The 576,716-nt window shown below is 36.1% G+C and overlaps 6 protein-coding genes across 11 annotated transcripts; 4 read left to right on the top strand and 2 right to left on the bottom strand.

Moving 5' to 3' along the window:
* Nucleotides 1–78,551: 78,551 nt before the first annotated feature.
* KATNBL1 (katanin regulatory subunit B1 like 1) lies at nt 78,552–96,325 on the top strand. 4 transcript variants are annotated; one of them, XM_064512446.1, is made up of 10 exons: nt 78,552–78,704; nt 86,482–86,609; nt 88,216–88,256; nt 88,651–88,933; nt 90,371–90,489; nt 90,678–90,728; nt 90,825–90,914; nt 91,510–91,599; nt 92,005–92,098; nt 93,939–96,325. In XM_064512446.1, the coding sequence occupies exons 2-10, from the start codon at nt 86,496–86,498 to the stop codon at nt 93,969–93,971; spliced, it is 915 nt and encodes a 304-aa protein (XP_064368516.1). In that variant the 5' UTR covers nt 78,552–78,704; nt 86,482–86,495; the 3' UTR covers nt 93,972–96,325. The 4 variants fall into 4 exon arrangements, with proteins under 4 accessions (XP_064368516.1, XP_064368514.1, XP_064368515.1 ...); XM_064512445.1 differs by lacking the exon at nt 93,939–96,325 and adding an exon at nt 85,491–85,640 and having other exon boundaries at nt 78,565–78,704; nt 92,005–93,634; XM_064512444.1 differs by lacking the exon at nt 93,939–96,325 and having other exon boundaries at nt 92,005–93,634.
* A 13,883-nt stretch (nt 96,326–110,208) lies between these two features.
* EMC7 (ER membrane protein complex subunit 7) lies at nt 110,209–120,202 on the top strand. 2 transcript variants are annotated; one of them, XM_064512443.1, is made up of 6 exons: nt 110,209–110,506; nt 111,019–111,060; nt 113,881–114,000; nt 115,476–115,614; nt 117,685–117,765; nt 119,710–120,202. In XM_064512443.1, exons 1-6 carry the CDS (start codon nt 110,271–110,273, stop codon nt 119,860–119,862), a joined length of 771 nt encoding a protein of 256 aa, XP_064368513.1. In that variant the 5' UTR covers nt 110,209–110,270; the 3' UTR covers nt 119,863–120,202. The 2 variants fall into 2 exon arrangements, with proteins under 2 accessions (XP_064368513.1, XP_025951457.1); XM_026095672.2 differs by lacking the exon at nt 111,019–111,060 and having other exon boundaries at nt 110,210–110,506.
* A 947-nt stretch (nt 120,203–121,149) lies between these two features.
* On the top strand, nt 121,150–143,332 carry LOC112980653 (fibrinogen-like protein 1-like protein). The gene is made up of 4 exons (XM_026095671.2): nt 121,150–126,041; nt 136,869–136,990; nt 138,714–138,911; nt 142,583–143,332. The coding sequence occupies exons 3-4, from the start codon at nt 138,764–138,766 to the stop codon at nt 143,281–143,283; spliced, it is 849 nt and encodes a 282-aa protein (XP_025951456.1). The 5' UTR covers nt 121,150–126,041; nt 136,869–136,990; nt 138,714–138,763; the 3' UTR covers nt 143,284–143,332.
* A 2,315-nt stretch (nt 143,333–145,647) lies between these two features.
* On the bottom strand, nt 145,648–153,349 carry CHRM5 (cholinergic receptor muscarinic 5). Its single transcript, XM_064512442.1, has one exon. It carries the CDS (start codon nt 153,217–153,219, stop codon nt 151,627–151,629), a length of 1,593 nt encoding a protein of 530 aa, XP_064368512.1. The 5' UTR covers nt 153,220–153,349; the 3' UTR covers nt 145,648–151,626.
* Nucleotides 153,350–158,354: 5,005 nt separating this feature from the next.
* On the top strand, nt 158,355–267,601 carry AVEN (apoptosis and caspase activation inhibitor). Of its 2 annotated transcripts, none has more exons than XM_064512439.1 (6): nt 158,355–158,679; nt 181,317–181,497; nt 261,877–261,947; nt 262,656–262,751; nt 264,390–264,750; nt 267,116–267,601. In XM_064512439.1, exons 1-6 carry the CDS (start codon nt 158,425–158,427, stop codon nt 267,232–267,234), a joined length of 1,083 nt encoding a protein of 360 aa, XP_064368509.1. In that variant the 5' UTR covers nt 158,355–158,424; the 3' UTR covers nt 267,235–267,601. The 2 variants fall into 2 exon arrangements, with proteins under 2 accessions (XP_064368509.1, XP_025951556.1); XM_026095771.1 differs by lacking the exon at nt 158,355–158,679 and adding an exon at nt 161,841–161,894.
* Nucleotides 267,602–267,676: 75 nt separating this feature from the next.
* Nucleotides 267,677–539,938, bottom strand: RYR3 (ryanodine receptor 3). The gene is made up of 103 exons (XM_064512440.1): nt 539,855–539,938; nt 494,936–495,055; nt 486,831–486,938; nt 467,251–467,322; nt 466,097–466,175; nt 464,041–464,153; nt 463,468–463,567; nt 460,114–460,207; nt 455,535–455,609; nt 454,446–454,602; nt 448,315–448,488; nt 440,474–440,595; nt 436,390–436,558; nt 435,342–435,477; nt 431,862–431,957; nt 431,035–431,153; nt 428,312–428,445; nt 426,702–426,943; nt 421,313–421,505; nt 417,418–417,634; nt 417,098–417,202; nt 415,446–415,549; nt 414,915–414,998; nt 413,215–413,374; nt 412,568–412,715; nt 411,231–411,436; nt 410,170–410,344; nt 407,304–407,512; nt 405,813–405,994; nt 405,050–405,086; nt 404,459–404,619; nt 403,746–403,911; nt 400,522–400,608; nt 399,913–400,139; nt 398,046–398,847; nt 397,361–397,561; nt 396,659–396,761; nt 392,781–392,918; nt 378,003–378,276; nt 377,046–377,160; nt 374,701–374,833; nt 373,511–373,614; nt 368,268–368,403; nt 364,704–364,884; nt 364,138–364,243; nt 362,814–362,934; nt 359,372–359,541; nt 358,474–358,694; nt 356,834–356,924; nt 355,191–355,331; nt 354,161–354,342; nt 353,107–353,185; nt 351,699–351,788; nt 350,077–350,226; nt 348,634–348,696; nt 344,920–344,995; nt 344,624–344,747; nt 340,746–340,861; nt 340,373–340,440; nt 339,483–339,604; nt 334,514–334,563; nt 333,727–333,787; nt 332,434–332,672; nt 331,337–331,418; nt 326,685–326,815; nt 324,572–324,892; nt 322,146–322,386; nt 320,938–321,025; nt 320,735–320,827; nt 312,665–312,835; nt 312,237–312,296; nt 310,916–311,047; nt 309,984–310,096; nt 306,091–306,187; nt 304,526–304,635; nt 303,620–303,671; nt 302,858–302,914; nt 302,464–302,563; nt 302,180–302,259; nt 301,809–301,885; nt 300,116–300,189; nt 299,855–299,872; nt 299,314–299,394; nt 298,815–298,903; nt 298,513–298,641; nt 298,041–298,145; nt 296,777–296,858; nt 295,131–296,452; nt 291,903–291,961; nt 288,997–289,165; nt 288,291–288,377; nt 286,347–286,544; nt 285,323–285,453; nt 278,770–278,812; nt 278,035–278,162; nt 276,946–277,006; nt 275,759–275,905; nt 274,015–274,149; nt 271,905–272,061; nt 270,674–270,738; nt 270,455–270,555; nt 269,537–269,588; nt 267,677–268,729 (listed from the first exon to the last, which is right to left on the bottom strand). Exons 1-103 carry the CDS (start codon nt 539,903–539,905, stop codon nt 268,634–268,636), a joined length of 14,613 nt encoding a protein of 4,870 aa, XP_064368510.1. The 5' UTR covers nt 539,906–539,938; the 3' UTR covers nt 267,677–268,633.
* Nucleotides 539,939–576,716: the final 36,778 nt, after the last annotated feature.

Genomic DNA, 576,716 nt, shown 5'->3' with positions numbered 1-576,716 from the left:
CGATAAAAAAAAAAATCTCACCTGAAACCATTCAATTGCACTAAAATGACAAGCAGTGACCTGGACAGCACTTCAATTTGGAATTCCAGACAGCTTCCTATCATGAAATCTCATGACACCTTTTCAAGATGTAACATGTTATCATAAATAAATACCAGTAAATTATCACTTCAATTCCACATCTCTAATGTGTAGGGTTGCCTTTAATCAAAGCAACAGTTCTGGGAGTCTTTAAGAGAGTAACAAAGTAACTCTGAGGTGTCAAATGTGCAGTGTGTTATTGCATTTTAAGGACAACTGTATCTTTAGATGGTTCTCTAGAGAGGTGAGAGCCAACAGGAAGAACATTCAGCATCACGACAGTCTATTTGGATTTGAAGACTTAAAGGCTGTATGACAAGATATCCTCTCTTAACCACTGTTGGGATATATGTATTTACAGCTGGAATGATAATTACATACATGGTTCTTTTAAGCTGAAGCATGGTTCTTCCTTTTCACTTTAAAATATGGGTGATATACCAAATCTGTTATTACAAGTGGTGTTTTCGTTTTCCTGATACTATATAAGACTGCCAGCTTGCCAGCTCAGCAAAGATGTCAACAAGCACTTCTCCTGTGGACCGGGTGAAAAGAAAACAAGTGCGTTTCAGTTATAAAACTGCAGCATTTGGAAAAAAAAAAAGCCACTTTTTAAGTAAAATCTATAGAACAGGAGTGCAACAATGACCAGCAGAACTGGACTTAGTATAGTACTTGGCCTGAATTAGGTTGCTGTTATCCTGGACTTTTATTTTTATTAAAAAAAAAAAGAAAAAGGAGAAAAAAATTGTAGCAGTATGTGGTAATCTGTATAAACAAACACTTCTTCCATATGAGAATTAGTGCATAGTGCAAACTTGCTAAGGCATTATTAGAACAATATATACTGGAGGTATGGGATGTATAAGTCTGTCTTGGTAGTTGGTATACAAAGAAGAGAGAGCTCCACACCTTCTCCCTTGCCTTTTCTATCTTTTTATTTCCAAACACAGGCAGATTCTGCTGTACTTGATTTCTGATTATGGACTTGATTTGATTTTAATTGATTTATTCTGAGAAATCAAGAAAGAACACCAGGAAAAGAATTCAGCAAGGCACTGGTGTTGTCCAAAGGAGATGTATGAGCTCTTGAGCATCATTAATCCAAAGGGACACAGGTGGGACAAAACACCTCTCCCCTCCCAGGGATGGGACTGTGTTTGAGTTTTCATGTACTTTCAGAGGAAAGGGTACCTGTCTCGCAGGAGAGAGATACCGTGGCAGTAACCTGTCAGGGCTATGACCATATATTGCAGTAAAGGAGTGTATGCCTCTTTAAAAAAATAAAAAAATAAAAAAAATAAAAAAAAAAAGAAGTATCATCCACAGATGACTGTCACATTCATTTTTAATTACTGTTACAGGATTTTTGATATCAGTACCTACAAATTAGGAATAGCTGGGTGCAAGCATTCGATTTCTGAACACATGCTTGGATGCCAAATATCTGCTAGCTTATAGAGTACCTGAAAAAGCTCTTAAGGAAAAGTATTATATAACTTACTATAGACTGAATTAATACTACAGTGCTGTATGTATTGTAAAAATCAGCTGGTTTGAGTAGAAAAAGATCTCCTTTCAGCAGCTGTTTTTAAATCATTAGATTTTTATAAAAATACAAACAGAAGCAAAACAGCTTTCTATTAAATTTTATGGGATTTTTTTTTACCATAAATAAAAATCAAAAATCACACCTACACTAAAATAAAAACATCTAAATAAGATTTAGAATATCTGATCTCTCATAGAGGCCTGGCTCCAAGGTCTACCTTCACTTTCTGGCTTTTCCAACCACTATAGCATTACATATTTTCATACATTAAAACCAGATCCAATAATATAAACCAAAAATTAGTTTCATGTGCTTCCATATAAAGTATTATCCCTTCTCATGTTTAATAAATTTCCTGCTTGAAGAGATGTGAACTGATATAACGATCCAGCAAAGCACTTCCAGTACATGTTTAAATTCACACACATCAGTAGTTGTCTTCATCAGGGTCTAAATGAGGCTGCCATCCCTCTACCTCTGCTGGAGTCTTTCTACTTCAGTAAGGTGAATTAAATTATATTGAAAGGAGACAGAATAAGCTTACTGCTGCCATTTAATGTAGGCAGTATTGGGAACCAGTTGCAGAGCAGCTTGAACAGACCTCAGTGTACTTCCAGCACGCCAGAGGAAGGGTTTCCCTTCAGGTCCGGAATAGCCTGAGACAAAACATGAAAATGGAGGTTGGCCAGAAAGTCAGCAGTGTTCAACTAATCAAAAGAACTACACAAGTGGTTCAGGATGAGCTATCATGCTTCAACTCCCAGGTTCCCAGGCACTGCAAATACTGCTTTTTACAGCAATTAATCTCATCCATATCTTGGGCTTTCTTGATGAAACATCCTTCTGATCAATATTTTGACTGAAATTAACCATTAAGATCACATTCATAATTGTAGTATTTTATCCTTCATCTGAAAGCAACAAGTAATAGAATCAAATTGAATCATCTGCTGCTTATGTTTATTCTTGTTTCGTGCCTGATCACCTCTCTTATATTCTCATCTTCCCTTGCCTTCCTTCACTTAATATACCAGTTTACAAAATATGTTTTCTTTTTCAGTGTTCTTTTTGTCTTCCTTCTTTTCTTTTGTCTTTTTTCTTCCTTTTTTCCTTTTTTCTTCCTTCTTGCCTTCCTTTCTTTCTCATTCTTTCTTTCTTGTCCTTTCCTTCTATCATTCACTTACCATTTTCTTCAACTTTTCACTCTTTTATGCCATGATCTCTTTTTCTGATTTTTTCTAATAATTCTAGATTTTTCTCTCCTTCAAAAATAATGTGCAAGAGCATACATATATGTATAAATTAAAAAAAAAATCAGATTTCATTAACCAAGATAACTTCTGTAAGGTTCAGTCTTCTAAATTTTTTCCTTTTAGCAAATGACATTTGTCACTGTTCACAATTATTAAGCAAAGTGAAGAGGTAAAACTAAAAACATTAGAAAAATATTCATGGAGATGCACACAGAAGTTAGCATACTCACATATACACACATGCACACCAAATAAAATACAAATATACAGATATACAAATGCTATATAAATACTTGTGAACTCTTTTCTTTTCCTGGAGAATAAACAGAAGGAAATTCAGTGTTCAGCAGTGCTGAATCTCTACTCGCCTGAAGCATACATGCTTCTTTAAATTTGGGCCTTGAAGTTTTCTGTGTTTTTTGAGAATAAGCTTATAAAATTTTCTTTACGTTCAACACGTTACAAAGATGTTTGTCTTAAAGAGAAAACATCACACAGCTGTATTTTTAAGCAAACGAGGCATTTTGGTTTCTTTGTATGACTGAATATTTTGCAACTTGAGGAGAAAATAAACTAGCAGTTATGGTGCGACGGAGTCACTGTTATTTAGATGCTTAAATAGAATCCTGTGGTGGTGCTGGTCAGCTACAATCAGCTGAAACCTTTTGTTGAACAAGGTGCCCTCTGAAAAGGGAAGCACTGTAAAGAGGCACCACCTGTCAAGAAGAAATGCTACATGGAGACAGGAAGACTCAACTTCTTTTTCCAAGTAAAAGGGGTTATAATGGTATAACAGTACCGCTCCATTGAAAACTTTTATAAACCATATGGCTACTCAGAAGTAAATATAGCCATATTCAACTCAGTGCCATAAGAAACAGGAGGAAAAGGCTGACTTAGCTGCTCAGCTAAAACAAAAATTACATAAAATTTAATGTGAAGTTTGGATATTGCATGTAATTGCTTCATATTCCAAGACTCTCTAAAGTATATTATGCATGCTGCTATTCAGTATAACCCATCTGTCACCTTTCTCAGTTATTCTCTCCACAAAATGGATACTCAAAAATCACAAACAAAATCTCACTTAATAGCTAGATAATGTGAGAATACAAAGCCCTTCATCTTAGGGACATGGAAGAGCTAATAACTTAATTGCTCTCTCCAGTCTGCTGCTCAGATTGAAACTGAGGAGTATGTGCTACAGTTGCACCTCTCTCTCCTGTAGGACTTTGATAACCGCTCCAGTTATGCGGAGGCACATTCAGTCACTGTGTGCAGTACTTGCCAGAAGTGAAAGCTGTGACCTTCCAGGACACTGCAATCTTCCAAAGGAGTGGAAGAAAAAAATAGACCTTTGATTTCTAAATAACAGGAATGCAACTCCATAAAACCTATTGCTGTCAAGCATCATTTTGTTATAGGACCATTCCTTACACCAGATTGGGTAAATATGAAGTAACATTGCTAAAATGCTGTATTTAGAAATTGTCATCAAAACAAATCCACTGTAAAGGAAACATCACACAAAACCTTCTGAAACTTGTGTATAAATACTCAGAACTAGCTCAGTGATTTTATCCATCAACATGGATACTTTCGCTTACCTTTTTGCAATGTCCAGATTTAGTGAGGTCTGAAGACTGGTTCTCTTACATCAGTCCACACGAACCCAGAGGGAGACCTCAAGCCACCTCTCTGTTCCCTTTGTCTGTGGCCAAACACGTGCACGGCCAGTTCTTCAATATAAATTTTAACATCCTGAAAGCTGCTCTAATTTGTACCAGTTGCTGAGATTCTATAGGAGCTTTCTTTGTGGCCCTAGCTTACAGGGCTCAGGAAAGTATCAGTCATGACTCCATGCTGACACTGGCAAGGAGACAGAATATAGCTTATTCTGGCTGTGCTGAGAGGCATCCCACCCACAACTTTAGGTAAGTATCAGGTATCACTGTGGTGCAGTCTTCTTAATGGCAATATTTCTGGAATCTGGTATTTTACCTTCTCATTTATAAACCTATATAAGTTATTACAGTTTGCATTTACTGTGTATTGTATTAACAAGCAGATGAAATGAATAATTTTAGAAACAGAAGGACTGGATCCTGAGGCAGGAGATCTGTAGGGAGAAAGTTTAAAATGCATTCTTTGTATCTTGGTTTGAAGGTGCTCGGTACTGACATTTCAGCTTGCTATTTATTTTACAGTTATTTACTTATATTTATACTCCTTTTTTTCTTTTTCTTTTTTCTTTTTTTTTTTTTTTACAGAAGGAAAGTGCATATATAATTAAATGCATTTTCCTATGTCTCTAGATATGTAAACTTAAAATATAAATATAGGACTTCTTTTGCTGAAGTCATATTTTACACCTTTTTTCCCCTCCTGCCTACTAGGTAGTGATTTTCTTGCTTAGACATGGATTCTCTTTCAAATTCACCATTCAACCACTCATTTGGTGGAGCACAGCAAGCTTTTTCAATCATTCCTTTTTGCTGACAATGCATATGACGTTGCAGAACTCAGTCTTCTCTTCACAAGAGAATCATTTTGGTACAATTTTGGTGTGAATTTGAAGTGATACAGATATAATCTTACATGAGGATATTTTGATTCCAATACCACAAAACCTTTTCAGGTTTGTTTACATCACATGGAAAGAGTTCTTAGCTAATGTAAGCAAGCAATTCCTAACCTGTAATAAAAGTGTTAATGTAGCAGACTATATCCATGTAAGAGTTCAAATGATTCGTCTCTTGTTGAGACAAAGTCCTAGACAATGACGTGCTCTGTACAGACACAGCAGAAGCATCCAGATGATAGTTGTCCACATTGTCTCCATTGGTTCAGACAACACAGTTCTCGTTTATAATAGTGTCTCTGCATTTCTTACCATTTTTTAAAGGAAAAATTATTCCTTCAGCTAAAATTCTACCATGGCTATAGGTTGTTACATTGCTAACAATCTCTTTAAAAGCTTGTTGTAGAGGTCTGGTAAGCCCCAGCCTGTAACAAAAATTTTGTAGCAAATCATACCTCATAATTTCAATATGTATGACAAATTCTCTGTATTTTCAATCAGCTAAGGAATAATAATGACACCTGCCAAGGTAGTCAGATAAGGCAACGGTCCAAGGAGCCAGTCCTGCTTACATTGAATGAACAGATACTTGGAGAGGAGACTCACATGGTTGAATATTAAATTAAAACATTCTAAGGGAAAATTCAGTATAGAAAAACAAGATTTTTCCCACCTGAAAGGGAAAAGAACCCACTGGTCAGAAAAGGCTGAAAATAAAGTTTATCATATGAAAGACTGACAGTTTGTTTAGTAATCCAAAAGCAGAATTACAATTCAGTGATAGAATCCTACAACAGATTCCCCATGGATAGATTATTCTCATCTACACTGAGGCAGTTTTGATATGAAGATATTAACAGATTAAATCCGCAAATGTTTTGCACTATTTTTGTCAGGTTTTTGTGTTCTGAACACTTCATTTTCTGCCTTCTATTTCAACCTGAGAAACATGTAAGGGTAAGCAGTGCTAGTTCATAGTTTCAGAAATGCTCATGTTGGCTTTTCTGTGCCATAAAGGAGTATTTTAGATCATAAATGTTAAGGAACTACCAGAAATGGAATTTTAAGGTCAGGAAAAGGTGGGTAGCTGTTGATGATGTGATCACTAAGCAAGAAAGTGTATATCATTTCTAAGTGCTTTGGTGAGAGTACAGGCAAACAGGTTTAGATAATATGAAAAAAAATAGGTCAATTCATAATTCTTTGCTCATCAGCTAATTAACAAAAGCCTTTTCTAAAAGTTGCTTTTGCTCTTCACTTGACAATTCCATGCATTGCAAATAGAGGTAGCATACACCCACAGAAGTCTTCAGAAGCCTCCATTGCTTTTAAATCATAATACTTCATGAATACGTGTTATATTAAAAATCTGCTTAGCCTTCTATTAGTCATGCCTTTAGTCTTGATCTTTGGAGAACTCTGATCCTCCAATTCCTATTAAGTTTCGTGAAAATAATTCTGCTTTCAACAGGATTTGAGAGTAGATTGCACTTTCTGTGCTCATTTTATTTTCTATATAGAGACATTGTAGGTATTTATCAATTTATAGAACCCGTCTGTTTATGATAAGGGAAAGAAAGGCATGAAAAACAGGTAGAAGAAAGAAAATCAAAATAATTTACCTCATGACCAGAGAACAACACTGCTTTATCTACTGCAGGTGAGTGAAAACACTGAGAAGGATAATCTTGTGCTCTGCAGCCCCAAACTTTTCTTCAAATAGAAGATTGCTAGGTGAGATCCTGGATCACAGGTTTTTTTACAGGTATATGAGGAATTATCCAATTGCCCATCTTACTTAGAAGACTAATTGGCTGTCTATGTCTATGTTTATCTTGCATTCAACAGATCCCACTATAGCTGATCTGCACAGATTCAGACTTCTCCTTCCAGCCAAATTGTCTACCCAAGTTTATACTGATTTTTTTTTTTTTACAGTTATGATATCCATAAGTCCTAAAGATTAGGTAATAAAATAATTAGTACTCCACTTTATGCCTAAAAAAAACCCTTCATCCATGATGTGGAGGCATTTTTGGGCACTAAAAATCTTTTTCTATTCAATTAAACAGATCAAGTTTTAGAAGTAACTGCGATCACAACAAATATGTGATTTGTGCTAGCATATTTTCTAACACCCCATGGAGGTTTCTTGAAAATCAAATCTTTCAATGCCTCTTTATACTTTGGAACATTAATAGCATAAAAAATAAATACTAGAAATACAGTTTCCATAGAAACAAGCTAGTAATTAATGACATGCTTGTTACTATGGGAACAGGATGGCGCCAACAGAAATTGTGTATAATACTGTAATTCTAAACATATTTCCTGTCACTTCGTAGAGAGGACAATCTTGGGGTTTAAATCCCTTCGTTCTGTTTAGACAATGCTCTGCATCGTATGATTCCAATTCATTGCCACCTACCACAGACTACTCCAATAACACTTTACATTCAAGGAAACAGGGAAAACAAATCAGCAGACAGAAGCAACACTGGAGTGCGTTGCTCTGACACCAAAACCATTAAATGAAGTTTACGACCTCAGCTTTTGTTTAAGAGGAAAGAGTAACAGTCCAGGTTTCACAAAATTCTGCATTAAGAGAACTCCATGGAACTGCCAGATCTTGGCCCACAGAAATTACAAGAAGATTTTTTTTTTTTTTTTTAAACACTAAGTCTCCAAAACAGCTAAGAATAAGAAGAATCAGTGCCCACTGTTTAAGATATATATGCACTCCCATCTTCTCAGACGTGATTCCATGATGTCTACTAGACAGAGAGATTTGAGGATGTTCTGTATCTATAAAACATTCTCAGGATATGTAAACACGTAAACATACACGCATGGAGCATCTGTCATTTCTCACATGATTATTTTCTTAGACCTATAGAATCCTCCATCAATATCTGCTCCATCAACATCTGCTCACAAAAGTTTGCAAGATTTAGGGATTTTCTGCAACTTTGTAGAGTACATCTGCCGCAACTAGAGCAGACAGTTAGGTTCCACATTGTCTTGTCAACATGGGGCTTCAGGAACAAGAATCAAAGAGATCATAATATTTAAGGGAGGGAAAACAAAAATAATAATATAATGACAATAATAATAATGATCTTCTTCAAGTTTCCACAGTTTCATTAATTAGTAAGATTGGTACATGCTTGCCAGTGCTAGGTATCCATAGCACTTCATGAGAACTTCAATTTTTTTTTTTTTTTTTTAGATGAAAGCTATGGTACTGGGAGCACATTCCATTTTGATAACTATACTATTTTCTATAAGCTTGAACTGAAACAGAGACCATCCTGCTTACCCATTGCACCAGAGAATTAACCACGTGAAGGACATTGACAGCTATTAACCATATCCTTCAGGCAGTGCTACATCTAGACAAGCCTTCTCAACTATAGTGAAGATAAGAAAAACCACAAAAGATAAGGTTAACTACCTGCATGGGTTCTGCATGTTTTATAACCAAGTTAACTTTCAGGAATTATGATGCTGCCCAATCTGTCCTTTGAGAACCACCAGGCCAAGCAATCATTTAACCACAATCAGAGACACACAAACACACACACCTCACACACACGCAACTACTTTTCAACTGTGTGAACATCATCTAAAACTTCATTAAAAAAAGAAAAAAAAGAGAGAGAGACATTTGCATCCCTGTTTATCACATAACAAATCTTCAAAATAGATTTCTCTGATTGGACAAAAACAGTCTGCAGGATACCATTGCTCCTCAGGTGGCTTCTGATGGCAGCATTCCTTAATCCCTGAAAACTTACTCCCTGACATCAGGCTTCACTTTGTTCCTCCACTAAATGTCTTGTTTAGTTTCAGAATACTTAGGGGAAGCACAGTCAAAGAACAATGTCTTTTATAGTCTATTTCTGATTCACAAGTAATCTTTGAGCAATCATTTTTTTTACTTTAAATTTTCCTATCTGTAACCTGCAGTAATAACATTTCATTGTTGCAAAGAATCAAATAACATTAAATGCTACAGAATTGCCAAGCACAGTGAGAAGAAAATGGAAAGACTTCTAGAAATATGATAGCACATGGGCAGAAAACAAAACAAAGAAAAATGAGGGATAATAAAGACTTAACATAACAAAAAAAATGAGTAATGCACAGGACAACTGCTTTTCATCTAATTCTACAATGCCTCAACATTTAGGAGAAAGATAAGACAGATATTTAGTAAGCTTATATTGCATTATGAGGGATTCATACCTACCGGGGGGGGGGGGGGGGGGACTTTCTAAAATTTCATATCACTGAAACGTATGTAGAGTCCTCTAGCAGATAGGAATTCACACATGGAACTTCTGCTGATGAAACTGTTTTAATGTTGGCCACCACGTAAAGCAAGATGGATTTCATGTCTACCACAGAGGAGGTTCCCTTCGTCCCATCTTTTTTCAAGCTGAATCTATCCTGATTCTAATATTTTAGGAATACAAAAGTATTTTTACAAACTGTCATGATTGCTGAGAACTTCCCCTAACACCTGGAATGTCATTCAGGTTTTCTGTAAACATCAAATGTTTTCAATAGCATTAGAAAACAGATACCTTGCTTTGTTACTAGTGTGATCAGAAGTTGTAATGAAAAAACATTGCATTTCTATGTTTTCCCCACAGAAGGAAAAAGCATGCACTCCTGAAAATAATTCCATTTTTTTCACATTGCACCTTCTGCTTCTCAAAGCAAGAAAGAAAAAGCCAGGCCTCTCTGTTTGCATAAGTCAACTATCTGTCTTGGCAGCTACTCTTTCCTTGCAAGGGATGCCTGTAAGCAGAAATGATCACAGAATAAATAAACTGGGCCTCTTTCCCTTCATCTACCTCTTGCTCCTAAAATGTCTCTCTCTCTTTTTTTTTTTTTTTTTTTTTTAAACACAGTTGATTAGCGTTATTCGGACAAATGTGTTTGCACAGCTTTGGCAAGCAAATGTGTATTTTTTTCTGCTCTTGCTGGAAGGAACAGTCTATTTCAAAGAGTTCAACAGCCACAGAGACCCTTGAGATGTTCTACATCCTCTGGCTGTGGTATGCACTCTGCTAAGCTTTGAACGATACACTATTCAGCAGCCCCTTTGAGGATATTGCTATGTAAACCATCTTACAGACTCTTTTCCTACCTGTACTAAAGGCCTAGTGTCTCCAGGCAAAAAAACTAATGATTTCTGTAATTGGAAAAAATTACTGCTAGAAAGAATCAACAACGGGAAAGGGTTGAAATGAATAGGTAATCCAAACATGTGGCTGAAATGCCATCATTAATAATATAATTGGCATAAATGTTCTCAACAATGCTCCGCTGTTAGTCACATATATCGTTGTTTACATTGTTGTGATGCTTGGATTGACAAAGACATAATTGTTCCTTAAGTCTGGGAAGTTTGTGGCATGATGTAAGTCAACCTCCTGTCACACTTCCATTCAATTTGCCACTTTCTACAACAGAAGAGGGAGTCAGCAACAAAGATGCAGATCCCGTATGTGCTGAAGTCCTGGAACCACAAGGATTTTTTCTGAAAACTGTGACCATCAAGTGAAAGAGCTATGAAACAGAACACAATAGTCAAATTCTTTTCTCAGTCACTGACTGTAGCTCAGGAATTTTGACCCTCTTGTTCTCAGCTGCTAGATGAAGCCACAGTAGGAGTACGTAGTTATAATCTTACACAAAAAAACAAATGCATCTGTAATAGGTACATCGCCATCACCAGTGCAAGTCTTAAATTCACTGAACAAGACACAGCTTTTTTAATCAGTGGAATCATTCCATTCTCTGGGAAAAAAAAAAAAAAAAAATTGATGTCCCTGTCTGACCATGTGTGATGGCTCTGTGTAACTTCATCTTGTGATCTCTCTGATTTAATATTATATAAGCAGCCACTCAGAAACAGCAAAATATTCAGCTAAGTGTCTGCAGCAAAGATCTAATTGGATAAGATAAATTAGACCCCCTATTTCCATAATTAATTTACATAGCATTTCACTTTTGAATATGAAGAGTTGTCAAGCCAGTCATTCTCTGCTTCTTCATTTAAAGATAGCCCACATTTCATGACCACACTTCACTGTTTGCAACATATCAGGAATATTTGACCTATTTTTGGAAAGCTCCATAGGATGTTATCAGCTTTGCCTTAACAGACACAGGCTATTTTTAAAGGTAACAGTCCAGTTGTCTTTCTTGATAGTCAGTTCTCTGTTATTCTAAATTCTGATATTGCTTTTTGTTGCTTACATAAATATTATATCACTGTAACAGAAGCATACAGAAAAAGTGAGTCAGGAAAAGAAAACAAATAGAGGATGAAGGTAAATAGCACATGTCAAAAGATTCCTAAAAGAATTTTTTGGAACAGGGAAGACAGACTTTGGTTTTATAAAGTATTCTGGGGATCAAGGAATTGAGGAATCTATCTGCACCAGAAAGGATTGGTGGATAAAAGTCATTTGCTATTATTAGAAGACAAAGAGAAGCAAGAGAATACAGAACCCCTCTATTACCAATAGGCTCAAAGCAGACTGAAACACAGCTTTCCAAATAACTCAAGGAAACACATTGAGGGCAAACATTTCTTTTATATAACTTAGCAAAACAGTGCTAAAAAATGAAATGTGTATCACTGATGTTGGCAATAGGAGATGGCCAAAAAAGATCTTGTGTGAATAATATGCAAAGCAACTGTGAGTTTTAATTCAATTCATCACAGAAATTAGGAGAGAAAAGATTTTCTACTTTGCCAAATTGTGAACTTTTTCCCATCTGTTTTTCTTCTTTTTCTGTTTCTGCAAACAAGTCCTTTTAACTTTAATAAATATTGCATATCAAGAACTATCTAACAATTATTTTTGTCTACTACAAAACATTATACAAGCAACACAGAATTGACAGCGTAATACTGAAAATGCTATTGACTTAAAAAACAACAAAAAAAAACCCAAAAAACAGATCTACATTAAAAGGGCAAATCCCAAACTTCTCTCACTGATTTTTGCTAGAAGGTAACTTATCTACAATGGGACAGACCTGGAACAGCAAGACTTGGCGCAAGTAATCTATCCATCTACTGTTATCAAATATAATGATTGCATACATTCCTTGTCACACTGGCAAAGGCCAGCCAAATTACCATGCTGTTTATCTGTCCATTCAGATTATCATGTCCTGTTTTCCTAATCAAGAAATTTGCTCACAGAACATTAGATCATCACCAGTTCTAGAGATTTCCCTATGAGAGAAAACCATTTCTGATACTTTATTCATGGCATTCTTCTCTGAATTTATGACTTAAAGTTGTGATCCATGTTCCAAAAGAATATACCTCTGCGGCCAAAATACAAAAGATTTTGAGGAGTCACAGGAACTTTTTGTATATGCCCACATATTTTGCTCTATGTCAAAACATCTGTTGAAAACTGATAGCCATAATTCAGGCACCTAAGGAGCCTGTGTCAGAACAGTAGATTAGAAATCAATCTACCTCAATGTCACTGCTAATAAGAGAACATAGTCTTCAGCTAATAAACAGTAGAAAACTATCAATGAAGTTGCAACTAACTAAAGCACTGAATCAGATAAACAGCTATGGAACCCGGAAACTGGCCTAAAAACCAAACCATGCCTAGAAATTTCGGGGGAGAATCCTAGGTGGAACAGATCAAATCCCTGACACACAGCTCACTGACAGTTTAACAGTATCCTGAGACAGAGTCCAAGCCTGGACATAGAATAGATGAGCTTGTAGTGATGTGCCAGTAATGGCCTAAGTACAGTTCCCTTCATACAACTTCTTTATTTACTCTCAGAGACCACAATGCTTTACAACTGACTTGCAACAACAATGAAAAATGTACTCTACTCATACAAATCAAGTATGTCAGAAGAGAAGGCGTTGTAGTTTCTTTCCTGCTGCAGTGCAGAATGGCCAGGCCTGTAATACAGAATTTGAAGAATAGCCGACAGTGGACCTGAGCCAGGAGAAGACTAGGTTTCGGGGCACGTGGGCTGCCACTACCTCAAAATAAAAGTGACTTTTTTCTCCATTTTGAGGAATTTTCCAATTACATTGTGATCTAGAATCTAATTTTCATTTTAAAATATCACAGCTCTTCTGATTATAAATGTAATTCCAAAGACTATGTAAATCAAAGTATTTTCTCTTTGAGAAGCAGCTGAGTCAAGTACGAGAACAATGTTTAGCCATTTTTTATCTGCATGTTCTTTGCCATTTTTTCCTCTTTAATACGAATTAGATTTTATGGAAATTAATATCCCTGTGCCACACTATGGACAGAAATGCCATGATGTTTTTTCAGGAGTGCATCATTTTCTCCTTTTTCTTGAAGTCCATCAAACAATTCACTAAAAAAAATCTTAGCAAACAAAAAAGGATAGCATTCAGTTTTAACACAGAAATTTAAAAGTATATTTTTAAGGAGATACTTCAGTGTTTATCTTATACCAGTTCAAACTTAATAGCATGCCTATTAAGCATTTTATAACCATATTAACCATAAGCATATTAACCTATTCTTCTATGCTTAGGCCTTCCCTAATAAGAAAGAATTCTATAAAAGATGAACAAGGGAAATATTTAAGAGATTACTGAACTGTCAAAATGACATGTTCAGCAGTCCTCTCTATTACTCAACAATTGCTAAGTAGGTCTCTACCTCCTTTCCTATAGCATTAATTTCTCCAAAACATGTATTTTTAATTAGCTTTGAGCTTAGATAAAGGAGCTTTACAGGGTTTATGATTTTTTATAATGACCAGACGCAAAAGAGGAATGGGTCAAAGACCCCATTACTGCCCATGTTTGCTCTGAACAATCTTTTGTTGTTAAAATTCTTATTTTCAGTTGCAACAATTCTTTAATTATGAAAGCAAAAATCTCACTGATTTCAACAGAGCAAGGAACTAACTGAAATTATATAATATGGGACACAACACCCTCTGAAGAAGCATCAATTTTCATTAACCAAACAACAACTGATTTTTCACTGGATAAGTTTTTGTCTTCCCATGGACATTTCATAGGCCCAGATTCTTGAACTGAAGCTCTTACAATTTATCAGCTGCAGGTAGCAAATCCTGGTAAAAGTTAATGTCTCAGAAACTCTGATATGAAATGATGGCTTTTTAGACTGAAACTCAAGGAACAGTGACCAAAAAGAACTCCTGAAAATGTGGCAAGTGGCCAAAATGAGGCCATTTTTAGGACCTATAGATACAGTACATCAGGAAATTATAGACTAATTTCTGCAGTTTTGCATTGGTTGTAGGATAAGTCTTAGAAATGGTTTTAAAAGAGCAAATGGAAGAACGGTCAGTAAACCACAACTTGAGTTAAGGATAGCCAGCATGGCCTCAGGAAGGCAAGGGCATGCCTCACTTACTTGTTGGAATTGTTTAAGCTTGTGCCTGCCAATATAAACATGGGGAATGCTCTGGGTACTGTACATTTGGATTTTCAGAAAGCACTTGCCAGAATTCCTAACTGAGATTAGTGTCTAATGTGCAAAGTCATAGCCTAATTCAAAAAGAGCAAATGGGGCCTCACAGAAGTAAAAGGCTGCCCATTGGGCAGGAAACAAGTCAAGCCCCTTTAAGTTACAGGGAGATTTCTGGTGTTCAGAACTGGCCTTAATAATAAGCATAGAAAAGCTTTGCAAGATGGAACCGATACCTACTTAGACTTGGAGAGAATGAGTTACAAAGTTTCCAGAGGCACAAACAGACCATGTATTATTTAAGCATGAAGACTAATTAATAATAAAATTATAATTTTGCTAATTTTGTAAAAGTAAAATTCAAAATTAAGGAATACTAAAACAAAGGCCAGAGTTGTAAGCTCACTCACCAAAACCCCTACAAATCATATGATAAAAATAGACCTGAAACACAGCAACACAGTTTTAAGCCAGAACCTCTTAGGGGAAAAAAAAAAAAAAAAAAAAAAAAAAAAAAAAAAAAAGCTGGGATAACTGGAAAGTTGTAAATAAATAAATTGCAAAGAAAACAAAAGCTTGTTTTTAACAGAAATGAAAGCTGAAAAACTTTATTTAAGGTGAGCACAATATTTGGGACTGGGAAAAGCAAACTGATTCAGTGTTTCCAGAATGCTGCATTTTCAAATACTAGTAAAAAGAGCAAGGCAACGAAAGCATAAAATTAGAAATAGGCTAAAATTGTCTCTTACCTAATGTACCATTGAAGCACCCACTCAAAAAAAAGAAAACACAAATCCTCTTCCATTCTCTCACTCCCCAGGAGGCTGACTTTAACCAGTATGCTATAATGCATTATACCATAAGATGCATTTGCTCTTCTGTTGAAACTGTTCTCTCTGTAGAAAGATTTACATATTGACTTAGTTGGAGGAAGGAAAAAAAACCCCAATACTTTCCAACCTGTAAGGAAACCTATAGTGTAGTCCCTGATTTAATTATTATTTTACACAAAATAAATTCAATGAATGCAATGTTGACACCTTCTCCTCTGAGTAGGAGATTGGACTAGATGTCTTCCTTCCAACCCAAACGATTTCATGATTCCACAAAAATAACCTCAACAGAGAGAATATTCTGTGGTTTAGTGGCCATCAACCTTAGAATTCCCATGTATTTTAAGTGATTATCATAACCACTACTGGATTAAGACAGCTGTCCATATCATTACCAGGCAAACCTGGTGAATCACAGTGAAGTGATTCACCAAAAAAATTCGTCTCTCTGATTAGCATAAAAATCTACTCTTACTCTCCCAGAGAATATGAAACATAATACATAAAGTTTTAGTATCTTTACAAAGATTAATTAAGCTGAGCCTACAGTATTTGGTCAGTCAGCTGCAACACGCTGCCTGTGCCCTACTTGTCAAGGCCATGGGAACAAGTGCTTGAGCTCCTCCTTAGGTCCTGTGTGCATTTGAGTTCTCTAGCCTTGAGAAGGGGCCTTAACTTGTGCTGAACTGAGACTGTATTTCATGATCAGACATACTGCCAAATGGGACATGAATAGAGAACCAGAGAGAGCGGCTGTAGTACAAAGCCCCTATAGGAGCACATAGGTTATATAAGAGTGCAGTTTAAAGGCATAGTATAGAAGTCAGAGCTTGTTCTCAATTTCCAGTTAGAGAAATCACCTAAAGCTTTTTGCTTTATTCATCCGTAAATGAACATAGTCATGGTAATTGCCAGGAATACTTGTAATAATAAATGAAATAACTTTCATTCTGTAATATTTTTGGAGAGGATTAATGAAATGTTTTGAACATCATAGTACAAATTCCTCGTTTTTGTGGGTTAAAATACGCCTGTGCTGTCTTTAATGAAACCATATACTTCTGCCTAATTTCAATGGTTGCTTGAAAAAAAAAACAAAACAAAAAAACAAACACACTTTACAAGGCCTGATCCTGTATAAACAAGGAAAGCCAACAAAGGTGCAGACACAATCCTCACTGGATTATCCCACTGTGCAGTAAGACTTCTTTACAAGGTGGGAGCACCTCCACTCCAGCTGTCATTGCTAAAAAGAGAGAAAAGAGAAAGTACCCTGAGCCATCGCACATTTCACCAAATCTGCACCCTGACAATAAAATATTGCAAAATATCAGACACAGCAAGGAGCTCTGTGGTAGCTTGTTCAGTGTCCTGAGAGTGCAGTTCAGTCCTTCCTATCTACACAACTGAGTTAAAATTTAAATGGGAGTTTATATCAAAGTGATTCACTTGCACCTTGAAGATTTCCTTGAAACCCCATCACGGCCACACCTAGCCCCTCTATTGTAATGACCTTTAAAAGAAACAAGGCTGTTGCAACAAGAGCTTGTGGTTTGCTTATTGCATTTTGCTTAATTTGAGTACCACCTTTATAATATTCCCAACACAAAACTGGAAGATGTGGGGTAAACTGGCAACAGGTGATTAAGAACCAAAAAACAAACCTCAAGTGCTGCACATGTATACTACTATTATTACACAGAGTCTTTGCCTTTTCACACTTGCAATCCATTCTTTGGCAGACTGCATATAACAGCTCCCACGTGCCCTTTCACACTAAGAATTCTTAATGTGTTTTGACAGTGTCGCTCACAGCTTTATTCTGTGGGATGATTTTCTTTTCAGTCTCCTTTTTGCATTAATCACAATGCAGAGGGCAAAGGACGTATGCTGCTAATTATACTCAGATTGCTAGGGAGTTTTGTGTGCCCATGTGTGTGATGGAATAAAGGAGGGTGAATTAAAAAAAAAAATCTGCCTGCTAAAATCTTGTGATTTTGTTCTTAAATGTATTTGTCATTCAATAGGTTCCTTTGTGCCATCCAATTTTGAGGTAGGTGAAGGAGGAAAGCAAACACGCTTAAATTTATTGGAGTAAAACAACTCCAAGAGTGGGTCTGCTTAAAAAGCTTATACCAATACCAGTGATACTACTGCTACAGCCACATGCCTTGGACTTGAATGAGGAACATAGTCTTGGAATCAGTAATATCTCCAAACACTCAGTCCTATTTTTAGAGATGCTCCACCCAACTCCAGTTTAAGAATCACTGGATTACAAGACCTACTCCTTTGCTGTTCTTTCTTGGTGTTTTAAGGTACTAAACATAAGTTTCTTGAGAACATGGGGTGCAACACTTGCTCACAGATTTTGTTTGGTTGTTTGGTTGTTGCTAAAAGCATAGAATGAATTAATAATACTATTGCAGAGCATTTGATATGTATCTTGAAGTTTGACTACACAAAGACAAAAATTGAAACAATGTAATAGTGGAATCAGAAATTTTCTCCAAAGATCTCTCTGGAATAAGTTATTTCAGTTGGAAGCACAGATCAAAGGACTTACTTATAATATTATAACACAAGACAGCTAGAAGTCATCATATTTGTAATTGTTCAGACATACTTATTAAAGGCCAAATTGAGGGAGCCAGCAACCTGTAACAGAACTGCTTCGGTGTCCTACTATCCTGCGATGTCTCTTCACGTCAGCATATCTACCAGTCTGGCTATATCCCATCCCAGTTTTCCCTCTCCTGCAGAGGGTGTGCAGAGGTCTTACTGTGCAGAAGGCAAGGCGCATACTAAGTCCTGGATTACCTTCCAAATGTAGTCATCGTCTCTTTGCAAAAGAGAATCATTACAGTGCTGAGGCAGCTAAATAGCTCCGAACAGCCTTCTTTACCTATCCCTGACTTTTGTGGAAGTCAATAGAAGTGGGTTAGAAATAAAACCCAGGCTGAGCATTAATTCCCTTTTGACAGAACTGTCACATTCAGTCAAGGACATTTGACTCTGATAACAACAAAAAAAGTTTGTAAAATACCAATGCTGATAATTACAATTTTTAGCTATCAGATTATACTCCTCAGCTAGCAACCTGTTTTCTTCTGAAATTGCTAACTGGTTCCCTGAAAAGGAAAAAAGTGAAACAGGAAGATGCCATGGACAAAGCTATAATTAGAGAACGTTCTGGTGACAACAGAAAGTTCTTGAGCCTTGCTCTTCTGGTTAATTATGCCATTAGATCCCCTCAGCGTACAATGCTCATAGGCCTTTACTTCAGGGCCTATCATTTATTCTATATATTAACATCTAGAACTATAACCATGCCATAACCTAGTCATTGGGAAAAGCCACAATCCCTGCTATGGTAGGCATGCATGCCAACGTTGCCTTTGTGCACCTGAGACAGAACCACAGAAAACACAATGTTTTTAAAGCTGATCAGTAAGATAAATCAGAAAAGCAAAGCTGACTGGAGGTGCATTGAAGTAACTGATACTCTTTACTTCTCATACTGTTTATTTTAAAAAGTACCTGCAAAGGGTATTGATTAACCTGTATCACCTCCACAGTAGGCAAACCAGGCCTATTGGAGACATGTCTCTGCTGCAATGTTAAACGCATGGACTGCAGTTCAGTTGTTTGCTTTTAGTTCCAAGCTAGACCCGATATTCATCTTCCCCATGTGAAAAAATAGAAACAGACATGGAGTATTTGATTCTCATTTCCACTGCAGTGATACAGACCAGGAAGAACTCCACTGAGTAAGGGCAGATTAGGTCAAAGGGAGCTGCCTTGCAAATACTGTGGAGGAGAACCCTGAAATTTGCTTCAGACAACAGGATCTCCCTCCCTCTCTCTCTAATGTCTCAGCAATAAACCTCTTGTACCGCTATTTCCAAAATGGAAGATGGGTATTCCCAGTCAAAACTAACTGTGCCCACATGCAAACAAATATTTTTAAAGGTTAAAAAAACACAGGCTTCTTTGCACCATAGCTTCCCATGACTACATACCTATTATTTGGTACCTTGCTAAACAAAACTACCTTTAAAAAGAAAAAATGATTTGAATAAAACAGATCAAGTGGTTTTTAGGGGTGGAGGCAAAGTATAATATTTGAATGTCAAGCTCTTGCATTTGTCGGAATATTGCTATTGCCCAGGGGATTTTTTCCCTTACAGATTCAAGTCTTGCTAGAAAATTTCAGATCCAAGGTACTGAAAATACCATGTTGTGATTTGCTTTACTAATGTAATTTCTCAATAAAACAACAGTACAAAAACCTGCAGCATTAAAAAAATGTAGAAAAACTCTCAGCACCAATAGAAGTATTGGTCATATTTAGATTTAAATGAATGCCATTTTTCATGGTTGATACATACCTCTAAAAATAAATGCATGTACCAGTGCAGAAATGTTACCATGCCTGGAGCGTCGCTTACAAAGAGACAGTCTTCTATCCTTCAGAATTTATACTTGAACAATTTTCAAATTATCTTAGTTGCAGGTAAGATCTGAAAACGTTTCACAAGCTGAGTTGCCTGAGATGTGGCAAATCCAGATGATAACTCAAAGAAAAGACATGCAACAAGTACACACCAGAAACTATGGGAAAAGAGAAATGCTTTTAATTAAGAGTATATATTGCTGCAGCAAGTGGATCATTAAGCTAATTTATTTCACGTGTTCCTCATTTGTTAGCTGGAAGGTAGACTGAAAGCACAGGGGTTTAAAATTTTCTTTATTCAATATTTATTTTAGCAACATTTTAAACTACACTCAATGGATTTCCACTGGAAGGCCTCGCAGAAAAAATATTTGAAAAATGATTCAGGCCGTTGCGCAGTCCGAACCAACAACGCAAATGATCTCCCAGAGGCTGCCAGCAACCGCCACGTTGCTGCTCCCGGTGACCGTTGACAGCGGCGCCCGGGACGGGGCCCGTGAACGGCGCGGGGGCGCGGGGGGCACCGCGGCGGCGGGGGGTGCCGGGGCGGCCTCCCCCTGCTCAGCACCCGGCGCGGGGACCGGTCCCCGGGAAGGCGGTTTGTCCGCGCGCGCGGCGGCTTTCGCTGTGTGCGGGGGCCACCTGCCGGCGTCCGTTGGCACTGACGTCGCGCCCGTGCCGGCTCGCACCGGCCCTAGCGGGTTATTAGGGGTCTGCGGGAAGCGGGCGCGATTTGCGCGGCAGCGGTGCGGCCTCGAAGCTGTTCCGCGGGGTGCTGTGCACAGGGCAGAGGTGGAAGTGCACGATTTCTGCGAGCCAGCAGCTCATCATAGCTGTTTCATAGGTTTCAGGGGAGACAGGAGCTTCAACGAGGACTACCAGGCGTTACCAGTATGTTAAAATACAGGCATGCACAATTTGCTCTGCAACTAGTGGGTAAAACTGTGAGAATGCCACTGCAAAACTAAAAAGTATGTCCATGCACCAAAGTACTACCACTACTACTACTATCATTCCAGTACCTAATCGGTACCATCATCGCTGTGTAGCAAACCTATAGCAAACCACATAGAAAGAACTGTAGTGGCTTTATCAGTAATGCTCTAAAACAGAAAATGAGGCAGTGAAACATTATTCCCACACTGGCAGTGCATATATATATTAACATATATATTATAATATATTGCTGTATTGCTCAAGTGTAACTGCAAAATCAAGAAATTAAAGTAGCAGAAGTATATAAGCAGTCATCCAGCTTTTATGTCTTTGTTATCAGCAAAACTGCCTAACGCCATGCTGGGTCTACCATTTCATGTGAACTACATCAAATCCGGTCCAGGCTAGTAATGATTGAAACTGTTGCCTTTCAGTGCCTGTCAGACAGGAAAGCGACTACTGCAAGGAATCAGAGGCCTATTTTTCACTTTGTCATTGGTTCAGTAAACCATTTTGGGCAACTCCCAGTATTCTTGGCTTGGTCTTCTAACAACAGGATTATGAAAATAATACCATTTTTTGGAATCCTGGAAGAGAAAAATGAAGCGATATTCATCTGGCATTCTCCTAATTACTAAATAATGGGTATTCGTAGGCATCCAGATTAGTGTGGTGGTGGTGGTTGTTGCTTTGTAGACTTGATAAAGAGACCAGAGGCAAAACAGCTGTGGGAAATGAATTCCTGTCTATAACACTGTCCATTTCACTAAGGTGGAGACAAGGAGCAGGTAGCATCCTACACTAAATGCATGTGGAGTGTGAATAAGCAGACAGTATCAGCCCACAGTCTTTAATCCAGTGTTATGAACAAGTCTTTAAGTAATTTTTTAAAGGATGTATGACATTAACAAAAATAAACTAACAGGGCACTTTAGGAAGGCTATACCTGGACTGTGAAAATACTGGAACCTTTGAAAAAGAGACCCAAATTCTTTCATTCACATCAAATGTCTTGAATAAACAGTGTACTGAGATGAGGATTAGTATTAAATACCATAATTTTAAAGGTTTTCAACAGAAGGAAATGGAAAACATTGCTGAAATGAATCTGATAGATGAGGTAGCAGAGCCGCAATTTTAAAAGTCACATCATTCCGCAAGATCCAAGAAAAACTAGAGTCTTGTGTTTTTCTGTAGGGTCCTTATTTTATTTTCTGTTGCTTTGACTGGCAAGCCCAAATATTTTAGCATTAATTTTATTGCTGAGGAAAAGAATATGATTATTTTGTGAAGATTACATTGCAGATGCATCTCATACCTCTAATAGCATATTACTAACATTAGAAAAAAATGTTTATCCAGCTGTTCTTCTCACTAAAAACTCAGTAGATCAACATAACACTATAGCTATGCTCTTTTTAAAGTGTCTTTTGAAATTAATGTTCCCTGAAAGAAGCATTTCTGCAAAATATTTGATCTTTACTACATTTACATTTTCTGATAGAAAAAGATTCCACAGAAGAATTCACGACCAACTGTAGGGTGGACATCAGTCAATTTCTTTTGAGGAAAGACATCCTACTTCTACAATGCCTGTGTGATTATTTTATCATTTTTTCCCACTGATGGTAACTGTGACTTGAAATGTAATTGGACCCCATGAACGAAACACTGAGGAGAAACAGAAACTATGGAAATATGAATTTAAAGTCTATATGGATTTCTGAAAATATCATCTTCATGAATTTACTGTGTATATTCACACCCTTGTTATTTACATTCCAAGATTTACATTTCAATCTGCTGGAAGAACTGCATTCCACATTCAGTCAAAACCAATGAATGACTAATTTTAGGATATTAATCAGACTGAGTACACTAAAAAATGGGACAGACTTGCCTGGAGGTTGCCATCAACATTAGCAAATTTCCTTGATAAGTCTAAAAAGCAGGACATTTGCCAATGTAAACACTATTTTTCTAAGATCCTTCTGATGTGTGTAAATGATCATGTGATGATCACGTAATGATGTGTCCACTAAAACAGTTCCAGGGACAGTTATTGACAAGGGAAAGGGGCACAGTAAGAGGACCCTGCTCACTCACAGATAGCATTAACTGGAGAGCCTCAAATTACTCAGTCACCAGAGCATGCTTGCATCAATACCTTGATTGTTATGGCTGGAGAAAAAAAAAAGGTCTTTTTTTCCTTCCCATACAGTTATAGCATAGAAAGGAGCTTAATTAATTCTCCAGAGCTGATCCAATCCTTTCCCTCTGCTAGAACTACCATGAGAAATGTTCACTACGGTGGGAAACGTTCTGTTCTAAAATGCTAAGTAACATTGGAAGACTGTTTACATGGCTTCTAAGACCATGGATATTTCTAACTGGATTGAATTAAACTTCTTATAAGCCATGGAAACAGCCTTCCAATGGTGTTTAGTATTTTAGCTATGGCTGACCAGTACAGAATTTGATCTGCTAAACTAGAACAGTAAGTATATTGTAACTGGAAGAATTATCCAGAGAATAGAGGACAAGCATTTATGCTGAAAATAGGAGGAGTAGATGTTGTTTGGCTGGGAAACACAACTGAGAGAAGATAAGAGGAAAATGAAATACCTGAACTACAGGTCCCATGCGATGCGAACAAAATTACAAAATGTTTTTCTTGGCCTTCACTAAACAGAGAAGCTTTTTGCAAAGATGTTTTTTAGTTAAAATAAAGAGAAAATAAAACACCAGTTTTCCCTTGAGAAAAAATTTTAAACCAACTTTCATAACCAATACACTGAATCATCTGCTCCAGGCATGTGGACAATAATCTCCTCTTAACGAGTATTGTAAAACTCCGTAGCACAAGAGACAGCCTAGACCATGGCATTGAATAGCAGCTTCAATAACCTTAGAGACTTTTTGATCTAAAATTCTGATTGAGGCAGAAATTGTTTAATGATGACTGAAACTGTGTGGACTCCACACAAAGAAAACATACCGTTTGCATCCTATATATAGTAGTTAATATAAAAATAGACATGATTATTTCAGACTGTAAATTGTACAAATGCTTCAAATCTTAGGTGTTGGAGAGCAGAATGAAATACTTGTGCTCACACTGAGCTTATCCTTCCAGCAGGAGAGAAGAAACAGTTGCCGTTTACAAGAGGGTCTCCTTGCATTGCACCTGCAGCTCAGTTGCTACAGTCCTATCATCTCCATTTCCTTTGGAAGTAGCATATTTAAAAAATGTTGAGCCACACTTACAAAGAACTCTGAACGCTTCCTGTACTGTCTCCTTGCCTCAGTCTCAGCCAGGACTGGAATCTAATAACTCGGAACTAGCTATTTCCTGGCAGAATATTATATTTCTGCTTACAATCATTCTTTCTGGGAATTGAGGCAGTGCTGTGGAGTGTTGAATCCCTAGCCCTGTAGGCTGTGAAATCTAGATTTACTCTAATCCAATGTTTAAAAGCAATATTTACCTTGCTTTAATGGAATTTTAGACATTTCCTTTATTTCTTTGATGATACTTCAGAGATAGTTCTGAACCTGGACAGGAAGAAAGAAAAAAATGTTTCAGGGAAAATTACAGGAGTCTGTATAAACATGATTTTTTTCCCAGTATTCTGATATATGCCTTTATATATATATATGTATGTGTATATACATATATATATATACACACATATACATACAAATACATTATGAAGAAATATTTTACTGAAACTATTTAAATAAAACATGTTGGAGCCAGACAAAGTACTGATATACAGGGAGTGCATGCTGTTAGGTATATTCCATTTTCATTGTCAAATGAATCTCAGTGCTTTTCTCTTGATATAAAGGCAACTGTAAGTTTAATCTTTCAGGGCTGTAACATTCCAGATCTCTTTCATGAGAGACAACACACAATGCCTTCAAGTTGTGATGTTCTTATGATACGTCTATGTATACCTAGGAAGCAATAACATTTTTTCACCAGTCCTGAAATTATTTGGCCAATATCAACCTGGATACCACCTGGAGATTTATAAATACTGCTATAAGGATCAAAAGTTCATTGCCACTGCTTCTGTCTAATACAGACAAACATTAAAATGAAGGAGAAAACCACTTGTGCCAGAGCTTGGACCCCTTAATAATATGAGTTCTATATTTAGAACAGAACAAGGAGTTACAACAAACAATATTTTGAGGTTTTTATATCCACTCAGTTCATTCCATTCAGGATTTCAAACACAAATCCTAAGCTGCCACAGGTTTTGTTTTTGTGCCTACAGTTCTTCCACAAACAGGGCAGAAATTACTTTCAGACAAGAGTCATTATTATTTAAATAGCACATGAGTCCATCCAGTTACAAATACATTGGCTTAACAAGAAAATTAGATTAAGGCGGAGAAGACTTGGTAAAATTCAGCAGTTTAATGGATTGTGAAACTCAGAAAAGTTCTAGAGGTTCTACAAACCCAAAATACCATAAGGGTCTCTTATCTGTAGCCATTTCTCTACTGCAGATATACATATATGTTCAGTTGTTATAGAAGAAATTGAAGTCACACTTCCCACCAAAGGGAAATTCAGTTTCCAGAACCAGAGAGCCTTTGTTTCCCATCACAAAGGTCTGTGGTGACTTTCCAGTGACTTTCCTCTGTGACTTTCCAGTCACAAAGGCCTGAGGTGAATAGCGCAATAACAGCGAGTCAGCAGTGCTGAATTCTGGTTGGGGTAACAGTGGTGTATACAAACCCAGACTCTGTAGGTCATACTATACTACATGATATGACATGAGTATTACCAGTGGAAGACAATATCTTTGTAACAGAACAAGAGAAACTGCCAAAAGCTTTCATGAACATCATTTAGCAATTGCAAGTGGCAACAGCATTGGCAATTCATAGTCAAGGGTAGTCTGGAAAAGATTTTGACTCTCAAAAATTTCAGCAAAGAATTTCAGATGAAAACCTAGTTATGAAACTGGAAGTACCTATCTGCTGAGATGCCCTGAGCATATCACGAGAGGATCATTTAAAGAACCATAGTAATGATGAGTTTCTGGAGCTTGCTGTTGCCAGATGGGAAAGAAAATCAGCAAAATATCTTACTACCCTTAACATATTTAGAAGCAGTTGTCAAATATAGGGAAGATTAATGTAAAAAAATCTATTTTGCAGTTTGCCCTTCTCAAGAGTACAATCTAATTATGTGTTTTCATTTGCATTGACATACACTACTGACTTTAAAAGAATTATTTTCAACACATTGTGATACAACTGAGTAAGCAAAGAATGAGGCCCTTTTTGTAGTCTCCTTTGACGAAGGCAATCCAGTACAAAATCCAGTGATGCTGATGTGTTATTACATGCAGCAACTTATAGTCTTCTGCCACCAAAGGTTGCGGTGTTTTGATCATTCCTCTTGATTTACATTAAGAATGCTCTAAGACTGCCAGCTTTGCTAATTTTGGGTACTTCTGCAATGGCTGGTGGAAGGAAGAAATGAGAGAAGAATTAGGAATCAGTCCTAGACCACCAGAATGTACTAACAGATCAGGAAAGAATGGGGTTTGAGTGCATTTTGTTTTGTGGGCTTTATTTGGAAAAGGACCTCTAAAGTGAAAGTGGGAACCCTTAATTCATCAAAATTCCTTTCAGTTAGTTAGGAACTTAATTTCATATATGGACTTTCGCATTACCAATAAGAAAATACCAGAGAGCTCCAGAAGATACATGAATTAAGGAATGTCAAAACTAAAGCCATATTTCTCAGCTCTTGCTGGTTTGTGATAAACCTTAACACTATTAAAGCTCAGGGGATATTGTATTTCATTTCCCTTTTTTCCCTATCTTTTTTTTAAGATTTCATGGAAAGTTATAAGATACTCATTCTGTCATTTGGAGACAACAGCAGTTGGATGGGTGAACTGGTATGCCAAATAAGATTGACCCAGTCTATCATAAATCCTTAAAAAGAAACATTGGTTTATTTAATAAAGTCTCCTTCTTTCATTTGCTTGTGCTTCTTCATCTCCTTATGCCATTTGGTACCACAAGTGGAGTGTTGAAATACAGCAACAGACTTTTCTAATGGTGAGATGGGTAGAAAGATGTGGATAAAGAGATATGCCAGCTACCCATTTCCTAACTCTGAGGTTTCATTATTATATTATCTGACCCTGGGAGTTTCATCTAGTTTATTTAATCCATTCTAATGTTTATATTTCATACTGTTATTTTTCTCGGTATTCCATGAGTTTGGTATTTTTTTTAGTTGCAGAAGTTTTCAGTGTATTTTGAGTAATTTTCTATGAAGAAAAAAAAAGAATTTAAGAAACAATTTCTAAATTGTTTCACAATACGTCATTAACATTCCTTTTCCTTTAACTCTTTGAACACTAAGTGCTGTCTTTATTTTAAATTAACTCCATTTAAGTAGGTAACTAACACTAATTCTAGCCATACTGTAATCTTTTGTGGTAGTTACCCATAAGAGAGCTGAACAGTATGGTGAAGGAATAGGTGAACTAACCTTCTTTGAGCAAAACATTTATCCAAATATGAAAATTAGCCCCTGTCCTGAGTTATTTCCTAAAAGACACAAGTACTTATCACACTTCTGGCAATTACTAAGATTTCTTTAAGGAGATTTGAAGCATTTTTTTCATTCTTCAGACTTACAATTCATGAACACAACACAGGATGAGTATATATGTGTATATATATGTATTATCTTGATTTCATCTGATCTCAGAAAAACTTGTCCAGTTTTCTTCCTCCAGAAGAGGAGATGAAAACAGAACTTGAAATAATATATCAATGTATGACATTAGTAGTGATCACTTATGTCAGTGAAGGCACAGGAGCACCCCAAAATGGAATTTCAGTCATTTTCTATATGAATATATGCCAGGATGTATACTCTGAAAGTCAAGAAAGGAAGTCTGTGAGTACTGTATTTGACAGACTAGGAGAAACTTGAATCTTACTCGATCACAGATTGTCATAAAGCCAATTTTTAATATCTAAAATACAAGTCCATGGTTTTTTCTGTCTCCCCAGTTTTTATCTCCTAGTTCTGGTATAAATTTGCTGGAAGGCTGAGGAACAGCTAACAAATAGTTTTCTTCTGTGTATATATAAATTATTTAAGAAAAATTGGTTTACTCTCCATCTCCTTTCTTCACTCAAACCAGGGGCAGATAATCAGCCTTTATGTATAATCAGGATCACAGAAAAATTCCATCTGTGCTAGTTTGAAGGTCATCCTTTGAAAACTATGTGTAGTGTGTCTTGTATACTTCTATACACAATTATTACTTTCCTTGGATATGTAGGCATGTCCTAATAATCAACCGCAACTCCCGTTTTGTTTGGCAAGCCTCACAATAGTCAACAGATGTTCTCTTCCTCTTATCTCTTCAGCTAGCAAATGACTTCCAAATGATACACATCTCTCCTTGAATGTAGGGCCACTTCTTTTGCTCAGGAGTTCTTTTCTGAGCCTGAGCTTTTAGGTACTTAGTAAAATGGACCCCTTTACAGAGTTCCTGCACACTCTAATTTCATGCTCGAAAAATTCTACTATGGACCACCATGAGGAAATAAATGTGGAAAGCACTAATTTATATAAATACTGAACCATTTTACATGATGTCCATCCAGTCTGGGAAAAGCCCACTAAGCATAATTGGAATAAAGCTATTGGATGCCAAGAAGCAAAGCAAAGCAAAACAAAGCAAAGCAATCATGAGCTTCTAAGGATAATAGTTGTGAAGGTAGACTTCCTGTTCCTGAGTGAGTATTCTCTTTTTCAAATGAGAATATATATGTGACTTGTCTGGGCATCCTTCCTAAATAGCATATTCTCAACATTTTGTTGCTGTAGTAGTGATGTGCGAAATGAGCATACCATATAGTACAGATATTTGGAAGGCTTGCTCTGCCTGAATAAGGAGATACTATGACAGAAGTGCATTTTGTTGCTGGGTGTGCATATCAGCTTCAGAACACATTTCCTAGTAACACCACGGTTCTCCTGGATGGTCATTAAAGAAGGTGTAGGTTTGGAATTTATAGTGTCTCTTACTATAACTGAAGGAAGTAGCATGTATGTGAGGAAGGAACTTATCAAGAAAGTAGGATTCTGTACATCTTACTCTTCTGGTTGTAAGGACAGAGAAACTGTGACTGTTCAAACCAGAACACTCCATTCTCTTACAAGGCCAGTTATTCTTCCAAGCATTGGCAAAAATTTTAGTGTTAACAGGACTTCCTATAACCCTTCTCAGAATAAGGCTCTACCAATGTGTTATTAGAAATAACACAGGTAGTGTACCCACAGACTCTAATAACTGCAAGGTGAAGTATTAAGCAACATCAGGCACAGGCAAATAGCACAGAATGTAGCGTAGGAAGAGCGCACACATGTTGCTTGTCCATCCTGTGTGTTGGGGATTTGCTTTAGAGATCCATTCTGTGTGAACTCAGTGGTTATCCCAGGCCTCTCCCAGTAAAACATGCATCTTGTCACTCAGTTCTCAGTAGTTTTGTAGACCTTGAAGAGAAATCCTCCTTTAAAGGTTTTCCATTGCCTGACATTCTCCAAAATAGTTCCAATACTACCATTTCAAATGAGGTGGTGGGCTCCCACTACCTCACAGTGAATAATCTGGCAGAAGTGGTACTATGAGGAATGTTTTGGCTCAAGTGAAGAGATAATCACCCATGAACATGAACAGTACCATACAGGACAAAATACAAAACCAAACTCTAACTGGTACACTTTGTAAAAGAGTAGCACTCTATGACACTAAAACTTAGCATTTATAGTAGGCTTTATTTTTAAAACCCTTTAACAGCACTGGCAAATCTTGTGAGTGATTGACCTTGTTGTGAAACTGGAAAAAAAAAAAAATCTTAAAATTACTTATCTAGAGCTACAGAGAGAGTCACTGTGTCAAGCTTAAATTAGAAAAAAAGCAGAAATTCCAGGATCTCAACTGTATAATCAAACCACTGATTCTCCTTGCACACATACAACTAGAATGCACAGGAAAACGTACACCTTAAAAAGTGTATCTTATTATTAATGTATCCAATACATTGGGCATCCATATGTTTCAATTTTTCACAGCCTGATATTTGGAGTTGGTAAAAATTCAGACCACTGTCCATGCAAATGAAACCCTGTATCTGAAAGAACAAGTAGAAGAACGTATGTCACCTCTCAGAGAATCATCTGCTGCTTGATCACTCTTGGCCTGCAGGAACGTAGTCATTTCTGAAAACTATGGTAAAATTCTGACACATAGGTGTGTTCAAGGAGACTGCTATTGGAGGGAAAGTCTGCTATGAGAGTGAGCTTGTTACATGAGCTAGTGTGTAATCAGCAAGTGGAGAGATGAGAAGATATTAAACAAATTATATATATTTCATCCGCTTGATAACTGACCATCAGTTCAGTACAGGCTTCCTCTAGGCTCAGGCAAAGTAGGAGGCTTTGTAAGGCTGCAAACTCTGGGGCCTTAGAAATAACCTTGGCCCAGCTGCCTGCTTTGTTCACACCTGAGGTCCAGAAAACCACACTGGCTGCTGTGGTGTGGAGGCATATGGTCCCTTCAGACAGCAGCTGTCAGAAGCTCCATCCCTCCAGTGGCAGCAGGAGCAGCAATCCCTGCTCTCCAAGGTCCTTCCCTATACCGTCCTTCCTGGTTGTCTGTCCCCATCTCTCCCTATGGTAGGATCCTACCCTAAGACAGAAAAATTCAACTTTGTCTACATCTCTGAGAAGCGCTGGGCCAGCCACGGTTTAGTATCACATTTGGTGATGACCAGTAAGTGGTTAGTTAAAAAGTCATTATACTTACAACAGGTCTATGTTTTTAATCCTAAAGATGGACTGGCACCAATGCAAGGAAAACCACCTGGTGCCAAGGCTCAGTAGCTAGTAAGCTGATCTGCTTCACTGCCTGCCTCCACCCTTCACTAAGTTTGCTGCAAACTTAGATTCTGGCATTACTGCTATTCAGGGATCTCTGACACATCTTTGAGTCCTAAGTCAAAACTAAAACAGACAATTTATGAGCATGGACCACCTACACAGAGTTAAACCATTTGAAATTCTGTACTTATCTTATGATGCAGTGTTAAAATCCTTACTGTTAGTGCATCTTGGCATCTTCCAGATTAAAAATTCTCAATTTTACTTTGCATATAAAGTCTGTAATGAGGGGAGAAGTTTTTCACTACAAGAAACTTTCCTTCCATTTGATATACTCTAGGAATCATCACTGAGTAAGGTTTTCTTCCATCATTACTTTTTTCTTATAGTAGAGCTGCTGGATTTAAAATAAAAATATGTCTCTGATGACAAAAATCCAACAAGAAGTATAAAGCAATAGAATCTTTAAAAGGATTTTGTTATATTTATTTTACATATAGTATTAGTAAAGCAGTATGAAAATTAGATATGGCACAAATCTACAAGCAGAGCATAAGCTAAATGGAGCCTGAAATCCCAAGTCTTCATGTAGAGGTTGCATGTTAGATTCTAGTGTCATCTGCTGTGTCACCAAATCATTGGAAGTACTTACTAAGACAGATGACTTGCAGGCCACCATTAAAGGTGTCTTGAAACTTTGAAAAATTAAAGCAGTTTAAAGAATTCAGGGATTACATGCAACATAACTACAGTGATAGAAAGAAATTGATGTTAATTCCCAAAGTATGTTCACAGCTTCCTTTCTCTATGGCTGCAAGCCATTTTTATCACAAATATACGGCACCAAAACACTTATGTGGTTTCTTTAAAAGTATCAGTGAGCTGCAAATTTTAATACAGTTTTGAGTTATTGCCTTTAATATAATAATGGATTTCAACAAAATGAAATTATTATCCTTTGAAGTATATGTTATACATTTAATTGAACCTTAGCCAGAAGAAAAATATAATAAACATGCACAATAGTTTTTAAATACAAGTTTAAAGCTGATGTGCGGTTTCCTCATATGCAACTATTTGTTTTGGACATAAAGTGCAACATTTTTCTGAGTCGTGACAGCACATTTAAATTAACCTTGTGCTTGATGATATATTGGCATGTGTTTCATTATACTTTACTTCAAAAGAAAGTATATTACTGAGAAAGCCAAAGTTTTCTACGCATGTATGTTATTTTTTAGCAAATCAAATGAAAATGCCAGGGCCCCTAAAGTTTTTTGATTCCATGATATTCAAAGATTGTTTTCTAATAATAAGGCACATTTCAAAAACTGCACAGTCAGACATGTTCATAATCCTCAGTTGAATTTCACCAACTTTAATAGAGCTACTGAAAAGGAAAAAAATGGCCTATTTTTGCTAATAAAATGCTGGCAGAGAAAACACAGGGTCACATGAAAAAAAAAGATCACTGATTCAAGCTGTACCCTACAGTCTGAGGTTTCTTTTGGTGTCTGTTGCTTTCCTGGACTATGGGACCAGCTCACTGAGTACGAAATAATGAAAGACCTGTGGGATGATTCTGACTACATCTCAAGTTCTCCATCTACTCAGAAAAGGCATTTCTGTCATGTAGGAGATTCTTGAAGATATTTAGGGGCTGAATTTGACATGTATAACAATTATAAATAGTCCTGACAGGAAGTCTTGATAACTGTGATTACAAATTTAAATACACCACTTGATAGTGTGCCAGATACATGCCCCATTTAGTTTTTTCTTATACAGAGGTTATCTCAGTTGCAAGATTTCATTGCCCAGGTAACTCTCTTATTTCTTCCAATTTCTGCCTCTCATAGGTTGTCTAAAATGCAGAGCAATAGCATTCTGCCATGTACCTCAGGATATCATTTCCCTCATCTGGCCAAATCAGGTACCTGTCCATATTGAAATGAAGCTCTTCTCTATTGCACATCTAGATTTAATTCTGAAGGAAATATCGGGCGATGAGATTTGTACCTGGGTCTTACCAAGGAATTCACTGGAATGGATGGAATTAGAATGTTGCTGAGGCACATGTCCATCACCAGGCCCCAGCTTAGTGTGTAGCAGTTAAGTCTGGGATCTCTTTAACAGTGCCACTGTAGCTGCTCTAACTTATAGAGACATCTAAAAGATGCCTCTCATGGTGCCATTCACAGTTCTATTTCTTATCTAAACCAAACATTCAGCTATCTCTCTACTAGGTCCTCTTAGCCATTGAATCAAGCTCACCATGAGTAAAACAGATTAGAATCACTTTCCATCATATCCTCTCTGCAGACAATTGCTATTCTGTATCCGATTAAGATTCCTAAACTGGTCTTTGTCTTTGCTGACCTAACCAGAACTTTTGCAGTGTTTAATATCTACTAATAGACCTATCATAAATGAATTTGTCTAATATTTTTTTTGGATCCAGAATACTTTTGCCTCCAAAGGATTAATAAGTTTTGTAATTTAATTATGCATTCTCTGAAAAAAATATTTTTGATTGTTCATAAATTTATTGACTGACAATTTCATTTTGTGCTCCATAGTTCTTACATTGTCAGATATATAGTAAATAATAATTCTGCAGTTATAATGTAATACAACCAAACAGCAGCATTCTTGGACTGTCCTAGTTTTTTTTTATCTGAAATCTATTATGTTTTTGTCACAGACATTTGGAGCTCACTTAATCCTTTCCTTTTCAGTCTGTTCTTGAGACTTCTATTGCCCTCATAGAGGCTTTGAAGTCTCACAAAAGGCAGCAGTATTCCCTTTGTTTCTGACGCCATGTGTGATTTTGCTTATAGTATTCTCCCATCTAACGTCATCATCACTGGTTTTGCTGGAGGAGTAACTAAGCAAAATTAGAAGACATTGAAGTAAACAGTCCAACATACACTTTAACTAACCTCTCTATCGCAGGTAAAACAACAGTGGTGAATTACAGCTATACAGCCCAGCAATGCTAAGGCGGCCAAAGGAAGTCAATGACAGACTCAGATTTATGCAGAACTTCTTAGTGTCTACACCTGTGCTCAGTCCATAACCTAGGAGTACTTCCATGATTGAATTTCAGTATCTCCAGCAACTGCATTTGAAAACTCCTGCTGCTACTCTCTAGAACAATCATTTGGCAAGATTCAGGACCAGAGTGCTCAATGTATCAGTCCTAGTCAGTCCAAAATGGAACTGGCTTCCCGGGCACGCACAATAAGACCATGATAATAAACTTACTGAAAGAGACAGTCTTTTAAGCATCTTCAGCCCTTACATAAACATACACACATATACAGCTTTTCTGATGATTTTTTACTCTCTTCACATCTGTATTTTACAGTTCTAGAACATATTTGGATTTCTGGCAAGCATCTCACTAAATCTGTATGTCATAAACAAACCTGAAGAAAATACAAAGCTTAATTTTATTAATAGGGCTAGCCAACAGAAATGATCTAAATATCCTATCTTCAGTATTTAGATTGGTGCCTATGCTCATGGAATAAAAACTGTGAGACATTTTCCAGATGGACCAAAATGCTCTACTCCTTGCTAAGGGTCTCACCACACCACACAAACACTTCAGGTTGAATGGGTGCCAGGATGTGTGTGTGTGCGTGCATGTGTGTGTATGTTGTGCCCACATATGTGCACATATGTCTTTCTTTCTCTTTCACTTGCTCTGTTCCTATTTTCATAGGGTCTGCCCTCTGGCTTTGCTTTTTCTCAGCAGTTTTTTCAAAGCCAAAATATGTGGACACTAAGTTAAATCACTCATTTTGTTTATGTGGCAACAAATTCAGACTTCTTGCTGAAAAAATGTTCTTGGCTTTGTCAAAGCAGGCTTTGAGATGCTTCCATCTGTTTTAAATACACCACAAATTGTAGTATGGAAACCATTGCCCTCAACTGGTAGCCAACTTGCTGAATAAACCTATATTTAAAAAAAAGTGATTCAACTGCAGACTGTTTTCATATTTTTATATCATTTAATTTCATAGGAATTCAGTCCTTGTATGGGAAAACTTTGAATATTTGTTATGAATTTGTCTCAGGTCAGAATCTTAGAGGGTCAAGGAATTAAGTTAACAAAAAATGGTTCTTTCAAATTCATGAATTGCTATTATTAAGTGTGGGGGAAAGCAGCAGGCGCTTTATCTTCTTATACAGTACTTGTCATAATGGGGCCTAAGCATTGCTGTAAAGGAAATCTTTCAGTCTCTGAGCAATTTTACTTCTTTAGGTTTTACTACTGCTTCAAAGGATATTTTTTGATAGACTGTGAGTCAACAACATACAGAGCCTCAGAAAAAGAGACATATTCTCAGTTCTGTCTTTCGTGTGTTGTGGTAATCTGGGCACATGATTACTCTTTTTACTCTTCTTCTTCTCTCACTTCTTTTCTACTCCCACTGATAATTTTGGAAAGGGAGAAGGATTTCTTTAACAACATGTATGAACAGGACCAACAATAAGGACGCTTAGACAGTGAGATCTGTCTGGGAACAGAACAGACAGAATATGAAAGAACAGAACAGACTCATGAAAGGTCACTATGAAGTAGAAGAGAGTTCTCAATCCCATCCACAAGCCCCCAACATTTGGCCAAAATGCTTATTAGTATCACAGTTCTTGCTGATCCTTTCTGCTATCAATATTATTACAAATTTAAGTGATGGTATATCTCATTGTCAGGCTGATGGTGCTGGTACCCCTGGGTTGGAATTTGGCTTTCTTTAGCTTCCTCATAAATTATGCCTTTTATCTGATCCTAGTGAATATTTATTGCAATTTATTCTGGGGACAATGCATCATAATATAAAAAAAGGCATTAGGAATTAAACCATGCTTGCACTCTCACTTGTCTAAGTTTGAATAGCAGGGGTTAGAGAGAACTGGGATGTTCTCCCACACAATGATGACTAGATTCATTTATATACTTATTTTGCATCCCAAACACCGAATACTTAATCTTTACACAGTTTTAAGCATACCTCAACCACTTTTGCCTCCATCTATTATGAATGGTACAAAATTACCTCATTTATCAACACAGTAAAATCTCTGCTGGCATAAAATAGACCTTCAAATGACTTTAACTATGTTACAATTCACTTCATCACATGTGACTACTCTTCAGCAAGTATCACTACTCAGATATCCAGTTATATATATGACAGAAGGCATCTTTCCATTAAATTCCTAACTTTTTATTAGCTTGATGAAATCCTTGGAAACTGTAGCTTTTCTGAGTCATTACTGCAGTTTGGCATAGTCAGATGCTTCTGGTCGTCTGACTGGGGAGCAGTCTGAGGCTGTGGTGCTTAGAGTTATGTCCTTATAAGGCACCGGGTTCACTTCAAATTATTACTTTTTTTAAAGCTTTAATATTGCAGTGAACTGTTTATGCTTAGCAAACCAGAAGCTCTCATTCCTGTTAGTATGACAAGATTTTTATGTAATAAATAAAGGCAACTCGAATCCTGACTTTTTCTATATAGTTCCATATACTAAGAAATCAGTAAATTGTCTCCATCCTTCCCTCTCTTAGCAGATAGCTGGAATACTAATGGCCTTATAAGTTGAGCACAATGTGCAAAGAAACCCCAGCTTCTGGAGTTTCAGGAGATTGTCAGCTTTTATTCACTTATTCAGTGCTCCTCTACAGACCCGTTCGACATCACATATTCTTCACTCAGATCTGCCAAATATAAAAATAACAGTTTTTGTGTTCTGAAGTTTTGGACTATATTTTAAGTGAGAGAGGGAAACGCTTGAAAGAAAAAGCCCAGATTAAAAGAGGGGCCCTCCTCCCTTAGCCCTGGCCGGGACAGAATCTGCTCTCACACCACATTGCACTTGGCACCTGCACAGCTGCGCATTTTCTGCCCTCCTTATACAACCAACACTGCATCTACCACAGTCCCCTAGCAACTCTTCAAGCCATTTGTTCTCAACTCCCAAATTTGATAAACATGTTTATTTTACTCCTGTATGGTGCTGCTCCCCTCATGTTGTTGTGTTAATCTCTGTACCAGTGACAAAAAGTATCAAGGGCAGAGGCTTAAGGGACTGAAATCACTTTTTGCTGTGTGTACAGTACATGCACAGTGGAGCTCTCATCTCTGATTGGGGTCTGGAACTGTTGCAATACAAACAAATAAACAAAAGCAGTACACTGGAATGTGCTGGCATCATCCGGAGTGATAGCTCAGCATAGTGATCAAGTCCCTAAAGAGACTTTCTGGGCCTTCCCACGCTATCTGATATCTAGACACAAAGGAAAGCAGAACTTTACAAATACCTAGTATAGATCCTATCCTTTGTTCCCACCTGCCTACAACATTAGATTGAAATCTCGATCAATTCAGCAAGAGAAATGCATATGCATGTGTGAATCAGTTGTCATATCATCAGTATCAATATAAATAGTAATGAGGGGGGTCATTCTTATTGTTAATTCAATCAGACAAAATCAAACAAAAAAACAATATGCAAAATCTTCTGATCATTTCCAGTAAGTAAATTGAGCAGAACTAACCAGATAAAAAAATATATATTCTCAGATTTTAAATCATGAAAAGTGCAATAAGTCCTTAGTGAAGTGTTTCTAGATAAAGCAGGGAAGCTAAGCATTCTCGCTACCCTTTTACTTCACTAATGTGCTATTCCTGTGAATTCAGAGTTTCCTTTGTGCACTGCTATCAGTACTTTATTGTTCCCTTTTCCTACAGCAACCCCTACTGTTAAAAATAAAACTGGAATTTTCAATTACAAGTCCACAAGGTTATTTTTAAGTAAATACTAACAGCTCAAACCTTCCAAGTGACCCTAATCCTGTTATACAATGCATTTTATTTCCCCAACAACTTTTTTAGGGAGCAATCTCCTATCTAAACTGGTCTCTGGACACAAGAGTCATGAATTACAGATTTATATGACAACTCTCTGAACCTACTAGGTGAACCTGATTGAAGTGTCTGAACTGACATTCCACCCTGTGCTAGGTCAGTGATAAATTCAGATCTGGACCAAGATTTTTAAACCCCGTGCTCAACCTCCCCTCTGACTTAGGATAAAAATACTGAAATAAAAAACAGATTCTCAGAGTGACTCTAATTTAAGAAAAAAGAAAGCCATCTTATAAAACTGGATTTGGCTTGACATTCAGATTCTGATTTCAGGGGAGTATGGTCTCAGGTTTTGGATTCAGTTCTATCCTTAATCCTAGCTAAGCTAGGAGGCAGAAGCTGAAATTTATAATTTAGAGCTCATGCTCTGAAAAAAGTGATATAGCACAGAAACAAAAAAATCAAAGCACTGCTTCAGGCTTGGTAGGCTAAAAACTTAAGTGAATATTTAAAATAGAAATAAAAATTAATGCATTTCATGGTTTATTAAGAGATTGTTTTGGTAGAGGGTTGGTTCACAGCTTCTGTTTCCAGATTTATAGAAACTGGTAGCAGAGCTACTGCTATTTCTTGGTTTTGAAAAAATGTATTCTATGTTTTTCTGTGACTAAGGTCACCGGGTGTCATCATGTTCATGCTATGAGCAAAGTTCAGCCCAAAGTGACTCCTTGACAGACTGTTTTTCTGAAGTCATGTTCTATGGTCTGTCTTTTATATGTACAAGGATTTAAAACATTTTTATAGGTGGCAACACTCCATGACTGTATTAGCTCTGTCTAGAAATAATACAATAAATCAACAGATGACCAGACAGAAGTTCCTGAATTCTGTAGATTTCACCAGTATTGGGTGCACCAGCCTCAAATCCCTTGGAGTTTACCAACCATGAATTGCTCCCACAATGTATACATCTTCATTTTGCTAATGTTAACTGAGAGAAATACATTGCTGTCCATTTAAATAATAAAACTGTTGGGAGTAGAAATAGGTCTTATTCCTGGAGGAAAATTTATGTTTTCCCTGGCTTGGCTCTCTTTGGTTTACTAAAAGTAATTTTTAAAAGCTGCCCTTTAATATTTTTCTTCAGCCATCTCTTTCGTTAGATATTTTATCTAGTGCTTCTGGTGGAAAACTCGGTACATATGCATTATCATTCTGACCTAATGAAATAATAAAGGAGAAAAGAAGAAGAAATTACCGTGTACGATCAAGAAAGAAAAGATAAACCTTAGCCTGAAATTTTAAAAACAAATAGAGAATAGTTGAAGGAAAGATAAACCAAGATAAACAGTTTGCTTTCTTTTTCTTAACTCTATGTTTAAGTTTCAAAATTGTCAAAAAATACATTTTCACTTTTTCAAAATGCAGAATTCAAATTTGAACTTTGAATTAGTTATACTTTATTTTCAAAAGTTAAGCTGTTTAAATGAAACACATCGTATGACCTGAACTAACTGCAAAAGAGTAGAATTTTTTATTTTCAAATGCTCTCATAGCTGACTTTTATTCACATTTGAAGATAAGAAAATCTTTTAAAATCTTAAAAATTCTTAGGAAAAGAGAAACATTTTCTACTGCCCTCTTCAGGTTTCTCTGATCTAGTCCCTTGGATATGCACCTCTGTTTCTTTATGCATTGCTATGTCATGTCATTCCATACAGGCATGTAGGCAGAAGATGAGAATTTCCTATGGACAGACATAGTGAGCTAGCTTGAATAATAATATGAGTGAATAGATGGTAGAACAGCATCACCACTGGCTATTTGGGCCAGTCAGTAGTTCTCCATACTTGCTGCTGACTTGCCCAGAAGTCTGCATTGCCACAGATTCGTTGGTCTTTCTATCCAAGCAATCTCTGTTTACCCATTTGGTCATCAGACAGAAGTTTACCTATTTGCTGACTTGCAATGTAAATTCATTCTCAGTAATCCTAGCTAATAAGAAAGCAGCCATTACTGGAAATACAGCTTTTGTCATCTTAATGTAGTAAAATTCCATGTGTCTCAATATAAGACATTCTTACAAAATTAAACCAAAAATCTAGATGCTTTCCACCAGTATCTACTCCCTCGGTAAATTTGCACGTGGGTGAAAGCCCCAACTTTGTAAAAGACCCACCCCTGCAAGTGCTGTGTGCAACATTTAAACTTCACTTGATAGCAGAAGTCTTTTCCTCATTGCCTAGATTGAAAAAATTTGCAGGGTCACTACAGAGAAGAGAGGCAAGAAGTATTTGCCTCAGGAGCTCAGCACAGGACTGTACAGAGGCTACTTTTCACTAAAAGCTGAAGTAATTTCCTTGTTCAAATTACCATCCCATACCAGATTCCAAAAAAAATACAGAAGAGACATAGTGGCTGAACTACTGGCCATACCCTAACCATTTACATTGCTTGCCATTCTATGGTAGAGCCCCAACAAAGACATCTTTATGAAAGAAACTGCCACAGGCCTGGTTACTAAGCCGTGCAGTTCCATATGTCCTTCAAAGCCCCATCAAACCCTCCTTTCTAATCTGAGCAACTAAATCACAATGGGTACCTAGTAAGAAGATCCTTCATCTCTACAAGGTAGTTTAAACATGCATAAGTTTAATCTACAGTGAATACAGTCTTAAGACTTTATCAATAAAAAATATTCAATGTAATTCACCATTGTTTTACTGCACTGTGATAATACATAATCATGTCATGGTACAGGCTGACACAGCAATCTGCTACTAACTTACAGCCTATGGAGTTACTTCTTTAGCTTAAGTGGTAAAGGTTCTGGAGCCAGAACGCTGATCAAGAAAAAGCCTGCTGAAGTCTATGAAAATTTTTCCCTCAACTTCCATATGCTTTAGTTCAAGCCATTTCAGCCAAATGTCTCTGGTGGAGTTCCACTGATGAATGCAGTATTTGTATATGGATACGACTTGCCATGTAAACACATGATGGCATATGATTTCTATGGAATCTCTGGCTGGCAGCAAAGAATCTGGTAAACATTCTCCCCGTCAGATTGCATTTTCAGCAACTGGGAGTTTTGTTTTTCTGAGAACTGTGTGAACAGAAGCTAAATTTCATAACTCTCTAACCTCTGCCGTCTGGCTTCTGTTAACATTTCCATTACCACTGCTTCTCAGATGCATTCATAACAATGCTGGATTCTCAAAAAGTGAGGAGGCAAACAGACTGCTTTTCCATGGGTGCTTTTTACTAAAATACTAATGTTGCTGTGGACATAACTTTTTGTGAAGAGACTCAAGTGAGCAGAATCACCTGGGGACCTTTACATGGCAAGTCTGGCCAATAATAAACATGCAACATACGTGCAAGCTGACTGAAAGCCAAATGCCTATCTGTCTTTGGCAAAAAATGGTCCAGAGAGGGGGATGCAACTCTTATCAAAAAGGGGTGTTACGAAAACTGGTTGTGGATTTGTCTATTTGATTTGCACAAAAGCATGCAGATAAATCTTGGCACGTGCTAGTTACTATTGTACCTTGGTAGATGTAAGTAAACTGGCTATTGTGATCAAGAGTCTTAATTTTCATCTTATAAAATTTCCAAAAAATGATTCTAATTTTAAAAAAATCTTCATTATTTTCAGTTAGCTGACTATCCAGCTAAGATATTACAGCTAGTGTTTTCTGTACAAAACTTTCTCTTGCATTTTGGCCAAGAGCAGCTGGTAAAGCTGATCTGCACTCAGTGAAGACAACACAAAGGACTGGGGCGGCACTAAGCTTTATCTTAAGAGTAATTGGAGCTGATATATCTTTTCTGTATTGCAAGCAGCCATAGAGGGGCATTTCTAACAGTAAGAATTCCACTAGTTTTGTGAATGCACAAGCTTTTTACAGGTCAATTGACTTGGAGAAAAATTATCCCATTCACAAATCAGGTTGCAAGAAGCAACCTGGAAAAGGTCAAAAAACATCTATTTAGTACACAGCTGGATAAAACAGACAAAACAGGGGAAGCTGCCTACAGGGAATGAGTCTGTCCCTGGTTGATGGATGCAGAGAAAAGCTTCCAAGAAATATGACAATTGCTTTCAGTTTAAATACTAACTATGAAAGAGCCGCTACAGGTACAAGTTATGCTATTTCAGCATACCCATTCTTCTTCACTGATGCTGACAAGCTCTTGAGTTGAGGCAAAATTCTCCTTTAATGGAGAAGGGCAAATGTCATTTCCAATATTTTGCCTTCCCAGCATGCACAGAATTAATCTCAATTAAGAACCATTAAGTATGATCTCTGAAGGAATTAAGCACTATATTTCAATTAAGTGGTCAGGAATATGCATTTATATGCTGTATAAAAGATAGGTATTATGTAACACTGCTGCATGTAATACATAATCTGTGGGTGCTCTCAAAACTGTCTGCTTTGCCTTACCCTCCTTCTATAAACATCATTAAATATTCTAGTGAAGCAGTGATTTCAGCAGAAGAGGAGAGCATCCACAGTTCATAACTCATTTTGAGATTTACAAGAGAGACAGTAAACAAATTTGTATTTACAAAGATAAAAATACACATGTTCATGCACACAAACATGCATGTGTTTACATAACAGAAAATGCAATGATAAATTATCTGGATTCCTTCTATAGTGATTGAATGATTTGAATAAGAGACTAACATAATGTTTTAAAAATAAAAAAGCAGTAAGAATGCTGTACAATGGTAGATCATTTGTTAGTGGTGAGAACTCCAATACGTTAGACCATTATCAGAAATTCACAAATGGCCGGTCCCTGTCCTTAAGTGACCTCAGCACAAAATGACAATTAAGTAAGGAAAGGTTAGGGAAAGGACATAAAGTATTTTTTCATACAGTCGATGAGAAATAAATATTTTCACATTTTTGAAATATTTCCTATAAAGTTGAGTATTTAATATTAGCCAAAAATTCAGAAAATAATGCTTATGCTTTCACTGCTGAAAACACTTGATAGAAATTTTACATTCCCCTATAATACTACTTTCAGACTCTAGGAAGTGAAATTTCTCATGTCTAAAAGAGGCATAAAAATGCCAGCTTCACAAAATAAACTCTGCTAAAGTAATCAGATCACAGACTGAAAAATCTAGTTTTGAAGTCAAAAATGTTCAGAAGGTCTTAAGCCTGATGAAATCCACAAGCAGGGCACTGCCAATGCTATTATTAGCATTGTCTACATTTGTATCTTGCTAGCTTAGTGGTCCAAATTTCTTAGCTTTCTGTTTCTTCCAGGCATACTATAAAATTCTCTTCCAATCCAGAATACTCTTGAAGTCCAATTTTAAAATATTATGGGTTTTAGTGTCATTACTTAAGAAATATAAAGAAGTAATAAATTCCCCACCATTTCTTCTATAATAAGCATAGTTGCTCACACATATCCTTTAAAGTATTCTCTTTCAAAAGAGTGACCTTGAGGGCATGTTGTAAGTCTCACCTATTCATGGAAACATTCTCTTAGCAGAAAAAAAGGGTTCTGTAGTTTCATCCCATATTGCAACCTTCCAGCCTAAGATCATTTAGGACAAAACAGAATGAACAGAAAGCCATGTTTCCTAAGGCAGCAATTGCTTGTAGTTGATAAATAAAGGTGACATTTCCACTCTATTATATTGACATGGCTGGTTACAAATTTGCAAAGTATAAAAAAATCATTACACAATTACTTTTGTGTGTAGAGGCAAGCAAAAAATGCCAAAAATGAGGTCTCCTCAACTGGCATTACCAGTAGGCTTGTTGGCAGCCTCAGCAGAGAGAACAAGGAATACTGAAATCTGTTCAGAGGTGCTTCTTCCAGGTCACAGTACAGATATGCTGGCCAGGCAAAGTGGGAAATGGGCCTTGCACTTGCCTGTGACCACCCTATCAGATTTTGAAGATGAGTAAAAAGACTAGAATAGTTTCCTCAAAAGTGTCTATTCATGCAGATTTGTTGATGCAATTTTTCTCTGATGATCAAAACATGGACGTAATCCCAAAGGTGGAAATGAGGTCCTGTGCCATTTAGGATTGCCCTGCAGTGCGAAGCTGGATGTTCCTGCTCTATCAGGCAAGGGTAACAGCAAAAAATAAATAGGTATGTCTTGTGCATGGGTTACAGGGAAGAATACACTGCTGCAAAGCTAAGGCCTATTACACCACCTAATTCTGTACCATGCTTTCAGCATGGCTGCTATCATTGCTAGTCCCAGCAGAACTGCACTGTAGACAACAAAGGCTCTGAATTATGCCAAAGTCTTGAGGATATCACAGAAGCTACAGTCTCACAGTTCATTTTTAATAGTTGTTTACACGGAAATCAAACAGCCATGGAATTTCTTGAAAAGAGTAGAGGATAGTTCCTAACTCCTCTCCAACAGTCTCTCTCTCAAAAACAGTTTCTGTGGCCATATGTCAACTATCACTAAGTGAGATTCAGAACTGTAATAAAGTTTTCTGTTTCACTCTGGACGCAGTTTTCTTATTCATGTATCCCAGCTCATAACTACTAAAAAATATACCATTTCTTTTATTGCTGTAGCTTGGAATTTATTAACTGTATACACGACTAATTTATAAAGAATCCTTCTCATTTTTATTCCTCTCTCAGGAATAGCCAGGGAAGATCTACACTCAGCTGTCTGAACTTGAATCATTTTCAGCTAAAAATATTTGTGCTCTAAAATGTTCTAGATTCTCCTAGAAAGACTTGTATACAGTTAGTCTGCCCATTTTCACATGTGGGGAAACTGGGCAAGATTCATAATGGAAAATTTCAGCCCAAATCTGCATTTGGGTGAACCTGTACCATACATATGGGCACACAGTCCAACTAGTGCACTTGGTAGGTCCTTGGACTTCAGGAAAATGCTGAACTATTTTTTTGGTTCTGCTGAATCTGTTTATTATTTCAGATATCCCTTCTTAGTCTGGCTTTACTTTTTCCAAAACCCTATATTGCTGAATTGTTTTTATTTTAGACTGTAAGTTTAGCATATCCAATAGCAAGCAAAGCTTAAATGCATCAAGAATTTTAGCTCAGTTATAAGGTACATTGTTTCAAGTACACTTACTTTGACACCGGATCCAATCTAGGAAAAAATAAATTAAATCTGGTCAGTCACATAAAAGATACTCAGTAAATGTAGCCATTCTTTAACTTTTTCTTTCATCATTTTATGTGTTTTGGAATTTTTGCACATTCAGTCCATAAAGGGATGTGTCTGGTGTAAGAGCTAATCCTAGTCGAATAGAATTCACATTCTGCACTATCAAAGCTCTCAGTAACAGTTACTATATTCAGGAACTTGCTGTGTATATTCATCCAGTCTTTTTAGGGTCTCTGGGATGAAAGGCAATGCAAAAATGCAGAACATTATCAATATTCATTTAATACCAAGCCAGAGAGGCTAGCAGGGCTTATACAGGATTTGATTTCAACAATGGTGCTGTTTTGTCCTATTTTGTTTTGAACCAAAGCATGAGTGTGAAACTTAAAAAATTATGTTTAACTTGCTAATCTGCATAAAAGTGAGTAAATATATTAAATAAAATTTCCTATTTTATTTTTCTCTAGTCCTTTAAAGAAAAGAAGTACTGGAAAATCCCAAATGTAAATTAAGACTTTTTGGGTGCTTATAGAATAAAGTAGACATATGCAACTAGAAGAAGTTCTAACAGTATAAATTACAGTCATATTATACAGCAATATAGTTATAATGATCTAATAATGGCCTATGAGACAAAAATAGATATTCAACCTTTTTAACCTAAAATTTATTTAGAATAACCTATGGATTTATAACTAATTTGAATAATAAACCTGAAGGCTCTATTACAGACAGCTTGTCACTGATGCCAATGGGCATTTTACTGGCACTGAAGTACCACAAGACATAGGCTTCTATAATGACAAAACAGAGATTATTTTGGACCACAGCTCGTAAAGAGCTGGGTAACAGCAAGATCCTCACATGAAAGCTATACTGGCTATTTTTTAGGGCAGAAGGATATCACTGAATGAATAGCTACAAGTACTTGTAATTATTATCTCGTCCCATCTTCCAATTATGTTTTTTAAATGGCTCATTTTGAAAAATTCTGAAGTTTGAGTGTGTGATACATAGTGACACCTACAGATTATTAATCAGTGAATACAACGATTGTGAATGAAAACCGGGCTCTATTCTATGGCCTTGATGATAGGTGATTTTAATGAAAATGAGTGGTCAGAGTAACATTTTTAGATATAGAGTTCCCAAATCAAAATGAAAGATTTTTACAGGATTCTATTATAGAGAGATGCATTTTAAGTAGACACCACACAGGAGAATAACTGAAATAATACCTGCCAGGGACCAGACAAAATGTTTGACTTGAAATGTCATATAGCTAAATGAAGTCATTTCACTCTGATAGATAAACATTTCAGAGAACAGAGAGGCAGAAGCCAGACAAATATTTTTTTCTGGAAAAACCAACAGAAGATGTCAAAGCTGTTACGAGTTACTCTGTGTTTACTTTCAATAGGAGGAACTGAAAGACTTACAGCTACAAAGAAAAAAGGATGGATCTGCTTCATGAATTAAAAGGTTCTTTTAAAACATTTTTTATTTTTTCTAAGGAAAAGGTTGTCATAACATGATGTTTTTAATTATGTTGTAAGAGATATTTTTTGTGTTTCCCTTGTCTACAGCTGTCCCTTGCTCAATCATTTTAAAAAACAGATAAGCCTTCCTGAAAAATATTCTGCTCAGAAGCAGTTTTATACATCATATAGTCTCCATATTTTTCTTCCTTGACAGCTTCAGTTCTTTGAATTTTGGAACAAAAACAGGATGATTGCTGTTAAAGAACAGTGAATTGAAACTCTAGAAATAGCTGCTTAGCATGGCTTATATAAAACTTGCTTAGCATGAGTAGCTAAATTTGCTGAAACCTTAGGCCGCACTTGGGAAAAGTAATAAACCTTTACCTAGTTTAGTAAAAAATAGTGCCTCAGAGCTCGTTCAGGCTAGGAAAATAAGGAAGCCACACGCAGTCTGCATTCCTGTGTTACCCACGCTGAAAGGGAAGACGACAAAACAATTGAAAAATAAGACCTTGGGAGACAACCGCCAGACCCAACAAAAACAGAGGTACAACCTTCATCAGAGACTGCAAAAAAACAAGAATAAGGAGAAAAACAGCTTACCTAAGAACGATGATGAGACCCAGTGAGGAGCAGGAGAACCCAGACCAAAAAATTGCTATTGGTCTAACTACCGTGTGAGGGGTGGGAAATGTAAGTTGAAAAAACTATAATTGCCTAGGATTTGTTTACGTTAGGGTCCCTCTTTGGAGGCACCCAGCTCGAGCTGTAATTACGGCACGTGCGTGATTGAAATTTAATTTGTTTTGATTTGGCTCTGAACTTTACTTGCGGGAACCTAGGGTCGAGCCCTGTTATGGTGGCCGACAAGCCTAATTTCCATAACAATTGCTTCATACAACAAGTTTTTGTTCCTGCCACTTATTTTCCCATTTGCACAATTATTCCTTGGGTTTACCAACATGCTCAGATTTAAGATACCTCTGAAAAAGATTTAATAATGCAATAACATGAAAAAAATTTATAACACTATCAACTGCAACTGTACCACTCTCCAAAACAGGCAGTGCAGGTTACACTGGAATAGAGGAAGAGCTGTGTTCTATTCTTTGTGTATGGAAATTTCTTTATCAATACAACATGTAGTCACAGAAGAGAGAACCTAAAACTCTGGACCTTCTGACAGCTTCCAATAGGAACTTGAAGAATCTGAATCAAAGAGAAGATTCAGGATCCAGGACAGAATTTTCAGGTAGTATTTTCTATCCCATACTCTGTAAAAAACTCCAGTGTGAATTTCTCTGTGTGCCTCCTTCAAGAATCATTCAGAAAATATTTTAGGGGCAAAACAGCTAAAAGCACTCCTGAAGCCATGCTATTCTTCAGTTGCTGCAAGACATACAGTGAAGAGGTAAATGTAGAGCCATTAGTGCTTCAGCAGCAGGTAATGGGAACTGAAGTGGCATTCATATTTGCACCATCTTAGCTGCAGTCTTTAGGAATGCTTCCTGATTTCTGACTATAGTTAGGAATATAGAAATACCAGGAACATACATATTTATATTGTTAGCAGTCTTATTTCTGAATATGTGTTTACAGGAGAGCTAGAGCAGTGAAAAAATAGGAAGTGTATCTAGTTTTCAAATAATACTTTGTAACTGGCAGAATCCTTCAGTGTCTATTACTCATGTTAACAAAATCCAACGTGACTTCAACAGGAATCAAGACTGCACCATGCAAGGCCTGGAAAGAAAAAACAAATAAAAAGAGACAGCCCTTATCATTAACAGTTTATAGCTGAATCATGCTGATTATACAGTGTATAATAATCAGCCAGTCACAGAGAGATTGATATCTGCAGGGACAGAGCATTTTCCTTGTCGTTGTATGCTGGAAGATTTTGCACCTCTCACATTTTGCTTTTCCAAGGGATGGTAAATTTTCTATGTGAGACATAAAGCCTCTTTCACTCAGAAGTCAGTTTCCTTCCTGGTAGTTGTTTAATATTGTCATATATGTAAATTATGTATATTGCTTATAGAAGAACTTCACAATAACAGTCCTCAAGTGATGGGAGCTATGTCTGGATGTTTTGGTTAGCATAAAATGCTTTGCCGCTTTTTAAATTTTATTTCAGGAATTCTTTTGAACCATCCTTTATATGGTAATGTTCTTGTAAGTCTGGAGTTATTTTTTGTTTTATGTTACTGAGATACATTTGCTTTGGATTCAATATGCATAATTTCAGATCCAATTTAGAAGAATAAGATTATTGACAGAAACATTCTAGATTCTGATGATCATTGAAACAGCAGGTAGTGATGGACAACTCACAAAGAGAGAGAGTATAGTTAAAAATAAGCTAATTTGCAAGAAATGAGTATAAGAAAAATTTGGTAGCTTTTAGGAGATATTAGAGTAGAATCATATAGAAACATGGACTATCCATGTACACAATTTGCTACAGTGCTGTCTGTTGATTTCAGCTGCTTAATTAAGCCTTAAAAGGTATGTAAATCCCAGGGCTGTGGAAGTCAATATGGTATTCCAAGACAAGCCTGTTTCTTCTTCACTTTGCGACATGGTACACCAGGCTTCAGTTCTCCATCACATTGCCCATTTTCAGACAGAACTCTGTGTAGCAGGTAAATGGGAGTAGGATAGCATAGAAGATGAACGGAGCCTTTGCTCATTCCTTTCCTTAGTGCACAGACCACCAGAGTTATGCCAAAAATCATATTCTGTAAAAGATACAGGGCCAATACAGTTCTAAAGGAAGCCAAAAACATAGTCACATTTTAATTGCTGTATGCTCTTGGAGCAAAAGTATTTGTGAAGTTGAAAATAACGTAGTAACAGTTGACCAAACCTCTGCCTTCCCACAGCGAAAAGAATAATAACGCATGAGTTGCTTTAAGATTCATATTATTTAATCACATAGCATTTCAGATTTCTGGAATAGATATTCTAGATGTACATTTGCAAATCAATTTATGTCAGTCTTATATGCTTTTCAGAAACTGTCTTCTAGTACCAACAATTTGGCAAACATTTTATCCAGAGATTTAATCAAGGAAAGAATAGTGTCTAACTATCAAAAAGGTTGACTTCTGTGTAGTAATTCCCAGGAAGCTGCCTGCAGATCTCTAGACTGTCAGGCTCATTACTATGCAGGGTAGCATAAAAATGATTTTTTAATCTTTTGATCCTAATTGATAGAGACAACAATAGAATTTTACAAGACAGACATTAATATTTTCTGCCATACCCTCATAATATAAATTATGTCTCAAATTCAACTATGGAACCACATCCTATAGGAGTCTTATTCACTCCTGGTGGATATTTAGAGTCACAAAGGCTTATTACTGAGAAAAAAAAATTTTTGCCACTGAAATAGGAGATCAGTAGCAGAAGAGAATCAGAACACTGAACGTAAGTTTGCAATTAGGGTCCTGATTCTGCAATACTCCGAGTATTTCTTGAATGGTTTGATGCTGAGTACCTTTAACTCATGAAGTGATGTCAGTGTTTTAGTTTATTCAATATCACATTGCTGTGGTAAGAGGAATGAACAGAAGGCTGTTTAATGGGAGATGTGTTTCAATTGTTATTCAAAGGCCACTAATCAAGGGTCAGATAGCTGGAAATTTTTGTGGCTTGCTAGGACTGCATGCATCCTGTGCCAACCAAGGCATTAGAGCTCTTTACCTGAGGCAGATGGAAGGCCATTTCATGAATTAAATGACTGGACAGGTGCCCATCAGCTACACTGTCTCTCTAGGGAGGTAAACACATATAAAGTGAAAGCCATAGACTCACTTTCACACTCAAAGCTCCCACACAGCATTAAAACGTGTTGTTGTCCACGCCACAGGGCCACTTTACTTAATACTGATTTTGAGGATAATGTGCAGCTATGACGGCTGGGCTTGAAAACTGTCCAGATTATTTTAAGCGACTCTTCGGTTATTTAATTCTGAAGTTTTTATTACTCTATGCTGTTAGCAGATAGAATGTTAATGGTGAAATACTGTTATTTTCTTAAGAATGCTATGGTTCATTATAATCTATTATTAACAAAAGAAGGTTATATTTGTCTTCTGGCTCAGAAGGATGATGTCCACAAATGTTTCTCATGGGGAAACCCCCAAGACCAGCCACTCTTGATAGGATAAAAATACAATATTTTTGGAACAATACTTTTGTATTAAACCAGAGCATAGAAGGGCTCACTTGACCCTGTGGATATCTGGCTAAGCTAGAATTACAAAATCTTATCCACGCCTTGCGCAGGAAGTACAGATTGTCATTACTCTGTTTCATACTAACTATGTGAGACTTTATGTCCATACAAACTGAGTAGAAAAGAGGACTTTCTCTGACAGCTCATTGAGGAAATCCTATTTTGTACTTTATTCATGTTTCATATGAAGAATTTTCACAGGGAATCATAAAATTCTACTCATACCCTCTCAAAAAGGAATAGCAAAGTACAAATGTTAGCAAGGCACCGATCTCAGGAAAAAAAATATTTTCTTAATCATGCACTGAATGATTTGATGACCATTAGCTTCAGTACACAGACAACACTAATAATGAGGGCATGCCACAAATCCAAAAGGCAAGCAGATTATATTTAGCTATGCAATGCCACTCCAACCTTTTCTGTGTTCAACATAGATCGCATATTGTGATAGACTTCCTGCTATTTAAAGACTCTAAACAATCCTGATCTGTATCAAACAGTATAGAAACAGAATTCTACAAACTCTTTATTTGGAACCAAATATCCTTGCTCTGTACATTACTTTATTTTGTGCAAGTCAGTTATTTTTTACAGTTTCTTAAAGTAACAGCAATAAAAGGCATTAGAATCCAATATGTACAATGACACAGACATTATGTTATAGAAAACAACTTGTTTATGTGATCTATGAATGCTGATTTGATCTTATCTTCACATTTTTACTGCAAATATTTGGAGAATGGAAACATCTGAGGATATAAAAACTCTAGTTAAGAAGAGCAAAGTATGTACTTTCATCTGTTTGGATTTGTAATAAACCCCATAACGTTACTATATCACAAGATTCTGTTTTGTAGTTTGTTGCAACACGAGAGGTCAAACAATAATATTTAACAATAGCACTTTTCATGCAACAAAAAATACTCTAGACCCTTCCATTTGTAAATTTACTTCTACTACCAGACATTAGTAACTCCAGTCATTGACTAACACTCCAGTTTCTATTGCAAGGTCAGGTACCCCATGATGTTACTTCAGTGTAGGGGCTCAGAAGCATAACATCCTACAGGGTTGAATGAAGTTATAAGCTGGCATAAATAGTTTCTTAAAGCCAGTATCCCTTCATGTTATTCATTCTATTTTTGACATTTTTTACTTTCCTGATAGTCTCTCATGTCATCTGCTATTCACTGATAGAAATCATTATCATCATGGCTGTATTAAAAAGAGAAAAGTTCAAAATGTGAAAGGCTGATCAATTCTTATCAGTATATTTAAAAGGAGCAAGAGAAAAAGGGATACCATGAAGCTCCAACCATTGCTGGATTCTCATATAAAGGAAATTGCATACTTTCTAGGTTGCTGTATTAAATACTTGTCATCTATTCCTTCATCCGTAACTCTGAAGGGCAGGCACATGAATTCCATATTCCCTGCCCTTCTTTTTAAGCAGGCCTCTATACACACAGTCAGACCTCTATTCAAAAGTCAAGCAAGATCCACTACTTCCAGTAAGTAAACAAAAATTAAAACTTCCCAGACTCACACTGAAAATTCCATAGAGGATTCCAGCAGAAATAGGTAGGAAAAAGTATTTTAGAAAATAAGTCTGGCTTCTAATACAAGACTTTACAAGGAAACAGCCACATACTATCAGAACAGAACACAGAACAATAAATCAAAGAATAAAATATAGCTTAATTCACTACAGTCTCAAAGCATTTGGTATCTGAGACAATCGCAACATTAAGCATTTGGTATCTGAGCTCATCTCAGCATTAAGCTTTCATTTATAATTTTCTTGATAAATCTTTCCCTGAATAACTGCTGTAAAAAACAAAAAACAACAACAAAAAAAAACACAGCAATTATGTGAGCTTATCAAGTTCCATAGCCTGTGGGCAAGCATAAGCCCATTGGAATGTCCTTCTTCCAAGCCACACTACGCTTTCTATTAAAACCCCAAATCAATCAGCCATCACAAACAATATCATTTGGTTTCTTCTTCTGCATACAATAAAATGTGGCTTTGATTTTGCCTAAGCACAGATCTTTTAGTCTTGCTTCTCTTTTAAAAATATGTGAATTTGAAGAGACAAAGTGATTGCATTATTTCAGATTTATGCTACTATTATCAAGTAAAGTTTGGTGCAAAAGTCATATCAGAAGCAAACAAGAGCACAATTTTTAATTGCATTTGTTCACATTTTATCATAAATTTTTTAACATACAGATTCAGATTTAGCACTTATCTGACCTAATGTAAAACAAACACTGGGAAGACAAAGCCTAGAACTGTCTTTCATTTCCTTCTGAAATCTGTAAGTAGAGAGGACACTCAAAGTGCAGCTATTCCCCCTCTCACACAGAATAAATTGCCAGCTACAACATGTTTGCAGAATAAGTTATTAGCAAAAGAATCTGCCAGCAGCCTGCTTTATTCAGCATTTGGGATCTAACTGGTCCCCCCACTGCTAACCAGGGTCTCTGCACCACACAACAGCCAGCTCCAATTACCCATTGAAGGCACAGTTCTCTTCACCTCTCTTATCTAAACACAACCATAATAAGAGTAAATGAACACAGTACAGAATTTCAAACAAATATATTGTGTTACAGGATGACCCTAAAATGTGTGAGGAAGAGAAGTCATTCCAAGCCCCCGTCAGTGCATTATTGTATGTGGTGAAGTATCAGGAAAAAACTCAACAAACACGAACATACAAAACTGCATGAATGCAATACAAATGAAAAGAATCTTTAAAATACATGATTTGAAAAATAATGCAACATAAATTGATGTCCATTTGACTATCCTAGAGGGATAGGAGATACAGACAGAGCAACTGATACTCCAAACAGCCCTTTACATATCAAACGAGTACTAAGCTCAAGCCAGCGCGTTTTCAGATCCCCGGCAACTAAGTCCAAGCGGCAGCTCAGTAAAATCCCTAAGACAAGAAAAGCAATGGAAGGCTTCTAGATAATTTTTTTAAGTTTCATGTGCATTCAACGTCATTTTGGATACACACTGAATAACCTGGTTCACAGAACTAGTTTATATCCTAGTTCACAAGCCAGCATTGCCAGAAGAGCTTGATTCTGTCTTCACCCATCCATGAAGATATGTCTCTAGCCATGTACAGTGCTTTTCCTGTGTAACTGCCCAAATCAGGAATTCTGACATGAAAAGACCTTAGTTACTCTAAAAGAGTTCAGTTATGGAGAGTTACTCCACTGCTGAAGAGTTGTTTCACTCACCTTCCAAAACTGATCTCAAGAATGAACAAGCACTTATCAAAAAAGCCAAACCCATGGTGTTTGAAATATTACAAATACCTTAAAAAGAAGTCATTCTGTGAGTACAAAAAGGCTGGCTCTACACATTTGTCACTTGTGGTTGTTACAAATGTCAACTGAAGCTTTTTTTGGAACCAGAGTATTAATAAGAGCTCTTTTTTATGTGGGTCACCTGATGTCCCATAACACATAAGCACACATTTCCTCAGTCAGGGTACTTAGGTCCCCATGTATTTTTACAGAGTTGTAGGAACTTTACTGGTTTTGGAGGATGTTTACCTATTTTTAAATACCTCTGTTTTTTTAATCTCTTTTCATCAAATTTGACCAATGGGTTCCAAAGCTGCAAAAAGCTAATATTTAAGAAATGTTATAACCGCTAGCTAGCCCAGGAAGCTTGCACTTTCCTAACCCAGACTGTATAATTTGCCTATAATTTGGCTATTGCTCTTAATTTTTCACTCTTAATCTTTTGATTCAGAAAGGTATTTGCCAAATCTGAAACAAACCTTCCTTGCACATGCCATTGTGAATACCAGTGACTCCAGTATTGGTTAATGTTTAATGAAACCACCGTGGAATTTCATGTCAAACTATGCAGAATACACAAAATAAGATAAAAATGGTCACATCCAAGTGTGTTAACGTTATTTACTGTATGTGACCGAATGCAAACATTGATGAATGCACACTAAGCCTTTTTGAACAGAGGCATATAAAACAGATAAACTGGGCTCCAGCATTCTTCAATGACAGTCTACAAATTTGCTTTTCTAACCAGTGCATTGACTTGCAGCAATGGAAATTGCCTTCGTCTATTTTACATCCTTGAAATGTAAAGGAGTGTTTCCATAAAGCAATGCTGTAAGCCCTCAGCTTCCTTGTAGTCAATTACATGCAAGAGCTATTTGCAAAAGGAAAGTACTAAATTGCCTTGTTATGTCATGAAAATCTATTTCAAACTGTGACCCAGCCAAACCCTGAATACTTAGAACATTAACTGTACAGTACAGTCATGCCGACTGATTGGACTAAAGTTTGTTTAGAAGGTGTAGAGAAAGCCATGGCAATGCACCGCTTTATAAAAAGTTGAGCTAAATCTGATTGTTTGTTTGGATTTGATTCATATCCTTGCATCCACTATGAGAAACCATTGTAAGCTACTAATTACCACAGGCTCACTCCAGGTTCAACCCACTATCACTTAAGAGCAATCCAAGCATGCAACAGTGGAGAAACTCTGCTTTCTCTTGAGAATCTTCTATACTCAATGTTATACCATCTTTGCAAGGTTAAAAATGTAACCATAAATAGATTTAAATAAAACATAAAATGTAAACCATAAAAAATATAAAATATTAGTAAATATATAGTGAACTACAAGAGTTCACTATACATCATATAAATATTAGTAATATAATATTATATTATATAATATTAGTAATATAATATTATATTATATATAATACTGTATTATATATAATGTTGGTATTATAATATTATATTAGTAACATAATATATTGATATATTATACAAATATAATATTATATATTAGTAATATTAATATATAATGTAAAATAATAATAAAATATAACCATGAAGACAATTTCAAGCCATCCTGCAACACAATTTCTTAAGATATGCAGACAATTTGGTACAACGCAAATATAGCAATATATAAAATGCCACATGGTGTCAGACAGGTAACACACGTAGTGCAGTGTCTTCTCTCTAACAATGGCTGGCAAGGGACAAAACCCTTAGCAAAAGTCTTTAAATATTTTAATAAATGAATAGAAAATATTTAATATGCTCAAAAAGACACTTCTTTCTAGTTCCAGGCACTAAATAGCTGTATGGCCATCAGTATTTTTGTTTCTTGTATTTTCTTCTATTTTCTGTTACATTATATATTCTTGGTAGTTTTGTAGATGTCATAGTAATCTCTTGGTGGCCATGATATTCTTTGGCAGTAAGTTGCAGATGCTACCAGTGCCTAATTTTTCATTTTTGAATTAGTTAACTTTTACTTTAAGTGAACTTGGTTGTTTTGTATTAAAATAATTTGCAATTAGGAGAGCTCGATGGATTTACTCTATATTTCTCATTTCAAATTTTACCCCCCCTCTTCTTCATGTAGCCTGAAAAAACTCCAATCTTTGAAATTTCTCTCTATGCAAAAGACTTTGCATCATCAGTCTTTTGCTGCCTTTTGACCCTTTCTTTTTCGGCCTAAGTTAAATCCATGTTCTGAAAATGTAGGGCCGCTTTTCACTACCTGCTTCCTCACTGAGCTCTCTTCCTTCATATTGCTAGAATTCTGTGCACAGACAGGCAGTAGAAGCAAAGAAATACATGTACAGCTGAGTAGTTCTCTTACCTATCTGTGTGTAAAATATCTGATGGGAGAGAGTGGGTGGAAATGAGACTCAGTTAGGCAACATGAATAGCAACGCAGAACATACTCTAATGGAAAAATGGTTTTCTTATATGCAGACAGACCTACTTTATCGAGCTACCAACCCACAAGTGGGAATCAACTGATAATAGGAAAAACGGCTTTTTTTTAAGAGCCTGAAATTGTCAAACACAGCATGCTAAATTTCTAAATAACTCAAAGTGATTTCTGCAAGTACTGTTTGTGGGTTGCTTGTAATTCCCACACATGCTAATTTAACAGAAATACTTTAAAATAGATGTGCTCTTTAAATCTCTAGAATTGGCTCTTTGAAAGCAGCCAGACTGAGGAAGTGCTTAGCGCACCTGTAAAATTATTTTATAACTTCTTCACAGTCTGTTCAAGATCATTATAAATAATCCTCTCAATATTATTTACTGAGTGTCACTGGCTCCTGTGAGTTCTTCATAGTAATAGAAATTGCCCATCTCTTGAGCATCTGGTTGGCAAAGAAGAATACTAGAATGTTTGGAATGTTTTTGAAATAACATCTTTGTTCCTTTAGCAGAAAATGACATTCATTCTAATAAATTTTCCAGACATTAGGAACCATTTACCTGCAGAAAAAAATGATAGCCTGGGAGAAGACTGGAGTTTGTGTTACCAAATGTCAGCAAATTTGCTGCATGTCTGTTAAAAAAAACATTATAACAAAGAGTGCCTTAGCAAAAATGCACAAAAATTTGGAGAAATAGCTTTTCTGTGTCAGAGTGCAGGCTATCTGAACACCATACTCATCAAATGTTATCTGGATATAACTGGTTTCTTTTGACTTGCATGATTGAAATAAATTGTGTCAAATTCAGTACCTATTATCAAAAGAAAATACCTCATCTACTAATAACAGCAAAGCTTGGTGTATATTCAGGACTCCAGGCTTTATTTCTAATCTGTATTACTGCCTTCCAATGTTTTACTAATAAAATAGTTTAATTTTGTTTTGTAAAAGTATAGCTATCTAGGAAATGACTTTAAAAATTCACTGCCTGACTGGCACTTGAAGAACTGTTGTTTCTAAGTGCTTTAAATTTCCAGCTGAAAGGCATAGTATAGCATACAAATATTCAGTTGCAAAGAATTTAACATAGCTTTGCATATAGTTTTTCAGATTGCTTGTATGCTAACTATGTCACAAAATATGCACATGCATATTAATTAAAAATACATACAAAATAAAAAATAAAGGCCTGTAACAGTAAACTACTCAGGCGACACACATTAGGAGAGCTGGACTTAGAACTAATTGGCAAATTTTTGGTTTATAACAGAAGCTGCAAAATAAATTCTCAGATCAGGAGTCATCCAGTGAAACCCCCCAAGTATGTCAACCATAATTAAGGCATCCACGGACTTAAGCTGTGTATTGATTCTCAAGGAAACAGGATATTGTTCTAGAGACCTGACACTAGAGATCTGTGAATTAAAATCATCATCTTAAATTGCGCCTATAAGCAAAATGCTGTGAATATTAAGAAGGGGCTATTAAGTTGCTTCTACACACTTACATTTTGCACTACCTTCCAACTCATCTTTAGATGCACCTACTTTGCTAAGAGCCTTAATGTAAATTGCTAATTGCAGAGAACTGCAAGTGCCATAAGCCAAAAATAATCTAATAAAAAAAGAAATGGAGCTTATTAGACATTTTTGTTTCATTTTATCAAAGCCAAAACTTGTCTGCTAAGGATGAAAAAAATTAAGAAACAACCTCACCTTCTCTACTTCCAAGGAGCAGGTCTAACAAGTGAAACCAAAAGTTATGTATAATACTGAATGTATAATACAGAACATTTTATCTGGACAAAAAATGTTCCATCATACAGACTAAAACAGGTCACTGAAATTCTTACCTAGAGAGAGCTACAATTTTAAACACATTCATATCTACAGAAACAGCCTGGAATGAGAAGAGACCCAGGAAGAAATCCTTAATCTTCCTCATTCAGGATCCTGGATGAAAAGGTTGGCTCTGAACCAGGCCTTAATTAGGTCTTTATTCTGTACCCCCATGTCCCAAAACACAGTCCTCACTCCCAAATTTCTGTCCCACATACTTCCAAGGCAAAAAGCTCAAGTTTTGATCTGATAATTGACATTCTTTAGGCAAGTCACTATTGTAAAAATATTTGAGAGGGTTTTTTCCATTTCAGCAAAGAACAAAAATGAGCATTGAACCTAAACGTTGCCACAAAATATAGTTATCATCTTCTATCTAGAAATAATCTGCATGCTGTACTTGGTAATGATCTCAGAATCACACATGCAGAATCTTCCTGATCATTACATTTTATCGTAGTCTCTCACACACGTCACTGTATGCGCAAACCAAGTTTATATTGTCCAAATGAACCTCTTTTGGGTTACATTTCAAAAACAATATTTAAAAATAGAAATCTAAATTAAATTCAGAAGATATCAACTATTGACCAGACACTAGAAACCAGAGCATTGTCCTAGAAATAATAAAAGCTGCCTTTTCTATTTACGTCTCCACTCTTGAGAGCGGTACCAGACGCATTTTTTACATTTTGCAACATACCTATCCAATAAAAAAGGATTAACATTTGGCTTTGATACACTGTTGGTCCAAATGTTAAGCACAAGAGTGCCTGCCTCATCCAATACCTGGGCTAGGGGTGTGTAATTATATGATTCAGATGTAGAGAGCAGAGTGCTATAAAAGGACGGCAGTTTGGTTTATAGAGAAATTCTCTACACATATGAATGTTTTCCAAAATAGCTCAGCTTTGCAAAAATCTGGTAATACTTTATGGGAAGTTTCTATTTTGACAAAAAGCCTGCTATAAATGAAAATCAACAGCACATTCAAAAAGGGTTAGGGAATACCTGTCTTGAGTACCAACAAGCTCACACAAAGTCCTGTGTTACTCCATAACAGATTAGTGATAGTGATATTTGCATCTTAAAGTAAATACAGAATTAATGCTAAATCCTGTACATCCAATAGGATAACATTTATAAGCACTGGTATTTCTTTTATTCTGTTGAATGAAGAGATATCACGGACAACAACCTATGTCCTGTTCCAGATATCTGTAACGGTCAATTCTCTCTTTAGAATTTTACGTTATTGAAAAACTTCCAGTATCAAAAGATTGTTACAAATCAAAGGCTGGCTAGCACTGAAAAGCCTTCCATTAAGCACTTGAGCCTCACCTTGTACCACATCATTTTCTGTTACTACGTGACGCAGAGCTAGCAGGTTTATAGGGTCGGCATTGTCTGTTTCTGGCTTGATCTGGCAGGCCTCATTTCACCCTTGCATATTTCTAAATCAATATTTTATATTAGATTTCCTTGCATTCTTGGTCTGGACGTTTTACAAGATGGCTCATGAATGTGTATCTTGTCACAGGAAGCTTGAAGGTTATGAAATCTGTAACTGTAGAAACTCAGGTCACCCTGGCTTAAAAACATAGAGCCCAAAACTAATGGAGATAGCAATAAATGACTTCTGAGATTGCAACGATTCTCTCTTGTATTGTGTAGCATTTGGGATATCCTAAATCCATGACTTGAAACTGTCAGCACTGAACTGAAATTATAGCAATTTATGAATTCATAGCCCAGAAAATCATTAATGTTTTAGGCAAAGTATAAACCTATTTGGTTTGTTTAAAGTTCCAAGACCCTTCATTTCACCTAAAGTTAAAATCTATTTAGTCTTAATCCACCACAGCTATAGCTAACTGAGATAAACAGATCATTATCAGACTTTTAAGCAAACCAAGTCACAAAGTCTTGGTTAGAAGAATTAGAAGAAAAAGAAGTTGCCTCAAGAAGCAATTAGGGAGAAAAAAAATGTATTGGGTTTAGCTTTTTATGATTAAGACTGGTTTGTTCCTACATAAGTGGGACATGGGTACATGCAAATGAAACTGCAGACAAAACAGTAAATTATTCGCCTTTTCTCTCAGTCACAAGTACTATATTCAGGATAAAAGCAAAAAGCTGGTGAAGGTGTTCAGAGACAAGGTTTTAATAAGTTAGTTCAAGAACTCTATAAAATTACTTTAGTGGAAAACTGTGTCTTTCTGTCAATTTCTAAAGTAATAGAGTTTTAAAGAGCAAAATATTCCATTCTTGGTGTATTCAGAATAATTCCTATTCAAATCTTTTCCTGATACTTTCCACTGTTGCAGATTCATACACAGAAAAGGGCAACAGTCCTCATAAGATCAGCTATCATGAGGCAGATCAGAATTTGGCAAGTATCCCAGCAGGAAAAAACACAACAGTTAGGACATTTCACATATCTGTTTCATCAACCTTAGCACTTCCCTGTGTTAAATAACATCTGTTTACTACTAGATGCCCTGGAACACTAATTGTGATGTTGGTCCGGATTCCTCAGTGGAGGAAGATCATCTGACGTAAGAAGAAAGAGATAGTTGACAAGAGAAAAGTCCAAGCTACAAAGCCCTTTGTTGGACTAAGATCTACAAGACAAGCATTGGTGATGTTAATAGGTATGTTCCCTCCAAGAAAGCAGCAGAAACTCAAGAGTCAAACAGCAGAAAATATTTTTACGGGAGGTAAAGCTTGATAACTCTGTTAACAAGTGTTCTGCAAAATAAACTGAATTTCTATTTAATTAATTCATCAGGAGTTAAAATGAATAGCAAAGATGTGGGGGTTCAGCAGTCAGTGGCTGTTTCTTGGAAGGGACTTACATTAATGCTTACTGCTTTCATGTACTCTCCCACCTGCCCTAATTGGACACAGTAAGTCATTTGTGCCTGTTTTTCAAAGTCCTAGTGCAGGTGACAGCCCGCATCAGTTATTCCAGTACTTTCTAGTTCTGCAAATCAGTTAAATACATACAATCTCTACTTGGCTCCAGACAGAAGCAGGGAAGTTATATAAGTAGGACTGCAATTCAAGTCATTTATCAACTGTAAATCTAATTTGTCTAAAACTGAACCGCACAGAAAGCCAGGCATTGCTCAGGTGTCTGACTTTTTCAAGGGTAAAAATTGCTACCTTGAACTCCTACATGAACTATTTCCCCTCACGTTAATGGAGGCAAATAGTTATGGAAAAGTTCATTATACAGACACACATGGGCTCAAGGATCTAATTTCAGGAAAAGCTAATTTTTCTAAGTGAGTAGTCTGACTCCCCTCCTCTTACTCCTCACACACAAATCTAAAGGCAAATAGAGTCCATTGAGAGACTGAACTTTAGCTGACTCTCTTTTTTCTGTCATCATCCTCCGACAGCTTTGATGTTACTAGAGATTATATGGAGGTATGATTAGAAAGGAATGCTGGAATTGTGCCCACTTCTCCTCCCAGGATTTTTAAGAGAGATTTGAGTAGAACTTTCAGACTTTGGCTAAAGATGAAAGACTAAAAATATGAAGTGTGGAAACGTGAAAGGCTCACCATGTTCTTCGTATCATGGAGAGCCCTCACAACTTTCTTCAGTGCAATACCTCACATGAGTCAGAATCTCCTCAAAGGAAAAAGAATGGCTTAAAGATACACATTTAGTATCACGTGTCTAGATCTACTTTTTAAAGAAATCTAATAGTAGATGGTTTTCCCCACTTCCTCATTTGGGGTTTTAAAAAAAAAAAAAAAAGAAAAAGAAAAGGAGACAGAGATGTAAGAATGTATTATTCTAAAGAGAAAATACCTAGCAAAGACATTTTTGAAAACACTCTGATAGAAAAACAGACCTTTCCTGGTAAATATTAGTAGACTGTATATATTCAGAAAGGAAAGGGCCTGTTTATGTTTCTCTCAGTCTCCACTGGTTCACATGGTGAAGGAATGCTGTTGGGGGATGGCTTTTGACAGTCTCCAGTTCAAGACGCCATGTGTTCTACTGAACTCAGTAAACAGGTACTTAGAGATACAGATTAACGTCCCATTCCTGCTCCATCAGAAACTACCCATATCATCACTATAAAAGAAACAAACAAAAATTACTTCCACATACTTTTCAGAAGCTATTCAAATCTCTTCTCTCCCCTATGTCCTGTCTTTCACACCACTGTGAGCAGGGAAACTGGAAATGGGATTATGTTCATCACACATTCTTTGAAATAAGCATAGTGAAAGCAAAATCCCTTTATAGAAGCAGATAGCCAAAAGAAGTAAAGCCTTCAGTCAAACACAATTACATTTAAACAGATGATAACTATACTGTGAAAACTTAAGCATCCTGCAAAACTGCAGCAGGCCTTGAAAGCAGAAAGGGAAGCAGCAAGGTAGCCTAGGAAAAAGCACATGGAGCAAGGTGCCAAGAAAAAATTATGGGAGAAGTGTTTCTATAGCTGAGGGTTCATTGAAAAGATTACGGAGTTTGGGGCAACCCTTACCCATTAGGTCTTCCTTATATCTGTTACTGTCTGAGTGCAGGAAACAAAACCCATTACAAACTTTCAACCTTCTTTTAGCAGGTATTCACTCCACAACTACTTTCTCCTGCTAACTGAAATAGCATCACACCGTTTTTCAGCCATTACTGGGATGCCATTCACATCAAAAGGAGGCAGCAATCAAAAGCTGCAATGCCATCTTTCCAGGTGAAGAGGTTTGACACTGTTCCTTTAAGCTGAATCCTGCTATTATGTACCCAATATTCATGTGAGGAACACATTTAATCTAGCCTTTGCTTGCATGGAGGTTATACTGTCAACCCTATTTGTAAACAGCATATAAAATCTTGTGCAGTATAAAGATTACTTAAAAATAGTAATTTGCACATTAGAATCTTAGGTTTGTTTTTGCTGCCATATATCCTCTCCCAAGCTAGTCAATAAGGAAAGAACTTGAAATACAGTATCTTACAGTGTGACAGCATGTATCATTCCTGAGGAGGAAATAGCCCACTCTGGATCCCAGCTCCTTCTGATCGTGCAGGAGCTGGAACAGAATCCTGTAGCATGTCTTCACAAAATGCTGTTGTTCCCTTAACTCATACTTTCACCTCATTTCTCTTATTCTGCAGAGTCAATAGAGGAAAATATCTAAAGATCCTTTCTTTAGGATCCTAAAGATCCTTTAGGACTTTGTGACCAAACCTTATAACCAGCAACGAAATTGCTGAACTAACCATTAGCTGGCAACCTATTAAGTACAGCATTTGGCAAAATTTTTGCATATAATGAAAGTGCTAAAAGTGAACTATCCTCTTTCTATGAGAAAATTATGCTTTTCTCCAATTACTACACCGTAAAATTAATTCTAGCTAAGAGCTGTTGAGCAAGCAGTGTGTTAATCCTCTGTTTTGACTATCTGCCAATGCAAAACTTCTCTCACTTTAACATTTATTAATACTGTGGGGCCTGTGTTGGGAACAGAATCAAAAAATAGTAGCTAAATGTGACAACCTATTTTTTCTTCTACTCCATTTTTTCCAAATCAGCAACAATGGCAAGACCACAATAGCAAATACCTCTACTTCACGCTTTATGCATTCTATGGCTAAGTACAGAGCTGAATGTCATATGGTGTAGCACCATCATGCAGCAGAGGATTGAGAGTCAGCTTTCTGAATTTTATACACAGCCCAGATGGTTACTTTCTGCATGACTTAGGTCAAGATCACGGATATTCAACAGGTTACTTTTCATAGCTTCGAAGCACCATGGAAACTACAGAAACAAGACTAATTAAAGAACAAACATGCTCTTCTTTTACCAAACTAGTGGTCTTCTAACTGTGGCTCAGAGGTAACACTTGGTACAAAAGAACCCCCGCCATGTTTCATAGCCACAAGTAAAGAAAAAGGTAAAGCTGAGGCCACTGAGAGGCTTTGAGCAGGAGGCTGGACTAGATGATCTCCCGAAGTCTTTTCCAACCTACATGATTCTATGAAAAATGTTATGTTGTCCACAGAGTGTTTAGTATTACTGCCTATAGTCCAAAAGTAACCATAAAAAAATAAAAAAAATCCAATAAAATTACTCAGATGTTCACATTTAGTAAGATTTTTGCTTAATAAAAAAACATTTTTTCTGCCAGTGCTAGACTGTTTCCCTTCCTTTTAAAAATAAGTAACATCTTCTAAATTTATAACTTTTCCAAATGGTGAGATTTAGTCTATATTTGTTGAGAAAAAAATATCATATTTCTAATACATACGCAGTGCTTCTCAAATTCACAGATGTTTTCTCTGAGTTGTACACAATTCACAGAAGTTGTAAAGACAAATACTTGAAAAGATCTCTCTAAGATCTCTGTAGAAAACATACTATGTTACTTCATGTCATTATTACAGAGGGAAATATCAAGACAAAAACATTTGGAAGAAAGAACCAAAGCAGCTTCCTCATACATCTTAACAGTGTCACTTGAATAAGAAGTTGGGCACTTTCAACTGTAAGTTGAATAATCCAGAATTTATTCAAGAAGCAGACAGAAAGCTACAGAAAATAGGGCATCTGTATACTCTATCTTCTGTTGTTAAAGGAACTTAGGAGAAGGAAACATATATCCTAAGATTAAGAACCCACCATGAGAAACTGCTCCTGAAATGATTGATCACTAATCTTTTGGCTGGGAAATAACCGGAACACATTAGTGTAATAGGTTGTGACAAAATCAGCTGCAGAGAAAACTAGGCTTACACTAAGAAATATAAGCATTAAACTATTTTCCATTTTCCAGGCACTATCGTCAGTTCCTTACACTTTACGCAAGAACTCTCTAGACCATATATTACCTCTCCCAAGGCTTGATTCTGCACATATGAAGGCAATGGGTATCTTGATATTGACTTCAAGTGGAGAATGACTTAAGTTCTGAGCTTTATTTACCTACAATACAAAAACTACCTGAGGTTTATCACAAATCTAAGACTTGGCCAGCTAAGATTGTGTTATTATTCTCATTATAACTCTTGGCCTCACTCACTGAGTAGCTGTAACTTGTCACAAGTCCAAAATTGGTTCTCAATAGCACCTATGGCAATCCAGCCTATCTCCATGAAGCCAGGGAACAGGAATAGATCTGTACCTGTGAAATTTCCAAGAGAGGGCTCTAAAAAGAAATATCTGCAAAGATCACGCAGAGACTGTCCACTTCAGCACACTTCATCTGAGCAGACTGAATCACCATAGCATCTCTGGCTCTTGATAGGAAGCACTGACTTTCTAGCAGGACTCTCTCTTGAACAAAGCTCCTCCAAGGATCTTCAGAATGAGGTTTGCTGAGAAAGACTATGTAAATTGGAATCATGATATATTTCCTGGGGATTCTTCAGAAGGCAATAAGAAAACTGTGCCTTCATGCTCCATCTGTCTTTGGTCTATTATGCCTTCTGCCTCTTCTGCTGGTGTGGTATCTCTACCACAGAAAACCTTACGATCTATCCACTGAATCCAGTCAAGCTTTGTTTACACAAACAGAGACTGCATAATCATGCCCTGAATCTCTAGAGGAACTTCCCTAATATTTGTACTCTGAATTTTCATTGAAAAGCCAGTAAAGATTGTGTTTCTTCAAAGTAGCAATATTTTGTATGACCAATCCTGAGTATCAAATTGCCGTAAGTACATTTCGTGACAGTCTTGTCTGTTTCTTTATTCTCCTTCAAGCTAAATGAGAGAAAATGCTTAGGATCAGGTTCAGTAATCATCCACTTCTCAGCCGGGTGCCCCAAACTAATCTCAAAACGATTTTCTGCACAGCTTCTTCAGGAAAGGTAGAAAGTGCCCAAGCAGAAAGTTCTAGCCTACTTATGAGTAGTTAGGAGTTTGGATGTGGATGCGAATACCTTCTGGAAAAGGTGACAAATACATTCAGAATATGCTCCAGTTACCACTCTCTATTCACAAAAGAAAGAGTAAGCCCTTCTTGCCCTTTGGGGAGAGGGAGAAAGAAAGGACATAAATGACTACTTCCAGGAGGGAATTCCTTGCTGTAGATGCTGTGTATCCCTGCAGACAAAAGCAGATAGCCTGAGAAATGGGATTTGAGATTGCTCCTTGCCTCAGTTAAGCTAGCAGGCTAGATTACTCCTTAGCATGTGACCTTTATACATCTAAATACTTTCACATCCATACACACTGTCGAGTGAGTCTAATACTAAGAACTAGGTTCTGGAGTCTAATCCAGAGGCTAAAGTGCCTAAAAAGCTAAACATTACGGTGCTTAACTTTACTGAATCTGGTCCTCCATTTCATTATTTTCATTACCAAATAAAAAAATATAATCAAAGACAAGTTATAGAGATATAGCTGGCACAGAAATAAAGCTTAAGTAATTATTACTTAAGTCAACATTTGCAGACACAGATACACTTTCCTTCCCTTTCCTTCTTATGGTCAGTCTTGGTTTCTTTGAACAAAAGATACAGGCAAATTATTTTGAAATAAAAATTCCCAACCTTTTTTGGATAATATTTTGTTTAACAATTAGTTTATACTATAGGTGTAAAATCTGGATTAAATACATACAAAATAAGAAAGAAGTCGAGCAACTGAGAAGATCTGTCAGGAAAAATTCTGTGGCTGCTCCACCCTGTCCTACATAAATGTTAAAATGAACAGTAGCAGGAAGGCGTGTGTGCTCTTAGAACAATTTCTTCTTGTTTACAATTGCAGTAGGCTAAAATGACTCATCGCTCCATATAAAATGAGAACTGTGTGCTCACAAAAGATGTTTTGGTACCATCTGAAAAGTTTCAGTGAATTAGAATGACAAAATGATACATGTAATTTCTTTGAATATAAATTTGAAAATCATAGTGCCTACAAAAATGTGAAAAGATATATAATTTCTTAGTATTCTCCATTTCATGATGATAAGCTTGGGGACAACATCTGTTTTACCTCATAACTCTTCAAATGGCAGGTGTTATAAAACTAAATTAAGAACATTGCAATACTTGTCCCTCAGGAATTTCTAAAACAGAACATTTTCCAGAGTTATAAAAATTATATGTAGCATTTTGGAAAATGTTAGGAACTCTTTTCACCATGAGTTTCTCCTTATACACATAATAAATACAGAGAGTTTTTATGAAAGGCTTCTATATTACAACTTAAACTGCAAAGATATCATTTTCCTAAGTTCCCTGTACTAACCTTGTCCTTGAAATTTTTAGTGGTAACTTCAATGTCAGTAGAATTAGACAAGCCGCTTCATGCTTGAAAATAACTCCAAAAATAAATTGTAAAGTGTAATTCTGTTCAAATTATGCTTTGGCAGCTATTATAATGTCTATATAAACAATGCATCTTTTCTTAATTTAATGTTTTTCTTTTCTCTTCCCTTTAAAAACTACCGTATATTTCAGTAAACTATCAAAGTTGGACGTACTAATATAAACACAAATGTATATAAACACAAATGCATAATATAAACACAAATATATTTTCCTGGTGAATAGAATATGTATTACCTGCACTTTATGTACATTTGTACTGTATTATAAAAGATGTACATACACCATGAAGGATTTAATCTATTCTTCAGCCTTAACACCAGAATAAAACTTATTTCACTTGCAAATCGCAGGTAAAGCAGTCTTATACAAAAAATGAACCATTCTCCTTGTCTGAAAATGCAATGAAGTGGATAAAGAAGCTAAAATCTTTGCTTCATAAATGAAAATCAAATGGAAAGAAATGTTCCTTCCAGTACATATTCTCCATAAAACAATTAGAAAGGAAGGAAAAAGTCTATCCCACTCAACTGCTTAGAAGGAAATGTTCCAGGAAAGAATACTCGTGTTTTGTGGGAGAGGACAATACGAGCATAGAAGAGGGCTTTTGACCTTCTTTAAAGGTCACAAAAAGGGAGAAAAACAAGAAGTATTTTTAAAGAATAATTCCTTTTGCATCAAATTTGAGTATAAAACCAGACTACAAGATACTTGAAGAAAAATGTTCATGGCATCTTTATCAGTGTTTTTGCATTGACGCAAGTTTTGTGTGCCCCAGAAGATCTAATTTTTTCCAGTGGTATCAGTTTGGCCTAATAAACTGTATTATCTCTATTTACAAATTTTGCTACAGCATCTACAGTTAAATTACAGTTTTTTAATTTCTTTGAATCTTCTCATCTCATATTTTAGGAATATGAGAAATGTATGTTGGACAATTTATCTTTCTGAACGCTCTTCATTATTTAGTAGGCTTTTTCATGAGAGAGTTCTGCTGTCATTGACTTCAGTGGGAGAAGATCTGAACTCACACATCTCTTCCCCAAATTGTATGGTCCTAGTCTTTTTAATGTCTCTTCTAAAGGCACTTAGAAGTGCCTTTTCTCCCACATCCTATCTCTTATCAGGTTTGTTCCCCTTTTAGTACCGGTAATTATGTACTTTATGAGATGGGATGGGAAAGTGGATTTAGGTGTTTGTGGTTATTCTAACTACAAAAAAGGAAAGACAAAAACAGAATAGATGAAGACTCTTTTATTTTCATTAGCTTGGGCTCAGTTACTCAAGCACAAAAAATATCCTCCCATGAAATCTTATTGAGAAAATTGTTCCAGGCATTCTGCTGTTTCCAGCTAGCCTTAGTGTGCCTTATAAGGAGAACTCGTATTTTCTTAGGCAGAACATCTCTGCAACACATGTTGGAAAAGGTGAAGAGTGATAAATCTGTGTCAGGTCCAGATGTGGAAGGCTCTGGTGCCTAAAAGCCATCCCAGCTTATTTTTATAAATGCTCCCATGGTTTGTTTTGGCCAGTTTAAATTAATGCATGTACATTAGAGGCAAATTACTCACTGCAGGTTTGGTAAATATGTGATGTACAAACCGTACATAAAAGGCACAGAGCGGAAGGAGAGAATCTGTGGCTCAAACATTTGTTCGAGAATTTTGCTCACGGGGCACAAAACCAGTAATAAGCACAGTCTCCTCTTTGAGCTTACAGGATTCAAGCTACGTATATCTCTGTACAGCCATGTATATACATCTTCCACAAAAGCCTCTGAAAAGCTGAACATAAAATACAGATGCAGGTTTCATCTTTCTGTTTATCCTTACCCTCAAAAGAAATGTATGATTCTCACTGCACAAGATATTCAGGACAGTTTAGTTTTCCCTTAACACACATGCTGGATGTTGAATGTAGGATTTTTTTCAGTTAGAATCAGCAAATTCAATATAGTATTTTCATCTTCATACAAAATTTACACACAGGCGCACGCACGCATGTGCGCACATGCGCACACACTTCCTTTATTTCTTCAGGCCAGTTTGTCTCTATTACTCACATTCCAAGCATTTGTTTTCCTTTACTTTCACATGATTTGATGCCCCTTTCCCTGATCTCTCTCCAATATCTTTTCAGATTTGTTCCATTTCTACTCCATATTCCTTTCTCCTCTGCATCTTTTAGATGAAAACACTACCCAGCCCCTTAAACATTAACATTTGCTTCCAACATTGTCAAGAATTCATTTTCTTTCAATACCATGTCATTAAAATTTGTCACCTTTTATAAAACTCCTGCCATATTTTTATTTCCTTTTTCCATTGATAGTTCTATAAAATTCTTTGTCCCCATTTCTTTAATTAGCATATCTATTAACAAAACCACTGATTAATTTCAGCCTGAGTTTTCCCCCAGTCCACTGATCATGCTCTTTCAAAATAAAATAAAATAAAACAAAAAAGACTGTATAAAAGTTTGACTACTTCCTTACAAATGTACCTTATTGGAAAAATTGTACAGACCATAAACTAGTGTCCTCACACTAATGCTCAGGATTTCCTAAGGCAGATTAATACAATATGTTTATGAAGTGTTTAGAAAAATATTCAGGCAATCCAGCACAGTGTCATAAAGCACTGTCATTCTTAGATGCCTGAATTAAAGTAGTATATACCTTATACAGTATTACAAAAAAAAATACTGGCTGGAGGAACACAAACAACTTGGAAGTAGTTGGTTGAAATTAAAAAAATAGGCTTTGGTCTTTGTTATTTGGGATTACATAAAGGTCAGCCATATGTTCTTATTAAAAGAAGTTCTAATAGTAGAAAACAGCCTGCACAAATTTTACAATGTTCATAGTTATACTGTGACATTGAGCCCTGCTATAAACTGGAGCTCTGTGGCATGAAATTTTCCATCAGTATCCTAGGAAAGAAAATGCAGCAGCAAACATCATTAATCAAGTAAGACCTACACGTCATAAGCAATAGGCAAGAGTCCAGGAAGGCCACAAGGTTAAAATGCTTTGTTTGAGTAATTATAGGATTTGAAGGATTAGGCTGAACCAAAAAATTTAAGGACACAGAAGGATTAAAGGGAGAAATAAGTAAATTAAATTAAAGGGAATGGAGGTATAGAAAGCACAAAAATTGTATTTTACTTAGAGTTTTTGAAACAATTGAAGAATAGTTAAATAGAATATTTACAATTCAAGGCAATACTATTTTGGTATATTTGTTTGTTATCTATTAACTGAATCTGAAGAGAAAAAAATGTTAAAAAAAAAATCAGTATGCTTCTGTGATAGGAAACCTAACAAAACAAGTACATACTTCAGCTGAAATGATCTGGATCCCAGAATGCAAAGTCATTGTGTATTCTGTAGCTGGTATAAATGCAAAATCCCAGTATACAAAACATAAGTGACATCACACCCACCATAGCCTGTTATTAAAATCTGAAGATTCTTGCTGTATACAAACAAAATGAATCCCAGTCTTTACCTTATGCTATCCTGAGTTACTACATTTTTTAAAGCTTGCAAACCTCATTTCTTTTAAAAGCTTGCTGCCCTTGTAAACTAACAATAGTGAGAATTAACTCCTACACTTGCTCCAGAGATAATCTAGAGGCTCTACTTCTGGAATATCATGCATGGAAAAATTATTCAGGGAATATGATCCCTGGATGACCCACATCTCACGAAGTAGCAAATTGCCAAAAGAAAAACAACCAAAAGATAACCAAAAATATACAATGTTAAACTTAAATGAATGTAGGTTTTGTTCAGCAACAGTCAGTCACAAGTGCAAGAGAATATCAATTTCAACAAAGCTATGCAGAGACAGTAAATTTTGAAAAACAGATACCAGCTTTTATTTGGAGTTACTTTAGCATATCTTAATGAAACCACTATCGTCTTCTTTTTATGATAATCTTTAAAAGCAGAAGGGCTCTGGAGATCTCAGTAAGGAAGTTTGGGAGAAGTTCAAGAAACTAAGGAAAGGCATAAAGCAGAAAGGGGAAGGATGCAGAGGAAATAAACAGTTACTGAAAAAGAGAATAAAATGAAGCATGAGAGGAGGAAAGCAGGAAGTATGCAGACACACAAAGAACCTGGACAAAGGATTCAAAACACAATACTAAGACAAGAGAGAACAAGTGAACAAAATATTTATTTTTTAAAGGTATGTTCCTTGCTATTCCAGCTTCACTAAAGACATACGCTAGTATGTTTGACCACCTTAGCTAAAACAACATTACTGTGCTTGATTGACAAGGTGCTTCTCAGCATGATGAAAGAGCAGTGAAGTTTTATCAGACTTAGGTTTCTGATTTTGTTGAATCGCTTACATTTCCGTACAACTTTTGGGTATCGGCTATAGACACACAATACAGTAGCCCAATTCCGGCACTCTTCATGCTAACGCTGTGCTGTTACAGGAGGGAGAACAGGCACAGAAGCCCTGTGTGGTAGCACCACCTCCTGGTCAATAGCAGAAAGCAGCAGACAGAACTAAAAAGTCATCCCAGAGCATGGTAAATTAGCTTCTATCACTGGAAGAGTAACTAATGCAACAGGATAGTTTCCATGACCAAGCTGTATGAACATACCTGAAGATGACACTAGGCATTACAGTATGGAATCTGTTTCTCCACAACTCTTAAAAACTCTCACCTAGGAGGGCAATTAATGACAAAATGAGGTTTGATACAGAATCTTCCCTACGGTAAATTTAATTCATAAACAGTAGCTTGCTATTCCTGGGCAGCTGAGTGAACAGCACAACATAAAAAAAAAGCAATAACTTTTCAAAGAATTGTTGACATTGATACACAATTGGGTTTAAAATGTTTTCAAGCCAAAACTAATTTTCCTTGATTTTTTACTGGACATAGTACATAACAGCATAATATTTACGGGAACATGAATAGATATTAATTATGAGTCTGAAACTATGAGAGAGAATTCTTATTCAGAAGTCTGGCTTCAAAGAAAAACTAAGGCTGTTAGCAACCCAGAAAAACAGATCCTAAATTTTTCATACATTTTCTTAAATCTCATTATTAAGGCATCAAGCATTTCTGTTTAGTTTTTCTCAAAATGATCACCCTAAGAACATAAAGTTTTGCCTCATGAAAATTAAATGTAGCACTAAAATAGTCTGTATTGGATTATGACTTTTTCCATATTAAAATAAAATATTATTGTTACATATAATTATTGTCAAGATAACACACAGTAGGCTTTTTTTATTTCTTTTTAAGCAGCTACTTAACTCAGTTTTTTTTTCAGATAGCAAATTCCTTCAGAGAATAAAAGAAATTTAGACACTAGCCCAATTAATAGATTCTGTAGTTAAATATAACTTAACTTCTAAAATAGGAAATTGAATATAGCCTTCAGAAGGTACTATATTACAAAGAATTAAAACTTGGCATATTCATCTGTAACTTATTATTCATTAGGCAAGCCTGAGCTAACCTCACTCAGATTGCTGTAAGTCAAAAACTTTACACATTTCAGCAGACTCTCTCTTCTACCTGAATTATGTCCTAAGTATTGTCATCATATGCCTATCAGAAATACTAATAAGAAGAAATTATTTGCATTTTGAAGAATGGTAGCATACTAGGGGATGTTGACATCTGCTTCTCCACAACGCAGAAAACTCAAATTGCTTTTCTCATAAGCTCCTGTGATTTTCACCCAGGCATTATCAGTTGTTTGTTTAGAACAAAAAATAACTACTTGATTTCCATAAGCTTAATATTTCCTGTGTAAGGGCTTCTCCTGGCAGTTCACACAGACATAGTACAGACTTTTTCTATGCCTCCTACAGCATGCTTGAGGCCTGACCCTTAGGTTTCTAGTGGGATTTTTAGTAGTCATGTTCATTCAGTCCTGGCTCTTTTTGCTGTGCAATCATTCTCACAGCAGGTTTTTTTTGTGATTTGGATACCTATTCACCAGGAGCCAGGCTGACTAGTGATCTGTCTCATATGGGTCACTGACCAGACACCAGATGGTGGTAACATTCTGTTCCTGCTAATCTGGCCCAGAGTTGGCAATTCAGAGGTGAAAAGCTTTATCCTATTACCAATCGCCTGAGCCATCCTGTCTCCAACCTGCAGGCAAAAGATTAAGCAGTTAAGTCTTGTAGCTACTGCCATCCCCTCAAATATCTCATCTACTACACATCATAGAGATCTACTGGGTAGATCTAAGAGGAGATCCATAAATGTCAGAACATTTTATTGAATTTAAATTCTACCTAAGGAGGAATAAGAAAGAAGTCGGGCTGGTAAAACAGCAGTATCAGTTGGAAAGGTACTGCACTATGCAAATAGTTAGCAAGAAAAGTTTGCAAAAGATAAAATATCAGGAAATATTGAAAATACAAGTAGGCTGTTCGTGAAAAATGCATCTTGGAAAGAGAAGGAGACATTATAACAAGGAAATGCAAACACAAATAAAAGGCAAAAAATATTAAGATGCAGCTTACCTTTTCAGGTTTCAGGAAACATCAAAATATCAATGTAACATTACACACTCCTAACACCTAAGTCAGTTCTGAACAGTAGAAGAACTTGTTTTTTCAGTGAACTTATCCAGCCTATCCCTACAGTTTTCTTTGCCTCATCACAGGTGCTCTACTTTGCTGCATATTCAAACTTTTATTGTTTATAAATTAGACTTCTGTGTTGCAGCCAAAATCATCACCAAAATTGTTATTTTACTCCATAAATTGCAAGAGGAATTACTGTTAGATTTGTGAAGGTGACACTAAGTATATATAATTTGGAATTTCAAGCTAATTGCAAAGAAAACAATCCAAAGAATTGTCTATATCCAGACTCAGCTCACTGAAATTCCTTATTTTAAAAATGCAAATGTGTTTGATACCAATTTTTTTTAAGCATGGTATATAAATTTGGGCCTTATGAAAGATATGAGAGAAAGGAACAAGTAGGTTATTTGTTTTTGCACATAGATATGTTTATATTTCCATATAATAGATCTGCATATATTTGGATCTATATTTTTTCACTCCTATGGAAAAACATGATTCAGATTATACATCATGATCTTATAGAGTCCCATTACTTCGTAATTACATTAATCTAGATAGACTGTTTTCCCCTTCTGGAAGATTTGACCATTCAAACCTGTCATACAGTTAACGAGGAACTCATTTATGAGAGAAGCATGAAAGTAACTATACTACATCTGCCCTTCCACAAGGGGAAAGGGAAAGCATAGCCCTTGGTGGTATCTAAGATATCTTAGTGCTCATTTCCTCACTCTATGTTTTATACAGCTTCATGTATAATACCTATCTTGTGCCATACACAAATGGTTGGTCAGTTTTACTTAAAATAACCTGCATAATTCATTTACAACTATGATGTCTTGAAAATTTCCCATCTTTTGCCCATAAAGCCTTCATATCACATCATACTATTTATCTAATGATTTTTTTAGCTTAGTAACACTTACAGTAATACTAGTAAAAAACATTATTCCGAGGCAGATTAAACAAACTGGGGTCTCCCATGGGGAAAATTTTTCCTTGAAAATATGTAATTGGACCTTGTCTATATTAGAACTACACTTAAAATAGTTTCGGGTTTGATTTTTTTGCAAATAGTCATTTAAAAAGCAAGAAAATTTCTTTCTTCAGCCTCAACAATAAGATCAATTTTGCTCAAGGGGTTTAAAACAAGCTATGCTAGAAAAGTATCATTTTCTTAATGTGAACTGCAACCACAGTAAAAGTACCTTACTTTTACAAGTATTTTACCACCAGTGTGGTATACTGGCACTCTGCTATTAGCAGCATGCAGAAACAGCAACATCAGATCTTTCCTCTATCACTCCAACTTACAAAAGTTAAGAAAATGTGAAAAGGAACATGTGACCGGTTTCAAAAAAGAAAATGAATTTTCATTACCTTGCAATTAGCAGAAGAAATTCTGATTTTTTCTTTAATTCAGAGAACAAGAAAAGACAGCAGTAGAAAGTAAGAAGTAAGAATAAAGTAGAAAGTAAGTAAAGGAAAATAGGCTTGAGAACCTATTCAAAAACAGTATAAGGATTGTCACTTGGGAGGACTGTTTTTTCAGGCACAGATAGAGATGCATGACAGGTGAAAAAATGCAAATCAGAAATGGAAAAAAAAGAGTACTACATAAATCAGAATTCTTAACAGAAATGACCGCAACTGAGCTGAGCCCTGAAACAGTTTACCTATTATTATGATTAGCTAGACGGTCCATGGTCATTGCTAAGTAGCCAAGAAGCTGCTTGTTTTCAGATGCTTCTGAAAACAGAACTGGACCCTAGACAGAAATTATATTACTATTACAGAATTTTACCCCTATACAGACCTACAGAGCACCTTCTTTTCAGAAGGGGTACTTAATAACCAGGCCCCGTAGCAAAAATATTATTGTTAGGCAACCTTGTCTGAACAAACCAGTTGCTCTACCATTTAAAAGGTAAACACAAGACCACGTGACATTCTTCAGGAGTTTAAAAAAAATGATTGTTGCAGGTAACTGATTATTCTATATAGAAAATGAATTGCTAAAATCTTAAGTGTCTTTTTTAGTTTTTGCTGAAATACATACCCCCTGTAATGACAATTTTCATTTCATCATGTTATTTTTCAGGACTTTATCGTTCTTCTGAAAAAAATTATACTTTATATTGTACATTTTTAACATTTGGCATTTCATATCATTTTATGCATGTTTATGCTAACAAGTTCATAGCTGATTATATCTTTTCATTGAAGTGCAATCCAGGAAAAAACAAGAAAACAAATTTGTAGACACAAGTACCCAATGTATTTGGTGTTTCTCCACAACAGCAATTTCATTAAGCTGAAGTTAGTGTACAGTTATTTAATTTCAGTACAAATTCTCAGTACAAATTCCGTCATGTTGCTTGTTGCACAGAGAAAACTGCATAAATTATCTGCACTAAAACTGAAGTAGATCCTAGAGACTTAAAATGTTAAGTGTGGCATACCCCCATAACCCTCCAGTCGCCAAAATCTGGCCAACTTAGTACTTTGACATCTGCTTTGTAAGCATAGTATTGCATTTATGAAGGAATATTGTTACCAATGAAAGCACAGGTTTAGCACCTCTTCAGGTTGCCATGGAAAGGCTATCCTACAATGGAAGACTAAGGTATTTCGGTACAAATTACTCTCTGTAAATACATTACAGGAAATACATGTGGCAAGGAACAAGAGTTTTTTAAACCATAGAGTAATACTGGTGCTATAAGAATAAACAGGACATGAATAAATTTAGACTTGAAATCAGAATGGATTCCTAAGCACGAGGGCATTTGGGACTGAAAGGAGAATGATGATGGTGAAAGAATCTAATAGCTTCTAAGATGAAGATTAATATGCTTATGAAACTTATCACATGAAAGAGTGCCTGCATGAAACACCAGATGATACATTTGCAACTCATTTTTGAATGCTGTGAAGTGTCTTCTTCATGCAGCGCTCTTGTCATAAGCCGGTATCTTACAAATCACCTTGTTCTAAAGCATGTTGATATGAAAAGCTGAAAAGCACATCAGAAAAAATGGTAATGCTAGCCTGTGAAAAAGTCCAAATAGTCTTCTGAGTCATTCAGACACTGAAGAAGAAACTTAGAAAAGCGTTAATGACCAAGTCACAACTCAAACTGTCATACCCAGATACCTTAATGAAGAAAGGATATAATTCATCGAAGCACACCCTCTCCCCCGACAAAATGAGCTACATTAGGTACAAAAATTTTGGCCAGCCCAAAACTTATATGCCCATATCAGGGACATATGAAGTCCCAATTTTACAGAGATGCCTATGCAGTTTCATGATAAAATCACACACTTCAACCCAGAGTTTATGTTGGAAAGGAGGAGAAGTGAGGGGGAATGTGGAATAAACCTCACCTTCCCCTCCAGTTTATCAGTAACATCAACCACTTCTCCCACCACCTTTATCCTACAGGTATGTTCTGAGACATTGTATCAGACCAAAGAGAGACTCTCATTAATACACAACCCTCAAGAATATTAAAGCTATTCATGCTCAGCCATAATCTGGAATTAGCATGGATTTTTCTGCCAGTGTGGCAGAAATCTGCGCACTGAAGGCGCATAACCGTGCTCTGCCATGACCAGCCTGCAGACACTGCAGGCAGCAAGGGCTGCAGGGTTCCTCGTACAACGTCAATATTTAAGGATAACGAAATTCAAAGATAACGAACGTTGTTTAGGCAGAGCAGCACCGAGCCAGGCGGCAGCCCCAGCTCAGCAGCGCCGTGGGCCGCGCCGGCTGCCGAGGTGTGAGCAAGGCCTGCCGAGCCAGTTTACTTCCTTAGAGGCATCCTGCCCCCGCCTCGGTGGCTGCTCGGCAGGTGCTGCTGCACCGGGGGAGCGCGGGGCCGAGGCGGGGCGGCCCTGAGGAGGCTGCGGGCGGCGGGCTCGCCCCTCGCGCCGCTGAGGCAGCGCGGGAACCCGCCGGGCAGCACCGCGGCAGCGCGGAGGGGAGCGGGCAGGCCGCGGCCCGCCGGCGGCAGGGCTGAGCACGGGCTGCCGGGTCGGAGGGGCCTCGCCCGGGCGGGGGCGGCGGCCTCGCCGGCTGTTCGGGGGCCGAAGGGCTGCGAGGCGGGAGCAGCCCCGCCCCGGGAGAGGGCGGGGGGAGCAGCGCGCGGCGCGGCCGCCAGAGGGGGCCGCCTCCCTCGTGGCGCGAGCAGGCGGGCGGGGCCGGGCGGGGCGGGGCTCGCCGCGGCCCAGCATGCAGCGCGGCGCCGTTTGAATGGCGCAGGCTGCGAGCGCTGGGCCCCGGCGCTAGGGTCTGCGCGGCTGCCGCCCGGCGTGGCCCGGTCCGGTATCATGAGCAGCGGGTGAGTCAGCGGGCCGCGGCGGAGAGGCCGCGCTCCGGGCGGGCTCCGGGGGCGCGTCTCTAACGGCCGGGCGGAGGGAGGTCGGTCTTCGGCGAGGCCTCCCTCCGCGGGCAGCCGCCGGCGCTGCGGGCGCGCGGCCGCCCTGCCCTGCCCTGCTCTGCTCTGCCCGGCCGGGGCCGGGTGCGGCCGGCGGGGCGCCCCGCCCGGTGCGGGGGCCGGAGCCGGCGGGGGCGCGGCCCCGCGCTGGGGCGGGCTGGGCGCGAGTGCCCCGCGCCCGGGGCAGCGAGGCCGCCCGCTCGTGGCTGCCCGCGGCGTTGGGCCCGCAGCGGCCGCGGCCAGCGCTCCCCGCCGGCGGGGCCCCTTCGTGGCGGCCGCGCGGGGCGTCGCGGCTGTGCGAGCGCGTACGGCCTCCTCCCCGGCTTCAGGGCCCAGATGTTCTCAGATGCTTGAGTCTCTAGCGAGCGAGTCTTGGCAGTTTTGGCTTTTTCTAAAACGATGACATCAGCCTGAGCTCGGAGCAAGCATGTGCAGTGGCAGGTAATACAGGGGGGTTGGGAAGGGTTTTAGCGCTCCGGAACGGGAGGATAATAAACTGGGTGTGAGGCCTGCTGACTGATTTTATTCCCGGGGTGTGACAGATGATTTATTCTGGGGGGGAGGGAGATTTTCAGATGCTTGAAGATCTTGTATTAATTGCTTTGTTAAAAGGACTCTTCTGTTGTCTTTAAGTTTGTTGTTTAGGTTTTTTAAGGGTTGTTTAGGCTTGGGGTCTTTTGGACTACTATGCTGGGATAGTTTGATATGTTGTTGAATGTAGATCCAGGATAAATTCCCACTAGGGAAATCTAGGGGAAGATATATTTTCTGTTATTGTGAAGTGCTGCATTTTGGAGCAAGCTTAAATCAGTTTGCTTAAAATCACTTTCCTGTATCCCTTCTTGAGCATGAATCTTCCTTTTCCTATTCCCTCATTTTTCATTCCTCCCATTCTCTAGCGGTAAATAGGAAAGAAATAAAAGGACAGCTACTCTCGTTCAGTAGAAATAAAGAATAACAAAGCGCAGGCTAGTGACTCTTTGGCCTTTCTGGTTGGAAAGAACGAATTGTTCTAGTCAAAAGCTGTTACTTTAATTTTTTATTAATCAGTGCACATTGTTTTGATGTGTGTAATATTGTTTTGTTGAACTCAACTTAGCATTGGTTGGAATTCCTAAATTTTAACTGAAAACATTATAATAGTATCTTAGAAATAATACAGTAATAAGGTATTCTCAGAGATACACACACACTCTTGCAAAAACAGTTGTTTTCAAACTTTTCTTTCAGTATCTTTTTCCTAGAATCATTTAAATAAGCACTAGCTTTTTAATTTAACAATTTTGAATGTTTGCACAAGGCTGAGGAACTTGAGTAAGAATTAAGAAGGCTTTTTAAATACCGTCAACGGGCCACATACTCAACACTAATAAGATGTGCGTTTAAGAGTAACACAAAATCAGGTGACCTCAAGCTGTATGAAGTGTGGCCACAGACTATGTGCTGCTTTGAGCTTGGAGGGGGCTTCCAATATGCTTTTGGAGAGATTGAATGTAAAATTGTTGTTGCAGGTTTTTGAAGCTGTATTTGAAGCTCTTTAGGTTGAGTAATGAATGGAAAAATCTTACTGCAGTTAGTTTTATGAGTAATTACTTAAAGCTTGTTAAACTATTTGTATAGCAGCTTCACTATATTAGAACTTTATTTCCTATGTAACAGCTCTTAAGATAATGTTAATAATGTTTGAAACAGTTTCCAACCTTATTCTTCCTGTGGTGTTAATATGCAAAAATCAACGGATAAAAGCACCTTTTAATTAGTTAAGCATTTTTCATCAGAGTGCTCCTTAAAATTGTATTACTTTATGACAGCTTGACATGATCTGAAAATGGTACTTTTAGATGCAGAAAACTAGGTACTTGGGCTTTTTTGACTTATGTTTTCTAGAGAATATTTTTGGCAAGACTCTACATAGAATTAGGTTTTCAGACTCTTAGGCTAGCTGCACTGGCAGAACTTGATTCATAATTTGATTCGTACCTCAATTCATCCCAAGTAAACTTAACTGAACTCTGCCTTTTGGTCATTGTCAGAGGCTCATTGTGGCAGCTCTTGCCAGTGGACCACACACTTAATTTAAACTAATTATTTACTCAAATAGCACTTGTCTTTATTGTGAACTTAATCAAATTTTTATAATTCTTGTTCACTCTCACCACTTTAAACTTGAACTAATCACCTGACAGGTATAAAGATGAAAATGTGAGTGCTGCTGAGGCACTTTTTGCAATGTTGCAGGTAAAACTCTGCATTAACATATTCCTTAAAATCTTGAACTTCACACCTTCCCCTTGCCCCTCTCCCTTTTTTAAAAGTCAGTATGCAGCACCTGATGGAACAGTCAGGGCATAAATTACTTTTTAAAAAAAACAAACAAAAAAAACACTGCAATGCTGCTTCGTGTTTGAAGGATGAGGAAGCCATCTGAAACTAAGAGGCAGATGGATTCTGTAATGTGTCAGTTAAAATGAAAGGAATTCATGGTAAATTTACTGAATCGCTACTTCATTGTAATGTAGTGCTAATTTATTTTTCTAGACAAATCACCCTTTTGGTAGTGAAGCTAGAATAACCATTCTTAGAGATTTCTCATAAGCTTTTTCAGTCTTGAGAATCATTAGTGAAATTAGTTGTTCCGTACCAGTTCTTTGATGTGTACCTATTTCAAATGCATTCAAAGCATAAACTGTGTACTCCTTGGGGGGAGTAACAATCAATTAACTTTTTCATCCAAGTCTAATAAAAATTAATGTTGTCTTCACTGAGGTCTTGCACTTTTTTTTTATGCGGGGGGGGAGCAGTCACAAGAACTGTGATGACTAGTACATACTGAAAGCTACATAAAAATAGCTGTTAAGAATTAGCAAAAGAAAGGGGCAGGAGGAATGTCTGATTTAAAGGCTATTGCTGATGACTTAAATCTAACTATTTTACACTTACTTGGGTGTCATGTGAAACATTCACGTCTGTCTTCTGTAAGATGTTAGTGCTATGTTAATGCATGTGTAGATTACATAACATCCAAAGAAATGTTTGTCCATCTCTGTGGGCCATGCCCAAAATATAGGAGGATAGGAGGGAGTGGCTGAGTTTGTTGGTACTTGTCTTTGACAGTTATGCACTTGAAAGCCATTTAGGGCTGGCTTTCTTTGCCTGATTCTGGAATGACTTAAAAGGTGTATTGCATCTGGGAGAGACGGAATTGAAATGCAGCAGTAGAACCATCAGGAAAACGTTGTCCAGGTACTGTCTAGTCCCTCAGGACAGATAATCTGACTCCTCAGGAGATGAGGTTGCTGTTACTCCAGTCTTTCTGTTTCTTCAAAATTGTGAATAAAAGGTGGAGGAAGGAGGGCTGGCATCTCTTATAAAGAAATAACCGATGCGAAGACAAAATCAGTGGAATGCCAGCCTATCATCTTAATGTACTTGTGCGTCTCCCTTCAGATTTGCAGTCTGCTTTCTGTTGCAATTGTAAAACCAAGTTTAAGCTTGTACTATGAATGGCTAAGGCAGAGCTGAAGAGATCTACCTTGTATCCCTAGAGGTTTTCTAAAACATAGGAATTACTGTTGGCCACAATGGGATGATGTGAGACTGTTCTGAACAGATACAGCTAGCTGTACTCATCACAAGGGAATATCCCAAAATTCAAGAGGTTAAGGTGTAAGTTGTTTGACCTGCTATAACATCTAATACAAGTTTAAAAATTCTCCATGTATATCCCAAAATATCAGAGGGTAGTAGTATCTAATCAGCTATTTCCAGGGAATATCTAATAGCAGGCATGAACTGAAAGTAGTAAAGAGCCCTGTAAAGTTCTCTTACTTCTCTAGCGGATGTTTTTTTCCTTTAATTGCTGGTCAATTAGCATTTTGTCATATATTACTAAACCTTCGGAAGCAGGCTTCCTGAGATGTGGACTGAGTTTATTATGGCAGTATTGCATTTGGACTTAATGGATTCTTCTGCTCTGTTTCCGGGCTACCTGGCTTGTGTTTCTGTATTTAATCACTTTCTGTGTGTGCATGCGTGCGCGTGCACGTGTAAAATTTTTTTTAATGAATTTGCAGTCTGCCCTGGAACCTGGGTTAACTTTTAGATGCGCAGCATCATGTGGCAAGCAGAGCTTAATTATGTTTTGTGTGAACAGCCACCTTCTTTTCTGAGTTTTGAACCTGCCCCCTTTCTGCTGGTTTTACTTGCTGCCTCTTATATTGGGCAAGAAAGCGAACAGTCTCCGTGTAACTTCTCCAAGCCATTCATTTTGTAGGCATTTATCTTATTTCCTCTTTTTGCTGTAAGTAGCCTTATTTACAGACTGAAAAGTCCTGGTTTCTTCAGTTGCCCCTTACATGGGAGGTATTCCATACCTTTGGGTTTTTCCTCTCCCTCCTTACCTTTCTTGGAGATAGGGTTTCTGTTGCTTATACACTGTCATAAGTGTTCTGTGTATTTTTTCTGATTATTTGGATCACTTAGATTGCACAGTGTTCCATATGGATCAATAAGGTCATCTGTCATTCACCCAGATCCTGTTTTGAGTGGTAATTACAGCCCAGAGTCTGTGATTCTACATGTGAAGTTAGAATTTCCTCACACACACACACACACAGGCACACATGCATGGATGGCTCTACATTCCTCTGTAATTGTTGCTTCTGCTTCTTGTTCATCAGTTTCATAGGGTCCTGCAATTCTTTGGTCAGCCATCATCTTTATTGTCTTTTATAATTTCATATTGTCAATGATTTTTGTCATTTGTGAAGTAATTCATGAATATATCGAGCAGCATGAATTCCAACACACATTTTCTGCTGTATTGCTGTGATGGCCTCCTCCAGCTGTGAAAACTACTTAGACCATTTTTTCTTGTTTCTTAGTTATTTCTTCGTGCAAAAACTTTCACTTTTATTCCTTGGTTGCTTAGTTTGCTCAGGAGACTTAAGTAAGGGACTTCTGGAAGATTTTGGGAATTTTGGGTAGACTATATCATTTAGCTCTCCTTTTTCCATATTATGCTGCTACTTACTTGCTAAGAATTCATTAACTTTGCAAGGCAGAATTTGCTTTCACAACAGCCACGTTGATGATTTTGCAATATATTATTTATTTGCATCCTCTAATTCTATTCTTCATTACAATGTTTATTAATTTGTACAACAAAGATGTCAGATTGGATCTTCCCTGGGGCCATCTTTAAATATCGACACTTCATTTTCCACACTTGATTTCCTTAGGTGCTCTGGCAGCTCTAAGGGAGAGGTTATGCGCCCTTGGTGAACAACACAGCTATTTCATTACTGAAACTTTTGGATGAATACTATCTGATTCTGGTGGCCTACTACTGACCATTTTACCTGCATGTGCCACTGCTGCTTCTGCAGTGGCTTTGAGATGCATTTTCAGGCATGCCCGTAAAGCAGGTTCTACTATGGAAACCTTTCTAAACTCCAGAACAGTGAACACAGATGTAAAGAATTTACTTCACTCATCTGTTATGGTGCTGTCTTCATCAGGTATCCTGTTAGAGCTGATCATCTGTTGACCTTTTGGGTTTCTCTTCCTACCTTAAAGAAAGAATTGTTAGTTTTGATGTCTTTTTGCACTTGTATCTCATCTGGGGGTCTAGGAGAAGGTATTACCAAGTTCTTGTATCTAATTTGTCAAAGTGTATTTTCCTCGGTATTTTCCTTTTGGAGAGAGATTCAGCTTTTTGAAGGGAAATTCTTTTCTTCCAGGATAATCCCTCTTCTGGTGTTCAGCCATTTTGAGTGCTTATCTTGGACTTTTTCAAGTAGAATATTAAGCACTGATACAAGACTAATTAAACTTACTTGGTAAGACATTTCTTTCTAGCCTTGTGATATCTTTCACTTCTACTCTATAAATAAAAAAGCATTCCAGTTTATTAGCACTGCCTTCTACACTGAGGATCAAGTTCTCACACACTGCTTAGCATGAAAGAAGATTGATATTGAGAGTAATTTGAGATAGATATGAACCCAAACATTTATTAAACAAGTAAGTAAACAGAAGTCACTGTTCTGCATGAAGTGTTGCAAGTTGTAAGGTTGTTGCGGGAGTAGTGGCAAAAATGATTATTCAGGAGCAGAGGTTATGGAATTTTTAGCATCTGGCAGACTGTGTCTATTGCATTTAGCTCTACTGAGCACAGTGATAACTGCTGTCCTTTGTCGTCCCTATTCTTCTGCTGGAGTTACTGCCTTCCTATTACCAGCATTCTCAAATGGGATGCAAAGATAGAAAGATTTTTTTTCTACATCTTCACTTACTGCATTCTTGAGGAACCTGAGCCTAAGGCTGGATTTGTTTGGGGTTTTGGGTTGTGCTTCCTCCTCCAAAAAATGGTCAGTTTGTGTTGTACTTCAAGGTCAAATTTTAATATGTGGCTCCTCTGGAATTCAAGTGGTGATGTCAGTCAGTTCGAGAAGCAGAGAAGTGGTTTGTTTGGTTTTTTGTTTTGGAGTTTTTTTGGGGGCGGTGGTGGTTTCATTTACACTTAAGAACAAAAGTACTTTTTTACTATCTATTTATAAACCTGGTGGCTGGAAGCCTTGAAAGTGTGGAGAGCTCACAGAGTGGCAACTATTGTGTCACTGTCCTGTAACCTTCAGGAAAGAAACAGGCCACCCAACAGGTGCCAGCAAAGTCTACCTTCTTTTGTAGAGTCAAGCTAATGAACTAGTCTTAAGCCAATCTTGTAACCAGAAAAGTATGGACAACCAACTGTTGATGTCTTGCCTTAAGTAATGCTGCCACTTTAAATGCTTGCTGCAGTCCTTAGCCTGAGGACTTCATGTTCCCTTTTTAAAGAAGGTAAGGATTTCTGTCAGTCTTCCTTCTCCGAGAGTGTTAAAATAAGATTCCTTGGTACTGATCCTGTTCTAAAAAAAGCTGAAGCTCTTGTAGAATATATTCTCTAGCTTCCACAGTATCCTCCAGCAGGGAGTTTAATATGCATTAAGTGAAGAAGTACCCCTTCTACTTTGTTCTGAACCTGCCACCTGTTTGTTTTATTTGATGATGTTCAGGTACTGTGTTGAAAGAGCTGCTTCCTATCTGGCTTTTTCAATGCTGATCTAATTAACATTTTAAATACTGAAATTCCTAATATGGGGCAAATCTATTTGCTACATAAAGGAAAAGGGATAGAACTCCCAGTATTGAGTGGGACTTAGGACACTCACATTGGGACCAGAATTTTGCCATTTAGGGAAATTTTTTTTCTTTTCTCATTTGGAAACAGTTGTGGGAATTCTTTCTTCTAGGTGGCAGTTGAAACTGGTAGTGTGGAATTTGGAGGAATCAGTCTTTTCATAAATTATTTGTCATGCTCTTCACTTGAGTTTTTGGATGTGTGGTACATGTCTGTACTTGACTGTACAGGTGCACCAAGCTGGTCTGAAAGATCTCTGCCTCTTGGGGTTATTTTATTGAGGAATACAAAGTGTGAATCTTCAAATGCGTATCAGTGTTACTACTGATAAGGCCTCCAGTTAACCCAAGGTATGACCATGTAGCAAATGTTATTTATATGACAGAACATCTTATGAATAGTTCCACTGTTCTGACTGTTTTTTTTCCCCAACTGCATTTGAATAAACTTGACTGGATGTTTTAGAAAATATAACTAAATACTATCTTTCCTTGAACATAGGGATTTGAGAGATTATGGCATCTGAAGCCCACAATGTTAGAAAACAGAAAGTGTTGCATATTGAGGGTCATTCCATTGATCTCCCCAGAAAAAGAATCTCTTCTTTCACTAAAAAGATCATGAAGGAGGTAAGGTTTTTAATTTCCTCTGATTAAGCTGAAGCAAACACTTTAACAGAATTTCATAGCTCTGAGCTGTCCAAAACAAGAAATATAGCATTCAATGCAAAGAAGAGTATGTTTTATGTTTAGATGTGCATTAGAATTTTAGCTTATGCAAAGCTTACATGATGGAAGAATATGCATTATATCAGTGTAATTACTGTATGTGTCTTATATACATCCCATCTTCCACATGAGCAGTAGGTACTGACATGGTTTTCCTTATGCCTGCTTTTCTGCCATCTAGCCAAGAACTGGTTCAGAGCAGGACTTCTATCATCAAAAAGGTTTCTCCTGCCAAGAGCTTTGTGGCACAGCAAGTGAGAGATGGGGTAGGAATAGTACACGTATTGGAATGGACCTGTCATCCTGTTGCCACGCAGCTTGATCTAGCATGTTGTCTAATAACCCAGGTACTTTCAGTGGGATCTTGCCAGCCAAAACCACTTGCTCTTAACTTATCTGTGTTGCTGGCTGAAGGACCCCACTAATGTGGGCAGATGGAGTACGGAGGAAGTACTAGGGAGGTAAACTTAATGTAAGATCACTTCAAATAGTGGTGAAGATACCACTGTCCTCTGTCTGTGGGTTTACTGAAACCACATTAAAAACCACATGCTTTTCTATGAGTCAGAGTTACAGAGAGACTGGCATCATTTTGTTGTCAAGAACAGCTTAAATGTTATCAGCAGTATAAATTTTCAAATTGAAATGCTTGCAGTATATGAGCATAGCACCTATTTATATGAAAACATGCAGGTTTTTTTACATCAGCATCTCAATGCTTTAAAATATTTGCTTCCTGGTTCAAAAAAAAAATCAGAATTTCAGTTTCTCATCTTCATTACATGAAGCTGTAAAACATTGAAGATTATTGTAAAGCACAATTACTTTTTAGAAATTCATCTTCAAATTGTTGCTTAATTTTCAAAGGTTTTGCTAATCTGTGCAGCACAGCCTTGAATGATGTATGTGATTCCTCTTGATTATTGCTGTTCTTTGCAATGTAATTGGTATCAGGATAGTAACGTGTTTCATATGAATGAAGTCAGGATAATTAAGCTGGTATTGTATATACATCAAGGCATTTTTTTTATATTGCATTGGAGGGGGGGAATTTTTTTTCCTGTTATCTTTCCTAGTAGTGGCCTCTGTAGTATTAGCTGTTAATTGTGTATATATAAGACAATTCAATTTTGCCATCAAATTCTAGTAGGCTTTTTATATTAGTCACAGTTTTCAGTTCCTCTAATAAATCAAGAATCTGTTTCTGATGTCACAGTCCTACCTCTTGCCAGAGATACCACAAGCCTGTAGATGATGGTGCTCCAAGGACAGCTGTGGCAGAGCTAGTTCCATCTGTCTGTACCTGTGAAACACCTGTATGTTATAAGAAGTTCAACATGGCTGTGCTTCAGTTGCAGAATTGGAGGGATGGGTGGGAGGGGATCTGTGGTAAGCATAGTCCATGACAAAGAAGGATTTTTTTTTTTTCATTTTTAACATAAACTGTGGAATTGTTTGAGGCTTTTCATTAATGCAGCTCTTTTCTTCCCTTTTTGCTCTCTCCCAGGGTAAGAAATCTCCAAAACAGTTGGCTTTATATGCAAACAGGTGGGAGAGCTTTGCTGTTTAGAGTCTGGGATGGGTGGGGGGGGAGAAGTAGTTAAATCTACTTACAGCATAAAAACACACACAAATAGATGTAGAATTGTCACTGTCTTCCATTTCGATCTTTATTTTACTAATAATTATTTGTCCTTGTGTCCACTTTTATAATAATGAGTCTCTGTATTAATGAAAGCAAGAGAATGGTATTGATTGTCGCTCTCATTTCTGATAACCCAAATGTCATGAAGGTATTCCATGGGGCGGGGGGGGGGCCACTTGTTGTTAAATAACCTGCAAGTTTAATACTGAACTCATGATCATATATTTTAACTTAAAATATGCACTTTGTTATTATGTTTAGAGTTGCCTTTACTAAAATGCTGTTTTATTATTGCAGAATTACAGTTGGAAAAACAGTGACCAGTCCCCCCTCTCTTTTGAAAGTAGTATATTGTAAAAGAAAAGTTCACTGTCATACTCCGAAGCCTTGTTATAGAAAGAAACAGCTCCCTAAAGTCAGGGGCTGTGACATGGCAAATAAAGAAAATGAACTGGCTTGCGCAGGGAATCTGCCAGCAAAGCTACATAATGACAGTCGTTCACACTTGCTAAATTCTAGTGATTCTGGCTCATCCCAAACGGAAGGCGCCTCATCCAAATATAGTGGATTTTTTTCGGAGGTAAGCAGAGTTTTAAAAAAACCTCCTCTTTAACATAAAACTATTTTTGCTAGACTGGGTTGTGCAATTAGTTGTGGAAGCCTTTGAAGAGGTTTAGTTTTCTTAACATACAGGTTGACTCAGGACTGGTGATCTACAGTTCTTATTTGTCAGTTTACTGTAGCTCATCTGCTTACAGTAGTCCTGCTGCTGTTCCTGTTGTTGTGTCAGGACAGAAATTCAGATCCAGCAGCCTAGTCTGGTTTAAAATTAAACCAGCACAAAAAAGAAAGATTGTTCTAACCTGATCAGATTTCATGATTTGGTATGCTGCACAGCTACATACATGCTTGTGAAAGTGTTGGCGTATGGGTGGGAATAAGCCGGTGGGTAGGACAGGATCTCTTTTGATAGCAATATTGGCTAGTAGTGTATACAAAACTAATTTAAATGATTTTATATGACTGTACTTCTTGGTAAGATTATTTGATGAAGCTCAGTGAATGCTTGCTGTGCTTCTGCAACTGGCTAAAAGAGCAGATATTTAAATGAGTCTCATGATGATCAGGACTGTTTAAAGCCCCTTAATGCTAAGGTTTTCCTTTCTCTCAGCATAGATGCTTGTTGCCTAACTGGTGAGGCCTGACAGTGTTTAAGGCAAGGTATGGCAAGGAGCATGAGCTCTGAGACTATCACCATGCTGTCTCTTCATGATATGATACCTTATGGTGCTATGAGAGCTGCCATGAAAAGATAACCCCAAGAGTCCAATGGGGTGGAGGTACAAATTTGTGGTGCCACTGCACTCCTTTGAATTTGATGGCTTCCAGGCAGGAGTAAAGGAATAGCTGCAATGAAGAAGTTGCAAAAAGAAGGATAAAGAAATGAGCCCCAGGCAAGATTCCACCCCCCCCCGCCCCCGGCCCCTGAGAAACTAGGGGCCAGTAGTACAGATCACTCTCTTAACTGGGTTTGAGAGATGTAAGTAGTAATGTTCGCTTTAGTCCAAGATATATTTTAACAAAATATCTAAACTTCAGTCGGAGGATAAGGTTTTCCAGAAATCAAGCTTTTCTGTCAAAGTTCAGAATGATATATGCAATGCCTTGTGTCTGAATTGTTAAAGCTCTCAAAATTACTAAGCATCCAAGAAGATGCCTGTCAGAGTTGGTGAGAATTATAAGCTGGCATTTGTGAATGCTCTGTTTAATTCTTAGAGTTTGTTTAGACTGCCTCTATTTAGGGTATCTACAGTCACCTTTTGGGTAAAGTACTCAGTCTATTTTTGCCCCCTTCTAAGGGAAATAGATAAATTATTAGATAAATTCTAAGCAACTCAGCATCTGTGCAGGAAAATATACTTTTATATACTAAGTTATATTGCAGCAGCTTACTGTGCCATTGCTGGCTGTTTAACTTGCAGTAAACTTTTTTTGTATTCTCAAAAACACTATGCAGGTTTCTCAGGACCATGAAACTATGGCTCAAGTTCTTTTCAGTAGGAATCTGAGGCTGAATGTAGCTTTAACCTTTTGGAGAAGGAGAAGTATAAGCGAACTGGTAGCCTACTTAGTGAGGTAAACTGAGCATCTTTTATTTTCTTCTAAAAGTGGTGTAGCAATCCCAGATATGCTACAATATTGTAGGGGTTCCTTGACTTTTGTAACTTAGCTATAATTACCTGTTCTTTAAATGATAATGGAAGCGTATTGATCAACCTGTGCTGTGCTAGTAATACTTCTTATTTTATCCTTAATATTCCTAGGATACAGGATCTAGGAGTAGTAGTAGACTGCCTTCCTGTGCTTACAAACAGGTAATAACAAAACTAAGTGTGTGGGGGGGGGGGGAGGGAGAATCTAATATACCCATACTGAAGTTCAGGCACTTCTGAAACTCTTCCTTTTTTAAGTTTACAGGAAGAAAAACCATATATTTCGGTTGGCTGCTGTGTAGATCTTTTGCCTTTAGTGAAGTCACTGCTTAAAAGCAAATATGAAGAGTAAGTATCACTTTCAGATGTTTTCAAAATAATTTTTCTTCCTAGCTGTGTACTGCCCTTCAATTTAAAGGTGTTTAGTCTCCACCTTGATCTTCTTTTCCTGACTCTGCCTTTCTTGGGGAACACCTTCCTGAAGGAGCTTTCCTGCAAATCTTCATTTCTCCTTTCACAAATGTTCGGTGGTGCAAAATCTAAATTTCTTCTGCAAAGTTAGAAAGCAGGGAACTAGCTTTGCCCTTATGCAGATATATTCATACTAAGTAAAATAGGAAAAATATGACCAAGGTCTTAGCATGTCTTGCAACATAAAATCAAGACAAATTTCTCAGGCAAAATATCTTTTTTTTTTTCTTTCTTAAACAAAAGTATACATTTACGACTTTGAAATTAGAAACATATGCAAGAACCTAAACTTGAGAATTCTTTTAGATTTTTCTAAATCTTCCAGGTTAGAAAACTTATTGCTTTCTAAGCTGCTTTCCAGTTTGTTTTAACAATTTAGCTGACCTGTACATATTAATTTAAAAAAAAAGCAGATGGCAATGTTTTATCAAAGGGAGTAGAAATATGTAATATGTAAAATATATTGTTACAGGTATGTGATAGTTGGTTTAAACTGGCTCCAGGCTGTCATTAAAAGATGGTGGTCAGAACTATCAACACATACAGAAAAGGCAGAGGATGGGTGAGTATATATTAGCATGTATTAAAATGTTTCTGTAGGTTATTCCATCTCAAAATCTGTATGAATGTGGATCAGTACTAATACATCTCATCTGCAAAAAAATCGATACTCATAATTTGAAAGTAAAAGTTTAATAGGACTTAAGATTTCCAGTTATCAAGAAGCAGGTGGTGTTTGTGTGTTTTTGGGAAGTTCTGGTTTTTAATCTGGAGTTCCAGTAAATGCAGAAGAGAGGGTCATATTGGGGACATGTTATGGGTAATACAAATATTGTAGAAGTCAGGTCTAAACTTCTCTCCGATTTTGTGGCAAGGCTGTATGCAGTACTAAACATCTTTTTTGCCAGAAAGTCTACTAAAATGCAGTACACTTGTTACAAAGTTTGTTATATTCATTCTCTTTCAGAAATATTTCTGTTTTAAAACAACAATTAAGTGGTTTATGGGAACAGGAGAATCATCTTACTCTGGTTCCAGGATATACTGGTAATATAGCTAAGGTAATCCAGTTCCAGTTGTGCTCAGTAATCAACATAGCTGTATCATTTCTAGTATTCCTCTAATCTGATGTTATTTATTCCAAGCTATTGAAAGATAGATGCAACTTCTAGAATGTTTTTGCTAATGCTCAAGTGTATTATGTAACTTCTTATAGAAATCTGGAGTTGATTCCCCATGCTAACAGTAATGTTTTTGTTTTTTTGCAGAGAGAGAATCTCCTGAATAAAATAGCTTATAGTAGTAAGGCTTAAAATGATATAAAAAAGGGCCCAGATGAGTAGGTAGACTGAAAGGACATATCTTTCTCTGGAATCTCCTGTACCTGCCTATGTAAATGTAATGCATCATGGAGAATCTTGCCCCAGCAGTGCTGTTAGCCTTTTGGTGTCTGATCACTGGGACAAATGACAGCATAGTAAATTCTAAAGCTTTTGCTAGCCTAATGCTTAGGAAATAACGAGTTTGTGGAGAGCAGAAGGGTGGCTCTCTTTGAAGACAACACCCTGCTTGACTTTCTCTGTTTACATGCCATGGTATCAGTAATATGGCTGTGTTCTTTCATAAATGTGTGATTTGCTGCTTATGGTACTCATCTCTAGAAAAAATGGCTTTCTGAGGTTGGGCTGCAAGGGTTACACTGAGTGAAAAACCTCTTACCTGGAGGGATCTCTTGAAGGTAGGCGGTGAGAAAAGAGATGAAAACGACAAAAGCAGATGGTTGGTTATATTCAGGATTAAAATGAACAAGGCAGAAGGAAATGCTATTAGGGTGGAAGACTAACACTTTTTTATCTACCTAAGAGCTTCTCATAGCAGCTTGGTTTTTGGAGCATCAGTAATAGAGATTACCTCAGTTCTTAGTGTTAAAAAGTGCACAATAATACTGATGTGTATCAAGGGGGCTTTATCATAGATTTATCATAGAGGTCCATTTCTGTGTGTTAGATTTGATCCTAAATCTTAATGTTCCTAAGATAACATGGGAGATAGGAGTGGAACATAAAGCAGCGCTGCTATAATCTGCAGAAAGCCCGAAGCAAAGAACCTGGAGATACCACTTGCTTTTATTGTCTCCAGAGGAGCTTTGTGGGATCTATAATTCTGCAGCTATAGAATTTGTCACTATGCTGTATCAAGTAAAAATATTATTTCTCTTGTCTATTTGGGACTGTTGTGCATCTGTGACTTGAATTTTGACTTTCTTACGAGGATACTTACAAACTCCTTGCAGAGTTTCAGGCAACAAGGATGCAGAAGAACTGAGTTCTAATTCACAAATGGTAGAACAGTGGGAGCTTGCAATGTGGACTGCCCAGGTCTTCTGGTAGATCAACATAGTTACAGCCAGTGTCAGTTCTTTCTAGGATTCAAGTTCCCTTTCTAGTCATTTTCCTGCTTACTCTTAAGAAATGCCAGGACAGACAGTGACCAAAGCTACCTAACCAAATCAGGAGCAGAAGGCTTGAGGAGCAGAACTCGAATGTTTGCTGGGGAAGGGGAGATATCACTGTTAATAAACATGTTTCAAAAAATCACATTGCATGATAATACTTTTTCTTCTGCCATTGGAATGTATGCAGGAAGCAGAAGAACAAATTAAACTGATGGTTGAAAAAATTAAACCCAGTGTGCTTGCAGGTTTTTGAGCGTAAAAAAAGCTATTGAAAACATTAAATTAAAAACTAAATTAATCCTGAACTAGTGGATAGCCTATACTGAAATTTGACCTAAACATTATTCTTGTATTAAGATTCAAATTGATTACCCTGCCTCAAGCATACAATGCATGTTGCAGCTATAAGTATTGTGACAAACACTTTCTCCTTTTTTTTCTTTTAGGATGTAAATGCTTATTTATTACAACTACACTGATGTGACTGAGAAATGTGTGCTTATGTGGTGAAATAATTCCCTAAAATATCCCTGAAATACATACTATTTCTGAAAGCCTTCTGAGAAATGTTGGCAGAAGAGAACTGAACTGTCAAGCTGTTTAATGAAACCACTAACAAAATCCTAACAGTCTACTTCACATTGAAGTGGAAAGATGTCTAGTAGGAGCAGCTTTTACTTCAGTGAGGTGAAAGTGCACTATGAAAACTGTATGCCTTTGCTGCGTTTGGGATTCGTTCAGTTACTAGGTAAAGTCATTTAAATGCTACTGTGTTTCACTGCAACATTGTGTAAAAGAAGATTAATTGTGCTGTCGGGAAGACAAGATGGCAGAAGCGGTTATAAGGAACCAGCAAGACCAATCAGCATTAAAAGCTTTTAAATGTTTCTTTCACAAGAGAACTCAAAGATGCACAACTATTTTTCAATTATGTTTAAAAAAAAAAGTTGGAAATATTCAATTACTATTGTTTTAATCAAACTATTAAAGACAGCTTTTGTTTGCACTATTGAGAAACTATACAGCAAAGATGCCTTAATTACTAGTGTTTCAAAAAGCCAATGTATTAAGATGTAAGTAGCTATACTGTTCACAGATTAAGTGATGAAAAACTGCTACAGAATCAGGGTTTCACTTTGTATAGAGTTGTTTATGAAACATTGCACATTTACAAAGAATCGTGTATGAGAACTAGTATAAAAAACCTGAACTTAAGCTTCGATAAACAGTTATTGCAAATGTCAGCAGAATGGTGAATTTGTCTAACAAATGTTTTTATATTGTATGTGGATTTCTAACACAGTAATCTTCAGTTCTGTATCATTTAAACTACATGCAAATAAGTAAATATATTAAATGTATCTACTGTTCTTTCTTTTTAAGTTCATAAAAACAATTTATAGACAATCCCTTCCATATTACTTTCTATCATAGCTATTTATATCTGTTTGTGAAATGTTTACAGCCACATGAGGCCATGTTTTTCAATCTCACCCTTATATACTACCTCCTTTAAGAAATTAACAAACAGCTTTTGCAAAATTAGTTGTTTTATCCTGATTAATGATAGCAAATTCACACTACCTTACATCTAAATGGAACACAACAAAAGCATTTAAAATACAGCTATAAATTCTTTTATTGTTGTATGCTATTTTAATTTAAAAGCTGTAGCTTAACTGTGAGGGAGAGTTTGGAGTTTATAGGTTTGCTATTGCCTTTTCTATTTTGTGATTAGAAAGAATGCTTTTCCAATTAAAATCTATGAAGTGCCAGCTGCTCACTCAAAACATAAATATGCATGCACAGCATATATCACCAAATAACCTACTTCCTTAAAAAGGTACTTATAAGGGTTACTTTCATGCCTAGCATCGAGCATATGCACTTTTTTGTGGTGCTAGACAGGAGAAAAGTCTCTTGGTAGCCTCAAGCAGTTTTTGCTTGAAACAGATGAAACTAATGAATTTTAAAATCATGTAGTGGTCAGCAGCTTTAGGCCTCCTGTTGTTTCAGTTTGAATTTATTTTACATATTATTAATGACTTCTGAAGGCTAACTAGTAATCTGTCATCAGAACTTGGTGCTTTTGGTTACGTGAATAAACCACCAAAGATTTTGCACTTCCCAGAGCAATCAGCTAAAGGAAAAAGCACTTGGGAGATCCCAAATCTGACAATTTTGTGAGACAATCTTTTGAGATATGAGAATAGCCCAATTCTCTTATCTCTGGAAGTGTGTTATGTACCAGTAAAGGTATTTCACCCTGTAAAGAGTTTGAGATGGAACTTTTTGCTTTACAATGTCATTGTTGTCAAGTGAAGATTTAAAGGAACTATGGTATAAAGATGTTCTTATCTTACTTTACTATTCTCTGGTGCATTTAAATATAAAAAATGTAAAGGCTGGCTTCACAATTTGGCTAGCAATTGTTAGAGCTCTTAGATTACCCTCAAGGTATATACTGTAAAGCTGATGGAAACTCACAGATCTTAATTTTTCTTGGTTTTTATAGACAAAATGAAGAAATTCATGGCCATATATTTGGATAATACAAGAAGTAATCATTGTAATTGACTGATTAAAATGAAATTTTCTAGTATTCCAGAACCCAGCTTGACTATAGAAAAAACTCATAGGCTTACAATGAATTCTGCATGTGGCCATGAGTTTATCTCCAAATTAGAACTGAGGATGGCACTTTTGTACTAGCAGCAAGGTAAGGTTGACTCGAGGATTTCTATTGATAAATATCTAATAAAATTATGCATAATTTTTATTGCAGAAAGTTGTATTTCAACAGCATCAATAAGAATACATTGTGAAAAACTTTTGTTAGTGTCTGTGCCTTATTTTAAATTACTTTTTTACTGTTTTAAGGCAGCTACTAGACTAAGAACAAGATTCTGACACTCATGAGCAGAATTCTGAACACTATCAAGTAATTTTTTTTATCATGATTTTAAAGAACTCTTAAACTATTCAGGTTGAAATTCAGGCTCAGCTCATGCTATTTCTCATAAATGGCTAGGAATCAATTTTGCTGAAATAGAATGTATTATGTATGATGTCTGCTCAAAGGTGATATGAGTAAGAAAAGCTATATAAGTCTGAATTACATGTATTTGTCCCATTGAATTGAAATCATTTTTAAGTTCATGAACAATTTGTATGTAAATGCTAATCTTTGTTACTGTCTGCAGTGATCATTTCTCAAAAATGCTTTTCCTAGGATGTACCAAAATATTGGGGTAGAGTTGTTCTATTTGTGTTGCCAGCAGAGCAGGAGATAGTGATGCACTTCAAAGTTCTTGAAGGGTTCTTGGGAAGATGGTGTCCTTTACTACTTGATTAAGTCAGGCCTTCTTCAAACCCTTCTTTCATATGCAAATTACTAATGAGAAAATGAATTTTAAATGCATGTTCTTGTGATGCAGAAGCATGTATGTACTTGAGGATGGACACCTATGCAGAGCTGTTCTTCATGCTACATGATAGGAAATTCATGTTTGAAGAACAATATCAAGTCTTAGAATGTCTTTCACTTCAGTGTTCCCTGAGAGCACTTGAGGCTATTTTGCTAGAAAAGTTCTTACCTGAAGCGCAAACTAGGATTTGCGCATCCCCTAAACTGAAGTTAAAGAAGCCCCCTGGCAAGCTGCCTCTTTCTGCAGCGCTGAAAGAATCAATAAACTGTTGCTGTAAGAATTATTGATTAGGTATTGCTGATACCTTGTTGAAAAGTGGAGACTAAAAGACTACCCCGTTAATTAGCTGGGTACAAAGAAGCTAGCATGCCCTAATGATTACATATAACTATTTAGAAGGAGTTTAGGGCCTCTTTCTTAGTAAAGAATACTTATTAGCTGTACAGTGGAGCAGTATATCACAGGTAGGTACTACAGTTCCAGGCTACTTAATAGCTTGTACAAATTGTTACTGACATAAACTAGCATCAGCCCTCCAGGAGCTTATCTTCAGGAGTAAGTCACAATTAAATTGATCTCTCCCTTCATGTAGGTTCCTCTACTGTTTGTTAGAGACTGCAGTATTACCAACTGGGGAGCAGGAGTGATGGGAGAACAGGAAAGGACAAGAAGAATATTTGCCGTAGAACTTAGTGACATCGGCCCTGTTGCTTTATCTCAGTATCCTAAAGTAAACCTGTATTTTCTTTTTCTGGCAGTCTGAAGTGGGCAAGTTGCAGTTACTGGTCTTTAAAAGTATTATGTTCAAGAGTGATAAGAGTTTTGAAGATTGATGCTAACAGTGTTGTGTTGGGGGCGGGGGTTGAAGGGGTAGGCATTTTGTATGTAGTAAACACACATACTCCCGAGTTTCATTTCAAAGTTCACAGTTGCTTTCCCTAATTAATCTCAGATCTTCCAATATAATAGAAAACTGGATGTCTGTCTTATTGTGAAGATTAACAGCTATATTTTGTGCCCAGTTTTCTGGTACAAAGGGAAATAGTGACTGTGTACAAAAACTGAAGTTGAGCAGTTGATAGTTAGCTGCAAATTACACTACCAGTGTGAAGTTACTCTAACTGTACAATGCAAATTCTTTAGTTTATGAAAGCAATTGGCTCTTGTTTGAGGAACTCTGAACTGAAGCTACATTTGGGGGGGGGGGGTTGAAGGAGGTTTTTAATATCCTTATGTGCGAGACAGCACAGAGTTTAATTTGTCTTCAGTCTACCTTCCTGCACAGTAATAATTCTAGACTATAGCTAATGATTTACTAAGGGAATAGATTGGGCATGCTTGTGTTGCTAGTGTGTATGTTTATACCTCTTAAACAATTTACTTAACATTCATTTGAATGTTAGTTTTGTAGTTAGTTCTTCAAATAGAATGAGACTAAAGGCAAGTGTTTGTTTTTTCTTCCATGTATTCATTCTTCAGCACTTAATGATGGTTTTTATTCCTCTTGTAGTCTACATATAGTATGGATTTTTATTGCTATAAAAGCAGGGAAAGAGTAAAACTGTAGACAAAACACAGGACTGCTTGACACAGGACAATTGATTTGGAGGCAATTGGAAAAAATTTCCTTTAATATTTTAACACAATTTTGTTTATCTACTAATTGAAGTGGGCATTCGTGGCCACAAGCCTGTTTGTAACAAGTTTGAACTTGGATGAAAGAATAAACTCTAAACACAGCTGCAGTATTTAAAAAAAAATAAAATAAAAAGTACTGTGCTAGTCTGTGATACCAGTTTGCTGGGGGGGGGGGGGGGGGCAGGAGTAGAGCAGTGTTGCTGTACTAAATACAGTAGAAGTAATTACACTGACTTGAAACATTGCAGATGTAGAATACTTTTGTGCCCATACTAGTGGTGGTTTTGTAGTATATCTCTTTATGCAGAATATAACAATATGATCTGCAACTACAAAATGAGATCCACTGCTTTCAAGTTAAATGTGGTACATGTAGTTTCTGATTCACACAGGTCACTGCTTCAATTCAGTTGCTTGGAGCACTGTAGAGCAGATGAACAACTGACTATTGCTCTTCTTTTTAAACAGCTGTACTTTGCTGCCTTGAAATACAAGGATGCCATGTTCACATTGTCTAACAATTTTGTTTTCTTAGCCCTTAATACTAAAGCCACTTAAATTATTTGGGGAAAGTGATAGCCCCAAAAACACACATAGTGATAAAAATGCTTTTGCAAATATGCTTGTGACTTGCTTTAAAATAATACTACATTTCTGTGATTAATAATGTGTTCTGTGAATTTGGGAAGCAAGCTGTTCTCTACTTGCATAGGTTTGAAAGAAATAAAACTAGTGGATTTTACTAAGTGAGCAGTATATGTATTGTGAAACAACTAAAATCTAAATATCAAGATGATATTAAATTCCAAGACTTCTGTTGTAGGTGTAAGTGTTGGAATAAGTATATGCCCTAGCGCCATATTTGAAACTGTTTGCAAGTCACTTTATCTCCTGTAATTTAAGTTGATTCTTTTCCAGTTGTACTTAATCTACTTAGCTTCATTTTCAAAAAGTCTGAATTATATTTGGCTCTTACTGTTGCCACTTTCACTCGTTTCAGATCTTTCATGGATTGAAAGTACAATAGTACAATAAATATTCCAAATTTGGAAAAATAGCCAATCTTTTTGTGTTTTGTGATAACTGGCTTTCTTATTTTAAACAGGCATGACCTTCCTGTTTTCAAAATATTTTCTGTAAGAATGAAACCACTTTTAGAGAAGATTGTTTCGAAAGAGGACAATCACTTCAAAAAGCCTGTGACTGTTCAAATAAGGTGCAAAAATTCCATCCATCCATCCAAGAAGCGTGGTTGGTGATAGTTGAAGAATCAGGTCTGATGCAGGAAGTCCTTCCAGTCCTGTGTGCCTGATTCCACAACAGTGAGGCAGTTCAAGCAGAAAGGAAGATTAGAGACTTAATGCTGACAGAGCAGTCTGGTTTCCTCCCAGTCACAGGTTTTTCTACCCCTCTGACAAGCTGGAGCACATCTGCTTGGCTAAGTTCCAGACTCCACCTCCACCTTGTCATTTACCCAAGTGAGAATAAAATGCCTTCAGATCTGGTGCTCCTGGTTTCCCAAGTGATGTCTTATGTCTCAAGACTTCCAGCTCCTCAGTACAAACAAATCATCAGCCTAGTGCCATCAAAGTGAGGATGTGGAGGCCTATACTTCAGATGAGTAACACATGGCAGCTATGGATGCTACCACTATGTTTACCTCACATTAATGCAGATCTGCATTCTGCTTCCTGGTGTTAATGTACTAAATGGCTAATTTAGTTATCAAGTGATTATCTTTTTAACCTAAACATTGTACAGCAAGCATTAATTTAAAAAATGCCCACAATTGTGGACTTCTGCAACTGGCAGGCTGGTAACTAGTTAGGGAAAAGTGCTGCTTGGAAGTGTGTGGTGTTTTTTGTTCTGTTTTTTTTTCCTTTCCCCTTCTTGCTCCCCTCTAGCATAGATAACTAAATTCACTGGTGTCTACTCAAATTCTCACTTTTGCAGGCTTATGTCTTTTAGGCTTGTTTTCTGATCCTACAGAAAATGATCAGAGCTGGGCATAGTGAGGACATGTTTAGTAGTCTTGCTTATGCTATGCTTTGCAAGCATGTGTATGGACTCATTACTGTGCTGAAGTATATCTTTTACACTTCCTTCTGCAGTGCATTTATGCTTCTTTTGGTGGCAGGTTTCCCTTAACATCTGCAAAGAGTTTCTTTCTGTATCATAACTCATATTGCTTCCCAGCTGAATAGAAAAGCCTGTTAAAGTAACCTAGTGGTCTAGTGCTATTGGTTTTCTGTAAAGAGATCTTGTTTTTGGAACTCGGACATTCATATATCTAGAATGCTTGTCTCCAGCATCAAGTAGTTCTGTGGTCAGGTGACAATAAACACTGCCACTTTTTCCCCCCCCTCCCCACAGAAAAAGAGGACATGAGACAGTGCACATTCTGAGGCATTCTTAAGTTACAGATATTTAGGATTAGTGCACTGTATGTTAGCAGTCTACTTTCTGGATTGTCTGAATATTTGGTCGATGATCTCAGCCACCTCATTTTGAAGCCCTGTAAATAGGGAAACGCCCTTGGAGCTGTCTTTCAGAAATGGCAGCTTGCTAGCATCAGCCTGTACCCTGGAGATTAACAGGGAGTACTTCTGCATTTCTGTGTATGGGCTTTGCATGGTGTACATATTCCTTATCCTTTGGACAGCCTTTCTGATACATACTTTCTTATTTAAGTCTTCTGTAAACTCTGGAAATGAGAAGGGAACCTCTGGTGTTTTACTCAGCCTAGTTTGGATGAAACAGTTCTGATATCAAGGATTCTTCTGCTTATGTGAAAGAAACTGCAGAATCTTCTCTGTTCTTCCATAAGCTTACTAAATCTTAACCACAATCTTAATAGGCTCCCATATTTAGAAATCTGTTCATCCACAGTTCATTATATCCTTATTAACATTTTTTCTGGTAAAATGGATCAGTCTGTGGTTCCTTTGTAGTACTTGATTACCATTACCTTAGGCTATTTTCATATGTTACAGGTCAGGTTCTCTTAGTGCTGCCCAAGCTGTTTCTTGGTGTTCACCATAAGCGTCAGATTTATCAGGAATTTACTTGAAGTTGCCTTTTGGTCAGAAACCACATTCAGAACTTGAACTGATTTTAATGGTCTGAAAGACTATCTTACCATGTGTTTAGGAGCATTATTTCCTATTGCACTTTTCTATGAAAGTATCACTTGTGGTGGTGGTTTTACAGCAGTATAGGCAAAACTTAATTTTATCATCTCAACAATGAGAGACTTGAGTGGGAGAGAGAACAAATAACTTGGGTCAGATGGTTCCAGCAAGTTCTGGTTTTTGCTTCTGCCTATAGTGGGGAGGTAGAAGGAATGCAAGTTATAATTACTGCTTTGGGAATATTTGACCCTGGCCCCAACCTCAGCTGCTGGCACACATGTATTTTTTTTTTTCTTCATAGCATCAATAACAATCAATCATTCCAGAGTTCTGACATACGTAAAACAGCTGTAGCACTACTACTGCATTTGCTGCTTCATTTAAGTTTCAAGCATGCTGCCATCTCTACTAGGAGAGTAGGAGGCCCTTTTGATGACCCCTCAATAGGATTCCTTCCCAAGAGAACTTCCCTTTAGATGATGTTCCAAATTCATATCTAAAGATGTGTCCACCATTCAGTTACAGAAGTAACCGTTTTTCTTCCCTAAATATGCCTCTCAGGCTGAGATGCTAGTGCATGCTTGGATGACAGGAGAATCTTACCCTTTGCCCAGGCCTGTCATGAAGAATGTCCAGCCATGTAAGTGGCTGTGTGAAAACCTGCAATGGGACTTGCTCGTGGTCCACCTGAGCTGGAGCTTTTTCATCAGGCACCATGCTATTGCATGGAGGAAGGGATGCCATGTATAATAATATCATCTTGAAGTTTTCCATTTCCTGAAATAATGTTGAGACCCACATTCAGGTCCTGATTATGTGGAAAGGACGTAACCTTTCTTTTTTCTTTGACTATTGGTTATCTACCAGTAACTAGTTCTTTAAGACAGATAGTCTATTCATACACTTGACTCCAAATTGTCTCTTTCCTTTCCTCTCCAAGACTTTCAGGAGCTGGGATTTTGGATAGCATGCTCTGCTTTCAACTGCTGCCCAGTTAGGGCTTTTGAGGGCAAGCACAAAGGTGCTCTACAAATACTAGTGGGAAAACAAGCAACTCAAGTACTTGTGATACAAGGACCCCTGCTGTGAACAGTTACATATTCAAACTACAAGTTGCTAGAACCTGTCTTTTCCATCATTCTCCATTTTGGGTCTAGTAGCATATTTTACATGTTTATAAAGACTTGATATACAGAAATAAGAATTGATAAATACAGTTTATTTACTATTTAGTTGATACCCTTAAATTTGAATTGGCTAGAGAGAGACTGTTTCTGTTACCAAATTGTGCAAAGACATGTTTTCAGTTAATGTATTTACCTCATGAATTATAAACATATCTCTTGCTATTATTTACCCTGACTTACTGGTTTGTAATCCAAGCATTGTCCAAAGAGTTTCAGGGATGATGAGCAGGTTGGTGGGTGGTTCGGTTTGATTCTTTTTTTTCCTAAAAGGTATTATGTGGCCCTTCAGTCTGCTGATGTACATTTCTGTTAGGAGCTTATGCACGTTATTTCTCCGCTCCCCTGTAACTCTTGCATGAGTACAAAGTAGCCCTGACAAATGATTAGAATTTAATTCTCCCTTCCAGTGCTGCTTATTTTGACATGTCAATATCTAACACCACTTCTTTACCCTTGCAAAAAGTGATCTTTATCATTTGGAGTGAATACCACTTTGGATGCTTTCCTTAATATTTGAGGTCTGCAGGAGAAAGTGAAAGCTCATAAATTAAATCCTTCAAAATAAATTAAATCTTGCAACAATTTTTCAGTGGTTCATTGCTGTTAGATTTGCCTAAAACAAAATTTGTAAAAACAAAATATAAGTAAATTTATGACTCCCCCATCCATGGCAAAGTTACTGCTTTCAGTGGGCTTTGGATTTCACCAGACATTAGTTTCCTGTAAGAGCCTGCTTTCACATATATTTACAAATAATGAGAGCAAGTAGCTAGAAGGGGATGAGAAGAGGCACTTGAAAGTGACTTAAGCAGCTATTTTCCCCAACATTTAACAAACTTATATAAAAAAACCAACCCTGCATAGTTCAAAGAATTAAGAGGGGAAAAAACTTAGGCACCCATAAACATGAAATTTATAGCAAGTACAAGCCTTTGTACTGCAACTGGAAGGATTTTGTATGATAAACCTTGTATTATGATTCTAGAAAATATTTAACTTGCAGTGCCCATCTGAAAAAATGGCAAATTCTGTTTAAAGCTGAACTATTCAAATAAAATCTTATAAAAGAATCACTGAAGTCCCAGAAAGACTCTTATTTACATTTACAGTTGGCATAGATTTGAATTAAACAGGAAATACTACTGATTGCAAAACTGTTAATCATATTGTTTTAATGAAGCTGTTGTTTAACACATTGAATAGCAATGTAATAACACATAGAAAATCAGCTTGTTTGCCATTGATTAATGATAAATAATGCCTGCAATTCACTGAAGTGGTTCATTCAGTTCTTTGATGTATGAACTTGGGCTCCTCAAGGGAAGTGTTCACTTGCACAGTCTGATTCAGCATATAAGTCCCTACAAATAGCAGTGCATCTTAAACTTGAAAAGGAGCCTTATTTAGCCTACAGTATTGTAACGCACCTCCCAGTTATTTCCTTCAGATAAACAAGGCAAAAATTTAAGGATAGAACAAAAGTTGCTTATCCCAATAATTAGTTATTAATAGTTACAAAAGAATCATAGGCCAAGATGCTGAAATGTGACAATATAAACAAGTAAGCTATCAGCAGTTATTCTTACCCTAAGTGCTGGATTTTAAAGAAGGAAGAGCTGGTAAATTTCAGCAGGTGTCAGCTGTGCCACCGTGGGTGAGCTTGTACATACCAACGAGCTGTCCTGGGCGAGGAAGGGACTTACGGAGGTACTTGAAAGCCAAGGAGAACCATAGTTCTCAGCTTCTTGAGAACAGCCAGAATGTAACAAAAATGCTTATAATATGCCTCTACAGCTACTGCTGAGGATGACAAGCAGCAGGAGTAGCTAATGCTTCAGAATCATAGATTTGCCTTGAAGAAAAAAACAAAGCACTGCAGAATCATTTCTGAGATCAGGAAATGGCCAAGTGAATAGAGTCACTGTAGTTTTGCATAATTTTTGCTGAAAAATGAGCTAAAGTCCAAGCTTTGTTTCTTTTGCTCTGTCAAATAATATAAATGTGCTGGTTGTACTTCTTTCATAGAGTTAGTCTGAATCCAGATTTGCTAATAGTAGATACTGTAATAGTTATCGTGACAACATATTTAATACAGCAAAGAGAATGTTTCTTCTCTGGAAAATACTGATCCAATTACAATTATATAATTTTAACTCTCACTACAAATTGTATAAAAATAAATGAAGGAAGGGTGGGCTTAGAAATGGTGCAAATCATAATCTTTAGCCTTTGGTCAATCAGACCCTTGAAAATAACAAAATTTCATGGTAGGCCAGAAATGCACTGCTAAACTTCCAGACAGAAGGAGGCTCTTTTGCCCTTTCTTTTTTGGCATAGAGGCAACAGTAGCATAATTTCAGCTTAAGGCTGTCTGAGTTACCACAGCCCAATAGCTGGACACAAGATTTCCCAGAACCTCTGCAGAGCAAAGTACGAGCAGATCTGCTCTAATTATAACCATTTAGTCAGTTACTGAATATGATACTCTTTCGGTAGGATACCCTAGCAAAACTAACACAGCTTCTTTATGCTGCGCTGACAGCATAAAGATTGTGTCATCTATGTGATGTGAAGAAATTCTACAGAGCATGAGAAACTTCTTCAGCTTGGAATACAAAGCAAGAATGACATTCTGTAGTATTCTATTACCAATACTGCAGTAATGCAAAAAATACTTTCATATATGATTCTTTAAAGGATCTGATAATGCAGTATTGTGTTGAGGCCACCTTGCGGCATTATGTAAGTAGAATTCAGATGGTAAAAAACAACACAATTTAAGAGTGCATACCAAGAAATAAGGATATTTAACTGTTTATATTTTTGGAACACCAAATGTCATGGTGATGTATCACACTAACATTACGTAAATGATTATAGGTGGTGACCCTATGAGCAACAACACAGAAATCCAAGTACGCATGTAGCACCATTCTGTGAGGCACTGCTTGTTCTGTAGTCAGCTTAATGTATGATGTAGTTCTTAAATGTTGCATGCTTGGGTTATGCACAATTACTGCTTAATAGAGACATAGGGTCAACTTCTGTGGTAAACCACAAGTGAAGGCCTCAAAATACTGTAAGGACAACTTCCAGGTCACAGTCATCTTACACCCATATTTGCTGTTCTTTTTGCAAAAGGAGGCCTGGAACCTTCTGGAGCAGGAAAGGTGGACTTCTTTTCCTATAGAAAAAACTGCCCAAAGCCTTTTCCTTGTACTTAAACTAATGATTAAATTTCCTTTTCCAAAAATGAAAATCTGAGTTCAGTAAAGTACAGTTCAGTCAGTCACAACCAGACAAAACCATATATTATCTAGCAATCTCAATTTCAGCATTTGCTAATCATACTTATTAAGATAAAGAGCATACTACAGTATTACCCATTTATGTTTGCAGGTATATGTTACCAGAAAGGTATAAACAATTAATTCCCCTCCCCCCCCCCCCCCAAATCCTGAATTTGGAGGTGGAAAAAGGAGGCGAGGTAAACCTGAAAGAAACACATCAAGAATGATCTCTATTAGGAAAAGAAGGTAGGACAATCCTGAGTCTGGAACACTGGACTGTTCTCCCTGTGCCTGTCAGCTCTGTAAAGTACTTCAGGGCAGGGGAGACTCCTTTGCTAAGTTGTATAGTGTGGGAATTGGTAATGCAGCATGTCAGAGTACAAGAAACATATTTCATGACTTAGTTTGAGGTTCTTTAACACACAGCAAACCATTGGGGAAGGCATATGAATCTCAACGATGTCCAGTCAAGTTTGTCTCAGTCAACTTGAGGTGAAAGCAAACATGAGATGGATGAAGATTGGCTCTTCCAGACAGCAAATTCATTAGGTGTACATGCTGACTCTAGAACTTGCAGTTGGATGCATCAAGAATGCAGATTATTCAGATAGATGTTGAGTTTACAGGCATTAGGAGCTTTTCTGTCCTTACATGCAAGTCTTTCAGATATGGAGTGGAGGGCATGGAGGCAATCCTTTTGAAGCAGGCCAAGACATCGTGTGTGCACCTTTCGGCCCCAAGTCAGAAGTAGAAAGATCTCATGGAATCTGATATTTGTGGCAGTACAAACACTGTCACTGAGTCCAGACTCTGATACTAACTTGTACTGTTTTGTTTTTAACAAAGTTCGCATCAAGTAAATGTTTCTATTGTAGCACTGTAAATTGCCAGTAGATGGCGAAATGATTCCACTTTACAATAGATTTTTAAAAAGCAACAACAAGGGTAATAGCTACACCATTGTTGTTAATTCTGGTTGTATACACTGACTAGAAATCATTTCCCAAGGAAGCAGCCTGAATTGCAGCTGATAAAAGGTTTCCGGGTTGCGAGAACTCTCTGTACAGCTTTCCTGATACAGTCTTTAACACCTCCAACACACAACTGACACAGAAGCTAGATTTTCAAAGGATCCAAATTACCTGATAGTATCTTTCTCAATGGGCAGAAACTTGAATAATTGCCTAAGCACACATCAGTTATCAATCCTATCTAAAAAGGAAGGAAACTAGATGCTAGAGACCTAACAATATTATTGTATCCTGCTGTCTGTTCTTGTTTCCACTCGAGAGATTTTGTAAAACAAAAGTATAGATGTGCGTACACACATGTATCTGCTACTTCTAGAAATTTTGAGAAAGTGTAAGATGGCAGGGACTCAAAATACATTTGAACGGTTAATATTTTACAGAGGCTCAAATCTCTAACACAATTTAAGCAACTTACAATATAAATACAACTACCGAGAATGACTGTCACATTTACTTTGACTCGCTCAGTTTTGTAGCTTGTTCTGACAATATTTCTGGGACGTACAGAGACTCTGATGCATGTATAATTCTTATTTGATCTTTACATCAGTCAGGCCTATGTCTTTGGTTTCACAGAACATTTGTGAACCAGCATTGCTTATTTGGCATACTAGGTATTGCCTGATTATCTATGTGGCAGTTAGGGGACTGGCTCAAAGAATACAGTAAGATTATAGTCATATGGCCAAAGCTGCTCCCTCTTTGTCTACTGGAAGTCAACAGTCCCGTATATGGTTGGTTGAATTACACATGAACCAGATTTTCGGCTGCTGTTGTTTCTAGTTCAGTGTATTAAAGTAAACCAATACCAATGTCAGGTTAATGTTCATATTTCCAAACAAAAGCTGGTATTTAAATACCAGCCAAAGTGGTATCAGCTTTATAGAAAGAGAGTGTTCAGAGCAATTGCACTAAAATGTTCAAAGGCAAATTAAAGTTTATAAAAATGCTTCACTAATGGCAAACTATGAGCAAAAAAAATTATTTTTTGCTAAAAATATACTAGCAAAACTTTTGCTAGAATTCAGGCTGTGAAAAGCATTCAGCACAAAAATAAGCTCTAACTACTAAATTTCTGTAAAATCCTTTTCCTCACAGAGGAGAGAAAACTCTCAGTATTTAAGGCTTTTCACCAGGGTCCCAGAACAGATGATTCTTTGTAAACAGCTATGGTGCTAATGGATTTTGATGCTGCATTCAGATAGCTCAGCACGATTTACTGTCTCTCCTCTGCTCTTCAATTTGTATACGATACCAAAAGTGACAAGAATCTGGAGATACGGATTTCAGTGTTTTAAGTATGATGACATTACATTAGTCTAGACCTGTTCTTTGTTCAACCCATTAGGGACCGTCAGGTCTCATCCATCTAGTTGACAGTTCTATAGAATTAGCGACAGCTGCTTGAAGTAACTCAGCCAGACAAAACTAAGAATACGCTTGTGTGCAGGCTAGAACTTTTCAGAAGCTTATTGTCAGTTTCTGCATATCTGCTACTCAGGGGAGTGAAGCCATCAGTGAAGAGACAGCTATAAAACACAGAGATCATTCCTGACTGCACTTTCAGGTTGATGAAGTTGTCCCAAAGGAACTCTTATAACCTTTAGATTTTCCGAGAAGATTATCACTTTGTTCACAGGGAACCTCCTACATGTTCATGAAAGTGCTTGCTACATCCAGACTAGGTTTCCCTGCAAAACAAGTTCTAGTTCCCTGTCAACAAGTTCCAGTTTTGCATCAGAAACAAAGTGCATTGATATAAATGAAGATGCTCAAGGCCTTGATTAAAATGAACATTTTTAATCTATTGTTTCTGTAAGCTTTTTTGTAAATTTTTCTAGAAAAAGCTTGATTCTTTTTCAAGTGGTAACTATTCAAATTTAATTTACATCATCTTAATTCTAAATAGATCCTTCTGTTACCAAAGAAGACACATTTACTTATTTATATTATTTGTTATGCACTTATGTTCTTTAGTTTCACATCTGTGTCCTTCCAAATTTTCTGTAGCAAATTACATTATCCTTTGTGTTTACTCATAGATTGGAAGAACAAAGTACCCTTTCCTGCCATTTCAACACCATTTCTCAACTTGGAATGAGTGAACTGTTGAACAATAGTGGACAGACGATCTAAGTTGCAAATTATGTGTTCCACAGGATCAAAGATAGCTCCGTGAGGCTTTTTCTAGTGACTACGCTGCTTTTAGGGTCAAAGACCACCAGCTACAAGATTTGAAGGGTCTCCATGAAGAGCCAGCTCTGGTGTGTCTGCATCACCTCTGGAAATAACAACGATGAAAAGATGCCCCGGCAGCCCTGCAGATGGTCTGAGCTCAGGAGCATGCCTGTGTTGCAGTCTCTTTCACTGGGACGTGAATCACGCTGTGGCAAGGCCAGGGCAGGTCCTGCAGCTGCTTCGGTCTGGTGCTGTAAAGCCTGAGCTCAGAAGCAGGTAGAGCCACAGACATGCGGGGCTGCTTCGGCTAACAAAACCTGCCGTGGCTGAGCGGGATCTACTTGCATCACCCTGAATAACAGAAAACCCCAGATATCTGCTTGCATTGAACAACAGAGTTCACTGCGCCTGAAAACAAGGAAAAAGTTGCTTCCCAGTTTCAGAGTAGGCTGACAAAGTGCGGGGGGAGGAAGGCGTGGACTATCTTTTATTAGACTCTGCTTTCCAGCCAAGCCCGAGGCCCACGGGCAGCCCACAGCGCCTCCCGGAGCTGCTGCGGGGGGGCGGCTGCTCACCTCCCCCGCCCGGCGCTAGGACCCCTCGGTGCCTCACCAGTGCAGTTCCGCCTCGGTACCCGTCGTGCACGAAAACTTCGCTCGCTCCTATCGGCCAGTGTCCGTCACATGACCTGCAGTAGCGTCACTCTCGCAAGGACGCGTGCGCAAAACGGGCAAGGCCCTGTCGGCCCGCCTGTTGCGCACGCGCAGCAAATTCACCACCCGGCTCTCCACGAGGGCTACCCCCCCGATCACAGCGTGCCGCGTTCAGCGCATGCGCGGAGGGGCGGCCCCGGCCTACCGGCCCCGCCCCCGAGGAGAACGCAGGCGGCGGCGTGATGGCGGCTAGCGGCGGCGTCACGTCGGTGGTGCTGCTCTGGCTGGTCGTGTCGCTGCTATCCGATGACGCCTGGGGCTCGGAGGCGGTTGGGGCGGCGGAGTCGTCGGGCGGCGCGGGCCCTGGGGAGCGGTTTAAGATCGAGGGCCGGGCCGTGGTGCCGGGGGTGAAGCCGCAGGACTGGATCGCGGGGGCCCGGGTGCTGGTGGACGGGGAGGAGCACGTCGGCTTCCTCAAGTGAGCGCGGGGCGGCGGCCGGCACGGGCTTGGTCCCGGCGGGGAAGCGCGTCGTTGCCCCGCTTCCCCCGCCGGGCCGCGCTGCCTCTCCTGGCGGGGCTCGGCCAGGTCGCGGGCAGGGCTCGGGCAGGCCGGGGTCGCCTCTGGGGGGTGCCGGGCAGCGGCGCCGCCGCCCCGGGGGCCGCGCTCCGCTCGCGGCTCCTCTGAAACGGCCGGTCACGTCGGGCCGCGGCGCCTCCCCAGCGGCCCCGGCGCTCCCGCCCGCGGGCGTTAACGGCGCCGCAAGGCCAGGGGCCGCGGGTGGCATGCAGAGCACTCCCGCCGCCGTGTTTCTGGCACGTTGAACGCCCCTTTCCCCAGTGCCGGTCAGAAGATGGCGGCCAGCCGTGGCAAAACGGAGCTGCTTGCTACAAGTTGCCGTCGTTGCCCCAGTTAGCTAAGCACAGCCGTGGAGACCAGCGTCCCACTTCCATTTTGGGGTTTTCTGATACACATGCTTCTTACCTTGTCAGGCGTTCACAACGGCCAGTCCTGTGGTGGGAGTCTGTAGTGCTGTGGGTATTACTTTTGTTCTTGGTTTCCTACGGGTATAACCAGATTGGTGACTGAGGCTGTTAGCTTTTTAGGTATCAAAATATTAGAAAGAACTGAGTTTTCATCTTAAAAAGCTTTGCATTTAGTTCTACAGTACAGTGCTTTCTCTTAACTTTTGTAGGCCCAAATTCTGTCACTTCTTCATTTTAAGACCCTCTCGTCAGTAAAGATGTTATCCATTCTGGAGAAGGATGGGGAGGGGCGGCTAGATGGGGATAAATAGGGCTAGATCAAAATAGTGTTTCCTCTGTCATTATCGTAGATGCACTTTGGGCTCTGTCCAGTGGGGAACCAGCACAGAAAAGGGGCAGAAAGTTACAGTTGTAGTTATCTAGTACAAAAACAGATTTGCTGCTGGTTTTTGTACCAGCAGAAGAAGCCCTTTCAAGTAATGTGGTTTTATTCCTTCGAACAAGATGCAAATGCAGCTGGAAGCCATAAAAGCATCATGCTAGCTCATTCAGTCTCAGGTGCTAGTGGTTATATTCAGATCAGCTAAGCATCTAGAGATATTAAAACATTGAAAAAGTCCTCAGAATTAAGAATTGAATTAATCTCATAGCTTCAAGAGTAGAGGTCAGTTCTAAAATCCTTTTCTGTGATTTTTAATGCAGTATATTGCTTTCAAAATCCTATATTAAAATGAGAGAGTTTCAACAGAATTAAGATACACAATCTCATAATTACCAGTCACTTTGAATTATTCCGTGTGTAGTAAAAGTTGAACTGAACTTTGACCCTGGAACTGTCTGATAGGTTAACAGAACAAATTATACTTTGCTAAACTTGTAGAATGTCATCAGTAAAGCAGCTGATAAGTCAGTGCAAGGTAGCTGAAGGAGCCTTACATTGTACTTAGGAACTGATGTAATAAATACCATGGAGTTGATGAGTTTCCAAATAGTTGTTTAGAACTAGAGTTACATGAAATATGAGGAAACAGTCTTAGCTAAAAGCATACTTTGTTTATGACAGTGTAACCTAGTTACCAAATTATACTGATAATGTGCATCAAGCTATAGACATACGAAATTATATTAATACAACTTAAAGCCAAGGACTGAGTTAAATATATTCATAGATGTTCCACTACTATGAGCATGGTACATTTTAGCAAAAATACTTTCTTTTATGTCTTTTTCCACTTGTAATCAGCAAAGTCCTGGGTGGCAGTAAACTTTTAATGAAAACTGTCTTTGAAGAAAGAACAATTTACTAATTCTGTTCATTAAATAATACTGATTTTTCAGGGTCAGTAGAAAGATCCTTCAGCTGCAGTGACAGGGTTCAGTAGATCATAATTGATATATCAGAGGTATACTTTGTCACCATCTTTTATTACTATTTCTTGGGCAAGTTTTCCTTATTTATTAAATGAATGCCATGTCAGTTATCAAAAATAACTATGTGACACAGCAAAGTTGCTTCTAAAGTAGTTTGAGCTGTTCTCTAGAACAAACATTTTTATAAATCAGATTAGTTTCCCCATGGTACCCCAAATTAAACTGTTTTATAGTCTGAAAAATGGCAATATTGGATACTAATATATGAATTGAGAATTGGCTTTTTCACATCAATAATTTTAGAAAAATTATAATTGAATTTTTTCAATGTCATATAGGTTAATATGAGCACTATTTCATTTATTTTAGAAAAAAAAATTAAAAGTGAATGCCTAGGGAAGAAATCCTTAAAACAGTTGCCAAAAAAGATACTGTGAGCATTTGGGGGGGGGGGAGGGGTTCAGATCATCCCTCCAAATATTAGAGAAACCCACATATATAGTACTGTTTAAATGCTTCTTGTAGTAAGTTGCTTAACTGATGTACATCTGTGAGGGAGAGAACTTTCATGAAGGTCATGAGGAAGAAATTTAAGAGGGTTCTTTTGTTTATTTTCCCCAAATAAGCAGATTTTACTGCTTTTTTTCTGCATGTAGAGCTTTTTTTGGTCTTACTTACTTTGAGTCTTATTTGTAGGAGAAGAGTCTTTCATATTAATTTTAGAAGGGTAGAAACAGTAAACTTTTCTTCCTGGAGCTTTTGGAAGAATGTAGGAGGAAACCTACAAGCTTCTATACTTTAATTTGATGGTAACTGGTGCTGAATCTTTCAAGTATGCTTTCACTGATATTTTCACTGAATATTAAAGTTTTGTATTTTAAAATAAAAGCAGTCTGTTTAAAAATCCCTTCTGTGTGTATGTTCAGAGCCCTTAGTTTTCTTATTCTTGTAATAGCATTGTAGAGCTTTCCAGCATGAACTAGTCTTAAAGGGAAGCAATTAAAAGCAAAAACCTTTATCTTGCAGTAAGGGCACAAACCACGATTTTTTGTGCTTTGCAAGTCATCTTTAGTATCTAGCCACATTATGTAGGATCTCAATTTTTTTTTTAGTTCCAGCAGAAGTACTGAAGTGAAGTAAACTTCATTGTACCTATTTCAGAAGGAAAAGGGAAGGTATGAGGTCTGCCATCATTTGAATATATGCAATCTAACTATTTCAGATCTCACTTAGACTGCTGAATTATTCCTCCAGCAAGACAATAGCTTGAGTGCATGAAGGAATCTTGAATGTAACTGGTAATTTTTGCTATTATTGTGGCACACATTGATAATCTTAAGGGGCTTGATATTATGAGCCCTGAGTGAATTAAATTTCCCTTTGGTCATTGTTGATAGATTAAGATTTATAATACAAAAGGATACTATTATTTCTTAAACAGAAAAACTCTCATGCATTGAAGCATATTGAAATGCAGTGAAACTTAATTTTTTGCAGGACAGATGGAAGTTTTGTGGTTCATGATATACCTTCTGGATCTTACGTAGTGGAAGTTATATCCCCTGCTCATAAATTTGAACCGGTTCGAGTTGACATAACTTCGAAAGGCAAAATGAGGTGAGCCTTCCCCGATTTTTTTTCTGCATTGATCTATTAAGTGTGTCCAATAATGTAGTGTAATAGGTAACTTACCATTACTTAGATACGATACTTCCATTTCAGACTGTGTATTGCAGCTTCTTTTCACATTACTTCTAGGAACAAATTTCTTAAAATCCAAAGTCTGATTTTTTTCCATCTCATATTTATGACCTTAAAATAGGAGGAAATGGAGAATTAAACAGGGTTCTACAGTTTGCTTACTTTCATTAATTTCTCATGCAACTACCCTGAAATAAAATCTAGACATAGATCAGTTGAACTTCTTTCTCTCTTGACATACCTTTTTATTTTCTTTTTTCTTTGCATTTTTGATAAATGTTCAGTCATTATTTTGCACAATGAAGGGTCAAGCTTGTTCCTAAATTCTAAAATACTTTCATTACACCTCCATAAAATCCCCTTACAGTTACTAGCAAACGCTGGTAGTTGCCAGCCTGCAGTACTTCTGCAGCATCATTAGCCTGGTTTTTGTATGCTGTGGCCAGGTATGCTATCCAGACGATGATACAACTATGTGTAACTGCATGCTGTTCAGTAAGCAATACAGAGAAGTGATAATCCTATTTAGTAAGGTGATAGTCGTTTAAATAAACCTGTTTGTACCTACTTTTTAGATGCACACATATATCTTAACTTCATCTTTGTTGTCTACAGTTTCTTATGAAACATAATGTTACATTTAAGATTTATATTTTACATTTAAAAATGACAAGTGGTATTGTTTTGGGCTCTTAAAAATTGAAACGTTAAACTGAAAACAGCATAAGCAGTCTGTCTGTAATAATAGCACTTTTTTGCTTGATTTTTTTCCCAAACTTTATGAACTTAAGTTTATACTTTGTTAGGCAGTATCTCATTGGCAACTCTGATGTGCTTTTTGTAATAAAGGAAGGATCTCAGTGATGAAATAGCCAAGATACTGTGTGTAGCCTCTTATTTAAAATTGCTTATTTAAAATGCAAAGCGATGCACTTAGGGAAAAGGCAGTATCTGCTTCACACATAAATGTTACCTCTGAGCAAGCTGTATGCAGTTCAAAGTACACTTCGTGGTTCAAAGCTGTACCTAATCTTTAGATCGTATAGCTTTTCTTGCTTATTACCAAGGTGAGAAAAAATCTTTTGCAGAAGCTGCGTACAAACAAATGGTTCTGACATTTCTGATGTGCTGTTCTGTTTCCTGTATTAAACTTTAGAGTCTGCATGATAGCCTGGAAAAAAGGTAGAGTGAATGTTATTCAATCACATAAAGTGTGTTGGTGAGAGAGATTCACTTCTGAAAAGTGAAGCCTAATGGACACTTAACCGCGTAGTGGCTTTTAAGTAGTTTATTGTTAAAATTTTGTTTGGAATAGTATTGAATAGACTTTATTTTTTGTTAGAGGGAGGAATGTAAATGATTTTTTTAATTACTTGCATTTTGTTCATTAGAGCAAGGTATGTAAATTACATCAAAACTTCTGAAGTTGTCAGACTGCCATACCCACTTCAGATGAAATCTTCTGGACCTCCTTCATACTTTATAAAGAGGGAATCTTGGGGGTGGACAGATTTCCTCATGAACCCTATGGTATGTATAAGCACCACACAAAGGAGAAAAGTATGCTAAGGATAAAAGCATGGTTCTTCAGAATACTGAGAAGTAGTTGAGAACAGATGTGCACTGTTTGCAGATAACTCTTTGCGTAATATCCTTGAGACAAAACAAATCTTTAGGTGGTTTAATGCTTATTTTATTGCTGAAAAATTCTTATTGATGATTGCAGCAGATCAGCATAGTGATAATGCATCCAGGCTTAAAATGTCATCCTCTCAACAGAAGGACTTTTTTCTTTGTTGTAAAAATGAGCAAACATTTTAGCAGCATCAAGCATAATTACATTTACAAATAACATGTATCGACATTCATAGTAGAATGCTACTGATTAATTTGATCAATTACTGATTGATCAAACTGCCCATTGTTTGCACAATTAAAATAATTTGTCAGATAAAAATGGTTTTGGTTTAAATTTTTCATTAGACTATAAATGACCATATGTGTTAATGTGCAGAGAACAAAATCATAAATGCAGTCTAGGCATCATCTAATTTTTTCATATAGCTAATAGAATGCCTTGGCTTTCCAAGCCTAAATTTTTGTTTGTCTTTAAAGAAGCCATCCTTGGAAAAAAATGCTCATTGTAACATTTCCCGAGTTTTGAAATAGCAATGCTAAGGCTCGTACTATTCTGAATGTTTGACTCACATGGGTAAAGATGTAGGCACTTGTTTTGTGAGGGTACTTGGTTTCTATGCTAAAATTTTTTTTGATAAAACTGAGTCTTAGAATAGTATCTGAAGGGAGTGAAAAAGAAACATTTTCATTGCTTAGCAGTCCTCTATTTCCCTGCACAGCAACTGTCACTGACCTAGAATTGCAGAATTGGTATGATTTCTGAGTAGTATCATTTTCTTATAGTAATATTAAAAATCTTGAACAAAATGTTTTCAATGGTACCTGAATTGGTTTGAAGACTATTCAAACACCAAAATTAAGGCCATCCCTAATCTAGTGCACTTTCTACTTTGCAGCATCCTTCCATAACCTGAATTAATAATGACAGGTCTGTAGGGAAGATCAAAATTTTTGTTGATCCAAATCAGATTATTTTAGGTGTCTTCAGTATTCTGTACAGCTCACTGATTTCAGTAGAATGGGATAGTTGGAAAACACTGGCCTGGTTACTGTCACATAACTTTGATGGTTTTACTACCACCAGATGCTACCATATTAATAGGTTGTTGGAGTTTTTTACTTTTAGGAGTTTTTTTTACTCCCATCCAATACCACCATGCTGATGGCTAAGGAAATTACTCTCATCTAAATAACTTAGATCTGGAAGTATTTTCATTCTTAGTCAAAAAATGGCAAATAGCATTGGGAAATTAATATCCTTTCCAGAGCATCAGGAATCTGCTTCACTTTTCTAGATTTTATATATCTTTTAAGTATGAGAACCCAATCCTTTAACATCCAGTGTGATTTCTGAAATTTGAAGATAAGAATCCTTAGTTATGTTATCATTTCCATAATGGTTGGTAATGTTTACCAGGTAGTTAAAACATCTACCACTGTGATTTTTTTTTTAAAGTATACTAGAACAGTATAACTCTTTCAAGGAAATGAAGTTTACTTGTAATTTCAGCAGTATAAGTACGACTAGTGTTTACAGTTTCCTGGGATTTCTATTTTTTTCTGGAGTAAAGCTGATAGAAATTAGGGAGTAATGTTCTTCTGAGACGATTGTTTCTTTCTTTTTGCCCTGTTTATAAATAGAAGGTTTTCCTCTGACCTCTTCATGTACCTTTAATGACATCATGCCTGTCCTAGTAGTGTGGAGATTAACTCATTGCAAGCTTGTAATCATAAGGGTTAAAGGAATTAACAAGTATTTACGTTAATGGTCCAACTTTCATATCCTTTATTTATAACTTAATTCTTCCTTATCTGTTTTCTTTCCTAACAATTGGATTACTGAACCAGATTGCAGTAGTTCTAGAATACGGCTATTTAGCTAAAAATTTAATGTCAGTATATCTAAAAATATTTTCAGTGATAACTAAGCTGAAGAAATATTTCCTGTTCTTTTCTTTGTAGGTGATGATGATGGTTCTTCCATTACTGATATTTGTGCTATTACCTAAAGTTGTCAACACCAGTGATCCTGACATGAGACGGGTAAGTAGGTTCAGCTGTTGCACACTTGGTGAACGAGGATAATGTACTGAAAAGGTGGAGAGAAGCAACACAAGCCAAAACTGGACTTTTGGGGAAGTCCTAATGGTATTACTTATTCAGTTAGTACAGTATTGCTGTTCTAGTAATGAATTCTAATGTTTCAGACCTGTGATTTTGTGCTTATAACATAACACAGTATTAAATTGTTTGGCACAGCTTTGAAAGCATTACAGCACAAATGATATTGTACAAAGTTTTAATACAGCAATAAATTTCTCAAAGGCTGGCTTTTCTATAAATCTCCAACATATTTCTATACTTTGTTTAAAGCTAGCACTTTATTTTAAAAAATTACTTAATAAATGCATCAAGTATGTATTCTTATAAAGAATAGGATGTGTGGTCCCTTAACCAAAAAAGCATAGTTTAAAAGTTTGTTAACTCCAGATGTTGCAGTAGCATATATGATATGAAGTCTTAATGTAGTCATTAAACAATCTGATTTATTGTCCCTTCCACCATGCAAAATGCCGAATAGCAGAAGGCTAGGACAAAGTGGAGATTCAAGGTGTTTGCTAAATCTTCTCTTATTTTTAGAAATATTCCTTGTCTGTCTTGGGTGGCTTCTTTCTTGGGGGGTTGGTTCATTTAAATTCCTTTTCCTCTGAATGACCACTGTCTTCAGTAGTACTTTATAGGTGTCTGAGTTGTGTTTTTTTTTTTTTTTTTTTTTTAAGTAATACCAATAAAAATCGTATCAGAGCTATGTAATGCCTCTTGTGGCTTCAATTTGTATAAAAACAGAATATGAAAATACATTAGGTAACTGTGGAATGTTCTTTAAACTGAGGTGAACTTTGGAAGCTGAATGTTAAAAAACAATTATTTCTTAGTATACAGACCCATCTGCCCCTGCGTGCAGACAGGTTGCCCTCATGGTTTTGTTCTTATTAGCTAACTAATATGACTTGTTAGGGAGAAATTTTACTTGAAAGAATCTTGCCTGTAGTTTAAGTTATCTTTAAGGAATGTCAGAAAGTAGTTTTAAAAGGTCAATTATAATGACATTCATGTCATCATGTCATGTCATGATGTCTATGTATTAAATTCTTAAGCATATATGCAAATTCAGTTTGCTTGTGAAGGGTCTGGAGTTTGTAGTGTATTTTTTCAAGTTAGCTTTTTCTTTTCTTTAGGTAATTGGCACAATACTTGTTTGTATAGGAAGTTCCTGATTTAGCAACTGTGCTTATTGTAGAAATACTAAGTATAGATGTAACAGTAACAAAAGGCTACCGTTACAGCTTTTGTTTAAATTGTATCCTGAACATAGCTTAAGCTGTATCAGTACAAGACCATTCTGAATGGTAACTAGAAAAGCAAGATGAGACAACTTTAAATTGGCCATTAATATAAGTGTTATCACATTCTGGATGTGCTGTTGCTAATTTCTTCAAACAACTTCAAAAATTTCTGTTAGATGTGGAGTAAATAGTACTAAATTGGTAAGTCAAACTTTGAAAGCATAAAAGTATGCAAAATCCATGAGAATGCAGATACATAAATCTAAACAAAGCTTAAATTTTAAAATGCAAGAAAGTAATACTGAAAATGGCAAGTATTTTAATGGTGTTCTTTTTCTTTTATTAAATGATGATTTTTTTCTATTAGTTTTTTTGCCCTGTAAGGCTGCTTAAGACATGGTTACCTTTTTCCATACACCAGTGCTTTTAGTTTGTTTTTTACGTTTCTGTGTGTAGTTGGCCATTTGGCTATGGTTGCATAAAAAATGTGTATAGCAGTACATACTTTGGAAGACTACTAACAGTAAAACGGTATTTGGGAAAATTTCACATCTTCCTGATACAATCTTTCAGCTGAAGCTTCAGAAAGAGCCTGAATTGTCATGAGCTCTTTTTGAGGTTATCTAATCTTTGCATGCAGGAAATGGAGCAGTCAATGAACATGCTGAATTCCAACCACGAGCTGCCGGACGTCTCTGAATTCATGACAAGACTTTTCTCTTCAAAATCTTCCAGCAAGTCTGGTAGTAGCAGCAGTAAAGCAGGGAAAAGTGGTGCTGGAAAAAGGAGGTAGTTTTGTCTTCCTCCTAGGCCTGAGTTTGCACAAGTGTTTGTTATGTGGCATCATGTTTATTTGTCTTTAAAGATCAAAAAGCCACTACTGTAAACTTTAATCAGGCATGAAAATGGAATGCTACAACTCTTGTGTGTAGCTTTTTTAGTCTATTTAAGCAGTTTTGTACTTGACAGTAAGCAAAAGAAGATATGGCTTCAATACTGTATCTGTGTAAAGTCACTGATATACTGAATTAACTATATTGCTCTGTAGAGAATGATATAAACTATATGATGTGCTAAACAGTAATGAATGTCTTAATGGTGAGACAATATATAAAGAAATTCTTTCAAAGATAGTGGGAATGGAGTTTGCTTCTAAAGATGGCTTTAATATTTTTTATATCTTCTCCCTGAGTTCTGAAATGAACAGATTCTTTCAAAATTGAGTCATGGGTTTACTGAGAAAGGAATTTGCTGTATCAGCTCGTCATGTGTGCTCTATATGGGATCATTTTATTTTGTATTGTTTGCTGCCTATACACTTTAGTTCAAGAACTTTCCACTCCATTTTACTGCCCAATAGTATTCTGATGTAGTTTTTGCCAAAAATTTTTAGGGCTAAGAAGGAAACCATCCTTCTTCAGAATGTTTTTTTAAGCTCTGTCAAATTTAATACGGATCCAAAGTATCTAAATAACATGATGAATGTTTAGCTTAAATCTTACCATTCTAAATCGCATGTATCATTTCTTCAGCACTTTTGGTTCATACTGGCTTTTTTGTGCTGTTCATTTATCTTATCAGTGCTGTGATTTAAGGCCAAATACAGGACACAAAAGTTTAAAAAATGAAAGAGAAAAAACTGAGTGTATAGCAGGGTAAATCCCATTCAGCTTTTAAAATTATATTACAAAGAATGTAATGGTAAACTCTACATATGCTAAGTCACTGACAAGACTTTGTTCTTTTTTTGACCATGCCTGTGTGTATCTTTCAAGCTACTCAGTAGCAAATTCAGAGGGAGTTGAAAAATTGATTATTTTCTACTAGAAGAATGTTTGTAAATTAAAATGACAGCAGTACCTGCCAAACCCCATTAGCGGCTGTCTGTAAATCAATTTTAGCATAAAGAATTATTTCATTCCAAAACAGACATTTGTAATTGTATTCATGCTGTCCTTTTCCATTTTTATGATTGCTCACTTCTTAGGTAACAGTATCCAAGCAATACGGTAATGTTCTCTGATTCCAAAAAAGGTATATAACATTGATTTAAAACATACCTCAAGCAAAATCAGCTTTGATGCACATGTTTGTTCTGAGGTTTTTGAACACTTACATATTCTTAGACAATTTATAGTCTTCCTAGTTACAGCCTTGGAACATACTCTGAAACATAAAAACCTGCGAAAGAATTGTTCATATAATGAAGTTAACATTTAAGATATTGGATGAGCATTAAACCAACACTGTCTTTTGGGCAAACAGAGGTTTCAGTCTTTTCAAAGTAAACTTTAAGTTGTTGGGGGGGTTTTGTTTTGCTTTGTATTTTAAATAAAACGTATAGAGACAGGAGGATATTCAAATATTCTTGCTAGAAGTATATTCCGAAATGAGTGTTTAACCAAAGTTGTACTGCCTATGTAAAAAGTTGGGATTTCATACTGCAAACCACCTCTTTTAACAGAACCTTACTGAAGAATTCATAGGAAAAAGAGGGAGCAGTTCTCTGAAGATAGAGCAGATAGCTTTGTTATTGTGCTTTGTCCTAGGAAGTAAAAGCCATGAGTTACTTTTCTTTAACGGTGAGTGATATGACAATTAAGTTGTATTAGCTTCTTATTTTAATCACACTTTGTTCAATAATTAATCATATTGACGAATTTTTCCTTGTCATGAAGTTCAGAACAGCAATACGTCTGCCTTCTTTCACTGTCTGGTTGAGGTCTTGATCGTCTTTAAGGGAGAATGGAGAATTCAGATGATGGAAAAGTGAAATTTTCTTGTTAAAAGTTAGAGTAAAAAAAAATCGGCAGGAATTGTACAGATCCTAATAAAACTTTGGAAGGAGCATATGGAATATTCAACACTTTTTTTTTTTTCTGTGGCTGATATACTAGCATTCAGTCAATTTCTTTGCATATCAGAATCAGATGCAGTATACCACTCCCCCTTGCTCCCAAAGAAAACTCCACCCACCTCCAAAAATCTGTTATTTGAACAACTTAAAATCCTGTTACCTAGCATTTTTTCCTCAATCTTATACATTCTTCCTCTCCTTTTGAGGCTCCTCTGTGATAAAGTGGTATATAGAAGCCACACTGCCCTGCTGCTGAACCTAGTGCAAGTTACATTGGTACCAACTTTTTCTAATTCAGAGCTGGAATCTGTGTGTGAAGTAAGAGAAGAGATTTTAGCCAGAGTGCCTTGGTCATTTACAGTTCAGGCTACTGTAGCATATTGCCTTGGACTATCCTAAAAGCTGCTTAGCAGAGTTTATTTGATAGATGTTGTGCATCTGCCTGTAAAGCTTTCCTATTGTAACTATTAGTAGTATAATACAAGGTTGTCTTTTTTTCTTTTTCTTTTTTTTTCTTTGGAAAGTGAACATATTTGCTATATTTTGGTTTTTATTTCTTGTCCTTATTTACTGATTTTTAGTAGTCTTTCTGCTGTGTCAGCAGTGACTTCTCACTCTGGTATCCTGGAAACCGTAGCTACCTTTAGTCAGGTTACTTGGGATGACATACGACAGAAGATAAGTTGAAGCAGCTGATCCCTCAAAATAGAAGTTAAAGGTGTACAGAAACTGCTTGAAAAGTAGATCGTTCTTACATTGTGATTTCGCACATAGACAGGCTGGTTTCCTTATTGCCAAAAGGAGGAAGGCTTGCTCCCCCAACTTGGACTGAATAATCCTGCTGCCTCCTGCATGCCAGCTCTGGCACTTGTCAGACTTTGCCATGTGTTGACTTATCAAGAGAAAATTTTCCATCTTTTTGCTGGAGTTTTGTTATGTTTCAGTGAGTTAAATGAGCTCACAGAAGGATCAAACAAGTGCCAGAGCCAGCAAAAGGTAGACACCAGAGGCATGAATTCAGAAGCAGGCACCCTCCTGTGTTTATGGCAGTGAGTGAGTCAGTCATTAAATCAGCTTGCTGCCTCTTGAGGAATCGTAGCCTAAAAGCTTATTTAGCCATGTTCTGAATGAGTGGGCGACTCTGAAAGAGTTTCTGACAGGCTGTGTAGAAGAGAAAGGAGGCTTACATTATGCAGAAGCCTGTTTCAGGTGTCACTTATTTATATAAGATGGCCTGGACACTCACTATCAGAGGTGTTTTGAACAGTTTGAAATAATTTTATCAAGGACTTCATCCATGATATTTCCATTCTTTAAATGTAAGGAAGAAGTTTAATACTGTTGTATAGATATTTAACATCACTGTTTTAAACAATGAAAATATTTGTTGGTGCTCTTTATGTATTTTATGAAATGGGGATGATAATAGTTCTGTAAATGGGTGTGTGTATCTGTTAAAATTGACTCTGTTGTTTCAAAGAGAAAGGCCAGTTTGTGGTTAAAATTTGTATGTATGAAGAGGACATACACTCCAGAATGAAGTGTTTTGGGTCATGATGCAACTGCCAGACTTTGAGTAAATCATTTAAAATTTCTGTTTCAATTTCATGTGGATGAAGTATGAGTAGCTTGTCTCAAGTATTGTAAAGACGAATTTAATTATGAATATCAGGTACTCAAATAGTACAGATATGGGCTTACTGAAGAAAATTCAATAAGTAATTTTGTTAAAGAGCATCTTTATTAGACATTTATATGTAGATATTTATACATATTTATTAAATCAACCCATTGAGTAACCCCAGGTCAAGATTTCCAAAGCATCTAGGCAATTTAAATATATATTCTTTGCCAGTTTAGTGGAAAGTGTACCAAATCACTAAGATCCATATAAATGTCTCCAGCTGGGTGTTAATAGCTGTATAATTGCATAAAGATTGCATGTGGTCAGCAGCTGATAAAATCTGTGGTTGTCTCAGATGATGTTCAGTGGCTCCTATATTGATTGGAAGGCAAACAGGAAGGTAAAGGGTTTCCTTAATGGTATACCCTGGTGTAATAGAGAGCTCTTGGAAATAAGTTTTAGAACTATAAAAATGCAATGCTTAAATTCAAACTATTTTTAATGAGGAAGCAGCCTCCAGCAAAACTGTAGGGAGAAAAACTAGTGAAAATACAGGAGCCAGAATGCTGTCCATCTTTAGGGACTTTGGCTTTTTCACACTGTTTTAATGTGTGATTACTGTCCTTTGTTTTTGGAAATCTGTCAATGTAAATTACAGTCCTGTCTGAAAATTGTTAACGAAGTAATACCTGCAATTATTCTAACTGTGAAAATTAGCAGAGGGCTGTTGGGTTGTTTTGATGGGTTTGATTTTTTTTATTTTACAGAGCATTTTATAGTTGGTTTCTCTTTCTTTTGTATAATGGATTGTTTTAGTTGTTTGCTTGCTTTCTTACAGTAATGGAGGAGAGAAAAATACTTCAAAAATGAGTAAGCGTGGTTGTAAAACCACATAAATATGCTGATAGAGTCAGGGCTACTTGCAATGATGAAATTATTTTTCATTTTTTTAATTGACTAGATTTGAAGCCGATGTTCCTTTTTTTTTTTTTTTTTTTTTAACAAATCCTATGTAATGACTAAATCATAAAATATGCACCCATCCACTCCTAAGAGCATGTAAAGATAATTTACAAAATAGATCTAAGATGGTAAAATCTTACTTTTTCAGAAAGTTAGTTAATAATTTCAGTTTAAATATATTTGCTAAAGTAACTATACTTTCACTTAGAGCTTCAAACCAAATCAGGTTCTGATCTGACAAAATTTAATGCCATAATTTCAGAGCTTGTGATTCGGCAGCAAATGTTTTTCAAGGAAGTCTTCTGGGTTCAAGTCAGAAAAGTTTGGAAGGTGTTTATTCTGATTCAACCTAATCTGTAATAAGGGAGGAGATTTAAATTGCACGCAAACTGAAAGAGAGCAAGGTTTGGTTTACAGTTTGATAGAAGGCCTGGAGTTCACTATTTTTACAGGATAACAACAATAGCAGTATTTTAAGGTACTAAAAGGATTTCGCTTTTGAATATTTAAGACATCATATCTGACCTTAATCTTGCTGCTGTCAATAGTTTGTAGATCGTAAATTTGTATTCCCATGGTATTTTGTTTCATCTGAAACTTTCTTCTGTTAGGAAAATAACCAGTGTGAAATATAAATAATAATAAATCCTCAGTGGTAGTGCCTGTTTTTCATTCTAATGTGTTAGGATGGCCTACCAAGGACATTTATTATGACTATTCTGTTGACTAAAGAACTGAAGGAGAATACAAATTTAGAAGCGGTTGTATGTACAGTTGACAGCTAAGGAATATATAAAGAACTTTATACTTTGAATTTCAATCAGCGGAAAAAGAGATTTACTGTAGAAAGTATGCTGAAAGATGAAAAAAATACATATGCACATTTTGGGGAAGACAAGAAATTCTTGTGCATGAAGAGGCAGTAGGACATTGAAAAGATCACACTTGATATTTTTAAATGTGGTCTGTATCTCCATAGGCTAGTTACTCTACAGGTAATTCTGTCACTGAGGTCAACTAACGTGGAACAAACCCTCTGCATGCTCTAGTCTTCAAAACAGAGCATGCAGACTGCTTCCTAGGAATGTGTTCCAGCCCATAATAACTTCCCACGCATATAGAGGAACTGCTGGGGGTGGAGGGAGAGGGGTGCTATTTGACATATTCCAAAAGTATGTCAGATACTATTTCACAAACCTAATACTATGAATGAGCAGATTCCTGTGTCCAGGAAAATTCTCTAGTAGTGTTTCATTTATAAAATACTTGAAGTCATAGAGTGTTGGAAGCGGAAAAATTTGGAGAAATGCCCCTAGGATAACATAAGGACATGAGAAAGACTGGAGAAATTTAAGGGGTTACTGTTGGCAGATTTGACTCATATGTTAAGATTTACAGAAATAATTTATAACTTTATCCATAGTGCAAGCATATACAGACAAGTGATGGGAACAGTGCAAAGGAGGAAGTTTGGCCACTTCATGACTTGCTTATGGCCATATGTCAGAACTGTAGTCCCTGCTTTTAGGTGAGTACAGACTTCTGTATTTGTACGGACTTCTCTACTCAAGTGAATGAAGAGATGGCAGTGACCCCATAACGCCTTGTAGCTTGGTTAAGGATAAGATTGCTATACCATTCAAGAGACAGAACTCATCAGTCTGTTTCCTCAGATCACTTAGCAAAAATTGGGTGGCTGTTTAGCTCTTCCCTAAATAGCATAGTCTGTCGCTGTATTTGCAGTCCATCTTCCCATCACTATTAGTGCAAGCTTCATTCTGTGTGACAGTCTGCAAATGGACTAATCAAATACAAAACACATTAGCATGCTTTAAGTGCCAAAAAGCAAGCAGTATCAATTGTGAAAAAAATAAAATTTCAAAATTCTTACTGCTTTAATTATTCCAGAGTCTGTAAAGACAGGTCCTTAGATCTTAATGAGTATTTTGAGCTTGTTACTGTGTATAAAATCTGATGATTCTGATCATAAAAATAATACAACATTCTGGGAAGTTTTATTCACAGAATTGTCTTTAGAAATAGTATCTAGTTTTACTCTATTTTCAGGTTCAGCTAGTGCAGATTTGTTGAGGTCACAAGTAAATAGGGGTTGTTGGGTTTTTCCCAATTTCTGTTGTTCCAAAATCCATAAAGGATTAGAAGTCCTCTGTCATCATAAATACTTAGGATTTTTCAGGAAAAAAACTGCCTTCTCCTAAAACTATAATGTTATTCCTTCAAACTACGCTGGCAGTAACCCTTATGCAGTTCTTTGTTTCCAATAAGATCATGAGGATGTAATGACAATATAATTTTCTGTGCAACTGGAACTTAGCTAGTTAGCTATTTTATTGATGATGCACAAAAACAAGTTACAGTTGAGCTCATTTTTATTAGGTGTTTGGTTCTGCATGGCTGACAGGAATAAAAATTAAAGACTGTCATTGAGCCAAGGGCAAATGATAGTGAATATGCAACAGAAAGAAAACCTTTCATGGCATTTTTTGAATAAAACAGGACTTTGAACTGTGTGAATGGTGCGATCTATGAATACAAACATCAAAAAGTAATATAAAAGGTAACGAAACTCATTTGAAACCAGGCAGAAAAAGCAAGACTTTAAAGGAATATTTTCAGTTGAAAATATTAGAATGTTCTCCTCAGAAACTGTCTGGATTCTTTTAAGGACGTTTTTGCTCTTTGCTACACACAGGAGTAGCATTTCCTTGTGAGTTTGGGATGGGAGAATAAGACACCCATGCTCATAGGTTCATCTGCAGGACAGAGGACCACTGTTTACTGTGCAGATGCAAAGAGAATCCTGTTAAATACTCAGAAAAATATTTCCCATTCCTGGCATTAGAATAGAATTAGACTGGGGAGCCTTATGTGAAGATCACTACTAATTTTTTGGGAGCAGGGAGGAGTGTTTCTTTTCCTACCAATTCGTTTTCTCAACAGTCCTAAAATGTTTTCTAAACAATCCTAAAATTATTTCAGCTTGGTGGGTGGCAAATGTATGAGCTGTATTAATACAGGACCTAATTTTTTTAAGATAGTAGTGAAACACCTTGAGGGGAAGGAATATCTAAAGAAGTTGGAGATCAGGATTAAGCCTCCTAGTGGGATTGTATTCTTGCAGTGGTAAATACCATCTCTTAAAAAGAGGAGGAACTCAGATGAGAGGAGGAGCAGTTGCTGAAAGGCTTATAGCAGAATAAGTGCAGCATCAATCATCATAGCTACCAAAAGTGTTCAGAAAACACAGAAAACTGAATGATAGTATTCTTACCAGGTATGGGATTAAAGGATCCAGATGTTCCTTTCATGAAAATAATATTCCTACCTGTAGCTTCGTAAAAGTCCCCAAGAGAAGAATCTATAGACAGTTAGTATGGACTCTTTGAGAAATGCCCTCTTATAATCCTGTGATGGTTTTTGCATTTGAATTGCAATGTTGATACGCCCTCACTTTTATTTTCTTGCATGGTATTTGCACAGGGAGTTTTTTCACTTGTATTTGCCCTTCATTCTTACAAAGATTACAAGGGGCTTGTTGGAATTGCTTTAGCAAATTCTGTTCAGCTGGTGGTGGCAGAAATAATTATATACATCACTTATGGTTTCAAGTGTTTCAATGGTAACAACCAATTATTTTTATCACCAGGCAGCCTGCTAATTAATGGTGGAGAGGTCATTTGTCCTGCAAAAATCTGATCAGATTACAGTGCTTTCTTCGTAATGTGTTTGAGGCTGATTTTATCATAGATTTTTTTTCAAACCATTTAAGTGTACTGTGAGGAGAGTTATCAGAAAGATTGTACAGAAATAGCCACAATTCACTGGAAATATGACAGTTTAACAAAATACATTGGTTATACTTTCTCCTTTGAAAAGAATTGAAGAAAATGTCCAGAGGGCCTGGATAGCTACTTACGAAAAATGTCAACTTAAGGCCCATGTACCTAACACTGAAATTCATCTGCTGCTTTCAGCCCACCTTTATTAGCATCACACAGGAAAGAAAGACAACTAAAGAATTCTGCCTCTTTCAATCTTAAATCTGTATTACAAAAAATCTACACGCTGTCCTCCATACATTATAGCTGTTTATGCACTTTTCTTTCTTTTTTCTGTACGATGGACTGAATCTACCCTTTGGAACTCATTAAGTGCCCTTATAGCTTTGCAGGACTTTGCTAGCCTTTTTTAACCTTTTGTATGTTGTTTGTACTTTGTCAGCCTTTTTTTTAAAAAACAGATAAACTTCTGCTTTCGCAAATGTGCTCCTTATAGGAAACGGTTTTGTTTTAGAGACTAAATTCTGGCTTGATTTAAGCACTGGGTTTTTTTTTCTTTAAATGGTGCTTACATTGCCTACTTTTTATTCAGGTATTTTTAATACTTTAAATATACTTTGCATTTGCACACTTTTACTGCCTAATAATTCTTTCATGTTTCAAGTTAGGGATCTGAATAAACAAATATTTCTGCAATGATAGGATGTTTTACTGAGAATATTAAAACAGTTTATCAACGGAATTCCAGAGCATGAAATGGACTGTGCTGTTTTTCCTATAGTTTTGTTCTTATAAATTTGTAGAGTAACTGCTTGATTTTCTTCATTCTTATGAGTACTTGTTTTCATCCTAAGGGATAAACTAAGACTTTTTTAGCAGAACTTACTTGCTTCAGTTAGCTCTGTTATGAACAAACCATAGACCAAAATTACCAGTGCAGCCAGGGTATATAAATGTATGTGGGAAAAATATATAAGCCCATCTGAGGATCTTACTCTGCTATGCAATGTTACTTTTGAAAGGGGGGTTTATTTTCTTTCTACAGCCAATAAAAGCTGTATTGGTCTTAGCTGTTGAATTATGACTATCGGCTTGAGGGTTGCAGCTATTACATCATGAGAAACTCCTAACCTACACTGTAGAAATGTACTACTCATTCATGTGTGTATGGCCTTGTATAGCTGCAGCACTTTCAGATTGTCTGCTCTGAGTAACTGTCATCTGTGACACAGGTGTGCCATAACTAGGAAATGCTTAAAATATGGTAGTCGGGAAAGGACTGCTCTGACCAAGTCACTAAGCTAACCAAACTGAAGTGAGGATAAATAAATGAGAGCTTAAACCATAGCTCTGAGATCTGGGCATACATTTCCTTGAATTTCTAAAATATACAGGTTAATTTTCAGGATCAGTGTGTTTGGTATTAGAGGTTATTTATTCTATATAGGTTCTTAGAGCACATTAGCAGCACAGTTCCTCAATATCTTTCAGTAGTCATTGAGCAATCTGACTAGTACTTGTGACATGATAGTTCTCTCAACCTATCTCCTGGGGGGAATTGGGGGCAGTGAAGTCTCTCTTTTTAGTATGTGCTCTTCCACTCCCACCCTGTGCATTCCTGTGTGTTATTCACATTGCAGTCCATTATCATTAAACTACAGGGTCAAGAAACTAAATCACGAGATTGGAGTGGGAGACAGTGAGTTTTGTGATTATCATCAGTTCCAGGAGAGAGTGATTCCACCATCACCTGCACAGACACACTTCAGCATGACAGGAAACCAAGCTCAACACACATGCACACACACACCCACACCCCTACGTGTGTGTGTGTATATAGCATACAGTGTGTATATAGATATATAATATACAGACATACTCTCTTTTTCTGGGGTTCATCATCAAACTGAGAATTTCATTTGTTTATTTAAAGCTTGCCTTACATCCTAAAACAGTCTTTTAATGATCTTTCCAAGCATTTCTTATGATGGTACATTTCTCTGTATGAAAAGCTCTTGCTTTTTCATGGTTTTCTTAGCAATGATACTTCAGTTGTGAGGTTGCTAGAGAGCAATAGAAATTACAGAATTTTGCTTTGAAACTGAGATTGTTGCCATGACAGTGCTCCCAGCTGCTACTTGTCCCAGATGATAAAATCATTTTTAGACTCCTGTATTGCAAGTCTAGGCTACAGTGTTTAAGCTAAACATTACAGTTAATTGATTCAAATCAAATTAAAGATTAGCAAGTCGTTTGCTAAAAATTTGGGGCTCTTTAGCAATTCCGCTGAAATTGTTAGTTGAATAAAATATTTGTGGTGATATTTGCCAAATAACTAATTGCTTTTGCTATTTGTTCTTGATCAGTTTCTCTAGATACTGGAGGTAAAACCAGTGCATTGACATGGAAAGGATTTTTATCTTACTCAGTTTGCTAAATGTCTTTTTGTAGTAGAAACAAGCCCAAACAAAAGCTGACCGATACACAGATCTGTGGAGTTTGAAGTAGGACTCTGAGTCTGAATCATATTTTGCAGTATGCCAAATCTAGATCAAACCTGAAATTCTAGATACTTTAAGATTTGTTATATCTGAAGTGCAGACAGTTGATTATGGAATCATGGAAATGATGATTGCAAGGGACTTTTGGAGGTCTCTAATTCAACCTCACTCTGAGCAGGATTGTCACCAACTGATCGGTTATGACTTTGTCTAAGCCTCTGTCTAAGCCTTTTTAAAAACCTCCAAGCATGGAGGCTTCTACAGTCCCTCTGGGAAACCTATTCCAGTGCTGCACTGCTCTCAAGCTTTCCCTAATGTCCAATTTGAACCTCCCAAGTCACAGTTTGTGGCCATTGCACCATGTTATCATTAGGTTATGTGATTAATCACAGTAAACACAAAGGCCTGGTGAGGATCAGATGAACAGTGACAGGCAGAAGAACCCTAAGTAACCTAATCAGTGCAAATCAGAATACACAGAATTGGCTGCTCCTAAGGCTATCAAAGGGGAATGATTACACCATTGTCCCTGGTGTGAAACCCACTAAGATGCATCAACCAAAGAGACTCCCAAGAACTCCTTGCTGGACTGAAGTATTGCCTACAGGGGTACAGGACTCACTATGGGGTGCATGGGAAGGAACATTTTGGAATTGTGTAAAGATTATTGTGGGATGTTTTTAAGGGGACAATGGGAATGTGTGAAACTTACTATGGGATCTTTAGAGGAAGGACCAAAGGCAGGGAAAGGGAGGGATCAAGGTGTAGCAGGGAGTAAAAAGCATGGGAAAATAGAGTGAAAAGGGGATATAGGGTTGAGCTGTAAACAGGTGGTTGGTCAGTACACTGGTTTGAGCCCGGTACTTGATTGAAGCACTCTGTCTTAAATTCTCACTAAAACCTACTTCTAACTATTTTGTGTGTGGTTGCCATCTTTCTTCTAAGTGAGTATATGTGTGAACACTAGCAAACTTTAGATTGGACCAGCTGGTGAGCTGGTTCCAGTTATTGTAAGAGGTGTGAGTACTAGCAACTGGAGGGGTACTGCAAACTCCAGGACTCACATCCAGGTGCTAGCAGCTAGGAGACCAGGGGATCTGGAGCTGGCTATGGGATAGACTGAGGGTTTAAGGCCAGATACTGGAGTGATTCGTAATTGTGTGTGTGTATGTATGTAAGTATATGTTTGTATAGCTATCACCAGCAAGCTTCAATCCTGATGAGCTGGAGAGGAGGAACAGGATCAGGCTGTCCATGCTGTTCATGTTTGTGTGAACCCTGTGTGTATTTACAAGGGTGCTGGTAAAATCACTGTATTCTGCTTATGTTGGTCTGTGTGGCTGTCTGCATGTGTGTATATGTATCGTGTATATATGTGCCTACAGTGAATATGTGTTCAGCCTCGCCTCTGCCTGGACCTGGGAACACGAAGCCATAGCAGCCTCTAATGCATCAGGCTACTGGATTCAGCAATATCTAACAGTCATATCGTCACCACTACCAAGAAGAGTTTGCCTTTGCCATCTTTGCAACTCCCCTTCAAGTAGCTGCAGCCTACTACTAGGTCATTTCTTAGCATCCTCATAGGTTATATGCTGTTGCCCCTGGACAATCTTGGTTCCTTCCACTGGTTCCTCTCCAATTTCCCAATATTCCTCTTGAACTGGAGGGCCCAAAACTGGAGACAGTATTCCAAGTGTGGCTTTGCTATTCCAGGGAGAGATAATAACTTCCCTCAATCAGCTGGCCATTCTTCTGCTACTGTCACCTGGTACATCATGTGCCATATTCATAATGAGAACACACTGTTAGTTCACAGTCACCTTGGCATTGTGTGCAAATCCCAGGTCTTCCCAGCAGTGTTACTATTCAGACAGCCATTTATCAGCTTGTTGCTGTCCTTGGGCTTACATCACTCCAGATATGGAACTTTGGACTTCATGAAGTTTCTGATGGCCAAGTCTCAACTTTCTCAAGGTTCCTGTGGATTGAAATTCTACAATTTGCTATGTCAGCTACCCCTCTCCATCTTCTCCCACTAAATTTAGTATCATTCACAGATTTGCTTAGGCTGTGCCCCATCACATCATCTACCGCATTTATGAAGATATTGAACAGTATGGGCCCCAGTGTCACCCCCTTAGTCACTACACTTGTTAACTAGCTTGTTCATGAATAACTTGTTCATTACTAGAGACGAATTCTGTCCCTGGTGTAGCAAAAGATGTAAGTTCATAGGAATCACTGGGGACTAGAAGAGTTTTCACTGCATCATCTAGTCTGTCCATACCTGCTCTTGGACAGGAGTTTATCTAGATCATCCTTGTCAAATGTTTGTCTAACCTTAAAAGTTCCAGAGCAAAAGGAATTTTTCTTCTGTGTTAAAAGCCTTATTAATGTCTAACTACATCGTACTTGATACTCATCCCTTGTCCAACAGGATAGTTACCCCATCAAACAAAAATTTGAGTCATTTCATATGATTTCTTTCTTGACAAGTCCATGCTCAATGCTTTTCATCACTTTATCATCCCCTAGTCTTTTTAGTTGTTTTCTTATTTTTATGAGTATTGAAATGTAGCTCACTGATCTTTAGATCTTCTTAGTTTCCCCCCTTTTTATAAAATAGGTTCCTAGTTTGCCCCACTGAAGTCCTCTTGGGACCTCCATGAGCTCCTGAAAGTAGTTGTTAAGGTTCAGAGAGCACTTCTAGTTCTAATAGTACTTGAGGAATATTATTAGGCCTTGCCAACTTGAAAACACCCAACTTATTCAGTATCTTTAAGCTGTTTTTCACCTAGTCTGGCCTCCATTCCCATTCCATCATTAAAATTAATTTTAGTAAGCATCTGGTCACTATTTGTGAAATTTGCAACAAAAGAGGCATTGAATCTGTGCCATTTGCACTTGTCCCTTATTAATAATGGATTTTTGATTTTGACTTCTTTTTATTTCCAATGCATTTACAGAATATTTCCATCTGTTTTTTTATGGCCCTTGCTAGTTGTAGCTCTTTTCATCTTTATCTCTAATTTTATCCATGTCTGCTTGTGGCATTCCTATATACTCACCCTTAGGAATTTGTCTTTCTATTCCACTTGCTTGCACAACTCTATTCTGATTTTCAAATTATTTAAGAACTCTTGAGCCAGACCTTCTGAGCTTTTACTGTGGTTCCTGTCCTTTTTCATGCGGAATAGTTTGTCATTTCACCTTCTTTACAGTATCTTTCATTAACTGCCAGCCCCCTTAAAGCCTTTCTCTCTCAGAGTGTTTTACTAAGAGAGAATAGCAAATGGTTTCCTAAGCATTGTGGTCTGGGTTTTTTTTGAAATATGTTGTCCTTATTCAGCTGCACACTCTTTGCCTTTCCTCAGAATTATGAATTCCACCATGTTAGGATGGGTGTTACCTAAATTGCATTCCACACAAATATTCTCCAACAGTTCTTGCTTGCAACAATCATATCTTTGCCACCTTTAGAATAAGAAAGTAATCTGAAAGACCTGTGTCCTATCCTATTCTTTTCCAAAAGCTGAGTAACTTGACAGTTTTCATTAACGCTAGGCTTATCTGTCAGATGATTTTTAACCAAATGGTTATTTTCCATTGTCTTCTGTGATGATGGATTTGGATGATACTCTTCAAGTTAGGTCCTATTTCTGTGTTTTTGTTGAAAGTGAGCCTTTTTAACTTGATGTAAGTTTCTGCTCCTTAAGAATTTAGTCCAGGGTTGAACAGGTAGGCATAAACAATATATGTTTTTAGTTTTTACTTCAGATTTTGGAATATCGTCATAAAGAAACCTTAAGAAATGTTTCTTAACATTTGAGAAGTTGAATGTTTCTAAGAGTAAAGCTTGTTTTGTTTTACATTCAGTGAAAAATAGATATCTAGGTTCATTTCATGAATAATGGTTTATCTCACAAACAGCAAATGTCTATAAAGAGATTTAGAACCTGCATTAAAAATCATTCATACACAGTGCGTTTCAGCAGTTTATAACTGCTTTCTGTTTTGTCAGATAAAACACAGTCTTTGCATGATTGCCAGGCCAGAAGCTCAAGGACAAGTGAAAATTGTTATGAAGAAACTTTTCTTTTTTTGTTACTGTTCCTATATAAAAATACAAAAGTACATTTAGCCAAGGTTGCAAAGCAATTCCAAGTCACTGCAGAAGTATTTCTGTGGCCTGTTTTTCTTTTTTTCTTCAAAGTAGTCACTTGTGTTTTGCACCTATGAAACATTTTGCGTAAGAGATACTCAGTGAGACCCTTTTTATATATCTGATTTGCATTGTTAGAACAGTATGTCTATTGTCTTGAGCTTCTTGATATGCTTAAAGGATCTTTGCATGAAAATTAGCATTTTTACATGTCTCTGGACAACAATATTAAGCCATAAATCACCCATTGTAGTTTTCAGAGCAGGGAAATTGTTCTTGAAATACTAGATCAAGAGCAGAGAGAAATATGTAATGATTTTAGTTGTTTTTCAAAGTTTTTGTCTACAGAAATAACTGTCTTTCTGAGCATGAGTGAGTGACTGCTGTTGCCCTTTCTTCTTTCATCTAATCAGAAGCTTCCCACTTCTGCTGTGCCAGCTCAAATAAAACTGCGGAAATCAACAAAGCAAAGCAAACAGCAGGAAAGCAAAGAAAAATGGAAAGATGGGGGGGAGATACACAGTGATGGAAGATGTAGGAATCAAAAGCACAAAACTGAGATGCACCTCAATTTATATTTGAGTGACATAATGCCTATCAATAAACACCACTACAGTCAATGGTGGTTTTGAGAGGATGTCTGAAATGAACAGAGTGGGAAGGTACCATCTCTTGCCCTTTCTTGGAGTACTGTTTCAGCAGGATCTGAATCTATTCAGCGCACTTTTATTATTTAATAAGCTTCAGCACAATATTTTCATATTCTAGCCCAGGATTAGAAAGCTTAGTACTAATCAGAAGTTAGCTGTGTTAAACATACAGATTTTGGAAATTCTCTCAACTGCAAAATACTAAAGGCTGAGAGAATATGTCGCCCTGTTCTTACACTCTTCCCTGGAACTCTGATACTGACCAGTGTCAGAGAAAAGATACTTTTCTGACTCCCTGTGGCCAGTCTCACTAAAGTGTTGCTTATGCTGAAAAAAATGAAATGTCATTGAGTTTTAAATATTAGAAGCAAATCTTCCCTAAACTATGTTTACTTCTTTAATTGCATATGAAATATAAATCCGCACACCTGAGTTGCTCTTTCACTGAGGATGAATTATTGAAAACCAGAGATTCTGGATAATACAAATCTTCAAGTAGAGCTTGCATAGGACTTTAATTGTGGCCTTTTTCAGAGGTGGGATGTAGCCAAACTGTGTGCAGGCAGGATCAAGAAGTACAAAGTAATTAAGTGTTGTGTCACCTCAAGAAAAGGTAAATGCTATATTAGACATCATCTGAAAGACATCTGGATGGAGAATACAACTTTCAGGTACAAGGATATATACCAACACTTAATTCTTCCCATTCATTACAGATTTTACCTGAATGAATATCTCTCTTGTTAATTCAAATAAACTGAGATAGAAAGCTAGTGGCCAGTCCGTTCAGCATTTTTCTTTTCATAGTTCTGAGGCACTGCTTCAAGTCCATTCACATTAAAGCAAGAAGTAACAACATAGTTTAGGGTTGGTTTGTTCCTAATACTTAAAAATCAAGTGTGTTTATGTAATTTTAAATGTGACTAGCAATATAACATACATCTAGTTAGCTCACCTATATTAAATGACATAGTAAATTTGAGCATCTGCCTATAAAAAATAATGTAAGTAGTTTTCTGAACTAAAACTTCTTCATGGTTCTCCATCACTGTGTCTATCTGTTAATCAGGGAAATTTAATTTAGTTATGATGTTATTTTAATCCTTATGTAAGAACTTTGTACTTTTGAAGTTCACATATGCTTTCTTGCAAGTATAACATGTCAGAGCAAAGTCCATCAGTCTAAGCACACAGTGTGAAATAACGAAGATGCACGTTCGCTGCCCTTCTACGTTTCAGGTAGTGTGTTGAAGCTGATTTATTCACCTGGACTTCAGTAGCAGGCAAAGTACAACCCTAGAGAATGAGCTCATTCATTTGTGTGCGTGTGTTTCTTTGCCAAGCTCCACTTGAAAGGAGAGGTAAGGTGCCTGCCTACTGCTGTTTTCCTCAGTTGCTTTCTTAATAATTTATAATATGGAGTTTGCTTCTAGAATTACATGGATCTTTAAATAATTTCAGTGTTTACTGTAAATATGAGGGGAGAAAAAAGACTGATTCACTCAAAAATGCAGAAAGAAGAAAAGAGCTAAAAAGAAGCTCATAGATCCAAGTACAGATTTCCCTGAAGTTTAGTGATGCTTGTGGCTTAGGTTTTTATTTTAAATCCTTTTTAATAATAACAATAATAATAACAAAATAGCAGCTCTCAGGGAAAGGGATGCATGACAGTGGGGTATGCAAGCACAGCAGAATTTCGGTGTTTTAAGGGAAACCCTGTACTGAATTTTAGGAAGGGTGATTTTCCAGTTCATTAAGACATCAATATCAAATGACCAGCTTTGGATATATTAGCAAATTGTATGTTAATCAGAATTATGAAGGAACAGCTTTAAACAGAGTAGAAAAGTCTATGTTTTGTTTTTATATGTTTGGAATAAAAATTAATTCTCAGATCTGAATTTTACTGCCAGGATTTATATTGGACATTTTAATAAAAATATGCTTAATAATTTTTCACTTTGGAAAACTGAATCTGCTACTAAGTCCTGAGATTTATAAGGAATGTGGCTCTGTTGCAAGGTAAACCACTGTGGAGATTGGTACTGGCCTATGGAGACTCTGGGCTGACGCTGGCAGGGAATGAGCTCTGACCAAAGAACTGCTTGCTTGATCTATTTTCTGCCTTCGTCAGAGCCACTGCATTAGCTCACTCATTAAAAACAAGAACAAAAAAGGAGGGTGAAGAAAAAGAGTTTGAGTAGTTTCTGTCTAAGTAAATATATCCCTTGAGAGTGTGGGAAACGTTTGTTGTGCTGATTCAGTCAAAGCTGCCATTGATATAAAAATTCTTCTTCAGTCAATTGAGAATTTGCCTAAAGTGATGACCCCAAGATTTAATCTAGTAATAGCCTAAGACTTCTTGCTGTGTTGGATGAAGGGTTATTAGCCATGTAACCCAAAAAGGAGGACAGAATGGGGCTCAAAATTCTTTTGATTATATATATTGAATCCCTGTGCGTTTTGATGAGACTGAAGAAAAATTTTTTTATTTTGTTTATTGAACTGTTTTTCTTTTCCTGGCTTCAAACATTGACCTATTATTTAAAACTACAGAAGAAAATTCATACAAACCATAGTCCAGATGTGCTGAAGTGAGTTATTCAGTGCATGGAAATATACCTAGTACTCAGAAAGCCATGTTGTTGAGTACTGTTTGAACTACAGACAGCCAGAGAGGCATGTTTGTGCCAGTTCGTCCATTGGTGTCTCTATTTCACTACAGTTTGGACTCAAGGAATAAGCAGACTTCAAATATGGTAAATATAAGATGTGCTTTTAAGTTTTGTCATTACATTATTTTCTATTACTGTTTATCACACATGAAATTATGTTATGATTCATTGACCAGCATGGCACAAAGTAACAAAGATAAGATACATTGCAAGTGGCACAATGCCATGCTCTGTGTCACCAGAGCAACCTATCAGAAATGCAGTGTGATATATTAGGAAAAGCAGGTGTTTCTGAGAGGCAGGGGAAGGCAATTTTGGTAGAGGGTTGCTGTGTCAAAAGCAGTTGTTTCTCTTTGTCCTTCAGGACTTTCATTCTATAAGTCATAAATCTTTCAATTTTCAATTCCAGCATTACAGCTCTGAAGTTTATTGCTGCAGAAAGACTGACACACAAGGAAGATGCTGTTGAAGAGTTCAGCGGGATTTATTGTGCTGGTGCTCTCTCATTGTACTGTGTCAGTGAGCACCAAAGAAGCAGTGGTCTTGGCTAATGCTCACCTTCTCCCCCAAAGAGGCTATGAGAGATTGGCTAATGTCAATGACAAAGGTACTCATGAAGAGAGCGAGTGATTTGGATGCAAGCTGTGTTTCACTTTGTTGCTTTGCTCTAACATTTTCAGGCAAGTCATCTGAAAGTTAGCTCTACAAAAATACTTTGAAATACAAACATGACCGGCTCTTAAGTCCAAAATACAGATCTTTAAAGCCTTTGCTCAGCTGCCACCTAATTCAAGAGACATAAACCATTCAAAACTTCTGTCAAAAAGTATTTTTTGGCATTTGAAGACTTCTTAACACCATTTCTTGACTGTTCCTGACACATCAGCACCTAAATCTCATGTTTAGCTATAACGGAGACATTCCTCTGCCTATCTAGCTTGCAAGGTCTAACTTGGTAGGTTTTCTAAGAATACATTTACCAGAGTAGATCCCACATAAAATGCAGACAAAAAGAGTAGCGAGGTTGATTCATTTTCCTCCTCTGACTGATGGCACTTGGGGGTCTATAAAATTTACTTTCCAAGTAAATCCTGTAGCCCCCAGCCTAAATGATTTTCTCAAGATTCATCTATTATTGTTCTATTTTGAATGAATATTCACTGAGACAGAAGAAAGGCAAATATGAGTGTCACTGTATCTATTACTGGCTTGAGCAGCACTCTATACTTATATAACACATTCTGTAAAATCATGGGATCAGGTCTGGAGTGAGACTATATCTACGCGGAGAATGTTCTAACTACTGAGTTACAGAATCGTGCACACATTTGCGCCCTGTCAAGATATTTCATAATTTCACACAGGTAGCATTGAGACTCAAAGTATTTTATTTATGGTTGTGGATTCTATTAAGCAATGGAAGGCCCAAAAGTAGGACTTTGCAAAGCCTATATACTCCTGTAAATTTGGCCTGAGTGCCTCAGACATACCACTAAACTTCTAAATATAAAATATAAAGGTTATATTTAACACAATACTGATATTATGAATAATAGTATTTAACAAATTTAATCCATCTGGACTTCTACAAAGCCTGTGATACAACACTTCATAGGATACTGTTAGTTAAATCAGAGAAGATAGGGTTTCACTATAATTTCAGTAGGGGCTGAAAAGAAAATGACAACGGCTTGGGTGGAAAGGTGAACTGTAAAGCTGAAAGGAGACTGGAAGTGTTTGCTTACAAGTGATATTTTCAGTATTCTTATTAAGTATACTGAAGCAAAAACAGGAATGTACTGATAAAATTTAATGATAACATAGAGTAGAGAAATGCTAAGAAAGAGTCGTAATATTATACAGAAAAAAACATTCGTTCTTGAGTAATGGAGGTGGGATGAAAAATAAAATGTTAGGTTTTACTGCAGAGAGAGGACTTAGTTGCAAAGATCAGAAGAAGAAAGTCTAGATTAAAGGGAGCTATGAGATACAAATGCAACCCTAGAGTGTATCAACAGAGATGTTTCTAATAGGACTTGTGAAGAATCAGTTGCACTACACAAGTCTATCTGGAACATTGTGCAAATTTTACCCATATTCTAGGAGATGAATTTGCAGAGGAAGGGGTGCAGAAAAAAATAAGACAATTAAGGAACAGAAGACCTCTCTTACACTAGATAATCAAAGAACTTGTTTATCCTAACATAATTTATCCTAACAAAACAAAGACCGATTAAGAATATAATTGTCCTGTCTGTACATCAAGGCTTATTACCAGGGAAGAAGCACTATTTCACTAAAGGATAACATGACACAAGAAAAATACAGATGTAAAGTGGCCATTGATAAAATTAGACTGGGAATCAGAAGAATGTTTCTAACCATCAGACTAGCAATGGTTAGTGAGGTCTACAATGCTTTACAGTTGGAAGAGATGAAACTTAATAAATCTGTGAAGAAGACCGCATGACATAATTGCCTACAGGACCAGTAGTAGATAAAATGATCTCTCATATCCTGTGCTCTCTATTTCTTTCCAGAAAGTTGGGGGCTTTCTTCCCTCTAAACAAACTCTTCAGTGTACCTCTGATCTGTTGGTCACAAGACCATACAATGAGATTGACTCTTTTCAGACTGTGTTCAGGGAAATAAAATGTGTTCAGTAAAAGGATCAGCAGGGCCTGTCAGGTCAATGTTTTTGGCAAAGAGAAGACTTCTTAATTAGCTTTTATTTTAAAACTTCAGCTTTGAAAATGTTTTTCCTAATTGGTTTTCAACATTTTCTTTGTTTAAATATGAGTACATCTTGCCATGCTTTTCCTGAATTATCTCAGTTTCCCAGAAGAACAATTTGTTTAATAAAATTGATTAATTTCTAAATAAAATATCCAAATTCCTATCAGTTATTGTCAGGGCAGAACGTAGGTTTTCACATGTGTGAAAAAACTATCATTTTACATCTTTGGTGGTCTGTAGGAATTTTTCTTATAGAGATAGTCAAATTGTCAAGTGCTTATTAAATATAAATTACAAACATCCCATAGCATAATGACACAATGACATGCCTTTCAGCTGCATGAAGTGAGTAATTTCAATTCATGAGCATGTTTCCGAGTAATGGAGTAATACTGAATAATATCCTTCTCTACAAAAAGAATTATTGATACATGAATTCATACATACATATATTTATTTATATGAATTATATTCTGACTTTTAGAAATCTCACAGTTAATTTGTAAAAGCAGAACGTTGTGCCTTAGTCTCAGAGCTCCTTGATACTACTCTAATTATAGCAAAAAGTATACTTATAAGCAACGTACAGTTAAAAACACAGCACAATACACATTTCAGTCCAATGCAGAGGTCCATCCCAAGCCTTACATGCCACTTTTATCACCCCTGAGATAAAGGATAAGCAATAAAATGGAAGAGCACTTCCACCTGTTTTCCTGTTGTTGCTATTCGTTTAGCTGTTCACTGCAGCTATGCAGCACTGTAGTTCCATCCAGCACCTGCAAACGAGTGATAACATTTGGCCTGGAGTGTGTGAGTGACAAGAAGTGTTCCTAAAAGAATCCTCAGATTTTTTTTTTTTTTTACTTTTGTACTAGCAAGAATTGTGCTCTAATATTTTCCTTTTATCATTGCACACATGGCATACTTGCTGGAATTTAATGCAAGGATGTTGCAGGTGCCTGAAGTATAAATTGATTAAAGAGGAATTAGGTCTATTTCTTGAGGATAAGACTATCTCCACTTACTAAATACAGTGGTCCAACACATGGCACAGGGAATGGCTAACTTGCTGCCCACTGGAAACTGGGAAAACATAGGAGAAGAAGAAACAGTCTGTACATTCCCTGTTTATTATGCTTTTTCTCTAAGCTGCTCTGGGCCCTGGCAGAGACAAGCTGTCAAACTGTATCCACTATGTTTTGACCCTATAAAATACATTAAAATTGTTATTTTAATATGAAGTTCTCTTTTGCCTTTTCAGTCACTTTTCCATCATCAGTGCAAAACCACGCTTCTGTTTTACAGCTAGATTACAACCCATTTTTGAATTTCTGAATATTTCCTGTATATTTTGCCCTGAAATCTCCCTCTTTGACTGAGTAGATGTCCCACCTGTTGGACTGAAGTCAGTCTGAGCCACAGTTTCCAGTCAGATCAAAGCAATCTTTCACTCACTGTAGAGGACAGAGTCCAATATCTAAAACTTACTATATGAACAGAAACTTACTTTAAAACTTACTATTTTTTTTTCCTACTCAGACTATCCAAGGGATTGTTTTGAGATTTTTCAGCGCTCCCCAGGAAATTCCAAAGATGGTCTTCACATCATCCAACCAAAGGAAGATCCAATTGTTGTCTATTGTAATATGCAGGATGGTGGCTGGACAGTGATCCAGCACATTACAGCCAATAGTACTGTCGACTTCGACAGGACCTGGCAGGATTACAAGTATGGATTTGGTTCTGTTCAACACAACTACTGGTTAGGAAATGAATATATGCATCAATTAACTAGCAGCTCCACGCAGTATATACTTGGAGTCAAGCTTGTTGACCTAAATGCTAAAATCAAATGGGGACAGTACGAACCATTCCTTATTGAAGATGAAGAGTCTCAATACCGAATAAGGGTTGGTCTATACAAAGGCAATGCCACTGATGCTCTGACCCTGGACACAGAAGCTTATCTCCATGATAACCAGAAGTTCACCACCAAGGACAGAGACAACGATAATTACTTTCAGAACTGCGCTAAATTAGAATTCAATGGCATTCCAGGGGGAGGCTGGTGGTATGATGCATGCGCTGGCGCAAATCTGAACCACAGGAATGTGATATACTGGCAGAAGGACTGCAACAAGATACGTATGTGCAAGTTTGCATGGATGATGATCAAACCCATTGACAGTGGCCTGTCGTATACAACCAAGTCTCGTCCATGTCAGAAAGATGAACTGTAGATAAACCATGTGTATTTTGAAGGGAACATAGTAAATGAAATTTCTAGAATATCTTTGCAAAAGTTTTCCTTCTCTGTTAAGCATAATCTTTGGGCTTCCATTCTTCAGCTAGCTTGAAGCATCAACATATTCTGTGACCATTTATTCTAGATGAAATTACACATACTGGATTAGATTTAAACTACTCCAAAGCTAGAGGTGCAAGGTTTTGGCTTCTATCCTGAAAAAATCAGTCAGGTGATTAATTTTGAATCTGAATCTGAGATTCTGAATTCGTCCCAAAGTTTAGAGTCTTGGGAAGAATGGAGTTTTGCTTCATTCCTACTTTGGGCTCTTCTCGTGCTAAATAGAGAGTAAAAAGTACTTACAAATATGAATATTGGCCATTTCATTTATCATTTTCTAGGGCTAGAAAGGGAAAAATGTGATGCATTACTGTAATCTCCTGTTCTAAAACAAAGATGTAGTTTTTTTATCATGTCATTAATTTTAACTGTCTGGAAGAGAAGGGGAAGAAGCAGATTCACCAGTTCACAGATTTTCTATGTGAATCATGGATTCTTTGTAAAATGATTGAAGTACAAATAATCACACTAAACAATCATGATTGAAAAGTTAGTCCTCTCTCTGCAAGGGCTTTATGATAGCATATCGTCCAGGATTGGACCTAGGACATGACAGACATCTATCAACCACAAAAATGGGAGTGGAACTCCCTGTCAGAAACTGAGGCCAATACTAAAAGATTTAAAGAATCAATTTTATAGTATTTTAGCTATTAGAGGGGTTAGGTATGAAATCCAGGGTATGATGTCCTGTAGCAGATGTACAAGTATACACATGCATTTCTGAAGATTATATTCCAGTATGAATGTTCACAGTTGCATTATAATTGCATATTGTCACATGCCACACTGGAAGGAAATCTACAGTCAAGTACTTAGTCTATAAAATGCATGTCAGAGAGTATTGTGTACCACAGAGCAGCATCAGGCCTTTCTTTTTTTTACTTTTAGGGAAAGCTGTTTTAATACTCGAAATTGCAATTAGCCTTGTCTCACATGGCTTCTTTTCCCCCTCATTGACTTCTCCATTTACCTGCATTTTTTAATGATACAACAAAATATTCAGCATGGGCTTTTCTTTTCTTCCTACTTACTAGAGCAACCAGAGCTAATGGTTTGATCAGCCTTCCTATTAGAAGCTATTATATCCAACACTTCCAACTCCTCTCAAATTTTTCCCCAAGAAGAAATTCAGTGAACACATTTAAAAAAAATCAAGTTGGTTTTGTAATTTTTTATGTATTGCTACATTTTTTATGAACATTACTCCATTCTATTTACCATGTTTCAACTGTTGCTTCTCCCTGTTCCATGATGTGCTTCAGCTTTCTCTTGTCTTTATACCACTGTGATATAGGAAGAGAGTGTTGACTTTGTTTCACATACTAGCTTCAATTGTTTTGGCATTCAACCCTTGACATTATTTAAACAGCACCTTTTTTTGATTCTAAAATATAGGGGGAATCTCCTACCTTTAAATTTCATGATCAAATTCATCTGTTTTAGAAGCATAAATAAAAAAGGGTTTCAGTTTTGATGACCTTGAAAGATCATGTTTTCTTGTATAGATGGTCAGGGCTATTTCCCACATTTCTATTCTTTATCATTAGAATAGCTGGATGGCAACTGAACAGTTTTCATTAATGCATTAAACAAAACATCAGGATAATAATTAGAATATCTTGCATGTTATCTTAAATATTTCAGTTAAAGAAACTCAACCAACAGAGACCAGCAAACTTCTGCTTTTTAATTTAAAAATGGAATCTCATAATTTCCATGACAATTATTTACAGAAAATAAAATGTATTGTGTTTTAAGAAGAGGATAATTATCATTGGATAACTAGAACAGTGCTGAGGGCAGGTGGCCATCACTACTGAACCAGCAAAATCACAGCCTGATAATGGGAGGTATTACTCTGTCTATTCCTTTCTGCTTTTCCCTAGTCCTAGTTCCCCCGGTCCTACCTCCTTCTTGCCCTTTCCTGATTCTACTGCCTACTGAACTGACTTGAAGGAAGGAGGTGGGTCCTCCCAAGAGGAACTAATGCAAAAAAATTATTTGGTCAAATATCTTTCCAAAATGAAGAAGCATGACAAAGTCTACAGCAATAGCTGTACAGTTGACTCCCAGTTCAGAGCACTCCTAAATAGGAAGCATGTGGCACTGCACCCCTTAAACAGACAGTTCCCTAACAATAACAGGTTGAGGTGACAGATTTTTTCAAACCTTCACTACTTTTTATTTCTCCCTGTACTCTCTTCTCAACTGCAGGAAAGATTCTCACACACATTCTCACATACAATATCACAATAATCAACTCAGAACTTAGCCAAAGGATAAATTCTTCCCTAAAAAGTATCAACTGACAAAAAAAGAGCCTGGTAGCCTCTTTCTAGCAAAAATACTTATTTATTATTATTTATCTTTTGTAGTCATTCAACTTTTACATGAGAAAGTGTTTGTTTTTGTTTCTGATTATCTTTCCCAATGTGTAACCTAAACAATAAATTTCCAGACTTCCACATGACTTTTTTTATGTTAACCATAGGTGTAAGTAGGACAAAGTGTTTTTAGACCCAATCCATTGTCAACTACTAATACTGTGCATTGATAAATTAATAACATTAACCCTCTGGGCTCATTAATTCTACTTTAATTAACAAAACAGAGTCCTATAGTCATTCTCATATCTTCTTTGTTTCAGAAGACATCAGGATGCAGGTGGAGTGGTAGGGTACAGAGCTGATTCCAGCCATGCTCTGCAGCTGGGTATGCTCTATCATGGCAGTGATACAAGCCCTGAACTCACCTCTCCCCACTCTTCTTCCTGATGGATTGCACATGTAAGTAGGCCTTATGTGTGACATGCAGTAAAAACAGCTATCTGAACTCCACTATGTCTAGATGCAGACATGTAAGGAGTCTCTCATGTAAGTAGTAAAAGATATTCCAGCTGGTGTATTGGCACTGTAATCCAAGAATTCAGTAAAAATCTCCAAACTATAGGGGTCTAGTGAAACAGGAGCCATCAGCAACCAGGATTTGGAGAAGTAGTTATTTAGAAAAAAAACTTTTAAAGGATCTAAAATGGCTAGTTGTTTGAGAAAAATTGACTTGGTTGATCTAACAGCAGATACATCAAGAAATTAATGGCATTTAATAGCTATTTACATAACAGATGAGTAAAAGACAGTGGTTTTACATGTAATGAGAACTGAAGTTCATAATCTGATACGTAGCCCAACAGTGCTATTAAACCTCAAGAAATACATTTACCAAGATGGAAATAATTCACAAAATCATCCCTTTTTGAAACTACTAAGAGCTGTAGATTATTCTTTTAGAACACAATACTACCATTTTTTTATTACTATCTATAGATATTGCATAACTGTTAATATGAATCATAAATGAGAAATTTATTTGAATGTCCAAATTTAAGGTTTTATGACACCCAGCTGTCTACTGTATGTGGAAAAAAACTTCTTAGTGGGTACAAAATCCAGACTGGAGATTTGGAATGACCACATAAGAAATAAATGGCCTCTGTTTGATTTGGCAGAAGGAATGCCAAGGTATTTAACAGAAAAGAAGTAGTATCCATTTTTGGAGCTCAGGTTTGGAAGCGCATTTTAAGACAGAGGCCTCACAAACATTTCAGAATATGATGGACCCCTTTGAATTCGTACCCGCAAACACTGTGGGGAAGCTGTCTTCGGAGTCACACTGGGAAGCAGCAATTTTTCCCAGCTGTTGTTACGATGCTTTTGAGTTTATTCAGAGGGAAGTTCTGATCTGTAAAGTTCTCTAGCTCATAACAGTAATGAATGTGTTTTAAAAAAAAAGCAGCATTCTTTTATAATATCAAAAAGGCATGTAAGTACGAAGCTTTTTGGCAGGGTCCTTTTCAAGAGAGACCCCTAGACGCACAAATCACAGCGAAGGATAACTCCAGCTTGATTGTAACGTATAACTGAGGAAACTGTTACTTGGTTCTCATTGTGTCCATGCGGTTCCTTCAGGTTACTTCTATCTCTATAGAAAGTAAAGAAAATTAATTCCTGAGGAAAGTTACATCATTGTGTTTGTTTGCTTGTTTCCCTAAAGCAAATAATCCAGAGAAGGTAGAAGTGTGTACATCTCCTAACGATTACAGAGTAGCTTTATAACAAAAGTGTCCGAAAATTCTCACTCAGTATGAAGATTTTGGAAATCCAAGAGTATGAAGGGGTTATTTGGAAACTGTGTTTCCTATTATAATTAAGAAAACGTCTTACAAAATGCTATTCAAAATCCAGAATCTGAAAAAGTCCACAGATACTCAATTCTGAGTTTCAAATTGTGCATGCAGTTTTGTAATAATTGTTTTCTAAGAGAAAACAGCATTCTCCAGATTGATACGGGATTCTTTAATTGTTGTAATGACTTCTCGTTCATCAAATTCAGGATACTTACCACATTCCAGTGACATTTTTATTTCTTCAGGTGTGTGATTATCCTTAGGTACATTTGTATTAAGATTTGTTAGTTAAATTAGTTTGACCTCTTCAGGTCATGTATTAAATGTGTCTAGGAGGCAATGCCACAGATTTCTGAGAAAAGCTCTATGTGAGTGATATATGATCAGACTAATTAAAGCAGAGATGGGGACTTTTCATGAGGCTCAGCTCTAAAACTGGAACAATGTCTAAGGGGTGGTAAGGAAGAACAATTAAGGATTTTGCCTTGAAGTACATCACTATATCTGGATCTAGAATCAAATGCTCCTAAAGTCCATAATATTCCAGTGCAGGTCTCACTTTGGATACAACAGAGATGAGATACAGAAATATCTTTCAATAGTTAATAGCAGTTATCAATTGACATGCAGAGTTCAATAGGATAAGCGTAATTACCAGTTAAATTGTGTAATTAAGTTAATGCCAAAATATGTGCTATCATATTTTATAGGTTCTTGTAGCATTTTCTCTGTAACCCTTTTGATTTCATCCTTATTTAATTCAAAAGAATTTTTCTGTAAAGGAAAACCCTGCATTTGCATTCTGTCTTGACTGTCCATCCTTCACAAGGCTCTCCATTCTGTGCTGAATAGTCACAAAAAGTGCCCAATTTTGACCAAATGTTCTGTGTCATTTTAGAAATCATGGGAATCCTTCCAAATATTTATGTACAAACAGAAATTATATTTACAGAAAATGTATTCTTTGATACTTTATGGGGATCTGGGATATATGGGGAGGCTGGGACATATGAAAAGGGAGAGACAAAAATGATACATCAGTTTCCTTTGGGGAAGAATTCAATATTCTAAAATATTAAAGTGTGTTATGTCCCTGAAAAGCTCAGTTAGGGATTTATACATACATATACATACCTACATACATATAAATATATACATATATAAAAATAAAATGCAATTTTACAGAAAAGATCTTTGCACAAATCCATGATCGTGACCTTAACCAAAATGAAAAGATGAGTAAAAGGTTCATTAAAAGGACAAAAATATAGATAACAAGAATGTTTGACACTACAAAAGTCCCACAATATGTTTTAAAGGAAGCTTTATAGAAGCTGAAAACAAGATATAATTAAGTACTGTCTGATATTCTGTTGAGGATCGTGTTTTTCTTTTTTTGTTGTTTCAATTATTTTTGAGTAAACATCCTACATAACAATAAAGCAACAGCATATTTTTATATAATTCTAGATATTTACAATGCACCTAAGTTTGGTAATGTAATGTCTCACATTATAAAGTGCTAGCAGCATAATTTGAACACGTTTCACAATTACATTGAACCAACATTGTTGCATCCATCACTGTATAATCTAATACATTTACTGAGCAGAGTCCATAAACATTTACAGAACATTCTAGTTCAACAGAAACCAAAACTGACAAAAAATATCCCATTTAATTTCAGAAGTAGAAGCCAATGCTTTACTTTTGCAACAACACCACAGCTAGCAGGAACTGTTACTACTTCATAAATTTTGCCTTTAGCTACAGCTTGTGCCACAGAGGGACACATTAATTTGCTAAGAATCAAACACACTGTTTACTGAATGTCTGATCCAATGTAATATAAAATGAACCCACTATAATAACCAACTTGTACATAGCTACTGTACACAGGAAAATTCTGGATAGTGACAGAAGAAAATTGATGAAAGGGTCTTTATAAAAACCCATACTTTCCTTTAATAATCAATATGCTAATGCACCAAAAATAACAGGCACAGTATGGTGTGTTTCAAAATCAGTCATATGAAATTAGAGAACATATTTTTACATTACTACATTGCTAATCTTTCACTGACACAGTTTTCCCCTCTGGAGACTAGGGATAAAAAATATTAATTACTCGTACTGTGGTTATTGACCTGGAGGAATTATATATCTGTAGAAAAACATTTTCATGGTATGACAATTTAATAAATTATATGAACGATTCCATTGAAAGCAATGGTATGTTCAGAATGACTAACACGATCTCTGAAATGTGCAACTGCGTCACATCACCACTGTAATGTCACACTAATATGTATAGTAGATATAATATGGAGCTTCGTCCAAACTAGTATTCCAGAGCATTTCACCCTGAATTTTGATAGAAAGGCTAGAGCTGAATTTGAACTTTGTGACGTGGACTCAGTGCATTATCTGGAGTTCTTTCTCATTTATTCATTAACATATGTTTACCTTCAGACTTCATTCCTTATGACTTCTGTTGCCATTAACTTTGCTTTCTTATGGCTTTTTGTGATGCTTCATGTTTGTTTCCACCACAATGAGCCAGATCATCATTTCCATTTCTGTAGCTTTGTGCTAAAAGCAGCCCCACAGATACACTTATTCAGTCAATGTTGCAGGGCTCCTGTCAATCTGACACAGTTATCAGATAGGCACATACAGTTCACCCTGTCACAGAAGTGACTTTACCACGCATCCAAAGCCCCAGCAAACCTCAGCTAGTGGAGAGATTCTCAGCTCACTGTAACTAGGCCAGTACATGCTGATCCCAGAATCCAAAGCCGTAAGGGGGATTTTTCCACTCCCCAGTCCTGTATGGTTCTGCTGGACCAGAATACATTGACTGGGGAGAACTTATGTTTCCAAACGCCAAAGTTAGTTACTATTTGTAAAGCTATGTAAAGATAAAAAGTGCTATGAAAGTGCAAAGTGTCATTAATAGTTTTATATAAATACTCAAAAATTATTTTAAAAATCTTTCATCTTTCAGAGATATCAATTTTATCAATGCTTTTAGTAATTTCATAACATACAGGTGAATGTGCAGGACATCAATATATATTTTTCTTGTGTTCTGCATATCATTAAACTAATGGAAACTTTGGGGGCAAGGGAGAGGCTAACAAAGGAGGTTGAAAAAAGACTTTCCCTATGTCCTCCTATGTTCTACAGTAGATAGACTATATCCGTTATGTTGTACAGTCAATTCTGATTTGTACTATTGTCACTATCACATAAATTTTAAAAATTTCCTTCAGAGGCCTTGGGAAATGGAGAAATACAAATTCAGAGTTATCTGCTAAGTATTACTCTTGTTTACTGATGAAGCTGACTTACACAACGGCACTGAGATTGTGACTGGGCTTCTAATATACTTACCTATTTCCTCCCCATGAGCCTTTACTCTCTTCCAAAAGTCAAAGTGGAAATTTGTCAGCATTACATTCTCCCAAAATATATTTGTCCATTTGGAGTACTAAGAATCTCCCCAACCATTTATTATTTCCCCCTTTAAATAGTCCTTCTTCCATTCCAACAGGAGAAGAAAAAGTCTCAGAAGGAAAGTAGTGGAAGCTCCATTGCTTGGTACATTGAAAACTAGAATAGACAAAACACTAGAAAGGAAGAAAGGAACTACAGGAAGAAACAGTTCTGCACTACAGGAGGATAGACAGGATGACCTGATAGGTATAATCCAGGTCTAATTTCTAGTAGTCTATAAATTACTCTACTCTTTCTCAGTCTGAAAGAAAGGACAGAAGACCCCAAACATAATAAGTTTAATGCAGATGTACTGCATAATCACAAACACTCTCAGCTGTTCACAGCAGCCACTGACTTCTTCATTCCAAGCATGCTATTTTCATGCACAATTTTACTTTTTGGCTGACATTTTTTTAACTGCTAGACATATGAAGCAACAACTTGAAAATGACAGAATTACAGTCAATTTACCCAGCTATGTCAACACCTGTTGGTTTTTTTTTTTTGCCCTTGTCATTTATATATGAGCAATTATGGCAATCTGTTATTGCCCTGCCAGTATAGCTTCTCTTCCACTTTTTTCTTCTTCCACTGGCAGAAAAGCAGCATCTTAAAAGTCTTCCTGAAAGTTTTGTTACAAAGTGCATAACAAATGGGGTTAACAGTGCTGTTCACATAGCATAGCCAATATCCAAGGTGCCACAGTGTTAGGGGGATGCAGTCAGAGCAGAATGTGGAGATCAAAACCATTATATTGTAGGGAGTCCATGTAATGATAAAAGCCAAAAGAATGGCACTTAAAGTCTGTGCTGCTTTGCGTTCCTTTATAAGAACCATCCTTTTCCTTTTGGTGATTTGGTTACTTATATTTGGATCCATGCTTTTAATGGAAGGATCCTTTGATAGAGCAGCAGCACAAGGAGTTATTTTTACTTTACGGCAGCCATTGTTGGCTTCCTGGGTGCCATCAGCCTTAACCACCAAGCGGAATTTATAGGCCACACATTTTTTACTTTTTTGTACATGGCCTTTGCCAGGTGATAGAAAGTATTTCTGGGTCTCAAAATCATTTTCTTCAGGTTGGTCTTTGACAACAACATCCTTACTCTCCCTTTCAATAAACTCTTCTACTTTACCTTTATCTGGACTTTTGTAAGTTACTTGGAAAACTGAATCAGTGGCAAGTTTATCCTCTTCTTCTGAAGATGCATAGCTGCTGCAGGTGGTTAACTGGTCAGCTTTAGACCAGTCATTACAAGTACTCACTGCCTGAGATGCCTTCACCGTAGCAGATGTACTTCTACTAGATGAAGACCATGAAGCCTGACATCTCTCTCTTTTGACTAAGTTTTGTTGCTTACAACTGAAGCAAGACTTCAGGAGAGCTTTCTGAGGCTTTATCATCTCGAACTCTGCCACAGACTCAGAACCTTGAAGTTCAGCAAGGTCCTTAGTACGTTTCTCAGTCTCTTTATAGATGCGGCAATATAAAATAGTCATCACTGACACTGGGATATAGAAAGCAGCAATTGCAGTACCAAAGGTGATAATGGGTTCATATAAAAACTGTATCTGGCATTCTTCAGGTGGTACAGTTCGTTCACCCACAAAATACTGCCAGCACAAGATTACAGGTGCCCACAAAATGAATGAAATTAACCAAGCTAAACCAATCATGATACCAGCTCTTTTGGGTGTGCGTTTAGCCCTGTAAGTTAAAGGCCTTGTGATGGAAAAGTATCTGTCAAAACTGATGACTAGGAGGTTCATTACTGAGGCATTGCTCGCTACATAATCCAGTGCTAGCCACAGGTCACATGCTAGACTTCCAAGAGACCAATGGCCTATGAGTATATAAGATGTGTAAAGGTTCATAGAAAATATTCCAATGATAAGATCTGCACAGGCAAGGCTGAGCAAGTAATAGTTATTAACAGTTTTGAGCTGACTGTTAACTTTGAATGATATCATTACAAGAATATTCCCCACTATGGTTATTAAGCTTACAACTGCAGTTACAGTGGCAATAGTAATGACTTCCCAGAGGCTATGCCCTTCTAACTGCTTATGGTTGATGGATGAACTGTTTACAACAGTTGAATTGCTGAATAAATTTACTTCCATTCTTGTTCTTGGTTTATTGTCATCTGGATGTTAGCACTGCTGCATATTGCTTTCTGTACTTGAAAATATTCTTTCAGAGACAGCTGTAAAGATCAAAGGAACAAAAAGAGAAGAAGAAAGCAGCTCATTAAATAGCACAGACTTTGATTAGAGTTATCATCAAACACTTAAAAACAATCTATCAAATTATTTGTGTTCTCTTTTTGCATTTTGGTTTTTGTTTCTACCATTGTGAGCAGAACTAAAACACATAGATGTACATTCTAGGACAATGTACTCTGATACTTTATGACATTTCTAGTGCAATCAAAACAACTACTACTAATAAGACATTCAGTCATGTCAGCTCTTATATTTTGAATACCTTAGGAGAGCCTCTACATATTCTTATACACAGACATTTAAAGCTTTGCAGTGCGATGAGTCGGTGAATCGCAGTGTTGTTTCTTACTGTACTGTGCAGAAAACATGTCAACATTTTTTTGGAAATTTTGGGGAAGAAGTCACTGTTCTGGAAACCAACAGCAGAAAAAGAGTAAGAGGAAATCATAGCAAATTGAGGATGCTTGGGGAGATAGGAACAACCCTGGCATGGTGGCAGCAGGAAACAGAATTAAGTGCTTGGGGAAACTGAGGTGGAACCTTTGACTTAAGGAAGTAGGGGAGGCCACAAAGATGTTTTTGGAAAAATAAGGCAGAAAAAGAGTTTTCTATATTGGGAGGTTTGGGGACTGAGGAGACTGATTGAGTGAGGCATGTAACTGTAATATGTGTAGACTGGGTGACTTAATGATAAGGGTGAAGACAGATAGGAGTAAATTGAAGAAAGGAGTAAATTGAAGAGGAGCCATCAATGGGTGGCCACAGTGACAAACCTTTGTTTGAGTTAGCATTACATATAACATTTTATTACTGTAGATCATGTAAGCAGTGGAAGCTGGAAATGGCACCACTGCCTCTCTGTTTATACATACATCTCAGGTTTCATCTCTCTGACGTCCATCCCTTCCCACATTCTAATTCTCTAATATGGTGTATTTCTTCACTGCGGTTTTCGTGCTCCAGCGAGTACATACCTGAATTAGGTTCTTTCACAGATCTCTGCTGGTTTTTGAGTCATTTCATCACATCAGAAGATGCTAATCGCTTGCTTGGTATTTGATCTTGCTAGACAGTATAATTTTGGAATAATTGGACAAATAGCAGTTTTTAAGACATAAACAAAATATAAATTATTACCAGTTTTCTTATTGAGCATCTAGCCAGTATAAAACAGGTAAGACATTCCCTTTTTTTCAAAGCAGACATTAAAATGAGTTCAGCTAAAAATATCAGGTAGATGACATATAAAAGTCCAGCTCTAAGTCTTGAAGATTCTCTCTGCATAAAATGTCTGTTATATTGTCCTTCCTGTCCACGCTCACAACTTTGTGTTTTCATCTTTCATCCTAACTCTCAGAACATTATTTTATTTGGTCTTGACAAGTGTATTGTATTAACTGCAAAGCTTTTACAGCCTATGCCTTTCCCATGTGTTGTCATCTATCTTTTGTACCAAGTAGTTGGCTCCTGTCTCTCATCAGATGAATATATCAATATCTTACAGCCACTTGTTAAATTTTAAGGAAAGCATCTCATTTTCATTGTCCCCTTCACTGTTGTCATCCGCTGCCTTCTAAATATCCACATATCATTTTTTCCTTCAAATCCTCGCTAAGATTATCTCTTGTGATGAAACTTGATAATGGTAAGCTTCCTGGTGTACAGAGATCGCTATCTGTCATACTAACTAAAATGGTCCTCTTCCATCTGTGTGTGCCCATCTGTCATGTCTTATCTTATATTTAGTTGCTTGTACATCTGTATTCTGTTTATACAGTGCCTAGCTCAATGGGATTCTAGTTCATGTGTAGGCCTTGTATGCTAGTGATAATCATAATATATGCATGTAGACCATCTGTACTCTTGGCTCTCTATAGCCTCAAGAGCCAGCAGCCAACTAATAGCTAAGTGCCACACCAGGCTTTATGAGACCCATGTGGGGGAAGAATTTTCGTTTTAGTTCTGTATGCTGCAAAGATTTCCCCTGAGTCAAAGATGTTCTCTGGTGGCTGGGTACACAGGCTATGGAAGCCTTTACAGAACCTAAAGGTGTAAAGGAATTCAGTGTAGATGCTTTGTTTAATGTGAAATAAATCTGTGTAGAGCAGTTGTGTGATTGAGATGTGTAGCCGAGCTGTGTGAGATAAATCCGTGTGTATCTGCTACCTCATATGGCTTATGTTTATTTTTCTATGTACAGTCAGCATGGTTGTTTTGCGCATGCGCAGCCTGGGGTGATTATATTTTTAAGTGTGGCAGCATGGTAATAGGTTTAGCGTGATAATGTCAGGGAGCAGCGAGGGCCAGCTGCTCTGCAAAGGAAGGTGAGTTGGGAATGGAGTGTTACAACAAGGGAGGTAAAATCAGTGACTTCACCAACAAGTAGCCAGGATGTAGAGCAGCAAGTCCAGGTCAGGACCAGGTCCAAAGACACTGTCCAGCAATCATCCAGCAAGTCCATAGTGATGATGCGGATTTGAGGTCAAGCTGGGAAGCTGAGCTAGCAGGTCAGGATCAGAATGACAGAGGTCTGAGACCAGGTGCAGGCATAGTTGTCATGTTGTACAGGCTGGGGCCAGCAGTACAGCCTCAGCTTAAAAGCAGTTTCCAAGCGAAAGGAGGGTCAGGCCCTTGCTTCTAGCTTTCTTCACAACAGCTCTTATCAGCAAAGGAGCTGACCTTGGACTCAGGCAGCTGAACTCTTTAACTGAGCAACTGAACTCCTAGAAAGGGGACCCTGACAGTTGACATATCTGAAATACTGCCAATGCTCATGGCTTTTTTGTAAGTTACAAGATTTCAGATAATGCTAGAGATGGTCTTAAAAAGACACCAGCTGCCATCTACTTTTCCCTAACTCTTGGGGCTGAGCAGCCAGTTAGGATAGCTATAGGAGATTGATTGCACTTTTTGCCTTTTTTTAACCAGATGATAACACATTTCTCAGAAGAGGGGAGAGTAAAAATTGCCCAGACAGTATGTCCTGTAATGCTTTTTTTTTCCCCATATGTAGTAAATATTTGTCCCTCTTAGGTCTTTTACCCTCCCTAAAATGCTTGGCCTAGGATTTAAGGGGAAGGACTACTGAAGCTACCCATATGGATTGCAAACTTCAGAGCAATAGAAGCAGAAATTGCTGTCCTGACATAATTATACTTAGTTTGAACTGATACAGGCAGAGGGAACACAGATAATATGGTATAGGCAGTGTAAATAATTTCTAAACAAAAGTCAGAGGCATTTGGTGAGAATCAGTCCTCACGAAGGCAATCAAAAACAATACATTTGGGGGAGCTAGCAATAGCTTATCTATTAATGGTGGATTTCTTATATTACATGAAAACTTAGTTACTTCTGTTCTCTTTGAAGGCTTTTCATAGTTTATTCCTGCCTACTTATTTTCATTCTGTGTGCCACTCTTACTGCAGCAGAATGCAAGTAATACAAACCTTTGTTGTTCACCTACTAATTTTTCAAATACATTTTGCTTTCTCATGTTGTCCTTCATGCTTGATAAGAGCACCCTATAATCAACGACAAAAATTAAGCCATTATCATCATGTAAAGCGCTCTCATTATCATGCAAAGCCCTCCCTAGTGGACTTTTACTATAATGACTATGAAAATCGACAGTAGCTAAGCTGCTAGTATGCGAAGATCCCTTCTTGGCATGTTGACCATTCTCATCATCTTTTGTCTCATACTTCTGTGTTAGCACTTTGTGGAAGGTACTACCTTTTGTTCTCTACTTGTGTATCACTCAAGTCAATGGTGCCTGTGAGTGAGACTTCTGTGTGCTATGGTAACATGATTAATGCTAATTGTCTTTCACAAGCATGCTTATAATAGGGAGATCAGAATTAAATTATAAAATCAAAATGCTCATGTACACTATGACTTTGCAGTCTAACTCATAATTATTGATGCATGAACTTCACATTTGTGAATTGTAATGATATTTGCTATTTGTTGCCAAATATTAGGGCTATTTTTTCAAAATATCTGTAAGTACTAATAATGTGAATTGTTCAACTTATACATATAGTCAGCTCTCAGTTATCTACAGGCAGATTGTTCATGTCACAGATTAATTATGCCACAGATGCAGGCACAGCTTGGGTTCAGTAGGGTTTATTAGCTCTAGCTCAGCACTGAGCCTGCCAGACCTGTTTTGGCTTCACAAGCAATCACTTAGATGTCTTTGCAACATGCTGGCTAGTGCTCCCTGTTTCTTGATTTATTTGCTTGTGCGGGGCACTGGAGTCAAGCTAATTTTACAGATTTGCTCCGCGTTATGCCCCAGGATTAAAGAGCCCCTTAGAGAACCACGGCGTAGTACAGAGATGCCAGAATGCGTAATTCCCTGGTATGGGAGTTTTGGTAGCACTTTGCTGTAAGGATTACTGGGTTTAAAAAACCCTTCAAAAATAGACCGGTATTTTAGTGTGGTATTGTCAGACTGCAGACTGCATGGGGAAAACGGATCTGGCAAACCTGGTGGTGAGGGAACCGATAAGCTTTGCTTTGCTGGGCGCAACGTGGGGGCTGTTTTAATCCAAGCACAGCAAGAAAACCGGCCAGGCTCTAACGCACTCATACGCCAAAGCTGTTTCCGTGTCCCTCATGTGTGTCCTCAGAACAAGGTGCTCTGCGAGAGGGTGCAGAATCGCCTAATGGGCGCTAAGTGGTACGAGCTTTTGTGCAGCGAGGTGTCAGCTGGGACTCTGCTGCTTTCCTCGTTTGCGACGGAAAGCTACCTCTACGTGGCTTTAACGGAGATTACAGATGTTAAACCTGAAATACATGCGCCTTTTTTTTCACATTTGTGCGGAAAACTGCTTATTTCCCGGCCCCTGCCCGCAGTGCTTTGCTGAGGGAACGCGGGCTCCAAGGAGCTGGGGGCGCCGCCGGGACAGGGCGCGGGGAGCTGCGGCGGCTGCCGAGACGTCGGCCCGGGGCTGCCCGGGCGCGGCGGCTGCGCGGGGCGGGCAGGGGGAGCTGCTGGGGCCGCGGCCATTTCCCTGGCTGCCGCGCGGCGCCCGGCCTCTTTCCGGCAGTAGGCGGGGACCGGCGCGGCCACAGGCGGCGCGGCGCGGCACGGCCATGCAGCCGGAGCGGGGCGGCAGCCGGCCCCGCCGGGAAGGCGGGCGGCACGGCCGCAGGCGGCCCGGCGGCGCCGAGAGGGCGGCCGAGGCGGCGGCCGGAGGAAGCGGCGGGGACGGCCACGGCCACGGCCGAGGAGGCGGGGGCCGGGGAAGAGGCGGCGCTCCCGGGCACCGAGGAGGCGGGGGCCGGGGGAGGCGAGAGCCGCGGGGCCGCGGGGCAGCGCCGCTCCCCGCCGCCCCCCACCACCGGCGGGTAAGGAGGAGTAGGAGAGCCCGGCCTCCGCGGGGCGGTGGCGCTGGGCGCCGCGGCAGCCGCTGGCTCGGGGGCCGGGCCTCGCGGGGTCGGGCGGGACGACCCTCCCCTCCCCTCCCCTCGGCTCCGCGCTGTTCCCCGCCTCTTCCCTCTCTCCTGCGCTTCCCCGGGCGCTGCGGGCCCCGCTGGTGGCCGGAGCCGGCGCCCGCTCCCGGCGGCGGGCGGCGCGGGAGGGGCTGGCGGGCGGCCCCGGGGAGCGCAGCGCCCTTTCTAATGCTGTGCTGAAGAATGCAAGTCAGGAGCATGTCCGCTTTGCAGAGAGAGACGAAGAACTAGTGAATGCTTTTGACACAGTCGCTCCTAATTTGGCAGGAGCGGGCGCCTCGCCCCGGGCTGTGGCTGTGGCAGTGAGGACGGGGCGACGTCGCCTAGCTGACAGGACAGGTGCTCGCCGTTCACTGGAGCATGTGTTCACCGTTAGTCCCGGTGGAAGCCTGTGCTTCGACCGATTAAACAGATTAAAAGTAACATAAACAAGCCAACCGTACTGCAATTACACCTGCAGTTTGCTGTGGAGGTGTTAAAATGTTGTATTCACCCCACCAGGGTATGGGATCAGCACCATGCTTTTAAAAAGATCCATTTATAATGCTATTTTCTGATTTGGGAATAAATGCTTTGACAGTACCACGTTCAAATTATCTTGCTTCCTGTATCATTATTGTAACATACAGATCATGATTGTCCCTGAATTGGCAAAAAAGATTACAATCACAGGCTAATACTGATTGATGTTGGCAGCATTGGGACTCCTAATGTAGACAGACCAGCTGCTACCCCATTCTCAGCATCTAGTTGATTAAATTCACTTTGACTTCTCTTATGATACCATGGCTTAAATTGGGCCCAGCCAGTGGTTTATCTGTGTTAGTGCTCCCGTGGTTGCTGATGGATTTCAAAAACTGTAGAATATCCATTATTTTTGTCACTGTATTCAGATAAATTTTAGCATTCCTCTTTTCTGAGAGAAAAATGCAACTGGATTAGTACTTCAGCCTAGGGCATTGGCCAGTAATTTCAGTTGTATGCAACATAAACTGTTGTGTACATAATGATGTGTGGACAGATCTGGTTTCAGGATGTGAAGTAGTAGTTCTCCTTTGTGAGCCAGAGAGGCATGGGGGGAAAAAAAATCAACATCTGCATTAGCTGAGGAGACTTCTATCCTGGACTTATTTTCTTTGAGTCTTTCAAGAATTTAATAAGTCAAAGCATATGTATATATTCACTACAGTGCTGTTTTCCCACTTTGTAATTTAAAAGGTATATTCAGTAAGAGAATTGTTTCATGTATGCATTTTTATCTAGATTACTGTTTGAAGTATTTCAGAAAGCTGTTAGCAGGTTTTGGGATAGCTTACAATATGTTTTGCCTATTAATTATTTTATTGAGTTTGATATGCTCTTCATATTTTAGTCTAGCACAATCACTTTTTTTTTTTTTTTTTTTTTTTTTTTGGCCACGACTGGTGTGGGCTGGGTCTTTAAAAGTGAAGCTGTAGTTAAGCTTTTTTTCCCAGAATTCTCCTAAAGAATGTTTAAGCATAATGCTTTTTCTGCCCTGGAGGGTTTTAGTGTTAAGCTCGCTATGCCCTCTTAGCACCCGTGTATCGTGTCTTATGTTTACCCATAAAAGTATTCACCCTGCTGTGTATGTGTGTCAGCTGCAGCTTGGAACTGACCCGCCTCCAGCAATCTCACTGCAGTGTCAGCAGCTGTGCAGGTCTGCACCTGGTGAGGCCTAGCGTTACCTCTGAACCAATCTGATCGGTTACCCCCTCTGAAACAGGCAGGTCCTGCTTCTTCCTCTTCTTTCATCCATCCACAGGGTCATAGTACCTCCCTTATATTAGCTGTGATGTTTGCTAGACCATGTTGGCTGAGCTGATTCAGCTCTCTTACCTGGCAGAAAATACCCACTCTTTTACCCCCCGCTTCTTTGGTGTTCTGTCTGTTCATGAGGTGACTTGTCTCAGGCAAGCACACCAGCTTGGTGGGAGGAAGCCTGGCCCACAGTAAGGGATTTGTGTGAGATTTGTCTCTCAGCAACAGGGGGTTCAATCTTCTCAAGTGGTAATGTGTAAATTATGTACATGGAGAGCTGTGTAGTAATACTGAGCATGTGAACAGTTTTTTCATATCACTTTTCTAACTCTGTGCTGGGAGACTGGAGTCCTCTGCTATGAAAATCTCCTCTCTCTCTTTTTTTTTTTTTTTAAAAAAGCAGGCCTTGAAACTCTGGAGAATGGATGTGCAGGATGCTGTAATTTTGGAGCATATACAGAATTCCTGAGGGGAATCTGGCCCTTTTGCTTTCCAGGCTAAAACTTGTGGAGGATTATGTTTTCCATTCCCACATTGCTGGTCTCAGTTTGGCATTTGGAGGAATTTTTCTGCTAAATTGGCATCATTCTAACATTGCATAATCAGGATTTAGATGACTTGGTATTATTTCCTGAAAATAATTTTAAGCCTAGATTCTTCTATCATTATAAAAGTATGTTAAATTTATAATTTAATTTGCATATGGATTGTTTGTTTATAACACTATTGCTGCTAAGTCTGATATAGAAATAATTTTTGACTGCTGGAGCTTCAGTTGTTGCCTTAGTTTCTCTTTATTGCGCCTCCAGTTGCGAAAAACTTTCTGAAAAAAATCTGCATCAAATTATATTAAAGTAACTGGATTTGTTCAGCCTACTATGTACAGAGCAGTAAAATGCAAACAGAATTATAGGAGAATGAATTCAGTAAAATGTAGTAAGAGTGTTAATATAATCACACTTCATTGCAGACTTATGGAAATAACATCTTTTACAGTGAACTAGAAATTGGCATTAAATTGCTTAATATTTTAGCATTAATATTCTTTAGTCAATTGGATTAATTTAAAACTGACAGTCATTCTCAGAGCTTCTGTTTCAGATGTTTCAAGTTAGTGGTCTCTAAGCCTGTGGTTGAAGCCACAGGAAGTTGTTATTTCTGACCTGGACAGCAGGGAGAACAAAGCATGGTGGTGATCGAAGCCGCAGGAAGTTGTTATTTCTGACATGGACAACAGGGAGAACAAAGCATGATCGTGGTGGTCAGTTAGCTTCTCAGTTTTTTACGGGCTAATGAAGGCTGGATGCCGCTTTACATGTTTGTATGCTACTGTAAGTTAATCTGTCTTTTATTTTAGTAATGAGTGATCAGCTGTGCTACTTTCAAGCCTATCAAGACCCAATACTTGCTGGGTCTAATGTCAGTTTTCCCCTCCTCTGCTAGATAATTTAAAAGGAGATCAGGATGCTCTTTTCCCATAAATAATGGATTTATTCTTGTAGTGGATGGTAGATCCAGTTGTGGATGAAAATCTTAAAAGCTTTCATGATTTTTGACAGCTATTGAGGAGATAACTCTGAACGTGGTTTGTAACATAATTCCCAACCTCTGTTTTTTAAACAAGATTCTGCCTCTCTCAAACGTGGAATGGTTTAGAAACTGCGAGGAAAAGTGTTCTCATTCTTTGGGAATAAGAAAAAGGATCTTGCAATCATTCATGCTACATAACTAGCATGCATGTTGATTTAACTGGCTTCTGTATCCTCCATTTAAAATGATATCAATCTGAAGCTAGATATAACCAGCTGGTTTACCAAATGGCAGATTTCTTTGTAGGTCTGTCATCTTGAATATTTCTGTTTCTTGTGTCATTTTTAACTCATGTTAAATAAATAGAACACATTTGCTGTCACTCATTTTTAGTTAAAAAAAAAGTAAATTATAATGCTTGAAGTAAAAGTTTCCTTTGAAATCAGCACAATGTTATCTCACTTTTATTTTAACTCCTCTAAGTTGCACAGTACTATATATCTTATTTTATGTAGTCATGAACTTTAATAGTATTCGGTTTAAAATATAGTCTACCAAAATCTTTTTTGAAATTCTGAGTATGATACTAGGTTTTATTTTTATAATTCTTGACTTCCTCCTTTTCTGGGTGCTTTAAGGAAGCTTTTTTTTGTCCTTTAATTCTATGTTTGTTACGATTGCAATTTACAAAGTAATCTTTTAACTTTGTTTTTGGTTCTGAATGGTACATTAAGTATGCTCGTGATTCATGCCCTTGCTTCAGTGCAGTTGGAAGTGATTTGTGCACTTTGACAAGCTTTTCTGGCTTTGGCCATTGGTTGCAGTAAACTTTTTGTTGTTAAAGAATGGAAGTTGCATTAGTGCACTCTTTCTTGCTTGTGGTTAGTTTCTTGATGACATCACATTTATTTCATGTTTATTTGATCTTCATTCTTGTGCTTTTCATGTGCATGTCACACTATCTAAAAGAACATCTAATGTTCTTTTGATGCCTCAGATAAATTTTGCCTAATCTGTATGAGTTAAATCTTTACAGCCTAAGCAATAGGCTGTAAAGATGTATAAAAATAAAAAGATATATAAATATATTTCCAAATTTTCAGTCAGCTTTATTACAGAGTGAATGATGGCATAGAGCATAGAAATACTGGTTGGTTTCTAATTTTAATTTGTGATTGCTAGTCCATTGTATGGTAGCCTGCAAAACGGAGAAATGGGCTTTAGAAGATTATTTCATGTGGTTTTTTTCTGTACTTTACATTTATTGTGTGTGAAAGCCAAATGGCTGCCTATTGTAATAATTACTCTGAGTAGAAATATATAAATACCATTGTGGTTATATAAGAAATACTAAAAAGTATCTTTTAGTTTGAATTAAATAATTGTTTAATATTTCAGTGTGTTAGTTGTCAGTTGTGTCTTAAGAGTTTATTGCATTTCTGTTTATATTTCCATGGTTTCTCTGAACTGTGGTGTTCTGCTTGTTTGCCTCTCTTGGGATAGAATTTATGCCATTTGCCCATTCTGAGACTTGACCTCAGCTGTAGCTCTGAGAGAATTAAGTTTGTGTCTATCTACAGGGTTTAATTGTTTTTGACACTTTTTTTCCCCAGGAGTCTGACAAGTGATGAAAATAGTGACTAAAAAGCCTTTTTAAAACAAGTAACTGCTTAATGGAGAGAAAAATAATTCAAAAGCACTTGTCAAAACTAAGATTTGCTGGAACTATTAAGCAGAAACTGGTCGTTTAGAAAAAAAATCAAAAAATGTTCCATCCTTGACCAAGGAAACTTTGATGTGAATAGTAAAAATATTGGTGGCTTCTGAAATAACCAATATCTAATGGTTCAGGCATTCAGAACCCTGATCTAATGCGCTCTCTGTTGTAGATCAGCATTTAGACCATAAGACTGTTGGCTGTCTTGGGTATCTGAGTATCCTCCTCTTTTGAAGCTGCTCTGCTTTGTGGTTTTTCATCAGATAGTCACTAGGCCAAAGGAGGAGTCTGATGTTCAGTCACCTGATATGTTGGAGATTGATAGTCCTCAGGTATACATATTTTTTGTTCTTTCAGGAATAAATGAAAAAACCAAAAAGATAAACCTTGAAAGGTATTGATTACATCTTGTTGTAGAACAGGGAAGAAATTAGATCTTTGAGTTTACTTCTTCCTGTCAGCACTGATGTCTGAGGTTTAATACAAGCAACGTAAACTCAGTGACAAGCTAGACAATGGAAGGGGAAACTCCTTGTTGAAGTCTTCAACTAGCATTTGTGATAGCTTTGAAGGATTACATTTTTACTATTCACTTCAACGTTAGTCAATAATAGTATAAAAGAATCATGTTATGATCCATATTCTCTCACCATAAGCATGTTCATTTCATCAAATATGTCAGCAAGTGACTGAATGGACAGCTTCCCAGTACCTAGTAGTTAGGGGGAGTGTTTCAAATTATCTTTGCACAATTAGCAATTATCTTCAAAATTTGTGAATAGTGGGTGGGATTTTGGATGGGAAAGATTTCTAGAAAAACAGGCAAAAGGGACAAATATACTAAATTTGAGAATTACAGCCTGACATTTGTTCCTGGAAAAATACTGCAAAAAACAATCTGTTCATAGGCAGCTACATGGTAACAAAAGCTTGGATTTGTCAAATACAAATAAATCTTATTTCCTTTTAGAACACTGTAACAGATCTTGTTCATATAGGAGAAGAAACAGATATCCATATCTTGAACATAGCAAATCTTTTGACATTTTGTCTTAATGTTCTCAAAAGTAACTAGAAAAAAATTTATTTTGATTAATGTGTATCACTTTGTAAGCTCTACATAGTTACTAAAAAGGTGTGAAGAACTTCCTTCCCGGGAGTTTCTCTACTGTGATGAGGTGTGAAGAGGAACGAATTGATTGCGAATGAAGTGTGGGCTATGAACTATTTTATTTGAAGTGTTTTGGTTTAGATTAAGTGCCTGGAAAAGTGGTTGAACAAGTGGTTGGAAACTTCTTTACAGTTCCATGTCAAATCGGAGGGAGATAATGAATGGGATTCTGCAAGACTTCATTCTTCATCTGCTAGTATTGAGTATGTCCGTTAATAATTCAGATGAAGGGGTAAAATACACAACTGTAAAATTTGCAGACACCACTAAGCTGAAAGGGTAGCTAGCAGGTTGGAGCACCAAATTGGTGATCAAAACAATCTCAACAGATGGGAAAAACAGACTGCAGTTAAGTAAGGTGTAATTCAAGATCAAATACAATGCATCAATGTTTAAGTAGGCAAAATCTGCAGAAATAGGAAGGAATTGGCAGTTTAAAGGATGAGAAAGCATCAGTTAGCAATGCAGTCATTGCAAAAAGGTGAATACTGCTCTGGATTAAATAAATGGCTGTGCAAGGTATGAGAAGAGTGAAAGGACTGCTTCACAAACACCGAAGAACTCTCTCTAATTCTGCAGGATCTTAATCATCTGGGGAAAGTCCAGAGGAAAGGAACAAAGAAAGATGTAAACTCTAGAAGATATGACCTAGGAGGAAAGGTCGAAAGAACTGAGAGGTTTCTTTTTCTTTTTCTTTTTTTAGTGTGGAAAAGAGAATACTTGGGAAATTGTGATAGCCATCTTCCACTAGGTAGAAAGGTTGCTGTGAAGAGATCAGAAATAAAAATGTCTATTTTAAGCAGGACAAGAAGAAAGACATTCAGATTATTAGAAAGGAGATTTAGTTTGGGCATTGGGAATAAAAACTGTGACTGAAAGGACAGATAGATTATGCAATGCATTGTGCAGAAAATATATGGAGAACAGTACAGACAAATATCAGAGGTTTTAAGAATATGGTGATGGTTTTTTGAACCTACTCAATAGAATTGCTATATGACTTCTTGTCATTGCACTGTTCTGTAATTATCTCAAACTGTTTAGCATGGAGTGGTTTATTTTGATAGATCACAAAATTGTTATTCCTTCATCCTTGTTCTACTAACTTCCTTCTTGATTTAGCCTGATACACTTATATTGAAAACATTCTCTTACGTAGGTTAACGTACAGCATCTTTACTTCATAACAGCTTCATGCAGACATGCAAACATGCTCAGTTTTTGTAACTTCATCAGAAAAAGCTTTTAAGAAAATTTTTTTTTTTTTAAATACAGTTCCAATGGTCGCGAGTTTCTGTTTCCCTGCCTCATCTATTCAAACGCTTTTTGTTCTTCTTTTTTCCTAAGGTCTCTAAGATCAAACTTTGGTAACTTTTTGTTGTGCTGAAGTTTTGTGAGCTTCAAAAATTAGTTTTATAAACTCTATATTTTGTTAGTTTTATGAAATGATTCGAAATTATATTACCTCATTTAGATTTAATTATCACATGTAGTAGGGTAGATGTTACTCAGAGGACATGTAAAATGGCAATGTCTTGAATGTTGGAGGAGCTCTCACAAGAACTTGTCATCATATTTAACCCAAAATTACAGAATGTAGGGAAAAACAAACTACAGATTTAAGAATCCATGCTGTCCATTTTAAAACATTTTGTCAATGAAACAATGCTAGTAGCAAACAGTAGGTGGGGTAGGCAGCTTAGCCTTTAGTACTGATCGGACCCAATACTTATGTGTGTGACAGCCATAGTTTCTCAGGCAGAGAAGATAGCTGACAATTAAATGAGGAAGAGTAAAGGTAGGTATTTCACAGTGTAAAATCATGGCAAGGGAATATATTTCTCACCTCAAGGTGATGTTTTTTGAATATACATTGGGACATATCAAAACCACACTATATATGAGTTTTTAGGACTTGCTACTGAAGTACTCATTACAGACAAAACTGAAAGAAGGGAGCACTGAGGAACTTTAAGCTAAAAATCTTGTTTGTATTACTTGCATGAATAGTTGGTCCCAATGAACATCATACAGGGTTTTATATGGGTGCATCAAGTGAAAATAGTAAGCATTCATGCTGAAAGAATAAACTAATCTGTAGAAGGAATGAAATTTGATTTAAAGAATTAGTCAATAATATTCTAACTCCTCTAAGTAACGGTCTTATTTTTCACAAAGAGAATTTTGAAAGAGGTGACAGTACTGCTTCTGTTTTCTCACAAAATTAACTGGCTAGTTTTAGGAGCCTTGTTTTTGGTTTCCAGCAAATCCAATTGTGTTTCATGGGCTTCTGTAGCTATCAGAAGGTTTTTCTGTATTTCAAAGGAAAACTTATTGATTATTGATTCAGGAGTGATTTAGAACCTCATAACAAGTACCACAGTGTTTCTCTGACTAGTTTTCAAAATCAAAGGATTTCAGGCCTGTGTGATTCAGTGCTCTGTGGTGAAGGATTGAGGGGGGTCTGTTTTTCCCCTGTTCTCTTTCATTTATGTCATTCTTCTGTATTTGTGTATGCATGTGCTTTTTTTTTTCTTTCTCATTATTACTTCTGTAAAAATAAGGCTTTAATTCTTCTGCAGGTAGACTTAGTAAAACAGCCCTGCTAGTAAAATCAGTAAATCCACTGGAGTGTGTGAGAACCTTGCCTCAAGGTCCTGTTTCTATTCCTGTCTGTCTTTTCCCAGAAGATTACTTCAGTACAGACTCTTTTTAATTCTGGGGTAGCCAGGATCTTTGACTTGTAGGAGCAGAGTAATGACTCTGGGCCACAGCTCCTTCCAGGCTACTGCTCTGTTACTAGTGTGAAGCTTTGAGCTTTCTCTGATTGCCTGGCAAACTAGGGTTTTCTTTTGTGTTCTCTTCTGGGCTGTATCATTCATGTTATGCTGCCATGCTTACTTCACTAGTGTATATACCCTGTTAATTTGTAACAGTAGGTGCTAGTGGAAGCACCACAGGCTGGAATGATACTGTATGATAGAAATACTGTATAACTGTATTACTTCTTTTCCTGCACTTGAGCCTAATTGTCAGCAAGTCAAAGATCGTTGTCCCAGTGATAAGTAAAATCTGTTTGTGGAGGTAATATTCAAAAACAAATTGTGCTAATGAGAAACGTTAGCTCCTTCAGGATTTTGGCCCGGCTCTTTGTACGTACTTGGTGCTCTCACAGTGCATATATGTTGGTGAGTTACTGTCAATATTTTTTTTGGTGCAAATTTGCCTCGTGGGATGCACTTGAGCATAATACTGGTGGGCTCAAAGTGGTTTCCCTCCTGGTGGAAGCATGGCTGAAATTGTTCACCAGGGCACTGTCTAGAGCTCACTACTTGCAAAGTGGATGCTAAGTTCTCCTGCAGTTAGTACTCTGTATATATGCAGTGAGCCCCTAGGACTGGTGACTGGTGTAAACTATGCTGCTAGTAAGGACACGTGCACAAAAAGTCCTGGAATTGCAGTAGATCCCAACAAGTAGAACCCAGTCCTTAACGTTCGTTGGTAATCCAGATGTACCTGTACTTTCAGCAAAGTTCCAAATGACTCTTGGAGTTTCTTCACTGTAGAATTAATTGAAGGATCAGGGCAGTATTGTACAATAGCCCTTACATTTTAGAACTATACTCTAGGCCAATGGCAAAATAAAATGACATTTTAAAATACTGGTTATTTTGAACTATGGCATTCGGGTGTTGAGGACCTCAGATAGATTCTTCGCTACTTTATCTCATGTTGTATGTTAGGTTTACAGAAGTTAATTCCTCAAGGCTATTTGGAAGAGTATCTTTCAGAGGATTTTCTTTTTCCACAGAAGTTGGAGATGAATGAGGAGAGGGGTCTCAGGTTTGAGCTGAGGTCTTTAAAAATGTCTGCAGTACAGTCACATTCAAATTTGATATAGGAATAGCAAAGGTTTTTTGAGTGAATGCAAGGAAATACATTTGAAAATATCCGTGGTATTATTTTTACCCTAGTGTATTTGTAAAACAGTTGACCTGGCTTTTTTATGAAGATAATTTGAAAACAAAACAACATTCCTGCTTCTTGTTTCTCTGAAGAGGGTGATAGTCACAGCATAAACATAGAGATATGATAAGCTGTGGATTTTTTAGCAATATTCAATGGCTTTACATCTATCTGTATAGAATTCTTTGAGCCTTGTTTAACAATACCTATTTTACAAATGTTCTAGATAGGAAGTAGTCATGCTTTTTTTTCACAGTTCCAAACAGGCTTGAGCATAAGAACTTGTCAGGATCTAGACTTTATTTTGTCTGTTATTTCAGGCTGGTTTTCTGCAGCTGTAATTATATTTTTCAGGGGAGGAAACTTTTTTATTACACTTTTCATCTAGAAGTTGCACTACAGTCTGCACGAGGCTGTAGTCACATGACTAATCTGTTTGAATTAATTTGCTACACACATTTTAAAAATCAAGATGGGAGAATGGTTTTCTTTCCTCTTAAAATTAGTAAAATAAGCAGCTTGTAGGATCAAACTTAGTGAGTTTTGAAGAACTGTAACAGTTTTACAGAAAAGACTTAGAGAAGAAGAGTCTTGTGTGCTTCATGAAATTTTTTTCCCTTTAAATGGAGTGTCATTTCTGTTATGTAAAACACCGGTTTCAGAATAGTATGTCTTTCTGCCATAGCTAATTCTATCTTTAAATGATTTCCAGTATCCAGCATTTATGAAGCAATCTTTAGGGTTTCATTACTCTTTCAAAAATTCTTGTCCTGTACAATAAAGGCTAAAAGCTTTTTTCTTGTGCTACCTGTTCTTTCAGCTGCCCTTTCTGCTAATTAAGCTTCTCTTTAGCTTTGGTAGATCTCTCTAAAGGTCACCAATAGAGCATACTAGTGAAGAGGATTATTCTTTGCAGCAATATTTTTTTCTCTTCATGAAAGAACCTCTCTCTTGTGGCTCTACCTTCCTTAGTCTAGGGAAGGCGGGGGAAAAAAAAAGCTTTTTCCTTTTTCCCCTCAACTTGAGAAAACAATTTATAATAGAACCTTGAATTGTACTGGAAGAGATATGTTATTACCAAGGCTACGTGTGCAATAAAGAAGGAAATAAATTGTTTCAGTTAATGAGAAGCAGTGCTTAAAGGTCACTGGAGAAGCCTCACTGCAAATACCTGAAAATAGGTATTTGCCGGTAGGAGGAGAATATGCAGCATACATGTATGACCTCACCCCCATTAACACTTTGGAAGAAATACATTTTTAATGTACTGTTAGGTATGTCACTATAATTATGACATGGATTTAAGATTTGTCAATACTATTTAATCTTATTAATACTGTTTTGAAAAATCAAAAGGTATAATGTGCAAAATATTAAATATCAAGATTCTTTTTTGCTTCACATTTTATTAGGCAAAGACTGGGAAAAAAACATGAAAGCAACAGGATTTGCAAATACTTATATTGACCTGTCTAAGGTGTCTGATGAGTATTATTTAGTGACTTTTACAAACGCTTAGTTTCTGTTGAATAACAATTAATTGGAAGGAAAAAAATCTTATCTAAATTATGTGAAATTCTAAAGGAGGAAGTATAATGAAAAGTGGTTTAACTATTTTCAGTGAGACAGCAAATAGATCGATGCACTGATCAATAGTAATTGTTTATTTTCTTGCCTTGTTGTAGTATCCTGTGTTAGTCACTAGAAAATGCTGGTTATAATGCAGGAAAAAAATGTCTCTTCACATTAGTAATACACTATTTTCACCTCTTTCTCAAAATATATGGCAAAATCATCCTAGCATCTGCCAGATTATGGTGGAAACAGCTTGTGCGCAAGGTTACAGAACCATTACTGCTGATACTTTTTTGTAAAAAGGCAGCCAGCGGACACGCAGAGCCTGTTTTAAATACAGAGAGAGTGTGATGAAAAGGCTTAAATCTGCAATGAGTGATAAAGCAAAGGATTTGGAGAATGTGGAGAAGAGGAACAAATTCAAATTGCAGGCCACTTTCTGCCCCATTTCAAATACAAGGTACAATCATGTTCTCTCACTTTTCAGATAAGCGACTATTTACCAATAGTTATTTTGAAGTGAATTTCCCTAGGTTCCTTTTTTTCATTCTCTCTGTACTTTGTCTAAAAACATTAAAGCTGTCATAAGGATAGAGCAGGAATGAAGGAATGACATGAGGTTGGTTTGTTTGGTGGTGGTTGGGCACCTGCCTGGCAAGTAAGCCACCAGGTTTTCCAGGTGTCTTGCCAGGAATGTTCAGTGGCCCCGTGCAAACGAGAACAGGGCTGAGAACACAGGTCACCCATTTTGGAGGATGTAGAGTCACTGCATTCTCTTGGCTGTGGGAGATGTGACTTGTATTGAGAGAATTGAATTTACTTTCACTTTCTGGGTAAAATACTGTAGTTCTGCAGCAGGTGGATAGAAATGGATTGTATTTATTGACAATAGTCCTTTGGCATGCTTTGTTTTAGCTCTCCCCACTCAGGACCAGCAGAACTGTTTTCTAATGAGTATGTGATTTGATGGAAGAAGTTCTGTATTTCTTTCAGCCAGAAGTGTACAGTGGTGATGAAGTTTATAGTTGCTTTCTCCATTTTTGATAAATTGTCGTATTTCTATTGCCTGCAGTGGGAGATTGTTTTGAGATCAAGGGCATGCCACAGGTTGGTGGTATTAAAATTTGTTTTTGACTTACCTGAGTCAGGACAGTGTGATGTGTCTGCACCTTTTGTATCTGTGTTATGTTGATATTTTGATATATAGAGAGAATCCCTGAACAACTTATATTTGAAATTGTAGTACAGCAGTTGGAGGACATACTATTCTGGCAGTCTCTGAGCTATACTACTAGTAGAGCAGCTAGTGCTTGAAATGGGGTGGTACAGCATGTTGCTGCATCTTGATTTGGGGGAGCACCACAAAGACACGTTGTAAGCCAAACATTTATATTTTGAATTACAGAGCCTGTGGACTCAGCAGGAGCCTACCTCTTGGAGGCAAAAATACCAGAAATCAGATGTTCGGCAGTAACTTGCTATGTTATTGGACAGCGTATTGCATGGTGCCTGAAGGATCTCAGCTTTGTCTTGCCAGGACCAGTGGATTAGTTCCTTGCTTTTGTTGAGTTTGTGCTGGGAGGGGACTACTGCCTTGTACAGGTAGAGCTGACAGCTGGAGGGAGTCAGTGGTGTCTTGTTTGCACAGGCTGGATGTACTGTCAGTGAAATCTTGCCCTGATTATGAGGCAGGGATTGCAACCTCTAAGCCTGGAAAGGTATTCTTGCTGAATTACTGTTTCCTCATCCCGTTTCCTCATTCTCATCTCCTCACATCTTTAAATGCACCGTGGGATTTACAGACAGCTATGAGAATTGAAAGGGAAAAAACCTAGGCCTCTCCCTCACTGACCAGCCCTTAGATTTCTCACATCGTTGAAAGGACAAGGGAAAGGAAGGGTTTTGGTGTCCCTTTATCAAGTGGGTAGTCAGTACTCTTTACATCTTTTCTGTTTTTTTCACCGCTTAAAAAATTAAATTTAGTACTGTTCTCAGAAATGCTATTTAAAACCTTGAGAGTTGAGGATAGTATTTTTTTTGCCATAGCATTGTTGTAATATGTATGTTTGTTTTGTCTGCTTTGACTCCTGAATTCTCTTTTGCATCAGTGCTATTCAATATGTAGGTCCTGCATCTTTGTTCCTTGATATGTGGGCTTGGGTTCAGCTATACTGATATGCGTTTTGTTTGCATAATAGGCAATTTGCTTTCTGTTCTTAGGATCTTTTATATCACTTACAGTTTGCTGATTGACTATGTGGCTGTGTATTGGTCATTAAAAATTATTTCTTTTTTGATTCCCCATTCTGGAAATATCCTCAAATGAGAGTACTTGAAGAATTACTGTTTGATTGTGCCATGCCATATATGTACTAATACAGCATAATTTCAAAAATGTGTGATGTCTGGATTTACCAGTTTGTTGATAGAAGAGTAGTAGAAGTCTGAGGTTTTTCAATTGCATGTGAATTTACAACTGTAAAATGGCAGTATGTTAACAGTGAGACATGAAAATCTTACAGACCGTGCTACTGACAATGTTGCAGACATAGTGAAAGGGAGGGTGAAAGCAGAATGTTTTCATTTGAATTTCTTATACAGTACCTTTTTAGGGTTTTGGATTAGTATAGTATCTCCTTATAGAGCTTTAACTTTCATCATGTGAAATATTTTGTGTTTATGAAATGCTGCTATTACAGTTGATCTGAAAAAGCAACAGATGTTGGGGTATTTTAATTTAAATTCAAGATAGAAGAATTCCCCACTGTGAGCCAAACATCCATTCTTGTATACCGAACCTCAAAAATAATGCATTTAACATGCCTCGCTGGCCGTCTGTAAGTAGGTGAGAAAGGGGACTAAAAATGATAATCGCAAATGTTTTCAAGTGCGAGCTGAAACTTTTACCAAATGACATAAATGTAAAAAGGATTTTTTTTTTTTTTAGGAATGTGTCAAATCAACAAAAAGCACCTGTGTTTCCACACATGTTATGTGTAATAGGAGTAGTAATGGAGAATCCACAATTCTATAATGGAAATCAGAACAGAAAATTGGCTTTAGAAAAACAAGTTTAACATTGCAGGAAATTAAGGCCTAGGATGTGGCTTACCAGTACACTTAGCCAGTCTAGTGGATAACTGCTGTCAGAAATGAAAGAAGGACCTTCTTCCCAGACCTCAGGTTTTACAGCATGGTCCCGGCCTTTCTCTCTAACCATTTATTTGTGCTTGTCTGAATCTGCCATGAACTCATTTAGGGACTTAAATTGGAGAAGACTAAGTCTAGGAGAGAGAGAGGAAAGCTACTGATGAATTTTCTGCCAGTTCAGGTGTTTGATTTCTGAGAATATTGTTCTACTGGTGTCTTCTAGAATTTCTTTTCTTCTTTAATTCTTTGCCAGTTGAAAATACAGCAGTGTGGGTGGTTATCACCAGTATTTGCTTATTTTGAAATCCAATGAAAAATAATGTCTTCATCCTTATGTGCTTTATTTATTTATTTATTTTTACAAAATAGATGCATTAAAAACCAAATCTTCAAACTGTTGTTGAATATTATGTAATATTTTTGAATTTAAAGATAGGAAATAGTTATCTTGTTACTCAAATGTAACAAATTTTGGATAACTCTTCCATTTTTAACAAAGCACAGCTGAAATCTTTCAGGGATGTTTTTTCTTTTCTTGTTTTGGCAAAAGCTGATCCTGTGAGAAATTTAATATCTTATATTTTTGCTTCTATTAGAAACCTCGAAGCTTCTTCAACATGTTGATTTTGAACTTTGTAGAGTAGGCAGTTGCTGGGTTTCTGAGTGGTTTTTTTTTGTTGTTGTTGTTCTATAACTGTGTATGTGTAGGGGGTTGTTAAATAAACATTAGACTTGTCTGTGTGACTGAGGCATTCTCTAAACTTTACTCATTTGAGCAGGCTTTTTGTAGTTTGTGAAATAACCTTTGTGGGTTAGGATTCAGACTTATTTTTCTTATGTTCTGCAGATGGATTCAGTTATGAGTGAGCTTTTTACCCAATTTGCCTTACTTTTATTTCAGCATTGATATCATTGCAGAAATAGAGAGCTTTTCAATATATGTATCAGTTTATAACACAGATGTGTTTATTGAGAGAGGCTGTCTTTCTCACTGACTCATGAGGACTAGCAAAATAGCAGTATTTTTAAAATTTCAAAAATGTCTGTCATTGAAGAGTTGAGATGAATGTATATACCCTCAATAAACTTACATTCCTTGAAGCTGCAGAAGTCTGCCTGAGCTTTCTTTACAAGTTATTGTAGAAGCTGTTAATACAATTGCTTTTGCAATTTTAGAAAGTGCTAGAACAAGACAATGAAACAAAATGCTAAGAATTAGATGTTGTATTGGAGGTTTTCAAGACCTAACTGGACAGGACCCTGAACTGCCTGGTCTGATTTCCGTTTTGACCTTGCTTCGAGCAGGAGGGGGTTGGACAAGATGACCTCCTGCGGGCCCTTCCAGCTTGAATTATGCTATGATTCTGTGACGTTAACACAGCAGAATTGAGTCCATTTCTGGATACAATCAATTTCCAATATAGCTCAGATTATTTTTAGCTCTTATGTAGGAGCTGCAGATTTGGTAAGAACAAACACCTTTCTGTAGAAATTTTTCTCACCCTCTCCAGAATACTCCTTATAATTTGGTTTTGGAATATGGTGTACAATATTCACATATGTATGTGGATCCATAGGTATGCAATATGTAGAACCCCTAATTTTGTCAAATATGGCCTCTACATAGGAACAGTCAGTAAAAATGCTGTGATCTTTGTGACAATATACTTGTTCTGCAAGGTTTTATTGAAACCTGTTGCTTCTGCCAAGATCAAGGCTCTTGCTTTATGTTTACACTCATGCTTTTCATCTGAATGTAAGAAAAACATATTCTACTTTTGCAAGTTACTGTCAGTTTGAAAGTAGTATGGCTGACAAGTTTTGTGCGGGTTTGTGTGACAATTTTTATATAAATTGCTTGATGGGTTTATATAATTGCCAATAACTTCCATATAATCATTTTGACTGAATTTAAGAAAAACAGTTGATTTGTATGTTGGCGTAAATGTTTGGGCTTGGCAAGTTTAAAATATCAAAAGCCTCTTTATCTAAAGACAGCAGCTGGACAAGCTCTTTGCTCCCAGCATGGCTCAACCATGGGGATCGAAGGAAAAAGGACTACTTCTGGAGTTAACGCAGCTTGTTAGTTCTCTGCTGAATATTCCAGTTAGTGCAGAATGCGCGCTGAAGCTATGATGACAGAGTTCTCGTAACATACCCGCCATCAAATATCCTTCAGTTTGCTGTTTTTAATCTGTATGAGTCGGACTGAATTTCAGCTGGTGATTTTGGAGCTTGGAAAATTCTGTATCTAACAAACAAAATATTAAAATACATAGTTTCCTAAACAAATACTTAAGAGGCTTTACTAAGTTTCCAAGTCTAATTTTAATGCTAGAGAATAGAGCTTTTGAGATTTTTTTCCTGTGTATATACTCAGTTAGCAATTTTTCATTGCACGATTATTAACTTTATTTTCTCTGAGTCAACAGTTTTCGGATAGGGACTTCAGGAGCTGCAGTACAAAACCTCTGTGGTGTGGTTTAGAGGAGGAACCTGTAGCAGACGGTTAGTTTTTTCTCTCTGTGAGCCACCTATTTGAAGGACCGTGCAACTCATCGTGTGCTGATAAGTCACACAGGTATTTCCGAGGCAGCAGTGGAAAGTGAACATGGGAATTTGTGGGATCTGGTTCTTTGAAAGGGGAGATAGTCTACCTTTTAAAACAGTAATTACAAACAAAATAACTGGATTTTTTTTTCCTTTCTTCACTGTGAGCCTAAGGGAGAGATTCAGGTCACACTAAACTAAACGTGTTGTTTCTAGTGACCGGGAGGAATGTAGAGGATTGTACGTACCAAGAGAGATTAAATGTTTAAACCTTTCTTACAGAGTTAATAGAACTGCATAGGAAGAGAGCTACAGGTGACTCCTGTAGTTTCCTAAAGGTAATAAATGCAGTTTTAGAAAGTCACAATGGAAGCTCTTGCTTTTAATACAGCTTCATCTTTTTTAAAGGTCTGTGAGGTCAACAATGCTTGTTGGGTGTTCCCAAGCACGTGTACCTAATGTGCCATGAGTGACTGCACTCACAATGCAGAGTGGCTGAGTAATTGAAGCAGGATGTAATAGGTCACTGTTGTCCTTCCTCCACTGTGTACTTCAGCCTTGGTTTTATCCAAAATGTTTTGAGTTTCAGGGAAGTGGAGAGGCTGACCTGGGGGGAAATTGCCTGTTCAGAATAATGTTTATTTCATTTTGACACCTTCATTCCCAAAACGTGTGTATCCACATGTTTCTCTCTGTAAGAGAATAGTTAAAAAGACCATTTTTTCTGCTTTTCTCTCAACTACTATACCTTCCCAAACCTGTGTGCAAAATCTGTGTATAAAGGAAGGTGTACTGAGATATACTATTGTTGCTATAAAGACTATAGATTGGGGTTATGTATGTTGCCCATTTTGCTCTCCTTCAAAAGGAAAGCAGATTCATAGGTTTTGGTAAGGAATGAAAATATGTTACTTGCCAGAAGAGCCCAGACTGTGCAAGTTCCTGTGCAGGTCCCAGGGGACCTTGGCTCTTTTGACTGTTGTTTGAGGACTTAATTGGCTTAATTTTTGGAGAGAACACAATGTTTATATTTTTTGCTCATCTGATGAATAAAGCAGTCTGAAGGTTTCCTGACTTTTTTTTTCTTTCTTTCTCCAGCTGGACTTTTGTATACTGTCTCCAGTTTCCAAATCATAGAGAATCAGGAAAATGTTGCAGAAAACTTCAATGAGATGTGCAAATGGTGATGCATATAATACTGTATGAAATACAGGAACAGCAGATGAATATTGTGCCTGCTAGGATATCATGGTTCATTATAGTACTGAACAATATTGTGTAGATATAGCTCAAAATTGCTTAAAGGCATCATTTTTTTTTTCCTTACCTGAGTCATACTGTTCTAAAGGTTGTATTTGAGTTGGCTTTTAGAATTTGTTTCAGCTTGTATCATTTGTTATTGGAGAGGGAGGTATTTTTTTTCATTATGCATAGAACAGATGTCTGCTCTGGCTGATTAAGACTTGTCTCATTTTCAGTAAGGTGTGATGACAATGGTAGTAGCATATAGTGACCTCAATAGGCAGGTAACAGTAAAGTCATATAGAAAGCATTGTGTTTGTTTATGTGTTTCTGAGGTCAGAGAATCACAGAATGGTTGAGGTTGGAAGGGACCCCTGGAGATCATCTAGTCCAACCCCCCTGCTCAAGCAGGGTCACCTGCAGCATATTGCACAGGATCGTGTCCAGGCAGGTTTTGAATATCTCCAAGGAAGGAGACTCCACAGCCTCTCTGGGCAACCTGCTCCAGTGCTCTGTCACCCTCAGAGTAAAGAAGTTTTTCCTCATGTTCAGATGGAGCTTCCTGTGGTTCAGTTTGTGCCTGTTGCCTCTCGTCCTGTCACCGGGCATCACTGAAAATAATCTGGCCCCATCCTCTTTACACCCTCCCTTAAGATACTTGTATACATTGATACGATCCCCTCTGGCTAGCTACACCTAGCTAGAGCTTCTCCCAGGAGAAGTCAGGTTGTTACTTTAGATGGTAGCAGTCTCATATGAGACACTAGAAGCAACTTATTTCTGAAGCTTCACTGATCAGAAAAAAAGAATATTTTATGTATTGATAAGCCATAATTTTACTGGTGAAAATGCTTCTTTTAAGTTGTTTTGAATGACAGGTTTTTAAATGTGATTACTTTCAGATCTATTTTATGGTATGGCAGTGCATTATGTGAAATCTTTGGTGAAACGTTTTATTAGAAATGTAAGCAGGTGTGCATTTACAGTTTAATCATTTCAAAAGTAAATCTCAGATGGTGCTTGGGAAACGAGGCTGCACAGCTCCCATTAAGCCTCCTGAGAATTTGTGGTTTGTTTCTTAAAGTTCAAGTTGACAGTTTAACTGCTAAGAAATGCAGTTTCCTTGAGGTGTGCTGTATAACACAGCTAATGACAAAACGTGAAAAGAATTTAGTCCAGTATTATTTCACATTTAAGTGAAAACATTTGAATCCATATTAATTCACTAGAAGCTGATTAAAATAAGAAGCTAATATTCCTGTTCTGTTTATGCTGATGGCTGAAAGGAGCAAATGCGACAGGTTCAAAGGAATTAAGTAGCTAGAGTGCTGTACTTGCATAAGGTGATTCTGATCCTTCAGAAAATTCTTGGAATTTCTTAGAAACAAAAAGAGAATATGACACAGATGTGTCTATCTAGCACTATTCTTGCTTTGACATGTGAATCTTATCACCTCTAAGTTATTTTGGGGAGCCGAATTCCACTAGACTTCCTGGATTGTAGCAAATCGTTCCATTTGTAAGAGGGAGAAAAAAACCAACAAACAAGTTGATTCTTATCTTCAGATAAATGATTTTGGTCTTTGTCTTGTGGAAACTGTAGCTCTGGATCAGTTCGCAATAATACAGAGTTCTGACTTCATCTCCTTCAGTTATGTAACCACTTGTCTACAACAACCATTTTAGTGTATCTATCTGATGTACAGAAAGAAAAGAGAATTTACCTTAAAAAAAAAAAAATTACACAGAACTAGTGAGAATGCACAGATTTTTTCCCTGCTGTCAGCTGTTTTGATAATATGTGATGGATTTTTATAATTGTAGTAGGTTTTTAACCTATTTTTCTGCTGTTTGATGATTTTACCATTTCTTCATGCTGTTCCTGATCAGGACTCCCAAACAGTAGTAGAGAAGTTTATTTTATGAATATTGGGGGATAATTTGGGGGGGGTAGTAATTATTCTAATTCTGATTTTGCTACTTCTATGATAAGCTGGGCAGTCATTTTGATACAATTTTGGGAGAATCTGATCTCCTACAATCAAGTTATTCTGTGCTTTTCAGTGGGCATAAAAGCCAGAAACCTATTATTCTTGATTTTGTGTGCTTTTGCCTTTCAGAGGCATCACTGCTGCTGTTGGTCATTCTTGATACATTTTCAAAACTGAGGAGCAGTAGAGCGCCACTATCCATGAACTAGTTATGCTTTCTGGGTCAGTCAGTCTTTTTATGATGTACTTGCATGTAAATGTAGTATGTGGTGTTTGCAATAGAGATTTATTTGGTGTTGATGGAGGTTTTTCTGTTAAATGATTGGATGCTAAAGGAAAGTAGAAAACCAATTTGTCCTTGTCTAGCCAAGCTAAACTGTAACTACGAAACTTTCTATGGAGTAGTTGAGCCTTCAAGACTGATTCCTAAATATCCATCTGAAACCTGTGTTGCATTTCCGTATATCCTTTCTTTCTAGTAATCTTTGTACACATGTTGTTGCGGCTCTTAATTTACAAGGGTGTTTAATTTGACTTTATAAATAATTACTCTTCACGTTTAATTCAGGATTACGTTTGGTTTAAACTGTTAAAGCTAAAGTCCTCCTCAGAGCACATTTCTGGTGAGCTGAAATGACGTTTGGCTTGTTAATATATAATGACTTACAGAAAGGTAGCTTTGCTTTTCAAAATTATTTTATGCTGAATGGGGATGGCTCTAAGCTTCTCAGTAATGTAAAAAATGCTTGAATTCCACTGCCCTCGTTATCAAGAATGTACTTATTCTTGGGATAGCAAAATTGAATTTTATGGCAGCAGCACACTGATTTGTGAAAGGAGGAGAGATGAAGTGAAGGAGAGAAGAAAGAGCAGAGCTGTTAGTAGAGGTGTTTGTGAGTGGGCTCAGCAAGGTTCTTTGTCCTTGATTTCCTTGCTCCACTTCTTCAGAGCTTCGGGCTTCTGCAGAAGGTTTTTTGTACCAAAATGCTGCTGCTCTCAGTTCTTCTCTCTCCTGGTGCGTACTTCTTGCACAGTGAAGCAGATCTTTCCCTTCATGAACCGATAGCCATTCCAGCTCAACCCCAAGCTCTGGGAGAGGAGAGTGCTCTGATGCAGAGGGCTCAAGGAGAGCCTTCTGCCACCCAGTTCTTGAGCACTTGTGGCAAATGCCTGTTTTGCTTGAATCTTAAGCTGACTCTGCTGCGAGTTCTCCCTTTGACCCTAGCACTTTTTTGAAGAGGTTTGGGCTGGTAGCTTGACTGCCAGCAGTCTATTTTATTTTTCCATGTGTATTTCATTAAAAAGACTTTCATGAAGGAAATGAATCTGTTGAATTATTTCGTATTACTTAAGAGCATGTAGTTGGTTATAATGGAAATCCCTGTGCAGATCACTCTTACATGATGTTTTTTGGCAGTATTTATGTTGTCTTTTTTTCTGTGCTGTTCAACAAATACCAGTTCTTTCACTTATCACCTGTATCACTGCAACCCTTGCACATAGGTGGTACTATTAAATTCTTAGTTCTGCTCCACATGTTGCTTATTATCAGGAAGGAAGCTGTTCACTTTGGGCTTCCAGAATAGGAGGGAAAGCACTGCAGTGTGCATCAGTGTTGCTGAGCAGGCTGACTTCTGTAAGAACTGAAGTTTCACTGGGTACTTTTAATAATAAGGAGCTATATACAGTTCAGGAAGATGGTAGCGCCTAATCTAAAATTTTGATTGCATGGCTACTGATCCAGGCTTATTTGTCTTTCTGGGCCTTGATTCTGTGGTTGGGGTTGCTTGAGTGGCTATTTAAATACTGAGTTAAATGCTGTTGAGGTGCAATGGCTCTAATGTCCATTTAAATATCACAGGTAGAGGATGATGATGATAACGAGTCACGAGAGGAAGAAGAGAAGGAAGACCTGAAAAGCTATTCAAGAAGAAAGATTGTTTCCAACTGGAGCCGCTATGAGGATGCAGAAAAAGAGGGACAGAATGAAAGTGCAGAGTCTCAGAGAGGAACTGACTTCAGCGTTTTGCTTAGCTCAGCAGGTAAGCATTTTGTACTCTATATACAGTTTTTTCAGTTTTGCATTTTCAAACTTTATTGTAGTTCTGGCTGTTCTTGATACTGAAACAGGACCCTAGAATACTGTTTCTATCTGCGAGAGTAAATATGCCACTGACTATTGGGGAGTGTTCAGAGTCTTCATGGGAGCAATCATGTCACACACATGTTGCACTAAGCCATGGTATATTGGGGATAGAAGATGGCTGCTGTCATTAGAGCCTTCTTATAAAACCGCATATGGGTCTGAGTATGTTTCCACTTACTTTGAGCCTATTCTTGCTGATAATGAATTTCTTACTGACCTTGGAGTCACTGCATTGTTTTCAGAAAACAAAAAAGATTGTTAATACAACTAAGCATAGCAAAGCAGTCAAACAGCTGCTTGTTGTTGTTTGTTTTGACAATGATTTGTAGTCAGCACTGTGTAGACTAGCAAGTTTTACTCTCCTTGATAAAAAAAGATCTGTTGTTTTTCCACCTTTAAAGGGCATACTAGAAGAAGTGGGAGGAGGGGCAGGCTTTACTTTTTTTAATTATACATGAATAGGGCTGTTGTGCAAAAAAGGGTTGCCTAAAATTATTTTACAAAGTGTTGATGTATGCCATTGCATTAGACTATTCTGCAAAAAGCTACAAACAATCTCTTCCAATTTTTTTGTGCAACCTGCAGGTTCTGAATGGTTATATTTGTCTAGATGCATCACTTTCTTTTTTCTTTTCTTTTTGTTTTTTAACTTTGTATTCTGTCTTGAAGTGAGATTTTTGAAGTCCTTTATTATGCATACACACTTATGTCTTGAAGAAAATGATTGTGACATGAACGTGTTAACTGGAATATGAAGGCAAAACAGTAGAAACAATTATAAAGGGGAAAATACAGTGAACATTCTTATGTGCTTTTGAACAGGAGCAATAATTGAAAGAATTATTACCAACCATCTTTGTTTATTACTATATGCTGAATTAGAATGGTCTTGAAGTTAATATTTCAGATGAAATGTTATATTTTGGTCTGGTACAAACTGTATGAGTTCTTGGCAATGAAATCTGTCAGTCTTTGTTTGCATCGTTATACTTGCATACAGATAATATCTGGAAAGGGAGCAGATCATTAAATGTGTTTGATAAACACCATGAAAAATTCATTTTAAAATACTGAACCTTCACTCTTAGAATTAGAAATGCAGTTCTCACTTGCTAGCTAATACAAGCTGTTGATTTTGTAGCGTAGATAACATTGTGTGGATACTAGCGGATGAACAAAATCATGCTTGGCTGAATTAGCAGGAAAATGTGTACCATTCTAAAATGAACACTTGCAAAAAAGAACATGAATTTATGTTGTAGTAAGACTTTTTGTGATTAACTCTTTCTGTGTCATTCACAATATGCCTGGATTATTAAAGCTACTTTTTTTCTTTCTTCATAGCCAGACTATAAATCATGTTGAATAATGTTTTTCCTTCACCATGATCAAGTGAATACTCAAAACTCTTTCAGAATTGAAAGATGTGCTGTTGCAAAAGTACTAGACTTGTTTTAAAAGAGCAGAAGTGTTAAAGAGAATTCCGAGTTGGTCTCAGGCTAGCTTAAACACCTACAGAACATACAGCGCTATATTGGAGTTGGGTTGGAGCTGGCTTTTGGAATGATTTGCCTGATGCGGGGTATGTATGTATAAAAGGTGTTGAAGTTTAGAATTTAGCTGAGAAAGGGAAGCTTGTATGTCTAGTTACTATAGTAGAAAAAGTAGCCTTTTTCTTTCCTATTCCATATAGGAAGTAGGTAGTTAAACTAGAGTAGAGAGGGAAGCATTACTGAGTTTTGAGGGTGAAGAAAGTGGTTAATCTAGTTCTCTGTGTTTGTAATACTAGTAATTTTAAAAATTTGTCATATGAGGAAAAAAATCATGTTTAAAGGATGGTATACTTAAAAGTACAGTTTGACAGGAACACAGAAATAGCATCAGATTTCTGAAACTGAGAGTGGTATCAGTGTTATTTTTAACTTGTGATTAATCTTGTAATATCAGAGCTGGGTCTTCTGTCATTTTAAAATAAGATGCTGTTTTATGTCATACCTGGTGACTTACCTTGACTCCAGTTTTTACAAGTCCAAAATACTGTGGTTCCCTTCTTGTCTTTTACAGATACCAATGAAGTTAACTGTCCCTGGTATCAAAACATGGATTATTAAAATATTTTGACTCTGTGGAGACATCTGGTCTAGCACTTCAAAGTTCATTAGTTTGTTGCATAATTAAGCAAGTCGGTTCTGAGAATCTTTTTGCATTTGTTACTGACAGAAAAATAGGGTAGCATTACAACTTAAAATGGCTTGATACTTTATTTCTTCTATGACTCAGTGAAAACTTGGGACAGCGGTGTTTGCTGGTTAATTAAAAGAGGTCTTGAAAAAAATATCCCTTGGATTGGAAAGATGGCATTGGTTACTGCCTTATATGTTACATCTCTAACTTTTGTGTTGAATTGCTGCAGATAACGATTTCAAGCATGAAATGAAAGCTTGCCTTCCTTAATTCTTGGTTTTAAGAAAATTATTTCAATAGTATTTGTTTTGTATTTGTAACCTTCTTAATTCTCTGTGGTTATGTATGTTTTTACATATAGACATATATAGTCCATTAATTTAAATAGTGCACGTCTTCCCCTTTACCCATTTAAAAATTTCTCTTGTATGTAATTTAAAATATTACTCCAGCCTTATGGCAGAGCCATAATGTATTTATTTTATAATCATGAATGTCTTCTGCCTTTGTGCTGTTCCTCATGATATCCTTTTAGACTTTTTTTTTTTTGTATGTTAATTAAGTCAGACTGACTGTAAAGCAACATGATTGTAAAGCAGGATTATCTCTTGTAAAGTTATCTTTTAACACACATTCATAGCCACTTGATTATTTTTATTGATCTTTTTCTTTGTTAAAGTGTTGAGTGCTCTTGTTCTTGCTGTGCATGGCTTCTTTGACTTATGTGTAAAAACTGAAAATGGAGTGATATTTATTTTTAGTGGTCTGAGAAGCAGCTTGCATCTTCATCTTATCTGATAATTTCGAATTCTGTTAGGATATTGCTGTTTTGCATTCGAACATTGCATGACATTGATTCAGTGCAATTGCAGCAAACCACTATTGGAGTACTAGAGAGGGAATGGAGTTAGAAATTGCTACTTTTCATGACTGCAGAAGCTTGGAAGGATCTTGTAATTGTAATTATAATACACAATATGTAATTAATGGAATTAAGGAATCTAGTGGCAAAAACTTGGATAGAAAACTGTCCTATGTAATGTTTAAGTGTCATAATATTGAAAGCAGAGTCATACAGAGAATGTTCTCTTTCAAAATACAGCTCCGATTTATTCCTTGAAAAAGTCCCATTAATTGAACAAGGTAGGGTACAAAAGATAGTTTGGGATCACACAGCGGTAATGACAGTAAATTAAGGCTAGTAGACAAACTTAAATGAAGAAATTTGTGACTTCCAAGGAATTAAATTTCCAAACTTGTTATTTCTTTAATATTATTATTAATACGATTCTGTATGTAATTTTCTAGTTCAAAATAACAAAAAGTAGCAAAGTGAGAGCACAAATGTTCTGTGATGTGGACATTAGGATTGGTGCTTTTAGATCTAGGACATGGACATCACTGTTGCTTGAATTAAGATAAGTAATGGGTTGTTATGTTGTATTTATACTTGTACTGGAGGAAAGTGGGTGATCTTTTTGAGGGGGGAAAGAAGGAGGTTGCAGATGTTTGCAGAGGACAGTAAGTCTTTGGGGAATTTTATTTTTCTTTTTAAAATAATTTCTGAAGACATGCTTTTTCTATTTTTTAGTTTTTGCTTATCCTTCTGGCTTGTCCCTGCCTCAAGCCAATCTCCAGTGCACCACTAGTCTGACTTTTCAATCAGATGTTTAGATCTGACTAGTCCCAGACTGTCTCTGTCTGCAACTTGTCTTTCTGTGTTCAGCCTTTGCCCATCTACTAATTCTTGTTCACTTTGCCTTGCTTCTGTTGATTTTTATTATGGTCTGTGTTTCTATTTCCTGGTGGTTCTCACCATGTTTTCCTAGTCTTTGTGAGCCACTTCCCTTCCATACCTATTCACTAAAATCTAGCTTTATGTTGGGTGTATTCTATGCCTCACTGTCCAATCTTAGTCATCTCCAGTTCTCAGTTGTTCTCTGTGAGGTTGGTTATTTGGTCTCATTTTTCTCATCTACCACCACATCTTCAATTTCTGTTTTGCTTATTTTTTCTTGCTTAGTCAATCCCAGTTGATTCTTTCAAGCTTCTGGTTCTAGTCTCCACTTTGGGCTGTTTTCTCTGCCTGCCCTTCACACTCCTAATTGGAGTGCCCCAAATTCTGTTCGCTTACCCAACAGCATCAATTGGAAGGCCACTCTATTAAACTGTTAAAGAGATATTGGCAGAGGTGGGGTTGCTATACGTTTCTATTCAGTGTTGTGCCTGATTCCTGCGAAATGCAGCCTTTTCTTACAGAGAAAATCTGGCTCTTCAGTAATAACCAAAGGTTAGAGAAAACTTAATTCAGTTGCTTTATGAGACTGGCACTTGCACATTGAGATCATGTAGAGAAGCTCACTGAGGAGGCATTCTTTGGAGACTAGTTGTTAAGCTCCAGCAGGTCTTGTCACTAAATATTTACAAACTCAGATTTCTTGAAGCTTGTAGCTCAGCCAAATCTGGGCAGATTTTTCACAAAATGAGCAAAGTATACATCTCACAAAAAGATTTTCAAGCCTGATTTCAAATTGCTGATTCAAGTGATGAAAGTGCTTACAGTTTTGCAAAGGAAGAGCGTACAAGGGCCCTTCTAACGAGAGCTTTTGTCCCAGGTTCTTTCATGGTAGAAAAATGTTCCAGCTATTCTAGGACTTTTTAAAGGTGCTTGTGGGAGGACAGTGAAGAAAAATCACCTGAAGCAGACACTTAACATCAAAATTTTCAGACAGAGTAGTAAACTCTTAAGCAACTGAAAATAGTCTTCAATAAGAACTGTCAGGTGGCTTTGGTAATAACTGATGTTACCAGCCTCACAGAACTACTTTGTTAGGGCTTATTCTGTTTGTTTATAGAGTAAGGTGGTAATTTAGTTCTTACCTCTTTCTTTACTTTTTTTTTTAGTAATTTCTGATCATTTTTTTGTTAAACACACACGTGTGTGTGTGTATAAAATTATATATATATATTTAATTAACCTTGAAAATAGCAAAACAAACTATTTTCTGTACTGCTTTGACATCTAGCTGATGTAAACTACAAGTCCATTGTGAAGCCTTAAGGGAATATGTCTTGAATCAATTTAGTAAAGATGCTATTGAAGCGTAAAGAACAAGAGAAGTGGAAGTGATAGGATAACCTTACTTTGCTGGAAGAATCTTGCCATGTTTGTAGAGCTGTCCTCATTCTTTGACCGATTGGTGTTAAGTGCCCCAAAATAGATTTCAGTCCTTCCTTAGGTTTTGGTTGAGAATAGATGCTTTAGATTTAAAAATATGATGCTAAAATTGCATTACAGAGCTGGTCAAGGACTGATCAACTTCCTTTCAAGATATTAGGCATTACCACTACAGCAACCAAAACCTGCCAATATACGTGTCTCAGTAGCAACATGCTGAGTTGCAGGTTATCAAGGTGAAAAATACAAATCTGGGCATGAATTCCTTCCCCTTTTTATTTTTTGTCACAGCTGGATGATTCTGGTGACCTTAAAAGGCAAGGAAAAAAGATGCTATGTAGTTCGGACTGGTAGAATGGTTTTGATACTGTAAGAATGCATATAATTTATGTAGGTCCTTAGCACTTGAATGCTAAAATAAATGTGGAATAACAATTAAAAGTCCAGTTACTGGAGCATAGTAGTAACAAATGGTAAGTATAGGAATTGTAAGGTAGCAGTTGTTTTCCATTCCCTGAAACACTTTGTTTTGTCTTTTTAACCTCTTGCCTTTGAGCCTCTCTGTGTAACTTTGAGTGTATTGCAATATATCATTGCATTTTTGTCGTCTTTGTGATTGATATTTGTATGTTAATTAGGGAATTAGCAGCATGCAGAAGACTAGATGTTTTGGAAAAGCTGAAAAGATAAACTTTGGGAGGGAGGTTTCTGTTTAAAATAAGGATATCCTGACGGAGACGTAGAAAAAAACTAGAAGATGAAGAATAAATAGTTTTCTTATTTCCATGTAAATTCTGTTCAAGCAAAGAAGAATAGAAATGGCAGGGCATGTTTCTGATGCTAAAAAAAAAAAAAAAAAAAAAAAAAAAAGAATCCTTTGAGCTTTTAAAAGTCTAGAGAACATTGAAAATCAGTTATTTTTACAGAACTGCTTAACTCGTTGATATGGATCATTGTAGTATCTATCAGGGCTTCCACTTTCCAGTGGTATTTGTTTCCCAAGTTCAACTAATTTTTGTTTTGAATGCTTGCTCTGTGAAATTATTTATGCTTGTATGTCTCCATATAGCTTTCTTTTCTGGAAGGCACTCTGGTTTTCCACTTTGGGTTTTTTTTTTTTCCACTTGAGCAATTTTACTCATTGATCAGCAGGTCTTCAAATAGGAAGAATTAAATGGGGAAAACTCTGATATTTTGTACTAGTGTTTTAACTGGATAATATTCCTGTTAATTTTCATGAATTCAGGCAGTACACAAGTTGCTCCGACTTTGTTTTAAAAAGATATTTACTATTAGTATGTTTCTTCTTAGAGATAAAAAAAAAAAAAAAAAAAAAAAAGAAAGTTGCTTTGGTCCTCCTCCCACCCCCCCTTATGTCAATAAAGCAGGCAAAGATAGGCAATTGATGTATCAACACTGAGAGGCTCACAGAGCTCTCCTCTTTAAAGGGGAGATTTTTTTAGACAAAGTATAAATATCCTTATTCAGCGTACAGATTGCTCCCAGTCCTCCTGTGGGATTCAGCAAAACAAATGCACAAAATCCCCAACTCACAGATGCTGCTACAGTTTAAACTGATGTCAAATTGCATCTCTGTTTCTTGTACCATTGAGATATCTAAAAGTAATGAAGGATTGTTGTTTATCAGCTCTGAGAACATTAAGTTAAAAATAATTAAAAAGTCTTTTATTATCTTTTCATGTCTTTATGATTACATGTGGAGCAACTGTATTTTCAATAAGTGAAATATATTTATTTATATCTATGATGATATGCACTAAATATTTGATCACATGAATACTCCTAGCTTTTATGTGCTCTCCTGATATAAACAGTATAGGCATGTGCTTTATATCTTTTCCTCATGTTCTCCTTCTTTTGTTATATCGTTCCCTAAACATTCTCTGAACTTCCCTGACATGCCTTCCTCTCCTGGTTGTCCTCATAGTCCCATTCCCGCACATCAGAACTTTCCTTTCCTTTTGGACAGTCATGTGATAGACACCATTTCCCATGTTTGGAGACTGTTTATCCAGGATGGTCTCATTTTCACCTGTGTGGGTCTTAGTCACAATGATTATGCCCTGGGCAGGCCACAACTATGGCCTTGTTGATAGACCTAAGAGATACTGCTATTTTATGTGGCGGTAGATGAAACAGGAATCTGAAATTTATACAAATGCACCCCCCTCACCCTGAAAACCTTTCCCAAACACCCCTCCCTGCCCCAATAAAGATTTGCAATAAAATCACAGGATTTGGCATCAGTGTAAGCTGGTTCTCCATCTGTTCAGTGCTTCCTCCTGAACTGTTCCTAATATCACAAATTCATCTCTTTTGTCCTATTCAGACAAGCTGTCCTTTTTTTTTTTTAATGTGAATTAAAAATAGGAAGTGCCAGATCTTATGCATTATGAAAAAACATATATATCAAGAAAATATAATTGTTAATCTGTGCTCAGCAATGTATGTTTTCGTATATATGCTTTCCCCCCCTATTTTGTATCTAAAACACACCCAGAACTGTGTAGTGATTGAAGTGATTCTAAGGCTTGAAGTACATATAAATGTAGTGTAAGACTTCTTTTTTTTCGTTGTAACATTCTGATTTCATCTCAGAACTATGTGACCATAGGTGTGTATCAGTGATATTACTGTGAAACTAATGGCAAGGAACAAAAGAAAAAAGTTGAATGGTTTCAATATTTCAGAGCTATTTTTTGTATGCTTTATGATTTAGAATTGAATAGAGTAAGATTCACAGACTAAAGGAGTTAAAATCTGTTCCCATTAAAATCAGTGCAGTAAGCTTTTCCTCATTTGTATTTTAATTCTTCAAACTTTGATTGTGTTGACTGACGTTAAATTCCAGATTCCTGAATTTAAAAAGTTTTCTGACCAACATCCTTCTCTAATCTTGTGCCTTAATCTTTTGCTACTACTAAATATTGAGAATATTTGCACTGAGTGTGGTTTTAATACATTTTGGTTATGAAAACACAAATCAGTAAGCTTAAATATGGAACAATTTGTCCTCATTCCTATCTGTCTGTTGCCATGTCCATATTTGATTTCACAGGCTAGAAAACTTGATAAAAATATTGACTTGCCTGATTCACTGCTTCTCTTGTTTAGTCATACCCTTGTTTTTATAATACTGTACCCCTAAAACAAGGTCTGTCTTGGTTTCTGCAACATCACCATCTCTGGCTTTTCCTGGCTCTCCTGGCTCTTGCACTCGTGTGGTATGTCTAGTACTCTAGACTTCATTTTCAAAATTCAGTATGATACTCCCACTACATTCCTGTTCCCTTTCTCCTCTCTTTACTTCTGGCTTCCCTCCTTCCCTTGAATTTTCCTTTTACTCTGTGGACTTTGTGATTTTTCATGTTGTCCTTGAATTAGACACCTTTGTTTTAATTGATTTTATTCTTCTCTTGCAGATTCCTTTTTACACATTATTTCTTTAACCTTCTGATTCTGAGCCATTGTTAATTACCTGAATTAGATTGTAAGCTTTGCAGAGCAAGGACTTTGTTTTTTGCTTGCCTATAAAGTATTGGTTCTTTTCCAATAATAATATTAATAGGAATTAGATACACTTCTATCGTAATATTGAGATGTTGATTGACCTGGAAGAATTGGATTTGTTTTAACTGTAATACTTAATCCACTGTTGTTCCAGGCTGTATAAAGGAAAGCCTATGTTAAGGAAAGAACCATTCTATTTTTATTATTTGTGATAAGAATGGTAAGAATATCAGATGTAGGAGATTGGTTTAATTGCAGAAGCTGGACTTCATTTAGTGTTCTACTTCTCACAGAATGTAGTTTTTCCTAATATCAGCTTACAAAGAAAATGACTGTGATAGGAACGTTTCCTTGTTCATTAACAGATGCTCCAAAGCAGCGTTGAGATCAGACTGTGTGTATACCAGTGTTAGGGGAGGTCGGCAGACCCATCCTCCTTGCAGGGTCCTCAGCAGTTTGTCTGCAGGGAGCAGTGCTGTTTCTAAACCCTGACGTTTGAGTGGAAGGGCAGTCTGGGAAGGGGGCAGTGCTCTAATGAGCACAGACTACCTATTCCTTCCTCTGTCTCTGTCCTAGCTCTCTCATTTCTTCTTGTCCCATTAGTTTGCCTGATGATACGCCTCCTCACATTTGTTACCAGTGTTTCGGACCCTCCTAGTTTTTCCTCTTCTTTTGATGCTTTCTGGATCAAAACTAATCATTTTGTCCCTAATTCTTTCTTTTGATCTCATCCTGTTGCTGGGAGTTCCCAGTTCTTTCACCCAAATTCTGTTTCTAAGCTTTCTCTTGATTTATATCTCTTCCCCCTCCCCCCCCATATTTTTGTGCTTGTCCAAATCACACACTGGCTTCTCATCTAGTTTGTGTCCTCCTATTCTTCACTCCCACCTCTCTTTCTAGCAAGTCCAAGCTCTCCTGAGAGAGAGTGACATCTTAGGCATTTCTGGCTGTTGCATGGGAAGGTGGCTCTACTGAGCACATACAGGTTGCATCATCTCCCCATGTGCACACACTTATTTTTTAGCCAGATTTGGGTAGAATTGTATCAAGAATGCCAAAGGCATGCTGGGCCTTACCAAAGTCTTTATTTCAAAATGAGGGTGATTTCTTTGTTGTATTAACTGTGGGAACAGTTAATACAGGGTCATGGGAACTCTTCAGTCCTGTTTTTGTCCTGTTGTCCTTTCTTGCAAACCCTTCATGTGTGTAAAATTGTGAACTAGAATCTCTTTTAATAAAAAGCATGTTTGAGGGGCAGAATAAGGTGTGAGTGGGGAGGAATTATGTTTTGTTTGATTCTGATTCATTTTCAACCTTTACTGAAATGTGAATCAGATGACCTTCCTTTGACAGTACACACTCATCATCTCAGCTCATAAAAAGTGATATTTCTGAATCTGCTGCAGATAATTTGGATTGTGAAACTGATAATACCCTCTCTATTTCTTTTTAAGATCTTGATTGAAAACAGACTGTGATAATGTGGTGTTTTCTTCTTGAATATGTGCATGTGCTTCAACATACAGAAGATGTGTCACTAAAAAGTGTAGCTTGCTTCAGAATGTAAGGGGGCAAAGGAGAAGGACTCGAATTCAAGACGGGTGTTGTAATAGAATGACATTGTCGTAGTGATTTTTGTGTCATAAAAGCTGCAGGACATAATTGCAGGTATTAATAGCCAAAAAATTTTCATTGTAGAAACTTAACTTTGATTGGAAAATGGTGGCAGAACTGAGCTGCCAGAAAGCGAAGTATTCTTATAAACTGATAATTGAGTGGTAATAGAAGGTAAATGGGATTAGATTTCCTGAGTAAACTAAGTGCTAAGGAAGGACACTAGAATAGTGGTCTTGGAGAGGAAGTCTTTGAACTGTTTCAGGAAAAGATGCCCTGTTGGCAGTCTTCGCTGTCACCTTTCTGATGTCCAAGGAAGTGTTATAATGGAATGTGTTAATGGAGGAATGGAAAAATGCACTTCCACTCTGATTTCTTTATTGATGGAGCCTTATTAGAGTAATTTTTTTCTCTAGGTGTAATTTGTTTATGAAGTTGTTAGAGTTCAGCTGAGAACACAACAGACTACAAATGTTGATTGGATTTTACAATAAGTTTTCCTTTCGGCTAAGCTACTTCTTGACTGAAATCCTTAGATACAAACAAGAGTGAGGCTACCAAGATGGAAGTTATGTTTCACTGAAGAGGCAAAAGACCTTCAAAAGCTATTTTAGTTGAAATGCAAACACTTCCATTTGTTTGGGATTTCTCATGTAGATATATTTCTTATGTGTGTTGCTACCATTTCTGTCCAACTGGCAGGCAGACAGATTTGTTCTTAAAGCCAATGCCCATATCTCGCTTGAGTATCTTGCTGTCTGCATGGGCTTTGTCACAATGCATCAGGGGGCTTGGGAATGGGGAAAGCCATTAGTCTGAAGATGATTAAGAGATGAGCCAGTTCACACAGCCCAGTAATATTAGCCTAGTCTAAAGTTATTATTGCCATCTGGTGTTCATTAGGCAGGCTTTCCACATAATACTACATTTCAGTTTGTGAGATAAGTCGTCCATCAACCTGAAAATACCTGGCATGCAGGCAGGTTTTCTGTAGAAGGTCTGCATACTCTGGGACCTTCAGCATTGCCAACCATTATAGGTCCTTTGCATGTTACTTCAGGGACTCCTGACTAGGTCTGTCTTCTGAAAAATTAACAAAACCTGCTCCTTGTTATCTTCTGTTGTATGCAGGGAGCAAGTTGTAGCCACTCATTAATTGTTCCAGAAGTCTTTCTTAAGGCTTGGTGCATTCATTCTCTGTCTTTCCCTTGCTCTCTGTCACTGGTCTGACTTGAACATGGTTAATTTTTATACCTTTTCCTTTTACATTCTCATCTCAAAAAGCATATTTTTCTTTTCAAGAAAAACAACAATGTGTTTGCTGCTCCTTTCAGGTACTCTTTTCATGGACCCCATTACCCTAGGATAAAAACTGAAAAGGCATGGCATGTAGCTGTTAGTTGTGGTTTTGTTTAATCTGCATTTGAATTGACCATGGTACCACAACAGTGAGAATGGACGGTGTTTACTTGTTCCCTTTCATTTTATGGTGTCACTTCAGATGGAAGGGGGGAAAAAGGTAATTTCTGTGAGAGTAAAGAACCTAGCTTTTACCAAAAGTGACAAAAGGAGTCAGCTAAGACTAGTTGTTCTGACTGTAAAATGTGGACTTGGATTCCCCTCTTCCCCCCCCTCCCCCCTTTAAATACTGGAGAACTACACAGTAGTTATCAGTCACACTTGTGCCTGGCTTCATTTGATAAAGTTCTTCACTTCTAAGTAACTGTATGTGCAATTATCAATTGCTTTAGTCTTCAAGTCAGTCACTACTAAAACATGAATTCTGATGAAGGTGACTATTTTAGGTTTTTTTCTCTTCCTTTTGTTCATGCATAGGAGCAGCCTAATGGACGTGAGTGTGTTTTGTCTCTTATGTGTATCTGCTTTTCTGTTGCTTTTATTGAGTGTTTGTTTTTGTTGTTCTCTGCTTTGTTATGCACCCTTGCAGTTTTTTATCAATAAAAATGTCATGAATTTGAAGTGGCATTGTATTTTGCTTCTGCTCCCAATAATAAATCATCATCATCTTTTCTCTTCTGAAGAAATGAGTTTGAAAGACACTTACATGATTTTGTGGATTTGGCCCATCATCAGGTATGAATCTAGTTGTCTGACTGGACTGCATGAATGGCGCAAAGGAGTTGGCAGGAACATGAAGTTGAAAGGCTGGGTCAGGAGAGGAAGACCTTGGGGAATCAGGAATACTAAGACTGCTAGTAAGGGTAGGGGCAAGAGCTCCTTTTGTGGTGGCAGCATGTGTGTGCGTTGGGTTAAGTTGGATTGGACTGTGGAACCTCAGTGTTAGTATTAAATACAGACTGAAGTTTTTTTATGTTGAAGAACAGAAATCCAGAAGCCTGTTTTTGATTTGTCTTTATAAATATTTGCAGTTAGAATATCGACAGCAAGTACGTTTTCTAATGCAAATAAGAGATACCAGTCTCTCCTGTTTAAATTCTTTCCTGTAACTCCACATCACTGTCTGCCCCTTCTTTTACTTTACTGCTTTTTTTCCTGTTGTTCATTCCATAATGCCTTATTAAGTGTTCGCTTACTCTTGTTTTTATATATCCTCTTCCCATCCTACAGCCAACTTTATTTCTGAGTTGTATTTGAATAATTTGAAAAAAAGGAGGAGGGAAAGAAAGGAGGAGGAGTGGAAATCTTCAGCAAGAAGAACAATCTAGTCACTTAGAGGAAAATTGCCTACAAGTATGAGATGACTAAATTAACTTGTAGAAATGTAATCTGAAAGCATCAGATGTTATAACTGTAACTTACAAGCACACTTTAGCTTGTCAAAGAAAATTGATCTTTAAAATATCTCTATGTAAAGTAACATTTAACTAGAGACAAAGCATTTTAAAGTCTCCAAGGTGTTTTATTTGGACAGTTATCTTTGTTTAAAAAAAAAAAAGAGAGAGAGAGAGAGAGATGGTTATTTGTGTTTGCCTGTATTTTAAAACAGGTTATCTGTATTTGTTCATTTGAACTTTACTAATTTTCTTTTGGCTGTTGAAGTTATTAATAGCAGAGTCCTATAATGGTTCCTGGGCTTGTCTTTTCACAAACCTTCCCACTTTTAAGTGTTTTAACATACTACCCCATTTCCTTCTGCTGCAGTGATATAAAGAAGCTGAGGGAGTGAACAGAAGAACTCCTTTGGGAGGCAAAATTGGAGTATGAATTAGAGACCTGGTGTTTATAAATTTGCTTGGTAGGGGAAAAGAATATTTAATGTCTAAAATTTAGTATAAATAAAAAAAATTGGAGGACCTAATTAAAAAAGCTGCAGCGGCATGCAATAATTTTTACCTAATTGCAAACGTCTTAGGGCATTTGGTGATGAATCCTGTAGACAGTATTTCTTCTAAATGTATAGAATAAAATAACATGTACTCATTTCCTGAAGCCTGCCAATCTCCCAGACTGGTTGTAAATTGAAAATTATTTCATTCAAAAAAGGCCAGTGAAATAAGTATTTGTTCTGTTACAAAAATAACTCACTGAATAAGCTATACTATATGATAAAAAGCTGCTGTAATGCGTTTTTGGAAACTGATATTGAGGCATTGAACAACTACTGCTGAAAACATAATTTTATGTGAATAGAATTCATTTAATCATGAAAGGAAAGCACAGTAGATTAATCCAGGGAGAATTTAACATGGACAAGATATATTTTGGTGACAGTGCTAGTGTACACCCACGTTATCAGTCAGGAAAAGGTGATGTCCACATAATGGCATTAGGGATGATTTATGTAATTTACATTACAATAGGTAAAAGAATTCTTGAACACCCTATAAAGGAGAGTATGTTTAAGGTATAGGTGTTTAAGAAAATTATTTTTTCTAGAGTCTTTTTCTATCTGAATTCTAACAGGTTAGCACTGCTAAACTTGGGAATGGTTTCATCCCCTCCTCTTCTGCTCTTACAACACTTCTTAAAATATAATTTTAATAATTAGATCACAGGTATTTGTCATTATTTGCTTTTAAGCATTAAAGATAAAATACTAAAACATCTTTGAATTATGGTTGCTTCATTATCAATTTGCAAAATATCTGTGAAACAATGACTGTGTAATAAAAAATCAATTTTAGTGAGTTTTGGGGTGAATTTGAGCAAGTGAAATTTGCTATTGTTTCTATCCCTGACTCAGATCTGCTACTGACTTTGTTATCACTTGAACAGTGGATCAGATTCTCTCAAGTAAGTGACTGTACATTGAAGTCCAGCCCCAGCAAATCCAGTAAAATTCATAGATTACAAAGCCAAAGCAGCCACTTGTGATCTGGTAAACTTTTGTAGCTAGCACAAATAGTTGTAACAAAGAAAGTAATGAATTAGTTATTAATTGATCTAGGCCACGTCTCTTAGTATAGCTACTGTCAAAAGCTACTATCAGTCTTGATTTAAACAGATCCAGTGACAGAGAATCCCCCAGATACTCCTGGAAGGTTGTCCCACTGGGCTCATGGACTGATCTGATCGTCAGTTACCTTTATTGTTGAAATGTGTGTCTTAATTCCCTTCTAAGTCTGTACCGCCTGAGGACTGCAGAGTGTCGCAGAAGGGCCTCACAAATGGCAGATTGAATTCAGTGTAAGTAAATATTAAGTGATGTACATAGAGGAGGGGGAGACAGTCCTTCGCGTGGAAAGACATCTGCGGTGATTATTACTACTCAATAGTTAAAAGGAAATCAATCCTAAGAATTAGGAAAGGAATAGAGAACAAATCAACATACACATTACAATGCTGCTATATAAATCAGTGGCACAGTCATATTGTGAATATTCCTTCTGATTTGGATCCCACAAGCTCAACAAGGAAACAGTAAAACTGAAAAAGGTACAGAGAAGAGCAGCAGGATGACTAACAGTATGGAAGAGCTTTCATACGAGGAATAACTGAGGAGGTCATGAATAGAATAAAGCTCTTCAGCCTAGAAGAGAGATGACTGAGAAGGGGATGTGCTGTGGCAGTCTTTAAAATCTCGGAGGATGGAGATGGTGAGTAAGAAATTATTACTGTCTCTTCTAGTGCACGAACTAGGGAGCTGTGAATGAAGCTGACTGGCAGCAAATTCAAAACAAAGAGAATGTATTTCTTGAGTAACTCACAGTTAAACTATGGGTTTGTCACAGGTTGTTGTGCATGTTAAAATCCTGCACAAGTTCAAAAAACAACCAGAAAAATCCGTTGAGGAGTATGTTGTAAATTGGACATAATTTCTGGCTCAAGAAATCCCTGAGCCGCAAATAGCTAGAGGACGGTGGAGTGTTTCTGAGGAAGTATCACTGTGTGTGCGCCCAATTCTTTGGCTTTCATAGACTTATGTTGTTGGGGACTCTTGTACAGAGTTTTGGGTTAGATAGAACCTCTGTTTTGATGTGTTATGACCTTTTTCATGCAATGTACTTCTTAATTCCCTGTTTATAATCTGCAGAGTTGAAGAATTCATTTTCAAAATGTTCAATATTTTTTGGCCCAACACCATTAAAAGATGTTAGGGTCATGCAAGAGATTTACTTTTTGTGATTTTTTTTCCATTTTCAATTGTATTTTACAAACTTGCCAACTTCACCACTGTTTAATATGTAAGTACAGATATAGTACTGGGCTGGAAACAAGTGAATGCCTTGTAAAGGTTATTGTATCAGTGTGGTTCAACAGAGCAGGCTGTGCAGACCTCTGTTGTTAACTTCTCATAATTGCAGGAATACTGAAAAAGAATGAAGAATAATTTCTTTGAATACTGGAAAAATACTATCAAATGAAATAAGTTGGGTAAATGTAGGCCAATAGGCTTCCTATCAGTCCCAGAAAAAAAGAATACAGAAAAGCTGATATAGGATTCAGTTTTAAAGGATAGGAATATAACTAATATTGGTCATTTGGCTTTGTGCAAAATGTTTCTTTACATATGATTGAATTCTTTAAGCAAATTACAATTTTGATTGACAAAGTTACTGTATAATTACTGTAGACATTCGACTTTATATCACATGACATTCTGATTTAAAATAGTTATTATTATGTAAAAATTAGTAAAACATAGTGTATGGATTAAGAAAATGATAGCTCACAGATCTCAAAAAGTAATTACAAGCAGGGAATGATGACATGGAAGTGTTTCTATTGGAGACCTGAAGGGTTTAATAATAGTCTTGCTAAACTTCCAAGTTTTAAATAATGTTTTAAATGTGAATGGAAAAATCACTGATGAGCACATTAGCAAATGGTAAATAGTAAGAAAAGGGCAATCATATTGGGCAGCAAACTTCTCAGTATACTCAGCCCATTCAAACAAGGGGCTTATGCAGTGATCTTTATTTAGGAAGAAGGAATGCAAACCAAATCTGCCAAATGAGATTCTCTAAAGGAGTGAGTTAAGAAAAGGCTTCTGTGCTCTTAAAAATCCAAGTTCTACTAAGATGCTGTGACAGTAAAGGCTAGTAGAGTCCTGGTATGTATAAATAAAAGTAATGCTCAAGAGTGAGGACTTTTTTTCCCCCCCATGCAAGGTTTTAATAAGACTGCATACAATGCGTATTTGAAAAAGTGTTCCAGATACTGGGAATGCAAAATTGTCCACTTCATTTAGTTTCATAGGATTTTTGTCTTTATTAATGCAAGAGCTTTTTTTCAGTCTTAAACTTACATAAGGGTATTTATTGTATTAAAAAAAAAAAAAGACTGAGAGGTTACAATTACTACATTCAAGTACAGGGAACAATACAGATATCTAAAGAGCCCTAATTTAAAAAAAACCAAAAAAAACAAAAAAAACCCTAGAAGTTGAAGTCGTAAAAATTCATATTTGAAATACCGGAAGGATATTTAACAGTAATTGTGATTGAATGCTGAAACAGGTTAAAAGAAATGTTGGATTTCTTTTCCTTTCATACATTGAAATGAAGACTGTGCTTTTCTGAAAGATATGAATTAGTCAGTCATAAGCTATTATTATGAGAATAGCTGGGTAAAATGTAAAGGTCTGTAGGTATTTAGATGATCTAATGGTAAATGGATCAGAGGAAATGTTGAAGAGGGAGATTGTTACCCAGGTTGTTCTGGGACAGGTACAGGTCCTATAACTGGGTTCTTATCTAGATTTTGCCACTAGGTTGTTGGTTCACCTTTTCTAATGCTCATTTTTCCAGTTAGAAGGAAGAGGAAAAACACCTATTTTATAGAGTTTTGTCAGGCCTTAAAAATGGGTGATACTTTTCTAAACCAAATATCTAATTAAAGATTTTACCCCTGGGGAATTTCATGTAAACACTTTTTTTAATATAGTTTCATTTAGTTCATTACTAGTTGTGTAGATGTGAATAGAATTCAGAAGTTTTAGGCTTCTAAGCTAGTCCTGTATGTCTTAAGGGAAATCACCTGTGTATCTTCTCTTTCCTCTTATTTACCTATGCAGACTACTTACATTTCCTTAGAGAATCATGCAGAAGTCTGAGAAAACATTTTGCATGAAGTATCTCTAGATAAAGTGTATCTAGAAAATGTAACCTTCAGCAATCTAGGGGAAAGGTAGAAAGTAATGTATAGATATTTTTGCAGAATGAACACAGTCGTTGGAAACAATGACTACTGCTATCTGAGTGTATTTACAGTGTACATGGTTCTGAAGTATCAAAGTGCTGTTTTCCTCATTACAGTAACTCTCTTTAAGGGGTGGGGGGTGAAAGAGGCTTGAAGGAGATGCAAAGCCTCTTCATCAAGTTGATGTGTTCAGCTATAATTCAAGGTGAAAAGGACCTGTTTGGCTAGAGATTTAACCATAGGAGCAGTTTGGGATTTTGCTCCTTGCTTTATATTAGGTTATGAAGGGTATGTCTCTTAACAAGAAGATGAAACTGTAAGAGTAGCTCTACTTGTAATCTAATAGTCTTGAGTAGACATGGGAGTGAATATAGAAAATAGGCTAATAAAGTAAGAACATACCTTACTACAGGTTTGTGCTATTTATTCATTATTTTCTTTTAGCTGGTAACTGTCAACAAAGAACAGTATGGACTGCTGTCTGTGGGTCATTCTCATTGTTTTTAAAAGGCTTGTTAGACCATGCCACAGCAGCACTTTAATGTTTGTTACCTGTTGCGTTTGTTGGGAAAGGGGTCTTATCCGTATGCAGTGTGTGTGCCATTTTGCTGAATGGATGTACTGCCTTTACTATTGAGTATAGTTATGTTGTGACTTGATTTACCCATTTCACAAAGACAGGGGACTTAATACATAGAAGAAATGTGGAGATTTTTAAGATGCTTGATTGATCCTTGAACAAGTGAGTAGCATAAAAGTGAAAGTTAATAGCAACTCGCTCTTTTTCCATACTTACACGTTTTGGAAAAATTTTGTGATGTATTTATTTCTTTTTGCACAGAGATCTAGGTTTTGGAACTTGATAATGAACATTTTGCTTGTATTCAGTTAATATGTTTGAATTCTGTCCTTTCTGAAGAGAAGTTAGAGGAATAATGTACTCAAAAAATAACACTTGCCTTGGCTTAAGTTAATTTTTTTCGGATGTATTTTACTACTTAGCCCTCACGTATTTTCAAATCAGGGAGTCTAAAAAGCTCTAACTACAACTAACTCTCTGTTCTAAAGTCTCTGAAACACTAAATTTTATATAAGCTTTCAGGGAACTTGATCAAATAAAGATCTGTTTTTTCTTAAGTAGGCATGTTGATTAGCTGTCATTTATTTTTAGGCTTTGATATTGATAAACACCACCTTTTATAAAAGAGAAAAGACCCCCCTCCCCCATAAAACCCCCTCCCCTATTTGTCCAAGTTAAAGTTTTCCAGTGTGAGAATTAGCAGCACATGGAGATTCAAAGCTTGAATCATAATTTTTATTTTTTTTCTCTCATACTTCTAACTGTGAAGCAGATTCTGAAGTCAGCTGACAGAAGCTGTATTGCTTCTGGTGCTCGTTACAAGCGCTCCCGAGTTGTAGAAGGCTTTGTCAGTTTTGCTGCTGTTGAAAATATGGAAATTTTGAATTGGTGCTGTTGAGGCTGATAGCCATATTGTTTGGTTTGGTATCGCACAGAACCTCCGTCTTACCTAATGACTGTGTCAGAGTCTGTTAGATGAGAGACTAAATGCCAGTGCACATTGTACAGCAGCAATGAGGAGGCAGGAAGAATTTGTACTGGATTGCTGTAATATACGAAGTGATACATAGCAAAAAAGATTGGGAGACAGCAAAAAAGATTGGGAGATTTTTATTTAGAATTCTACCAAGCAGTCGTGAAAGGAGCAGTTGGAGCCATTTATAAAAGGAAAGGACAGAAATCGGGGAAATGTAGAGAATGCTGGAACTTGTCAGCCACAAAATGGCTGAGTGGTAGGTGCACTAGCAAAGACTCCCATCTCATCAAATACAGCAAACGGGAAAGTGGAGGAGGGTTAGGATAATGGAAACCTCTGTGCCTGTAATAAGCAGAAGACTTGAGCTTGTATGTTTGAAGGGTGTGAACGGTGGTTTTTTTAATTATTATTATTTTTTTCCTCTCTTATCATGGCAGTGAAGAGTGGGATCTTGAAGGAGGAATTTCAAATATATAAAGTACTCTGGAGTGTTGTATGTGAGATGACCCCTTGCCATCAAAGTTTTTCACATAGCTTTACTAGGAAAATCCAGCATTTTGGGAGTGTGCTGTTGATGCTTGACTTGAGAAAAGTCTCTGCATAGTATCAGCTCCTGTGTCTTTGTCTCCTGTCTGTCTTTGGCAAGTAGGTTTAGTCTTCCAGCATTTGGAATTTATAAGCCCTTTGTGTATAAGTGAGGGGTTGGGAAGAGGCGTTTGTGAATGGAGAGTTAGTCTGTCTTTTAGCAAAGATGGGAACAATGATTGTTTTAGTAAGTTAGGAAAACAGTAAAAAAAAAAAAAAAAAAAAAAAAAAAAGACAGAAAAAGGATTGGTGGATACATTAAGAAAGATAGATATGTTAAATAGAAAAGAGGAAAATAAGAGAAGTGGAGGAAAGATATTTAAAATAAGGCTGGAAAAACAAGCACATGTCTTGGTAAATGGAAAAAGTGGTGTGAAACCAGTAAAAGTATGAGCCAAGGTAGGTTTTTAAAGTTAATATTACATATAAAATTTGACCAGTCTGGTATGTTAAACAGTACATGACTATGTCATGCTTTTTCAGTTTCAGGGGGTGTGGTGTTTGTGTGTGTGTGCAAGCACAGGTATCTTTCTCCATGGCTAGTAAGTGTAGTCTTTTGACTAATAGATGCTATGCTTATTTTTCAAGCCCTGCTAGATATTAGAATCTCACTCTAACATGTTTTGCTTGGTATTTCCATATAGAATTAATGTCTGTGTGGAATATGTAGTGTTGATGCCCCTAATTCTTTTTGTTTGCATGCTGTAATCAAACGAGTAAGTGGCTGAGGTAACCTGCACCACCTTTTTATAGTTTTACTGGGGCACTGATGTCCAATCTTTATATTGAAACTCAGTACATAGTGCTTTTATGGTATATTCACTTGGGGCTATTTCCTTACTGTGCTTTAGTTTGCCTTTCATAAATAACTAATCCACACTTTTAGCTTCAGTTAATAACCTTCATACAAACAAAGATTTATTATCCTAAAATAAAAGATACCCTTTTGCATATACTGCCATGGTACAAAATGATGTTTGCTTTGCAAGATTAAATTTAATAATAAAGTACAGTAAATGTTCTTTGCTAATATTAAAAGAAGCATGGCTTTTTACTAATTTCCTGTTTCTAAACAGACATAAAATACATATTAAATTGAATAATTTAAATCCTAGCAAATATCTCAGTGCAGTGTAAGTCGAGAGAAGGCATTTAATATTTTTCCCTTGAATAATCTTAGTATCAAAAGAGAACAGTTATTTGAGCAGTGTAGCAAATCTAAGAACACAAAATATTTGTCACAGAAGATTTAAACTTCAATATCAATGTAAAGAAATGTAAATTCATCGTATTATTGTCCTTACATTAAAGTATGTATTCCTGTGATCAGCAATTAAAGTAGCATATGAAATAAAAACTTACCTAGGAGATATTTGATTGAAGCTTTATCTGTGCTCTGTCAGAATATACTGAGACTCACTCAGCAGATAGGAAGCCTTTTCTATTTGAAATGCACTCTCGTCTTGTGACTTCTTTCTCCACAGCGTCTTGTTCACTGCTGCCTAGTGTTGTGGTAGTGGTTGTTTCCAGCTTGTTTCCAGCTTATTTCCAGGTATCCCCAATATCGGATTTCTTCCATATTCAGCATTTTTACTTATTCTGTCCTAATGAAGTAACAGAAAAGACCCTGTGAACTTTGCATCTTTTCAAAAATAGAGGCAAATGCACTGACCCCAGTTAACTAAAGTATTCAGCACCCCTTGAAAATTAATTAAGAGATCTAGCATCCAGTAAATTCCATCTGTTTGCTGTAGGTTATTCCAGCACTGAAAAGTTGTTTCTGTATATATTCGGTAGCCTCCGTGTTTTACATTTCTTTAGGAAAAATGCAGGATCGGTAGACTTCAGGTCTTAACTTTTAACCCGTGCAACATCATTCTGTGAAGAAGGATGAGGGTCCGCTTCTCTCAGCTCCTAATGCTTCTGGCAGACACAGATGTGAAATGTTGCTTTTGAACAGGGGAAAAAAATCCCAAGGGTGTAGTGTTTTGTCATCTCTCGGGACAGTGAGCACGCATGGCATCAATGAGTAGCAGATATGAGCTATTCAAACCAGGCACTGAGCTGACAGGATGACGCTCTCACACATAATAGACCCATTAATTATTTCTTCTGATGGACAGCAGTGTCTACTAGAAGAAAAAAGCAGCAGATGATAATACTAGGTTTGATAGGAGCTCTCTGTTTGAACAGCTTGTCATCAAGAAATGAATCCAGGAAAAAGCTGCTGCTGCTTTGGGGTGTGATCAGGTAAAATGGACCAGAGTTGTTTTGACATGGTAGATGTCATATATAGGGTTAAAAACTCCATTCAGGTTAAGGCCTATTCATAGCTAGCTTTTACCAAAAAGATATTCCAAAAAGACTTGTCGTTTTTAAAAACTTGTGTTTTGTTTCATGTAGCCTTTCGTTTGGGGAACCTGCCTATAGTCCTGTGTTTTTTTTGTTTATAACTTGCAGTGAAGATTAAGCCTACACATTTGTTTGGCTTTTGTCTTTTTAAAAATTTGTTCTGCAGTAAGAAACCTTGATTTATTTTAAACAATATTTTTCAAAGGACTGTGTGTATTAAAAAGAGGTGCAAACTCATTACACATTTTTGTTGGATCAAACAAAGGCTTTCTGACTCACAAATCTATTTCTACTTAGCTTAGAATTTTAAATTGTTCTGATTTAATGTCAATTGGATAACTGTTCTCCTGAGAGTAATATGTAGGAAATAATATATTATTGAAAAACTCACTTTAATGTATCATAAATCCCTCCCACGTAAATATGTTTTAAAAGATAGCGGGTGAGATCTTCATTCACTGCATTGTTAGGGGCAATGTATGTTGATTGTGGGGAAAATAATGCCATGTTCCGAACTTTTCCTTAGAATACGGTTTTATTTTTTTCCTCTTGGAAATTTATTTACTGTAACTTTTCTTGACGTGAAAATGTTTTAAATCTTCATTTATTTCCTTTTTGCTATGTATGTTGAAGGTAGAGAAAACAAAATGAAGTAAGAAAGAAAACAGATTGTTTTAGAACAGGAGCGAAACATGAAGAACTGCACTAAAAAATGGTGGGAGGAGGGGCCACTTCTACAGGTTTGTGCTTATTTCCGGTAAACATGAGTAATTTTCATTGTATCTTTATCTTCTGTATTATGAAATGACGAAGAGCATCTGGATGTAGCTTTCTTGGTTTATCCAGTTGATAATGATGAGCAGAGTTAAGTGTTATGCCCTTGCATATCACCAAGTGACTTTTGGGATACCTTTGGTCCCTAGTTTATAACCTGTCTAGCTCCTGTCCAAATCCAAGCCTAGTAGTACATGATGGCTGTAACTTTAAATCTGAGTTGTCAATCTTGTCCCTTTAGATAAGGAGTTGAGTTGCCAAGGATACAGTGGGTACATGATGTAAAGTCCATGCTAAAAGTGCTGGAATGAGGCATACTTTCTGAAATAATATTAACACTTTCTGTCTTATGATTTCTGTCCTCAAGTGTAGAATGCATATCTGGAGCTGCTAGCCTAACCTGAACTGAAAATGTCCTAAATTTATGATGATATCTCATGGAGGTGCTTGTTCTCATGAAAATCTTCCAAATAACTGGAATATGACAAGGCACGATATTTCTCTGTGTGTGTGTGTGTGTGTGTTTGCGTAGCAATAAAATAACTTTATGCAGTTTGTATTCACAGATAAGCTTTCAGGAGATTTAAAAAAAAAAAAAAAATGCCCCCACTCTCCCCACCCCTGCAAATCCCCAAACAGTGCACTCGGATATCTGCTCTGCAGTCATTCCAAAAGGAAGAACTGAAGTGCTAAGTAATTAAGCACTTCACACACGCACACATACAAATAAACACTTTTTCTTTTCCTGTAAAGAACCAGACAAGCTAAACTATTTGTATGTTACTATCAAAAGTATTCTGCTACCTCAAACCTGGAGAGAAGGGTAGACTTGAATAAAGCAGCCTGTTAAAGTACAGGGTGACACCTGACATCTCGTACAACATGAATCTGAGGTAAGCAGGTGATTGGTGTAAGAGTTCAAACTCCTAAGAACAAACTGGTCAAATTCTTCAACTTTGAACCTAACACAGAGAAGAAGAATTGTATTTTTAGCATGGCATTCTGAAAAGCTTCTCTGTTGGGTCAAACTACAAAAGGAATAAGCTATAAATAAGCTATATAACCAAAGGGAACAAATGACACCTCCAGGGGAGAGTGTTGCTAGCATGTCTGAAGTAGCAAAAGTTTCAAGCAAATACAGCTGTAAAGTCCTGAGGGCCCCTCTTCTGTCTTGTGACTGCATGTCTAATATCTGACAATTGATGCTGTATCATGTAGCGTGTGATTAATTCTTGCAGAATTTGAACATCTTGCACCCATCGGAGTGGCATGATGAGGTATCTGCACTGGTAAAAAATGTCAGTTGACATGAAGTTCTCATACCTCTAAACCAGGAATAAGGAACCATAGGGGACTTGGTACAGCCCTCAGCTTCCTTTCATTTGGTTCATAGTAACGTTGTTTTCTGCATTGTTTTCTGATAACAGAAACTTTTTCTTTTTTAATATGTAGCAAGGAAAAAGTCCTGTACTACCTGAACAGGCTGCTATTCCAGTTCCCTCCGTTTTTTAGTGGTGTTAACCTGAAACATTCCTGGATGTACATGTTATAGCTGTAGGCCCTAACATAACCACTAGGTAGCTTTGCAGGTTTCAATATATTGAAACTATGTGCATGAAAATCAGACATGGGGTGAAAGAATGCTTATCTGTGTTAAGAAGATAGCATTTTAAAAGTCGAATAGGAAATGAGCACAGAAGTAAGCCACCTTTAAAAATATCTTAAATTTTAAGTGTATGAATGTTCAAGGTGAAAAGTCACTAAAATTTCATTGAGATCTCAATGAGATTTGGTATTTGTAGCAATACCGATGGCTTTGCAAGTACACTGCTGCCTGTTCTAGTCCATTCATGATTAATAATTTTGCATTCTTCAGGTCTAAAAGTCCATGTGTTGCCCCCTACTGTATGATAGTAATTTGTCAAATATCCTGGCAAAAAAGATCTCTGTAGTAAGACTGAATTATCGATAAAGCTGTATCTAGATTAAATGTTTCTAAAAAGTATTAATGTGTGTGATTATTAGTAATGTTGGTATTGCAAATAAAATTCTCAAAAAGGAAAATGTTTATAAGTGATCTCTAACACTATCCTTTATTTCTTTTACACATTTTCAAATTTATCAAGTATATATTACTTATCTAACTAAAAGCTACGCAAATGGAAATCCCGTTCTTAGCTTTCTTCTGAATTTTGTCATTCAGCTTTTATAAGTCTGTATGATTTCCTGTTTCAAGTAAGTTGATACTTTAGTGGATGCTTTTCAGAGAAAAGAGATGTATTTATCAGAATTTTTAAATTGCTGAAGAGCTTATGATCTGAAGAAAATGTTGTCATTATTGCAGGTTCTTTTGTTGCCTGAGAGTAGTTGTTGCTTTTGTGAGCAAAATTATTTTCCTATTTATTCTTCAGCCTTGTCTCCCTCCCGACCCCTTTTTTGATTTTGTTGTGAACTTGTATCAATAATTATTCACTATTGCAGATTAAATAATTCTGTATTGTCAGTGGAATATGTGATCATCTTCCAGCCAAATTAAATTCATCTGTAAAGCTACAGTTTTCAGTGATCAGTTTAGAATTACATTGTATGTTTCTAAGAAAAATCAGCAAATGTCTATATAAATGAAGACAAGTCTTCAAAATTTGTTTTGTAATCGACCAGATAATTAACACAGAATAATTTTTGAGTAAAATTTAAAAGCATGACTACTTGAATCTGAAGTTTATTTTAAATTGAACAGGAATATCTTCTAGCTCTCAATGAAAATAGGAACTTGTGCTCTCTCATCTCTTAAAATGAGCCTGTTCTTTGTCAAATGGGTCTTCCCTGACATCTGAAAACTGATATGGAACAACAAATATGGAAGAGAGATGGATGGCAATAATTTGAAAGAGAAAGGAGTTATTGTTACCTAGGAAGTGAGTATGAGTCCTTAAGAGAACTGTTACCATGTCAGACATCTGAGGGCTTTTGTGTTTCTTAGCTTTTAGACATGGAAGTCAAGTTGATAGAGACAAAGTGGCTTCAACACAAAATCCTTTGTGAAGAGACAAATACTTTTTCCCCACTCTTCCAGTGGAAGTCTTACTAGTTGGTGTATTTAGACAGAATGATTTTATGAAAATATATGAAAATTATTATTCAACATTATTTCCAGGACTGTTGGTTTTACTGCTACTAATAATTTGCTGGAAATTGAATAATTAAGGTGAAATTTCACTAGAATCATGTTTGCAGCTTTAAAACATTTTTTGAGAAAGTTAACAGTATGCTGGCACAGGCTTTAGTTAACATTTATAAATTAAACATGCTTTATGCATTTTTACATGTTAAAATAAGCCTGCCTTGTTATGATTTTTCATTATTTTAATATTGGAAGCACCCCAAGATTTCTGCTTTTGTCTAATAGAATATTGGATGGGTAATGACTGTTTCACAAATATATGAGCTTCAATTATGTTTTCCTAATCACATTTTTATTAATGGATTAGTATTTGTGAAGCTTTTGTCTATATGATTGGGTCACATTACAGCATGATACTGTTACCAAATGTTGAGTTTGGTAGCAAATTATGGAACTGTATTGAAGATTGAATAGTGTAATGTGATGATATCGCATACATTAATGCATAATTGTGGTTTTTGTAGTGATATCTGCTGAAAACATAATCAGTAGATACTGTCCAGATATCTTTTAGTTGACTCTCTTTTTTTTTTGACTATTGATATGTGCATGTGCCAGCTGCAAATAAGACCTTGGATTTCTTTTTTGGGGGGATTTTACACTAAAGTGATGATGGGGGGGGGGGGGGGGGGAAGAGGTGTCCCAATTACACTATTCATTGTAGAGGTGAGGATTGTGACAAATTTTTAGAAGAGTTTTATGGGGGGGGTTGTTGAAGACTTCTAAGGTTTGCTTATGCGCACTCTCGCCCTTTCTCTCCCAAACCTGATAATTCTAGTTGCCATAACAACTTCATAATAGCAGAGCACTTGCTGCTGTAGTTAAGGTTGTGTCAGCACTTCCATTATGAGCTGCTGTTTTCAGGAATTTATATTTTTTCCAGAGGCTTAAAAATGGCATGCAGTAATCCTAAGTAATCAGTTTTAATGTACGCTACCAACCTTTTGCAAAGTTGCTGTTGCTTTATCTCTGTGTATAAAACAGCATACTGAGTGTTATTTATTTATTTATTTATTTATAGAAGTGGCAAAATATTTTTAGTTTAAAACTAATTTTGACTGGTTTCCATCTGCCAGAGGTATGAGAATCAACATGTTCTTTTACTCTTCCACAATGCTCCGTCACGCCTGTATCCAGTTAGACCCATCTGTTCCCGTTAGTTAAAAGGTTAGTGTGAACACGGTGCTTTTCTGGGGTGTAGGAAAAATAAAACCTTTTGAATCAGAGAATTTCAAATCTGACTAGGAAAAACTACAGAGTTTGATATCATGGTTATTTTTATTCAGTTAATTTAATTTAGTTAATTTAGTTAATTATATGTTAAATAAAAGCTAACTATATTTATCAGTTTTAGATGATCTCTGAAATGTTAGAGAGCGAATCTATGAACAAAAGCTGGTGTTGAAAAAGTCAGTTATTCACTGGGGATACAGTTCATATTGTAGGGTTGAAAAGCAAGGAATTGTGCACAACTTTAATGCAGCTTTCTGAAATCTGGAGATCATTTAACCTGAAAATCCCATCTAAGCAGTTACATAATTTACAAAAGATCTGTTCCAGGTTCTGCAACAGGTGATTTCACTAGGATCTTAAAAGTTAAAGGACTTTCCTTCATCCAAATTGAGGAAACAGAATATATTTTACACATCAGGTTCAGGAAAACTCTCAAGGCAGAAACCACAAACTTGCTGCCCTAAATAATTATGAAGTGTATATTTTTGAAGTTCTGTGGGGGTTTTTGCTTTTTTTTTTTTTTTTTTTTAAAGCAAATCTTCTTGCCAGCTGTAGTACAAGACACTTGCTCCCAAAAGAAAATGTCTTTTTACTGTAACAGATGACACTATGACAGTACATTATACAATTTTAGAATTTGTCTTGAAGCATGGTTACTCAGATGCTAGAAGAAAACAAACTTTTTTCTGCTTTTTCATCTCTAATTGTTTTTATTTTACTTTGAATTAAAGTCTTCATTTAAATAAAATTACTTGAATGAACTAATAAAGAACATACTTGCTTTACATTTACATAGCATGCTTTTACACTTCAGTAACATCAAATTGCAGGTATTTAGACATTTGTTTGCCTCAGTTCAGTTGACTATTTTCCTTAAAAACTTCAGCAACAACATGTAACTTAAAATCAAATCAAATATGAGCTTTTTTTAAAAAAAAATAGCTTATAGTAAGCATAGCCTTTCATTTCAAAGGCCAATTTCATTGATTTTATTTTTAAAGCAACACCTAGTTAAAACCTTGAATTTTTAAATCTAATTACTCTATTTAGAAAATATTTAAAGATTGAAGAAATATTGTATATACTTTACAACTGGAAAATACTAATAGCTTTTGAAAAGCTCATTGGCATCTTTGACACAGACTTTCTGTTTGATTCTATGCAAGTGAAGTATGTGACCTTGATTTCCTATGTCTGAACACCTGACTATCCTTTCTTTGCTGATTTTTTTTAAATGTATTTTCCCCTCCCCACCCCAAATCTATTTAATTTTTTTTCATTTTTGATTATAAAGTTTTTGAAATCATTTTCCCAAAATTGATTTTGGAGTGTTTCATTTCCAACTGATTATTAGGTTTTACTGTCTGAAACTTGCAAAAGCTTGTGAGAAAAATAACATGACGCCTAAAGAAAGAAATTACTTTTTGAAAAGCTACATCATGATGGCATTTGCAAATTTACATCTCTTTGTTTGGGTTTTAGAAGAGTCCATGTTTGTTTTCCTATCATCTTCTGGTAGTATTTACTTTTACTCCAATTAGTCCCCCTCCCTCAATTTATAGGGCTAAATTTCGGAGTTGCCCTACCTAGAGGATTCATTTTGAACCTCAGCGTGAACAGTCTATAAGTCACCTGCACACTACAATGCTCGTGCAATATGGAGTTGTGTGATATTGTCTTCCTGGTTCTGTGTTCCATTTTGAACTTTATTTTAAAAGATTTTAGCCTGTTTCGAATAAGAACTTGGTCCGTAAGAATTCACGGGATCCTCTACACCCTTTGTAGACTTGATAGCTATCAAAAGTGATAGTGTCTCATCTCTACTTCTGAGGAAAATATCAAAATAGAATCCTGGCTTAATATTAGCTAGGTGCTTTTCGTTGTAGTACGTTTCAGATAAGAGAGAATATGGGAAGGAATACTGTTATGCTGCAGGCTGTGAGTAATCCATAGTTTGACATCTACATTTGTTTTGAAGTTTTTGTCTGTGGCACTATTAAACTTTCATTAATTAAGTGAACTTGCTAGAAACTCTCTGGACTTAAAGGTCTCTCTCCTCTGTCAGGTAAGAATTTGGATAAAAGACGAGGTTTAATGTCACTTGCATTTCAAAACAGGAGTACAGAACTAATAAAGAATAGATCATTAGGCTAAGTTGTTCCAAAAGCTCTTGAACAAAAAATTATTTTCCAAGTGCTATGTTAATTTTATTGGAGATAAGTACATGATTTTTCCACTATCTAATGAAGGGAAGAATTAAACGAAACTATAGAAATCAGTAGGGTTTTGTTGTTGCTGTTATTTTTTTTTTAAGGCTATACTTTGCAAACAGATGTAAAAACAATTGTATCTGTAAATGCCTGGATACATCTTGTTTCCTGAAAGCAACTGGCTGTAAATCCTTTCTCTTCTCGCTTCATGTGTTATGTAATTTTGAAAACATTCCCCTTTGAAAAATACTGCATGGTTGCAAAAATACTAAGGTAGAGAGACTTCCTGAAGTTTTACTAGTGTAAAACTATTTTTTGACTTTTTAAAAGGTGTATATTAGTATCACTGAAATGTTATTGTTCAGCCTTAAGTTGAAGTTAGGTTCAGTTTTTGTTAGGTTTCAACCTTATTTGAAAGGTTGGTTGTTTTTTTTTGTGTGTGTTTTCTGTATGTAGTCTAAAGCATGTTCTCTGTGAGCCATGTGTGTAGTTCGGACTCAGAAGTCCAGCTAATAATGATGCATCTGAAAAGTAGGTGTCCCTACTGAGGTGGCCGTGTAGTGCTGTGCGGTCCCCATTCCCTGTTTTGCGATGCAGCAAATGATAGATGTCTGTATTCTGAAGATGAGTGGGGCTATCCTGCAAGGGACACTGGAAAGCTCTCATGCTTCCCAGTGAATGAGGAACTTGGAACGATTTCCTGAAGTCTACCAGGAGAGGTAGAAACAGAGGTCTCGTGCAAGAACCTCTCTATATAATCTTCCTGCTGTATGTCTGCTTTTGTATAGGTGTTGTATGGAGAGATTATTTTTTTTCCTCCATGCTCTCAGACTTTGTGCAGGTCTTTCTAAAGACTCCTTTTATAAGCTTGCCAATTTCCAAGTGAAATCACTAAACAAAAATTATAGTTTGGGCTGCCTGATAATTAGGAGAGAAACAAAGTTTAAAGTCTAGCTCATCGTGCAATGAATTCACAAATTAATATTCAATATTATTAAAATTTTAGCTTTTGCTAATTACATATGTTACTCTCTAATCTATTAAGTAATCTTATGTGTTTTATATATTTTAATTGTATAATTTTGCCAGTTTAAAAACATCTACTAGAGCCTTTGCAATAAATAAGGAAAAGGAATGAAGTAATGAATTCACTTTCACCAGCTAGTTAAAACCAGTTCTAACAATAGAACAGGAAAGTATAAAGAACAAAGGAATCTAACACTGCTCGGATTTGGAAGGGGAATATCAGTGAATAAGGGTGTACCATCTAGTGCAGATTGAAAGACCAAAAAATCTGAAAAGATGAGAAACTTTTATGTGTTTCTTCAGCATACTATATCATGTCTTGCAGTTTTATATAGATGAAGGGGTACTCTTTGTTGATACCTTAGACAGTGCTTTTGCATTTTTAATCAACAATTTAGTATTTGAATAATAAATCTTGGGTTTTGGCCTTTATCATCTTTCCCTACTTGTGGAGGAGGGACCAGGACTGTTTTTCAGGAGGAAGAGAAAAAGCCACATGTAGTAGATACCTCTTGTAAGATAACCTAGAAAAATAAGCTGTGTGGTGTTTTTTGGTTTTTGGGTTTTTTTTTCCTCCTTCAGAGATGTATTGCAGGAGAGTTGGGAATTGGAAAAAAATGTAGAACACTTTTGTAACTGTTTATAACAGCTTCCACAATTCATGAACTGCTTTAAAATTCATCTGGAATTTTGAGAAAGATTCTGCTTTGGTCCCAGATGAACCCTTATGATTTTAGGGATGCTATGACTGGTGTGAACTGATGGGACGGAGGAACTTAAGGGATTGGAGGTTATGATGGATATTTGTTTGGAACCTTATGCAGCAACTGTCAACATTTCAAAATTTGAGTAAGCAAAAGGAGGAGAAACTAACCTAAGTATAGGGTATTATTTATCTTTTTACGTGTCAGATGGTTTAATTATGCTCAGTTACCATGTTTGCATTGCATTTTGGAAAGGTTATCAATAAAGATGTCCTGGGTGACCATTAGCCTCTTGATGGGTAATGCTGGGGAAATGCAAATAGCATCATTGAATATCTATTTGGGCATGCTGCTCTGCTTTTGTGATTGGAGCTACAAGTCAAAAAGTGCCCTTTATTGCATAGAAGGGGCTTTTGAGACTTTTGTTTGTTGGTTTTGAGACTTTTGTTTGTTGGTTTTGAGACTCTTGAAATCACTGCTTACTTTGGATGGAGACTATTAATAAAAAGAATCTCATACCTTTAGTCACTAGTGCTCCTTTCTACATCTGGACTGGGGTTGTACAGTAGGGATGACCCAATAACTTTTAATAATTGTCTAGTTGTTGAAATGGTACATAAGTGAAATTTTCTTCCTCTTTCTTTCAACTAGGGAATTACAAAAATACTAGCCCCCCCCCCCCCATGGGGTTTTTGAGTGATTCAAAGCATGAATGCATTTCTCAGTTGACTTTATCTCAACCTGCCTTATTTTTAAGGAATCTTTGTATTTTCATTCAATTACACAAGTGTCAAATCTCAGAGGGGAGCTAAAGACTCAGGCTTTTGTTGTTCATCAGATGATCTCCTGCCACACTGCAAGCATCTTGCAGACTGGCAGCAAAAGACTGCTGTCTCAGTACCCCTCTGGGAGCCTGTACGTGAAGTGTACTTGGGTAGAAAATGAAAGATTTGAAGACCAGAGAGGCCTGGGCAGCCAGAGCTGGGAGAGAACTGATAGGGCTGTGCTGAAGCACAGCAGAAGCCTCAGGCCATGGTTTCTCCCTGCTGCATGAGCTGAGGCGCAGGCATGCGTGAGCTCGTACAACGTACAGTCCAGTGCGTGCAACTGGACTGGGTTGTTCCTTCCCGTTGTTTTGCCTAATGCATGCATCTTCTGCTTTCGATTCCAGCATGCTTCAGAGCTTTGCTGTGGGGAATGCCTGTCTTGTTGATTTTCCCTTTAAAATAGGGCCAATAAACTGTAATACAAAATAAAACATCTGTTCAATTAAAATGTCATGGACAGGGACATGACTGTATGATGGGAAGAAGGAGGAAGTTAAGTGTAAATAAGCTGCAACTCTGTTCATCCGGAGCTCTGGAGTACCTTTGGGATTGTGTTGGGCTTTGCTTTCTCTTGGATATTTGAATCAAGAAGGGTTCCATGAAGTTCCACCCTCAGTTTAAATTGGCTGTATGCTGGTGCCGCTTGGCAATTTTGTTGTGCTGTTCTCTGTCTCTGTAGGAGGTTTCTTTGACCAGCATTTTGAGGATGCTGGGTCTTCCCAGTCACCTATTTCCACAATTAGAATTAATCTTTTTAGCTAGCTGGCCAAAAGGCTCTTTTTTGAACGGGGAGGAAGTTGCAGTATCATCAGGCACAGCTTAATGAAGGGACATAAAAATATAAAATTAAATCTTACAAAGCAATATAGAAGTTGACTTTTGTCCGTGTGCTTCAGCTTTTGTTCGGCTGGTTCAGGAAAGACAAAAGAACCAGCTTCTAGAGGCAAATGGGACATGTGAAATAGCTGCATGCGCTTTATGTACCTTTAAGAACGGATCAGAGGAAGGATGGGAGATCATTAGCTTTTTCTAAACTTAAGAATCCCTTGATTCCCTTGTGCTGTTTTTGTTGAGGAAAGGATTAAATGAGTAAGAAGTGCACTGAGTTTCATGTTAAAGATAGTCAATTTCTAATTACTTTTTGTGTTGTTTGAATCTACTGAACTCTCCTATGAATCCCATTTGGCATGTTTATCAGAGGGAACATGCATTACTTTCCCCTCTTGGTACACGAACAAAGTTGTAAGATTTACCACAACCACATCACTATGGCCTCAAAGTACACATCTTTATCTACTTCATTTACCAGTTGTGTGCACTTTATCAATCAGTTAGGTATTAAGAATATTTTGTGGATTAGATGAAATGGTCAAAAGACGTTTGACTGCTCTATTTTAAAATCATTCATTGAATCTACAGGCACATATTCATGCTTTGAAGACCACCTTCCCCACCATCCGCTTCCTTGTTATCCCAGTAACAAAGCCCACAAAAAAATATTTTAAATATATTGTGACTGATAGTCTTTTCTGTCTGGGAGAATAGGAGTGCTGTTTGTTTAACTAATTAAGGAAGACATTTATTTCCAACAGCCTAAGAGCTGCTGCTATCTGTACAAACACCTTGGTGAACAATTTCAGCTTTGAAGCTGGTCCAAATGAGGATGACTGAGTACAAAAAGTACATCATGTTATAAAGCAATTTCTTGAGATGAGATCTGCTTCTGAAAGTAAAATAGGTGATCAATGTTCTGTTGGTATAGTTGTATAATTGGAATGACAGTCATTAAAAATATCTCAAGCTTATTGATTATAACTGTAATCTTTTGTGCAGACCAAGCTAGTAGGACAACCTCAGCATTTACTGTAACACTTTGAGATAATTCATAAGATACACATTCAAAAATGTTAAATTAAGCTCCAACTAGGGAATGAAAAAAAAATCATGTTGATTTAAAGCCCTCTATTAGATGTTCTTAGAGTAAGCAAACACCTTCTTTGGTGAGAGTGGTGTTCAGAAAAAGGACATTTTAGTGATCAAAGGCATAAGACTTGTCTCAGGTAAGCCTTGATTTTGTACTACTGATAGTGAATCTGAAATAATAATTTTTGATCTGAAATAATGGATTTCTCATAAAATGCATATTTAGAAAACTGCTTACTTATATAAACTTAAGAACTATAACCTTGTAATGGATGTGAAGGCTTCTTCTTTAGTGACTAACCATAGATGGGGTTATGGTTTTAATGAAAGACAACAAAGAAATGTCCTGAAAATGGAAAGTAAATGCCAGCATGATATTACAGATTTGTAGATTTTATTTATTTATTTATTCTTTTTAAACAAACTAAGATTTTAATCAATTTTTTGTCATGGGATTCAGTAAGAAAAGCTTTAGACAGAGGCAGAGGTTCAGTTGGTCTGATGCTGGTCATTCTGTATTTGATTGTTGCTCAGATATTGATGATGTTGTTGTTTTTCCTTTGTTATCATGTTCTTAAATAGAATAGAAATAGTGATGTCACTAGTAGAATCTTCCAGGAAAAAAAAAAATTTTTTCCCCCATGAAGTTCAGGTATGCTTTTTGTCTTTAAAATAAGAAATTAAATAATGGGAGGCTATAATATTAAGCATTTCCTTCATAAGTATGATAGACCCAATTCTTCTGTGGTGTAACTGCTTGCATTTTTTTAAATGAGCTGCTTGCAAGAATCCCATGGGAAATGGTCCCGGAGGGAAGAAGAGTCCAAGAGAGCTGATACTCAAGGATCTCCTCCTCCAGACTCAATAATGGTCCATCCTAACAAGCAGGAAATCAAGCAGAAGCAGCAGGAGGCCTGCATGGATGAACAAGCAACTTCTGACATAACTCAAACATAAAAAAAGAAGTGTACATGAGGTAGAAGCAGGGACAGATGGCCCAGGAGGAATATTAAGACACTGTCTGAGCATTCAGGAATGAGGTTGAGAGAGCTAAAGTCCACCTGAAGTTGAAACTAGCAGGGGATGTGAAAGGCAACAAGAAAGGCTTCTACAAGTACATAAGCAGCAAAAGGAAGGTTAGGGTATGTGTGGGCCGGCCGCTGAATGGCGCAGGGGCCCTGGTGAAGGTAGAGGTACTGAATGTCACCTTTGCCTCAGTCTTTACTTCTAAGAGTGGCCTTCAGGAATCCCAAGTCCCTGAGACCAGAGAGGAATTCTAGAGCAATGAAGACTTACTTTGGGTGGAGGAAGAGGAGGTTAAGGAACACTTAACTGGGTATACACAAATCCATGGGCCCTGACAGGATGCAACCACATGTGCTGAGGAAACTAGCTGATGCCACTGCAAAGCCACTCTTGATTATTTTTGAAAGGTCATGGTGACTGGGAGAGGTTTCTGAAGACTAGAAGAGAGCAAATGTTACTCCTGCCTTCAGGAAGGGCAAGGAGGGGGAAACAGAACTACAGCCTCACCTCAGTCCCTGGGAAGGTGATTAAAGCTAAGCCTGGCTACTTTTCTTAGATACATGAAGGATAAGAAGGTGATCAGCAGCAGTCAGCATGGATTTATGAAGGGGAAATTGTGCCTGATCAACATGATAACCTTCTATGATGAGATGACTGGCTTGGTGGATGAGGGGAGAGCAGTGGATATTGTTTACCTTGACTTTAGTAAAGGCTTTTGAAACTCTCTCCTATAACATCCTCATAGACAAGCTGATGAAGTACAGGCTGGGTAAGTGGCAGTGAGGTGGATTAAAAACTGGCTGAACTGCTGGGCTCAGAGGGTTGTGATCAGTGGCATGAAGTCCTGCTAGAGACCAGTCCCTAGTGGTGTCCCTAAGGGGTTGATACTCGGGTCAGTACTGCTTAACACCTTCGTGCATGACATGGAGAATGGGACCGAAGGCACCCTCAGCAAGTTCGCAGATAATACAGAACTGGGAGGAGTGGCTAATAACAGTAGACTGTTGTGCCACTATTCAGAAGGACCTTGACAGACTGAAGAAATGGGCAGAGAGAAATCTCATTAAATTCAGGAAAGGGAAATGCAAAGTCCTGTACCTGGAGAGGAATAACCTCATGCACTATTATACAGTGGGAGCCAATGAGCTTGAAAGTAGCTCTGCAGAGAAGGACCTTGGTGTCCTGGTGGACGTGTTGAAGATGGGCATTGTGCCCTCATGGCAAAGAAGGGCAGTAGTATCCTGGGCTGCATTAGAAAGAGCGTTGTGACCAGTTCGAGAGAGGTGATCCTTCCCCTCTACTCAAGACTGATGAGGCCACATCTGTAGTGGACTCTGCCATACAAGAAGGACATGGACCTGTTGGAGTGAGGCCAGTGAAGGGCAACAAAAACTATTAGGATACGGGAGCATCTCTCATATGATGAGAGGCTGAGAGAGCTAGGACTGTTTAGCCTGGAGAAGAGAAGGCTCAAGGGGATCTTATGAATGCTTATAAATATCTGATGGGAGCGGTGTAAAGAGGATGGGGCCAGACCCTTCTCAGTGATGCCCAGTGCAGGATGAGAGGCAATGGGCAGAAACTGAAATACAGGATACTCCACTTGAGCTGCTCTTCATGGTGAGGGTGGTTGAACACTGGAGCAGGTTGACCAGAGAACTCACGGAGTCTCCATGCTTGGAGATATTCATAATCCAACTGGACATGGCAACCTAGTCTTTAGTTGACCCTGCATGAGCAGAGGGGTTGGACCACATGATCTCCAGAGGTCCCTTCCAATCCCAACTATTCTGTGATTCTGTGATTTTTAACAGCAGCAATGCCTGTCTACTTCTCAGGGTTTTTTTGATGACTCAATGCACTGAAAGTTTAAAATGCTTCAGATGCTACTACATGTTGTATAATTTTGCTTTACTGAAGGCTATATTGGAACACACTGTTCCAACACATTATAAGTGTATATATAATACATTTTTACATAATTTTTTTGCAAGTTTGGCTCTGAGTTTTCTCAACATTTATGATTAAATAGCAAATCTCTTACTTAGGAACTTTGGCACTCAACACAGAAGTGGGTTATTCTAGAATGCACGTATTAAATCGTAAAAACATTATGTCAGAAGGACTGTGTTTTTAAAAATAGGGTAGGTAAGTATATTGTCCAGGTAGATGCTGGTTATAATTCTAATTATCAGGATGAAAAGTGAGATGATAAGAAGGATTTCAGGATAATTATGTTGATCTTCCCATTTTTGCACTGCTGATCCGTAAGTGTCATTTTGATGGAAAACCCAGGAAAATAAGTTGTGAGAGTGAAGGTCTGGAGAGTTAGAAATAGAAAATGGAAACTTTTTAAAAGCAAAAAACCAAACTATAGAAACTCCAAATATGGCCTTGTGAAAGAGATTCCTCAGTAGTTTGTAAAACATGTACATATGCCTGTGTCTTGTTTCACAAAACAAAAACTTCAGAACTAGCTCATGTTAGGATTTTTTAATTGCTATTATTTACTATTGCCCTGGAATTTTACCCTCTAGCAAAGGAAAGGATAAAATTAATGCAACTCCTTAGCGTGAGAGAGACAGACAGAAAGATGATGATTATGTTAAGGCTCTTCGAAGATAAGAGTAGAAGAAGGGAGGCGGCAGACTGTCCTGGTATTGTCAAGCAACAGTGCAAGGATCTGCTGTGGCAGATAGGATGAGAACATGCATAGATTCTAACAAAAGAGCCGTTAAATATGTTATTCTTTTCTAATTAGCTGTTTGCTACTAGTTGTGCTACAACTAGTGCTACAGCACTAGCACAAATAGGAGTTTAAAAGAAAAAAAGGAAGGAATTGGCCCGCTGCTCCACAGAGAGGGAAGGTTGTCAACAGATGAAAGCAAGAAAATGGAAGCTTTGAATGTCTTTTCTGCATAAGTCTACATTAGCTAGATCCCCTCTGGGTAACTAACATATTTGACAACACTTGGAAGTACCTGGAAGGGAGATGCATTTGGGGTTTTTGCAAAAAAGTATTGTCAGGCTCAAGAAGTCCATTTAGTTGAAATATTAAGGATGAGAGAGAGTATCTGCCTAGGTAGCTGCTTGTGGCTGTTCTTGAAGATGAGATACTGTGCCTTAAGTCTGATTTAGTGCAACCATAAAAAGAAAACAGAATGAAGTGGGAGATATTTAGCCTTGCATGTTTGAATACACAAGCTGCATCAATGTCCTAGGATCACAGGACTATTCAGATCGGAGGGGCCTCAGGAGGTCTCTAGTCCAGCCTTCTGTACAAAGCAGGGTCAGCTATGGGTCAGACCAGGTTACTCAAGGCTTTATCCAGTTGGAACCTCCAAAGGTGGAGACAGCACAACCTCTCTGTGCAGCCTGCTCCGCTGCTTGACTGTTCTCATAGTGAAAAGTTTCACCTTATATGCAGTCTGAACCTCTCATTCCAACTCATGCCCATGCTCTCTTGTCCTCCCCCCATGCACTACTGAACAGCTTGGCTTTGTCATCTTGGTACCCTCCCTGCAGGTTAGACCACATGTCTAACAGGAGCAGGCTGTTGTTTGGTCCCCGCGAAGCCATCTCTTCTCCATCCAGGCTGAACAAGCTCAGCTCCCTCAGCCTGTCCTCACAGGATGTGTTCCAGACCCCAAACCATCTTGGTGGCCCTCTGCTGAACTCTCTGCATTTTGTTGATGTCTTTCCTGTATGGGGGGGCCTAAAATGCTGGATGCAACATTCCAGATGTGGTCTAGCAAGCACTGAGCAAGGGTATAATCACTTCCCTTACTCTGCTGGCTCTGCTCCTGTGATGCTCCTGGATGCTGTTGGCCTTCTTTGCCACACTGCTGGCTCATGTGCAGTTTGCTGCCTTCCAGGACTCCCGAGTCCTTTTCAACAGAGCTTCCTTCCAGCCAGTCAATCCCCAGACTGTCCATTTGCACAATGTAGACCAAAAGTGAACTAATAAAGATGTTGAAGTGAGATAGGTTTTAGGTTAAACATGAAAAAAATTTCTGACGTGAAGACAGCAAAACATTTTGAATAAACTCTCTAAAGACGCTGTGGAGTATCTGTCACTGAAGGTCTTCAATGACAAGTTAGAAAAACATCTTCCAGAAATGACATAGGAATAGATGATCCTGCCTTGGGAAAGGGAAAGGTCTAGATGCTCACTTGAAGCCTTTTAAAGTCCTGTGGTTTCAAAGTAGTTTTTGAACAGGAACATACAAAAGCATAGTTTTCTAACTATTGGTAGCTGTTTAAGCTAATGCTGCATGAAATAAATACATGTTTGTGCGAACACATACAGTGCTACACACCATAAACTGTAGAAAGAAAAATACAGAAGAAAATATAGAAGTGTATGTACTGCCATTTCTCTTCCACATGCCATTGCAATCTGTGTATCTTAAACTGATGAAGTGTTAAAGATCAGTTCTCATGCCCAGCAAGTTATCTTTTTATTTCTTACAATTAGTGATACTGTTTCTGGCCTTCCTTTGATTATTTATATTTGAAGTGTTACCATATCACTGACAGTCAAAAGAAGAGAGGGCTGATGACACTGACCATCCTGGAATTTACCACTGGTACTTCTTTACTTTGCTGTTTCTCTTCATGATCTGCCCTTTAAAGACTTATTTCAGAATCAGATTGTTTGGTTATATTGTCATCTTATTAAATCTTCCTTCGATTAATAACCTGTAATGCAGTGAGCATGATTTAAATTGTACACATGATTATAATAAAGAGTACAAGTATCATGGTGATCAAATAAAATTAAATTATTTACTGGGCTTCTAAATGATGGTGTAATTACTGCATTTTTTAACTTCAGTTACAAAACAATAAATAATCTTTATTAGAAATCAAGAGAGATCTTTCTTGTCATTTGTCCTCTCAAGTGGAGACTTTAGACTATTATGCAGTAACTTTTGTATCAAAAGTAGAAATTATGTATGCTATGGAGGCTTGGTACCTCAACATGATGTAGAGACAAGAAGTTGCTATGGGCAAGTAGAAGTATGCCCTGGAAAGACTTCCTCCCCCAAACAAAACCACCTCTCCAGTGTGTGTGTATACGTGTTCTTGTATGTGTGGCAGGCATGTGTTAGGCATAGTGAGGACCTGGCTTGCTACTGCTTTCACTGCCTGATAAACATATATTTAGTAATGGTTGGTTTCAAGTAGTAACATCATAATAACAAAAATGTAAAATAATAATTAAAAAGTACTTAATGCCTCTTCTACCTGTTTCTTCCTCTGGTCCTCAACTAAGTAATTCAGGTTACTCAATTCAAGGTCCGTCCCCCCCCATGTGTGGAGAGTCCCTTAATTTGAAAAATCACTGATAGAAATTGCTTCTGATATATGTGTTCTCAGAAACACTTTACTATGAGTATTTCTGAATACCTACTCATTTACTATTTTTATGTTTTAAGAAGTACAAAGAAATTCTTCAAAAAAAAAAAGAGCTATTGTTTTAGGGGTTTAATAAACTCCTGTAACTTATACTGAATCTTTAATTTACAAACTAAAGAATTTAAAGATTAATATATAGCTCTATAATTATGACATGTATGTGAATAATTGCCTTTGCATGAATAATCTTGTTGAATACATACTGTAAAAATGCAATAGTTTTGTTGATTTAATATTGAAATATATATATTTACCTGAGTTTTCTAATTTTTGAGTGTAAAGAGAAAATGAATAATTTGCCTCTGATACTAATGCAGAATCTTATTAAAAGACAAAGCCAAACAAGTACATGGTGGAAATAAGTTTGGAATACATTCTCTATTCATGCTTCTATTCATATAGAATTTAGTCATACTACATATTTTATTGGGAAAAAAAGTGGAATTAAGGCAGCTATTGTGATGTGAGGAGATTAATCCAAAGAAAACCAGAGAATATCAATCTGTAATAAAGCAGAACGGGAAAAAAAAGTTGAAAGGAGTGCTTTCTGAGCCTCTCTTCTTGCAATGAGTATCTATAGTTGTGTTTAAATGAAAGACTGTTAGCACTGTAAATACACTTACTTTCTTCTCTCTCTGACATGTTTCCTTCTGGTTGCTTGGTTACCAGTACTTTGCCATGCATGCATGCAAGATATTAGCTTATTTTTCTGTCTTCACACTTTGAGCTTTAATGAGAAGATACATGTTCAGAATTCATGTTTTTATGTCTCTGTATTTACGTAGTAAGGCTTAAATAGCTTATTGTCCTAGAAGATGATCTGCAAGAAATTATGCATAATTTATCAGACTTCGTATCAATTTATCAGACTAGGATGTTCCAGTAGATAGGTATGAGTCCTTCAGTTTGGAAAAAAAATCACAGTAAACTCTAGAGATGAGGGCTTTTGTATATTATCACTTTTGCCATTTCACTGTTTTAATGGGTTATAAAAATAATAAAATATATTGGGGATGATGAAAGAGTAAAACTAGAAGAAACTCTTAAAATTGCCAGCATTTTTTTTCACACTTGGACAGTTCCTTATTGAAAGATAAGTCTGTTTTTTCTTTTAATCTCACAGTGTTATATTGTCAGTATAGTTGCTCTTCTGTTTTTAGCTTCCTCCTGACTTGGGCAGAAAAAATACTCTCTTGCATTATCATTTAATGAAGTTGTCACAGTTTCTGCACAGGTTTTATTGACAAAGATACATGTGTTAAGTTTTAGCGACTTGATGTGTCTATACTTTAAAATGTTTTCTTTGTCTTTTGAAACGTGCGTGTGTTAATTTTGTATTTGGATCTACACACCAGCTAGAACAGACAAACGATTTCCTCTCTCCATGTTTTCATTCCCTTGTTTCTGTGTCTGTCTCTGGATGTGGGTAAACGGATAAAGGAAAGTAGTGCTCTTCTCCAAAATGCAAATGCATTATTCATGCTTCTTAGTTCTGTGTTTACTTGAAAAGGTGTTTTCATGATCAGATGAATCCATATGAGATAGCTAGATGCTGCTTTCCTAGTTACGAATTTTTGTTTGTGTGACAGGCAACACCCGGAAGATAGGTCTCCATGCTGGACTTACATCCCATATGTTAGATGGAGCCTTCAAGAACTCTTTCGAGAGCTCTGTTGAGATTTTCTGCTTTTTGGAATTCTAACCTGCATAAAGATTTAGTGTGTTGCTTGTAACTGTCGCTACCTATCATCCCATATCCTTCCATCTCTCCTAAAGCCATTTTTAGAAGCTGCAATGAAAGAACCAAATGACTGTAGACAGTCGTCATTACCTTTTCTAATGATGGTGGTCTTTGGATAAAAGTTGGATGCAAAATGCTACAGCAGAGTGTTAGTGTTACGACGTGTCATTCTCTAGTGATCCTATTTTAGGTAATTCTGTGATGCCTGTCACCACAGTACCTAGTAGTTTTCAACTAAGTTGTATAAGTAAATATTTGTGTGTTTATTTATTTGCTTGTTTATAGTTTTTGTTTGTATTCTTTGTGCAAGTCTATGTGCTAATATTTTTCAGGAAAGCTATGGAAGTAGGAAATTGAATTGTTGGATCATATTTGAAATAGATACACATACATGTTTTCAAATAAATAAATGGCAACACTTAGTATTTGTTATAGTTTCATATTATCCCTGTTAAAAAGTCAAAAAGGCAAAGGTGTAAACAAATCAAATGAATATTTTAATGTCAGTATTGTTACAGCATGATTATAACTTGAGAAGTCCAGACTTTAAATATCAGTATTCAATGCATTGAATTGTGCTAGTTTTTAATATATCTTTTTTTTCCCTATGTATCTTTTCATTGGTAGCCATTCTATAATTTCTTGAATGTTAACTGATGCATATCGCATTGTGTTCCATTTTACAATAATGTTTTATAGTGAGTATGGCTTGAGGTATCAGATACTGGAAGAGTAATGCTGGTTTGGTGTTTTCTGAAATATATTTTTCTTTAGTGAGCATATCTATTCAGGATAGGCTTGTATGTTTAACCCCTCAGAGTACAAACCCCTTAAGTTCATTTTAAAAAGGCAATGCCAAAGCATATTTTGGTATAAAAGAAAAAGTAGTACGTTGTGATATTCCAGTCTATTTTTGTCAAATTCTTGAGTATTTGTGCATCTTTTTCATATGTGTTTGCATTGCAGAATGCATGAATGAATTCGTATTATGAAGTTTCATTGTCACCTGTCGAAGATTACCTTTTTCCATTAAAGTGGCTCAGGAAAATTAGGAAATTCTCTGAAATAAAATAAAGTTACTAAGTTCCTTCCTAGATTCTGTCTAGGATAAATTAGTATAGGACAGTGAGGAAAAGGAAAGAAAGCTTCTGCAAACAGGTGAAAATAATCATATTGTAAATTCCAATTGAATCATGTTAAAACTTTAAATTGAATTTAAAAAAAACCCTCTTTCTACTACTTACAAAGTAAAAATAAAATTCATTGTATTACTTTGGCATTCTGAGATTTGGGTAGTATTTTCAGAAAAAGAGAATAAAATCAGTAAGTAATTCTAAGTAATCAGTCCAACTCAAGTCTGATTCTGCTAATTTATAGAGGAACTCTACTGGTGTAGCTTTTTCCATCATTTTATTTTCTTAAAATCTCTATAAAATTTCTTAGATACAGGAAAATTTAAATATACAGTTTTAATATTAGTGCTACTGGAAAAAATCTAATGCGGACAAGCATTCAAGTTAAAATTGTAGAATGAAGTTAATCTAAAATGCTTCGCTGTGCAGTAGGTAATTATTTTACAAAGTGACTTCTTTTCCTTTCTGGAACACTAGGTATATAGTGGATGAACTGTGCCTCTTATCTGATAACTTCTTTAGGAGCTGCCAGCATCATTCTGATTTTTAAAGTATCACAATGAACTGCCTTAATAAGGAGAGGAAAAATTCTTAAACTGAAGTACACAATACTTATCTTTACTCTTTAATTAAATTCAGTTATGTCCTCATTTCAGTAAAGCAAATTTAAGCTTTTTAATATACATATTCTAAAGATAACATGAATACTAAAACTCCAAATTATTTAATTCACACAGTAGACTACCTGTATATTATGTTGGCTAAACTATACACAGACACACATGGAATTCATCTACTTAGTGTTAGAAGAAGCTGCCTACTGCGTCAAAGAGTGTGAGTGGTTTTATGATGTGTGAAAAATGAAGGGCATGGAAAAATCTGTTGCTTTCTTTTTTGTAATACAGGAAAACAAAAACAGATTACATTTGTGTGGAAGAAAGTAACATGAAATAAAATGAAATCCTCTTAAATAAAATGTATTCAGATTGGGTGTGTATATGATAGTACTGTTCAGCTTGGGTCAGCTTCTTTGCTGAGGGTCTGTGTAAATTCAGAGTATGACAGCTGCTGTTGGTTTGCATTGTGAAGTTAATTTGTGTGTGTGTGAATTGGACTAAGAATCTCAGAATTATTTTTGATGTGGGTTCTTGTACAAGTTGGGTAGTAATGGTTGGAGAATATCCAATCTTACGCGAGGGGTCATCAAAATTTCGGAGGTGAAAAAACCCTTTTCTTTCAGTTTTAACCCTCTCATCTACCCAGTCTCTCCAAGCCAGAGTTCTGTCATCATTTCTAGCTTCTGCTTAGTTGTGCTCCACTAGTATAAATCAGAAGTTTCCAACTACGCCATGGGTTGGTGTGCGTGTCAGAAGTGACACGCAAGCTGCTTCAAGATGGTGTTTAGGAAGACTCTAAGTTGCCTTTTTTCCAGAGGAGGCTGGAAGCAGTTGAGGCAGTGTACGCTGTTCAGGTAGCATGGTACGCCATCTCCAGCTCCTCTGAGGCCCTCTGGGAAGCCATGGGTGGCCACTGCTTGTCACCCCTACAGGGGAGGAGGAAACGGGGAAGCGTTCCTCTTCTTGCCCTGGGAACAGGGACTGTTTAACAGTTGTGCCAGAAAGGCTTTGTAACTTTTCATCTCAAAATAAGAATAATCTTTCATTGTTCCTTTTGAATCTTTTCCTTCATAAAATAGCTTGGTACTATGAAGTCAAACAGTCAGAAGTTTATACTAAAGTTACAAACATTTCCTCATATGTAAATTTCAGTAGCCCTTTAAGGTAATACTAATGTATGTCTTAAGTGATGTAGCTGGATTTAGATAGTGATTTGGAGCTTTATCGCGATCTGTACATATGTTGACATCTGCTGCTTTTTAATTGCTTTAGTTTATTCAGCTACTAATAAAACCCTTGTTTTAGGACTAATCTCATTTCCATTTACAATTGGTATCATGTTATTTTGAGGGGGATTTGCTAAGGAAAATGGTGCAAATATTCTAAATGAACTACGTTAAAGTCTATCTCGTAAGAGCAGTAAGATGGAAAAACCCTCAGAAACAGTAGCTTGAGATGAATTAAACTTTTATCTTGAGCACCTTACTTGGCAGTTCTTAGAGGCCTCAAAATGCTGTCTCGGGTGGGTTTCATCAGTGGAAAGCAGAATGGTGCACTGAGAAATGCGGACTCAGCAGAGTGAGGAGCAGGTAGCCTGAAGGCAGTGGAGAGGCTGAAGTGAATGTGAAGGCTTTTTCCTTTCCTCCAGTTCCCTGGTTTAATTTCAGTCTTGTCATCTGTATCTAGGTAAACAGTTGACTGAAGCTGTGATCTTAATGAAATTGGAGAAATAGGAAATTCACATTGTAGCTGTGGTATTAATTTTTAATGCTAGCTTTATCTTGGGTGGTTTTTTTTTTTTTTTTTTTTTTTTTTTTTTTTTTTTTGAATGTGTTCACTGGTAGATAAAGACTGTTCTTAAAACCAAAGCGTGGCTGTTCATGCCTACAAGTAACTGTATCCTAATAATATACATAGAGCTCATCTTTGCTTCTCTGTTATTTTTAAAATGTTTCCTGGTGAGCCTAAGTTGGTATTATCTGCAGTTGATATTTTATGTGTCTAACCAGACATCAAGGGCTCATATTACAGATTGAAGTAGAGAGGTTTAGAATTAAATGCTCCCTTCTGTAACCCCCTTAATTTCAATGTTAATGATGTTAATAGCGGAAATAATCAGTGCCATTTCCTATGTCCCCTTTACAAGCTTAAGAAATATATGTCACTAATGTTTATATAATGCATTTTGCAAACTAATTTACTAGGTGCAGAAGTACAAAGAATCCTTCGAATAGCATTATATGATAAAGGACAGATTCTGCCACCTTTATTCCTATTAAATTATGCCCTATTTTGCAAGCAGTTCTTTTGGTTTTAATACGACCTCTGCAAGGGTAGAATTCCCCTGAAAGTAGAACCTTATTGTTTGTTTCCCTTGTGCTTCAGTTGTTATAGTTCTTAATTTATTGGACAGTTTCATGCTCTCTCATATAAGTAGCCATGTATAATTAATGGAAATGTTTCTTATAAAATATAGTCATCTCATTTTCTGAGATTTCCACACTAAGCCCTTATAGCTTGCTTCCATTCTCCACCTTTCTCCCCAATTCTGTTTCATTTACACACAGAGAAATAGAATGTATGTGTCAAAAAGCCTTGATAGAAAAAAGAACCTCGAACAGGCAAGTGTCAGTTATGTAAGTTAAATAGTCAGTGGTGAACCGTAAATCAGTCAAGCAAGCCAGTAATAGCACATTTTCTAGCCCCCCAAAATATTTTATTCACTATTTTATAAGAACATCTATGTGCTTCACAGTATCTTTCCCTGAACGCCTTCTAAACTATGTATTCAGAAAAATAATACATTAAAAGTTCTACGAAGTGCAGCTAGTAACCAAGACGCAAAATGTGTAACAATTGAATTAAGAAGTAAATGTGCATTAAGCTGTCAGAAAATTACAATTCTCTTTCTGTGATTTAATTGAACATTTTCTTTAAGGTTGTGACCTTCCATCTGTCATTTCTTAATGATTTCATTTTGGAAAGTCACTAATGTGAATTAGAGTAAGCAGAAGAATGTATAGTCAGATCAAGATTTGATAGTGACAAGGAAACTTCTTAATAATGCCATGAAATAATACCCATAATAACAAAAACTGAAAAGGGTATTTTCTGAAAACTGTTCTTAAAAACAGTCTTTCTTGTGGGCAGGAGAACTAATTAACTTTATTTTCTTACTGGTTTGTTTCTATATGCTCTTCTGTTTTGAGCTGTGGACTATTTCTGGGCAATTGTCAGCCCATGTTGCTGGTTTAGACTTAAGGATTTGCTGATTGCTGGATTTGCATTGCATGGCTGGTTGCTATGTTTTTTGAATGAATAAGAGGCTGAGTTTTAATTGTCATTCCTTTGATAAACATATTCATGGGCTCTTTCTTCTTTAGCCAATGAGTAGTGTTCACAAAACTCAAGGAGCTTCATAGGTTCAAAAGCTCCACCTGCTGTTATATTTAATTGAAATTTGCCGAATAGATCAGAAGTTATTGGTAGGTAGACGAATGAGGTATCTCATAAACCATGTTTCCTTAGGAATTATTCTTTGAAATAACTGAATATGTTAAAAAATGAACTGAATCAATATATCATCTTTATTCATTTATGCCTATACATTTTTAATATACTTTTTCATGTTCTTTTTAATTTTTTTCTGAAAGATCAATATCCTCTAAAAAAAATCTTTGTGTAAGTTGGTTATTGCTTATTGAAAATAGCGTAACTTGTATTAGTTAGTTAAACTATCCCAAAGGTTGTAAGGTAGAAAAAACAACAGGGATTGTGGAGAAGGTCTGCTCGATACTTAATCATATCAGTAGTACAGCAAGCTCTTCCAGCCATGGATGCAGTTAACTACAGCAAAAAAATGCTTTTATTTGAACTGGGATTGGTTGAAGATACTCCCCTTTCTTTCACTTCCCAGTTCGATCCTGAAATAATTTCAATTCGTGTGATTGTTTTTAAATTTCAAATTGTCTCCCTTCTTTCATGCGATAAGGATAAACTAAGAATATGCCATATATCTATGGACTTGTATTTTTTCACCCTCATTAGCTGCTGTTTTCCTAGAAATAAACCAGAGGCTCATGAGTCTGCAGGTAATACATGGAAAAGAACCAACCTATGGCATTTTTTCCACGAATATGTATATAGTGAGAAGGCCATGTTATAAGAGACAGTTGTGGGCCATAGCCATATTCTGTCCAGATGCAGAACTAACATTGACAATGAGATATTAAATATGTTTTGTGGGTTTTCTGTCCTCCAAGTGCTTAGTAAAATGTTTGGTTTCTGACTATTTGTGATTGACCCAATGGAGGCAGTGGGGGGTTGGGGTGTGGGGAGAAAAAATTTAAGAATGGCCTGAAAATAATGGCTGTATTGGAATTTTTCTATCTGAATTAGAATTTTTTGTGGTTTGAAGGGATCACCTTTTCATGATTTAATGGAATAGCATTTATACATTGCTGAAAGATGTTGTTGTTTTGTTACCAGAGAAGGATAGAGATACAGCAGTGAGAGATGTCTTAATTATTTTTTTTGCTAGTGCCAGCAACTGAGAACATTAGATTCATGCCAACTTTTAATAAGCCACTTAAGACTTCAATTTTGGGAGAGGATAGGCGTGACGCAATATGTTGGTGAAGTATATTGAAAAACAGATCACTTTAGCTAGCTTGGTAAAATTCTATTTAAAAGTGCTAGTCTTATTTCCAGCTCTCATCCTGTATCAGTGTAAAATCACTGAAAATTTATGAATACATATGAATAAATACAGGAATACTTAAGTCTAGATTTTTAATACACTGTTTTGAGGTACAACAGAAGTTAAGGAGTAAGAAGGCTTACATTTTCCTTTTGAAAAGCTCTGATAGCAGTTAAGAAACTTCAATACTTAGTTACCAACATTCTGTCTCTGCATACTAGTAATATCAGCACAATGCAGAGTGAAAAATGTAAACGTCATGATCCTGATATTTTTTTCCATGTAAAATAATTTCGTTGTCATGTGTAATTATGATTTGCTGGTTTACTGTGCTTTCTAGTCAGCCATCATATTATCGCTCATCAAAACAGAAGCACTTAGTTATTACTTTCACTAATTGGTGTCCTCCTTTTTTTGATGGAATGGCTGGTGAACTCGATTTTGATTAGCAGTGCAGGAAATAGCAAGGCTGAGGGTTCTTCAGTTTGAATATAGAAAAAACATCATCACTGCTGCTATACGTTAAAGAAGTACCAAGTTTTTTTTTTTTTGTTAGGCAGAGAATTTTAATCCTTTTCTCTTACCCTTTTGTAGGTATTTTTTATTTTGACTTGTTTATACCTAGCATTGCCTCTTAATTAGTGCATGCTTGTTTTTTTAGGTAGATTTGTATTAGGAGGATCTTAGGCTATCTGTCCATCAAATTCAATTGGCATAGGAAAATGTATTCAAAAGTTCTTAGGTATTGACAAATAGGCACACACACATGCATATTCCTACTGTAAACTTCATTTCTTTGGGAAATCAGTCTAACAGCTGTGTCAGTGCAGACGAAAACATAAAAGTATTTGTGTAGCTGAGAATGAAGAAAGTTATTCCAGGGGGAAACAGTCTTGACAATTTCTGTTTGAGAATGCAATTAGAAGAACCGAGAGTGGCAAGGGAGATGTGCAAGAAATTTGTGTTACTGTAGCAAAAGTGAGACGTGCCATCTAGGATTTTTAAAGAGAAATAAATCTAAAAAGCTGAAAAAATAGGGTTACGTTGCCGTGGACAGAACGTCTTTCACCCTGTTAATGATGAAACAGGAATGTTTGTGATATCTCACCTTCATTGATGAGAATGAGCTATATATCTCTACTTTGCGTTTTTGACAGATTTGACTTCAAAGATGATTACTCATCTCCCACCTTTGTTTTGCATAGATTGGGACTTAAAATTGATGCAACACATTGTGTAGCCAGTTATGACTGATTCCCTTCTTACTGAAGTAGAAAGAGATATGCCATCCAAAAGTTGCACTGTTTTGGATGACAGGTTCAGTGAACACCTATTCAGTTAACAAAATAATGTCTTTGAAGTCCTGACCATAGACAATATGAAGCCATTAGACTTTTAGGAATGGAATAAGTTAGAAAAAGCAATTCTTTGTAACTATTTTAGAACTGTCCCCCTCTCTATATACACTTCTCACGTTTTGAGGAGCGGAATTACTGACAAAGGGGAGAATGAAGAGCACAAAATACTAAAAAATGGTGGTAGAAGTCTATTTTAAGGGGGAGTCTTACCACAGTTACAGAAAGACTGCTCTCCTTGGCAAGTATTTACATAGTTTGTGGTGTTTTAAGGGTCAGTTGGCCTTACAATAGAGCAGCTTTAAAAGTATTAGAGTTGGACAATAAACATACAGTTGTATGACACAACAAGCACTTTACAGTCTTCTCAGATATAAATTACTGTTTTATCCAGGCGTAGCCATGTAACTTCTGCAGCTATATAGCTGATGCATAATTAATATACCTACTAAAGAACATTTTATTTTAATAAGGCCTTTGATTTTCCAAGTATGCAGTATTTGTGCTATAAGAGTGGAAGACTTTAGGTAAAGTGTTTTTAGAATGTGTCTTCCTTTGAGAACAAGTATCTGTGGCAGCCTACACACAGATAGTTAGAGCTGTTTAATGATGATAATTGCTTTCTCCCATGAGCCTCATTGGCACTGAAATAGGAATCAGCATGGCTAACCTCCATTAAAACAAATGGATTAATTTCATACTAAAATGAAAGGCTGCTTTTTAATCATTCAGTATCATGCTATTTAGAAAAATGTTCAATTATAAAAAGCCTTCTGTAATTTAATGGACGAGGAAGACACTTCACACTTCATTAAATTGTATGAAATCCCATATTTTTTCTTGATATATGAATTAAAGCAATATTCACCTTATATTGCTCAAATTAGCTAAGGTTTCATCTTATTTTTGGATGTAGATTTAAATCCTAAATTTGATCCATAAATTTTGAAAATTAAAATACTTCCTCACTAAAATACTCCTTTAAAGATAATGGTGAATCATTTTGTAAATCTTAAGTCTCTTAGCTTCATAAGCAAAGCTAGGGTCTGCTTCCTCCTTTATATAAAGTAGGAAACTCATGTAAACTGTAGGCATTTTAATAAAGCTACAAGAACAAAAGGCAGATGTTTAGACACAATTATATCTACACAGATGGTAGTTCACGGACAAACTCGAGGTGGTCCAGAGCCCTGTGGCTCTTACTGTAACATCATGCTTCCGCTTGGGGCCATGGGGCTTGGACATGGGCAGAGCAAATGGGCCATTTTGGACAGCTGACCATTTAAATATTTATTTTTGTTTTTATTGCAAAGTAAATTTGTATGTTTGGCACAAGCTATTCCCTAGCTTAGGTGGGAGTGGTCATGTGTTTCAGTTATTGTGTCTATAATGCCCTCACCTCCTACTGTCAGCATATATCACTGTATAAATCTGTGTATGCTCACACCTTCAGCATTGCATGCTATTTTAATAATGCTGTCTCCAGAGGATAGAGGAGGAAAAGGTGCCTAGAAACAACAGAGTTGAGCAGAACTTCGAACAGTTTCCATTTGAGGAGAGATCAAAGCGAAAATGATTTCTTAGCTTGGGAAAACAGTAGCTCTAAAAAAAAATCATGAACAATATCTAGATCTTCTTTTTTAGTACATCTTATAGAAGAACTGAATGTAATCTTCAGACAAAGACCTTTTTTTTTTTTTTTTTTTGTATAGGTTGTGGAGCTTATTGCCTTATGTTATGGACAACCTAGTACTCCATTGAAGCCATTAGTGAAATTCATACACAATAGTTTTGAGTTCAGTGGTCAAAATGCAGTCTGGTACTCAGTGAGTTCCTAAGTTGCTAGTTATTGGGACTGAACGAACAAATTTAGAGCAGTATTACTTTCTCTACTGCTTATAACTTTTCCCTTAACATCTGTTACTCACCACTAACAGAATACTCCATCAGATGGACTTTTGGTGTCAACATATGTAACATTTCTTGTGATTCTTAGGTGTGCTATGAAGATGAATTTTGGGAGGCAGGTGAGTATAAAAGAATTGCAAGTGAAATGTAGAAAAATCAGAACACTTGAAATTACTGTTTACTGTCAAGTACATTTTTAATACTTTGGTATTTGTTCAATTGAAACCTGGCGGTCTGCTAAAGGTTATTTGGGAGAGGGTTTGAAGGACTTTAAAATTATTTTCCATTTATCTTGAATTTCTATAAATGCGATCTTCTTATTGAGTAGTACTGCAATATTAACCCCTTTTAATGTTGGTAATACCTTTTCTAAGCTTTTACCAGTTCTTCTCATAAATCCTTCCATTTTACCAATTCTGATTTTCATCGCTGTTTAGACAGTGGTCAAAGCTTTTTTATTATTTCCCTCAACACCGAGGTCACTACAAATTGGCAAATTGTTTGCTAGCTCTAAATTTTACAGGAGAACATCCCTTAGGAATAAATTAATAAAAATCCTGGTTTACATTTAAAATAAGGGATATTTTAATTCTTATGTTACAGTGATGTATCTTTAGACCTCTCAAGATAAATATCTCACTAAGCCCTAATAATTTTGTAAATGTTAGCAGTAATAATTTTCAAATGTTAACAGTAGCTGCTGTTTTACAGTATTTACAACATTTAGTAATATATCTGCATAATGTACATAATTCTCTCCTTTGAGATCCAGTGTTCATTACTGCAGATTGTTGTGGAGGCTAAAAGCATAAATGGATTCAAAAAGGGATTAGACAAAAGTGTGGAGGAAAAAAGATGCGTATGTTTTATGACTACTGCAAGTTAAAAAAAAAAAAGGAAAAAAAAAGAAAAAAGTAAAATCTTATTATCATCATAACTTTACAGTTACAATTTTTTCCCTGTCCTGTATTATTTGGTATTGAGTCTCTAAGAATATTTGTCCAAAGGAAAGACCCAGTCTTGGGTCTTAATGTGCCTGCTCTGTTTTTTTACTCAAGTATCAACCATAGTTAATGTCTAAATTTTGTGATGATTTTCATTCTAATGAATTAGATTATTGCAGTAAACAGTCTTCAACGATGATGAGCACAGTGGTCTTGCACTAGGCTGTCAAACTTTTAGTACAATAGTGTCTGAGTGCCAAAAGCTGGGGAGGTTTTCTCCTACGTGAGCATATGAAATATGTTGACCATGTGTTCAGTGCGAGTGTTGTGGGTTTTTTTTTGTTGTAAACTATTTTTGTCTGCTGACTGCTTCTTCTGAATATTGACTTTTAAATAACACTGAATCAGTTGCTTCTTTATTTTATTATCAGACTTAAATCAGAGCAATACCAGAGCATATAAAAAGTATTTAACAGTAAACTGTCTGAATGATAAACTGTATTTAAAAAAACTGAATTGAATGAGTGCTTGGTGAGAAGTTTTGCTTCCATGTTTTCAGTTTACAAGATAAATGTGCTTTCTTGTGGATGGAGTTCATATAATCACAGTATGCCTGCTGCAGATATGTATAGAAAAAGATCTCTCTGGTGTCTTATTTGCATACTCTGGATGCATCTCTGCTGATATTTTATTTTAGATGAAGATAAGCAGTTTTGAAGTGAATCTCCAACTGATCCTTACTTACTGTGCTTTGGTTCGTATCACAATACAGTCACAATACAGATTGCTTTCAGATGAAGCTAAACCAGAAGATGCACTCCAGCTGCCAGTGGGCAGTCAGTCTGCAGGACTAGATTAGGGCTCATTCAAAGCAAGTCCCCCCGAAACGCCTGTAGGGTGTACGTTGGTCCTGCACAACGTTTCTCCCTACAGATTTGCTCCTGCTGGGCTGCAGTAACGTAGAACAGAGCCTTTGAGATTTCAAAGGTGCTTGCTACCTCTTACTGAGACCTGTCATCCACACTGCCTAATGATTGTGGGTAAATCTTATGCTTAGTTTTAGATTTCAGAGCATCTGCTGCAAGTACATGTCGGCAATAAAAGGGAACGTGCTGGGAATGCTGAGCCTGACGGAGCGAGGCCCTGGCTGATTGCCGGAGAGCTGCACAGCGGGGCAGCACATCTCCTGGCGCAGGCAAAGTGGTTTCTCCGTGCTGGATGCAGTCTCTCCATCTCAAAGCCTCTCGGGCGCTTTTGAGACCTGAAATTCCGTGCTCCGGGGCACGGCGAACAGGGCCGTGCCATGCTGAGTGAACGATGCTTTGGAACAGCATGGTATGAGTATCCTCACTGAGCATGTGGTATCCTCACTCCTCAGGACTGAAGGCAGCATAGGTCAGGTCTTACGGCTCGAACATTGCCCTCTTCAAATTGATCACTTCCACGCACTCCGATGCCATAAAATCTAGGTTCCTTATTCTGAGCTTGTAGATGCTAATGTTAGTGATTTCAGGGTTAGTGCTTGAGCATTTTTCAGCATAATTCATATGCACACAGTGAGTGCCCTGAGGTGACACCTTGGGGTCACGGAGCACACCAAAACGTGTGATGTTGCAGCATCATTTCCAAGCATTTAGTGTCCTGTGCTTTTGAGCACAGCACACTGTTGTCTGAAATTTCTGCATCTTAAGTATCTCTAAGCTCAGATGCTCACATATAGAGCATTTCAGAGGAATAAATAGTGGGAGTGGAGAAAAAGCTTCTGTGTGCTTCCTCTGGGAATAAAGCCTTGTCATAAGTGCTACAGCTTCAGATTGACTACACTTTCCTTTGTTTCATTTTAATTACTCCTTGATTGTAGTCACTAGGTATTTTAGTCAATTAGCTGACAAGCAGATTAGTTTTTCAATTATGTGGTCATTTGGTTAATAAGGAATTATTTTTACTTTAGAAAACACCTATTAATAGAGAGCCATTTGTTGCAGACTTCCTGGTAAAGCTATTTTGAAGGTCATCAAGCTTTTATTTCCAGTGTATTTAGCTTAACAGGTAGTGACTATTTGTGACAAGATTGGTGTTGGCAAGCATTCCCAGACCTATCTGATGTACTTGCTTTTAGGTTTCAGGATGTACTAAAGGTTTCCTGTATTTATGTATCTCAGATTTTTTTCCCCCTTATCTACATAGTTATCCAACTTTTGTTTGCTATACAGTTGCTTTTTATACAGAGATAGGATGTTTACTTTCTTAAGCTGCACAGTTTTAATACAAAATCTGCTTGCCTTTTACAAAAGGGATACATCTGGCTTCCACGTGTAGAGAGAGTCTGCTTAAATCCTTTCTTTTTCCAGGCATGGAATTCTACCTTACTTAACATCACAAGCTGTCAGGATAAAAAGACTCTTTTGAATGTAATAGGATGTCTTCTGAACGATATGATGTCTTTTGAATGTAATATCATGCCTGTATAATTTTACTCAGTATTTAATTTCAGTGGGTCTGATTAATATTTTGTTAGTGTGTTTTAAGATGGAAAATTGGTATAAATAAGATGAAATATTACTATGAGAAAAATTAAACAGTTTGGCATCACAAAAATATATAAGCTATCATAAAGATAATTGCAAGAACATAGATTGATCAATGGAGGATACTTTAAATGATTTTTACTTACCTTCTATCACAAGGTTTCAGACCTCTTGTTAAAGCGTTCTTATGTTTTTCTTTTCTCTCTGTTGTTGTTTCAGCTCTAAATAGTGTACGAGTGACTTTGCTGACTTTCTTTGCAAGTTCCAGTAATTTTGAAATGATGAGCTTTTATTTACTGTACTTTGAAGTGAAAAGATAAGCAGAACTGCAACAATATTGATTTGCAATAGGATTAGAAGAAGAATAACTAAAGGAGAGGGTATTTTAGGTTAATTTAGAAAATGTCTGAAATTATTGTTTAGATATTTCATCGTTTTGTCTGAAACACCAAGTTTCTTAAGTTACTTAGGGGGATAGAAAGCTGATTGGGAAGCAAGTTTACTGGAAAAAGGAAAAAAAAATCTTTAAAATAGAAGATCAACAAGCAAAACAAATTGAATAGCGTTCCATGCATTAACCCTGTTTCTGTATCCCCTGTGCATGTGCTGAAAACCAGTTTATGTGCATTTACTCTAAATTTTCCAGAACACAGCACTTATATGGAGCGTAGTTTTTGGTTGGATGAAAGTGTTTTATTCTTTAAATTGAAAATTAGCATTAATAAGACCATGGTATAACATCATAAGTGCAGGCCACTGAAATTTCTTTCTGTAGGATAAATCTTAGTAGCAAAACTGATACCACAGATACATGTGTGTGTTTGTGTATATATATTTTTTTCTTTTAATATTGGGGACTGTATAGTCCCTGTGCACAAAGAAACTAAAAGGCTCTAACCAGGAGGACATTTGTTGAGAGTGCTGTTAATAAAAGACACGCTAGATTTTCATACGTAAATGCCTGAGTGTTTTTTAAACAAAATGTGTGTCATCTTCATATTTTTAAATGTTGTGTAACTAAAGCCAGATAAGATTTTTCTTTCTTTCTTTCTTTTTTTTTTTTTTAATCACTGGGTTAAATTTTTCGTTAATTGCTTTTAATACTTTAAAATGGATGTGGCCACCCATCTGATATTTTTGTTCTGGTTTAAGGAGAAAAAGCTACATTTCAAACCTAGTTTGTAGTTTGAATGTAGTGAAAGATCGATCACACAATGCTCTGCCGAGGAAAATGGTGAATTTTCTTTAACCTCAGTAGCTACTCTTGTTAAAGCTCTTTGTAACAGTTGCTGTGCTTTCCTTACAATGTTTTCTTTTGTTCCCTTCTGGCGGCATATAATAACTTGAAGTTAAGTTTAAAAAGCAGTTCTGTAGTCTTCCAAAAGAAAATGATATCTTGTGTGATAATGTTATCAGGAGTAGTATTTTTTGTTTTATAAAGATTGGTACTTTATTGTTGCTGTAAATAATTCTTACCTGTTTTAAATGTAAATAAAAATAATGTATTAAAAGGGCAGTTAAAAGATTAGAACAGGAAGCATTCAGAAGTTGGAAAATGCCTAAATTAATATTATCATGCAATTTTGACACAACCTTTAATGACCTGAAGATATTTAGATTTTGCTACATAATAGGTTTTCTCTGATCCCTGTTCTCCTTCATCCCTAAACATACATCAAGAAAATCTAGGTAATGGTTTGAATTTCCAGTGTGTGCTTAGTATACCCCAAATTTGCTAGAAAAACATGTTCTGAAATATTTATCTCTCTCTCACTGAGTATTCACATATGAATGCTTTTCTCTGAGGTAGTACACTGAGGAGTAGCGGTATAGAGATGTTAGTGAGAGAGATGCGATTGCCAGTGTACAAATCCTGTTGTCTTGCATTAGTTCTGCTGTTGGTATGCTGACTTCATGACACGGAAGATGGAGATGAGCCTATTTCTTACTTGTGCTTTTACAGTACATCTTTGGCTTTGTACATGTTGTAGATACTTTCATGGGAAAATATTTTCATTCTGAATTATATATATTTTCAAAGTTAATGGATCCTTTGATAATGTTTTCATGCATAAGTTTCTAAGTAACTGAGCTTATTGCATTTTTGTTTCTTCAATTTCAGACACACAAATGTAGGGACTCATCTAATGCTCTGATCTTCAGTGGAGCTAAAGAGTCCTGCTGACCCTACTCTATCAGTTCTCTTCCTTGCTCCTGACATGTTCATTCTTCCTGCTGTGCCGACTCTGATGCTTGTCAGATTCTGCTTGCTAAAATGGCCCGAAGTTAAACTGGCAACCAAAAAAGCAATACTTCTCTGATGGTTTAGTAAGGTGAGTCAGCTCAGTAAGGGTTTAGCACAAGGAGGGATGTGCAGCTACATAGCTAGGACCTGAGCAGGGGGACATGTGAGTGTAGTAGCCCCAGAGCCAGTGGAAAGGAGGAGGCATATAATTATATAGCTAGGATGTGAGTGGAAGAATCGGTGAGTAGGACAGTCCTCTTTTTGTCATCACTGAGCAATAGATTCTGTGCCGGGAGCTGGCTGCTTAGAAGTATTACCTATACATTGGCCACTGCAATGTTTATGCTTATCCCAGATGTTAAAAATGATAGCATAGACCACCATAAAAAAAAATTACCATAAAACATCACACAGTAAATGTTCGTGATATAGAAAGTTACCCTGTATTTTTAGAAAGAGAGTGTACTGGTATCATGGCTATGACTGTATACTGCTTAGAATGAAATGGCCAGATTATTGCTAGTAGCTTTAAGTAAAAACTGCCTAAATATTTTGTATGGTCTGATTGCTTCCTTCAGATTTTGCTGCAACAAAATGTTATTCCCATTTTATCTGCCTAAGAACACTACCTGAAGATAATTGAGATGGAACGTAGAAAGAGGTCAAAGTACAGATTGCTGGGGATTTGGTTGGTTTTGAAAATGAACACTTCTGTCTGGATTGATTAAACACTTTTCTTATACATTTTTAAGCACTTTTTAATGCACTTTTAAATGAAACTGAGTTGTAGAAACATCTCACTTTTATTTTTTAAAATAAGAGTTTTTATTTTTAGTTATTATTCCTTAATTGCTGTTTCTAAAACATCTACTTCCCCTTTTAACTAGTATGTGTGTTTAGAATGTGACTATTTTAATTCTAGATTTTGTTTTGTTTTGCTTTTCTGTTTTACTTACGTTTGGCTGTTTTAGCTTATGTTTCTTCTTTTACCTTTACATTTTTATATTTACAAACTAGAACCAAGTATTGCAAAATATATAGTTGGAAAAAAATAGAGGGGAGAAATGACAAAGATGCTGGCATTTAATTGACAGTTTTACTTTGGCCCTGAGTTCAGACTACAGGAAATCTTTTAGCTATGTCAGCATTTAGATTTTAAATAATGACTGGATTTTGTTTCAAGGGACTATTTTAAAGTAACTTCTTGTTGGAACCGAAAGTCAAAACTTGTGGCTTTATTTCATACATACATTACTTTTCCTTCCTCTGAAAACCTGCAAGGGAAAAGCAGGTACTTTTCTGATAGTAAATATCAAAGCACAGCAACTTCTGTTTAAGTATCTTCAAGTGTCATTAAGACTTGTAAATTTAGTCTTTCATCAGTGGTATATTTTTAAAAGAAAGTACTTGCTGAGGAGTGTTGTAGGTTACAGCAGGAAAATGCACAGATGAAGAAACATATTGCCAAGTGGTGTAATGTGTCCTTACAAATGGTGGATTCATATATATGCTATTTTAAAATGAGAATGCAGTAATACAGCAATTTTTCAGGTATCAAAAATGATACTTGCTATTTGTCTTAGATTCTTTTTAAAAATCTTATGAGAAAGCCTTACAATATTATATGATGTATGATGTTTTTTCATAGATAAAAAAAAGCCTCTAAAGCTGCTCAAAAGGTCTGACCTTTGGAGCGCAGCACTACTGGCCCCTAGGGAGAAGAAATCAAGTGTCACCGTAAGGTTAGCTGTCATATTCTCAGACCATGAAATTCAGATTTCTATTCTAAAAATTAGCTTCTCTTTTGGCTGTCACTTCAGTGACAACAGTATGTGAATTAAATCTTCTGATCCCTCATTCATTTTTCATGTTCATCTCCAAGGACGTAGTACCCTGAGATTGAAACTCGTATTTTATCAGATATGCTAGTTCTCTGTGTTATGGCTGGATTTTAGAAGAAAATTACAGCTTATAGTTAAGATGTCATATGCTTCAGAAATAGAACCAGATGCTATTGTAACTTTTGATTCCATGAGGATCTGCTTAACAACTAAAAATATTTTTCAGTAAAACAGAGGCCACTAATGTATCCACTGATTGATGGAACGAAAAATACTCTGAGAATTTTTACATGATCCACTGTTCTTTCTATTTTTTGGTAGCTATAACATCTGTACCTATAGCAGTCTTACTTGGGCTGCTGATGGAATAAAATATGAGCTATTTTAATAAAGTCCTAAACATCAAATTCATTAAGGAACTTTTATACACCAGCTGTATTTCTTGTTCTCACATAAAACCAACATTGAACAGTACCTGTCCAGAGAAATAGTTTAAATATATCAGTACAAAATTATCTGATGAACCTTTAATATGGGGATATTTATTATCAGATTTTTGGGACTATGTTCTGTCAGTGTTTAAAACCTACAGAGAAGCCCAGGAAGATCACAGCAGTATTGGTATGGTTTCCACCAAGTGAGCACACTGTCTGCCTGGATGTTTGATCTTGATCATATCTGCTCTTCATAATCCTCTACTCATAAGGAGGGTGCCTCCGGTAGCTTCTCATAGCGTAGAAAAGACTGATGAAGGTCAAAGAGGTAAACAGTCCGCAAAATGCTCGTATTGTCTATTTCCAGCGCTCCTTTTCTCCAGTTTGGAGAATGCTTCTCAGGAAAAGCTATTCAAACAGATGACAAGCCTTTGTACTAGCTGGGAGCCATGGGATTTGTATCTCGTCTCAGAGGAAGAGACTTTACTGCTTCCCGTTTCCAAAGAAGAAAGGTGGAGGAAGAGTCATTCTCAGATGAGGGACTTAAACACTTTCATCTACTATGTCATATTCAGACTGGTCACTTTTCTCATTTTATGTCCATTACCAGTTTAAAGGCAAAAGTTTGCAGCTCTAAAACTAAAGGGTACCTATTTTCATAAGCGTTCATCCAGCAGAGATAAAGCTTCCCAGATTCTTAACTGGAATATATTATAACCTGTACAGAGTGCCTGTGTTTGACCTTTCAGTAGGACTGAGAATATTTAGGAAGACACCAAGTATTAATGGCCTATGTATGCTGCCAAGCAGTGAGTTGTTCATGTATGTTGTGTAGGCGACTGACTTATGAAAGACATTTCCTGTGAACAAATTCAGTGGCTACCAAAGAGGTCTGGTACGAGTCCTGTAGACGGAAGCCTGCAAACGATATGGCCATAGCTACAGAAAAGGGTTTGTTTCTTCTTTTGAGTAGCCTCTTATGAAGGTTTTCCCAAGAAGGTATGCAGTAAACCTATTTACTATGTCCGTCCTGTAAAATTTATGGCTGTTCAGGATTTGCAGAAGCAAAAGTAAGTGCACTCTTAATGGATCCCAGACTGTACTGTGAAATCAAGTTCACAGTCTCCAGAATGATCTTAGTCACCTTTTAGATCATGTGACCTCTTACACACATGTAGCACCTCATGCAATAGCTTGTTTCATTATTTATTTATAGAGATGCAAAAAGCTAAATGAATCTACGACCCAGTCAATGCATTGTAGAGAAGCTGGCTAGAATGTTTTTTAAGAGAGCAAAATGTTCTGGAATTTTGGAAGAACACAGTGTTAGGAATGTGCTTTTATTTTGCTGAACTGTCTTGAAACTCATATGTGTACTCAAATGATATATCTCTGCAATAGGGTGCTCATAAGGGCTATGCATCAACCAGCACTCCATTTTTCTGAGACCATCTCCCAGATGTTCTTGCAGACAGCATAGGTCAGTGTTCCCTATAGGCTGTGATTGGAGGGGGAGAGGGTCTGCAGTTTAGGACTGTAATCAATATTCCGTTGATGGGATTATCCATCTGGAAAACTCTGAAAAATACACATTAGAATATTTGTTCCAGGGACAGGCAGAATCAAGGTTTAGTACAGAATCATGTTTTAGTGATTGAATCAGTTAATACATGCCTTTCTGCATTAAATTATTACTGTCAAACAACCTGGAATTATTTATAATTCAGAGTAGCCCCAGCAATTTTGGTTTTCATAATTATTTGAAATGTACAGTCTATACGCTTGACAAAAGCTGGAGGAAGTAATTTGCTTTACTTGTGCCCAACAAAATGTTAATGAGTGTCTGTTTGAATTAGAAAGATTTTGTTTATTACACTAACTAATCTACTCTAGTACTAGAAATCATACAAGAAGACATGTTTTCAAGTGAAAAGATTTAAATTATAGTGCAGTCAGTGTCACATTTCTCTTTGTACTTAACATCATCAGATACCTTATGCGTCATCGATGTAGTTCAAGAACCTCTCCCACAGTTTTTCTCCATATAGCATATATATATAGTACTCTCCAGTTGACAGTCTTGTGATGTTTTCACATTTACTTACAGCTGTGCTGTACAGAGGATATACAATTCTTATAGTGAAGCAGTTTCAATCATAGATCTCAGTTTGGCTTTTCTTTAATAATATCTCTATTTCATCTGTTGGCCATGTTCATTACTACACCTTTTCATGAAAGTTGCTTTTGTGACAGCCATGAGGAAAAAACTCTGTTGCCTCACTCTATTGTTTCATTGTGATAAAGTCTGTTTCAACCACACTGAACACATCAATCGAAAAAAAATTTGCATTAATCAAATTATTCAGCTACAGTTTTCTTTCCTACGTTCCGCTGTGATTATGAAGATGTTGCCTTTCACTCTGTATAACGAGTTCTTTATTCAGAAACTAAAATTGTAGAGGAAGTGCCTTGATTATTTATCTTCTCTACCAAGAGAATGAGGCCTGATAAAATTTCCGTACACTCTTTGTGGATCCCAAGTAGTCTAAAGTGTTATGACGATCTTCTCACTAGCTGACTGCAAGCACTGAGTTTGTTCATTTAAGGCCAAGAAGTTTTGGGGGCCTCTTTAAAAACAAGCAACCCACTGGTGTAATCAGCATTTGCAAAGTAGTAACATTGGTTTCTACTTATTTTTCCTGGGACTAAAAATAGAATAAGTATATGCATTATACATATCTTTTAGTAAGTCCGGGCTTACACAAGGCTGATGACTTCTTTCTCGTTTTTATTATCCTGCTTGGAAAGTCTCACCATGGAGTGCACACAAGATAAACAAAGATCATCAGCTGAGTAATTGGCATTTTCCAAAATATGTTCTCCCGGTGTGCATTTCATCAGTCATCGAAGGAGAGCTTGTTTCTAAGATCATTAATTGTCAAACCTTTTTTATTCCTCTGTGCTTAATAAATTTAATTAAGGCTGACAGTATTTTTCATAAATATACTTGAATTGTGGACCATATTGAGCTGTTGGGTCTTCATTTTAGTAATACCAGAGAGATGCATAACTTTTCAATGTTCAAGGGAGTATGCGTGCATTTATTTATCCTTTCTTTTTGAGGTGCAGTGGTGATAAATTATTAATCTTGGATGTTGCACTATTTACTGTATATTGTAATACACAGAAAATATTCCTAAAAGTACAATAACATTTTTTTGATCACTAAATGCAATAGGGTGACAGTTTATTGTGCTTGGTTTCCTCTTGACATTAATCTAGGAGTTTCATGGTTAACACGCTACCTTCCCCCCCCCCCCCCCCCCCCCCCCCCCCGGCTATAGGGATGGTTAAGATTTGTTGAGGTGAGGTGCTAATTCCTAGCTCTGAGTCATTCATCAGCACTGGCCTTGCCCTACATGTAGCTTCTGCAGTGAGTCATCATGGATTAGATGTAGGTAAGGAAACTGCAGCTGGCAGGCTGGAACAGTTCATGTCTCAAAACCTTAAATGAATAAAGTGTAAGTGAGCTTTGACAGTTCAAGTATATTTTTGGCTTTCAGAAGATCATATATGCCCTTATATGTAATATACAAACGAGTAACTGTAGTAGTTAAACTGAGCTAAACAGACAGACTTTAATCTTTTTTTTGACTTCCAGATCTTTAGCAGTTCTATTTTAGCAGAGATGTGGAATCCTGTGGTGAAAGTGTGACAATAATCTGGTTTTGCTTGGGCATCTTTTCCAGGTCCCTGAGAAGTAGTCTGTGGAACCCATGTTGGAAAACCACTGATCTACAGTGTACTGTATAGAAATTAGGAATGGATAAAAAAATGCTTAAATTGAAACATGGCCTCTAAATTTTGTGTTTCTGTTTCATTAATCTTAATTTGTTTATACATATGTTTGATTGGTATACCATTCTAAGCTTTGTTTTGCCCTTTTTTTTTAAAATGGATTGACCTTCTGCTGCATTTGGGGTATTTTCTAGTCAGTGCAACAAAGGCTTTCATACCCAACTGCAACTCACTGTTTATGCTGTATTGTATTCTCGGACATCAGACTAAAATATTCATAGAAGTATGAACAGGACTTTGAAGGCACTTAGAGATAATACATTGCATAAGAAAATGCAAGTGTCAGGAGACTGGTTCTCCTGTATACATCTGCATAATATTGCTGGACAGTGGTGTTGAACCTCTGAAGCCTGTCCCGTCATACCTGGAAGTTGCTCAGTGGCTATGCAATTCCCTGGAAGTGTTTGTAGTTTGTCATTCATCTGAAAGTATGATCAGTCTGTTAAATTCACTCCTTAATGGTATGTTAAAAATCTAGTTTTACCTTTACTCTTCAAACACACTTTGGGAACCATTAGGAGAATACTTGCATTGTCTATTTACACTTAGCAAAGCAAACTTGCCTCGTGTTGTGAAAGAGACAAGCAAAACTTACTTCCTCCTGGTTAGAGCCATTTAATTTCTTTGTGCACAGGGATTATATAGTCCCCAATATTAAAAGAAAAATACACACATGCGCACACACACACACGTATCTGTGATATCAGTTTTGCTACTAAGATTTATCCTACAGAAAGAAATTTCAGTGGCCTGCACTTATGATGTTATACCTTGGTCTTATTAATGCTAATTTTCAATTTAAAGAATAAAACACTTTCATCCAACCAAAAACTACTCTGCACATAAGTGCTGTGTTCTGGAAAATTTAGAGTAAATGCACATAAACTGGTTTTCAGCACATGCACAGGGGATACAGAAACAGGGTTAATGCATGGAACGCTATTCAATTTGTTTTGCTTGTTGATCTTCTATTTTAAAGATTTTTTTTTCCTTTTTCCAGTAAACTTGCTTCCCAATCAGCTTTCTATCCCCCTAAGTAACTTAAGAAACTTGGTGTTTCAGACAAAACGATGAAATATCTAAACAATAATTTCAGACATTTTCTAAATTAACCTAAAATACCCTCTCCTTTAGTTATTCTTCCTCCCTTTTCTATCTTGTGTATTTCTGTGGATAGGAACTGCTTACCCGAAAGCAATGAGATAGGCAAGGGCAGAGGTCAGTATTGTTGTGGATGACATACACAAAGGCCTTGTGTAAGGTAGGAGAGAGGGCGCTTAGTACTTTCTATGTGATTCACAGGTCATTCTCCACCGAAATAAAGTATTTGGGGATCAGCACATGGCTATTACGTTCCAAGTAGACTGGAAAGACTTAAGATACCATTATCGTGGTCAGAAATCTGGAAGAATCGATTTAAAGAAGGTGAAAAGCTGAAAATAAATCCAAAGAACAAAACTAGAACAAGTAGGCTGGTGAATGAATCAGAGGGGAAAGCTTTAGCACAACATTAAAATACATTATGGAGTAATCTCCTAAGAAGAGTTGGGCAACCTGTATTTTTTGGACTATACAGAACTAGACCACAGAAAAAACCTACAAATAAAGAACAACATAAAGTTATTATGCATAGTGAATGGTCTATGATAACAGTGCTCTTTGATTTTAGCCTTATTGTTCCTACATGATACATCATTTCTTCAAGCTTTAAAAAACTGAATTTTAGTATAGCTGTGGTGCTCTTTAATAGCATGCCAATACAACGATGGAAAAAAATGTTCTAAGTGAATATTCAAAAATGAACACCAGAATGCGCGTCTCAATCCTGCACTGCGTGAATATAGAAGATAATTAAAAAAAAAACTTATGCATTATTCAGACCTGCAAATCATTGTGTATCAATGGTGTATATGTAGCCCAGATGGTGTTTGTCATCCACAAAACTATAATTCTTCATTCTGTGTCATCTCTTTGTTTTTTAATTTGTGTAACTGCTGTACTACTTGCTACTAATGTACAAGAAAAACGTGAACAGAGCAAGAAAGCTACAGGAAACGTTGCGAAGAGTTATTGCCAGTTACAGAATGTGGAACTGCAAGTTACAGAATGTTGTGCATTCAGGGGAAAGGAGCCAGCTTGGTGGTCGACACTGGAGAGACTGGTGTTTTTACTTGAGCTACCCCAAGCTTTATTTATTTATGATACATTTGTTAGAAAACCCTTAAGGTACCTGATACAAAAGATGAGCGGAAGCTTATATGTGGCTACAACTTCCTTTTTTAATGTGACAGATAGAATTTTAGATAGTAAGTAATTATTTTTCTCTTTCTCACTTCCCAGGAGATCTCTTAAGTTTAGTTCGTGCATGGCTTGAAACTTTGCATTGTGACAATTCATCTGTAGCAATGGGAAAGCTCCTTTGTAGATAATTATAACTTTGTTATAATGGATAGCTTCTAGCTTCCATCAATAGATTTATTTTTGGTTTAAATGTAAGTGGACCTAGAATGTAGTTGCATTTTAAGTCCTCAGTAGGACAAATCCAGTACGTTTGCTTGCTTGTTTCTGATCTGAAGCGAATGCTTACCAATCCGTTAGTTTTGGGCTGATGTTCTGAACTCTCTGGTCAGTCACGACGCTGCAGATCTTTGGAGAATTACGAGATGCATGTAAGTTAGAATCTGAAATAAACTACTGTGGATAATAATCTTGTAATAGAGACAGGAAAAAGGAGCAGAAACTTATTGCAAATGCTATTGATCCAGGTAAGTATGTTTTTAATTTACTAACCATAATTCCATGGATGTTTTTAATATTTCATTTTAATGCCAGAATATTTCCTGGGCTCTATGCAGTCATGAGTTGATACACAAACTGAGAACTACTTACTCTATAGGTATTTCCGTTAATCCACTATGAAGGACAAACCTGCATCTTTCTTAATATGTATCACAATACAGGTATGTGGAAAGATTGATAAAAGGCTGTGCACTTCTTTCCTCATATTTCCCCATAATCAGTGCCATTTCTCTTTTCTGAAAAGGAACAATTGAGGAAGTTTAGGGCAACATTTATTTTGAAATGTTCAACCTCCCCCCAAAACAGATAGTTAAAACTGTATTTTCTGACCAACTGTAACTAGTGCCTTTATATATTTAGTCATAGCTGCCTAATTTACTGAGAAAAGAAATTGTTAAACTATTTTGAAGACTATGAGTTCTACAGACCCAGCCTAAGTATGCAAAAATGAAATGCTGCCTTTTCTAAGTTGTTCACAAAAAAAAGAATTATCAGCTAAACTTCGTTTCAGAGCTTCCTGGACGAAGCTGTTGTCTTCCCCACCTGAAGACCTATGCAGCTCCCTGTAATTTGTAAACAAAGTGGCCTCTGTGTGATGGACAGCAGGTCTGGCCAGCTGAATCTGTAATTGGTAATGTTTTATGAGCCAAAAAGTCACAGAGATTTCTATACATTGAGCAAATGTTTATGGTAATTGACAGCGTCTCAAATACATAGCTCTATCATGTTACCAGTTACCATATTTTGAAGTGATTTGGAGTTGTAAAAATAGAGTTTTGTCTTAATACTAATTTTGTTTGAATTCGAAAGTGATTGAACTCTAAAGACCAAATTCACCTCATGGTTCGTTCTTTGCTTAGCTGTGTTTTCATGTTGTAAGGTTAAATGGTGGTTAGTCTTGTTCAGTTGTGTAAGTTTTTGCTTTCATTTTCAGCTCTGTTTTCTGTGTGTGCTGTCTAATTTGGACTGGGCTGAAAGTTGCGTGAATATTTCTGGTTTTACACAGTCAACAGTCTAGACCCGGACAATTTCCATGTCTTGTCTGACTTGGCAAAGCAGAGTATGCAACAGTTTCACTTATTTCCTGTTCCTTGCGCTTTCACCCGTGGTGCTTTTTTGCAGCCAGTTGGCCTACCTACGAGGTGTGTTTACCTGAGAGGCTAACCCTCTGGTGGCACGGTCCTGGCTGTTATTGCCCCTCACATGATTCTGTCTGCATTGCAGCTGCATCTATGCCTGCTATGCTTTGATTTTTTTCTTTTTTTTTTCTATCTGCCTCAGCTTTTAAGGTTGGGCTCTATAAAGAGTGAACTGGATGGATCAATACATGAAAGCTTTTAGATCGTTCTCTATTTCTTCATCAACCATTTGGGACTTTGCGGTTTCCTGGAACGGTTTCAGAATCTGGAGGTACATGAAGACCTCCAATGATAAACATAGTAACTCAAGTTGGAGTGGGATTCCAAAAGTACCTTGCAAATGTGAAGAAATACTTTCCAAGCTTTTGCATTCTTGCTCAAGTGGAGCTTTACTAGATTTACCCTTTGCTAATTTTAATCCTTGTAATTTTATTAACATATCCAAAGAAAACACTCCTATGTCTTGGTGTCTGAAGCTGTACTTCTCGTTTCACTACATTTAAAAAAATTTCTTGCAAGCTTGTGTTAGTGGTATGACTTGTCATATCTTGCAGAACCCTTCATAAATGCAGTGCAGAGAGGAAAGAAAGCCAAACCTTGTAGTCAGTATATCAAGCAGCCTGGATATTTTTAGGCCTGCACCTTTATTTATAATTCATAAGTGCTTTTGAGAGATAGCCCTATAGACATGGCATACTGCATCACTTGCATGAATAGTGAATTCTGCATTAGGAAAAAAAGGTACTAATTCACATGTGATGTTATTAAAAACATCTAGGACAACAGCATAAATAATATATTTTTAATAATATTCTATACTTTGCAACAAGTGTTCTAACAAGTACAGAGTAAGGAATAAAACTGTACCACTGTACCACTAAGAAAAATTCAGAATAGTTTTGTTGGGTTGTGAAATTATGGTAAAAGGACTGTCAAAGGATGTGTGTATCATCAGCAAAAATTAAGACTGGCTTTAAATGTTTAAAATTAAAGCTTGAATACTCAACCGTCAAACTATTTTAAATTTTCATGACATGTCTCTCTATAAAAAATTTGAGGGAAGGTAGAGAAAGAAAGAGGAATTTTCTCAGTGCTTATATCAGTGTGGCGTTTAGGAACTACAGATAGCAAACTTTTTTTTTAATTGTGTCAAGCTAATGGATATTATTGGAATAAAAATAGTAGTCTGCTTAATAAAGTATTGCTTAAGTTTATTCATTTGCTTTGCTCTAAGATGACAGTCTCAATTTTTTTGAAAAGTAGAAATTATTTTTTGGAAGAGGATACAATATAGAAAGAAGGAGAACTGATTGTCTTTTACTGTATACTTGCACTGTTGCATTATGAAACTATTAATTATTGACAATAATCTTAAACTCAAAGAATTGAACTGCATATTTCAATATACATACTTCAGCCTACATGAGTAATTATGTATGGTCAAGGGAATGTTGGTCGATGTAAAGAAATAATGTCATTGAAGAAAGTTAAATTTCACAAATGATAAGAAAGTTACTTAGAGAATTTTGAATTTTTCAGACCCATTCTGACAGCATATGTGCAGAAAACATTGGTCTTACTAGTGGGAGTTTATGCAATCCAACTGCTCTTTGTTAAGCATGCTAATTTGAAATAAAGTACTCCTATATGGAAAGGTGTAAGAATAAATCTGGTGTTTTGTGTCATTCTCACCTCCCAGCAATACAACACTTCATTTGCATGCAGAGCTTAAATGAGAGGTAGAATGAGCAGTAATTCAAATAAAGAAGAGTTAGGAAGAACATTTTACTTAAATAGGACAAAATAAAAAATTTAAGCCAGTGAATGCAGTTCAGCAACATACCATAATATATTAAGATGCTGTTTATGATGTTCTTCCTTCTTGCAGCTAGTGTGACATTAAGTATCTCAATAACAGTGGATATTGCATATTTGAAATATGTATGTTTTACTTAAACTTTAATTGGGAAGAACTTTCAGGTCCTTAGCAGACCTGAGAAAGAGAACTCTGCCAAAAAAGCAGTTATTAGTGGGCCAAACACTCTGCCACGTTGAGACCAGGAGTTTTAAATCTGAGCTTTCCAGTAACTAGTGATCTAGCTAGCATTTGTCAAAGTTTGAAGACTTGTTTCATTTTATGCAGTAGGACATTCATTATATTTGGATTTAGAAATATTGGAAAAGTTGGATTTTGTGTGTAATTTAGGGAAAAACAAAAACCTCCTCAATAAACTGCGGAGGTTATGTCCTCAGTTATGGAGTTTCTTTTTTAATTTCTCGCAATACCAGAGCCCTAAAGTGTAGGATATTGCATTACTTTGAAGCTGTAGTGTCTAAATTTTGAGTAAGACATGCTGTTTTGGTTTAACCTCAGAAATAGTTGGCTCTTCTCTGTTTCTAAGTGAACTGTTAATCAGAGCTTTCATTTCTTCTTTAAAGCGGTTGTGCAAGCTTAGGGGGACTGTGGATGCCAGGGTCTCAGGGCAGTATTTTTCTTTCATGGACTTCCTGGGGGAAATGCACGCTTCTGCCTCTGGAGCCCACTCGCTGTGGCTGCTGCACAGCTCCTAGAGCAGTAGGCGAGGTGGGGACGCGATCCTCGGGGGTCACTGGCTTCCATTCTGCTTGGACCTTGCGCCTTTTCTTTCAGATTCTCTCATTTTCATTCGATCTTCTCTTCCTCCTTCCCCCTTACTCTTTCATCAGGTGCTGGCTTGTACTTTGTGCCAGTGTCTGCGAACCGATGGCTGTTTTGAGTCCTTCAGTTTGATGAATGCAGAACTTCCTCTGCGGGAACTTTGCCATTTCTTCCAGTGTTGAGTTTCAGCTGTGCTTCCTGGCACACGCTAAACTGAATAACCTCTGTTGTGTCGTCTTGGAGAAAACAAGGTCTCTGTGAAGGGCCAGATCATCTGGTTCCTTAAGCCATTGGTTTACAAGGATCAAACACTCTACTAAGTTTCTTTTTTCTGTGTTGGGTCCAGGCATGTGAAAACAAGTCCTCTCCCTGTCATCCAAAGGAAAGTTGTCAGCCTGTCTCCCTAGGGAGAATCCCAAATTTCATTTCACTGTATGTCATGCTGAAACCACTAGGACAAAAAAAAAATCTCTTTGTTCTTGAATGTTTATGGATTAAGTTATCAACAGATCTTTGGCTTTTTCAGCCTCTCTCTTGGATGATATTGCTCAAAAACCAGCATGCACTCTGTTTTTCTTATACTTTGTCTCATCTAGCAAACTGGTTGTGGTGACATTTAAAAATTGCTAAGTATGTTATAAATTAGTAACCTGAAAAAAATGACACTAGAAAATGTCATAAAGCATTAGGAAAATGTAAATATTGAAGGTGACTAGCTTAAATTTAATGAAAGGTTTAAGCTTAATCTATGGGGAAATCAGTAACTTCACACTTAAATATCATTTTATTATTTATTCAGTAAAAAAGTGAATAATGGAGAGGATGGGATTGGTAGGTATTTGTGAATAGTCACATCAGGCCAGTGTATTTGGGTGAAATTTTAAAACTGCTTTTTTGTTCAGTGTATTTTGTTTTAATATTGTGCATTCTGGCTGCACTATTGTAACTATTAAATATTTAATCAGAATTATATGTGGAAATGTAGTGGTACACTTAGCAAAATGTGGAAAAGTTAATAACAAGGAGGAGAGAGCCTGTCTGATGCTGTTGATACAATTTTCTGTATGGTAGCATGTGCTATTTCCTTATACACCCTGCAGTAAATTTATGTGTCACTTACTTTTCCTTCCTCTTTTTCCTCCAGAAAGATAACTAATAGAAAAGGTAGAGCTGTAAAAGTAAAAACTAGATACTTGCTTAATTCAAGATTGGTTGTACCGAATTAGGCTCAGGGTCCATCTTGGAGACACCTGAGGTGAGGTAACTGAACATGCTATGATATGCTACTTTCCTAAATACTTTCTTGACCTCCAAAAATTTGCGTCCCAGGGGCTTAGTGAGCCAGCTGTGATATCTTTGTATTTAAAAATCTATCTATTTATTTAAAACTCATTGCATTGATCTCCTATCCCTGCTTGCATCTGCAGAAGCTTCTATACCGTTTGGGGGAAGGAGTCCCACAGCTTAGCGCCACCTTTATGAAGATTTGCCACCTTTTATTTCCTTTATGCACATTTCCTGCTGGCTTCCTGTGATGCCTCTAGTCCTTACTTGAGAAGAGCCAGTGAACAGGCCATCCTAGATCTCTGTCATGTTCCTGTGGTTTCCCTTTTTCTCCCCTCTTTGTTTAGGCTGCTATAAGTTGTTTCTCAAACAGGAACTGTTCCATGCCTTTTCTAATGCTGCTATGTTTTTGTCAGATTGGGGGTGGGGAATGAAGGCTGTGCATTGTATTCAAGGTATAAATACGTGATAGAGGTATAATGATGTTTCCCATGCTGTTCACTGTTCCTTTCCAGGTACTTCCAAGTAGTTTATTTGTTTAGCACTGCTGAGCATTGAGATCCTGCTTCTGAGTGGTGTTGGTCAGTTCTGAATTTATTTTATTATGTGAAATTAGGATTGCATCATTTGACAGTATTGGTATCGCGTTTCACCTGCCATTTTAACATCTGGTTTCTCAACCTTGTCAAGTTCTCTTGTAATTCTCCACAGTCTGTGTTCACCGGTGCTACCACCAGGAGCTTGGAATCATCTGCAAACTATGTCATTTCATTATCTCATCTTTTTTTTTTCTTTCTTGAATTGAGCGAAGGGATTAAACACATCAGGTCCCAGAGAACTGTATTGGTGATTTCCCTTACTGTGAAAATTGACAATTAACTCTTCCTCCCACTTATAAGCAATTTTTAATGCATACAAGGACCCCTTTTCCTGCTCTTAAGTGTTGGGTAGGGGACCTCAGTAAAAGTTTTGAGAAACACATGTAGATTATACGAACGTGGGTTTTTTTCATTCAAAGAATCTCCTTAGATTGTGCTGCAGAACTTCCCTTTTCAAAAGCCAGGTTGACTTTTCCCCCCGGATGCCACAATCCACATATCCGTTAAATCGCCTATAGATTCTACTAGTTTGTCGAGTAGAGACATGAAGTTTGCTAGTCTGCAGTTCCCAGATCTGCAAATTTGATTTTATTGTCACCTTTGGGTCATCAGGCTCCAATGTGGTTGTAAGCGAGAAGTTGTATGCACAACTGGAAATTCGGCTGTCTCAGCTTTGCATTCCGTTGGAGCTCTTGTCCGGCTGTGCCCGTCTGTAAGTGCTCAGTTTGCCTGTTTGTTCCAGAATCTCTTGTACTGATGTGTCAAACGGAGGCAGAGAGCCCAGGCCCCCATAAAGCAGGGGTCAGCTGAGGGACCACCCAACTTGTTGCCATGAAAGTAGATGGTTCCTTTTGGTTTTTCTGCTGAGGCCTTACCTTTGCTAAGTAGTCTTTTTATATTCTAAACATTTACTGCCCTTGCAGGTTCTCTGGTAATACGTTTTTGCTGGTAATGTTTGAAAGATGTCTTTTTTTTTTTCTTTAATTATATTTCAGGATTGCTCTTATGCATTTTTTTTCTTTTGGCTTGTCTTCTTGCATGTTTGTTATATATATTTCATGTAGCAGTTTTATGATTCTTTCTATTTTCTCATCTGAACATTACTTCTTGAAGAATGGCTCTGTAATATTCTTAATTATCTTTATATTTACCCTTGCCTACTTCTTTTCATTCTTTCTCGGGACATTAGGTGCTATGCATTCGATCTTCTGCCTCTGACATGGTGTCCTTAAATACTGTTTATGTCACCTTCAAGGCAGTTTGTGGTTTAATTGTCTTAACTGCCACTTAATTTTCTTTTCAACAAGCTTCCTCATGTTTATATCATTCCTTTTTTTGAGATTCAGTATGTCCACGATGAATATTTTAAACTACTTCTGCTCCTGCAAGGATGTTGAATACAAGTATGTGATGGTGCAGTTACAGAGCAGTTCTCCGTCAGTAGCATCTTAAGCAAGGCCATGCACACTAAAAACCACACGCTTTCCATAGCACGTGCTCTCCAACTGCCTGCTGTGTGAAGCGGCCTGAAAATTAAATGTAGATTGTAAGTGTATGTGGCTAGCTTGTTTTCCCTATGAGCTTGCTTTAGCATGTCCTGCAACTGGAATGGCCTCCTCTGCCTGTCCGTGGGGCTGTCTGTGCCTTGCGCGTATTACATGGTCCCACTCAGGCTTCCTTCAGCTGTTTGCAGTAGTCCTGTTTTGCCAGCTAGCCTTTTAAAGCTTTACAGGTTTAAAGGCATTGCAGTTTCCTCTGTCTTATTTGTTAGACACTTAGTGTTCATGCAGAAGCATGTGTACTACTGTTTGTTTTTTCGGAGCCTCTTTGAATACCATTTGGTTGGTTGGTTTTCCTACTCGGACTCCTGTTAACTTCTGATTCAACTTTTACTCAAACCCCCACAATTTCTGTGACTTTTACCGTTGTGCTCTTCGGCACTTGTTGGCCTCACCCCGTTGCTCATTTGAAAAACTTGCATCTGACCGTGATTTTAAGTGCCCCCAGCCTTGTTCTTCTTTATGTTAAATTAGGTCTGGCCTTCCCGTACAGATACCCTTTGTTCCAGAAGCAGCACCAGTTCCCAAAGATCCTTCTTACTCCTGTATCTGAGACATGGTTTAAAAGTTTGAAGACATTCAGTTGATCCTGCTGTTCCATCAAATCAGCATTTTTTTTTTTTAATTGTGACTAGCCCTATGTAGATGTGCTAAGGCATTAATTTAGAACATGTTTTTTTCTGAATCTGGTTACAAATATTCCTTCTGGTTTGCAGCGCAGGCTACAGGTACCCTTGACATCAGTGATTTTTACAGAGCTCAGGCACTTTTGCTGGTATTAGTAGAGGAGCATAATTTAAAATGGTTTCCCAGAGATGTGTATTCTGCTGGTAGGCAGAATTTTTATGTTGAAGTGCTGCAAAAGCCTTCTGGAGTTTATAATACATTGCTGTGCAAACCTGCTGGTGAACAGCAGAACCAGGGACAAACGTAGGGTGTGTTTGCGGTGGAGGCATGCTATTTGGAAATAGGTACCATGCTCTTGATAAATTACAGACTTTGCAGTTACTTGGAATGTACTGGCCTTAATGTTGTCTGAATAAAATTAATAGATGTTGAGTTTTTACAGGCTTTAGCTGTTGTTTTTTTATTATCATGTTCTGAAAATCTCTATTACTCAAATTATGCTAGTGGCAAATTGCTTAAGTAGAACATTGCAGCCTTACTGATAGTAAATGCTAATAGTTACAGTGTGTACTCTATCATAAAGTAGAGAAATTAAAAAAACAGAAATCGAAATTAGTGACTGCTAGAACTGCTATGAAGAGTTTTCAGAAGCTATGTCTTCCAGAAATCTGTTTCTCTATATTTTACGCTATTGTATTTTGGGCAATTTGTTGTACCTGCATGTTTATCTGTCTGTGTTAGACACAAAATCAGTCCTAAATCCTTTGCAGAACATAGATTTCCTGGGGTTGGAAGAATATTTATTATCAATTTATTTATGTCATCTTTTATGGAAAGAAAAAAAGAAAAACTGTTAGGTTTCCTATAAAAGGAAATCTTCCGTACTGCTTATCTGAAGAGATTTTTATATAGAACAAGCATTAATTTTAGACAGACTACTCTACAAATCACGCTACAGGGAAGTACTGTGCAAGGAGAAGAACCATCTTTTGGTTCGGATGACATCCCCAAGCGCCTGCTGTGCGATTCTTGCGGTGCTGTGTCATTTCCAGAGTTGGCTTCTACTTCGGCTGAGCCACGACGTGGACGGGTGGGAGGTCAGACTTGAGCTTTCTGTGCGAGTCTGAGAAAACTGCAGTAGCTCCTAATAGCTCACAGAAGCCTGGTAGACATTTGTTTTCTCTGTGGGCTCAGAATTCCTGCCTTGACAGGAGTTCCCCTGCTTTTTCTATGATCTATGTATTTCTGTCTTCTTTAGGATCTTTCAGATAAAAAAATGAAACCACTATTAAAAGGAAAGGAAAACGTTGCTTGTCTGCCCATGACTCCTGAGGAGAATAGGTCAGATTCCTGTATGAACTATTGCCATTTGATAAGATTTCAAGTATCAGCCATGACTAACCTCCATGATTCAGGTTGCAGTGTTAGAATGGCAGATGTGATTTGTTTCACCTTAAAAATAAAATGACTGGTACTTCTTTTGGAGAAGATAAATTCACATTAAAGATTGCATTTTGACTCTTCGTTATGGCCTTTTCTGTGCTTCTATGCAAGTCATGTCAGTCTTAGAAGGATACTGTTGCTCCCCCCCCCCCCCCCCCCATTTTGAAAATCTGTTTAGCCATCTCTAAGAATACAGAATACTTTGGTTTTGGTAATGTTTGTATAAATAGATAATGGTGCTATTGAGGGTATGAAATGTGCATTCTACTTAAATCAATTGATTTAATTTGAAAACGTATTCAAATGATAGGAAAACCTGATGTTTTAGACCTGCTGTGCTTTTCTAATAAAGTTATATTTTATACAGTAATGATTATTGTCTTATTGTAAAAGTTATCAAAGATAGTGTGTAATGTTTACTTTAATGCATTACTTCTACCTACTCTATTTTTCGAAGGCCAAGAAATATTTGTAAGGAACATAAAACCTATTCAAATGAAAAAAAGCATTTTTTGTATTGGAAGGAAGTCAGAGTCATTGCAAGATTATTGATTAGTATTCATAGCATAAAAGGAAGTTATTTTCAGGCTAAAGGAATTTGTGAAAAGATAAATGGTTAGACCAACATTCTCATTAACCTAATTTGCATTAAATGTGCTTTTGTGAATTGTAGTTATTGCTTTTCCATTTGAAAGGCATGCTTTGTTAACTTATTTAAAGAGCCTAGTTAAACTACAGTTTAAGTCATAGCCTTTAATTCAGCAATATAAAACTGTGGATCTGTTATTAGCTACCTTGTGGGTGTGGAGAATCATAAACCAGTTCTTGATCCCAGTGCATTTTCCTGGTGAGGTAGATTCGTTTAGCTGCTTAACATCCGGTCACTCTCAGATGCCTAAAGCATCCCATTAATCCTTTTGTTTAATTTTACAGTTACTCCTTTATAAGAGCAGTGAAAAGTCTCACTTCCTTTGTGAGACAGCATGGGAAATAAATGAAAGTCTTTCGGGTGTTTTTGAAGAAAACACTTATAAATGGCTTTGTTTTAATAGTGTAAAGGTTCTGAGAACCACTTGGTTTAATTATTTTTCAATTAAACTTTATCTTTGCATGTATAACTAAATTGAACCATAAAAATATGTTAAAATGTGAATTAATTTGCATGTTTTGGTACCCATTTTAAAATCATGAGATTGAAGAATAAATTTGAATTTCTTTAATTTTGAGCATTAGTTATTAAGAGTATTCTAGATGTTTCAAAACCGAGGGATTTATTTACAGTTCTGTGTCACGTGCAGTGAAGAAGCAGACATCTTTTTCAGGAGCGAGTCAACTCTGAGTGCTCAAGTTAACTATTTGCATCTGCAGTTAGGCACATAAATAAAGGTTTGTATTTTTCCCTGCCTGCTGAGCACACCTAGATGTCATAGAACTTCAGACGAATTATATGAACTAAAGATTTGTAAAACTAGGCTTTTTTAGATGCCTAAATGTAAATTTTGGTGCTTAGTTTTAATTATTTGCACTTGGACTGTTTGACGTTGGCTGCTTCGAAACAGCAATATCTGGAAACATTGAGTGTAAACCAAAGCCTTAGCTGATCGAGGTGAGTTGCATGTGTAAGCTGAGTAATGCTGAACAATATTGGAAAAAAAACTCAAACAGGGATGCAAGTTCAAGGTGGACTTGGTAATAGTCATTAGTATCTATATAAATACATAGCTGAGAAGGTCACTTTCTTGCTGGAATGGTTCTAACTGTGATAAGGACAGACGTGCCAGGTACAAATGCTGATGGTATTTGCACGTGCTTCAGGTACCAGAGTACATCGCTTAGCCTGTTAGCAAATGTGAGATGCAATGGATTAGATATACTCGTTTAAAAAAAACAAAACAAACTCCCCCAATGGCCAATAAACTTTCCATTCAAGCTGGTAGTTGGTTAGGTCTCACCTTTTATTGTTTGGCAAAAAAAATCTGCCAGTTGTGCTGTTTTGCTGCTTACTCATTCCGTTTGCGAAACAGAACCTGCTTGATGGTTGCACTGTTGAGTCAAACTGATTGCTCAAAGGCTTGAACTTGCCTCGCTTTTGGGACAAGGCAGACAGTGGAAGAGAAGCCAATACGGGGAACGGCACCGTATATGCTAGGGTTTTGTATGCCGGATTAAGGACGTGGTTAGGAAATTGCGAAAGGTATAGCAGTTAGGACACAGAAAGCCAAATGTGAGTTCTCACAGAATCATAGAATAGTTGGGGTTGGCGGGGACCTCGAGATGGTCTGGTCCAACTCCCCTGCTTTATGAGGGTCACCTAAGGCAGGTTGCCCAGGACCGTGTCCAGTTGGATTTTGAATATCTCTAGGGACAGAGACTCCACAACCTCTCTAGACAAGTTGCTTCAGTGTTCTACTACCCTCACCATGACGACCTGTTTTCTTGTGTTGAAGTGGAATTACCTGTGTTTCAGTTTGTGCCCAGATGCGAGTTAGATGCTCAGTTGTCGGTAATGCCATTGAAAACTTCCTCTAGAACATTCACTCTCCTTTAGAGCTTGGGAAGTGATGAGCTTTTGCTCCTCAGCTGCTAGACTAAATCCTGGTGACTTGTAGGTGATTTGAAATTCTTAGGATTGGATTTCATCTCCTTCACACAAATCAATTCAACAGTTGTTTCTTTTGTAGTGTTCGTGAAACAACTGCTTGTTCTCCAACTGCATGGTCTAAGGAGGCATATATTCCATGTTCTGCATCTGAAAGTGTGGCTCGCTTGGCTAAAAGACTAGTGTGTGTGTGTGTGTGTGTGTGTCATAAAATATGCATTATTAATGCATATAATGCATATTAATGCACTATTAATATTAAATCTTCCAAAAATATTTCTAATCTACTTTTTGGCTATTCATTATGTTATAATATGGTTTAAATACTGCTTTAAGTGAAAAGCTTAGCACACAAGAACTTTAACTAGGTTTTCATGGTGCTTCCAATTGTACATAATCATGCATTTGATTAAGCTCTCTTTCATTCCCCCGTCTGAGCCCTAATCTTTCGTGTTCCATTTGTTACAGAATTTACTAATTTTTTGAGTTCCTGGAATTCTTGTGTGCTTTTGCAGTGAATTGACTTACAGGACTTTTTCTTTTGGAACCCAGGATGGTACTACAAAAGAAATACTGCATCTAAAACAAAATAATAACCCAACCCCACCTGTATTAAGATTGGCAGATGTCTTGCAGAAATGTAATAGGAAGTTAGCAAATAGCTAAAGTTACATATGTAGCTTAATTAATGCTAATTAAGGTTACTTTTAATTCAGTAACTTATGCATGTGAATTAAGTTTGGTTTTCAGTGGCTTCAATGCCATTCTTTTGACTGCATGCTGGAGTAGGGACTAGTGCAAGGAAGGAAGAGTCTGGAGAATTTAGCTGCCAGAAATCAAGAAGTCTTTACTGGTCCTTAACACTGTTTTTTAGGACATTTATAGTCCATTTTAGGAGGGATTTGCTGGCTGATAGGAAGAGGCATATCTGCAGCACATTCACATGTGTCCATAACATGAGTCTGTATTACATACTGTATTGCTGGGAGTCTATTTAAGGAAATGCATTCTGTGAATGTATAAATTCTTACTGTGTTGTTCAGATCGGATTTTCAACTAAAATCTTGCTTATTGACGTGGCACCTAGTATCACCTCATTCAGTTTTAATCTGTTTTGCAAATAAGAGATTAAAAGATATATATGTATACACACATATATCTATACAAACACTGTACTGTATTTTGACTTAAGATTTTTGCATGAAAGCAGCATTAAAATTTAATGCAAATCTGCTGAAGAAGCAGGGTTTATTGATTGGATTTACTTAATTAGGATTGGGAGTTTGGGGGGAGTTATTTTGTTTATATATAATTATATAAACATATAATATGTATATATTATGTATGTATATATGTATGTATATAAATATATATATATATATTCTTTTCTGTAGGAGACTCCTTTACACACTTTCGATTTGCTGAAGAGAAAGAATGGGATACAGAAAGCATATGCCATGAGCAGGTAACAGAAAAATTATCATTCTGATAAGTTTGTGTGGTAAGCACCCTGAATCCAGCTGGATTTCAGTACTTTTAATACTGAACGTATACTTTTCTGTGTTAAGTACACTCCACATCCTAGGTAGAATGGCTTAAAAGGAAATAGTGTGCTTTCATACAATTTAGTATCCTGGCATGGATAACACAGAGGTGGCTGTTCTTTCAGCAGCGTTTAATACAATCTGTAGCACACTCTCTTCTGTGGCTATTTTTATTAATTTGTCTCTAATGCTGGAGACTCTGGGGTCCATTTCCCCCCCCCCCCCCCACCAAAAAAAAAAAAAAAAAAAAATCAGAGCAGCAGGCTAGATTTTTAAATAATCTTTAAAGAACAAGCAGATCTACCCAGAGAAGGGAAAATAATGGACTGTCATTTTGCTTCACCAACATATCAAGTCAGACTTCCACTTTCAGGTGTATTCAAAAGCAGTAGTTTAGTCAAGTATATGAATATATTCATATAGGTTCTGTTTTAATTGTTTTGCTCTTGAGCGTATTCTAGTTTTTTCAAATTAACACACCTTCTGATTCAAACTTCATCTTTCAGACGCTGGGTATTTTGTTTTCTTATTACATTCTATGAATGTGTGGAATATGGGAATGTCATAGACAAAAATCATTATTATTTTTTTTTTAATGGAATCTTACTGTGTGTTGAATTATATTTCAGTTATCTGCCCTTTCTGTCGACTGTCAGATTTTGGTCCAGGCCCTTCAGGAAGTGCCTCTACATCTAAGGCTGAATGTGGCTGCTGAACTTGTGCAGGTAATGCTGTTTATTCTCACAACATAATGGAAATATTTTAAGTGAAACAATCTATGCTAGAACAATTATTTTAAATAAGTGGTCTTTGAATGCGACTTGCATGTATTTTATAAGTAAATATATTTCCTGAGATTGGGAAGTCAGCATGCATGTGAATCAAGATACTGTGCATCAGCACTTCTTTAGTTTTGTTGATGGCTTTAAATGAAATGTTTCTGTGTGCAGTGGACTGGATTTGAAACCAAGTATTTGGGTGTTTGCCATGGAATAATGCACTGTTTTTGTATTTGCTTCTCTTTCTAGCAACTATTATAAACTTGCACTTAAATTTTGAACGTGCTTGCAAAGTATTAGATAGATAATTATTTTATTTAGAATTTACTATTCTGTATAGTTAATATCAACATATATATTTATTCCATGAATCAAATTTAGGTCTGTTTTAGAACATGAGCTGTCGAGCAGATGAAGAAAATGTTATTCATGCTCTGGTTGTGGAAAATTAAACATAATATTAGCAGAAGTGTATCTTCAGGCTGTGAAAAAGAAAATATTAATTTAAAGAGAAAAGAAATAATGAGACTCGAGTTTAAAGACAAAAAAAATCAATCCGCTGAAATAAGGAAAAAAACATGACTACATGACTTAGAAGAAATTTTATTTCTGTTTTTGGAGTGCTTTGAGCTTGAAGTGCTTTTGTCAATTACACAACTATCTTTTTTCTTAATGTGGCTCAAAGATGTCTGCAGATGTAATGTCTAAGGGAATCTGCAAATATATGTTAACTTTTCAAATACTATTCCCTTCCTACAATTTAAAGATCATGACTAGAATTCTTCTGTTTTGCCACAGTTGCTCCAGGGTGGTGGGTGTTATTTAAAAATATTTTTTTTTCCCAGAAAAACAATAAAAAGCTATTTGTAATGAGATGCCGGACTACCTTCAAAAAATATATATGTAAACATGGTTATACAGTGTGTGTTATGACATTTAATCTTTATCTTGCTGTTGTAACACATGATATGGTAATCAGTGTGTACTGATACACAGCAGCAATATTAATGCCATGGCATCCTGATAAAAGCAGGATCTGTGTGCTTTAGTGTTAAATAATGAGTTGTCATTTCGTGTTGTGCTGTTTGATAGAGTTTTATATTCTAGTTTCGCTTTTCAAAGTATTCAGTGATGTAATACAGCTTTTGTCAAATAATTCTCAGCATCCTGTAGCATCGCTTGCTTTCAAGATGAATTTTGGAGGGAAGATCTAAAATGGGGTAGTGTTTCTAGCCAAGTTTTGTCTTCAGTCATTCCAAAGTTCAGAGTACTGACTGGGTTTAATTATAGAAGAATAAGAGAAGTAACTGTGCAGGAAGTATTTGTGGAATGATGGAATTTGTTGTTTTAGCATACAATCTCATATTTCATATTAAGGGATACAAGGAATTTGTAGCTTGTAGATGCTCAACTACTACCAAGTTAATTTTACTATACTTTCTGTTTCTGAATTTAACTCTGATGAATTTAATTCTAGCTTCTTAAGTGATGAAACAGGAAGTATGAATTACAATCCAAATTAGACAGAATAGTGAAAGCTGAGTTCATCATTACAAGGGCTAAAGTCTTTTCTTGTACTCCTAGGCATCGACGCCTGCTGAGCTCCCACACGTGAAATTTAAAAATATTGAAGATGATAGCAATAGACGAGAGATTCTGTTTCAACAGTCTTTGGCTCAGAGTGAAACAGTGTCCATCTCCCATCACGTTGGTGATTCTGTTGCCCCATCAGAGCCTAGAAGTAAAGATACTCATGCAGCAAATGCAGCAGAACCATTTCAGAAAGGCCTTCCACTATCAAAGCAAGAGACTGACCATTTGGATGAAGAACTGGATCTTCTCCTAAGTCTGGATGCTCCTGTTAATGCAGAAAACAGATGCGTGTCAGGTGCATTATCCTACAACGTAACTGAGAAAGATCAGAAAATGGATTATAAGGAAAAGGGTAAGATTTCCCCTCCCACACAGTCCCCTTCTTTCATTTCCATTGCTCTCTTTGTTGGTGACACTTTTAAAGTCATGACTAGCAAGTCAACAGTACTGCTGTCATCATCCCTGTCTGTCTCTCTCATAGTGCATTGCGTTGACCTGGGATTATGTTCTGACCCATCCGTTCCTTTTCAATGTTAACTCTGCCTAAGATGACTTCAGATATATAGCCCTCTTATTCAGCATACTGATGTTTGAAACGTTGCTGTTGCTTATGAAAATAACAGTCTGAATCTTTTTTGGTAGAGGCAAATTAAATCTAAAGCATTTAAAATGCAGTGAGTGAAAATACCCCTTTGTTACAGCTTCTAGAGCTTGTTGGAATGTGGTCTTTTCAGTATTTGGCCACTCTCTTATATCCTGGCTTTTAACTTTTTCTTATTCTGAACACATTTGATAAAGTGTGTGGCCAATACAGTATGTGCATTTACTAACTTTCAAACATTGTGCCTTTACGATTATATGATTAGTAGGATAAATGAATAAAACAATGGGGCTTGGTTTTCCATCTCACCAAAGGCGGATGATCATATAGTAACAACCAAAGTAAAGCTGCAGTGGAGATCTTTAACTGCAGCAGACAAAAACCTAGATATCCAAATAAATGCCTGGAGAAATAAATATTTCTGAAACAGTTCAGTAATTTACAGGATGCTTTAAAAATTGCTATGATTAATTTTTCAAGCCCAAAGAAATTGCACAATTCTTGTTTCTCTTATTCAAAGTGGTATAATCTGTTAGGCAGAAAAAGAGCTATTTTGTTTTTGGCCTTTGAACACAGATCTGCTTTTTCCTTTTTGATAACTTCAGTTGCTTTCACTCCTTTCATTGGGCTATGTTGTATATATTTTATCTATGAATCAAATCCTTGACCTGTATTTCAAGGATGGCAGACTCTTAATGGGATGGCAAAAATCTGTCCTTTAGGATGAAGGAGTTGGGATTGCCTGCAGAAATCCCAAACTGGTCATCTTCAGAGAGATCCCATAAACCCCTCATTGCAGTAGGTATCCCATTATTCCTTCTAGACTCCAAGAAACCATAGTCCCAGGTCAGTAGATATTAGAAGGGTTATTAATTTACTTACAGCAAATCTAGTCATTTGGTGAGATGAAGTAAGAAAGAGTTGTAGGTCATCTTATCAGTTTCTGAATGCTCTTGCTTTTTTCATTTTCTGAGCCAAATTTGGAAAATACTATGGGAACTGTTGCTGACAGGACACTTTCCACTCTAGCACAGAGTAAATACAGAATACTGTGGTTATCCTGGAATACTCCTAGCATACAAAATACTGAAATACTGCATATTTTATAGAAAATATATCATTGCTAAAATTGTTTCCACTAATGTCTCAAATGTTATATAGAAGACTTTAACAGTACTTTCCTTTCCAATAACAGTAAGTAAAATGAAGAGAAGTACTTCACTGATGTGCTGAGTTGCACCACTGTCAGCATGTTCATTTTAAGCATTAAGAGAAATAAAATTCTTTTGCAGAACAGCATTGGTCTTATGATTTAGCAAGATTAAAGTAACAACAGAAATGTACTGCTAGAGAGTTTTAGTGAGTGATCAAGATTAATTAAGAATAATTAAAATACAGTTTTTGAGTAACGTTACCAGCCCTTATGCCCTTGTGATGTAGTATACAGAAGAATCAATAGCTATTTCTGCTGACTGATATTTTCAAACTTTACTAGCATTCATTTTAGTTTTTTAAGGAAAGAAAACATGTGGAAATATTTTCTCATTTAAGAAATTGCGTACTTTATTTTGCTTGCATTCCTTTCTTAGAAGTTCGTGTATATTTTATACTGTTTGTTAGTTCTAGTGGGGAGTAGTGCTGTTCCTCCCCAGCCCACAGCAATACAAAAGAATTTTTAGTGTCTCCCATTCTTTGTGTATGATTTTGTTGCTATGTTAAAAACTAAATAAAGGGGGTTCAACATGTAAGTGTCACAACAAGCAATGCAGCAAGCCTTGTCACTGAAGAGAATCTTGAAATACTGTTTCATTTCTGTAGTATGGCATGCTTTCCACTCCAGATCACAGTGTAAATCCCTTAAGAAAACAGTGCCAACACAAATGTGGAATCCTAGGCTATCATGCAACAAGACCAGCCCCCACCTGCCCCCTTCAATCACTGTTACTGGGAAGTTTATTAAGCTGCCTTATTTTTTTTATTGTTGCTACTGTTTTTGGAATGCGACTCTGCAGTTGTTTGTTAGTAAGTTGTGCATTAAAAAGCAAAATGATCAGGGACAAAAATCTGGTAAGGAAATGTTTCCAGAATTTTATGTCTGTTCTTTTTACTTTTCTAGACCCTCTAAAACTAGATGTGCCTGAAGAGAAGAGTACAGCATCACAGCAGCAGCAAAGTACATCTAAAAATGTCACTGAGGAAGAGCTTGAAGATTGGCTGGACAGCATGATTTCCTGAAGCCCAAATTCTCTTATGTGAATAAATGAATATAGCAAAAGTTAAGGAGAAAGTATTAGCATAAGGAGTGAATTCCTTTATCTCCTCTTTATTTCCTTTATTTTGCTTGGTTCAGTATGCCCAATGCCTAATTTTATTTGACAGCATTTAAAAACCGCTTATCTTAAATTTGTTTAAATGTGATAGAGAATTCTCTAAAGTAAGTGAATATTCTTGGTAGACAATACTTATTTAAAAAGTTTAAATTTTGTGATGAAATTCAGATTTTCTTTGCTTAAGATGTATGCCACAATACACTAACAGAGAAATTGTTTCAGCCTGTACTTGCTATATGTAGTCCTTATAAAATAAAACTGTGAACACAAAATACATGTGTGTTTAATCACCATCCTATCCCACATTTCCATTGCGGTAGAAAAAATAGAAAGAAGAGACAAAGGTATTATTTGGCTTATTATACTTTATTGCAGTGGGCACTTTTCATTAGAAGAAAAAAAAATGCATAAACCTAGCAGCTTCTACATACAGATGACCATAAAGCATTGTTTTATTTTGGCCTAAGATTTAAATTTCATTCATTTTGATACAGTGTATTTCTTTTAACAGCGGCGTCTAATAAGCTGTTATTGAAGGTAGTATATAAATGAACTTCAAGTGCAGTTTCATACAGAAAGACAGAAGAGCAACACAGTTAATGGATCTGTCCATCTAGAACACTAACATAAATAAAAAGTTTGCATAGCTATGTCTACAGAGGTTTTAAGGCACTTAATTGATGTTTCATGGTCAACAGAGTGTTTGAAAATGTTTTATTTTTAACTGCTTAAAGCTATTAAGCTGTATTGTAATACATTCACTAGCAAATACTGTGGGGAAAAACTGGACTGCAGTTAAAATACTGAGGCATGGCCTCTGATGTTGAAGTTCTTAAATTTCAAATGTTGTGCAATTAAGATGTCTTTTAGCCCTTTCAGCTGTACTACCAAACACTGGGTTAATGGTGTGGTTAAAAATTTTTAATCAGGCCCTGTTTGAATAGGAAGGCTAAAGTTAATTTTCACATAGATTTCAAATTGAAATTTCAACAAAAGACCTGTTTTATACATGGTAGGCAAAAAAAGCCTATGAATTGGTTTCAAATTTTATGTAGGTCTTGAAGTTTAAAGACATTTAAAGCAAATACGATTTCAAATTGAAATTTCAACAAAAGACCTGTTTTATACATGGTAGGCAAAAAAAGCCTATGAATTGGTTTCAAATTTTATGTAGGTCTTGAAGTTTAAAGACATTTAAAGCAAATACGAGCTCTGAATTTACACCCTAAAAAGAAAAGGTAAGAGATTTTTTGTTTACTGGATTTTAACAGTTCATGAATAGAAGAGTTTCTTTTGTGATAATGTTAGCCAAGTTGATCCTCATACTGTTTCCGAAAGCAGTCTCCTGCTGGAAAGAAATCCCAACATCTTTCTTGGTACATCTTCCACACAAATGACTCCTGTAAATGATAAGGAGTATTTATTTTATCACACACCTTGCAGCTAGCACTGTAGATAAACTTTTAACAATAACCAGTACTGTGCCTATTACCATCAAGTATAACTGTGAAAACACTGAAACTCCTGGGTCATAATTCAAGAATGCTTGTAAAATTACTTTTCTGCCTGTTGTATTTGTTGGAGGTAAGTACTACTTCTGATTCAGCATTCTTGAAAGTTAATGCAGTTTTTCTGCTTAAGGCTTAAGTGTAAATTAGTCCAATTATTATATGAGAGCAAACCTCTGTAATCTGTATATATAAAGTGTTTTATTTGCTCAAAAAACATTTTGAAGTTAAAGTTACTTTCATAGTGTTTGCATTACAGCTTCATATTTAAGATTTAAATAAATCATATTTATTTTCTTATTTATGTGTAGGGCCTAATAACATTAAACACGCACATGCTCTCACACACACACACACACAGATGTAGACTATAAATAGAGTAGTTTAACTAACTACTAAATTTTGGGGGAAATAAACTTTAGCTACTACATTTCAAGGTTTCATTTCAGATATAAGGCGACAGTTAGATAACTGGAAGCTCTCTTCTCCAGAAAGACAGTTTAGTGATAGAATTTTATTTTATTATTTTATTTTTTACCCTCCCTTTTATGCCCAAAAAATCTCAGGGAGGGTGATATTTGTCTCCACTCCTTGGTGGTACATCAGTTCCATCTAGTAGTACATAGGTACAAGGCTGGAGAAGATTAAAAATAATGAAAGAAAATTTAAATTTTTGATTAAAGATTATCTTCTACCTACCTGGCCAGTATGCTCAGTTTCATCCTTATTAATGAGATACATTAAAAAGAACCTGAAACAAGCACATGAAGCAAGTATTAATGCACAAAACATAACATCTCTGCTTCTTTCCTTGAATGGGACATAAAAGGGAAATTAATTATGCCAAGCAGCAAAGTAGTGACCCTGCTTCAAATTAAAAAAAAAAAAAAATTAAAGGAGAAAATTCTGTCCTCCAGTACTCAACTCCTGTGGTAGTGCTAACAGTTGTAAAAATCTTTAAAAGTGTAAAACTTGTAGCATTTTGTTTCAGTGCTAGGAGCAACAACTGAATTAGGTTTCATCCTGTCTCAGCTGCCATGCTCAAACTATCTCACCTTGGAAGATGGTGCAATACCTACTAGTTTATCTTCCAGAGATTATGCTTTTTTTGTTTTGTTTTGAACATAACTCTTAAAATATAACTCTTAAAAATAAGGGGGGGGCAGGTTTTCCTTTTGGTGCCATTAGTTCTTGCTAATGTACTCTATTGTCTCTAGTCTGTGGACAGTCAGAAGTACTATTTTAAATCAGCAACAAAAGTTTCAGTGGCTTCATCAACATGACCAAGCCCCCACTCACAATCCTCTCTTCTTCCAAACTAAAGGGACTTACAGACCACTGTTCAATGCCATTCCACATATCTGATTTCCTTCCAGAGCAGAACTTAAGGCAGTGGTGTGCCTGCAGGACTCAACCTGCTAAGCTAGCTCGTGTAGAGTGAGCACTGTAATGACAGCCAACAGTGTGGAGTGGAGGAGGGAAACCAGAAAGGAATGGAGATCCTCAGTCCTACAGAATTGTGTCTTAGGATTGTTCAGCAGTGTGTGCTTCCAAGTTACGCTGGAGTGGAAAGGTCACTTTATTGTAATTCCAATTAATGTAGTAAAACACACTTACAGGTAGTTTGCCAAGTTGTGCTCTTGCAAAGTATGTGTTTCAAAGCCATGTGGGGTTGTGTCAAAGTAGTCATTGCCGATTCCACAAATAAAACATTTGGTCTGGAAATGGAATTCAAATGTTTAAAATTCAGTTTTTAACTCTAAGCCAATATTATTAATTACTAGTAACAATCTAGATTAATAAAAGTAGGGAAAAATGTAATGTGCTTACTCATACCTCCATATCTTCTCTCACTTGTTCTTGCTGGTCTCTTAATTCACCAAAAGCATCAATAATCAGGCCTATTTTGTATGGAAAAAAAGCAAAATTTAATTACTTAAGAACTTAGCAACATTCATATTTCATGCAATGCAGAAAAGTAACTCTGACTTAATCAAATATCCTCCACTGTCTTTGGCGTTCAGCATACTTATGCCTAGGTGGAACAATTCAAGTTACAATCTCTTGGTTTCAGACATACAATATTTGTTTACACTGCATTCCCAGTGGGGATTTCTCTGACACAGAAGTATTATCTTAAGAGTGGGAAGGCTTTTCGTGACATGCATTTTGGTCAATATAAGCTTCCATAAGGCATGTATTGTCATATTTCTTGCTCCCATGAAGGAACTTCATTTTCATTCTCATGGGGCGCTTGCATTGCAACTTTTGTTTAATGAAGGAAACTTGGCTCCTACAGTCCCAAAAGAGTGTTTATAATCACTTCCCACTTGTTGGTGATGCAGCTTTGCCACTGAAGCATTATTTCTCCATTGCCAATGTATCAAGACTAGAGCTGGATCATTCTGGGAACATTTGTAACTTTTTATATAGACTTTTCTTTCTTTCTTTCTTTCTTTTTTTTTTGGCCACCAGATTGCCTGATAACTGCAGTTTTGTTTTGCTTTTTTTTTTCTGACAGCCTCAGGGCAGTTACATAGTGAGCACTGTATACTGACAGTTATTCAACACAGTCTGCTTCTCTGTAACAACAACTGCAGAACAATTAGAACTGCAGATCAACCTACAGAAAGGAGGAAATGCGTATGTGGCCATGGTGTCCAGTCAGAGAGGAAACCCAAGGGGAAAGAGAAGGAATTATCCAGCCAACTGTGCTGGTTCCAAACTGGTTGTGTTAAACATCTACAGCAAGGCTTTCCCAGTTTAAATGGTCAATAAGGCAGGAAGAGTGATCCTGTACTAACTGTGTCATTGCTGGATAGTTTCTAAAGGTGTTCATAAATACTGTAACCCAGGTACTTTGTCTTTCTTTGTATAGTACTTAGGACAATGCATATGTTTATGAATTAAAATTATTATTTGAGAATTAATGATTTTATGAACTCAGAAATAAGTCTTTCTACCAATACTGCTTAAATCATCTCAAAGATAAATATGGTTAAAAAATACATTTCAGAACTTCAGTGCACTACATTTTAACAGTTTCTACTAAGGTAAGTGAAGATACCTTGAATAATGGCCAGTAGGATAACAATGACAAAGAAGAAAAATGTGATGTCAAAGACAATTCGATACATTTCATAAGGGTCTCCAGCAGGATCCTCGATTTCATCTCCAATGCCACCACCAGCTCTTACACCCACATACATGTGGAACAGATAACACTAAAAGAAAAGTTGGGAAACTATAGAAATACTTAACATGAACAAGTCTGGATTTTTAAATGATTTCCTTCTACTAATGTTCTTCAGAATTTTTATTTAAACATAGAAACAACCAACATGTAATGTCATTCTTCACGCATCACCCACTTTGCACAAGAAATCTGTTGAGTATCTTGACCAATGTGGTTACATCTTCAACTAGTAGTAGTAAGAAAGGGAGTCAGCATCAACTGTGCTACCCTTCCCCCCCCCCCCCCCCGAGTCTTACATAAAAAGTAACATTTGGGGGACATTTTTCTTCTATCCACTACTGTACTCACCTGTGCATAAATTCCTAAGGTTCAAGCTTACTCCAAGTAATCAGAGGACACCTTTTAAAGTCTTGCAATGGTATGTAGGAAATGCTAGCAAGTATTGCCATAAAATAAATAGTGACATATTTACAACAAATCCATTCTCTGTTGAGGTGGTTTTGGATAATTTCATTTTGCAATATTAAAAGTCTGTTTTATTATCTTTTGAATGATTTATGATCACACATAACCCATGTTCAGTTTGAGGCAGAAGACATCACTTTACAAAAATGCTGCTCTATCTGTTGTTTTTTAAAAATTTAAGTCTTCATGGAAAAATATTTACAAATCTGACTATTTAAGCTATGCAAGGGTATTGGAGTGAAATCTTTTGCTAGAGCTATATACTATTTAATGCTCCTGTATAAATCAACTACAAAGTCTTGTAAACCACCTTCAGTTGCATGATATGGGTTAATAACAAACAAAGGAAAACTCTAACCTCAGTGTTTTGTAGTCACATTAGACAGCAATGATCATGTTGGATAATAGTAAAAACTGACAAATCTGGTCTTTCATAAGCAAACACTAAACAGAACTATACATTCATTTTTAGAATGGAACTTTACTATTCAGCTAAGATACTGCTACTAGTTTAATCATACTTAAAAACATAAATTGGAATTGATTTACCTCACTTGGCAGAGCTGTTTAGAATGTAATATAATTCAATTATTCCAACTACTCCTACATCCATTTTACGACTCTGATGCATAAGCTTTATTTCAGGTCTAATCTTTGTATTCAGGTCACAGCGGGACTAGTTAAATATAACTGGGCAGTTCTCATCCTTCCTATAATTTGCACATTTGGCTTGCATTGAATATTTGATAGAATGGTCAAAAATAGGGAAAATCATTTTGTGTAGTCAATGATGAATCTCTGGAATATTTTGTTCTATCTGTGACATGTAACACAGGGCAGATGATAGTGACCATGCCCTGGAAGGAATGCACTGTCACCAACTCAGAACATGAAATGGTTAATACATGGTATTTTGTGCTGTTTTATTCGTACAGTAAGAAAATCAAATCCTCTTCATACCATAAGAAATATCTGTAGGGTATCTCTTAATATGACATACATATTATTTGGTTTTCTGTTGTGACAAGTGGAAAGAGAAGGGAAGTTAGTAACATCTGATTATTACTCCTCTTAAGCTTTAATTTCCTCCTGCTCTACTCACCCTTGATTTCTTACTTTGTGACTAAATTACCAATTGTGAGTAGTTTGGAGCAGGGATCTATAACTAGTGCTAATAACATCATATACTTAATGCAATCTGAATAAGGATAGGAAGAGCTTGCACACTTGCAAATATTTGGAACACACTGAGTTTTATTTGTGCTGCAGTAAAAAAGTTTTGTGTAGGACTGACAAATTTGTCATGAGCTCTCTTCCATAGACTTTAAGGGTTTGCTCTCTGCATGCGTAAAGGAGCTGCAACCAATGACACGCCACAGTATTTAGCAGAAAAATCCAAAATATCTTCCTGTACTAGTGAGCAGCATCTATTGCATTTAGACCAGTAGAGAATATCGAGGGAACCATTTGAAAATTCAGGATGATATTTGAAGCATGCTAGTGATATTTTAGTTACCGTCATCATGTCATCGCATTTCATGTCTGGTTCATCTTCATCTTCACTTTTGTTGTAGAATTTGCGGAAGAAGTTGAACGCCACAACAGTGTAAAGATACACTACTACAGCCAGGAGTCCTACAGTAAGCACAAGCTGTGTATAGACAAATGACATGAAAGTAGGGTTCAATTTTATTTGGTTAGAGCAGCTGAGCCAGATCAGTGTATTAAGTATTGAAAATGTATCATCATATTGTACCTTTCCCAAGAAGGGAACTAAAGATAGCAGTTGTGATAGCTTTGAGGTATAACTATTGCTTGGATCAGCAGAAGGGCAAGTGGTATTCTTCCCTGCTCTCACATGAAAACCATATGTAAAATGGTATCAAGAAGTTGCAAGTGTTTCCATATTTCTAAGCAATATGCTTACAAACTATGTATCACTGAAGCAATATTTTCAGTATTCAAGATAAAACTGAAATTCGAGTAACTTAAAGAGCTGTATATATAGTAGAAATTAAATGATTAAAAATAAACCCCTTCAATTAATTTGATAAATAATTTTAACTATGACTTAGTATGACTTATCATAACCTATTTTCTATACCAAAGGTAGTTAGCAAAGTCACCTCTAAAGTGAAGCACAATTTCATAGATAAACAAAAAAATAATTTCCAGGTCTGGCTTTTAAGTTAAGTAGTATGCTTCTTAAGTGTACATTTCAATTGGAAAACCTGTAGTTATCTTTCAGTGTTTGTGTCTCTACTGACAAGATCAATAGTATCAAGAAATGCTAATCTTTGCTTGTTAAGAAAGATAAGCTTTCAAAAAGCTGTGGTCTTGAGTTGAAGCAGTTTTGTCAACTATATTTAGTTTTGGAGTATGATTTCACATTGAGAAAAATCTCATAAAGAAGGTATACCAATCATTTAATTTAAAGTAATACAACTCTGGTCATCCTGGTCAGAAAATGAAGGGAACAAAAAAACAAATCTAATTGGTTGCTCAGATGATACTGAAAACATTACCATATGTAATGCTTTAGTAAACTCTATGCTTGAGAGAGCATAAGAGTGGGCTTAGAAATATCTGTTACTGCATTTGAAAAGGAATGGAAACTGCCTGAGGTACAATTTTTGGGAAGTTCTGTTAGGAGAAGATTCCTCAAATGTGAGGGAGAAAAAAAAAAAGAAGTGTGTTAGAGAAAAGCATGTATTTGTTAGTATGCTAGCTAGGAACACAGATCAAGGATCCAAGAATGATTCCCTCCATAAGTCTCCTTATTTTTGGAAGAAAATTTGATTAATCTGACTTTTGCAGGACTTAGAGACATATAAATATATTTCACAATGCAGAATGCCCATACCTGTAAGCACATTCTTATTAGCTAAGTATTGAAATCTCAACAGCACCCAGATCATTATTACTGCAGTAGCTGAGGAGAGATTGTGAATTCTTAGTAGTTATCACCAATCGCAGTTCATCAATGATCATACAAAAGGAGCTGGCTAGGCCATAATTCATATTCTCACTTTTTTCTAAAATGATGGGTCTTGGTATTGTATGCAAAACATCTTTAGCTATCAGTGCCCTATGGGTATAGATTATTAGAATTTTACAGGACTTAACACGTATTAACAGTACTGTAGAAGACAGGGGTTTATTCTTTGCTCTATTCATGGTCAGAATGGATTGTAATCCAATATTGTCCAGGTACTGTTACAAAACCCATTTGTTTTCAAACCTCTATATGTAACACTCACCTGTTTGCCATTGTGAGTTACTGAAGACAGAATGGTTCGCAATGTCTTGAAACCCATAGCAATATCCAGCAGATGAGCAGCAAAGAAGAAGTTGTTGTAGTGTCCAAGGATAGACATAGTTGTGTACCAAGCTAAGTATAAAAATGACTGTAGAGAAAGTGAAAAGTAGCAGAATGTTAGCAGGTACTAATGTGTAGTATTGGATCCAAATATAGCATTCCTTTACTCACTCAATTCATTTATGAAATAAAGTAATACCATCATGATCTGATTTGAATCACAGTCTGAATGTAATACCTCTATTTTACACATACAAAGAGATCGTGTTACTTTGTCTCTTAAGATCTCCACTGTTCATTTGAAGTGTGTTTATTGCTTAGTTATTTTAATGAAACCTTTATAGTTACGTATTTAACCGGTCTTCAGCATATACGTTATTAACATCAAAATCTCCTACCTTAAAACTGTTTTGGTTGGGGAGCTTGTTACACAGTACTTTATATTTTAAACGCGGAGAGAAAATGCATTGTATTACTCTTAGGCACTTTGTCCTGCTCAAGTCTCAGACCATGTCAACCAGCAAACCCAGAAAGCACATAACGTAGCTTATTCTTTTAATGAGTAATGAACTTGAAGCCACTTTGACATGAGATCTCTTATTCAAGAGCAATAGTTCAGTGTGCTTTTAGTGCACAATGAATTTATACATCGTCACTTGATTGACCTTGACCTTGTTCATATGGGAATGCTCAAGATGCACGCAGCTCTTATTTGCAAAAAGGAATTTTGAAGATAAGCTTGGGCTTTTCAGAAGAGAAGGTATGATAGAAAAGAACTAACCCACAAAGTCTAACAGATAATTCAAGCATAACACAAGATAACTTTCTTTAGACTCTACTTGATCTAAGAAAAGATGTCTTTGGTTGCTAGACTGATATATACCAATTTACATGAATGCATCATTAACTTCCAAATGTCCATTGCCCTTTGGAATCAAAAACAAATACTCTAATGCAAGTATAATTTAAAGCAATTTGCTACAGCACAAGACAGGAAACAAAATACTTTATATCGGTTGTGTAATTCAGTACTATTTGTGTATGTTTATTAAAAAAGTAGATGGTGGAAAACACACATTCATGTTTAGAGTAGATCAAAGCATGTTCTTCTAGGCTTAATATACTTACATTATCAGTAAAAACAACGCCAAGCTTCCAAATGTGGTACTTGGTATCAATGGAGCTTAACCTAGGGAATATCAAATTTTTGGAATGCATAAATGTCAAAACAAAGTATTTAATAGTTATGATAGATTTCCTTTTCTTAAATTACATTCAAACATCTAAGCATATCTTTGCATAATAACTAACCTAATAACTAGTATTTTTTCCTTCAGAAAGTATAAACAACGAACTAGGCTTGGCACTTCACATTTGTTGGCTGAAGGCTGTGATACACAGTAGCTGTTTCTTTTTTTGAGTCATACAGAGGCTTCAGCAGATTTCAGAGAGAATTCATTAACACAAAACCCCATTACACAATTTCTAAGCCATTGAAATTGTTGGAACAATTTCAAGCAGGTGTGATACTGCCCTATTCCAGACTTACAAAAATTAAAGTGTGTGTTAAAAGTATTGAAACGCAGATACTGAATTGTCTGAATTGGAGAGATAAGTGTCGTTCTCTGTCTGATATGCAAAATGTTGCAATATTGCCACGAGGAAAGCTAATGCCTTCGTAAAGTCCTGAATGTTTCAACAGCCATTAGATGATTGTGCACAAAATTCCTTTTCATGGGTGACTTAGGTATAGAAGAAACCAAACTCTCATAGGAGCCTAAATCAGTGAAAGAGGACTTGGATGACTTGCCTGCTTTCAATCTCTCATCTTCATTAATTCAAAAATGGAAGCCACAAATCAACTCTGATTTTTTTCTAGATATATGTTATCAGTAGATTTTTGTTGTCCTTCCATTTTAAACTAACTCTGTTGTAACACCTAAAGAACATTTAAATGCTGCACTGTTGTTTAAAATAGTGCCCAACTACTTCAGTCATCATCAATATTTGTGATTTTTTCTTATTTATATAACACAAGTATACATAGGTTTTCTTAAAATGCTTGTTTATTTTGCTTTTTCACTAAAAAGACTTAATCATCTGAATTTTCAATGCAGAAGAAAACATCACTACAATCTCAGTACAGAATCCATTTTCATCTTTGACAGTGAAAATATGCCAGCATATGATTTTGTTTGTAAAGTCCAGAAATCATACCATGATACAAGAGATGCCTCTTCTGGTTCGCTCTCTTCTACTGGACTAAAATCAAGGGCATTTTTGTCCAAACCCAGAAGTTCTGCTATGCGCTCTGCTCCATATAAATCCCCGTACTTGTTAATAACCTAAAAATGGAAAAAGAAGAGCTTTTGCACAGAGCAAAACATTGGAGACATTCACTCTTCCCTAAGCCAGTAGTTGTCAGAAATAAAAAAAAAAAAAAGGTCTTCCAGAGCTAACACTGCGGGAACAGCAAGAACAAGCAGAAAGCCGGGGGGCGGGGGGGAGGGAGGAAGGGGGGAGTTTGGGGGTACGTGCATAAAAAAGAAAGATAGAAGCATTAAATGCTATTATCTGAAAGCTTCTGTATAATTTCAAATCATTTGAACTGGCATGTTTTTCTTTTTTTAGGGGGATGAGGGGGCTTTGTATCCTAAAGATGACAATGGCTGTAAATTAGAACTGTATGGCTGATTGACAGCACCAAGTTACTTGGAATGTATGAGTCTAGGAACTAAACCAAAGCATTCTTTCTTTTTCCTTCCTCCCACCTACGCTACAACTGCCTCTTAACTCTGAGATTTACCACAACAATGACTTCCATAAAACAAATTTCAGCTCTCAATTTTTTGTATATTTATGTGTACCTAAATACATTACATATAGATATCCAGATTACCTGAGTAGTAGGCTATTGCTATGGCTAACGTAATAGAAATACACAAAGCTTACCTTCCGTTTTACAAATTTGTCCCAGTAATTGTTAGGAAAGGACCTGCATAGATAAGGCAAATATATTTCAAGTTATTTAACTTCTATGGGAAGGAAAAAAAAAAAAAAGCAAAATAGAAGGAAATGATCACTGCAGATTTTCATACAATTTTGTTCACTCACACACTGCACTTCGAATTATGAGAACAATTTCTTTTGATGCGGATGGCAGTTGTCAGGACAACCTGTGGACTATTTGAATTTATGATTCACTGCAACATCATCTTTCTTTTTTCCCTTTCCTTTTTCTCAGCCATAAATACCACAATTGGCTACAAAAGGACATCAGGCTAAATATTATCACTTAATGATCCTAACAAGTCAATAATAGCCGGGTTGTCACTGTAATATCATTGATCTCCTAAATAAATCCTTTACTGTTCCCAACCACAAGATCAGTATGGACAAACAAGCCTTGCATTTTGCAATGAAAGAGAGTTTTGCAGTATGAATAATTTTTCAGTTCACTGGGTTACATTGCAATCTGAGGCTGAACACTTGGGAACCAGTGGACAGTCTGTAAACACATAACATTAAAATTCAAAAAATATTCTAAAATATAGAATATTGCTACAATCATTTGGAGAAAACAGGAATTAGTGGTAATCTTGTTCTCAGGTACGTCATATAACAGATCATTGTTACTGGATCTGAAATCCCAGAACAAGACCACATTAAAAAAAAAAGTTTACAATTCTAAACCTTCAAGACGCTTCAGCTAATGGGTGTTTTGCATCTTCCCCTCCTTTCCCTTTCCCCTTCCTCACCTCAGAACAGTCGTGTCCACTGTGCTAAGTAAAACAAAAACTGGTGTTCATAAAAAAGAAAAAAAAATGGAGCACTAAATCTTAAATATTTAAGATATTTTATATATATATATATATATATATATATATATATATATATATATATATATATATATATATATATTTAAATATAAGGCTGGCTGTTCTTGAAAAATTCCATGCTTTTTTCAGAGCAGTGAGCAACGATAATTCTTCATGAAGCAACAAGTTTTATCAATGGGAGATATTACAGCAGACACTAGTAAATACATCAGTACATCAGCTTTGACCCTCAAGAGAAGATGATAATTTTCCTGGAAGGATCCATCTTTTATATTCTTTCTTATCAGGCTAGCAGAGTTTCCCTGATCTTCAACTTGATCATAACAAGTATTGTTCTTGAACTGTCTTGTGAGTAGCAGTGCCTAGGACCTCCTCATTCTCACAGTTTTGCTGTATGTGATGTCAGTCAGGAAGAACTCTAATTTGTCATCAGGAAACGATAAAAACTATAAGGCTTTTCTCTCCATCTCCTGGATGCGACATAAGAATTGCAGCTATCAGAGTGAGCAGTGCAAAAGAGAGAAGTCAGAGGTCTCACAGGAAGGTAAAGAGGAAAAATAACTGCTTAATCTAAAGGACAGTGTTGGTAAAACAGAAGAAAGCTTTAAGCAGAAGACTGACATTCTAGAGCACTGTTCTACTACGAGGATTTGAGGCAAACTTCCCAACTATTATTAAGATGGTGCTTGATTTCTGATTTTATAAATTGACTTTCTGAATGAAATTACTCCATACAACTGTTTCAGATAAAAAGCAGATAATTATAGTTACTCAGATAGTATATTCTGGTCCAATGTTCTACAGCCTTATTTCTGTCCTCAGTTTCTGAAACTTTTAAGCAAGGTGTCTCTCTAACGTAGCCAGCTTGCACCAATGTCTTGTACAGCAAACATGTAATGGTGCTGCATTTAGGGTACGTCTTTTGTCTCATTAATTACATTTTGAACTTATAAAAAGGACATTTCAGCATATAAAGAGCAGGGGTATCCTGAGGCTATAACCACTGCACTAAACCTTGAGTCAGTTCATATCAGAAGGAAGGTTTAGTCAGCTTAAATTAGACTTCTCTTTTACTCAACTTCAGTAGATAGAGCAACATGCTGAAAACAGACTGTACTTGTACATTGGGACAAGCTGACAGTACATCTCATTAATTCATGATGATTTGTTCTGAGGATTGGCTTGCTGACTGTCTAATAGCTGGCCTTCAATGAAACAGGTTGGATATTAAGCAAACTCTCCAGCTTTGAAATGGAGGAAAAGAGGTTTTTCTTCTCAGTTTCCAGCACAGCTAAAGGAGCATTTACAATATTCAAAAGCTTGCCCATAGCCCTTGAGGACCTGGTGACCTATGAGGACAGACTCTGTGAGCAAACATGTCATGCTCTGACTTGAGGTAAATGGCAAAACAGTCTTGTTTATCAAGAACTGAAATCACAAAGCTGAACGTAGATTTTAAGTTGTTACTCCTCTCAGACATCTTAGATCTTCAGGGGCAAGAGGAAATGTGGAAGGCTTATGTTAACTGCATAGATGAAAAAAATCCACTAATCAAAATAATGCAGAAATTTGCCTTTGAGGCCTGTCAACTCTCATAGAAGAAAATATCTGAAAGATAGAGGAAAAATTTTTCTGTCTTTTGTGCCAGCAGAAGAACATGAAGGATGTTTCTAAACTGAGCATAGGATTTTTTGACGAGCAGTGCTCAAGAGCAATTAGTTACTGGTCAGAATTCCTGAGGAAATCAGGGAAGTAGGTGGTAAGTTTACCTCTCAAAGATCAGAAATGGATTATTAGAGTAGCTTTAGAAACAATTCTTCAAGGGTAGTGCAGTGCAACCAGTCAGCTGGTTTTGTATTAGCTTTGAGCTATAGAGAGGTGGGAATTTCTGTCATATTCTTACTAAGGAATCCAAAGAGCATGAGATCTGCTGCAGAGGGTATCTTTTGAGAAACAATTTTATATTACCTTGAAAAAAAAGTTAAAAGGGTACAGCAGATATTCAGACCAAGATAGATAAGATATTCTTACAGAAGAGAGTTAGTTTCTAAGCAATGTTTACAAAGGAAGAAGCAAAACAATTCAGAAAAGTGGAAGGAGCTTTTACAACTTTTGGGTGATTCATCTAAATTTACTAAGTTCTGACTGACCTGAATACTGTTCACTGGCCATATAAAATGTTTTATTTCAAATTATAATGCATCTCTCAGTAATTATTCCAGATGGTGCTCCTGACAGTAGTTTCAGTGTAAGTTGATTTTGCCAACACAGAGCAAGCCTGCACTTCTGATACCTATACTATTCCTATCTTGCACGTGTCATTAGAAGTATCAATGTGTCAGGTGTCAATACTAAATTCAATTTGGAAGTCAGCTTTCTGTAAATGAGATATATATGGTATGGTCTATATGAGGTATATGCTCATCAAGGGTAAAAAGTATATGGTTTAGTTGCTCCAGTTCAGACCTGACATTTATTTTCATTCAGTATTTAGCATTTGTCTTTCGTACTTCCTCTGCTTCTTCAATTTATGTTTTTTTATGTGGCAAAAATCCATCAGCTTGATGTAGCTTCCTTAGGAAGTTAGTGCCTAGGTTTGGGAATCTTCTGCTGTAATCTGTTTAACGTGACCTCAGCCTGTGAAAGTACTGGCTGAAAGACATCACAAAAACCAGAAAAAAAAAAAAAGTGAGAAACTCCTCCTGATTCAGCTCTTTCATCTTATGGGAGCCATTCAAAGCTTCTGAAGTCAAAGAAAGTTTGTGGATATTAGATATTGCGCAAAACTTATCTTGCTAAAAGGTGATTTAAGTCAGCTCTCAGTGACAAAGACAGGTGGGACTAAAAAAGTCTCACAGTGAACACTGCCTTTTGGACTCCCCAGAGTAATTATAGGGAAAAAAATACATGCTCTAAGGAAAACATACTCCATGAAATAGTAAGCCTTCTATACTAGCACTGCTATCGCATAACTACTCTTGCTTGCTTGATACCACTGCTGCCAAATGCTCTATTTTGGTACTGAATTCCAGCATGAACAGGCCATACAATATGAATTATTTAATTCTAGAAAGCCTGCTAAACACTTTTGGGGACTGAGGTCCTAGAAGAATGCTAATATCAGTTTAACAAGCATGCTGTAAGAGCAAGGAAACATGCTTAACTGATCTTTGTGTAAAGATTATCTAAAAGCACCTCTTTGTCATGAGTTTGAGGTTGCTCCACAACAGTCTTTTTCCTCATGACTAAGTTTCTGTTCACATGCCAAAAAGGTGTGCTCAGGTTCTACTGCCTCAAACCCATCTATCATTTCAGCAAATTCCCAGCTCTTCTGCTTCAGATGTCTAACCTCTGCAGAAGGCTTCTTTGCATTTTACAGAGCTGTGGGGTAACTGGTTCTCTCTCTCATCAATCAGATACTTTATAAGAATTGAAAAGTTCTCACAGTGAAAGAAGAAAATATTAACACCATCCTCAGAAAAGTATTAGTACAATAGATACTAGTTACAGCAGTTGTCTATCTTTGTACTACTCTTAGTGAACCAGGAGTCAGAACGAAGAAATAAAGGAAAGAGCTGAAGAATGAGAAAAGGTTAGATGATAGTTAACTGCTATCTTCCAAACGTAGGGCAGATGAGAAGGTAAATTTTATGCTGAACTGAGCCATAAGAATTACACAAATGTAATTTCCTATTGTTATTCAAGTCTGCACTTCTTCAGAAAAAAAAATGCCATCTTTTTCAAATATCTATACATATATTAATAACACAAATCAGTATTTCACTTAACTGCATATACTTAATTTAATTTAAAGAGCAGCCACACTGCTGCCAAGACTATATATACTATCCATAGCAGAACGTAACCAGAAAGGAATGCATAAGGAATTTATGGAAATGAGAAAAATTCCCTATTATCAGAGAAAACAAATAAAAACAAACTTGCAAACTGAATTCAGCTGTGACGGACAACACGTTTTTCTGAGAAACATATTAAAAATAGAATTGCTTCTCAGTTTACTACTCTGTATGTTCTTATTACATTTTCTAGCATTCAGTGATCTACATAAAATATGAAAGAGCCCTCCATATTTTAAAAATACTTTAGCAGGATTTTTAAAAAATTTCAAGTAACCTTTTATTGTGACTTTAATAATATGTCCTAGTCTATAGCTCAAACTGAAATTAATGAAAACTTCTTAAAAATTCAGCTGTAGGAAAACAAAGTATTCAAGAATTTCTAATATTGCAGAGATTCTAATGTTAATGAAAGTGCTAAGGGCACTACTTATAACAGCTATATTCAAAAATTGAGTATGACGGATAAGACAGATATTTTCACTATTTGACAGCGTATCACCACTTTCGTGCATTGAGTAGATGATTTCTAATGGCTTGCTTTTATTGAATACTTACTTATGCCTGCACATATTTAAATAACAAGTGCTTTATGACTTTTAAATAACCTGATGCATCTTTGCTCTTTTTCAAATTTCTCTTACTGTTCTTAAAACATGATACTAATGGGGAAGGACAGAAATCTAAGCCTAGGTATACCATTTCCAATATGTGATTCTAATTGTCTTGAAAGACTAAATGATGAGAAATAGCCTGTAGACTAGGCATTGTTTCAAGAGAGAAGCATTAATTTACCATATTTCTCTGTGTCATTGCCTCCATATATATAGACTTTTTCCCTCCAATTCTGTGTTTTCTCTGTTCACACAGCACAAAGGCACAAGACAAGCTGGCTCTGTTTTTACTTCTGGCATCCCTGAAAATGTGTGACATATTGCTGTAACATATAGTTATGTGATTTTGGATGAAAAACTAAACCCAGCTTGGACTACTTGCACACATTTCTGCAGTTTATCAGTTTGCCCAAGGGAGTATATGAAAGAGATGAAGGGAACTTGTATGTTAAACTTACTTGACTTCTTAACTGCCATAGCACCTTGCTTATAAAAGTATCTACAAGTAAAGGTTATAAATGAATCTTCGAATTACATAGTGCTATTTTCGCTCTGCTAAACTGAGAAATAATCTGTTTGACTACATTTGTCAGTGGTGATTTAGAATGGCTCATATATCCAAGCTATTTTCTGGTAATTCAGCACCTAGAGCAGGGAAAGAAAATCGAGCGGACCTCTTGAACAGATTGCTGCAGCTCAGCAGGAAGAGCTTACTGTATGTTTCTTTCTCTTGCCTAACTTCGTAGCATTCACATACAGAACAGCAGGTGAATCTCCTAAAATCAGTGTATGACTACTACACTATTTGTTAATACATACAACCGGACAGTAATATCTGTCAGACCTACTGTGGGAATGCTATTTTACACTAGATTTACTTCTGCTGTATAACATGAATGTGAAATTGAGTCAGGAAAAAGGATGTATGCTATCTTTTAAAGCTTTTTCACAAGTGACTAATTTGTGAAACATCTCAGGGAGGGCTTGAGGGGGAAGATGCACAAATCTTGCAAACCCTAAAACAATACAGGGTTTCACATTAGAATCTAGGACTGTTGCATCCAATATAAGGCGAAAAACACTTTTCTTTTAGATGGACTAGGTGGCATGTGGACAGGTAAGGTTCCAGATTAGTGGCTTAGTTAAGTATAATATTTATGAACAGCTAAACATATAACCATTTAATTTTACTTACGGAGTGTTTATAACCAGGCGGTCCCATTGTCCTTTAATATCATCCTCAGATGGCTGTTCAGTTATATACAGACCATCAAATTCCAGCTTTCTAGCTACTTCCTTTTCTCTCTTGAATACAACCAGAGGAACCTAGGAAAATGACAGTGGACATGCTTGTTATGGTTTACACATTTTTAGAAGCTGTTATATCTACCTACAGTATTAAGTAATCTTCATAATACTATATTATACCAAACATCACACTAGCATCCTGAGGACTAGATACACCGGTTAAAGATGTTACTGTGAGGACTTCTTATCTCAGCTATAGGGTATATTTCTGCCATCTTATTACTGACCAAAAAGATCGTAACAGCTCTTGGAATAAGATCATCAATAATATGCATATATTCATGCTAAATAACAAAACTCAGTGTTTAGCATAAAACAAAAATTAAGATTCTTGACACCGCTGCATTCACTGCCCCAGTTACATAATCTTGGGGGACAACTGCGACTCCTCCTGTTAGTAGTGGTAGTATTGATACAGTATGACTCTGAATTCCAAAATCAGCAAGCCAACAATGAAAGCAAAGGAAGAGGAACTGGGAAAGATGGATTGCCCTGGCCAACTGGAATAGACAGGTTCAGTTCACTTCCTTCATAATTTCATATAGAGTAAGCTTGCCATTACTCCCCAAAAATTCAAAAAGGTGGCTGGAACCATTACTGCTTTTCTTTTCTCAGATTAATTCCTTGCAATGCAGAGGATTAGATTAGTGCAGACAAAAATTTGGCTACTGGTATGTACAACCCTGTGCTCTCAACTCTGAATTGTTCAAATGACACTGTAACAAGCTTTAGAACTGCTTCACAGCACTGAATTACCTACAGATACTGAGAAAAACATCTGAATATTAAATAGTGAGCATTTGTAAGTATCTAGATAAAAACAGATATTCTGATTTAACTCCAAAAATCACTTTGGGACAGACAGATTGTCCTTTAACAAACACAGATTAGTATTCAAATTCAGAATTTACCTTTAAGCAATAGTATCCGATCACACAGACAAAGGAGATAATAGTATGAATAACTGCCAGTGCTCTGAGAGTAGGTGCCATGTAGCCTGTACTTTCTTCTAAAACAAAAAACACCATGCCCTCCTCCTCTTCCTCTTCATCAAAAGAGTTCCAGAGATTAGAGTCTTCCTCTGCTTCATCAAGTGGCTCTTCTGTTACCTAAGAGAAATTCCAGAGCATTAAAAATACACAAGGAGCTTAAAAGCTTTCCCTCCATTTCCTTTATTATAATGGCAAATCCCTAATTTCTTCCAAATAACTGATGTTTGTTAAGCCTGCTCTGCTGAAGATGACAGAGTATTAGCTTTGAATAGTAGCGTCCTTCATTTTTGGAGCAAGCGCAGCAAAAGTCTCCCATATCACTGAGAAGAAAATCTAGAAAAACAAGTACAGGCGTATCACCATTTACAAATCTCTCCTTTAATAGTACCATAGCAAAAACAAAACACACGATGAAAAAGTTATGCACAAATGTCTTATTAGAGGAACCAAGCAATGATGGGATGATCTGATATGACTGAATTCAGGTTTTGTTTTGTAATCTATATTGTTCATGATTACTAAACTCTATGAAGAAACAAGATTTTCTTGTTAACAACTCATACATTGCCCGTGAATTTTTATTTCGTGGCTTAGTTTAGATCTTACAAATTAATATAGCACTTCATCAGTATTTCATAAATATCCTAAGCCATAAAGCTGCCATACTGCCCTCAATTCTGCCAGCAGCATTAGAACACTGGCTTTTAGAATAAAAGCACTAAGGGCCTGTCTTCTGACAGCTTTCTCTGAAAATCCAAGTCCCTTCTGTCTTGTTCCAGCTCCCACTGACCCTTTCCTGTCCATGATGGATTAACTTGTATCGATGAACATGAACTTTTGTCCTCCCTCTGCAATACAGTGAATTGTTGGCTGACCCACAAGACTCAATGAAAAGCAGAAAGGAGTGTGTGTGGGGGGGAGAGGACTGGCAAAGACAGAAGCACACTCCTCTATGTTCTTTTCAAGTCCACCTTCTCTAACCAAATGGGATGGGAAGAGAGAGGCAGAGTAGCCCTGACTCACTCTCTCTCCTAAAATGGCCAATAGAAATTCTTCCCAGTTTTCAAGTACCTTTTATGTCTTCATCTGCCCTATCTCTCAGACTATAATCGTATGTAGGAGTTGTTTTTCAAGATATTTGGATCAGCATTCAGCTCTTTATAGACTTAATTGACAATGTTCTGCAGGCTACTTTTATCCCCTGTGAACTTCTTTGTTGGGAACAACAGAACTAGGAAATGTAATACTGGAAAACATGAGACTTAATCAGCCTATTGCAACTTGCACCCCATGTCTAGAAGGGAGAAAAATAAAAGGCCCACGTTCCAGGTTAAAGACAAACCAGGACTTTTCACACGGACTTCAAATCTACAAGAACAGGAAAAACTGAAACTTTTTAAGGATGGGAGTTCTCTTTAGTGAATTCTTTTCATGGAGCAATGTTGTGAAGACTTGGGAATAAAATTAGTGAAAGCTAGCTAAGGATGTTCTACTTTGTATCATTGGGTGATATAGCAGAACCTGAAACAACTTCTTGGCTTGGTTCCTAACCTAATGTTTAACCTAGGTTTAAAGTATGTGTGCATACCTTCCTCACCAGCGACCTTAAAAAAGAATTGTAGCCTACTATGTTAAGGCATCTTTTGCTTTATATTTATTCTGCCTGCTTATCCCAATCAATTAAAACCCCATTCCCAGTAGAGAAGTATCTTCTTTAGATATTTCATATCTAAATGCTTTTAGCTAGTGCTTTGAAGGGCCTCAATAATGGCTTTATTAAACAAGCCTTAAACTCAGCATTAAATATTCTTTCAGAAACAACCAAAAATCATTTAAAGAACAGTGTAATAAGTATAATCTTACCTTGTAAAATAGCAGGATAAAGTTGATGGCAAATGCAACAAATAGAGCAAGAAACCGTAGGTTATAAAAATTTCTTGCCAAGTAATGCTGGAGAAAAAAAGGAAAAAGAGAGAAAAATTAGAGACAGCCAGTAGCTAATATCAAGATATGGAAAGTAGGCAGGAAGGTTTCTAAGAAAGCAAATGTAAGATTGTATTACTTTGGACTGCCTTCATATGATGGTTAAAAAGAGCAAGGGCATTTCCTGGCAGTCTGTTCTCCCATTCCATGGTAAAAAGGATTAAAAATAATGGGTTTAAAATTACAACGGAGAAGACTGAAATAGAAAATTAGGGAAAATTTTCTAGGAGTAATGACAGAGAAATACTGGAATAAACTTTTTGAGCAAGTAGCAGAGAATTCTTCGCCTGACATTTTTAAGAATGAAGAAAGATATTCTAGAAAATAGGGCACAAGAAGCTCAAGAGGTTACCTAATCCATTGTGTTAAGTCAAGGTAAGAGCAATTATATATATACTTTAATTCTTATAATGCTATGAAGCATTAAAAATATCACAAAAGAATCAGTACAGTCAATCTTTTGAAAACTCATGCCAACATTCCTTTTATAATGGAATTTCTCCCTCCAACTTCAAACACACTTAATATATGTTCTGTATTATATAAATAAAAGTTCAATGACTAAGACAATTTAAGTAAAACTTACCAGCATTTTTGTTTGATAAATTTCCAAAGCTTTAAAGAAGTTAGCCATAACAGCCTCAGGTTTCTCAATTTTCTGTCCATGCCTTCGCTTCTTTTTCTTCACTTTTCCCTCTTCCAGATGCTCAGATTGTACTTCCTTTGCTTTATCTTGCTTTTCACCATCTTCCATGCTAGAAGAAAGGTTAGCTAAACAAAAATACCTAGGCAAACTTGCATATTATAAGTTTTCATTCAGAAAGAATTCTAATTCAAAAAGTTTGGCTTTGAATGCAAACTATTTTGAGACAGTGAGTGAAGGTCACTTTAAGTAAAGATTTCAGATAGAAAATAAACCCAAAGTCAAAAAGTGACCTTAGTACCAAGTGATATAAAAGAATAACATAGTCACTGAGTGAACGCAGGCTAGATCAACAGGATAAAAGGCCAAAAACCAGGTAGAAGTTACTGCACCAAATGTAAAGTGGATAGCTGTTTGCCACCAAAACCAGTGATGCACATGCATACTCAATAAAAGCAATATAAGAATTGTAAGAATTCATGTGTACTTTCTTGAACCTGAGGCTGAAGAAAAGACAGAAAGATTTTAGGATATAGAATACAATATCATAACAGATTGAGTTCATTTCAGTGAAGGAAGTCACTATCATTAAAGGGATGAATGAGCAATGAAGGGGAAGCTTCCTTTGGAGGGCCCCACCTTACAAAATATGTAGATGACAATCATTCCTCCTCTAAAAAAGAGCTGCCTCTATGAAAAGTGAATATCAAGACTAGATGTAGTAGGAAGGGGATTTAGTTACTAAAACCCCCCAAAGCTGAATTTGCGCACGCACACACACACATATAAGTGTATATATATATATATGTATATGTATTAATGTAAAAGGTATCTGTGTGGCTGAAAGTTTTAGGCATGAGGATAAAGAAATGCAATTCAAGGTATTGCAGTACCAGTGCAGCAGTAAGTATGATGGATGTCTAAGAATGTGTGTACTGTTTTACAAATAAAATACCAGGGCTTATACATATTCTGAAATGTCCCTGTTGCAACCTCAGAAATGTAAGCCATATAGAGAAAAGCAGGTTAAATTTACTAGAAACTGGGGAGTGAAAAGGTTTAGAAAATGTTGACTGTCACTCTTTACACAACCAAAAATTAGTCAGATGCCTTGCCAGGAAGACTGACTTAAGTGGAAGTAGACTTTTAAAGTCAATCTTTTTAACTGAATGCAATTTCAATTTGCTGCAAAAGAACTTGCGTGAAGATTGAAACATGACAGACAAAGACGACAACAGGGAAAATAAGTTCAATAAAATAACACAAGGAGAAAAAGATCATGTTTATGAAAAATAAAAGGTGAAAAAGCTTAAAATAAGAATATGAGTGAGATTTTGGGTGATTTCCTATGTATTTATAAATTGCTTCACTAAAGCCCTGGTAAATGCTATTAGAGTCTGAATCAGGAGACCAAAATCAGTCAGCAAAGAGCAGACACCCCTCCAAGGAGCAGATCTCCCCGAAAACAGAAGTATCATCCAACAAAACTTTTAAAAGGGCCGATTCAACCAATCTGAATATTAACTAACTTAATACACCACAGTCTGGATAAAACAACAATTTCTGAAACTGCTTATCTTTAAGCATAAAAATGAGAAGTTACTGTCTTCATACCAAGAAACACTCATTAACAGATTACTTGGATTCTTGGTACATAAGAACATAAAAATGTGTAAGTGCACTTATCCATTAACAAAAGTACTCTAAATAAAGAAAATAATATGCTTAACCTCTCTGCAGGGATTGAGGGGAGACAAATCATATTGAAAAAATTCTGTGACAGTAAAATGCAAGGAGGGGACTTTCTTTAATGAAGAAATGAAAAATATACTGAACCATCATGGATGATGTTGGTGACATACTCTAATGAAGTCACAGAAAAAAGCATGTAAATACACACTGTGTGTACATATATAAATATGTGAATGTGTATGTATATAGACACATGCATATATATGTGTGTATATATATATGTGTATGTATGTATGTAGAACAAAGGAAGAAAACAATAATTTTCAGACAAGCTATACAAAAAGTATCTGGTCCTAAAATACTGACATACATTAAAATAATAAACTTTGGCAGAGAAGAGGAGAAAGATGAACGAGGATAAAGCAAACATTTTAAAAATGAATCACAACACAAAATGAAGAAAAAAAGAATCGACATGTAGCATTTAAATATGCAGGTATCTCTAGGAGATATTTTGTGTGTGTCTACAAATATTTTAGGGGCATTTATACAGATTGCAAGCCCATAGTTGGCTGCAGGTCCAGAAAGACAGCATGGCTCTCATAAAATTAGGATGCTTCTACGGCAAGGAAAACATTTTAAAAGCTATTTGTAAGGTAGTCATCTGTAGGACAACCGGATGAAGGAATGTATCTGCTCTCCAGTTCACAACTACTCTAAAAAACACTCAAGAAGAAAAGAATAGACATAGCTACTCTTTTAGGTTCAACCAAGAATAAAAAAATTTTGGGGGTAGTCAATTCTTGTGTTTCAATAATCACTCATTGTCCTATTTGTTGCTTGAAAACTGTAGTAGCAACAAAAAGTCGCAGAGTTTTTTCAAGACCAGTCTTCATTTTTAAAGGTAGTTACAGGATTTTTTAAAAGACAGTGATTGTAGATTTATATATGCAGTATTGTCAGGGTCCTCTGAAATCAAATTAGTATTGTGTAGACCACTAGGATGGACTGCCACCTCTCAGGGATTGTGCTGCTTTTCAAAATACTGATGAAGTGTTTTGAATACTGAGCATTGATCAGATTCTTTCTGGCCAAGTTATCTAACATCAGGTGGAAATAGCAGGGAATTAAAGAACAATTATGTAAAAATAACTTACTCAGCCTTCTCAGACTCTGTTTTTCTTTCTGTTTCAGCTTCTTTTGCTATTTCAGGTGCCTGTAAGAACATTTTAACTGTCAGAATGGATCCTTTCAAGTAAAAATTTTAGTAACCCTAATTACTGTTTTTAAGAAACAAATAAAATAATCACCACACTATAATTTTTATTAATACCATTCTTCCAGTTTTAAAGTGTTAGATTTTTTAAAAACAGACAGCTCAGACTATATTTTAACAGTGAAATCTATAGAAATTCTTCTAATAACCTTTTATCTGTATAGTGTTAATCAATATTGTAACTGGTCCAGTTGACTGAATAACTTAGAGGAATTATTCAGTGTTATGAAACAGACTGTGTGACCAGTTGAGGATAAAAGTAACTTTATCCAGATCGTACCCTAAAATACAAATGTCACTCACGAAGACTAAGTGCTCTTACTGGTTATGTGGAAAATGAGCATCAATTTGCCTCATTCCAAATATAAAATGAGGAACAATGTATTGTATCAATGACAGCATCAAAACCTGGAAAAGATCTATGTAATTATTCAGTACTACAAAACCCACTTTGTCAAGATCAACTAAAGCAACTGACATCAGACAAATATTTAAACAAGGTATACTTCTGCAATATTTCTCAAACTATTTATCTTAAGTGGGTAGATGATCCATTAAACCATTACTGGCACACCTCACAACCATCAAAGTATTATATATTACAATAGTCCCTTGAGACAGTGAAAAACCAATATACTTCTTTTTACAGATGGCTAACTGCAGCAGAGAAGCCCAGGCTCAGATTTCAAACATCTTCAGACTCAGTGTTGCAAGACCAAAGTAATCTCATTTCAAAGGCAGTTCAGGTACCCAAGCTTCACTGAAAATCGGAGAGATGCAGGCTCCCAAATCCTACATTCACAGAGGAATTTAAAGAGCCTAAATTCACCATTTTGGTACCACTCACTTTTGCAAAAGTCTATCTTAGCTCTTAGCCTCTTCTGTAATCTCTCAAAGTGCTTAGACACCACCGTTTCTATTGGTGAATTCTCCTAATTTTCTGGTTCTCTTGCTAAGCCTAAGTACAAAGTTACCTAAAGCAAAAGTTACCTGAACTTTTCTATCACTAGTCACCTGGATACCTTCACACAAGTGGTGAAAGGATTCACTAAACAGATCTTCTCTTGCTTACCTCACCTCTCACCTGTGAAACTTTGTCTAATACACTTGATCCACAAATGTATAACTCTTCCACAAAATATTCCCCCCTCAAGCTGATGGAGGATAATGTGATGCCCCCTAATTCTTGCATAGGGTAGGGTGAGGGAAGAATGAATAAATCCATATCCATCCTCTCTGTTCCTCTGTCATATACACTCTGCTGTCTCCTTTCCAGGCTGAAGAGCCTCAGCCTATTTAACTTCATACACAAGGATTGTTCCATACCTTTGATAAATTTTTGACCTCCACTGAATTTTTAAGTTCTATCACATTCTTTTTGAAATAGGGGAATATGACTGGCGTAGTATTCAACATGCAGATATACCTGGGGTTCATGGAGCACAATAATCTGTTTTTGCATTCTCTCTATTCCTTTCTAAAAAATTCAAATTTTCACTGTTTTTCTTCTCTGCATAGATTGACATTTTCATTGAACTGATGCTTTCGCACAACTATTTATTATAATCCCAAGACTTCATTCCCAAGTTGTAATGATGAGCTCAAAGTCCACCATTTTTTCATGTAAAATTAGAACTTTTCCTCCCATATGTACCACTTCACTGAATTTAAAGGTTCAATGCTATTTTAAGGTTTCTTCTGCAATTTCTCAATTAGCTCATTTTTAACTGCTATGAATACCTTAGATTTATCAGCAAACTCTGTCACCTCACTGTTCATGCTTTTCCTTATTTGTTTCCTTATTTCCTGCATGGTGCTCAGCATAGATCCCTGTGGAACTTCACAGTAAAAACTATGTCCTAACAAACAATTTCGATTAAACAATTTGTCATACACAATTTCACTGGTTATTTTGCACTATCTCTGGCTATACAGTAATGTCACTGATCTTATGGCTACACAATTGTTTTCTTCCACAATATACTGGTGGATATATATATATATATATATATATATCTCCAATTGTGTATCAATAGTTACAAACAAGTCTTAGAGAAATGTACAGTTCAAAGAAAACACTTGTTTCAACATTTGTTGAAAAAAATTACAAAATATTTACTCAGACCTCCCAGGGTCTTTAAGTTCAAAAAAGACTTTTTAAACACCAACCACATTACATACATGCTAAACGAGACATGATTTAAAAGGACTGCCATTTTTCATTAAATGCATATAAATGAATGAATGAATAAATAAGAAAATAAATAGAAAAAATAGTTCTATTTATAGGCAATAAATTCTTGGAGGAAAACAGCTGAATAAAGAGGAAATAATGAACTATGAAGTTGTACGATGGAGGTTTATGTTGAGAATATCTGCCAAGCATGCTATAAAGAGCTGGATTAAATCTGATGAGAAGAAAGAAATCTTTGAATTACAAGTAGAAACAGATCCGAGATGTAGTGTGAAATATAATGCCAAATCTGATAGAGACATTCGGATTTTGACCTTTAGCTCAGGCCCATTTTTAAATAGAAGAACAATAAATTATATTTAGCTTAGCAGAGTGAAACAAAGTAAACCGCTCATAAAACAGAATAAAAGTGAAGTATGATTCTATGATAAACATTAAAGTAACAATAAATTCAGGCAAATTATTTCAAATAATAGGAAATACAAAGGATATTTTATTGCATATAATCACTAAAGCAACTAGAAGAAAGAAGTTTAGATGATGATAAAGTAAAGGTATATTGTAAAGGTAATTGATGTATACTGTAACAAAATGGGGAGTGCAGAGGGAAGTATACAAGACTGTAAACTGTTTAAAACAAGAACTGTTCCTAGAAAGCTGCTAGCATTTCTTGGTTTGACTAAAGTTTGATTGAACAGTAACAACAATTCACTGAAGTCAAATCTAGACACACTGGGCTGAATTTTTCTATGTAAGCTCTGTTTTTTTAAAAAGAGTACAGAATAGGAAGTATGTTCTCAGCCAGTACATTTCTTAATCAGTTAACAGCCAAATAATTCAGTTACTACTGATAAAATATTCAGTAATTTATTTGTCTCATCTTCTGCAATGAAATACAAAATCTCTTTAACATACCTGTACTCCTTTTTTCTTATGAACGGTGTTTTCCAGAGAAGAAGGAATATCAGAACCAAGTATTTCTGCAATATCTCCAAGTCCAGCATCATGACCATGTTTGGAGCCACCTTCTTTCTTTGTATGAATGCCAAAAATATCTGAGATGATGTCACTTTCTCCCTTTTCACCCTTTACAAATTGCACAAGTTCAGCTCTAATGCCCTGCTCAGCACCTTCAGCTTTTTCTGCTTCCATAACATCATCATGGATTCCAAACTGTGTTGGGTCAGGCATGTCCCCCAGTATTTTAGTAACTTTGATGTTCTTGGCTCCTTCAACCAGGCCACCCCCAAATACAGTGTTCCAAAGAATCTGGAAAATTCCCCATACTATGGAAAAGAACAGTTGGAATATCCCTACAAATAGCATCCAGAAAAAGGAGAAAAACATTTTCACCATCTCTTTTACTGTCATCTTTCTAACTTTCCTGTACTGTTTCCTTAGGTTCTTCACAGTGACCATTTTAAAAAAGTTAGCAACATTCTTCTTCACTGCAACACAGGCTATTGCAAAAGCTGAGGCCGATTCCAGGGACTTTTCTTCCTCATCATCTCCAATATCCATTACATAATAAGGCTCTGCCACTTCCTCCTCCTCAGGCCTTTCAGGTGAATCAGTTTCAGAGATTTGGGAGGCTAACTGCATTTCAAAGATTGTGTCTTCACAGAAATTCACAAAGAGCTCCATTTTTTCTTGCTCTCCACCTTCATTTACAACATCAAATATGAACTGCCTTTTGGATTCCTTCACCTGCGGCTTCTCCCACTGCATTCTACTGGATTCACTGATTTCAAAGTAAACTCTCTCTATTTTCTTGGCTCCACCCATTATCTCAATACGGCCAAGGTATGGTTCAAAGTAATTGAGAACACTTTCTGCAGGTTCTAGTAAGCTGTGAAGGCGTGAATCATTAGGCATATGCTCTGAAAGATTTGTTAACAATACCGCTACATTAAATCCAATGTCTTTGGCTGGTTCATGAAATCGTTCCACAAAATCAACATAGTTAAACATATCATTTTCATCAGCTTCTGCACAGGATAGCAGGAATTCAATCTCTGACTGTATGTATTGTTTCTGAGCTTCCATTGATTTCTGGAATTCTTTCTTTGAGATGATGCCTTTACCATCTGGGTCGTGCTCTTTGAAAGCATCTGAGTTAGTTAGATCTTTTAACTTGAGAAACATGTCGAAGAACTTCAGAATCATTTCTACATTGCTAGATGATTCTACAAGCGTGTCTACCATTTGTTTTCCAATAGTTCCATTTACAACGTTACCTATATTGTGTATTAAAAAAAAATAAGTTATTTGGTGTCTCTATATTTTAAATTAATAATTTCATATTCATGCTGAAAACAAAAGAAAAATGCCCATTTTCATATTTCATTCTTAAATGTCTACAAGTTTTCTTTCAACATGCTTTTCAGCAGTAGCTCTCTTTTTCATGGCTATGTTCACCCGATAATAATTTTAAAATAAATACGAAATAACTTTTGTACTGGCATCATATAAAGGCAAAGTTTAGAAAGGTTTTTAATTATCACATTTTATGTTATGAAGCTGTGATAACAATATGTGACAATAAAAAAAAAAGATCCAACCTTCAAGCAGAGACAGCAACATTACTACCATATCCTTTAGCAGATCCAGCAGTTCTTTAAGCAATTCAATCTGAGCAGAGTCCTGGAATACAAGTAGAGTTAAGGGGTTTTTTTTTCCCCTTTGCATGTATCTTATGGGAAAATAAATACCTGTGGAAGAAACTGCATGCAGGATGGTCATCCAAATGTAGTTTAGACACTTCACCAACACTTCACTGTCATTTTACTATGATCTGCTATCAGTAGGTTTTTACAATATGAGCATAACCTACTACAGCAGAGGTATTATCAAGACAAACGTATGTTTTAATAAAGCATTAAGGGCTGCTGAAGTGCAGTTAATGGACAGTAGAAATTCATAAACTTTGTTACTCAACAAATCTGGCAGTATTCACCTCAGAAAGAAACTGTTCTTTCTCACTTTACAGTGACTATTTAGTGATGTAATGCATTAACACTCAAACAGAACTAGAACTTCAGTAAGTTTAGAGAATGTGCTAGAGAATATGACAAGACTAATTTGGATTTGTGGCTAACTTGAAGGGCTTAGAACTGTAAAGTCTCCTTAAAATTCTGATACACTTCTGTAGAGTGGGAAGAAATCTTATGAACAGGTCAGAGGGTAGCAGAGATACTGACTAGGAGTAAAATGACTCCTTCCACTATTGCATTCAGTGTGTCATGGCTTGAGCGTAAAGGTACAGTAAGCAGAGGTCACCAAAGAACACAGAAGTCTGAAACTGTAGAGTGGGGTAGGACTCTCCAAGGCCTTGCATGGTGAAATGAACATTGCTTGTTGTCCTCCTTCCCACAGACTGTGAAGAATTGACTAGACAATTTGACTGACTGTCACATTCCCTCCCTCTCTGAAACTTTCTCAGCTTTTCTCTTGCCTTCCCTTGCTGTAGAATGGGAATCTTGCTTTTAATGGTGCTTCTGCTCTGACAGATCACCTGGTTTTGGCAATGGGAAAGAACTGACCAAATGACCACCTTCATTATCAGAAAGGCATAAATGAGCTGAAAGCAATAGAACTGAGAGTTTAATATTAGAAAAGGTGAGCATCCACTGATGACTGAGACTAAAATGAGTGATATGAAGATGTAAATTAGTCTGAAGACTTAGTGTTGAACCTCTACATGACAATAAGAAATCTATGCAACAGTCAATGAGTGCCAGTATGCTAACTTAATAGCTTTCAACATTCACTTGACTGTATTTTATAAATAGATGCAAAAAAGAATTACTGAACTAGTGAAAATACCTGTGAAAGTTTCATCTGCATATTGGCAAAGACATGAAGGAAGCCAACAACTGCATCCCAGAGTCTACTATGAGCCAGACTCTGTTGGTTACCTATGCAAGGGCCCTAAGAAAAGATCAAGATAAACACATTTTTTATTTATGTATAATCACAGTTAAAAATAATTTGCCTGCTTAAGATTTCTATTTGAAAAAATGAAAAAATAAAACTCAGACTTCGATGAAGCTATACTAGAAAGCTTCCCAGGATTTCTTTGGTATCTACTGCATAAATTCTAGCTTCTATCATGTTAAATTTACAGCCATTCACCTATTTTAATATTAGCTTTACACTTGGCCAGTCATTCCATGTAACTTTATCAAAATCAAGAAAAATACAGCCAAAATATATACAAATTTAAGGCAGGATAAGATCAGGCCATGTAAATGTGTAACATCACTGTTAATACCCTGGGCTAAAATGTTTTGTTTACCTGGATATATTCTGTAAGTGAATTGAATATTTGTTTTGTGACAGCCAAAGCTTTAGAGAAGTTACGTTGTCCTGATTCATCAATGACATCTTTTCCGGAATAGTACCAGTAGAAGTCACTGATTGATTCCTAAGAAAAAACAACAATGGTTTTATTTTTACTTCTGGATTTTGTACATGATATTTACTGCCTACGTTCATATCACCACAAGTTGAAGCAGCAGATCAAATTTAGTATTTCTGTGTCAATCTATTTCTCATGACAATAACTTTTATGCTTTTATCTAACTACGTTTTCCTCACCTGAAGACGCAAGAGATAATCAACTGTACTGATGATAATATTTACTGTTGTGGTGTTGCCCATCTGAGTACGTAGGTAATTTTGAAAATCTGAAATAATAAATGATTTGTGTTTGGTAAATATAAATAGAGCAATCAAACCCACAAGATTATCTTCCTGTACTGATGTGAAAGATACTCTTTTAAAGTACCCTCCCTGGGTACAGATGCTTATTATATGGGCTAGAAATTGAATTATAAAATATCACAATGTAAATACAACTGAAGAATTGTTATCCACATGCCCTGCGATAGACTTTGCTATTAATGACATGCATAAATTCTGAAATTATGTTAAGACTTAAAAATTCAAATTAAAATGCGCAATTCACATTTTTGGCATACCACTTTTCCTCAAAAAACTAGAACAACTAGTTAGAGAAAAATAAATCTTAGAATCAGTTCTGTTTAGAGAATAAACTTAACACACATTTTCCCCCAAATTAATTCAGTTCACTTACCATTGTTATGCCCTTCACAGAGCAGTTGTAGAAATCTAAATAGATCTCGAGTAAATTCATCATGCTGCAGCACTTTTTCCCCTTTAAAATACATAAATACAATGATTATGTGACTATTGCTATTGTTAAGCGCACAGAACACAACATCTTCAAACAGCATCCTTTAAAAAGCAATATTATAAAAGCTGTCTTAAAGTAATTCAAAGAAACAGACTGATAATAATGAAAATAAAACAAACTATGAGACAGAAAAAGCACAGCCAAAATATTTAGCGCTCCAATGCATTCATGGTTTTAAGAAAAAAAAAGTTTACTGGGCTATATATATCTAATAAGTAAATGGTTTGTTATCAATAAAACCATGCCTTAAATATGAAAGACACTTCTTTAAAAAGCATCAAACTGTTCATCCAAGCTGAACACACAACCCATTGCAGACCATAAAGCTAAACCTTAAAGGATGTCTGGGAAGATGCAATTAAAGATTACATTCTGTATTTGCAACACACAATAGTATCGAAATCTGTAAACCCAAACGTACCACGCTCACGAACGATGACTGTGGATCAAAGAAAAATAACAAGAATATAGGATAAGAAAATTGGAAGTTACAACATTTTTTCTTAAAAGTGATTGCTAAAGATTTTATAAATATAAAGCATATTCAGAACTCAAACTCTAAAATTATTTTTAGTAAGTCTATCAACAGAAGCTTCAAGCCACAGTAAATAACAGTTCCAGTTAAAGAAGGAAGCACAAATAAGGTTTTAAGCACTACTGGAATCAATTTTGTTCTACTTACGAGTTCCTTCTTCAGTAACCATTCCCAGGCCTTCTGCTTTATTTTGTCTCTCAAACGCATTCAAGTCAAGAACACTTATATTAAAAAAAAACAAACAAACAGGAAAAAGTACTATAGTACACAATGAAAAATTAATTTCTGCTAAGAAATCTCTGGAGGCCTTGAACAACTAGCCTTGACCAAATGCGATATGCATGGCCTCATATTTTATTTAATATGCATATAAAGTAAAAGAGTTTGGGAGAAAAATAAAGGTCCAGTGTCCATTTCTGAAAAGAAACAAGTCTCAAGCCAGGTCTTAACAGTCACCTAACTTAATTTCCAGTAATGTCATTTAGGATTTCATGTATAAATGAAAAATGGAAAAGGAAACCTAAATATTACTCTCAATACTGATTTAAACCTGCCTGCAAAAAGGGCATCACTGGAGTTTATTTCTCAATCACAATGTTTTCCACTAAATTATCCCTATTGTTATTATTATTTTGTTATGGTATATATTATATATTATTATATTATTCAGAAGACATCAGAGATTCTATATCTCCCAAGGTCAAAACATACTGAAATCTTAATCCTTTTGCTAACTTGGCATAAACCAGTACCTGGAACAGGGTTCTCAGCACACAGTCAGAATACTTCCATTCAAACAATCTAAATATAACTTTATGATTATAAAAATTTGTTCAGTTAAACAGTAATGCAGTCAAATGTTTTAAGTTCTAGCAACAACATTAAAAACAAAAATTCGAAGCATTTTTCAAAATTATTACTTTCACTCTCTTTTTAGGTGTTCAAGTCAGTTTACCAAAACCACCTTTTTATATGAGGTCCTGAAAGATATGTATATACAACTGGTAATAGCATCAGTGCAGATTCTCTTTCAGCAAGTCCTTGCTAAGTTGTTCTACATAAACAAAAAGATGACAAGATGGAATATATGATACTTAATTAGGCTGCAACTGTTTTGCAACTACTCATCCGTAATTGCGATAGCGCAGGTCACCAGTCACTCCTCAGTTTTCCTGCCCTCGTATAGGGTTGCTATGAACTTCTCTATATCTAAATCCCAGTCTACTGCTTCTGAACCCTTCTGTTGCTTTAAAATGCTGAGAAAGGGAGGCTGTCTATCCTAAGAGTAATTAGGAACACCAACAGTTTTCCACCTTCTTTATGGGAGTCCTCTATCTAATTTCATGTGAACTTCCAGTTTGTCAAGGAAATGAACTACTGTGGGCTCACTGGCCACATACCACCTCTAACAAATTTGATACATATGCAGAGGATTCAGATGAAGAGACACAGTTTGCATAACTTGTCAGAGATGTGCAGAAACTGATAGCTCAGCAGAGCTCCACTAGCCTGTCCTCTCCTTCAGTGATGGCTTTTATCCATCCTTAGAACCACCCAGCCAGAAAACTTCAGGAAGCGGGGACCAGTAAAGAAGCCATTGTATTTTATTATCCTGCTATTCCAAACTAAGCCTTTAAAGGCATACTCAGTCATTCTCTGCTTCGATTTCTGCCTTGGAAGAATATTTTAAAGGATTAGTGGACTGATTCACAAAATATTTCCACAAAAGCACTACAATCTGTGACTCCTGTAATTCAAATCTAACAAATGCATTTGCATTGGGCAATAAGCTACCAACCTGAATAAAACTGAAAATCTAATAATATGATTTATGTTTTACCTGCAAGACTGCATCAAGCCAGAGAGACTTTGAAAAAATCCAGCATCCTTTTTCTCCTTCAGGTAGTCCAGCATTTTCTACAGGATATACATTTGGGAAAAAAAATCTATATTAAAATTATTGTAAATTAACAATTTCCTAAATTACCATTCTAAATGCATATCACTGGCCAGCAATAATATCATTGTTCATGTAAACAGACAGCTTGTTCTTCCCTTATTATAACAAAACTACCCTGATATTTCTTCATCGTTTAACTTAAAATTAAATGAACTCTTCCTAACATAACAACGCAACAGGACATTAAAATTCTCCAAACGACTTCCCTCCTTTATACAAGCAAGACACATAGTAGTTAAAAAAAAAATTACCTGTTGAACTATGGTATTCCCACCATTTAAAATAGCGATACCAAGTTTTAGTGTTTCAACAACCATGGGTCCTGTATGACCTGTCAAAACAAGGATACAGTCATTAAAACTGCAATTACGAATTATTTAATCAGAAAAGCAGTCCGGAAACTTTACCTAATGTAAATTGTAATGGACATTTAATTTTGCCTCATTATATATCATATACAAGTTGTATAAGATATATGTATGATATACACATCATATGTATATCATACATACTTTAACACTTCACGTAACATTACCTTTGCTTGCACTAATCATCTGAAGGACCATCTCAGCGGCTCCACGGTCATGCAAGCGAGCTTGCTGATACAGAGTTCTCTGTTTTTCCATTTCTTTCTCCTGGGTTTGGGAACAAAAATGGGAACAGAATACAGACTGAAACTGATTCAGGCAAAATATGATCATGTGATGATGAGAAATCTGATGTTGTTGAAGGACACCTGCCTCCATAACCCATAGCTTGTCCGATTCCAGAACCTCAGAACACACAGTCTTTCCCTTATACGAATAATCTAGTAAAGCCACTCAACAGACACTGTGTTATCCTTGCACCTACTCTAGTAAACATATTTAAAATGATGTCTTGTGCTTTAGTCAATGAGGAAAATAAAAAAAAAAAGATTAAAATTTTACCTCAAATGTCTTCTCTTTTTCTTCATCCTCCTCATCCTCCTCATCCTCTTGACAGCTCTTTTTATGTCAGCAAAAGAAATAGTAAGATTTTGCTTAGTATGAAACATAATGGTTATTTGTACTTCAGTATTTGCACTGCAAAAATGACTGCTCCAAGAAGTTTTCTAAAACAGTAATTCAAGCCATTAGGAAGATTTAAGATCCCTGTAATCCTAAATGTTTGTGCTCAGCCACACTAAGAAGCTGATATTCCCTAATATATGAGTGGGTTTCAGGCTATTTATTCAACTACACGCATACCTCTAACTGTAGGTTATGTGTTCTCGTGTCTTATCTCTATTTCTGTCTACAACATTTATGTTCCCAGTTAAACTCCCCTCATGTTTAAGTGCCAGTTATAATCAACACGTTGGAAATATTGCTTTTGACAGACTTCGAACAGTAGCTCAAAAATAATTATTCAAAGAATAAAGGTAACTAATACTGTTAAGATGTCTCATGAGTTATCCTATACAAAACTAAATGCCCACTGATAGCAATGGGATTGTGCATACCACAAATTTATAATTATATTTTAAAGCAGGAAATTTCTTATATATATATATAAACTCTGAACAGCATTTGTTTCATTAAAAATACAGAAACTATTAGTATTAAGTAGTCCACATAAGAGATAAAAAGTTTAAAAAGTTAAAAAGGATCTCAAATAAATAGGAAGTACCTGAATGGGGTGAGGGATGGAGCTTGAAATGATATATTTACCTTTGCCATCATGGCAGAATAGGCAATATATAAAGGATCATCTTCTAGTTTGCTATAAAGAGGAAAAAAAATCATTTGAATTTTTTTATGATGTAATAAAAACCTGTCATACTGCTACTAATATGTAAGTTCCATTTTTATTAATGGGAAGTATGTATATACCTACTTGAAATCCCTCTGTGCTTGAAAATCCTATTATAAATGTATTTCCTAATCTCAAACCAAATCTATATGACTTTTTAATTGAACAGTTTACATGTACATTTGGATATCTAACTTAGTCATTTAAATAGATAAGTAAGACTAACTGGCAAGTCCAGAAAAGCATAATGGAGATGTAAGTTATAATTATTCTAGTTTTTAATAAATGTCAGATGGTAAGATTATAGAGTAATCATACAGAAAAACATACAAAGCTCTGGAGAATTTTGCTACTTATATGAAATGTATATTCTGATCAATAGTCTAAATTCAAAACATAAAATAGCACTGAAAGATTTTCACTCTAACCATCAGTGGTATTTTGAAACCTTTTCTAACACACTGAATAAAATTTAATGAATGACAACAGTAGGAACATTTATCCATTACCAGCAAAGACTGGAGGGATACCCTGCACGAAGCAACCATTCCAGCAGACCTTATGTTTCCATGAGAATTCAGGCTTGGCTATTTCTGTACTGGGTATTTACCAAGTTTTATAAATGTCAAAAATGTGTCGACATTTATCTCAACATAAAGTTTATATTGAGGTTAATGCATGAAAACATCAGGGAAAAGGAGAGGCAGAAAAGTGCTCACCATGGACAACACTGAACTGCAGTTATGTTAAAGCACTTTTGTAATGTTATTAGCAATTCATGGGTGATTTTACTGAATATACTTTTAAACACGGCTCTTCTTTACCTTCTCTCTGTGAGAGCACTGCGACTAAAATAGAGGATAATCTGATGAAGTGGATCAGGCTGTTTTTTCTCAGTCTCTTCTTCTTCCTCTTCCTCTTTTTCTGGAGGTGTCTGTGTCAAGATTTATATCAGAACATACATATTAAGCTTCACGAGTAAAAAAAACTTGAACAATTAAGCTCAGAAAAGGATTTCAGTAATTTTTTTTTTGTCCAGTTTGTATTAACTTCCAGCATTCATCTTATTCAGCAGCTTGCAGCAGAACCTGCAACATTTTGTGCCTGTATGACTAAGAAGCATAGTAGCTGACTCTGTTATTCTTATTTGATAGTAATATAGTTTCTCATTTGAAAGGTACTGGGAATGAGACAGCGAAAGTTTTAGACAAGCCTTATTCAGCAGAAATTATATGTAGGTTTCCAACGGACCAGAATCGAAAGAAAGTCCCAACTCCATTATTTAGCAGAATTGACTGGGAAATTGAACTGTTTTTAAGACTATCATCGGATGCATACCACTGAGGCTACTATTTGCTGTAATGCTTTCATGCATCATTTCTAGATAACTAATCTTGATTCAATAAATGTAAGAACTGCTCTTACTACCAACTTCAAATATTTTTTTGCAGTTTGAAAGAAAAGATATCCAGCACTGGCATAAAAGGAGGGTATTCTTCTTTACTTGTACTGTCACTGGTAGGATTTGTAATGTAGGATTATTATTACATTTAATATTAAGGTAGAATAATGTCATATGATAAATATTTTCTTCCTTGCCACTAACTTAAAAAGAATAATTAGCATTATCATAAGAATAACAATGATCCAATTACAAAACGTAATAATAATCAAATTAAAATGTAACTGCTTTTGCTAACACTGAAGCATCTCCTTGTGATCCATGAAGCCATTTACTCATAGTGTTTAGATATCAAGAAGAGGGGCTCCTTAGAAATATTTTAGACAAACTGACTACAGAGAAGGAAGAAAAAAAGCAGCAGACTTTCTGAATCAAGATTAAGTAACAAAATACTGAAGTTTGCCAATCACCTTCATCAATTACATGCATAAACTAATTTTTTGCTGAATATGGCTGCATATATTTATGTCTCCTTATGAAGTATCAACAAGAAAACAGCAAAACTAATTTGTATTCAAGCTGAAAATGTTAAAATTAAATATTAAGCACCAACAAAAATTTCAAAAAGGGGAAAAGCATCAGTTGTGTCAAGCTTTAAAAAAACAGTAGTTAAAATATAGGAACATAGGAATTAGCATAATGACAAATATAAACTGACAGTTCATCTGATCCATTTCTATTCCCAAGAATAAGTATCACATACTTCGGCTGAAGGCATAAACCACCTTAACACACCTCAGTGTGCATCACATGGGAAACGTCTTTTTGACCACAGCAGATAATGACCTCATGCCTTGAAGCACAAGGATTTTATAAATTTATGCAAATGTATACAGTACATAAAAATTACATATATGCTATAATAGATATATAAAATATAGACTAAAGTGGGCACTGCAAAATATGCCCAGTTATGTCAGTACTTACAGCCAAATCCTGAACTAGTTTCTCCTCAAATGAATATTCCTCTGTTTCTATCCAATAGTTCTGATAGCCATGGAGGAAGAGGTTAATAGAACGGTGCCTGGGGGGGTTGTGAAAGTGAGATCAAGAGGGGTAACGGAACACAGTATAACAGCTCAGGTGGTTAATGATTAGTAAGGATACGTGTTTGTACAATTTTGATCCTCTGATTGGTCAGTGAAACAAAATGCAAAATTAACTAACATTCAGTGAAAAATCTGAAAGTATTTCTGAATATTCTTCCTATTATATATATATTAGTTTTCATTCTGAAGGCTTTGAGAGTGTTCATTTATGCTACACATGAAATTGCTGGACTGAAGTTTTAATACAAGCATGGGAAAAACACATATGTTAATACACTGAGAATGAGTGCGTGGGATTTACAAGTTAATTAAACTAGGACACTGAGACAGCAGAAGTTGGCCATCAATAGCAAAATAATATCAAGTTTCTTCCAGCACGTTATCTGTGGACACTCACTGCCTTCTTCCACAAGCAGAAGCCTATCCTCAGCTTCTTTTCTTTCAGCTACGAATCAGGCAGTAATAACGCATCCTCAAAAAAGCTGGATTAGACATGCACAAGAACTGCACTAGAAAAAGACCAACTCTAGAAAACTGTTAGGCATATTGATTACTACTATACAGTTTGATTAATTTAATTGTACAACTCTCCACAGAAAACATAGTTAATGATAACAAACTACATACAAATCTGGCCAAGCCATTCCACATTTACATTGTATTTGTGAGGAAATTTTGTTTGGAGGCACACTGTATGAGTCCTGTGAAGTAAGGTTATTCCATATAGTCTTTTCATTTATTTTTATCTTACACCAATACCAGAGCCATACAAACTGTCTGTATATAAGGCTTAGAGGCTCTATGCGCCATGACTTGTACAGGTGTTTCATGCACATAAATTATTCTTATTCTGCTTTTGCAATAGAATGCTATTTAGCCAACCCTCTACGCTCCCCTGCTGGCCCTAGTGCCATTTTCTTATCAAATTGCAAAAACTGACCAATCAGAATCCCGACTGAAAATTGTACAAATTCATGTTTTATGATAACATCAAATCATGGCTGGGAAGGAGTAAGTGTGCGCATAAGGAAGAGGCTCTCCACAAGTTACATTACCGTTAACTTGAGTATAAGCCTGTCATACTGAGTTTTTTCATGTACTTTTTCCAGCCAAACACGTTGAAAGGTGCTCAGGAAGAAATTGCTAATTTTGTGTCTGAAGAAAAGCATATAGGTTTTCATTGAAGAACTAACAACAAAGGCACAAGTTAAATTCAATGAAGTAGTCAGAAAGAATGTTTTTTCAAACTGTGTATGAAAAATTTCCATGTACAACTTTGTTGTATCTATGTGCATATACAGATGATAGACAATAAAACAAATAATTTGGAAATTAATTTCCTTAAAACATCGAACACTTAAATACACACATCAGAGAAAACATACTTATCAAATAAGACACTTTTCCAAGGCACTGTACATATATTCATTAATGAACAGAGAACACAAAGAATTACCATAGGTAATTTCACCAATGTTTATTCCTGAAGAAACAAGAATATTTGAAAATACAACTATGATTTCTTTTGTATCTCAAGGTACTTCTCAGAACAGGGAGCACTTGGAATATTTATCAAAGAAGTTACAGTAATTTCTCTGTTATTTCTCAACCTGCTATTTTAACACAGACCTGCACATCAAGGGACATCTCAATTTCTGAAGCATCTCACTGGAGTTCCTAAAAACTGATCTATATTCTCATGAAGAAAACAAGATTAAAATGGGAGATTAACATTAAAGTACGCTGAAAGCCACCTAAATCTCCAGAAAATTATCAGAGGAGAGAGCTCATTATCCACTGAAGATCATAATCTTTTTTAGGATGAATGAAAGGATATTGCCATTATCAATTTCCTTACTGCCCTTTAAATTAATTGCTTCTATCATCAAATTTAGAACTCACTCTCCCAACATACTACTGCAACTAAAATGAGGAAATACACAAGATAAGGAGAGCTGCATTTGAGACTGTGGTTCAACGCGATTTATGGAGCTCAGAATTAATCATACTCCACTTGAAATAAACTCCCTAAGGTTCAGAGATGCCTTCATAACACAATCAATTTAAAGGATGGATAGATAGTTATGTATGCAATTAGGTGCAAAATAGCGTGATAGCCTTATTTTCCTGCCAGAATCCTAATATTTATCTAGAAAAATCTGTGTCCATAACCAATGAACTTTAAAATTTTGTTCTGTACCTATCAATTGAGAAATATACCTAGAAGCCCAAAGTGTTTTTCACTCTTGCCTGCTTTGAACTGCAGATACCAAAATACATTGGCTAAATAGTTTCATCAGACCTCATTTTTAGAGTCTGCAGGAAGAAATAACTGGACAGATTTGTCTCACATTCAGATTACTTAAAATTAGGAGCAAACTCCACCATAAAAGCTACCATAAAGTCTGAAAAGCACCAGCTTCAGTCTTTTTAACGCAGAAGGATATATGAACATTACAGATAATATGAATGTTAAAAACATACTATTATATTATCTGTAATTTTCATAAGAATATTTATAAATCCAGAACATGGTTGTCAAAAAATGCTCAGTTTTACTGAAATGGGTGTTCATTCTACCACTTCCTCTCATTTCCCCAAATACAACTCTTGAAGATGAAATAGTTGATAGAGTCAAAACTAGTCAGTTTGTTTTTATATTTTATTTAAACCTCTTCATTTCTCTCTGCCTCTACAAAGATTGGCTGGCAGTAGGGAGACAAGAGGATAAGAAATAATTTAGAAAAGTTCTTACAGTCTAGAACTACTAGTTTTTGTAAAGGAAAGATGTGTGCTTTTTACTGTGCATCTGGCATTTATTTGTCTTGTTACAGCAAACCTTTCTTCTCAGTATGTTAGTGGCACAGCTATAGACCTTAAGCCGATGTCAAGCACGGAGAGAGGTGTTAATAGAGGCGTTAATAGAGGCATTTTTAAATGCAAGGAAACTATTCTATTAAATACGTTCTGAGCAATCTTTAAACAAAAATATAAACATGAAAGGTAAGAAAGCGCAAAAGAAGGTAAGAAGGAAACGGCATTGAAGGCATGCTTATGATCTATCAATAAAAAAACCAGTTTTGGTGAGAATGAACAGGGTAAAGGAAATTATTCCAATATAACATGGTCTTAATATTCTGTTTAAAGCAGTGGGTAGGTCCAGGCACAGGATGTACTTTATCTCAACTTTGTGATATCTACATTCAACTGGAGAAAGAAGCAGAGCAACACACAAGTCCAAAATCTCATACTGCACTGCTCTGCCCTAACAGTTGCTTTAAATGCATATGACTTCCTGACGTAATAGCTACAGATTGGCTCATACAACCTAAAGAGCATGAAGCATTCATGCAACAGGAAAGAGAGGAAAAGCCATAAAAAAGAAAGTTAGAAAAAAGGAAAGATTATGAACACTGGAAAATAAAGAACAAAAAGAGCAATCAATTAGAGGCAAAAAAAGAACAGAAGCAGCAACAACATTTTAACACAGTTTTCAGAGATAATTATACACAATATACAAGACAACAGCTGGCAAAAATGAAGCATTTGGTTTCTGTAGCAGTGTAATTCCTATGGTCTTTCTCCCCTCCGGTCATGAAAAAAGAATATTTTGTTACTGTGAGGAACCAGCTGATAACTAACTGACTATTTTGTCTGAAACTTATTACAGCAGCCTAACAATCAGCACACTTCTAGAGCTACCATTAGGCAGTATTTGCACCAAGAAATATGAGCAAAACTTATAAAAACATAAACCTTTAAGCCATCTACCTTGGCAGGTTGTATAATGGCGCCATTCTGAAACATGCAACTACAGCCCTTTTGCGTTGCTTTGACAGGAGTTTGTGCCAAACCGCTTTCTTTGATCTGAGCGGCTGTTCAACCTATGGGAAAACATCCCTTTTAGTACATACAGCAGAAACTCTTCAACTCTTATCCAAAATTTTAACTACTGGTTAATGGAGTTCATGAATTATAAAATGTTACAAAAGCTCCCTGTCTTCTGAAAGAAAAAAATGTTTTTAAAATAAAGTAATCTGAAAAAATACTGAGGGCCCTCTACAGTGCTTCTTGGTTTATACAGAAAGGCTTTAGATGTCAGAAAAACTCCTATGTGGAACTCATGGGAAAACACCCCAAATGGTTATTTTATGTCTGTTTATAACTATGCCGATTCAATCAACCATTCATGTAAACAGACTTCTTTGCTATATCATTTCTGAATGAAAAGGATGAATTTTAAGGGTGCAAATGCCTTTGCGTTGGAATTGCATAATTTGAATGAAGAGGCAACAGGATTCAAAAGTTTCTACAGCATCCTCATGCACAGGAATGGGAGATGCTGAAATGCGAATATTAAAATAAATGCACATGCAAACATCTTTTCTTAAAATTAGAGAGTTTTCAGCGACTGAATATTGACCTTTTGTACATAAAGGTTCATGAAACTGTTTACAAAGTTGTGTAGGGGTAAATACTTCCTGAGTTTTCTCTGAAGCAAGATTGAGGCACTTCAGCAGATTACACTGAATACTTTGTATGTACACACACTTCTCTGTGCGCCTATGTGTGTGTGTGTGTGCAAAAATTACTTTTATGTGGAAACTTAAATAATTACATTCAGTGAGGTGGAAATAACCTCTATAAGGAAAGAACCTCATCCTAATTTAAAATAAGCACAGTATAGGTATGTTACTTTTTACCTGCTCCAGATGATACAGAGCAGCTGATATCCTCTGCACACGTTCCACAGTTTTCTCAGGGTCAGTAGGTTCATCACTCTTCAAAATGTCTTTGTACAAATTTAACTGCCATTTCACAGCTGGGTCATCAGACTGAAAATCAACATATTTCATACTAAATGAATGAAGATACTGAATATGACTACTTTCCTTATTATTCTAATGGAATAATAAGGAAAGTTATAGATATCCTACATCATCTGTCCCCTTTTCATCAAAATTCCCATTTGCCAGATGCTCAAAAAAAGGAACTAGGTTCTATATACTCTTGGGTAGCTGAACTCAATTCTTAAGCCAGCTTCTGTTCTTACTTCATGAAACCAAATAAAACACCCTGGGAATTCTGCATCACATTTAACTACATTTAGAATAAAGAAGCATGTCTAGCATTAAGATGGACAATACTACACTGTTGAACAGCTATCTCGTTCGACCCATCAATGCCTTTTTGTATAACTCTTACACTTTTACAATGTAACTCCTTGCTGGACTTTTGTACCAAAACGGGAAAGCTGTATTATGGAAGCTACCAAAGACAGCTGGAATTTCAGTAGCTGAGGAGTCTCAGCCAGAGTTTTTGGCTTTTACACAGTGGAAGTACAGGAAAACACATCAGAATTATTTAGCATGCCCAGCTTAAATTTAGGTAAGCACAAACATCCAACAGTTAAGGCAGCCACTTCCCATCTAAGATAACTGAATTATTCCCTTTAAGTTCAGAGATTTGGGCCAGTGATCTGAATTATTTAATATTTACAGAATGACGACAACGCCATTTTGTTATCACCTTTGACCCTATATTTTTCAGGGTCTAAACAGCAGAAACATAAATATGCTGTGAAACTCTCAAATGTTAAGATGATACAAGGCTTTCTTGATTTAATTTCATTGTATTCACTTTAAAATGCATATATTTATAGAAATACTGTTCAGTGGTTAAAGCAAGTTAAGTCCAAAATGCGAAGCTGAAACATTATATTTTTAATTTTATTTTTGTCTTAGATCCAAATGATCTCAAGCAATTACAGCTTTAAATCTACCAAATATAATTCTTTAAACTTGTCCAGTTCTACAGGGCTTCTTGACACCTAAAAATACCAGCCAAAGCTAGAAAGAAGCTAGTCGTTGTTATGGCAAAAAAGAACAGAAATGCTAAAATGTCATTTTTTCTGATAGCTTTTCATTTTCTTTTATCACATACCATGAACACAATAAACACGTGCAATCTCCATGTTTCAAAAGGCTACACCAGTATATTCAAGTCAGATTTTTTTTATATTACCTTTTCCTGCAAATGTAAGTTGTTACGTAAATGTTCTTTGACTTCGTCATCAGTGTCCCTCTGTAAAGGTAGAAGTATTTTTCAGTTTTCATTAAGATATATTTTATAAGAACATGCACAAAAATGCACAAAAGAACAGTTATTCTTTTAACATTGAAAGTTAACTTCTTTTGTATTCAAAGTATGTAAGTTATCAGAGGGACGGGGAAGACAGAAGGCTTTCTGTAATTGTGGGCACAAAACAAGAATCAGACTTAGAAGGGAATAAATGCTAACTAATGATCTTTCAGTATTTTATTTTTCATACATTTATAATTTAAATTATAATGTATTAGAATTGATATATTTGTTCAGCTGTTTATACACACCACCTTGTCTTGTAAAAACACAATTTGCAGCTATAATTATATTGCAAAGTATACACTTACATAGCTGTATCTAGTCTTAGCCAAAGAGATGAGCTCTTGATCTCCAGGAGTACACATATTCAAACCAATAGGAAGCATCTTTTTAAGTGCGGCTACAATCAAGGAAGTTTGTATTGAGTACAAATCGCCTCTACGTTTTGATTTCTTTCTCTCTTGATCTTGTCCTCCAGACTACAATTAAAAAATAGAAAGCTAAATTTTAACTATTCTCTGATCACATGCTTTCCCAACACACACTTCTCCTAATGGTCCAAAGAAACTATATTCCTGATGTACTATAATTAATTAAAAATGTTAAATTAGAGGCGGGAAGTACAGTCTTGAGTAGGAAATATAAAGGAATATTTTTGATATGCACCAATGCAAAAGCTGCAGTAACAGTAGTATTTTAATAGCAGTTGATAGTTTTGTGCGCATTCATACATATGAATCTACCTATATATTCTGGATATTATTTACCTCTCAAATCAGAAATAACCATAAGATTAAAAACTGAGTCAGTCTTAGGGGACACTATTAGTTTACAATTTTACAGAGACAGATTCAGGTTGTGTACATTTTTGTTAGAAACTTGCATAAAGATATGGTTATCTAGGGTCTGAATGAAGACACTTATCTAGGGATGAATGAATATAATCTGATTTGTTTCAACTGAAAAAGATCAGTATCTGAAAGGCTTGAATTCAATGCAATAAAATGCCAATGAATTAGTGTCTCTGGAAAACCACTGTCCTTTGGCCCTGGCTAATATAACTAAATCCTGGGATGAAAAATTAAGCCTTCTGCAGCTTTGGAGATCATAAGTAATAGGAGGAGAAAAACAAAAGAGAAGTAAACAGCACAAAAGAATAACATTTGCCCTACCTACTTAAAACAGACAACATACAACAATACTTCACGCATAACTTTTCACTTATGAGACAGCAAACCTAAACCCTTAAAACAGACCCATATATTTAATGAACGTATGCTAAACAAGAACAACATAAAAATAGCCCAGTTCTGAATTCTGTACGTAGATTAAACTCCTACTAAACTCAAGGGGAGTTTTGCCTAAAATGAGATTTCAGGACTAGGCCTGCAGGATTATAAAACACTACAAAAACAGCAAATGCTTGCATTTAACCCTCCACATCCTTTTCCCTCTGTTGATTAAATTGTACTGACTACTGTTTGTATAGCATAGTGCAGAGTTCCACATAAGGATACAGCAGAATCCATTGCAATTCATTATTTACCAACTATTACCACGCCGTTCTCATAATAATCACTGAAGGAAAAAAACCGGTAGCCCTACATATTCTACTCAGCGGTAAATATTGGCAAATGCTGTCTTCTAGATGGTGAATCACTGCATATATAGCTGGTGTTAACAGCATTTACCAGGTCAGAGGGAACACACGCTGGATGTGGCTTCCTTTCTTAAGGAACTAACAATTGCAAGAGAGTACTTCGCCTCAAAGCTTTGCCTTTGGAAGTGCCTTAGAAAAAGTCTTCTACAACAGCGATGATGTAATGGCTATAATAATGACATTATTTGTACTCTACATTGATAGCAGACAAACAAATGCCACAATGTATCACTGTGATCCAGTGGCGTCACTGTGCATCTTGAATAAGGCATAAGGAATACCAAAAAAAAAAAAAAAAAAAAAAAAAAAAAAAGACAGAGAAAGACTATTTTACTTTTCTGCATCTTTATGCTTTGGAAGGTCATTTTACACATCCAATTTTTGTAATTTTTGTTTGAGATTAACAACCAGGTATAAACAACACATACAAACTTAAAACAAAAATGTTTTTAAAGCATGAAAAGAAGATCCATTCTGCCTTTGTCATCAAATTCTGCTGTCCATTAAATTACAGTTCCTGCTGACAAATGTGTAAGTAGAGTCACAGAGAGAAATCTATACCGAAATGACAATAAAATTATGTCTCTTTCAGTTCTGATATGCACCCATATGAGTAAACACAATAGCTTCATTTGATATGTACAGTGTTAAATCAGGTATGTTTTGCCTAAATAATTTACTGTGCTAAAAGAACCTCTACAACAACTAGAATGACATACTCTGGTTATCTAACAGCACATAGCAATCTTACTTGCCTAAGGATTTAAATATCCAAGCGGAAATTTCTTCAACAAACGTATATAGAATGAGAATCATAGATTCTCCTGCAGATTCAGATTAGTTCTATATATAATCAAAAAGGAGGAAATTATTTCTATTCAACATTTGCTAGAGTTAGTCAAGACCCTGGAATTAATATTTTTAGTACATCTAATTCCCCTTGAGCAATCAGTTCTTTGAGATTATCATGACAGCATTCATTAAACTTTATACCTGGGGAGGTTTGAAAATAGCAAAGCCTGAAACCAGACCTACTAGTTTAACACATCTGTTAATTTTTTAACTTATGCCTCTAGTTTGATTGCTTAAAAACTCTTCGCATCATAGTATGCAGTTCTCAAGGCATGATAAGAAGGGAAAGATGACAAGATTTTACGCTTTATTTTGCTGTTTGTTCTGCTTCACCAATGAAAAATACACCATAAGTCAAAAAGTAATGATGTATATTAAATTCATATTAAAAAAGATAATATGAATCATGCAAAGATGAACTATGGCTCACTGGAGAAAAAGAAATCCTTGTATACATTCCGTAAAAGAAACAAGGATTATTCAGAATCATCCTCACACCTTGCCTGCTTAGGAAAGATTTTTTCTTTTTTAATTTTGGAAACAAGGTAGGATTTGAACCTACTAGATCTAATACAGTATTTTATTCATTTACAGACAGGGTCAAGGTTATAGCACATTTCTCCCATATATTTTTCTTGAACAAAATCATCCGAATATATATTTCTGATGACTCTACTTAGGCAGTTCTCTTACAACATCTGCTTCAACACATTAACAAAAAAAACCCAGAAGGCAGAAAGACAGCAGTGGGGGGAAAGCGTATCTAAAAAAATTTTTTAAAGTAACTTTACTACATTTTTACATCAAAGCAGCATGTGAGTGTGTCAAAGGGAATTTCAGCTGCTCCGATTAAATATTGCCACTTTAACGATGAGAAAATTTATGGTAGGTGGAGCCTGGGCCTTCACTTTGTGACGCCACTGCTATGATCAATGGAAAGAATGCTTGGAGCCTGATCGTCTCTAAAACTAAAACAAAGACACATCATGCACTTTGACCTGTACCTTTACTTGCATGGCCTGTATGAAAGAAAAATAAAGGGAAAAACATAAGTAAAAGAGATGTAACGAAGATAATTTTACAAGTTAGTAATAAACTTATTAAGCTCTAGAAGGACAGTAAAAATATTGCAAGTTTGTAGCTAAAACAATAGTCTGTGAATGTATAATTAAATGATACCTTAGCAAAATCATTATTTTTATTCAACTTAATCCATATTAAACAATTGATTTTTTACAATTATCTGTTGCTATTCAGCATGACAAAATAGACAGTATCACTTGTTACTTCAGCAGATAAAGAAGTACATCTAGTAAGTCAACAGTAAGTATCAGTATACTCAATTTTGCATCTTTTCCCAGTACCATTAAAAGGAGGAGGAAGGCTGGAATCTGGATAATCCAATAATAAAAACCACAAAAATTATCACCAGTATAATCCTTTTCACCTTTTTTCCCCTCAAAATATGTATGAGAAAAATTATGTTTAGAAACAGAAATGAAAATCAAGACACCACTGGGAAGATGCAGCATGTCATTTATAGATGTATTTTTCCCATTGAATAGGATAACATTAGTGTTTTGTAGACAGCCTGAGAGAAAACCAGAGTTAGGCTCGTGTCTCTCAGCAGTACCCATTTTGAGAACACAGCTATAAAGCTCACAAATACTCAGGGTTTTTTATCCTCTTTATTATGTAATACCATAAATATATAAATACACCTAAATAAATATGCATTTGTAGTCTAAACCTAGGTTATCACTGTGCCATGTAAAATTAAAAACATAACATCAAAACTATGTAGTTAAAGTAAAATAATAAAAAAAAATTCCACCAGTAATTAAAGGAACCCTTGACTAGGCACAGGCAAAAATATTATAGAAAACTGTCTGCTAAAAAAAAAGAAAAAAACCCCAGAAGGAACAGCTCAGTACGGTTTTATTTTTCTTCTCTTGATTACTCCCATTATAACCTTGTTTTCTTGTCACACTTGAAGCAATCTAATATGCCCCCATTTTGGCCTCAAAGTGTTGAAGCCAAGCTGTAATTAATATCTCTCTTTATATCTTGCCATACTTGTATCACATAGTAAAGAAAAACAGCAACAAGTCAATGAAGAATGAAAGACTAATCATCAAATTACACATTAAGCATCTTAGACGCTTGAATATCTACACAAATAGCAAATTTTAATTGAAAATTTCAGTTGGCTGAAATAAGTAGATGCTGTGCAGAAATGGCATACACTGGCATGTATACATAGCATACATTAAAGGTAAGTAAACAAATGAAGTTAATTCCATATTATTTATTAGGGATGACCATAAAAGTAAACCATTCATATTTTACCATAATATAATTGAAAGGAATGTATTCTATGCAGTTGAAATAATCTCAAGGAAGTGAGTTAAAATTCTTGAAAAAAATACTAACATATGAAATCCTTGAATAAACACAAATTTTCAAATAATATGTATTACATATTACAAATGGGCACAAACCAGAATGTTCGTCCATTCTTTCATGAAGTTAGGGCTGTGGTGTTTGTAATACAAACCTGGATTATATGACTGCCTCAGACTTCTATAATAGGCCTATCCAAATGTGTTTTTGAAATAAATACAAAGATTTAATATTGAGGACCAATCAAAGATAACTTCAGTAGGATATGCAAGTATTTAGCAACTGAGGTTATATATCCAGGAACACATTCATTTAGATTCCAAAGTTTACTCAATATTGCTTGAAAAATTGCCCATATATGTATTACACATTTATAACATACATGTGAATGTATACATCTTAGTCTTTCATACAAATTAGCTGTAAAGCATACTAGGGAATCATAACATCTTAAAAATGCTATTTTATCAACCAAACCTTGAGGAGTTCAAAAAATAACAGATTAGTGAAGTTGAATGAGCTTAAATTCTCCATTTCAACACTTCTATCACAAATCTGTTATTTCATTGCAATCTAAGAAACCAGTCTCTCTCAGACTGAAAGTTCTCTAACTTACCATTCCCCTCCGAGCAATCTGCTGCCATTTTTTCAGAAAAGAAAAATTAAAAAACTTGGCTCAGCTTTTAATACATTTATTTGAATAAAGATTAACAAAATTAATATTGCATGATCAGGATATAATGGCTATCGTATTGATTTTTTGACTGTTACAGAGAATCATTTGTTACCACCGCTATTAGCTACAAAAAACCCATAATCCCAATCCTTATTGTCTTCATAAGTTTTGTACATAAGTCATATAAAGACATATAGAATCTTCCATGCTTGCTATCATATATCATGCCTTACACAAGTACTATCACTGTATCTTGTATCCAGGGGGCAGGGAGGCGGAAAGTCTCAGTTGTGAGGCAGAGTGCTGCTTAAAGCAGCTTGAGACCCGCATGGGACTCCACTCTTTTAAGAGAGACCCCAAGCTGTTCTGTCTTGGACTGACTATTAATAGCCAACGTTCATATATACATTTATTTATATGTTCATATGCATGATAAATACTGGATGTAATTACTACTATTAAACACAATGTGATGAAAGATGAAGTGATAATGAAGAAGGAAGTGCTAAGTACTCTGTTGTCATACTACTTTCTCAGCTGAATGTTAACATTAAACAAGGCACTACAAAAATGTTTTCTAATGTACCTAACTACTGATTACTCCCCGAAACTATAAATAAGTAACAAACCTTACAATAAATCCTGAAATTCAGTTACTTAAAGAATTTCTTGTTTATTCTAAATTATGCCATTTAAAAAAAAATTTATGCAGATATATGTTTTAACAAATGCCCTGGTTTAATAGCACTTACATTATATATCAAGAAATGTTATCAATTTCACAGCTAAAACCACCTACAGAAAACCAACACAACACTTTTCTAGAATATGCCTCATGTATACTATCATGCTACTTATGTCATCATGAAACAAATACCTATCTAAACCAAGCCGTTGTTCTGCAATTGCTCCTGCAGATATGGTGCCGTATTAACAAAATATTCATTGATGACCAGTATAATCCATTATTTATGTTTCTAAGCTAGCAATAACCATGCACGATATCCAATAGCACCATGATTTTATATATTGCTTTACTTACAAAAACATTATATGCATATAAAAGACTTATAAACTCCCTGTATTTTATGCCTATATATAGAAGCATATTCACGTATGCGTGCGCATCTATGTTACGTATAAATTGATGTTGTTTAAAATATACACAAGAGGAAATTGAAAATGTAATCTCAAAAGCAAACCCTTTCAAATTTGTATTAAATAGTTTCTTCATGTTGAATTCCTGTGATTATTCAAATATTCAAATCAGAGCAATATTAGGGATACGTATTCTTTATTTTGTGAAGAGCTATTCTGTCATTCCTGCCATACCAGACTGGCTAAAACACAACACTAACAGTTCACATCATTTTATCAGCACTTCAGTAAGATACAATTTAGATTAAAAAAATGTATCACCTGACTATAATATATCATGATCTTAAAAAACAAACAAACAAACAAAAAAAAAACCCAGGCCTAATTCTTTACTCCTCAAACCAATTCTAATGTACAAATGTCAAAGTATATGTATTAAATGTACGTGTAGCGATTGCTGTAGGATAAACTGCAGAACTATGTGATAAAGTACGTTAGCATGCGTTTCATACTCACTTCACCTGGACTGTGCTCACTACTGAAAATTACACAGACACTTCAGATCTATCACACAATTTCAAGCATCTGCCTTTTGAAAACAAGCAAAATGCATAAAAAAATTATTTTCTCCAAATATGGAATTCTCCAGAGAGTCTGAATCCTCATTCAGTGCTGGTCATGAACTAGTGACAAGCAGATAATGTTGTATTTCTACTTGTAAACTTGCCAACACATGGCTTTTCCTCAAGCAAGTTTCAAAACTTTAAACTCAAAAATCATAATAGAAAAGAAGCAAACATGTTTTTTCAGAGAGTTAAGAAATGTAATGGCATACTTTTTCTGGCTCTGTGTGGTCTAAAGTTGGACTCACGGTAGCGAAGTTACAGATAGAATCAAAATACAGGGAAACACAAAACAACAAAACCCACCACTCCTCTGAAATGCTTTCAAAGTAGGATTTCTCATATTATAAATATGAATAAAACAACACGTCCTTGCTATGGTCATCAAGACTAGTCTGGAAGTACTTCAACTGACTTGTAGATTTTGTTATGAGTAAGGCAATCTTCCTCAGCTAATGTCAATAACACATTTTTAGGATGACATCATCCATTTTCTTCATTATACAGGTAAAAATGTATTCTGCAACCACCATGTCGGAATCTTGTGATAACAAAAATGAGTAAAAAAAAAAAAAAAAGGAAGGAATGTGGTCATTAATAAGCAACAAGACAAATAGTGAACATATTGTACACTGTATGTATGCCTAAAGAGGTTTAAGTAGAGGCAGCATGCCTCTATCAAAGTCAACAGAAAAATACTGACTAGCGTCCACGAGATCAGACATTTCATTTATTTTTCACAAAATAGTCTACCTGCTATTTTTTTTGAAAGACCACATGCTGCTTTTACAGCACATACTCTTTTATACGTGTAACCTTTTCAAAGCAAGACCCGTATTTTATCTTGTTTCTTTGACTATTTGACAGATATTTAGTAACTAAATCTAAGGTAAGTAACTTATTTATTCTCAGAATAGTTTTCATGTTTATCATCAAGAAGCAACATTGTTTTTAATTTCTTCTATCAGCAAATCAGCAGCAATCTGGGTAGACTTTCAGAGTTCTCACAAAATCTGTTAAACACATGCTAAAGATTTAATTGATCTGAAAACTTTTATTAACTTACTTTAGACATCTTGCTCTTGGTGTCTCCTGTTAAAAATGCCAAATTGTTGATTTCATTCTGAATCACAAAATTTTGTTCTTCTCTTTTGAAATTCTAAAAAAAAAAAAAAAGAAAAATCAACAAAGGTTTAATTCATTTGTATGTACCACATTTCTATTTACAAATAGAATAAAATGGAGGAAAAAATACACATCTCATCTTACATGTGATTTACACCACAGGATGAAAACTTCAGCTACCATTCGAAAGAGTTCATCAGAATCGGCATCTGGTTTCTTTAACCAATTGGCTCTGATTAAAAAAAACAAGAGAAACTTGAAGTAAGACAACTGAATATAGATATTATGACTCCACTTAACATATTGGGCTATATTTTTGGAACTTAATTAGAATCACTTCAATTTTCCATGAGCATAGTTACACAGACCATTTTTCATGGCACCTCAACCAGTCTCCAACAAAAGTCCTAATTCTTGCCTACTTATTCTGTGGACCAGGCTAGAAAAGAGATCCAGCTGGAAAATAAACACTCTTCTGCCAAGTATTTTCCTCTCCCTCTCTCTCTCTTTTTTTTTTTTTTTTTAGTAACAAGATGGAAACTCTCTGGTGATCTCTGGTGAACAGTGACAACTATAATGGGACAAGGAGAACAAGAACAGAGACATGAAAAAGTGGGTAGAGCTGTAAGGAGTTTCTAGCTGGATTTCTCTGTATCTTAGCTAATTCTACGTCTTTAAAACTGCAAGTGTTCCCTTGCAGACATGGTCTGACATAGTAATGTCCTGAGTTAACCTAGAAAGAGCAACTGATTCTCAGTGTCAGTTCACAGCATAAATGATCATGCATGAAAGGAAAATGCTTCTACCTAGCCAGGTATGTATTAGCACCTAAAAACTGTAAGAAGTGGATGCTGATTGTGTACAAAAGAACAATGTTCTTAAGGATAGTATTAAACTCTTGAAGAATACGTAGGAGACATGTTTTGGGACAAAGGAAAGGAAAAGAGCAGGCACAGAATATCACTTCAGTAAATTGCTGAGGAGAAAACCTCATGGTCATTCTAAAGGCAATACAATGTTGTCCAGGCATTTTTATTTTCCTTCTTAAAAAAAGTACAAAAGATAATCATCTTTGTGGTATCACCTACTATACAGCGATTCAACTGAGACAAGATATGCATTCTCCATCGTAATATTGCAGATATAATGTAATCAAGTCAAAATGCAAAACAATCAAAAAGATGTGAGAAAAACAGGTGCAAATTCATGGTACATCAACCTATCAGTTAAGGATCTTATAATACTCAGGATCCTATTCTCAACACAACATTAAATTCATTATATTCTTTCTGAACATGGACTCCAAGTGAGTTAACTATTAAATCTGGAATTAATTATTAGTTTTTACTCACCTGTTATTGTCTACATAACGTATCAACATTGGATAAAAGGCGTAGAGGTCTCGACAAAGAACCGCAAACTCATCAAGAATGAGTAGCTCAGCTTCTTGGGTATCACTTTTACTGTCTGCTCTCAGTTGCTCCTCTTCCATCACGATCTTTATAGCTTTCTTCTTCAATTTCTCCAGTGTTGGAATAAAGTGAGTTTTCAGCAGATCTGGCCTGGCTTTGCTGATGATGGGTTGAGCATAAACTATAGATAAAAATATATATGATCCTACAATTAATGCACAATTGATGTTTGTAATCATGTTAATATGAACTCTTAAATTTCTAACACACTTAGAGTACATAGTGCTCCACATAGTTCTGGAGTACTATAAAAACATTAATAAAATATTATATAGCTTTGTAATACCTGCGTGCACTGAGAGATTAAATCTAGCAACTGAGAATTCAGACTATATGTATTCCAATCTTACATGTGTCAATTAAACTATCATAGTTTTGGCAAGTCACTTATCTCTAACTTGACTAGAATCTCAACAACATAGGAACAGTGACAAAGACCTCAAAAATGGTGTGCTTTTTATTGCACGTAATTTAAAAAACAAACCTGAAAAAAGTGTTCTGACAGAATTCTTTTATCTCTTTTGACCTGGGCAAAGTGAAATACAGCAGGTGAATGACTCAGTCAAGATCACAGAGCTAGTTTATAGATGTACTAGTAATATAATGCAGACCACCTGAGCTGTAAAAGTCCCTGTAGCAACCATATTAGTACACTATCTCCATACATGAATATGCAGCCACAACAAAATGCAAGCAGTGATCTCCACAATTAAGTAGTAAACTTCACTGAAATCCTTATCATAAGCTAGAGCCCTTCCAAGTTTCCATTTCCATTTACAGAAAAACTCAAAACCCAGTACTGATAGGGGTTAAAATTTAGCAGCAAATATGACTACCTTTATACAGATTTTTTTAATCACCTCATATTGTATTACACTCCTACAGTATTTAAGATGATTGATAAAATTTATATATAGTAAATTTCTTTAGATAGTTACTAAATGTCATAAAATGAATGTATTTTGAGACATCTTTCTGCTCATTTAATGACTGGCACAGTTAGTCAGGCAAAGCAACTCATTCTAAACTTTGGTTACTACTGGGATTATTTCGCCATATATGCTTTCTCTCTCTTTTTACTGATACTTCATAAATAAAGTTTAAAGGAAGACCGAGACCTCTATCGCAATGCTTAATTCCTAGGTGTCTTGAAACTTAATAGAATTCACAACTCCAAATTGGATACTAAGGCTTTTATACAGTGCACAGGGAAGGTTAGACTGTCAAAAGCCAGTATGCTGTATAGAAAGATCTCTAAATTAGCTACAGGCAAACACCAGGAAAAGACGAAAATTTAAGGAAAAGAGGCAAAATTTAAATGAATTCAGGCTTTAATCCATGTCTAGAGTTCATAATCATAAACCATCTCTCATATTTATGTATCCACTTCTTTATAAAAACTGTAAAGTGCTATTGATCCCTTGTACTCTATGATCTTGTAACTAGAAAACTACCTAGTAATTCACAGTGAAACTCTTTTTATTGAAGCTGTTCCAATCCACGTTAAAACAAAATATCAATTTTTGAGGAAAGTGATAGTAAAAGGGAAAAATAGCCTTGTTGCTAGGATTCTCATCTGGAAACAGGGAGTTGATGATCGGGTTCTCATCCCTGCTCCTGTGGAATACTTACTGATTTATGTAAAGGGAAACTGCTTAACGAGAAGGTTTCGAGACAGCTCCATACTTGAATAATCAAAATATTAATGAAAAAAATACTCTGAGGAAGAATTATCTGAGTTCAAAACTAGGGAAACAGAGGAAAAGATCGAGATCAGGATTTAAACGTGACATTCAGGAAGAATGGTCATCACCTGCTCCACCTTTGTTTTACATGGGAAAGGGCACGCTCAGAGCACACCAACTGGACCATTCTCCAAAGATGAGTGCCATATAGCTCAGAAATATGAACACTTCGGAGTTCTGTGTGTATGGCCCAGCAAAAAATATGGGTGCCTAGTGTCTTCCTGACAGCAGCTTACACAATAGAGTATCAACATTGTTAGGTCAATTCTTATTTATGGAAATAGGGCATCTTCAAGGTCAGGCAGAAGTTTTGGGAATCAATGTTTTGGATGTTTTCTCTTTATATGTTTGCAGTGGTGCTCAAGATACATGCATAAAAATAAATAATAAAATTTTAAAAATTAAAATTGCTTTCTTGTGTTGTGACTTACCTACTTTTAACCTGAATTCTTCCTGCTGTTTTTATTAAAATTTACTATTATTATATCACTGGGTAATATGATAAATTGTAGCAAAGTAATTACACATTATTAGATACAATTACTCTTTAAAAATATTTACCTGCAATTCTCTTCATCCAAGATGCTTCATCTATTCCCAGATTGTTGTTGATGATTTTCAAAATGTTTCCCAGAATGATGCTCAGATGCTCAGATGTTATCATAGTACAGCAGGGCCCAGAACTTTCAGGTATACTTTCAGACCCTCTTTCCCACCAGTAGGACAAATAGTTGCATAGCATGGGTAAGATAACCTCAATTACATGAGGCATTTCAGTATACCTGGCACCAGACTCTGCTAAATCATTAATTTCCTTTATTAGTCCATCCAGATGAGGGATCTCTGGACACATCTCTTCTACTGTATCAGGCATACCTAAAACTGCATGTTAGAGTAGAAAAGGAAAAGATAAATTACAAAATGAAGAGAGCATCTACATTCATCTATTTTCAAACTCTAAATACAAACAACATTGTCACTCAGGTTTCTTTCTGCCACTGCTTTGGGCAGACATGACTATAGTAAGACTTTGGAACACGCACAAGTCTCTTATCTCATAAATTATGCCTTGCTGATGATGCGCATATAGCACTGACTAAGAAAATAGCAGCCACAAAGCTTAAATGGCAAAATTCTTTCCATATGGTCACCTGCAGCTATCTCATGACCAGACTAGCTATGTAAAAATGCAGGATTGAGAGCATATAACAATATTAAATAAACTCTGGCCATTGTTTTGTTATCATTCACAACTGTCATGTCCACCTGCAAAAGTTTAAATCCACCACAGGGATCAAGAAACAAACAGGTTTTGCAAACAGGCTGCAAGCAGCTCAAAATCATGGGTAAGATAAAACTCAAGTGTACCGAGCTCAGATTCATGCTGACCTCTTCTAGACCATTCTCCATGAAAAGTCTTACCTACAGTTGGTTAAATTTCAGTAATGGTGACTTAACTATTGAAACTTAAAGTATAAGGAGTGAATAAATTTATTTGGAAACCAGATAGATAAGTTGTTTTTCCTAGCCACAGGATTTTCTATACATTTACTGTAACTTCTGCCTAATCAGACCATTCAAGAACAGTCTCTTTTGTAATTTTTCTAGCTTCATTCTTCTGAACTCTCAGATTACATTCAAACATAAGGTGGGGCACAGAACATTTCTTTCACTTGTGCACTTCCATCCCTCCTTCATAAAATTTTCCCTCAAAGAAGAAAAGCTTAGTTTGAGATTTTTGGTCTAGTGTGTTAAGAACTGAAGTAGCTGAAATCACCCACATCAGAGGAAAGCTGCCCCCCTCTGCTCCCCCTCCCCCTGCAAAAAAAGAGCCAGGAAAGAATTCCAATTATCAAAGACTTTTATTAAAAACCAAAGAGTGCCTATTCAGCAATTAATAACTCATCATAATCTAACTCTTGTCATTTCAGCAAAATTCTTATTTCCACCATTGCAGCTTCTGTAAGCTTGAACTGTCAGGGAGGAAGCTCTAGCACAGACTTTTCCCTAATGGCTTTTATATGAAAGAACACCATTTGATGCAGTATGGAATCTATCTATCCTTTTTTTCTTTTTTGAAAAGGAACATTGATGAAATTTCAGATCTTATTTTGGCAGGTAATGACTCTTACATGGGTCAATGCTGATAAGAGTCAGTCAAGAGTAAGTGAAGATGGAAGCAAGTGAAGAAGCTTGTAGGATTAATAGAAAGATTCCTGCTTCTTTGATTAAGGTTTCATGTAATCAGATTCTGTTGGAAGTTCCCTATACACAACTGCACTGGAGTACTGGATAAGACAATAAGATAGTGTATGTATTTTTCCTGATCACATAAATAAGGAACAAAATGCACCTTTTTCATGTTGCCAGTAAGATCAGATAATTGTACAATTTTCTAAAACATTTTGTAATGTGGATGTGACCTTAGTCTAAGCCTCAAATGTTACTGTATGCAACACATTTAGAAAAAATACCCACACGTGCTGGGAGAAAGGGAACAATATTAACATAGTCTGAATAAAGGAGAGCAAGGCTAAAATAACAAGTAATGAAAGATTAGTAGTGGGAGTTATTTACTGAGCCATATAGTCATTTTTTCTTTATTACAATTTCTATTATTTGGAGAGGAGCAAACACCTTTTTTGGTTGTTGTTGCCTGAGCAACAGTACTTACTGGCTCTTTCTCTTGCACTTTTTGTGTTGAAGACAGACAGAGGATTGTAATGGTTGAGAGAAGGTTCAAGGAATGCTACTGGAATGGCTGCTGCAAGAGATGCTAAGCACTCACCAAGTGCTGGGCGCTGCCTGTACATGACAGATAATAAACGTTATCTGAGAGGAAAAGTCGTTCACTAGGCTTTCAATATCTAGCATGCACTATAAAGCAGCATTGACACTTGCTCCTGATTCAGTTTATCATTTTTAACACATCAGGAACTATCTGACTATTTTGAAAAATAGTTTCTTGCATAAACAAAACTATCGGAAATTAGAGTGGAATAGGAATCCAGTAAAAATCAAAAACCTCCCCGCTCCCATGTGTTTTATACTAAAAATAAACTGTTCCTCAAATGTTGTCCAGAAGACAGGATATCCACTGGCTGTATTCTGGATTAATGAAGAAAAATCAACAATTAAAATTGGAAGCAGCATCAGAAAAGACAGTGTTTGGAAGATACCAGTAATTCATTTTTCATATTCCTGATCCCTACATACTGAAATAGTTTGGCTCTACATATGGGTAAGACCTAAAAAATTCATTAGAAAAGACCTGTATTCCATTTTAAAATGTGCATTATATATGAAATGTTTGAATGTACAGAACAGCACTGCAAACAGAGGCTGTAGAATGCACATGCCTGGACAACAGTCCTGTAAAGATTCATTCAAGTCATTCCTTCCATCTCATCTTTAATTGCCTGAATAAATTTTGATTTCACAACCATGTAAGAACATAAAGAGATATGCAAATACATAGCTCTCTAACTTTTTTTTTTTTTTTTTTTTTTTTTTTTTGCAGGAGGGACTGTGGATATTTTTCAGATTACGCAAAGAAACTGGCAAAAACAATAGTCTTACCAGATTGAAAAACATTATGAAAAGTATTTATGTTCATTTGAGTATATTATAGAACATGATTTATATAAAATTACTCTGTTTCAAGGGTCAGCATTCATTTATTCTCTCTAGAGAATTACTTCCACAACTGTAGTTCATGGGTGTATGTGAGATCAAGTGGAATTTCAAAAAAATATTTTCTAAAACAAAGAAAAGATTACTCCATGCAAACCTCGCTTATCGAGTGAATTCTATGTTTAAGATACTAATGATCTGGGTTTTTTTTTATTAATGGAGTATGATATCAAGTTTTTCTTCTGCAGGTTTTTCATAAAGTAATACATACAGAGTAAGAAGAACAAAAAGTTGGAAAGAAAAACAGCCATGATCATAAGGTCGCTCTACAGTGCATTTATAAAAAAAAAAAAAAAAAAAAAAAAAAAAAAAAAAAAAAGTTTGCTCTTTGCTGACGTTTTACTGTTTTAATGCCAATAAAGATATGAAAAAGGCAGAAGTCAAGACCACAAAATTAAAAGGAAACTATGCACTCCTATGTATCTAGATGACTTTTCTTACATTCTGCCCATTCATATAAGACACATTTTGCAATAAAAGACATGATACATTAGATAGCAAACACAGAATATTTCATTAAAAACAAGGTTTTGATAATGTTACAATTGCAATCATACTGTTGTGCACAGAAATATTCTCTTCTATTTTAAATTTTAATGAAAAACATAATATTATAAATTCAAGAGATTTCATAAAACTCCCTGAAAAGGAAACCTTATTACATCTTTGCCTGCTATTGGAGGCAAAAGAGAAAAAAATTTGTACACATAAAGAAAACAAGTAATTTGAAAAGACTAACATCAAACCCACAGAGGCTATTTAATCATATGAATGATAATATCAAAATGCATACCTATCTTTCTATAGAGGAGGAAGATATAAGGAAGTCAAAAGAAAAACAGATAAATGGTTAAACAACAAGGATAAGAAAATTACTCTGGGTAAACAGATATTCTCTGTCATGTGGAAGCCCTGAATGAGGGAAATCAATGGAAAGCCGCCTACAATTTTGCAAGACAGAAATTAAAACAGATACGAAGAGAATTTCAGAGCAAATAGTCACTGATATAAAAAGCAAACAAAGTAGTATAGTACGAACCAATAAATATGCCAGGGAACCAAGTGATTCAGCAGATTACTATGGAGTAAAAGCCACTTAAAGAAAAATTAAATTAATCCTTTAGACAAAATATGTTAGGAAGACAAGTGGAAACATTAGTTTGAAAGCCTGAGGATGAACTGTCAGAGGCTGATGTGCCAGTCTTGGAAGGAGTGAAAAAAGCTTGAAACAACCAAATCAATCGAGATGTTGAAAAACCAAAGCAAGATAAAAGATCACTAATTGATGGTAATTAGGAAGAAGCACTCCCTATTACATCATTGTTACAACAGACTTTTTTGAATTGTCTGCAAAGCCTTCTTTATAAGCAGTCTCAAATAGGTCAAACTGAAGTCTTTAACTGAACTATCTGGATAACCAGTATGACTGAATACAGTAATTCATTTTTTAATTTATATTTAGCTACATACTTAACAACCATAAATGTGCTGTCATTTCATAACTTATGCCGGAGTTAAGTCTGTATTTCTTATTATTGATACAAATATTTGATCATTTGTGCTAAAAATCCTTTGAAAAAGTGTTTCTCTGAACTGTTAGTTCCAGGAGAAAACCAAGATGCCTTACAGGGACACCCAACTTTTAAGTACTGGGAGCAGAGAATTTTTAACCCCAAATTTAGGACCCATGCAGTTTCCAATGCAGTGAATGGGAGGAATTAGGTACTTGGCTATGGGACTCCCAATAGTCAGAATGCCAACAGCAATAGCACTACACCTGCCTGTAGAGAACTAGGACTTGCAGTACTCACACTACTACATTTTCTAAATCCAGTCCCCAACATTTATCAACCACACAGACACGTAGAGAAGAAAGGTCCAACCTCAAATATCAGAAGCATCTCAAACATCCTAAACAAGCTAAATGCTTTTAGTACAAAGGATAAAATCCTTGAAAATGAAAATCTGTCACAACAGGGCGGCAGCAGCAATCCAAATTAGTGTCAGTCCTGAGCCCCAGTAGCAGGGAGTCTTGTAGAATCACCTGAGCTCTTTCAGCCAGGAAAAGTGATTTTTACCTATGAAAAGTGAATGATGAATCATGCCACAATGGAGGGTAAAACTTCTCAGTGTCTCTGCAAAGCTCACTAGGAAAAAATCTACATTTTGACCTTAAATCTGAAGAATGGTAACTGATCAAGGCAGCACAACCATGCACTTCCACATTTTCCTGAAATATTGAGCAGTACATTTGAAATCCTGCTTCTCACCTAGACACTGACACCTACCTGCAGCCACATTTAAGAGCCTGAGTTAAACTAGTGACACACAAACTAAGTGAAATCCACAGCTGGAAACCTCTCACACAGCCTTAAGAGACTAATTCATTTCCATTTCTGACCCCATCGCTCCTTCCTTCCAAGAAAGGAGAGTAGAAAGAGGTGATGCTACTAACATCCATGTTTAGTATAACCGTCCAGAGTTTATTGACTTGCCAATGAAGTTGGAGGCCTGGGCTGTAAGACTGTCTCATCTAGAGGCAACTTCAGACATAATCACTTTCTATTTCGTATGAGAACATCCTGTGTGCCACAGCACTTTCTATTTCTCCTATCAGATTTGTGTCAAAGTGTATTTAAGATTTACAAGTCTAGAAGAGCAAAGAAAGAGCATAACTTTGTAACCTTTGATGGATGACTGAATGTGCACATATGTGAGGATGAGCTTATGCACACAGGTATATGCCTGAAGAGTAGGAGGAAAGAGGAATTTTACAGCAGACTGCTCTTGCATTTTGCACTAAAGAATTACTGAATAAACTCTGGGAAGAAGGAAGTGGAGTCCAGTGTTCCTCCTCCTAGGCAAAAGCTCTCCTAACTGGACTACAGAATCGTATTTCTTCTAGTTTATACTCTCAGATCCCATGAATCTTAAACTTTTAATTAAAAGAAGGATCATGTAAAGCATCTAAAATAAGGCCTTCAGAAGAATAAGGAAGGGTTATGATTGCCTCTGCTCCTATCTTGTGACAAACAAACAATCAGCATTCCCTTTTATGAAGCAGCAGATGTGGATTTGAGCCTCTTCTAATGGAAGAGGGCCTAAATCCGTGTTTTGGAGAGTATCGTAACTACTAGATTCTTAAAAGAATTGTAGGCACTACTCTTTAAAATGCAAGTAACTGTGGTTTCCTGTATAAAGGCTGCCAAAATCCCTATATACACTCAGATCTCTTTGCATTTTATGCTCAGGTCAACTATTCTGTAGGTGTGTGAAAGACACTTAAGTACTCGGCCTACTTACCACAAGAGTGTGACTGGTAACATGCAGTAGCCAAATTCTGGGGACATTAATGGTGACCCATGGAAAAATTCAGCTTTTGCAATGGGAAAAACTAAGCTTCCTGCAGACATTTGGTCATTAAAGAAGGGAGGGTTTTTCGCTTTTGTTTGATTTCTGTTTTTTTTTGTGTGGAACTGGATTCTCAGATTTGGGCAACTACATTCCACCTAAAGTATGCTGTAAACATGCTTGTGCTGTTTCAGATTCACTTTTCATTCAAACTGCTTTTTTAGATAAACAACGCATTCCTAAACTAGAGAAAATTTTGTATGGTGAGTTTTTATTCAATACCTTTCAACATAGATGTTCTTCCCAGTCCCAAGGGAATAGAGGCTACAAAGAATTCTGTAACATGAAACTTGTACATCACCCACTAGAGGAAAAAAGTAGAAGATTATTAGTATCTATTCATCTAAAGACCACTTCCTAAATCTGACACACAATATATGCTATGCAATGTGATAAATGGAGTCTAAAATTTTTGGTATATGTTTTGCAAAACACTTTCACACTACCAATACTACACACATGCATTATTTATTTTCAGTTTCTTCAGTAGCCAGTGTGTCATCTATATTCATCCCATAACCTAACAGATCATCAGACATTCCAACAGGCCAGCAGATAATTGTTAATAAAATATTTCAAAGAATCACATTTGCAGAATATAAATTTAAGTTAAACCACAGCAGTCTGCTTGTGTAACCTCAAGGAACCTGATCTAAAGGCCCCTAACCTTACAGAAAAATCTTTCCATAGCTATCAATCTTTTAATTATCTTCTTCTTTTGAACTGTGATTCCCCAAATACATAGAAGATTTCAGTTCAGCATATTCCTGAATCCCAAGGAGACATTTCAGTAATTGGAATTACTTACTTCTTTTGTCATCAGCATGTGCAAACTTTAAATTAAAAGATGTTAAAAAGCAAAGAAACCTTAAATTAAAAGAAACTAAAATGGCTTTCCAACATAAGGAAAACCACAAAGAAGTAATAATGGGAATTGTCTCACTTTAATCTAATGAGGTAAAAATATATAACAAAAAGAAGCTAAGTTTTATTTTCTACGGTAATCTTTAGTCTCATTATCAACACAGTAGGTAGGGGAATATTTAAGGGGAATTTCTAATTTCTCTCTCACAATGTTTGGAAGAAATATTGCATGTAATCAACTTGAAATGTACTATTATGTTTAAACATGAAATAAAGTACTCAATTCCATTAACATAAAAATATTAAAAACAAAATGCTGTTATTTTCAGCTTTAATTCTGGAAATATTTATGTGTTAAAAGCAGAAATTCATCTTTTACATCCATACATTCATTATTAAAAGTATTTGCATAATTATAATGTAATAAACTCCAAAAAAGAAAATACAAGACTTACAAAGTAAATCAACTCCAAACTGATACTGTGAAATATGTTCAAAAATTGATGTCAAGATAGGTAACAATGCTACTGTAGTGTAATTAATATTCTGTGAAACACCCTTCATCTGTGTTCGTGAATGGGTAAATTTTCCAAGTTTAAGATTTTCTGATGTTTTTTCCAGATCTTCAGCTGCATTTTCAAAAAAGGCACGCAATCCAGCTTTAACTAGCTCAGATCCCGATTTCATCACAGTCCTGAAAAATAATAAACAGCAAAATTAATTTTGCATTAATCTTCACTATATGTACAGATGGATATATATACACAGTGGTTACACTCAACCAGTCTTGAAGATACACACATGTATCAGTGAACTTTACACTATGAACTGAAAAGTGCAGCTGTATCCACATAGCAGTACAGGTAACAATTAACTTGGAATATTTCACAAAACAATAATAACAAAGAACTTCCTCAGTCTTGCACTCCTGTTTTTTTTTGTGATCTGCATCCAAATATGGTAGTGTCCTTTCAGCAAACATCACCATTCCTTTCATAGGTGGTGAGAAAATTCGTCTGTACAACAAGCTCAAGAAAGGTAAGTCTTCACCTCTGCAGTTTTATGGACTAGGTATCCAAGTCAGGATACATGCTTAGCTGTCTTCAAAGCACCCTTACATCTAGAAAAGGTAACTACAATGTCAGCATCACAGTTCCACTTCTTAATCTTTTGCATATTTCTCCAACTCCTTACTGAAGTTTTTCTGTGCTGTTATTCACAAGGAGTTCATTGCCAGGCCACTGTATGACATAACCAAGACAGAAAACTGGTGCAATAGGAAAACTATCCTGGCCCTCAATCCTGTGTTTCAATGTACGTAAGCACTTTAACAGTAATCAGTAAAAGCCAGCAAAATGTAACTATGCCCATATATTAATACCTTCTGCGCACTTCTAATCCCAAATTTTCAACCATGCACTAAACTCTCCCAATATCTACAAGTACCAATACTTGCAGTTCCAAATTTTGTGTCATTTCTATTTCCTGATAAAATCTTCAAATGCCAGTAGAAAGGGTGGCAGAAGCTTTCAATGTTTTCATGCTTTAGTGATGGTACACAGAAAACTGTGAATGAAACCCTACATCTGCTAATACTGAGGTCAATATCTGAAGCATCTATGCTGCTAATATCATTAATTACACGAAAGGAATAAAAAATACAGAAACAATCCAATTGTTCCTTAAGAGCACTGTGAAACCAATATAGTTTGTACCTATACTGACATGCTGAAATTTTGTAAACCTACCGTGTGTCAAGAGACTGAGCTAAGATGTGCAGGCAGCTCACCATTGTAGCAGAATCACTACCTGTTTTAAAAATAGAAAGATATGTTATGAGAGCATAATAATAAAGCAAATGTAGGACAGTCTAAAAATTACAAAATGACATTATTGCAGGTGCAGAGGTCAAAAAAGACATAAGTCTTCCACCTCCAGTCACTGGGGGGAGAGAGAGAGGTCTACTTCTAGATCTAACTTTCTATTTTGTAAGTTCATTTCTACACAACTGAAAATGACAACTGGTGTCTACTACTTATGGCTTATTTTCATCACTTGACCCCGCAACATTCTGAACTTGGTTTTAAACTTTGTATCTTGTAGTACCTACCTTTCTTTCATAACTTTCTTATCAGTACCTATGAAAAAGGTATGGGTTTTTTCCCCTCTACACTCTCCTAAACCATTGAGAAATTAATATACCAGATTCAACATTTGGATGACACAAACTGAAAGAATTCATGTAAGATGATTTTTGAAAAACTGAAAGTAACTGCAAAAGCATGAGGTTTTTAAAGAAGTCTGAAAATTCTAGAAGCTGCTATTTATTCATGCTCCAACACTTTACATATTCTATTACCTGCTGCCTTCGGAGGCATGTTTGATGCTCTCACTAATTACACTGGAAATGGTAATCTTCGTTTTATCATTGTTTTATAGAATTTTGACCATAGTTTGTGAAAGTTTCAGTTACTGCAGAAACGTTATATATTCTTCATATTTTTAACTTTATCGAGATCTTTCTTAACAACTTACCGAAAATTGAAATCCTATGTCTAACAAGAGCAGCTAGCTTGCAGAACAAGCTGAAGTAGAAAAGGAAGAAAACAGCAAGACAAGACAAGAAAAAGATTAAAGATTTGCTTAGAATATGAGGTAAAGAAGAGTAAGAATATGAAAGAGAAAACACCACAAAGTTCCTAGAAAGTGTATTTTGAACCACAAGTAATGGTAACAGTCAGTCAAATAACTGCATTAAGCAGCATAACTTTTGAAGCTTCCACATTTGCTCATTCCCTAAGCTTCTCTAGTTCAGAAATGACTAGAAACATGAAATTTTCTTTTGATTACAGAAGTTTCCATTACATATTATACGGTCGAGTCATTCTTTATGGCTAGAATTTTTTCTGAATAAGTTTTTTTGCAAGAAGAAAAACTAAATAACATTTTAGTATTTTACTTGTCACTCCACAGTAAATTAATCTTATCAAACTTCATACAATTCAAAACAGAGAAGATATCCCTTGCAAACATTTTACCACCTGTGTTTAGCCACTGCTAATGCTATGGGTAAAATTAATCCTGAAATAATTACAGAACAGAAGAGCTTCTGGCAAGTATGTCAGGAGCTTGTATGTCTAACTTTTAACCGTGAAAACAGTAGGATAAATAAGTGAAAGGAAACATCACCAACTTTCTAAAGATAAAGATAACTTCTAAAAACAAAGACATACTTATCTGAGATAATTGGAATTAGGATAATATATTATAGTATTTTATATTACAGAATAATTCTATAATTATATAAAATACATAAAACATAATATAACATTATATAACAGGAATTGATACGATCTCTTACTAACAAAAGATTAAATCACCTGGCCAGTTTTACCATTTTTATCTTCAGTCAGGAAATACTATACTTTCTATAGGAGAAAAATATTGGTAGTTACTTTTCTCAGCTAAGAATGGACAAAGACTTATGAGACATTTCTGGATTTATAATAGCAGGCATAGAGGCTAGGCATCTAACTTTTTTCATGTGCCTCTCTAAAGCTATTTTGTAAAGGCCTAATAAGAATCTGTCTAGCTTTACAAATGTGAGCTGACTGACTTTAAGGAAGTTATATGAGCATTCAGAGAGGAAGCATGGAATTGAAATGAAATGAAATTTCCATCCTCCTGAACCTGAGCTGTGTTCTGCTGCTACTGGCAGACCTCGAACCTTATGTATACTTACATATACGCTATATCTAAAGGTCACTAAAGCATTATCTTGGGAAATTAACAATCACTGTTAGAAATTAACCGTCACTGTTACAGATAATTGCTATTGTAAGGACTAAAACCCACCTAGAAGATGGTGAACAAAAGGGAAATGAAAATTTAGAGAAAAGCAAAAGTAATTTGGAAGATAAACTGAAGGATGGGACCTAGCAAGTTCAGTGCTAGGTCTGGTCTTACTGATGAACAAGCAAGTAATCTTATGCTTCTGAAATTTACATCCACTCTTCAGCCAGAAAAAGTAGCCAATTCTGTTCAACCCAGTGAAGGAAAGTAAGAGAAATTTGAGAAACAGACAGTTTAAGTAAGAAAGCATGAGAGTAGAATACAGTTTGAAATATTATAATACAAAATTTCCCACAGAAAATAATTGGTACCTCACCTTCAAGGGTGAGAAAAAAATTGGCAATAAAAATATTAGATGACAGGCATATTCATGAACAAATTAAATATGATTATTTTTAGTTAATTGTAAAAAATGAAATCCTTATTTTTAAAAAGGCAACACATTATAAATTAAACGGCAATTGTCTTTTTAATTAAATCTTCTAGGATTACTTTGAGTCAAAAGGCTGATTCCAACCAAATCTGACACAATGTAAAAGTCTAAAAAATGTTTAAATCCCAGCAACTGCTGTGGGGGAAAAAAAGCCATTTTGTAGAGAGAGAAAAAAAACCAAATTATACCTAAAAAGCTGTATCATGGTATTTTCACATTTTCTGATATCTGAAAATTCAATTGTGACACAATTTAAATGGCCCAACAGTGGGATAAACTTCAACCAGAAACTGCCTTCAACAATGAAACATAAATCCATTGGAGATTAAGCTCGATTTGTTCTACTGCTCACAGAATCATTTATTAATGTTTTTGATGCCATCACTTTTACAATGCAAAATTTAGCTTAAAGTGCCTCACTGACAGAAAAACAATTGTAAACTACATTAACAGAAAAGACAGGCAAAACCAGGAAAATGTAACTTAGTATCAGAAGAACTGCATAATAATATCTTTTAGGCTTCAACATCATCTCCAGAGAGAAATGCAGAAGTGTGTGACACTTCGGAGTGAGATCCGCACACTGAATGAAATGAAAGCTCTCGTATTAAACCATATGCTACTACTGGACAGCATCTCAAGTGAGGCATAAAACTCCCAGTTTCTGAGTAAGTCTTGAAAATCATAAAGTGTGACTAGCAATATTCTTTTGTATTCCTTCTGCTCCAGCACTAACTAGATTCCATCACAGGCATGTAAAAATGTTCACGGGCCCATGCCGGGCTTCCGTGACTTTGTTTCTTTTGGTTATCATTCTGACAATGATATAGGCAGATGAGATGTCTTCTCAGTGGATCCTAGCTGACAAAGAGGCATTAGGAAGTAAAAAATAGGAAGGAGGATGAGGGACAGCTGTCAGTTACTTCTGAACTATGCCATCGGGAATACAATTTAGATCGAGAGTTTGAGAATGGGAATGAAGAATCTGGGAAAACAGGCAAGTTAGAATAACAAAGAATGAACAATACACAGGACATAATGGAAGAAACTGAATAGATGAAAATGCTCCAGAATACATCCCTAAACAATTCCCAATGACCTACACTCCAAGTATCTCCCAACAACATCATCACACATACGTCCCAGACTTTCTCAGTCAACTATTAGTTATCCTTTACACTGTTCCAGGGTTCCTGGAAACAGGCAATGGTAAGATATATAGGATCCTTGCCCCCCTTTTTTTTAAATGACATTCTACCACAAAGCTATTCAATTTTTTTGGTACACTGGGCAATTTTACTAAAAGCCACACACAAAAATCAAAGTACCACAGAACATGCAGCAATTGTCCTCCACTTTCATCGACGGAAAATGGTGCATCATAGCAACCAAGGGACCAGCAAGAAATACAGAATTTTCTGGAAGAATTCTGGGGATGTCACATATCTAGGACCTCTGACAAGGCCTGGGCAAAACTTTGTGATAAAAACTGGTATTGGAGCCCATCAGCTAAATAGTCCAATTCTATAATATCTCATTTGCAAATTCAGCTGACAGAAGTTTTAGGCCTGGAAAACTGTACTTTCCTTATCCTTTAAAAATGGTTTATATTTTGCTAAATAAAAATTCCTGAAAAGAGTTTATACCAGTAGAATTTTTGTATTGTGTCAGAAATAATAACTACAGGGCATTCTGATCAGAAAAGAAATAATTACACAGAAGAACACCGAGATTCTGAACAGGAAGATCAGAAACAGGAAGTTTATCTAGAGTCAGCAGAGGTGGAGTGAAGGACATCTATACTGAGCATCTCTCAACAACTTCTTCCCCAGTATGTTCTTTGTCCTCCATTTTCCCTTAAACATATGACTTTTCCACAGCTGCTAATGCAGCTAGTCCTATGCGTTTGATCTTATGGCATTGCCAAAATTTCCAGGCAGAAAAACTTCCATGAGTTTGAGAAGAAATAAGGAAAAGTGCCTATCACATCAATGCTTATGAAGCATTAGGATAATACAGTCAAGCTAGTGCTAAAAGATATGAACTTATTTACATTTGCCATTGGCTTTACAATAAAAATGCAGCAATACAAGCCAATTATGAGGATAAAAGTCATTACATAGCTGTCTTACTTCCTGAGAACTATTCATCCTAAATATCAGCAATGTAAATTTTACCATTCCAGCTTGGCCTCACAAATTTAATGCGTTTTTATGTTTCTGCTTATTTTTTAGGACTTCGTACTCATTTCAATGTTCGCTAAATATCATCTGCAGCACAAGTGAAAACAAGGTTCCACAAAAACTGTTTAGATGAACTTGAGACAGGACACTAACATGCTGGAGAACTGCTCTCAGAAGTAGTATTCTACTGGGACAGAAAGACTTAAATAAATCATTCTAGTTATCAGTTTCTCTACTCACTATTTAGAACAAAAATACTAAATTAATTTGAAAAATGTTTTAGTGATTTTTTTTAATCTTCTCTGATTACAAAGCCACTACTATCAATTCTATACAGATAAGGCTCAGTTGTTTACATGTTGTTATTAGGAGAACATTTTACTTTTTGTCTCAGAGCCTAATGTTCTCTGTTTAACAATTAAACAAAGTATGGAAGCTTTTCTGGTTTTGGCCTCAAGTCTGTCCAGAGATTGACACTTTAAGAACAAGTGACTGCACAATATATTTGAATATAAGATGACTGGCTTCCTTCTGCTTACAGTGAAGTCAGCAGGAGATAACAGTACTAGAATTGCTTAGCAGGCTGTACCCAAGGCTCTTCGCTGAGGCATCAATAAAGGTGCTAGTTTACATAAAGACATGATGCCATCAAACTCTTAATATAAGACACTAAACAGACATCCAGTGGTATCTATTTTCACCAAGAAATCCTTTAAAAATACTTAACTTTATAGAATTCTTATTTTGAGTATTTAAAATATTTATCATAACTTCTCCAGTAATATTCAAAGAATAAACAAAACCTCCTTACATGCAGAAGTGACTGAAATGATGTGGAAACTTCACTTTAATTATACATTAAAGAATACTAAGATGAAGAATACTATTCACTGACTACCATTCTACTAAAGAATGTACCAATCACTTTCTATATGAGGAAACTGAGCTTCTGAACTATCTTCTTCTTTAGTCTTAAGAAGAGCCCTTTTATTATCTACATAGAACCCTCCTGTACATATCTTAATTTTCTACTTACCTGGCTACCATTTCCTTTTCCTTATTTGATGCATATCCACTGCTACTGAGTGTTTTTGTTGGAGAAGACAGGAAGTACAGGCAGTGATTTGTAAAGTACTGATCAACTAATGGTAAAAGAACCTAAGAAATACAGATACAAAACATATTTTTCACAGAGCACAATCGTAAATGTAGCAACAATGCTCTGACTGATCAAAGCTCATTCAAAGAATTTTAGTTCTGTAATACTTGTATTTTCTTATTTCAGACACTCAGTCATAAGAATGAAAATTTTGTCTCACAATTTTAATTAAAAGATAAATAAAAAAAAGTTACACAGATTCATAGTTTGGATCTAATACTATAGGGCTTACTCTTCTCAATTTCAACAATCGTAAGTATCACTGAAATAAGAGGACCCTTCCTCTCCACTATTTGCATAACTATTCAGTACAGATATAAAGGGAGAGGGTTTTCATTAATCCTAAATTAAATCCTAAATGACCCTTACTTCAAACCTGAGTATTGACAGTATTTGTCTTATTAGGTGCAAATGCATATAACACTGTTATGCATAGGAATATTTATTCCTGTTAATTAAATGATACTATACACCTCAGGAATACTGAGGCAAAAATTTTCAGAAATGATTTATATATTAGGCAAGAGTATTTAACTTCATTTTATAAATAAGCTGCCTTTTAATTTCTATGTTCCTTCTCACGCAAAAGAATATTTTCCAGCAATAACTTCTCTTTTTTGAAAATCTTTTACCAACACTTCATTCATTACTTACCATGAAAAAAATGGGAAAAAGATATTTCCCTTACCTGCAAAGCAGTCTAAGATTACAGATTTCTGTATTATGTATAAGGGAACGTACACTACTTGAAATATTAAATCACTCACTTTGGCAAAGAATTTAATTTCTTGGTCATGTGGAGATTTTTCAGTTTTTCCACTGGTTACAATAGCTTCTGCAAGGATACAATCAGAGCAGACGTGAATAAGAACATGAAGTTGTCAAATAACACAACAGCTCTTTGATATAGCCTAACAAACTTAGTTTTGAAGGAATACAAATAAAATAGTAAAATCAGTTTAGCTAGTTACAAAGGTCCAAGAATTCAACTGCAACTGAAAGAAATAGCTAATAATCAGAATCTCAATTTCTTAAATACAATAAGAATAACGTAGTGATCACTAGAAATTTAAACATATCAATGCAAATATTTCGAGATCAACAACTTTAATGATTTTTGAAATAACATCTGCAACTTACCCAAATGCGCAATAAATTCTTGAGCAGAGTCAACATATTTTAAAATTTTCTTCAGAAACTTAAATGCAAACCTCTTTTCCATGGATGAAGCATCCAACTCCATGTCATTCAGACCACTGTTTTAGAAAGCATTAAGGTAATTGGCATTGATGATGACAGTGATGCATTCCATTCCTTATTATCCTCTACTTATGGAAAATTTTCACAAATGAGAGAAAATAACTGAGAGTTGCTATAAAAGGTCATCAACTATATAGCAAGATGTTAAAATCAGCTCACATTTCTCTAAGACATTTAATAACCTTTTAGATTAAATCGTCCAAAATATACATATTTTAGCACAATGACTTCAGAGAGTTATCATACTGCAAAAATGAAACCATGTTGCATTTGAATCTTGTGCAATAATGCATTGGTCATTCAATTTCTACTGGTGGCAGCTGAAGATGCCAAATGTTTAAGAAGGCGACAAATCAGCCTAACCACTAGAACGCTTCATTTTTGTCCTTAAATTTTGTAAAAAAAAGACTGAAAGTCATGACTTCAGCTACCAAATGAAAACCTAAATGTAAGCAACACTCAAACTACCATGCCATTCAGAGTATTTGAAAAAATTCACCAGTATGTGCTACTTTCTGCAGATTCATTCTTTGAGATATTTCCAGAGTACCTACCTACATCATGACTGGTGGGTGGAATATCAGTCTCCCTGTTTCTTGGGGTTATTCCATCCCAGGTGCAGGACTTTGCATTTCATTTGTTGAACTTTTGAATGGGTTCTGTCAGCCCACAGTTCCTTTGACCAGCAGCACAACTCTCCAACTTACTGACCACTCCCCCAAAATTTGGTGTCACCTGAAAGCTTGCTAAGAATGCATTCTGTCCCGTCATGTATGCTGTAAATAGGGGCTTTTTTTTTTTTTTTGAACTTGAAGTCACATAACTCTACCCATTTTTAATTTGTTCTCTTTTCAAACATACTTGGTTTTAAAATCCATTAATCCTTTCCCCTCCACTTCCTTGAGGGCTTTTTGTACATTTTTTTAGTTTAGTAGTGGGAAATTAGCTTTTATCTTTTTCATATTCTCTTTATTTTTGTACTTTGTCCTTCCAACCACAACCATACTTGAGATTTTCAGTTGATAGCTCGTAGACTACACTCGAGATAACTAGCTCCTTGCCAAGAGAAGAAGTAAGGAACGCAAATAACATTAAGGGAAACCTCTGGTTACTGTAATGACTACTTCACTTGCTTCTGCACAGACTCTTCAAAAAGCACTACATAAAAGGACACTCCCTTTACCAATGGGAGGAAAGAATGACTTGGCTAAAGGAGATGCAGAAAGCAGGGGGTTGTGAGACTACAGAGGCATAGGGCAGTGTATCAGAAGTAGGGAGGAAGTGAAGAACTGGTAGTGTGTGGCACTGAGGCAAGAGTAAGAAAGGAATACAGTTGCTGGACTCAGTGTCATGGCATAAAGGAAATGATGCTTTATCCTCAGATTCTTTAGCATTGGTGCAGAATTAGATTTTGAGAAAAATCTAGGGAGGATAACTGGAAGACTAGACAGTTGAAAAGAAATAGGGGGTGAATCCGAGGAAAAAAGTAATTCTGTGGGAGAACAACGATGCAGCAGCAGTTCTGACAAAAACAAAAATATCTGATACTACAGTATATGTACTTGACAATGTCAGAATGGGGGTAAGAAGGAAGGAACAGTTACAGTCTGGGGGAACAGAACTGAGGAAGCAAGGGATGCATCTCCCATCCCATCTTGCACAAAATATAAAAGGGCTGAGCGGAAGTGGCGTTTATACATACAGTTCTGCTTCTGATTTCCCTCTTGAAATCTCCCCACCCTTCTAGTTTCCTTAAAAAAAAAATAAATCTATTTTAAGAGTCCTAGTTTATATACTTTTATGACTTGCTATTCATGGATATACCACATATGAAACCTAACTATTTTTTATGTATTTATTCAAGCATGAGATATACATTTACAACAACAGCTATGTATGCTTGACAGGAATCTCCTGCTGCCTGATCTCTCAGAAGATAATACAATAAAATTCGTGTCAGTATTTTTAGCAAGGTCACCATAAATATTCTCTTTTTGAGTTTGTATTATGTCATGATTGCTAAGAGATTACATGTGATTTCCTGAATATTGAAAGCAGTTTTGTTAAGTGACAAAGGCAGCATCAAAAGCACTTGTAGAGGTTGAAAGAAGCTTAAAGGAATAGCAAATTGTTTCTAATATATATTTGAATAAAGCCTGAGAAACTTATCTCTGTATGTCATAAACACTCAAGAGTCCAGTGAAAAGCATTCTTAATGAAGAAAAGCATTAAAAGTCAAAATGGAGACAGATGGTATATGCAAAGAACACACACTGTGCAGCTTACACATTTCCAATTATAAAGAATTTCCATGTTTTCATGATTAGTCCAACATTTTTAAAAGAGAGGGAATACCGCATTCCGGAAATGTGATAATTACAAGCATCATTTTAAAAGATGTTATATATACTTAAAATATGCACATACTTATATAAGAAGAAAATACTGGAAAGAGGATACTCTTGACACACAAAATTCACCATGATACAATTATTGCAAATTCCTTGCCCATACCCATGAACAGCCTTAGCAGACCTTTTCAAGGCAAGTTGATATGATCCATTATTGGACACTGAAGAGACTATCCTAATCCTAACAGATGCAGCTACAAAAAGAAATTAAAACTAATATTTGAACAAGTCCTTTGATGTTCCAAGGACTATGCACCATTCATTTGCACAAACTAGACTTGTTTCTCTTATACAATGGCTCTAAATCAACTATGTAGGATAAATGTTTATATATCCTGTATTTATGCAGTATAGATGTCTGGCAGCATACTCACATTTCGATTTCAGGTTGACAGCCTACATATTTGGCAGGAGTGATTTTTTCTCTATAGTAATGCAGAAATGCCTCTGTAGAGCTTTGTCTTGTAATACCTTTACAAATCTTATTAATAGTTGAAGCTAACTGAAACTAACAAAATTAGTTTTTGCAGATCCTAATCAACAAGTTGTACTAATTTTTGAACCTACACTTTCACTAGAGGCACAGACTTAAAAGCAGAAATAAATGAAAACAAGGAAGAGCTGTCTCTATGCACGTACAGCAAAATTCCACTCACGAATACAGTTTAGTTGATGAAAAATACTTACTGCTAGAAAAATTGCAGTTTCCTGTGGGCTCTCCCTCAGGTATTTCCCTTACGATAATAAAAAAAATATATACATACTACTTATGGTACAATAACTCACAATCCTGCCACATAAGGCTGAAAATACAATAAAGTAAGTTATCTTCACCCACAGTGTAAGTCCCCACACAACAGCCCAATTCCTCATACAGTAATTATAGTACGACTAATACACTCTGCTGTTCTACTTGAGCAAGTTAAACAGGAAATGCCAACAAAATAGCCGCTTTGTCTTATTGGTTCATAGAACTCTAAACATTTTTCTTAAAAATTGAATTAAAAGCCCTTCTATATAGATGAGTTTCTGCAGTATCAGACCTAAAGCTTTCCCATGATCCTTACTGACAGCTGCTGGGTGCTAACTTAAAGTTGTGAATTGTCTGCTTAACTTATTACACTACTGCTGCATTTTTTATTTACTATGAGCACATACTTACTAAAAATTTTACTCCTCCACACTATTTCAGAAGAATCTTTCTGAACATAAAAATAACAAGGACTCTCTGATTTACAGAAGATGTGTCACATGGTCATTGTGTTAATAACTAACAGACTGCAGTGAGATAAGGATGATTATCACGGATTGAGGGGTAAATGTAAGCAAAATAAATATGCACCTTACCGAGATATGAGGATACTATTCACTTGAAGGAATTTAAACAGCTCTTGTGCCTTTTCACGGTCCCGTGATTTCTCCTTGGCTGTCAATGTGTCATAAGGTACCAATAAAGGATGACTACCTCCACCTTTGATGAGTTGAGAGAAAAGTAAGCTGTTCCATTGCAAAACTTCCATTTGTTTTAAATAAAAAAAGGAACTATTTAATTTAGGTTATCTTACACTGTCTTCTTTCAGACTGTTTCTTCTCCCTCATTTTCTTTGTCTTTTTTTGTGTGGTTCACAGGATTTCTGGCTTACCTTTGCTTTCCAACTCCATTTTCTTCTTTTTGGCCCATATATTATGGTAGTTTTCTGCCATTACCTCAACCATTCCCTATGTTGCCAAAAAGAAAAAAAAAGATGATGCAAAGTAAAATGTGACAATTACAATTCCTGTAATTCTACAGAAACACAATTTTAAGATTATGGTAAAAAAAATCACAGTGAAGTCTGCCCCTGCTCCCCCCTACCCCCCTCAATATACAGACTTGGACTGGGCATCCAAGCCCCGATCTTAGTAAAGTGGAAAAAGACTCCGACATATTTTCCAGTAAGTCAATACTTATCAGTAATAATAACTATTACACTACCCTTAAGCTAGGTATGGTAAAACACAGAACAAAAGGAGAATGAGTTTCTGCTCCTGCATTCATATGATGCAACCATAAGGCAAGATAGAATGAGAACATAATGACAATACTGGTTAGTGTCTAAGAGTGAACTACTGTATGAGGAGAATCTATGCCATTAATGCCCCCAAAGGCTATTGTAAGGACAATGGGAAGAGAACCTACAGAGAAAAAGAGTGAGAAAGTCTTTCAGAACAGATGATGATACTCATCTAAAAATACACACCTCTTTTTCAGGAAGTACATATTCCCCTTTTGTTCATATATTCTGGCTTACAAAGGTGGTCTTCACACACAAATATTGTAACAGGCTTATTATAACAGTTATCATAAAGTTATTATACAAGAAAGTCTTGAGGCTATTTCTCTAAAAGCTTAATGAAGTACCATTTTGAATACTTATGGATGGTACGATTGAAAAAAGCAACACACTTATTTGCAAATTTAACACGTTTAACAGTGGACAGCATCATGGTCTATCAGATATGTGAAAGTTAACTTTCAATATAACGCACGGGATAAGAGGGCAAAAGTCAACAGACAAATCTGAAAGCAAAACAAAGTAATATAAAGTAGTTTGCATCTGTCTGAATACAAGGGTAGAAGCAATGAGGAATGTGAAAATGATAAACACAGGTATTTTCCAAGCAAGCTGCACATGACTGCAGTAGTTAAAAGACTAGAGAAAAAAGACTGCTAAAGAAATCAAAACATGAAATAATAGAACACTAGATAACGTTTTCATTCATAAGGATCAGACTTTAGATCACATCTTAGAGCTAACACCTCACAGCCTAGATTTGCCAGAGACTGGAGTGAAAAATAACACCCAGATTACAGGCCTGAGTGATGAGCAGAATGGTTGCATCATCCACAGTGATAAAGGAAAGAGAAAGAATGATCTGCTGGAGGAAGATCTGAGTCAAGGATCCACAGAAAGACAGAGGGGCATCCACAAGAGAGGCATCCACAAGAAGGACAGAAGATTTGTTTTGGAGAGAATGAAAAAAAAAGTTGGTCTGTGATTCATGCTAGTTAAAGTTTTGCTTCTGGAACAGAGATGGACTGCAGCGTGAGAAAGAAGAGCAAGGACAAAGTCATATAGAGCCGTTACCAAAAAGATGATAAAGATGCCCTTTTAGTATACTTTGAAGGAATGATTAGAAAGGTAGGAAGGAAACAAGCAAAAAAAGATATTCACAAAACCAAACGAGGATATAACTCCCAGCAGATAGCAAGAAAAACTGCATCAAATCTGACTGGAAGGTATTGTTGAGCAACTAGCTCTTGCATAGAAAGAGATCTACAGAGAACTAGCAAGAACAGTGCGAGTAGAGCTCAGGGATCAGACACTGGGCTTCATGTTGTCCACTCTGAAATTCAAGAAAAACTTCAAATAGTTGTTGTAAATGGTGAATTCAGTGAGCTTTTGGATGAAAGGAGAATGCCAATTATAGACAAAACGAGAGTGAAAGATTTTTCTGTAGAAAAGAAAGAACACAAGAAATTTCAAAAGAATAATCTTCAATAAATTAAGGTAAATGGTCATCAAAGCCAATCAGGGAAAAAAAAAATACTGAGCCTCTACTAGCGTAACTGCAAAAAGATTAATTCCCTTGTAAAATGCATTCATGAGACCTTACTAGGACAGAATATAACTCTAGTAATTGATGTGGAGGAAAAAGGCATTACAACTAAAATAGATACAGAAAAATTGTGAGGGATGGCCAGGGAAACAGAGATCCTTTCTTTCAAATTGAAGCGAAAAGAGGTTAATTACTTTAGCAAAGCAGAGACTGAAAGGGAGCATCGAGGACACAACAAGAAGGTGGAAAATAACCATCTTTAGCTTACAGACAATAGAAACACAGAAATAAATGGATAATAAATAGATAAATTCAGGATAGTAAGGTTTTGAACAAGTAAAACTGTCAGGAAAAATCTACAGAAAGGAATATAAGAGGAAAAAAGTTTTAGTATGGAATTAACTCTATAAAAAGGTTTACATAAATGACAGTACTATATTGCAATGACTACAGATGCAGGGGAGAACCGAAAAGAAAACAGGTTAACAGAAAAGGGAAAGTCATAAAATGGTTTCAGTGTTCCCTTCGAAACACTTATTGCAGAAAAAGAAGTAGTGGCAGGAGAAATATCACATTTGAAGAGCCGCCAAGAGTGGGTTCATGATAATGAGATTCAACTGATTTGGAAAAGTCGTTTATCTTAGAAGACAGCAGACTGGAAAGAATCTAGACAACAAACTTCTAATGAAGAAAATGAGCTTGATAATGAGTAAGCTCCCACTGACGGTTAAGAAATGGTAAGTTCTGCATCAAAAGAGCAGGAGTGGAGGTAATTGGCATGGCATAATTAAGTCCAGCATTTTGAGACGGATGAAGAAAGAGGGGAAAGCTGTAGAGATGAAGAATTAAAATGAGAGAGGAAAGCGACATGAGGAGATGGCTGACATTAGACAAGATGAGAACACCACAGATAGCTAGAACAGAAAAAAAGCCGTAAGGTGGAAGACAGGAGGTCTGACAATCAATTTTCCAGAGTATTACATGTACTGATTACAGTTGCCTTCACAATAAAAGAACACAGAAGGAAAAGCTTTGTTTAGATGGAGAGTTGAAATAAACTGAATGATGAAAGTAACTAAGAAAACATACACTTTTGAGGTTATTAACAAAGATGATGAAATTACCACAAAATGAGTATTGAAGAGAAGGGACAGAGACAGGACCTGTAATCAAAAAGGAAGACTAATAGGCAAGTTTGAAGCATAGTGGATGACAAATATTAGAGAGGGAAGGAGAGATTTGTCTCCTCTTCGAAAGACTTGTTATCAAAGAAAATTGGGAGGAGGTGGCAGGGAGCGGGGAGAAATGTTGGAAAGACAAAATAAAATGAAGAAGTGCTACACTGTCTAATGCATTAGAGGGAATGCTAAAAGAAGGAAAGTAATCTTCAAGAATAGAAAAAACACTTATTTTCACTCTGGTTGCACTATTTTACCACTATTGCACTATTGTACTGTATCAAATTTACAGAATAACAATTCACCAATAAGGGTAATATGTACACTAAAAATAAAACACGTCAAGCAAAAAAACTTGTACAGCTTTCCTAGGAACTCAGGAAGCACCAGTGGGATAAACAGTAGAAACCTCTTCTTGAAATACATAAATAATACAGCATGTACCTTTCTATAACGTCATATCACAGCCATAATCACATATATGGTAATAGGCTCATAAAATCTGTTAAAATTCAACTCATTAATAAAAAAGTCTACTAACTCTTTCCAGCACAACATATGCAAAACATGAATACAAACCTGAAGCTCCCTAGAAAGCACAACATTAGAAAGATCAAGTGGTGCCGGGCTATATCCATTTCCCTGAGGGGAGAAAAAGAGATGAATTATTCTCAGATAAAAGTATTTCAGATAAAACAACTATTCAACTATAAAACTTCTGTTATTCATCCAATTAGAATGAAATCATTCACATTTCTAAGCTTTCACGTAGAAATTGTGTTCACCTTTTGCCTTGCGAAAAGGTGAGTTTAACATAAAATACATCTGCTGATGTGGAAATGAGAAGGAAGCTGCGCATGTTTAGACCTCTTTATTGGCAACAGATGACAACCTGCTAAAAACCACACTCTTCAGCCTAACGAAGGAAACAGATCATGAAGAATGCAGGATGTGTCTTCAAAACATAACAGAATGGTACGGCAGCAACCTGAATGAAGCATGTATCGAAGTGAAAGACATTACGCAATGAGAAATTAAAAACAGGTTTTTGTCCCCTGGAATTTACAGACAAAGAAAAAGAGGAAGGAGTTACCTATATTTATTTATTCCTTAAACATTTAGTGTTTGTTGTGTAATCCAATATAGCAAAGCTGTCACGCACATGACTAAAACAAAATGTGAATGGTCACACACAAAATCTGTGGTTTTGCTCATGTACTGAAGTTAAACATGTGCTGATACTCTGCACTGAATCATGTTTTTAATCACGCATTTTGTTTATGTTTGTTTGAAGCCATTTTCATTTTATTTATATCCTTTGGTACTGTCAAGGCACAGACTGCATTTCTAAAAACAAAAGTAGTCATGGTAAGGTTTTATATGAAATATAAACAGGCAATTTTGTTAGGCAAACCTCATTTATCATAGTTTTTAACAGCTTCCCTCCCTCCCCACCAAGATACAGACCTATCGAGGAGCAGTCTCAAAGGCACGTTAGTACTCACAACTACAAATAAAGGAATAAGGCTGTATCACATCAAAGCCCTAGGTACTACATTATTACCTGCAAAGTTTGCCTGCAGATTTACCGGAAGTATTAAAAGGGCAATCCTATTTCTTAGCCATAATTTTGTCGAAAACAAAACAAAACAAACATTTCAGGCTCTTCTGTCTGATCAAGAGAAAAAAATCAACAGATTTGCTTATTATAAAATAAAAGGCTTCAAATTCTCAGTCACGTATTCTTTCAGTGACTATACAGCAACTCTGTTCAGGTAGACTTTAAGAAAATGAAGAGATATGGTCTCTGACAGCCTTCTCAAAAACTGCCTTTTTGCAATACTCTCTTTAGTAGAACAGCACATTTTTTGTTATAGTGACACGACATCCTAATCTCAAAACTCTAAAATTACAAGTTTCCTTTTATTAAAAATAACATAAAATTAACAAAATTTTGGGTCTTTTATCAGTAAATGAGTAAACAAGCATTTTGCTTTCTGTATTTAAGCAATTCCACCTTACTTGGCTAGACTGAGACATGTTACGAAGCTTTTCATTTTCACGCTGATGTATCACTGTTTCTCCTCCTTCCTTGCTCCTTTCTAAGCTCCATCCCATGGCCAACATGGTTTTCAGAGATTCTCTGGCTGGCCAACGATAAATTTCCTTTTCCTTTAAATGAAATAATGTAAAATTACTCTGCGTTCAGCAAATAGCAAAAATCCAATAAAAATATTCAAGCTCTGATTATAAATTGTCACATGCCACAAGTCAATGAAATTTGTATATGATATCTATAGACAAGATATGATCATTTTTACATTAGAAATAAGCTTTAAGATAGATAGGGGTTTTTTTGTTTTATTTTCTTACTGGCATTTATTGCTGGGATATGTGATACTGTATTACAAACTAAGAGCACAAAAGGGATCTCAGGACCCATAATGTAGTTTGTATTTTGAAACCTATTAAGTGGTTCTTCCAGCACAAAATAACCAAAAATTGATGGCGCGACAAGTGCTAAGTAAGTAGTTGGGCAAGTACATTTGAACACATAAGAGTCCTTTTTTAGTCGTCTCATATCTATTCAGATACAGAACCAACTAATCTATATACCTCTTTACATAAATACAGCCATCAATAAAAATTTAGGGGAGAGCCCGTACTCCAATGTTCCTTTGTAAAGCGAAGTGTTAAAGAAAACATGTAAAGCTGTGGCAAAGAAAATGTGACTACATCATATTAAGACTTCTCAAATCAACCTGATAAAAGTATTTCAGCATTTACCATAAATAAAACATTTTATGACAGTTATTTAACATGATACTTTATAAGGAAACACCTAATTTCAGAACTGGTTCAAAACTTCTGATCTGAGATAACCTGGAAGGTTCTCTTTAATCTGAGATCATGTTGGAAAAAATAAATTACAGCTGCTTTAATAATAATGCAAACAATTCTTCAGCTCTTCTCTGAAGATGTCAAAGCAATTTACAAATTTGGGAAATGAAATCTTTTGAATATCTCTTGAGTTCTGTAATCTCTACTTTCTGAATGGGAAAACTGTGATAAAGAGGGGCAAATGTAACTGACTTATCCAAGTCACCCAGTCACTCATTGCAAAAGTAGGTGGTATCCAGTTCAGTTCAGTGTTCTGACTAGTAGAAGACATTCATACCTCATCAAGAAATTCAAAGAAAAAATGCATTTAAAATAGTCTGTATGCTATTTTTTTCCATTTTCAACTGACGCATTTGCTTGGATTTCTTTAAATCTTTTTATCATCTTTCTGGGTAGAAAAGAAAATTGCTTCAGAAGGTTAGATTACACTTTCATCTAAAGCACAGGAACTCCTGCCAGTCCTTTCTTCATCCATGAAGGCCTGAAAACCTTGTGCTATCGATGCTTTGAATACAAATTGGCCTAGACCTTGGAAGACTGCGTAACGGAAGCTAATAGTTTGGGAAAAAGTCTGTGCAAGATTAACTAAACAATCACTTCAATGTACAGATCTCGCTATTCTTAACTAAAAGTAGTACAGTATGCCTCTCCTCTGTGTGTACCGTATATTTGAAATGGATTAACAAAAAATGTACACAAATCAAGCTATTTTGTATTAATGCAGTTGAAATTTCCTTTATTACCTTTTCAGTTAAAGTTTTGAAAGGTCTTATTAATGGATGAGTCTTCATATTTTCATCCAATGAAACACCATATTTCCATCCACTATTAGTCTGAAAAAATTAAATATACTTAAATACAGAAAAAGATACATAGCACAGATGAGTAACTGCAAATCAACCAGTTCAGTTTGTCAGACTGAATTGCAAATCTGTTCTAACATCCTACTCTGCACCATAGAAATTTCTATTTAAAGAGCATGTATTCATCTGTGCATACATCAGAATGAAACATGGCTCAGACACTGAATAGATTCTGCATACAAATACTAGGTCTCATGCAACCAGTTCTGAACCTACTATGCACTGGCCCCTTTCAAACTGAGTACTGCCTTAAGATGATACTGGCTAAATTAAAATAAGTGAGTCTCTATTCTCTGGGATACTAGTGCTCACAGATAAGTCAGCAATACAGAATCCTTTGCCTTAAACAATATTAATTGAAATTTGTGTTTTGAGATTAACATGACTATATTTATCTATACATACCTGTCTATACTTTTCTCTATAGATACACACAACATAGACACAACAACAGAATTGTTTAATATATTAGTTATCCCTCCCCCTCAGCCTTTTTCCTTGAATGAAAGTGAGGTTTAAAATTCATAATTGAACTGAATGAGTTACTTATATCCAAAGGTCTACCTTTTTAACACTTGCAACATAGTAAAAACTGCAACAACTTATTCAAATTTCATTTTTGCTCAAATTTAATTCTAAAATGTTTATTAACATTAACTTTTTTTGCAAAATGTAACATTAAAAATCTCTTCTAAATGTTTCATTTTAACATTAAAAAAGATATTACAAATTACTAAATATATATGTTGTTGTCTTACACCTCATTTGAAGTGATGAAACAGACACCACAAAAACACAGCGCACATGGAGAATCATAGGGGAAATCAATACAAAGCAGCCTTCTTAAAGCTAAAAAGAAACAAAAGCTCTAACTACATTTTCTAAAATAGTAAAGGAGATTATACTTCTTAAGTCCTCTCTTAGATCACAGAGCTGCTGCAGTAAAATTGATTCTATGACTTCCAGTCAACAAACATCATTACCAAGACAAAATGCAGCTAAGAAATATCTATTCCTACTTATAAAACATAACAACCCCCCACTCCCCAACACATACACGTAAATCTTGGCCCTAATAAATCCCTGACACTGTTAAAAAGTGACAAATTTCAAAGAACTTTCTTGAGAAAAAGGTTCCTCCCACATATCCCTGAAGAAATATCCAGACATTAATGGACACACTGAACATGTGTCTATTGATAAACTGGACAGCTTTTTTCAGTATTTAACTTCAGGTACTATTTAGTTGCCCTTTGCTAACAATTGTCCTTCTTAAAATAATTCTTACCTTATCAAAGGCCCATTTATCATGGGAATGTTCGGCATACTTGCTTACAATATACTCCAACTTTTCAGGAAGTACAAGGCTGTAAACAAACGAGAAAATAGCGTTTCAATCACAATTTACTGTAGTCTGATCTATGAACAAAGTGGCAGGAGAATACAGCATTAATCAAAATGCTTCTTCTCCAGATGAAAGCGAGACATTTTGCCTCTGTAATTACATTTACATTTAGAAAAATTAACACAAAACAAAGCAGAGCTCTAACAACATTTACTGAGAACCTTCGAATATGTAATAGGGGTGCTTTTAACAACTGAAATCACAGGAAATAAAGCTGCTTCACCATGACGCACAGGTATTTATCTTGGTAGTTCTCAGTGAGCGATAATACTAGCATAGATGCTTCATGTTGCATAATTGAGAGAAGCAGAGAGGCGAGAGTTTAATATCAATAATCAACCAATGATCCTCAGTTTCTGAATATAAAACTATTCTATTTTTTACATGAATTGCAAAAGTACTAGTAGGAAGGCTATGTCTCTATTAAAGTCATCTCACATGATCTGCTTATTTTGCCATATCGGGTTGCTAACGACCAATTCTAAAAACTAAGTGAAGATTTTGTCAAAACCTGGCAATAGGCTAGCTGAATCACTTACCAGATTTTAATGATCTTGAATCATTTATCATCCCTGTATCACCCTCTAAATAATGACAAAGTAACAAATATGTATTACCAATGTATATATCCAAAATATTTGAACTCACCCATTAGGCAATACCATACATACTAAATACATAATTTACTACTCTGCAGGTATAATGTGGGAATACTTAACATTGATATAGGACTTAGAACACTAAGTTTTTTATCTGGTAAACAGGCTATGCTGCGGTGCACTATCTGGCAGGAGGTAGCAAGACACTACTTGTCAAAGGTACTAATATCTTTAAGAAGTCAGTCACCAACCAACTGTCCCTACAAAGTAGGAAAAAATATTAATAAGGAATAATATTAAAAATACTTAAAGAAATCACTATGATAGATATGACTTACTTTGCTGTGCTGACAGGTTTGGGATCAAAATTTCCTTCTGGATCCACTGAAGTCTGCTTTTCCAAAGTTGATCTAATTCGTGTATCTAAATAATCTGGAGGCAAGGCACCAGCTATAGCACTTAGACAAGGCAAGGCCATTCGAAAGAGCTCTGGATCGTACTTCTGCAGGAGAGATAGGAACTGGTTGGAAAGTCCAATAGAAAAACATGCAAGATGTTAGTGAAAACAAAGCAGCAATATGCAGAAATATTAGAAGACGCAAATGAACAACAAAGCACATGTAAAAATTAAGCATATAGCAAAATTATTTTTGTATGGTATTTACTTTTCTTGATATTAACTTGATATGGTTTGTAAGACTACTCAGATTAGCTAAGAGTAGGCTAACACTCGTATAAGTATATACACAACATGTATAAGCCTGATTTTTGAGTCTAATCCAGTCCAAAAAGTATTTACTCAGTAAGGTATTCCTCATATCAGAAAGGTAACTCGTCCTTAATCAAGAGAAAAAGTGCACTCTGGAACAGTAATACAGGAATATGTTTTTTTAAAAGAAGGTTGCATCACAATTCCTGAGCTAGGCAATAACCAGCAAACTAACAAAATGCAAGTTCTCTTTGAAAACAGACAACATGAATTTACTGTGCTTACAATGGTAATTTGATAAGTATTATGTGTCTCTTAAAATTAATGCTATTTTATGTCAGTAAGTATAGTAGAGCAGAGGTAGAAGAGAGAACGTTAACTTTCGTTAGTGCATCAAGCAATCTGCCTCATTACCAGAGGAAGGTACAAGGTTATACCAAGACAAAAATTTCACATTTCATTAGTTTGGAGAGAATCCTTCAAGATTCACCATTCAATCTTTCATTAGAATGTTACTGCACTGGAAGTAATTGCTATCATACCTCCCATATTATGGGAAAGAATTGCTGAAATAGATACTTTCTGCACTTGGCACCACAAATTATCACAGTAATGCTTTTATAGTCACCTCACATTGTAATGTAAATTACAGTCATTACCTTATGAGACAAGGAATCAAATATTCCCCAGAAAAGTTTTTCAGTTAAATGTAATTCTTCTTCTGCTGCAATTCCATAACTTCCCATTCCTGAAGGCAGGCAATAATATTTCCAGCACTGCTCATAGTGATTTGTCAGAAGCTAGATTTTCCAGAAAATAAAAGTTTGTGTAAAACACTGGTACTTAACAACATAACATACTGGTTAGTGAAACTCTAAATGGCTAGCCTTTATTTAAACATTTATATGAGTATTATTATTTACTTCCATTTCTTTATCGCTAAGGGCCAATAAACTTGGTCTTCTTTCTCTCCACTTTTATTTTTGAGGTAATGCCCGAGCTTTGAAAGTGTAAAGCCTGTGCTATAAGCCATGGCTGCTACTGTGAGATTCTCAATGATCACAATGAATAGGAAAATTATAAAACTTCAGGTTTGTCACCATTTGAGTACAGATTAGCCCAAAGCATAAAAATATAGACAATGAAATAAAGCATGTAAGTATGAAAATGAACATGATAAATTCTGGTAAGAAGTTTTACAAATTCAAAATTATTTTACTTCTGTCAGTTGTATCTTATGGCCTCAATATAATTCAAAACATTGCAAAACACAGCTGCAGTACACCCTTTTCAAATTAGCAATGTCTGGTCGTCTGTGGAAAAAGCTATGGAAAGCAGTATTATACAGACAATCTTTAACATACCAGTTAAATGGCTAGTATATACAATTATTGGTGCACTTTCAGCACCAGTTCAAATTTTTACCACTTTCTTCTTTGGAACTCAAAATTCCTGTCCCAAGGAAAATTCAGAAATTTCACTCAGCATCAGACAAAATCCTTACATTTCAAATTTTCCTGCAATTTTGCTGAGGAATAAAAAAAGAAAATCAAAAAACTCCCTCCACCCCAAAGGCACCCAACAACAACAACTGTGCTATAAAATTGATCCTGCCCCAGAAGATGTCTGTGGATTTGGCAGCTGGTCTTTAGAGGATTACAGTATTTCCACTCTGCCATAAAATGGCTAGCCTGCTGACCTAAGACCTGGCCTGTTTATCCCAACAAGAACATTGCTCAGGGGGCAAACTTGACAGGTAAATTCTAAATAACTGTATTTATTTTCTCACAACTATCATTCTCTATTTGCAGAACAGAAAGATAGATAAGACTTCAATTCAAGATCGCTCAACAATTTCCCCTTAAATACATTTTCCTCCCGGATAACAGACAGTGAGTTCTGTTCCCTGGATCACTTCTTTTAAAAGTTATTGCTGGACTATGCATCCTACCAAGAGTTATTATAAAACATAGAGCAGAGGAAGAAAGATCAAGATAATGCTAACATTTAATCTGCTTCTTTCAATACTACTTCTGCTGAAGCAGTGAAAAAGTTAACAGTTCACTGAACACAATCACACAATGAACTTAAAATATACTGCTATCATAAGGTAACATCTCACAATGACTTTAATCATTATATTCAAGTCTAAAACCCTATAAACCCATAAAATTAGTTTAAATTTAGAAGTCATTTCACATTGCCTTACCCTGCCCCATTTCATTTTCAAAAACATGACAATGACAGATTAATGCGGACTAAGTTTTATTCTGAATATGTATATATAAAGTACAGCAGTTACCTTGAGAGGCATTTTACAGTATTCATTGAGCAGGGGTACATCAAAAACTAGCCTTCTCAGCAGTTGTTGTAGCATAGAGGGGCGTAAGTGGCTGGGTAAAAAAAAAAGGTGTTCTTGTTAGTAACATTCATACATTTCAGTGAAATTGTAATATAAATTGAAATCAATTTGCCTACTGGAATTCAAATCACTCGTTAAAAGTATTGGAAAAACACTGTTATGTGCAAAGAAAAAAGAAGCTGTAGACTAAATATCCTCAGGTACAAAAAAACAACAGAAAAGAAACTCTAGACGTTGACTAAATTTGAGCTTAAGGAATCTTACTATGCCTCACCTATATATAGGAGGATACAACATGCGAGGATAGCGAACATTTGGGCTCTTTTACATGATCATACAGCATATATGATTGTGCCATATAATGACATCAGGAAGGGTGCTGAATTTTTTTTAGAATTCTTCCAGGTGGTTCACGTATGTTGCAGGGGCAATCTAAGCTAAACAAACAGAATATTGTCCTAAAAGAATGGTATCCGATATGAAACTAAAAAGCAGCAAAATACTTCTGATTGACACTGATCTAGGGAATACGTTATGATTATTATTGTAAGAAATAAATCTCCAATGGGAGACTGAATAAATTGCCTAACATTTCTTTTCTAGCTATTTAGTTTCAACGATCTAGATCCTCCAAATCAATGTAAAAAACCTCTTTCATGTCTCCCTCTCAGTCATCTCTTTTTCAGGCCAAAGATTCCTGCTCTCCTAAAGCTGTTCCAAGATAGGGAAACCATTCCTTATGTTGATCATTCTTGTTGTCCTTGTGTTAATCTTTTCCAGTTCTACTATATTCTCTTCTTGGTAGGGGGCAAGAGCTATGAACAAACTGAAAATATACACTGCATTCCTTTTTTACAGTCTACTTGCACAGACAAGTAGTATGAGACATGGCCTCAGCTTTATGCTTCCTGGCTTCATATACTGCATGCATTCAATGCAGTATATTCAAAGCTTTTGAAGCCCCTACCCCAAATGCCTTACTGACCGTTAACAGAAATGCACAGCTCCTTTCCATGGGTTGCTAGCCTTATCACTTAGAGATGACAAAGACCAAGAATTACAACTCTGTTGGCAAATCTACATTTCAATTCCTGATATGATTTCAACACTCACATTCCCCTTTTAGGATTTTTGGAGGGGTGGTTTAGGTTTTGTTTGGCCCTTTTTTTCTTTTTTTTTTTCTTTCTTTTAAAACGAAGGCCAGAGTTCTTCAAACTGCAGTCAAAAATACAGATGAATCTATCCTTTAAATCCACAACACACACTCACAGTCAGAATTAACAAAACATTTTCAGTAGTTAATGATGTTTTGTTATTAAAATAATCAGATTGTATGTTGTATCATCAAAAGGATCTTATCTATACAACAGCTTGCATAATGTAGCATATGTAATGAAAAAAGAAAACTATTTTCTCTTAGGGGGAAAAAAATACCTGTCATACACTCTGGTTACTTATTGCATATAACAATAAAATACTCCTATTCCACATGATACACAAAAAAAAAATATTAAAATATGTATGCTTATTTCCATTTACTGGACAAAAGAAATGAAGTTGCACAGAGGTATGATACTTACTGGCAAATAGCAAGCAGGCATTCTTCAATAGTGTCTCTTTGTGCTTTTGTAAGGGACCGTCCCTTGGATAACCTATATATTGTGTGAAGCATGGAGTCAACCAGAGAGGCGTGATGCTCCGTTCCAGAAAAGAGGGGAGCACATCTTTTGAGTAATGGAAACACAGCTGAGCAAATGTATCTATTTAGTGCAAGGGCTGCCTCTGTAGTACTTAGAGAAACCTGTATGAAGTAGTACATAATTGTTAGTATCACATGGAATAAAGGTTACTAAGAACGAAATCTGTAAAATATAATAATGACACATTCCTGACGTCTCTTTGGTGGTTTGGTACTAACATAGTATCTCCAGCACCTGCACAAGGATAACAACTAATTTTTTAGAACATAAGAAAAATCCACATCATCCCATTATCTCACCAACAGATTTCTTGCACCACTGCATTCTGAAGCGATAGAAGCAATAAAGAGAAGAGGCAGCTTGTTCTTTAAACACATTAGCAAAATCACAAAGCATTAGTCAGCACTTTTCATCTAATTTCTTCATACCTACATGTTATGTGAATTTTTACTGTAATTCTTGGAAGCACACATGAAATAAAAGTAACCATTAAATCTATTACATGTATCTACTACAGTAAACATATTTATTGTATAATAAAAGTATGCCTGTATTAAAGGTCTTAAAATTACATTACACTGCTGCTTCATAAAGTGGTACTGAATATGATCAAACTTCAGCACTATAAACTAATAAAAGTGTAATTTCACTATTATTGTTTGTGTACACAGTGAGGACTTTTTCTTTTAATGCTGTTTTGACTTGAAGTTCTAGTTTTTACTCCTATAGAGCCACTGTATCCAACCACTGCGCCTAATCTCCATAGCAAAATACTTACTGTATCCAGAGAAGCAGAGGCTCTTAAATCCGGTAAAAATCCAACTTCCAGTAAGTGAAGGAGAAAGCTTTGGTCCTTAATACCATAGACACGATCCAAGAAGAGCACCATAGGTGCTTTATGATCAGGACAGAAGTTTGCAGACATGTCTGGCTCATTCACTGTGCCATCTACACAAATATATACAGCAATTTTTAATAGCAGATAACTGACATAATGAGAAACATGAAGACAATGAAAGACACTATAATTAGATTTCATGTGTAAAATCACACGTTCAGTGAAAGAGATATGCTTGTTCAGTTTTTTTGTTTGCTGAAAAAGAATGTGCAGTATTTATTATTTCAAAAACTTTATTACTTGCAATTTATTTAATAGAATTTAAATCTTTCACTCTTAAATGAAAACTTAAGAATGATTAGTTAAAGTATTCTACTTGTTTCATTACCATTACAGAGAATGTTTACATGGTAGAATTTAATTAAGGGAAAAATCTTACTGCAAATGTTAAGATATAGCATAACTGTGAAGTCTCTGAAGGTTAAGAATTCTAACGTTTGTCTCATGTTAAGTACACTAGGAAGAACATGCAATCTAAGAGGAACACGTCTTTTTTGATTTAGAGATGTTAAAGAATAATAGCACTATACAGAAGGTCAATTCTAAATTTCTAACATATATCAGTTCTCATTTAAAATAAATGAAGATATTACTTTGGCAAGAGAAGCACACTTCTAAGGAAACCAGAATTACTAGTATTTTACGCTTTAGAAAAACAATTTTTTTTCCAAAGCAAGATATACTATTCAAAAAGAAAGGAAGTAGGCAGCTCACTCAAGTCATAATAAAGACAAAATCCACTAGAGTCAAGAAGCTCATTGCTTCAGAATATAGAAGATACTAAGCTCTATATTATTGCTCTATATAGAGATCATGAATAATTACTGAGAAGTTTTACTCTTGGTTCATTTTTTGTAACTAAACAAGTGTCTTTCTAGTTTTAATCCAGTTCCAGCAGTACCAGACTTCAAATCCCCCCCCCCCCCCCCCCGCCACAATCACATGCAGCAATTTGCATAACTGCAGATCTACCCAGCAGAGAGGGGAGGGATTCTGGCCAAACATAACACAGGTACACGCGACAGAACAATGCCTCACCTTACAGTAGGTCACCTTGACAACTCTGAATGCTAAGGCATAACAACAGCAAAACTGTACTCCCACCATTAAGCATTCTTATGCTTAATGAAACCACCTTAGCTTTGACATATTCCTTTAAATATAAGCGTAAGTAAGAATGTATTTTTAATTAAAAGTACTTACTCTAAATCATGGCAAACATACAGAGCACAGAGTCCTGCACTTATTTCAAATTCTACAGATACTTTACATATACACACAAATAAAACTCCTATTTGCACAAAACAAGATTTTTAGCTAGAAGAGACATCATTTTTAAGCCAAGTTTTAAAGCGTACAAGTCCGTGAAGTAGCAGATTTCAAAGTTATATTTACATTTAACAGAACAATAACACAGAATAACACATCTCTAACTGTAAAGGTGGAACAGGCAATTCTTGTGGAACAGCAAGGGCAACAGAAGGAGAGGAAAGCGATAAAGTTATTTTGCCCTAGAAGAAAATGACACATTGGTCGTTTATAGCCTCTGGAACATGGAGGAGTTAGTAGGAAAGATGGAGGTCACGTGCTTTAAAACTCCACCCTCTGTTGAGTTTATGCATTACAGAAAATTCTAGTTTGAAGTGCCACCCTGGAAATTATTTTGTGGAAATAAGCCCACCTTGGATAACCACATTGACTGCTTCTAGGAAAGAACTGACGATCAACTACCAAGCAAAAACACTATCATCAATACCCCCTTTTGATTGTAAAATGGGGAATCTTTTCAGAGAAGACAAACATGTATCGAAATAGGCTGCACCCTAAACAAAAAAGAAGCCAGGCTTCTTGTATTGAACATTAGAGGTCAGAGTGGAATATTTTTCCTAGAAACTGGAGAAAAGACAACAGGTGTAGAAGAGTGCCTGCTTCAGATCAGTCCCAAAGGGGATGTGGCTAGCTTTCAGTTCCTCTGAAAAGGTCAGGAAGGAAATAAACAGGACAGTTACAAGAAACAGGAAAGGCAAATAAGACCAATTAAAATACCATGGGCATTTGCCATCAAGCAAGGACATACAGGAATCTACACTGGGTCATCAGTGACCTAAAGGAGGAAGTGAACAACAAAGCCTCAAAGTCTGCATATAGTACTAAGCTCTTCTGTATGGTTAGTTAACAAAACTGAGTGAGTGGGCAAAGTAGTGACAGCTGAGCTTCACGGCAGACAAATCTAAGATAATGCATCCACAGAAAAATAAGCCATGCCTACATGCTTATGCTGAGCTTGGTACTGACGTAACAACTCAGGAAAGAGATTCTAAAGTAATCACTGAAATTCTGTGAAACAGAAGCTCAGTGTGTAGCAGCAACCAAATAAGCCAACAAGATACTGGGCATCATCAGGAAGGGTATTCAGAACAAGACAGAGGACACTGTTTTGCTGCTATATAAAATATAAAGTTCACACATAAGACAAACTATTGCGTGCCTGCATCTTGAGCACAATCTGCTCACATCTTGCGTATCTGGCATAGCTCTGTGTTCCACATCTCAGGATGACAGAATAGACTTAGAAAAGCTACACAGACAGGCAACTAAAATGATTAAGGCAATGGAGCAGTAACCTTACTAAAGAGACAAAAAAGCTGAAAGTATTTAATACGGCAAAATGAGAGCTGAGGAAGAATTTAATTGAGATTTAGAAAATCATTAAGGTAGCTGATAAGGTGAACAAAGAACTGCTATTCACCAAATCCCATAACGTTACAATTCAAGGGTGCTCATTAAAACTAGTAGCAGTTTTAAAAAATATATTACTTTTTTATATAGCAAACAGTGAAGTTCTGGAATCTACTGCCACAGAAGTGGCTACAGACAGTATCACAAAGGGATTAGATAAATTCTTGGACAACAGGTCCAGAAACATATACTAATAGGCAAGAAGGTACCTCTAACATTTCTAAACAAATGACTGTGGATGTTGTGAAAGTGCAAAGGGATAGACGCCAGGCTTACGTGTTCTACCTATATGGATAGCATTTCCTATAGCCACTCTGGTAGTCAGAGTACTGGGACAGATAGGCCTTTAGTCTGATGCAGTAAGGTCTTTCTCATGTTCTTAGATTCTCCGCTCCACAGGAGTGAGTATGTTTTCTACTAGAGCAGGTCTAATTGATGCATATCTAATTAAAATCTGAAGAATGGTTTTCTACTCATACCCAGTTCTGATAAAACTGCTGTTTCTATTTCAAACCTGAAAGCTTGTGTTCCAAAAGCTTTTTAATAAAAAGACCAATTAGTCTATAAAAAATATTAAGGTTACCTTTGTTGACTGTTGACAGCTTTAGTGGTATACTTATAATCCCAACCAAGTCTTCAGTTGGCACTAGAGATCGAAGGATTGACCTGATTCGAATAGCTTCACCTTTTCCACTTTGAATAAGCTGTTAGAAAAAGTTTATCAGTTAAGAAATTTAGTACTGAGTGACATCAGAAAAATTTCCTCGAAATACTGATATTAATATATTTTTTGTGTGGTTGAAACACTGTACTGCTTGGAAAAAAAAATACACAAATTCAATTTATCACAGCACTCTAATGGAGTAGCTGATTTTCACCTGATCCTTCTTTTTCATCCATGCTAATTTTGATATCATATCAGTACTTTCAGGTTATTATAAATTCTCAATAAAAACAAACAAACAAAAAAAACACATGGACAAGATTCCTAAGCACCAACAAGATAGTGATGAAACTGAAAATTTCCCGAAGATTCATGTTACTTTTAGAATCTACAGTGCAAGGTTTTGAGCTTGCCTCTCTATACTATAAATAGATGCAAACTTGTCTGCGCTATCTACACATTTTTCTATTACATTTATGCACTGAAGATTTCAAAATGCATAAACTATAATTAGGTGACCAACTCTTTTTAACCTTTAGCAGAAATTAGGTATCCATTTTGTGCGTCTTGGAAATCTCTTCCAGTAATTTTCTTAACTTGAAGCTACTATCACTGGCTATATAAAGCTAAGTACAACTTTACAGATAGTAATGTTAATAGCTTTGGTAGTAACATGTATGGGAAGCTATAAGATACATAAATACTGCATTTTTCAGCTGGACAGACACTACTAAAGAATTTTAAATATAGACAAGCAAAAGTCACTCTAAGTAAAAGCAAGTCTTCCATGTGACTATTATAGATACTACAGTCAAAATAACTATTTTATATCCTTTTCCACGTGTTCATGTGGTGTTAATACCACACCAACAGATGCACAAGATAGATAAGCTCTGCATCACATTCTTACGAAGAAGATTTTTACGGCTTTCTACAAAACAGTAAAGGAACAACTTCAGAAAATTCAGAAAAAACACTAGTAGTTCATTTTTATTTTGATCCCGTGGTCATACAAAAATTTCCCAATATTTAACATAAATTACAAAGTATACAAGAAAGTAAAAATCAGCTGATATAAACAGCTTGCAGGGAATACGTTTATCTAGATACAGTGAGAAAGGCAACACAGCCTACCTTCAGAAGGGAAGAAGCCCTTGAACAGAGAACAGTTTAGACAGACATGTACAGTTCTCTTTAGAAATCATCTCCCACCTTTTCTGAGAAAGTTACAGAATGAACTTACATGCATTTCTGGTGCACAGCGTCCAAGTAAATCTATGAGAGCCGAATAAAATGACATGATCGCATTGCCCATGTGCACAATTTCCTCCTCCTCCTCTTCATCATCACTAAAAAGTAACCAAAACCAGTGAGTATTTTTGCTGATATGAATCTATAGCTCCTCTCTGGAGCCAGATTCATGTTCCAGAGACTATAAATCACATATATTAATTTCCCCTGGATACAGATTACAGGTTTTCTATACTTACAGTAAGTGCAAAATTAAACAGTAGTAACTGGCTGTTCATGCCAACCTTTTACCTTCTTTCCACCTCTCATTCCACAACTGTTGTTGTCTTTGCTTTATCCTTCAGGCTTCTTCTCATCTGTAACTCTTCTTCTACTTCCAGTATCTAGCTCATGCTATATGAATTCCATACAACAACTGTTCATGGGCATGATTCTCTAATACTCTATGTTTGTACAGAGCCTTGCACAACAGGGCCTATTATGCACATACTTCAGGCATGATTAGACATGCCAACTATTAAAACATTATTTGCCACACAAGCATTCACATTTTCTTACCCTTCTCTTTTATAACCCTGAGAGGGAAGGTCACGAGTTGGATTCTCTGAAATCCTGATAGCTTCTTGCATAGCTGCCAGCAAACCATTTCCACCTTCACCCCTAAGGTCTGGTCCAAAGCATTCCGGGCGTCGAATAAGGAGCTTGACAACAACACTTGCATTTTCCTCAACACTTTCACCTGAAGACCAGAAGAAATCTTAGCATTACACATAAAAACTTCATGCTTTCTGATGAAAAGTATCCTCAGCTTGGGAGAAGACTGCATTTTCCCACAAATTTTGCAAAATACAAAATAGATCCTCATTCTTACTTCCAAATTAAAAATATATCTTATTGGCAGCATTGGATGTGCTTTACCAAAAATACACCTAAGTTTAAAAATTGACAGTGTAGACTTGTCTTGCCAAAGTTTTATTAAACTCAGCCTAAAAAAATTCACTTTAGAAGGTTAATTTGCCTTTTATGGCAAAGGCTACTCTCTATTAGACTTACTGTGGTAGTAGCTTCTGAAGTGGCTCCTGCGTAAAAGCGACTAGAAAACCAAAACAGTATCATATTGACAAGTGAGACCAGCACCAGAAGAAATCAATTTTCCATTCTTGGACAATCTGTGTTAATGACGAGCCATATTTTTGGCGGGTTGCTGTGAGAGACTGGCAGATTTCAAATGTATTCATTCCTGGCTATAGAAAATACATTGCAAGTACCAATCCCAGCACAAAGATAGAGACTATCTTACCAAATTACATGATACCATCCGCACATTGTATATAGTTTACTTCAGCTTCTGCTGTAAAGGCTAATAATTCTAAGAACCAAGAAGTCTGCAATTTCAGAGAAGTGAGAATCTTTTGATTTTTAATGGACTAGCCAACACAAAGAACATTGTTTGACATTGTGTCCTTCGTGCTTCATCACTGGAAAACTGATCTCCAAGTTTAACTCTCTTGATATAATTAAAGAATAGCGACTCCTATTTCAGATTAAATATACTGGAGTAAAATCTCCTGATTCTTTCTACTGCATGTTTAAATATAGATAAAATTTTCTGCTTGCTATTTAAAGCCTGAAATAGAATACTTCATCTTTTTATATATAAAAATCATATTACAATCAGCTTTATAGGCCATGGTTTGCCTGAAACATCCTCATTAATAATAGCTTTGTATGGAAAAATGCATGTCTATCTGAAAGGTGAAAAGAGTGGCTGCAACTATTGTACAAATTCAGTAAGGGCAAGCAGGCTGTCATCTGGCTGCTTCTAACTAAAAGCAATTAGGACTCTTCATATAAATGATCTCCTTGTATATAACTAATTGCTTAGTGGACTGCAGTCAGTGGCACCTGGAAGTACTTCGGGTACAATAATTGGGTCAAAAAAGTAAGATGAGCCAGCAGTTAAGTGCAACCATTTAGAAAATTCACAGTGGATACTTTGTAAGAAGACTGAAAATCTGTAGTATGATAAGAGATTGATAGAGCATTTTGGAAAAAAACAATATATAGGAAAAGAAACAGATCTCAGTCACTGAGTATGAGATGTCAGTGCCTTTGTCCTATTGATCATCAGTACCAGTACTTTATTTGTGATCTGCAATACTTAACTGATAAAGAAACCAAAGTAGCCAGTTTAATTTGAACTGAATTTTGCAGCTTTATTGGCCACTGAAAGAAGTGGGATTAGAAACTGTGGTTTATGTGAGAGCAGCCACATCCTTTAGTGCCAGAAGGAAGTCAGAATCGAGGGAAAGTTATGGTACCTCACCAGATAACAGTCAGTGGGATTGACTGGCTCTGGAAAGAGCAGCTAAGAACTGTAAACATTTCCATCTTGTATTTTTCCACTTCAAAAACAGGCATGATCCTGATATGGAATAGACAGTACTCCTGACTTTGCACAGATTCTGTCTTTTTTCATTTCATTCATCTATTTTCACACTGCAGGGAAAAAGCAGGATTTTAAATCTTAAGTCAACAATTCTAGCTTGATTTGTTTAAAAGCTTCCAAGTGAAGACTTTTAAAATAATGAATTAAATAAAATAATCCAGTCTCAAGAACTTCACTAAATACCTCCCTGTAGGTATCCTCGCAGTCATCAAAATGTGTACAAACATTCAGCTACAGATACTTCACTTTCTTGAATCCTCTCATGCTTTGCATCCCTTTTGGGAGGCAAACAACAAGCCCTCTCAAAAACTAGTCAGGGGCTGAGTGCATACACAGTGCAGTATCAAATATCAATTACAAATGAAATTATAAAATCTGATTATTTTTATATTAATAAAACCTCTGCTAATATTGAGTAGCTTATTTCCAGTACTCTTTACACCTAAATGTTAAACAGATATCTTAATTCAGGCACACTGACACATCAATGATAGCTATATGTGAGGAGTGCAATTTATGCGCTTTAGAATAAAAGGAAGCACGTACCAGAAAAAAACCATTTGAAGATAGTTTTAATTTAGAATGTGTAGGAAAGGAAATCTTATTTTAAGCAGAGATGTCAAATTAATCTTGAGTGTTGCTCTACTTAAGTCAACATACGCGTACCAAGAATTAGTCGACATTTATTTCACAATTTCTTGTTACACTGAATCTTATTCTGACCTTCTCAGTATATATATATCTGACTTCTCTATATGATGAACACCAAACTGATGAAAACAGCCTTAACCTAGTATCTTGCAGCCTTCTCCAATTTAACTCATAGGCCAAGCTGATGAAGAATCTTGCTTGAGGAAAGAAGTTGCATTTGCTTATTTCAGGGATTAATTGGCCAGTAGCAAAATTCATGTGTTTACAAGTGTTTATATGTTGCTTCTATCTCAATAAATTTAAATATTTCATAAATTTGTATTTGTAATTGTCCTCTCAAGCAGGAAAGCAAAACAGAGAAATTAGTAATCTGATATTCAAAAGTACTGACTCCAAAACTGCCATAATCAGAAGGTTCAAAACCCCAATCATCATTGTTTATCCAGAAAAAAAAAAAAGTTGAAACACCTGAAACTAACTTCACTCTACTGACTAGCAGTCCATCCAGTGCAGTATAATCTTCATCCTAATTACACTTTTGCAAGTAAGATCCAAATTAGGAACAGTGTTCTCATCTGATTATACAGAATACTGTAACATTTATTTATAAAATCAACAATGAAACCACACACCTTGTTAACACAATGAACTAGCTGTTCAACATGCAGGGGGGTTTTCTGTGTGTTTTTTTTTTTTCTTAGACATATCATGGTTTGACCTAAAATAGTGTAAGTCACTATATTCTATACTACAGTTTATTTACAGGTAGAATTCCTGACTTCATTTGCTGCCTTAACAAGCTACTCTATTAAATAATAAAAGTTGTAAAAAATAACAAAAAAGTAACACTAATAATCCATATTCAGAAAATTACATTAAGCAAAACATACTAATAATCCTGTGCTTGTAATGAGAATAGTATGTATTAAACTCTCTTCACCCACTACCATATTGTTACGGATAAAAAAATCATTTTAAGGGAACTTTTTGACAGAATCTGGATGACAAGAAATGAAACTTACTGTTAACAAAAACTGCAAATCTTAAGAATGACAGGTAACGTTCACCCTCTATAGGGTTCCATCCAATGTCTGGATATCCTTTAGCTAGCAATACTGGACAACTCTGCAGGCCGCAACCCGCCAGGTAGGTAACAACCTACAATATATAAGCAATCATGGTATTAAACGTTTGTTTTGTGCATTAGGATGTGAATTACATTTGTAAAAACACTACCAACGTATGAAACAAAATTAATATCAAGAATTTTTTTTAATAACAAGGTTTTTATGTAGCAGATGTTTCATCTGAGAAACTAGCAATACAGCTCAACATTGTATCTTATTGTCTACTTCTTGCTTTGGATGATAATGAAAAAAGCTAAGCACTTTTTATTTCTACAGTTACCTAACTATATGATGACACAACAACACAGCAAAATAAAAAATTTTAATTTGGAATGTGAAAAGCAGAAGAATAAAAACTATGAATTCAGATCTTTTTTACACTACATAAACAGCATTTAAAAATACAAGACTTCAAAATCACATTAACTGGCACAAATACCTTAACTTGCTACAAGAGCAAAGTATAGGTTGTGGCAGAACTCTAGCTACAGCAGGCAGAACTCTAGCTACCGCAATGCCAATTAAACTTGCAAGATTAATTATGGCAACCGCAAGTATGAATTATGGAAACATTATAAATTACATTAACAGTTTTAATAACTACACAAATTATTAAAATTCTTGAAAAAATCTAACATGAAACTTAACAGGTGTACAAATAATTAAATCATTTAGACAATTAAGCAATATCAGTTAATGGTTTAAAAAGTCTTGAGAACCAGAAATATTACAATTTCGGGTGATATGTATATGCTAACACACCATTTCTTATCAGGAAGAGTATGTATAAACAAGACAAATCTTTGAGAAAAGATGACGAATTTCATTAATTATAGTAAACTGAGAATTTCTGAAACATGAACAGAATGATTTCTCGATCTTTTAAGAGGAAACATGCACCTAACTGCATAAACATATGCAATTTCTGTTTTTATTTAAAATACAACCCTGACAACATATGAACAACATGATTTCAGTCCTTAAATATATTATGAAATAAGTAATGAACATCACAAACCATTCATGAACCTGTAAAGACGTGTATTATCACTTCTTGTAATGGAAAGCAGCCAAAAATGGGTAGAAAAAGGGAGATATCTTATTCTGTTTAAGCACAATATAGAAATTTCTCCACCTATGGGATAGTATTTAGTCATTATCTAATGCCCACAAAGAGAAACTAGTTATGAATCCAGGAATAAGACTTATAGTGATGACAGAGTGCATAAGTTACCTTCAAAAGGCTGCAAAAGAGGAAATATAGGCTGATGCTGAGTGAATGTATTATTAAATTTTAAATCTCCTCTAGCGATGATTGACAAAATTAGCTAACGCACAACAAAGCATTCCCTTGCATTAACGATCTTCGATTCACTCAATTAGTACACTGGTTGTTCGAGAGTATCTGAAGCAGAAATCTCTCAGATATGTGGAAAGATTGCAGGGAACATGCTTGAGCTTAAAAAGTCTATGAGGGCTTGTGATAAACATTTATGTAAATCTCTGTTTTGTATAGAGACAAATTATACATATCATGGTTTTCCACTTTAATAACTGATTAATCTTTGATTCTTCATTCTGGTGCCCAAGACAGTATTCAGAATAATTAGCTCTCAACTAACTGCAAAAAATACATTGATTACCGATATTTTGGAGGTGTGCAGAATCAAGTAACAAAAAATCACAACTCTTCATCTATTCTTGTGGAGAATAATTCAGTTCTTAAGCATAGATCGGATAATTCTGAGCATCTATTTCAACCTTCAAAATGCAGCCCACATAACCTATCCATCAAGATTGCTGATTACTTTCATCTTCATTAAGATGATATACTCAAGAAAACGATGTTTTCTTACACTCTTTTCCAAGCATTCATTAGTGAACACTACCAGAGACAAGATAGTGGATTATGATTTGACACAATATAGCAGTTAGGTTCTAATATGTACTAAAATAAAGACTGAGAATGTAAGAAAATAGAAAGAGCAAAATCTCCTTTCCATCTCTTTTCAGATTTTACAATGCTACCACCAAAACCAGAATTTTAATCTATTTACTTTACTACAGTATGTCATCAGGCCATGGGAATAATACCTTTCTACTGTAATCCTCTATTTCTCACACACACACTTAAAGAAATCAAATTCACAACAGCAAAGACTCAGAAGTTAGACTGTCTATATGTCCTTAATTTACTTGAACACAGGTATTATTGTACAGACTTTAATCACACAGAAATCCTGCATCATTCTGTGAGTAGGATATGGATATGTTACACTCAGTGAATGAATACCTATATAGTATTTCTTTTTTCTTTTGATTCGGTATATAGATTTAGTTACTGAATAACATGCACATGCAGCACTGGATAAAATTATTAACTTACCAAAGTTAATACATTACATTATTATAGCCAAAATGACTGATGAATTTGTAAAGCCCAATTTGAGACACATACAGCCTCATTTTTCAGCATAAAATATTGTATATATTCCAACTGATATCTGTTACTCTTTAGACATTCAGCACTTCTTCAGGTATGGTGCCAAGTACTCAAAGGTCGACAACCAATAAACAAGGAACACACAGTTAATGGTTAGCAGTGAAATTCAGTTCAAGTGAGTTGCCCAACACTACTTGAAAACTCTGTGGCAGAGGCTGGGATAGAATCCATTCTTCACAGCAGAATTTTCCAAGAATACACAAGACAGTCGCTGATGGTGTTCCAGTCACTCGTGGTGTATCCCAGGGCTTTATACTGGGGCCAATACTGTTTTAATGATGGGACAGAGTGCATCCTCAGCAAGTGTGCAGATGATACAAAATTGGGAATTGTTCTCAATGCTGCTTTTACCTAAACTTGTATATTCCTGTGCTCTCACACCCCTCCAGTTCATACTCCTGTCTTTGTCTTCTCCTAGCTATCTCCATCATATGCTCATTTGTTTCCATTTCCCAACATCTGCCTCTCCCATAGCATTGTTATGCTACATCCCCTCCCAGATTCTACTCCCAATACAGAGTTCCCCCTTACTTCCAGGGGCGTTTCCTGTGCTAAACTGTCATTTGGGTGCTCAACTGTTCTCCTGTATTCTTATCAAACCCTGCCTTCTGGTTTCTGTTCCCCACTGCTGTGCTAACACATTCCTTCCCTTCCCTGCTTTCCTCCTCTGACTTTGCACCCATTCTCCATCCCTTACTCTGCTTCCCCTCCTGGGAAAGAAAACTTTGATGCCATTTTATGTATTCACTTACCCACTGCTTCTACTTCCTCCCACCCCTACTCCTACCTTCACATTTCCCTTAACTTCTAACCATCGCCATGGATCCTAGATTCAGTTTCCTACTATAACTACCTTTAAGCTCCTGTTCCCGTTTCCCTTCCCCAAATACCAGACATTCCACTCTCTTAGATCTTGCCTCCATCCCCATCAATCTCTATGATTTAGTTAGGCCACAAGACCTGCTTCCTTTCTTCACCTTAACTTGCTCCTCCCCAAACAATGTTTCTTGACAAGCCTTCCTCCTGTTTTATGCCTTTTTCTTGTCTTCCTTTCTACTTGGTATCAATAGTGAAAACTGTGATTCCCAGTAAGTAAAAAGCAGCAGCATGAAAAATACTCCTTAATCAATCTGAACCTGAGACAGCACATACTTAGAGCAACTATTTCTGAAGACATCATATTTGAGAACCCCAAGATAGGGAAACTTTCCTTAAATAAAAACACATGCTTTGGTCTACCTTTTATGTTCTCTTTTTCTTCCCTGCCAAAGTGCTGTTCTGATTCTATTCCATTTTACTTTTTTTCTTTTTTCCTATACTCTTAGTCCATATTAACGTCCTAAAATAGACCTGTAAAATGGACACACAGCTAAGAAACAGAGCACAGATCCCTACCAAAGAAGTCCAAAGTCGATAAGAAGCAGGGTATTAAAGCTTGGAGTGCATCCCCCTTCCATGATTTTAGTTAGTTAAGTTAAAGAGTTTAACTGGCTGGGTCCAAGGTAAGCTTCTTCACTGATAAGAGCTGTTGTGAAGAAAGCTAGAAGCAAGGGCCTGACCCTCCCTTGCCCTTGGGAAAAGCTGATGCTTTACTCCTGGCTGCTGCCTGTGCTACACTGCAGCTGTGCAGTAGCTGGGTCTGCACCATCTGGGACCTCTGCAATTCTGACCCTGCCTGCTTCCTTGACCCTCGGATTCCCAGCTGGACCTCCAACCTGCCTTATCACTACGGACTTGTGGGGTGATCACTGGACTCTGTCTGACCTTGACTTGCCTCTCTACATCCTGGCTCCTTGTTGGTGAGGTTCTCTTGCCAAGCAGCTGGCCCTCACTGCTCCCTGACACGGGGGAAAGAAAAAAGTTGATGTTTCTCCCAGAACCACTACAGGTAGTTCTAAGACCAGAGTCTTGAACAAAATGTGTTAATTACCCCGTTTTAGAAAAATGCAATAGGGATACCACCACACAACACAGACTGTGCATCACCTCTAGTACTACTATGAGATCACAATGATACATCACAGAGTTCAAGGTGTTCTCAACAAAAATCTGAAACTAAAAAAAAAAACACATGATTTTTTTCTATAACAAAAACATGAACTACTGTGACAGAGCATCCTAAATTCTACAAGGCTCTCTTTCACAGTAAAAGAGAACCTACACACAGAAAATAAATATATTCTTTCTTATTTACTTTCTCTGTATTCTCTGTTCTCAGATTCTCTTTTTCTAGCAGGCTCTAAGTAGAAATAAATTTAATGATTTTAAAATTCCAATATTTAAATGGACTCTAAATGGGGTAAAATTAGTGCAGTTATTTAATGCCTAGCTAATTATTTCTTACTTTTCAATTGGTAACATTACTAATGGATTAAAAAAACATGGAACTGAAATAGTCAATTGTCATCAATAGATGGCTTCACCTTAACATCTATAACTGAGGCACCTCAGCAAGATAATCCACCTACTCTCTGCTAGTGAAAGATAAGTGAGGATTTGTTGCACCACAGTCGGAAAGTATTTTTAAAAGTTTTAATTGCTCACACAAATCCCCTAATTATTATGACCAAATTTGCCCTTTTCCCTTCTAGTACAAGTACAGCTTTTAAAAAAATATGTCAGAGCGATCACTTACCTTCTCAAGGTCTGGCTCCTCCAATGCTAGTGCAAGCTCATTGTTGTCCATTACAGAGGCTGCTGCAACATCTAGTGGTGTTGAACCTCTCATTGAAGGAAATGCTGCAGAAGAATGTTAAAATACAGTAATTTGATTTAGCTTGCAGTAATCAAGATCATGCAGCAGAGGGCAGCAGTCACACTGGAATCTAGATCATAGTCATATATTAATAGTAAGTTTTATGCATGTTTTTAAATGAAGAACATGCTTAATTGTTTTGAAGAGTGATGAAATTAATAGGCAGATTAATTTTTGGCTTGCTACCATATCTATAAACAAATACAGTGTTTTTAAATGCAGATAAAGAAATCAATACTAACACAGCGAATTAGAAAATATTGTATGACTGTCTTCAGCAGAGCAACATTTTAATTATGTGATTCTAAGAAGCCATATAACCCTCCCAAAACATCAATTCCAGATTTTAACATATGCCTATATGCAGCAAAAAGAGTCTGTTTCAAGCCTCAGTGTTACCTGTTTTCTTTCACTCTTACCCCATTTTCCATGTTTGATATAGGCATATGTGGGTATGAGAACAGTTACCATGAACAGCTAAAGCATTATGAAATCACATGCTAACTTGCCTTGCTATATGTTATTGATATAGCCATCTCCCTATCCAAGATGATTTTTCTTGAGCTACACAATTCAAGGCACACACATTAAAAAAATCAAAGATCTGAGGTTCTGAAGGAAGGGTATGAAATCACATCAGTGGGCTTAACTTTGGGGAAAAAAAAACCCAAAAAAGCCCCCAAACATGGAAAGCATATTCTTACGTATATGTGTCTCTCTCAGACAAAACTGGCCATCACCACAGAGGGTTAATTTAATCTTAGATTTCCAAACACAATTATATTCAATGGAAAAAAATGTCAAACAGCCTGGATTTGATCCTAAATCTTTCAATGTGTTTAAACACACAGATTTAGACTACCCTGTGTCTATTACAATTCACAGAAATACAACAATGGAAGGAAAAGGGAAAAATTGTGAGTGAAAGGTGAATCTGCAAAGCAGTTTAAGCTTCAGAAAGGTCTTCCCAAATGACATGCTTCAACTTGCTATACAAATTAGACAACAGAACTGTAGATATTACAGTTCTTCCTGGACTTGGTTTTAGCTACTACAAGTACATAACATACCCAGCCCAACGCTGCTATTTTCCAGTAAGTAGCTAAGATGCTCAAACATGGCTTTTTGGTTTTGACGACTAATTCGACAGAAGTAACACAGGAATCGACAACAGCTTGCCACCATCTTAGGAAAAGCAATCTGCTGGAGAAGAAAGTTGACAAAGCAGTGAAATATGTTAATTACCAATCTGTTCAGATTCTTCTTCCTGCATGCCTAACAGGGAAAGTACAACAGTTACCAAGGCAATAAGCAGCTGACATAGTCACTTTGCCCTTACTTTAAGAAAGGGCTTACATTTCCTTTCATCTTTTTTTCCTCTTAAGATCATAGGCCATTACGTTTAAAATGTTGAAAAATCATTTTGGAGCACGCTATAAGGAACCCACATAAAAGAAAAATCTCTACATTGAGAAGTAACTCTCAATCAAAGTGATTTGCAGACTACTTATACAAAAACACTGTATTAACATGTTGGTAAACCATTAACATTATGGTAACAAGCTCAACCACTGAAATACTACGTCATAGCAAGGATATCCAAGAACCTTAGTTGATCCTGCCATATATGTTACAATAACAATATATGGCCTTCATATAAAAGGTTTTTACAGCACTTCTACATCATTCAATGCAAAGGTCTGGTAATACAAGTTAATATTTTGTTTAATCTTAACTGTCCAAAGCTTTTTTTTTTAACCTTACTTGCTGCACATTATGCGCAAACAATTTCTTCTCCGAAAACAAAATAGTTTCATCTGTAGCAGTGCTGAAAGAATGTTTCACAAGCTGCACATATTCATAGCATCTTCAGAGATGAGAAACTTACGCTGTTCTCACATTTCACTGAAAGAAGCTTGTGAGACCGAGACCAAAATCATAGGACAGATTTTTGATGTTTCTTTTAAGGTTTCACCAATCTGATTTGTTAAATTTACCTTTCTATAGCACTTTATACATTCAAGTACCCAGTTCAGTTGCAGATCTGCATCTTAAGGATACTCACAAAATTAAGGAGAAAATTAATGACCAAGGAAAATTCTTGAAATGAGCTGACGAAGACCCTTTAGGCATAAGCAGGAATAAATTCTAAATATCCACAGTGTTATCTGAGTGTTTTAACCATAAGATCAGGTTTTATTTTCTTTTTTTTCCTATGACATCCTGCCTCCTTCACACTACACCTTTTAATTTGCCTAATAAACGTTGCCTTCTTTACACCACAAGTCTAACTCATTCTGAGAGGAAGTGCAGTCTTTTCACTTCATGAGAAAATAGTCTTGTGGAAAAAAAAATAGGTGATTACATACTTAAAATCTATACAATATGCAATATCTATTAAAGATTTCAGGTGCATTTCCTAATTTCTGAGGACTTGAATTGTTTAACTCTAGTTTTCCTTCGGTGCAGTTTTTCTGTGTAACATATATGGCTTGTTTACCTCTTTCAGTCATCAACAAGCTATTACGCATGAGCAGCATACTATGATCTAATATTCTATTAAGCGTACTATGATAGTGTATACAGCAGTATACAAACATTTTGTAACATTCCAGATACAACGTGTATTTTACCGAACTACATGAGCAGTGTGACCAAAGACGCAAGGAGGGGTTGGGGGGAGTGTGGGGGTATGGGAGGTGTTCAAGTAACAAAAAGTTGCCAGAGAGGACAAGATAAGCACAAGTGCAAATAGGAGGAACATCCTCCCAAATACACAAGAAGAATGACTTGCAAGACCAAAGAAAACAAGATAAGCAGTATCAGGAGCAGAGGAAACCCCTCTGCTGGCTCAAATATTTACACTGCTCTACCTTTAAACTAACACCTAGACATTCAAACAAAATGTTAAGGAAATGGAATACAATAGTGCAAGAAAATTATAGATCAATTTAAATATTTGAATTTGAGCATTCAAACTTTAGTACTAGTTAACTAATTTTACAGTCATTTGTTAATAATACTGCATCTAAGGTTAACAGATTTTCTGAACAGAGCTCGTATGAAGGCAGCCTAACCTATATGTTTAGTTTAAATTAAGAACAAAACCTTTTAAAGTACTATTAAAAGACAAATACAATACCTATAACCCCTAATCCTCCCTCTTCTTTTTCAAATCATGTCTGACTTTGACCACACATCCTATAATGCTGGTCATCTCCTACTACTGCCAATAATAATAATAAAGTTCAATTTTTAATATTAATTCCTACCTCACAGATCCCATTTGGACAAGCAATAGCTCTCTTATAAAAAGGGGGTCTATTTTTCTCTGAATGCTTGCTCTTGAACTTCCTAGTGTCCTTTAGCAAATGTTAAAGATGCAAAACTAAAAATAAAATTATGGTGAAATTACCTGAGATTTATCTCCTCCAAGAACATTTACCATCACATCCATAACTGTCTCATGCATGCCCAAGACTCTCATTAAATTAGGATGCTGATAAAACACCTTGTTGTTCATTATATCCCTAAATGGAAGAACAGGCAACAATGCGTTTTTAAGAAAGACCATTTTCATTTAAATCAATGATACATTATCAGACATTTCAGAAATATGCATGCATTGTAGAGGCAACATTTTAAATTCTGAGATTTCACAAGCATGCACCAAAATACAGCTGCTTTAACAAAGGTAATTTCATAGCAGAAACAGAGAAAAAAAAAGTTCTTACACCAGCAGAGATTACATAAGGGCAATTTCTTAAAATCCTAATGCTATAAAGGACATAATCAGCAGTATTCTGTGTTCAAATACTTAAGCTATCACTGATATGACATACTAAGTATGGTCTAATTTGAAATATTTCAAATCACATTACAACTTCAGTGGTTCTACCCAACTCCTTGTACAACTTTACCTATTACACAGATATCAGCAAGTCTATTCACTTACACACGAAAAACAAAGCGAGATTTAAGTTTGTGAACTGACACCAATACAGACTTAAGTCATCTATTTTATATAAAGCTGCTAAAACACACATATTTGATGAAGCTTCAGCAAACATCTCAAAAACTTTCATTAGGCTTAACTACAGTAAAAAGGAGCTCAGTTCCTTTAGCTCAGAAAAAGTTCCAAGTTCACAGAAACTTTTTTTGATGAGTTTGATATTGATACAGGGAACAACTGGAGCCATCTTGGAAATTTCTGTGAAAATGGTATGCATCTCAGAAATTGGAATGAAATTACTAGACGATAAATGCATTTCAGTACAGTAATTTTCATCCATGCTCTAAAATGAAAGGTTTTAGTAATGTAACACAAAACTTTACTCAAACTTAAAGAAAAAAAAAAAGGTTAATTCCATACCCTAGTCCGTTAATCATTAGCAATTCCTCCTCTTTTCCCATTCTCACACTAAGAAGCGAGCGAATCTGTCCCAGCGCTGCAAGCAGATTAATGGTATCCTCCACAGAGACAGCACTAATAGTGTATGCCTTCCTCAGAGCTTGCAGTAGCTCACCAATGCTGTCATATTGCCTACGAAGGAGGGTATACATAATCCGAACTAATTCTGGATCTTGAATCTGGTCTTCCTGGGACCAGCGCACCATAGTCTGGGATATAAGTTCCTTCAGCGTAGCTAAAACAGTAAAATATGTAAAATGTTACTAGCTATGACAACCACAAACAGACTGTCAAAAAATACTTATTAGTGTAAAACATCAGATAACAGCAGACAATGAGGCAGTTGTAAAAGCAAAAGAACATAAGCAGACTGAACAGGATTCCTCAACTGGAAAGATACTTCCGGGATCTCTCAAGAGAAGTGAGATGCTCCTGAGAGACAGAAAAGAAGACTCTTCTACTGAGTATTCAAATCAATATAACATTTTCAGCAATGAAAACTTCTTAGCATATCATGACCCTAGAGTTTCATCCTTGTAAATGAAATGCTAAATTTAAACTTTTAATTTAGTTTCTATATTGGGATTCATAAAACAGTACTAACTGTAGAGCTTTTTCTAATATAAACATCTTTTCATTAGGAATTACTGAAATCTAATTTTATAATGTCATTGAAACATCATCCTCTGGCACTGACTTCTGGCCAACATGAGCCTAAGTTTGGAATACAAGAGTTCATAATTAAGTTTTCAGTAAACAGTTCATTGGCTGGAAAACGTGGTTTCAATTATATCAAAACTATGAACGTGGATTTGACTTCCAAACGGTTTTGCCAGAGGGAAAAAAAATCCATTCTAATCTTACAAAACTGCCAGAAAGGAGGATGACATAGCCTCCCTTTTTATCCCGTATCCAGATAAGCGCCAAACCAGGATGGGAGAGAATGCACTTCACTTCAGCTGCTCATTCATTCAAATGAATATTTAGGTATTTTGTTGTTCAAACAAAAGATCTACCTCAGAATGATATAATGATGCACACACTGCAAGGAACAGGAGATGCAAATTGATTTAGAACAGAGGAATTTAATCTATATTTCCCATCTGTTAGTGGAAAGCCATTGTCACTTGGGAAAACATTTTCTAAAAAATCATATTGTTTGGAACTACGCAATGCACACTGCTTGGAGCTGTTCTAGATCGTATACATTAAATGTTCAATGACCCTGAAAAGAATCTTTCTAACTTCCCTCAACCAAGACAGTTTCCTCTTTCAGTGCTACCATGTGGTCTCCCCTTGGATTCCTGCACTAACCTCTTCTTCCCTAGAATAATTAATAATTTTCCATAACTTTCCAAGTCACTGAATATGTCACTGATTTCTAGTTATAGAAATCTAATACACTTTCTTTGTCAATAAGTCAATTATCTTATTAAAGAAAGATATCAACTTACTTTGAATTTCTGACTTTTAGGGGGAGGCATTAGGGTAAATGGGATAAACTGCAACCTGAGGTAGTAAATTCAGGGAGGAATTCAACAATTCCTCCCTGTAAAGTAAGAGACCTGGGCAAAAATCTTGTTAAATGCAGAGAAAATCATGTTAGCTCTTCCAAAATCCCAGGTGACAGACCTTCTTGCAGGGCTAATGGACAAACCAGGCACTAATTTTTGTCTTCCTGTTTTATGAATCTAGCCCCTCATTTCCTTAGTACCACCCAAAATATATAAATTTGTTGCTGCATTGAACTCAAATAGATGTTTTCCATTTCGGCAACAAAAATATTATTTTCACTGAGTCAATTATGAGCCCAATTTTACACACATAAGTTAACCATCAGTTATTTATACATGTAACTAAAATATTATTAATATTTTAGTAAAAACATACTATTACAGGATAAACCAAACATTCTGTTTTCTATATTTGGCATCTCCTAATATGTAACTGAGCCTGATTCTGATCAAAATTATGGAATGAGATTGGTTTAAGGAGTTAGACTTGATTTACCCACGTTAGTGGGAAAAAATCACAGGCCGTTTCTGTTGTTATAATACCAGAGATCTGACATATTTTAAGATGGAGAAGACACTGAAGAATCAGAAAAAAACTAATTCTATAGGAAAACAGGTTCATAAGATTCTGTAAGTCAATCATCATACTTAGTCATCCCACTTAAAAGTAAAACTTGGATATATATCATGGAATTCAAAGTTTGATGAAGCTGCAAAAGTAGTAAAGATTACTGCAGCAATGACACTACCATAATCAATGCTGCTAATGCACGTGGAAGGTATCTCCTTTTCATTCCGACAAATATCTCTACCAGACTCACATCCTCTACAGAGAACTCTGTTAAGCAGGCACTGCGGAGAAAGGTATAATGGCCGACTTACATCAGTCTAACACATCTTTCAATATATAAAAAGAATAAGCTATAAATATATTCCACTGAGTTGTATTAAAGAAATATAATACTGTACAAGATGATTAATGATGAACCTCTAACTTCTGACAATATGGTTTAGTACTAAAACATTGTTTTGATATTAAAATAAATATATTATCATAATCAGATACAAGTAACTTTGTATTTCCACAACCACAGTCACTTCATAACCTTAAAATGTTTGTGAATTATATGCAAGAAGATGCTTCATTTTTTAAGACAAATGGAAGTAAAATTGTTTCCTTCCTTTTGTTTAAGTTTAGCTATCTTCCAAGTTATACATACTTCATTGAATAGGTTGGGGGAAACATGGCTAAAATAATGTTGGGGAAAATCAAAAGTCTACAATAAGGCTCTATAAGACCTGCTATTGCTTTGTTTTTTGTATCTCTGATTTTAAACTGAATGCGTTAGAACACTGACAGAATTACTGGCCTGTACACTTCAGCTCCTAGTACAATACTGCTGTTAACAAGCTCTTAACCATTTTCTTTGCTTCAGATACCAGAGAATCATTGACAATGAAGCACAGAGCAATAAAAATGGAAATCTTAATGAAAGAAACATTAAGCAAACATTAAGCAAAGCTCTAAGGACTCAAAAGTAAAATCAGATTTATTCTGAATCTTAACGCATTTCAAAATCAGAAAAGAGAATGACTCTTAACCAAATACAAAGCTGCAAAATTAAGCCAACATAAAATGATAAATATATATATATTTATATTAAATATATAAAAATACAATGTAAAATTATCAGGATCTAGAAGACTGCTTAGAGCAATCTGGAATTGGGGCATGGTAACATAGATAAGCAGCTAAAAACAGTTGCTAATGTTTCTTCTGATCTCTAACAAGAAATCCCAGTGTCTTAATTATGTTCTGGGGCTGCATAAGGAGTTACCCATAGTTATGAGTTGCCCAAGTCATGTCTTAACAGCTATAAAAGTCCCGGGATCATAACTGTCAATGATTTCTTGCCTCAATGACTTTATCCTAAGTTCTAGTTTGTTTTTAAAATCATATTTTATTAATTCATCCTTAACTCTAGCTTTAACTGCTGGCATTGCCTTCCTAAAATAAAAGTACATTTGTGAGCAGATACGAATGCATGCTTAGAGGAAAGGAAGATTTCTTTGCAGAAAATAGTTCCTTCCAGATGTCTTGGCTATGAATATTCACACCATAAGTACATCAGACCAGACATTCAAGACTACAGACTTTTAGCCTTATCAACATACATATGCCATGCCCTCCTCCACCCTTGTGGATATAAAAGCATGGGGATATCTCAGGCCCCCACTTTCTTTCACCCTCTGAATCCCAAATTTCTGGGGCAAGCAGGCAAATATTCTGAAGCAGAAGAAAGAGTGCATACATGGACTAAACATCTCAAAGACTCTCCAGCTACTGTCAAGTAATTTTCCATAGCCCTTTGATCTTGTCCATGTGCACATTTACACTAATCATAACGCCAAGGAGGAGCTACAGCCTGAAGAGATTATCTGGAGGTGAAACTCAGCATTTCTAGAAAAACAGTTACTGTAGAATCACTCAACCAAAGCAGCCCCTCTGCTGGAATCTTCAGCAATGTCACCATGCTCACCAAAACATGGAAATAGGTTCCTGTCCTAACTACTTAATTGTGTGGGATTGAAATGTTCCCCAGTAGCATAACCTGGGCTCCTGGGAAGTATGCTACAACCCCAACTAGTGCATCTGTCTTAAGTAGCTTGAAGCACATCTTCATGCTATCTCATACAGTTGTCTTATAATAAGGGTTGGAATCATCCCCTCCCTCCCAGCAGAGATGATAACTTCCAATAAAAGCTATTTTCATCTGAAAATGAAGAAAAAAATATATTAATGATACACCCAAATGGTTGGCAAATGATGAAGGCTTGCATTGGGTTCAGATCCTATGCATACAGGATCTATAACTGCTTGATCTAAAATTGATCTAAATGCTCTCAGTCCCCTCAGAATTCTAAGGTGATATGAGACTATCAAATATTCTTAACACAGGCAAAGACTGATATCAAAGAGGATATTCTTTGGAGAATCAAAAAAAAAAAAAAAAGACTGTGAAAATGTTATTTTGAATCTCATGCAAATCTTTTCACTAGGAGTGCCTTAAGTCAGCCACAAAAATGGTGACAGCTCCTGTAAGAAATGCAGCTGCTAAGCAAGTATTATACTATATGCACTAGCTCTGCTAACAGCATTCAAACAGAAGCAAGAGAATTTCACACCATCTTGTTTATGTAGTGCATTAAAATGTGCTGTCATTCTGCACTTCAACCTGATGATTCTTGATGAGTTAGAGGAAAGTCCGACTTGCATTTCTTGTGACCCAAAGCTCCTGTATAAAATGCATAAGCTTTTCTACTCTGAAGACCAAGTACCATGTGCCTTTAGGCTTTAGAAGTGAATACTTTCTGATTCATGAGAATAGAATCCACAGAAACTTTGAAAAAGAAATGACATTTCCCAGACACTGACTGGTCCTACCACCACTAAAGAGAAAACATGGCTGACATATGAATCTCTGGGGAATAAAAAATGTGTTTTTATGCAGCACATGAGATTATTGTAAGCATTAGTGTATTTACATCCTAGTACACGACTTAAAAGACCAAAACATGTTTTCATGGCAGAATACACCTTCTCCGGTGCTCTACAGAACAGGTAGATCAGATAAGAAGTGTTCTAGGTTATAAAACAGCATTGCTGTCTCATCTTGCACAACTCTTGATGGAATAAATAAGTCTGAAACGAAATTAATGGTTCCTAGTCTGCTGAAAGGCCTATTGCCAAACTGAACAAATTAGAAACGGAAGAGAAGCACTCACTACTGGAAGACCACCCTGAAGTCATTTGCACTCTGCATATGGTATTTGGATGGTGTTACAAAACTCAGAACTGGCAAAAAGCAATTTGATTCATAAGGACAAGGAGCAAGATCAGCAGAAGGTTATGTTCTAAGGGAAAACCTGGAGGAATTGAGCTTATTACCTTACTTATTCCTCACTACCAAGGGAAAAATAGGAAATCATTAATATTCTACAGCTGGTTTCTCAAATCATGGCTCCTCATAACTGGCTATAGAAAGGAAAGAGCTAGACATGGAGATTCATACTATATATCAAGCTCACCTGGGCAACACGAAGGAGTAAAAGCTAGGTCAGCTGCTCAAAGAGACTCAACGAAATGCTCAGGCAGGTGTTTGAGAGCAGTTGGAAGCATCGAACCATGTTACCTATTTACACCATGTAGATCCCTTCCGTGTTAGGGAACAGGGCATGAACATGTGTACAGGAATACAGCTCAGAATACAAAGTCTCTGATTTTAAGTGTTTTGGGGTGAGGTAACAGTGATAAGGAACACATGCTTCCTGAAGTGTCCTTCCCTGCCTACAGCAGAACCAGCCACAGTAAAAAATTTATTCAAGGAAGAAGAGCTAAAAGGACAATATAGCTTCAAAATCAACATGAAATACTGTAGAGATGAAATATTAACGACAAACTGCTACTCAACTGAAGTAGACAGAACTCAAGACAACTTCAGGATGTAGGACATTCCTGGCTGCCACTTACAACCAGGCTCTGTTTTGCTTCCAGGCAGCAAAGAGGCTGAAACAGCCCTTGTAACAGACTATAACAGGAAGATAACCTTAATTTTTATTTTAATTAACAGTAATGCATCTCTGAGGCACCAGTAATATACGCAATAATGTATTTTCAGCTTGCTATCATGGCTTGACCCACCACTAAAATAACTGAATGCAATCAGGTATTTAATTAGTACAACATGTATTATTCCTTAAATCAACAAAACTAGTCAGTCAGCTAAACAACATTCACCATTCTTCTTCCATTATAATGAAATCAACAACCGTTACATAAGACATCGTTTTATTTGTGGTTAGCAACATGCCTGGTTGCTCTGAAAATCCAGCATTTCAGAGAACAAAAAATGATTCACATACAGTGTAGCACATACTATGGTATAAGCTCTGACAGCATTTACAAGCTAAAACTGATTGACTACAGTCAAGAATAACCATTTTCTTTTTTATTTACGGTCCTGAATTAGAAAGTGATTAATTTCCTCTGTATAAAAATATGTAACAAAACATGCTATAATCTTTAAGTGCTCAAATATTTGTCGGACAATGCTTCTGACGTTAGTCATAGCAGCATGAAGAAAGCTTCCTGAAACAAATCCTTTGTCTCCCTTTCTGCTTGTTTTATATTTGGCACAATAAAGTAATAAAAGGGCAGATACGAAGTATGGCAAGCATTTTAGAGAACTTGTTTTAATGAAATAGCATTTGATTCAACTATGAATACAAATAATCTAATCACGTGGACAATTACACAGACTATTGTCACTGGGGTTAAATGGACTGTTATGGGTTAAGACCAAGAGCTACATTTATGAATATACTGTATTATCTAAAAACACATTTATTATAATAAATATTATGCAAAAATATAGTATTTTCTAATTTAAAACAAGCTTTCTTTTTAATTTGTGCTTGAACAACAACAAATGTCATTTTCCTTTCCTTCTATGTCTTTGCATTACAAAAATAAAACTATGAATTACTTAAGTAATTCATGAGAAATTAATCCATCACTCCACTCGCATAAAATAACTGTGTCTGTGCTACAGCTATTTTTGTTAAAAGATTTTTAATTCAAGAGTAACAACTTCCATTACAGATGTCAAGCTTTGCACAGCTTTCTCTTACAATATGCCAATGGATATATATATATAATACATATATATCAATCAATAAAGGATCTTTAGTAGGGTTCAGACAAGAAATTACAGTGAGAACAGCTGTGATAGCCTCATCTAGTAATCTTGTAAATCAGTGTAAGTGTTCAGGTCAGTCCTATAATCAAAAGCTATCTAATTCTACACTAAACAAGTAGATGAATTTATCTCCTACTTTTCCTGTTTGTTCCTGCAACTTTCTGCCTGTAACAACCATTAGCTCCTGTGATACTAAAATATGGAGGCTAGACATGTCACATGAGTCACCAAACCCTATTAGCAAGTCTAAATATCTGCAGAGTCTAAAAATCTTTATGAGGAAATGGACTAAGCTTTTCTCCCTTGAAAATTCAATCACTTCTAGAGTGAAAGTGATAAATCTCCTTCTCCCAGCCTTCTATCAGGAAGAAGCATCCCCATAACAGCTTGCATTATGGGCATTTACAACAAGTCTTTCCATGATTTCTCTGCGGCCACTGTAGCCAAAGCAGAGGCCTGCAGTACCTGTGAGTGCGTTAATCCGGACCTAATTAACAGCACCTTGCCTTGAACCCAAATATAACCATGTTAAAATAGTGTAAAAAAAAAAGTGCAATTATTTGATAACTGATGACAGACAAGCACGATGTATATGCTATTTTACTTCAGTATGTGACAATGTAACCATCAAAGGAGCAAACAAATACTTGTGAAGTTGCACTTAGGAGGCATGGGAAAACCTGTAAACAGTGTCCAAACAGAATTTGCAGGATAAAGAATAAAGAAAAAGGCAGGTACAAGGGACTGACAATAGGCAGGGCATCCTGCCAAACACACAAAAAGGGTGACCAGCAAAACAAAAATCAATATAAGCAATATCAGGAACAAATGAAATTCCCCTTTGGGAGGTAGCGAGGAGTGTTAAGGAGGATAAAAACACATAATAGGAAAAAAGAGGAAGGAAGAAGAAGAGAAGTCCGCTTCTGTTCTGACATCCCTTGTCAAAGAGCTTTCAAGCCTGATCACCTGAACTTCTCCAACTAAGACCATCAAAGACTTTAGCCATTAGTGCTAACTTTATGGCATAAGCTCCATGATATTGTAGGCTAATAATTAATACAGAATTATTGACTAAGAGTTTTGTATATGTAGTGAATATATATTGACAATGATTAATAATGTGTAAAAAATAACCATTAGCACAGTGTGTGTTAATGAACGAATTTATTAATGTTTAATTTTAAAATTTCAGCTGCTATTTAAAATTTCAAACTGGCTTGATTTATTAGTTTCCTAAACATTCCCATTCAAGTGATCTCTAATACCCTAACTGAAACATTTACTTACACACACGACACACTTTATAGGACATAAATACACCACAGTTTCACCAAGTTAAATGGATAGTACTCAGTAACTGTAAACTGTCTCCTCTGAGCAGGGGCCAATCATCTATATCCAGAAAAAAACATGGTGTGACCAAGAGAAATAATTTCCTTTAAATTCTATTAATTTTAAATCTAATTATATTTTATGTTGAACCTCATTTACATGAGGATCCTATTTTAAAATTTTATTCTTTTTCCCTCAAAGCTGTAAACAGTTATATCAGCTCATTTTACATTCGGAACTTGAAAAATGAAGATAAACATCTGACAGTTGTTTTCTAGAGGTGTATACAGGGAAATTTTTCTTACTGTTAGTACTTACTGCTGCTTGCGATTCTTTTCCCCTCTCAGACTTTATGCTACTTCTTTGTGCTCTTCTGATTCAGTCCCCATAGTGCTCCTTCTATTTAGTATCCTTTCTCACACTCTTTTATTTGCCTCTTTCTTTACTGCATTTCTTTTCCTGCTCTCTGTAATCCTACATTTGGTGAAGTGGTATTATTTGTTTGATCTCTCAAGCACAAGCACATAGCACTCCAAGAACACAAACACGAATAATGTTCTCTTCTGCCAGCCTACAGACAAAACTGAAGACAACAAAGAAGAGAAGTGGAGCACAGGCAGTATGGTTTAAGAAATGACGCAGTATGGTTTAAGAAATGACTCCACATTCATGGGATGAAATTGTGATAGTACTCATCTTACGCCATCCTGCAGTTCTTTATACCATGCTTTCAAAGGGTCATGTGCTTTCAGGGTTTGAGGCTTGAGCTCAGCTTTTTTCTGAATCTGTGTGTTGGCATCCATCAGAAAGTATCATTTTAAGGTAAAGTAAATGACTGGTTTACAAAGTCAGAAAAGGTGTTTAAATAGCCTATTGTTGAAAGATACTGCTTGACATCTGTTGATCTTCAGTCCAAACTGTGTGAAATAATAAAATATACAACTGTTATTAAAGTCACTCTCACATACTAGATGTCATCTTTGTACCTCTGTGGTACTGCAAAGGTTTCACAGCTGGTTCTATTGCATGTACAAGGTACTGGTGGTAAAAGGAGCTGCTTAACCTCATTTTAATCAATAAAACATTATCAGCACAGTGACACAGCATGGAAAGAGCTCCGATTGAGGATCTGATCGTAGTTGAGCATGCGCATTTCAGTTCTGCTACTCAGGCAAAGATTGACAGCTACTATAGTTGGAGCAAATCTTTCTTTTATCTCATTCATGTGCTTAGTCCCTCTACAGATTAGCACCAAAATAGTGACAAAAACAGGTCTGTTCCCTTTGAAAGGCATATTTAAATTCAGCAAAGCAAAGCAACTATGAAGAGAAAGGTTACTAACCAAAACATAAATTCTTTGAGAACTTCTTTGAGAAGTGCTGTCTTTATGTTTACTTCCAGACATAACAGCTAGAGCTTGTTTTTAAGGATTTTTCTTTTAAGGGATTTTTTTTTAGGGACTCACTTATGCTTTTACATGTCTGCGCACAGACAGTTTCTCTCAAACTTTAAACCTTAAATTTCTAGTGGGACTCCAAGGCATAAAGGAAGTAAGAGGAATTAAGAAACTGCATTTGGCCAAAAAAAAAAAAAAGAAAAAAAAATCCTTTCTTTTCTAACATGTAACTGTCCATATGCATGCTCACGTTGCCCACGCAGTACCTTCTACTCCACATGGAGTACATTGAAAAGGACGTAACTAGAGTACATTGTCTCTGGATCAGAGACTTTGGTTCTTATGGGGGATTTCAATCTTCCTGACACCTGCTAGAAGGGTAACTCAGCAGGACATAAGCAATCCAGAAGATTTCTGGATGGTATCAGATATAACTTCCTGATGCAGGTATTGGATTTTCCAGCTAGAGGTGAGACACAGCTGCATCTGCTATTCACTAACAAGGAAGAATGGTTTGCAGATGTGCTAATCAATGGCAGCCATGGCTGCAGTGACTATGAAATAGTGGGGTTCCAGATCCTGAGGGGAGTGAGGAAGAAGAGTAGCACAGACCCTGGACTTCAGCAGATTACAACTTGTTCAAGGAAACTGGTAGATGGGACCCATGGGCAGCAGCTCTGAAGGGTAAAGGAGAGCTGGAAAGCTGGTAGGTCTTCAAAGGATACCTCCTCCAAGCATGAGAATGGTCCATCCCTATACTCAGGAAAACAAATGGATGTGTCAAGAGACGAGTCTGAAAACTGATGATAGAGCTCCAATGGAAAAGGGCAGCATACCGCAGATGAAAATAGGGACAGGCTAAAAGGAGGCATTTAGAAGCACTGCCAGGGATGTAGGATGGTATTAGCCAAAACTCACCTAGAGTTGACACTTCTAGGGACACCAAGGACAACAACAGCTTCGCCTGCTACACTGGTTGTAAAAAGCTGAACAGAGAAAAGATGAGACCATTGCTAAATGGAGTAGGTGAATGTAGGTAAGACAGGGCACACAGGTAAGACTGATGTATTCAGTGTGTTCGTTGGCTCAGGCTTCACCAACAAGGCCTCCCATGCCTCCGTGCTTACAGCCAGGATTCAAGGAGAACTAAGAGCTGTGGATGAGGATCTTGTCAGGGATTACTTGAGAGAACTTGACCCATACAAGTCAATGAGACCAAACGGCTGCATCAGAGGGTGCTGAAAGAGCTGGCTGATGCCAGAGTGATGCACTTATTTGTCACTCTTTGGAACCCCAGTGTAGGGAAGACACTGGAGCAAGTTCAATGGAGGGCCACCAGGATGGTTGGGAACTGGAGCACTTGCCCTGTGAGGGAGCTGGACTTGTTCAGCCCAGAGAAGAGACAACTTTGGGGGAGGGGGGATGTCTAAGAGCAGCCTGCCAGTGCCTGTGAGGAGGTTACTGAAAAGCTGAAGCTGGCTGCACAGTGGTGCATGGTGGATGGAGAAGAGACAACAGGCATAAATTGAAACAAGAGAAATCCTGACTTTAAAATAGACATAAACTTTTTTCACCATGAGGACAGTCAGGCAGCGAAATGGGTTACCCAGAGAGGTTGTGTCGCCCCCATCCTTGGAAGTTTTCAAGACCTGAATGGATAAAGCCCTGAGTTACCGGGCCTAATCTCACAGCTGACTCTCCTTTCAGCAGGATGTTGGACCAGAGACTACGGTCTCTTCCAATTAGAATTAGTCTATTATTCTATGATTTCAGAGTTTTCAGAGAACAGATTGAAGGAAACTCTTTGCCATGGTCTACACTGTACGTAGGAGCTTTGATGACAGCAGAGTGTTTGACAGATGTGTGGATAGAGCAGAAAGTCCCTGTGCTCCATGTCTCAGATGAAAAATGTTTCTAAGGAAGCTTTCTGAGCATCTGTCTGCTAGAGACAAGAACAAAAGCAAGGGGCAGTACTTCTAACCAATATCATACCTTATACAGATTCAAGTTAGGCCAAGTCAGTCTTATTCTGTCCTGGTCCCAGATAAACCACAATTTCTTTTTCAATATTTCTATTGAACAATAGTATAAACAAAAATAAAATGAAAAAAAATGATAGAGACATGTATCATGTTCAGAAATGGAAAGAATCAAGTCTGACCAACCTCCATGGTACCTTTTAACATATGATGTCAGTTCTTTTTAAGAAGAAAGCTTATCAACCCATTTGCTTGACATCAACTGCTGCCACAAGACATCATATATCTGAAAACAGAGGACTGGAATGCACAAACACATGGACAATCTAAGCAGAGAATAAGGATTCATAGGCAGCTGTGCTAAAACATAGCACAGAACTGAAGTTTTCCTCCATGCTATGTCATGCATCAAAGCCCAGTCGGCTGGCAACTTGATTCCAAACAGTTTGGATGAGCAGATGAGTATACACCCAAGTCCACACCTGAAAGATCTTACAGATAAATCATGAGGTTTATTGTTTTAATTATGCTACCTTTCTCTTAATAAAGGGAACCTATTGGCTCATACTGTTCCACACCACTAACCTAACAAACCTTAATTTAATTACTGATATTGCTTCAAAAATTACTCACAGTAATCTGGTGTGGTTATTAAACTGTGCTGGACAGAAGGACTGTTTTGAGTGGTGTAACATGTATTTTTCCACACATATTGTCACTAGCTGTGGGGATGAGATTGTGTCTCTTCTTATCTCGTTAGTTTCAAAATATATATATATGTAGACCTTCCAAGCATTTGAGTTAAATATTTCCATTTTCTAAGAAGAATATGTCATAGCTTCATACTACTCAGCAAATCCACAGGGATAGCCCACTACTCCTCCTTTATAATACTCTTCTCCAGAAAGGAACATTAAATAATTTTTCTGATAATTTATTATTGCCAGTTCTTCTCATGTATATTATAAGCAACATAAAAGGTCACTGGTAACAAGATTTATAAACTATAGAGTTTTCAGATAAACTAATAATATCCAAACTATTTTGCTCTGGCCTCAGATTTTGGAGAAGAAAAGAGCAGAATAAAAAACCTGCAATATTAAATGCTGGAAAATTCTTTCATCTCAAGCTACATATGAATACAGAATTTGTACTCAAAAAAAAAAAAAAATCCTTCTGCTTAAGTAGTCAAATATCTTGAATATCATCAAATATTGTTCTTTCAGTACAGAAAGGGTATGTTACGGCTATATCTACATACATATATGATGTTTGAGATGTATCAGAACAAGTTATTTTTTAATTAATTTACAAAGTCATCATCATCATCAGGTAGAATTATTTAAGGTCCAGTTATATGCAACATCTCCACATATAACACATATGGAAAATTCACTAACCTCAATAAGACTACACATACGTAAATGTCACAGAAATCGATCTATGGCTGCTTATGTTTTTATCCAAGTTAATTCATTCATTAATACTAAATCAACTAAAATGCTCCTAATATTATTATGCTCTCCTTAGTCACTTAGTACTACTTATTTAGATATCTAAACAACTACATTTAGTTTTGCTCAAAATCCCCTCATTTCTACAGTTCAGAACTAGTAACTGTGAGCAGAATTACATACATGTAAAGGCAAAGATAAAAAAATGGCCCAAAGTAGTGTTTCTGTTTGTTTCTTACAACAAAAAAAATTGTTGAACAAAAAAACCTACCATAATTCTAATAAAATCAGCAAGCAGAATAAGACAATATTGTAATTATATACTTGGTTAATACAAAAACATATAGAAGTGAAAGAACTCAAAATAAGAGCACAAAGACCATACACTGAGTTTTGAAAGAAGCATCAGAGGCAGGGGCACAGCACACAGAGATGCATAGCACTAGAATCTACAAGAGAGTTTGAGATTACAGAACTTACGTTCCATAAGAGGTGAAAGTTATGTATGCCCACCAGGAAGTTTTGCTGACATAACTGATTAACCACTGTAACTCTTCCACGAAACCACAAATGATGCAGAACAGCAAAACTTAACTTGTTGGCCAGCTCAGAAATATCACCTTTTTGAGCAACACAAGTCTTCAGCAGTTATTAACAAAATCACAATACCCAAAATCAGGCTGCCTACAAGAGCTATGCAACTTCAATCTTGCAATTCACATTTTAACACCTATTTCAGTGCTACCTCAGCTACAACAAAGTCCCTAAGGCAGTAGCACAGAATGCTGTAAATTCTATACCATGTATTTTTGAGACAGTAAAGAATCTAACCCCATAATAGTAAAAATTGAAAAGAAAGCTTTGCATAGTGAAAGCCATTACTTTTTATATACAAACCAAGAACTGCAGAACAATCATTTTGCAACCTATATCTTGATATTGAGAACCATATAGCTTCTCATGCAGCAATGAAAAGTGAAAAAAGTTTTTGCATTTCAAAAAAAAAAAGAAGATAGGTCAAGCATAGAGAGCTTGAGTCTAGATTATTACTGTGACATAAGTATTTTTTTTTAAATTTAACAACCTTGATCAAAATTCTTCCATACATTTTGTTTTAACTCCTTGTTTAACAATGCATCTAAGATATTCAATATATAGGATAACTTTTCCAAAAGACAAAAGGAACTTCAACATGCAGTCTCCTTCTTCAGTCCACTATGAAGGTTTCTCAGAAAATAAACTGTTGTAACTGTAAAACCTGCAACACGTGCATCACAAAAGTATGTATGTGGGAAGAAAACTTACTAGGAGATTGTTCTTCCTCCTCCCTAGGTTCTACTTTTTCTGCTTTTGGTGGACCCTTGATTTTGTACATTAATGAACGGAGTTTGCCAGTCAATGAGGCATCTTCCTCTTCCTCTTCCTCCTCTTCTAGTGGAATACCTTAACAGATAATAAAACTAATCAGAAATAAACTTTAACCTTTGAAGATGAACTGCTTCAATATTTAAACAATACCAAAATATTTATTGGATAGTTTTGTAACCAACAAATTTCTTACAGAAAGGAACAAATGTGGAAGCCAGTAGCTTTCAAAAATGTTAGCTATATTACTTATTATATTAGCTCAGATAGTTACCTTTATTTCAGCACATACATTTCTTATATCCAGATTATTATTATCCAGTATCATTTTTTCAGTATTACAAACAAAGAGGTGGTATTATTAGAAGATACTATAGCCATTAATTATGACTCATAGTTATATTTGATTAAATATGTGATTCATTATTAATGATTTTTAATGGATAATTATTAATTATTTCATATTGCAGAATGTAAACTAAAGAAAGAAATGTATGGCTGAATCTTATAGTGCAATTATTTCACTGGAGACATTCATCATTCATAAACAAACATACTAATGGAATTTAAAACTGTAAGAAGGCAGATGTTCAGAGATGTTATACTGGTGATGAAAGCTCTTCATGAAAAATTCGTAGGACAAGATGTACCTGAAGGGATGTCATTTGACAACTAGCTCACCACAGTTCAACACATCGCTTCGTAACCATTCAAAGGATTTTCAAATCTTTCACACCTTTTAGTGATGATCAGATACTGCATGTATTACATGCAGAAGCACAGAATATCTAAGCACGTTCCTCTCAGACCAGAGCTAACTGGGCAGAGCCGAAGTGTAACTAACTTGCTGCTGTTTGGTTGCCAGTCGAAGTGAATGTGATTCCTAGAACTAAGAAAAGGAAAAGATTTCCAAATAGAATACCAAAGGACAAAAAAGCTGGAGCAGAGGGAAAAGAATAAAATGCAGAAGCTGTAACTGGTATTGCACAAAGAAACTAAGGAAGAAGGAACTGAAATGCGGTATCAGGTTAGAAAAAGTCTGGAATTGGCAGCTACCAAGAGGAAGGAGTTAAAGTTGTGACTAGGAGTGACTGAGTCAGTGATTTGGAAGACAAAATTCAGAGCTAGTGGGATAGCATGAGAGAAACTAGAAATTGAAATGCAAGACTGGATAAGGAATTTGAGGAATGAGAAAAGAGTGAGAAGTGAGACTGGCTGGGCAAAATGAAGAGCTAAGAATGAAGTTAAGAATAGGAAGTGTAAGCCAATAAGAAGAGGAAAGATAAATCGGACAAAGATATTAAAAGAAGCAAAGAACTACCTGACAAGGAAACCAGTTCTAGGATGTAAAACTTGAAAAATGTAAGCTAGGGCCTTGAAGGAAAGAAAAGACAGACACTGGAACAAAAGCAAACACACTCAGAATTGTGAGAAGCTGAAATGGATAGACACTGCTCCAAGGTCATAGACTGCACTGCTCATACTCCATCCTCTTAGAGTAGCAGTCTATTCCAAAGCTGACCATATAGCGCTGCTATTTGTAATCAATTCAAGTGGCAGAGGTCTATGCACTGGAACAGACAGTTCCAACCCAGCAGAGGGACCAGATAAGTATCAGTTTGATGTTATGCAATAAAATCTATTTTCAGTTTGTTTGTTTTTGCTTCTAACCAAGAAATTACACACAAAAATTACAACAGAGGAATGTTATCTAGCTTGCAAAATTAAACACTCACAGCTAGGACACCCTAGAATTAAGGCTTCCTGAGTAACCTTAATTCAGACTACTTGTATGTAGTCATTAAGATGCAGCCTTTAATTACTTGATTGCACTCATATTTTTCCACTTAGCCTTCAAAGTGTACTTGGTATTAAAAAACTCTTTACATATTCAATGCACAATCCCATTCATTTTATCTGCAGCTGTGATTGCTTAGTAATGATTTTCAGGACCAAGTCAGGACACAGAAAATGAGCAGCACTTGTCTACAGTGACCACCTATGATAAATCTGTACAAAGTGATAGACAAGATTTTGTTTAGAATCCAGAGGATCATTAAACTATTTTAATCATGAGACTGCGCTTTCTCTCCCTTCAATTCTCTATCTCATTCAATATACATATAATGTAGAAAACAGTAACAAGAGTACACCCATAAAAAAAAAAAAAAATCCCAAACAACAGGGTTTCACCTCATGAAAAGGTGAAGCATCATCAGGAGCTCAGATAACTCAATTAATACCAGTAATAAGATTTCAAGCTAAAATAAAAAGTCTGTAACAGCCAGACATTTCCAAATAAGTTGGGATCCCCATAATCTTCATACTGGGGTAGTTAAAGAACTGATGTCAAATAGGCATTATCTTGGCAAACCTAGAGGTCTGATTGAGCGCTAAGTGAGTGGACAAGGGAAATCACGGTATCTACCTTTACAAAAACAGGAAGAAATGAGTAGCTGGAAGAATGCTGACTATTCATTTTAGCAAAAATACTGGAATACGAGAAACAAAGATTTTTGGTAAGCATTTAAAAGAAAGGATGAGCAACAATCAACACAGATTTGTCAAGAACAAATTACAGCAAACCAGCCTAATTTCCATCTGTAAAGTAGCTAGCCTTACAGATACAAATCTTGACTTTAAAGATTTTTGATACTGTCTTGCACAACATCCTCATAAATAAGTTGACATAGCCTAGATATTCAAGACCCACCTATTTTAGGCTGTGTACTAAGCTAGCTGAAAAATGGTACTTAGCTTATCATGAAGTCTCAGCTTGAAGGTTGCTGGAGACTGTAATGTGGTACCTCAAAATACAAGCACAAGATGATAGCATAAGCCTTAACAATACAAATACAGAATGATATGAGAAGCACCATGGTTATAAACAGAGATCATAAATTGTTAATTACTGGTCACTAAAGGAATGCAATTCCATGAACTGGGTAAAACCAGCTTTAAGGATGAGCAGTGAAGAAAGAACTTGCAGACAATATTAACAAGCATTTAAAAGTGACCTCAAGCAGACACAGTGAAGAGGAAGAAGAAATTGTTAGTGCTGTCATACTCTTCCTGGTGAAGAGCTTCAGATGCTTACAATTCACTCTACTGACCCTGTCCCCTTCGTCATGAACAACATGGGTGCCATCAACCACAGGACCCAGAAAGGCACTTGAAGAGTGACCATAACACTAAAGGAGGTAGATATGAGAAAGTCTGTATGCACCAGTTCTAACTGTTTTATAACTGTTGGATAATTTGAACTATAAATGTTAGTATCACTGTCACTGGGCTAATAATTCCAAATTTCCCTCATTAGGCTAAGATTTGAATAGTCCAGGAAATAATTTTGGCTTTGCAAATAAAATGCATTTATTTAAGCCACATAAAACTAACTTAAAACTAAACAAAAACAAGTGTTCTTTTTATTAAATTTTCTACTACTTCATTTCACAGCAATAATGTTCAATATAATCCTTTTATCTCTTTTTGTGTATAGCATGCACAGTAAGTCTTTTAAGGCAACCCAATCTTCTTGTCTAGGTGATTTTTATTATTTCTAATTAAGTCTAAAATTAATACATAAATTTCATTGCTACATAACTATTAAATATTTTCCTGTATTATTCTGTCTAAAACCATGACACAGTTCCCATATTTTTAGTAATCCACACTAAAAATTAGTCAGGAAATTCATTGCATAGATAATAATACAGCTAATACCCAATTTGCCCCAACATTAGTATTTTTGTTAGTGGATCTGGGTTTTTTTTTTTTTTCATGGAAAGCAGGAAAAAAGTAAAAGCTTGCCAACTCACCACAGTGAATTAGAAGATCATCATGAAAGTCATACAGCTCATCCCGAATCTCCTCTGGACAAGGGCAATCCTCTCCCAATTGAAAATTCAGCAACATATTGATCTTTAAGGGAAGAAAAGAACCGCAACATATTCAAGACCTTGAAGTACGCGAAAATACTTCCTAACTGATTACAATAGCCATATTTTACTTGTTAAAGTTTATAATCAAATCAGCATAAAGCACAGATTTCTAATACAGCTCTATGGTAATTGGTCATTTCTAAGTTTTAATTATGAATGATACAAAAATACAGATATACTTAATAGTAAACTATTTCTGGAGATGATAAAGACTAAACATTTCCAACATACAGATGTCAAAACAACACTAACTTCATGTCACTACCACATAGCAACTAAAACTATCAAATTATTTTCTTTTTGCAAAACTGGCTCAATCTCTGCTCCTCAGCATTGAACAGTAACATTCAATTTTTCTATATTCTTGAGAAAATCTATGCCACCTTTGACCTAGAACTTGAATTCTAGAGTTCAAGTATGAACATTTGGACATTGAGTACCTTGTGGCATCTTAATAAATTTTATTTAAAATTCCATTTTGGTTCTCTGGCGGTTGCAATGTTAATTTAGAACTCAGAACTCTTGATCATGACTAAGACTTTCTTTCATCTTTAGCTTCAACCCGTTGTTTAATATTACCTGTTCTTGAGGAGGAGAACGAAATTCTTTAGTCTTCTTGGCAGTCAATGCAGCAGACATGTTCAAGGCTTGCATGAGTTCATTGTACCTGTATTTCTGATTATACTGCAGCTTTGACACATAACGATCTGCAAACGATACAATTGCCTCCACCCTATGTTGTAGTTCACAGTCGCAGAAATAATTGAGTAAATGGCACATCTAGTAAAGAAAAACAGACCCAAGTTTAACAGTTTAGCTTAGAATCTACTTCCTAAATTGTAATTGGGAAAGAATTACAGGGGACACAATACATTGCAATAGATCGTAAAAACGAGAGAAGTTTTTTCTCACTGTATTTTTCTTTTAATGATGTAAAGGTGACAAATTTATAGTTTTATTATGATGATCAGTAACACTATATTGCATTCACACAGTCTTTCACTCCATACTCTCAAAATGATTAGAAATATTAATTCCCTTTCAAAATACACCTATGAAATCAGTATTAGTATATCTATCTTGAGTATGAAGGAACTGCGTAGGAATTGCATCATCATCAAATTAAGTTATTTATGTGAGGTCACAAGGCAGAATGGAATAAGGATCTTGATTTCAAATCTCAGGAACTGAACAACAGACAAAGAACTACCTTTCTTTCATCAGCAGTATAGCATATATAATAAATTTATGTTAAGATGGTCACCTGAAGTTTAACAGATTCTGGTAATCTTGTCTGCAATAAGCCCTTTACAGGAGCTTTTGTTTCTTTTATTGCTTTCTCCCCGGCTTCCACAGCTTTTTCTTCGACTTGCGTAACTTCCTCCTTCTCTGTCCTCTCTTCTAAGTCTTCCCTGTGATCTCCAAATACATTAGGATCAATGAGGAGTAACACCTGCTTCACATCATCATCATCGAGAACCCCCATTACAAGCAAGGTTGCTATCAGTTTAAGAACAGGAACAAACTGGAATGCAACCTGTCCTCCAACAGGGTCTCGTATATGAGCACCACTACATTGTACTGCCTCTGTTAGCATGCTTATGGCCTTAGATTTGAGTGTATCAAGTGGTATCTCTGGGCTCGATGTCTGATGTTCTTCACTGGTCACAATAAAGCAAGGAGTAGAAAAGTTAAAGCTTGGTTTCAGACAAGTACTAAGCCCTACTCCAGGTAAACCGTGCTTCTTTGTTTCATCAGGATATAATCTAATAGTTCGAGTTTCCTCTGTTACTGGAATGATAAATTCATTGTTCATCATGAGCTTTGCTTGCTTGGCATGTTCCAGATGAATACTAATGAGCAAATCATAGAATCCAGAACGTAGGAGTCCAGGTAAATACTGATTATCTATCGTGTAAAATAACTGAGATACGTCCACATGGCTACAAAGAGCATAAGCAACCCTAGTGTTACCTAGGGCACAAACTGAGCTATACAGTTTTAAAGTGTGGTAGTGAAACTTCATCAAATCTTCTTGTTCACATAGTTCCAAAATATCAACGCATCTGTTACAAAAATAAAGAAAGAGAACATGAGTCAAATACATGAATAATAATTTTTTAAAAGAAAAGGTTTATATCTGCACACTTTAGCCAGTTCTGCTTTGAACCACTAATACTAAGATTGGTACTGACTAATCTTCATGCTTGCATCATTAAACCACACTAATTAGTGTGGATGTGCTGATAATTTGATGAGATTTTTTATAATTAGCAGTCCACAGCAAAGAGGAGGAAAAAGGTAAGACAGCAAAGCACCTCAGGAAGCTATGGTAAATCACAGCTTTGTTTTTAAAAGGAATGTATTTGGAAAGCTGAAACCCCACAGTAATACTGTCATAAAACAGCATCTTTACAGCTTATTGAGGATTACTCTTTCATTTTTTTGCAACAAAGAATATATTTTTTCTCTTTCCTTGAATTCACTTTATGTTGACTAATACAGTTTTTAAATTATCAAAACACACTGCAAAATAACTGCTAATAGAATACATTTTAAATTAGCTTTCTTCTACACTTTTGCTTATAGTTAAATTTGTCACTGCTCACAACATCTGATATTTGGATACACCTTTATGATGATCACTCCAAAGATGAAACAAATGTTTAATGCAATCTGAAAATCTAAGAAAATGAGGATTTCTCCAGTAAGAACATAAAAGTTTAATTGATATAAATTCAAGGCAGGTGAAACTAGAAAGCATTTAATACATAAAGAATCAGCAAAATAGTATTTGCATGGTTTTTTTTGTTTTGTTTTCCAACCTGAAAAAAGCTGTGTTTAAAGACCTAGTGATTTAAGAGATAATATCTTATAATTCAAAGAAAATTAATCATAAAGATTGTTTTGTTTCATGTCAGCCGATGTAATCAAATGGCATCAAAATTATTCAGCCTCTTACATCTGCTTATATTTCACACACATAGTACCACAGCAGGTACGAACAGAAATTCTGAACAGTTCAAGTGTCAATATCCTCCAAGACAGGTTTAACTAACACCGAAACATTAACTATCTACTTCAATATGTTTCCTCCACAAGCAAGCTACTGTAGGTCCTTCTAAACGTACCTGTTTTCCTCTGGGATATGAAGCGCCATCATTTGCAGAGGTTCCAAACACTGCACAACCCAGCCATGACGTTCACTGACACGCTCAGTTTCTACTTTCAGAAAGTTGTTTGGCATCCTGCTCCATAAAACAGGTGTAATTGTTTGCACATCAAGGCGAGGGGGACATTGAGGAACAGGATTCCTCTCTTCACTTTTAAAAATTGCTGCTGATAAAGGCATTGTATTCTGAAATAAATAAGTATATTAGAGTTATTTTTGCAACACCTAAGTATAATTACTAAACTTATAATACCAAAAGATGGTATTTTAATTGATAGCAAAGAAAGTATAGAAATATGAGAGTTATTGCAATAAACAAACTCGATTAAAAATAAATGAAGGGTATTCTCCCAAAATGTCATTAGTTTATTTTGACAAAGCCAATTTAGTTTTGCTGTACTTGTAATTACTTGCACATACTAACTTAGTATACTAACTACATTTACGAAATTAATGTGTTAAACAAAAAGTCACTCCACAGATTCAACCTAAACAAATTCAACTCAACAGGCATTTCTGTGGAAACCAACAGATTTAAAAGAGCACCTTTATGGAAAATACTTAATACCTTTAATTTACCAAGTTCAAACTGAACCAAGTTTGTGCTTGTAGGCCGTACAAACGTTGCTGGAAAAAGCTTTGTGTTTGGTTCAACCTAGAAGAGAAATGAGATTGCAAAATTAAAAACAAGAATCTCTTCCCAATATATGCTGCAAAGTAAGTATTACATAGCTTACATCTCATCATGAAATAACTGCAGAAACTGAATTAAAGTGCTGATTAGTGTCCACCTGTGGTTAACTTCCCATATGGTAAAAAATTTGCTGAATTTTCTTTATAAGCCCATCTAACTTACAGGCAGATGTCTCTGCTACCTTAAGCAGTGTCACAACTATGCAAGAATTTCTGTAATAAGTTATGTTGATTCTTCTCCAACATATCTAAATCCAGCATTTGCTGGGTTTTTAAGGAACTATCTTCGAATGCTACTTTACAACTACATACTCTGGCCCCTTGCTCTACGAAAAGCAACCCCAATACAGACTGGAGATAGAATACAGCTTTTTACAACACAACAAATCTTTTAGAGTTCCTTCACATTTTATGCTGAACAAAATAATTTATGACAACAGAGCCTGAAACCATAAATTTCTAAGAGAGAGGAAACGAGAGGCAGACAACAAGCAGGCGAGAGAGTATCATTTTATCAGGATAATGCAATGTTCTAATTCATATTAACATTAATGAATCAGTGAATTTCTGGTCCATACTCTAAAAGCAAATGAATGTAACTTTTAAAGAGCTCAAAATTTCCTGTATTTTCAGGCTTAGCTTTTGTGCCTAGCATAATAAACCACAATGTTTCACACTAAATCACAGTGCTGTAGTTTTAGAATCGTTGGGTTGTTTTTTTTTGTTTGTTTTTTTTGTTTTTTTTTTTTTTTGACAGTTACATCATCCTTATTTCACCTTTATAGCTGGAATCAAAGAGCAATAGTACTAGTTAAATTTCAAGATTTCCGCATAAGATCACCCCCCCTCCCCCCCCAAAAGAATTAATTGGAAAAGATAATTCTAGGTTATAATAAATTGTAATTTATAACTATAGTTTGGAATAAAGCTTTCAGTGTTCTAGCGTGGCTTAAAAAGGTATACCCTATACCATCAATGCAAGATTTCAATAGTGCAATTAAATATTATCATTATATCACTGTGTATTTTGTTTACTATACATCTACTTTATACATACTATATAAGTACAATTAGAATATTCATGCTGTGAAGCAGTACAGTTCGTAACTTTGCATGTTGCAAACCACCAAATATTGCAAACAATATAGTGAATGTTTTGAGAGTCACAAAAAGGATTCATATGCTTTTACATGAGAAAACAGCCCTTAAATATAAATACTTTAAACAATGTGTGAACAATGGGCAAAACACTGTATACTGAAAAATGTGGAGGGGAAAAAAAAGTTATTTCAGAACTACGAGCATTGAGACAGAAAAAATAATATACGAGTATGTACCTTCTGATCTTTTTGATAAGGAACACAAAAAAACAAGCAGAAACAAAAGGTATCCTGGTTTGAAAGATGCTAGTAATAAACATATTTTTTATTTCATTAAAGCCTGAAAATAAGGGATGTTAGACACTACCAGAAACTGAGTGAGACAATGAAACTCTCAGCCACTGAACAAAGGTAGGTATTTCCTAGCACTAATAATTGATTTTGTAATTTCTAATCTTGTTTGAAGGTCAGAAAACCATTACTAACATGGAATAAAATAAACTATCTTCATAAACCAATATTTAAGATCTCATTTCTGCTCTGAATACATTGCCTTGACAATTAATTACAAAAACTCAATGTATATACTATCTCCCATTTGCTCTTCTATTATGGGCATTTTTTTTTTCTGAGTAATATCACAGCATTCAATAGATAGCTCAAAAACTACAAAAAACTACAGCAAAATTCATTTTTTCCTCAATATTTTCATTTCTAGGCCTTTCAGAATGAAAATCCAGCCTACATATATAGTCTCTCCACTCCACTCAAGATGACTGAAAAGTTTAATGGTTACAAGGTAGAATAACAATTCTATTGCCTCTAGACCAGGCAAATACCAGCCATTTGCCTCAACTGCGGTGACAGATTAGATTTACTGAATTATTTTAAAGCTTTTATTCTACAGTAAAAACGTTCAGAAAATGAAAGTGAAAGCTGTACCCAGCAGTGTAGTATAACAGGCAGATTCTACCTATGTATTTTCACAGGAGTTCTTTGCAAAACTGAAGAACAGGTAAAGGCTGTTCCATGAAAAAAAATTCTCTGACCACTCTTATATTTTACAATATATCAAAATCACCTGCCTATACCATTCCCATCCCCATTTACAGGTTGTGTCCAGCCTTGTTGCATTCATTTTCATTGAGTCAGTACACAAAGTTCCATTAAATTTAGTTTAATGATATAAAAATCATTTTAACAAACTTTTAAGTTTTGTGTGTGTTGCAGATTTGGGGGTTTTTTGTTTACATAACAGAAAACAACGCATCACTACCAACACTAACTCTTCTACACTGGATACTCTAGTACGGATTACTAATCTTTTCAAGGGCAAATCTTATCAATCTGGTCCTGAAAAACAGCAGTCACAATTAGTGAACTGTTTGCATAATGGCTCCACATTTTGAGAATGTTAATAACATTTAGGGCCCACCCCCTTTATTTTTGCTTTGCAGATTTATACACATTTGAATTCTGATGTCTGAACTCTGCCTAATCATAGTATCTCCATATCAGTTACCTGCAGCAAACACAAAACCTGGAAAAAAAAATTATTTGCTCAATGCAGACTGAATTTTACAGTGTCTAAAGTTTTAGTTTTGGCCTTTTCTAATTTAAATAATTATTCTCCCTATAGTATATTACAGATTTTTTTTTTAGATTTTTTTTGTGAACTAAGCACTATGAATCAACATTCTGAATCATAAAAATTGTAAGGTAAAACATTATTTTTCTGACTAATACCTAGCAACAGTACTTCAACATTGTTTGACACTACTGTAAAAAGATGGAAAAATGAAGCCTTACTTACAAGAGAGAGGAAGAGAGAGAGAGGGGGAGAAAAGAGGGATAAAACAGAATAATGTACAATAACATGTTATTATCACAAGACTAATTTCTGGTTAGATTTCTGGAAAACAAAACAAAACAAACTAATCTTTATGGTAGCATCAAAGCAACCAGCTTACTAGATGACTTCTTGAAAATCTGATAATACCTGGTAACAAGTGCCAAGCTCTTTTCCATTGGCCGTGAATGACAACATTCCGGTAGCCAGATCAACAAAGCATCCGATTTCTAAATCAACATTACTGCGACCTGATCTCTGGGAGTTAGCAATTGCGTCTCCCCCCCAAACCATATAGCAATTACTGCGCTTCACACTGAAAGAAAAACAGCAGGAACAAAAAAGAAAAAAATCACGGCTCATACTGCACATGACGAAGTATTCAGTGAAGATGTACTTTTCAATAGAGTAACAGAGATTCTTAAAGGTGCTTTTGTTGCTTTTGGTTCTGTTTTCTCATTAAGAAGTAAGCTTTAAAAAAAAAAAAAAAAAAAGCCCTATGGGAAAGGGATCTGACTGACAAAGCAAACTATTAATTTTCTTTTCCTTATTTTATAAATATGAAAGAATTTCACATGCTTTTGTGTGCCTATGTGAGATACATTAAAACAAATCACAGATTCATCCACAGTGCCCAAATATAGATGCTAAATAAAGGAGCATCACAAACTTTCCTTTCAAACAGAACATGAATGATTGATCTGTTGACTTCAACAAGATATTCATACATAAATGAACAGGGAACAGTCCTACCCCATCAATTTTTAATTTAAATTATTAAAATTTCATTGATCTTGTGAATAATTTAGTTCCAACAACAATATTAAAATATGAACTTTAATAAGTGAAAAATAAATGCATACCTTTCATGAACCCTGCCTCTCTCATCACCTAAAGTAACTGTCACTGTACAGTTTTTATTTAGGTCAAAATTCTCACTGTAAAAATGATAGTCTGGTGTTACCCAGCCAACCCAGACAGAGGATGGGTCTTGGCCAGCAAATATCCGCAGTGAATAAAAATACTAAAAAGAGCAAAAGAATATGTTAATAAAAGAAATCTGAATTAGTTTATGAAAAAAATTTATGCAGGAACAGTAGCAGAAAAAAGCTACATACATATAAACCTTTAATTATAGTAATTCACATTCACTTAATAAGTTTTATAAAACGCTCATCAACAAACCAAACCAAACCCAACCCAACCCCTCCCTCCCAAGAAATGAGGTCATTTTCAATTTTGGTATTTATCAATGGATTGAGATAGTGAGATTTATACATGAAGTCATGCAACTCTAGGCATTATCAGTTATACACAGAGTTATCAGTAAACGGTTAAAAGGCTTATTTAACAGATTGACTTCTAATGAACATGCTACCAAGACTCAATCTATTTCAAAAAGAAAGAGCTAAGAAGAAAGAACAAGAATTAAGTATTTTAACATATTTACTTACTGTGGTAGAAGGAACAGCAATTTCTTGGCTCTGCTTTCTAAACAAAAGAAAATATTAGTAAATTAGTAAGAAAAAAAAAGTTCTCATTATTAAACTAAGTGTACCTACAAACAAACTAGCGTTTGCTGGGCACTGAGCACTTGTGATATGAGTAAATTAAATACACAAACACCTTCCAGTAAACATCAGGGTAGAAAAACAGACCCACAAAAGTTGATTGCAGCTAGGGTGGGGAGGGAGGAAGAGTAGTTCCCTAGATTTACAGCAGCTAACTAAGATAAAGGTAATGCTCAAAGGTGCTGAACTCCTCCCATATCTGATATCTTTAAAAAGCTGTCCCACAAGTTTTTTTTCTTTGCACAGATTAGTTAATTTTCTGATACCTGTGAGCTATTGAATGGCAGTGTAGAAGAGGACTAATCCAGTGGGTAAAAGATGCTAAGCTGTTTTTTCAGAGAGGTCGAAGAGCCTTGTAAATCCCACTAATTTCAAAATGAATGTAGATGCTTAGCAATAAATAACTAGAACTCTTTTGATCCATCTCTTCTGAACAGATTCTCTGATCCTGTTCAGAAATAGCATTCTGCAGTGAAGTTCTGTCACAAATTTATTTAAAGCATCAAGAATAAAAAAATCTCAGGAATACGCATCCTATATTAATGTGTTCTTAGTCCAGAAAGCAGATACAAGATTTTGAATGTACAGCAATAAATAACAACAGAACATTTTGAATTTAAATTGGGAAATTAAACACAAATCTAACCGTTTTTGGAAAGCATCAGATGAGGTATTTTCCACGCCCACAAAGTTGAACGATGAACGAAACTCGATGGGCATACTCAAACGGCAATATATCATATCTGAATTGCTGTTCTGTGTGCCAAATGTTTTGTGAGTCACTTTTAATCGAGGTGGACTCTCAATAGTCCCATCAATTCTCCATATCTAAGAATGATAGAAATAATTTTAAAATATTACTCTGAGAAAAACACTGAAAGTTTTCAGTGAGCAACTAGAGGATAATTGTAAGAAGGAGTCAACTTAAATCTGTCAAAATTAATTAATTTTAAAACTATGCAGTTTTCTTCTCTGATAGGGAAACTAGCATAAGTAGTGAGGGAAGCAGTAGATTCAATATCTTGACTACAGTAAATTTTTTTCAAAGTTCTCCAATGCCGCATTTTCAGAAACAAAAATACAGATATTATTAAATTAAATCACTAAATTTTGAGTGCAAAAGTAGTTGAAAAATTGCTCCAAAAGAATCAATAGTTTTTTCACACAGTCAGAAAACATGTCAAGTAGACTCCTTCAGAAGATCCTTCTGAAATCCGAGTCTGATATTATTCAATATCTTCCCTGGTGCTGAAAAAGTGAGTATGCTTTTAAACCAAAGCAGTCACAGGGACATTTCAAAAACTTTCTAAGAGAAGAAAAAAGTTGAAAATATCCTGATAAACTGAAAAAAAATTGCTGAGATCAATGAGATGGAATTGAGTAAAGTAAGTGTATTTCGTATTTAGGAAGGAAACGTAGCTGGCTAAACACATGAATTATAATAAATGGCCTAGGAAGTACAGTAAAAAACTAAGAACTGGAACTCAAACAAGAACACATCATTGTGGAATATATTAATAAGGAATATTTTACGCAAAACATAGGATATTATTCTGCTCTAGAACAAATTAGCTAGGGAATTGTAGAATTCATGTCACTGATGGGTTATAAGAACAAATGAAACATCTGTCTCGGTGATGTGGCAGGTATACTTAAATGTGCCTCAGATTAACAAAGTAGACTAGACTCAGTCTCTGTTCAGCTCACATGTCCATTATCTTAAGTGATGCTGCTTTCAGCTGAACAAGATTTAGCTTATTATGAACAAATATTCATTCATCTAGCCTTGATATTTAGGAAATACGTACAGTAGAGAAGAATTTAAAAAGAGAAAGAAAATGTAACATAAAAAAATGATTCTAAGAAATCACAACTGACACGGTCCATGTAGCTAACCAAAGTGCAGCAACATAAATTAGTAATACATAGAACAGTTAAGTATTCCATACAGGGTGGTAAGAAGATGACCATAAATGAATTTGGAGATAGACAAGATGATCTGGAATTACTTAAGGGTGACTTAATAGATTTAAATGACAAACTATCTGATGACACTGGGTATTAGTAAGACTTTAACATCTCAGCTTGCCTAAAGAAACTGTTGATAAACAAGTGTCTCTTTAACATGTAACATTACCTCAACATGAGGATGATTTTTTGGCACATTGACAAATGTCGGTAAGCGTTTACTAAACCACATTGCAACATCTCTGTTCATGTTGACAGCAAAAGGTTCAAAACCTTCTTGAAGGCCGCACATTGTATAATACTTGAACGTACTGGCGTCCATTCCAAGGTTCATGCGGCCAATCTGAGATAGACCCAGTGCACAAATTGGAACAAAACCTAAGAAAGTGATAAGACAAAAAATCCAACAATTTATTTGGAAAACACAAACATTTTATTTTGGATCCATCTAATATGAACTAAACTTCAGTTCCTACAAGGAACGTACATGAAATAATGACAGTAGTGAGTATTTAAAGCCACCTTAAATATTAATGGCTAAACTGAATATAACTGCTACGGAAAATCCTGAGGACTTAGGCAATGAATGAACATTGCACACTATCCCATTTATTTAAATATTAAACCAATTAAAATTTTATTGGCAAGCTCTGATTTGCATGAAAGATGAACAAAGTAATATCAAGTTGAGCAGTAGCTTTGTAGACTACCAAATTTGAAAAACCAAGATTTGCAAGAGTCAGATATTCCTTTACTAGAAAGACCAATTATTTTCTTCCTCTGTTTTAGACTAATAAACATGACTTTATACAATGAATTGGACACTGGAATACAAACTTGGCTAAATGATGAAGTTATTAGCAAATGTTATGTATGATCTCTACAGGCATTAAAGTTTCAACAGAACTTATAGATGAAGTTGAGGTATCTCAGTATACTTTTTAAAAAATTTCTTTTGTCATCAATATCTATAAATTTGTTGCCAACCTCCATCCTTCATGATGGACAAACTGACACTTCCTTAATGTTGGCATTTTTGATGATTGAACATTTTCGATCTCCATACACCTGTAGCAGCCAATGCCTATAGAGATGAAGATGTTGAATGATTTCTCCATCGCTCCAGAAGCGGAACTTGGGGTAACTTCTGGGAAAAGCCAACAATTCCATCTGTACAGCAGAGAATTCCTATCCTACACTTCAACCTTAAGCCTTAAGAAAAGCTCTCTTAAGGCAGTCCCTCATTCTCTACCATTAGAAAAACTGCAGCAGTCATCAGACCAAAGATGGATAATGGGAAATTGCAAAATTTTCTGGTAGTTACTAACGAGCATGATGCTACTACCAGTTGCAGGAGATGAACTTCCAAGAAAATTTCAATTGAAAAAATAGAACAGTATAGTTTGAAAATATTCCCTATCTCCTTCACTACATTTATGTAGATACTGCTTTCTGAGAAGGCAGAAGTAAGAAACAGAAGAGGAAACAGAGTCCAGAAGAAGTAGTACAGGTAAGTCATGCATAGGATAGGAAAAAAAGGTGTGCCTGTGTGTGTGTATATATATATATATATATGTGTGTGTGTGTGTATGTGTAAAAACTAGACTCAATTCTACACTCATGTTACAAAGATTTGTTCTTTTGGTGCAGCGTCTTATCCCATAGTATTCACTTTGTCCTCCACGGAGGAGAATGTAATTAATATAAAACCTGTATGCTCCAATAAGAAAATAAGGGACTGCATTTTCCATGTTTGGGGATTTTTCAAGGTGCTTATTAAAACCACTTCTTGTTACCACTGAAGTTCAGTTCTGTGTGTAAGCCTAGCAGGGTTTGAGGAAAACTGATCCATTCAGATTGCCAAAATCTCACTAATTTTGTATTAGAGGATTTAAAAAAAAAAAGTACCAAGTGGCCCCTTTTAGAATACATCTTTATGAAGTTGATGTGTAGCAGAGTCTGAAAGATTACATCAGTGAAATAAGACTTAAAAGCACTGATAGAGATAGTAGAGATGAACAAACCAGCAGCCAAAACTTGTTAGACTTGTAGCCGCTGATGATAGGATCAGGAGGCTAAAAGTTCCCAAAGCAACTTTCCATAAACTGGAAAATAAAACAGAATTTGAAGAGGGAGGTTAAAAAAAAAAAAAAAATCACTAAAGATGTCAAGACCATTTAGAATATTACATTTTTAAATGGAGGAAAGAAAAGCCTTTAGATATCACAGTAATAACTATTTGCTGCTGTGAGGAATAAGGATTTATTTAATACACTTGATTAACAATAAAAGAATTGATTATTCTGCTTCTGTGAGTAAATGCAAATGACAGATAACGATAAAGTTCCAGAAGTGTATCTTTGGTTATAGATGAGGAAAGTGAGCAAGGGAGGAGCTCATAAGTAAGACTACATAACCCAAACTGAATTTATAAAGACATATAAAAATCTATCGGTAATGTGCTGAAGCTGAGAGCTGTATAAAAACCCTGCTAGGCCCAACATCAGCTACGATTTTGTTATTTATTATGCTGATTTCAGATGACAGTCCCTTCTCGTGAAAGGAGTAGTTTCATACAGCTTTTTTTAAATAAGCCACTATTTTTAGCACATTTCCAGCAGATCCCTTTCACTACTGCATGCTATAAGCAATTTCTGTCATGAACATCAAATTTTAGTACCACATATTACATTCACTAGCTAACAATCATTCTTAATTAGAAAAGGCATATGGATTACATTTAAGCTTTTCAGCAAAATCATCTGAAAGCAGTGCAGATGGACAACATACAACATCATGGCAAATTTTATCATTGCTCCAAGTACATTATCAGTGGAATGGTAGTCCTTAGCATTAGAGTTTAACGAGTTCAAAACAAGGAGTACAAGGAAGACCAAGAATTAACTCAAAAGAAATCAGCAGGAGCATTATTTCTTATTTCTTAACTCGCTAAGCCAGTAAGACAGATTAGGTTTTCTTCCCCCCTCCCCCGCCCCAAACCATGTACCTATAAAAAAGAAAAAGTATTCAATTACCACTCTCTATTCCAAAGTCAGCAAATGCAAGTTCTGAACCTTTACTTGTTATAAGCAACTCTCCATTCAGAGTAAAGATAATTGACTTGTCATCCAAGTTTATCAGGCAACCAACCACATCTCCTGGTTGCCAACTTCGTCCAAAGAATCCACTGCCTTGATGCCAGCGCTGCCCCTAAACAAAAATACCCAATCAGATAAATAAACACCATGCTAAAATTGAAATATACAACATACATATTTTCAGATAAAAGAGACTTAAAGCTCTAGAGGAAAAGTTGAAGTAGATACTAATTAGTCAAGACTGGGAACGTTGTACAGGCAGATAAAATTCTAAATAACTAAATAAACCATGTGTAGCAAACAACTTGGTCTCAAAGACCCAATTAGGTAATAACAAGACTCTAATCTTAATTCTTTGTTTTTCTTGCATCTTCTCCTTCCAGGATCTTAAACTAATTCACAATACGGCTTTGAGATACATTAATTTAATTAGTATCTTACTTATTTTATACATGGAAACTAAAGCACCCTGAGTTTCATAATGTGCAAACAGCAATTTGGAGCCTGGATGACAATCAATGTTCCTTGGACTCCAATTCTTACATGCAGTAAGATTATCATCCTTCCTGTCCTTTAGGAGTCAAGCTTGGGAAGGACGCATGCGCAGAAGGCAGAAAAGAGAGAAAACGGAAAACAAATCTGTGGCTCTCTCTTCCAGTCACTGAACAAACTTTTTTTGTGTGTGTGATTCACCATTTATTAAAAAAGGAAACAAATTCTGAATTTTGTTCTTGTTCACAAGAAACAACTTTTTCTCAGTTTGGTATATCCCAGAAAGATGGGGCAAAAACAACCCACCTTTGTTGGCATAATTAGAATGCCGAGAACTGAAATGCAGATACTATACAGCATGAAACAGAGCTCAGAGATGCTCCTTATGTGAACAAAAGTATTCCAATAGTTGATCTGGAGGATACAGAGGAAACTTGTATTATAGTTCTCCTCCCAGCTTGTTTATACACAAAAATAATTCAAAAAAATAATAAAAGGGTACTGACTTTGCTTCCTTCAAAAACAAACGCTTGGTCATCCGCTCCCAATTCTACATCAGGTCGACATCCTGGCCTGGCCCAGCCAACACGCATATCTCCACCTGTTACAGCTTCAAATTCAAAGTACCACTTTCCAGACTTCACTGCATAAGATTTCTCTACTCTGAAAAAACGAATCTTGTCAATGCTGACTTTTTCTGCTGTTTGGTCAGCTGTAAAAATAAACAAATAGAGGAAAAAAAATCCTTTTAAATTAGATAAGACTAGAAATGCCACTCTTTAGCTTTTCAACTGTTCCCACTGTTTTCTGTCTTTGAAAACAGCCACTACCTACCATTGCATGTTTAAGAACAATACTGTATATTTTTCACTGTATTTATAAAGTAAGATTTGAAACACACTTGATTTTTTCTCTTATTTCAATGAAAGAGCATTGGTATATCCAAAAATTATTCCTATTGTATTATTTTTGAATCAACATTTTGAACACAGGCCCTGAAAACCTTCCTAGTAAGCGTTAGAAATGGAGGGGAAGTAATCAGTATTCAGAGGCTTGCACGTTCTATAATCAGATGAGTGATGATCCACTATTTAGAATCAAGACTACAAAGTCTATCACTCAGTGCACAGCCCCAAACACAAAACTGAAAAAACTCCTGACAAGGTAATACTACAAAAGTTAAAAATGAATAAACAAAGAAAGAAAAAAAAGAAAGAACTGGAAGGAAAACTGGTTTCAAACTGTTTCTAATCTATTTCTTACTAATATTAATAAGAAAAATAATATATTTAGCAATTTACTTAAGATTCTGCTAAAAAAATCATCATTAAAGGATATTTACCTTCATTACATTAGAACTACTAATGAATTATCTCTGACAGCTTACAAATGCAATCCAGAAGAACAAGAACTATAACATGACATATCTGATTACCTAAAACTTAGAAAGTATTTGAAAAATAAATGTACATGTATTTCAAGCTTTTCATAAATCTCATAAAGAATCAAGAAATGCATGAACTGCCTCAGGTAGCTAATCTCTAACATCAGAACATTTTCAACAGTGATTTCCAAAGGAAAACCAGTATGTTCACCCACAGTACAGACTTTTTCCAATCTAAAAGTCAAAGAAATAATTATCAAATCATCAACTACAATAAATCTTTTCAAAAAATAAATCTAAGTGATATATAAGTCATTTGCATCCTTCATTCAAGTCAATTAAAAAAAACACACTAGTATTAGTTAATATCTATTATGTTTTCCTAATCCATTTCAGTGTTTTACCTTTTTTCCCAGCATTGTGGAAAAAGTGGCTATGATTTTTGTTTAGTGTACATACCTATTTCTTGGTCTGGTGGCTCAATACTATAGCCGTAGCCTGCAAACGTCCTAACAGCTTCACGGAGGCTATCTCTGTTTGATTTTTTAGTACGTTCATCTAATAATGCATATGGCACTAAGCGAGGATTACGTTTGTTCTTAAGATCCTAAAAGAAGTTGCAAGAAAGAATAAAAAGAAAATTATGTTTAAATTTCACAAAGATATATAATGAGACAGAGTAAAGGCTGAAATAATGCTAAAAGTTATTACAGGGAAGACATAATATCGATAAAGAACAGTTTTATGAATGCAAAGTAAGTACATTAAACCCAATTGTTAATGATGTTAAAAACCTAAAGACTTAGAAAGAATTAAAAGATGTATGGCAATACATTCTCATATAAAACTAATTAATATGCTACTATCAGCTTAGAAGGAAAAATAATCTGTCTCAGTTACAAATCCTGCAGCTGCAGCAACGCAGGTCTGACAACCCACTCACACTTGCAAGATTAAGACTTTTGACCCCACTCTCCCTGTTCCAAGTTTTCCAGAGTTTCCATGACCTTCAACATTTTTTCTATTATTTAACATCCCCAACTAACGTGCCAGAAAAAATCTCACATTCTTCCCTTATCCCAAATTACTCTAAAAATAGTCCCTACCTGCTGAATGCCATAGGTCCATCCTTGTTTTATTCTGTCTTTTGCCCAGACATTATGTGCATTTTCTGCTAGTTTATCAACTAGAAATTCTTGAGAAGGTAACAATTTCACTTCAGAAAGATCAAGAGGGGCAGGTTTATATCCGTTTGACATCATGTAACTGTAAGTCAAAAAGGACAACAGAGAGTCAAGATACCCCAACGATGATTTTGTAGGGTGGCGTTCACTTTCTCCCTCACCTTTCATTCTCCTACTCTCCATCTCTTTGTGAAAATCCACATTGCGTTTGGTTACTGACAGAGACATAAACTGTATATAGCTGAAAGTCTCATCTTCTGCTTAATTGCACAAAGTCTAATTAAATGAAACTCAGATCCATATGTGGGTCCCTAAATAGTTGTTATGAAAATAACAACATTTTATTAAACAAGTACAGTTTAGTATTTGCATTTTAAAGACATTTTTGTTTCACAGATCTGCATGACAACCTGTCAAGACATTGTTTTTAAGTATAGGATATGATTGTATTTTAAAATATAACATTTCTGATACAGTAGCCTGTAAAGATTACATGTTATCATTCATTCCAACAGAATTAACCAAAACATATTTTAACCATTGCTTTTCCCACTTCTCCAATGAATAAAAAGTTTAAAAAGTGGTTTAAATATTATTCAGTACTGGCAGTATGAAACCTTGGAAAAGGTTCTTTTTGCCCTTTTTAAATTAATGTCATCAAACAGCTCAAGATTCCCTTCTCCCATACCATAAAAGTATTTATTTTACTACGATTTTACTCCCTTTAAAATTCAACTTTGTTTCTCACGGATAAAGCTGCTTCAAGAAAGTAGACATCTTGCAAGATGATAGACTGATGGGTTATGGGAAGAATCTGATTCATTGTTGCTGTCTTGAAATTTCATTAAAGGTCAGCACTTTAACCTGCCCCAGGAGCACTACAGAATTCCCCACAGACAAGGCTACAGAGATGTGATCCTTGATTCATCTTCACCAGTTTTGGAGTCCTACTGACTACTTCAAGTTCTCTAAACAAAAAAATGTTCAGCTATTTCAGCTCCCCAACTGTGAAGTAAAAAAACCCAAAACACAGAGAAGATATTTTATGTGACAATCTACCTCATGCACATTTCCCAGAAATGTGCACCATTTTAAACAACTGTAATTTTCTAGATTTTTATTTTTCTTGCATTTTTTCCTGTGGTACAGGATCTTTAAAGAAATACACTTATAATGTCTTTGACAACATGTATATGTGGAACAAACTTTTTCGCTGATGGAAGTCATGGAGAGGTATAAATTGAAAATAAAAGTTGTGGGAAAAAGGGAAACACTCTAAGTAGATTGGTATTACTCTATTTTGCTATGTGATAGAAAAGCACTGAAATATGGTTTCTAATTTTGTAATATCTACTCTAAGATCATGTAACATTTAAGTCACATGCAGTCATATCTGTATGTGGTTATTTGTATCTCCATGAGTCACTCCACGAGGAGATGTAATGCATCAGTATTGGCAGTCAGCAATCCTCATAGGCAAGGTAACGCACCAACCACATGCTCTCTAAGTCAGCATTCATATGGGGTTCATGGTAAGTATTTTTTTTTAAATAACTTTACAATGTTTTTATTTAATTAATACTTTATACTTGCAAAGTATATGATCGTTATAAGGTACATACTTTTTAGGAAGTTTAACTTTTTTAAGATCTTCCTCAGCTGCTGGATTAGCATGAACAATGTGACATCCAAGGGCCAAAAGAGTTCTATCAACACAGAAAAATGGCAGTAATAAGATACAACATTATAGTGCTTGCTCACTTTTCTTTTTCCATTTGTTTTGTTTTCATTATAAATATGTTTTCATTACAAATACACCAATGACATTTAAAGTCCAGTAAAGTCATTCAAAATAACAGAATCTCAAAACCCTACAAAAAATTCCTTCAAAGTGTAAAAAAAATGTACAAATCAGGGTTTTGAAAATTATGCCAGTTTGAGTAAAGCCAATAGGATTTTGTGTTGTTTCCTTATTTGTATTTCTCCAAATGTCTCTAAATGCATCCCTGGAACTTCTAGCAAAGCCAGCAGAACACACCTTGAATCAGATATTCTAAACTGGCTAGCATGCTTTTAAATCTTACAATAATATAAAGTGTCGGAATAAAAAATAAAAAATAAACTCTTTCTTTTCTTTTAAATTTAAAACTCACTTTAGGGTTTCTGTTGACATTTGTAGATTATAGTTCTTCTCTGTTTCAGGTAATTTTGAGAATTCCACAAGACAAGGATGATGCCTTTTATTATCATCCCGTATCTGTAACAAAGTAAGAGGAAAGAATATTTTCCTGACATCAGGATTAGGACAGAATCAGACCACTATCAATGGAGCAAAAAATGTTTAATTTTTTGCACTAGTAAAGACATTGTAAACAATATCATTTATCTTTGCTAAACAACAGTTATCCATCATTACACAAATGAATGTTCCCACGATTCATTCATACCATCCACTATAAGTACTCCCCCACGACCAGCAAAATACTATAAAATTCTGGGTATTTTGTGTGTTCTACATAAATACGCAAAACACAACAAAGCAAGTCTGAAAATTCAATGAACATTTCTCCTGAATGTCTGAGTAACAGATAGAGAAAGTTTGCATAATCTTCTCTATTGTACACATCCTGATTCAAAAATCTAAAAGAATCATTCAGTAATGATTTTCCAAAACCTACTGAAATAATAAAGCAGCATATTCTTTCTCTGGTATCATCCATGTAAGTTTGAGTGGGTATGTGAAGCTTAATTTAACAAGCTCTTTCATTCAACATCTTTCTATCTTGGTGGCAGTTAAGAGCCACTTCACACTCATGAAAACTGCCAAAGTTCAGAAATAGTAGCAAGGTTAAAGCTCAGAATTTCAGCAGCAATGACACTTTAGCATATAGTAAGATAGAGCTCCTATTGAGAAAAAAAAGGAGTAAAATAAATCCATAAATAAAAATCGCAGAGGATATGAAAGGAAAAAGAGATTCTTCTGAAGGATACACAGGATGCAGTGGTGATGGGCATATGGCGCACTGTCCCAGTAAAACTTAACTTGAAAAGAAGCAAGGTGAAATCCCCTAACTTCAAGGCAGAACATAACTTAAAAGTTTACATTGCTAAGGAAAGTTACTAATTCTAGCATAATTGTTGCCTGAATATATTTAGCCTATCTTTTAACTGTTTCTCATTTCAGAAGACCCATTGGACAGAGAAAGCCTTGTCATATCCATTTAAAAATGCTGATTAAATGGTCTTACTATCTTCAAGTTGTTAGGTTCTCCCACATCATAAGGATTCACTATAATGGTAAGTTTCAACTGTAACTATATTTAAATAAATAAAGAAAGAAGTTTGAAGAATTTTAAAGTTACTGTTACAAAAATCATCAAACCTGGCCTTGGTTACCAACAGAAGCAGGTTTCCATGTGGAACTTTTCCCTTGGCACCTACGTGATCCCCAGCACCACAGTAACCAAACAGCTATTTGTGTGGTTACTCACTGTCGGTATGAATTTCAACAGAATACCAGTTTGATGTAATTAGGAAGATCCTCAGTGAAGGTATTTTTTCAAATGGTTAATTATTCATATTGCTAAAATATGTGCCTGCCTTATATATCAAATTAGTCTTATAATCACTAGATAGCATTACTGTCTCCTGTTGGCTTAAATAACCATCTCTTAGAAATTTCTTTTCCATCAGGTGTTTATAGGCCACCATTAAATACTCTGTCAAACTTCCAAGTCCAGGTTTTCCAACAGGAGGTTTAACTCGGTATGGGCGTCTGTAGCCAGTCAGGTAATTCAAAGCTCACCTTGCCATATGTCCAGCCCAGTTCTATTTTATTCATTCCCCACAGTTCATGGATATTTTCAGCTAGTTTGTCCCTGATCTTTTCGAGATGAAAAGGAAGAGCAATCTAAAAAAAGAGCATAACAATTCCATGAATAAGAAAAGATTCCATATTTACCATCTCTCGTAGATCCAAGATGACCATGATGTTCAGTTAAATACAGCACAACAGACAAATAATGTATCGCTAAGAAAGTGGGAAAGCTAGCTTAGTCTTTTTATTGCCAATTTAAATTTTGTTAGGACGTATTTTACAATCCCATTATTGTATATTTAAAATACCTGACTGGTGTCGATTGGACAAGGGATAAAGGAAGCTTGGGACAGGAACTGTGTTGTACCCAGCAAATCCCTCACTCCATCAGAATCTCTCTTATATTCTTTCACTGGTTCCAGTTTCATCTTCTCTTTAGGAAGCAAAGCTTCGTAACAGGGAGCATAGCCAGCAGGAGGCAGAAATTTAAACTCTCCATGTCGTCCACCCAGGAGGAAACGAACTCTGTGCAATTTACAATGAAGAAATTACATTCTCAAATAGTCAGCATATGCTAACATGGCAAAAAGTCAACCAGTAATTTATATATTTATTTGAATAGCATCTATAAAAATGGTGGTGTATTTCATGCTTTAATAAGCACCTAAAATTTATCAAGCATGAACATTAGCAGATTCTGTCAATTAGTATCATAATCATCTACCAACTATATTTTTGAAAAATTATTTTGGTCAAAACAAAAATAATTATTCAACACAGCAGTGTCCGTTCAAAAATGTATTACTTATTTAATAGGAGAACACGAGATGGCACACAAGAATACGCTAAAAACAGAGAATATGGGGAAACTAAAGGCACCATCATCTTACAGATATCAAGCAAATAAAATTATACTGAATGTTGCAACTATGAATGAGTTTCAAAAGCATAGCTAAAATTCTTATTAAACCCACACATTTTTCTGTTTCTCCAAGGATATATATTTTTGATAGATATGTAAGGCTATATTAGGAAAAACGACAGATGAAAAATCATTCAACTTCATATTTTGATCCTCTTTTAAGCAAAGCCTACAAGTAAATAGCCACAGAAAACTAAATACAAATGTTATCTTGACAGTAAAAGACTTTAATAATATATTTCAAGAGAGCAGAAAAGGTAAGATACACGCAAGTTTTCTCAAGTAGGATATAAATGTGACTTGTGCATATGTACATTTGAAATATTTCCATTTTCACAAGAAATATAAAAATACTGATTTCTTTCTTTTAAGCTTACACTTTCTAATTTCATTTTATAAAAAGATTGTTTTAAATATCTGAGTGGAACCAAGGCTGCTACAGCTCTGAGGTTAAAAAAAAGTGATTTTTATTTTAATAGACCTAGAAGTCTAACTTTCTAAATAGACGAAAGTCAAAAAAAAGTACAGAAAGGAAAAGATTCATACAATTCTCTCCCTTGCCAGCTATGCCCGTGTGAACAGCTCCTTGCTTCCCAGCATTTTTCTGAGTTGCAGCAAACCATTCAATCTCACCTGCACCTAATGAAGCCTATTTTCTCCCTGCTCTTCACTGCATTATTTAAGCCTCCATATAAGCTATAGGCTTCTAATTCTGCAGACTCTCTGGCCCTCCACATCATGTTCTTAAAGCCTGAATACTCAAAGCAGCTGTGGGTTTTTGTCTCATTTTAAAAGAAATGTCCAGATCTCTTCCTTTTGAAAAACATGTTTTAAATTTGCCTGAACTTTGGAAAGAACCCTCCTGAAAATCAAATATAAAGCCATATAATTTATAAAAACAGTCAGAAATATGTAAACTTACTGATTTAGGTTAATTACTATTCTTTTTGCTTCATTTCTGAATTGGGCTGCACATGCTTTTATTAAAAACACTCTTGCTAATCTAGGTAACTGTGACTACCATTGTAGCAACTACATTTAGTTTTTCTAGCTTGAATGCGAAGATTTTGATAGATAGTTAACACTTTTCTTTTGCTTACTACAAAGTCTGTCTGTGAAAGACAGAGCCCCATGGTAACTGTATTTAACATACCAGGTTTTTAATAACTAAAAGCACCAGGTACCTTAAAGATGCTGACTTTCACGTTTATGTTTACCAAAAAAGAGTTCAACCGCAAAAATGCATTGGACAGCTGATTCAAACTTAGTCTCACATTTTATTTCTCTATCTCTGCTTTCACACAACTTTAAAGAGAGGTTAAAAAATCTGAACACAAGGGAAGAAAACGAATTCTCAATACAAAGTTGCTGTTTAAATTCCCTGTTAATTTGAATAGCCATTTAGTACTACAGGCAGAGCTCATAGCACCATTTATAGAGGGAGAAAAAAAATGGACAGATGGAGAGAAAAGGAGTAAATTGAGAGAAAAGGAGTAAATTGAGAGAAAAGGAGTAAATTGAGAGAAAAGGCCTAAGGTAAAAGCAGAATGAGAGACAGCGTGGGCAAGCAAATGCTAACAAGAGTTCAGAGCAGAAACACTGGCATTGGAATAATGAAGTAGACCAGGAATCGGACACCAAGAGGGGCCACAAAAACCAGAGGAACAGATAGAGCACAAGAGCAGCAGGAACAGAGGAGTTTGGGCCTACAGGAGAATGCTCTCCCCCACAGCTGAATTCACAATTCCAACGTAATGACATTTCTCCAACATCAACAAACACACAAGACAACATATAACCTTTCATTGCTATCAGCTAGTACTAACTAAAATGATAGATGTTCTCACAAAATGCACAAGTAACATCAAATAAGAACAAAGAAAAATCATCATACCAGTTGAGACAGATTCCTTAAGGAAAAAAAGGTAACTAACATTTTCAAAAGGGCTTGTACTAATGCAGCTACATATTGGGATCAATTCCAGAGCAAAAAATGAAACTGGATCAATTATTATCCCCTTCATAGGTCTCCTTTATTCTGTTAGGTCTTTCTTTATTCTCACCTGCAAGTTTCTTTCATCATGAGATGATCAAAATATTTATGTATTGATCTCAGAAGGGAAAATCCATAATGTTAGTTTCCAGATTTACTTTACCTCAGACACACAAACATTTTTTTTTCTAATTACTAGTTGTGCAGATTATTTATAACGTGATCTTTCTTTCCCTTATGAAACCTATACTCTCTGTCTGTTCTGGTCATACTGAAGCCATCATCTAAGATCACAAGATATAAGAAAAACCCTCCTTTAAATAAACGTAAGCCAGCCCTTTGAATTTTTTACCTCCTTCACCTCACACTCTCTCCCTCTCCTGATTATTCCTTCTAAGTTGGAATTTTATGGTGGATATTAGAATCTAGACCATTAGCATTTTAGCTGAGTGAAAAATCTTCATAGCTTGTATTTTACACAGAAACATGCTCAGCCTACAAAAACAGAAAAATCCCAACCTTTCTTGCTGAAGAATTCTCCTTAAGTCTTTCCATCCTACAGGTGTTGCCAGTCAACATCAGCAGTAAAGATGCTGCAGGTGAACTGAATGGAAACTGATCAGGTAATGACAACAGCGCAAAAGCTGGTCTGTCGTTGTGTTGGCTTTGTAATATTAACACATGTATTTTGGCTGCTTAAGTAGTGTGATATTTGCAAAACATTTTCTGAACAAAGTAAAAGTAAGACAACATTGGAAGCCTGACAATTGTAAGCTCAAATTTTGTAATTTTAGGAAAAAAAGAAAAAAGAAAAAAGAAAAAGTAAAGAATGTGTAACATCAGTAGAGATTCCAAAACTGCTTATCATCACTGCTTCAAGTTCCCTACTATGATTAGGGTTATTCAGTCTCCACAATGATTTAGTTTTTTTACTTCCTGCCGAGGTTGCCAGTGAGAATTTTAATTAGTGCCAAATGTGGTACTGTGTTTCTGATACATACTTTTTTCACTGATAATTGGATTGAGACCAAATTAATTTCCCCTAGGTCACCAGATACCTATCAAATAATAATTTTCAGACATTATGACTTGGTCAAATCACTGGGCTTACATTTCACCCTTAGATGAAGTGCTCCCTAAACAAATTAATACTTTTCTGCCTGCTTCCTCCCTCCCGAGGGTTGGGTGGAAGCGAAGCAACAGAATACATACAATACATCGCACATAAAATCAGGCAATATTCTGTTGCAAAGAAAACAACATTAAAATGAAGAGACGTAGTACTTACTTTACACCTGCTGATAAGCTTACAACAGGAAAGAAAAACCCTTCTATACTGAAGTTCTCAAACATTCCTTGTACAGGCTGTCCATTAATGCGGAATGAAATGCTGGGCACACCTAAATCCAAGCAGCAACTGACCACATCATCAGATGCCAACAAATGCTGATTTACAGATGCTACAGCTCTGGGCACTCGACCTAAGAGGAAAGTAATGGGAAGCTTTAAACAAACTCTCCAGGCTTAACAATGAAATAATAAATTTATTTCCTCAAAAACACCATCAAGTTTTTGTTCTCAGTCACAGAAACATGATCTTGTCTTCACTACGCTTTGTGAATCATTTTGTTCTCAGAAATACAAAACGAGTTAACATTCTTCAAACTGGTACGTGGCGGAACAGTGCAAGAACTGAGCAAATCACTCGAGACTTGACGCTGTTCACAAGACAGAATACGCTGAGCTGAAATAATTTGAGCTCACGCTGTAGCCTGGTACAAGAGTACTCAAGCACAGAAAATGATTTTCCTCTGCCTTGATAAAGCTAATAGTGATATACCCAGTCATTTGTTTCACCAGCTATTTGTGAAATTTCAGGTTTTCACATGTACCTTTCTGATCCATCCACAAGTGGAATTAGTTACGGTACAAGGCTTCCAACAGTAACCACAAGCACAGAATTCAACAGATCAGACCTATAAACCCTCATGCTTCAGTGTAGTAGCCAAAAACATCCTTTCCTTTGTCTCCTCCCCACACCCCTCCAATTGATTACCATGCATTGGGAATTTAATTGAACCTTCACCTGAAGGTCTAGTACCAAGTACTACCAAAGACAGGAAGGACCACACACTTGATTCAGTGCAGCACTTAGTGTTTAACCTGTATCAATACACCTGTGAGCATGACAAGAAGTTGCAGAATCAACCTAGCTGGAAAGCAACATCCCTAGCAAAAAAAATAGTTTATGAAACCAGTACTCTGTTTCTGTTGGTATGAAGTCATTTAACTAAGTATCTTTTGAACAGCACAAGTGCAAAGTACATGGGGAAAGAGGAACATGCTGTTCGTGTCACGCCCACTGACAAAGTCCAGTGCAGTCAGATGACCCGGTCTTCCGAAGGAAAACATGAGAAGACGACACTGGACCTGGAGTTATAGCCAATATCCAGGTTTACAGTAATAAATATCAGGAGGCAAAATGGTATACTGCATTTTCAAAAAATGGCAAGACCTTCATAGACCAGGTTTTCTTTAATTCTATCAAATACAGCCTCAGACTAAACAGGAGGAGCCTGGCATCCTCCAGTCAGGAAGGTGGAACCTCAAAGCCATGCACAGGACATGGCAATCGTCACTGGAGACAGCAGTAACAATTAACAGGAGAGAATACTATCTGTAGTTATTTACCTACATCCATTCACAGGTAATTGCAACTGTTCAATCCCACTTGAGTATCTGGGCATATTTTAAACCAGGGAATATCTTTTCAGAATTCCTTTCAAAAATGTTTCCCTTGGAAACATTCTACGTTAATTGTAAAGCAAGTCTAATTAACTGGTTAAGCACTGTTCCAAAATTATAGTCCTTGGGACTTCTTAAGAACAAGCTAGTCAACTACGTGTTCAGGACAGTTTAAATTGATTTAATTTTCCCTTACTGCAGGAGAAAAGATTTAAGACGACCTTCCTAATGGAAGGTTCCTAATGGAACCTTCTGTGATTCCATTATTATTTAATTTTGTGTTAATGATTTATGAAACCTTTTCTAATGGAGTATATTACAGATGCCTCCCAGCCTACTTCCCCAAATCATTATTTCTACCTTCTGAGAATTGTTCACCAAGGCTACAAAAGAAAGCTGAATTATGTGTACAAAATATACATATATAGGTATTTTTACACACAAAATCCCATGCTAGAACAGGGTTAATATAATTGAATAGTCAAACTCTCCTACATTAGGAAGTGTAAGAATTAAGGCGAGAAAATCTAATTTAGTATATTTATGTATACGATTTTTAATACACCTTTTCATTGCATGATCCCACATTATTCCTTCCTGAGCAATTAAATAGTACTTAGCAGCATATAGCACTTCAAGGTTCTGAGAAACATGAGGAAATTTGTAATTTTGCCTACAGACTTTGAATGGTGTGCAGTAAATAAAGCACTAGCCACAAACTGAATAGGCTAAAAAAATAGGAATTTTTAACTTTCATCCTAACAAGCACCATCCGCTGTATGCAAGAGAGATCTGGAAGAAAAAGTAGTATGCTACCTCATAATTAAAGATTGTACCATAGTATGCACACAAAAGGGCTGAAATAAATTCACCAAACCCCCTTAATGTCTTTTCCCCCTACACTTCTGAATGGTTGGTTTTACAACCTTATTTTTTATAACACTATTCTGTGTAAGATACCTTAGTTCTTAAAATTCCAGACTGAACAAAATTCAGTCATATGCTGCTATAAGGGTACTCATACGATTTATCAGCAAAACTAATACTGGTATCAACAAAAGTTCTATCGCATTTACCTCTCAGTTGTGAATTAATGGTACAAATGCAGCAATATTAGAATGTTATTACTTATATGGATCAGCACTATATAAAGGAGAATAAATCAGTTTGCCAATATGTTTCACAGGCACTCTCCAGCAGAAGATGAACGAAGCTCAGGTATCCTAGTTCCAATCCAGTCCCTGGAAGAGGAAGTGTCTGGCTCCTTTGGATCTATATCCTCCCATCTGCCGTTCCCTATTTCTGTTTCCTTGGTCTCATTTTCTTCATTTAACCACGTGTCACTGCCTTGACTTTTCCTCCAAGGCCCTGCTATAGATGCTCTCATTTTTTCGTAGTGGACCAACACACTTACTCCCTACCTTCACAGTCTTTCCCCTCAGCTTTAACTGCTTTGGGTCCCCCCAGATCTCATCTCCAATTGGCTTCTCCACCACCAAGCAATCTCAGTGCCTTTCTGAGCTCCCAGTGAGAGTCTTTCTAGCCTAAGCCTGCCCTAGCCTCTGCTACTCAGACCCTTTTCCTAAGTTCATCAACCTAGTCTCTTCAAACCTTTCCCCCAGTGACATAATTTCTCAGTCGCCATGAAACGCATAATCCCCACCAGTCAGTCCCATTTTCCTTCACCATAGTGAGCCTTCAGCTGTCCTTCCTTTCTACATCATCCTCATTTGCATTCCATCTGCCCCAAATGGTAAAGGGCACCAAACACACAAGGCAGTTGCTTTCAACTAAGATGCTCAGACCTTGATTTCCAGCCACACAGATCATTTTCATACAGAAAGTCCTGCTCAGGCCAAAACTGAAACATACTCACAGAATTCTGAGGGACAAAACTGTTAAAATTAAGAAAGATCTACAGAGCATGCCTGTACCAAACTTCTTTCAAAGTCTTGAACAAATTTAAAAAGATATTTCAGGAAACACAGAAAGCTAAATTCCAGGTAAAAAGGCTACTTTCCAACAAAATGTTACATTCCCAAGAAAAGTTTGCCAGAATTTTCTAGCATTGGAAAAATATATACATCTGTATCTCATTCTTAGAAATTAATTCATCTTTCAAATCAAATTTATCTTGAGGCAGATACCCAGACTGTAAAATTTGCTCTCAAACAATGTAAGGTTACCAAAGTTATAAGAAACAAATAATATAATCTTACACAATACTAATACACACAAAATCAATAAAAGGTGATCCTCCAGTTTCATTCATATAGAAAGTGTTACTAAGAATATAGATGAAAGACCTTCACCAATTAAAGTAGACTGTTACAGATTTTAGATACACTACTTATTTTCCAGAGGTCTTACTCTGTTTTACTCTGCGCTACTCTGTTTTATTTATCTAAGTAGAATACAATCTTCCAGAAATTCTAGCAGCTGTTTCTCTGACTTTCTGCTGCTTTTCTTTATCTTTTCATCACATATCAATAGTTTGATTCAGAATATTATTCTGAATAGCAGGTGATATAATTAAGGGTATATAACTCATTACTTAAATATTTTCTTATTTTACAATCTTATGCATTATTTCTTTTCTGAAATATTATTTACTCAGAAAGTACTTTTAAGAACTGTAAGAAAGCAAAAATGACAATCATCAGCATTTCTTGTGTGGCCATTTTATTAGCAAATAGCCAACAGCACTCTGCTGGTTGTTTCTATAAGAAAATACAGTGATGCGGTCAATATGTATTCTGTGACAAACCTGTTTGTTTACAAAAACCATACTCTAATTCCATTTCCTTGGATTTGGTGTTGGACATCAGAGGACCACAAAAAAAGACTTGCTCATGCTTCCAAAGCCTGCTTTCCAGCTACGTATACATCCCAGACAACTCTGAACAATCCCTCTCCAAAACACCCCGATCATTATCATCTTCAATTTTCTACTTTTTCTCAGTGCTTACTCTTTAAACATACATATTAGTACTACCATTATTTGAACTGCAACATTTCAGAATAGCCTTCCTGTAAACCCCTTCTGTTCTGCCAGAGCTTTTAAATCTTCATAACTGCATGCACAGTGGCTTCTACTATTTCAATTAACTCACCCCACTCACATCTTCCTTTAGCCTGAACAAAGTATGGCTGATAAGACCACAACTTTAATGTCACTGATCTATAGCCGACCATATACGTTGTATTTCCTGGCATCCATTAACTCTCTCCTTCATGAACTGCAAGTTTAACCACTTCACTGCACTGCAAAGTGAGAGTATCTTAGACACATTAAGAAGCATTCCAAGTAAGACTGTATTTTTTCTGCTAAGCCTACTTTAGATAGCAAGGTGTTTGGTGAATAATACTTTTTTCAAACAGCATAGCAGCTACAGGTTTTCAGTTTGATCTTGTCACCACAGAAATTTATGTTCTAAAAACAACAGAAGTTCTCGAAACAGTGCAACAATTCTTATTTTAAATTGCCCAAAGCATCTTTTATGATTAGATTTACTAATGTCTATATTCCATTTATTGAACATCAGTAGATGCAAGGATAACAATAACATCATTTAACTGCACATACAAATTAGAAGAATACTGCATTATATAGATCCATATACAACGAATCTGTCTGAGATCACTACATCCATTCATTTTGGACAGATACACTTAAGTTAATATTGACCTAAATCTACATCCAAAACTCACTCTGAAAATGCCATCAAAAACATGAAAATAAAAGCTATTTGCTAAACAGCCTTTTGGACATAATTCAATATTGGTTACAATTTCAGGGAAGTCCCATGTGAAATTCTGAATAACTCTACTGAGTTTAGAATGCAGCTCAATGTAAATTAGCACGCAATACATGTAGAAAAGGTAAAGGTAGATAACTGCTAAAGATAAAAGGAACAGAACAAAGCACTCACCAGACCACAGATGAAGGCCATCAAAACCGTAAGAGTATAGGTCATCACCAACACCATTGCCTCCCCATCCTTCTCCACCACCAGGATAAGGGGCATAACCTGATGTAGAGGCCCATCCAACCCGTAAATGAGTGGGTTCTGCCGTCAAGAATGGATCAACTTGATCAATTATTAATTCAAAGTACCACTTCTTATATTGTGCAGAGCCCTCAGCAACACCCAAAAATATGTTTGGCCTTATGCTAAAAAAGAAAATGTAAGCCAGTTAGTGTAAAACATACAATGTAACATACGTGTTACATTGCTCTATACTGTTCCATTTCACTTTGCAAATATGATACAAGTGTAGATGTCCACATTTCACTTATAATCTTTGATTTAATATAGTGACCCATTTTATGACTTTATAGAGCAGCTTTAGAATTATCCAATTACCAAATGGAAAAAGCAGCTTGCATTTTTCCATTTAGTATCAGAACACATCTTACTATCACAAAAAGTTCTCTAAACAATGCCATCAAGGACAAATGCAAAGTCCTGTACGTGGGATTCTCTACCTCCTCCACTGGTAGAGACTAAGGACTGACTGTTGGACAGCAACTCTGGAATGCACAGTCTGCAGTTCACCCTGGCAGTGATGAGGGCTAATAGCCTAGGTAGGCTGTATTAGCAGGAGTGTAGCCAGCAGCTTGAGGGCTTCCATGATTCCCCTTTACTCAGCACTCAGTACACCACACCTAGAATACTATATCCAGTTTCAAGCCCCCGAACACAAGGATATTGATAAACTTAAGTGAGTCAGGTGGAGGGCTACTAACATGGTCAGGGAGATGGAGCACAAGACCTGTTAGGAGAGTCTCAGAAAACTGGTCTTGCTTAGCCAGGAGAAGGGGGCTTTAGGGGGAATGTAATTGCAGCAGCAGTACTTAAGAGGAAGTTGTGCAGAAAATAGAGATGCTTGGCAGAAGAATGAGAGGCAATGGTCATAAACTGAAACAGGGGAGGTTTTGACTGAAAGCAAGAAAAAAAATCACTATAAAGTATTGGAACAAGTTGCCTAAAGATATTAGGGAACCTCTGTTCTTGGAGGTTTTCAAGATCCAACTTAAAGTCCTACACAACTAGGGCCTAGGTCTGAATTCAGTGTTGATCCTGCTTTGAACAGGATGTTGAACCACAGAGCTCCTGAGGTCTCTTCTATCTCTATTATTCTATGACCAAAATCAACATAGAGACCAGGATATAAAACTAAGAGTAAAGATTACACCTCAAATTTTAGGCCAGAAGTCATTAATAGAACTAGACCTGTGATTCGAAAAACCCATGAAAAAACAAGGAATACCAATTTTGTCTTAATTATAATAAATCAACACTATTGTTACTTCCACCTGTATTTTTAACTAGCAAATCCTATTCAATCCCAGTTTCTAGAATAACTGTCATCTTGCTAGTAATACTGGATTTTTAAAAAGTTAAGCATTTTCTGAAAAGTCAGCGTCTGACTAGAAAACAATGGGACATCTCTCAGGTTACAGCATTTTCTTACATTAAGTACTATAGACATATCAATTCAGTTTTTTCTAATATAACAATAAAACAAGTCACAATACCTTGTCACATCATTAATCAAACGTGTTTGCAAGAGTAAGTCTCTTCTAGGCAGTAGATTGTCACAGATCAAGTTCTGATTGGCGCGAACTGCAACTTCATTACAGAGACAGAGAGAGCAAAGCACATCGAGAACCTGAGAAAAGGTCAGAAAACAGTCAGGCAAAGGAAGCTTCTTATATACATACAGTAATTCAGTTGTTAATTTAATTTATATTCAGAAGAGGCATAAAGCATTGGTACCGTTTTCTAAATACTTTTCCATAGACATGGACCAAATGTAGTCTGTATTACTGATAGTGAATATTCAACATTAGTGGAACATACATTCACAACACAGGGTTTGCCTTTGAGATCTTTCTTTCTCATGTCTACTAGGAAAATGGAAGGCTAGAGCAGCTGTATGGCAACTCTTTACGATAGCTCTTTCCTCAAATCTCATTACAAATTTGAAACATAAAATGAAATTTGTTGAGGAATTTGCTGTGGCCCAAAGAACTTCGCAAGCAAAATTAACGGATAAGCCTCAGCTGCAATTCTCAGGCTGTTTATGAATCTGTTCTGAAATCAAGATTTCAATGAAATAATCCATATATATTTAAAATGAAAAACATTTAAAAGAATTTATTGCAAAGCCAGAGTTTCAGAAAGATCTAATTCTAAAATTTCAGCTTTTTAACTTTCCAGACTGTGACAAAAAAGAAAAGACTTTTTGATGTAATTCTCTCACAAATTACCATTTAGGGTACAGTTCTGAGCAAAAGATTTTGGAAGAGAGAACACAGTAACATGTTGTGTAATGCTAAGGGACAAAGCTTCTCACTTTTTCAAAAGCTGAATCCTTTCCCTGACTTCACTTCCTATTGTTTCAATTGATATTTAATTCAAAAAATATGTAAATAAAGAAGGATTCTTTCTTTTTATTTTTTTCATTATTTTGTCTATATATTGAAATGTATATTCCCAGAGAAACTTAAAAATGTGTTTGGTGTCTGACATGCAAGCATGGAGCAAAGAGCCTGAATGGCCTAAACTGTTACAGACCATCTCCAAGACAAAGCATCATCTTCCCACTGTTTACTACCATTTTGGAAACCGTTGTCCAACTCAAGAAACAGCAGAACAGAACATTTGTCTCAACCATTCCTATTCACTGTCCAGTGTATTAGCACAAACCCACACTCCACAGCAGCTAATACATTGTGAACTCCACCACGTCTCAGCCCCCACATTTTTCCTTTGAACACCTCTGGAATAGGGCAGAAACCTCTAGCAGAAGGACAGAGGTAATAACCTATATAATCGCAGCAAAACTGACCAGTACTCAGCTCTCTTACTAACATTCATAAGAATCATCAACTCGGTATTTACATAGAAACTTTCTGAATAATGTCTATGCACCCAGTGATCACACTTCTCACACAAGGCTTTTTGTTGTTTTTTTTGAAATACAATATTTTTAAAGACAATTTTGGATTAATAATACTACTGTTATTTTCTAAATCACAACAGATTTTCTAATCTGGCAGGAAAACAAAATATTGGGTTTCCAGAGTTACAAATAAATTACTTCCTTACTTACTGGTGCTAAGTCAAAGACATTACAGATGGAAAAGCACAAATCTGTTACCCAGCATCATTCTTCTCCTGCACACAATATTTTCTTTTTCCACTTTAAGCTCTCATTATGTCTGCATAAAAAGATGTTCCAGCTGAAAGGTTCTCTCTTCAAGAGAGTTGCAGAGCACAAACAATTTTCCTAACAGCTAAATATAGTAAGCTAAACTTACCACTGTAAGTTCAACTTTTTATTATGCCTACTTACATCAGTTCCTACTCCTTAATTATCCTTAAAAATATTTTTCTCCTTTTTCATATTGGTAGTTGGTTAGGCTCTCCTTACAGTCTTTCCTTGTAAATCAGTAATTTCAGCTCACTAAGCATTTTTTCTGTTCTTCCTCCAGTTTATCAGTGTCTTTCAAAATAAGATTCCAACTGAGGAAGGAAACTGACATCAGAAAATCAGACACGAAACTGCACCCTCCTGCGTATTCTCATGTCATCCTCACTGCAGTCAGAAACTGCGTTCACTTCTTCTGCTGTCAAATTGAAGCCTAGCTTAATGTGCCTTGAACATCGATGTCTAGCTTAATTTCCACCATTATTTCTAAGTCTCTTTGGGTGTAATTTTTTCAGTTTTCTTCCTTCTTCTAACACCTCAGTTTTCAGACATCTGGACTTCTTTTTCCTCAAATTTCCATTTTATTTTGCTGTTTCTTGCTACTATTACTATTACTGAAGTCAGGAATGACTTTGCAGGATTTAGTTCTATCTGTCTGAGATAAAGAAATGGTAGTTCACTACTTCTTCAGAACTCTGGATCAGTAAGGTGCAAGCTGTTCTGTCCAGGTTTTTACAGTCAGCTAATAGAGTACTTCATTGTCTCAGCATCCAAAACAATAGGTACAACCCTTCTGACAAGTTATCAGTATTTCTTAACTTGCTATCTCCTTGTCATGTATACCTTGTTGTATTTGCAACAGAAAAGCAATTATACATTACACATTAATTTCTGATCTCAACAAAGCAATTTTTCAGACATACTTCAATGGTATTTCATTCCTTTAAGGGTACTAGTATCATATGCTTCCATGTAGAGAATTCCATGGGTTTTTCCATAAATTACTGGAAGGTTATCAATACATCCTTAGTTTTACATACATACCTTGTAATTGCGCCCATGTTTATCCAACAATGAGATAATAGATTTGATATGCTCTTCAGCTATTAAATTTAAAGCTTCTGGGCTTTCAATCAAGATGCAGTGCAACACTTCCAAAATACCTGTATGAAGATCACAGAAATAATGTTATCATAAAATAATCTGCAGAATGAACACAATCTAAAAGCTTAGTAAATAACACAGCATCTCAAGAGATACTGTCTTTTCTAATTCTATTAAATGTCTCAAGCCTAAAAAGAGAATGAAAACACTTTTAAAGAGTGTTGATACGACTGCGATGTGAACTGCACTAGACTTAAATGCATTATGAAGCTGTAAATTTCTGATTTTTTGATAAGAGACACAATTTAAAAAGCATTTGTGAAGAAGGCAAGTTTAGTTCCTCTTCAATGAGAGAGATACAGTTTTTAGTAGGGAGCACTGTGTGGTGTTTTGATCTTTTGCTGAACATCTCATAGTGCAAAAAAATGCCTTCATATGTATTATTTGTAGTTTTGCCCACCACCTACTCCTGCGCTACTTGATAGCAATGGAACAATACTGTTGATACTGTCTGACCCAATTAATTGTTTTACTGAAGTCATCTGTAACAACAATTGGATGTGAAATTGCACATACCAAAAGTATGAAACCAAAAAAGGACAAGAAACAAACTGTTTTAAAGTAATTTATTTGGTTAAAAAAAATATGCACAATGTGTATTTTCTAATGCATGCTGTTTTTAAGCTAAACTGCTCTGACATGTATGATGTAAGATAGTTACGTATGATGTATTGGTAGCTAGTTTACATTTATAAAGTGAGTCTCACCTGAGGAAGATTCTAATCTGTCCAATTTACTTATTAGCCAATCAAGGTTGCTGGAGAACTGAGTGCAATTGTTTCTGTTGCCACGAATGAGAGCAGCTGAAAAAAACCAAGAAGGTATAGTTTTATAACACCAGATTTTTTTCAATCACCAATGTTAATCATGTATATTTTAACATATTTTTATAACAACTAAATAAAAATAATAAATCCTCTTTTTTGTCCATGAACCAAATAAATTTTACCTATTTATGAGAGGTCACTACATATATTTTAGTTGAACTATTTAAACTCAAGAAATTAGAAAGGGAATCTGGGGGTTTTGTAATTGTTTTTTCAATTTAATTTTTACCCAGCTCAGGGATCATATTTGTTACCATCTGATATTGGTTTGGTTGCTAATATGAAAAGCATTCAAGACCAAGCATAATTTAGAATTAGTGTATTGATATTTAATGTTTCTCAGGCGGTCGGTTTCTTCATGTATCTGCAGAAGGCTACACACAGGGCAGCCCCTCCACCCAAGTGTTAAAAGAGAAGATCTATTATGTGTGCAGTGTAGGTCTACTGACAGATTTATAAACATGCATTGCATATATGCATGTATGATGCAAGCCTTCTGGAGTGGCCTTAGGAAAGAGACTGGGAAGAAAGGGCTGTCATTATCAAGATAATTCATTCAGTGTTCTTTTAATGAGATTCATGTAGAACACACATTATGCTCTCAAGAACAGCAGCACTTAATCAATATTCCCAAGTGCCTCACCCTCATTATGTCATTTGTAGCCTATCCTACAGCAGGAAAAGTGCCAGCATATTTCTTGAGAAGATGGCAGGTATGAACAGAATACTGCCATTAAAAACCACTCATATATATTCCTTGTACACTCTTAAACTGTATACAGATACAGAGGATCACAAAGAACAAGTCAGTCATGAGATGATTCATTCTGGTGGACCACATAGGGTCTCAGGTTATAGAGTGAACTTCAGGATTATTGTTGGGACACTATCCTGGGAGTTCCTATTCCAAACACTGTTTAACATTAAAAACACAGTAAGTTGTGGGGTTTTCTAGTTTCTGATCTTTTTTCCTACTGCTAGCCTGCGCTTCCTGCAATTCTAGCTTCAACAAAAGAGAGATCGACTCCACTCTGTCTAACCAAACATGTAACAGAGCTGTCTCTTAGAAGATGAAAATACTAGCTTAGAAAGTGGATTTTGTGAGAAAATGTGCCAACCACTAGAATATTATATAAAAGATGGGCTATCTTCCAGCATTTTAAAGAAAAGAAGAAATCCCACTCAGTTCTTTGCGAGAATGGTTGTAGATGCCTACCCTCAGGATTTGGTGCTCAGGGTTACAAGCTAGATAGAGATGCTTTGCCTGAGTTCCAAAACCTTGAAAATGAGTACATCCCACTGAACAGCTCTTGCCCCCCAATTTGGTATGAAAACTTTTTGGTCTGCCTTTCAGAGACACGGTCTATAACCTCCCTGAGGCACTGCGGAGTGAACACAGTTGGGCAGGTATAGGTTCTGAGTTTCATTCAGAAGACCAGGCATCTAAAGATGAAGCAACAAAGTGGCTAAGTTATTAATGAGATCAAACTCTTACTCTGGCTATCCTAATTGGCATTAACATATATTCTTGAAAATAATAATTGGTACGATTGCTATTGATAAAAATGCTTATTTTTCTTCCAAATTTTTGCATACAATGATAATTTTTAAAACAAAACAACAAATTGAAATGAAGAATGTATTCTTCCCAGCAATTAATCTCAAAACACTGTGAAAACAGCAATTCATTGAATACAACTACTTCTGTTTGTGTGCTTGAAACTGAGGATGATCTGCAGAAGTAAAGATTCCAGGATTTTCAGGGAGATTCAGATGCTTAGCTTTACTTCATTACGGAAAGAGGTAGGTACCAAAATACTTCTGAAAACCTGGACTTCAGAAATAAGTATGAAGATTACTCTGCTTTCCTCTAAGTGTTAAGGATAGTGCTTTTAACTCCTCTAATACTCTTAGGAGATATGGATACAGGGAATCCATAGTAAAAGCTTCAATAGAGGTCATAGTTAGAAAAGTAAAAGTATATATAATACTTTTTAACACAGAGATTATAGAGGAAAGCTTTCTCATTTAAAAATCCTTCAAAAAAAGCTAAACAGACAAATCCTAAAAACGTGCTATAGTAACAAAGAATTAAGATTTTCAATAACGTGAATGTCAACAACTGACATAACTTGTAAATAGCATGTACTTTCTGAAGGCTCAAGTGCAGGCTGGGTACTGCTCTTTAGCTCCACTTTCTGATTAAAACAGTATAGAATGGATAGCACTCAGCAGCACAGAACACAATGTTATTTGACTTCACTGAAAATTCAGCAGCAGTCAAGTTTTTAAGCAAAGTTGAATTTTTTTCTTCCAGAAGTTATTACTGATCACAGAAAAATAGCATACTGTATACAACTGTCAAGGATTTTTAGTAGGAAGCATGTAACTGAATAATTATTTATTACAACAGAGCAAGTGTGTTTAAGAACTACCTGCAGAAGAAAATCAAGACAACACGTAAAACGGCCTACACAGCCCAAAAGAGGTTGTTTCTTCCTACTTTTCTTAGACTCATAAGACTGTAGTAAAATACAGGCAATCATCTCATCACGCCATTTTAAGCAATGAGAGGATTTCACCAGAAGCACCTGCACTTCTGTGAATGACTAAGCTCATGCTTCAAAGCCCACTTCTGGTTTGTTTTATTCTTGTTCTAAATTTTGACTTGCTTATTCTACTGTGGTTAAGGACTAACCTTCTTTGTAATGAAAGTAGAATGTATCTAAAACTCCATAAGCAGACTAGAATCTCCTATATGAGGAATTATGCTACTTAGAGATCAAATTTGTGATTTACAGAAGTACAGATATACATGCTTCTATTATTTTGCGATAGAATTTTGACCCTACTGCAACACAGGAGGGATTCATTCTGCAGAGCCTAGCACTGAAATTGAAAAATTCTCTTACTTCTTATTTAACTATTTTTATTAACAATAAGTCTAAGCCTCCATTGATAAACATGGATTCTACAGATCTAAAAGTCCTGAATATTAATTTTAGGTTCCTCTTCATCTTCATTTATAAAGACTTTTTTCATGCTTTCCTAAATTTTTAAAATGGTAGCTCAAGGCTACTTGCACACTACATTTTTCTTTTTTAAAAGAGATGTAAATGTGGCACGCTGCATCAAAATTCTTTTTATTTTTTAGTGTTGATTTATTTTTCTGCTGTTATCATTACTCAGTAAACTCTATTCCCTATAATATATATCAGTAAGTATTTAAAAGAAATTGTGTAATTAGCATGATAAAATGAATGACACACAAAGTATTCTTCTGTGGTGCAGAAGGAGCAAGTAAAATATAAAGAATACACATCCTGATTTTTCACTACAATAGATTACTACAGAACTTACCTAACAATTTGTAAAGGAGATTCAGAATTTCTTTCCATGCTGTACCATTTTCTTCTATTGCAATTCCTGCAAAATGAGCTGCGCTATTGTAGTCATTTAAGCGATCAATGCAATTCAGAACTAGAGCCAGCATTCCCTAAACACATATGACAGAGGGGAAAACCAATTGTACATGAAAAAGCATTTGTTGTCCTTTTAGCACATTTTCTATTGTACGCATTTAAAAGGTTTATCATCTTAGATAAGAAACTATCATGCTTACAAGATCTGAGTATGTATCTTTCTATACCAAAATTATCCTTCTTAGAGACTAATTCAATACTATTCCTTACTTAGGTACGTGTTATAAGAGGTAAGGAATAAACAAAGCTGACAGGAAGGCTTTTATAATTTTTGTGAACAGAATCTTACTTACATAGAAAAAAGTTTAAATTTATATACAAAGCAATTTTTGTTGATTAAAAATGGTACTGAATAGTACTGAAAACCTGCAAGCAGTTTAAACATGTTTACAAATACTGTAAAGTATATTTTCTATGTATATAGAAGCATAATAATGTTTTCAGAGAGGAGCAATCTTAGAATTATACAGTATCTAGCCTTCTCAAAAATTGGCATTGGCCCAGTTTCTAGAGATAAAAAGCTCCTGTTTCATACCCTGATGGATAAGCAAGACATCAGAAATAAAATCTATCATTGACTCAAGTTTTATTGGTCATCTGGGGCATCCAGACTGTTTAATTTCAGAAAGAGATTTTTTTTTTTTGGTCATAATGGTATCTTTTAACAATGGCACTTATTTAAAGATGTTCAGAAGACAGAAATATTAAGATCAAGTTTTAGCAGAGAAAGCTTGTGGGCTGGAACAAATGTGAAAGTGAAAAATTTGTAACAACAATTTATTGTATGGCTTTACAATCTAAGTCAGCTATGTATCTTTACACACAAATTATACAAGTGTCTTGAAAATAGCATTTAGATGCCTCTCAATGTTTGTAACATGATATACTGAAAATTAAAATAATGCAACAAATTCCTCTCTCTGTACCTCTTCTTTGAATAGATTTTGTCTGTTTTTGAGTGAACGAAGTTTGCTTTGCTTATCTTCATGTTCCAGTTCTTCTTCAGGAGGCAGGAAGTAAGTAATCAGGTCTTGCAGAGTCTGAACCATCTCCTCAATAGGCAGGGCGATGGGTGATAGTGTTCTATTGTTTCCACTATGGAAAACAAAAACCAGAAAGAACTGCAGCATTGTTTTCACAAAATAATTTACAGTAGTGCATAGCAGCCTCTTTCCTGATGAAAATTAAATTGGTTCTTGTTATACATATAACATAGGATACAAACACCTCATCTGAATTGCAAATCATCCAAACATCTATTGTTGGGTGTCCAACACTCAAAGCTTCCTATAGTAGAATCACAGTTCATCTTCTCCACTGACACAAAGAGAACAAAAAACTGAAAAAATGAGAAGAAAAAAAGAAACAAAATAAGTAAGCAGAACAATGAAACAGAGATGAAGGATACAGCGAGGTCATATCAGAAATTGATTTTGTTTAGATGCTTTAAATCTTATTGATAATATGGCTGTATTTTACAGATGGTCTAAAATAGTAGCAGTTACTGAAGCTGTACACCCCCAGCTTCCTAGACAAAGGATACAAAATTATGTGTAATCCTAAACTGCTTCTGCATCAACTCTATATAGGAAATAACGAAGGGTGTAATTTAAAAATACTAAGCATTTCGAAGAATTTCAGTTGTTTGTAAAATATTAACATTTCTTTCCTGTTCAAGCATTTGTTCAAAAAAGTCTTGGGTGACAATCTGACTTTTTAGGTTCTGAGTCACTATTATAAACAGTATAATCCAGGAGGAGCTGACTGATGATGACAGAGGTGGCTCTGTTTTTAGGAAATACAAGAGGGTGTGGTCCCTTGTGATACCGCATAAATAATGTTGTTTTAAACAAACAAACACCTATAAAGGATTTTGTGGAAGCAAATTCTTAAACATAAACTCATTTTTCTTTATAACTTATAATCTATTACCTCTCTAATAGAAAACCCTCTAAATCAATTGTAATTCGGGTGAAAGAAACAGGCAGTAATAAAAGGATGATTGATTGATTATCATGATTGAAACTTCTGCAAAACAATATAAAAACAGTCTCTTTAGAAGAATCTTCCAAAGGAATTAAGCTAGGTACATTACTATATGGCAAAGAAGAGAGAAAACATTAGTCTGTAAAAACTGCTGTTGTCATTTTCTCCTCACTTAAATGTTAGTCATTGTCAGATTATACAAGCAGAAGATAATTTATGAAACAATGGGGCACATAAACCTATATGGTTTAATATTTCTGCATTAATGTTGCCTGAAAATATGAAATGAAATGCAAAAATGAAAACAGCTTTTCAGAAAGCCAAATCTTGTGGGGGAAAGTCCTAACTGACGTTCAGTATAAAACTTTGAGAAACTTGGGTCACTCTGAGATAGTAAAACCTGATGTTGCTCTGTTCCTATTGAAGAGATACGAAGAGCAACATGTGGAACAGCATTTGTCTCAAATGCTCTGATTTTTTTCCCCTCCATTACCTCTATAGCCTCCAAGTAACATTAAACATACAGAAAGAGCAGCAAGTGAAATGTTCTGTGGTTGTTAACAGACATGGGACCAAACAAAAAAACCAAAAAGCCTCAGTAACTGAACATTACCAAAATTTACGAATATTCAGAAGAAATATTCATATCGAGATGAAAGATCTGAACAATTCCTTTCTAGAATACTTGCGTTGTCTAGTTGTCTCTTTGCGTTGCTCCTCTACTCTTTCACTAGACAGAGGCGACTCTCATCGCAAGACTCTTGTGTATTCTCATACATTTCTCTCAGCAATTATAAATGTATACGTACAGTCTTTTACCCTAAACGTCCTCAGACAAAAAAGAAATATATAGAAGAGGTCTAGTGAAGGAAATACGGAATTTTCACAGAATTGAAGATCTATATCTTGCTGTCTGTATTATCTTGTAAGTTTAGTAATGCAAGACAAACGTCATGAATAATTTACTCTTAAGAATGAGAGGAGGAAAATACAAAAATACAACTACATACATAAGATAATTTTTATGACACTTTCCTTCACTACCTGAACTCTACTGCCTTTACCAGAATACTCAGTTTAGACCTATTTTCGTTTAAAGTCTCAAACTTATTGGGTAACTAAGGTCTGATCAAGTTAATCTAAACTGATAAGTGACAGAAAAGCTTTGAACAAACTGACAAGCCAGATGATACACAGCCACTGTATGGTTCATTTCTTTTTCAGCACAACATATACCTTCAAGGGAATTGAAAAAAACTTAAGCTGAAGTCAGTGCAATAACAAAGTGAAAGCAAGTCAAATTTTGGTTCAGAAAAATCTTTTTTTTTTTAATATAAATAATATTGTTTAAATAAAGGCTTGAATCCCCAAAAGCCTATAAAAAAACCCCAAGAGCTCCCTAAAACTAGGGATGAAGTTTGATAAATATGGTATGTTTTCTTACTGAATTTGCCATTTGTTCATTAAAATTCAAGATCTCCTGAGGGATGTACAGGCTCTTCAATCAGCAACACATACATTTTGATACACTGTCTTAAATAATACAATATCCAGCATGTTCATTTTGCTATTGGCTACAATTGAATTTTTCTGTGAAAAGGGAAGTATTATGTTACTTCATATGTGTGGCAAGGTCATTAGGCAACTACTTACTAAGTACAGCTCTGTATATAAGCTTTTTGATGAATCAAGATCATGACAGAGCAAGTCTGGTCTCTTACTAAATTGTTCAAGTTCCTTGGCTTTCTAATTTCCATTATAGTAGTGACTCCATGCTTAGGGTACTCATATACTGCATGTTTCACAATGTCCTGCTGTCAAAGGGTTTTGGTGTTTTGACCTGTGGAAATAGCTGTGACTGTTTCCAAATTAGTTTTGGAATTTTTATTACACAGTTAATGGAACAGCCCAGCCCCAGCTCATTCTTACCAAGGTATAATTACTAACATCATTGCCATCTGGTACAGCAAAGATTTTGGAAAAGAAATACAATTCAGAAAGTAATTCTACTCAATCTGTTCCAAAATTTTAGAATCACACCTTGAGCTGTTCCTTAAAATCAGATATAGCTATTGTCTCTCTGCTGTGATGCTGTGACTTGGAATATTCTTAAATCCATTTCACTGCTGTAAACATGTTAGTTTAAACATGAGATCTAGGAATGCTCACATAGTCAATTAGTTGAGTTAAAGAAGCTAAGCTGTTCCTTGTACCTTCTTAGCTGCTGGTTAGCCTTTTGCCCTGAATTTCTTTTACTTCATACAATCCATCATACTGCATATGGTTCACCAGAAAGGACTGCCCCTCCTCTGGTCTTTAGGTCTTCTAGAAACAATTAGAAGGGTGGCAGACAAGAGAACTAGGAGGTTTAACAGCATGGATGGTTATAAAGGTACAAGTAAACCTTTGCAGCCAAGATTTTGAAGGTAGTAAGTTGTTACTCTCCTCTTAGACATGAAGAGATATCTATTTAGTACTTCCTTTTATCATTTCTTTGCATGGGTTTGGTATTGCTATGGATTCCCATCCTATTTTTGGTCTGAATATTAAGAATCTATTTTCCTTTCAGTTACAGGTTTGACAAATCTAAGTAGAGTTGGCTACAGTCTTTGGTCTACTAAACAAAAATAGAAAAATTACAAAAAATTAATATTCTCAAGCTCTAGGTATGGTAGAATGAAATCACCCCCTTACCAATGGAGTTACACTGGGATCATTTAACGTGTCTTCTTCAAAGAAATTAGGAACTGGATTAGGATTCAGTTTGCTTCTGGCTTCCACGTATTGATTTTCATTTAAAGAGTGATAAATAAGCTGAGTTCTACCTATTTAATGGCATTATTCTTTTTTGTGCATCAACATGACAAACTCAAATCAATTAAAATATATTGCTAATAGTTTCTGAATACAAATATCTGAAGGTTGGAAGTTTTGTTTCGTTTTTGTTTTTAAGAGAAATTCCTATCATTTCAGAATACTTAAAAAAAACAAAAAAATGACTAGAGATAAGATGGTAACAACTACCTTATAAACTGGCTGAATAAGCTTGTAGTATTGCGAATGATTCGAGCAGCCTGGGATTCTTCATGCTGACATCTTTGTAAGGTTAGACCATCATCCATATGGCCTTCTTGGTGTAGTATAACCTATTAAAAGTCAATAATAATAATTATTATTTAGAAACCTTCATGTTTTTAAATTTTTGTAATTCTCATTTCAATATTGTTCTGAAAACAATTAATAATTACATATATACCAAGCTACTACCTGGTATTCACTTTCTCTGAATGCTTACTAATCAATCATTTTTATTAATTACAAAGTTGTCACTCTCATATAAAAGGTATTCAGATAAGGCATTTTAATGTAACTCTGTTCTCCAGTAACTTGTTAAATGTATGTGCTTATCAAACATTTCCCATTCAAAACTAAAAATATCATTCTTCCTAAATTCTGCCTGTCAGGCAAAGAAGGTCTTCATTGTCTTATGCTTCACTTACTAAAGGACTAATCCATGAGAAGACTACTTACAGGAAAATCAAGCTGGAGTGACAAAAAAAAAATTACAGCACAGCCAAAGAAGCAAAAATACTTGCTACTAACTTCTGATTCGTATAACTATTCTCTCCACATTATTTAGATTATCATAATCATAATCTTTCTTAAACAGGAGATCTCTATGAAACACCATAGGAACTTCGAGCAGTAACAGAAATCCTTCAGTGGGTTTTAATGTTTTCCTTGAAGTAAATACTGAGCTTCCCAAAAAGCCAGTATAGTTTTGCAATATGACATAAAAGTAAGTTTAGATTACTTTGAATCATTAAAATTCTACAGCACTCTTACAAGAATAAAGTGATTCACCCTGCTGTTTTTCCTAAAACGTAATCTATTGAATTTTCCACAGAAAAATGTGTTTTTCTGTATTTCCTACTATACTCACTCTGGCTCTAAGACATTCAAAATTTGCTGCCCAACATGTTAGTTGAATAATTTTGTAGGTCCTGAACAGTTAATAGAATAAATAAACGTTATACTAACGGTTACTGGTTCTCATTCAAATGGGAAGGTTACTTACCAACAACTTTCCTATATACTGGAATATACCATATTATAATACACCATATACAATATACCATATAACAAAGCATTGTATAGCAATGCTTATTTATACACAGCAGGATCTAAAGTACACACATGTTGCTCTTTTCAAGATGCTAAGGAAGTGCTCATAGTTGTAAAAGGGGTATGCAATTCACCGTGAGCTTATCTGGACCCCAGAATGCATGGAACTGTGATGGACAAGACTGGGAAGACACTTTTGAATGAGCATATTGATAACATATCTCAAAGGAGAATAGTTACAGATATAGTTAATTTTTCTTCAAGTACTTCTTTATACAGTCATACTATATGTGACTTCATTAGCTGACATCTCACTGCTTACATAAAGAGTCCTGGGGTCTTTTAACGAAACAATAACTAAAAAACTGTTCTTCCCATCACAAATTAACAAGAAAAGCTCTGATAATCAGATAATGCTTGCTCAACCCATGCAAATAGCTTCAGATTTTGGAAATGATGCTACAGAAATGAAAAAATTTGGCAGATGGGATACTAAAGCTGCTACACCTTGCAAAGTATTTGCACCTTCACCATCTTATAGCAGACCATAACAGTCAGTCTTCTCCCTAAGATGGGGGAAGAGAGAAGAAGCCTGTTAGATGGGCCTGATTTTCCCTATTATTCTGACAAAAATGGTAACTACCAGGGCTATTCTCACTGGAAAATGGAGAACGAATAAAGTACCTATTGGTTCAAGATGAGACCTGCTGTCCCAGCAAAGATACAAGAACAAGACTTAAAACCCAGTAAGAAATAAGTCCCTGACAGGATGAAAAACCCTCAACTAAATCCTCCAGAAACATCAAAGCAGCAGAAAACTGCTATGTAGAAATCTGGTAAGTAGACCATGGCCAGAGGCATCCAGCAGTGACTGCACCAATTCCCCAGACAAACTGTTTCCCCGCATATAAAGAGGGATGTGTTACTGCCTTGCTTGTTGAGGTATAGCAGGGCATTGGAATTAACTATTACCCTAGGTGACAGGACATGAATGCAAAACACTTGGTATTTGTTTCTCCACTCTTTGAGCTTCAGCATGCTGGAGTTCTGCAGGACACCATAAGCCCAGAGCTGCTAAAGCACAGAAGCAAGCTCTGTAACTCAGAAGACAGGCATCCATCACTCAGTCCAGATGGTGAAGGAACGTGGAATAGAATACTGATGTGAACATCAGGACTACTTGGCAAAGTTCTGAATCCTTGGCTTGCCAAGATCTCAGAGACACAACCTATCAAAATTCAGACAGAAATCATGCAACACAGGCCTCATAAATGCTGCTGGTTGATCCAAAATCTCTTACCTATTTATATCTTGCAAAAACAGCACAGTAGTTAAAATATATGAAATTACACCAAACCCAAACAACAGAATTCTTTTACTCAGCATTTTAAGTATTTTATAACAGAACTAGCACCATTCTCGTTTTCTCCTCTCCAGACTTGCAGCCGCTGTCAGTGATGATGGCTAGGTTATGTGAAGAAATACTTTCAGCCTCCTGCAGAAATAAGGTATTTCTCAATTCTTTTAGGACTACAGAGGGATACTGCCAACAGTGCAGGTCAACTTGAGAAGGATTACAGTGACTGAGAGTAAAAATCTCCTGATAGAACAACGGTGGAGTATGCACACTAGGTTCTCATTTCACTTTTACTGTAGAAGAACAAATTGGACATGAAATTTATAGGAATTCACATACCCAAATCTGCTTACAAAATAATAGCATCTATTAGCATACTTTGCAGAGGAAAAAAACCTGTTTCTTGTCCCCACAGGAGGCATTTTAATTTCCAGGAAATGAGAGAGTTTGGCATTTCTTCCATTTGGAGGCACTTAACATGAGAGAACTCTTCAGGTGAGAGAGCAATAAAAGATTTTGAGTCTTTAAAGAAGAACAGAATATTTTGGAAGGACAACAAAGTGACAGGCAATTATGCAGGTTTTCCAAGTCCCCTGCTACTGAACAAAAAACTAGTAAAATATTAAACTCCACAGGAAACCGTTGCAAAAGTCTTCATTGAATACAGAGGAAGAATCTACACGCTGCCTTTTAAGAAGTTATACTGGAATCTCTGGGGAGACAGAATCCCATGGCCGATGCTGGTGAGGGAAAAGAAGAGATTAACCTTCACTGTGGGAATAAATCTCTTGCCAAGAAAATACTGAATGGCACACAAAGAATTTCTCTGATCAGCTGGGTTGTTCAGAAGAACTGAAGGGAATGGACACCCACTGCCCCTTTTATGATTGTGTGCACTGCGTAGGTACATGAGATGGTGCCCAAGAGTGCTGTTGAGGACTAACATTTTTGTATTACGGTGTTTGTGTATAGGTAATCTCTTGTGAATGTATATACATACAAGTTATTAAAGAAGACTTCCAATTTCTGATCAATAGTGAGCTTTCTTTCTCATGCTTTAATTACACATTCAAGTTGTGAAAAATCTACTTATTCAGAATCAAGGAATCATTTGGAAATGACGCAGAGTATGAGAAGGTAGTACTAAACCCCTCTACTCTGAATAACAGGTCATCTGCTTCTATTTAGGAATTTATCTGTAGCCTATAATCAAAAGGTCAAGAGCAAGATCTTTTACAACTTTGGAAATTAAAAAAAAAATCTTTGTACAAGTTTTAAATATCCTTCTTAATCTATTCATAAAGTAGTATGTACCTATGTACTACAATGCATCCAGGACTATTTTGACTTCCTGCTTCTTTCAAAAGAGGAAGGAAAAGAAATAGGGTAGCCATTTTTAAAAAGAATGTATCAGCTTTAAAAAAAATGTTCTCAGTTATGCATGCTTGCTAGAACTACTCAATGAAATAATACAAAATGCCCATAGAATCACTAACAATATACTAAGTAAAGATTATTTATATTTTTAAAGAAAACTGTAAATGCTTTAAGAAGTTGAAAAGCTTTTAAAAGAAGGAAATCAGTTCTAATGCCAGTTCTGTGAGATCAATGGAATTACATATGGGATCTAAAATTTTCATGGTGACCTAACATCAATATTAACTGGTCAACTTTCTTTCTTTTATTCAGAATTAGTAACTAATTAGAACAGGGAAACATCATTCAGATTTCACTGCATATAAGACAACTTTTTACAGCAGGAAGGATTACAATTGCTTCAAAAATTAGCATTTTCTAGCTTAATGATATTATGACTTTCTACATTTATCTCTTCATTAATTATTCTCGAACAACATCCTTGCATGTAACCTGCATCCTCTTCTGTTAGGTCTAAAAGACGTACAAAGCCTACTTCTGTTTGAAGGTAATTCATTCCACCAACCGGTTCAATGAAACCACGAACAAAAACCAGGATTACCTGCTTACTACAACTACATGTGTGGAAATCTGAATGCTGTACACATTCTGAAGGAAGCATATGAAGAGGAAAATTCCAGTAAAACATAAGGCACCCAGACAGGTTTTGGAGTCTCCATCCTTGGAAATATTCAAAACCTGGTTGTACAAGGACCTGAGGAACCTGCTTTTACTAGACCTACTTTGAGCATGTGGTCATTCTGGAGACCTCCAGAAGTCCCTTCCAACTTCAACTATTTTGTGGTTCTGTGATAGTCTACACTGCTGTGGCTAAAAAAGCTCAAGCCACACATTTATACTTCATAAACAGGCTTTGGAAATGTGTGATTTAAACTTACTTTCACTTTGACTACTTCATTTCTAGTCTCTGACTACTTTTTTCTGAGAAAAAAGTGTGTTGGCATGACAAGCTAAAAGATTTTAGAAATAATAGGAAACAGTTATATCTGTAATTACCAGATTGTGTTTTGTTGGTTAAACTAAATAGGTTGAATTATCTCATCTTCTCTGGCTTGACAGGCAGTGAGGGAAACAACTGGAGAATAGGATTTCAAGAAGCAAACCATATCATGATGGCTGCAACACCTTTTCTTCTTGACCAACCATAATCCCAGTGGGCTTGCTCTGGTCTCACCATGAGAGATAACATCACCCTGAGAGATAACTTTGACTACTCCACTTCTGAGCACACCTGGAATTTCAGCTAAGTTTATACTGTTTCCTTAGCATGTCAAAGCAAACAAATCAGAGACAAATGCTGCATCTCGTGTATTTTATATTCATTTTTTTTCATCTCTTAGAATCACAGAATCACATAAAATGGTTAAGGTGAGAAGGAACCTGTGGAGATCATCTCATCCAACCCCTCTGCTCAAAGCAGGGTCAAAGCTGCTCTCCAGCTGGTCAGCCCCCAGTCTGTGCTGCTGTAGGGGGTTACTCCTCACCATGTGCAGGACTTTGCACTCCCCTTTGTTGAACTTCATGAGATTCCTCTCGGACCAGTTCTCCAGCCTACGGCATTCCCTCTGAATAGCAGCACAATAACCTGGTCTATCAGCCACTCCTCCCAGTTTTACATTGTCTGCAAACTTGCTGAGAGTGCACTCTGTCCCCATCATCCAGGCCATTGTTGAAGATGATAAACAGTACTGGACCCAGTATCAGCCCCTGGGCTACGCCACTAGTGCCTGGCCCCCAGCTGGACTTAGTGCTGCTGATCACAACCGTTTGAAACCTGGCAGTTCAGCCAGTTTTAAATCCATCTCACCAATCACTTATCTAGTTCGCACTTCTTCAGTATGTCCGTGAGGATGCTATGGGAGACAGTGTTGAAAGCCTTACTAAAGTCCAGATTAACAACACCCACGCCTCTCCCCTCGTCCACCAAGCTAGTCATCACATCACAGAAGGCTGGTCAACCTTGATTTCTCCTTCATAAATCCATACTGACCACTCCCAGTCACCCTCTTGTCCTTTGCGTGTCTGGAAATAGTATCCAGGATTAGCTGTCCTAGGCATCAAGGTGAGGCTGACCAGCCAGTAGTTCCCTGGATCCTTCTTGCCCTTCTTGAAGACAGGAGTGACGCTTGCTTTCTTCTAGTCCTCGGGAGCCTCTCCTGTTTGCCATGACCTTTCAAAGATAATCAATAGTGGCTTCTCAATGAAATCGGCCAGCTCCCTCGGCACTTGGGGGTGCATCCCGCGAGGACCCAGGGACTTGCATCGGTCCAGTTTATTTAAATGTTCCCTAACGTGGATCTCCTCGACCAAAGGTAAATCTTCCTTGTTCCAAATTTTCCCACTTGTCTCAGGGACCTGGAACTGTTGAAGGCAGGTCTAATCAGTAAAGACCAAGACAAAGGCAGCACTAAGCAACTTGGCCTTTTCTGTGTCCTCCGTCACCAGGTTCCCTGCCCCATTCAGCAGCAGGCTCACATCTCCCCTAGTCTTCCTTTTGCTCCTGCTGTACCCAAAGGAGCCTTTTGTGCCGCCCTTTGCATCAGCTCCAGATAGGCTTTGACTTTCCTAATCCCGTTCCTGCAGCCTCGGACAAGCGTCCCTGTATTCCTCCTGGGACATCTGTCCTTCCTTCCACCTGTCATAGGTCTTTTTATAACTGAGTTTTGTCAGGAGCTCCTTCTTCATGCATGCAAGTCTTTTGCTTCTATTCACCTGGGATGAACCATTCTTCTGTGTGTTTAGCTAATTTTATATTAGTAGAAATATGAGAAGACTTCACAAACACCCCAAACAGTATAAATTTATCTACTGATTCTTTCTCCTCTTCTACTAACCCTACCACTTTTAAAGTTATGAAAAGAAAAAAAACCTGCTCAACAAAAAAAGTCCGACAGCAAAAATAGAAACTGTTAAAATTGAAGCTTTTTTCCTATCCTTTCCATTTTAAACATTTAACTGATTAATGTTTCATCAGTAAATACAAGCTTCGTTAACATCATTTTTCCTGGACCAGAGACAACCCATCTTATCATTCTTATCAGCATGTTGCCAAGGATAAGAAACATCTATTCAATGTTCAGCTCTTGATGTACTATCCACTGCAGAAAAATAAAAAAAAAAAAAAAAAAAAATCTTCACTTGCTTCTTTTTGAAAATCTTAACGCAGGAAATACAATTCCGTAAAAAGTTAGTGTTTATTTCCAATGGCTGTAAATAAAGACTGAAGTTATGAAAAATAGAATTTCTGTGTGCAGAAGTTTTATTTAAGTAAGACTTAAAGTACTTCTGATTCTGACAAGTTACGCTATGAAAACGAATTTTGCATGAAGATTTAATTTGTTTAGGACTGACTTCGCATTGTAATACAATATATTTTTCCAGTACTTTTCCTAACTGAGGCCAATGGTAAGCCAAGGGGCCTTGATACCACAGCACAGTTACATCGAAGGCAGGAAGTTGTTACTTAAGAAATGGCCCTAGAAAGCACTCAAGTCTCTTGAGCAATATTAATGAACAAATTTAATTTCCATTTCATATAATATAGTCAATAAAAATTTCTAAATCTCCAGTGAAGGTACAACGATTTACAAATTTAAGTCAGACAGATAAAAATATATTTTAGAAAAAGGGATTTGATCATCTAAATGAGGAATTTCAGCATTTTACTCAAGTGTCTGAAATAAAAATTGAGTCTGAAGCAAACATGCCTTTTGGCAAGAAAAGTAGTTAAGTACATTTCTTAGTGGCAAGTTTTTTTTCAGTTATGCAATTAAGAGCATTTTTTTCATTCTGGAGTCAAACAATCACACCATTTTCAATAAGACAGCACAAAGCAATTAAGCACACAACTGCTGCATTAGCAGGATGGTAGAAATCAGGACATACTAAAATTGTTAGGCAACTAATGTTTATTCAGCAAGTAATTTTTAAAAATGAAAAAACTTACCTTTCTTTTCAAGAGACCTAAACGTGCTGATTTAGCATCTTGTGCTTTGTAAGTCAACCACAAGGCACTGGCCACATGCTGAACAAAGCATATTGAATCACCGTACTTTATTTCTGGGACCCCCATTCCATCAATGTCACGTTTCAGTGCAGACTCCTGCTTTTCTTTTAACTCCTAGGAATATAAAATAAAAGCTTGGATTTAATCTCTGTACTGAAAAGGCATAAACAATTGAATTCTACTGAAGAATAACATTTATACTACTGAAGTTGTCAAGATACAACTAAAAACTCATTACACATAAATCCTCATTTTCTCTATCAAATCGATCAGATTGTAACTGAATAAAAACCATTTCACATTGGAAGTAACAGCATTTTCACTGCAACAAGAAAAAATCAATTAATCATAAAGATGTAAAAAAAAATAAAATAAAAAATAAACATTTAACCTAACATAAAATTACCGATTTAATTAAGGTCTCAATTTAGTAGAGTCTACTACAATTTTCAAATTTTTATTTTAAATATAAAAACAGAAACACAAGCAGAAACATATTTTGAAATTCAGTTAAAATATTTTTATGCTAGAGAATTTTATGCCTGCAACTTGAATATGCAGATAAAAATGCATCTGCACTGCAATAACCAGCAGAGAAGAATATATTAATTTTGACAGCAAGTAAAATCTGGCTTTTATGTTTAACATCCTTGTAAGAAGAATGAGATTTTTTTCAAATCTCTTTTAAAGATACTGCTCAATTCTTGGTTGGAACACAGCACAATTTTGTAACCCCAGCCCATTACTGAATCCCATTATTCACCATTCACAGTCAGATGATTTTATGACTCCAGCACAGAAGCAAGAACCATATTAAAAAAGAAAGTAAGTTTTATTTCCAAAATTGAATTCAGGAAGAGAATTATACAGTAGTTTCTGTAATAGCAGAGTATGGATGTGTGCACACACGTGTGTGTTTATGTGTGTGCAACCAAACAAAAGCGCTACGGAAATAAAACAATTGGAAGATATCATTTTTCTGTGGTTCCAAATGTTCTGTTGTACTTAACTGTAAGTGTGATAATACGTCACTAAGTAAACAAAATCTGTCAGACATTGATATACAGTTCAAATTATTATATGTGTAACACGCTTATTTCATTATTGATTAGTGAATGCTCAATATTATCTGTGTAGTAAAACTCCACTACCCACTTTCATTTAAAGGTAATTTAGCTGTCACATTTCAATAATAATTTTAGTCTAAACAGACAGCATTGTAACACCAAGATGAAGTGTAATGGAATTACAATACTTTCCTTGGGGATAACATTACAATATCAAGACCATAGGGAAATCATCCCACATCTTATTTAAGTGGATCATATACAGGTAAAGATGAACTCTTTCAATACACGTTTACGGTGAGGCCATCAAGAAATGAAGAACACAGTAAATAGCATAAATTCATTAACTGTCAATAATTAATCATTTGGCTTTTACATAGCACCTGAAGATGCATTTTTCTTAATTATTGTATCTGTATCATGAAGCAAGCATTAATGAAAACGTCAATGAAAAAAGTCGTAATGTGGTAACAAGTTTTACCAGTTAAGTCACTGTTCGAATAAAATAAATAAAGTTATACTGGTCCTTTTTGACAATATTAAACATAAAAAAAGATTTTTCAAAATTTCAGAAATGAAGTTACAGAATTAATTTTAGGAGTTGAAAGGCTGTTCTCGCTTTAAGCAATACATCATAAATTCCTCTCCGTGATGTTTTGCTCTTTGTGCTCTGTCCAGTTTCTCTAGGATTTCAGCCAAGTCATTTGATAGCAGTGAGAGAGGGAGTATTTTCTAACAGCTGAAAAGTGTAGTCACATAAAGACTACTGGGGGGGGGGGTTGTCAATAAGGAAAAAAAAAAGCCTTTTATCTAAATATTTGTACATATCTTAGTAGGAAAAAATCCAAGGATTTTCTCCTTCAAAACTCCCTCTTCTCAACCTATGTTCAGTTTAACTCCCTCAGGTCAGGAATGAATCAAGCTGTAGAAAACTGATGACATTGGGGTTCTGGAAGAGGGTGAGGAAAAAAATAAGAACAGTATCAAGACAGACAGAAAGAAAAGAGAAAGGAGGAAGTGAGGGGAGGAGGGAGGGAAGAAAAAGACAGAACAAAAGAACTGTGAGTCAAGGCCGACGAGATATGTAACTTTTACAAGATATTTAACATACTAGAAGAATGGTAGGATTTAGAAAAAGGAAAGAATTCCTGCATAATAGTAGGAGGATAAAGAATGGCAGTGTGAACTGGACAAAGAAATAAAAGCTAATGTCTTACAATGATTTTTTAACAGTTTTCCTGTAAAGCATAGTAGGGAAAAAGTCCCTAATGCTTTAACAATCTCTTTACCTATCCCTAAGGATAGTTAGGCAACCTGACTAATGAACCCTTATTAAGACTAACTGATGGGGGCTATCTAGAACTATGCCTTCTGGTGTTGCATGCTGTTATTGTATTAAAAACAATGTCATAGGCTACAGCAATTTAACACAAGAAAAGAATAAAAAGTCTACAGCTATAAGAACAGAGGACTGATACATTGAGCTTAGCGTGTTAGTATGTTTACTCTTCTGTACACTTTCATTCCTACACTCCAGTATGCAAGAAAAAAAAAAATCTTAAATTTACCTTCTACTTCTCTTCTCATATAAAATAAATAGAAAAGGTATCTTAATACTGCATCTGAAATTCAGTGCTTACTTGGCAACTACAATTGCAAAATATGAAGTTATGAATAAATACTTGAACATGTGGCAACTATTGTATGTAAAGGACTCTATAATACCTATCATCTTATGCCAAAAATGTTATTAAAATACCATATTCCAAAAATAATTATTAAACTTTATGATTACTACTAAACTATTACAGCATCCTAATGCCATCTTGAGCCCCTAAGATAGCTACATGCTGGCAGTAATAATAAAATGATATCAAATCCTACTGCATGAGTCATCTGTGACTTTTGAATGTGTTAGAATGTTATTTACTCAGTCTACACTAATAATTTCTTCACTGTCAGCTGTGTATACCTTCAAGGAAATAAAATATGAAATCTCAAATATTAACTCTTGGTTACAACAATTTTTAAAGAAATAAACATTTTTAATATGCTTTTGTTCTTCACTTAATTTATTCTCCAAGAAATTTATAAGCAGCATCAGGGTTCTGCTCAGTGAAGTATACTGAGCCAAGTACTCTGCTGGAATGAGAACATCCCATTTCAAAACAGGATTCCATCTGCTGTAGGGAAACTGCTGTCTCTGGTCACAAGACATCACAGAACTGTTGCCTTAAAATATAAAGGTTGACATTTTAAAACTTTTTCAAAAGTGGGCCCTATATTAAACCTAGAAATTTCAGGGTTTTACAAAGAATTCTGGTGAATGAAAAATTAGTTTTCAGTAGTCTGCAGTAGACAAAGACATATTGCTGTTTTTATTCAAAGCAGCACCATAAAAAATAATGTTTTCTCACTGTGTCTTAAACATATTCCTTCGCTTTTTTGAAAGCTCCTATTCTGTTCTGATAAGGACATACTAAGGAAAATTCTAATTTGAAATAATACTTTAAAATATAATATAATCCAAATTCCAGTGTTATTGGGCAAAAGCAAACAAAACAGTGAAAGTAAAATACATTACAAATGTGACTGCAGGTTCTGAAAAGCAAGGAACACGAAAGAATGCCAAAGTGTTAAGTAAAAATACTGAAGATGAAGGTATGATGTTTCAGTAAGAGGGTCTCTATAACAACTGTTGGAAAAATAAGAGTAAGTCATACGTTACAAGCTCCTTGGCAAGCTCTGGGGATTTGGTGTCCTCCACACAGCTCTGCCTACTGGCAAAAAGCACCTGTTCTTTCACAAAAAACTGCTTTGCTAGCTTCCAAATTGGGAAGAATAGCTCAATGGAGAGATGTTTTTTTCCTTTTGGGTACTCTGCAGCAATGTATATTCTGAACAATTTGGTCTAAATTCAGTGTTGATCCTGCTTTGAGCAGAAGTTTGGACTAGATGACCATCCAAGGGCTCTTCCAACTTGAATTATTCTATAATTCTGAATTGCAGGATTGCTGTAAACAGCCCAGGTATCGCAGAACCCTGTGTTTAATGATCAGCACACAACTGGAGATGAAGGATGTTGGTATTAGACAGTTATCTTGAAATATCCCTTAATTCATGCCAGATTAAGCTAAAAGCAAGTAAAAATATTTCTTCATCAAGAAAATGCACAAGAGAGAGCACAGTTACAAAGACATACGTACAGAAATTAAAAGATGATCCCACTTACATATACGTAGTTCAGCTATTAGTTCTACAGTTTTTTTCCCTCAAGCTCTATATAATCAGTGTTATTTTTCAGGTTGGCCTTAAGAATCCATACCTTCTTACAGCCCAGATCAATCTCTGGCGTTTATTTTTCACCTTCAAAACCTCATCCTTCTCTTTTCGGGAAGAGATTTAACCTACGCACTGTTTATTCCCTTCAGCTTTGGAAACACATCTGCTCTAGCCATGGCCCAGCGCAGCTCTCACCTGCCCAGACAGTCGTTACCATTATTCCTATTCTTGGCTTAGGTAAAGGCAAATTTATAACCTAGTGTGAGGTAAAATGCTCTTTTCCATATAGCACAGTACAAATCTTAGGATCATGAGATAGTGAACTTTTATTTCACACAAAAATGTGCATTAACAATCATGTTACATACAAATACAGTAAAAGGGATTAACACATTACTGATTTATTACTGACTTCTGAGTAATTACTGTTGTGCAAGTCCATTTGGGATTAGAAAAAATTTCCCAAATCTGTCTTTGAGGCAACACCTCAACCGCCAAATATGGTATGTTTATTCAATAAAAAAGAAACAATTTAGTATACATATGCACGTATACATTTTATATGTAAACAGGTACATACATATTTTATATATTTATATGGATAACTTAATATATTATTATTATTATAGTATTAACATTTTATAACAGGGTCTATCATAGGGGCTATTATAAATGTCCCTGCATAGCATCATACATACAATTTATATTACATAGCCTTTATACTACAGAGGGAACCAGATGATTATTTGCTGAGCATCTGGCAATCTATGGAAATTTCCTGATAGTTTTTCAATTATTCTGATTGGTTAAAATAAGTGTCCTCAGTCATACTAACAAAATAAACATAATTATTTTAATCCTGCTAAAAAGGATTGTTTGCTTTACTACAGTAACAAAAGTCTAGCCTCTGTCAAGACTTCAGATGCTAGATTTTACCTACCATATATCAAACCTTTGAAATTCTCTTTCACCACACTTCATGACCATATAGCCTTCAAAATTACATGGAACATTTAATATCTCATATCCAATCAAGAACTCTATTGTGGCAGCTATAGCAACTACAACTAATATCCTGAAAGCATGTACAAACTTTACATTGTCTTTGGCGCACTAATCGTTCACCTTTTTGGAAAAAAGTTATTCATTCTGCCTACCCCCATATGCTTTCTTCATCCCCTCTCATCTCTACTGTTTTTTTTCCAGTTAGAAATGATAAAGAAATTAGTATCATGCAATTAGCACCTCATTAAGGCACAGAGTTTGAAAACATGCTCTAGAAATCATCGACTAGATAACTGCATTGAAACATTTTGCTTGTAATTCCTCTATCAGCACACTGCATAAAGAATAACAAGGGCAGACTTTTGCCCAATTGAATTCAGGGATGATAGAACTGAAATGAATGACTTTCTAATGACATTTTGTCCAACTAAAATGATTCTACAACAATATTACATTCAGATTAAAGCACAGAACCTTTTATTAGTTTTCAATCTTGTTTTGTAATGTGTTAATAGTTTACTACAGAATTCATCTGTTATCCCATCTCTGCAAGAAAATCTTTATTACTCTCGATTCAAGCTATTTATCCTTGCATTTAAATGTACTATCCCTGTCAATTGCTTTATTCCTTAAATAATTTATAAAGCAGCTGAACCAACTGAGATCTAGCATATGAGTGTTCCATACTTAAGACAAACTTGCATTAATGTCATTTACCTTTGATGCTCTAAAACAAAAGGCAGTAGAGGTTGTGTCTGACTTTTCTCTGTCTAACATTACAAGTCCTTCATCTTCATTCAGAGCCAAGTATTCTCCTGTTGTAATATGTCGAAGACGAAAAGGCTGTCCCCATCTGATGTTACTTCCACTCCAACTAAACATATTACACAACAAAAATTAATTTATGAAGAATACAAAACTAACATTTCTACTCTGAGCTTTAAAGTGTGCTCAGAAAATTTAAAAGAATACTCTATATGTTTTTGATTTCAATATTTGCATCACTGCAATTCTAAAACTGAAAGTAACGATTGGGAAGGAAACCTTAGAAAGAAGTAATGCGTTTACGTTTCTTGTTTCTATAATCTTTCTCTGTTTTATTGGGATGATACATATGGTGGCTATAAAAAACCACTACATGTGTTCTGAAAAATACTACAGTGTAAATTAACTGCTATAATTCAGTAGACTGCCTAAACAGACAAATTAAACCTAAAACGAGGACTTATCACTCCAGAGAACTATGCTACATTTTAAAGGGCATTAAATCTCTCTAAGTTATGAGGATATTTCATTTGCAATCACAAATACACCAAGAGTATAACAAAGACACAGTACAGAAGGCTCCCAAAGTTAAAGGACAAATTAGGTGCTCATATGGTATACATGGAAGTTTCATTTGCAACAAGTAACAGGTAACTAGTCACCTCAGAGAGAGATCAAATCTAAAAGGCAGACATCCGTGAGGGATATAACTGTTCTGATTTCCAACCTGTGCTTCCTAAATGCTAAGTGAAAACTAGGAAAGGATTTTACTTTTTGCCAGAAGTAAGGTCTCGAGCTCAAGTTTCTCATAAGCCACACTGCTTTTGACACAGGACACAGGCAAAGAAGTATCTTAAAATACTGAAACTCCTCATATCATTATATATAATGGTAGATTACTTTTTATTATTAACAATGAACAGGCTAACATATAACATAGAGCAGAACAAAAATATTTAATCATGTTCTCTGTCTGTATCAATCCAATTGCTGTTAATGTAAGAAGAGTTACTAACAACAAAGTTCAAGAAATGTCAGCACCTTATTCGAAGGGGTTCTACTCTCCACAAAGATCTTGCTCGAACACCAGCTCCTCCTGTTTCATACAGTACTTTCCTACAGATAAATTCAGAAATGATCATCTTGTGTTTATTTATATTACATGTTTGGGGTTTTTTTAACTTACCTCTCTGTACATCGTTTAGGACTCACTTCTTCTCCCTAGCTGAATGGATGGAGATGAAAGGAAAGAAGATTCCTACTCATCAATGAAAGAAATATACACAACTTGAACGTCCCAGATAGTCCCAGATATGTTAGGAATTGCAGGTCTTTTTGACCTGCAAAGCTACTCTATCCCAGGAGATGATAAAATATTTTGTCTTCAAAAATGGCTGAGCAACTTTTGCTGTTCATCAGTTGTAAAAATACGTAATTCATACAGTTCCTAAAAGATTAATATGAATACTAATGCTTTTAAGTACATTACAAACAATATTAAAATAATTACACACACTGCATTAATGAATATCTGTATGAATACTGTACTAGAGACTTCATTCTTAGAATTACTTCTAACATTTCTTTTAAAAGAAAATAATACTGAAAATAAAACAAAAATTTTGAATTATAACCCTTACAAAATAAATATAGCAGATAAAAGTATATATTAATTTTAAGAAATTCAGAGAAACAAAAACAGGGAGTGAAGGGATTCAGCTGTTACTATAACCTAATTCTAATTGAACAGTTCTAGGGGACGTTAGTGACATGTTTTAGCACTGAAACTATTATTCTTCTCAATCATCAAATACAGACTGTCAAAAATGTATTCTGTAACAGTAAAATTTTAGAAAATACTAAACTCTCAGTCAAATACTTTATTTAGTTATAACAACAGATTTGGAAGTTCGATGTGTGCTTACCTATTTTAACGTATTTTAAGAATCCCTTACCTAAAGAAATGACATTTAATTTGGTGGAACACATTTTATGCAATATGATCAAGGGACGGAATGGAAATAACTTGGAAAATAATTTGTTTTTCTATTATTTTTTTCCCTGAGAATTGCATTGTTAATATTACAAAATACATTTAAGCACATTTCATGTATCACTATTCTTCTTTTTATTAGTCCACACCAACGAATTCTTCAGTCTGAAATGACTTACAGACTTATACCAGATAAAGTATTGATCGTTTTGAAAACAAAAAGGAAAAAAAAATCTTTGAAACTGTTTCTGGATTTCATCAGAAGAGACTTCTGCTGAGTCTTCCCTAATTATGATTTCTGATATTTCACAAAAGAACTGTCAAAATACAATGAAATGTTGGAGTAACATGATTTCTAGTCTTGAAAGAGCTACTCATGACAAAGCCTGGAAAGGATCTAAAGCAAACATTGTGTACTTTTTAGGCTATCTGCAAGATCACTATTTTCAGGAAACTTTTTAGAATGGATTCTACAAGGCCTTGCTTCACAAATGCAATTAGCAACCTGTCCCCCACTTTGTATTGGGTAATGGTTTATCCCATTATCAATACACAATAAATTGAAATGTTCTGTTACTGGTGACAAATGCTCTGTGGAAGCTCTAGCTGAACAGAAACTATGGTCTCCTGCTTACTACAGTAAACTAGTATTAGGAGATCTTGGATCTATACCTTGATCAAATCCTCACTTCCCGGATTAAAAAATTAGTCTCATGTCTATTTCTTCATTTAAAAGAGTACGTGGTAATATGTGTATGCATTGCGAACATGGTTCAAAACCGTCTGAGCTCTTTAAGGAGACACTTGTAAATAATTCATATTCTTAATAATTATAATACACTGCAGTACATTCTTTAAGGAAGACAGAAAGGTTCATACATATAAACAATCATTCTAGATGCAAAACAAATCTGATTCACTAACCTTTTTTCAGAACTGCAATAACTTTAAATAATTTGATTTTTCAAAAATTTTTCATGGGGCCATACAAGCAGGCAGCCTTTTCTGTGTTTTTTTCTTCTGAATTTTACAGTTATTGTTCTTTTCTGTTCATATATTTGTTCATTCATACCTAAAGGAGAGGCTGTCTGAGCCTGTTAACAGGTTACTTGATTCATGCTTATTCCTAAAAGTTCCTATATGTTTTCATCAATTTCTAATGATAAATTTTGTTGTAGATTTATAAGAGGTAAGAATAGTAACTCATGTAACCTAATTTCCCTTTCCCAAATGGAAGAGGGGGTGAGGAAAGGACAAGAAGAAAACAGTTCCGATGTTTCTCAGTTAATTAGAATAATTGGAATTGACCTCAAACCACAAAAATGATCAAACTGAAAAACTCAGAATAATGTAGAATGAAGAATGACTGTATCATAAGATAGTTAAGATAAAAACTGATCAAATTCTAATTTGGTGCTTAGCACAAGATTATGTTTCCACTCCACAGAAAGCTGTTTCTAATAGTCCAATACAGAAAGATTTTATTTAAAAAGTTATCATTTAATATTACTGAGTTCCAGGACAAGACCATTCCAGTTATCCATTATATTTCAGTGAGAAAGATTATACAAATTCTGGAGTTCAGATGTCAAGACATGAATGATTACTGAAAGATGACAAACTTTCTCACGTATATTTCTGTGGACAGGACTAATCCACCTTAGTGTGCAAGGCAGCAGGACATCTATTGTGCTTGCTTACCTAAAATATGGGCAGCAAGGAAATTTAAAATCTGCCATCTTGCTTTGGCAAACTTGACTGAACACTGTACATGTGTACAAATGTCACAACTTATGTGTCATTCAGTCTTTTCTGAATTTAAGTTGTATTTTGAAATACAGAACTTCTACTGTTTGCTCCTATTTCAATAGTTACCAGGAAAAAAATCTGTTTAGCACTGATCTTGTGCAGCTATAAGACCTGGAACTCAACTTGTGAAATCAAAGCTGTGTTTTTTCTTGTCTAAGTGTGTATTTTCTCACTTGAAATGAAGAGTCTACTACTCAGTGAGTTCACTTCTATCCCATTAAAATACCATACCTTTCACCGACTCCTTCAGGCATACCTGAAGACACAAGCTAACCCTGAATCTGGCACTCATTGAACATTAACATTGATCAAGTCTGAATTAAGAGATAATCTATTTCACTTTCTTTTAGTCAATTTATGGCAAAATCAGAAGTGGTATATGTCTTCAATCATTAATTATTGCACAGAGGATAGAAAGACCCACACAGTAAGACGATCACTTCCTCAAAACAGCTTTCCTCAATACAGCTACTCTTCAAGCAAGAACAACTTTGCTGATGAGAACACTTAAGGTGGTAATCTGTCTGATATTTTGCTTCTTGAGCAACACCAACAGATTAGAGGAATGAGATAAATATTAACATGAAGAAAACAGGAGCATGATGAAGCATGTATCCAATATCTTTGTAAGAAGATAGACTTGTTAATCAACATTTATACATTATTCAGGAGCCATGTTTGAGAGTGCATAAGCGATCTCAAAAATTTCAGAATTATAATGCACCATAAGGATAGGAATACATATTAAAAAGGCAGTAGCAATTCCTACACACCTTGCCTACCATAATAAGGTTTCCGATACTCTAGAATCAAAATACAAGACAACAAAAAACACAGCAATCACTTAATCTTTATCTCCAAACTCAGTGAATATACTGAATACACAGTGACTGCAGAAACTCTTTTCCATTTTCAGCTATACCCTCTTTGGTCTCATTCACTTTACTGACGTTACTTTTGGCAGACTGATGACGTCTTCCTAGCCAAGCTCAGAACTAATAATCCATTTCCATTTTCCCTGACCTCCTCCATTTCTTCTTGGTGAATTCAACCATGCCTTCATGGAAGCTTGACTTGGCCACCATAATCTATTACCTCTCTGTTCCCCATTATACTTCTTAAATTCCCGTACTAATTAAATTTTCCATCTCTTTTTCAGCTTTTTCTAAATGTAGCACTGTACTATCCTCTGTGACCTGTTCCTATGCTGGTGATTTTATTTGTTGACGTGAATTTTTTAATGCTGCTAATTTTTTATTAAAATTTTTAGTTTTCTGTGTTTTTGATTATAATCCAAGTATTAAATACTAAATTCTAACAAATAATAATATATAGTAAGCACAAATTTAAGTTTGATACAAACACGATTTACTGTAGCTAAACACAATTTAATTCTAGTAATCAAATTTGAGAGAGCAAGCATATGCAGAAAGGTGCAAAACATATAAAACAAAATACAGAAGACATTTTAGAGGGTGAACCTTCAGAGAGTTCTCTAGAACAATTTTTTTAAATTACCAGATTTCCCTGCCAATATCTGCTTACCTTCTGCTAATACTAATCCACATTAAAGAAACAACATAGTAGGCTGAAATCTTGGAGGAAAACAACTACTTTAATTTCAGCAATAAAAGAACTTAAGAATGATTTTCTGCTTTAGTAGGTTGCTTAACTTCTAACAGTTTCAATGCCTAATAAAAGACTAATCTCAAGAGAGTTTAATTAGGTCTTATCTAATCTCAAATTCAATTGACAATCTAAAATCTACGGGATTTTTGGAGAAGAGAGAAGAAAACATAAAAATTCACCATCACTCACTTTTGCTGTGAATCATTCTGATCTGTAGATGGAATGGTCAAACACTCATCATGGCCATGGAAAAAACGTACTACATGCCCACCAAGAAGATATCCTGTAGAAGAATGAAATTCACTTATTTTTTTAAACACTTACAAAATGAAAATAATCCCCTCCTTAAAAAAAAAAAATCTGAATTCCTGGCTGACATTTATTTTCTAAACATTTTTTCACCATTTAAGTTAAACAAGTAGAACACATCTGCTTTGCAAAAATGTATTATTTATAATATAATTTTAAACTAAAAATACCTCTGGTGAAAATTAAGGTAAAAAGAAAGCAATATCCTAAACATTTAAAAAAATATCAAAAATAGGATTCTGAGACAGAAAAGGAAAATGAGAACTTCTGCAATAAGCACTGTTTTGAAAACTGAATGTTTTAAGTAAAAGCCAAATTGAATATATTATGCTGTGGTCTTGGACATTATAGAGAATTTTCCTCCCATTAATAAAATCTACATGTTCACAATACAGAATGATTTGGTGGGTCTACCAGCTTGCCCTGACATTTAATATTTGTGTCAAAATCAAAACTGCACAGCAGTAGCAGGTGACAAAGAACAAAAAACACTCACCTGTTCTGAAGATTAAGCTTAATGGAGGCTAACTTTAAAACCCTTTTAACATAAAGGCTACAGGTCACAGAAGAAAAGAAAAAAAAAATAGAGCTGTAGGAGGAGAATGATTCATCAGGCCCTCACTCCAAACTGTTCTGACCCTGTAAGTTAAATTAATGCCTTTACAAAGAACAAAGACAAATTTCTATAAAGGAAGAGGGGTAGAAAGGCAACCAACATACTATGCTGACAGTATTTAGTCTGTAAATTGGGAAAACAGTAACTGGTAGTTATCCAGGCATCAATTAATAAAACACATACAAAATGCAAAGACCATACAAGAGAACCAGAATTATTTTCAGTTTCTGACTATGTATCAGAATGAATATGCAGATCTTTGCTGCAGTAATCAACGAAAGACTGAACTACACTATTTGCAAAAGAAGAACCAATAAATTCTGAGATGGAAAGAAAAACTTGAATAGCTTGCACAGTAAAGGTATGTTATATGAAGCCATGTATAAATACTTTGCATAACTCACAAAATTATTTTCAAAATGTGGTCTTAACTTACACATCTGCAAACAAATTCACTTATTTAATGCTATCATACACACATTTATAATATAGAATAGTAAAATACAGATGTAATTATATATATCCATACACACAAGCACAGTATCAGAAGTAAAATCTTTGAAAATTAAGTGAGTAGTTTTAACAAATCTAAACAATTTTATAAAGGAAGGAACAAGTACATGGAATTATTTCCATTAACATTTTACTTCCCAATACCTACTCTTAATGGAAAAAGAGAATGAAGTCAATACTGACAAGTTAGGCACAAAGATCCCTTCAACTGATCCACACAGACTTGAGTTTTATTTTCTGTCTTTTAAGGCAATACATGGCTTACCCCACAGGAAAGTTAATGTCCAAATGTAATGCGTAGAAATTAAAATTACAAATTAACATGAGAGCTGTACGTCCCTGGAAATCTCATGTATAGTAATCAATTATCTTTTAAAAGTGGTCTGCATTCAATAAATATTGCCGATGAATTTGGCAATAGTTTTTGTTAAAACAACAGCGTTGCAGCAGTATGTTTGAGATTAAAATCAGACCTGCCAGAAAGTGAGGCGTTCGAGGGATTTAGCTAAGTGATATAAAATGATCCACTCCTGGCTTGAGGACTGCTATCATTCATGAATGTGGAGGGCTGATACTTTGAACAAAGAACAGCAGAGGTAAGGTACAATATCATATCACTAATGTGAGTTTTGTAATTTAAAGCAACACCAGATCATCTGTCCTTAGTTTGTAAGGCATACCACAACCTCAAGGATCTGTGTTGCTCCAATATTCAGGCTATCTGGATGAGGAAATGGCAATATTCTGAACTTAAAGTGTTCATGCACAAAGTAAGAGGATAGCAGAGAGTAATTTTTACTTTAAATCCTGTTTGGTAATGCTGATGTATGATGGGTCTTTTGTATTGCTCCTAAAATAATATTTTGATTTCCGAAGCACTGACTACTCATCTATACCTTTTCAATTTTTATTTTTATTCCTTTCAAGTTATTCGTGGATGAATTTATGTATTGGTTTCTTTCAGAAACACTGTTTCGATGACTTTCCAAACTGCCTCTTCACTTTGTCATGTTACATCAGGAATATTTCTTGTATTTCCAATGCCTCATACATTTTCTCATGCATAAGAACTAGCACGAATATAAAAAAGTCACTAATTTTCCTCTGCCTTCTGCTGCACATGCTATTTTGATACAGTTTTGCTGAAAATTTGCTATTCTTTGTGATATTCACACTTGAGTAACTTGAACGTGAATCATAGCTTTTTATTCTTTCATTTCTTTTCTTGTACTATTCTAATCTCACCAAAGGTTTTAGTTCTCTTTTCTATAAAATACTCCTTTGTGAAGGTCTGCAGGACTTGTCATACACAATCTTTTCGATTACATTTCAGTTTGTATAAACTCCCTGAGGATATTCAGACTTCACTGATTTTCCTGTAATCTCACACCAGTCTGCAAAGACTCCTGAAATAAGGAGTAATAATGATTGAATGAGCCTGTCATTACAGAATCAGGTTTCTCAAACATGGTTGACAAGTGCAGCTATGTATATACAAAGCAATCTTGACCATGTGATGCGGGATTTAAGGCTGACTAAGAGGATCTGTTTAGACAGCTCATTTTCAGTGACTATTACAGAGATATAGGCAATTATAAGGAAGCATAGCTCTGAAATCCAGAAAGGATATTGAGCAAATATCCTTTAAAAAAACACAATGAGGAAAATGAAACCAGAACTGTCAGAAACCTGCTTTCCATTTCACATGTACCTGTAGCTCTGTTATCTCTGTTACAGGGTAATTTAAAGTCCTCTATGAAGTCTGTTTACTAGCTTGCTTTATTCTGCAGTGCCTTCTCCCCAAAATTTAACTGAATACTATAAACTCATCTGTTGCTCTCTTGGTCTTCATTTCTCACTCAGCTTTTTATGCGTTGTTAATCTAGAATTCTATCACTCTTTGAGCTTTTCTTCAGTTAACTCAGCTAAAGTATCTTATTTCCCTTTTCCCTTCCATTACCCTCTTCTCCTATGATCATTTTCTGTATTTTTATTAAGCTCTTTGGTTTGATGTTCAGTGTTTTTTCATTTTCAATTTTTATGAAAAGTCATACAAAGTCATGTGAGGTATATCAATTTCTAAATAAAGAAAATAACGTACAAACCTTCTGTAATGTTACTTCCTGAGCATGTAGGATGTACGTTCCACAGCGTCTGCATGAAGGAGGCATCCACCTGAATACTTCCATTGGACATGGAGAGATGCTGAAAAAAAAAGACAGAAACAGAAAAATAATCAGAAACAAATGTGTAAAAAATATTTAAAAGATATTCCATTCTCAACAGAGTAGGAATGCATAATAAAGTAGAAATACACACATTCTTCATAAAATTGTTATTGACTTGCTTCAAAACAAACTCTTTTCTAAATCTAATCAGCAGACTACAGTTTCGGCCCAGAAATCTTCCAGTTACAAAAATAACATCTCCTAAAAATGGAGAATGCTGAAGAATATCTCAGGGTAAATGCATGCAAACAATCAGTTTTCCTGGGGGGAAGAAACCTTTCACTGAGAAAAAAGTGCATTAGAACCAGGCATCATTTCCCACATTGGAAAAGATTTGGTTTTAAGAGTTTCTGTAATAAAATCACAACCTTTTTTTCTTGCCTTATGGCAATCTGTGTCTTCTCGGGAATATCTCCTCTGTGTGTGCACTTCCTCAATAAACAAACTTACCAGGTATCTTTCAGAAGACACACTGACTAGGATAAGATCATCACCAATTCGAACTTTTTCTCCTTCTGACCTCTGTTTAGAAGCAGGATGTATTGTCCACCAGCATGCCTCACCTAAAGAACAGAGATACTTATCTAGGGTACTCCAAACAGACAATTCGCAGGTAGCTTAAGGATATTTTTATATGACATTGAAAAAGCATAATAAAGAATTTGTTTTATCTTTGCCATTTCCTTTCTCAGTCCATTCAGATTTTTTTGTGAAACTAATTGCTTACAAAACACTGCCCAGAACTTCTTTGCCTTCAAGGTTCCCACAACCAAGAAATTGCTGACAGATACCTCAGTCTTCCTTATCACCTTTCATATCTTCTTTTGCTTAATGTTCATATTTATATTCACTATCTTTTGTATCATTTCCACTCTAAGCTACAACTACGTTACAGAATGCAGAATCTGGAAACAAATGCTTCATAACTCTACAATATTGCTAAACGATAAACATCAATTCTGGCACCAATTCCATGGGCACTACAGAACATATGATTACAGAGAAGTGATGTTAAGATGTTCAGTTTATGAGGTTTAAAAGCATACACTAGTTATCAAAATGCTCAGCATAGAAACACAACTAAGCACTCCTTTTAGGTGTTGCTGTTCATACCTTACCTGTGTGTACAAGGGTCTTCTTGTACATGTACAGTTCCTGTACATGAGATATCTGACAGCTACAGATATTCATTACAAAGCCTCATGGGCACAGCAGACACAGGCACAATAACTTTGAAATAGTAGAATTACAAAGATTGATTTCACTGAAGCTATTTTTAGAGAAACAGAATACATGCATTCCCAATATCAACACGACAAAAGAAAAAGGCCTCAATCTACTAAGGCAGCATCTAAAGATAAAATCAAGTAATCTGTCTGAGACCCTTTTCTGGATGGCTACAAAAGACTGAAATAAAAACTTCACTCACTCAAAACAGATAGCCACAAAGATATCAAAATATCTAGACTGTGAGAGCCACCTGAGAAGGAAGTTTCAAACATCATGGTCCACAGATACTGTAATATCTACATGGCAGTGCCTTACCATCACCAATTAATCTACTTTGTTTTTAATTTACTTTTGAAATAATCGAAAAAACTATGAAAAACATGCTGATATTAGTGGAACTGACATTTCTTCTATTTGAGGCTTCACATACTGAGATATAAACATAGATACTTAGATTTCTCCTTTCAAGGTGTATGTTTCTGAATGGGCCCCACAGGGTCACTTGTTACTTTCCAATGCAGTGCTCTTTAGTCCCAGCAACAGTTAATATTGCATATACAGTTATTTGTGGCTCCAGGTGCTGGACTGCTTTTAAATTCATTTAACATAGCTCCCATTGGCATGTGAGAATTTATATCTGATTTCATGCAAGTACAATTTATTTTTTTAATGTTTCTATGACAAACACTTGTTCTGGCAGTACTCTCAGAAATCTATTAATTAGATTTTAAAGCTTTCTCATCATTTCTGGTTTCTGTCGTTTCCCTCCCATTCTGTCCCATTATTATTTTCATCATTTTATATTCCTATTTTCCTTCAGTTCTTTTAGCAATGTGCTCATTAAGTTTTTTTCTGTTTTCTTGTGTTGCATACTTCTTTTTTTGCATGGTTACAGTGTATATTATAAATGTACTGATAATTAAAAAAAATGTTTTGTCATACATTAATTCTATTGCAAGTTCCAAAATATACAATTAGAAAATAAATGCATCAAATTTGTTTTAGTTTTATTGGGCAGAAATGTGTACTTCAACTATTATCATCAGCGTTGCTGCAGCTCAGCAGCTGCAAGTAACTCCGTTTATTTGCAGAGACACTTGTACATTCTTATACAAAGTCAGTTAATTTACTGTAGGTTTTTTTCCTGAAAAACAGTCATCATATTTCCAATGAACAAATAAATGTGACATTCACAAGTTTACAATGCCATTAATCACAATGCCTCTTTGTAAAGCAGAAATGTGTGACGTTTCTCTTGGAATATAACTTGGCTTACCTGCTGCGTTTTCTCGTAGTCCCACATCAAATGCAAGTTTATCTGTCTGGGATCTTGATGTTGTTAAACATGTCAAATACTGCAAAACACAGTGAAGTTATTGAAAATAAAAAACAGTATCTGTTGACACATATCCCAAATCGATGCTATGTTCACATGACTCTATCCTGCTATCCAACCGTGCTTAAATTTTTACAGTTGGATAAGTTAAGCATAGTGTCATTTGTATACATGCTCTCCCTGACTCCCTTAAAACTATTAAAACCCTTTTTCAATTCAGCATGTATTTCTCTGTGTAAGATAACTGCCACCTTCTAAACTGCAAAGTTTCACATACAAAGTTTATGAGATAGGAACAAGCAAGTATCTTATTACAGTCTTGCTGTAATATGCTTGCTTTATGAAAACATATCAAGAATGTCAAAAAGCAATAATCTCCATACTTGCAACTCTGGTGTACGACAGCAACTATGATTTACACAGTTCACAAACCTAAGCAACAGAGATTGAAGACTAACGTAGAGTCTTCTAGTACAGGAAAAATGAGAAAAGATGCTCTCTTCACCTCTCCTTGCTTCAACCTCTTATTAGTTATGCTTGCATGGCTAGTTTTTTCTCCTACTATGTCAAAGACACCTAGAAAATAAAAGTTAAAGTCTGCCAGTTCTACAATGTGATGAAACAAAACCCATACAAGGTAGCCGGAAAAGAGCACATTTGTGGGTATGGTATCTGGGAACAATGTTAAAAGGAAACGCTTATCTTATAAAATATTGTAGAAAAAACAATAATTAAAAAAAAATCTGGAAAAAACATTATGATAAATTCTTCTTGGACAGCAGCCACTTGCTAATGGAATGAAACATTAAATTGGATTCCTAAGGACATAGAAATAATCCATCATTAAAGGAGCTTTTCAGCTACATTTGAGGGAAACAGACTGAAAAACCTGCATTTAAAATGTAAGGGCCGCTTACATTCTGTTGAAACTCCTTAAGCTACTAGACATTTTTTAAAACACTGTCCTGAATCATCTAGTTCAGAAGAGAACTTATGAAGACTACACTTCTGAATTTATATATATATATTTTTGAATGTTTACTAAGACATCAGTTTAGTGTTATTCAACTATGCACAAGTGCACTTTTACCTACCATTTCACTAAACGAATGTCGAAGTAGTATAGCGTGGCCATACAGTAGGGTTCTGTGACCCCCTTGAGCTGCCTATAAAAAATGATAGAGAAGATTAAAACTCTACTGCACTTTGTGGTCTATGATCAGAATTATGTAACAATGTGAACAATTATTACGGTCCAAGTAGCAAGTGTAGATATTGAAGCAAATTATAGAGTGTACATGCTCGGCAAAAACCATGACTATTCACAATAATAAAGTAGCTACATCAATAGGCAAACATCTTCAAAATTAAAAAATATTGTGCCTGGTCACAGAGTGGTTTTGTGACCTAATTTTTATCATAGTTAAGTAAAAACACAGAGTTTTCAAAAATGTTTTAAATGAAATAAGATTCTACTTACCTTTCTTATAAACTTCAGAAGCATTAAAAATAATAATAATAAAATATGTATATACATATACACACACATACACACACAAAACTGAAATCCAGAAGAGGAAAAATGCACCTATTGCCCAAAATTGTTTAAGCACATACTAAGAATGTCTACTTGTTAAGATTAATGTTAACTTAAATATTTATCAGATTCAGTAAAGCCACTGCATACTTATTTTCAACAAAGTGCAATTATGAACCTCAAATATGGAAACTTATGTCAAGGGAGAGGCGATTTTCCAGATGCTTCCTTTAATCAGAGAACATACATCTTTTGAACCTTTCTTAGTGACTGGAAGAAAGTAAATTTCAAGGGAAGGATTTTAACCAGAAAGTCATCTGTGGGACAACAAACAAGCTTTATAGGGTTTCAAGTCTGCCTCTGTCAATCTCTTTCTGCATCTATCATCTTGTTTACTTGTTATTAATAAATAACAAGTCAGTTCAAATTTGAGTAAGAATGTGACCAATAAATTAAATTATTTATTGTGATGCTTTCCACTGAAACTAGTTTTTTTTTTTTTCTTTTAAGAGCATGGATCTCAGACTGCATGCAGCAAACTTTTCCAGGAAAGTGATGCCCAAATTTTGCAGAAATAAGTATACCACAATTAAGCTAATAATACTATCCTTGGCAACGTTATACTTCATTCTTTCTCTCAGGCCAGATCATAAAATTTCCAGCTGCTTAATCCTGAGTAATACTGAAAGGGTCTAAAGTCAAGATCCTGATAACAAGTTAGTAACTCCCAATTTAAGAATATCTAACTTCTCATATAATTTCTAGAAATTGCTCCCCACATATACATACACACACACTGCTTTTTTTCCACTTTAGGTCCTACCCTTTTAGAGATTATGCTGTTTTTGTTTCATTCCTACTTAGTTAAACATTAAAAACAAAAAAGATGATGTCCAAAAATAGAACTTCAGAACAGGGATTGTCTCTAGTGTGTTACATATTGTTAGAAAGGACTGTCTTTAAGGTCAATACAATGGACTCATGTGGAGGAGAGCAAGATAATTAAAGTTGTTTCGGTAACTAAAATAATGGTTATACATATGCAGAAAAACAACTTTTCACTCTACGAATGATATATTAGTTAACTAGCCAATTTGGTCGATAGGTTTACAAGCTGTGTAGTACAAGCTATGTTCTACAGAACACCAACTTAGATGTGAAACTGAAGAAACTACTTCATTCTGTAGTTCAACATACAGAATATTTAATACTAACTCAAAAGATTAAAGATGAAATGTTGTTTGTCCAATAGATACAATAAAAATCAAAAAGCAGTTAAATGGAGGTCTTTCATTACAACTGCAATAGAATAAAGATAACCTTTATCTCTTTGAGAGTTATCTCATTTGCTAGCTAATGACAATGATATTAACAAATAGATATTTGGGAACTGGGTATGCTAGAATTTAAGCTTAAAAATGTTAACAGTTAATAATACTGAAAATCCTGTGTATTTTTATGTGGTGAATTTTATTGAGAAATTTAACATAATTACAGGGGTATTAAATATTTCTACAAAAAAGCCCATATAATTATCTAAAATATCTCAATAGACCCAGATGTTTTTGCAGCAAGCTAAAAAAAACCCCAAACTGCTGCTTACTGAATTTTTAACCTTCAAGGAAAATGTGTTAGATTACTGGCAAAACTGAAGAAAAATGTATGATAGTTCTCACCAGCAATTTGAGAGGTTTCACTCTGCTGGTCATTTCAAGGACAGGGAAGAGGTATTAATGAAATCAGTGTTACTGAAACATAATGAACTAAGCAATAATTCAAATTCCCAGGCTAACTATTTCTAACAGTTGTTCAACAGAGGCAAGGCATAACCACTTAGGGGAAGCATAGCATCATTACTCCCATTTAGGGGAGTAGTAATCAATAAATAAAGAGAATATAGCATGCTTTGAGATGTCATTGTAAAGAATGATCAGAAATCAATAAATACAAAAATGACAAGAGCTTCTCCAAAACGTGTTATCCATAAACAATGGTTTTAATAATATATCCTGCAAGAACAGTCCTGCAATAATACATCCTGCAAGAGAGTGCACTGTTTAGAGAGGAAAAACAGAAAAAAAACATTACCTAATAGTGTACTTACTACCTGTTTTCTAAATCACAATTTTACTTTAATCAATGAGGAAAACCTTAACAGTAAAAACAACTGTATTTGCAGACAGGATATCACAGTAAAATTGCAAGTAGTAATAAATTAATATGCACATAGTAAGCACAAGTAGTGAAACATTTCATGGTTATTTTTTGCTGAAGGCTTTTAAATGAATCACTTACAAGACTGACTTATAACCAAAACAAATAAGCTACGTTTTTCCTCCAGAAAACTTGAAAGTAGCAGCAGAACTGTATCCCAAACTAAATCTAATATGGAGGAAAAATAATTACATTTCAATGGAATGGTAAACTAGTGGAACGAAAAAAAGAGTTTAGCAATTATATGAGGCTGAGTGTTATTCTCAGCAGTGCCTTTGTATTAGGAATAGAATGTAAACCAATATTTTAAGATGTGTATTCCTCCATTTCATGCTGTAATTATTTTCTTCATACATAACATCTATTAAAAAAGCATTTTATATTATTCTTCAGAAAAAAAAACTATCTTTGCCATATCAAGTTCATAAATTACTGATTACCATATCATTTGCTTTCATTGTGCTAATGATTGTGTCTCATGATACAAAACATTTCACTTGATTTGGTAGTTACGACACATACTCAGAACAGAATCAGTTTCTTTAATTTAGTAAATAACCTGTCCATTTTTAAGACAGCTCATTGACAGCAGCTAATTAAGAGGACACCTTCTTTGAGTGTAACAAATTCTTCTGATCCACAAATAAAGTTTCTTACATTATTGTTCCTATTACAATTTCCCCAATGCTTGGCACCCAGCTTTAAAGGAAATACAGCACAAGAGATTACATTTTCTTTTTTATTGTCCACACCCACAAAAACAAGTATGATAATTTTTACTGAAGAGATCATTTGTCCACTACTGTCATACTACTACTAAACATAAATATTCATATGTTATCAGTAATCTCAGAGTAAATCTCTTTTGGCTCATATTTTAGGTGAATATTTTGGACATTGCGGAAACACTAAAATTTGTGATACTGCTGAGGAGTCCTGGAAGTGATGAAAACAACCCTAGTTTCCCTAAGTAAACGCTTTTCGCCCCTCAAGATTTCCACTTCCTAGAAAGCAATGTAATTGCAAAGATCAAAAATTTCATTTTAAGCTGGAGAAACCAATGGAAAAACAGAGGTCAGCAGCAATTGCATCTGAATTCCACGTATGCAAAGGCCAACCCCACAAGAGTGAGGTGATAGGGAATCCTGAGTTCTGCCATGAGCTGTGGCATGACCTGGGGCAGTTAAAGATCTGGACTGCACAATAAGTAAACCAGAAGGTTGTGGTTATCCTGCTACTAAGTTAGAGAGAGAAATAAAGGTTCTTCTACTTCACAAAAATTAAGAAAAAAGAATTTAACACCTGTGATCCAAATAGCAGCATGTGATGAGAGACAGAACGTCAACTGAAATGAAGCCATTCAGTGTTCTATAGTACATACCTCAGCATCATGCAATCGAAACAAGAATGACAAATTAATAAGGAATTAAAACAACGAGAGATCATGAGACATTAATTTATTTTCCTTTCTCCTTTTCAAGCTGACATACTTTTGAAATACAATCTGTATTTGATATTTCGCTATGATACCTCTCTCCTTAAATTTGAATGATATAAATAGAGTATGAAAACGAATATTAAAGACACTTTCATTTATAAACTATACTAATAATTTATAGTTGTGATAAAGGCCAAAATATGTAGCAGAGAATTTCATGGTTATATCATTTAGACTGTACACTATGTAAGATGCTTTCCCAATTTGGTATTTTGGATTTTTCCTCTGCCTGAATGGCAAATATTCTCAGCTATACATTGAAATAAGCACAATGACTTACTGGATTTTAAAATAAACTTTCCATCCACCTCCTTTAGTATAATTCCCAGAATTTATTTTTCTGAATACTTAAGATTTTTAATAAATCCTTCATTCTTTCACTTCACAAAGGTTAAAATATTTCAACAGTTGGTCTTGTCAGCTTGAAGCAACTCCCTTGACTAAATACACTCGTGAATAATTGTAACCCTGTTCTAGTTAATAAAGCCACAGGGCAGAGAGTGCACAGTAATTGTGATGTCCAGTTTGGTTTGAATTTCTAAATGATTTCTGCTAACTATGAGCAACCTGAGTGCTACAAAAAGAATAACCCAGGCAACAAAATTGCCTCCAAATGCTGAATTCCAATCACATAGCTTTTTAAAAGTAATTCCTACTCCTTAGGTGAAACGTTTGGGTACCATCATGCAGTTTATTGACTTTTTTTCCCCCTCATTTTTAGTGACTTCAAATAATATTTGAAATACCATGTACTGCTGTCCTTAAGACACTACCTGTTACTTAAGTGTATTGTCTACACCTCCATTTAGGTTCTCTTTAATTTTTTATATTCAAAGTGAGAAATATTTCTCTAAATTTTCCTAACACATCCTTTCAGAGTCAGGAAACAGCCTGCACATTTGTATGTGTGAGTGTTTGTGCACACACATGCAGGCGTATGCATTTGAGTGTATTTATGTGTGTGCACAGAAGTGTTTGTATGTGTATGTATGTGTGTGAGAGTATGTGCCCACGTGTGTGTGTGTGAGTGTATGTGTTTGTGTACGTGGCTGCTCAATTTAATTCATCCACCACCCTCACTCACAAACAATATCTGTGCCATCCTTTATGCGTAACTAGGTTTGTTCAGGCAAATGCTGCAGCAAAGGTGTAGCATTGTTTGAAAAAGTCTGTAAGTTTAATACAAGAAGTTCGAATAAACTATATCATCAGCCTATCAGCTTGAAAGATAGCGTAAATTCCAAACTGGTATACACTTTATTTAAAATGTTTAAAATATTTATTTACACTTACTGCAAGGAGATATAACACAGCTATGAAGAGATCAATATGTTAACTTATTGAAGCCTGAGATTCCAGCTAAAACTAAAATAATACATATAAAGAATTAAAATATTCTGAACATTTTCCAAGTGAAAGGTGTCAGCTGATCACAAATAAAACAAAATAGTGTCGTGCACAACATACATGCACTGACAAAGTGACATACTCATTCAGAGAGATCATTAGGCTAGCAAGTTGGAAAACACACTGGTGACTAGTAATGTAGTTTTGAAGGTGATAGAGTTGTGTGTGTGTGTTTAATATTGCTCTTGCTCATTAGCATGGGGCTTTTTTTTACAGTACACCAAAACCAACATTTTTAGGTAAATATAAAGAATATGAACTATAAAAAAAGAATATACCATTGGAAGAAACTTCCATCTTGACTAGAATAAATAAGTGATATGCTGTGTAACATTTACTGTCTTCCAGTAAAATGTTCATTTTGAAAGCAAATGAATAGTAAGAAGCGTATCATAGTACAAATATTGCAGTAGTTTTACACAACTATATTTATGAGCAGGAATTGAGGCAGAAACAGTGACCATATACTTACCATAAAATGGGAGATAATAAAACAGGTTAACAGACATACTTTTGTCTTTTGGGGGAGGGAGGGGGGGAATTCTTGCTAATTCGTTATTGTATTGTACATCACTTTCTCTTACCAAGATGGCAATCAATCTGACTGGCTTTTTCTATCATATGCATTCAAGAACATAATTTTGCACACTTTTTTTCCTTTATTTTTAAATGGTATAAATTTGTAAATATCAGCATCAGCTCTTCTATTTCTCTGTCTAGAAATCTGCTTAATTTATTTGAGAAGCTCAGAAAATCATAAAGCACTCTGTAAATTTATTTAAAGGTTTGTTTTAACTTTTAGTATTTCTTTGCTCAAACTGATTAAATAGATTTATCTGAAAATTCAATCTCAGCTCTCTAGAACTGATACTCAATAGTGGGAATCTTTGTAGCACCATTGATAGTATTGAAATGTTAAGAAATAAGGGGAGTAGGGACAGGATCTTACAAGTAATTTAAACTAATAAACATCTGTATTCTTCATGTCTAGTATGTCTTCTCTGAATTTCAGCTTTATTATGGAGTTGCCATATGGGCAAATGGTTATACACACACACACACACACAGAGAACATTTCACCCTAAGTTAACCCTATATGTGAAGATGTCTAGACTTGTACCACTGTATCAATTTTAACATGATTAAATCTTTCTTATTACATGTTTTCAGTGTCTAAATGCCTGCCTTTGTTCCACAGCTTAAAATCAATTTTGTACGAACTAAAAAGTAATGCAAAAATGCTCCAAAAGAAAATTGTATTTTTCTCCTTGAATTTCTCTAAATCAATGAAAGTGATGGTCTCTATTTTCTTTTCAAGCCTGTAGGCCATAAATCTGTCTCATTGAAAAGCTGATTCCAAGTAAAAACATTCACAGCAAGGGTTGTGTGGCGGACTGATGAATGAATTTTTTGCCTTAAACATTTCTTGGTGCATGGGGTGCAGGCAGGCCACAACGACTGAGCTGCTGCGACCCCTGAAAAGGTCTCCCTGCGACCACCCGGGACACACCAAGCCTGCACTGAACGAGACCGCAATCGGGCAGAGACTTTGGGATCTGGACTGTAAATTATTGTCCGTTTTTAGAACAACTTCTATAAAACCTGCTTGGCATGAGTGGCTAAATTTGCTGAAGCCTTAGGCCGCACTCCCTAGTACAGTGAGAAAGGGCCCAGAGCTGCTGCAGGCGGGAATGATAAGGGAGTTACTAGCAATTTGCATTCCTGTGCACTGCTGAAACAGTGCTAATTGCTGAAGTTATCACCTTCTTTGTCAGGACCTTGAGAGCTAATGGCTGGACCTAAGAATGGAGACACACCTGTCAGCAGAAACGGCAACAGTAAACGGCCTACCTAGGGACAGTGATGAGACCCAATAAGGAGCAGGAGACCCCAGACCCAAATATTACTATTGGTCTGAACTACCACGTGAGGGGTGGGAAAACTTAATTTGAAAAAGCTATAATTGCCGAGGGATTTCTTTGTTCCCCCCCCCCCCATCTCTTTCTCACTCCCTCTCTCGGCCCTCGCTCCTCGTCCCTCGTCGGAGGCCCCCAGCTTGAGCTGTGATTCGAGGGGAGCCAGCGGAACATCATCGGCCTCGGAGTGGTGGTAGCTAGCTTCCTCTCTCCTTTTCCAATTTTTCTTTATCTTTTCCCCTTACCCTTGTTCCCTTTTTCCCTTCGCCTCCCCTTCGCCTTCCCCCCCACACACACGCCTTTTCTCCCCACTTCGTGGAAAATAAAGGTAAAAGGTTGTACGATATTTGACCGGTTTTAGCGTCTTAATCTCGTCCTTGGGATCGTAACGAAACCCTCCCGATATTGGATCGGGACATCTAATTGGCGTCACGGACAGGATCCCTTGAGACGAGAGTGTCGTACAACCTTATGGTGTGCTGAGCGATTGTGTGTGAATGAGACGTACGAACAAGTACGAAGCGAGTGCGGAGTTCTGATCCGCGGTTCCGCTCTCCCGCGAGGGAAGCGGCCGGAGACGAACGAAGCGTAAGGAAGGAGTGAATGGTGAGATTTTTAGTATACTGGTTTGTGGTTTGGCTTCCTGAGGGCGTATAGGGGAAAACTGGATTTTAAGGTGTGACCCCCTCAGGACGATATCCCCTTTGTAGGACATTTTTTGTACTAGTATACGGTTTGGCCTCCTGAGGGTGTATAGGGGAAACTTGGATTTTAAGGTGTGACCCCCTCAGGATGATATCCCCTTTGTAGGACATTTTTTGTACTAGTATACGGTTTGGCCTCCTGAGGGTGTATAGGGGAAACTTGGATTTTAAGGTGTGACCCCCTCAGGACGATATCCCCTTTGTAGGACATTTTTTGTACTAGTATACGGTTTGGCCTCCTGAGGGTGTATAGGGGAAACTTGGATTTTAAGGTGTGACCCCCTCAGGATGATATCCCCTTTGTAGGACATTTTTTGTAGTAGCTTACGGTTTGGCCTCCCGGGAGCGTATAGGGGAAACTTGGACTCCTTTAAGGTCTGGCCCTCCCGGGACGAAATCCCCTTTGTAGGATATGGCTGCCCAGAAGGCAGGCGATTTTTGTGAGGAAATCGAGAAATTATATGACCTTTTGGAAGTACACCGTTCTCGTCCCTCGCCCCCGGGACGAGACTGGGCACGGGACCATTGGTTCCAATTGCAAAGTGTAGTGGACCGAATAGCGGTCTTGCAAAAAGAAGCTAAAGCAAAGAGAGGAAAAGGGAAAGCTATTGTTTGCGCTGTGCTAGGAGCGTGCCTAGCAGCGGCGGTGGAGGACAGGCAGCGGGCACCTTGTCAGGCGGAGGCCGTGGCTGCCGCGCTGCAAGCGGCGCTAACGCCGCTGCAAGAACAATTATGGGAAACCAAGCGGGCACTGGAGGAGGAGAAGCACCAAGGTCTGATACTGAAAGAGGAGCTAAGAAACCAGCTCCTGAGGGAGGCAGACACCCTCACCGAAACTGAGGTGCTGCTCGAGGGAAAAGGGGTACACCAATTTTACCCCCAAAGGGACCTAAAAAGATTAAAGGAGGCCGTAGACGGCCCCCCCCATATGTGCCCACTAGTCAAAACGGAATATGTATACGAGGATGACAGCGACAACCGCCCCCAGGTTGTTACCAAAGAAATCCCTTTCACAGCTACCGAACTGGCCAAGCTGCGAAAGGATTTTGCCAAAACGGCTAGGGAATCCGAAACCGAATACGTGTGGAGGGTATCCCTGTCGGGGGGGGACGGAATCCTGCTATCTGAAAAGGAGGCAGAGGGATATTGGGGCCCAGGCGTGTTCCTGACAACCGGCGATCGCCGAGCCCCGTGGTCCCTGACTCAGAGGGCCGCATATTGGGCGGGGGGGCTGAACCCTTTGGAAAGGGGGGATCCCCTAGCTATAACAGGTTCCGTCGATCAGTTGCTGGAAAGTGTACAAAAGGCAGCTTGTCTGCAAATGATGTATGATCGGGAACTCAAGCCAAACCTGAGCTCTCCGATGTTATCGCCAGTAGATCCCGAGAGGATGACACCCCTAATACGGGGACTTCCTGATTCCCTGAAACCTATTGGGATCCAATTGCAGGGGAGAATCCAAAATGTACCCCGCGAGGAGAGAATTGCGGCTGCCCTGGAGGGGATGGTAACCCCCGAGCATCAGCGGCTGGGAAAAAGGGTGTGGACCTGGGGGGAGGTAGCCCAGGAACTGATCAATTATGGGAGGAAATATGGGCCAGTCGGCCGGACTTATCAAAAAGCAGAAACTAGGGCCGTGCGGGCGGCAGAGCCAGCAAACAAGCCGCTGGCATTCTCTGGGAGGAGCCCAGACTTGGCCAGAAGAGAAAGATCCCTGACCCGGCAGGGACTATGGCAATTGGGGCTGCAAAAGGGTGTGCCCCGAGACTTGATGGACGGGCTCTCAACCAAAAAACTAGAGCTTCTGGTGCGAAGGTGGTCCGGACAGGGACCCCCGCCCAGACCGAAACAACCCCCCGCACCGGCGTTAAACGTGGGGGAGGAGTTCGAGGAGGATGAAAGGGCGGTGGGAAAACTGGTTCCTCCGCCCCCTCAGGGTGTGGGGGGAGGCGGAGGGCGGATGTTTATAAGACAGCTCACCTGCAATAACAAAGGAGACTTGTTAATCACCCTAGCGGTGGGGCCGAAGAGAAGGCCTGTAACTTTTTTAATTGACACAGGGGCCCAAATTACAGCGCTAACACGGAGTGAGGCGGAACGGTGTGGCATCTCGGTCCCCTCCAAACACCTAATAGTTTTAAGTGCTCTGGGGAAGACCCAGACTGTGCCCATGACCCCGGTAACATTGTGGTTCCCAGGGGAAGAGAGTCCTGTGGACACTATGGTGGCTGTGGGGCCTTTTCAAATGAACCTCTTAGGCATAGACGTCCTGAAGGGGAAACAGTGGCGGGATTCCCAGGGGAATTCGTGGTCTTTCGGTGTTCCTCAGGTCAGAAGACTGACCGGAGATTTCGGTGTGGCAGTGCGCTCGCTGCAAGCGACGCCTCCCCTCCCCCCTTCCCGGCTGACTAATGTAAAACCCTATCCGTTACCTTTGGGAACGAGAGAGGGAATTAGCCCAGTATTGGAGGACCTGAAAAAACAGGGAGTTGTGATCCCAGCACAGTCCCCCTTCAATTCCCCTGTATGGCCAGTTCGAAAACCAAATAAGTGGAGACTAACTGTAGACTATTGGCAATTAAATAACAATACAGGCCCATTGATGGCAGCTGTGCCAAACATTGCTGAATTAATAGTGACTATCCAGGAGCAGTCCCACCCTGTGATGGCAACAACTGATGTCAAAGACATGTTTTTTATGGTCCCTTTGCAGCCTGAGGACCAAGAGCGTTTTGCCTTCACGTGGGAGGGACAGCAATACACGTTCACCCGACTACCTCAGGGGTACAAGCACTCCCCTACGCTAGCCCATCATGCGCTAGCACAAGAGCTTGAAACTGTCCCCATACAGGCAGGAGTCAAAATTTATCAATACATAGATGATGTGCTCGTGGGAGGGAGCCGGGTAGAGGACGTTGAGAAAACGCAGTGCGACATTATTGCCCACCTAGAGCGGATAGGGCTGACAATTCCGCCCGAAAAGATTCAAACTCCCTCCAGCGAGGTAAAATTTCTGGGAATTTGGTGGAGGGGAGGGATGACCTGCATTCCCCCGGATACCCTATCCTCATTGGACTCAATTAAAATGCCGGAGTCCAAGAAGGACTTGCAACATGCTTTAGGGCTGCTTGTGTTTTGGAGGAAGCACATTCCCGATTTTTCAATTATTGCTAGGCCATTATATGACTTACTACGGAAAAGGGCTCACTGGGAGTGGACCTCGGTCCACGATGAGGCGTTGCAGCTGCTGGTCTTTGAGACAAATGCTTACCAGGCCTTGGGGCCAATCCACCCCACCGACCCTATCCAGATTGAATGGGGGTTTGCCCGGACCGGACTCTCTATCCACCTGTGGCAGAAGGGACCAGAGGGGCCTACACGGCCCATCGGGTTTTATTCACATAGCTTCAAAGACGCTGAAAAGCGGTATACTACATGGGAGAAGGGGCTGTTCGTAGTCAGCCTTGCTCTAAGGGAGGCTGAACGAACTATTCGAAAACAACCCCTAGTTCTCCGAGGGCCATTTAAGGTGACCAAAGCAGTCCTGGCAGGGACCTCGCCCCCTGACAGGGTGGCTCAGAGAGCCTCTGTACGAAAATGGTATGCACAAATAAAGCATTATTGTAAAATCTTCTCCGTAACAGAGGGAGCCACTAAAGTATTAAATATACAAGATGAGGCAGACTTGAATAAAGAAACCCCCCAACTTCCCTCTGTAATTCAAGTAGCTCCCACATTTTCCGATCAGATCCTAAATGCATGGTTCACAGATGCTTCCTCAAAGCGGGAAGGGAAAACCTGGAGATACTGGGCTGTGGCGCTCCAAGTGGGGACTAAGGAGCAGATCATTACAGAGGGAAAGGGCAGTGCACAGGTGGGAGAGCTGGCTGCAGTGTGGAGCATATCCCAATGCAAAAGCCAGGCTACTTCCCCTGTACACATCTACACGGACTCACATATGGTGTTCAAAGGCTGCCTGAAATGGCTTCCTTTTTGGGAGCAAAATGCCTGGGAGGTTAATAGAATAATAAATATATTCGGAGAGCAAAAGATGCTAGTGGGAAAACCTACAAGATTCACACAAAATGGATTATTCCCTCCTCCTGACCCGAGGAGCGAGTTTGTTCTTATTTATGTTTTCAAAGGTGGTGGTGTGACCAAGATGCATCTACTGCTCTGGACCATCCAGATTCAAGGATGCATCCATGAGGGCGACGAACGACCACTCCCTCTACCTTCCCCCCACCCATTTAATCCCTTCGAGAACAACGAGTTCGTGTTGCTGGCGAAAGCAGTAAGCCAAACTTTCAATTTAAGCCACTGCTGGGGTTGCAGAGGACCGATAGGGTTATCAAGCTGGCCATGGATGTCCACACCCCTCACCCCAGACCAGATCGTAAGCAATTACAGCGAAACCGCGGATGACACGTGGAACGACGGTGGGACCTGGCCAATTCAGTTCCCAGCCATGGGACAATATTGTTTAAATTGTACCCAGGAGGGAGGGATTGAAGTGGGGGAAAGTCAATGGACACTCACTTGTAAACTGCTCGATAAAGACCGGAATCTCCAGCTATGGATGTGGCTCAATGAAACGGGGCACAATTGGGGACTTGGGGGATACTGGTCAAACAAAAATGAAACTGTAACTCACCAACGACCCAATTATCCCCCTTACAAGCGAACCTGCGAATGGAAAGACACTTCTGGGGCTTGGTATTGTACCGGCCGAATAGGTGATGGGGCAACCACATTTTTCAGCCCTCTGGGTGACAGAGACACAACTTACTTTCAATTCCCACCAGGGATAAACGGGTCATTTGCTCAGGGCATCGGAGCTAAGAAGGGGCATTATTGGATCTGTGGACACACAGCATATAAATTTTTACCCGCGGGGTGGTCGGGAATTTGTTACATAGGGATTATCAGACCATTGTTTTTCCTTTTACCAGAAACAGGCGGACCTCGGTTAGGCATAAAGGTATATGATAACCTCGGGGACAGAAGGGTTGCCCGTAAGACGCGATCCATTAAGGTAGATTTGGGTGGGATGCAAAAATGGGGAAATGAGTGGCCTCCTGAACAAATAATTCAACATTATGGGCCTGCAACCTGGAATCCTAATGAACTAATATCGGGGGTGAGAGAACCAATTTACAACCTAAAAGTGGCTCTAGAAATTATTACCAACAAAACCGCTGATGCAATAGATCTTTTAACTCTCCAGTCCCAACAGATGCGCACGGCAATCCTTCAGCACCGCATGGTTTTAGACTATCTGTTAGCTGAAGAGGGAGGGGTGTGTGGGAAATTAAATATTTCCAACTGTTGTTTAGAAATAGATGATGTAGGCAAGGTAGTTCTCCAGTTAACCAAAGATATTAGAAAAATAGCCCACGTCCCCGTCCAAACCTGGAACGGCTGGAGTGGCAATTTGTGGTCCTGGTTACCAGAGGCACCATGGGTGAAACAGTTCATATTGTATTTGTTAGGTGCAATTGCCGCTTTAATGTTTTTTACCTTGTATAATTCCTTGCTTTGTTCAATTAATCCGACATGTTGTGTCAAATATGCAATTTGTTCCTACCACACCCTGAAGGAGGAAATTGCATATTGACATCCATACCGCATTTGTCAGCTGTTATACCTGTTGTAACAATCACTTACCTTCGTTAACTCAATTTTGATGTCTATTCTGTGAAGTTAAATGTTGCTAAAATTGTTAAAGCATGAACTTGCATTGGGCAACACCTCTGTTTAATCACTGTTAAGCACCTTTTACCCGAACCTATATCCTTCCTTTTACTCTTCCCGCGACGTGTTCTACACTTTCTATACTTCCTTCTGATCTCTATCTCATATCACCACTGTGAACAAAGGCTATGAAGACTTCAGGAAGGAGACATACCAATCAATGTTTAAGTCACGGGGTGGTGTGGCGGACTGATGAATGAATTTTTTGCCTTAAACATTTCTTGGTGCATGGGGTGCAGGCAGGCCACAACGACTGAGCTGCTGCGACCCCTGAAAAGGTCTCCCTGCGACCACCCGGGACACACCAAGCCTGCACTGAACGAGACCGCAATCGGGCAGAGACTTTGGGATCTGGACTGTAAATTATTGTCCGTTTTTAGAACAACTTCTATAAAACCTGCTTGGCATGAGTGGCTAAATTTGCTGAAGCCTTAGGCCGCACTCCCTAGTACAGTGAGAAAGGGCCCAGAGCTGCTGCAGGCGGGAATGATAAGGGAGTTACTAGCAATTTGCATTCCTGTGCACTGCTGAAACAGTGCTAATTGCTGAAGTTATCACCTTCTTTGTCAGGACCTTGAGAGCTAATGGCTGGACCTAAGAATGGAGACACACCTGTCAGCAGAAACGGCAACAGTAAACGGCCTACCTAGGGACAGTGATGAGACCCAATAAGGAGCAGGAGACCCCAGACCCAAATATTACTATTGGTCTGAACTACCACGTGAGGGGTGGGAAAACTTAATTTGAAAAAGCTATAATTGCCGAGGGATTTCTTTGTTCCCCCCCCCCCATCTCTTTCTCACTCCCTCTCTCGGCCCTCGCTCCTCGTCCCTCGTCGGAGGCCCCCAGCTTGAGCTGTGATTCGAGGGGAGCCAGCGGAACATCATCGGCCTCGGAGTGGTGGTAGCTAGCTTCCTCTCTCCTTTTCCAATTTTTCTTTATCTTTTCCCCTTACCCTTGTTCCCTTTTTCCCTTCGCCTCCCCTTCGCCTTCCCCCCCACACACACGCCTTTTCTCCCCACTTCGTGGAAAATAAAGGTAAAAGGTTGTACGATATTTGACCGGTTTTAGCGTCTTAATCTCGTCCTTGGGATCGTAACGAAACCCTCCCGATATTGGATCGGGACAGGTTGAAAAATAAAACTTTTCTCAGCTCAGTGTTTAGGGCATAAAGTCTTACAGGCTCCGGTATTTGAACCACTTCTTTGATGCAAAAATACAGCGTGAACCAGCACGAGAATTTCATGGTGTAGAGCGATGCTCTAGCCACTCTCTATAATGTTGAATTACAGAAATCTTCCCTATAGAAACACTGCCAAAATCAATATATTTCTGAAAAAGTATAGACAGAATTTCATTTTTCAATAAGAAAAGTTACATACTTTTAGCATAAAACCAAGATTTCTTTTCATAGCCATCATCTAACTAATAACTGTATCAATAGTTGATACCTGCCTTTATTTATACTTTCTGTCCAAAGTGCTTGAGATGTATGATTTCACAAGCAAATTTTCTGAGACTATGTCTTTAAGTATTCCAAGTATTTGAACATGACTTTGAAGCAGATAGATGTTTTTATGGGCAAAAAGAAAAAAAATACTATCAGTATAAATGTTTAAATTTCTACAGCACTTGTAAGACAGTGTTTCTGTAAAAAATGATGTATAGCCACAAGATGGATTAGTTTTTCTTGGTATATGTTCTTTGAAGGGCACTTGTTTTGAATAATCTGCATAGCTCCTTAGCTTCGCCTTCCTGAGTACTGCATCCATTGAAAATTTAGTTTATATCACTTTATGCCACATTATCATATATGCTAGGCAAATGGTATTCAAAATGTATGCAATACCTTAGGGCATCTTAAGATGTTTTCCTAAACTATTCTTCTATAGATCTCCTACCACTATCCATTGACTATAATACAAAACACAGCTCCTAATTTTAGTCTTCTGAATTATATATATTAGATGATTAAAATAGTCTAAAAAAGACAGTACGAACACTCCCTCTGCATGTATACATTCACTTCATTACTATATAAATCTATGGTTTACATAACTATACCCTCTCAATCAAATTGATAGTGCTACAAGTCCTGAATACATACACTTCCTAACTGAACTGATACGAGTTCCACACGTAAAGCAGAGCAGAAACACTCTTATGGAGAAAGAAACTGAGTTTTCTTTAGCTTTAATATCAAAAAAGGTTAGTACTAAGGATGGTATTGTAAAATTGTGAAAGCAAAAAATTGCAGTTTTGTGTTTTCTCCTCAATCATTCCTAACTAGCAACCTTCTCAAATTTTTTTATTTGAAATCTTGCAGCCACGTTATTCAGATAAAAATAAAACCAGTAGTATTGACTCATTTAATGTTTACTGATCTGCATGAAAAATCATGAGTTTTAACCTAGAAGCACTCTAAACGTGTATAATTTTGTATCACATCAGAAGCCATCTTGCAAAGTGAAATTCACTCATTCAGAAAGGAGCGACTCGTTTCCCTCCGTTGAAAGTTTGCAGAAACAAAATAAATTAAAAAAAAAAAAAAACAACCCCCACACACATGCCAGTTCTAGCATCAGTGCCAGAGAGCTTTTTTGGGAAGATATAAAGCTTTGGCTAATTTTTTAGTTTCAAATGAAAATTTCACTCCAAGGAAAATTTATAAATTAAGTTATATATTAAGTTATATATTTGACCACGTCTGCTTTTCTCTTTTCTGAAAAATAAAGAAGTTTTATTTTACAGATTTTTTCTTCCTACTTCTTATCTAAAGTATACAGTCCATTAAAAGTTTCAACAAGCAATCATGGCATACCAAGTCACAGCTAGAGTTACATTTAGATTTCCTTAGGAAAACAAGAGTCATTGTCATATGATATATGCTTAAATAGTGCTTTAATGCATCTGCTTTACAAGCAGATAAAATCAAAAACTGCTTTAAAATGGTGAATTGTTGCACAATGAACAGACCACAGAATGAATGCCAATGCATAACTCAAGAGACAAATACCAGAATACTCTATAGCCATTTCTGTCTTCAGAAGAATAAAACACATCCTGAAATATATGATTTACACATAAACAGACATAACACTCAAAAGAAAATTAGCTTCAACTGGATAAAACACCCTTTGGGTTCTCTCTTCTAGGAGCTACTATAGGCTATTCAGTTAAATCATAAAAATCTTCTTCAAATATAGTTTTCCCTTTCATTTTCTAGGATTGCCCTAAAAAATGAAGAAAGCACTAAAACTGCATGCATACTATATGAAACTGAGAAAGAGATCAAAAGAAATCCCTCATCATGAAACAAATACAGTACAAATTTGTATTTAAACAAAAAGAATATTAAAATGAAATGTTATTTTTAAGTAACATTTTATGTTATTTTTAAGTAAAGTTATTTGTAGTTAAGTTATTTTTAAGTACATTTCTTTAGATAATACTGAGATCACTTGTGTTTTTATGTTTGTTTTCTCCCTTGGACCTCCATTTTTCCTTCTGCCTAATGTGACAATGTCTTAACACTGTGTGTATGCTCAAAAAAAAAAGTAACACAGCTTAAAAAGAATACAAGTTTTCCAGCTCCATGTAAAAGAAAAAGAAAGAACTGGCAGAATATCTAGCTGTGGCAGACTGATTTGCATAGTTTCATTGGCCATTTAATCTTATAAAATAAGTAAAGCCATACAGTTTCATCATGCTCTGTTCACAAAAGAGTAAGTTTAATTCAATATTAAATTAAAGAATATAAAACATAAATAGGGAGAATAGAGAAGGATAGACAATAGATGTCGCAGCTAGTTAGCTGAGATTGGAGAGTTAGGGTCAAAGCAAAAAATAAAGGCATAATCTTGTTTCTTGTCCCCCACCCAGGCTTTTGGACTATGCTGAGGAATGAAGGTGATCTGGTAAGATTGGATCAGGCATCAGCAACCTTAGAGGTGCTTATGATAAACATCAATACACTGAGATTGCTTGCATTAGATACTAGTCATGTCAAGGGAAGTTGTTTGAGTGCTACTACCAATGTTAATTCTAATTGAGAGGGAAACATGGTTGCAGAATGTGCTAAAACTCACAAACATTGTAAGGCCTTTATTTAGTATTATTTTGTTAATAATGCTTCACTCCACACATTACAAAGTGGCATTTCCAGGTTTTTCAGATTTCATTGCTCACCGAATAGAAAAACACAGCAAAGATGATGTTACATTTTGCTGTAAGTTCCTAAAACTTATACAGATGAATAAAAATAGAGCAGTGACCAATTGAGTGGAAACCATAACTCACTTTCATTAACTTTTAGAGGAACACAAGCTCTACCTAAGTATATAGGACTAGACGCTTTACCTAAATTACCATTTTATATATATATATATATATATATATATGTACACATACAGAGAGAGAGAGAGAGAGAGAGAGAGAGAGAGAGAGAGAGAGAGAGGTGATTCAAAGATGCAAGAGCAACTGTAACATCTAAAATTTCCAGAAGGAGCAGCTTGGGGATAGGGTGCAAGTTTGTCTCATCGGTAGGGCAACAACTAGCAGTGAATTTCAGCTGGGCATGCAGATCACTGAACATCCAGGTAAATCAGGACCTGGGGTTTGGATTAGGCTTCATTTTTACTGATAACATCATCATTTTTTGCAAAGCAAATGGCTTAGATGTTCTATGAAAAACACAGTTTTTAAATAGTTTCATCAATAATAAGTGAAGTATAATACAGTACGCTTTTTTTGGTGCCTTGATTTCTCCAGTGTAGAAGCTGTCTTTCACTCATTCTTAGGATGGCTTAGATTTGGAGTGATAATTTAATCATAAGGTTAGTAGTGTGACATGCAAGCTCCTTATAACCTTTTATTTGATTGCAGTTACTTTTTGCTGTCCTATAAGCATTACTTACAAGTATGCTTGTGCTTTAACATAGTTAAAGAAACACAAAAAGGAATTTTTATATCCTTATTTCTCCCCAACAACTCTTGCTTCTTATCACAGGTTAAGTAACTATAACAACACTACAGCAGTTTAGTTACACATTTACAAACAAAAAAAAATTTTTATATATGAAGAAAATATATTTCAATTTGCGACTTTTTTCTGTTGATAGAACTTAATTCCTAGTTCTTAATTTCATGTAAGCATAAGTCAAATAAATCACAATACCTGAAAACTTTTAACTCAGTGAAATGAGTTATGAATGAATGAATATTTATGTGATAATGATGAACAAAATATTTTACTTTCCCCATTGATTTAAAGCACTGTAATACAATATGATATTTGAAAGAAAACCTATTTTGCTCACTCTCCTCAGGTTCATAAAAGTGAGACTCAGTCCAAGGGTTCTATTATTCATTTTTCAGTAGCCAGTTCTGGACTAGTGGTACTAACTGAACTCTGAAGATGATGTTTCTGTTTTTTGTAAATATTTCAATAGATTAACCTCACCTGCCACTCAATGCTAAAAATAAATGAATATAAATATGGTAGCGGAGCACTAATGTCCCAGGAAAATGGGAAAACTGAGGAATCTGCTATCACAGGAGCCCTCTCTTCTAGAATATCCTGGAGCAAGGAAAGAAATGAACAATCTATATTCAGAAATTTAGTATTATTTGTTCATTTACTTACCCCTTCACTAGCATCATCCCCTGTGTTGGCCAGCATTTCTTGTAGGGCTCTGACAGAGAGGGAGTGTTCAAGTACAAAATTACAGATGCAAAGGTCTGGAGGAACATACTGTAAAAATAAATCAAACGTAGTGTAAGAACAGAGGAGCAAAGTAGATTAAACAGGATGCAAAGTGTGTTTAAACACACGTAGTTAAACATTAAATACAGTTTTAAAATTAAAATGCTTTCGGCTTTGAGATACCTAATATTTCCCTGTGTGAAAATAGTATAAACCTATTCTTCATAACTTGTGAGTGCTGTAACTTGCTTTTTCCTTGTGTATTCCTCACAGCAAAATAAAACATCTTCAGTTTCAAAAGCAAGAAGATTTTCTCTGCATGCTTTCCTGCATTTTAGAATCAAACCATGATTATTATGTTTGTTCTCCAACAACAATGACAAAACAGAAGAGGAGGTCTATGATCCTATTTGATGTATGAGGCTGAAGATGTGAACATACCTATTTAGCTGTCACTAAATCTGAAAGATTCAGAACAATGTCAAATAATAATAAAACCTATTTTAGAGGACCTTCTCTTGAATTACTGGATCAGTATGTCTCTTATTTTTGAAACATGAAACTTAGATTCACTTCAAAAAAGAACAAACATAATTTTCAATCTATTAACTTTATGAGCCAGAAAGATGTGAACCAGGGGGGAAAAGAAACAAAAACAAAAAAACCCCCAGTTATCTGACTTAACAGACAGATGCATATATACACATAATCTTTTAACCATTATAGCCCATAACTGTATTATTATTAATGTTAACAGGAACCACTTAAACTCTAATAAAGTCAATTGCTTATTTCATTAATCATCCCTACTATGGGAGGCTACTTTTTTAGCATTCATTATCTGGAGATGTATGTATGTGTGTATACATGCGCACACACATACGCACACAGAATATACCTGTTTACATAAACTATATAATTTAAGTGCGTGCATATGTGTGTGTGTATAACACCTCTATATACGCACACATGTATACACACATTGTATCCAGAAGGTCACTCTTTAATACGTTACACTGAAGGCCTCTCATATAACCAGACAAAAAGATGGCACCATTTGTCACTGAAATGAATTACAATCGAAAGTAGGTTAGATTGTATGCCTCTTTTATTTGTCAGTAAAATGTATTATCTGGAAACACTTATTTAGAATATTTTAATGCTGCTATGAACATATAAAACTATACCACATTAGATACTCATTACTTACCAATGAACCAGACAGGAAAATAAAAGCACCAATTACTGTATTTATTTGCACCTAGCAGGATAGTAAGCTACAAAATTATTTAAAAAATACTTAATTTGTGTTGTCATCCTATACTACCTTTTAAGATAATGCAGCATCCATTTTATTAAGTCAGTCATTTTGACTGTGTATTAACTACACTGGTCTTGTAGCACATTTGAATGAAAAAAAAAGTAAAAGTATGTATTTTTAACTTAAAACTTAAAAAATCATGTTCAGAAACTATACTAGAACCTGGGAAAAAAATAACATAGTTTGTAACTGTTTTAATCAATACCTGATTATGTCTGGCACTTAATGCCACTCAAAACTCAATATGGCATAATCAGTATGATCTAACATCTACCTAAGCAAACTAAAGAACATCCATCTTGCCACTGGTCTAGTACCACGCAGGCAGCATCTAGATCTGAAATTGTTGCAGCTCTTTCTTTAGTGCTGTACTAATGAAAAAGACCCTCTAAAACCACATATCTTGTTCTCCTGTATTTTCCTAGTCCTGGTCTGTATAAAAAGCTACATCCTAGGTTAACACAAGTCATTTTTCACTTCTTACTCTTTTTGGTGACATATGGTGCATTTAACTATATATAAGAATATTAACAGAGAGAACTATGAAATTAAGGATTTTTCCACTCCCCATTTAAACCAGCTAACCTCTCTTTCAGAATGGTAATGTTACATACTGAAGTTATCACATACTGTTCAAGTCACACCATTTGTGTCTTGGATGTCAGCAAATTTTTTGTTAAATTCCATTGACATAAGAAATATCAGTGAAATGTAATTTATTCAGAGGATATACGACCTAGGTAGCAATCAGCCTCCTTGATTAATCCAGACTGTATGGACAAATAAAAGCTGAAAAATGGACTACTGAGTCAGTCAAGGTTCATTTGATTTCAGGTCTTCATTTCTCAAATGACACTATCAAATTGTTTCGTAAGTTTGATGTTTTTGCTTCAACAATCTCCCCCTGGCAGACCACTTCGTATTTTTAATAATGACACAATTGAAAAGGGTTTCATAAAATCTCAACCATCTGTTAATTTGTATTTTTTTTCCCCAACTCTGACCAATTTAGTATTGTTAAGGAATCCCACAAAAATCCCAGAAGTGCCAACAATGAATGATCAGTGAAATAAGAATATTTCTGAGAGCTATAGGGGAAAGACGAGAAATATTCACATCAGGAATCCTCACGCTGAAATGAAAACAAAATCTGTTCAGATACCAAGATGAGGTTTTAGAAACATGTTGTAAAGTAGAAACAGGTGTAAGAATTTATCCCCCTTCTGGCAATGGAAAGCTGAAATGGCCATACAGGACTACACCAACATCACTTGCAAGCATTATCAGCAACGGAAAAATGTCAAATGGTACTTCTTACTTAAGAATACAGCATTTTGTTTTACAAACATTTAAAGGCATGCTGAGAAAGTAATTTCTAAAAAGCAAATTATCGTAGCAGAAAAAACATGCTGAAAGATAAATGATAAAGGAAAGCAGGAATTTGGAATAAATATTTCTTTAAAGTCAGTAAGAGTTTTTTGGAGTTCTTCCAGAACACCTCTATACAAATTTGGTATAGGAAGCTTATATGAATCTGAAGAAACAATTAACAGTGCCTCCCTGAAAGCTGCCCTTTCTATAAAAGTATATGTTTATTCCTGAGACTGCTTCCAAACAGGCCTTTCAGGTACAGTTACCAGTTTTCCATCAACACACTCAGCAGACTGACTGCACCTTTTTTTTCCTGAATGAGGCGATAAGATAAATTAAACTCACTACTGAACTGGAAATGTTCAACAGATCATTTAAGTCTTAAAATAACTCTTTTTTCTCACAAAAATGAATCTGACTGAGTCCAGTTCAAATGACTGTATCTGTCATCTTCCTCAACAAATCAGCTTAGAGCATATCACACACAGGTTTGATGTGGCATGCACAAACACACATGAGCTATGCTGTAGCTAGAGTGGAGCAATGGAATCAGATGGAGAAAATGAATACCTAGAACATAGTAATAAAAAGGGGCTACATCTTGTTACAAATTAAACATTGTATCAATATATAGGATTATTCTACTCATGTGGCTCAAAATACTTTGCAGAAAGACAGCATGGCCTATTTAGTACGACAGCAGGCCACAACTTCCACAGACTGATTGACTTAGGTAAATCACTTTACATCCATCTGCCTAAGTCTTCCATTTAAGAAGGGAAAATTGAAAAATTTTCTCCTGCAAGACACATTGTGATTTACTGGTGAAAAGCAGTATTTTCAGAACTGGAATTATTTACTGACTTTGTAATGGTATGTATGTATCTAGTCATCAGTGGTGAATGACTGGTGCCTATCTCAAGCTAATCAATAACACACACCAGCCTTTTTTTTCCTCTGGTAGTTTCTTAGGACAAGTGGCAGCAAAAGCCAGCAGGACAAAAAACAAGGCCACAAGAACAAGCTTCAGTGAAGTTTCTAATACGCTCTATTTATGACTCCAAGGTGGCAAATGCACTGATTCAGTGCATGCAAGCAATGCTGGCTGAAATATTCTTACAAGCACATTCTAATGAAAATAGCTTTGTATCAAAAGATTTCAAGGAAGCATCTTCTAAGTCAAAGAGATTCAATCAATCACAGTGGCAATGGAAATAGAACTGAGATAAAAGTTTTATTAAGCAAAGTTTAAACATGTTTCTAATCAGTTTGGTGTCTATGCTGTCAGTCTACTATTATTTTCAATATGCAGTAATTCCTTATATATAAATAATAGTTGTGCAAGAAGCTGTACAGCAGTTTTAGCAATTGGATAGGTAATTATGCTAAGTTTGTGCTGGGTTGCACAGGGGGAAACAAAGGTCCAAAAAAGAGCTAATGGGAAACCCCAGTTCGCACATTACGCTTTGAATGCAATTCACAAAGCCTTCTGGATTGCTCCTGACATTATCATAAAGTGAAGTTCTTGTAGGTGCTGTGCTTACCAACCAAATCTTTGTCCCTATACCACCTGTGAGTCTGCAGTGTAAAAAATACTGACTTAAGCTGTTACAGAATAGATTTATTGAATGACCAGATTTACCTTTACCAGATCTGCATACTATGTTTTAATTTACTTGAGACATTTAGGTATTCAATCCTTTTAACTTTGCTACTCAGAGAAGAGATGCTAGTATACTGCAATCAATTTTTAGGTATTATTTTCTTAGCTCTTGGTATAAATTAGTCTTGCTGCACTAAATTTTATTGGTTTTCAAGTATCATCATCTTCTAAAGTATCACTTTAAAAATAGGGAAAAGAGCAGTGCAGTAATATAATTAGATTAGACCATTCACCAATTCTGCTATTCATGCTTAATATAATGTATATATAAAAATGCATATAAAACCAAATTACCATTAATTAGCTTCCCCCCCCCCCCAATACACACACTTTAAATTTCAGACATTATTTAAGCAAGCATCTTCTGATAAATCAAAAAGTAGCCCCACAGAGAGAAGGAACATCATTTTGTACAACTGAATTAATTCATACTGAATTAATGCAAAAGCGCATTTATAATGTATATAATGTATATAATATATATTATGTTATAATATGTTATATGAATATAACATATGAGTTGCTTATGGATTTATAGTAAAATCTGAACAGAGTATATTGTAATTAATTCATCCCTTCAGTATGTTACCAAATTTACTAAAACAGCTAATGACCAGCCAATCAGAGAAATATCATTTTTTCCTCTCTAAGTTTCTAAGAACACTTTTTTAAAATATATCTTCTCTCACCCTGTACTCTCTCCTTCCATTATAGCTACTTTTAGCTTCAGTCTTTTACTACCTACAACTCAGATAAAAAACTTAGTCATGCAGTTGTACCTCTTCATTCTGGAAATGATGGGTACCCTGTTTTTTTTCTGTCTACCTTGTTCTCTCTTCCCGTATTACTTGAACGAGTTAATTACTTTTCTTGATTTAACAATATTTAGCCAAAGCTTAGTACGGGGGAAAAAGTAAGGAAGCTTTCACATGTACTGAAAATAGATTTTGGCTTTGGTAAAGTGTTCAACTGGAAGAGATAAAGTAGTAGAAGGTATCACTGTGATTATCTACTCGTAGTCTGGATGCCTGTTTATAAACATGCCTTGAATCTTCTCTAATGTAATTTCCCCTTAAAGCATAACCTACAGAAACAATCTCGCTTTATAAAATAATTTGCAAAGATAAATAATCCATCTCAGTATATGGAACAATTCTAACAGGGAGGACAATTCATCTTTAAAAAATAATATTTAACTTCTAATGCAAACCTGATTCCAACTTCCAGCCTTCGGATTTTATTATACTTTTGCTTTCTAAAATAAAAGGACTTCTGTTATCCATGTTCCCACTTCAGAAACTTAAGGGTAGTGTCCATACCTTCCCTTTTTTAAACTGAACATACTGTGCCCCCCTTTCACACAACGATCATGATTCTCACATCACTTCCTGGAGCTCTCTCCAATTTAATCAACATTCCCATGAATCTGAATGCCAAGACTCTCTATTCCAGCAGCATTGCTATAGAGCTAATATAAAACAGAAATTTGCAAAAGTAGTACAACTTTACATCTCCATCAAGTTTCTTTTGATTATACCTCCAAAGGGTATATTAGATCTCTTGATCAAAACATCACTCGGGCAATTCATGACTGCATAACATCCACCATGACCTTCACATTCTTTACAGGTGACAGGAATAGAGTTTGCCATTTTGTATGTATACTTATATGCTTAGTTATTAGACTTAGCCCAGGCAGTACTGAAACACACTTCTATTTTCTATTAATGTGCCAGGGATTACAGATATTTCTGTGTGGGACATGACTTCTTAATTGACTACCAGTTTCCCAGTCTTTAATCATCTTTTATCATCTGAAAAAAACTGTGCATGATTATTGATTTAATGTTAACTGACAAAAATACTCAACACCATAGCGCTAAGAACAGAACTTTCTAGGATTCAATTAGGAATACGTCTACTCAATAATAATTTTGTCGTCCACTAGATGTGTGCCATTTTGAACTTCTTTTTATTTCATAATCAAAATTCTAATCAAATGCAGATAAAGGTAAGTGTCATTGCTAAATGCTAAGTGTCATTGCTAAGTATTGTGTTCTCTGATCACCCAAATCACACTTGCACTTTTTTTTTCCTAAAAGACTTACATATATACATACCTCTTCCAAAATTCTTCAGGGTCCTCAGTAAACATTAGTAGTTCAGAAAGTTCCTCAGTCAGCTCTTTTAAAGCAGTTATATACAAGTTTTGTTAACCTCTTAATTTTCAACAAACTTCAGTAACTTCTGTAATAGTATCTAATACTAAGATGCTTATGGAATGTAAAGTGCTTCAATGGGATTCTACAGTCATACATACCATTCCTCCTTTTCTTTGGATAGGAGAAGCAAACGTTATCTTACAGATTAAGAAGGTCAACACTATTACTAGATACATTACACTGCACTTGAGCTGTCAATTATTAAACACTTTTAAGAAGTGTTTGTTTTTCAAGAAGCCATTGCTGTTTAAGAATTTTAAGACAATACTTGAAAACACATGTGAAAACTAACTGCTTAAGCACATGAAAAGATTATTAGAGATTTGTGAAGTACACAGAAGATAAATCGTCATGACTTAACTGGCAGAATGCAAAGGAATGAAAATTTAGAAGCAGCATAATTTTTCACCTTAGAGATGGACAAGGACCTCTCACACTATGTAAATAAACACTGTGTGTTTAACACGGTCAGAGTACACAGACTAAAAATAGGGCCAAGTGGCAACATTTCAATAGAAAGGTACAGAGACATAACAGCAAAAATGAAAAGGAGAAGTAAATGAGCAGGAAAGTGGGAAAAGAAACAGAGACACAAAACAAAGAAAAAGAAAATGATGCGGAGAAAATAGAAGACAGGGAATAGGCCCTCCATTTTCCTTTTTTCTTAACGTTCTGCTTAGTACTGGTCTCAAGTTTCTTCTCTCCTTTCTCCTTCCGTGTTCCTCTTACTACTCTATTTTCTTTCTTTTTCTCTCACAGCTTTCTAGCTTCTTTTTTCCATTTGCTACCTGTTACCCTTAAAAGCTTTCAATCACTTAATAATTCTGCTCCCAGGAATCTCATCTATCTTCTTAATCAATCCTGTTTGAAGCAACACAATGCCAGTCACTAACGGAAGATAACACTTCTGATAGTGTCAGTCCAGGATACTAAAATATTAGAACTTACAGCAGAATAGGAAGAAATTATTCAGTGAACTTTAACCTTAGTAAGAGTCTGGAGAAATAATTTTGAAAATATGAAGCATTTCAGTTGTAGAAATCATTTTAAAAAGTTAAATAGTGTTTTCATACTGTTTACAAGTATGCCCCATAAATGTACTTTAGAAAGCTAAAGTCTGTTTAGAATCTCTGTAAAATCTGCAGATGCAGTTACAGAAAGAAAAGCATATAAAAATGAAATTATAAAACAAAAAAAAACTATTTAAGAAGTACATCTCAATACACGGTCCTTTAACTATGTAATCTCCTTTAAAATTAAAGGGAAAATTGACTGAAAAAGCTCCAATTTAGCATATAATTATGAAAAAAATACAGTGGATTAGAAAATAGCCTTTCAATACTTCCCATCATTTCACATCTAACATCACATTACAGAGACACAATTAAAAGTATTCATGACTATTATGTAGCTTAACACTCATCAGTCAGTTACTCCAGCTGAGAGCATCTCCTTTGGTAATTCTTACTTTAGCTTCTGATGTTGGTTCCAAAAAGCACAAGCGATTCCCAAGTCCCTCTGCTGCCAAGCAGAACTTTCGCTGTTCTTTGTGAATACTGGCAACACACTGAAGTACTACTTCGTCATCCTGTCACAAAACAAGGCATGAATAAAAAAGTAATCATTATATAGATGTTAGACACATGCTATATTGCTAAAAAAATGGAACAAAGAATCTGTTGAAAACATAAACACATTACACTGCTATATAATTGATAGCGCAGACATACGTATAGATGCACAGGTCCTCTGGATGCACAATCTTAGGTTCTAAAGTCTCATTTAATTTAGAAATCTTTGAGTACTACCAAAGATTCAAGAGGCATTTTTCAAATGACTTTTCAATTAACAGTCATACGGACTTACTTCTCAATAGGCATTCCAAGAATAAGAACACTTTGCAAAAGTAAGATAAAATGACCTTATTGTTTAGTTATCTTCATTATCCTAAAAACTCTTTGCAAATTGTTACACAACGCCACGCCAGACAGACCTATTTATAAAATACTAAGCCCTTATTCATCTCTAAACATGTGATACTAAATCTGATATAAGCACGCCAAGATAGATTCTTAGTGTTCAATTGTGTCAGACATATACACAATCAAAAATTACTTTAATTTCTAAAACTGTCCACTACATAAGAATAACTCTACTTGCTAACTATAGAAAAAATTATTTTCATGCAAATATTTAACCGTTCACTGAAACATTGCATTAGAAGTTTTTAAGGGGGTGGAAGCTGATAAAGCAAGAGCAATATGATATGTCAGTGTCTCATCCAGTTATGAAGTTCTACTGGTGCCAATTATTATTGACCAAGCAGATACACAACAGCTGCCTGCACTGAACAAAGAGGTCATTTGAACAATTATGTTCTAAAAGAAGCAGTTCTTTTAGTCCCACTATGCAACCAAAATACTATATTACTGTAACAGCAGCACACCTACTGACACTTGAAAATAAAAGCTGGGAGTGACAAAGTAATTTTCATCAAAGGAATCAAGTAAAGTGCCCTTTAAAATGAGAGTTCAAAAGCAGTTTTCTCACTTGTGTGATTTCACGAATGGGTTTAAGTTATATAGCTTTCTTTTAGGCGACACTTCACTGCCTTTTACTATTAGTAACATTAATAGCTATTATATTTAAGATTAACCGATCAGCAGTTTCTGACAGTGTTTCCTTATCTAGTTTTGCATACCAATCAATAGGCTTTTTTTTAACAGTACAGAACGGGAATTCATGAATGTTTTACAAAAAAAATTTTAAGAGGTATAGTCAAGTAGGAGGCAGACAGAATTATCTAGCTAAGGCTAAACTAATTCTTTTTCTTCTTCCACTGCTGCTTCTGCTTCAACTTATCTGTAAAATGTTCTCTGAAATCCTCAGCTTTTAAACTCATTAGTAAAAAATATTTCTGCTTTTTAAAGTTCAGTGTAATAAGTTGCTAAATATAAACAACTCAATTAAACATTCTGTACTACTTCCCTCAAGCCATGAGTCTTTTCAAATTGCAACCAGAAACAGATACATATTTGGAGAAAAAAGACAGAACAAGGTATAAGATGAAAATAAAGATATTTAAAACATTTTTCATCTGATTCCTGTATCAATATCTGAGCATACATACATCAGAGATTGAAGAAAATATTAGCACACAAATTTATAAATACCAAGATTTAGAACAAAACTGAGATTTGCTACCTAGCTTTCATTTCTCACCAGATTATTTTAAAATACTCACAAAATAGATCTAAAATTATATTTACTGTCCTTACTGTATTTAAGTATATACCATTCCACGCACAGGATATATATAGTACATATTACAATTCATATTTCTAAAAAAATAAAAATATACCTTCAGATAGCATACATAAAAACATTTAAAATGCACTTAAAATGAAAATAATTTACTAAAATGAACCATTTTCTTCACAAATCCATACTTCTAAAAAGTGCAAGAGTTTTTAATATAATGTAATGAAAATTTCTATTTGTAGAATTCAAAAAATATTTATTTCTATGATTTACATTGGCTTCACAAGATACTTATGATTCAATAGTTATGTCATAATCCCAAAATATAAATATTGATCATGTCTGAAGTAAGGACTATATGTCAAATTTAGCATCAAGATTCTACACTGCTTCCCTAAATTTCCAATGTGCCCTTTTCGCTTGTGCTACAACATTTGATAACCTATTTTGCTACAGATGACGAATGACTAAAAAAAGAAGCAATCTGTGCAGTTTTTAAAAACAGAGTAGAGTTTTAAAAGTTCAGTTGCAACATTCAGGTGCAACTGGACTGAATACAAGAAAATAGTGGAATCTGTGTAAACTGTAAATAAGACAATGACTTGCTGTTAAGGTGACTCAGTATTTCAGTGTACTTACTGAAGTAAGGTCATTCTAGCTGAGGCCTGAAATCGCTTCTCTGGCCTGAAGACATTAACAGAAATGAGTGCTGGATTTATTATCCTATAATAAAATTGCAGAACATGTCTCAGCACTAATGCCTCTATCTTCTTGACTCTTCCTCTCAAATGCAAATTCTGGTATTCTAAAAATTTTTTCCTGATAGACTCATTTTCTTCTTCCCCTTAGTTTTTAAAAAACATATGGTGCCACAGTTATCTCCTCACGCTGTTTGCATTTCTTATACATAATTTCATCCATTTCTTTCAATATGCCTTTATTGGTATGGTAAGGAGTAAGCCTGCAAACCCAATGAGATAAGGAGACTCATGTGAAGAGTAGGTAAGTTATATGCAGCCAAGCATAAAAGATAACTAAAAAGAAAACAAAAGGAAAAAAACAACAGAACTTCCTTGAGACCCAGTTTGTCAGCCAGGCAGTTAATAAAAGCTGATAGAGACTGAATAAGACTAAAGGAAAAGATGCATTGCACAAGGACAAAATAAATAAGTATACATGCTTTCAAGTTTTTTAAATGCAATCTTTCTTATCTAGCAGCTCTGGCTTTTCCCTACTTAGAAATTTAAGTTGTTCTGGTCTTTTTTTTTTTTTTTTTAATAAAATATAGGTTTAGAGTGCATAGAATCATAGAATATTATAGGCTGGAAAAGACCTCTGTAAGTAGTATGGCAACACCCCACTAGAGCAGGACCAGTTCAGATCAAGTTTCTCAGATGACCTAATGTGCTCAATTTAAGAAAAAGGTCCACTCAAAAGTTCTGATCAGCTTGGGGTACTGTTACAAATTCATATCTCTCCACCACACATTACACCTCTTTAGTTTAGAACTGTGGCAATAAAAAGGCTACTCAAGTTTTTAAATTCTGTATAACAGATTTGCCCAGAAAGGTGTCTCAGTTACAGCTGGATGACAGGTTTCACAATAAAGCAATAGTGAACCTAAAGGGAAATTCCTGTGGTGCAGTAATAAGCCAAAACATACACAAAATCAGTTTAAATTAATCAGTGACTTGACTTGCATCAAAGTGACTCAGTGATCATAGTGAATCAACAAATGCATTGTAAGCATTACCTTGTTTCTGCTCACTTCACTAGATTTTCAACACACTCAGGATTTGAGAATAAAGATTTCTCAACAGTTAAAAAACTGCTTCTTCATTTATATTGCATACATATCCCAGAATTAAGACTTACAAGCATATAGACAACGCGTTTAAGTCTGGGGGAACAAATGAGAGAAACTTGACTTATACACTTGCAGACTGGAGTCAAGAAGACAGGGTAGGGTGAAACAGAACTGCATAAAAAACAAGATAAACTGGGATGAGGAAAACCATAGCTGAACAAGTGAAAAAGAAAGTGCAAAGACAGCCAATACTCCAAGAGTTCAGACAGTGAATTCTCAAAAAAAAATTATAAAAATGGACATAAAGGCAAATAAAACACAGAAAAGAGCTTTACCCTCTCCGCATAAAAATCCTGGAAAGAAACACGGTTAAAATGGCAAACGTCACAGGCTACGAGTAGCAGACCTTAAGATCAAAAAAGGTCAAAGTACAAACAGAAGAGATCATAAGGATGCCTGGAAAAATAAGCCATAAAGATACAGATCTCACAGGATTTTTTTTTTTTTAAGATGCTCATATGATAAAAGAAACAAAATCAGTGGTCAGAGAGGACTCCAAGGAAATACAAGAACAGAACAAACATGCTTCCTTTGGCCACCTTCCCAGTCTCCAGCAATTTTCAGGTCAGGAAATTTCTGGGTTCAAATATGCTATCTGAACACGGAGTGGATATCTCTTCTAGCTCTCCTCTGCTTGTCCAGTCTCCCCTTGAATTCACGTAAAATTTTAACCCATAACCTCCTCAGCCCTGGAGTGGTTCCCACTCAGCTACAGGAAATCCAGATTCTTATGTTTGTTTTGAACCCAAGTTCCTACTAGCTTCATTTGGTATCACCTACTTCTCTCATCAGAAGAGTCAATGAAGAGTTCATTATTATCCATCCTCTTCATGCCACACACAGCCTGTCAAGTCCTAGCCTAATCAGTTGTTCCTCATTTGATCATCCTTCTTGCCTGTCTTTGAATTCTTTCCAGTTCCACTCTTTTCTTCTTAAAATGAGATGACCAGAATTCCACACACAGTTTAAGGTATGGAAGAATTTACGGATTTATGCAGTGCTAAAAAGATGTCCTCTGTTGTGTTCTTCATTCTGTTCCTACTAATTTCTATATTTGATTGCCTTTTTTGACCATTAGTGGGCATTAAACTGATGCTCTCAGGGGGCTATTATAAAACCCCAAGTTCTTGGTCCTCAGCCCAGAGCAAATCATTTGGCTCAATGTGCAGCTGGATTGCTATTTTCTTCTCATGTGTATAATTTCACATTTATCCTGAATTTCATCTGCCATTTCATTCCAGTTACTCTTAGAAGGTCCTTCCAGAATGGTTCACAGCTTGCCCATGTCCTCACTACCCTAAATAATTTCCTATCTTTGGTACTTTCACTTCACTGTTTATTTTTTTTCCCCAGATTTATATATATATATATATATATATATTTTAAATTATTGGGTTTTTTCCTCCATGGCACAGGTCCCACCAAAAATTCCTGTGGAACTCCAAAATAAAGACCTCCTTTCATTGTAAGAGATGAATCATTCACTCCTACACTATTTTCCTCTATTTTAACTATAAGGCAATTAAGACTATCAACTAGACCACCTCTATCCACCTCCCATTGACCCCTTCAAAATTGGTTTATAAAGCAGAACATTCCTTTACAAAGCCGACTTGAACCATCCCAGGTACAAACAATTTCTCCAGGTAACCACAAATTCTATTCCACAATTAGAGTTCCTGCTAATCAGCCCAATGCAGCTATCAGGTGCACTGAACTGTAGTCCTAGATTTCTCCCCCATAAAACTGCCCCCTTTCTCCAGAACATGCAACCAGACTGAATACTGCTCAGACAAAATAATGCTATCCATGAATATATGTGAATGCTGCTGTGAAAGCCTCAAATAAATTTCATCTTGCCTCCTCCGGCCAAAAGATTGGTCTACAAAGGCAATTTTAATTAATTACTAATATCACTTTGATAGCTAAGGTGACAAGCTTCCAATGTACCTAAAAGTTTTAAAGTAGTTGATGATCCTAAAGGAGTTACTATGTTTTCATGTGAAAGAAAAAAATCAGACTTTTAGCCTGTTTTAAAAAAATGAACAACTCAGAAGTTCTAAATACCTTTATGTACACTCAAATAGACAGGATCTTGTGGAAGAATTGTGCCTGATCACAAAACCTACATCACAGTGAGCCAAAGACAGAAGGCACAAGGCTGCACGGGCAATCTTCAATCTTCACTCTGACTTTATATGTCAGTTTCACGTAATAGCTTAGAGTAAAGCTCATTAACTCCTACTCTGACCTATGAACAACCAGAAAGGGTCCAAAGGAAATCAGGAACAAACATCTGAAATCTAGATTAGCTGACCCACAAGAGAGACTGTTCAAGCTCAAGAATGGTCCATCCTGATGGGCAGGAAATTAAGCTCCTGATAAAACTCAGTTATAAAAAGACCTATGACAGGCAGAAGGAAGGACAGATGTCCCAGGAGGAATACAGGGACGCTTGTCCGAGGCTGCAGGAACAGGATTAGGAAAGTCAAAGCCTATCTGGAGCTGATGCAAAGGGCGGCACAAAAGGCTCCTTTGGGTACAGCAGGAGCAAAAGGAAGACTAGGGGAGATGTGAGCCTGCTGCTGAATGGGGCAGGGAACCTGGTGACGGAGGACACAGAAAAGGCCAAGTTGCTTAGTGCTGCCTTTGTCTTGGTCTTTACTGATTAGACCTGCCTTCAACAGTTCCAGGTCCCTGAGACAAGTGGGAAAATTTGGAACAAGGAAGATTTACCTTTGGTCGAGGAGATCCACGTTAGGGAACATTTAAATAAACTGGACCGACGCAAGTCCCTGGGTCCTCGCGGGATGCACCCCCAAGTGCCGAGGGAGCTGGCCGATTTCATTGAGAAGCCACTATTGATTATCTTTGAAAGGTCATGGCAAACAGGAGAGGCTCCCGAGGACTAGAAGAAAGCAAGCGTCACTCCTGTCTTCAAGAAGGGCAAGAAGGATCCAGGGAACTACTGGCTGGTCAGCCTCACCTTGATGCCTAGGACAGCTAATCCTGGATACTATTTCCAGACACGCAAAGGACAAGAGGGTGACTGGGAGTGGTCAGTATGGATTTATGAAGGAGAAATCAAGGTTGACCAGCCTTCTGTGATGTGATGACTAGCTTGGTGGACGAGGGGAGAGGCGTGGGTGTTGTTAATCTGGACTTTAGTAAGGCTTTCAACACTGTCTCCCATAGCATCCTCACGGACATACTGAAGAAGTGCGAACTAGATAAGTGATTGGTGAGATGGATTTAAAACTGGCTGAACTGCCAGGTTTCAAACGGTTGTGATCAGCAGCACTAAGTCCAGCTGGGGGCCAGGCACTAGTGGCGTAGCCCAGGGGCTGATACTGGGTCCAGTACTGTTTATCATCTTCAACAATGGCCTGGATGATGGGGACAGAGTGCACTCTCAGCAAGTTTGCAGACAATGTAAAACTGGGAGGAGTGGCTGATAGACCAGGTTATTGTGCTGCTATTCAGAGGGAATGCCGTAGGCTGGAGAACTGGTCCGAGAGGAATCTCATGAAGTTCAACAAAGGGGAGTGCAAAGTCCTGCACATGGTGAGGAGTAACCCCCTACAGCAGCACAGACTGGGGGCTGACCAGCTGGAGAGCAGCTTTGCAGAGAAGGACCTGGATGTCCTGGAGGAAAAGTTACAGATGGGCCAGCAAGGCGTTTTTGTGGCAAAGATGGTCAATGGTATCCTGGGTTGCATCAGAAAGATCATTTCCAGCAGGTCGAGGAAGGTGATCCTTCTCCTCTACTCAGCCCTGGTGAGGCCACATCTGGAGTGCTGTGTCCAGTTCCAGGCTCCCAGTACAAGAAAGACACAGATCCGCTGGACCAAGCCCAGTGAAGAGTGATAAAGATGATTAAGGGAGTGAGGCATCTCTCATGTGAAGAAAAGCTGAGAGAGCTGGGACAGTTTAGCCTCAGGAAGAGAAAGTTCAGAGGATCTTATCAATGTTTATAAACAACTGAAGGGAATGTTTAAAGAAGACAGATCCAGACTTCACTGTGGTGTCCTCTCAACAGAGAAGTGGCAATGGGCACAAATCAAAACACAGGAAGTTCTGTCTGAATGTAAGTTGGTGGGTGTGTGTTTGTTTTTTGGGTTTTGGGTTTTTTTTAGAACTATGAGGGTGACTGAGCATTAGAAGAGGTTGCCCAGAGAAGTTGTAGATCCTCCTTCTCTGGAGATATTCAAAACCTGACTGGACAACATCCTGAGCAACCTGCTCTAGTTGACCCTGCTTTGAGTGGAGAGGTTGGACTAGATGATCTCCAAAGGTCCCTTCCAACCTCAACCATTCAGTGAGTTAATAATACAGCTTGACCCGAAACCTTGCAGTAGATTAGGGCTGCCAATTCTTTCTCCCCTTGGTCACTATTGTGTATATACTTCAGACTTCAGTGTGTGTATAAACAGAAGTATTTACTTTACTAAGACAGTAAGTATAAACAAAATCCATGACCAAGCGATAAGGAATTCAGAAGGGAAACCTTGTACACACAAGAATGGAGAAGAACAAGAGACCTCCCTGCCCTTCTTTCAGTGAAAAGAACAGGATGTCTTCTGCTTAGTTGCCTACACTGACAAAATTTGTTCAGCAAGTTTTGTGGAAAACAGATGGGCAGAGAGTGATTTTGTACAAACTTTTTATCCTTTGGAAATTAAGGGATAATCTAGGTAAAGAAAGTAAACTTCAATTAATACTAAAATATTAAACAATTCTACAGGAAAGTAAAACATGAAATGGGATAGATAATGCTGATGGTGAGTGTAAAGGGTCCTTTTTGTTGGTATGGAGAACAAAACAATCAATGGTTGCCCTGCCCTGCTTCATTTGTATTACTCCAAATTACTGCTTGAAGAAAGTAAGTTAATGCAAGTAATATGAACTTCAGTCCCATAGCTATTCCCAAAAATAACAGCTAACAGAAGGATGAATATGTAATATATATTACAGCTATTAAAGCAGTGTGAACATTAAAAAATAACATCTATTTTTGTTCAAATTTCAAAACTTTTAACTTTATCATGTTTGGGCACACTTAATTTTCACAACTTTAGCTTTCTATTTCTATTAAAGTTTACACACTGTATAACATGTACTCCTTTTCATATTCACTGCCATATTTTATTCATTGTTTGTATGTTTAAGAGTTTTGGTTATACTGCTAGGCAGTACAAATCCACTCATCAAAACAAACAAGTAAAAAAAAAATATGCCTTAAGTAATACTAATGAAAAAATCTGAAACTGTAAGCTGCTAAAAAATTATAATCAAGTTATCTGGATAAATGAAATTAATACCAAATTTGTAAAAGTAAAAAAAAAGAACAAAAAACCCTCTAAAATGAATTAACATTTGTCTTCTTAACACAACTGAGATTTACTTTAAAGATCAAGTTATTAATTTGGTTAAGTTACTGCTACAGTAAATTAAGTTCCACAAATTTTCTAAAAATAGATGCACCTCCTAGGAAGTATAATTGGGGGGTGGGGGGTGTTTTGTTTTTTTGTTTGCTTTTTTAGAACCAATGCATTAAAGATATTTCAGGGAATATTTGTTTCTCCATAACGCTTCTACAACTCCCAGCTCTATCAAAATTTATGAGAAGTAGAATATTTGTATTCTCCCCTTCCTAAAAACACTTTTTTCTTTTTGTATTTCAATTCAGTACTTCTGTAATCTTCCCATTGAAGATCCACTGCACAGCGGAGCTATTCATATCGACCCTGAGGGGGGAAACCGACAGCTATTCAAGAACATAATGAGCATGTTGCTAGGGCTTCTGCTAAATCCTGGAGAAGTCAGTAAACCAAAAAAATCACATTTCAGTAAGGTGATATGTAAAGAATTAATTCACAAGACCATAAAGCTGAAACAGCAGCACATCAAGACTTCAGTAGAAGATGACATGCCTGACCAAAGATATTTTCTGGTGACTAGTAAAACAAAGAGGGCATAATTCAATGGAATTTTGTAGGCTTGCATACCAGGGAGTGCACAGAAATACCAAAGTGTTTGACATGAAAGGCAGCAAGAAAGACACACAATTTTTTTGTTTACAAAGAATACATAAGATTACATCTTGAATACTCCCATATTTTTTCCTTCTGGTGAAGTTGAAAGGCCTTATGCTTTGATAAAGACAGAGTTTGTAAGCAACAGTTATGATCCTTAGGTTCACCTCATTTCTATATACATTTGAATATTACATTTGAAATTATTTGTTCTTATAAAGCCATGTCAGAATTCTGGTACACTACTGACTCGGGAAGAATGCCCTAAGTTGAACAGTACTTCCAAGAGACCTAGATTGTTCTCAGATGTCTCATTAGAACAAAACCTTATCCTGCCTAACTTGTTGGACAGGTTCACAACATAACATTGTATTAAGACATATTATATTAGATCATCTACCTCCCACAGTCTAATCTTATAGTATTTCATGATTATTACTTCCTAATGGTTCTTATCAGCATTTGATTCAGAGTTACAAAATTAATGATGAGATATTTTTCTGTATCTTTTGGTTAGCTTTGCTGCTAATATATTAACCAAATATCCATTTAGGCATTATACATGTTTACATTTTGGACAGCATGTCACCATTCTTTTCCAATTGAAGGTTTTATTTTGCTTTAAAGGTTACATATTTGGGTAAAAAAAAAAAAAAAGTAGCAAGAACTTAGCTTCCCTAGAAACGCAAGAACTGCACTTTACAGCCTATGATGAATTCTCTATCATTTTCTTCAGTGCCAGGCATGAAAACATTTGTGTGGTTTTTTTGTATCACATTAACATCAGCAAAGCAGATGCCTTCCCTTTACACAGCTCTCTCTGTTGCTTCACAAATTACAGCAGTTACATGATGCAACAGTTACTATTCTCAGTTTTGAGAGCACCACAATATAGCTTGTTGCTGTATGGCTCAAGATAAAAGGTTTCATTCTGTCTTCCCATCTCACAGAGTTGCACAACCATTTGTAAGAAGTCACATACCATGATGACTGCTATAAGTTTACTTGTACATTAAATGCATGTTTGCATACTTATTTTTCATAATGTTGTTAGAATTTCTGTTCTCGTTCCCTTGCAAACATTAAACCCACTTTCTGTCCGTATTCAAGCTATTTCACTCCTTATACATTATTTCATCACTTTAAAATTTCAAGTGTCACTGAAGTTGGTAAAATAAGATGGACTATTCTGCAAAATGGACATTAAGTCTTTCCCGAGTCTCTCAAGCATACTTTTTACACACTAGCCACTTACAATATTGAAGATAAATTTTCCAATAAATTCTAATTAGTGCATAAATTAATATTAGGAATATTCTTGACTAAAGATTATATCCAAGCACCAAAGCAGTTTAATATTAGTTTAGCTTATGAACCAAGTCTATTTTTTTTTAAAATAAAAACAGTAAAGGATTCAAACAATCTTTTCCCCCATTCTTGTAATGTAAAAAAACAAAACAAAACAAAACCAAAACAAAACCTTATACAGCTCTGGTGCAATATGATTATTTTGGGATCTCTACACAACTCCATGCTATGCAAACATTTTGCTCCCAAAACACAAATGTCAGTCAAGTAATTGAATTAGGAAGAGGTCTCAAATATACTGTAATAGGCTTTCCTCTGCTTTTAATGTCTATAAACAATCCTTCTGGCAAATAGCATGTGTTAACCTATAAAACCAAAGTGTGCTTAGAAACAACTGTCATACTATAAATCATTACAGTTAAAAAAAAAAAGAAAGAAAAAAGAAAGAAAGAAAATCCATACCCCAAGGGCAGATCTTAAATCAGTCATCGAGGGAGAGGGTGGATTCTCAGTAGGTTTAGCTCAACTTCCAATAATTATCAGTTGTTTTTAACATCTTATTATAAACTGAAAACTTTCATTTGTTTGGTAGCAACACATCAAGGCCTTTCTTCCCCCAGTAAGCCCAAGAATTTCTTTCAATAAACACAGTCAGTCCACTGCAAATGGATCCTTAGGATGACAGCAGAGGTATTTGATGGAAACCCATGCAACACCATCTGATAATTCTCAGAAGATTCTATAAATAGAAGATTCTATAAATAGAGTTGGGGTTTCCACTGTTAGTTTACTCCTTTAGTGGTAGCTGGATCAAAGCCTAATCTTAGCCCTGACACATAACACCATATCTTGTATCAGATCATCAGCAAAGCAGAGTAGGCAAATCATTAGACATTAACAAAACAAGAAGTGGTCTTTTCCACAAAAATTAATACTTCTGAATGAAAAACTGCTTTACAAAATTGAAGATGATATCCAATGTCTAAGAAACAGGCACATTAGCATATTTTCTGGAGTAATTTCATCATAATTCCCCTATATCTGGTTAAGTATATCTGCGCTCTGCAAAATTTGTAAGTAACTGCAACAGGTGCAGTTGACAGGCAAGAACTACAAAGCTGATACATAGATTTGCAGTAACTTGAGATTTCTTGGTGTGTTGCTGTGCCAATTTCCTATACTTTTTTCTCTTAAAACTATCCTGTAAAACCCTATCAGTTAAATATTTCTATTACACAGTACAGTAGCCTTAGAAAGTTAAGTATTTCAGTGTTGACCACTATGCTCCTTATTTCAGTAAGGCTTCTCAAGATCATAGACTAGTCATGGAAGCGTTTATACAGTTTTGCTCTCTTACTTATTTGTATCATTGTGTTCTCTCCGCCCAGTTCTTCAGCAAAACAAATAGCATGAGATAGTGACAGCCACACCAAATGCAAGCAACTTTAAAAATATCAATTTATTACCTGTCATAAAAGCTAAGTAATGAATACGTAACAAACCAAAAGCATTTTATTAACCGGAAGAAAGCACCTGAGATTTTTAATTATAAAGAAAAAAAACAAAGCAAAAGGCACCAAATATTCCTAGTTTGGGACAATCATGTAAAGCAACCAAAATAGTGCAATGAAGAAGAAAAGAGGACATAACATTAGCCTGAGCAGTCCTGAAGGTAAGGATAGCACTTAGCTCTAGTGCAAATGCTACACTGGCAGACCAACTGGTTAGGAACAAAAAGATGTATCATTGGACATCCATAACAACAAATCTATTTTCATTTCAGTGGTTAATTGGTAACTGGAGTTTGCAAATAAAAGACAAAAATGCTGGCATAATAAAACTGACTTGTAGGGTTTAACTTCTATAAAATGTTACTGCTCAACACATGCTCAGAAACATTAATGGAATAGCCAATGTCTTGTCTCAATTGCAAATGAACCAATTTAAAAAAAAACCTGGCACTTGAATCCAAGAAGGAATCCAAATAGAAGCTGTCAGCCTTTTGGAATCCTGGTGCATGACCACTGCTGGATCAGTAAAGACACCAGTAGCAACAGACACTGAGGTAACATAATCTACTCCAAAGGAGAACAGGTTTGCACAATATTAGCACAATCTTTAAGATGAGTTATCTGTGCATAAACTCATTGGTATCTCTAAACTATCACTATAAACATCTCAGGATGTTTATTTGACATCACATTTTGTAAAAGAACATAAGAGTTCCCTCTTGGGCTAACAGCTTTTGCTACAAAGCTGTTAGACAGTAACTTTGAGCCAAAAATCCTATGAATAATTTTACAGAAACAAGTACCATTCAGGGTTATACTCATCATATATACAAATTGCTGACAGGAGGGATACTTAGGGTATTGTTTTCAAACTTCAGGACTTACAATGGAACAAACTATCAAACATCTTAAACTTCAGGATCTCAAAACAAATTAGAAAAAGAAAAGATTCTGCAAGGTGAAGAAACAAACCAGACATTTGCTCAGTCAGTATTTTAAGTTAAGGCTTTTCTTCCTGGAGATAAGAGAGACCTCACAGTATACTATTTTACAGAGATATTTAAAAGGAGGGCTTTACAGTTTCCTGAATTTAAGTCCCAACCTTGTCAGGAATAGGCAGAAAAATGAGTAGTGACATTGAAACACATACAAAATGTTTGCTGGAATTATCTTATGATCCTATTCCAAACCATGATTATTATTGAACATCCACGGGAAAACAATGACACATTTTTAAAGAAGTTTTCAAACAGGAAAGCAAAGACTTAGAATATATCCTAGGCTTCTTTTCACAAGCTTTCTGTAGACAAGACTGAAAAATGGCTGTGAATAAATATACAGCAGGTGAGCTGCCCAACCCTCATGGGTTGATCAGAATGGAAGAGGTATGAATCAGGTCCAACTGTTTAAATATATACAGGGAGGATCATCAATTACGCCGAGTGGGACAATTCTTAATGAGGAATACAGATAAACGAAAAACAGAAAGCTGAACTAGTCAGTCAAAAGAACTTATTTCAGAACACCATTCAATTTTCACTGAGTCTGGTCAAGAAAGGCCAAGAATTACAACATCTATGTTACTGTATACTAATGAATATATAGATATATTAAAATATATATGTGCATACTAAGTCAATATACAGAAATATTAATGGATGTAAAAAAGTATAAAAAAGCTTTTGCATTTCAAACAGTTAATCAAACTTAAAATTTTTTGACAATAATGCTACTGAATGAATGCCAGAATGGCACGTAACACCACCATATATATGTTAGGGTATGTTACCTATAAAAAAACCCACCGTACTGGGAAAAGCTTTTAAAATTTACTAGCAGATTAATAGATTTCAGTCGTACAATCCATTCTAGGAATCTGGAGGTTACACACACACACACACACACACACGTGATTCTTCACGAGTAAGGACAGTAATTACATTCCCAATGTTTAAAATTACAGAATTAAAATAATTGTTCTAAAGTGTTCAATAGCATCTACAATTTATTTTAAAATATGCTTAATATATGAGAATAATTCCTTGGAATCAAGCTTTATTTTCCATTTCTTAGTGTATAACACTATGCAAATATCACACTATATGTACATGCAATATACCTGTTAATTGACTGCAAATTCTTTAATGTTTTCCATCAGTAAAACTTTTCAAACAAGCATCTGGTAAGACAACTTATACTCATTTCAATTAAAAAAAATCTGAACAGCATAAATTACTGTCATGGATATTGAAATTTCACTATCTGTTACAAATCTGAATTATGACTTGCTGGAAATGTGTTTCAGAAGTGAGATGTCTGAAATTCTTGGCAATTGCTTTAAAACAAAAACCTCAGTATGCTCAGTAATCTGTTATCATCTACATCACTTCTAGTTTAAAAGAGGAGAGGCATCAGATGCAGGCAGCATTCCAACAGAACTCTTTCAAGCAAGACCTCAAAAACATAGTCGATTTAATGGCCCTCTTACAAAAAATATGAAAAAGGAAGAAAAAAATGGAAGAGATGGCATAGAAAGAATATCTTTATGTGAAAACTGAAGTATATTCAGCTGCTCTCTACCCATGTCAAGAATTTACATATATTACTCTAGCTATTTTACAGAAAGCAGTATACTCAAGACAAAAACAAACAAGGACAGGATACGAAAAGGGCTCATAGAAGTCATGCAGTCACTTATATATCCTCAAAAACAAAAAATTCAAAGCAAGAACAAACAACTGCATGGCTGTTACCCCTACATAGTGACTTCATGGCTGTGGTATGGTTATTGCTACCCCAACAGGAGATACTTAGAAATATGGCAGCAATAGCAGTGTTTAAAGCAGTGTTTAAAGAAAGAAAAGAAAAAGTGACAAAAATCATACAAAGCAGTACCCTATAGCAAACTGATTGTTACACACATATCTTGTGTTATGTATGTAAGATATTATCTATCTACCAAAAATCAGTAATTACATTCACTAGCAAATTACAGATCCAAATCTTAATGAAGCTTTCAACAGACAAGTTCATAACACTTGCATAAATCCATGCAGTTCTGACAGTCTTGCCTGATTTCCTGTACATTGGTACGGACCATTCTTGAGCTTGAAGGAGATGATCCTTGAAAACCAGCGAGTTCTCCTGGACCATATCCTATAGGATTCTTCCATGCAGATCCCTAAAGAGGCCAAAGTCTGCTCTCCTGACGTCCAGGTTGCAATCCTGCTACTTGGTTTGTTCCTGCCTCTCAGGATCCTCAACTTCACCACCTCATGGTCACTGCAGCCAAGGTTGCCCCCAAATTTCACACCCCCAAACCAGTTCTTCCTCATTTATAAGTATCAGGTCCAGCAGAATGTTTCCCCTCATTGGCTCCTTGATTGCCTGTGTTAGGAAGTTATCATCAATACACTCCAGAAATCACCTGAATTGGTTGTGCCCTGCTCTGCTGCTCTTCCAGCAGGTATCAGGGTGGTTAAGGCCCTTGTAAGGATGAGTGCCTGAGAACGTGAGGCTTCTTCCAGTTGTCTGAAGACCTCGTCTATTCTTTCTTCCAGACCAAGCAGTCTGCAGCAGACACCCACCACAATGCCACCCACACTGTTCTGACTGCAAAGCCTAACCTGTGAAGGCTCACAGACCTGGCTCTTCCCGAAGCAGATATCCGTGCATTCTAGCTGCTCTCTCACATCACAGGCAACTCCCTCTCCTCACCTTCCTGGCCTGTCCTTTCTAAAAAGCCTTTACTCACACATTGCAGCACTCCAGTCATCTGAGACTGGACACACCATCAGCACACATTTACCCCTGCTTAGGCCTCAGCTACATAAAGTTCAGGGCTCACAACTTACACTAAAGAATTTCATGCGACTTTCGAGGGCACGGCGTGCCACCCAACTGCATACAGGCTTACTAAGCATACAGTTTCTTGACAATAAGTGGCATAAAATTCTACTGAGACCTTACAAAACGAACTTAATGTTCCTTCAGCACACATTCTATAATGTTTAAGTAATGTCAGAAATTACATTCAAGGACAGTTGAGACATGGTTAGACCGTGAATATTTAAGCTTCTTTGGCTTTTCCACATGGTAATACTAGCCAGGCATTTTGGTTAATACATCAGTTGTGTCTAATTTGAGAACCACAAGACCATCTTTCTCAAGACTCTTTGTAAGCAGACCTGGTTGACTTGTCCAAATACCTAGTTACTGATACCCAATAAAGTTGAAAATTTGGATTTGTAGTAGATTAAGCTCTCCGGTTAAGGACTGGATACAGACTTGAAGTTGTAACCTGTCCTTGAAATACAGGCCACATTCCAGACTGCAAAAACCTACATTCCTTCCTATATTACTTTGCAGCAAATTTTTAATTTTTCACCTCTTAGGTTTCCTTAAATCCACCATACTAGGAAAACTTCCAAGTGAGATAACAAACTACACAGAGGAGTAAGGATGAAGTAACAATGCTAGTCCTTGTTTTAAGAATGGAAGGAAAAAGTTTCAGCAAATATTTTAATGCTACTTGGGGAAGTAAAGGGTTTGGGGAAGACTGTGTAGAATGCTAGCAGTGTGTCATTTAAACTACCAGCTAAAACAGGTGCACCGCTTCATGAGCATATTATACAGCAGAAAAAGCTAAACGCTTTACAGCATGCTGGGTTTGCGTATCATCAAGATACTTGACACTGGATTATAATAAATTATATTCTACACTACATCAGCAAAATCTTAACAGAACTTGGATGAGCTTTTAATAGTTGCTCTTCATGAGCGTTCTAAAGAAAAGCATCCAAGAAATTGAGGCTAACCTGGTTGTCAGGTTTTTTTAGTTTTTCCTCTCTCAAGTCCATTCCTTCCTTGCATTATCCTTCCCCTCCATCTCTGTCATATATTGACTTCCTTCATTCCTCATTTCCTGTGTCTACCTTGTTATTCTGTGTGATCTCTCTGTGTTTCTGTATTCTGCCAGCCTTCTGCCTCCACACCTGGTGTTTCTATTGCATACAAAGGAGAATTCTTCTGGCTACTTTTGAAGTGCTCAGGCACACCAATTGCAAACCTACTGATTTTAAAACCTAAATTTGCTTTCATAATGCAAATAGCCACATCTGGTGTGGTAATTTTATAACCAGTTAAAAAAAATGTAAGGAAATTGTTTGAAAGTACATGCAAGTAAAGAAGTTGCTGTAAATTCTAAATCACTGATAGATTTGTGGCTTGATAATTGACAAGTCTTTAATAAATGATCACCACTGAGTATCTGATTTATGCATAGGTTTATATGCACAAATATGCACAACTTAATCCTGCTCAGAATACACATCAGAGCTTTAAACATTTTGCTTTAAGCATAAGAAAATGCAAATCTGTCTGTTACTAAACTTGGGCTCCACTGAAAAACAGATATTCCCACACTGTAACAGGAAGTGCTGATAGGGCTCTGTTAGCTCTCTGAGTTAATCTATCCTCACTATATAAGTATTCCCAGACATAAGACAAAAAGATCCTTTTAAAACTACACTAAGTATATTCTTTGAGGTGCGCTATCTTATATATTTCATAAAAAGTTCACTTCAGATAAATATGCTAAAGGCAGTTGCTTGACTGAAGATTGTCAGGAGCAGCAAAATGGTAAGAGGCTAGAGACATATTGCCTGTCTCGGCCTGCCCTGCCAGAGTTTGGGAGCAGCTGCTTTAAAGGCAGACACTGATGAAACAAAAAACCTCTATTTCATACACATACATATCCAAACACAAACAGCCTGCATATTCTCATGGTCACCACTGACAGAGAAGATGCGAGACCACCTCTTCCATTCCCCCTTCTCCAGCCTAAATGCCAAGAGGAACAAAAAGTCTCAATTTTCTCTACTTCCCTGTCACTGTCCCTCCTCCTATCTTATTACAGTCCCCTACTGCTTATCAGGATCTTGAATTCTAACTCCCATATCTTCCCTATTCAGCATGGGATGCACAGGTGGGTGAACATGGGCTATTTGGGAAAAAAGCTGAATCATTCTTTTTTGCATCACAAATAAGCTATGGTTCTTGTTCTTTGTTCTGTTCCAAGTCACTTTGCACACTGGCTCTTCCCACACTATTATCTCTCATCCTTTACCAAGACATTAGCTTCTGCCTCGATACAGCCTGTAATTACAATTTCCATCTTGGACACTTTCAAGAGTATATCTGACTCTCAAGCTTGGAAGAAACTCCTCAGCAGTTCCACAAAGTCAATTCATTTTTCTCATTCAAATCCCTCAAGCAATACTCTTTTGACATAATGACAACAAACTCAGTAATGATGATACTGATGGCTTGCCTGAACTGTATTTTCAGTCTGTGTTTGTGCAATAAAGTAGAATGGAGTTTTTTTCATCCATGCTTTATGATGAATCGAAGAATTAACTTATATATATAAGAATGCTTTCATATATTCCCTATTAAATACATATAAACTGTGAAGTATGCCTTAATACTTCAAGTAATCAAGCAGTCAACTGCTAATGGAAACATGAGATGCATATATTATCACAGTAAAGATATCTGGTGTCTGAATCTACATGTAGTCTCTATATAAAGAAAGTTCCATCAGGTTGAACAGTCTAAACTTCAGTGCTTGATAACGTGTAAGCTTCTCCAGTAAGACTTTAACATCTCTACCAACTACATCACTAGTGCAAATACAGCATGCTTTGATGTTGTATGTGCTATGTGCTATCATATTTAAAATTAAAAAAAATCCAGAGCAGTAATATATTTGTTTTATACCTGTCTTTTATTCTGCTTAATAGTTAAACTTCTATGTAAATTTGAAGAAAGCGCTAATATTACTGTACTTTTTCACTCTAAGAATTTCCAGAGCACAATTCAAAACAGACAGGAAACCCAGATTTCGTATTTCAATTTAACTAACAAGTACATTAAAAAGAGCAAGCACTCATGCCATCTATACAATGCAAATAGATAGCATACTACTGTTTTAATGTATGAAAGCTTAAGGCTGAGGAAAAAAAAAACATATTTGCAAGACACAGTACATTAACTCCAAAGATAAGACACATACCTACCCTTCCCAGTGTCTTTTGGTCCACTCAGTATAAAATGCTTCTCTCATGTTACACCACTTCATACATGCAATACTGTGATAACTGAAAAGATTACTAAAATAAGGCAGAAAACAACTGGAGGAGCAGTATCAAAATTCTGCCCAAAGCATTACATCAACTCACTCAAAAAACTAAAAGAAGGAACAAAAATATCATTTACTTTTCCCCCCTCAATTTACATAGAATCATTAAGAGTAGAGCCTATTAATAGCATTAGTGCTTAATCTACCATTTATCAACAGACTCAGTTAAAATTTAATTTAAAGAATAATTTGAAGAAGTCCACTACATATAGCACCTTAGTCTATTGAGGATTATATACAACTGTTCAGATAGCATACTGTGAAATACTGATCTTTGAAACTGCTAATAAACTCAGTCATCCAAAAATTTGTAGCCACCAGTAGAAAAATGGAATACTTTTACAGGGTTAGTATACTAGAACCACCTACTATTTAATGAAACAATATGTTTTCTCCATAGCTTATCACTTAAGCAGGTCATAAGTTGAAACATTATGGAACACTACGGTATATCATGACTTAACTGTGAAGGACAGGTATTGTTAGCTTAACAGCAAACCAATCACAGTCAGAAGGCTTGATCGTTATCATTTGGTGTGTAACTGCAAGTTTCCCACCCTGACCTGGAGATGCTACACAGCATATAAATGCAAAACCTCCAAGCATTACTGGTTATATTGCAAGAATAGCTGGGATATCTATTAACTAATACACTACCACACTATTTTCATTTCTAATACTGTTATTAACAACTGTTTTTATAAGCCATCAAGAGAAGCCAGAACAAAGCTCAGAATGGTGGTTCGGTGCATGATGCTCCAAATTATGTAATACATGAATAAAACTTCTTTACCACAGAAAATAAGTATTGTTGATAAAAAATTGCTGCTAAAACTTTTCAGTCAACTGCAATACTAGATGCAGAACATATTACTAAGTGAATTCATAAACTGACTATTCTTAATACACAGAAAATTTTGAAAAGAGTTATGTGCTCACTTAGACAACAAGAATATGGAAATACTGCTGTAAATTTCATTAAGGTTGGAAATAAACTAACATGTAAAACCAGCATAAACAAAACAGTTGTGAATGTTGAAAGAACTGCAGTAATCTTCTAGAACAAGCCTGAGAAATCAGCCTTACAGAGACCTGCACTGAACATTCCAATTCCATGCCATAGTAGCTGGGACATTAGATTTCTTTTCACATGAATGGCTTGTCACTTGTTTAACATTAGGTATATACATTAAAAAAATCTTTGATAATCATACTACACACTACAGGAGTTGTGAGAGAATATTTTCTGAGTATAATGATTTCAGACTTGCTAAATAACTCCAAACAAGACTAATTTTAAATTAACGGAATAACTCTCATCATTGATAAAAGACAAAAACATGTAAATAATTATAGAGGCATCTAATATAGATAGCAGTATAATTTCACAGTGACTAAACGTCATTTTTATAAAACCATTTTGGTAATTTGAGTTATTTCTTTCTTTTTAAATATATTGCATTGACTGAAGATATTAGGACAATAATGAAATATAGGCATTTTGCTTTAATAGCTTATCTTTGTATTTAAAAGAACACCTCGAGTAATGCACCTTGCCTCACGGAGATTACACTATTAATAAAGGTAAAATGCATATTTTAAGAATTGCATATGTAACTCTAGAAAAATTATATGATTATTTAGATAAACATTCATAGCTAATTTATTCACAGAAGCCTATTCTAACCACATCTGGAAAAAAACACATATTCCACAAATCTCAACTGATTCAAATCAATCCTGGTGCATGCGGCATTCACATTAAACTTGCTGTTTAAAAAGGCGGGGGGGAAAGGGGAGTATAAAAATGCTCTGTTGTAACATGGATTTTACTTTGCACTGGATAACACATGCTGAGAACTTAAAACATAACTCAGAGAGAACTGCTTCAGAGTTTTGAGCAAACATCCCAATGTCACCTCAGAACCAAACTGACTATTCTCAATATTACCATCAAACTTGGCAATGATAAAGGGCTGCTCTGGTTTCCATTTGAAGAGACAATAGCTTTACTTCTATCATCTTCCTTGTTCCTAAAGCTTCCATTTTTCTTTGCCTTTTTCCTTACAGAGAAACTTCCCAATATATCCTGCTTAAGTTTCCTTCATTCCTCTAAGAGTGTAAATTGACTCTGTTTGCATTTCTCAGGTTTTCGTAGAAAAAAATACATAATTTTGTGTCCCTCCATAGTTCAAGTCATAATCCCATATTCTAATTTCAATGCTTTTACTTGAACAACTATTAGTTTTATTCAATGCTTTTTATTACTAAATTTCTTTTCTCTATTGGAACTGGTCATGTGTGCTCGCATTCTACTTTCTCTTCTGCTTCATATCTTCCAAGTAATATTTCCACCAAGATCTCAGTCTCCTCTTGGCTTTTACAACTACCCATACAAAAAAGCAGAAACAACTGATATTATATGAAATCAAATATTTGAGACAATCAACTTCAGAATTAACATAATAAAATTCAATATAATATTGATACCATTATCAAGTGCAATGTTTGATTAACGTTACAAGAGCTATTTATGAGACACAGATAGGTGAAAGATTACTAACTTTTGGAAGTGGGACCACCTGCTTGTTTGAAGATTCTACTGCAACAAGCACAATCAAATGTTGGCCCAAGATTGCAACTCTGACATTGTCACACTGTAAAATAGATGCGTGTGTCTGTCTGTGTCTAGAAATAAGCAGCCAACAAACAACAGATGAATAAATAAATAAAGACAGAACTTCTGTTAGATGAATAAATAAATTAAGACAGAACTTCTGTTCTGAATTAGGAAGTTGGTAAACTGAGGGTGAGGCAGAAAGTGATACAACTTTGAGATCTACTGTGGAATTTGGATTATCTAGGAAACAAGAAGAAACCATGCAATTTTCTTCCTCTCTATGTACACAGACATGTAGTTAGGTTGAATATTTACTTAGTGCTTCAATTTCCGTAAAAGAAAAAAATAAAGCAAAGTCACCTCATTTAAGGAGAATTTCTTAAAGAGAATTTTAATGGAAATTCAAAAATTCTTAACTAGAAGACTTAATATTCTCCTTTTCTTTCCTCTTCTTCGAGACACTAATAATCTTAGTTTAAAAAAAATGCATCTGTCACCAAACTTACTTAAAAAAATTACTATATTAAATTATCATTTGTTCTACAATGTCAATGTACTGGATAACTAATTTGGGTATACAAACAATAAGTCAGCTTGTTAGCACCCAAAATGGGAAGGAGGCTTACTAATTCAAAGAGGTGAGATAATAAGAAAGTATTTACAGGACACAGTATAATTGGTCTAACTATGTGTTCTCACACTCAAGAATTAAGAGCAGACGAAGTAAAAAAAAAAAAAAAAAACAAACCCCACACACGAAGAACTCCCCATACACACAATTATATGACTGAATAAAGAATAATCACAATGGCATAGAAGCAATTTTACCTTATGCTCATTTTGAAACCAATCCACTCTGTTTAGAAGTGTTTACATCAAAAGGATACAGGATATAAAAAATAAAATCCAAACTAGCAGATATCATTAGAAGAAATAACAGTATAAGTAAGTAAAGGAAGCAAAGAAATATTTCAAATTTGATTGTTCATGTCACACTGATATTTACTCCAGAGATATATTTTTGAAAATGTCTGAAAGGATGGCTCAGATAAAAACAATTTAGTATACCCCAAAAAACAGAAGTATTGTAACTGTGGAACTTTACTGTAAATTATACATTGGTTTCAAAATACACTAATTAAATAAGCAATGAGCATTTACCATATAACTGTGCATTAAAAATATGAAAAAGAGTTTCTTGGATCATCTGACAAACAGACCTTTTCCAATTAAAATACCTCACACAATTAATACCAGCCTCTAAAACTGGGCTTTTTCTTCTTCTAGATAGAAGAGTATACCCAGAGTATTTACCACACAAATGTTTATTTAATGCGACAAGACCTAGTTTTGAAATTCCAGATCCTAAGAGAATATATATATATAGACTTGATTCTATAAAGTTAATCAGCATACTTTTGGTCAGTGATAGCCACAATTAGTATAAAAGAAATTGAGTTTACATGTAAAGTGTTAAAAAGTACACATTCATGGTGCTGGGGCTGTAACCGCAGTTTCCTTCAAATATGTTATTCCTGATCCATACACATAAATGAAAAAAGACTCACATTCTTCTCATCAATTAATGCATTATTAGTCTGGTAGGTCATAAAACACTCCTGATTTTACCACCACACTTGTACAGTGCTGTTATTCCATAAGGCACTTTATTATCCTAGTATATTTACCTAGTTTGGATTTTCAGACAGAAAGGGGATCCATGTTCTCTGACAGTATTTTGAAAGCAACTTGGGACAAAGACGATCAGTAATTCAGAAGTCTAACTATTTCTTTTTTAAATAAGATTCAAGGCCACAGAAGTGTGACAGTCTCCAAAAAATGCTGTATTTGAAATATTTTGTTTGCATTTACTATATGCATTTACTATATGTTTGCAAATATTATATGTATGCATTAAAACATCTGGTGACACATTCCTCAAACAATTTCAGCTATAGTAAAATAATTTTCAAGCTTTGCTAAATTTTTATAGTTATGTCTTCCAACAACTCTCTCATTCTGAATAATAACTAAAAAAAAAGTAATAAAAACATCCATCTATTGTGACTCCTATCTGAATAATAGCATACAGGTTCATTTCAATATACAATGATTTGAAGGTCTCAGGCAAGATGCTGATGGTTCAATATGGCTTCATTATGATGAGTAAGCAATAGTAAAATAGGAGTAAAACAGAAGGGCAGGCAGAAGGACTAATATCAGTTGAATTTAATGTCCTTGTAGATTGCTTACAATGGTATCGACTCAGGAGAGAACAGGTATACAGGGGAGAGGAGGGGGAAAAAAAAAAGTAGTCTGCATTCGTATGCATTGGGCATCAGACCTCAAGACTAGACACGTTCTCTCCTTGGTTGTATGCAAACAGCTGACTAAAAGTAACAGAAATCTACAAGAACATGTATCAGTAGGTTTCGGATCCAATAATTTCAGAAGCTGTTGAATCAGTGGTCTAGCTACTGACCCCAGCGCTGTGATTTATGGTGAACAGCATCGTTTTGAGGAAAGTAGAAAATATCCCTCCTTCCACCATACAAATTACCATGGATATCTGCAGAAGTTAATCTTAAAACACTCTTTTTTAAACTCTCTCCTAAATCTTCAGATGTACAGAGGTTACTTGATTTCTCATGTACTAGAATGCAAGATTCCTTGCAAAACTCTTGTACATTGTCAAATCTATATAATCTTATGCACTTTTTTCTGAATACAAGACTTACTTCAGTAAGATTCTTTAGAAATGAATTTTGTTGCATTCCTTTTTACTACTTTTTAGAAGCTGTGTGTCACCTTTCAACTTCAAAATTTATGTTGCGCTATGAAACAATGAACAGAACTCTATATAACTGATATAATTTGTCACAACACTGTTTCTTTTCTAATATAAAGGTCACAGTCTTTTCAGTATCATTTCATGCAAGAATATTTCCATAATCATCATAGTTTCCCACGTCATAAATTTCAAAGGTCACAATGGTACTGTTTCTGCATATTGTACCTAATAAAATTAGTGAGATGATATTCTGATTCATCATCTTTACATCCCTTTATTGCTACTGTTTTTCTCTGTTTGTAAAAGAGCACATGAAAACTTATTCTGAACTGAGGACATCCTCAGCCAGAGGATCCACTGGATTTACACCTTGACAAAACCTTGCTTAGGAAGAGAAGTGGAAAGGAAAGGGAGATAGGTTAAAAAGGGCTGGGGCAGATTTCATCATTAGATAAGAGGGAATGCTTAGCTACAGTGACGAGATCCCTTAGAGTTGAGCTGGATATGGTTACCATGGAGCTAAAACTCCCACAGAAAAAAATTACAGCATTTTGAAACATTTGTTGGAGGCTCAGAGGCAGCCAAATAAATGACACTGTACCGCTTTCAGGCTATATTAGGTCATTTTAATTCTACTGGAAAAGTGGAAGCTCAAGGGAGGGATTTTCATAGCCTTTATCAAGTTCTTCAGGCAAAGACAAAAAAGCTGTGGGCTTTTTTGTGATAAGTCTTTCTGATCTAGAAATCTTTGCCTGAGGTAATTGCAACCTTTACCTTTGCATTAAAGTTTCTTGTATAACACACAACTTAATCATATTAATATAATTATTTATTATCAACAATTGTTCCAAATAAACTGATGGGCCTGGTTTAACTGTACGCATAAAAAAGGATGACGCTGACTTCAATCCCTCTCCTCCTTTGTTAGAAATGCATTCCTATTGTCAAATTTGCTAATACAAACGGTGTCCCATGCCTGTGAAACTTATGGCTGTAAAAATTACCTTCCTGTAGCTGGGCAACACAATAAGTCTTTGAAGAAATTTAACTGTTTGTCTTCTGCCTCAGACCTAGTTAAAGCATGCTCCAAGAAAAGAGTTTTTGCCAGCTTTACTGTTTTACCCATTAGGCTAAGCTTTTAGTAATTTTTTTTGTTTGGTTTGTTTAAATTCTAAAGCCATGGTCAGAAGGGCAAAGTCAAGTTTGCTGGAAAAGTTTTAGCATAAGCCATTGTATAATCTGTAGTAGTAAATTACCATGCATCCATGGAGAAGGACAGTACAGCACTTAAGCACTAGTTCTGCCCTTAGAGCCCCTGATTTCTCATTCCAGCTTTGCCACAAGTTTTCACAGCAAGCATAAACAAGTCACCTAACCTAGATCTCCATTATATGCAAGTAAAAATATTACACTATTTCACATAGCAAGGATAAAGGTATCAGAAGACTGACATCCCTGCAAGTCAGAGACTTGCTTACATTTGCTTTTTCTTCACTCTGGAACCTCATTACGATTCAACGGTCAGCAGTGCTCTTTCTGTTATTGGAGGATGATTTTGTAAAGCGACAGAAATTCTGCTAAAATTGCAGACCTGATTTAGTGGGTTTTGTCCTACAGACAAGCTACAGTAATATCCCTAAATTCTGTCTTCTGATTTGGCACTATAGACTTCTTTGCTAGCTCATTCTATCTCAAAGGTTACACTTCTGGTTCAGCGCCGTGCCATGTAAAATGTACAGCTGGTCAAGCAAACACTGTTAGAACTAGGTCAGTTAGTGGAACCATATAATCATGTTAACAGATTGCTACATCTAAGTTAGTTTACCATTGCCTCTCATGTCACCCATCTCTTACCTATTACCATCACTAAAGGAAGGCAAACTGTAACTTTCTGTACTCAAAATGCAAGATTTTAGAATTGTTTCATACTGAAATATGAATTTGAGTTATGAAACTGTTCAGTAGTTCCAGAGAATAATTTGCCAAAGCCAGAGCTGTCATATTTTTTTCTTGAGTAAGTGCATTAAAACACTTCTTCCTCCAGGTTCAGAAGCCAGGATCCTTTCTGTAAGGAATTAGAAAAATAACAATGAAGAAACATATCCTTTCCCAAACTAAGGGGAAGTTTCAACCATTTTTAACCCAAAGTATCTCTCCTACCTGTTCTAATAGTTTCTCATATGAAAAGCCTCTGAACAGGATGAAATGAAGATAGCCAAAAAACAGCAGAGTATCTCACCTCAAGGCATTTCAGAATCTGAAGGTCTAAAGAAATTCTATGCACATCTTCAAAAAAAAATTAATAGTGTATAACTGTGGTGAAAAATGACCATAGATCTTAAAAGTGTGATTTCAGGCATTTCTCAGCTGAAACACAAAACTGGTTATCCTGAAATGAATTCCCACCACACAGCCTAAGCAGCATCAAGGAGCTTTCACCCACAGAATTCTTCTTCCCTATGAAGTTACAGAAAAAAGGAGATTCCTGGAATTATTTCCTAAAAATGTACAGACTACAATTCGCAAGTACCTGAAACGCAGTTTAAGAAGCTCTGAGAAATTAAAATCTGATACTGAACAGACATACAACTATCAAAAGCAATACTCATAAGAATATCAAATGCAGTATGAAAATGTCCTCTAAATATACAGTGCCAACATACAGATCGACGGCTACTGGAGTGCCTTACACTTCATTGCTTCACCTGTACTATTAGGGATCATATAATGTTTAACTGTTAGCCTGAGCCTAGGAATGATTTTGCCCTATACCTACTAATACCTTGCATGAACATGCTTCAGCATGACCTGGGGTAGAAAACAGACCAGGAACTGTTCCCAATAGGCAGTACAGATAAGGCCACCCTGGAGAATGGGTTTAGTTATACGTATATAAGCTGCGCTCTGCCATTTCGTTTCAAGGCTAGAGACCATGGCTATTTTATTTGCTAGCACAGCTAGAGCCTTTGCAACCTTCAGAAAAAGGGTAACAGTGTAGTTTGTCTCTTTTCAGGTATGTCTCTAGATTTAATGTATATATTTTTTTAAATATGACTACCAGTATAAAAAGGAGGATTAAGACAGAATAGAGGAAGAACTAGATGATCTTGCAGCCTGAATAAAAAAAAAGGGGGGGGGGGGAGGGTGAAATCAAATACTATAAATGGTAAGTCTAGGCTAACCATGAGATGACTAATATGATCTCTCTATGAAAGGTGAATGAAGACCCAGCCAAGGAAATAGAAAGGTATATCATTGTCCAAAAACTGCACAGAATCAAAAGTGGTTGTCACTTAAGTTTAAGAATGAGACACTCAACGAGTATGAGCCTATAGAAGGCATAACAGAATTGTGAAGGAATCGAAGAGCCAGTCATATGAAAATAAGGTAAACAAACATAGTTTATTTATTCTAGCACTATTCTTTATAAGTATATAATGGGCAACAGTGTTGGCACACATGAAAAAATCTAGAAATAAACACATTTAAGCTGGAAAACTGAAGGAAGTTCCAAATTACTAGATCAATGGATTACTAGATTGATAAAAGCTGCAGGGGCAAGAATATAACTAGCTTTAAAATAGAACTTCAATTCAAAATAGACTCAACAACCCAAAAAGTTCTTTGCAGTTTTATGTTCCTTTGACACATAAATACATGTTTCCACATCAAATAAAGGCAAATGCAAGACTAATCTTAGCAAAGAAAGTTCAGATGGATGTTTTATGTTTTCTAGTAAAAACAAAGAAAGGAAACAAAAAACTAGGAAATCAGTAACCACAGCTTTATGAATCTAAAAAGGGACCTGCGAAGGTGAAGTTTCGAGAGTAATGGCTAAAAGAATTTTAGTGCTCTCAGCAAAATATCCTCATCTGTTTGTGGCATTCCTCCTGTATTCAAGAAGATGAGCCTTGATTGGCTCTGAATGTAGATTACCATTTTAAGGTTTTCCTTTTCCACCAAAAATACCTAATTTAGTCACAATTTATCATCAAGAGCAAGTGAAGTACTTTTCAGACCCCGAATTTCAGCAAGTCATTCATATGTCAGAATGAATAAAAGGCCTGCAAGTAAAGAATTTCTTTTAATTGCAAGCAACAATGAGACAGGAAGACAGTTGCTCTCACTCTGCTTTTTATGGCCTCAAGTGCAGCTGCACGGGAAACATGTACAAACTAGTACCTCAGCTTCCCTTTCTTTTGAATCCCTCTTTGGGCATATTTACTATTAATGCACACTCACGGTGAGTGAACACAAAGATTCTTTGTCTCCGTAGCCAAGTTGTCCCTCATACTTCCTTTCTTAATCACTATGGTATTACTATCCTTCTTGACACACTTAAAAAAACCCCATATATATATATATATATATATATACACACACACACATACACACACACACACACACACACACATATATATATATATATATACACACACACATACACGTATATGTATCTCTTGGGAACATCTGCACCTTAGTCTTTTCCCTAGCTTCCTTGATCCAAACTATCAAATCTCGCTAAACCCTTTCTAGTGAGTATAGCATTTTCCATTCACCGCTAAAACACTTGTGCAGATTTTTATTACCTTGTGTTCCAATTACCCTTTTTTTCCACAGCACCTTTTTTCTCCAGTCTTAAGAACTGCAAACTTGCCCTTCCCTATTCATCTCCAACACTACCATAAAAAACATCTTCCAAAGATTACTATAACTTTGATAAGGTCAGCCCTCTTGCATTCTTTCACTTGCTTTTCCTTCTCATCACGTCAAATGATTAAGTCTTCTTTAGCCGCCATCTCTTAGGCCAAGCAAATTCCCATTTCTGGTAAGTTTATGATACTAATCACGAAAGCCTACCTACAAAATTTTCAGCTTTCTTTCTTTTTTGTTCAAATATTGTGTCACAGGTGGAAATTCCTTCAAAAAAAAAAAAGGCAAAAAAAACCCCCAAAAACAAAAAACACCCTGCAAAACTAACCTACTACTGCTTTTCTGTGTTTTCTTTAATACCATTTCACAATGCAACAACATTTCAATTGCGCTATTATTTACTCCCTTTCATAATAACCAATGTTGTCTCATTTTCTTTCTGTGTTCACCAGAGGCCTGTCCATCCACAGATCAAGTGTAAGCTCTTTATATTAGAGAATATACTGATTCTCCTATGTATGTACAGAACCTAGTACAGTAGCTCCTAGCCCCTGTCTGCATGCAGTGGGATTACAAATTTTAAAATCAAAACACCTCAAATACAGAAATGTTGCTTGCCAAGATATTCCATACATTTTTGTTCAGTCATGGGTGCTAGACATAATTCTACTTATTTACATTAACAACACAGCTTGAAGAAGAACGGTTGCAAATATTAATAGAGTCCTTCTTCACAGCATATTTATTAGGTTAAAAAAGTCTTAATCATAGTAAATTAAAAGGTGGTTTAAGGCAATTCTCTAAAGTTTGACCACCATTAGATCACTGCTGAGTATAACATGAAGAGTGGTTGTTCTACTTGATTTATTTAATACTGAATCATCTTTTTAAAGGCAGAACTTTTTATTAAAGTAGAAGTGGAATATCTGATTAGAATTTTGGATTGAACATACACATTAGTATCTCTCTTTTTGAGTCTACAAGTTTTTGTTTTTACTACATTTGCCTTCCAAATAATTATTTAGCAACAGTACATTTTCATCCCATATAATTACCAAGAACCAACCCTTAGGCACAGCTGCCAAGTTTCATCCAGTTCTGCAGATGAATATCACCCTAACCTGCAAATAACTGCGATGCCAAGGCCTGTGGTCTCTGATCCAAGCATGACTAGTACTCACAAGACCCACGCCGACTAGGCGTGTGCTAGACAGTAAGCAACCAGAGCAAGTGAACAGCAATTGCTATATACGTATAATGTTGTAACAGGAGAAGAAATACTTGGGAAGAAGCAGGTGTTTCCACTGCTTCAGACCACTATTTTAGGACAGCAGCACATCGCCCAGCATTGTCAGTGGCAGCATTTCTGCCAACGTTGTAACTCTTTACATCCTGAATCTCAACCAAGGCTTACCTGGTCACAGTCAACTCACCCATGAAAACACTAAGCTCACGTCTGATCAGTATGAAACAGTGAAGAGCACAAGATCATTTAAAAACTAAGCAACGGCCATGTGTGTCAAGAACCCTGGACTATGTAAGTATCTACTCAAACAAACAGGGAAGACTTACCTTTAAGACCCCACCTCAACCACTAAAGAAAACAGCACCTGGGCAGCAACATGTTCTGACACAGTTAATTTAGCAAACTGGTCTATTAAACACCAGAGATACCACACTGCTGGAAGCACGCTACTTTTGCTATATTTATATAACATACCTACTTTTCAGTAAAGAATCATTATGCCTTTGCCCTCTACATGTGCACTTGAGACCAACAGTACTATGACTTCCTCTGTAACAATTTTAAGTTCCAGTTTACCATCCATACACCTGGCTCAAGAAATGACAGGAAAAGAAAGCAGTACATAGAACTTCCTATCTGAATCTTGTGTCCTAAGGTAGCTAAGTTACACAGCTGGCTGACACGGTACTTCTCTGTAGTGATGGATGGCAGAGATTTTAGGAAAGTATAAAAAGAACTGGTAGAATACTGGTAACTGAGTTTGTCTGGAAGCAGCCTGAGGCAAGGATAAATTTCCATCAGCTCCCACGTCATTACTGGCTTTTTTTTAATGCTGTTTCTTTAGATAACAAAATAAAAGAAACACAGATGGGAAAGGTAAAAGGAGTAAATGTATCAGAATAAAGTTAAACTACAAGAATGCATAACAGAGCTGTCCAGTTACCTGCTTAACTTGCTAAGCAGCATAAGAAAGGTTCTACTGACATCACAGATTACCTATGACAGAATATCACTACCATCTTTGGACCATCTTCTGTTTTCTTAGATTTTTTTCCCTCCATTTTCTATGCTATCGTAATCCCATTTCGCCTTCTATACTTTTTTTATTTATGATTCTAAATGGTCTTGGTATTGGCAAGGATAGAAAAGGTCGAATTACCACCCTAACTGGCAAGTTAGGCCTTATATACGGGCCCTTATTTAGTCAATGATGTTATTTAAACCTAAGGTCAACTTGGAGAGAAGTTGACTTGGGAAGATCTCTGACAAATAAAAATAGATAAGTCTTTCTAACAAAAATAAACTCCCATCATGAAATAAAAATCACATGTTCAGAGTGAACCTAGAATCTTCTGCATCATCATGCTTCCTGAATTTCAAATCAATCTTGGTGAGGCTATACTTTTTGAACCACCTTCTCTAAAAGTTGGTCTTTTTTCAATAACGAGGCACCAGTGAATACAACTGTATAGCTTACTGCTTTTGCAGAAGTATGACAAGAAATAGCAACAATATTCCGGTTAGCAGTAAAAAGTCATTAATGGCTGTTCGTGTGACTTACCTGCAGTTAGGCTAGCTATGGCATTCTCAACGAGAATTCTCAAACTGTAGCATTTCAAAGCAAAAATGATCAAAGTCCAAGTAAGAAAAATATTTTCCCTTCTGATAAATTTCTCTTCCACAATAGGGTACATTACAAATATCTAACAGCATCAGCTGCATTTGAACTTTCCACTTGTGAAATTATATTGTAATCTACTGATAATCTGTTTTTTCCCACTTTAGGGAACCTTACTACCATGTAACACTTAAACGAATGGAAGAACAATCTGGCTGTTCAAAAAAAATGTTTAAGCATGAACAAACATATCAAGTTCTCCCTTTAGACCACACTGTTTCTGTTTATGCCTAGCCAGTTTAGTAGCTGCTGTATGTTGCTTATAACTTTCACAATTATAGGAGCATACCTATCAGCATGGTTGACTCAATGAAATATAATTTTGTGCACAAATGAGGTGTAAATTGCTTATTCTGAAACCCAAACATTATCAATACAATTATTTACTTCCTACTGAGAGTGACCGATCAAGAAATCAAAACTTATTAATCCCTATTAGCGTTTTTTTTTTCCCTGTTATAGTCAAAGATCAACATGCAGTTTCCCAATTTTGGTAAGAAAAATCAAGACAAATTTTGCTAGACGGGCTCAACACAGATGCCCCTTTGCATCCCTTTAAACAGAATGACACACCTCTTGGTAGATATTTCTCTCACACACTTAAAATTCCTTGTTTTAAATGAGCTGTCCCTTCCTGAAGGAAAGTAATGAGTTTAAACATACATTTTTGAGAGTTTACTTCTTATAGGCACATAACCAAAGGCCATAGGTTGCCTTCAATTCATGAATACAATTCAGGCTGACAGATACTGAAGTTGGCAGTAGTGCCTGGTGTACATTAAAACAAATTTAATTAACCAAAAAAGTTATTCAGTAAATAATCCTGTGAATTTCCAGATTCCTTAGGTAGCAATCATTTTAGACATAAAAATCTATTCTCTACATGAAAAAAGACCGATAATATGAAAAAATTCCAGTTAAGACATTGATGCCATATTGCTTTAAAACTGTTCGATCTAAAGCCTACTGGATTGAGGGGGGGAAGGGGAGCAAAGCAAAAGATGCTGTATGGTGACCCTACAAAAACTGTCATTAAGATCAGATGGTATTCTCACATGTACTTGTCAAAGAATCTTTTGTCCTGTGAATGTCATTCTTTGGAAAAAGGTTACTTGGTGGAGGGAGGGGGAAAAAAAGACAGCACATACATGCTCAAATCAAAATCTTGTATTCTAAAGTCTACCTTTCACAGCTTTGGCTAAACATGAACTATAAAATCTATTGATTCCGATCTTTCGGGAAGTATGGCAAAAATAGATACGCATTTTAAAAGAAGGCCACACTACTAGTTTGCAGTATTATTACTGACAGTTTTTTGGAAGTGTTTTTTGTCATTGCTTTGTTTTTACCAAAAATGTTAACTGACGGTGCATTCAGCAACTGTAAAATCATTTCTATTCATTATCGAACAGTTTCAAAGTTCTTCAAATAAATGACAGTAAGTATCTTTAAATGCACCAGGTGTATAGGTATTCTAGGCATTTTCCACATACAGAAAAAAAGGAGACAATGCAGACAATGAACTTCTGAGGGAGTCTTGGGAGATGGAAGTCATCTGGCCTTAAGCATTTTAGTGAATCATCTGAGGCATTCTATTACATATTCTAAGCATGATGACCCTTGTACTGCCTTTTGTATCTGGTATTGCTGGTGCCATTTAAAAGCATGTTAAATCTTCAGTGTTTTAAATTAGCTCTGCATCTGCTGCTAAACAGCTGTTTCGAGTCCCTCAGTTAAAGTTCTATTACTCGTAAAGGTAATTTTTAAAGGATTTTATTTATGTTGCATCTCTTGCAATTCCTCTGTGTTATATTACAAATGCAGACAATTTGAATTGCCACATCGAGGTCAAGGGAAGTTGACTTTCTGGTACAAGGTATTAGGGAAGCTGGTTAAGTGCTGAAGTAGCTGAAAATGGAAAAATGCTTGAGACTGACAGAGGTGTGTGTTTGTGAGTTAAAAACAGACCAGCCAGGCTTGTGCTGGCTACTCCTGTTACTGTTAGCAAGGAACCTGCACTTGCTTCATTGGAGAAGAACCTAGAAGAAGGAACAAACCTGATGCTACTACTGGATCTTTTACTTTACGCTGCATCTGCCAATTCTTCTACTGACTGAAACTACCACTCCTCATGCAAAGATGATGTGCCAGAAACAGGAACAGGAGGAGAGGTTACCTGACCAACAGACTGACTATCAGGTGAACCAAATATTTTGAGACTGAGACTTGATTGAAGACAGTTGTGTAAATCCTGACAAACATGTATATGCAAGCAGGTGGGACATTTAGCATTACCAAAAGCAGATATAGGGGAAGGAGGCAATTTTCTTGTAGGCTTTTGTAATTTCTATGCATGTCCCAATCTTGAACTACTTCCGATACACTTTGGGGATGTCACATATTTGCTAATTGCACTTCAGAATTTTTTTGAAAGATAGTTTTCTTAGAACTACAGTAGTTACCCAAGAGATTTAAGCATTTAAGAGAAGGAAGTCTGTCATAGTTAGGAAAGCAGACATCCTTTTTAAGTAAAGCCTGTTGCACAATTTTAGATCTTTTATAGACCAAAACCACTATATCCTACATTATGAAGTCTAAATACTTAATTATCTTTTGTGTTTCAAACTCTTGTTGTGGTGGGGGGAAAATCAGCTAGTGCATATACCAGAGGTATACTGCATATCATAATGTAAGACAACTACAGTGAAGAAATACTATGTAAGCTGTTACACTTTATGAACATGATGTTGTTAAAAAATCATTAGAAAATGTCAAAGTACATGTGCTTTTTTACTAAGCATATCTGTTGATACTACTTCACTAGTTTTTATAAGTGCTTTTCTTGTTAATTAGGTAGAAATATATAGCTAACAATTCTAACACTCTACGGCAATACAGTTGGTTGATGGAAGAACCAGAGAACGACAGAAAATACTGGTTATTCTCTGGACTATTTAAAGCTTCCTTAAAATTTAAAAATTTTATTAAACATTTGAAGACTATACTAGTTTCACACTAATTACATACAGCCATGTTCAATGAAAGAGATGACTGGAAGTGCAGTAACATATTTTTGTCCTAACAAAAGAAGTGTGACTTCTTTCCACCAACAGATTCTAATGTACTCAAACCAAGAGACTATTTCTAGCTCTTAGTGCTAGAAGACAAAGCAAATATGTAGCCATCACCCACGTGAGTGAACTCACAATAAGATTTTCAGACTGACTGACCTTGTGCAGATGGAAAACTTCACTATGAAAGCCAGTTTAATTGTGAAATAGATCTACACCATGTGAATAGTGAATATTGTAGCCAGTCATTTTTAATGTATTGTGAATTCTAATCTGCTTTATAAAAGTTAGATAAAAAAGTCACAGATTTGCAAACATTTAAGAGGCTTGTAAAAAATGACATTTCAAAATTGTATATATTTCACAACTTTCAATACTCATTGCTAGAGGTCTCAATTTTCAAAATTCTATTCCTTGAAAAAAATACTTATTTTAAAATACTTACTGCTACATAGTTACCTTCTTTTTTCATACTTCTGTCTAGTCCATCCTATTCATAATGTAGAGGCCACAGTCCAAACTTCACGCCTCTAAAGTCCCCCACTTAATTTATTGTTAATGAGCCACAATACATTGGGTATCAAACAGCAAATAGTATACACAATAGCACTTCCATATCTTCTGTCAGAAGCTGGCACAGTTAAAAGGATAATCTGTGCAGTCTCCACTTATTTTCCAGTGACAAACAATTATGTACCTCTCATTCTAAAAAGAATAAGGAAGAATAAACCTTTGTATCTAGTTTCTGCTGGGAAAAAATTAATTCCAAAAATAACATTTAACTAATGCAAAACTGACTCCTTTCTTTGACTGTTACTGGTTTTCTAGAAAGCGATTATATGACTTACTCTTTCAGAAGAAAATTATTACATTGTAAAACTGGACTCTAATAATTCATAGTGTAGTTAATATATACTTATTACCAAGTGACAACCTTTCTATCAAGGGTCACCTTTCCTGCAGGTATCTCTGAACATATTAATCAGTTTGGTTATGAAGATTTGCATGGTTGCTTACTTGTTCTTCGCACTATGGTAACTGTGACAAAAGCACTGCAAAGAACTATGTAGTTTTGCTAATATAATCTGAAGTCAATAGGAATTAGCACCACTCAAGATGACACACAGCTATTCATGTTGTTGCTGTATCATATCCTACACAATTTGCCTGGATTGTCCAAGATAGCTGATCATTTGTTGTGTGTGCAGGAAACTCTGTTCTCTAAAGATGCTTTAACAGGACTAATGCATAGGCATATGGAATTGAATATTTGTCTGGTGACTTAATGACATTAAAAAGAGAATGTTAAAATTAAATTTCTATATTGAACAAATAAATCAAAATATTCCCTGAGGTATATATTAATGACAATAGTTGTTTTCTTTCTGAATCTTTTATAGTGTTCTTGTGCTTGGAATAGTTTTCTTAAATGGTGATGATAATTTTACTATCTACAGAGGTGTGTAGTTATCATAGATCTGCATTGCTATTAAGTACCATATGTACTTCATGAGTGAAATCAGAGAAATACATGACTTTAAATCTGTCTTGTGATTGAATTTAATGTATTTTAAATAACTGTGTGCTAAATGAAGTTTCCTTCTTCTCTCTGCTTCCATTTCTGTGTTAATTTTTGGAATCTGTATCTAATGCACTTAGCAGCATTTGGCTATGTGGTCACAGCACTGTCATGGGAACTGAGAAATAAGCAGTACTCACAGCTGGGTTTCAATATGAATCATACCCAGTTAGCACAGCAAGGGATTAGAAAAAGGCACAGAGATCAGGCAATGCAGTTTCTGCATGCTATAAAACCGTGGGAACCTCACTAGCAAGCCCCCAGTTTGTTACCAGAGACATAACTCCTGCTCAGACACCAAAAAGCAGGGCTTGAGTAGACAACAATCCTGCCAGGGGCCACCAATCACGGTGGGGGGAGAAGGTGGAATATACGCTTGGAGTGTTAATTTAGGATTCATTGCTTGGTCACAAATCCCATCAAAAGGCTTTTAATTTGCTAAGGTTCTGAGGTGAGACTGAAGACTTTTGCTTGCTTGTCACAAATTCGATGTTATTTCTAAGCACTGAGCTACTGCTACAGGCTTGCACTTTTCTGCTGTGGATTTGACAGAGTCAGCAGACCTACACTGTCACTGATCCTGCCAGGAAAAAAAAAAAAGTGTGTGTGTGGCAAGAAGCTGATTAGGAGTTAGGTCTACTATGACTATATACAGTCTTATATTATTTTGTAACAATAAACTGTATTTATGATATTATATATGCATTATACATGTAATATTATATGCAATAATATTATAATGCATGCACTGATTTTTTAATAGCAGCTTGTGAATCTAAGCTATTGGGAAAAACTAGTAAAGTATGATAAGCATCATTATTTCAGGTAATGCAATGTTGTTTTGTTTTTAACTGATGTAGACTGGGTCAATAGGAACAGGCTTACAAAACTGCAACTTATTTTGATTCATCAAATGTAACATCCCACAGTACCTAATACTGGAAGATGAGAGAGAACATACACACATAACTTTAATGCGTGTAGTTAATAGAGGAAAAAATTGTTACTGCCATGAGAAAAATTTCAGTAGGCAGAAAAGGAGAAGCATAAGTATTTTGACATGGCTTTTAAAAGACCATTATGTATAATCCAACATGGAGCCTCTCTGAATGATACTGCTCTACTTCCTTACAGGAAAAACTAGGCTTATAATCTATCATATAGATCCACGCTACAGAAAAATGTAAGAGTGAGAAAGACCCAAAAGAGAAAGCAAACATAAGAGATCAGTGAATCAGATCCAAAGGGTGTATCAGCCCCACTAGCAGCCTGCAATCTCAAGACCTTCAGATGTGTGTCCAACTCATCTGTCTTTCAGTTGACACAGAGAAGCCAGCTTTCACTTCTGCCTGATCATGATACAAGTCTTCATTGTCCACTTGTTACATTTTCAAGCAAATATATTTGCCTTTTCTCCTGTACTGCCCTTTTTACCAAATACATTCTTCCCATCAACAATCACCCAGCATTTTCATTTCTTCAGAATCTTTACTAAAGTTTTCTTTTCCCCTTGACACCAGGAAGTCTACTTCACAATTGTTTCTGTAATTAGCATGCAGAAACAAGCACCTAACAACATGCTGGATATCATTTCACTGTCTTTTTATACTCCCTGTATGCATTTCTCTTATCTTTTCTCTTATTTTTAATTGCAAGCTTTTGGGGGCACAAACATTCATCTGTTCTGTATTTGCACCAAAAGCTGGGAACAGACCTCCAGATCCTAACTCCATAAGCCTATATTAGCCTGAGAAAATGAGAAAGCAGATCCAAGCATATCAAGCCAAATCATGCAAAGTTCTATGAATTTACAATGCAATTGTGACTACATCACTTGCCCATCTTTTCTCAAAAGTAGCTATAAAATTCCAACCATAATATACATTTCAACGTACTTTCATTACCTTAAACAAATCAAACTAATTAGGTGTCTCCCTTCTCATCCAAACGTGGTGCAACTTTCCCAAAGAACTACTCCCTGCGTAAAGCCCAAAATAGCTGCTTAAATAACAAGATTTCACCCTGAAAGAGAAATAATTGCTAAAAAGTGATCTGGAGATTTGATTTTGATATACATAGGAAGCCACTAGTCCAGTGTTTACAGAGGTAAGAACAGATACTCTGTACAGTCTGAAGGCATGATTGTCATGTTTATAATATAGTACAGCATTTTCTAAAAATTCTGCCTTGAAAAGAGGTTACAATGAATTGTGGAAAAACTTGTCTTTATCAAAAACTATCACCAACAGTACTCTACAGCATATGATGCACAACGTCAGCATTAGAAATTTTATCAAATTGTCAGTCATATCTTTCTTCAAATATTACCAAACCTTTGGCAAGGAAATTCTACTAGTCAAATGATGAGTGCAAGTTTTTTTTTGAAATTTGTTGATAGTGACCAATGGCAAACCTGTTCACAAACACTCGCAGGGAGGAAAACGAGTAATTCAATGGGTGAAAAGAAACAGGATAAGACTGGAGCAACTCTATTTACAAGAGAAGAATGCTGAGTTTTATGAAGCTTAACTCAGGATAAGTTCATAAATTTAGGTATGATTTCCATGGCAGAAATCAATGGAAGAGGCAAGAGTAGTGATTTTAAGTAGCTATGCTGGTGATAAACTAATGTTTAAGAAGCAAAAAGAAATGTAACTGAAAGGAGATTTTTTTGAGATAGAGTGGAAGAGAGAGATGTAAGAATTAAAAGGGTTTTTTTTTTTCTTTTTCTTATAGCAAGGACTATTATACAATTGTTAAAAACTGTGGCAACAAGAATAGAAGGGGGAGATGTAATGCAGAGAGCTAGACAAATAAATAGACAAAGTTTTAATTCAAAATTCATTTATGCCCCTAATACACACTAGTCCTTAGAAGTAACTCAAGGTTTACGCAATGCTATTCTTCCTTTCTTTCTATCCTTTTCCTAAGACGAAATGACAGGCTGAAGGACCACTACTACACTACTTTAAAAAGCAGTACATTTCAGTGACAACAAAAAAAATGCCCTGATTAATTTAAAGACAATACTGTGGAACACATTCTGCTGTTCAAGCAACATGTAGAACCTGTGCCAGCTCCTGTATAAGGAGTTTGGGGAAAATTCCATTGATTTGACCTCACTATGAGTAACTACTCTCCATAACACCGAATCAAGCCCCAAAGAGCTGTGCTAAAAACCTGAAAAAGAATATCAATGTGCAGGTGTGGTACCCAGTTATTAATATCATCTATGGGATACAAAGTTGCTCTATGAGATGAATCATTTCAATGTTTCCGCTTTACACTTACTCTTTGGTTTATCACTAGGGATACCTCACTAAGAACACAGACCTGATAAAACAACATATGGTAGGAGCATCTAAAGAACTGCCTTAATGCATTATTAATGCAGGGTAAACTGAAATGCTTTAGTACGCACTTTAAAATTAAACAAATATAAAAGCAAGATGCGGTCACTTCTTATAAATATTTGGCAGTAGAGTGAAGGCAATTAAATAATTAATTCATATCACACGGACTCAAACTATTCGTACTGTAAAATCAATATTGAGATAACTCCCCATCTCCTCTGCAGTGTCTTGATAATTGAGGAGCTCATTTTCCAGCAATGTAGATAGGAAAATGGATTTGCATGTTTATAAACATGCATAAGCCATCCAGCTATCTTGATTCTGAGCCATAATTTAACACCCAAATGATGAAAAACTATATCTAAAGAAAGAAAATCTATAAACTAGTTGTGTAAATTCATACACATGAACCAGGTCTTGAAAAAAATTAAATCTGAATATCCCATTCTAGGTCTTGGTTAATGGGAACATGCAAAAAAAGAAAAAAAGAAAAAGAAAGCAAAACGCTATTGTTTCTTTCAAATACAACTGGTAGCTACACTCAGTCTATGACAGAAAACAATTTCCCATCCTACCTGTAAATTTTTAGATAATGACCGGATATGCTCATCAGAACTTAAAATTAGGTCACTGAGATAAGCTCTTAAAGGAGCAAAAGTCAACAGAGAAGAATCAAACGTTATTAAGGCCACTGTTTTTAATCACTCAGAGAAATGGAGAATTTGTAAGCAGCTGGGGAAAGAGTCACACATAGGCAGACACATACACAAATGCATCCACACACATTCATACCCATCAACACAAATGCACAATCTGTTCAGATCCACAGAAAGCAGGGCAAAACTTTCCTGACTAATGTGTTATGAGCCACCTAAAAAAAAATAATTTGGATTAAATCTGGAAACACTATTAATATGATGAATTTCAGAAAAATAACACTGTAATATGCCTATTAGCCAATGTCACCACCATAGTACAAACTCTGAGATGGAAAGTAACTTCAGTATGCTTCATTACAGGTATCTGTAAACTGCTCCTCTACATTGGAGGGCCTTCATACGCTCCCGCTCCATCAAGCTCTCTGTTACCAAGTGACTGTGCAGGTATTTCTGATAGAGAAAGTGCTACACGTTCCAAGACATTACCTCATATTTGATTAATTTGGCAGCACTGAGAACGACAAAGAACTTCAGAACATATTCCAGGGAGCAGAGGACTCTCAATTTTAATCACAACAGTAAAGTTAAAGTAGCTATGAGAGTGATTTACACTCATTGCCAAGGGTAATAGGGTCCTCCCTACATCCCTCGGCAGGTTAACTGAAACGGCACAGCTTAATATTATTCTCACTTAACGCATAGAAATATCTTACCTTCAAAAATTTCTCATGTATCCACACCAGAGCAAGAAGCAATAAACAAAAGGTAGTGGGGAAGTCATCTAAAGAACAAACACTACTACAGCAGGAGACTAAGAGATGTCAGTGTTGCATGCTACACATGCATAACAAATGCTTTACTTCTCCCTTCCAAACACACAAGACAAAGTATAGATGCATACATACGCTGAATATCCATAGTCAAAGCTGGATGGAACCAACAACAGACAACTAACATTGACACAATTCCAAGTATTATTATAAAATGGAAACTTCAAAAAAATTCTTAACTGAAAGACACAGTGGCAGTGTAGCAGTAAAAAGAAAACGTGTGCACACGCGTGCATGTGTGTACTTACTTACATTTGCCCTTAATTTACAAGCCAGGGAAAAATGAAGAAAGGCATTTACACTGTATTAGCAAAATTTTCCTTTAAATTCTATCACTGTTGCACATAAAGACTGTTGCAGAAGCACTGGGACTCGCTTCAACTGAGTACCAAACACAAACTAGTACATTAGTGATGACAGTAAAAATGTTCTTGCCCTGAAAAGCTGGCCATCAAAGTGGTCACAAGTTTGCTGCCTCCTACAAACGTAGACAGGTATCATTTTTATGTGTTTCTAGCCCTTCTACGTGGCCAGACAGGCTTAAAAAAATGATACACAAAACTATGTAATAACTTAGACATGGAAGTTAAAAAAAAAAAAAAAAAACATAGAAAATGGTGGACAAAAGGAAAGGTTTCCTTTAAGGAAGGAAAAATGAATTTTACTAGACTTTTAAGAGTTAATATCCCTGCTCTTTTGATCCAAAAATAACCTATAACTTTTTTTTTTTTTCAAAGAGATTTATCTTGGTTTATACCTCACCAAGAAAGAGTTATATCTGGGAGCAAAGCAGCCTCAGTAACATCCTGGAACACTTCTTCCTATGGACTCAAAAATAAGAATATTGAGATCAATAATTTCCAAAGATTTAAATACATAAGCCTCAGGAAAATTCACTAGCGATCCAAATTCCCCAAAACACATTTCAATCTGAGAAAGACCCTGACTGATCAACAATGATGCTGGAAGAGTATTAAAGAGCTACCATACCTCATATTGTATGTACAAACATAGTGTTTATACAGCAGTAAAAATCTGTAAAAAAAAGTCCTTAAGGCTTACATCACTGTAGCACCAGCACCTTATAAAAGGTTCCTTTCTCAGTGTATTGAGAAATGATTTTGATCCCTTCTCCATGAGGTGAAGGAAGTTGTATGGAGAGGAGACAGCAGTACAATTACTGTATGTTTGCTCACTGCAACAAGAAGCTGGGGCTTCCAAGAGAAAAATCTAGCCTGCTTTCTTACCATAGAAGATTACCTAACACCAAGTAGAAGAAACACTCCTGTTTCTTTTTTGGCCTTCCATCTCTATTTAGCACCTTATTCTAACTGCTGGGAAGAAGCGCAATAGAATTCTACAAGTGTGAGAATGAGCTGCAGCAGAAATTGCCATCGCACGTAGCATAAACAGGCTATCTATGAAGAGGCAAGGTCCCTCACTCCATCATTGCCGAAGACTGTTCTGTCAAATAAACATCTTGGAAAGTGAAAGGATGAAGGACACGCATTTAAAGCTCTGCTCTCAGATGAACAGAGCTTTAAATGCTTCTCCTAAAGACTGAGTAGTCTACTAAGTTTTGTAAGATACCTCTAAAAAGTAGAGTTGGGGAAAGGGATGTAGAAAAGGATTCTTCATTGTAATAATCCGTTTTTTCACCTCACGAACTTCTCACATGCTTGAAAGTGCCAGTGACACCTCATCACACCTAACAGTTTACATAAGCAGAAGCAGCCACCACCACTCTCCACCCTTCTATTCCCCCCTCTCAGGGATCAGGCTTGCAATTTACTACTTTGGGCACTTAGCACATTTTATTTTGGAAACTTATTCTTCAAAAGTTGTATCAACTAAGGGAGACTGGTTCTGGAACATTTTTCAGTAAAGATGGTATGGAAAGAGAACAGAATACACATATCAACAGCAATTTTTCCATGCTACTTATACAACAAAACATAGTCTCGCAGGGTAAAAATAACACATGAGAAAAGATAACAAATAAAAAAGATCTTAACCCCTTCCCATAAGTTACTGCATGAGCACCACTTGCTTAAAAGTTCAAATTGGTTGTCATATTAGATTTGTGTAAAGCTTTAAGAAAGAATGGTGCGAGGGCTCTTTATAGAAAATAACACCAAGTTAAAGCTGTTTCACTAATTAACACCCTTTCCTAGAGAAATCCTTATCTCCTTTTAAAATAAACCTCTTTTAAACACAGAAGAGATCCCAAAACATTTGTAGAGCCCCCAGCTCCACATCTGTTGGTATTCCCTACTCATAAATGTGCTTCTGTGTGCACGGTTATTGGAAAGGGTCATCAAGGGCTTGCTTGGTTTATTCATCATTTTAAGGCTCTCCTATTTGCAAAGCTTCTGTTAATGTCAGTGAAATCTAACACAGACAGAAGTTTCAGAGGTCAGATATTTGGCACGCTACATTTAGCAACCCAAGTACAAAGTTGACGAGGACACTTCAAACACAGGAGATTACAGCGGAAATAGGTCTTCTTATACCAAACCAGCTATTGAGCAGATTCAAGGAAGAACATACTGAGAGCATCTGATGCTATCAAAGCTCACATTCTTGCTTTATTTCTTCCACTGACTAAATCAATTCTCCCATTTAGCAAAGCCCAGCACAGAATAACACTTTAATACAACAGAGAAAGCACAGACACAAGACACAAAAACATGTAGTACGTGACCTAGAAAAGCAGATACTTACAGTTCGTAGGAACTGTATTTCATCTTCCCCTCCTTCACCCCCTTCAGCCATGGCTCTTGAGGAGTCAGCTCTGCTAAGACTCTGATTGCCTCCACCAGCAGCTCACTGCGCTCGGTACACCTCCTCTTCTCCTATCAGTATTAGCATATAGCTAATCCACAGCCATATAGGGAGCTCAGCTAACTCCACTGCACTGCAGACTGTCAGTCAACCCCCTCACTGCCAGAACCAACTGTGCTGCTTTTCCAGCTCATAGCAAGCAAATCCCTTCCTTTTCTCTCTTTACTCCCCATCCTAGAGGAAAAATCTACTGTTAAGGTATTGCAGGAAACATTATACACATCATTTCTTTTTTCCTTGGCAGACAATGTCTGCCGACAGCAGCAACAATGGTGCAGTGTTAATAAAAACACAGCTCACATTTTCATTTTCACATATCAGGGTTCCCAATTTTGCACTGAAATCTATCAAATTCAGCAACTCTGAAGCTACTGATTTGTGCAGCAGAAGAATATGAATCCGATGATCATATGACAAGCTGGTTTTGACAGCAGATATTTTCAGCTTGTTTACAATAACTTCCGTTTCTTGCTTCTCTGCATAAGCAGCTGCAAATCTAATTTCCAGGATGATTTAATGATCTGAACCTACTATCTATAGTTATTTGTGCTATCATTTTAAATAGCATTTATACATATACTACAGATGACAAAGGTTTTATTTGTACCATTTTAAAACTGCACCTGATTATCTAATTTATACAAGATTGTACAAATTTAGCTCAAAACGTATAAACTACACTAATACTAAAATAAAACTTAAAATAGCTTTAAATCCAAGTTAAATAATAAAACAATCTTCCTAAATAACAGATTTCTTGTTATTACTTCAATATTAGCAAATGATTAAAAAATAAAATCATCTCCAGGACCAAATTTAAGCTTCTAAGGTCTAAATTTGAGGGGAAGGGAGAAAAAGAGAAAGGGAGCAAGGAAAAGGGAGGAGGAGGAGAGCAATAAGAAGGCTTTAGCCAGCCAATTTACTACATGATCCTGCATCTTGTGACAAGGTTGCAGTCACAGCCTACCCATACATTCCCTCCCCAGAAAGCCACATCCAAAATCTGTGCTGTCCATATTTACAGGGACACATGCCTTCAAAAGAATACTGTATGTGTATCACGCCTTTTTTTGAGTTAGCTAAAGCATGTTTCTGCTTTACAAATGAGAAACACACATAAGAGTAAAAGGAGAACAACGTTCTTGAGGTCACGTAGGACAAGTAAGGCACAGTCAAAACCAAAACTAGATGGACTATGTCCACAAACCAATATATTTATGTACAACCGTCCACTTCTACAAATTACGTGAAGTCCATAAAAAAAAATATAATAGTATTCTGATATTTCTCTAATTAAACATACCTAAAAGCCAAACACTGAGATGCCCAATAGTTTCTCTCCTTCAAGCAAAACTCTTTCAAAAATGTTTTAACTCATCTTTTTTCTCTGGGTAGTAGCAGAGAGAATACTAACAATCTCATTAGTAAGCAAAAGGGAATTTCAGGGCCAAAGGCAACTCAAACGCTTCTGACTTGATCCTCCAAAGCCTCTCACTGACTTGATCATAGAGGCTATCTAGAGCCCTGCAAATCTCTTCTTCCCTCCCCGGCCCCCCTCCCCTCCAGCAGTTTTTGTCTGCTGTTGCGAGCAAGAGAAATGAATTCTGTACAAAAAAAGGCAATGTGGTGGGGGAGAGAGGGCAGAAAAAGTGTTCTGAACATCTAGGGGTGTTTTTGGGTTTTGTTTTTTTACTTCAACCATCTTTGAATGAATGTTTTACCTCTTTCCTCTTTAATACAAAATGCAAATCTCCATAGATCCTCCTCTGGGTTGCTAGAAGGTAGGTACCCCAGAGAAATTCAACTGAAGGAATGGGGAAAACGTCTTACCTAAAAATCAAGGCAAGGCACTGTTTTTAATTGAAAAACAGATCAGTTACACAGGCCTATAAATGATACATACTTGTCTGTACTTTTACAGTTAGAATAAATTTGGTACATATATTTCATATCAGAAAAGCTATCATCACATGCATAGATTTTGTGTGGTCTTATACCATACCCTATTAGATGTACCATTTTACACCGTAAGATCACAAACAAAAAATACTCCAAAGCCTAAGAAAATAGTATGTGTAAGACAGAACACTCGCCGCAAGATTTCACAAAAACTGCAATTACTCTATTTCTTTCACACACACACCCAAAAAAACCTATGTCATGTGATACATCTGTTGGTCCAGTTTTATTTCGTTTACTAGAATAACAATTCTGCACTGTAAATTCTTAACATCCAGAGCTGAGATGAATCCATCTGAATCAAATGGAGCAGAAAAAAACTCATTCTTCAAAAATGTTTTCCTTTTATTTTGGAGTATTCCATCCAAATTGTTCACATGGAACGCTCTTTAACATACTTCCTGAGTAAAACAGTATTAAATTTACATCATTTGTATTTATATATATATATACACACACACAAATATATTTTCCAATAGCGTAGCCATGGAGGTTATTGTTTTTCCACTGACATCAACATGCCAGGATTTTATTTTGTATTTTTAACATCAACAGAAAAAGCATATGGAAAAATGAATATTGATAGCTCCTCTAGCACTGTAACAGAGAGCATATAAGACAGTAAAATTCTGACTCCAAATTCCATCAGCAGCTTTGTTTTTGTCTTTACAAGTCCCTCTTTATTTTTCTGTGTTTGATATTCAGTTCTACAAAGTAGCCAATGCACTGTTATGGGAAACAATCGCCTGCCACAGTAAGTGAAACATTTTGGTTAGATTTCATGTTTTTAAAATTTACAAGTGAACTGCAAAGCCATTTCAGAGTGCTTGTATTCCTTAGTTCTGTTCTGCTTGGTATTATGCCTACATGTTTACTGAGAAATATACTCAACTGCTATAGCATAATGAAATTTATGGTCTCCTCAAGAAGTCATAGCTGTCGGGTTTTTTGAGCTTTCCCCAATGCTCTGCGAGACTGAGATTTGGCTGTTGCACTTAATCAAAAGTCTTATTTACACAAAATACAACGCTTTGCATTTCCAATTTCAGAATAGTAATTTGCCTTTTCTTTTTCTTCATATACAGAAGCTACGATCGAAAGAAAATTACTTGAGGGCACGGTAGTTTGAGTAAGTCAATCTGAAACAACTACACTTCAGACACACATTCCACGGAGACAATCAGATGTGTATATATACACAGTAAAACTACTTTTACTGGAGATGAAATTTGACAATATTGGCCTTAATCTTTATCTCACTACAAGGTACAGTATTCAACCGAGAAAGCCATAAAGGCCAAATAATCCAAACTGCAACTATTCGCTTATGATGTAAACTATGTAGTTTACGATATCCTATTTGTATCAATCATAAAACTACACTTGAGTACTTCTGCTGCTGATTACATTCTGGACAGTCTACACCATTTTAAAACTATCCAAAAACTTGCCCACAAAATTTAAAAGAATCAAAACTACTTAAAGTAAACTTTCTGTCTACACTCAGCACAGACGTGCTGCTCTGCTTGTTCTCCAACACACTGAAGCTCTTCCCTGTTGCTAAGAGATTCACACTGACTCTTCACATGAGTTCTTGTGTAGGTTAACTTTTAGCATCACTGCTGATGAGCCAAATAATGATTCAGAATTTTTATAGTGGCAGTAGCCTGGCAATAAAATAGTAGCATGGAGAAGTTTAAAAAAGGAAGTAAACATCTATGCTGTTGTAAGTAAGAAATATCTGAGTCTAACCCATCTTTTGCCATGTATATATTACATTTTAGAAGACTGGGTTACACTACTAATCAAAGACTGATCAAAAAAATCTAGCCCAAGACTTCACAATACTCATAACAGTAAGTACATACTTGCTGGCATTTTCAAAGGCGGGGTAACATCAGTTACCTAAGAGTCTGTAGGGTTAAAATTCAAAATGGTATTCTCTGCTGATTATACAGTGTAAATGCTAAAATCTAAATGCTGTTTTAAAAGGTCCTCTACACCAACTTGTAATTTCACCTATACAGCTTTTATTTGCTACTAAAAATCAAGTACTTCAGCTCTTCAAGAAGTTTGAAGTGCATTAGGACTTTTGAAGTAAGATTTTAAATAAATGTAAAAATCACTTTTATCTTTTGACATCGAGAAGTTCATTGAGCTTATTTGAAGCTATAATGAAACAGGTAGCAACTCTAATATAATAAAAAATAACTGATGTGTTATGAGGCTTCTTGGGGAGAAGATGAGAGGTATTCAATGAGAAAGAGAGCTAGGAATCTATAAACCCTCTGAATTTCAACAGAAAAATACATGGCTTGACTGGACTCATAAGACCAAATTCAGCAGCTGGTGTTTTTAATCAAGAGCCATGTTCACAAGACAGTACTGATGTACTTTTGAGTAGAATGTGAATACATCAGAATTCTCAATATAAAAGCTGTGTGTGCTTTACTCCAATACGACAGAAAGCCTGAGTGAACTTTTATCTAAGCTCTAATATTAAACATATATCACATTTTCATCTCTTACACCTTCTTCTTAGAATCAAACCTAGGAATAACTGAGAACAGAAGGAATCATAATTTTTGATGTGCAGCTCAGCTGCTAGAAGCTTGGTATAATGATAATAATATTGTTTTAGTTTAATGAGAGAATCATCTCAGTATTTGAAATGTTCTCTTTAATTTAAATTCATGCACTAAGAGAAAAAAAAAGAACACACACTACATGAGGACAGAATATTGCTATTGTATACTTTCTTTCCATGACTTTTATGTTTCTATATCAGAAATACTTGCCACAGTATTTTTCATCCACAGTCAACACTTTTTGTGCCTAAAATGAGCAGACAATCCCATGTAATCTTCCCAGGGTCCTCAAATACCAAAACTGCTCTGCAATCTTCATGCTCCACTTAAACATAAAGAGGTTTATATACAAATTTTAAAAAGTCATTAAAGGAAACAATACATGAAATGAAAAACCTCACAAAGAAATAGCAGATTTGCTATGCTGGCCATTTCCAGCCTGTGCTGTGTGTAAGAGTCAACTACTTGTCCAGTCCACAAACACAAGCACTTACTACAAGTTAACATGACATTCACAGTAGAAAGAACTGCTCTGTGAATTTGCATTTAGCGCATTTATTTAATTCTAGAGCAACTAAGTTTATTACAATTTACAGTGTAAATGCAGGATCTTAGTCAGGATGAGGAATGCATTTATCAGAAGAGTCTTAGTCTGTGTGACTTAAAGCAAGAATGGTTTTCTTAATTTACACATTTCTAAGCCTCATCCACGTTTTCTCCTGTTCTTTTGCAAACTGATTTTCTCAAGGCTTTACACATATCCTGACTGTTAAAATGAAACTGTGTTACACAAGAAAGGCTTATCTTAAAAACTAGGCAATCTGAAATAATTATTCATAAATACAGAAGAAATGAAATGTATTGTCATGTTACAGAAATTCCTAGCATAGTATCAGCAATAAGGCCTGATTAAGTTTCCAAACAACTTCAACACTACTCTATTCAAGATGAGGAAAAGGCAGTACCTCAGAACAGATGCTCAAAATTCATGAAGACCAGGATTATATACCAAGGGAAACTGTAGACTCTTGCTGAACTTAACAATTCCTCATAAATGAATTTCTTCTAATTAATATTCCTAAAATAGGACAGTTCTAGATGGAAAAGTTTCAGGTACAAAGAACACTGAACTCTAAGAGGAACAATGCAATTGTCCTTAGCAATAAACTACACACAGCAAACAAATAAATGCCTAGGTAAAGTTTTAAGTTAAACCCATTTTCATCTAACTCGAAATAGAATAGTTAAAACAACACAAATTAAATATACTTTTAACTATATCAAAATAAAATTGTTCAAAAGGCCTGTATCAAATGTCTTCTGAAATAGGTAGTTTCTAAATAAAACTTAACTGTAATGCAAATTTAGCTTGCTAATCAGAAGTGTCAGAATGACTACAGTTCCCTTCTCTTTGGCTAATTCTTCAGCAATGCAATCTGTGAGAGCTGCAGCTCAAGATTTAGAAATACACTCAGTTCTCCGTTCTTACTTCCCTTGAACGAAGGCACATTTCATAACTCTGATGTATTCTTAATGTGACACATGCTTTTTACATTTGTGACAACACAGCAGCTTGTATTATCTCACAGGCAAGATTCTCATCAAGAGATATTATTACAGTTAAGTTTTACAACTTAAACAGCACCTTTCTGCAGCGTCACTTACTTTCCATTTTTTAGTTTCCTAACTCAAATATTCTCTCATTTCCTCAGAGTGGATAAATTCTACCAGGTCTCTGCAACAGAGATTATTCAGAATGACTTGCCTTATTGGAACCCTTTAATTAGGGAAAGAAAAATAATATTAAAAGTTATCATGGCACTGCAGTACTGATCTGCTTGGTATCTGGAAACAGAACTATTAAACAGTATTTTTCTTTACACAATACAATTTCTTTAATGGCGAAACACTGAACTGTATTTATGCTGACTGCAGGGAGACTGATAGCCTTACTGGCAGGAAGAAAAATGCTGGCTGCACTCTTCAGCACTGAGAAAGATGAGGAAGAGATCTCAGCTGAGCAAACAGCTAAGATCCTCCTAGATCAAGTGAAATCCAATTTATTCAGCTCTGTAGGTCTAGCCTAGCCCCTAGAAAACACATACAATTCTCTTACTACTGAAAACAGAAAACCATAAAAAAAGGGGAAGAAAACCAAAAATGTTACAATACAAAACACCTTTTATAGTGCTGCCTGTCTTATCCATTCACATCCACTGAGGTCCAAAAGTTTATGTTAGATGGCCATCTGGTGGTATAGGTGAAAAAAAATCTGTAATGATTAGACTGCTAAATAACCATTCACATATTATTTTAACATAAGATATCAGGAGTCTTATTCCCAATTCTAGTCAGCACACATTTAAAACTATAGTCTATGATGCTGTGAACGTTGACATTGCATCTTCTGTTTTCCTTTAAAAAAAGGGAAAAAGGAAGTTCCTAAGTTCCTTCCTGAACTCAAAATACTGAAATAGGAGTATGACTGTCATTTTCCAAAAATGCTGTTACTTCAATCCCAGTTGACTGAAGCGTATCAAAATAAAGCTCCTCTACACCTCTTCAAAAACTCCAGTTCTAGACATCACGAGCAGAGCTCACAAACTCTAACAGACATAAACAGATAGACACTTCCGCTGTTTTGGCCATAACTTTTATCTCAGTTCCCAAACATTTTGTAATACCCGTAGCAACATTCTTTTACACAGTGCACTATTCTCACACAGAACAGCAATAGAAGACTAAAACAAACAAGCAAAAGGGACTAAAACAAACAAACAAACAAAAGGGACTAAAACAAACAAACCAAAAAAAAGGACTAAAACAAACAAACAAAAAAAAGGACTAAAACAAACAAACAAACAAACAAAAAAGGGACTAAAACAAACAAACAAACAAAAAAAGACTACAGTGCAGCATATTTCTGCCTGAAATTCAAGAAATGAATGAGAAAACATATTTCATTTGAACTTCACAGAGAGATCTAATTTGGACTGGCTGCTTAAAGCTAAGACTTGGAGTTGTATGTAGTTTCGGATTTACATGTTGTAAAACTTGGGGACTGTGAATTTTGGTTAAGGAGAATAAGAACTTAATTAATTATACTAAGCATGTATGAATGTTGAATTTTGGTGTCTTGTACAAACTTGTAAGATACCATCAGATTATCTCTGGGAAAACAAAAGGCATTTCTGATCTCTGAATGACAAGAACATCAAATTTCATGTTTCTGATCCAAATTCCAAAACTACTAAGTTTTGTGCATTTATAAGGACAGAACTGTGTATTTTTAAGCTTGCTTTATTCTAGAAGTGTCATGTATTTTCTAGTCAAATATTCCCCAAAATCTCAACCATCTGGCATGGATCAAGCATCACAGTTTCAGCACTAAACTTCTAAATATAGACTGTTTTAATGAAGAATCAGGAAACTTTAATGAGGAATTTTCAATGTTTCGAACCAAGTTCACTGAAAAAGATGATGATTTTGATATCTGCATAGTGATATTTGCACTAATTCGGTTCTGTGGTAACAAAAGCATGGTTAGCCACTTTAAAATATGACTGAGACAGAAACAAGTTCCTAAGTAGCAATGTTGAGTAGCTGGCTATCCCAAACACAGAGTATTGGCATGAATTACGCAGTCAGTTATCAGAACAGAGCATGACAGAATTTTAAGAGTTAACAGTCGTTACAGTTGTTTCTCTTGTATCTGCCCATGTAAAGACTTATCACCACAAAATGCCAAAACTGTATCAGCTATCTATAATATTGCAACTGTAAGAATAACTAACATTTCTCTAAAATACTCAATGCTTTTGTAGTTAACTATCCATAAGTCCATTGTGATTGCCTCCAGTATTTACTATAATTCTTTTAATCATATCAGCTGAACATGAACAGATTATGTATACACAGTGTTTTGTATTCAGCTGTATTGCTCAGTTATGAATGACAAAATAAGTCTCCCAACACTGTTTTGAACTTCCACTGAGAAAACTGTACAAGCACTTTGCACTGGATTTACTGGGCTTTCAGATTTAAATTCCTTTCCTCTGAGCTTTTCTACACAAATATTTAATTAATATATATAAAACGATGGCATAAGAAACAAAATAATTTATTAATTCACATTATTAAATGCCATTGAATATTTCAGTATTCACCCCTCCTCTAAAGAGAATTAATGGTGTGTTTATACACACTTTGACTTAGAGAAGACGCAAATCATGGTCTTCTATTGAAGATACAGAGCATCTTCATTCATCTCATATTTTCTACTGATGTTACTCCACATGATAGTAAGCCAGTTCAGCTACTTTCAGAATGCACAGTTGTGTAGAAAAAATTGCAGTCTAAGAATATGTAGGTTCTAATACAAAAAATCTCTGTAGCTCAAATTAATCCTAGTCAAGTGCTAATTCCATGAAAATGCTCAGAAGGGGAGGTCAGTGGTGACACGGACTGAAGGAACTAGAGCAACTTACATTGTCTTTTCATGGTACCCTGAGCTCCCCTACACTGACACTTACCTTAATATTTTGTTTTGAGGCTTAAACTCTAGACTGGGAAGAAAAAGAAATTAAATCCCAGGCTTCTGGGACTCCTGCTCCCCATTTCATATATCTTCCTTTTTATTAACTGATGCCTGTACTAATGGCTGTCAGCAACTTAGTTCCCCCCCGACTTTTCCTCCGAGAATGTAGTTTAAATTCCATATATTAATATTGCTACTTAAAATTATATCTTATAGCAACACATTCCGGAGTAATTCAACTATTAATTAACAACAGAACAGCACTATGTCACATGCTTGGTTGTTTGCTCTTAATGACCAAAATTACACACCAATCTCTTCCTTCCTTACTAGAGGAAGGCTACTAATACGATGAAACAAGCTTTAGAATGCAAACCCTGAACGTTCCCTTGATTCTCTGGCAGCTTTCTACAGATCCAACCCTTGGTAGCTTTACTGGCTTGCCTAATCTCAGCTGTTTCAGAACACTATCTCACCAAAAGCCAAACATGAATTTTGCACGTCACAGTATATAATTTGACAATGTATGTTACACTTTGACCAGCTGTGACTACCAAGACGGATGTGAATACTGATTTATGTGAACACATCTGTCTTTACTATTATTTCAACCATCTCTCAGTTGTAATTTTTATTAATCTATTGTTTACTGTCAAAAACTTCAGTTTACTATTAGACTTCAAAGGAATAGACTGATATTTTGATATATGTCCTTTCTGTTCATAAAGGAAAGTATATAAAAATTTAATCTTTGAAATTACATGGAAGACTAAAGAAACTGTATGCATAAATGCGGTTACAAATTACACTTTCCATGTGCGCAAGTGAGTTTCTGGTTTTTAAGTTCTTCTCGATTCAATATATTGCTGAGTTCCTAAACCTCTTTAATCCATATCTGCTTTATGCCATGTCATATTTCTATGAAGTGCAAATTTTACAACTGTCACAATGATAACATAAATCCTCCTAGAAATATTTTACAACTATAAAAAGAGCACCAAGTTCTTAATCAGCAAAAGCTATAAAGGACAAAGCAAAAGAATGAGAAGTCTCCCATTAGATTATGAGTACCTGATACCTCATTGTTTTTTATAGTGATACATACTGGAGAAGAACATTTCTGAAGAAAAGCTTGTGTACAGCAAAACAACATATGCAAGCCATTATTTGAAAAGCAACGGAAGTTCCCCCCCTTTTTAATTTTCCAGAAGGATTTGCAAGACATGGTATCTTCAAAAAGCAGATTTTTTATAACCATGATGATTTCACAAAAATTTAAGCTACTTTATGCAAAAGAAATATTTTTGTTTTATGCAATAAATAAATCAAAGTGTCTGGAAGGAATACAGCAATTTGTAACGAAAGAAAATACCTTGAAAAACTTTAAAAAGAGAACACGGACCATACAACTTGTCATAAGTGGCATTTATTAGACAGTTTTGTGTACAAATAAAATATTCAGGAATTTGGGGGGGGGGGCTGTTTGTTTGTTTGTTTGTTTTAAACCTAAGGATCCCAGAAGCACATAAGCTGGTACGCTATGCTTGACACCAACTATGCTAGATAAATTGTTTTATATATAAGAATGGTTCCTTAAGTCTTACTGACCACTGATCTTGAAAATAACTGTGCATCAGTGAGATCTTATGCTTATCAAGACAAGTTCACAGTAACTGTAAACAATCATGCAACAAATACATAAGCCCAAAATAAGCTATGGAGTAGATACACTGACAAACCACAGAACTTCTACTAACCAATAACAACCTTGATATCCATAGTTAAATATATATATGTATATATATTTATCAGTAAAAGTGACAATGAAATCTAAATAGTAACAAGGAATACATTTTAAATGCATAAGTTTGGATGTTCCAGTCTCTAAAAGGTATTGTATGAAATTATCACAGATTTTGATGATATTCTACTAGAGAATCAGTAAAAACTCTACTTAACTGCTGTTTGAAAATGAGAAAAAAAATCATTAATTTTACAGAGTGGACTGTTGTGCATGAACACATACGTGGTTGCTTAGAATAATACGATCATGAACTAGCACTGACAACCATGACTACAGACCATGGCAACTGATGCATAAAATATTAAAAAGTAAATCATGGAAGAATATAAATTCTGTCAGTAAAACAAATCGCAAAAAACATACTAATTAGCAAATTAGAAAAGCAACCACCTACAACAAACCATTCTCAGAGAAGTTAATTTATGTATGGCCAGTTCTAAAATCAAAGATTAAAAAACAATTCCACACTGACATACTGTGTGTAACATCATCCCATATTCTAATCAGTCAACTAACTCTTCCAGAATCAGATCCTAAAGTGAAATGGAATCACTTAATGCAATGATTTTAAAGAGAAAAATATGTCTCCAAGTGACATTTTATCCACTTAGTTCAATGGTTCTTTAGGAAGCTCATATGAAAAGAAAAAAATAATCAAGAACTATAAATTTGATTTGAATACACTATTTATTGAATTTCACCCATATCATAAGGATCATGAGTATTACTATACAAAAAAAATGAGTGCAATTTTGATTATGAGTGACAACATTCAAGCTATGAAATCATATCTTATGCTTATTTTGGATGCTATAGAATCTAAAATATTTAAATCATCTCTAAATTATCTCATGTGGAGTCTTACCTTGAAAGGCGTTACGCCTTGTCATGCTGATAGCACAGCCTTACTAAGTTAATGTGTCCGTAATCTTACTCTGGCATACTAACATATAATAATTAGACTACATATCATGTTAACCATTCCTGGATATACCAAATATACAACCATATTTACTCAAACCAGAGTGTCTTTATCTTATCAGTTCTAATTAGAGCTAAATAAAATAGGACAGCCACATAAATTCCAAACGCATATATTTATATTAGAATTGCAAATAAAAATTAGTAAGTTACATAAGGACTACTAAGTCAAAGTAAAGGCCCATCCAGCCCAGTAGTCTGTTTCTGGCACTGCCCATTTATGAATGTTTCAAAAAGAAGTAATAGAACAGAGCAAGTCTAGCACAACGTCCCTCTCACCTTGTGGTAGTCAATGACTATAGGATTTCAAAAGCTGCATTTGAACAGCTACATTTAGTGACTACAATTCAGTTGCAGTATAACATAAGAATAAAACTTTCCTCTGATTATTTTTATTGACTGGATATTACTAGTAGATGTAAAATCATATAAATGAGACTTCTGACCTACTCAACAACAGCAAAAAAAAATCAAACTTTTAACCTTTAAGGCTCCAAATTAAGCAAAGATGACTTCTACTTGCATACACTAGGAAAAGATAAGAACTAATTCTACATAAAAATACATAAATACCGGAGCCTATAACACTAAAGAAAAGTTATGCAACACCGTTGTGACAATGAAAGACATGTTGTACACATGGAACACCAAACAATTGCAATTTTAAATTTAATCTAGCTCACACTTTCTTTTAAAGTCATGGTCATCCAGTCAAATCTTTGTGTAATTTAAGTAATCCTCCTTACACTTACTTACATAAATACTTGACTCTTCTCCTTACTTTCCATTTTCAACCACATTTCCTAAATCTAATCGTGGCATGGGGGTTTACCAGATTCTCCAAATATAGCCATTTAGAAGTTAGCCACTAAAAAAAAAAAAGAAAAAGAAAAAAAAAGAAAGAAAAATCATGCATGCAGATACTGGTTAAAGTGCTTTGGCACTTACTTGATCAGAAAGTTGAAAATATACCAAAAGCAACCCCCCCACACACCCCAACAGGGTGGGGGCTTTAGTTCTGGTAAGCTCCATCACTTTCCATCCACTGTGGTTGATTCCACCTTGTTCAAACATCTTTTGCTTGCCTAATTCCCACAGTGAAACACTATCATCTTTTCACCCTCGCATGCTCCAGCATTACAAGAAGCGTGAAGCCGGTTTACAGCTTTATGCATTCTCACCTCTCCCCACCTTCACGCAAGTATTTGCCAAGACCCTGCACAGCATTCTGCTTTCTGCCTACTCCATCTCACCCGTCTGACACCTCAGCAACTCCACAACTCTCAGCTCTGCCCCTTCTGTATCCTTAAGTGCCCTTGCCCCAGGCCTGGCCTCTCTCACCGCAGAGGCAGTACTCAACTGCTGGCTGCAAACCACTGGAAGACGGAAGGAAAGCCAGGGTCTCTTTCCGTAAGTGTTACTACCATTCACTTCTTATAGCCTCATTGTACTACCATGCTTGCAGAACCTGTGAGCCAGTATTCTCTTCCACGCTTCATCTTTGCAAAGGTCACTTTCATGGGGCAATCCCATCTTTCTCCAGACCCCCCCCCCCACACACACAACTTGCTTTTCCCCAATCTCCCTTTCTCCACTGCTCCCTCACCTGCTTTGCTTTACATTTTTTCCCCTCCTCATGCCCCACAGCTGTTACTTCATCTCTCACTCTCCTTCCTCATTCCAGCACCTTCTCTCTTTTCTTATTCCTTTTCCACTGTTTTCAGGGACTTCTAGCACTTCCCCTACCCCATCCATCCATCCATCCATCCATCCATCCATCCATCCATCCATCCATCCATCCATCCATCCATCCACCACCACCTCCTCCTCCTCCTCCTCCTCCTCCAGGGCGGATTTCACTGCCCCATCTGCCCCTCCTTCCCCCTCCCCCGCACGCCCGCGTGGGCCAACAGCCGAGCACCGCCGCGGGCTGCGGGCTTTGGGAGCCACGGGGCCCCTGCAGAGCTGGCCGCCATCTTGTGTGCCCGGGGAGGCTGCGTGCCCTCTTGTTCCTTCTCTGCTGGGAAATCAAGTAAGAATCTCAGATTATACTAGACCAAAAAGGGGAGACAGAGCGTAATGCCATGTTCCAGGAGTACTTATTTTTGGTATCCTCTGTTTTGTTTTTAAGAACATATCTCCACCACACAGAGATGTGTGGTGCCTCAAGCAAAAAACTGGTTCCAAACTGCTTGAACGGAAAGCTCCGTTCCCAGTCTGCTCGTGCAGTGCCTATCTCCAGCTGCAGCAGGCCTGTACACAGGACCAATGGTATTTACAGGTAATAAGTTACTTTTTCTGATGGTAATTAGAGGGCCTGTTTACTTTGCATTTGGAGTATATATTCAAGGTCACAGCTCATAGAAGACATAATGCTGAAGTGTTCATAAAAATGTTAAATTTAGAAATAGCATGGACAATTCTACACATCCCTTTGTGTTTCTTTACAAAGCTTTGTTTAGCTTAATTATTTTTACAGGTCAGTGACCAGTTTCCGTCAAGGAAATGATGCCTTCTGGCTTTTACTGATTTTGCTTATCAGACTAAGTGCCCATACTGTGTACTAAGAATATAGTCACAGAGTCAAGTCTGTTTGCAGTCACCAGTTGCAGTGATTATTCAACAGAATCATGTTTTTTTCTGCAAGCTGTTTTCGAGCGCTCTGAGAATGCAAGCTGCACGCTTGTGAGGCTGTAGCAGAGACCGGGAGTGCAAGTGGAAATACGAAGCATTCTTCACAACACACCTTCCATCGTTGTTAAACAGAGAACTTGTTTTGAGGTCTGTTCCTGATCTGGGAAAATCTTAATTGGAGAATCTGAATGCAGTGGCCATTCCAGTATAAAGATGAAAATGATCATGTGTGAATTAATCTTAACTATCATTTCAGAACAAACTGTCATTTCATAGTCCTAACAACTTTCATGCTTCTAATGCAAATGTTTCATAAAATTTGATAATCTAGTAATGACATGTATAAAGAGTTTCTGAATCGTTACCTGTTTGTTCCATGTTTCTGCTGATGGAATTTTTTTTAATCATAGGGAAACTTTTGTAACAGCATTCAATGCAAGATTTTAGTGTTATTTATTTACAGAAAAATCTCTAAAATTTGTTTCATTTGTTTCACTCATACTCGTTCTGTTGTAGATTTCATTCAGTCTCACCCCAAATGCAAACTCCAAGATGGGTGTGCCCGAACAGCCTGGCCAGGGTCACTTGTGTACCTCACTGAGGAAAAGGGATGCAGGGTATCAGGACCTAATCACATCTCTGAATTTCTTGATCGGCAACAGCATGCTGCATTATGAACAGATCTTTTAGATGAGGTTGTTCTTCACTGTGTGTTTTTTCCTGTTTTGTTTGAAATGTACATTTGTATGTCTGTTTTCCAGGTGGGCTAAGCGCAAAAGGAATAGCATATGTAATATGCAACATTGTTGCCATCCTCCTGTTGTTAGAATGCAGGGTCTTCTGGTGACAAGTCTGTTGACAAGTGCTGCTCTCTTACGAGGAGGCAGGCTTTTTGGTCTTAACATGAAAACATGTTCTTCAATTTTATTCTGAAAACTATGTCCTGGGAGCAGTGTTCTTCATTATTACTCTATGCAATTCTTTTAAGCCTTGTCCTGCCGTTTCTTCTGGTGCTTTCACACACGTATTTCATTCATACCAATCTTAGTATTTCTGTTACAAATCTCCATATACTGATCAAATTACCAGCTGTCAAAATAACAAACCATCTGACCTGGGATTTGAGCCAAAAAAAGTACAAAGAATATATGATATTGGAAGAGAAATTTAACAGAATTCGTATTTGGGTCTCAGAATTATAAAGTCTTATAGTAATATTGTCTGACTCAAATTTTTCTCCCCGGCATCTTTCTCTCTCTACCTCCTCTGAAATTCCAGATCCAGAAATCTTGACAGCTTTATTTCAAAAGAACAAGAAAGATAGTGTTAAGCCTAATGGTAGTTCAAGGAGTGCTCATGGGAGCTAAGATTTTCAGCTGTATTTTGAAATGGGCCATATCAAAAGCAAGTAAATATTCAACTTCTCCTGTAATACTGTGTTTCATCTCCTGATTTTCTAGTGCAACGAACCTGTTCTTTGGTATTTTCCTCCACCAGAGGTCTCCTCCTCTACCTTGTCTTTAATTATGTTTCCGTAATTACATACGAAGGGATCTGTCTGCCAGCAATATTTGTTCAACAAGTGCAGACAAGCCTTAAATTGTCTGTGCAGATTTTTCTTCTTACTTCATTTCTATTAAAAGCAGCAAAGCTGCACTATTTCACCTGTGGAAAGCTCATTGATTTTGCTAAGTAAAAAAACAAAGTGAAAATATGTTCACTAACAGTTCAGTAATGAATGAGAAGACCTGACAGAGAGAAATGCTTCATGAAACGTATGTAGGGAAAAGGTACTAGGAAGCCTTCACTGAACCAGTTGCTAATAGCCCTTTTTTCATCAGAAAATATTCAGAATATTACCACAAGTAAAAGAGATTTTTACCAGCCAGGAACTTCTTAACAATTTCTCTAAGCTATTTAACTTGCACCTGACCGTTGCTTTTAAAATAACTGTAAAAAGGCTGTTTTACAGCTCCTGTAAGCTATCCTCATCTCTACTTTTACCCATTCTTCTTCTTTAGAATGTAATAATAACAAAATTTAATAACTCTATTTTATCCAGATTTGCTCTCTTGCATACTTTCCTTTGGTTGCGTTGTAAGTTTTATATTACCTGCAGAGAGTTCATGGAAGTAATCCCTTACTTCATGGTTAAAAAGAGGCCTAAAAAGTTCCTCCCATAGAAGGGCACAAGTCTGTTTATAAATATTTGTTGCTCACTTCAGGAAGAAGTACTCATTCTGACCTTTGCTTTACACATATTACAGTTCATATCACCTCTTTTGTTTAGTTGATTTTATTTTCAGTTTTGTTAGTTTCCAGCAAAACAGCTTTAAATAGATGACTTAATAGCCAAATATAAGGCTTTTGTCACAAATTATAAGTGATTCTTTTTTTCTATTGTAGCTTAAATATTTTAAATATATTAATCTAACTTGTGTTGTAGAAAAATGAAAATGTGCTGAAGATACCTTAATTAACTTTTGTAATAAAATTCTACAGTTATTAGGTGTGACCTCTTGGGAAAATACAGAAACCAATTATACAGTTAACTCTTCCAAATATTCCCAAGATACAGAATTAAAAATCTGAACAAAAGATGCTAAAAATGGCTAAAATTGAATTTCTACTTCTATCCACTACTTCAGATTGATTTTTGATTTTATTTTAGGCCCTGTAGTATTACCATAGTTAAAGGCCAACAACAATTCTTGAAATGTGTAATTTAATCATTTACATTCACGTGCTGGATACCGAGTAAAACAGTATATTCACTTTAATCATTTACGAGAGACATTGTGCTCTAGATAGTTTAGATAAACCATAGGCTAGCTAAAACTGGAGCTTAGGTAAAATCAGATATTAGCCCAAGTCTAGAAGACTCCATTCCTCACTCAGAGTATTAGCTTCCACAAAGAAAACCTTTGAAAACTTATGAAAGGTATATAATAAGGAGACCAAAGGAAAAAATAGGACAAGGAAATGTTATGATCTGTTTGAATTAATTTTCTATTCTACCAAGTCAGGTTAATCCCATATGTTCAGTATATCTGAACTTGACCACAGGGTGTTTGGAGATCCATTGTACTGTGCGGTGGCTGAAAAGAACTGCACATTGAGAGGTCATATGGCCTGAGAGGTCCTCCCCCCCAGCAACAAATTAACTAGCAGAAGGAAAGACATCTCCGAATTCCTTTATTACTTACGGGTCCCTCTCAGAGAGACCACCTATCTTTATATCGTCCCCTGACACAATCTCCTGTCTGGTCTGCATTTGTTTTATTTTTAAAACAGGACCTTCCAAAAATCTCTTTCTGTTTGGGTCTCTCCTTCCAATTACAACCTAGTCTCATATTAGGGTTCCACAAAATTCCATGATTACCCCAACAATTTTCAATGTTCCAAAGTGTCTTCCTGTTTTTTAATTCTTGGTTTAAGCTGATATACCTCAAAACTTAAGTTTTTAAATCATTTTATAATTTTGAGTAAAATAACCTTCAGATGTAACACAACCTAGTAACAGTCATGTTCTTCCTCACCATTTAGAGTATTACCTAATCTAGTGACTAAGAGGAAAAAAAAGAACCACAATGTTTTCTTCTTAATGGTTCTGCCTTCCCTCAAGAATAGGCAAACTCTGCTTGAATTTTTTCACGTATTTATTGCATTTCTGTAGAGCTTGAGCTCTGCTGAAGTCTGCAGCTGCTGTTTCAGGACAGCATGCCGCTTTCCTCTAGTTTGCTGCATTTTCTGCTTCCAATTTTTGTTTCTGTTCATGAAATCATATAGTGCTCTTACACAGCCCTTAAAAAAACCTTGTTTTAAAAAGCTTATATGTGAGTCTTTATTTATTTTAACAAGACATTGACATACGCAGGAAGGATCTCAGCCCTCCCAGACAAGCTGCCCACCAATTGACTCCTTGAGCTTCTACAGCTGAAACTAGAAAATTCTGTTCTTTAAAGGCTTGCCACCTTCAGCAGATCCTGTAAGGTGTTACCGGCAAACATAACTAGTTGGTTTTGTATTCACAGTACATAATAAATCATGGTGCTACTTAGAAACAGGTTTGCAAAAACTGTAAGAATGCTAAATAGCCTGAGGACTAAAGGGATCTTTGAAGCAGAATCACTGAGTACAGCTTTCTGGTTCTATGTAGTCCAAACCCAAACACTACAAAAGCCTTCTTGACTGGAAATGTGTGGTACTCACATGATCTGAATAGAATAATGTGATTTTGGGCACCAATGAAAGAAACTTCCCTCTGTCCTTTTCCCTTTATCAAGCATAGAGAAATCTTTTCCCTTCCCCCAAGCAGGAAAGGTAGAAGAGTTTGTAGTAAGGAACTAAGAGAGAGAGCAACTACTTTCCTAGTTACAAAAAAAGGGGAGAGGGGAGGAGGAACTAGGAGAGAGAGTTCGGCAGCTCCCAGTGCTTCTCTCCTTTTGTGAAACAGTAGCTCAATCCCCTCCCCTCCTCCCCCTTCCCCCCCAGTGAGATAGAGGCTGGCAAACGCAGGGTTATAATGGGCAGACAACGAGTTAGGGAGGCAGAGAACAGTTTAAATTTAGACAACATAATACAATGCAGTGATTGCTGTGCTGGCTGCAAGCAGGTCGGAACAGGTCCCTGAAGAAATGAGGAAGAAACATACGCTTAATTAGATTTGCTTAAGTTTATGGAGTCTCTGCTATTAAGACAGCGTTGGTCTTGGCAGCATAGTCCAAATCAAATCTTAAACAGAAATCTCATGTTGCTATGTTCGGACTAATTGTATTCTAAACCCCAGAAGTTCTAGCAACGGTGCTGGAACATGCCATCTCAGTAAGTATGCTCTGGAAGTGATTCCCCAGCCAGGGCAGAGCTAGGGAGCATGTTGTTCTGTGGCTCGGTTGCACAGTGGCAAAGAAAAAGACTGAGCAAGGCTAGAATCCTCTGTGCACTGTGTGTTTGCAGACACTAGTTTGACCTGCCTTCTATAAATGTTTTTTTCTGACCAGATACTTGGTTGCTTTGATTCTGAGGCAAGAGCTTTCTGATCTTAAACTCCTTCTTCTCCAGTGATCTGCCTAAGAGGGATGGGGGAGCAATATTGCCTTCCAGGATAGCTGAGGAGCTGGAAGCATTGCTGCCTTAGTTGACTGGGAACCTCTCTTTTCTGAAGTTTGGTTCATGTCCTTTTGAACCTTTTGTAGAAACCTCTTAACTGCTGTGGGCTTAAGTGAGAGGGGCTGGTAAGAAGTAAGGTATATTTTTTTAAATGTCACAAACATTGGCCCAGGCTCTCATGAGTCAGATTTGCAACCAAAGATTATGGCTTTTGAAAATGATGAAATGAGTACAGCCGCTGTCATCAGTAAAAGACCATAAAGGTAAAGCTATCCATGTTGTACAGGCATAGAATTTCCCTTTCTCTTCTCAGCAATTGAGTGCATGTGTTCTTTTTCTAGTAGCACCCTGGATATAACAATGGAGAGTTAAATTCATTATTGCCACTGGAATAGTAGTTTCCTGGAGCAATCCTCCAGTCCAGGGCTTAAAGGCTGTATATACAGCCTTATCTATGAGTTTCATACCCAGCTTATGTATTTCTCCTGGAAAGTCTAGTGTTGACAGCTAGTGTTAGAAAAAATCACGTTCATGTTCCTCAAATTAAAGTGCTGTTCAAAATAAAATTTAAATTATTGTCAGTGAATTTGGAGTTCTTGAAACTAGAGACTTCAATAAAAAGCAGATCTTGTAATTCAGTAGTTGTAAAAAAGACAGTCATGTATATTTGTGTCAGTTTATTACTCAGTGGTACCTGGAGGTTTAGGTTGCAACTAGCTATTTCTGTCTCAGTTCTCCAGATGATTCCACACAGATCTTGAAATGGAATCCTTGTTAGTATAATGTTTATGCAGCTTACAGACAGAAGCCATACAAAGACTCATACAATGGGATTGCCCATATAAATTTCTACAGGAAAAGGAAGTATACATTTTATTTGCAAGAGGTATTGTTTATTTAAAGTAATGCCTGGGATAATTGTGTCTGTGTGAAATATTTCCATCAGCTGGGCTAATCAGAGGGGAAAGGTAAAAGTTCATTATAGAATAGAAGTGTATTATAAATATTAAGGTCCCAATCTAGCAAGTTTAAAGAGACAGGCAGTATATGTTGTTGCTGGTTATCTCCAGACCATTTATAATAATTTAGAGGTCTCTGAAAATAAGTTACTGATCATTGTCAAGAATTATTAGTCTAATTTCCTACCATGTTGATGGTTTTTGTGGGTTTGTTCCCCCCCTCCAGTCCCCAAATAAATGGGTTTAAATAACCAACTGGAATCATCACTCTCTGCATTGCTTTGGTTACACCCGAAAATTCTCATCCAGCTGTTTTTGAAGCCTTCCATTTAGTACATAACTGTTCTCATACAGGAAAGATCTTTTGCATAACTGTTCCTTTTCTAAGTCCTGCCCTGCCAAGAATAGATAACATCAGTAATTTACAGAAGTATATTATATAATCTATTTTCTGAAAATATGGTAAGGCTTACTGTAGTTTAACTTGTAGGATGAGAATGATTCTAATTTTTGGTTGCACTTGGTTTGTATTTTTTTAAGTTCATATGGACTGGACTCATTCATCTCTAAAATAAGCTAAGTATTTAAATTGAGTGATTGGCAGGAGTTGGATTGAGAAATTAATTTATAGCTCTGTTTGACTTATTAGCAGGCACTGAATTTTCATGGAGTTTGGAAAACTAATACTCAGTTCTCTGTTTTTTCATGAATTGTGGATCTAGATGCTGTATAGTGTGGGTAAAATGATAAATATCTTTGCTTCTCTACATAGTTTTTACCACAAATACTTCTAATAAAAATATCTTTCTTTCATCAGTGTTATTTTTTTCTCCAATAATTTATTTTTCTTGGAGCTTATTTAAAACTACAGTTCTTGGGTTGCTTGTTTTTAAAAAGAAATGTTTACATAGCAAGGTATAGCAGTCAGCCTAGAAGCTGGAGTTGTCTCTAAAGCACAACAGCTTTTTTTTAACAGAAGAAGAAAGACTTACAATAGATACTGTTACTCTTAAAATTTTCCTAGAGTCAAAAGGGAAACACACTTTCTATGTAGGGACAAGAATTTATTGTTAGTATGATGGAAGTCATAACAGGCTAATCAAAGAATTACTATTAGTCCAGATCTGATTATTACAGGAAAATAAAACAAAGAATAGTACTATTACAGAAAAAAGTTTCAATTGTAACAATACCATTGTTACAAACACACTTCTTGTTATCTACCCACTTCTTTGGGGTTAGGCTCTCCCTTCAGCTGTCCCTGTGGGTCCTGAGGTCAACAGCTTCAGTTTGAGCGAGCAGGATTATGGCAAGTCATCACCAGCCTGAGTTTTCCATCAGGAGACATATTCTCCTTCCTCTCCTTAGGATCTGCTTGGGGTCATTTTTATATATTTGCTAACACACGTACACCTTGCTCTTTTTTCACTAGTCTGAGCTCCTCATTGCATCCAAATTTACTATATGTATGGTGCGTTTTATTAAAGCTCGAGGCAGGTCAAGACAAGTTTAGACAAACCAAATCTGGCAAGTCTCAGTCCTGAGGTCTTGAAAACTCAATACGATGTCTGTGGCCTGTTTCTAGCAATGGCAAGAGTGTATTTCCTGGGCTACAGGACTATAGGACATGAAAATAACATAAATGCTTTAGAGGATATGAATGGTCCAAAAAACATTTAGAGGATATTAGTAGATATGTTAAGTTTCTAGACCTTTGTAACTGTCTATTCAGTTATTTTCCCATTACCTTTTTTGAGTGACTGTTAAAATGATGATCCATCTTGAGTACTATTTTATGTAAGCTATTTCCTTTGGATTTACTTTTTTAAAATAATCCTTATTAGAAGAAGAATTTTTGCTTATGTGAAGGGAGGTTAAGATTCAGGGCTCTTGGACTGTATTCCTAAATCTGCTGGTACTTCATGTGATTTAGAATATGTCTATACCTCTGTCTGTATCTATAAAAGCTACTACATTCTGTTTTTGCAAAAAGGTATTTGGGCTCTTCTTGTTTGTGAAACAGCTTGAACTCCTGGGATACTAGTGACATAGTAAAGCTTTTGTTTAAAAATATTTCATCACTGAAGAAAACTGCACTATTAGGCAGGCAATGAGAGTTTCTTGTTGAAATTTGGCCCTCTTGATGAAATGCCAGGATACTCTGAATTTAGTTTCTTAGTATTCATACTTACTTACTTACATTCTTGCTCCTACTGATCAATGAAAAGTAATTTGTTTGGAAAAACAGAAAAATTGATTTATTATCTTTGTGGCACAGGTACAGCACTGGACATCCTTGGCTGAAAAAGTGCAAGACTATATGCTCTGCTGTGGGTAAAAGTACTTATTGTACTTATTTCTCTCATATCCAAGTACAAGTTTCAAAATAATTTTATTTGTAACAAGTTTTAGTTATGACTAAAAATCATGAACTTCTCAGTCCAGTGTTTCCTAAATTACCAATCTGATCAAGAAGTGGTGTTAAAGGGGAGTTACTTAAATAGTTGGAGGAGGAAAGGGGTTATTTAACATTCTGAGATTCTTTAAAACTGTTCCTTTCTACTTCATTTTGCTTATAAAAGACACAAACTGAAATATTTTATGACTGTAAATGATACTGTATGTTTTAAAATACATTTTAAAAAGCATAACATAGTTCAAGGGCAAATCTTTATAGCTGTGTTCTTCTGGTAATACAGATAAGGTAGCCTAACTTGAGTGAAAGCTGCCATGATTTTGCATTGTTTGTTTTTATTCAACAATAAATGGTTGAGGAAGGTGGGGAAGGTCATGTGCAGCATTAATATCAATCTGGAGAAAATTTGGAGGGAAAAATAACTAAACTATGGATGAAACTTTCAGAACAAGCTGCAATCATCCATTTCTGAATTAAAGGGGAAAGTATGGAGTGTCTGGAAAGCATGTGGGCTACAACAGCATAAATATTTTACATACTTAGTTGTAGCAATTCAGAACTACAACTTCTTTCGAAATAGGTGAATGTAGCTGAGCTTAGTGGTAGGGACATTATAGCTTGTCAGTGTAGTAGATGCTTGATCTCATTAATCAAGAAATGATCATTTGTATCCCTAATGTAAACAAAGCATGTCTTTTCAAAGGAAGAGAATGATAATGAAATTCCCGAATGTTTGTTTAATGCTGTCAGTGCTTTTTTGAAAAATTGAGTGTTTCCAGCTGTCATTGCAGGGTCTAAAAAATCTATCCCAAATGTGAATCAGTTCTAAAGTATTTAGCACTTTAACTCTTTAAGAAGCAACAGCAAACAGGAATCCTGCTTTCTGGTGAAGGAGGAGTTAACAACAAAAATCAAACAATTAGGATGCTGATGGTAGTCAGCTGATATACAGAATTAGAGCTATTATCAAAGATGACTTGTTCAGTAAGTACTAGGGGATATGATTTCTTGTTTTGTGCCTTTGCCTTTTGTTTTTTCTCTCTCTGTTAATTACTGATGGTGAAGAAGGAACAGGTATTTCAATCAGATTGTGTTGTGTTGTGATACCATTTAATTTATAAAGAGTGTTTAAAAAGATGCTATGAAAGGAGGAGAAAAGTCGTGAGGGAAAATCAGTAGCAGGATTCCTCATGGTGGAAAAGATACAGTAATGAAGAATGGTAATTTTTCATCGAGACACATTTTAAACACTCACTGTGTTTTTCTGTAGTTAATGAAAGTCATGACTAAATGGTATATGCTATTGTATGCTACTGTCATATTGAGTCTATTTAAATCATCAGAGAGTTAGAACCAACTTACTGTGGGCTCTAATGTTTTTAATAATTCCTCTTGAATAATATATGCTCAAGAGATATGAATTTACAAAACTGTGGACATTATTTTTTGCTTCTTGATCTGAATATGTATATCATTAAATTTACAAAGCATCTGGGAACTGTTAGCATGTTCTCATAGTTATGCATGCAGGTCACGAGCACCTCCTCCTGAGAATTTGGACTTTAAGATTTCCCTCTACAGCATTTTATTTCTATTTGGTTTTTCTAATATATTTTAATTTTATTTTTTGCTGTTTTTCTTGATTACACTGATGCTGGATTTACACCTGTTTCAGTTTTACCAGCCACAGTGTTATCACTTGTTATCTTTTTATCAAGGACTTAAGACTGATTTACCTTTATTTCCCTGTTCTGAGATTCATAGTATATGAGAATTTAAAAATTATTTTTACAGAAGATTGACAACTTTAGCCCCTTTAGCAGTAGAAAGTCCTCTTCCCTCTTTTGAAAACAGTGATAACACCACCTGCCTACTACTGTTTTTGTTACATGGTGAAGTTCTTATTTTAGCATCTTCCAAGGCTGTGGGTCATTAGAAATATTTCAGTGAATAGGATCTCTCACTTTTACCTGCAGCATACAATTTATTAACAAATGTGTGTAACAAGCAGTAAAAGAATTAGGGAATATTTATCTTTCTACAGATCTAGTTTCTTTATATTTACCCTTCAACAGGTCATTGGAATAAGAGATACTGTAGTAAAGTACTCCACTTTATAAAAGGTTTATAACATCATTAGCACACCATCTGCACTTGTTTCCTGCTTGGGTCGTGGATTGAGTTTATAGGGTTAGTTTTAATCCATAAAGACCTAAATGATTTAGTATGTTTGTGATCACCTCTTGTTCAGTAATATCAGCACTGCTATTTGAATTAGATCCATCATAGTTCATATAATAGAAGGCTATTGGAAGAAGGTTTATTATGCTTTCATTGTGTAACTTTTCCTTTTAACATATGGGACAATGCTAGACAACTAACTGTAAAAGATCTAACATCCAGTTTTGCTTTGGCTACATATGTAAAATAAAAGGCTTTTTAATGATCAGGAGATGCAAGAGAGAGATTATGCTGTGTCTGTTTTTATAAACCTTAATAAACATTTTTTTAAATGAAAAAAATAATGATTGACCTGATATCTTAAACTGAAATAAATAGATCCTAACTTTTCAGTATTATTTGATGCCCTGCAATAAGGGTCTATCAGTAGTGGTCTTTAAATGATGCACTGTGATCCTCTCTATGCTCTTTTTACTAATTGCACATAATATTGTCTAAAATTCAAAATAGGCTGCACACACAATAATGAAGAATGCCACTTTTGCTTAACATTACAAATAACAGCGTGTATGTTGTACAAAGAGAGAAATGGGAATATCAGGAGATGAAAAGAAAAGAGCCGATGATTTGAAGGAAAGAGGGACAGCTAAGTAGGTGAAAAACCCATCAGGCATGGACATACAGAGTTGCAAGAGTGAACAGGTGGCTAAAATACCTCAGAAACCCAATGGAGTAGCTAAGAGCATTTTATCTTCCTCTAATTAACATAAAGGAGCACTCAGCTTTGCTGTCATATTGCTTAGAATTACCCTGAATGTATTCTGCTAGATTAAAACAACATTAAAAGCTATATCAGATGGAATTACACTGGTAATTTAAGATTAACAGAAGAAAATGGTTAAATACAAGTTTGAATAAACAAATACAGTTCTTAAATTATGTAAAGATGTATTTACTATTACAAGTTGTTTTAAATTACATTTTTGGATGTTTTATGTTATGCAATTTTGTATGTTCCATATATAATCCTAGGACTTTAGACCATATTGTTTCATCATAAAATACAGTTGCATTATTTTTATTTCTTTAATCCTAGCACTTTGTCTTCTGGCCATATTCCTCTGCCCTACTACATAAAAACATGAATAAAACTGTATTATTTAAATTATCCTGGCAGTGTTTTTCTGGACAAAGTGTCGCATTAAAAATTCTGATTACCTCCTGCCCCTCCCCCCCCCAATCTGTCTATCTAGCTGTCCATCTAATTGGTCTTTCAGAAGGCTTTCTATTAAAAGGCATTGGTAAAATATCAGGTAGCCTGGAAGTGTTTTCTAGTGGAAAAGCAATAAGAACTGATGCAGTTGTTTAACTTCATTAGTGATTCTGGAAGAGGGATTAAATTTATTATTAATATTCACAGATTATTCTGAATTAGGGTGAATTAGGAAAGAGAGAGACTATCAGAAAGAAGGTCGTTATAACATTTCTTTTGAAAAAATGTAAATAAGTTTTTGAAGTTTGAATAGAAGAGTAACTTGGAAAAGTTTAATGTCAAAATTTGGTATTAATTCGTAGTCCAATGTGGCTACAAAATGGCTTGATCTGAAGCTGGATGCACCATGAATCACATTATGGAATAAGGAAGCAGTAAGTATTTTTCTCATAGTTCTGGTAAAATCTACACTTACTTCTAGTCATAGTATTACTAAAGAATACAATGAAGCTGAGGCACAGGTTAATAATGGGGTGCATGAGTCAAACAGAATAGTAGACTTCCTCATCTCTCTCAATAGACGGAGGATTATATCAAACCCATCTGTCAGAATAAGGCCTAGTTTTGAAATGTGATAGTGCAGTACTTCAGCTTGTATTTTTTTTGTATATAAGTTGCAACATTATTTAGTTCTAATTATTACTTCCAAGTTTCCAAAATGCGAGTTTTCACTTTCTCTGAAAATTATATGGATTTCACTATCTCCTGACTTTCCATGCAAGTTCATAGTAGTTGTCTTGTGTCTTAACTGCAGATCATACCATTAATAAAAGTTATTTCTAAAACTGTGTTGACTCAACCTTGAAATCTGCTTCCTTAAGGCACAGTTCAACTTCAAGCATCAATCGCATCTTCTGCTCCAAAATTTTTTAGTTGTAAATATTTATTGTCAACCCTGCAAACATATTTTTGCAGAAGGTGATTTTTGTTTGAGTAATCCTATTAAGAGATTTCAAGAATAAATCTGAAGGTAATCCAGTCCATCCAGTGTGGAGATGTGGTTCTGGGAGTATGAAAAATTTCAGGTTTAAATTCTTCCAGTTGTTCATTTGTACTTCTGATGAACACACAAGCTTGAATTATCATAATCTTTTCTGAAATAGTGGGAAAACTGTCTTTTCCAGCTTTTTATTTTTATAAATTTTCTGACTTACTTGCAATGCAAGTTTTAAATTTAAAGTTTTATCTTTGAGTATTTTTTGTTTTATATATATATAATTTAAACTACTCTTAATTTCTTTGTGATCTGCAATCCTTTGCAACTATAATCAGTATGCTACTGTACAATGAGCCTCACTTATGTCTCTTGCTCTGTATTTAAATGAGATATAGACTGGGATGGGATTTCGAAATTTAACAGGGTTCAGATGTTCTTTCTCTTTCATGCTATCTAGTTAATCTGTCTAGTGCACAAATAAGAATTTTTCAGTGTATTTAAATAAATAAATGGAAAAAATCTTACTTTTCTTCACTACTAAAGATTTGTTAAGAAAAAAAATGCAGAAGTCACACTTAAAAAAAATTCAGGGTTCGTTGTTGTTGTTTTAAGAACCATTGCACTTCTGGCTATGACGTTCAAGCTACCATGTCATCAAGGAGGATCAATGATTTATAAATTAGTTTAGTGGTATTAGTGAGTTAGTGATACCATATAGATGGTATCACTTCTGAGCTCAGTTACAGATCTTCTGTATGTGAACTATCTGCAGATTGTGTGTATACATTCAGAGTAGGAGTACTGACAGCTTGACATTGAAGAGTCCATGGTACATTGCAACAGAGCATGTGTCTATGCCTATGATCAAAATAAAATTTAAATTTGATCTTTGTAATGCTTTAGCCAAAGGTTTAACTAGAAAGCTAGATTGTTTGACTTACATAAAAATATCAACGTTTGGGGCAAACATCATCTTGAACGAGGACAGACCTTGGGGGAGGGATGGGATGGGAGGTGGGAGGGAGGAGAAGGCGGAAATGGAGGAGGCAGAAAGGGAGGGGCACAGCATGGGATCTCTAGGAACCAAAAAAATGTACTTTGTTACCAACTGCTTGAATGAGCTAGAGAGAGACTGGTGAACCTTGGGCCTCAGCAAGTTTTTTTGGCTCTGAAGAAGATCATAAAGTATATGTGGAAGTGCCTAATGCTTGCAATGTTCTGTCTTTACTACAATCAACGGAAGAATACACAGAGGTTCTGGTACCTTGGATAGCATTATTTCATAGGCTTCTCATGTGGAGCCTGCAAAAGAGATAGGCAGTAGGAAAAAAAATATGTATTAGAAACCTTCATAGGTCTCATTGACCTGTTTGTGGACAGTAACATTCTTCTGTGGAATATCTCATTTGCAGTAATAAGCATTTTCATTTCAAAAAGTTCAAACAAGCAGTGCAGTCTTGACAAAAATTGCTGCATAGTAGTTTGGGTGCTCCTAAATAGTTCTGCCTTACTTAAGAGGTAGTCACTCTTCTAATTTGTGTGAAGCAATTGTTATGCGGGACCAGTGTCATCTGCTGGCAGCAAATGGGGAAGTGAAGAACTCAGGGTTTCTGAACCCAGCTGGGTATGTTAATGATTTTAAAATAGGTTTACTCCTTTTGTTTTGAAACTTGTCTGTTATAATCCCAAAAGGTGTGCTCTAGCTAGTCACGTAAGCATGTTTAGTTTCCGTTGGAGTAATCAGTCTAATTGTATGTGAGAGAGCATAGAATGGAGAAATGTATTTCAAACTCTTTAATGCTTGTTTCATGGTAGAATTTGGGGTAAGAAGAAGCGTTTATAACGTGATGTTATATATTTATTAATACAAACTGAAAAATAAAACTTATTTTTGACTACTTAAGCTGATTATTAATGACAGGATGTCGCATTTTTCTATAGGAAAGTCATGTTGTCTTCTGTACATTATGACTAGCATTTACTATCCTACATGTTCTGTTTTTGTTGATACAATGATTTGAGATGGAGGCAGGTTGTCTTCTTTCATATTTACCTGTAAATACCAGGCCTGCTAATAGTGCCATGTAATATGTTTTAGTAGAGTTTCTGTGGCAGCTGGGTGAGTATTTCATGGTGTGTCCATATAGAGTTTTCAGAAGCACAAATAAAGAGGGACTTTTGGACTATTGTTTTACTGCTTTTGGATGAAGAGAAATATTTTGCAATAGTGGACTAGGTTCTTGGGCATGGGCATGAGTACAGGGCATGAGAATCTTAGGGATTCTACCAAATTATTATATTCTATACATCTTTTAGTAATAGATGTGAGTGTTACTGTTATAAAATTGCTATGTGCCAATTTCATTCAAATAACTGTTCTCTATACGGCTAGGTTTAGAAGTGAAATTGAATAGCTAAGCCTTTAGTAGTTGTTTCTGTTTCCACTAAGAGATAGGTTAGAAGGCAAAGTATTAACCAAAAAAAGTGGAAAGTTTATTTGATAATTTAAGAAAGTATGAACTCTCTGGCCAGCATAGGATTTATCTGAACTGAAAGTGAAGAAAAATCTAAGAAAATTGTACCAAGTATAATACTTACTGCAATGGGAAAAAAGTCTTCTAGACTCTCTTCATATTTGACTGAGGTAGAACTGTTGTACAGACTTGTCAACAGCCTGCTTTATTGTGCGCTAGCAGATCGGTGCATTTTTTCCACCCCTTTTTACCTTGTATGTGTGCATCACATGGCATTTCTATTCCATTGTCGCAAATGGATCTGTGATTGTTCTGCCCCCTAGACTGCCTGGCTGCAAGCAACACCATTCTGGGGACCAGGTGGTTTCACTAGCACAATATGATCATAACTCTTAGCTCCTAGAAAAGAATCTGCTCAGAATATATGTATGCAGCATGCCAATATCCATGGCAAATGTTAGTGTACAATACCACAACAATTCAAGCAGACAGCAGTAGAAGTTCAGTAGCAAAAAAACCTATGGAAACATAACAAACTGTAAGCAAGTACTGAAAGCTTACATATCTTATGTTGATCATTCTCTATTAACTGAGGTGAGTCACAAGCTATAGCTGTCCTAAACGAAGTCATCTTTGGAGCTGTCCAAATTGTTTTATGTTCCATTGACCATGAAATGTTTTTCAATAGTAACAAAAGCAATTAAGCATCATAGTGCTAAAATCCACTGACATACTCCTGCTACTGATACTGTCTTTAAACAACTGGCTAGATTCTTTCGAAGGTCATCTGTAGCAGCCTTCTCCAAGTAATTTGCTGTCTCTGGTGGTTTGTTTACTGCAATGTCCAAAGCCTGTAAAATATAATTCATTGAGAATAACTTGATAGCCAAGTTGGTACATGCTTTCTCTGGATGATGCTTTCTTTTGATGCCTTATTTGACTTACTTTCAGGGAGACCTAACTACCCATTGAACATGAAAGCAGAGAAAGATGTCTCAGCAGTCTTCCCTGCAAGCATTCCTGCCATGTGCCATTTTCATGGTAAATTGTAAGGACTTTGTTTATCCAGCAATTCCAAGTAGAACTTCCTTTTAGGAAAGATCTTCATCTTGCATATGATGGTATCTCATATCTAGTTAATGTGATTACTGAAATAACTGTGTCTTTGGCATCCTGCTCCTGTTATGGCTACAATAATATGAATATTTTTCCTGTAGGGATAAATTTGTGGAATTTTGTAGAACATCAAACTGCAGGTATTCCATTAATATATGAAATATGTTGAAATAATACATGAATAATTTCTCTGTGCTTATATGTGTTGTTGAGCTAAAAATACGTTTGTGAAAATTCAGTAGCTTATGCTGTTCTTCTAAAAGATTCTGGCAAGTTTTTGGGACATATTTCAAGTTGTTTGTTAATCTAGGAAACTTGCCCATAGCTAAGCCTGACATTCCCTGGCAAATTTGTTTTAATGAGAACGAACAATTATATGACGTGTACAGTTGTGACATGTTTGTGCTTTATGCTGGAAAGTGACTTTTGGTAAGAAGTTGGATTGCTGACATTAAGCAGAGTTTAATATATTAATGACCTACTTAAATTCAGTTTGTTTTGATTTCTGTTCTCCCAGATCTCTCTTTGTACATAGCAATTTCTCAGTCTCAAGATGAATTAAATGATGTCTTTCATTTCAGGAGCATCTTCTTTTCTAACCTTAACATTAATAGAACTGTTCAACAGTTCCCTCAGTCAAAATAAATCACTAAAGTATGACTCTGGCAGTATTTTTTCATATAGTGGTGCTGCTCTCCTTCCCATATATATACTTTTTTCAAAACAATCCCTCTTTTAGAAAGCTAACGTTGCAACAGAATGTTCTGCTATCAGCAGTCAAAACTACAGCATAACCATAATTTTATTTTATGTTGTTGTTGTTCACAAGACATATTTAAAGACTACTGTCCTACAAATGTCCTGTGTAGAATCTTGATGACATCCATCATCTCCACATGCCTCTCGGCTCCTAATTTTTCAAGTCCAGAGCCCTGTATAAAATGGGTTTCTCTGTGTTCTGTTAATATATTGCTTTACATACAGGAAAACCTTCTAATCACCTGAGCTAAAATTTGGTCATCTTCAGTGACATTTTGTCTATTACATGCTCCTACTCTGCTTACTTTAGTCATTTCTCTAGACAGAAGACTGTTCTGATATGTAAAAATACGTTTGTGTATAGGGAAGAAAGGAGAGCGTATTTTAATTGCATCTCTAATTAAATATCATGTAGTCACAATTTTAACTGCTCATAGACAAAGTACCTGCTTAACAACTGTCTTAATTTAGCCTACCACAAAGCAAAAGAGTTAAATCCTATTGCAGAGAAGAAATCCTACATTGATTCTCCCCAATCAACAAACCAAGACTTTTTAGTATATATTTTGCATGCTAACATTTTGTTAATAAACCTGTTTTTTATAAGAGTTTGTTTTAATATGTTGATCACCAAGCATGTTACAAAGGATATCAGTATCTTTTTTTATAAACAAGAGTTGGAATAGGTAGATTGCCTCTAAGTTCACCTTTTTTAAATATAGAAGGCTTTTTTTAAAGATTAGATCGTTATTTAATTCATGGTAACTACACACTTTCTGTGCTTCCTACCTTCAAAGATTAATTCTAAAACATACCAGGTTTTCAAAGTTTAAGATGGGGGAATGGATAGTTAGAAAGGTAACATGACATTCAAGGCCGTGGAAATATTACAGATAACAGTTGAAAGTCACATCAGGACATTTAACTTCCACCAGAATTTTTTGTGTCCTATTAGAATAGATTACATACGGCTTAAGTTTAGTTTTCTGGACAGTAAAATCCTCGGTACAGTGCAAATTTGTGATGTATTCTGTAATTCCTTGTTTTTCAAAGACCAACTGATGGATTATACTTAATTTATGGTATCTATTCTGCTCAGTAGAAATATTTCTAACAGAAAAATTGGAGGAATGGAGAATAAGTGTCACAAGCCAGTATGTCCGACTCATACGCTCAGTCTCCTTTTAAAAGGAAAAAATCTAGGTATGCCTTAAACTCATCCTTGTTCTTCATTTCTATTTGCCATTAAACTATATGATTTATTCACTACTAGTTTGATAGAAAGCTAAAGGTCCCACAGGTAACAGAAGTAGTAGATGAATTCTGTAAATCTGTTTATGAAATCTGCTTATGATCTGGTTTAGATCATAACTCCTTATAAGTAACAGAAAATCAAGGCAATGACATTACATATAGTGTTAATACTATATTAACATTACATTAACAGTATACATTATATAACAGTTAACAGTATATTAACATTACACTAAAGTTCAAAATATACAAACGCTTTTAAAATTCTTTCCCCTGAAGAAACCGTAGAAACTACTAAGGCTGTGTTTGTTAAGATTAGAAAAACAATTTATTTACACACAGAGAATTCTGAAATAGCTATATCTACTGAAATTAGAACAGGAGATGCAGCTTAGCAGTTGCAGATGTTAAGTGAGATTTAAAATGGGATCGGAAATAATAAAAGCTTCTTAAAATAAATGTCAAAGAGAGATTTAAAGGAATAATTGAGAAAAATTGAAAATAATAAAGGGGAGAAGTTCTCCCAGATTGTCCAGTATGAATGAGCACGGGGGGGGGGGGGGGTGAGATTGTGTGTTGAAATATCTGCTTCGTCATTTTCTACTGAAAAATAGGAAACTGTCCTTGGAATGGAGAGGCCTGGCCACCATCTTCTGCAGAACTTTGATTTTCATAGAATAAGGATACTGCCTTTAAAAGTAGTGTTCCAAACACAAGTTCATGTAGACTTTTTGCATCTGCGTACAAGTATCCCAAGTGGGCTTAGAGTGCAGAGTAAACTTTTCATGTTACATTCTTGTGTTTATGGCACTAAAGATCTGGTGACAATGTTTACAAAGCCAGTATACTTTGGGAAAACCTATGAATGTTCTTGGCAGAAATTATGAATAGTTTAGTAGGTGGTCTGTAGTTAATGTAGACAATTTACTTCATACATCCAGGCTTTTCATCTTCATACAGTTTGTTATTTTCAGCTAATGGTTTAGTTTTGTCACTTGCTATTTAAACTGGAAAGTCCAACATACACAAAGAATTTGCTATAAAGAAACTGTTAGTTTCTTCTTGATCGACTTAATTGACAGCAGTAAAATGAAATTAATAATGATATTGTGAAGACATATTCATTGTCTTTTTTCAGTTTATAAAATATCTAGAAAAGATGCCACAGTCCAGTGTGTTATTCAGAATTACACACATTATAAAATGTTACACTGACCAAATGGAAATTAGAAACTTGTTTCTTTTCAGATCTCTGATTAACACTACCAAAGATGCTAAATGCTTTGGTAAAGAATCAGGGAGGTATTAATACCATCAAATTCAGGCTTTGTTAGAACTCTTCATTCGAATCAGTGTGCTCTGCTGTTGGCAACCATATTCACATACAGATGAAAGAACTGTAGATGTAGCTGATCTAACAGAATGATATGGTTTATTAAATTAGAGAGCAGCGTTCAAAAAAATTTTTATAGGAAAAAGATTCATTAGTCAAGTCTCTTGATCAGTGCCTAGTACATGATTAATCATTTTCGTCTCTGTGAAACATGTAGTTCAAATCACGTTTAAATTCCAGCATTTATTGTATCATGGGCCGACAGAAAATTTTTCAAGCAAGCATTAAGTAATTAAAGGTAGTAATACTTCTCCTTTAAGAGAGAATTTTCTTGAATTAAAAATACCTATTACCACTTCTTTATGAAGAGTATTTTATGCAAAACCTAAAAAGGAAAGACTATAACACAGTGTGGGGTGCAATGAATTTTTACATTGAAATTTTGCAGTTTACTGAGACATTGTATTCTTTTTTGTTTATTGTAAATAGATTCATTCAGACATAAGCTTCACCTGGCCAGTAAAAAGTTTAGCTGGCTTTTAAGTTAAGATTATTAGAAAACATCCAAGATCTTTCTAGGCATCTCACTAACTGGCTAGATCATTTACTGATTCAGAATCAATTACTTAACATTGTCTCAGAAAACTGAATGTAATTAGCACTTCATAAAATCAGTATGTTTTGACACCAGGGCAACCCCATTCCCATAGAAGAAAGTTTTGTGAATATAATGTTTGACCACATTTCTTCTTGAAAGTAAAAATAAAGCTGTATCTTCCTGGGATGTTTAAGATTTTGTGTGCACTTCAGAAAAAAATGATATAAAATGGTTGTGAATAATTTGAGCCTTGAAACCAATGAAGGTCTTAAATAACTTCCTTCTAGGCAAACTGAAAGCTGAAATAGGTTTAACATTGTACATGAGCAGCAGAAAACTGATCATATGGTTTAATTCCATGTGACAGCAAGAGGACTGTACTAAAAAACTGGTCTGAGTCCTATCTCTTTCAAGCCTGCAGTTCTGAAGATGAAGTTTTTAATGCTGATGAAGGGGCAGAATGAACTGCGGATTTGAAGCGGTACAGGGATTTTTCTTTCAAAAACTTGGTTGACTGGTAAGTGTGAACAGATGCAAAACTATGCTCAAGTGATATGGCTGATGCATCTGTAGTGTGGGCTTTGTATGTTGTTGCTTTACTTCAGATTGAATAGAGGAATTCATTATGGGAATTTTTAAGTGGAGCTTTTTATTGCTACAGCTTTTATATGCTGGCTTCTTCTCACATTTCTGCTTTTGGACTTACTTCTCTTGTCTTGAGTGCTGAGGAGTCAGATTCTGGGGCCAGCTGCTCCCACTTATATTACTGCTGTATAACTTGGGATAATAACCAAAGATCTGTCCCAAGGACTCACTCTTTTTTTTTTTTAGGATAGAAAAAAAGTATTTTTTGTTAATAATAGGTATTTTGAACTCATTTTGTTATGTTTCTTTTCCTGTTCTCCTTCCCTCCTTTTTTTCCCCACTTTTTATTCTTTGATGTTGACGTTTTCATAACACAAAGGAAGGTATTTTCTACTTTTGTCTATGCTAGAAATCTAGCAGCAAGTATTGGTGCATCTTTCAGTGTTCTTTCACTGCTTAAACCTTAACAGACTCTCCGCTGTACAATGCTTTTAAAAGTTTTAAATATGACCACCAGGTGAGAATTATAGTAATATTCAAGCAAACTACTGATTAATCTTCTTATATAAACAAATAAATGTGAAATTGGTGATTTTAGTATTTATGGAGGTCTGGGGGCTCACCGTATCTTGCTCCTCAGCACAAAAGCACTAGCAAGCAAAACAAAGTCAGCTATGATTGTTATTTTCTATATTATTCATATTTTGTCATATATAAAATAAAAATACATCAACAGACTAAAATTAATTTATATTTTTAACAAGGTCTAACAAATGATCATTCCAAGGATCAGCTGATGAGCCTATTTCACACTGTGCTTAATATGTTAGGATCAATGTTGTTAAGATTACAAAGCTGCAGATAAACCCAAAATTTCAAGGTGAAATAAGTCGTATTATTTCCAGTTCTAGTACCACTACCACATATCAGTCCTCTTCCTGGAATAATTGAGAGTGATAATTGCTTTCCCGTTGTTGCCTTGGCCTTACCCATGCTCTGTTTTTTTTTGTGGAGATGGTATTTGCCAAGTCTGGCCAGCATGAGAGGAATTACAGGAAGTTCAGGAATATTTGATAAAGACAGAATCTTAAGAGGTTTTAGTTGTTAAATGGCTGAAGCATTTGAAGTGGGCTTTTGTTTTGGAGAGATCAATGTGTGCCATAAGTAAAGTATATTTTAGTAACTTTCAGTAAATAGAGCTGCTTTTGTTCTGAACTAAAAGTTCTACTTATGAGCGTTGGAGTT

The sequence above is a fragment of the Dromaius novaehollandiae genome, chromosome 5, assembly GCF_036370855.1.
Source record: "Dromaius novaehollandiae isolate bDroNov1 chromosome 5, bDroNov1.hap1, whole genome shotgun sequence".
In the NCBI taxonomy this organism is placed as follows: domain Eukaryota; kingdom Metazoa; phylum Chordata; class Aves; order Casuariiformes; family Dromaiidae; genus Dromaius; species Dromaius novaehollandiae.
This window is presented reverse-complemented; position numbering and strand designations above follow the sequence as displayed.

Coding starts and splice junctions, on each gene's coding strand:
- RYR3 (XM_064512440.1), bottom strand. CDS start 539,905: ATGGCTGAAGGGGGTGAAGGAGGGGAAGATGAAATACAGTTCCTACGA. Junction 431,154..431,861: donor CAGATTAGAATCTTCCTCAG/GTGAGACTCACT, acceptor ATCTTCATACAG/GTATTTTGGAAGTGTTGCAC. Junction 354,343..355,190: donor TTGATTCCTTGTCTCATAAG/GTAATGACTGTA, acceptor CTTTCCAACCAG/TTCCTATCTCTCCTGCAGAA.
- AVEN (XM_064512439.1), top strand. CDS start 158,425: ATGCAGCCGGAGCGGGGCGGCAGCCGGCCCCGCCGGGAAGGCGGGCGG. Junction 262,752..264,389: donor TGGCTGCTGAACTTGTGCAG/GTAATGCTGTTT, acceptor TTGTACTCCTAG/GCATCGACGCCTGCTGAGCT. Junction 264,751..267,115: donor AATGGATTATAAGGAAAAGG/GTAAGATTTCCC, acceptor TTACTTTTCTAG/ACCCTCTAAAACTAGATGTG.
- EMC7 (XM_064512443.1), top strand. CDS start 110,271: ATGGCGGCTAGCGGCGGCGTCACGTCGGTGGTGCTGCTCTGGCTGGTC. Junction 110,507..111,018: donor GAGCACGTCGGCTTCCTCAA/GTGAGCGCGGGG, acceptor TTACCTTGTCAG/GCGTTCACAACGGCCAGTCC. Junction 115,615..117,684: donor ATTTCCTCATGAACCCTATG/GTATGTATAAGC, acceptor TTTTCTTTGTAG/GTGATGATGATGGTTCTTCC.
- LOC112980653 (XM_026095671.2), top strand. CDS start 138,764: ATGCTGTTGAAGAGTTCAGCGGGATTTATTGTGCTGGTGCTCTCTCAT. Junction 138,912..142,582: donor GGCTAATGTCAATGACAAAG/GTACTCATGAAG, acceptor TTTCCTACTCAG/ACTATCCAAGGGATTGTTTT.
- KATNBL1 (XM_064512444.1), top strand. CDS start 86,496: ATGGCATCTGAAGCCCACAATGTTAGAAAACAGAAAGTGTTGCATATT. Junction 88,257..88,650: donor TTGGCTTTATATGCAAACAG/GTGGGAGAGCTT, acceptor TTATTATTGCAG/AATTACAGTTGGAAAAACAG. Junction 88,934..90,370: donor ATAGTGGATTTTTTTCGGAG/GTAAGCAGAGTT, acceptor AACACTATGCAG/GTTTCTCAGGACCATGAAAC.
- CHRM5 (XM_064512442.1), bottom strand. CDS start 153,219: ATGGAAGTAAATTTATTCAGCAATTCAACTGTTGTAAACAGTTCATCC.